Here is a 576,716-nt window from a genome sequence, read left to right as displayed (position 1 = left end):
ACTCACGGTCGTCCCAGGCAAATGGTTTTGTGCTCTTTGTCGAGGACCCACATGATGCTTCCCTAAGCCCAGTATTTACTGCTGGAGCCCACTGCCGGTTATAAATGGGCTAACTGATCTATGGGTGTCTGTTACCAAGAAAGGCCACAAACTGAACTATGAAAACAGTCATTTAAGGCTCTTAATTAAAAGTCTCCCGATCACATGAGGACAATGTGCCTTGGTTTTCAGTACAAGTCTGACTTTGTAGTAACTCATTTCTGTTTGATATGACTGCCTAAGCAATGATGATAAATCTCTGACCGAAGGATATACGCTGCATTCCTGCTCACAGACAATATCTAAGGCCCAAAAATGGAGCCTTGACTGTCCTGCTGGGTCGTCTGGAGAATTATCGGTGCACGTTTTAACTACACTTCCATAATGAGATCATCAACAATCGGTTCTGATGTTTTTTATGAGCAGGAGTGTGGGGCTGCACACGTGGAGAAGCTTCAGCGTGTTAAGGTTAAAAAAGCTCCGGCCTTGTTGTTGTTTGTAAATCCGGCAGCTTTCAGCCTCGTTGTTTAATCTTCACGACCTTACCAAAGACTACACCTGATTTATCACTTGAGTTTGACGTGCTAAAAAGATTAATTAGGACCAAAGCAGCCACTTCACTGGTATAATTCACAGTGAAACCCTCTTTTCATGTCAGATACACATGTCAAATGTCAAGGTTTATGACGGCTTTCTAAGTATAGGCCGTATAACCACCGCTCGGGCATCTTCCCAGTATTTATTTGCCAGGTCGGAAAGCCTGCTGTTCTTGGACAGCAGTCGGCCCCGGATTAAGCTGATAGCCGGCATCTGGCATCGAGACCCTGCTTGTCATCTCAAACTTTTGTTTTATGATAAATCCACTGATTCTCTGAATACGCTGTATATCATCTGAGCGTAAACCCAGGATAGTCGGAGTGTATTACATCAGCCTCAGACCTGTGACAGTGACGACACATTTTCCTTAAAATACCCCATCTCCTGATTTGTCCCCCAAGGGAGCAATAAGGAACAACAACAAACCCAGCTCAGAAGGCTGAAGTAAAACATTTAAAAACAATTCTCAGCCATAAAAATGTTGACAGTTTGTCAAATTTGCACAAGGTCTCGAACTTCAACAGGTTGTAAACTTTCAAAATGCAGAGGAAGAAATATGAGTCTAAATATAGCAGCAGTACACAGTATAAGTCACTGGGTAGCATAACTCTTTGATAATGAACATGGGCACTGTAGTTAATTTTAGGTCGACTCAACATACATCATCCTGCAACTGGTAGCACACAATATACGTGGCTGAAAATAGTCCACAACAAACAATATTTATGTCTGATTGAGCAACATTTGAAAAAATAAATAACTAATACAGTACAAAGCAATTTAAGGATCATATTTAGCCTTTTCTACAAATTAAGGTGTTTTTTGTGATTTCTTGTTATTTAATATTTATAATTTTCAATCGACACTAATGCGCTTTGTCGGACTGAAGACAGAAAAAAGTGTTGAAACGCCAGATTGAGTAACAAACCAGTGTATTTAAAGGCCTATCAGACTGCAATTTCTGATTATTGAAGACAGGATTTTACTCTAGCAGCAATTTTGTTGCATTGATGGTAGCTACACTCACTCAGAATTTGTGCTTACTATTTTATGCATCCGATTGGATGTCACTAGATGATGCCTTGTTGTGGAAATATTAAAGCCAGGTTTTTTACCTCTCCACTGTTGCCGTATTGTGATGGCAAACTGCCATCAATCAATCAAGGAAATTATAGGATTAAACGAGAGTAATTCTCATGGGATTTATTGACAGTAACAAACTGAGTATTGCTTTAAACATTAATCAAGAATGTTAAACCAGATGCAACACCAACGTCCTAAACATAACCTTTACATTTTCTTGCTGCTGATGGTGGGTGCAGTGATGTGGCAGTACTAGGTGTAGGACGGAGCAGCACCAGAGAGGAGGAGCATGCCACCTCCCTATATAAGGCCTAAAAGCCAGTCCCTCCTGGATCTGTCACTGGTCATCCTCACCTCCCCCACGGAGATTTCCAAACTGTATCCCACTGCCCTCTTCATCTCCCATCACTGTGGTGCAAGGGGTCCCAGAGGTTTTCACTACTGTCCTATCACCACCATCGTCATCTTCTATCTGTCCCTCCTGGACTCAGAGGGCTCCCGCTCTGCTCTGAATTTATCTACCTGCACCTTTTGACTCCTTGGCAGTTTTCTTGGGACGCGGCTCAAGATGCCAGAGCCCACAAAGAAAGGTAGGGGTCTTGATGGTGTCTTGCATGTAGCACTAACGAAGCAAAATCAAAGCATGTAACAGACATATAAAAACAGAATGTGATCTAAGATACACAGTTTTAAAGCCTTCAAAGAAGTGTGATGTGCCTGTGATTGTGTATGAAGGGAGCAGAGCCAGTTGTTGCTCAGAGCAGGGAGCTCCATCACTTTCTCTGCCAGCTTATTCATAGGAGTCCTCAAGGTGACTTTGACAGTGGTATTGTATTACTCATGCATGCGTGTTTCTACCATCCTTGGTGCAAGGGAAGATTTGAGGTTTACAAACGGATAGTATTGTCGGCATACTGGATTGATCCCACTGGGGAGAGATGTGATGATGAGGCGCAGTGGAGGAATGTTGATTAGTGCCGAGTCGGGCGCGAGCAAAACCCCCAAGAAGGGTGATGCAATTTGGATGAACAGGGCGAGAGAGTGGGGATAAATAGCAGCTTGATTGTAAATGTTTTCCTGATGAGCGATGGGAAACAAGCAGAAATAGCCAACATGGACCCCTCAGACCTGCCCCCCGCCACTTATACTTTAAGTCCATATTCAACCACATCCGAATCCATCCCCTGCCCCACCCTCATGCTGGATTTTTCTTCCACAGCATAACGTCACTCATCACACTCACGTCCATCAGCATTCCTGGTTAATCTGCTCGTGTCTGTCATTACAATATGGTATTACTCCCACCCTCCTCATTAGTTCGGCTCTTTGGGGGTCTGCTGTGGACCCAGACATGTCCATGTAGAGTAAATGGAACATTTTGTTTAGACTTTGGAAGTCTTCCTGATGAGAGCTGATACAAGTTTTTAATAAACCCATCATCCTCTGGAGGATAATTGGTCAGTCTGTAGCAGCTCTTAACACATTGAGCATCATTTGTCTAAGTGCACATAGATACCAACTCATGTCTGTGTACCAACGTCGTCTAATGCATAACTCTAGAGGTGATATCAGTCTTCTTCATGAGGCGTTTTACTTCCATTTAGGGCTATTTGAGTGGTTTTCTTGAGACAAATCAAGAAAAGCAGAAGAGAAGCAAATTGACTTGGTTAGATTGACTCTTTTCTACCTTCTGGACAGTAAAGATAGCAGTTTACAAACTGGGTTAATTGATTCACTTGGCATCAGTAAGCAGCCATCTGAAAGCACTAAAACCCAATTCATCGCAGTACGAATATTCAGTACCATCCACTGCCATAAACATTGCTGATCCCCTCAGAGACAAAGCTGTGGCAAAATAGAGGCAGCAGATTCCTGTCTGCTACAAACACCACCCATAAATAACTGCAGAGCCCTGAGCAGCAGATAAATACGGGTGGAAAAGTATTGTTCTGAACAGCTGAGGTGGAGGAGGCCAGCGCTGTTGTTTTAGACGCCCCGCCACTCTCAAGCCTTTAAAAGTCTGAACCAGAGATGACGGACTGGCTGAGTCGTCCGCGGATCTCCTGGGACCAGGATTCTTGTCCCTGGAATAGTTCAGAATGAGCGCACTTTTAATCCCCATCCCTTGTTCCCTGCCATCTCGCAGACCCTCCTCCTCCTCCTCCTCCTCCCCTCTACTGAAACAGACATCTTCCTGCCACTCTGTGTTCAGGACGGATCACTCAGAGGTCAGGCACATCCCTGATAAACCTCTGTCCCTGTGTTCAGAGGCCTTCCACTACTGACCTCGCTGTGACAAAGGTTTGAGTTTCATTGGTAGCGAAGCGCATGTCTTCATCTCACATTTGATGTCATCAGGGTCCATCACTCTCACTGGGCTCTGTAGCTTTCTGTTACAGGATACCACCTCATAAATCAAACCACACTAAAACACAGGGGAAGGCCTGTCAGCAGCTAATTGCCTCCCAAGTACAGCTTTCATCTACTTCCAGACTCTTAAAGCGTCCGTCATCGTAGATGTTGTCAAAGGAGGCTGACAAGAAATGGGGAGTTGATGTAAAAGAAAAAAATAAAAGTGACAGCAAACAGTCTCATTACTATCATCTCAACTTTATTAACGAATAAAGGTCTATATTAGGAAAAATAAGGCTGTCGGCAGAGCCTGTAAGAGCTCTTCTGTCTGCACGCCAGCAGGAGCAACAGCTGAAAATACCTGCAGCCCTGTCAGCTGCACTGGGAGTCCTCAGAGGTAAAACAAAACCTTTCTCCACCCTCATTATCTCTGTGGTGATGAGACAGAAAGCGAGTGAGGCTCATTCTCGGGAACATGATGTGACCCTGCAGGATTGTGGACCAGTGGCCAGCGACACATTGTTTTGAAGTGAGATGGGAGTGCTGCTAATTTTGACAAGGAATGCTAACGGAATAATTACAAATGGAGGGTTATCAGAAGCTCTAAAGCAATGGAAGAAAATATATTATTAAAAACAATGCAAATGCAATGGGCATATATGGAATTACAGTTGCTGTATTCATAGACTGGTTTTAAAGAACAGGCAGTAAGAAACTCAAAGACCACATGAAGGGATGAAAGGTTTCTCTCAAGCTAAAGATGCTAATTAGAGAGTTGATGAAAGCTCAGAGGCTTTGTTGTTTAAAAAGATTTTAAGGACATTTTGACAGAAAGCAGGGCACTTAAGTCAATGATGCTTAGTGTTAAAACTGAATTTCTTTATGAATTTTGAAGATAGGCCTCTATATTTTATAGGGCTACAATAAAAACATAACAGCTGGATCTAAAGAATCACTCGTGTCTCACTTTGTCACTGAATCTAGGAAGAAAGTTGATCACTTTAAACATTGTCTTGAGATAATACTTAAATGTGAGTCATTCATGTGTGAGAGATAATGGAAAAGGAAGAAAGGTGTTAGTGATCATTGTGCTACAAATCATGATTCACGATTCATACAGAGTGGCCAACCAGTCTATTTATTCAGTTGTTTTCCTGTTGTTTCTGTGGGAAACTTGTCAGTTTGATCAACAGGCTTGCACTGTATCAATGTACAAATAATCTGCTGGTCATTACTGTTTGTTCCTGTCAGCTTTAAAATTGAACTCGAGGTTGTTTTAGGTATGTAATCACTAACACATAAGACAGTAAAGGTGCTTGTAGTGTACTTTTGCAGTAGCTTTTTGTATTTCGTGTGAATTGCTGCTAGAACGTTGCTATTTTTGATGTCCAGTTTTACTATATTATTATATTATAATTAAGGCTAAAGTTTTTACCTTCAGTTCTCCTGTGCTCAGATCAGCAGTGAACTTAGTCCTCTCAGAGCATCTCTCTCCACACTGTGAGAAGGAGATCCATAGTTTTAGACGATCCAGTACAGATAGTGGACCTTACATGCTGTAAATTGTTTGCACTCACTCATGTGGGCAGAAACTGGTATCCCTAGCATAGGAACTCTAAACATCATGCCTAAATGTCAGAGCATGAAAAACATGTAATGATGCCAACAGCTTACTGATTTTTTAGTTTGCTGGCAACTAATTATGTCATCAGTTTAGTCGATTACGCTGATTAGTCATTAGTCCTATTCAACGACATCATAAGAGTTTTGCTTAGCCAGACCTGTCTCCACGGTGCTTTATCTCACCTCGTTATCATGCTGCTATGGTGGAAAAATGCGCTAGCTTCTTGGTATTTTTTTTTTAAACCAAGAACAATCATCTTGGGCAACACCAAGCCCAGGATACAGAGAAAGTTCCCCTTCAACATAATGATGTTGGAAATGTTTTGGGGAACATGTGCATGCAGATAAGCAAACAATAAAATGGATAATTTTCCAAAAGAACCAAGCAGGCCTTCTTTATTGTACAATCCCAATCCTTGGCAAAACTTTGTAGCATGCAGGTTGCTATCTCAGGGCTTGTTTAGGTGTAGCAGATGAGATTCTGATACAGTAACATGCAGACGGCACAAAAAACAATGAAAAAAAAGCTTCATCTCCCACTCCAGCCCTATTCTAATATTAATAGTCGTGTGTTGAACTCTGTGTTGGTTTCAGTTTATTCAGGTTAATGTATAAATGCACCCTGAAACCAAACCAAACTACTTCAGTGATGAGGCTCAGCATATTCATTGTCCATCACAGTCTCATGAGAAAGCTGCTGGATATCTGCTGACAGCAACCCTCGCTTTCCTCTGGCGTTTCCGGTTGGTGCCAGATTTAATCATCTCAGCTATCTGCCCTAACTTACCCAACTACCAATCACAGCTGGGCATCTCTTCCACTCCATCCCTTGGGATTCTATAATCTAGCATCAGCTTTTGCTTTCAGGGTCAGCTTGTATTACATAACACCCAAGTGATTGCACTCCCATGTATTGTGCAATAATTCTATCCCCCAAAGTAACTGTGTTTGCTGTATTTCATTGGTTTTCCAGTACAGTTGGAACATTACAGAATAGGAGACTGCCATACAGTTGCTGTGCTTGTACTTTTCATTTACTGTCAACAAGAGCAATGGTCGAAGAGAGACAATGAAGAGGATCCAAACCAGTGTTAGCTATAAGTTCTCTAACTAAAGAACTCCTGAAAGATTTTCAAGGACAATAAAAGACCAGGCCACTCCAGATGTTTCATGACTAGACAAGTTCTGATGTCTCGGTGCTCCACTAGTCCACTAATTACAGAAGAGTTTAATTTTTTAACCCCTTCAGTGCATGCCAGGTGCAGTATAGATCCTTTGATCTGCTGAGGCTGGAGTCCAGACATGGCAGAGGGCAAACAAATGGTGTGTCATGGAGGCCTCCTTCATAATCACTTAAGTCTGCATGGTGTCTAAGCATGAGGAGCCAGACGTCCTACACAAAGACAATCAAGCTTAGTGGTAAATCACTATCAATAAAATGGGGTTAATGTATTCAAACAGGAAAAAGGTGAATATGTTGATTGCATTAGAGATGCTGACAGTCATGTGTTTTGTATTTCTTCCTGCAGATGAGACTCCAAACGGGCAGCCAGAAGGTGAGTCCACATCTAATCTCTGTGTCACCTCAGTCTAGCAGATTAGAGTTGTGCAAGACATGCAGTCATCAAAAATGTGCTGAAAAAGGGGTAGTTGCACAAGTGAAAGAAGGTCAGAGTGAAAGGAAGCCAACTCATGCACAGTCAGAGAATACCTGTTGAAATCAACTGTTTGCATTAAGAGGCAAACTCAACACGTCTTCACATGTAACATGACAATCACAACCCTAAAGTTGGCGTGAATGTGCAAACACAGTCGCAGAGGAGTGTAAATGTGGAGCCAATAGTCGGCAGTATGGATGTGCTGCTGTGCTCCGGAGGGATCTGCGACCAAGCTGTCAGGCTCTCTGACATTCCTCTCGCCAGCCAGCTGATCCCTCTCTGTTGATTCAGCTGACGCCCCCGTCGGCCCATGTGAGCAACTTGCTGGCTTTTTGCCGGCGCTGCGGTTTGACCTTGGAGCTACAGCATCTTGAGGCTCTTGCGTGGTTCGGTGGGATAAAGTTAAGCTTTTTAGGGTCAAACTAAAAATAATCAAGGGAAAACTTCTCATAAATAATTTCTTGCACTGGATTATGGTTTCCCATGTCATAACCGGTGTTCCGCAAGTTTTATACAATTGTAATCGATGACTTATTCCAAAATATGTCCTGAAAACTTTTCAGCACTTTTGGCAGCATAGCTTAGTTAAAAAGTGTTTTTATACAACTATGACTATATATTAAAATGAAATAGCCACAGGCCTTGGGAAAGCATACGACAATATTTAATAAGTCCTGTCTTCAGAGTAAAGTTGCGGGTTCACACTCTCCAACCCGAAATTAAGAGATTCTGAATCCTGATTTACCGCGAATTACCTCCGCCAAGGAGGTTATGTGACACCCGGCGTTTGCGTGTCTGTCTGTCTGTCTGTTAGCAAGATAACTCAAAAACGCCTGGGCAGATTCACATGAAATTTTGAGGGGATGTAGACTATGGTAAGAGGAAGAGCTGATTTAATTTTGGTGGCAATCCGGAAAGGATCCTGGATTCTGGATCACTTTCAATTTTTTAGTATGTTTTAGTATGTGGTCCAAAATATGACAAAAACATATTAGGTTAGTATGTCGTCCAACAAATTGGATCAAGGAGTCCAGATAGCTCAACTGGTTAAGAAGGTGATTCGTAAACAGAACTGTATCAGAGGTGCAGGTTCAATTCCAGCTCATGATCCTTTACTGCATGGGTTTCCTGTTTTCCTCTCGATCCTTGGCGGAGGTCTGCACTCTCTGAGTGCTTTTCTAGTTATCAATAGCAATCTTGCTAATAAGGCAAAATACTGCTTGTAAAGGAGACATATCTTTAGTTATTAAAGCTTGAATGCCCTAGACCTTTATTTAAAATGCAGAAGAACAGAGAATGCTATTAAATACAGAATTCAAAATTGCAATCCCCAATGCAAGCATGCATTATCTCAAACTGAGAGGATCTAACACATTACTGAGGTATGAAATGATTGCACGATACTCCCAGCTAGTGTGTTGATTAATGTATTGATTAATGTGCAACTATGAAGATCAGTGACCTTTGCAAAAACTCGAGTCTTGACATATTAACAGCACATTTTTCACACTTTCAAGGAGGAAATGCAGATTCCCGTGTATCTGTAACTGTGAGGGTGGTTTGGGAAAAAATGATTTATTGTGATGAGGTGTGTATGCCCACTTGCAGGCAGGTGGGTGGATCTCGGCGTGTGTTTCTTTGTCTGTGTGTGTTTGTTTTGGTGCGCGAGTGTGAGACTGAGCGAGGCACTGCAGATGCTGAGGCTTTGTGCTTATTAAAAGCAGCTGTTCCATCCACCACTATATCTGTCACATGCTCAGAAAGTGTTGCCCCAGACAGTAACGGTGCACCACAACTACCTGAGATTTCCCTGGAGGTTTCTCCCCCACCAGGTGGGTAACCCTGACGCCCCCCCCCCATCCTTCACGTGCCCCAGAATGTGTCACATCACACTCACATCACGTGTTCGTTTGGTGTGTGCCATCACTCCTTTTTGTTGACTTAATTCACTCTGAGAGGCCTGAAACTGCACTTTTCTTGTGGAGGTATGAATGCTCAACGCACACAAAACGTTTACGAGGTTAGCTACAGTTTAAGTGAGCCACTCCACTCACTGTGCACACATCCACATGCCTGTACTGCTGGATTTGCCCTGACACATGGTGCCGGTACTAACTCCTGCTGCGGCTGTTATTTGTGTGACTGTATGACTATTGAGTCATCAAACAGGAGGTCTATAGAGGGATTATGGAAGTTGGGCTTTACTGACTGATTCAAAACCCAGCTGTCCAAATTTATTGCTACAAGCAACCTGATCGTGTATCTAAGTTAGTAAATCCTGCCTCCATAATCACTCTGCAGTATAGATATGCAATGACCAGATACATCCTCCACTGGTGTGTTTGAGAAAAGCAAAGCAGCTTTAATAAAAGATGTGTTTGGGACATGACTTACAGATTTTGATTTGGCTCTTTGAGTAGCGTTTACATTTTTGGCAGTCAGTGGGTTGTATTTAAGCAATAAACTGAACCACTTCAACAACTCATGACATGGATCACTGTTTTTTTTTAAAAAAACACTGAACAGGCAATACTGGTGCCAAGACGGTAATTTTTTTTTCTGTAGTGCCACTTGTCTTTCTTATCAAAATGACTTCAGTGCTATATGGTTGACTCCTCTTAGTTTATGCTGAACAGAAACATAAATGCAGCATACAAATGATCTTTTCTGATGCAGAGAAAAAGGTTAAATTTAGCAAATTGTGCACAAAAATCTCTTAAGCTGTTGAACTGGTAACAAATTCTTGACCACTAGTTAATCCACACCCTAGTCAGGTGTGGCATTAAAGGACAATGATCAGATAGTGTGACTTTATTCAAATGAAAACAGAAAGATGAGAACAGACTGTTGGCATGCAGGATGCTGGCATATCCCTTAGGGCTGCAGTCCAGCACTTGCATGCCCATAACTCCACCATTTGCCCTCTGGAAAATGATTTCAGACCCTATGTAACAATAGACAGTGTAAAGTATGATGCTGTTAATGGAAACGTCCAATAATGTGATGATGTCCCTAAGAATGTCTGTCAGCTTCACCGAGCCCTTCAGGAACACGAGGATCATTCTCCATAAGCAGCATGAACAATCTCATTAACTCAATTTGTGATTTCGGGTCTGCAACAACACTCACTTTGCATTCATTCCTCAATGATAAAAAGAATGGATAGAATTAATAAAATGTTACATGCAGCGTTTACAATACAAGTACACGTACAAACATCTGCAATAACTTTGGTGATCCCTGCTGCCGTCTCGTCCTCTTATTTATGATCAAATACTAATAAAATGAAAGACATTCCCATCCACATCTGCTGTCAAGAATTCAAGTGAGTTAAATTTACCTTCCTGACTCAAATATCACCAGTTAGGAGTGTGTAATTCTTGTCATTCGCTGTGTATACCCTCCTCCTCTGGCCGAGCATTGTCCTGTAAGGCTGCAGGTGTTTGTGCTCGATGCTTGCTGCTCCAGCCTGGCGCTTTGTCTGCTGTACAGAGCCGGTAGCAGAGGGGAAAGAACCCGTAGAGACTGATGGGAAGAACCCAGAGCCCCCAGAGCCTGAGCCATTGCAGGCTGTGGTGGCTCAGGAGCCGAGTCCCGCTGAGAACGGCTCAAACCAGCTACAGCCTGGTGGGGTGAAAGAGCAAGCAGAGTCCGCTGTAAAGGAAGAGGGCCCTTGCTCTCCCCCACCACCCGGTAAGTATGCTTTTAAATATCAATCGGTCCCATGTCTCTCCTAGTCAAAGTGCATGTTTTACCCCTCGAGCTCTTCAAATCAAATGCTACTGAAGCAAGCCCTGAAAGTAAGCACACCGCAATCGCTCAGCGGCATGGCAACAACTGCCGTTTATCTTACATGATCTAAAAACTGAGATGCTCGCAACAGAATAGATTAATTTTACCTCTCTGATAAGAATGCTATGGATTTCAGTCACTAACTGAAGCCATGCATTGATTTATAACTTGCTTTTTAAACAGCCCAACCCTGGCTTTAATTGCATGCCATCTTCAAAAAGTTTGAAAAAAAAAAAAACACCATATGATTGCACCTGAAGACGCTACGGTGCAATGATGCCTAAAAAAATAACTGAAGTGCTGATTAGATCCAGAGATGGCAAACTGAAGGTGATGCAATTTGTGTGCAAGGTGAGTCAATGCTCAAGTCTTGATTCTATATGAAGAAAATACATTTACAGGCCGAACAACAAAGCAGCAGAAACAAACAAACAAGCTTGTACACCAAATATAGTGCTGACAAACCAGCTGGTTTCAGTGAGATTTTTTTTGTGTATGCATCACAAATAATTTGATATTAATGGTCAAACAGCAAATAGAAGCTGCAGCTCAGGTGAAACAACTGCAATGCTTTGAACCTGCAGAGTTTCCTTAGCTTGATTATGAGCATTTTTGCGAATATGTGCTGCTTTAAGGCTGAATTTATTTGATGCACTTGTGTGTATCGCACTGCGGTGCTTGTGCTTCTGTTCTGAGAACCTTGCAGCTACGGACTCAAAGCTTTCGCTGTCCACACAGACATACAGCAGATAGTGTTTTACAAGTCATTTATCAGTATTTTGCTCTTATTTTTTCTTCCCCAAGAGCTGCATGTCACAATAGATTCAAAGTCTTGACTCGCATGCGTTCGATGGCCGTGACGGCCTGCTGGTTTGTGTCTTGTTGGCCTGCCAGTGATGGACTTGGAGACTTTTTGATAAGTGGGTGTATTTGTCAATGACACCTTTATTGCAGATGATGATAATGCTGCAGCTACTTCCCCAACACCCCAAGAAGGTTGGTACCCACAACAACCCCCACAGCTTCCTCATTTTTGCTCTTCCCCTTTGAGGATGGTTGCCATGAAGCACTCAACTTAAATCAGGCTAAAAGCAACTCACAGCACCCCAGAAGTGCTTCCAAAATTTAACAGTAATTTCAGTCATTCTTGCGATGCGGCTGTGGAATCGACAGTGCTAAGGATCTCAGAACAATAAACAAAATAGAATTCATCCCACTACTTAGATTTCTGGTGTATAATGTAAATTTCAGGTTTGTATGTTCAGGACTAGAGTGTTCTAGTCTTGTTAGGTGATAAAATAGCACTGAAAAAAATCACCTCAACACTCAAAATGGTACATATTTTTGGTATGGATGTGTCAAATCTGTAAATATTCCAATTTGTGACCTGACATACATGAAAAAAATGTGATTGCAACATAATGCACATCAACCTTTATTTACTTATCACAAATAAAGATGGATGTGATGACAGTATTCCACATGTATAAATACATGTATGCTAACTGTGTATATGCATATTTATCACAGTCGCAGTTGAACTGCATATTTTCACTTTGTTTCTGTGTCCAAGAACAGTTTGATATTATTGCCTTCAGTTTTTAAACGTCAACAAACTCCAACCTTAAGAATTAAACAGCTTTAATGCCCATGACAATAATTTTCTGTGTTAAAGGTAAGAAATAGCTAATGAAACATCTTTAATTGTTCTAGGCCATGATAGAAGAATAGCACTGAGGATATTCCTTTTTCATGTTTACATGAGTTTTTTTGTTAATTTATTTGGCTTACATTTTGGAAAATTCACTTCACTGTTGTCTTAATTTGAATTTTGTACCGCTGCACTAAATGCACAGAAATTTAATCTATCATTCGGTTTTCATCGACCTCTTGGTAACACAGCAAGAAGTGAATTTACCAAAATGTCCGACTCACCCTTCATATATTTTCATCTCTCCTAATTAATCATATGACACCATTTAGGATCTGTCTCTGATAGTGTGGGCGAAAGTCGTCGATGCTTGTCATTAAAAAATTCCCCCCCCCAAAACCTTGGCAACATAAGATAACATGAGACTACAAGTAGAGAGAGCTGAAATGAAAACAGGAATCCAGTAGTAAGAAATCCTTACTCAAAATCGTATACAGGAAAGCCGATACACGTTGCTGGAGATTCAGCCTCAATAAGCAATAAATGTCAACAAAGCCGAAAAAGAAAACAAGGATTAGCTACATTGTTTCACAGAACAAAAGAAGTTAAAAATAACTGAAAACACCATCAACAGGTTTGGCTGATGTGACACTTATCTTTGCCTGGCTTTTCATCAAGAAGCTGGATATATCGGAACTTTACAAAAATTCACTGTCCCACCCATAAGTGCAACTTAATAAATAAAATCCAGTGTCGCAAATTAACAATGGTGAACTCACAGCTATTCATGATCACTAAAAACAGGAGGAAGATATTGTGCCGCAGTGTTCTTACCACTACAGCCTGTGAAGGAAGAAAACCTACCATACTGCCTAACCTCCACCGGCAGTTTCTGCTCCAACATAAATGTCAGAATAAATACCAAAAGATGAGTTAGCTCAATACAAAGTACAGAACAAAGGCTAACACAACAGAGCAAAGGCAAAACAACAGATGATAAAAAAACTATAATACAAATAAAGCACATTACACATGTAAACCTCAACAATCACACCCTTCTTACTGCTGGCTAAAATAAGACATATCTTGGTGTAATGGTGTATTGGCCATGCAGACTGGAGGGAAATTGGCAGCATCCACATCACCCAAAAGCAGACAAACGTTTAGCATCACAAACCTCAGCCAACCAGACATTAATATGACGTAAACAGGAGACTAATCACAACCTGCCTATGAATCAACAAAATCTTTAAAACAGCCAACAACCGAGAAACAATCCTACCTTAGAGTCGCAGAGGAACCACATGGAAACCATCAAGCAGAGACAAAAGTCTTTCATGATACCACAGGTGCTTTAAATACCCTCAATCAGGGTTGGACAATGGGCAGAGTCCACAGTTGTAAACTTGCAAGTTGTACAAGCCACATTGAGGTGAACTTATTCTTTCATTGCAATTGGCTTTAAAAATTATATTTAAGACAAAATCTTTAAAAAAAAAGGAATGTACAGCAGCTTCTCTAAGTTTTTAAATGAAAAGCATCCAGCAACTAGTCAAACCCACACTGTTTTAGACAGAAGATTCATCAACCCATCTAAACTAGTTGAATTTATCTTGATTAATTTCAACTATAACTGTGCTTTTTTCCACAGAGGATGCCAATTCAATCAAGAAACTCTCAGTTGAGCTGCCTAGTAAGATCCCTCTGTTAATATAGCACCATTCGAGTTCCTCTGACCAAACTAGTATAAATCAGATTGACCCACTGTTTGGATGTAGGAAACATGTTGAAGACATGTTTAATTCTGAATATTTTGTGTGTTTGGAAGTTAGTTTTCAACAGACGAAAGTCAAGATATTCAATATTCTTTTGCTAACATATTAATATACATTAGATCATTGCACTGAGGTTGTATTACCCCTTTAATTTTAGGATTTTCAGAATCTTTTATTCATTTCTTTTAACACCTAAATGTCCATATATGTGAATCAATTTGGAATTCAGATCACAACAGTCTGATTAACACTTTCAAACAGCAACCAGTATTCAATATACAGTTTGAAAGTGAAAAGAAGAACAGCATTTAAATCAGACTTTTGATCTGAATTCCTCAGGTCACTGCTTGCAAGTCTGTAACTGCTTGTCTGTTTCATGAGTGTGTGCTTGCTTCAGTGGACTTTACAGTACTATTTCTTACAATATGCTGTAAATTTCTCTCTGTCTCTGTTTAGATGATAGCGTCCCTGTGCCAGCCATGGGGAGAAAAGACTCAGGTAATAAAGTGGTAGTCCAGAAATAAACAAATGAATTCATTTCCCGTGCGTTATTTAGAGCGGCATTATTTGTTCCAAGACTAGAGTGGGCGACAAGAAAAGATAGTTTTCTTGAAATTGTCCTCTTCGCTCATATGAGAGGTGATGATTCTTTCAGACAACTAACACTACTTAAGTATAAAAGTATTAGAAATAACAGGGAGCAGTTGAAAGAAAAAACATTAGTAATAGTGAACATGCTAAAATACGAAGACATACTACGTTTGCGAGGATCTGAATAGCAGCTATATGACAACAGAGTGATTGAACAACATTCAGACCTCCAGGATCTCAAAGAAGACTGCAGCATCCAGAAAACGAAGAAAACCCCCCCAAAAATTTTCACCGTTAGTTTCCATGTGGATTTAATTCGGTGCTGCTTGTTCTACATTGTCTGTTTCATGCTTTCCATGTTGCAAAGAGCTGCGGTTCTGCTGCTGTATGAGGTGTGACTGTTGAAAGAGAGTGAATGTGTCTTTTAGTCGTTGTGTCTGTCTTTGTATCTCTACTCTGACAAGACTTAAAGTTTCAGATGAAAAGTGAAAGGTGGGTGTCAGAGCGCCACATGGTATTATTTCACTCAGGGGTACAGGAGAGTTCTGCGTCATTAATGTGTTTCTCCTCACTGACCAGTGTGGTCTCTGGGCGAGGGTCAAGCCCCAGAGGAGCTTGACAAACCCATCGACACCCCACCGCTGTCCACCCTGCTGATCGAGGCCCCTCAGAGTGCCACCGTCGCTGTGGGTGAGTGACAGGACAAGAAGGAAAAATGAAAATAAACAGTCAAAGGAAATCCAGAGTGGACAATATACATATGCTTGAGCCCAAATACCTGTAATATTTACTTATCTTGTGTAAAATCAGCCCATAAAACTGTTGCATCATTGTCCTTTAACAATAATTCTGGTTAAGTTTAAACAGACTTATTTCCTCTTCTTCTCCATCCCTTTTATTGGAGCAAAAATGCCGAACACAAGTATGCATAAATGAAGCCTTGACAGAAAGACTTCTTGTGAAAGAAAGAAATTAGTGGGTTTTTGATGTCAGTGAAGATTTTAAAAAGTCCTTCTAAAGCGCAGAATTTATATCCCTTTATATCCAAAATGCTGCAAGATCTGACTGCTAACAGTCATTGTAACTTTGAACCATGAGTCTGTTTAGCTGTTCTTGTGCCAAATACAACAGAAGTAAAAGGATACCAATGCTATTTTTGTGGTATCAAATATGGCTTTTTTTATGTAGTGTACGTGAGCAAACCAAAGAAGGGAATGGGAATATAAGAGATTAATGTGGCGTACTGTTTCTACAGGGATCACTTTACACTCTCCACCTCTGCTGTAGAGATTTGAGGAAGCAAAGAGTCACACGATTAGGTTGAATAACAAATATCCATTGATGTAAGCTAGTTTTATCATTTTTACTCTCAGAGAGACTCAGAAGCAAGCACTGGAATCCATGTAAAAATCATGGTTTTTAGAATGTTGCAGGGAGGTTGTGCTTTTTGTAATGATATATGCCTTTTAGTGGGACTTCTTGTTTTTCTGAATTTCTATTACAGAGGCAAAGAGTGCAAAGTTAGCTTGGCCCATTGAGCCACATTAATAGAAGTGTGTTGTGCTTCCGTATTGTATAATTTTGTTTCACTAGTATTAGTTTAAATGAGACAATAATGTGTTACAGACATTTTCTGTGCTCATTTATTTTTTTGTATGTCAAAAGGTGGGGATATCACCTTTGTTGCTAAGGTGGAGGCCAAAGATCTTCTCCGCAAACCAACCATAAAGTGGTTTAAAGGAAAATGGATGGATCTTGCAAGCAAGACAGGAAAGCACCTGCAGCTGAAAGAGACCTTTGACCGGTTAACTAAGGTATCACTTATCTCCACCTCCGTCTGGAACCTGAAAGTCCAATATTATGGCCCTTTTCAGCTTGATTTGAGTCTCACCTGTCCTCAGAATGTGTCTTTCAACTTTTTAGCTCAAAATACTGCCAAGATGGTTCATTTCATCATGACTGTACAAACTCTGGTTTAAACAGGTTGTTTCAGTATCTGTAGCATTGAAAACATCTCAGTTGTTGCTGTCCACAGCCACTTCAGGAAGAAGACTCTCTCTGAATCTGTTATTGAAACATAAAAGCAAAACAGTTGACCACACAGCAGCCAACACAGATGGCTAAGACCAGGACTTCCTATCATTTCTAACTTTCTTTCAGGAGTGCAAAGCAGCAGCTTGGAAATGGCTTTGAGAAGACTAATTGTTAACATGTCTCAGTGGGTTGCATCTGTCACTATTTTGTACTTATTCTCTTATCTGACAAGAGATAAATAAAATCTCTAAAAGAGAACAGTTTCCTTGGGAATGTGGTTGTGTTAGATTACAGTATATGTGTGCACAGAGAGCAAGGGGGAAGGAAACAGTTGCAAACAATAGCTGAGGTAGCGACATGAAAACAGGAACTCACGAAGTCCCTGTTTATATTTCATATTCACACCTGGATGTTCAGTTCCTCAGATGCTGGGAGTGCATGAAGACTCTTGTGTTCACTCTTGCAGCCAACAGCACAATGTCTGGGATTCTTGAGACATTTTGGAGTTTGCTGCAACAACATTAGCTTTTATTTACACCTTTAAGACACAGAAAACACTATAAAAATGAATTTTCACTCCATAGAACCTTTAAAGTATGCGGCCACCAGCTTCTTTGATAGTGTTGCTCTTACAAAAACTCTGCTATGTCTTGTTCTTGGCAGGTCCACACATTTGAGATGCACATCATCAAGGCCAAAGACAACTATGCTGGAAACTACAGGTGTGAGGTCACCTACAAGGACAAGTTTGACAGCTGTTCTTTTGACTTGGAAGTTAAAGGTTTGTCATTATATCAAATAAACATTATAATTAAGGTACGGTTTAGAAAAAAACAAGATTACCATTAAACTTATAACCTATGTGTTATTGTCTCACAGAAGCTGAACAGAGCTCAGGACAGAGTATTGACATTCGATCAGCTTTCAAAAGAAGGTAATAAAAATGCGCAACAAGAAGCCACGATGACATTCAGAAGGGGTCAACAGCAGTGATTAGGAATTCAGTAATTAACAGAATTTTCCTTTTCCAAACCAAGGTATTTATTTCAGAGAATAGGATCTCTAAATTCTCTATTCTCATAAATACCCCTGAAACATGAAGAAAAGAAAAAGTGCCGATCCATGAGGCACAACAAGCCATATTACTGAATGACATATAAGTGTGAAGAGATGGTTTTGATAATGTCATTAACCTTTCGTCAAGGTAATTACAAATCAACCAGCTCCGTCAATGTGTAATTGAAGGCCAACTCTTGCACTTTAAATCTCCCTCCAAACAATGTGTCATGAAAGCAATGCAAAGCATCCCACTTCCATTGCATTATCACAATATTGCTGTTCAATAATGTTGCCTCAGCATTACAGAAACATTGTGACAATGTTACCTGGGACCGCTCCTGATGTGTTTTTTACACAAAGCACCTTGTTTCAAGCCTTTACTCAGGGAAAGACAAAAAAAGGTTTCTGTGTAAGCGCCAATCGTGAGTTAGCTTGAAGCTAATGCATTGATTGACATCGGAGCTTTGCTTTGTGTTGCTCTTTTAGCATTGTTTTCTAGTGCCTGAAACTGTTTCAGCTCTGATTAAATCTTTATTAATCTCTCCTTGTTAACAACAGCAGTGAAGGACAAGAAGATGCAGGCGAGCTTGACTTTAGTGGTCTCCTTAAACATAGGTGAGAATCACATTCTGACCCCGAGTGGATTTTGTCCTTTTCAGTATTTTTAAGCCCTTTTTCTAAATGTGCTTCTTTCCTCTTTCTTACATCCTTTGTAAATTTGATTTGTATTTAGGCTACTGTATAGGTGACAAGTACATTTCTGCAGATGATTATTAATGACACCATACCAGAGGTTTTCAAAGTTTGTGGGTCATCCTCAGACAAAGTCAACACTTTCGCTACACCTTCTTGATATTGAAACATGAAAAATGTAAATAATAATTTATTTTGTCTGAATTCCTAATACTCAAAATGTGTTTTGATAGGACTGACTTCAGTCACTACGCCCACAGAGTTATATTTTAACTAGCTGGAAGCACATTGGTTCAACACAGTATCTAAAGTTCATTGATCTCATTTTCCTAAGTTCAGTTAGTTAAAAAAAATACATACAACAAATAGCCACAACTCTTGTAATTACTGTCACCTCTTCCTTTGAGCTGTGACATTTACAGAAACAATGAGAAACAAAGATATTAGAGCATTGTTCAAAACAGTACGGTCTCATGAAGAGTACAAAGTTTTGTTCAAATTGCAGCATTGAGTTAGCCTAGCCGCGCTAGACCCATGTTCTGAAGGCACAAGGGTCTAGAGCCGCTCGACAGGGAGGGAGGCGGGCTAAAAGGTTGTCTTTCAAATCACTCTGCAGCAGTTGGGTAGGTATACAACCAATCAGCGCAACAAATAGGCTGACATAGTTCCTAGAGCGCCAGCGGATTGTGGCTAAGTCCCATTAGCTTCCCAACCAGCGGAGCCGCGGAGCCAACTGGTATATTAAGGATTTGCCATATCCCGTCGGCATAAGTCCAAATACGTCTTTCTTCTCAATGAAACACTTCAGTGCCGTCCATTGTTTATCTTTCAAGTTGAATTTTAGCTTCAAATCTTTAAGGGCTGTGGCCAAAGAAGAGTCGAAAGACAACTGTTTATTGTGCGCCGGTTGTTTCTGTCAGAATCGTCGCGCCTCTGTCGTCACTTAGTTACGCCCGCCTTCTGACTCTACACTTCATGGTGATTCATCCGGCCAGTTTTAGGAGAATCCAGCCTCGAGCCTTATGGAGGGTAACTAGACCCACCCTGGCAGAGAATTAAATTCGTTGCCGTGGGTTGTCTAGCGCGGCTAGGCTAGCATTGAGTAGGTAAAGAGGTGGAAATAGCCAATGCAAATCTCCTCTGTTTCGAGGTGCCTCACAGTCTGAAAACCTCTGTGCTATAGCAATACTACTGTTGTCTCAGAATAAACACCATGATGCATATGTGAAGTTCAGTGTACACAGCGTGTAAGTGTGAGCACAAAGAGATCTAGTCAGTGACACTGTTCACTGGCAAAATTATACATTTATTTTGGGCTTGTCTCTTCTTCTCCCCTACATATTCAGAAATCAAAGGTTAGTAAAGAGAAATCCATAGGTTTTAAAATGATTAGACCTTACTGCGGGTGAGTACTGTAATCCTGTAGAGTCCCCAGCATGACATGTAGCTCTAGGAATTGGACGAGCAAGAGTGTTGGCCTACTGTAGTACGGTAACACTTCATTTGAAGGCAGCATTCCTAACTGCTCGGTCAGCAATCACTGATGATGGAAATGGACATTGCCTCATACGCACTCGGAGGCGCCTGAAGTCATTCGGCACTGTTATGAGGCAAACAGCTCCATTTTGGATCATTAATGATGTGCTAGTGGACCACAGAGAAATGATGCTGTAAAATAGTGTTACGCTACATTGTCGTTTATTTCGATTTAGAAATATAAGTCAAATAGCACCATGTTTATTTCAGCCTTCTTCATAATTGCCTGAAAATAAACAGATGAGAAACACAAGCAAAGATTGGAATAATTCTTTTTTTCACGCTATTCACACCAAACCTTTCAGACATTTGGGAAAATGTCTATGAAGGAACAAACTGACTGAATGTTTTTTATTTAAACTAATAGACACACTCATGTCCAGTGCGACATGTTTATTAACTGGAATCTCACAAATCTAGCATGACCTACTGCATAGAAACCTTCTACATCTAACAGTGTCGGAGCATCTCTGAAGTGATCACTCAAACCAACAATAAACAAAGGGATGGGCCACTTTATAAGAGCAACGTGTAAAATCCTCATTATAAACCCTTTGTTGCAGGTTACCCCCAAACCCTTGCATGCTGCAGATCAACTTGGTGGGACACAAAAACACTTAGCATTGTACTGTGTGCAGAATGAGCCACAGTAAATCAATAATAAACTCCACTTTATTGATCTGCGATTGCTCCTGTGTGTTTTAACCCTGATCAAAAAACAAACCCTATTTAATGTTTCATCGGAAGACTCCAAACCAAGTTCCTCTTTGATATGTTCCCTTCATCCTGCAGTGCATGTTAGAAACCTTAAAAAATAATTTTTACCATCATGTTTGTGGATTTAAAGATGAAATCTGTGACTATTGAGACAAATTGTTGATATTCATTAAGTTAGTGTATTTAGTGTGGCAAATTTATCGCCCTTCTTACTCCCATTGCCCTTTTCCCCCCTATTTTCCCTTTACCTCCCTTTCCCTCAGCCTGTGCACAAGCATGAACGTGCACCAACACAAACAGAACACACTAGGACAGCGGTGTAAGGATTGATATTGTGTTTGTTTCCCATTTAAAGAGCCAGAGCATGAACCCCGGACAGCTGACAGACCTTGAGGAGTTTTTTTTACTCAATAAGTGTGCTGGATTAAAATCACGTACTCCACCTTTAATGGCAACCCCGAGTGTAAAAACACTGAAATCATCATCTTTGGGTGGTACATTGACCCAGTAATGAAAAGATCTTCTCAAATCTTGCCCATATTCGTTGCTTCGCGACTGTCTCTTTTTTATCTGACCTTAGAGTAATAACTTGACAGGCTAATCATATACTTAGCTTATCTTCTTACAGTTGCCAGTATATACAAACAAATTCAATTAGAATTTATTGTGTCCAAAATAGAATAGGGGAATGACATGCAGCAAATGGTCCAAGGCTGGGAATCAAAACCAAGACTCGTCACTCAGGGTATTTGCACCCATGTGGTATGAGCCCCAACCATCCGGTCATTGGGTTAGCCCTTCTTCATTTCATATATAAGGTATTTTATGGCTATATGAATAGTGCGAGTAGTGAGATCAGTGGAGAAAAGACTTGCAGCAAAAGGTCCTTATCTGGGCTAAAGCTGGCGACATTGCAGTTGGTGCTCAGTGTCTTCACCCCTGAGGCAGGTAACCCCTTTATAATCATACTCAACCATATAATTATCTAATCAATGAAACCCTGACACAGTAAAGCATCCACAACTTCTAAGCAAATTGGAGAACACTGTTGTGTTTGCATTATTAGTGCTGCTACCCTGTTAACATGTTGGCGTCACGTCAGCACACAGGTGGACAGCTCACCATGCCCATCCCTTTGTGTGACATGTCCTGAGGAACGCTCTGCAGGATATTAGCATGCTTAAACCAAAGACAGCCTTATTCCACTGTAATATACAGCAAACTGTAAAGTTTCAGTGAAATCTCCTGCTTCTAAACTTGTTCCTCTAGAGGTTAGTGAGTAGTTCCTCAGGACACGTTGCAAACGCCTGCATGTGACCCTTGTCCTCACATTGTTACCTTGTATCCTGCACGACTAGGGAGCCCAAACAGCAGGATGACACTCCAGAAGTGGACGTGTGGGAGATCCTGAAGAACGCCCGGCCAGATCAGTATGAGAAGATTGCATTTATGTACGGCATCACAGATCTGAGGGGTCTGCTGAAGAGGATGAAAAAGATTCCCAAAGAGGAGAAGAAGAGCGAAGGTCGATAAGTCTTAGATTACACTGGGACAGTACTCAAGTCACAAGATGTTGATCTTAGCGTAGGCTTTTACTGATTGTGACTTTGTTTTTGCCTTTTCAAAGCTTTTGCAAAGAAGCTGGATCCAGCATATCAGGTGGATAAAGGTGGAAAGATCCGCTTAGTGGTGGATCTGGCCGACCCCACGGTGGAGCTGAAGTGGTACAAGAACGGGCAGGAAATCAGGCCATCTCCCAAGTATGCAACAACATCATCTTTGTGTTTCAGTTCTCTGTCTTCTTGGGTTCAACACTTCACAAATGAAAGACATTTTAGATAAAAATGCTTTTCATTTGTGCCAATGCCTTTTCTGTACTGGTTCTCTTGTATATGTTTCACTCTGACACCTCTATAAAGCCCAATGGTTCACATGTCCAGTTCAGATTCCATATAGGCACACATTTCTACAAATACCCCAATAGAAACACATTTAACATCACATTAGTGAAATAGTAGGTCTAGTGTAACCTTACATCACCTTTTTGCCTCATGTGCCGCCACTTCAACCCACTGCACTGTGAACCATTGCCAGCTGACGCCCAGTGAACAAATAACATCCTCTCGGCTCTAATGTGGCTCTTATTGGCTCCCACAAAGTCTCACACACATATCAGGATAACGTTATAAATTTACATGGCCAAACACAATAACTGGCCACAGAGCTACATTTGGGTGTAAATGCAGTGTAAGATGTCAACTTTGTCTTTGATTACCATTTTAACTGCTGCCTATGTCCTCCTCTATACAGGAAAAAGGCGGTACCTCCTTTACAGGTCTTTAACCAAAGTCTGGCTTTCAAACAGGTCTTTTTAATAGATACTACATTACTACGAACTTTGATATTATGTAAGAATCCCATCATTATTTAAGCTTAATTACCTTTATTTTTCAATTACACTGTACCACATAGTTCAGAGTAATGGTTTCTTTATAGGGCAGTGAATATTTGTTCGTGAAATGCAAGTAAAAGGAGAAAAACAAATCTCATAGCTTTCTGTAAAAATGCGTACATTTAAAAAGAAAGATCAACTTTAAAGCTACTTTAAGTAATGTTATTATTAGTGACCAACCCACTGAGAATTATGTGACCGTGCAATGTCTTTGTTTAGGTTTTCAGCCTCTCCCATCAAGTAGCTGGTGGAACTTTTAGCTGTTGATTTACTGTATAGTTATTGTTAACTGGTGAAGACCAAAATAGAGCTAAAAAAAAGGATTCATTAGGGCGCCAAAAATGACTCCAGATGAACACTAAATAAGCTGTCATTTGATTGATCAATTTAACAAGTGATCACGTGTCACTGCTTATGTAGCCAAAATCCAGTTAAAGTGGGCTGAAGCTCAAGTAGTAAGTCAATGTACATAACATGTTTTCTGCCTTTGTTTAACATTCCTCCAGTAATATGTTAACAACAGAGGTAATCTGAGATTTTTGCAACTTGATTTAAATCTGAGATCAAAACATGACGAGACACAAGAAAACAATGCCTTTGAGTTATATTTCATTCAATTTATGTGTAAATAGCATATACATATATATTCATGTATTTCTTTTGAAATGTACATAGAAATCCAAAAACATGATAACAGTAGATTTTAAGTTTAAAATTTTACTTCATGGAGGACACGGTAAATGACGATGATTCAGCAGTTAAAATATTTGCTCATAAAATCTCAGAATAGATGTTTTAAAGCTGTACACTTGATAAATACTGCATACATTAGCTAAAGATTTTGTTCAAAGCCATCTGAAGTTAAAGCCATCTGGGAGGATATTGCTGTTTTCTGGCTTTTGATCATTTTCTCCAGGGTTCCTTGTTCAGAAGACTTCTCTATAAAAGTCTCCTTTTCCCTTTTGATCCTCCTCTTTGTTGTAACACTGTTTTCAACCACACACTGTACCCCTCTAGGCATGATGTCTCTCTGTCTTTGTCTGTCTGTCATATTGTGGTGCTCCTTCCTGTCTGCTAAAATCACTTCCTGTACTCTCCGTGTGCTCCGGTCCCATTCTGGCTCTACTGCTGACTTTAAGTCAAAGGAAGTAAGTCCATCCGTTCGTCTGTCCGTCCAGTTGATTCTCCATGTCACAGTTTTGGTGTGAGCCTGCTTCCTCTGTGTGTAGTCTCACTTCTGGGTGTTTAAAGCATGTTAATTAGAACGTGACAATAAAACTTTGTACACATTTAATGTTAAAGATAATGTTAAGTTTCTTTGGCCAGCAATTTAGAATAAAATCCATTCCTCTTTTAGGAATGTATGCATATTGGATAGTTTCTTTAGGTGAGCAGTGATGTAACTGATTGACTCCTTATTTAGGTATATTTTTGAGCACAAAGGCACGCAAAGGATTATGGTCATCAACAACTGCACCATGAATGATGACGCAGCCTATTCAGTGGCTGCAGGAGATGAGAAATGCACCACAGAGCTGTTTGTCAAAGGTATGTCCATCATCTTTTGGGCTTTTTGTAATGACACCTGAAAGGTTTCAGTCAACTTGCCTTCAGTTTGTTGTTCTTCTCTTGCCTCGCAGAGTTACCTGTTAAGGTAGTTAAAGGTCTTGAGGCTGTGAAGACCACAGTGAATGAGAGGATTGAGCTGGAGTGTGAGGTGTCAGAGGAAGGTGCTCAAGTCAAGTGGTAAGATCACAAATGATGCATCTAAACCTGCTATGAGTAACAACTTAAATCAGCATCGCAAACACACAAGACTGTTGCTGAAAAGACTGGATTATAATGCTATCCAAACATCAAATAACTTTCTCAGGACTTTGTCTCATGCTGCAATTTCTACCAATTACAGGCTACTGTCAAGAAATTATCACTCTAAATTGAGTCCAATCAAATATTACATCAGGAGTTAATGTAGCATAGATACAGGAACAATGTTACTACAATCGCAACCATGTTTAGCACTTGTAAGTTGTTCATTGCATATTTAACCCTTTGTGTAATGAAAACTATTTAATATGCTCCTTCAGGATGAAAAACGGTGTTGAGGTTCCAACAGGGGTGCGCTCGAGATATCGAGTTAAGTCTGAAGGAACCAAACACTACTTGGTGATCGATGACGCCTCCAGAGAGGATACTGGGACTTATTCCATCATGGCCACTGGTGGAACATCTGAGGCTCATGTTCAAGTTGACTGTATGCAGCTTTTTCTCGCCTTTTACACATTTTCCATTTTGTGCATGCTTTTTAAAGCTCTATTCTGTTTAACCTTTGTGCTTTTAATTAGTGAAACCACTGAAGATCTACCAGGACCTGCAGGACATGACAGTGAAGCTGGGTCAGCCCATCAAGCTGCACTGTGAGATCTACCCAGGCAACGTCCCAGGCCGTTGGTACAGGAACGGACAGCTGATTCAGCCCAGTGATCGCCTTAACATCATACACAGGAACAAGTATGACCTCCTCTATTAACCTTTCTTCAAACAAAACTGATATCACTTAACTGTTAACCAACATCTTTAATTGTTTTTCAGAGTCCACCGACTTGAAATTGAGACCAGCTCCCTCCATGATGCAGGAGATTACACATTCGTACCTGAGGGATATTCACAGAGCCTGTCTGCCAAAATCCACATCATTGGTACACAAACTGCTCTTCGCTGGACTGGAGCCATGTTCATTCATTCTTTTTATATGCTTTCTATCTAACTTTCTATCTATCAAACTTGACTTCCTGCAGACCCTCCTAAGGTACACCTGGACAGCTTGAACTTCCCAGACAACACTGTCACAGTTGTAGCAGGAAACAAGCTTCGTTTGGAGATCCCCATTAGCGGAGAACCAGCACCCAGAGTGGTGTGGATGAAGGGAGAAAGGGTGAGCTGCTTTCTAGTTAGTTTCCATCTTTTAAACCATGATAAAGTTGTCATCATGGTATATTTATGCCATGAAAACACTGAAACCAACTGGCCACTGTCTGTCTCTCAATACTTATGGACTTCCCCACTCCATCTGTGGTCATTGTTGAAGAGGTAAATAAAAAATACCTCACAAATATGCACTCCATATAATTTGTTATATGGAGTGCATATTTATGGCTATATAATTTCCTAAACCAGCTGGGCAGTGTAGGTTTAATCAAACATTCACTCAAAGAGGAGTGAACAGTCCATTTGTTTGGGACTATTAACACACACTTGGCACTCTGATGAATAGTTCCAGCAGCAGAATGAGATATGTAGTTTTGACTTAAAATACAGTAGCTTTTTTGGCAGTAAAGAAGTAGCAGGAATACAGAGAGGTAAGTGTCTTCATTTGAGCCCAGTTGCATTCATTTCAATAAGCTATATATTTCCTGTATTTCCATCATGAATGAATGATGGATACAAAAAAATATTTTGCATCCAGCTGATACAAAATGCATCCGTTTGTCTTCAGGATTAAATTTGGGATTCTTTTGCTTTTTAAAAAAGATTTTAAATGGATCGGCACCACCATATCTAGTCAAACCTTTGTATCATCATTCCTTAGAGCATGAAGGTCAACCAACGAGAAGCTCTTCTAAGATTTGGGCACAAAAATAGGAACGATCAAGCCTTCATGGCTGCTCAAAATCTCTGAAACAGTTTTCCTTCTCATGTTACAACTGCTCAGACAACCTTTAAAGTTGCTGCTGCTGCTCCTCTTAAAGGCAGTCAGAATTAAGCTAGACACCCTGACTCCATCTTTTATTGCCCCATAACTATTTTTGCAATATTTTCTTATTGTTTTTTATTACCATTATTCACAATTGCTTATGTAGATTTCCATGCGTTTTTCTTGGTATTCTAAGCCTATGCAGCACTTTGGTGAACTGTGGTTGTGTCAAATCTGCCCTACTCATAAATTTTGAGATGACATCAACAAAAATATACATCATTCACAGCTTTATACTTTAAACCACAATGTGGGTGGTAGTTACTAAGTTTTGTGTCTCCTTTGCTTCAGGTGATTCTTGAGTCAGGCCATCGTGTCCGAGCTGAAACATACGGCGACCAGACAAGCCTGACGATTGAGGTCACAGAGCGGGAGGACTCTGGGAACTATAAGATAGTCTTGCAGAATGAGGCTGGTGAGGATACGGCCAGCGTCAGAATCAAGGTTGTTGGTAAGACAACAATCTTCAAAGTAAGTATCACATAGAGAATTGTTCATTTGTTTCACGAATCACTAATCTGAGCATGTTCTGTAGACATCCCTGACCCACCTGAAGCTCCCCTGGTCCCAGTGGTGGGTGGCGATTGGTGTTCTATGACATGGGAACCACCCAAATACGATGGCGGTTCCCCAATTTTAGGTAAACATTGCATCATACTTTTGACAAAAGCTTAAATGTATGTGTTGGTTTTTCCAACAAGAACTTTCTGACTGTTCTCTAAAGGCTATTTCATCGAGAGGAAAAAGAAACAGAGCTCTAGGTGGATGAGACTGAACTTTGACCTGATCAAAGAACTGTCATTTGAACCCAAGAAGATGATTGAAGGAGTGCCTTATGAAGTGCGGATCTTTGCAGTCAATGCCATCGGTGTGTCTAAGCCCAGTGAACCATCCAAAGCCTTTACTCCTCTTGGTGAGTAGCCCAATGCCTCCCCCAATAATTTGTCCAGGAAAGAATAATACAGAATTATGTAAGACTATCTAATAACAGTTTCATAATAATGGACAAAGTTTGAAGGAGTAGGTCTGTGATCTGCCCTTGGTACCCCAGCGACACAGCTGTTCCCCACATACCCCCCATCCCAAGCATTCTGACTGTGACCTCCACTGGACAGGCAAGAGCTTTAGAGGATATTAAATATGTCTTTATAATGGCTGCCAAATCATCTGCGGATTAGAGGTTTAGGAGATCAGGTCTGTCAGAATACAAGAATAGACAGCAAGAGCAGCGACTAATGAGATCTGAAAGGGAAGACTGATAACATACCAGCCAGAAAGAGAGGCGCCTTGCTCATGTGTTCATTACCAAACAAAGTGGATGTTTTCTGATCTCCTTCATAACTCTTGATGGAACACAGATTAGGGAAATGTAGCTGTGGCTCGTCTGATCTCTAAAACCTTTATCTCCCATCAGCTGTGACCAGTGAGCCCACTATGCTGGTTGTGGATGACGTCACCGACACCACAGTGACCGTGAAATGGCGCCCTCCTGAAACCATTGGAGCTGCTGGTCTGGATGGCTACTTAGTGGAGTACTGCATAGAAGGAAGTGAGTCACACTCCACTGTACTGAAGAACCCTACAGATAGTCAGTAGTGGAAAGTGTCTAAGTACATTTAATCAGAAAAAAGTACAAAAGTGCAATTATGAGGTCGTTACTGCTAATTTATACAACATTTCAGAGGGAAATATTTTACTTTCTACAATAACAGAATGGCATTTTAAGTAAAATATATTACTGTAGATTAAAATTTCAGATTATTAATGTATGCAGATTGCTACCAAGATTAGATCCATCGACACGTCACAAATTTGTCCGCAAAGTCTTTTAAGGCCTTAGCTTCCCTTTATGTGGTTGACATACCCCACAAAATAGAACTTGGAGCAGACACAGACACTTAACAAATTTAATCATTAAAGGTTGTTAACAAATTGTTTTTTCAACTGAATGTCTTTTCCCCCTGCAGGTGATGACTGGGTAGTATCCAACAAGGAGCTGACAGAGAAAACCAAGTACACCATCACGGGACTGACCCCGGGATGTAAGATTTTAGTTCGTGTCAAAGCCATCAATGCAGCTGGAGCCAGCGCTCCACGGACCCTGCAGCACTCAGTCCTGGTCAAAGAGGTTATTGGTGAGCTCTGAGAACTTTCTACTGCAGCTTGGCTTAGAAATAAAAACAAAGAGGTGAAATGAACATCAGTATTGACATGAAAGATACACCAATCAGGAATATCATGACTGCTGACAGGCGAAGTGAATAACACTGATTATCTCTTCATCATGGCACCTCTTAGTGGGTTGGATACATATTAGGCAGCAAGTTCACAAAAGTGAACATTTTATCCTCAAAGTTGATGTGTTAGAAGCAGGAAAAAGGGGTAAGCATAAAGATTTGAGTGAATTTGACAAAGGGCCAAAATGTGATGGCTAGACTCCTGGGTCAGAGCATCTCCAAAATTGCAGCTCTTGTGGGGCGTTCCTGGTCTACAGTGGTCAGTATCTATCAAAAGTGGTCCAAGGAAGGAACTGTGGTGAACTGGCTACATGGTCACTGACGCACATGGGGAGCAAAGGCCCATGTGGTCGGATCCAACAGATCAGCTACTGTTGCTCAAATTGCTGAAGAAGTTGATGTTAGTTCTCAAAGAACGGTGTCGGAATACACAGTGCATTGCAGTTTGTTGCATAGCTGCAGACCAGTCAGGGTCGCTTTCCCAGGGAACACATGGTACCAGGATGTACTATGGGAAGAAGGCAAGCCTGTGGAGGCAGTGTGTTGCCTTGGACAATGTTCTGCTGGGAAACGTTGGGTCCTGCCATCCATGTGGATGTTACTTTGACACTCAACACCTACTTAAGCATTGTTGCAGACCATGTACAGCCTTTCATGGAAACGGTATTCCCTGATGGCCATGGCCTCTTTCAGCAGGATAATGCACCATACCAAAGCAAAAATGGTTCAGGAATGCCACAGCACCCCTTCAGGGGTCTAGTGGAGTCCAGGGCTCAATGGGTCAGGGCTGTTTTGGAAGCAAAGGGAGACCAACACAATGTTAGGCAGTTGGTCATAATGTTATGCCTAATCGGTGTATAACAGAAGCAAGCACACACCCAAGGGTTGTTAGCCTGCTGGAATATTTCTCTTCTGACAGAAACTTCTGCAAACTAACTTTTTATAGTAAATATACAAGCAGTCATGGTTCCTTCTATAAATACCATCTCCCCAACACCTGTGTGCTTCACTGTCATGCGTTCACTGTGGTGGTCCCAAATTTACACAGAATATGCTGAACCCCATTAGAGCTAAACAAATTTATCTTGGTCTCATCTGACAAAAGAATGTGCATCCAGTATTCATCAGGCTACTTTAGTGTTGTTTTGAAAAGTCTAATTTTACAGTTTAGTGCTAACGACCAAGCAAGGTTTTTTTTTTCCTTGAGTGCCATCCATAGAGGTTGACATCATGCAGTGTTCTTAACACTGTCTGACCATTCACAAGATCTCTTATTTTCATTGATAAGCTTTCTGCCAAATCTGAATCACTAAGTTGTCTGCTTTTCAGAGCTAGATTAATGTACTGTCAGTGGCAGAGGTTTAGATGGCCGCTGGGGCTTTGATTAGTGGTACTAAAGCTCTTCTTATACCTCATGATTACTGCTGAAACTTTGTTTTGACTGCTTTTTAGTTTGTCGCTGATCTTTCCTTTTAAATTTTCATGAAATGTCACAGTCACATTGTTCAATTCCTATGACAATTCTTTTTCCATGACACAAACTTGCAGCTGAAAACTGTTAATAGTAGGCGAATTGAAAATTCTAAGTATGCTAAATTTCGTTTCTCTGATCACAGATGAGGCTTATATTTTCAGTATGTGCTTTCTAAGTATTTCTTTTTGATTGTTAATAAGGGGAAATAATCTACTTATTGTCTTGGGAATAATGCAATCATTGAGAAATTTGAACTTGACATTTCAGTGATAATGCACAGGAGTTTACTCACGTCTGTTGTGTTATGTATGAAATCTTTCCTCAATAACACCGTGTGGTGTAACTCCTCAGAACCACCCAAGATCCGAGTCCCACGACACCTGAAGCAGACATACACTCGCAAAGTTGGAGAAGCAGTCAACCTCGTGGTGCCGTTCCTGGTAAATTTCCCAGCTCCATTATTGTTATGAAGCTCTGAGCAGATTACTGAGATAATGTTGCTTTGTCTTTGTGTTTAGGGCAAACCCCGGCCGAAAGTCACCTGGCTGAAGGAGGGAAAGCCCATAGAGCCTACGCACGTTAGCATCCGTAACACAGACTGTGATAGCATCATCTTCATCCGTAAGGCAGAGCGCAGTCACTCTGGGAAGTATGACATGACAGTGCAGGTTGAAAACCACATGGACACAGCAATTCTTGACATACAAATCGTAGGTGAGTGAGCTGATCATGATTTCAAACAAAATTATCTTGAACATAGGACAAAAGGAAAAAAAGAGCCTTGTTAGTAACACTGTAGTTTAGCTATTTGCTTAGATTTTTTTCTCTGATGTTTAGATCTTCCTGGACCTCCTGTGAGTGTTACTATTGAAGATGTTTGGGGAGGAAATGTAGCTCTGGTCTGGACCCCTCCCAAAGACAATGGCAACGCCCCAATAACAGGCTACACCATTCAGAAAGCAGACAAAAAGACAATGGTAGAAGATGGACTTACTTAAATGAAAGTGCACGTGAAAACACATTAAATACAACATTAATGTCACATGCTTTGCGTTGGTTTTCAGGAATGGTACACATGCATTGAACACTACCATCGCACTTGCATCACCATCACAGAACTGGTGGTTGGGAACGAGTACTTCTTCAGGATCTTCTCTGAGAATATGTGTGGTCTGAGTGAAACCGCCACCCAAACCAAAAAGAGCGCTCTCATCGTCAAAGAAGGTACTACAGACTGTGCGTTTGTGAGTGTGCATGAATCAGTGAGAGTTGAAGAAAAAGTGTACTGAAAGGTTCACTGTGAATGTATTTGCCCTTTTGTAGACATAGCTCCCTGACCTATATTTCTGATGGGGGAAAATGCTTCCAAAGTGAAAACTTTGGAACAAATTTCATGACAAGTTTAAAATGTCAATCAGTTGTTTAATTTTCTGTCTATATTTTTTGCAGCTGTTATCTGCAAGGTACTGTCAGTGATGTTTTCCACCCTAAAGGGAGCCTGGTTCCCAGGGTTCGGGTTATGACTGACAGGCCCTTAAACAGGTGTCACAGTGTCAGCAAATGATAAATTAAAAAACACTGTCTTTCCCTCATCACTTAGGGAATTTCCCACATGATACCGCTCAGCGACAGTATCATGCACAACCCCATTCCTTTACCCTTACCCCCACAGGCATGCAGGTGAAAATGCCAGAGTACAGCGACCATGACTTCAAGGAGGCGCCGAAGTTCACACAGCCGCTAATCAACACATTTGCGATTGCCGGCTACAACGCTACTCTTAACTGTAGTGTCCGTGCCAACCCAAGGGTAGGTGGTAGGACCCCAGGTAAAACTGGTGTGTGTGTAGCAGACATATCATATATTATACTGTTGATCATGTGGAATTTCATGTATTTTAAAGTCTCCTAGTGCAGAAAAGGCAATTTAGCTAGAGCTGTATAGAAGACTATTTTATTATATTACCAAACTATCTGTTACAAACATTTGTCACAGTTTACAGACTTCATGGTTCAACTGTAGAAAGTTGGAATTGGTCTGGAACTTTAACCAATCAGACCAATGAAGCATGTAACTTAAATTAAAAAAAAAAAAGACATTACACAACTTTCTTTCATAGAACTCTCACTGTGAGAGTGTGATAGCTGTCTTGCATCCTGGCCTATGACACTGTGGTAAATGTGTCCTGTGGTTTAAGGTAGCGGGATAAGTATGACAGCAAATGCTATAATGTGTATTTTCTGTTTTAAGACAGAAACAAGCTCTTTTTGGGTACAAGAGTCCAATTTAATGTTTTAGCGATTAATCCTCTGAACCCCTAAACCTGCCAGTTTGGAAGGCTTGATCATTAAACAAAAAGCATCAAAACAACACAATTTAACAGTGGCAGAAACTGTGAAAGGGATGGACATCTTTTTGACTACTCATCTAAGACGTGTTGTTTGGTCGGTAAACTTTACAAAATCTAAACTTGATCTCAACTTTCTTTTTTCTGTTTGTAAGATTTATGGCATCACAGCTTTGTTTTGCCAACCAAACTACATGTTTGAGTTCCGTCTATTTCTAGTCATGGTTATGCTGTTTCCATAAAGGGGCAGGACTGCTTGGGAACCAGTGTGTTAAGAATGGTATTCCAATTGTAGTGATGCTGCTGTGTTTCCTAATTTTTAAATGAAGACTGAGGGGTCAGGACAGCACACGTGCATCTCTTGACACTGCTGATGCTTGTGTTTGTTTCTGCAGCCCAAAGTGATCTGGATGAAGAATAAGATAGCCATCATCGACGACCCACGCTACCGTATGTTCAGCAACCAAGGAGTGTGTACCCTGGAGATCAGGAAGCCCAGTCCGTACGACGGCGGCATGTACACCTGCAAGGCCATCAACGACCTGGGAGAGGCCCAGGTGGACTGCAAGCTGGAGGTCAAAGGTCAGTGTGGACCAGGAAGTGACTCGATGGACACCTGAGTGTATCTGGGTCTGGTTTCCCAAAATGTTGAAATAATTATCCTCCTTTTAAGATTTTTTGCTTATTTACATTGAAAGACAAGCCAGTAACTTATTCATGATCACATTAATGAGCGCCAGCTTTGGGAAACCAGCTCCACCAGGGTACTGTGGTGTTTGAACTGTGTGTTGCAGTTCAGCAAAAGGGACGATATGGACGATACGTGTGTAAGTATGAGGACTGGGTCACACCAGCTGTTCATAAGTTCATTACAAAGTTTGTGTGTATAGTCTTTACTGTTTCTTGTAAGTAGTTTCTGGGAATTTACAGTCAAACTGCACCATAAAACTTTTAATAACATAGAAATTGTTTTTTAAATAACATCTGTGTGCACGTCAAAATTGGTAGCATGAGTTGAAATCTGACTATGCAAGCCTAGCTAATGTTATTTGGTAATTTAGTGCAGTATTATTAGGTAGGGGTCAACTGGTATGCTTTTTTTGGAACCATATTGATAAAAATTATTTAGCCTGACTACTGACAAGCCAATATTCATTTGTCTATTGGTGATTACAGATTTAAATGTCTTATCAGAAACTGAAAAAAATAATAACACTGATAATTGGAAAAATGATGAATCCTGGATCCAGAATAACCTTTTTTTTGTTTTTTAAAATCTGAGCCATATTTGTGTCATATGTGGAAAACGACTAAATAGATAATAGCAAGAAAATGTTAGCTTTTTTCAAATTCAACAAGAATTTGTTTGGTTCTAATTTACTAGTAAATCTCCAGTGAGGAACTTATGAATACCTGGTACAACAGCTACAATAGTTTAATAATCATCCATTCATGTGTGTGCAGTGCACATAATATCTGGTGACACTTGTCCATCACAACATCCAGCCATCCTGTCCATCATCACGACACACCACCTCAACACACAGTCACACCTCAGTCAGCATAACACAAAGAGCTGTGATGTTTTTTGTGTCATATTTTTCAGTGTCTCCATCTTAAACAGATTCCAGTGTGTCCTTTGTGCCACACAGTTAACTCCTCATATAAAAGAGTTCAGTAATAACTCAACAGTTTTCCCTGGTGCACACATATAACTTCATGTAAACATTTTGTTAACCCCTCTTCTCTTCTCTCTCCCCCAGTCCAAATTCAAGAATTGTGAATGTATGTTCTCATATAAGGTAAGCTTTCATATGGTTTTGGCATATGAAGCTTATTTCATTCATTATGCATCTTTCAGCCAGCCTGCGTAAGCTCGCTTTTCTTAGTCAGCAGGACCCAGAGGCCAAACATGACACGTTTGCATGACAGCTTTTGCCAAATTATTATCTAGACTCCGTTAGCTGGCTGATTTTAATAACTCAGTCTTGTATATTTTGAATTGATTTTTGGTGTGAAATCGTGTGAATTCAACGACCAACTCATGTAACTTGTACCAGAGAGAAGGTGAGTAAAACATTTTGCAATTTTTCTAACCTTTGCTGAGATATCCAAAGCATCATTTGTGGAGAATGAGATACTTTATGCTGTAGACTCTGGCTGCTGTTGAACAACAACACACATCTAAAGATAGCACACTAAATTATGTTTCCATGCTGCCTGATGAGTGGTGTATGCATAAAGCAGAGAGCAGTCCATCATGCAGCCCTTTGCTTGTTGCAGATGCCTAAAGATGTTATTCATTGATCCGGATCTTTATGAAGATCATGGACCTACTTTGTACCTGGTTGTGGAATAAATTGCAACTTGCTTGTTAGCTGTGTTCCAGTTTCATACTATACACTAAAACAGCAGAATTTACAGTGTGTTCATGTAGGAACAATGAACAAAATACTGCAGGGCATTGTCAAGTCCATATTTATAAGGCTGTTGTTAATGGACACTATTGTCCTACTTTTACAGGTTGTCTCTGTATATATTTATCAAGTTTAATTGGTATTGTCAAGTATGTAGATTTTGTAAGCCATGCTGAAGGTGTGAATGGGGATTTCTGGTCAGTGCGTTGCTGCACCGCTTTGCTTTTATCTCAGAATCTTTTGGGTAAATTTCAATTTAATTTTCTACGGATATTCGTAGCCCCAGCAGATGGATCAGTCTGACTTCAGTGATTCCACCATTTTTTCCCAGCACTATCAACAGGTCAGATTTTCCTTTTTATTTTATTTTTTTTGTGCTACATCTCAAAAATGTTTTGGCACAAAATTCTACAAAACCATTCACGGTTCCTAGAAGATTTATCCTAACTTTAACATGAAAACTGGTGGGTGTTGGTGACTTAGGGGATTCTTAGACTTGTTCTGCTACAACTACGTTAATCAGTCAGCACAAAGCTGAACAAATTAATTTATGGTTCAAAGACTATATTCATTCCTGATAAATGGATGGAATTTGCATTAGCCTCACCTGAATTTCGTGTTTAGTGCTAAGATTTAAAAAAAAAAAAAACCAACCATATCTGTCAAAGCAGGTAATCTCAAAACTTCTGCCTGTTGGCATTGTTATTGACCTTTTTAGGATGTAATTTCAATCCATCCGTACAGAGCTCCAAGCATTGCTTTAAACTCTTAACCTTACTGTATCTGCAAAAATGCTATACTACACTGTAAAAAAACACACAACACTGTAACAAAATAACGATTAAATAAAAATAATGTAAAAGAACCATTTCATAAAAATACAGTAATTTTTTATTATTATAATAGCCTTAATTTTCCATGAAATCATATGAATTTGGGGCTTATTTAATGAATGATATTTACAGAAAGATATTCCACATTTTAGTGATGAAAATTTTTGCAATTACACGAGACATCCCTTATTTAACAAACAAATCTGTGTGAAATTACAGAACCAGTACTTCATTTTGTTCTATTATGTATCACTAATTCTTTCTGATTTCTGTTTGATTTTCAATGTAACAGTTTAAACTGTAAAATAGGAGGGAAATATTTGGACATTTCAAAATATGTGTGTGTGTGTGTGTGTGTGTGTGTGTGTGTGTGTGTGTGTATATATATATATATATACAATATGAAAAAAATTATACTCAATAAAATGAAAACTTTAATATTGACAGTAATGACAGTATGTTTTAATCCTAGGTAAATTAGTTGTCTATTTTAGGAATTTTATTGCATAATATGGAAATGCTGTACATTTTGAAACTACTTGGGAAAATTGGAAAGGATAAAGTTCATGATTGCATGTTTCATTTTATTTTATTTTATTTTTTACAGTGTAAGATGATTAGTGTATAGTATGCAACTGAGAAACTGGTTTACAAAATGAGTATGCCCTGCATATATGAGCCGTTCTGGGCACATTTTTCTCACTGGTCATTCAGTGCTTAGAGCGCCTGACCTCTCTTATTTCAACTTTGTTTGCTTTGCTCAGGCTGTGGCTCTTCATCTTCCTTTTCCTGCTCCTCACTTTCCGCGTGTCTGTACCTCCCAACAATATCATAAGAGTTTTTCTTGTCGTCCCTCAGGAGGCTTCACCTTCTTCGAACTCATGCAACGCGGAGTTCCCCTACACCTGATTGACAAGTACATGAACGAAGCAAAGATTGTTGAGCAGGAGAAGTAAAACTGAACACAGTGCAATAAGACACTTTGGCTTTGCAGACATCTGCCGCCACTAGTGACCCTTTTCTCTCATTTACTGAGGTCAGCGACCTAAAGGCGGATGGAGGCTGGACAGGTGGAGGGGTGTGAGGGAGAGTGTGCTGGTCTGTGGTGTGGCATGCTGTGTGCAGATTTAATGGTAGTTACCATAGGAAAAAAAAGCCAGTTCATCTTCTTTGTCGCCCTGTCGTGTTTGAAAGACTGTCAGCTCACATGCATGTCGGCAGTGTTTTGGTTCTCGCTTTAATAAGGACATTTAGTGTGTAAAATAAAATATACAAAACACATGTAGCACAAACAGTGATGCACATCTACAGTATTGCCATGTGGATTTTTGTTGGGAGTGCTTGTTGAAGGAGAAAATTTGCTTCTAGGGTCTGAAAGAAGGGGAATGAGAATGTATAAACTAAGGTTTATTGTTTGTCTGGTGTCAGTGGACTTCTTTATGGCAAGAAAAAGGACAACTTGTTGGATAAATGAATGCATTGACCCTTCTGATATGAATCACTTTAATATTTGTTAATTTCACTTTTTCCTGTGTAGTTTAATTCACTGAAAAAATGTAGAGGTTTACACCAAGTCCATATTCTGCATGAGACATTATGATTTTTAGATTCATATAGGACTGAAGTTTGATTGAGGCTCAGTCATGTGCGCATGCCTTTACTTTTGTAATTACAATAAAACATACATTTGAAGAAAAAAACCATGTCTTTTTCATTATGAGCATCTTCTTGCTTGGGTCAAACACTCTTTCTTGGGCAAAAAATTCTGACTAGACCACAGACTTCTGAAAAGAGCATTATAATTTCAAGAATTAGACTCACTGTTTGCTACTGTGTCATGTCTGTTTTATGAAGCAGCATAGCCATGAAATTAGGTTCTACAAAAAAACAACAACACACACACACACATTATTCCTGTAGTTCAAGTAATCTAACCTGACATCTCCAGGATTTATTCCCATATTTCCTGTTGGTACAAATGAGCTCATAGAGGTATTGTCATATGACTCGTTAGATTAAATAATGTGAGTTTCTGACTGTCAAAACCTCCTTCAAAGACCAACAGCTAAAACACACACACACACAAAAACCTCTAGTATATGAATATATTAAATATTAGACTTAATATTAAATATAAATGCACAGACTTCTTTTGGAGCAATTTTCTAAGGGAGATCCTGTCAGGGAATGACTTAAACATGACTTCAGTTTTTCCAAAACCTCCGTACAGCCCTGAAAATATAATTTTCCATCTTGTTAAGCGTACCTCAGAGCATTTAAGATTTACTCTAATCATAGCACTGTTAACAAGGACTAAGCTGCAATCAAACATTAATATATCACTTTTTAAAAAACTTTTTTATTCATTTTTTCCATCAGTAAGTTTGTCCTCTTTGTGAGCAGTAACAGCTAGCTAAATATCTAGCTTTGATTCATGAGAAAAAGCTAACATTAGCATGGATTAGCAACCCTGTTTCTATTATTAGAGTAGGGTTAGCAAACAAAAAATAAAGCATAGAATTAAATATTACCATTGGTGTGTCAGCTGAGCCAAGCAAACCTTTGATAGTCTATTACTAATGAATATGGAAAAGAATATTGTTCAAGAAGTGAATTTTTCAACATTTTTTTAATCCAAATTCTCGAATGACACTGATAATATTGCAGGGCTTTAATGCTAATATTTAGATTATTCAAGTGAATCTGCTTTATTTCTATTTAAGAGAAGCTTTTTGAGTCAACACTTGTTCAGTGATTTAAATGTTCCCGGCACTCAGCCATGTTTTCCCTTCCGTCCTATACTTCCTGTCGGGTCGCACCGCCTCGGTCTGAAACACCAACACTTGGTTCCGCTGTGGAAATGGCCTCGGCTGTTCGTCCGACTATAAATGCCAAATGAGCTGCTACTTTTTCGGAGTCGTCCCAGAGAACATATAGCTTCTTCTGAGCTACTACTTTGAGGAGTGACGAGGCAGACAAACATGCCACATTTGCTGTGGCCGGAGCCGCTGACAGCCGCTCAGCTCAAGCGGCTGGAGGAGCATAAATACAGCGCCTCCGGTCGCTCCCTGTTCGAGCCGCCGTGTCAGGTCTACTGGAACTGGCTCGTCCAGCAAATACCGACATGGATCGCACCGAACACGCTGACTATAGTTGGACTGCTGATCAATATCCTGTCCACGGTGGTGCTTGTGTATTACTGCCCCACGGCAACAGAGGAGGTGAGTAAAGCGACCTTGGTTAAAGTTTCTACACGGAGACGAGCCCCGGTTAGGTGCCCGTTTGGCATCTTAGGAACGTCGTCCTCCATTCAGAAATTGCGTAAGCTAAAGTTATGTCCCCCCTTACGAAGCCGACATGCTATACAAACGAAGTTTGAATACATATTCCGAATTGATAAGGTCTACGTGTTGATTCGGCATACATTTGAGCCTCACAGCTGCTCGTGTTTAAAACCATTTTCACTTTATTAATGGGGTGCTAATGCTCGCTGACGCCCTCGGTGGTGTATTTTGGCACTGTTGCTATTTGCAGGATCGTAGTAGCCGAATTGGACACAGTCCCCCACTGAGTCAGGAAATAACGTAAATCACAAGATATTAAGTTTGCATGGCCGCACACCAGCAAGAACGCTCTACAACTGTCAGATTTTTAATGGGATTAGGCGTGACAGGGTCCCTGCAGGATGGCTGTGTTGGGAATAGACTGTAAAGCTTTGACGTGTTGTTGTCTGTCTGGTCTCATGTGATGCAGAGTTGTTGATGACAAAACAGCAATTTGGGGGCAAATCTTGTCCTTCAGAAAAGAGGTTAAGCAACAGAATTAGCATGTATGTCTGATGGTGCAGTGCTTACACAGACTGAAACTAAAAATATCCAAGGAGTTAGGCTAATTTTGAAAGGGCAGCTTCACATCCCCTTTACTTAAGACAGTCCTTGCAACATGCAGCTGAGCTAACAGCCCTGCTGACCTATGATCCAGTAAATCTGTGCCTGCAGGTTCGCTGGCTCCAGCACTAAATGCTCAGCTCAGTGTGTTTTTATCAGATGTGCACTTTTGTCCAGTTCACCCATGAGAACCCTGCACCGAAGCAAAGTCCATCCGGCATACTCTTACTATCAGATTCTAACAGTGCAAAAAGGCATGTCAATTATTCAGTATTGACCGACGCATGCTTGGCAGGTGTCCACTTTTATTGTAAAACTCCCATGACTGCACAAACATACACATAGGAATTCAGTCCAGTTCTCTCCCCTACGTGACCTCAGTGATAAACCCAAATCAAACAGACTGTCCCCACCAGTCCACGAGGCATTCAGGACTCAGTCTTTGAGGAATAAACAGCAAGGACTGAGTGTTTCAGACAGCATGGGATCCTTGATCTCTGTGGAGACACAGACTCCTTGTGTGTGTCTCTCTCTCACACTCACAAATGTACACTAATGGTCACACACACCCCTATTGTGGTGTGGTAAACACACTGTGCTGGCCTGCACTAATGTCCAGATGGTCCATAACCTCCACCCTAGTAAGACTGACTGAGCTGTTTCAGTCAGCTGGAATCCTTCACTCTGCACACAGATATGCTACATATGGTGTGTGGATGATGGGACACTTTAGCAGCATATGTCTGAATATAGTTAGCCACATCAGAGCAACAGATCCCGACCAATTTTTAGCTTTTATATTTAGATCTAGAGCTCCTTTAGTACAGAAATAAACAGTTACACACGTTACCTCCTCAACCAACGTAACCATCCTCTGTATTCCCATATACAGATAATAATTGCAAGTGGTAAACTACACATAAACACAAGTAAATATGAATAATCTGAATAACCATGTGCATGTTATACAAAACATCACTATCTACTGTTAATGCAAGTGAAATATTGACAGTTTGCAAGTGCGCTTTGCATAAGACTGTTACTACAATTAATTAAACTAATCTGCCGGTTGGTTTCATCAGTTGTTTAGTTTATGAAGTGTCTGAAAATGGCGAAAAATGGCCTCCCCAGTTTCACTAATTTTGAGAGCAAAATCTTGTTTTTTTTCTGCTGAACAGTCCCAAACTCAAATATAATTCTATATCCATCCTTCAGCTATAAATACATTGTCCTGTAGGGTTTTGTAGGGGTTGGTCCATCTTTTCCACCATGGGGCAAAAGACGGAGTATATCCTGGACAGGTCGCTAGTCTATCTCAGAACTAACACAAAGACAATCAAGCATGGCGACACTCCCACCTGCAGCCAATTTTGAATCTCCAGTTAGTCTGACATGCACATTTCCAGATTGTGGGAGGAAGCTGTAGCACCCAGAGAAAACGCATGCAAGCACAGGGAGAATACTCCAACCCTACAGAGAAAAGCCAACCACTGCTTCAAACCGAGAAACCCAGACGCAAGAGTTTCCAAAAGACTCTCCAACTTGCAAATGTACATTTCCGTGAGACATTTCGACGCTAGACCTTCATCGGATACATTGTTTTGATTTAGCATTGCAAGTAAATGTATTTTAGCATGTATGTTTATGGAAGTTTTGGAATTGCTTGTGCCAATCCTTCGCACCTGCCTCATGAAATGGATGTAAAAAGAGTTTCTTCGACTTTGATTTAAACAGCAGCTGCCAAATTTCACAATTGAGAAGCTACACCAGAGATTTTGTTTCACATTTTTAGTTGCAAGTTGGTTCTCTTAAGTAATTTCATAAGTTTTCATTCTGAGCAGAGATCTTTAATCAACAGTCTGTCTTTCTCCTCTTTCTCTGCTTCAGGCTCCATCATGGGTCTTCATCCTTTCTGCTCTGGGCCTCTTCATCTACCAGTCTCTGGACGCCATCGATGGGAAACAGGCCAGGAGGACAAACAGCAGCTCGGCCCTCGGGGAGCTGTTTGACCACGGCTGTGATGCCGTCTCCACAGGTGCTTCACCAAAACGTCCAGACTGTGATATTCTACTATTTCAGGCCAGCTTCAGTGCATTAGTAGATCAAGAACCAACTGTTTTTCATTAATGGTCTGTAGATTAAGAATTACTGACGTTTCTGTCTTTTTCATCGCTCAGTCTTTGTCGCTGTGGGAACATGCATTTCATGTGGAATAGGAAGATACACAAACTGGATGTTCTTCTGTGGTTTCATCGGGATGTTTATGTTCTTCTGCGCTCACTGGCAGACCTACGTGTCGGGGACCCTCCGCTTTGGCCTGTATGTCACCAGTCCTCTTCTTTCAAATACACCGAACATTAATACAGATGCTGTACTGCTTTTATGTAACTCTCAAAGCTTCATAGTTAAAGCTAATGTCACTCCTCTAATTTGTGCACAGGGTTGATGTCACCGAGGTGCAGGTTGCCATCATAATCATGTATTTGATGTCAGCCTTTGGAGGTGTGGGCCTTTGGCAAACTACGGTAACCTGAGAATCCTAGATTTTGTACACTGACATGCACAAATAGGGACACTTTCATTTCACCTCGAGTGAACAGTTAAGCAGTTTTTCTCCATTACACTAAACAAATTCCCAGTTTTTAGTCATTCTTGTAGTCGTTAAATAGAATTTGTGTTTTACTTTTACTCTGTGCTGCCTTTGGAGGCTTGACTTAACATCACATGAGAGAAGTGAGAAGGTAAATATGGCTAGCTAACGCCATGGCAACAGGTCATCTATTGGACATGATCTGGCTCAAAAAGCTGATGATGTCACCTGCATTTGTGGTTTTATTTTTGTTCTTTTGCTTTGCCCTCCCATCACGCTCGGCATGCTGCAGCTTTCATATAAGCACTCGTCTTTCTATAAGGTGCAAGTTTTTCGTTTTTTCTTTAATTTGACCCTCACTTGTCTCCGTAGTTGCCCATCATTGGACTGCAGCTGTACGTCTTCCCCATCATGGGCATCATCGGCGGGGCCCTGTACTCCTGCTACAACTACTTCTATGTCATTTTGAACGGAGGCGTCGGCAAAAACGGCTCCACCGTGGCTGTAAGTGGCTCTAATTGGAGCCGGCATTATATTAGAATGCATGAAACACATTGTATTTTGCAGAAAAAGCTAATAAACAGCTCCTCTGTTTAGGACACCAGTGTGCTGAGTCCTGGTTTGCACATCGGCCTCATCCTCACCCTGGCCTTCATCATTTTCAAGAAGTCGTCCAGCCGCCTGTTTGAGCACCACCCATGTTTATACCTGCTCAGCTTTGGCATGGTCATCGCCAAGATCTCCAACAAGCTGGTGGTACGTTTGTTTTGTCTTAACCACCTGAAATTAAGTGACTAAACATTATTCCTTTTCCTATTTTACATTCTATGTTTCAACCCATTTTAGGGCAGACAGGTTTTCTATATTTGTAATTCTATTCAGAATGTATTTAACCGTGTTTTCTTTACCTCACGTGTCTTCTGTAGATAGCACACATGACCAAGAGTGAGTTACACCTCCCAGACACAGCCTTCATCGGGCCCGGCCTCCTCTTCCTCAACCAGTACTTCAACAGCTTCATTGATGAACATATAGTCCTCTGGATCGCTCTGGTGAGTGCTGGAGAATGGTCTGGTTGCAGCTCAGTATCATTTGGGAAGAAAAAAACACTCTGGTTTGTTTTACTCTTTTTAATTCATCACAATTGTCTTGGGCGATGCTAAACCCGGGATGCAGTGATGGTACCACTGCAAAACACACACTCGGAGAACTTGTCATTAACGGGGACAATTTAGAGAATAAACCAGGCAGATTCAAGTTCCACACTGCAGATCTTCAGGATTTTTAAAACGGTAAAACACAGATGGTGGCAGCTGAAACAGAAACTACTCAATCCATGGCAGGCTTAAACTCACAGTCTACATCCAGTGAGTCAGGCTAGGCTTATAGTATTACTGGTAGTCCTACATTTCCCACAGTGCAACTTGTAATTTTGTTTAAAAAGCCAAGATATTATGCAAAAGATTTAGAATAACCTGAACTTTGATAAGAGATATTCCTGACAGAAACATCCTTGGCTACGTATTAGTGCAACCTCAGTGCATCATCTTACTTGTTGCTGTATAATGATTCACTACTATATGATTATTAGCAGAAAGTTTATATATTTTTAGTTTCAGTTTAGCTTCAATCGTATAAACTAGGGTACAGGTGCACTATGTCAGTAAACATGGACGTATTTTATGTCAAAGGATTCAGGAGATCCTCGTCTTTGCAAAAATAGCATTCATTTTCTTGTTTCTTTAGTATTTCGCAAAAAAGCACACTAAACACACAGCGTCATTTTGTCGTTTAGAAGCTACAGCCATTTTATTTTGGTGTGTTGGTTTTCGCATTTTGGGTCCAAAATAAGGAGGGAATGCAAGACGTTTGCATTCAGCACTGCGCCAAATGAGGAATGCAATACACCCTGTTGTTACTTGAGGAGCTACTTGAGATTGAAACAGAAACTGCAAATATTCAAATCAGTATTTTGTTCCTTCCTGATGGCCGTTGCAGTAATATACAGCTGTAGTGTGGTATCAACGTCCTCATGAGGTCACACCCATGACAAGCAGAAGCAAACACGTTTGAAAACTGAACACACTTTCACAGTTAATTCCTTTAATCCTTTTCTTTGCATACTTGACTCAATTAACCGCCGCTCATTTTCTTGACGGCTTATTGAGCCGGGTGGAGTTCAGGCCCAGTAATAACTTACAGGACAGGCAAGACTTGACTAATAAATGCGGTTAATTCTGACTGTGTGACACGTAAGCACAGCAGTGTGTAGTCCTGTCAGTAGGACTCTGAGCTCTGCTGCTTTTCACGCTAGCCAGCTAATCAAAGGTTCGTTACTCTTGTGGTTCAAAGAGCACACGGTTTCATTTATGCTAAAATGACCTGAGATAAACACTCCTTTGACATCAGTGTTATCTCTCCAGGCTTTGCAATCCTGCAAGGTTTAAAACTGATGAACATTGGTTTTCCTGTCACAGTAAAATTAGATTTTCCTTGCCATGAATTACACGATTTTTTTTAAATCCCAAAGATATTTGAACATGACCTCAGAAACGTGTGTTCCTCTAATGTTTCCCAAGACAACCAGACTTCCATGACATCAGCTGTAGCACTGAAAAGCTTCAGGCCTGGTGTAATTATTAAAAGGATATCAGCTGATGTGAACAAAGCTGTAGCTACAGTTCAGTGAATCTGGGTGGAGCCAACCTCAGCATGTAAGTAGGCCTTTTTCACAGCACACGCTTTGGATTTGTTCCAACTGCAGGCAAAAGTCATATTCCATCAAGTTCTTTCATAACAGTGTGAACAGCACAAGTCACGTGGAATCTAGTGTGGCGACCAAATGTACGCTGTTGATACAAACCTGCCATTGACTGCTTACTCTTCTTACACTATCTGTCTGCTACCAAAATTCACTTCCCTACAGCAGGCAGCAACCTCCCAACAGCAACCTGCCACCCTGAACATTTTAGCAGACGATGCGGGTCATGCAGTCCCACTAATTTGTTTAGTAGATTATCCACTTTAATCACAGTGCTCATCTTGCTACATGCAAAGATTTCACCAAAACTAGAGTTCGGAAGAAACGCTGAGGCCACGTTTTTTGTTTAGTTCTTCCCAAGACAGTTGTCACTAGTTTAAAGAAGTACAATCAACCTGAGCATTTTTGTCACGATGTTGAGATGCAACCAGACGATTACTACTATTAATTTTTGAAATATTCAACATTTTCCAAAAAATTTTTCCCATAGACAATGAATGGGGAGACTGAATCACTCAGCCTTAAAAGTTACCTGTTTTCACAACGCTGCTGCTTCGCCATACGTTCACCTAGAAACTTCATTTAACCATCAAAACGCAGTGATTTTTCTTGTCTATGCAGGGATGTATTTTATGTCAGGCTGACATTTACAGTTTTTGAGCAGTGAGTCCTCAAAAAAGTGAAAATTCTCAAAATCTGCTCTGTTTAGAGTGCGGAATGTCAGTTGGTAGAGTGGAGGAGAGGTGAAAAATCCGCCTGAAAATTTCCCGATCGCATCGCCCTCATGACCAAACGATAAATGTTAGGGGAATGAAATTTGGTCAGATTGTAAACAATTTTCCTGGGATTCAAATGAATCCAAGTTTGAAGACCTAGCTCTTTCTGAAGTGAAATGGCAGCCAGCAGTTTAGACCAAAGTCTTACCGTTCTCTCCATAAGAACCAATGTAAACTCAATCATCTGGCTCATGGAGGGACAGTGTTTATTAAATCGCTGTCACTCGGTCATTTCTCACAATATTTGGAAAATAATTATATTTATGGTTAGCAACAGCCTTCCTCTCGCTCACGGTCATGTTAGTTTTCAGCTAGCATTAACGGTTAGCCCGTAATTAGCGCCAGAACGCCACGTTGTGCTGCTGCTGAGAAGCAGTATACTTCTGTCTGTGGCAGGCACCGTTGCTATGCTGGCTCATAGCAACCGCCCGTTCCAACACACCTGATTCAAATGATCAGGCCCATTATCAGGCTTCTGCTGAGCTTGATGATCATTTGAATCAGGTGTGTTGGAAGAGGGAAACATCTAAAACATGCAAGATAGTGGCCCTCCAGGAAATGAGTTTGATACCCTTGCTTTACCGTAACTCCAATCCAAGTTTTGACCAGGTGACATCTTTCTGTCTCTACCTGTCAAAATAAAAGCACAGCACAATTTCAAAATAAAAGCCTTTTCTGCATGTATTTCAACATTTTCATGCCTTTGCATTTTCATGTTTTCATAATTTTTCTTTTTCAGCCATATTCAACTGATTTCACAGTCATTTTCAACCTTCCTTTAGCTTTTTCATGCAGATTCAGTTCAGCCTTCACAGTGCATTTTCTTCAGGAAATGCAAATTTTTCTAGTTACTGTAGACATTACATTCTACAGAAAGTAGTGGTTGAGCAAAACAATACTGAATGTAATGTTTTGATTTGGACAACTTCCATATATGCTCCATAATCAGATACAGCTCTGATTATTACTCTGCCAAGGAACGTGGCAGTTATGTGACGATCAACATACGTTTGTTTGTTTGTCAGTGCGCAACATTACTCAAAAACTGAATTATGGATTTGGATGATATTTTCAGGGAAGCTCAGAAATGACACAAGGTCCACCTGAATAGATTTTGGCAGTGATGCGGCTTATAGTCTGGATCCACTGATTTGTTAAAGATTTCTGTATCATTGTGAGATAGCGGCACAGCATCACTGTAACTATGACAATAAATGAACACTATGTCAGCTGCCTGCTGATGATCACATGATTGCGATCCTTCTACAAATCCACCGCTGTGGACTTATTGGGACTTATCTGTCGGAAAAGATACAACAACCGAGCAGCATTGGCGGAGTGCTGCGCTCTCTGAGTGCTTTTCTTGTTAGCAAAGCAACCTCTGTGTGAACAGTCATATTGGAATTCTGTGTGACTTTTTAATCACTTACCTGAACTGAGTGTCATTCTGTGACAGTCTTTTTAGAAAGCACTGACAGCTGTAGTATCCTGAAATTTTGGATACAAACTGATTCGCATTACGATCCCACCACTCCTGGCTCTGACTTCACATTCACACACACCTCCACACAGAAGCAGCAGCTGCTGTTTAACAAAAAGCCACAGTTCAAAACTTGGCCCATATTAAGTTGCAGGCTTCCACTGTACATTAACTTAGAAATGAAACGCCACCATCACCGGTCTACATGTTTACTTCCATAGACAGCTTGCTGCCTGTGGAGTTATTGTTGTTTCTCTTTTGTGTATACGGCTCGGTTAAAAGTTTACAATGGAATCTGACATGGGTTTAAAAAACCCATAATGTGAACAGCCAAACAAAATAAAATCAGAGCACTGGGGCTTGTATTGGGTTTCAGCACAAACACAGGTGTTATTAGTCACACCAGTCACACTTGAATGGCTGTCTGGCTTTACTTCCTGGAACAGAAGCCTTTGTTAGCGTTATCAGTTCCACCTGTGCTGCTGGTACTCTCAGTTAAAGTATGTGCCGTGAAAAAGTGTTTTCTTGTCTGTGCAAACAGTCCTGGGGAAAATGAGGGAAAACACCTGTGCAACCACAATTTGGTCAAAATATCAGTTTGCTGATTATTCAGATAGAACATGACCCGGATGAGTTGCTTTTTAAAACTAAATGTATCACATTGGGCAAATAAAAGAAGTCAGGAAGATAAAAGTACAGAAACTAAGTGAACACTCAATAGATAGAAATAATAAAAATGACTAATATTATTTATGTATTTGCTGCCACACAGACTGAGTAGTAGATTACAACTAAAACTGATTACTGGAGGAATTCTGTATCTGTTGTTCTGCAGAAGTGTAGTCAATAGTAATGTTGGCTAGAAGGCTGACTTTTTTCTTTTTGTCTTTTCTGTAAAGACTACTTCTAGTACTTTATATTACTGTAAAAAAACAAAAAAAAAAACACCCAGAAACTGTTCATGTAGAACAGGGGTGTCAAACTCATTTTAGTTCAGGTTCCACATTCAGTCCAATTTGATCTCCAGTTGGCCAGAAAAAAGTTCACATTTACAGAATTATCTTTTTACAAAACGTAATGAACAACCTGAAATTTCTTAAGAAAAATAAATTCAGTTTCAACAACATTATGCCTCAGTTTATCATTTACACATTACAACTTACAGATCAGAGTATCTGCAAAGAAACACATTTATTCATAGGTATCTGGAACTGAGTGATATAGTATGATCAAAATGATGAAAGTCAGACAAAAAAAAGACAAAGTAAACCAAGACAAAACATTACAAAAATGAGATGCATGACACAAAACAAAGAGATAAAAGAATGCAACAAAGAAATGGACAAATGACACAAACGAGATCAAAAATGACAAAACCGAGAAACAAAACGACAGAAGAGTAGAGAAAGAACTCAAGTGAGACAAAGAGGAAACAAAAACAAGGGACAAACGACAAATGTCAGACAAAAACAAGACAAAATATTACAAAAATGAGACACAAAATGACAAAAGAACAATAAGCAGTCTAATATTTTAGTTTATGATCAAAACAACTTGTCATATTTTAAGCTGTCAAGAAAATGAGCAGCAGTTAATAGAGTTAAAAATTATTTAAATGTACAATTTGCAATTAATGTCTTCTATGTAATTTTTACATTTTACAAAGTTGGCTGAATTGGACCCTCTGGAGGGCCGGTTTTGGTTTGCAGGCCGTATGTTTGACACCCCTGATGTAGAATATGTTATACATTTGTTTGTACATATTTTATTTTAGTATATTTCCTTTCTCCATCCTTGTTAGATGTCTGATCCTCCTGATCTTGTCTGTAGGTCCTCTCTCTCCTGGATCTGACGCGGTACTGCACCGGCGTTTGCCTCCAGATCGCCTCCCACCTGCGCATCCGAGTCTTCAGCATCACGCCTCCGAGCAACGCCCACCGCGACTGACGGCTTGCCCGGCGGGAGGAGGCGGCGGGAGACGAAGATCTCTCGCCGCTCCTGAAAGCAGACAATGAGGAGAGACCCTCGACCCCGAGCCTCGACAACGTCGCCACTTCTGACTAAAACTGCCTCAGCCACCGGATGGAAAACTGAAACCAACATCTACACTGCAAAACCAAAAACAAACAAAATAACTCTGAAAAGCATGGATCTATTGAATGGGAAAAAAATGATGTGGAACTCGAGTATTCCTTTTAATTTGAACATGTTATTTTTACATTAAAGGGTCACTCTTTCCACTTCAGCTTATTCAATACAAAACACCAAACTGTTTTCTTTCAATAGGAATCTTATAGCTCGGGCAAATATGAAAGCGTTTTCAGAACTGATTGTCCTATAATTTCCCTAAACACTTAAAGATACGACAATCCTCAGAAAATAGTTGATACATTTCTTTGATCTTTGCCAGAGCTAATGAGATTACCTGTTTTCTTAATCACTCATGTTTTTATTTATTAAATGAGTAAATCTGACACAAATCAGGGCTTGAAAATATGGATCTAAATTTCACAAATGACCTTTAAAACCTCAAATAATTTCCAATGAAGTTTCCAATGTGGGCTGGCAGGTTGTCGACAAGCTGCGTGAAGGGGTAATGGTCTGTGTTAGTGCTGAAAACGACGACCGGCGTTCTGTCACTGCGAACACCACTCCAGCTTCTAACGTTTTTATTTCCTGTAACTCACCTCGTCCTGGAAAGTGAAACAAAGTCCGGCCCTCTGAGCGCCGTCGACTGATGAAGCATTAACACTCGACTTGTTCTGCTTTCTCTGTTCTTCTCCCTGAAGGGCTAATACTTAATTATGTGCGATTGTACAGAACTGAACTGAAGACGCCTTAAATATTTTTGTTGTAATTACTGTTGAACTTGTGAATATTTAAAGCCTCTTTGTACATGTTTTTGTTTGTTTTGGGTTTTTTTTCCACTGAAGTATCAAACCAGATACAATATTAATAATACAATAATACTGGAAGTTTTTTTTTTTTACCTGTAACATTATAAAGACTTTTCACTTCTACAGGTGTCTATGTCTGGTTCATTTGGTTTTTGAAGATTTGTTGGGTAATTCTATGTTGATTGAACATCACTGAAAAGTTGTAATGCGACTGCCTGATCAAAAGGGATTTTCCATAGATCATGTGAACTATTTAAAGGGGTTAAAAAAAGGGTATAATTGATTTTTAGTTTTAACAGTAACACCATCTTCCCCTTGGATTCTGCCTCTGCAGGATTGTGGACATTTAAGAGGGGCATGTCCTTAGAACTTCATTTTGCATAATTTTTGGCTGGACTCTGAAACTATGCATTGAAATGTACAAAATTGATTCCAAATACCTTGTTGCACTGTTCAGTAATACAGTGGAACACCTTTCTACTAACAGGTTAAAGTGGAGAAGATTGTAATAAAGAAAATATTTTTCATCAATTTTGTTGATGTGGTCTGTGGTGGAAAGAAGAACTGCAATAACAGTATAAAAATACAGTGATGCTAGAGGATGTACTGTATTCAAGAATCAGCAAGATGTGCTGGATATGTGGAAAAATGACTTCATTTATCTCTATATATATTTTCTCTCTGTCCATATATACTGTATATATATATATATATATATATATATATAGATAGATAGATAGATACACAGACACTATATTGCCAAAAGTATTCACTCACCTGTCTTGACTTGCATATGAATATAAGTGACATCCCATTCCTAATCCATAGGGTTCAATATGATGTCGGTCCACCCTTTGCAGCTATAACAGCTTCAACTCTTCTGGGAAGGCTGTCCACAAGGTTTAGGAGTGTGTTTACGGGAATTTGCTGACCATTCTTCCAGAAGCACATTTGTGAGGTCACACACTGATGTTGGACCAGAAGGCCTGGCTCTCAGTCTTCGCTTTAATTCATCCCAAAGGTGTTCTATCGGATTGAGGTCAGGACTCTGTACAGGCCAGTCAAGTTCATCCACACCAGACTCTGTCATCCACGTCTTTATGGACCTTGCTTTGTGCACTGGTGCACAGTCATGTTGGAAGAGGAAGGGCCAGCTCCAAACTGTTCCCACAAAGTTGGGAGCATGGAATTGTCCAAAATGTCTTGGTATGCTGAAGCATTCAGAGTTCCTTTCACTGGAACTAAGGGGCCAAGCCCATCTCCTGAAAAACACTCCCACTCCCTAATCCCCCCTCCACCAAACTTTACACTTGGCACAATGCACTTCGACAAGTATGGTTCTCCTGGCAACCGTCAAACTCAGACTCGTCCATCAGATTGCCAGATGGAGAAGCGCGATTGGTCACTCCAGAGAAGGCGTCTCCACTGCTCTAGAGTCCAGTGGTGGCGTGCTTTACACCACTGCATCCCACGCTTTGCATTGCACTTGGTGATGTATGGCTTGGATGCAGCTGCTCGGCCATGGAAACCCATTCCATGAAGCTCTCTGCTGAAGCACTGTTCTTGAGCTAATCTGAAGGCCACATGAAGTTTGAAGGTCTGTAGTGATCGACTCTGCAGAAAGTTGGCCACCTCTTGGCACTATGCGTCTCAGCATCCGCTGACCCCACTCCGTCAGTTTACGTGGTCCTACCACTTGGTGGCTGAGTTGCTGTCGTTCTCACACATTTCCACTTTCTTCTAATACAGCTGACAGTTGACTGTGGAATATTTAGGAGCGAGGAAATGTCACGACTGGATTTGTTGCACAGGTGGCATCCTATCACAGTTCCACGCTGGAATTCACTGAGCTCCTGAGAGCGACTCATTCTTTCACAAATGTTTGTAAAAGCAGTCTGCATGCCTGGGTGCTTCATTTTATGCACCTGTGGCCATGGAAGTGATTGGAACACCTGATTCTGATTATTTGGATTGGTGAGCAAATACTTTTGGCAATATAGTGTAACTTCAGTAAAAGTGGTTCACAACTGTTCTAGCAGTGAAGGCACTGAGGACAAAAACAAGCATCAAGATGACTGAACCAAATCACATTTATTTCAGTCAAAGCAGCCATTCAAACTGATGCAATCTGTGGAAATCCCATTTGCAAAATTTGTTACTCAGCTTCTTGCCAACCCAACTTGCGGACATCATTCATCTTGTGACTTAGAGCAGCGACTAAACGCTGACAACTTCTAGCAGCCACTTCCATGTTTGTCATTATAATAAAGAACGGTGTAAAACTGACATTCAGAGGAGAAGGTGACGAGCATTTCTGAGGCTATGTTTACATTCTGGCATTCAGATCTGATGCATCAGTTACTGGACTCACTGTCACAACATTACAATCAAAATAAGTTACGGAACATGCTGAGGAAGTCTGAATTTCAGACAGCAGCTGCCTGTTGAGTCCCACAGGGACACACACACACAGGCAGCTATGAACGCTGTAGTATCACTTACATGTAGCAACAAATACATTGTACCACGTTGACAATGATAATCATATTAATCTGTATCCCATTCACTCTCACTGTAAACCACTGGATAAAGGTGTGATGTGGCCAACAATAGGACAAAGACGTTTAAAAATCCAACAAAAGTGTTCAAACAAGCAGGAATGAACAACGAAGGCACTTCAAGTTTTCGTGTTTCTAAACACGGCACGCGAAGACAAAACAGCCAACACTTACATAAATAATCATACTCATCCCATGTGTATGGATTTTTTCCTTCAGCTCTTTAAAATGAAGCCATAATGGTAAAAAACAAAACAAACAGGGCTAGAAGCAATGACCGTTTTCATTATTGGCTGATCTACCGACTAGTTCTTCAATTGTTTATGTATAAATTGTAAAAAAAAGAAAAAAAAATTCCCAACACAATTTCCCAGCAGAAAAAGTGACATTACTCAAAGATGTTCAACTTATGATGATATAAAACAGACAAAAAGCAGAAATCACAAACATTTAAGAAGTCTGTACCAGCAAATGTTCAGGATTTTTACTTCAAAAGTAGAGGTCCAGATCATTTGTGGTTTTTCTGATAAAATGTGCCTGATGTGCACAGACACCACGAAGCTGCTGCTATCAGGGGTTCAACACTTCAACAGCACATCAGTCAGGGACGTGGTGAAGGCAGGACGTAGAAGAGTGGTTCGGGGTGGAGGGAGAGCTGCGTTTGTCGTGTGAAAAGTCTCGGATGCCCCCAGTGGAGGAGAAGAAGATCTACAGGCTTCTTCGATGTGGCTGCCATTCCTTTCACCGGCCAGCCCCATCCGTCATCCTCTGAAAAATGTTTCATCGCCGTCGCACTCACGTCGCTCCTCTGTCCGTGCAGATGCAACCACGCACCGAGGACTTAAGATTCCTGTTTCCCTCCGGCCCTCCGGTCTGGATCCCCTCCCGCCCCCTGCTGTTAAAGAGGGGAGGAGGGGTGGAGGGTGAAGTTCAGAAAGGAGAAGAGAAGGAAGTCTTCCTCTTTCACACCCGCTCGGGGTTGCTGTCCCGGTTTACCCTCCGTCTGGGGAACAGCTTTCGCTTCAGCAGAATGAGCTGCAGGAAGAAGAAAAAAGGAGCGTCATAACGAGAAAATTCATACAGTAGATGAAAGACAAAAAAGCTTTGTCCTAGTAAGAGGATCAATCAATATAAAAAAGGGGCAGAGATTGTATTGCAGTTTTCATGAAATCTGTAAGACACAGAGACCTTTATTCATACCCAAACTTTAGATTTATAGTGAATTCGTATTTAATAGGTGGGGGTATTTTGGCTGGAAATTATATAAAGAAGAAACAAAGTTGACAAGACAAGGTGTGGAAGGTGACTCATTTTAACCAGTTCTACTGGTTAAGAATACATCCAAAAGTATTCATACTGCTTGAAATTTTTCCAGAATCTGTGGAGGGAAGTAAAGACCAGAGTGTAGCAAAGAAACTTTCAACCTTAAAGACTTGAAAGTAACTGGAGGTCCAAATGTCAGTGCAGACATGTAAAAAGCTTGTTTTTTTTTCTAAACTGTGGTGGCAAATGAAAGCTTTGACATCAGTTATAGAGACTGAAAAAACAAGCAAACCCACAAATAGTTAAAACTCATCAATAATATCTCTAACACTTCGTCTTAGCATCTTTTGTCACTTGTTGATGTAATTTCCAGCAAGAAGAAATCTGACAGATGAGTAAAAATTCACTGTGAATCATAATTTAGCAGGAGTATGAATCATTTTGGTCTAAAGAAAGTATTCTGGTAAAACTGCACCGACGCTTGGGCAGAAGCTGGAGTCTTAAGAACAGTCTCAGGGAAAATTAACACAATTTACAAACATTACTGTGAGTCAGCCGGTTTCCGATCAGCTCAGAGTCTAGAAATGTTCTGGCCACAGAGTGCTATGTATCACCATGTTCTGTCTACCACATAACCCTTCCAACAAATTTTCCATGTCATTTTTACACCTTATTTTTGTACAGATTAGAGAAACAAGATATTACGTGTCAATTAGTAACCTTAAGAGCTGCTGATGGACAGTTTATTTGATCACTGGTTTAACACCAGCCTAACTGTTTCCTAGAGTTCCCAGTCACCGAGGCTTCATGTTTAGCATTAACAGATGGACTAAATGTTCCTATTAGGATGGATAGAAAGTAAACATGTCAAACTTTTCCTTTCAATAAGCAAGACTTTAAAACCAACCTCCCCTCACATGTCTGTAACCCAAGAAAGCAAAGTGAAATTGTGTCCCGGTGAGGAGTGAGGACACTTTTGATCTCTCTAATCTAAACCGTACCTTAATAACTTGGACAGCCAGGCTCACCGGGTGCCAGAAAGACATCAAAAGTCTGTTTGTGCACAGTGACCGAGACACTGGACAAGTCTGACACGTTCCACAATGAGACCACTGCTCTCTGTGGGGGAAATTCTCCTCAGGTCACTGCAACTGTTAACGTTTCTTTAAGGAGAAACTGGAAACCTCTGGATTAGAGAGGTGCCGCACAACTGCTAAATGTCAAACCTGGGTCAGTAGTCTTTGTTAAACAGCTTCCTGACATCGGTTTAAAGCAGCAAGCTGGAAAATGTTGACATTTTACAAGTTGCCCAAAAATATATTTAAAATTTTAAAATCTTTGGGTGTTTTTCAAGCTGAATGTCCAATTTATCTGGGAACAGAAATGATTAAAGTGAACAGAAGAACCAGGTCAACAAAGGCAAGTCAAGTCTTGACTTTCATAAAGGACTGCTGGGAGTCTTTCATTTCAATACTGTCAGGTCCTGGCTCCGCTGGTCATATGAACCCGACACATGAGATAGACGCACCTCTGAGTGGAATTTCAGTATCGAAGGCTTGAATCATAGCTCAAGTGTGAATCATGGAAATGAAGAGGTGTGAGAGTGAATGTCCTGTGTGTCTTTATCCGAACGTGTGAATAGACCGAGTCGATGCTGACCTGTTCTGCGAAGAAGGACATGACGGTGAAGATGACGAGTGTCACGAGGACACAGTGGGTCCAGAACTTCAGCTTGTCCCGATACACCCGCCTGGGAAACAACACATTTGAGTTACACACGTGGACAAAATTGTTGGTACCCCTCAGTTAAAGAAGGAAAAACCCACAATTCTCACTGAAATCACTTGAAACTCACAAAAGTAACAATAAATAAAAATTTATTGAAAATTAAATCATCAAAATCAGCCATCACTTTTGAATTGTTGATTAACATAATTATTTAAAAAAACAAACTAATGAAATAGGGCTGGACAAAAATGATTGTACCCATAACTTAATATTTTGTTGCACAACCTTTTGAGGCAATCACTGCAATTAAACGATTTCTGTATTTGTCAATGAGCGTTCTGCAGCTGTCAACAGGTATTTTGGCCCACTCCTCATGAGCAAACAGCTCCAGTTGTCTCAGGTTTGATGGGTGTCTTCTCCAAATGGCATGTTTCAGCTCCTTCCACATATGTTCAATGGGATTCAGATCTGGGCTCATAGAAGGCCACTTTAGAATAGTCCAACGCTTTTCTCTCAGCCATTCTTGGGTGTTTTTGGCTGTGTGTTTTGGATCGTTGTCCTGTTGGAAGACCCATGACCTGCGACTGAGACCAAGCTTTCTGACACTAGGCAGCACATTTCTCTCCAGAATGCCTTGATAGTCTTCAGATTTCATCGTACCTTGCACACTTTCAAGACACCCTGTGCCAGATGCAGCAAAGCAGCCCCAAAACATTACTGAGCCTCCTCCATGTTTCACCGTAGGGACAGTGTTCTTTTCTTCGTATGCTTGGTTTTTGAGTCTATGAACATAGAGTTGATGTGCCTTACCAAAAAGCTCCAGTTTGGTCTCATCTGTCCAAAGGACATTCTCCCAGAAGCTTTGTGGCTTGTCAACATGCATTTTTGCAAATTCCAGTCTGGCTTTTTTATGAGTTTTTTTCAGCAGTGGTGTCCTCCTTGGTTGTCTCCCATGAAGTCCACTTTGGCTCAAACAACGACGAATGGTGCGATCTGACACTGATGTACCTTGGCCTTGGAGTTCACCTTTAATTTCTTTGGAGGTTGCTCTGGGCTCTTTGGATACAATTCCAACGATCCGTCTCTTCAATTTGTCATCAATTTTCCTCTTGCGGCCACGTCCAGGGAGGTTGGCTACTGTCCCGTGGGTCTTGAACTTCTGAATAATATGAGCCACTGTTGTCACAGGAACTTCAAGCTGTTTAGAGATGGTCTTATAGCCTTTACCTTTAAGATGTTTGTCTATAATTTTTTTTCGGATGTCCTGGGACAATTCTCTCCTTCGCTTTCTGTTGTCCATGTTCAGTGTGGTACACACCTTTTCACCAAACAGCAGGGTGACTACTTGTCTCCCTTTAAATAGGCAGACTGACTGATTATGAGTTTGGAAACACCTGTGATGTCAATTAAATGACACACCTGAGTTAATCATGTCACTCTGGTCAAATAGTTTTCAATCTTTTATAGAGGTACCATCATTTTTGTCCAGGCCTGTTTCATTAGTTTGTTTTTTTAAATAATTATGTTAATCAACAATTCAAAAGTAATGGCTGTTTTTGATTATTTAATTTTCAATAAATTTTTATTTATTGTTACTTTTGTGAGTTTCAAGTGATTTCAGTGAGAATTGTGGGTTTTTCCTTCTTTAACTGAGGGGTACCAACAATTTTGTCCACGTGTGTAGTTCATCCTTTGTTACCCAACACCAACGGGGACAGATGTACATATCAGATGCATGTTTCCTGGCTCTATAAAACTGCCGATAGAGTAGTTGTGCTGTGATGTAACAAGCAGGAAGCAGGAGGTATGTGGGGGGCAGCAGGGCAACAGGGTGACAAGGTGACATCACCTCACGCCATCTGCCTGTCACTGGGCTAACTCAGACACAGAAAAAGAGGTGGAAAGGAAGGGGAGGAGACGAGAGGCTCAGCTGTGGCATGATCTTGCAAGTATTTTACAGCTAGCGATTGATCTGAAGCGGCTCGGTCTAATTTTAAAGTCTCTGAGCGAGGTTGGTATTCCCCAGTTGAAGCCCTCTGAATACAGAAGCAGGATCCCCAACAAAAACCCTCTAAATCTCCTGAGGGATTCCTATCGCTCCAACCTGGATACACTCAGCCCCACGTACTGACAGCTACAAACTCTTGATTTAGTCCAACTGCGGGGGAAAGACAACTAGATAAATTACTGGCATGTGCAGTAAGGACACAGTGCTGCATGAGTGCTTTTCAACCAGTACGATGAAACAATCAAACAACTCAATTAGACATCAGAACATTACAGGCAGCAAGATCTAACTTTTTTTTTTTTTTTAATTATTTTTGGGCCTTTTTCAACAGGCTAAGTGAGAGAGTGACAGGAAAGAGGAGTGGGGGAAGACACGCAGGAAAGGGCCATGAGCGGGAATCGAACCCGGGCCACTGCATCAGAGACCAGCTCCTGCACGTGGTTCACCCACTTAACCGATTGAGCTATACGGGCGCACCGCAAGACCTAACTTAAAAAGGTGCTAGTTAAATTTTGTCTAATGTGAGGATTTACAACTTTTCTCTGCTTGATATGATTGTAAACTGAAGCTCTTTTGGTTTTTGACGCTTAGTTTTGACAAAACAAGCTCCTTGAAGGCATAATCTTGGCCTCTAGGTCATTTCGATGACGATTCTTTACTATTAACATAAACATAAGTCTACTGACAAACTAGTTTTGCAAGTGTCAAATGTAAATAATGACCCGATGATGCTGCTAAAAAAAGTGAAACAATTTATCCTGGAGGGGAATTTAATTCTGTATGAAATTTCAGGGCAATCCATCAAAAAATCTGTCTGTACAAAATTTCATGGCAATATCTGATAGTCGCCGAAACATTTGCGTAAGAGTCAAATGGTGGAAACTTGGAGTCTTCGCAGCAACTAAGCTTAAACTCTGTTGAAGGTCCACATGAACTCTTCATAGCATACCATTCCTGGAGCTCTTCCATATGCAGGAACCTGTTCCGGTATTCTCTGGGCAGTTCAAACTGGGACGGCAGCGGGAACATGGACTCATAGAAGTCTCTGAGAACAGCTTTCACCGTGGCAGCGTCCTTATGGCTGTGGTCGATGTTATCATTCAGACAGATGAACTTCCTTTGGGTGAAAATGACGACATTAGCATCGTTGACAGATGTGAACCAGCACATTAAGTGAAACCGACAGAAACGTGTCCCTTTATCGAGTAAAGTTCTCCTCACCTGGGATTCTTCCTAATGTCATCTAACTGTCCGACCACATGGGACACATTGGTTCGCACCATCTTGAAAGCAATCTCCTCCTCTCCCATGATCTCAAACCTTCCCAAAAAACAGTCACATTAGCTTAGGACTTAAAAGCAACTGTATAAATACCTAAAAACAATATTAAAGAAAAATCTCACTTGTATTTGTTCTGGTCTCTGAAGGCTTTGTGAATACGTTCTGTGATGGGTTTGCAGTGGAGGACAAGGCCTTTTGTGACTGGAGGCTGTAGATAAAAACAAAAGGACAGAAATCCCTAACTATATAGCTATTTTTTAACATCAGAAGTGCCATTTAACATCAATTTGGGGTTTTCTGAGCCATTTATTTCAGGTATGGCTCACCATGCTGGGGTCATAGTAAGCTTCCTGAGTGGGGTTCACCAGGTGGAGCTGGGTCAGGTTAGTTGGGAGTGTCTTAGAGCAGTTTATCAACATCTGCTCCAAACCTGTCAGGTCCTAGAAAAGCCACAAAGAATAAAAACAAGCATGCTTCAAAACTGAAGTTCTTGCAAACTGACAGCTACTCTCAAATCCTTTTGTTAACAAGATAGATCAGAGACAGGACTGACCTGGAGGCTGAGGGGAAGCTCGTGGATTCTTGTGGCGAGAGTTCGAATCTCTCGGTCGGACAGCACACCAGAGTGGTCGGTGTCGATCTCATCAAACACTTCGGAGACATTGAGCTGCTGCTGAGCGCTCATCAGGAAGTAAAAGTACGAAAAGGCAAACTGCATGTCCTCAGAGTGACGGACACGGTGGCCTGAAGTTTTGTCAAACTCTTCTGGAAATCTGAAGACAGAAGCACATTGCAGATTAAGATGCAGCCTCTTTAGAATACGTAAACCTCTATAAAAGCATAACGCAGTGTCCCTTACGTGTCCTGCAGCTCCTGCATGATGAGACGATCGATCATGTGTGGCATGTGTGCAGGGACTTTGCGGGATGTGAAGCCAAACTGGCCGTTGAGCAACTTGTTGACGTATCGCAGAGAGTCTGCAAAAGTGTCTCGCAGCTTTCGCCCTGTAGCAGCTCCATCAGTCTCATAGGACAGCTCCCTCTGAAGACGCTCCTCTTCCTGTGGAGTCAGCAAGAAGAAAATGTAATCAAAATGCACAACTAGAGGTCAAAAGTAAAAGCTCCAAGACATATGTACCTCAAGCAAGGCCTGGAAGTATTTCCTCCTCTCCCACGGCAGGAAGCCTCGGTCTGAGGAGATAAAGTGATGGAGCCTCCTCCCCACAGGAGCAGCATCGGCTGGATCAGCCTGACTCTCTGCACTTTTTTTCTGGGAAACGCTGCTTAGAAGTTTGGAAGTCTTCGGCCTCTCAATCACAGCATTCAAGAGATAAGGTTTTTGAGTTATAAAGTCTTTATCATCAATGTGGACGGGGATGGCTGGAGTAGCTTGTTTATCTTGCACAGCTCCATTTTCTTGAGGCATGTCTTTGTTTACTTCATGATTTTTATGAATGTTATTCCCAGCTTCATCTTTCATGGCTGGTTTTCCTCCCAGCTGATCTCCCTCTACGTTTTTAAAGGGCTTCTCCTGAACTCTTCCTGCGCCATCATCGCCTGGCTGTAAATCAACGGCCTGCTGCTGCTCAGCCAGAGTCTTGTAGGGTTTTAGAAGTTCAGCCTTGGTGAGGTTATAACCCTTTACAGTGATGTCACCGATCAGAAGCTTTTCCTCCAGCTTTTGAAGTTCACCACGCACAACGGCTGGTAAAAGAGACACATTTAATGAAGGAACCTGTATGACAACCTCAGGGTCACCAGGCAACCTCTTCTGGATCTTAGGACCTCGTTTATCCTCAGGAATATCTGAGAAAGGGTAGACTGGCTCCGGGGTCGGGGTCACCTTTGGATCTTTTGCTGCGTCTTTGCTCACAGTCTGAGAAGCGTTAGTTTGAGGAACTTCACGAGTGTCGACAGCTACTGTGAAGCTCATAGTGAACTCCGTGTCGTCTTCTCTTTGGAAAGTGAGGTTGTACTGGATCTGGGTGGCATTGTGACCGGAGTGCAGCAGCAGGTGAACGGTCCTCCACTTGTTGGCGACGGAGGTGTGACGAACCACTCGGTTATCGCTGACGTGGGCCTCAGAGACTCTGCGAGCAATTCTCTCGAAGCTGAAATACGGCCTGATCTCACCCACAGGGAGAGTGTAGAGGCTCTGGTTCCTCAGCAGGGTCACACGGTGCAACTCGCCGAAGTGCTCTGGAACAGAAATGAACACAAGTTAAGATTTACCGACATGAGAAGCATCACATTAATCCATCTTATAAAACTTGTCTGTGTCTCTCAGCCCCAAACACACTGGTTCCTACGACAACAAGAGGCCACCGTCTGCCAAGTAATGTTGGAAAGCAGCTGGACACGGGATTTGTCTGGGACTATTTACAGGCATGGATTAGCACATATTAAACACATAGATCGACATTCTACAGCACCAGGATATGTACCATGTTTATTGTAAAAAGAAAATAAGGAAGTGTCTTCCACTGCAACTGTGTGCACAGTTGGTGTGTCTTCTACGGTATCTGAACAGCGATGGACCTCAGTTGCACAGAGGTTTATGATGGCAACACAAACACTAATTGTTATGGTCTATTCATTGGATTTATTGACACTGTATCACCGGTGTTGCTGGAGTGTCAAAAGACGTATACTGGTATAAGGCCTAATGCAAACAAGGAAACAGTAAGATAAGAGATGTGAAGCGGGTAGGAGCTAATAAGTTACATTTCATTGTACTCATTTTCAGAGACTCTTTTAGGTTCTGGATTTGGGCTGGCTGTCTTTTTTTCGGTTTTGTTTTTTATTTTGTACATTTTATTATCTCTTTTGCCTTTCTGATACTGTGGCACATCTAAAATAAATCAAATAAACAAAAGTTGGTGTTACAGTAGCTGAAAAACATCATCGTTTTATGCATTTGCTTAGAGCTCACCTTGGCCGCAGTCGCCCACATCAAAGCCACAGGAAAGCACATTGCAGGCCTGATCACAGAACTTGTCTGCCAGCCAGGAGTTGGCGCAGCCTTGATTACAGTAAGACGTCCCTCCAAGACCTCCTAGACCACCTGCAAACTGCCACACCTGTCCACCAGCTCCACCAGGCCCACCACCGCCGACACCACCAGCGAACCGACTGTTCCCCGCAGCACCTGTCAGAGAGAAGCATTAAAATATTAGAAAAAGACGACACCAACAAGCTGATTCAAACAAGACAGACAGCTGTGTTTGTCTCTTTACCCAGACAGTCTCCTCCATCCCAGTCACAAGCAGAGTTGTTGCAAGCCTTGTCACAGTAGCCATCTTTGATCCAGGATCCTGGGCAGCCCTCTGCACAGTTGGGAACAGGCCAGGTGAGATATACCTGCAGGGAAGCGAGAGAAGACATGACTGAATGCCAGCTTTTGGTGTCTTACCATCAAACTGTAGCAGAGATTTCACACTGAACCTCTTTGTCAGCACTTTTCATGCTGCGTTCACACCTTCTGTCCTTTCGAGTGGCTGTAGAAGTCATCCGGCCACACGTCTTTACCGAACATCACGTCATCGTTGAGGTAAATAAACTTCTGGGAGAGCCCCGGGATACGATGGATGTGGGTCTCTATGGCAGGGGAGCTGAAAGTGGGAAGGTGGCTGTTGTTCAAGAAGATGTCCTGGGAAGTCAAACAAGGACATATTCACATGCATGTAGTAATAAAATTAACATCTTTTTTATACACAATAAAAAGAATAGTGTCTGTGACAAGCGTGTGCTGAGACGGGAGACTTTAGTTTCCTGATTTGACTGTAAAAATAAACTGAGCTCAAAGAAAAATCTGAATTTTAAGAGCTAAATTTCTTTTTCAGTTTCTTTAAAGTGAACACAATGTGTACAATTAAGCCACTAATTTAACTCTGTTTAATTTTAAGACTTTACATCGGGTTAGAAGTCTAAAAACAGGCTGACTTTCTAACGTTGGTAAGGAGAGCAGTTCTGTTGGGAGAGGCCTAGGCTTAAAGTTTACCTGATGTGTGACAACTGAAACTCTGGGATTATCCAGATTGAGCCAGGAGGGAATCTGTCCGTTGGTGACAATGAAGATGTGTCGCACCCAGGGGGCGTGTCTCTCCACGGAGCGCAGCGAGTAGCGGAGCTCCTCGTTGTCCTCGAACCGGCTGGCTGATACATCTTCATCCTGTTTAGACTGGAGGGGACACAGGCCTTTACACAACATAATAAAAATGGCCTTTCTATGCAGGGAGATGCCAGAGTTGTCATACATTGCAATAAGATATAAAAATGAACAGTTTTAGATCTCTGCTGCACATTTGATAAACACCTCAGACTACATACTGTACCTAAAAAAACGTTTGATAGTGATTTCATCCGAGCTAACAGTTTAATTCCTATCAGCAGTTGTTAATTTGGCTAAAATAAGAAAAAAGAGGCTTTCATTATTTTAAATATGAATGTGTAAAGTGATATATTAAGACGGTGTCAGAGTAGTGTACCTGTGAAATGGCAGTGAGGTCCCAAAACAAGTAGCCAGGGCTGATGGTTAACTCATTCCCGTCCAGCGTCAGGTTCTTCTTAGCCTGCTGAGTCAGATCAGTGAAATCCTGCGGGGTCTTCAGGTGGAGCAGAGCGATGCTGGCCTCCGAGTACAACTCAAACTGAAGGAAAAATAAACATTAACAGTCAAGCGTTCAGCTGACTACACCACTGATTTGGCATGGACTAAATACAAATAATCGAAGCAGCAGATGTCATGATGTCCTGACTTGGAGGCCCCAGTGCGGATGAAGCTCCGAACACACCGGATCCTACAGTTCTCACACAGTTCTATAGTTTAGTGCTATTTTTGTTCAACCTGCAATTCTCATTTGGCGTGCTTTAATTAGTTACACTACTGTAGCAGCATTATGTAAAATTTATCATTAACTATTGGGTGGATTACCATTAAACTTTGTACCAAAGCCCTGACTTGTCCACTGGTGCCACCATGAGGTGGATATCTGCAGATCAGAGTAAGACATCTTTCTGTGATCACCTGGTTACTTCAAAGGTGCTACTTTGGTGCTACATTGAAATAAATATTAATCTAACAAATTAGCACAGACTAATCTGGTTTTGAGAGAATGATCTTAGCAGGTGTAGGAAGTACTGCTGTAAAACACATTCAAGATCCTTTAACCCTCGAGTTGTCCTGCGGGTCAAAATTGATTCGGTTCATGAAAATGTGGGGAAAAAAATCTTTTCACAGTGAAACTTCCAATGTCCACATTTTCAACATTTTTGGGAAATCTCTCAACATTTTTGGTGGAAAAAAAGAAATGTTTCTTAACATTCACAAAAAAAATCAAATCCAGTAAATTTTACTGGATTAGATTTTTATGTGAATGTTCTTAACAAAAATATTAGAAGTTTTACTAATATATTTAATCACTTTAGACATTTTTAAGCTTTTTATGGAAGATTTTTTGTCATTTTTTGAAAATATTTACAAGACATTTCTTGCCTACTTTGGGGAATCTTTTAAGGAATTATTGGAATTTTCTTCCTGACAATTTTGCAATTTTTCAGAAATTTGTGGAAAATTTTTTTGCTGATTTTTTTGGATTTTTTTTCAGACAAGGAAACAATATTTTTGGTGCCCATACATGAAGACAACAGGAGGGTTCAGAATAAATCCAACTAATTTTGGCGCTTCAGGTCACCATCACTGGGCTATTTCAGTTTATCCAATACTTTAAGTACAAATTCCTGCTAAATGAAAGACAGAACCTCAGCTGTGCTTTATATTTAGTGTTAATAGGCAAATATTAGCACGTTAACCACATCATAAACATCAGTATCAAGCTCAAATCACTGATGTTTCAGCTTGCAGAGCCGCTAGCACCAGCTGTGGACTCCCTGCCTTCTGAATCTTTCACAGCAGTACAATTTAAAGAATATGGGCTTGTAGAAGACTCTTTCTCTAAACTCAAAAAGTTCCCAAATGGTAGCCTCACTGTCACATGGTGAAGTTCCTCTTTAAGTCAAAAAACCAAAGCAACTGTATCAGCTGTGGGAAAATCCTTAAAAGTAGTTTCTCAGAACCGGAGACACATGCTCAGCTATGTGGTTTAGCCGTAGTCATAAGCTGATGATAGAAACTCTGAAAAGAAAGGTTTCTGAAAGATGGAGGTAAGTAAGTGGAAGTGAAAACTGTGATTTCCTGAATGACCCTCTAGATATACAGAGAAAAAAAAAATCAAAGCAGCTGATATGGAAGCATCCACTGGCTGCAGGGGTGTGTGTGTGTGTGTGTGTGTGTGTGTGTGTGTGTGTGTGTGTGTGTGTGTGTGTGTGTGTGTGTGTGTGTGTGTGTGTGTGTGTGTGTGTGTGTGTGTTTATATAGAGGTGAGAGTTCAGAAAATTCTATGATGTCATCCTCTCCATCTGGGTCACATGGAGGCTCGCCGTCTGATCTCAGGAGAGTTATGTGAGGCATCGAAGGACTCCGTGTGTGTGTGTGTGTCTGTGTGAGTCTCTGATATATGTGAGAGAGAGATACCCCTGGTCTTGGCCATTAAGAACCTTCTGTCTCCTCTCTCAGATTCCAAAGACTCTCCATCACCCAACACCGAATACAAACATCTCCCTCGGGCAGTGCAGGAACGTAACAAAGTGCATTTATTCAGGCACAAAGCCAAATTACTTGTACTATTAGTTTGTACTTGTACTCCACCACTTTTTCTGTATTTTTTACTATATTTATCTAGCAGCATTAGCAATTCAGTCCATTTAAAATACTGTGTAATGCTTTGCTATGGATTAAAGTGTGCATGCTTGTAGTATTGAAAAAAACTGCAATGCTAATTTTAGTACTTTCTCATTTAAAAATACTAATATTCAGTGGCTCCAGCTTTTCAAATGTGATAACTTGATGTCTTTCTTTTCAGTTAGTTTAAGAATTTAGAGATTTGGACTCTTGGTTGGGTAAAAACATCATCATATTGAGCCCTGTGTAGTGAGAATTACTCCAAACTACTCAATTAATGGATTGCATTAAGTCAGTTTTCAGCATCAAGTATTTTTACTTTCATATATCCATCAGTAGTCTGATTTTACTAAAACATTTTCAAAGCAGAATATTTCCTTGTAATAAGTGTGTAATTTCTGTTTTAAAGGCTCTTTTACGCCCTCTACACATGAGCTTGCGTCCATTTTCCTCCGCTCCCGTTTTTAGGTGAGGAGGATTATCTGGTACTTATAAAGCCAGCAAGGAGACAGCGAGCCACAGATCACGTTGCCATCTTTATTACTGCTCTCTTTATAGTCCTGATAATGCTCGAACACATGTACAAAAAGCAGAGGTGTGTGGAGGACTCAGAGAGGCGTGTGCACATAAGTCTGTTTATTTACTACGTCACAGTGAAGTAATTTTCCTCAGAAAAAAAGTTTAAAAGTGAAGAAAAAAAACAACTTATCACCAAAATTCTTGGGTTCCAAATCATGTCAAATTTCTTTGCTTTATATAAACTTAATATTAAAATATAAAAGTGTTGCTCCATTTCTGTACATCAGCATTGACTCTGGAACATTGTGATGGACATTTTCCATATTTTTCACATTTTATAGTCCAAATCAGGCGTCTAAAGTCCAAAATCAGTCACATACAGCAAAAACATGTCAAGAATTCTTATTTCATCCATTACCCCAAAAAAAGTATTTTATTACTAAATTGTCAGACTTAGCTGCAAAATCTGAGCACAAAACTAAATGACTAACTTCTGAGGGCATATTTGCCCTGACTTACTGTGGCTAATGTTAGTGAAGTCACAACATATTGCCCTATAATCATCATTATTGCACTCTAATGTGACTGTTACTGATAGGTTTAGATTTTAGCATCACCGCACACAGTGAAGTCTCTTTCAGATATGCACTCCTTTCTGGTAATGTGATGGCAACTTAACGTGTCACTGTCATGTCTGCTTGAGCACCTCGGTCACTTTAACATAAAAGCTGCGAAGGTAAATTTTACGAGCTTGGACCCAGGAACATTTATGAATCACTTTCAACACTGCACGAAATCATACTAAGGTAAAAGTGAGGACACGCAATGTACTTCGAGTTGTGTGAAGAGATTTGGAGAAAGCCTTTTAAAGATTTTAGCACTAACTGAAATGTCAATAAGTAAAACAAACTATATGCAGTGTAGACAGACTCTATCCTACCAGCTTCATGAGACTCACGAGTAATTATTGTAAATCAACAAAAGGAACATTAACAGGCGCTAAAGTCTGGTTTGTTGCTTCCAGCTGTTTGTAGTTGGATTTCCTCTGAGTTTATGAGATACCTTCCCCTCTACAGATTGATAAAGTCAGCAATGTCGCTTATCCTATATCTGGAAATAGTTTTATTGTATCAACGTCTCGCTTTAACATTTGTCACCATAAACAGTCAGGCTATAATCAGTAGCTCTGATTTACCGCAATGCATGTGACACCTGTCACCAAAATGTTTCTGTCGCTAACAAACATCGACCTGGGAGTGGACAAGTGATTTTTCCTGGCATCAAATGTGACTCGAGTCTCTGGAGGGAGAAATCTGTTCTTCTTCAGAAAAACAATCTCAAGTAGGATTAAAAATCTGGAGCAGCATGTTTGTGTTGAAGGACGGGAGACAGTGAGAAGGGTTGTGGTGTTTGTGCTCTCAGTGAAATTTAATGTTGAAAAAGTAAACACTGCAGGTTTTATCAGATCATCTTGCACATCCTCCTGACAGCAGCTGAAGTTATTCCTCACGACAGCATTAACAAGCCCCGTGCGTATTTTACTCTCAGCACGTTATAAACCTTTATCATTGTGGCCTTGTGTCACTGCAGTGGCTAAAGAAAATGTAATTAGTCGAGAAAAACTCACTGACACTGTGGGTAAACTAATTAACCCAGTGGTGAGTGATCTTTCTGAACAGCTGGACTGAGATGTCGCAGCAGCCTCATCTGAACTGAAGCTGCGTTATTCAGAGACAGGGCAGAACAACTCTGAAGCAGTCCCACTGGTTTTCTTTCAATAACTTAAATGCATGGGATTTGAGTGTAACAGTGAGATATCCATAGAGACTCATATCTAGACAGAAAACACACCGAATGAGCCTCATCACAGATATCTGAAGCACGACAAGTCTCTACATATAATATCCTACTAAGACAACCCACAACTGTTGAAAACAGATTTGATGCAAATAATTCTTGACACAATTATTTATTTGAGATGAAAAATTTGATTTAAAGGAACAGCTCTGTTTTGTTTTTATTTGTTTCTTAAGTTTGGCTGCATTAGGTACTTATTAATAGTGAGTATATGGACACAGTAGATGATTAGATGATGCCCCATGCATGGAGAAAGAATGAACTGAAGCTCTTATACTGCTCTCTTTAAACCCACCAAACTCTATTAAAAAAACAGTCATTTTCCCTTGCAGAATATGGGAGCTACTAGTCTGTTATAGTGTAATTTTAGTGGAAGTTTGGACCTGATATGGTGACTTTGAATCAAGTATAGAGTGGTAAACCAACCTTTGAAAGGGTTGGAAGGTAAAGCAATGAAAATAATGTAGACAAAAGACTACTCTTAAAGTGATCTTTTAGATGGGGTTTCTCTTTATAAGTGGCTGAAATATGCTTTGTTGCTGCCTCCATCCACAGCAGCTCATTGCTTTGCGTCCGTGCTAGTCCGCCTGTCTGAATATTCAAACTGAGAGCGTGCCAGACATGATCTGCTGTAAATAATACACCGACAATTGACAAGTACCTCATAAAAACCCACTTCAAGGAAACCGATCCATCCCTTTAATCATCCTGACATGAGACATTAACACCTGATGTCGACGTGCAGGGAAGCCTGAAGCTGTTTCAATACGAGGAAGGAAAAGACATGGCTGGAAAACAAGAAAAGCTTCTCATTTTAGATTTTCATTTTAAATAAAAACTAGAAGTGAAGCCGACATTTTCAAGAAAAAAACAAATCTTGAAATTCTCTGGTTTCAGCTAAATAGTTAATTAGATTTATGGCTTTTGTCTGTAAAGACTCTCCATTATCCAGGTTCTGGCAAATCAAAGTGTTAAAATGAAGTGAACTAGACTTGTTTGCCTGCAGAAGATGCTTCATCTCTTATTTAAAAGACATCTTCAGTTCCTACTGACTCAGATGCAAAGTGACCGATTTTTAAGGTGCTAACAGCTTCACAAGCTCTTAAACAGCTGGGACACCTCACCAGCTCAAGATGTCTTCCAGATGAAAGGCATTTGCTGTCTTCAGCAAACTCAAACAAGTACAGATGCTTTCATTAGAACACTTAGATATTCAGTTTTTGTTCCTTTTCTCGGAGATCAAGCTGAAAATGGTTGTTTTTTTTACTGCTGTCAAGTAAATGAGAAATTTTAGAAACTATGGTAACATTTTTCATTGTTGTCTTCACTAAAAAAATCACATACAACTAATAAAGATAACTGTTAGCTGCAGCCTGACAGAATACATCTTTATAGTAAATATGAAGCGGTTTCATGGCTCACTTCATTTTCTATACACATATCAGTATAACAAAGTGCTGAATGTTTGCAGATTTCTACTCAATGTACTAAACATTAACCTACAGTTTGTTTCAGAATTTTTAAAAACGTAAAAACACTCTTTATATCTATTCATCTAAGTCTATTTTTTAATCTTAATCTCAGAATATTCTTTATTGAAGAACCTGCATTTCACTGCACTTATTGTGCACAAATACAACTTCTGGATCTTGCTTCACGGTGGAGACAGGACACCACTTGCAGGGTTGTCGAGCGCATTGAAACAGTCGAACACGAACACATCAGCAGACTCGTACACGGACTGGACAGCACGGGCAGATGATCGGGGTTGTAGCGCAGCTTTCATCACCATAGCACTCGGTCTAACACCAGCTATAAATACCAGCCTCCCCTCACCGCTGAACCTCTCCCTCCACACTATGCACATCATCCCTCTTTCACAGAACCGGCCGAGTGACACCAGGAAACACCTTGAAATCCAAACTGTGCATTGTGCGGTGGCTCGTGTACCTAGAATCCCTCCAACCCGACCCGACACGAGGAGCACACACACTTTCCATTGTCTTTGCTGGACCCCGTGAGGCTCCGGTATCATCTCTGCTCCCACCCCTCTTTATCACGCCTCTTCCAGCATGTTCCACTGGTAAAATAACAAAACCGGACCCCAAACAGGTAAAACCGTGCAAGCGGGTCAGTAAAACCCTGGTGACCTTTCAGCGTGCCGTCTGGCGCCGCGCCACTCTTAACAGTTGTTCTAATGTTAACCCCCACGCTGCCAGCTAGGGTTACAGGCCGAATGCCACTCGTTATTATCACATGATCTACCAGGGTATATCATGGCAAACCCGCAGACCAATGCAGGGAATGATGGGACAACTGTGATTGTGATGATATGTGGGTTAAATGCTGTTAACTTACATATCATCACATATGAGGTTACAGTGATTTTGAGTCCCAGAGGTCCACAGCAGCTGCTACTTTACAGATTCACCAACTATTTGTACTATTGTGCAGCTATTACATACAGTATAACCAAGCTTCAGCTTAGTTTGGGATATTTTTTTGTAAATTTTACTGAAGATAGCAAATGATTTTTAAAGTATTTAGTGCACTGTATCCCTTGTACCCCAAATAAGCTTGCTTCCTGGGTTCGTTTTCTGGTTCAAAGAACTCGTCTAACTAATCTAGTATATCTTTGTCTTCTTCATGCTAAACATTGCAACAAGTGGTGTAATTGTTGTTTTCTGGAAAGCCCTCAGCCAGGCATTAAAACGATCATCCTGCTTGCCTAAGGTGCATAAATTTGCATTTACAGTGAAGTAACAGCCAAAAAACCTTGAAGAGAAGCTGAGTAATCCTCAGTGGGGTTATGCAACACAAGAGCTGCAACTGTTTTAAAATACAAAGGAATTTAATGCACAAACATGCCATTATAACTGTTGTGACAGTCTCTTCTTGAGAATATATTCACCTTTGTTGTGATTTTGTTATAATTGTACTATAATTCAATATTGTCATACAACCTTGTTATACCTAACATATGAGCTTGTTTTATTTTGCTGTCACATTAAACATTACTAATAAATATACAGATTTTTTCAATTCTTAAAATAGTAAAAATAAATATTCATACAGTTTGATCACCGTCTTTTTCTACAGAGGGGTCCAATGATGTAAAACTATCGTACAACACATTTGTTTTGCGTTCTTGTTATATGCAAAGGCAGTTATGAAAGGTGTTATCTAATCCGTCACTCATTAATTCTCATCAGCCATGTGAGTACATAATGAGAAGACAGGACGGACAGTTGACTCGTGTCCGTCAGCTGCAGCAGGGTCACTCAGCTCCAGGCTGTTTTGTTTTCTTTGGTTATTTCAGAGTAATCCACGCTTGTTAGTGGCATTCCTCCCTCTCAAAATATAAAGCAGAGTTCTGATTAGAGAAAATTATTAGATACGCAAGCTGCCAAGCTAAACAGAGCCTCTTTATCCACATCACAACATAACTGTTTAAAATAGAAAAAGGCCCTTTTTAGCAGGACACTCCAACCTCCTCTTCAAGGAGGATTTGACATTGGTGATTAGGTCCTTCTCAGAATTTGTCGCTACGATGGTCAGAAAAAAAAAAGTAAATTTACAGAATGCAGTATCCTATAGTTATATACTGTTTTCGAGATTAATATGATTATGTCTAAACATTCCTCAATACTGTGGCAGGACATTATATATGTGACATTTGGCGGCACGGTCAGAGATGTTAAAGTTGGCCTTCTTTTTCTCAATGTGATTCCACCATTTCAAAGAAAATTTGAGGAAGTAAAGCACATTCTTTGCACTAACTAAGAAATTCAATTAGCTACACGTTAAAGCATGTCTTGTTCACTGATCAGGAGTGCAACTCTGCCACCTGCTGTTTTAAAACCAATCTAAAATATCAACCTTTTCAGGGATCTCACACGGGTTTTTGTGGATTTGAACCATATATATATATACACACGTGGACAAAATTGTTGGTACCCCTCAGTTAAAGAAGGAAAAACCCACAATTCTCACTGAAATCACTTGAAACTCACAAAAGTAACAATAAATAAAAATTTATTGAAAATTAAATAATCAAAATCAGCCATCACTTTTGAATTGTTGATTAACATAATTATTTAAAAAAACAAACTAATGAAATAGGGCTGGACAAAAATGATGGTACCCATAACTTAATATTTTGTTGCACAACCTTTTGAGGCAATCACTGCAATTAAACGATTTCTGTATTTGTCAATGAGCGTTCTGCAGCTGTCAACAGGTATTTTGGCCCACTCCTCATGAGCAAACAGCTCCAGTTGTCTCAGGTTTGATGGGTGTCTTCTCCAAATGGCATGTTTCAGCTCCTTCCACATATGTTCAATGGGATTCAGATCTGGGCTCATAGAAGGCCACTTTAGAATAGTCCAACGCTTTTCTCTCAGCCATTCTTGGGTGTTTTTGGCTGTGTGTTTTGGATCGTTGTCCTGTTGGAAGACCCATGACCTGCGACTGAGACCAAGCTTTCTGACACTAGGCAGCACATTTCTCTCCAGAATGCCTTGATAGTCTTCAGATTTCATCGTACCTTGCACACTTTCAAGACACCCTGTGCCAGATGCAGCAAAGCAGCCCCAAAACATTACTGAGCCTCCTCCATGTTTCACCGTAGGGACAGTGTTCTTGTCTTCGTATGCTTGGTTTTTGAGTCTATGAACATAGAGTTGATGTGCCTTACCAAAAAGCTCCAGTTTGGTCTCATCTGTCCAAAGGACATTCTCCCAGAAGCTTTGTGGCTTGTCAACATGCATTTTTGCAAATTCCAGTCTGGCTTTTTTATGAGTTTTTTTCAGCAGTGGTGTCCTCCTTGGTTGTCTCCCATGAAGTCCACTTTGGCTCAAACAACGACGAATGGTGCGATCTGACACTGATGTACCTTGGCCTTGGAGTTCACCTTTAATTTCTTTGGAGGTTGCTCTGGGCTCTTTGGATACAATTCCAACGATCCGTCTCTTCAATTTGTCATCAATTTTCCTCTTGCGGCCACGTCCAGGGAGGTTGGCTACTGTTCCGTGGGTCTTGAACTTCTGAATAATATGAGCCACTGTTGTCACAGGAACTTCAAGCTGTTTAGAGATGGTCTTATAGCCTTTACCTTTAAGATGTTTGTCTATAATTTTTTTTCGGATGTCCTGGGACAATTCTCTCCTTCGCTTTCTGTTGTCCATGTTCAGTGTGGTACACACCTTTTCACCAAACAGCAGGGTGACTACTTGTCTCCCTTTAAATAGGCAGACTGACTGATTATGAGTTTGGAAACACCTGTGATGTCAATTAAATGACACACCTGAGTTAATCATGTCACTCTGGTCAAATAGTTTTCAATCTTTTATAGAGGTACCATCATTTTTGTCCAGGCCTGTTTCAATAGTTTGTTTTTTTTAAATAATTATGTTAATCAACAATTCAAAAGTAATGGCTGTTTTTGATTATTTAATTTTCAATACATTTTTATTTATTGTTACTTTTGTGAGTTTCAAGTGATTTCAGTGAGAATTGTGGGTTTTTCCTTCTTTAACTGAGGGGTACCAACAATTTTGTCCACGTGTGTATATATATACATATTTGTGCTGAACATCAGCCGGATGACCGTCCACAGAGTCGCGGAGAGGCTAAAGAATGGTGAAGATCTTTCAGGTCTTCACCATTCTTGAAAGATCACTGAAAGATCTTCACCATTCTTGAGCCTCTCCGTGACTCAGTGGACGGTCATCCGGCTGATGTTCAACTGCTTGGCTCTGTCAGACTTGTTGTGGCCAGCACGAAGGAGAGCAGATACACACGTGGACAAAATTGTTGGTACCCCTCAGTTAAAGAAGGAAAAACCCACAATTCTCACCGAAATCACTTGAAACTCACAAAAGTAACAATAAATAAAAATGTATTGAAAATTAAATAATCAAAAACAGCCATTACTTTTGAATTGTTGATTAACATAATTATTTAAAAAAACAAACTAATGAAACAGGACTGGACAAAAATGATGGTACCTCTATAAAAGATTGAAAACTATTTGACCAGAGTGACATGATTAACTCAGGTGTGTCATTTAATTGACATCACAGGTGTTTCCAAACTCATAATCAGTCAGTCTGCCTATTTAAAGGGAGACAAGTAGTCACCCTGCTGTTTGGTGAAAAGGTGTGTACCACACTGAACATGGACAACAGAAAGCGAAGGAGAGAATTGTCCCAGGACATCCGAAAAAAAATTATAGACAAACATCTTAAAGGTAAAGGCTATAAGACCATCTCTAAACAGCTTGAAGTTCCTGTGACAACAGTGGCTCATATTATTCAGAAGTTCAAGACCCACGGGACAGTAGCCAACCTCCCTGGACGTGGCCGCAAGAGGAAAATTGATGACAAATTGAAGAGACGGATCGTTGGAATTGTATCCAAAGAGCCCAGAGCAACCTCCAAAGAAATTAAAGGTGAACTCCAAGGCCAAGGTACATCAGTGTCAGATCGCACCATTCGTCGTTGTTTGAGCCAAAGTGGACTTCATGGGAGACGACCAAGGAGGACACCACTGCTGAAAAAAACTCATAAAAAAGCCAGACTGGAATTTGCAAAAATGCATGTTGACAAGCCACAAAGCTTCTGGGAGAATGTCCTTTGGACAGATGAGACCAAACTGGAGCTTTTTGGTAAGGCACATCAACTCTATGTTCATAGACTCAAAAACCAAGCATACGAAGAAAAGAACACTGTCCCTACGGTGAAACATGGAGGAGGCTCAGTAATGTTTTGGGGCTGCTTTGCTGCATCTGGCACAGGGTGTCTTGAAAGTGTGCAAGGTACGATGAAATCTGAAGACTATCAAGGCATTCTGGAGAGAAATGTGCTGCCTAGTGTCAGAAAGCTTGGTCTCAGTCGCAGGTCATGGGTCTTCCAACAGGACAACGATCCAAAACACACAGCCAAAAACACCCAAGAATGGCTGAGAGAAAAGCATTGGACTATTCTAAAGTGGCCTTCTATGAGCCCAGATCTGAATCCCATTGAACATATGTGGAAGGAGCTGAAACATGCCATTTGGAGAAGACACCCATCAAACCTGAGACAACTGGAGCTGTTTGCTCATGAGGAGTGGGCCAAAATACCTGTTGACAGCTGCAGAACGCTCATTGACAAATACAGAAATCGTTTAATTGCAGTGATTGCCTCAAAAGGTTGTGCAACAAAATATTAAGTTATGGGTACCATCATTTTTGTCCAGCCCTATTTCATTAGTTTGTTTTTTTAAATAATTATGTTAATCAACAATTCAAAAGTGATGGCTGATTTTGATTATTTAATTTTCAATAAATTTTTATTTATTGTTACTTTTGTGAGTTTCAAGTGATTTCAGTGAGAATTGTGGGTTTTTCCTTCTTTAACTGAGGGGTACCAACAATTTTGTCCACGTGTGTATCTCAACTCTTTTGACTTCCATCTTGATACAACTTCACCGGAGAAAAAAATTGTATTAAGGACACCTGCATATAAGGTAGAACTTTCAGTTTATTTCATGGAATTATTCACTCCGACATGTAAACGTCTCTAAAGATCATGAAACCGTGTAACAGAACTTTTGCAAAGCCCGGTATATATATATATATATATATATATATATATATATATATACACACACACACACACACACACACACTCCAAAGACAACTGAATGATTTATAGAAGTTTTCCCAAACATAAAAGAAAGATCGGAGAATCACAGAGAAGATGCAAAATATATTGTTTTTGGGTTTTTTTTTTTGGCCTTTTTAGTCTTTATTATAGAGCACAGTGGAGAGAGAGAGACAGGAAACGTGGGGAGAGGAGTGGGGAAGGACTTGCAACAAATGAAAGTGGGTCAGGCTCGAACCCACAGCCGCAGCGTCTGGCACTATAGTCATAGTTTATGAGGCAACTGCTCAACCAGTTGAGCTACTGAGCTCAACTGGTTTCTAATAAACAACGCCCAGATGTATGCAGAAAATGATTGTGTTACCTGTTTGATCTTGCTGGTTATGACGGAGGGCAGTTTGACTCGCAGCTGCTCCGTCTCCTTGAAGGTTGCCGGGAAGCCGCTCAGATAGGCCAGAGACTGCATGCGGATCAGACCTGGAGCTTCTTTATCCGTCGTCTGCATCAGACACAAAAAAGAGGTCCGCTTGGACATTCAGAAAAACACCTTCTGATGTTTAATTAGCTTCATTATGTGGTCATGAATATGAATGAGGGCTGTGTCATTTACAAAGAGGACGGAAGAACATGTGGCATTAATTCTCCATGTGTGAAACTCACCAAGTAACATCTGGACACAGAGAACTTCTGGTCTTCTCTCGACACATCTGTATACGCTTTGTCAGCTGTAAAGACCAATGAAGAAACAAAGTGCAACAGAATTTAGATGCAGTTTCAGGTGTACAGATATATTTCCGTATCTGACGCATAAAATGTAGAGAAGTGACAGACTTTCTGGTGTCACTAAGCAGACTGAAAAAAAGAAAACGAACTAGAATGAATTTGGTCAACATCAGTGTCCTCGAGAGAGACGCTGAATAATTAAGTGTGTCAGCAGACTTCCTGAGCATTAACAACCTCCAACTGTGACCGATAATCGATGAATACAGGCTGATAAAAAAGACCCTTCACTAATCTTGGTCACTTGACCTCCCACTGACTGACATTTTCTAGTTTGTTAAGCTGGAAAGCAATAAATAGCCATCTGTTGGTTTTGAGACAGCATGGGTCTTTTTTCACATAAACTGATGACATATTCTGAGTTTTTAGTTAACCTTCCTGAAGTACTGTCTTCCTTTATTGTGCACTCTACTACACGTGTCTATTTGAATATACATCTACAGATATTTACCTTTTAAAGGATTCGTCATTTAACTGCAACTGTACAGTTTTCATTGATAAAAATCATTCTAATGTGTGTATTCTCATTTCCTTGATTGGTTCTGTTGGACATCTATGTCAAATCTGGATTAAAGCTTGTTATCTATTCACTATTTAGAATACAACTTTTTTTTAAAAGTTGATTATAAACTGATAAACATCAGACTTGTAGTCAAAAAACAAAGGTGAGTGATAGTTCCACTTTCTACTAAGGGTGTGAAGCTGTACCAAGTAAATAAAACTGCACAAAGCCACTGGATTGCAAAGTACCAACAGGAAACATTAACCGCTTTGATGCACTAAAAGTGACTCATTAAATGAATTACAACCGATGGCGCATATACTGTCTTAAAAGGTTAATTATGTGTGCCATGGCTGATGCCTTCAATTCTGCCGAGGTAGAAATGTAAAGGTGTTTGCTTTAGTGTTAAAATACTTCCAGAATAACCTGCCTGTTTTAAAAAGCAGGAAAAAAATCCTAACATTCAAAATTTTTATATAAGGCGAGAAGACAGGAAATTTTACAGCAAGTCATGAGTCAAATTTTTTACCATTTTTACAGGTTTCACTGGAGCGTGTAAGACTCCAGCATAACTACGACAAAATTCAGTCAAATTCATAGATGTGGTACCTTAGAATCTCAATCCTGATCATGTGTAATGTGAGGCTATTTTAAAGATTCAGCATTCACATGAAAAAAGAGAGAGTTAAATGTCAAAGGAAATGAGCAGAATAGACTTGGGTGAATGTGCTTAAGTAAAAATTTAATTGGAGTCAACCAATTATCATTATCAACACTGTGGTCCCAAGTAATGTCTCACCTCTACAGCGGAATAATAACCTGCTATGAACACTGAACAATAACTGGAGAAACATTCTCTTTTAATTACATATGTGAAATATTACAATAAAGCTTTGCGTTATTCTACATTTTAACACAATGATTTTGAATTTTAACGCAAATATTTACAGTCAAGTCCATAAATATTTGCACTCTGACACAATTCTCTCATTGGACAATTGGCTGGTGAGTTGTTCCATGTCCAGGTGTGTGTCATTCCCTCATTATTTCATTTAAAAGGAGCAGATAAAAGGTCTACAGTTTTTTTGAAGCATGGTGTTTGTGTGTTTTGAAATCTTGTGAGGTCAACTCTCAATATGAAGTCCAAAGAGCTGTCCCGATCAACGGTCAAATCAATCACCTGACCTGCATCCCGCTGAGCGTTTCACTTGCTCAAAACGAAACTGCAGGGAAAATGTCCCAAGAACAAGCAGGAAGTGAAGGCAGCAGCAGTAAGAGGTCTGGCAGAGCATCACCAAGGACCAAACCCAGTGACTGGTGATTTCTACGGGTTACAGACTTCAGACTGTCATTGATTTGCGAGCAAGTATTAAAAGTGACAATTTGATTCATGATTAAAGGCGAAGGGCAAGTAGAAAATGTGTCGTAATGTGTACTGATTAGGATGCAAATACTCTCAAATTAAAGCTGAACGTCTGCACTTGAAGCACATCTTGATTGTTTCATTTCAAATCCACTGTGGGGGTGGGGTCAATGTGGAAATATTTATGAATGTACATCAGTTATAATAAAATATGTTTATCTGTCTCCTTGATTACTGATAAATGGTTTCAAATCTGGCCATGAAAAAAAACATAGGGGTTGACTCCTAAAAGGTACAATTTGTAAAATGATCACCACCTGTGACAATTAAATCTCCACGTCAGCTTGCATCTCTGCAGATCAAACTGCTGCTTCTCATTTCCTCTCAGTGTTTGATCATTCAGTGCTGCTGCTGTTACTGGTTATGCAGATTTCTCTCACTACCACCACATCATCACTTTCTGGTTACTCATCGATCATTATTATAAATGTCATCTGTTGCATTATTATAATCAGTAATAACCTGCATACTGTGCACTGCTGGTGTATTTTATTGCTCTCCCTGCATCTCTCTCTATTACGCTGACTGGATTCATTTGGTAGAGCATCCTTTCCTGCCAAATTTTGCCTCATTGTTGCCAAAAACGCTGCGATCCTTCGTGCGTTCTTACCGTCGGCCTGCGAATGGAAGATGACCACGGAGACGGAAGTGGGCGGGTGGAAGGGTTTGTTCATGAGCAGCAGCTCTTTGGCAGCAGAGAAGGAGGCAGAGACTGACGGCAGCTCTTTGAGCGTAACGTTGGCCGGCAGAGCTGGATCCAGAGCCAACATGGGCGCTATGATGCAGTGGGACAGCAGGCATTCGAGCTTCACACTGCACAAGAATAAACACAAGAAGGAAAAAAATTATGCTTCAATCCAGGGATTCCCAACCGCGAGTACAAGCAAGCACCCTGAGGGGTATTTCTACAGTAACAAAGGGGTGTGTAGCAATCAGAAAAAAACAGAAATTACAATTTGATTAAAGAACTGATCAGACCTCGTTTGAGCAGAGAAGTTCACCGCTAACTAAAAGCAAGGAATAAGTAGTAGGTATAGACTACCAACATGGATGCACAGATGATTAAAATGGAATATCAAAATTGCTACTTAAAAGTATGGCTAAAAGGGTCAATTATTAGTAAACAGTAGCTAATGGAAAAACAGATGAAATTGTCAGCTAAACACAACAGATACGTAGTTAAAAGCACGCTAAAATTAGGAAAAAATTGTTGAGATTATCAGCTAAAAGCCTGGATAAACAGCTAGAATTGGGAGATAATAGTATGGACAAGTAGTTGGGGGAGGTTAGCTAAAAATATGAACAAAATAGGAGATTTTAAGCTGAAAGCACAGATAGCCCATTGGAAGTTTTAGCTAAAAGAACTGATAAACAGTTGGAGTTGTTGAATAGGGATAAAGAGTTGGACGTTTTAGTTGGGAAGAGTTGATAAACAGTTGAAAAATTCTTTAAATGTAAAGAAAAACATGTTTTTGGCTAAAAGTATGGATGAACAATTGAAAATGGTTAGCCAAAATTAGAAATAAACAGTTTCTTAGTCTGCATTGAAGGTGCTGAGGACTCTTAGCTAGTTAGCATACTGGGCTAGTTAGTGATAAGGAAAAATTGTACAAACATACAGAAGGTCACTCTTTGACCCCAATTGAAGACACACAGAAGCACACCAACTGCTCAGACAGACAACTATTTGCTGATATAGCAACAATAACAAGGTTAGATCCTGCCTCTTTTCTCTCTCAGACAGTATAAACCCTCCAAGGACAGAGAGACTCCTCAGACTTGATACTGGCTGTGTCGGCATATGCGGTCCTTGCTGTATCATTTCTCCTGAATTCAGTCAAGCATTTTTCTCCACATCAGTCATCTGTGTCTCCTGAGTGTTCCCGAGTTCGCCTCCCGGTTTCCTCACCTGAGAGCACAGAAATTCCCCAACAAATTGGAGTCACAAACAGGATCTCCACACAACAAAGACTGGTAAGTGTGCAAATTTTAATAAATTTTGCAACCTACCATGTCTGAGTTTGGCGAGATTATGTACCTGTTAAAAATTTCTAACCAAATTTAGAAGTAATATTACATCTGCGATCATCAGATAGCCAATTTGGACATTAAATGCTAGTCGGCTGCCCCATGAGGCGAGTCCGGTGCTGTACGCATGTGGATTTCAGTTAGATGCTCAGTGTCAGTGCTGATCCGCTGCTGGAAGACGCAGGGAGCAGGGCATGAAGCAGCTGAAAAACGCAGTGTTGTAGCGTTGTGTAGTAGGATCGAGAAGGATACCTGAGTCGCCCTTCAGGGAAGGGTAGACTCGACCTTAGGGGACACCCTATAAGTGTAATATAAGTGTCCACTGCTGAAAAAGGCAGTGTTGTAGTTGAGGGGGTGTTCGGCCTTTGGTTCGGCGGGGTTTAAGCCTCCGGGGAATACTTTCCCTGAGCGAGGTCGTGCGCAGACCTACAAATTCAATACGTTGAATTTTTGAACTCAGATCCAAAACTTGACAATCCACAGTAAATTTGAGGAAGCTCCATTTGTGATCTGAAGAAAAAAAGTTTATGGAATGATTTTCACTTTTAGAGAAGAATTGTGAGTTTTTCCACAAGAGAAAGGTTGAGACACTCACAGGAGCTCAGCTGCAGTTGAGAGGAATGTTTATCCATCTATTGTTTGTTTTCAGTCTTGCTGGTGTCTGTACATGAGTGCTGAAAACTATGGGTGTTTCACAGTCCAAGGTAGATGATGAGACTGAAAGCTCCAAAAACACACAGGAAAAGAACATTTCTGCATCCAACAGTTAATGATCCTCAATCTGAAACATACCGTAAATGGACTAAAGAGGAATGGCCATATGTTGGTTCTTTTGATTCAGAGAAGCTCGATTCTGCCGCATAAAATAGCTAAATCTGCGTTTTGGTGATCCACAGTGGGATCTTGCATACATGTGTGAATGTGTAAAGCTAAGAATGGCAGTGACAAGCGGTGTGAATACAATCGAATGACTTAAATGCCATCAAACAAGGACAGATTTGTCAATGGCAAGACTGGTGCTCTTCCTCAAAATAGAAAAGTCAGAATTCAATCAAATTTTGAGGCTACATTCATTCCTAGTTTTCATGTCTAAATTTCATGTTAAATTTGTTGTGGTGTCATCTTCCTTATCACTGTCGCAGTATTGCTCTCAGAGAGTAATCTGCTGAGAATCCAAATTAAGTGTCAGATATTGGTGTCACAGACAAATCTTGTTTTATTTCTGACTACGTTACACAAATCTAAAAAAAACTGGCCAAGAATATAGCTGTATTTACAAATTTGTAGTTAAAGTTACTGTCTAATTCTCCGTCTGAAAATCCTACTATGGCAGTTGAAGTAGATGGTACTAAAATTGAAGTATTGATTGACAGTGGTGAAACACTTTCTGCTGTATCAGCAGATAATGTTTGTATCAACACAACTCACACAGAACCATTTTCTGAACAAATTTCAGTCTCAGTAGCAAGAACAGATGTTCAACATTTGGAACACCTCTGGGTTGATGGGCAAAGACCTTCTCTACAAAATTACATGCTAGTATTCTCTGTACTTCAGATATAGTGATTTTCATTAGTGCTGAACTTTGGAAAATAACATCTAACAAGCAACAATATGATTTCAAAAACATGAATGCAAAGTCTACCAACAAAACATTCCAGCAATCTGTGTCCTGCTGGTTTGTCTGCTTGATGTCAATGGCAGCAGATTTATTACAAACAGTTCTGCTATTTAGAAACAGCCTCAGATTCACCAACAAAGAAACTGTGAGTAAATAAAAGTCACAGTAACAATAAAACCAGCTGAACTTAAAATTCTCTTTTCATATTGTGTCAGGTGTCCTCTTATTATTATTTTAATAAATCATGATTTTGTGTAGGAGACACTAACTTTATAGATTCATTCCTTTGTTGGACTTAGGAAAATTTCAACATGGTGAACTTTTCCATAGTTAATAATATTCAGAGTATTGTAAAATTTTCCACAAGATGTGCTCCATTGGTGTCTGCCATGAGACCTGTTTTGCAGTGTTGTTGCGTTGCTGCTGTTAACCCACCTGATGACTGCAAAAAAAGGCAGTGTCAGGTCTTCTAAAACAGACTGATCGATTAACTTGTGAAGATTATATGATTAATGGTAATGAGGGCTGCATTTTGCCTATAAAATTGACGGAGGCTCAGAAAATTCTGTACAAAGGTGAAGCCACCCTGCCCTGCAACATACATACACCTCACACATACACTTGGTTCCATCGACATTCATCTACATTTAAACATGTGTTTAAATAATCGATATAGTGTGTTGTTTAATTTTAATTTTGATAATCATGAATAACACAACAATAACTGTCTTGCCTGGGTACCTGAATTTTCATGGAATAATGTCTCTATAGAAAACTTATCGTGGAATGATTTTGTGTATAACACACATTCAGTTAATTACATGATTGCAGTAGTCTTGAGTAGCTAAAGTTAAGAGAATTTGTAAGGATTGATTGCATCAGAATTTCTTCTTTTTCTTCAGGGCATTTTTTCTTAGACAAATGTATGAATTAATGTTAAACAAATCAAGAGTGTATAACTATTAACATATTACTAATAAATCAGTAAAGTTAAATTTTGGGTTAGTTTAGAATATTGAAATCTCAGCTAATTGAACCGTGTGTAATTACAGGTAAAGCAGATGTGATTAATTACTCCAATTTTAATGCATTTAATTTTCCACAGGATTTAAATTTACCACAGCAATCGAGTTCTTTTTATTGTGTATTTGTGTATTTCACTGTAAATTACTGTGACTTTTAAAATGATTTTTTACGTGTTGAATATGACAGAATCAATTTTGTGGAGCTCTCTGGCCACAGTTTCCACACACTTAAAATTTTTCCTTTCACTTGTAGTTTAGGTTTGATCTTATGATCAAAAAGGAGGGATTTGTTAAGGAAAAATTGTACCAACATACAGAAGGTCACTCTTTGACCCCAATTGAAGACACACAGAAGCACACCAACTGCTCAGACAGACAACTATTTGCTGATATAGCAACAATAACAAGGTTAGATCCTGCCTCTTTTCTCTCTCAGACAGTATAAACCCTCCAAGGACAGAGAGACTCCTCAGACTTGATACTGGCTGTGTCGGCATATGCGGTCCTTGCTGTATCATTTCTCCTGAATTCAGTCAAGCATTTTTCTCTACATCAGTCTTCTGTGTCTCCTGAGTGTTCCTGAGTTCGCCTCCCGGTTTCCTCACCTGAGATCGCAGAAATTCCCCAACAGTGAGCATATTTAGTTAATTAGCATATTTAGATCTAGATTTAGTTCAATATGCCACACTTATCGTCCCTCTCACTACTAAACTGTAGCTTTAACTAAAACAATTCCAACTAAACTGACCTCAACGCTGGCAGTTTAACTGAATGATCAAATATTTTAACAATATCCACTTTCATATTAAACGTTAAATAAATAACTATTTTAAAATGAGCTTAAATGCACATTTTTAACCACGAGTGGTGGTGCTGTTTATCAATAACTTGCTTTGATCAATACATCTACACCTCATAGACTCACTCAGACAACCACTTCCTTTACATCGTAGTTTTGCACTTAAAAATACATCAGTATGCTGTTAATCAAAGTCACACATTGCATCGAGCGCTTTTTGCATCTGTGGTTGAAACTCAGCAGGGAGGAGGAGGGAGAAGATAAAGAGCTAGGACTGTTATCAGCCCAACAATTCTGTGGTGACCACACACAGGAAACACCTAAACTGAAGTCAAATGTTCACTGTGGTCCCACATGTTGATTTAAAGTTATCAGGGATGATCAGCAAAATGCTGAATTACTTTACCACAGCGTTTTTTTTTTTTTTTCAAAGCCTGAGTATGCACTCATTGTTAACGATTAATATCGTTATTATTGGTGCACATTAAACAGTAACCAGATAATCTATATATTTTTGACTCTTTTCTTAAACACGCCAAACAAGAAGAGATTTATCAAAATGTTAAACACCACAATAAAGTGGCGTCTCTTCTTTTCCAGCAAATATAGCAGCCTCTCTCTAACTGTCAACACATTGGTTAGTTTACACCTTTGTATTATATTTCCTTGCCAGCCCATCCTGCCTTCCTGTTTCAACATCAGCGTCAGTCTTCACACTTTGCTGCCTCATTGTGACTAACAGTCATTTACCAGAGACTAAACAAAGCCACCAGAATCAACTCTGAAAGACTGAGGCTATAATCAAGCACATTATCAGGCAATATACACAAAAGGGCCACTTTATTAGGTACATATGAGGAAACACTATAAATTCTATCAAGTTCCATTTTGACAGAATTAAATGGATTTAATCATTCATGTTGCATATATATTTATATATATCAGTGTTTTTAAACAGAAGAGGTGCAACGCCGTCACTAAATACAACCTAAAATCCCTGAAAAATGTCAATTTAACACCTTTTGGAAAGTTTAAACAAAGAAAGTAAACATGATGAGCTCTGTAAAGGCAGATTATGTAGCTTTATTTTGCACTAGATTGCAACATAAGCAAGATGAAACTGATTTTTTTAACACCTTTAACACAGAGGTAGGTTTCACTATATTAGGGCCTTGAGGGTAATTTTGCCCATCTATGAGCATAAATTCTTTACATGACTTTGGCGAGAGATTAAGTTTGAATTTGCTAAAATCAGACAATCCATCTAGTCATTTCATGTAGAAAAACTTAATCTTTTTACATACATGCATCATGTCATTCCAACTTACCCACTATTACTCACAGGAGTTCCACTGCAACTTAGCAAACTACAAAGACCACAACACACCAAACACACAACTTCACACTCACCTGTCTTTTGGCACTTCTGTTGTCTCGCTTGCATTTTTCCCCAAGCGATCCCTGTGGGCGAGAAAACAGTGAATTCATATCATTTTCATCAGTAGAAACAAGGTGCACACCAGTAAAACAGTGTTTGCACAGGTCAAAAGAAGCCAATAACCAGAAAAATGACTGTTTACATATGTAAGTATTGCAATATTGTCAACATTTGCACACAGACTTTACTTGTAACTATTTTTTTATTTTATTTTTATTTTATTCTATCATTATTATTATTATTATTATTATTATTATTATTTCTTATTTCATTTTTATCTGTTTCAGTTGTGTGAAGAGAATTTCATCCCTCAGGTTAACCACTGTGTTTCTGCAGTGTGTATGACAATAAAGTTCTTGAATCTTGAATAACTGCACCATTTTATTACAGATGAGCAGCTCAGAGATTTAAAGAAACAAAGAAATGCTTTAAGAATTTGTCTAAGGCTTTGATCTATAATTCCCTTTGCCTCTGGGCCATTGTCAAAACTATCCAATCAGTGTGAAAATCATAAAGCCTGTATGCTAATCCTGACTGTATTCAGCTAAATTACTAGAGGCATTTGAGCGTGTTTGCACTCGATATTGTCAAAACACAAGAATTTGCATAGTATTTTAAGCATGGCTAAAAGCATGCCAAGAATGAGGTCTGACTGCGGCACGACATCAGCAGAGACAGTGGAGCTGCGGATACCTCAGAGCTCTTTGTTCCTCCTCCAGTTGCTCTTTGACCGCCTTCAGTTCCTTCAGCAGAGCCGTGTCTGTGCCGTTCACCCATGTGTACACCACATCAATAGGCATGGGCAGACAGAGCCTGCAAAGACAAACACTCCTATCGCTCAAGACGAGGCTCAAACTGCAAAGCCGTGACCCTGTTTTCTGACATGACTCAGTTTGTGTTCCTGCATGCATGGCTACACCTCTACACTTCTTCCAGGGGAATGATTTTGCAGGATGTAGACTAAGAGTTTTTTTTCCCCCACAATAACATTTAAATCATTAATAGGATTTTACAGTTTTGCAGTTGCTCCAGGAAACAGTAAAACAAACAGGATCCCATTCATCAAAATGAGTATGTCGCAGAACTTGTTATGATAGGTGAATGTTTGGAGGCGTAAAAGCTCACCTGCTTTGGAATGATTTCCCTCCAACGTTGTCCCTGTAGGAGTCAAACAGCACGTGATACTGGTCCCGACTCCACTCTACCACCACCTGCACGGAGACAGCAAAATCTCACGTTGCTACATTTTAAATCACACATCCCCCACAGGCAAGGAAACTGAACACAAAACAGGGCAGTTTCGTTGCTTCTGCTCACCTTCTCTGCAAAATGTGACTCATTTTGGGGGCATTCAGTTTGACAAACTAGGGGCATCTGAGAAAGCTTTGAATGATATTCACAAATGTTCCACCACAAATTTGCAGTTAATTAACCAAAATACCAAAAGCTACAGCGTGATTTATTATGCGGAACTTGCATGACTACAACACAGATTCGTCACACGTTTTAAATAAAGACCAAGACATTTAAGCTCAATGAGAGGCAATTTGTGTTTAAATATGACTTTTTTTGAAAGGAGTCTGGTGAGAAGGAGCCTCTAATGCAGCAGCTAAAAGCGAAACGAGCTGAACTGAAGCCAGCTGTTAGTTGGGAGTAACGTTACCGAGTCCGGCCATAAAGCTGGAAAGTAAAGACAGCGAAATAAACTCACCTCTCCGAACTGGAAGGCGGAAACTATCATGAGGACAATCCCTCCGAAGCAGAGGTAGAGTCCGTATCGGTGGGACAGACAGGTGTACGTCTGCCGCTGGAGCAGCTTCAGCACCGAGTTCACGACTACCATGGTTCTCCGAGGCGAAGCATAGCGCTGCATGCATTCAGAAAGACGCACAAAAACGCACTAAACTCACACAGTAAACATCAGAGGCGACCCGGACTCGTCAGCTGACCGCCAGCCAGACTGCATGACACATGACAACCATACATCGCCCGCTTCCTCGGCGGTGGTGACGCTGCTGCCGCCCCGCTGCTGCTGCCGCCGCCCCGGGAACAAGTGGATGTCGCCCCCCGGTGGACAGGAGGAGCAACTGCGGCGCCTTCACGGCCTCCCAACACTGACAGTAGCACATTATCTTGTAAAATTATATTAAAATACGGATAATTTGACAGTATTAAAAATGGAGTTTACTTAAGCAGTTAATTCTTCTTTCAGATAGCAAAAAAAAAGATTTTTAAAAAATCCTATTACGGATGCACTTCCTGTAGACATCATGGTCCTATTATCACACTTCATCTTGTTTTGTGGCTCTTATCCAGGTTGTTTTCTCCTGACTAAATCTTTGCTTGTGCTGCATCTAATCTCAGATGCACGTCGTTTTGGATAAAAATGCCTGCTAAATGAATTGTAGATATTATAATTTATTAGAGTACTCTAAAGTGTCTTTAATATTTTAACTAGACTTGACTAGACTATACTTTTACCACTGTAATAAACATTAACTTTAACTGTATCCACCTGTAAATTACAGTATGAATATGTGAATTGCAGACATATACCATGAAAAACAGTGTGTATGTTTTTTTTAAAGATCTAGGTAAAATCAAACTACACTGCAATACATAAAACAGAACACATGCTATTAAAAACACTTAAAACACATGGCACATAACAAATAAGTTAAAAGAAGTTAAAATAAGATAAAGAACAAAACTAAACTACACACATACCCCAATACATAGCTACACACGTGGACAAAATTGTTGGTACCCCTCAGTTAAAGAAGGAAAAACCCACAATTCTCACTGAAATCACTTGAAACTCACAAAAGTAACAATAAATAAAAATTTATTGAAAATTAAATAATCAAAAACAGCCATCACTTTTGAATTGTTGATTAACATAATTATTTAAAAAAACAAACTAATGAAACAGGCCTGGACAAAAATGATGGTACCTCTATAAAAGATTGAAAACTATTTGACCAGAGTGACATGATTAACTCAGGTGTGTCATTTAATTGACATCACAGGTGTTTCCAAACTCATAATCAGTCAGTCTGCCTATTTAAAGGGAGACAAGTAGTCACCCTGCTGTTTGGTGAAAAGGTGTGTACCACACTGAACATGGACAACAGAAAGCGAAGGAGAGAATTGTCCCAGGACATCCGAAAAAAAATGATAGACAAACATCTTAAAGGTAAAGGCTATAAGACCATCTCTAAACAGCTTGAAGTTCCTGTGACAACAGTGGCTCATATTATTCAGAAGTTCAAGACCCACGGGACAGTAGCCAACCTCCCTGGACGTGGCCGCAAGAGGAAAATTGATGACAAATTGAAGAGACGGATCGTTCGAATTGTATCCAAAGAGCCCAGAGCAACCTCCAAAGAAATTAAAGGTGAACTCCAAGGCCAAGGTACATCAGTGTCAGATCGCACCATTCGTCGTTGTTTGAGCCAAAGTGGACTTCATGGGAGACGACCAAGGAGGACACCACTGCTGAAAAAAAACTCATAAAAAAGCCAGACTGGAATTTGCAAAAATGCATGTTGACAAGCCACAAAGCTTCTGGGAGAATGTCCTTTGGACAGATGAGACCAAACTGGAGCTTTTTGGTAAGGCACATCAACTCTATGTTCATAGACTCAAAAAGCAAGCATACGAAGAAAAGAACACTGTCCCTACGGTGAAACATGGAGGAGGCTCAGTAATGTTTTGGGGCTGCTTTGCTGCATCTGGCACAGGGTGTCTTGAAAGTGTGCAAGGTACGATGAAATCTGAAGACTATCAAGGCATTCTGGAGAGAAATGTGCTGCCTAGTGTCAGAAAGCTTGGTCTCAGTCGCAGGTCATGGGTCTTCCAACAGGACAACGATCCAAAACACACAGCCAAAAACACCCAAGAATGGCTGAGAGAAAAGCGTTGGACTATTCTAAAGTGGCCTTCTATGAGCCCAGATCTGAATCCCATTGAACATATGTGGAAGGAGCTGAAACATGCCATTTGGAGAAGACACCCATCAAACCTGAGACAACTGGAGCTGTTTGCTCATGAGGAGTGGGCCAAAATACCTGTTGACAGCTGCAGAACGCTCATTGACAAATGCAGAAATCGTTTAATTGCAGTGATTGCCTCAAAAGGTTGTGCAACAAAATATTAAGTTATGGGTACCATCATTTTTGTCCAGCCCTATTTCATTAGTTTGTTTTTTTAAATAATTATGTTAATCAACAATTCAAAAGTGATGGCTGATTTTGATTATTTAATTTTCAATACATTTTTATTTATTGTTACTTTTGTGAGTTTCAAGTGATTTCAGTGAGAATTGTGGGTTTTTCCTTCTTTAACTGAGGGGTACCAACAATTTTGTCCACGTGTGTACATGTCACATATCCCCAATAAAAAGATAATAATTAAATATTAATTTTTTATGGATCAGTGACAATGCAATATTCAAATGCAATGCATAAAAACTGTAAATATATTTATTTAAACCAAGATAAAGAATAATGTAACTTAAGGTAATAAAAGAAATAAAAAGTAAAACGGACAGGGCTTCAGAAAAAAGCAGCACATTTCATATTTTAACTGTATTGACTGATATTTTGACTATATTTTAACAGCGATTTATTACAAAGTTGGGTCAAGTCATAAGAATGTCAAATAATTCCCCTCCTGACCACTACATACAGTCAGCTTTTATTTTTGGTCTTTTTATGAGAGTATCCTTGCTAAGCTTTAAATAGCACTGAAACAATTTTATCTTTTATTGTTACAGCACAAAATACAGTGGGTTTTGGTAAAATGGGACACATTCAGAACATTTAAACTCAAGAACGGATGTTTTACAAGCTCTACAGATCTTCTGAAAATACAATGCAGATAACTAAACACATAAAATGCAATTTGCTGTATTTACTACAAAAACATCTAATTAGTTTTTGGGTTTTCTTTTTCCTCATGTAGGACAAATTATATTATAATTATGAAACAGCAACAATAATGTGATAATAACTGCATTGTGCATACATAAGTGCAGACACTTTAAATTTATTTTAAAATTTTTAGGATTTTTTTCTTTAAATTATTTTTGTCCGTTGATTATTATTATTATTATGATTAGTAGTAGTAATGGTAGTAGTAATGATGATAATAATAAATATAAAATGCTTTACAACCATCCTGTAATGTTAGTGAGGACTAAAAATTAAAATAAATAAACAAATGAATGAATAAAGCACAAGAGTTCGAATGTAAAAACTATGGGTGAACTTTAACAGGAAATAGAGCGATACAAGAGTCAAGGGCAACATGAAGAATAAAACATAGTATAATTCATCAGCCAAGAACAAATAACTACAATAATCATTTATAAATAAATGCCCAAACATGATTTAAAAGCAGATAATGATATAGTGAGTTGGCGTTTCCCAGCTTCTTTCACAGTTAAACGATGCTTGTGTGTCTTTTGCTCTTTGAATAAGTGTTTTTTTTTCGCAAAAAGTGGCTGTTTGAAGGCTGTTTAATAATTCTGCTATTTCAGAGGTATTTTTTATGACCACATGGGAGCATCAGAAGAAACCACAATCACAATATTGACATATTATCACTTTTTAGCTTGATAATAACAATCTTTTCATAAACAGTCGTCTATAGATGTCATCATTCAGTAGATGTCAGGTTTGTGTGCTTTCTTATGGATCTCAAGGCCACCTATGAACCTCTATTACAGTCCAGCAAGTCTAATTCATGAGAAAACTGAGCAATGTCAAAACACAACACAATCAAAGGCATCACTGCTCACTCCACCGATCCGTTCCCTCCTCCACCGTTCTTCTTCATTCTGAGCCATTTTCCAGAAATCCTCTCCACAAAGCAGAAGTCTCTCTCTGTGGCGTCATGAGGGAGTTTGCAGTGTTGATGAGTCAGGACTCCTCTGGGTGAACCGAGTCTGAGAAAAAGGCCTTTCTTTCAATTAGCAGCTCTTCTTAGGAACACTGCCAAGTCAGGCACTGGCAGACTTTAAATAAATCCAGCAACAAGTGAAGCTGTAAACAAGCTCCACTTGGTGGATTCGGCCTTCGTTAGAATTTAAGAAAAGCTTTGATTTCTGGATGACGGCTTACACTATGAGGTTCAAAGTCACAGACATGGTTCTTACTATGAAAGATCTTTGCTGATTTATGCTCAGGAACAAAGCAGCTCCCACACATTCCTCTGCTATCAGTGGAGTCAGTGAGCGCCAACAAACCTGGGGAGATTCTGGACATGCAGATATCTCTGTTTCCTGAATGACTTCCCAAAAAAGACATAAAATACAATTGTTTACAGAGCCAGCATTACATTCTGCAATTATTAAACCTGTATGTCAGCATTCACTGTAAAAAAAAAAAAAGTATCTGAAATGCTCAAAAATATCAGTAAAGTTACAAAAGCTACAAAATAGACTGTAAATTTACATTTCTAATGTAAAAAGATATTAAAAAGCTCCCTTAAAAACTAGCAAATACAAAATAAATAATTTGAAAACATTATAAAATATAATACCAATACTACTACAGTACTATTACTATTACTACTACTAATAATAATATTAATGGTAATTTCACAACAACCTAATATATTAAAATAGTTTTTGTTTTTCAAGTCTAATAATAAAGATATCATTAACATAATAGGTCTATCTCTGTTATACTATTATTGATATTGTACTTACTTTCATTGTGTTTACACATTTAAATGTATTCATTATTTAAAAATATATATGGCCCCATGTTAAATTGTAAACTGGAAAATGTATTTTAGTTATGTAAAATTACTACATTTTTACAAAATGCATATTTTCATTATTTTACTGCATTCTTTGGCACGCCAACTGCTGGAATATTACTATTTTGCATTTGGTGTTTTTACAGTGTATTTTAACCATCTTCGCTCTTGTGGTGGAGAAAATAATCAGTTTATTCAGTTAAAGTAACAAAATGCTCATTTTCTAATAGAAATGAGACATTGCATTACAAACCACACTTTGAATGAACCTAGAACATATTCATAGGTGGAAGATTAGCCAATGTCGCAGGTTTCTTATCATTTTTACATTAATATTACTGAACTATTAGCACTAAAGTACAGTTTTAAAACAGTTTGAAGAGGTGGAGCAGCATTTAATCCAATATACAGGTTCTCTGGTGGCTCAAGTTGTCTCATTTTACTGTCACTGAATCAGTAAAGTCACCTGAATACCTGTATAACATTAACAAAAACACATTTTTTGGCAGCATGAGAACAGACTCTTTGTGCCACTTTGGTGAAGAAGACAAACTGTAATATAATACAGTGAAATAACAATAGCCGCAAAAACACAACACTCTCAGGTAGATTCTAACAAAAAATGCATCCAGTGGCTGAAATATTGAACACCTGTAGACTTTAAAGGAATGCAACAGGTTTCTTCTGGCATGAAAGGCAGAGCAGTCCTAAAGAAGAAAAGAAAAAGACAGAGGAAGGAAGCTGCTGATCATCACGGGTGGTTCTGTTTGCGTGGGCCGCCCACAGGAGTCGTTTTGGGGAAGAGGTTACTGTATTACTGTATATGAGCTTATTGTCAGGCAAAGTTCACTGTTGTTCCCGGAGCAGCATGTGACAGACCGAAGCTGGAGCTGTAACCGGGCTCTCCTGGCTCCTCTCACTGCCCTCACGCCAAGTTTTCTGGGAAAGTTACGCGTCTGATTCTTCTGAGATGTTCTGGTTCATGCAGGGTCTATGCGCCCTGCCAGCCTTTCTGGTCGTGTGGTCCTCCTGCACTTTCATTATTTCCTACCTTATTGCGCTTTTCAGACACGATGTCGACGTCCTCTTCCCCTATATAAGGTAAGTTTTACGCACACGCCAGTGGATTTCAGATGAATCCGTCATTCTTTCATGTTTTACGCGTTTTAATCTGTTAAAAACAGGCGTGTGGGTGTTTCATTGCCGCGAGTGACTTCAGAAAATGTTTTAGTTTCGTTTTCCTGACTCCAGCTGCACGTAAACATCTGTAATCTCATCACACTGCTGCAGCTTTGGACCTTTTCTTCACGTCTCTCTGAAATTATATATGAAACTATATTTGAAAAAGACTTTGACATTTTACAGAAGTTCAAACTTTCCTCTAGTCTCAGCTAACGGGAAGTCCTCGTCTACATGTCTGTGATATCAGAAGCCATGGCTTTTTTTCTCTCTCCTTTCAGTGACACAGGTGCAAACCCTCCAGAAAGCTGCATTTTCGGCCTGATGGCGTTCATTTCTGCATGTGCAGGTATTTCAATCCCACCATGAACATCTGCAGGCTCAGCTCTGGTTACTGCAACTCTGGGCTTTCCTAAGGGAGGAACCAAACTCTCTTTAGATGTTACTCACATTTCCCCTTTTTCAAGAAAATGAAAGCACGATTTATAGGGATGGAAGAAGAAAAAGCTCATTTAAACTGTAAAACAAAACAAAAATAACTAATCCAAAAAAAGTAACTGTTGTATCCTGGCAGCTGGAGACTAAAAAATAAAAGTAACCATCTAATTTAAATACATTTTTTTATGAGATCATGTGATCATTTCATGTGTATTTTGGGAGCTTTAGAGTTTAATAGAAGATGTTTGCATGTATAGAAACAATAAAATTACCTTTATTACACATAGATAGATAGATAGATAGATAGATAGATAGATAGATAGATAGATAGATAGATAGATAGATAGATAGAGTCATTTTCTTTTATTCCATATAACAGAATTTTACATTAGATCACGTGTTTGGCTTGTAGTAAAGGATGCTTGTATGCAGTAATCCAATGACTTTGAATATAGAAATGATTGATTCTTATAAATATAAATATTGTATACTGACACAAGTGCATTCATTCAATATTTTTGCTGCAAAAACATCTGTAATTATAAATTAATCTAATTTAATAGTGTAAAATTACAGAACCAATACCTCCTTTACTGTTATTTTCACTATTATCTAATATTACTAGCTAATTTTGAAATATACGACATTAAGATTCAATGTTTAAACTTTTTATTTTAACTTTTTATGTCAAAACTTTTACATTTTCTTTAAAAAAAATTACATTATGTAATTTAGTTGACATTTTACATGTAAATTCACAGTTTATTTTGGTAATTTTATTACTATTTTTGTGTATTTTAAAAAACTGATTTTTTGTCATTGTTAATGCATTATGTGACTTTTTCACAGGAATAGGCACCATGTATGCCTGGTACAAGTTTGTGGACAAGCTGAACGAGAACAGCGGTGTGGTGAATCCGAAGCTCAATAAAGCTGCTCTCGGCCTTGGGATGCTCGCCTGTCTGGGCATGTGCATCGTTGCTACTTTCCAGGTATCCCTTTACAGGCACATTTACATCACATGAAAATAATTAAATGGGATGTTTAATGGTATGTCTTTCTTTGTTTTGATTGCAGGAAACAACAGTGACAAAAGTGCATGATATCGGAGCGTTCCTGTTTTTTGCCACTGGTGTTGTGTACTTAATCATCCAGTCGGTTATATCATATCAAGCTGCTCCATTTGGCTTCTCCAAAAGTGTGTTTTGGGTTCGTGCATTCATCGCCTTGATCGCTACTTTGGCATTTTTCCCAAGTATCCTTTTACAGAGGTCAAATTTCTGAAATTACCAAAAAAAAGTTCTGATGGTTTGGTTTCCTGATGTTCTTCCTGCTATGTTAACATGCTTAGCCAGGAAGGTGCAGCATGTTTCTCTTGCTGATAGTGTCATTACCTCTAGTTGCATGTTGTGCTGCATCTGTCACACATTTACAATCGCTCGCACGTGTTGCATTTCCTTTAACTGATTACTCAGCTGTCATCTGTGCCTTTTTTGTAACACAAACTGAACTTCACCATCACAAGGACGACCAGGTAAGCTGCAGTGTTTCAGTATGTTGCATCAGGTCAGAGATGATGGGACTAGCTCATGAAAAAAAGAAAAATAATCATTTCCTTCTCCGCTTTCAATTCCCCAATTGCAAGCATTTTTGTGCTTTTTTTATCTTTAGTTTTTTTCTATTGAACAGGCCTAACGAAATGCATTGTCACTAGTCAAATGATCAGGACACTCCTATCCTTTAATTACAATAAATGTCCCAGAAAGAGACAGAAAACAATATCACACACAAAATAGGTGTAATCGAGAAGTTAGAAGTTGACTACAAAGAGACAAAATGGCAACAAAGAGGTGCAATATGACCAAAATCTCACCCAAAGTGACTAAAATTGGAGAAAAAATGACCAGTAAGAGTCGCAAAATGACCAAAAATTACAACAAAAAGATGCAAAATCGTGCGAAATATCTGCAAGATGCACAGTTTGAGACACTAAACACATCTTTGTGCCTGTCAGCCTCCATGTGTTCAATTCCATTTTATTAATTTAGCACCAATTCAAAACTCAACTAATTTTATTGATCTGATATTGCAGCAAGAAACCCATCAAATCCAAACATTTCCCTTTGAATAGGTTGTTTGGTGACAGTGGAAAGGAAAAAAACGTCCTTTTAACAGGAAGCAACCAGGCTCGGGGAGGGCAGACATGCCTCCACCAGTCGGGGTGAGGGTAAATAAGGAGACAGATAGAAAAAGAAAACATAAGAGAACAACAAGCACTAGGGAGGTCAGTAACTGCAGATCAGAAATGTGTGCCTCTATGTCATGATACGATCAAAATAAGTTAGCAAGCACGGAGAAAAGGTGAAACGCTGAGCAAAAAGTACTAATAAAGTTAGCAAAACGTGGCTGATTTTCTCATATTAGAAACAATGGATAGAGAGAATGTAGAGGAACATTAGACATTTCTTACTAATGTTCTTGAGGTCATCCATAGTCTGGTATTCTCTACATTTTTAGGACAGATTATTGTAGAAAATATCTGTGAGGTCACTGATCATGAATCTTCCTGTTACAGCTCTAGTTGCTAATGTAGTTTTCATCATTTAGCGTTACCGGTGTCCTGACTGAGTCCTGTTTCCCTCCTGCAGGACTATGTCTATCATCTGGTCAGCGCTGTATGTGAGTGGATTGTTGCCTTCAGCTTCGTCTGCTTCTTCCTCACCTACATTCACGACTTCAAAGTGAGTATCAGACCACCAAACACGACGACGACTTTCCTTTTCTGTTGCTAAAACCTTCCTCTCCTTCCTGTTTCCCACAGATGTTTACGTTACAAGTGAGGACAGAGTATACGGAGTAGGCTTGAGCATTTTTGCAGCTTTTTGATTAAGATGAATATCAGTATTTTATACGCATTTGCTTTTCATGGATGTATTTTTTGCGAGGCTTTTTTTTACAGCTCTGTATTTTTGCCACCTGACTGCAGCTTTTGTTAGAATCCAGTTAAGAACTTTATTTATACATTTTGAGTATCTGCCTATCGGTCAGCTGTGTCTAAAGGACAACAAAAATGACCACAGTTTGTATCTTTATACTTTTTTATGTCCTGTAAGTGTACTTACTGTTGCCTGTGTGCAGTCAAACGTCACTTTGCACTTTGCTCAGCTGTTGCCACACCAGCATGACACAGATCTGTCAGACTTGTGACCACTAATTAGAGAAGTTCATCACACAGACACCACATGATCACTGCACAGGAGGTTAAATGCCCGTCAAAGCGAAAGAGAATGTTTGTGGGTACTCTGCTCAGTCTGCTCTTTACATGCCACCCTGATAATGTTTGTATTTTACAACTTTCCATTATTTTTTTATCTTTGGAAATCTCTTATTTGTTGGTGCTCCAGTTTGACATTTTCAGTTCTGGTGCTTACCGTTTACTGCTCCCTCGTTAAATGGTACCAGCTGATGCCGCCACACGGTTCGACAGTGCAGCTACAGATGTGTCGTAAATAGGTTGTGCAATGGGAATTACCCTCCTTAGTTAATTAGTTTCCTTGGTACGACTGCCAAATTGAATTCCACTTATAAAATAAGCAGGAACTGCAGCTTCGGCAGGCTTTATGGCAGTCTGTCTTCGTCCGTTCTAAAGCTGTGGCTCCACCTGCATCCCCTTTGACCAAATCATCTACTTGCCACATGGCTTTAAGATGAGAATTTATTGGTCCGGAAGGAAATTTTGAGGTCAGACATTGCCCTGAAAAAAATATATGAACAAACACAATGCCTAAAAATAAAAAATAAACAGTAGTCTCAGTTTTGAGCAGTTTAACCAGAATTACTTCTGAGATTCATGAATTTATAGGATTTTCTAAGACCCAAAGCAGTATTTCACAAGAAAAAAACGTGAATTTTAGATATTCTAACAGCTGGATTGCTTATTTTGTATAACATCTATTAATCTACTTCCTGACCTCTTAGATGTTTGCGGAATATCGACCCTGCCTGCCTTTTGGGAACCACCACTTTAGATTAATCTGCCGGTACGGTAGCCGCGACTTTGCTATGAAACAAGTACAAATCACAGGAGACACTAGAAAAAGGGCACAAGGAAAGGGATTAATACATGAAACTCACTTGACATTGCCTAAGACAATGCAAAGAAATACTGTCAGGCTGCTTTACAGGTTATCTTTAACGTACCGGGAGAAAAGGAATGTCAGGTCAACATGCTGAGACAAGTTTTTGTGTTAAAGTGTTGCGATTAAAATGCAGATGTTACACTTAAACTGAGGTACTGGCTGATAAACAAAGGATCAGAGGCCAGTAGCTTTGTATGATCTCTGTGCTGTAATATATATACAGTGGGAAAAATAAGTATTGAACGCGTCACCTTTCTTCTCAAGACTCCATTCCTCAACAAAAGACATGTTGAAGCTCGTTTAAAGTTTGCTAAACAGCATCTTGACAAGCCTGTAGAATACTGGGAGAATGTGTCTGGTCAGATGAGACCAAAATTGAACTTTTCGGCTGTCATACTACCGTACATACCATGTTTGGAGGAGAAATGGCACTGCACATCACCCAAAAAACACTATACCAACAGTGAAATTTGGAGGTGGAAGCATCATGGCATGGGGTTGTTTCTCATCTCATGGTATCGGCAAACTTCATATAATTGACGGAGCAATGAATGGAGCCATGTATCGGGAAATTCTTGATATGAATCTGCTGCCATCCACCAGGATGATGAAGATGAGACGTGGCTGGACCTTCCAGCAGGACAACGATCCAAAGCACTCGGCAAAGTTGACTTTCAAATGGTTTCAAAAAAGAAAATCAATCTGTTAGAATGGCCTAGTCAATCACCTGACTTAAATCCAATTGAACATTTGTGGAAAGAACTCAAGAAAAGGGTTCACCAGAGGGCACCAAAGAATATTCAAGATTTAAAGACAATCTGTGCAGAGGAATGGGCCAAAATCACACCTGAGCAGTGTGGGCGATTAGTTAAAACATACAAGAAGCGTCTGGAAGCTGTCATTGCAAACAAAGGCTTCTCCACCAAGTATTAGATGAGTCTCAGTTAGCGTGTTCAATACTTTTTTCCTGTGTTATCTCACTTAATTCCACATAATCATTATTTATGGACCTGAATGTTGTGATTTCTTTTCATGTGTGGATTATTTGAGTTAATATCAATGTCTGGTAGAAATTTTGTTTGAATTGCATCTTTGGAAATAAATGTGATGAGAAAAAAGTTGACGCGTTCAATACTTATTTTCCCCACTGTAGACATCGATGAATACAGGTTATTGACCTTTTCACTACACATACTGGATTTACAAGGGAGAGTTTTACTGAATGATTTTTGTACTTTTCTTTGTGACATCATGTACTGTACAGATTATTTCCTGCTCATGAGCTGAAAAATAAATATGCTCTTTTTTCTAAAAAAACACATTGTATGAGTGTGTATTGCAGATCAAAAGGTTGTCGTTCTTGTAAGCAAAGTTCTTTCCAGATTCCTCCAGACTGGCGTCATTGTGGTATCGTCTTATCGCTCTCAGTGATCTGATTTCAGGCTTTCTTGGCACGGTTTGTTGACTTACAACGTATTTTACTTTGTCGGGCATGTAATCACAAGTTCTCATCACCGTGGTGACAAAAAGTCTAACATGAAAAATCCTGCAGTTTTTCTGATAAGGGATGTATTCTCCTCTCAGTGCAAGTTTGTTTACTCTATATTCAGGGGAAGTTAGTGTAAAAGTGCAAAACCCTGTAAATCTTTATGAAAATAAAGAAGCATGTCAATGAAGAAAAGTTAGGCAAACGGCTACCTGAAGCACATCCAGGCTATACAATATGATTTATTCTTGTCTTTCATTTTTAACAAATAAAGATTTTTTTTAAGTATTTAACATTAAGACTCATGCAGCAGCTTCATAAAGTATTCAGATTTCATTAATAAATTGTTGCCCTCCAATAAAGTCTAAAAGCATCTTTCTGCTCTGTGTTTCTGGGTTATTGTGCTTAGCTTTAATTCTAGGAAAACAAAAGCGATATTAAATTAAATTCACAGAATAATACAACAAAGTTTACACAAAGTAAAAGGCTTTTGAGGCTGCTGCAACTTGTTCACAATACCCTGTAATGAGACGTGAACTGTTTTACTGCTGTCTGGACATATCTGAACACATATGCCGTTTCAAAAATAAAACGTATTTCAAGCATTCTGTGGCAGATCAAAAGTCAAACTGCTCCAGGATGCCAGCTACAACTGCTAATTTGACAATTACAATGCAAGTTCAACATATATGTTTTTCCTGTTATCTGGAGCCTGAAGTAAAAACACACAGAGCTACTAAGAGATGAGTTGTGTCTGTTAAAGGCAGTGATGGTGGTCAAACTACCACAGCAGACCTCCAACCACTATATGATATGATTTGGTTTGTAGAAAAACTACTTGCTACTGCCATCTTCTGAGGACTTCTGCTCACGTGATCAAGAGGACGAATGATTCCCTCTTTGACGTATCGAAATCAAGGTCACTGGCTGACCAACAGCAGAGCCACTTCAGCGATTTTACACTGAAATTACAATCACTTAGGTTGGATTTTGCTGTTTCAGGCACCTTCTGTCCGTTACAGGCACTCTGCCACTTTCCTCACTACGGGCCTGAAGAAGTGAAGATGGCGATGAATGAGATTTAGGGGGAGCTTTGCAGTTTCAGTCACTGAAAGATGATTCGCTGTCAGAGCTGGTAGCTGCGACATCTTGGTCCTCTGCGCTCTTCATTCCACCGTCGGGAACAGGAGCGTCAGGTGTGCTGTTGTTAGCAAATGGGAAATCACATATTATCGGTGAGTTTAATAAAAATCTGTTTCATGAATACTGATGGATTAGAAGCTGTATCATCACCGCAACTCACTCGAGCAAGTTGGGATCCAAACCATCCATGACCATTTTATTCCTGATGGCCATCACTGGAACCCCCTGTGACAGACCAAATATAAGATTAAAATACAGAACAAAACACTGATTTGTTTTTTAGCACACAAAGCAGCAGAAGTAAGAAACACTTACCACATGGACCATTTTCAGGTATCGGGCATAGCGTGGGTCCTTGGCCACTGTCATGACATTCTCATTCACAGCTGCTTCTGCTGTTTGCATCGGTGCAGCTTCTTGTGAACTCTGAGCCGGCTGCAACATGAAACAGAGATATTACAGGACGTACTCACTAGTTTTCAATAGGCTGCTTCTGTGATGTTATATTGTGCAAAGGTAATAATTAATAGGCTACTGCAGGTTACTGTAACCGTGTTCCTACTTTTTATAACTCTTTAGAAATAAGGATGTCCGATATTGGCTTTTTTTCACCATAAACCTGGACACCGATATTGTCTCCATTTCTGATTCCGATATCAACCGATACCGATATAGGTGAGATTGGAAATAATTACAAAACAAAGACATGTTGTTAGTCAGGCGCAGCAAGCTTGTTACTGCAGCCACACTTCTTGTTTACACGCTTCATGACGCAGTTTGATGATGTGATCTTTTGCGCTCTGGTAAATGTCGGCAAAATCCAGGCAGTATTTTATCAGTTTTCATGAGAGGCAAAAAACCCAATACTATCAACCATCAACCATCCCTATTTAGAATGTATATTTTTGTTAAGACAGCTTCATGAGAGGACTGATAATACTCTCATATCGGTACACTAAATAAGATGCTGTGGGTTAACTGAACTCATTGCGGAGGTGAAAATGCACATAAATAGCACCTTTTATCAAGTTTATTTTATCCCTAAAGAAGCAGAACTGAGTTTTACAGAGCTACGTGCTGGGACTATTTTTCCTTAGACACACACATAAAGATATCAAGAATTAATTGGCGAGCTTCAATAAGCAGGAAGATTGATTTCCAAGTCATGTCTGCTTGGTTCTCATTCCAAATACGAATAAAATTTCATCTTAGCTTGTGTCTGTGCTGGGGTGGTTGAGTAAAGCATAAATATCTACCTCTGGAGGAGGCAGCATCCCTGCTGCTGGACCATCTGTTTGGCTCTGATTAGTGGTTGTGGGTCCATTGGCCTGTGCAGTTTGCTGCTGACTGAGTCCATCTATTGTGACATCCTCCAGTCCAGGAATGGAGGACAGCTGCTCAGAGGACAACATTGTTTCAGAAAACATAATTAAAAGGGCATGAAATGTATGTACTAGGAGATAAACAGCAAACAGAATGACTGAAGAACTCACCTTGGCCTCCAAAATGCACAATGTGGTCTCAATCTGCTGGATGCGAAGAGATATGTTTGCAAGTTTCTGCAGGAAGAAGTTTGGCAGGTCAAGTTATGATCCAATAAAGGCAGAGATAATTTCTGTGACGACAGAGTGGCAGAAGATACACAAACCTCTTCACAAACTGTGGAAAAGCGGTTAAGGAACCGGACGGTGTGCACGACAAACTGGTTGAGATAGGCAACAATTCTTCTTTGTTGTATAGCAGGAACCTGAGGGAAACACAGATAAAAGACTTCAAGTCACAATGGTAAAAGGAAAAGAGGAACCCATAGTGTAACACATGCAAGAAACTAAGCACCTCCCAAAATCCCAACAGATTCTTCCTAAGACATTAAAAAATAATGGGGAAAAGCAAATAGATTCATTAAATTTCAGCAGATAATGTAAAAATACTGATGTTTTTTTGTGTTGAATATGAAGCTAGTCAATGAATATGCCTTGATTTGAAAGCTCATGGTTTTTACCTTAATTACACTAAAAAAGTTCAAAGATGCTTTTTTGTCAATCCCAAAAGGAATTCTTGCCAGATATTACTCAGAAAAAAAATCCAATAGCATGAGAATAAATGCAGCGCCTAACAGAAAAGGACAACTGCAATGCATTGGTAAGAATAAAAATAAATAAGCTAAAAGAAAACGAGAATAAATAGATGTAAGAAGTAATGCTGGAAATGATGCTGAAGAAACAAAGAGATATTGCACTTTAAATGAAATACTGCACATGAAATTATAATACTACACATAGTGTTGAATCTGATATTGCTCATACTCTTGAGAAAGCAATACTGAAAATGATATATTATTATTCAGTGATATTTCAGCTGTGCTTCCAGCAGAATGGGGCGGAGTTTTACAGACATACAACAAATTATGTTATTCTACATGTACTTTAAATGCATCGACTCCCAATGTGTTGCAATGATTAGATTTTTATTTCTGATGTATGCGTTTTTAGATGTCAGAGGCAATATTTTAGTCCATTTAAAATATTTCCACACATGCAGACCAAATGTCAAAGAGAGAAGAATTGCATTTCCTTCCTTCTAAAAATAAAACCTGTTAACTTCTGCTTCCTTTAATAGATTAACTACAGATAGTAGCCTAACAAAGTGTCACAATTTAGGCAGCTGAAATGAGCTGCAGACAGACCAGCGTATCACAGTTTAAATTGTAGCTGCTGTGAATATCAGTTATGATACTTTACAAGCAAAAAAACAGCTGTCCAGCAGAAGTGTTAGTCTGTTTCTTCTCATTTCCTCAGCAGTTAGCTAGCTAGCTATCGTCACTGTTAGCTACCTAATTAAACACTAACCTTGGTGAGGTCGACTCCAGAGCCGACAATAGGCAGCCCGTCCTCGTCCATGTTGGATTTTACAGACTCCCAGCAGATTTAAGTTCAATTTCAAGACTAATAGCGTTAAATTTCACTGCAAAAAGACAGAAAGCAGTGCTTTGAAATAGCTGCACTCAAACGTTTCACGTGATTCTCAGCTGCGTGACTGCGTAATGACGTCACTGACAGCGTGAGGAAGAAAGTTTGAGCTCTTATTTTGAAGTCGAGCTTTCTGTTTTGAAAAGTCTAAAAAAACAACAACATTTGGTTAGAAAACAAATGCAAAATAGGAATGAACAACAGAGTAGCATCAGCATGGGAGTGAAGAACATTCACTACACAGAGTGCAGAAATAAGAGCTGGTTTAACAACAACATCTGTCTCTCAGCACAGCAGTGGGTTGTGTTTTCTTAATTACTCAGATCAAAATGATTCTTTCATATAGTTTTCTGTCACAAAATTCATTTTACATTTGCTCAATTTAAAATTTGCTACAAATCCATTTGTTTTGTGTCTCTGACTACAACAGGCTCACAAGGAAAACTTCCACAATTTAAATTTGAATATAATGATTCAGAAAAGTAGTAAGAAATTGTTTTATAAATTTTTATTTAGTTTTGCTTTAAAAAAAAAAAAGTCAATCGGACATAATAACAGAGAGAACCATGACAATATTTATAATATATTAATAAACAGAAAACTAGATCAAAAGTAACAACTTACCAAACTGCCCCATTAACTAACACTAAGCATCATGATTTTTCTAATTATTAACAATAATCTAACTACTGGTTTACAAACAGTGACATAAAAATAACCTGACAGCTGTGATGATGCTAACGCTGAGGACAAAAGCTTTGTAACCAGTGCTTCTGGAACCCTTATATGGATCCTGCTGTCAGATGCTGTAGGTATTTAATAAAATCAGAGGAAAATATCATAGAAACAGCTGGAGGCAAAAACTAAACTTCAGCTCCTGTTAATATCTTGTAGGGGTTAACCCTCAGATTTCATTAACTATTGGTGAGTATCATTTACCTAAGCTGTTAGTGTTCATTTTTATGACAGTAAAATGCCATTATTGCGGACATTTCGGTTTCTAATCGATGTCAAACAAATGTCTGAAGGTGCTTTACAGATAGGGGACATCAGTCACAACTCTGAGTCCTTTACTTTGAAAAGCCAGTCGCAGGAGGGAGTTGAGGACGCGGTGTTTGCGTGCTAACAGCGCATGTTAGCCACCAAGTCAAACAACTCTATTTTGCACTAATTTTTCATCCCTACAAGAGACGAACTGCAACGATGGAGGTTCTTGGGTCAATAAATAAACCAAACGGTTTGTATATGAACAGTCTGCTGCTGCTGAAATATTAAATTAGCTGCGTTTATTCCAGTCATGTAGTTAGCGGGACCCGTCTATTTAAAGGAATCAGTGCATTCATTCTGTCAGGCAGTTGCTGTCACATCAGATACAAACATGTTCGATTTGCGCTTGTTAAAATTTTAAATGTTACACTTCATTGTTCTGGTATCTATCTGGTATCTATTCTGGTATCACAGTTTATCTGGTTGTATGTTAAAAGTCCTATTTTATAGTTTTATCCAGCAATTATACGGGTTCATTGTCCTATAGCTTGTATTTTAAATATAAAGCATAACAAATCGATTAATTAGTATACGTTTCATTGCTGTGAGTAGCAAATTATTACCTATATTGCATGTCTAATTTGTGGGTGTTGACCGGTTTAAATTGAATGTGTGCTGTTCAGTTGTTTTATTTCTGCAAGTCCTCTCTGAGTTAGAAGCCCATTGCTGCCCTCCAGAGATCATTTCTTAAACTACACTTCTGTTTCAGATCCAAGCCTGCCTCTGTCCTCTCTTCGCCTCCTGGTTCCTCCTCTGCAGCTCCTGTCTGCTGCTATGTGGCAGCTGGCGAAGCAGAAAGATGTGATGAACTACGAGAAGCTGCAGGAGTTTGTGTTCATGGTGACGGAGGCGGTGCCCGGCCTGATCAACCACAGACAGAAAGCCCAGCTCATCCTTGGCCTCAGGGCAAGGGTGAGAAGCAGTTTGTGTCACGTAAACATTTGTTCATTTACCTGTTTAAGTTCAGCGGTAACTCAGTTTATTGATATTTCAGTTGATTCTTGAGCTGTGCAAAGGCTCCACATCTGGTTCTGTTGATTGTCAAGTGATCCAGAGCTATTTGGACAGACTCCCGATAACCGCCACAAACACAGACGTAAGTACGGTAAAGGAAAATAAATATAAACAAATCATGATGTGATCAGTTCTCTTTTTAATGGTGTGAATCTAATTTGTGGCAGTACAGGGATGCAGACGTTAAAACAACAGAGTCTACTTTCATTGCACTTGTCCAGAGCCTGCTGAAAGATCCAATTGAGAGGGCGTATTTCTTTCAGGTAAGAAGCTTTTAAATAATTAATGATTTCCTTTCTTGAGAGAAAACAAACTAAAATGTGATTATCTCTTACAGGAGGTTTTCCCTGTAGAATATGGTCCTCAGTATGATGCAGCGCTGCACGTGTTGCTGTGGGAGCTGCTCTCAAAGCTGGAGAAGCTGCTTCCAGTTCCAGACCTTAAACAGGTATTCATTCAGTCGGTCAGGTTTTTCTACCCGCCATTTTAACAAGGCTTTAGAAACAGATGTTCTGTGATTGCAGACTGCTGCCTGGCTCGGCTCTGCTCCGTCTGCTTTGGAGGAATGTGTTCAGACATCACCTGAGGAGCTGAGCTTAATCTTCGAGCACTACAAAGGTTCAGGACTACTGAAAATGTCGTGTAAGTGAAGCTGGAACAACGCACTGATTGATCGAAAACTGCAGCAGTTTTCATGATAAATTAATTTTTTCAGCCAGTTTTGAAGCAAGAACACTAAACACGGTCTGGTTCCAGCTTTTTACACATAATAAGTTTGTTGGTTTTCTCTTTGTTACATCAATACAAGTAGCCTAACAAAGGAAATTATAACTTTTTTTTAATCAATTATCTTTTTTTATCATTTCAGATTCAAGATTTAAGTGCATCTGTGCCCAGTTGTCTGTAAAAAGGTGCAAAATTTGCATGAAATTAAAGCTAAATGAAACTGTAAATTTTCATAACAGGGACATTTGTTTACATTTTGCTTATCAAATAGATTTATTTTTTTATCCAGGAAAAGTGCTATTGAGCTCAATAATCTCTTTTATAAAAGCATCAGTTTACACACATGACAGGTATAAATAAGATTTACATGAAGATTAATTGTGCGTTACAGTGTCATACGGTTTTTAAGTATATGAAAGTCAAAATTTTGCTTTGAGTTTGCTTATAGTAAAACTCTGTTATCTGTGTGTGGTTGGGTATATTATTAGTACTTATCAGGAGATTCACATTTATTTAAAGTTAAAAAATCAAATAGAAAAATCTGTGCTAAATGTACAGTTTGTCTGTATTTCATTGTAAATTTGATATATTTAGGTTTTAGACAGATGGTATAGACTAAAGCTGCAACAACGGTTATAAAATATTTGATCACTGATTTGTTAACATTTCAATAATTTTAATAGTTCATTGAAAAATAGTCATTAGCTACACCCATTTTTCTAAGTGTTCTGAGGTTTTGTCATAAAAACAGTGACGTCGTTTTCAGCAGTAACTAATATGCTATTTTCATGTTTCTTTATTTATAGATGGCCCGTCTTCCACTGTTGGTAACTGCATCATGTCTGCTTTATCGATTCCTCCCTCACAAAAGACAAACATATCAGTTGGACTAGACTCCGTCCATAACTACGCCAACATACTGAACCCCGTCACTTTTGCTGGAGCAGACCAGTACAGCGTCGTCACAGTCTACACTGAGGTGGAAGTCGGATCGTCCAAGGGGGACGAGGAAATGATGGAATCGGCTGAAGCTCAAGTTCAGACAGATTTCTACGAAGAGGAGATTGTGGCTGTGAGTGCAGACAACACTGGCAATGAGGAGGGTAGCGGCATGAGGACTGAGGAGCCGAGTGAAACTGTGGATGTAGCTAAAGCTTTGGAAACTCTGACTAAAACATTTGCTTTAAGAAAGGAGAGTCTGGGTCAAGAAGCTCCAACAGGCAAGAGCAATGATTCATCCCTTAGCGACAAGCTAGAGTCAGGAAATGGACCAGATGAGGGAAAAACACATGAAGAGCATGAAAGAAGTGATCAAACTGAGGAGAAAAGAGAAAACGTTACAGAGCAGGTGATGGATGAATTCCAACCTGGAGGCTTAGAGAGCAAAACGGACTCGTGTACGGACCTGAAGGAAAACCTCTCCAGTGAGGTTTCTGAAACTCCACAGCCCGACTCCTCAGCTAACATACGCAGGTCCTCACGTCTGCAAACCAAGACGACACCGACATGGAAGATAAAGAGGACGACGAGAGGAGTTAATGAAGAGTCAAAAATGTATAAAAACCTTTAATACTACAATCCTGTAAATGTTCCCTTTGTTATTGTGTTTTTTTTTTCCACTAACGAAACATCTCCAACATTACATAAGACAATTGCGTTTGAAGAATAACTGGTTGTTTTGAGTCTTAAACAGAGTCCTTTTTTTATTTGTGCTTATTGTAGTTTAAAGATACAGTAGATGTCAGATGTTTGACATTTAGGGCATTTGTTTATTTGCTGTCATGCTGAGAATTAGATGAGAAGTTCAGTAACTGCTCTCATGTCTGTAGTTCCATCACAGTCGTGGAATTTTAGTATTAATGTTTAACCATTTAGTTATATCTGTTCATTTAATGTCTCTATTAGCTTTAAACTAGGCGTATTAGTGCCTTTAACTGGTATAAAACCAGAATGTGCCCACATCTGTGCTGTGGAGTTTGACTTTGCAACTAAATTTATGATGCTAATGTCTGTAGATGCTCATCGAAATACAGTTGGTTAACTATTACGCCGATTATCAGTTGGTGCCATTAAACCAAAGCAGAAGCAAGGGGCACAAATGGTGGGGGAAAAAAATGAACGTACTGATTCAAACATGACATTTCTGTTAGTTTATTGCGGCTGTTTTTATACAGGTGAATGGAAACGACCCTGATAATTTTTGAAAACGCTCATACTCCGTTCCATATGGGTGCTGTCAGGTGATTATGTAATAAGTGTGACAGGCCTATGTGTCTGTACAGTAAATATGAGGCAACAGCTAGCAGCCTGGAACACCTCTTCAGTGTAAAGATAACGAAATCTGCACTGCTAAAGCTCACAAATTAACATGGATTTGTTGTGTTAGTGGGCAGATTTTCTGGTTTTCTGTCTTTGTACTAAGCTAAGCTAACTGGCTGTTGTCTGCAGCTTGTTTACTGGTAAGAAGACCAATATTTGTTTTTGGCTGACAATTATTTCCAGGAATGTTAAAAGATTTCTTTATTTAAAGATTGAACTGATGTTTCTTATTTCTCCAGGAGCACAGCTGACGTACCTGTTGCCCCATCTGTGATAGCCATCAAAGGACCTGACAAAGGTGATAAGACATGAAGAAGAGAATAATGTTGGACCTTTTAAATGCAATCAACAGATTTTACCCACTGACATATTTCTTTCTGTTTTTATATGCAGACGATTCAGAGGAGTTGACGTCTATCATTTTCACCTGCTCACAGTGTCCTTTCCATCACTCAGATGTAAACAGTCCTCCTCACTTCCACATGCAGAGTGTTCAGACAGGAGAGTACATGAACCCCTCAGGAGCCAAATTTACACCGTCTCCCTCCAGCACTGATGAAATATTTACATCCATTAAACTTTTCCCCAAAGAAAGCACAGAACAGAGAAAAGCGGAGCTGCCTGAGAGTCAAAGTAAAGGAGATGTTTCTCAGTCGCTCGGCAGACAGAAGGCGCTCACATGTGAAACCTGTGGGAAGACGTTCACTCGGACGTCAGACGTCAGGAGACACCAGCTCACTCACACCGGAGAGAGACCATTTCACTGCTCGCAGTGTGACCGAACCTTCCAGCACTCGTGGGATCTGGTGAAGCATGAAAGTAAACATCACGGCGTGGCCATCTCCTTCTCCTGTCAGCTGTGCAGGAGCTCCTTCGCTAATCTCAGAGCGCTGACCGTCCACCACAAAAAGGCTCACTCAGAGGAGAGCCACCTCCCTCAGATCTGCTCCATCTGCAGCCGGAGTTTCCCTTCCCCCTCTGAGCTTCTCGAGCACAGAAAGTCCCACGTCACCACCAAACGCTACATCTGCCAGAAGTGCGGCGAAGGCTTCGACTCTCTGCTCGCACGCTCCCAACACCGGCAGATGCACCAAGTGAAGCGTCAGTTTAAATGCCCACACTGTGAGAAGACATACACCCGGAGGTCTGACGTGAAGAGGCACCTGTCCACACACACTGGAGAGCGACCTTATCAGTGCAACCAGTGCAGCAAACAGTTCTCGCTTCGATTTATGCTCATTAAACACCTCCGTGTTCACACGGGCGAGCGGCCTTTCCAGTGTTCCCACTGCCCCAAGAGATTCACTCTGGTGTCTGTGCTGGCCAGACATGAGAGGATGCACACCGGGGAGAAACCGTTCCTCTGTTCTCAATGCGGGAAAGGCTTTTTGTCACAGGGAGAGCTCTCAAAACATCATAGGTCGCATGTGGATGACCGACCTTATGCCTGCTCTCAGTGCGATAAACGTTTCAAGAGCAAGAAAACCCAACAGGAACATATCGTCTCTCACACAGGCGCCCGCCCGTATCCATGCACCTACTGCGGGAAAGGCTTCACCAAACCGTACGCACTGACCAGACACAACCTCATCCACACAGGAGAGAGGCCGTTCCCCTGTGGACACTGCGAGAAGTCCTTCCTCACTCTCAGTGAGGCTCAGCTACACCAGAGGATTCACACAGGCGAACGGCCGTATCCCTGCAACATGTGTGAGCTCAAGTTCAAAAGCTCATCAGAACTGGCACGACACAAACGCAGCCATTCTGGCTTGAAGCGGGTGAAGCCGTACTGTGAGCAGTGCATGAAAGCATTCGCCTCCAAGGCCAAACTGAAAAAACACATGGAGATGCACAGGGGTGAGGGAGTCGCAGCACAAACTGTGGACTCAAAGGAATAGAATTATTAAATGCATAGAAGACTTTCTTGGTGGTTAAAACTGTGGAAATATTTGTTTCAGAATGTTTCGGTTTCCATGTTTAGATCTATCAAGTTTAAGAAGTGGAGATGAACTGAGTCTGTGTAGTCTTACTGTATGCTGACGATATGTTGCTTTCAATCTCAGTGGTACTGACACTGTTAAAAGAATTTAATGACATATCTGGCTACAAGGTAAATTTTGATGAATTTGAGGCAATTCCTATTGCTAGGATTTCCCTTTATTTGATCATGCCTGGGCTTTACCTTCCTGGGTATTAAAGTGTCCCTCAAGATGAATGTCCTTCCTATCATATGGGCTGTTAGGAGGGATCTACAATGAGCGTCTGGGCTCCCTTTGTTTCTCATATGTCTGATCAGTTTTATTAAAATGAATGTAAATCACAAATCTTTCTGACATATCATCTTGACTCTTCTCACAAGTGAGCAAAACATGTCCATTAAATAGATTTTTTTCAATCAACAACCCATCTGTTTCCTTCTCTGTGATATTCTGGGCTTAAGTGAAAACAAGGGAACCAACGTCGTGTTCAAAAAGAGACTAGCAAGTTGCAAGTGAATGAAACTGTCTTGATCAGAGGCTTTAACATCTGAGAAAATGTAAAGTTTCACAGTGAACAGATCACGAGTGTAGGGCATCAGTTCAAGGGACAAATTATACAACTGAGAGCTGTATAATATACAATCCAGAACAAGAGATATGCAATAAATCCTACTTTTAGGTGGAGTATAATGCTCAGTTTCTGCTGTGAGATTCACCAATGTTCAAATGCATTACACTGAACTGAAGTCATAGGATCATTAAAAAGGATAGGAAACCAGAAAAACATTTATGCTGCATAAAATATGACATGTGGAATGTTTTCTTTCCAACTATGCCACTAAAAGGTTGATATCTTAACTACTGGATGCATGAAACTGGGTAAACACATTCACATTTCAATCAGTAGCATTAACAGTTATGATACAGAACGTTTTGTTTACTGTCGTCATCAGCTAGAATTTAATCTTTCGCAATCCCATCATGTTTGTATTTGTATGTAGCCCAGTGATAGTCTGGTGACCTGTCCAGGATGTCCCCTGCCTTCACCCTAAATCAGCTGGGATAGACTCCAGCACACCGCTACTCTAATGAGGATTAAGTGGTGTATAGATGATGGATGAACAATCCCATCAATCTAAATTGTGCTTTATATTTGGTGCGGATCAGTAAATAAGATGCAGATACTTCTTTCTGTCATCTGAATTATCAAAATGAAACAATTCAGGAAATCCTTGGTTGAACATCTGAAGATATGCAAATCGTAACAAACAATAAGTAGATGTGATTTTGCTTTAAGCCGGTTATATTTGGAAATACTGCTGTATAGTGTTAACATATTAATGAACTGTTTTAAAAGGGCAACTCTGCTGCCCACTTCTCCGAACACGCCGATTTTCAACGAATTGTACCTTAAAATCTGATCCTGCAGCTCAAGTGATGTGTTTTCTTTCATTTCTGTCCACAGTGCACATAAAACTGAATGATTTATTCAAACTGGCGGTTATAGTGCAAAGATTGATTATAAAACGTCATAAACATGAACTATTTCCTCAACAGACCTCCAGCTCTCTGTAATAAAAGCAATCTGCCCCAGCTTACTGGAGAACTGCTGAAAAAGCCTTGTGGTCAGTCTGGTCTCATTTTTCTGTCATTTACGAATCCAGGAAAACATATTTTGTGCAGCTTCACTGTCAGAACTGAAGCATAAACGGTGTGTCATGAAAGCAGACTGCAACCCCGCACCCGTCTCCTTTTCTACGGTCAGTTTTTCTGGGTATTCCCCTCTCTGTCATCATGTCAGTGTTATGGGTGTCCTCATAAAATCAGGCATTTGAATGTGTTTAATTACCTGAGATGCTTAATTAGCTCTGACTAGGCTGGTAGTTGATTGGGGGAAAGCCGATGCCAGACAGGAATCACCGGAATAAAACTGGCTGCATCGTTAAACTGGGAATGGCAAAGTGCCGTAAAGGGGAGCAGGTTCACTGGTTAGAAAATGGTTTTCTATTTTTAGCTGGCTTCATGCTTTGAATTTATTCAGAATTGCTCAGACAGTCTATAGTATCATTGCTGAGTAAAACTAATGTAAAAGTTAAATTGATTTCTTTGGACAAATTTCTATTTTACTTGAGTATTCATCTATTTCTAAAAGGCAATTTGACCAAAATCCATCTCACCTACAAATTTAACATCACAGTCATACCAACAACACAAACTGATAATGTGGTAGCACTTTGAAAAAAGTCACCATTTATAAAGGCTTCTTATTTTATCACTCGTGTTAATAAATCATTTGCTGATGATCTACAAATCAGTCATACGCCAGTAATGTACCCTACTTTCTATTTGGCAATAATACAGTAAGAAATTTTAGTGAATTAGTTATAATTAATCAACATTTGGGGCTTTCTTCCTTTATATTCAACAATTAACTCTGTAGTTAGACATATCAGTGTTTAATTAAATTAAATTAAACTTCATTTAATAGAAGGTTTTTCAAATAATCCATCAAAGCTGTTGTTTATAATGTTAATCATGTACTCAAAAGATGAAGCAGTCAAACATTATTTCTGGTTAAGGAAAATGGAGGAGTACAAAAAAGGAGTTTTGTTTGTTGGTTTGATTTTTGTTTTTTTTTGTTAACATATTTTAATAACCTCAAAGTTGTTTAAAATTTGTATTAGCAGATCTATAGAGCATGAATGAACTATTTATCAAATAGCCATTATTTACTCTAAATTGATAAAGAATATTGTCTATATTGTGTTTAATTTATGTAAGTTTGACCCTAAACTCTGTTTAAATCCACTAATTAATGCTTAAATTTGTATTTCTACAAAAGATAAAGAGCAAATTTGTGGTCTCAAACTGCTAGCAATCCTGCAGATACATTTTTTAAAATGTTTCTTACAGTGAGTGGAAAAACTTTATATGAACTTAAACCTTTCAGCCAAAACTGGAACAGTTTGAATGATTTCACACAAGAATGATCTGTATTCTGTGCATCAAAAAACACCCACACAGTCCCTATAAAGCAGATTAACAGGGTTTTTTGAGTCTTAATAAATAATAAATAAGGGTGGTTTTCTTCACATTAACTCTAATCGATGCTTATTTATTAATCTAAGTATGTTTTTGTGTGGTGTATTGATTGTGCAGTGACGACCTCAAACGACCCGAGAATGCCTTTCTGTTTTAAGACAAGCTTTTACTGCACTGACTAAATCTAAATGTCAACACATTCACTGCATAGACACTGTTTCTCCCTGCAGCTCATTTACTCGACAAATGGAAAATAGTAAAATTCAAAGGGATGCCTCCTCCACACCGAAAGAGGGTGTGCATGGGTGGATTCCCGGTTCATCCCACCGCAATCACCTCTTGAATTGACCAGAGTGAGGGGCGGCAGCGGGCAGACGGATGCCAGAATGTGACTATCAGCAGAGGGATTTGGAGTATTGGTGACCATGCAGGTGGAAAGAACACCTGAAATAAACCGATGAAGAGGGTGGAAACAAGGCGGCTGTGGATGCAGATAACGACAGAACGCAACAACTATCAGTGTGATTTACAGTCCGGTCGGCGTTGGTGTTGTTGGTGGCGGATTAATAACCAGTCATAAAGAGGTGGGAGGAGGATTGTGTGTTGCAGGAGGACGAGAGTGAAGCGACTGATAGAGGGAGGAAGAGAGAGAGGGAGTGTGCAAAAGAGAGAGAGAGGGGAGTAAATAAAACCATAGCCGGGATCATGAGCTCCGCACTGTCTTACGACTCGCTGTCAGCCCGGCCAAGTCCCTGCAGAAGAGCTCTGGACTGGGAGCGTGAGCAGCTAGCTGTCCGTCGACTGTCTTCTCCACGAGGTCTCGACCTGCTCACTCCTCCTCCTCTTCCTCGTCGACCCTCGACCATCCCTGGATACCTGCTGCCTCCGTACCAGGAGCAAGAGGAGCAGCTTCACCAACAACACCAGCAGCAGCGTCTATCCCTGTCCGTTGGCTCAGAGGCCTCGCTGGCGCCCCCCGCACCTCCACCTGTGGGCGTCGCCCCACCCTGCTGCCGTCCGGTGGGAGTCATGCACCTCCTGCGTCTGGGGCTCCTGGCCTTCAGCTGCCTCTTCTGGGCAGCTGGTTTAGCCATCTTTACCCTGGGTGTCTGGGCTCAGATCTCTCTGGCGGACTACATGCTGCTGTCTGCCAACCGCTACCCCAATGCCCCGCTCATCCTCCTGTCTACAGGGGCTGCCGTCACTGCTTGGGGCTTCCTGGGTTGTCTAGGGGTCGCTGCAAACCTGCCCTGTGTGCTGAGGGCTTATGGGTTCTTCCAACTTGCTGCACTTATAGCTGGTTTGGCAGCTGGACTCTCGGGCCTCTTCTACCGTGAGGACATCGCAGGAGGATTTCGCAGCGGTTTACAGCGAGCAGTGGCAGGTTACACGGAGGATGAAGGCCGTGCCGACGCTCTAGACAGCCTGCAGAGGGCCCTGGAGTGTTGCGGGGCTGACGGTTGGCGTGACTGGCTCACGTCGGACTGGGCGATCCAACATATGTCCTTCCTGCCCTCTGAGAATGGCACCTCGGTGTCCCTGCCAGACAGCTGTTGCATGAGGCGCAAAGGTTGCAAGAACCGGCCTCTTCTGTCAGATGATATTGAAGGAGTAGCTGCTGCAAGAATCCATCCACATGGCTGCTTCCGCAAGGTCTTCAGCTTGGTCAATGACAACGTCTTCCACATTGCTGCCACCGTGTTGGGATTAGCATTCTTGCAGATCGGAGGCATTGCCCTGGCTTGTCTACTGGCCAACAAACTGACACCCAGACAGCACCGACGAGTCGTAGCACATTGATAGCCAGTCTAGAAAACTTACTCAGTATCTCTGGGGATTGGCCAATCTGTAGATAAACAGGAAGTGGAATGAGCAGTGTAATATAGTTGTGAGGCGGGGCGAGCTGTTATTGGTGTATTTGAGGTTTCTGAAAGAAAAATTTTATATTCACTTATTTAGGCATTCAAAGGTTCACATAGCTGTAAAACTCTCCGAAAGAATATCAGCAAACAAACCCTGAATCCGATTTGTGACACATGGTTTTCTGACAAGCCTGTCTACATAAAACACAAGGAAATAATTCTACTACAACTTCTGATGAGTATTTCTTTAAGAAGCATTAAACTGCAGAGATTTAAAGCTAATGTTTTTCAGAAAGTTGATCTGCAGTTTAAATGAATGCTCTTTCTTTCCTCTGTTACACTCAGTGGTCTGAGCCTGAATCCACTATGGTACAATAATGACATTTTTTTTCTTACATTCAGCATGGACAGAAAGTTTCTCCTTGGTTTATCTTTTGTTTGTTACAACCGAAAAGATTGTATGTTTTTGTTTTTTTTTTTTTTTAAAAACTGGAGTTGCACCAGATTGAGCACCAAACTTTCAGTCTCACCAAATGGTAGTACAATGAGACTTTGATTTTTCTTCCTTTTCAGTGTATGGATTGTTTCATTAATTGCATGAAATAATGTGCTGCTCTATATATAATGTATATAAAAATATTCTGATTGTAATATTTTCAAGTCATTTGATCTTCTTTTAGTACATCTCGGCACTGAATGCACAGGAATGTTCACCAGCACTTTTCCAAGTAGATTATTTAGTCTGGCAGTAACAGATGTTTGTATCTACATCATTTAGTTTTCCCATCACAAAGACTACACTGTGTTCGAATGGTGCTTTTAAACAGCCTTTGAAAACAGCTTTATGTATCGCTGTCTGGTATTTTGTGCTGTTTAGACAGCTGACAGACTGTAGTAGTAGTAGTAGTTTCCACTGTGTAGAGTGCTTTGGTGAGATATTTTGTAAAATTATGACTGCTTTGAAACAGTTTCATACAGATATTAGTGTGTTGTGTGTTGTTGGATGTTTTGAAGCACATCACTGTAATGTATGAAAAACATTTTTGGAAATATTGAGTTGTATTGCATGACCCAGAAAATGTGTAGCCTATTAGTAGCATGAAACATCAAGAAGTCTGGAGTTTTCTCACCTCAAGTTGGCATACGGTACATAAAGAGTTACCATTAGGGGAAAAATCTTTATTGCTATTTCTATTTGAGAAACAGATTAAAGTATTGATTTTTCACTTTTAATTTTCATCTCCATATGCTAAATAGGATGCTACAACCAGACGATAGTCTAGCTAATAAGCTAATTAGCTAATTTCTGCACACAAAAGCTACAACCAGCGGTTTGCAGTCTTTATGCTAGGCTAAACTAGTTAGCATAGTCTAGCATAAAGACTGCTGGGTGTATTTCTCAAAACTACAAATGCTGAAATGTTTTGTCTCATATGAACTTGTTTTTGTACATATTTTAGGATAACTATGCATTGAAATCACACAAATGATCCTAAACCTTCCTTCCAGCCTCCTCACCGTACATTTTTCATGTTTTGGTTAGGCCTTATTATTGCTTGTGTAATTGTAACATATGATATACATCCCAAACACAGTAATGTATAATATATGGTAATAATAACCAACAGAGCAAGCAAGCATGACTGAGACTGTAAACTATATGTTGAAAATAAACAAAAGATCTCACCACAGGATTTGATATTGATTATAAACTGGGAATGGCAATGTCAAGGTCTGCTGCCCTTGAATATTAAAATGGCAACAGCAACCTTGTAATATATTGTTGATGGAGGGAAACAACATGCGATGTGGTACAGTGCTGATCAGAATCATATCTAATAAACATCTTGTGAAGCATTTTTGGTGTTTTAATGTGTTTTTTCCTGTGTAAGGGGGAATAATATTAATCCTAACTAGAGGTAGGTTTTAGCCTCCTGTCTGCATTTTAGAGAGCTTTAGATACAGCTCTCTATCCTTATGAGAAAGGCCCTGCTGGAAGTGCGCCAGAGTGGTAAATTGTCATTGCTGGGAGTGGTCGATCCTCACAGAGACCTCTGGCCGGGCAGTTCTGAGTTATGAGTAACTGAGTGACATCTCATTTCTACCAAGCACCTGAGACGATGGTGATTAGATCTGTCCTTGAAGGGAGACAATAGATCTTCTGCAACATGGGCTTATATGCACTGCTGAGGACGATGATACAGCCTGACCCAGCATTGATGAGTTTATGGAATGCAAAATCACACAATATGGATAATATGAAGATTATTATCAAACTTTAACCACAAAATGTACTCAAAGGCAACATACAGTGCCTTGTGAAAGTATTCGGCCCCCTTGAACTTTTCAACCTTTCGCCACATTTCAGGCTTCAAACATAAAGATATAAAATTTTAATTTTTTGTCAAGAATCAACAATAATTGGGACACAATCATGAAGTGGAATTAAATTTATTGGATATTTTATACTTTTTTAACAAATAAAAAACTGAAAAGTGGGGCGTGCAATATTATTCGGCCCCTTTACTTTCAGTGCAGCAAACTCACTCCAGAAGTTCAGTGAGGATCTCTGAATGATCCAATGTTGTCCTAAATGACTGATGATGATAAATAGAATCCAGCTGTGTGTAATCAAGTCTCCGTATAAATGCACCTGCTCTGTGATAGTCTCAGGGTTCTGTTTAAAGTGCAGAGAGCATCATGAAGACCAAGGAACACACCAGGCAGGTCCGAGATACTGTTGTGGAGAAGTTTAAAGCCGGATTTGGATACAAAAAGATTTCTCAAGCTTTAAACATCTCAAGGAGCACTGTGCAAGCAATCATATTGAAATGGAAGGAGTATCAGACCACTGCAAATCTACCAAGACCCGGCCGTCCCTCTAAACTTTCACCTCGAACAAGGAGAAGACTGATCAGAGATGCAGCCAAGAGGCCCATGATCACTCTGGATGAACTGCAGAGATCTACAGCTGAGGTGGGAGAGTCTGTCCATAGGACAACAATCAGTCGTACACTGCACAAATCTGGCCTTTATGGAAGAGTGGCAAGAAGAGAACCATTTCTCAAAGATATCCATAAAAAGTCTCGTTTGAAGTTTGCCACAAGCCACCTGGGAGACACACCAAACATGTGGAAGAAGGTGCTCTGGTCAGATGAAACCAAAATCGAATGTTTTGGCCACAATGCAAAACGATATGTTTGGCGTAAAAGCAACACAGCTCATCACCCTGAACACACCATCCCCACTGTCAAACATGGTGGTGGCAGCATCATGGTTTGGGCCTGCTTTTCTTCAGCAGGGACAGGGAAGATGGTTAAAATTGATGGGAAGATGAATGGAGCCAAATACAGGACCATTCTGGAAGAAAACCTGTTGGAGTCTGCAGAAGACCTGAGACTGGGACGGAGATTTATCTTCCAACAGGACAATGATCCAAAACATAAAGCCAAATCTACAATGGAATGGTTCACAAATAAACGTATCCAGGTGTTAGAATGGCCAAGTCAAAGTCCAGACCTGAATCCAATGGAGAATCTGTGGGCAGAGCTGAAGACTGCTGTTCACAAACGCTCTCCATCCAACCTCACTGAGCTCGAGCTGTTTTGCAAGGAAGAATGAGCAAGAATTTCAGTCTCTCGATGTGCAAAACTGATAGAGACATACCCCAAGCGACTTGCAGCTGTAATTGCAGCAAAAGGAGGTGCTACAAAGTATTAATGTAAGGGGGCCGAATAATATTGCACGCCCCACTTTTCAGGTTTTTATTTGTTAAAAAAGTTTAAAATATCCAATAAATTTCGTTCCACTTCACGATTGTGTCCCACTTGTTGTTGATTCTTGACAAAAAATTAAAATTTTATATCTTTATGTTTGAAGCCTGAAATGTGGCGAAAGGTTGAAAAGTTCAAGGGGGCCGAATACTTTCACATGGCACTGTATATCAACATTCAGAGGCAACAGCCTAAAGCTACTCTGTCCCTAAACAATCACAACCGTTTTCATGACCTAATTATGCTATTGATTAGCCTACATTAGGCTCTAACGAGGCTTGCGAATGCTCTGTCTGATTACACTGTCCTTATTCTGAGGTTAAACTATTTCTGCACTAACAGCTTTATGACAAGACAGATGAGTTCTGAGAGATTTCTGATCCACACCTTAAGTCAGGGAAACTCCAGGGGGGCTTTTTGTAAACTATTTTAGGTCAAGTGCAAGATTTAATGTTCACTACTCATGACTTTTGTTGTTCCAAAACAAAAATGTTCACCAGAGCCACAGAAAGTGGCTGCAGACTAGTGCAAATGATGTCAGGCAAAACACAGGAAATATGAAGAAATATACAATAATACATTAACATAATAAAACACTGAAATCCAATTTAAATCATTTAATAAATGCCCCAAAAGATAACTTACTCAATTGCTAAATTGTCAGAATACTTTCAGAGTTGGTTAAAAATGTAAAAACTGCTGCACATTTTTGCATCTTTGAGCTTCAGATTTTCATTCCCCTCAGATAAATATAGCTTTAGGCTCTGTACACAAAAGGGTGTGTCTCTGAACTCTCTGCAGGCCTCCTGACTCTGATAACAACACGGATCCTCTTATTTGGTTTTGGTTTTTGGCTGCCAGCAATGTGAGGAATTCAGAAATGCAGCCTGTGCTGTCTGGAAAATCTTACTGCAGATGGAGCTTGGAAAATGTCTGGATTTACCTTGTAAATTAAATATGACCAAATGCAATTAAGAGTGTACAGACAGAAATATATCCAAAATATGTCTTGGAACAGTTCTACCATTTTCAAACCATTGTTTTTATCGGATCTATTTGCTGCAGAGGAACTAGTAGGACTCCACGCTTTGTCTCAACTCTCCGCCTCTTTAAGTCCGACCTACATCTGACTACTTTGGTCCTTTGTAGTTTGCACAGCAGTCTGCGCTCTGCCCCACATTTAATTTGGTAATTCTCACTGCCACCACTCGCCTGACGCTGCGTAAAAGCCGCTGCGTACCGCTTGGAAATGTAGTTGTTTTTACGCGCAACCGCGGTCTCCAAAATGGACCTAAAAGCCGAACTCCTCAAGTCCATCTGGTACGCTTTTACATCGCTGGACGTGGAGAAGTGCGGGAAAGTGTCCAAATCGCAGCTAAAGGTAAGCAGGAAGGCAGAGAGACATTTTGAGATTAGGAAACTGAGGCCGAGGGGCGTCCACTGGACAGCACACCGATACAACCAAGCCGCATATTTCTCATTTATTTCCAATCTGTTACTCTTGTCTGGCAAAAGGCAAGCCAGAAATCCCCATTAGTTGCATTTACAAGTTGTATCAAATTATATACTAGTATGTGAATCAGCTATGCCATCTGAGGATCATAAAATTCCTAAAAGCTAGACACAAATCCAAATATTTGCAAACGCTGAAAGACTTTTTCCAACAAACCCACAGCCTTTTCAGATTTAGGTGAGACCAGTTTCAGCTTCAAGCTCAAAGTCCAACCTTTTCCTGTGGCCTAGAAACACATACTCCCATAGCACAACTACTGTCAGGATTTTTTTAAATAAAAGCCGAGACTTTATTTTTCAATTTTTCCACCTCAGTAAGTGTTATTCTGGTCTGTTATTTTGCTTCCCATCCAGTCTCTACATGCCTGCCTGAGCCTCTAAAGGTGAGAAGAATCCAGAGACATAGCAGAAAGCTGTCCTGACATGCTGAGCCACTGAGGGACTAGCTGCTTGAGCTTGTGTTTGTGTGTTTATGGATATATGAAGAAACAGGGAGTGTGCACAAAAATTAGGTGCTCACCTTTATACATTCAAAGTGACACATACGGAAGGGTGACAAATTCGAGAAAAAACTTGAATAAAGGAGTGGAGAAACATGAAGAATGCTGACATTTCCACACATGCACAACACAGGTAACAGTTAAGGAATTAACATCCAATCCTTGTCTGCAGCTTGTATAAAATGCTGAGCAGGCTGATCAGATCTTGGATCAAGATGGCAAGAAGATAAAATGACTTTAAAAGAGAGTTTATTGTTGGGGCACAGATGGAAGGAGCTTCAGAAACAATGTAGTAGTGACATCTGCAGTTCACAAACCCTTCATTACAAATATAAATGTATGTTTATGAGTTCAGTGGTGTAAAAAACATAGATATTGGTCTACTGAGTAGTAGAAAAGAGCAATATGGTAATTCATCTTTTACCATATTTATGACAAGTGTAGGAGTACATAAGTTTGACTCCTACAATGAGGGAATCTGGTGGTTCTGTTATGCTGTAGGGGGCATTTTTGCTAGCTTGATTCAGGTCTACTTTTCTCCTTAGGCGGGAAGGTTCACTACATATCAGTACAAGAATGTTCTGAGTGATCATCTCTGTTCTGCAGTGAAACATTTCTATCCTGATGGGAGTGGTCTCTTCTAGGATGGCAGGGCTTCCATAAACAAGACACTATTTATTTAGAGGTGACTGAATGATTTAATGAATATGAAAATGACGTGAATCATACAGTATGTTATGGTCTTCACAGTCATCAGATCTCAACCCAATTGAACACATATGGGAGATAGTGGAGGGTGTTACACAGTGTTCTCCCCCATCATCATCAAAACAATAAATGAAATATCTTTTTAGATCCATACCGAGGAGTATTGAAGCTATCCTAGCGCCAACACCTTACTAAGACACTTTATATTAGATTTTTCTTCAATTTCTTACCCGTATGTACGTCTCTCTCTTTCTTCTTCAGGTGCTTTCTCACAACCTGTACACAGTCCTGAACATCCCACATGATCCAGTGGCTCTGGAGGAGCACTTCCAGGACGATGATGACGGGCCAGTGTCTAATCATGGCTACATGCCCTACCTCAATAAATATATACTGGACAAGGTACTGCTGAAATGACATCTAAAGGCACCTTTTTCCTCAACAGCAGTTATGTTGATGCACTTAAGTGTGGTTGTTCTAAATTACTGACAGGAAATGCCAGTAAAAGAAGCATAAACAGCACAAGACTAGTGAATGGCATATTTATCTCATAAATTATAGTGTGAATAGTAATACTTAAACATATGCTGCATTAATTAATAAGTGAAAACACACGTGAATATTTTTAAACACTTAAATGATATCAGCCTGTTTGTGCATTAGTGAGGCTGTAGCTGAAGAAAGAGACTATGTGATATTATTCTATAATAAATTAGTTGTTTGGGTTTGTCACTAAAGTTTACAAATCTGATAGAAACAAACAACACTGAACTGATTCTTTTTCCCAACCTATATATTTTTTAGTCGACTAATTGTTAATTCAAGTCATTAGTTAATTAATCATTGGACATTTCTGATACTTATTTAGTTGTTAAATATTTTTTGTGGGCTGAGAGAGAATGTTATATAAGTAATATTAAAAACACTGCTACATTACAGAAGAATACTAAATGTTAATAATGAGCCTTTAAAATATAAATATTACAATCACAGATACAAATCAAGCTGCAGTAACATCAACAAAAGCGGTAATTATTTTAAATGTGTCACAAAAAACAACTAGAGTACTGATTTTGTCCATTTATGTCAACAAAGTATAGCTCATGTTTATCAGAGCTATTTGATGATAATGCTAAGTGGCTAACATTAGGCTACTGCCATGTTTCTGATGATAAAACACCTTTCTCCTTCTGCAAATATTCTCAGTTTCATAAATTGTCTGTTAATCCACTGCTGAAAGTAGTCCCCAACAAATGTGCAAATCTGTGAACTGTTCTTTGAAAGTTTGAGGGTTTTTTGGGCTAATTCATTGTTTCATGTCTTTTCAAGGGATTTATTATCTACAAAAAAATAGCAGCTGTATAGTTTTGTTCTTCTTCTCCCTATAAAATCACCCAGCTGTCTCAGGGCGCTTGTTAGGTTTTCCAGGATCTGTATTTCTCTAATAATTTGTGTACTGTTTTTACAAGAAAAATTGTTAAATCATTTTATTTCTTACAAGTGAAGCTGCTCTGGAGGCAGAAATTACTCTTTTAGGTTGAACCTCAGTTTGTTTTCCATTAATCTGGGTTTGTAGAAAACGATAATCTCATTAGTTGAGGGATTTCTCACACCTGTTGTGCAAAACTGATCTGGTTCAATATAGTTTCTATAATTTCAGTGGTTCTCTGTATTTCCAGGTCAAGGAGGGCATGTTTGACAAGGAGAAGTTTGATGACCTGTGCTGGATGATGACCATGAAGAAGAACCACAAGGGGTTAAAGCCAGGGTCGCTGCTATCAGAGAGAGACAGCTTCAAGCTCTTCTGTTTATTCAACCTCCTGTCTGAGGACCGCTACCCACTGGTGATGATACCAGAGGAGGTAAAAGATGCTGAGGAGGGAGGAGAGTTTAATGTGTGAAATGGGAATTTGTGCTGGAAAGGACTTTATTTGAATATTTTCAGTGAGACCTACTTGACTAGAAGTTTGCTGAAAAGCCCTTAATACATTTATTTAATAACAAATTTACATCCCTGAGAAGAAAATCTGAACATTTTGACACTGCACAGAGAGAGAAATGATTTTTATATTTAAGAATTTCAATCCAAAAATTGTCATCAGTCGCCCAACATGGTGGACATTGCTTTAATGGAGTCGGTGACTTGGTTGCTGGGTTAGCAGAGGATGGGATATGAATAAAAACCAAGGCTGGATATGTTAAGGAGATGTAGTCCCATGGCTAACAATTCAATATGTGGGCTACAGAAACATTTCTTTAACAGTAATGTGACCAAAATGGCACCATTTCTTATCAGCAAAAGCGCTTCTTTCCCTGCCATTCTTAGATTTATTCCTGATTGCCCAAATAATCGGAAAGTTATTGGTGGCGAGGATGGGCTCTGGAGTAATTCCTGTAGCTATGTCTGTATGAAACACAAAACTACAGTCAAGAATGTCCTCTCAGTTCCTCCCAAGGGCCATTAGCTCATCCTCGAGGCGTAGATTTCAATATTCATGGTGGAATAAGTCCTTCTTCATATTTAAATACATACATCTGCATGGAAAATATAATCACATTTATAAATATTACCTTATATTTTGAATTGTCACATTTTCACCATAAATTGAAGCAGAAAATGTACAACTGGTGCATAAAGATTCACAAGAATGCAGAAAAAGGAGTAAAATGAAGCTTATGCCATTTTGATTTAATATATCTTAACGTGTCTTCCACAAAATTCTAATAAAACTTTCACGCTCACCCTGGCCATGATATTGAAGGAGTTGGTGCAAACTAAGTCTTCCTCACCATTCTCTAGACAACATAAGACAACCAGAGGAGGGAATCACACAAGACGTGACCCCACCAAAGGTTTTAAGGCTGTTAGAGAAAGTGCTTTTACTATGAACGGCAAGAAATACGATGCTGCACATAAACCCAGCTTGAGCCCTAACCAACTCACGTAATTTTACATTTTTTCAGGGCAGAAAAAAGCAAGTGCAAGTAAGTAAGTTAATGAGGCTCTTCCTTCCTGCACTTCCTCCATAATGCTGTCGGTTTCCTGCTGACAGAGATGAAAATAAACTGCACAGTAGCCGTCCCCTGTAAAGCTGTGCTACAGATTTCGAAATCACTAAATTTACCAACAGTGTTTGCTTTTAGTGATATTTTCTCTGACAGCATTTTTTTTTGTCTGAACGCCTTTAGGTGGAATATCTCCTCAAGAAGATCTCCACAGCGATGAGCCAGGAGTGGGATGGGAAGCCCCTGGAGGACTTAATATTCCAGGATGCCACATTGCGGGAGGAAGGCATGTCGGTGTGGACCTTCCTGGAGCACATGGAAGCCGACCGGCTGCTGAGGGTCACCAGTGCAGAGGCCTTCAGTCTGGCCTTGGACGAGGTGTTTCTGGAGATGTATCACAACGTCCTCAAGAGGGTGAGTCAGTCTGTATCCTCGGAGTCACTTCATCTGCTCTTTTCTGTTTTTCTTTGTTCTTCAATCCAACCTTTGTTTTGCAGGGCTACATGTGGAAGAAGGGCCACGTGCGGAGGAACTGGACTGAGCGCTGGTTTGTCTTAAAGCCATCCTCCATGGCTTATTACGTCAGCGAGGACTTGAAGGACAAGAAGGGGGATATCCAGCTAGATAAGAGCTGCATCGTAGAGGTTGGTGAGGAAAGCGTAAAGTCAACTCTGCGTGTTTGAGCCCTCGGTAGGACGGTGAACACTGTTTCCTTCTGTTTCAGCCTATTCCAGACAGGGAGGGGAAGCGATGCATGTTCTGCGTGAAAACCCACAACAAAACCTTTGAGATGAGCGCGCCGGACCAGAGGCAGAAGGTGGAGTGGACTCAAGGTGTGTTGGTGTGTATGAAGAGAAACATGCATTAGTCGCAGATTAACTGAAATGTTGTGGTGTCATTTTAATTTCCTGGAACCAAGTTGTCATAAATGAAGCCACAACATTATTGATTCTTGGTTTTAGAGACTATTTTAGTGCCAAGTATTTGCCATTTTAAAGTCTCCATGTTCCCAACCATCTCTTTCAAAACAGTCTTTGTTGAGGGCTGTTGCTCTTTTTTTTATTTTAATCTTTCTCTTTTCAAACTTTGGGTTTCTTCAGGTGTTTCTATGCCTCTGTACCAGTGACAGCCTTCCTATTCTTGTAAACACAATATCTCTTGTACATCGTGCAGGAAATTCTTTAAATTTGGCACAAATGTTCAGTGGGACTAAAAGTTGAACTGTTTAGATTTTGGTGGTCAAAGGTCACCATTTTTGGCCATAACTAAAGAATTCATATGATAATTATGGTAACATCTCACATGTAAAAGGATAAAATTATGAAGTGATGACTTCTTAGATCCAAAAAGTCTGGGGTCAACTTCATTGTGACTGTATACTGTTCTACAAATTCACTTTTCTGGTCGTTATTCAACATCATAATTCAGGAACAGAAGGAGAGATTGTGACCATCCTTCACATTTGGTCAGATACTGATTTGTTGACATTAATCTATTAAATTTCCTCAAAGTCTTCACTACATATTAAATATTACATGAGTCTGGACAAACAGGCATGCTAACTTCCATTTCACTTGTTGCCGTGGTTCCAGTTTGAGTTGGCAGCAGTAACAGGCTCAGACTAATCATTCACCCCGAGTTGTAAAAATATACACATAATCTGTTTGCTGTTTTTGTCTCACTTTCGCTTGAACTCGTGGATGAACTGATTAGATTTTATTATAACATTCCACACAAACATCTAATGAGGTAAAATGATGAAGTGATGACATTTTATATTCAAAAGGTCAAAGGTCGGCTTCACTGTGCAATCATAGTGTTCTGCAAAAATACTTTTCTGGTCATTACTCAGTGTTATAACTCAACAACAGGAGAAAAGCCTTGACTTGACAACCACAGGTCTATAATTCTAGTTATTTCAAGCCCAATCTTGCGCCCAAGTCTTCACAAACAGCTGCTTTGTCACATTTGAATGGACAAGGTGCATATTAGCATTACTTTTCAGCACACAGCAGTCTGGTAGACCTAAAAAATCAGTGAACATCAGGAATATAACTCCATGACTCACTTGTTTTCTGCTTGTTACCGTAGCTTCTTTGCAGGCAACGATGAGTTTTCTGTCAAAGATGGGCTTAGTGTTGTGAACGGGTGTATTTTATCTTTCCATCAACGAGTTTTGGTGCCTAAACCGAACTAAGCATTGAGTGAAAAATTAAATACAAAAAAATACAATTAATCTAATGAAAGAAGAACATAGGACACAAATGTTCCGTGAAAGTCTAACCCTGACCCTTTGACTTATTCCAGCATCATCTCACTAACCTCATATCACCGTTTGAAAAATTACTAACAGGAAAATCTCATTTACGTCTGTTGGCATCAAACATTGATGTGGGTGGTGGTGATGCTAAAGTATTTCCTGTGTGTATCTCTGAGTCACCAACAGCTTCGACAAATGTCAATTTTTAATAATCCATTTCCATCCTGGGGACTTATTTATCCAACTACTGATAAAGAAAACTCTCTGAAGACAGCTGCAGCTGTTTTGACAAATAGTATTTCAAGCAAGTTCAAGTTATTTAGTGGTTCCAGCTTTTCAAACGTGAGGATCAAGAACTTATTTGTATCATATGACAGTAAATGAAACTGAATATAATGCAATTTAAAGACATTGCTTTGGGAGGTGGGAAATTGTCAAATGTGTTTAGCTCTACTTTTAGATGTTTGATAGGTTAAACTATTTTTTTGCAGATTAGTCAATACTGAATAATTGCGAGATGAAGTCTCTATTGTTTCAAATGAATATGGCTTGAATATGCAACATGAAAAATGTCAAATCTTCTAAAGCTTGTCGCAAGTAAAAGCAGCTTGTCATGTAGAAAGATAAGAAGCAGCACAAGGTTCAGAGGAGCGGTGTTGTTTGGGTTAGGCTGACTGCCTGGATGTAATCTTGGTCTTCTAGCCATAATAACATTTTACAGCTTTGTCTTGTGACACTGACACACTTCTTCTGGTTAGGAAGAAAAATTTCCATAGCTTTTGAATATAAAGCAAAGCATAGTCTAGCCCAGAAGCAGTGGATGACTACTTATTCTATTTATAGAAGCACATTTTGTTATCTTACATGATGGTTAGTGGTGGTGGATGAACAAAAGACAAGGGAAGTTCAAAAAAGCATTCAATTTAGAGGTTTTCTCTGAAGAAGGATTCTGAATAATTTGAAAAAGCAAAAAAGTAGATGCATGTATTATTCAATATATGTTCAGTTCTGACTGTACTTTCCTTCTTTGTAAGCAATTCCTGGCAGCAGTAGGCGACTGAGCCACGAAGAAATACATGTTTTTACTCATGGATTTACATTAAAAATATTTATTTCCAACTATCCTGCCTACATTAACATCTTTATGTGTGTTTTTGTCACTTCTTCAGCCATCCAAACAGCCCTCCGTCTTCAGCGCGAGGGAAAGTCTTTGCTTCACCACGAACTTAAACTGAAGAGACGAGTCCAGCGGGAACACAGCCATCGAGAGCGCAGCCGGAGTGCTCGCAGCAGCTGCAGCAGCCGCAGCAGCCAATCAGACGACCTGAACATCCAGGACATGGAGAAGATGGAGAAAGACAAAGACAAACAGGACTTGGAGATTGAAAGCATCATCCAGGTAAGAGAGGGGCGATTAATCACTTTTACAAATATAAACTTTAATATGTATGTATTTGCATCACATACCACATGTGTCACAGCACGCAAGGGAACTGGAAACTCGCCGAAGGGAGGCGGAGGAGAGAGAGAGGAAGAAGCACAAGGAGGTGCAGATGGAGCTGGAGAGACAGCTGAAAGAGGCTGAGATGGTAAGAAAGAAGTTTTCCAGATGACAACATGTATTTACGATTCTTCTGAAACAGGATTTAGAGTCCATCTCATTGACTCTGATGTGTGAAAACTGCAGCAGAACGTTGGCATTATAAAAGCCAGGCTTCACCTTTAATGAGTTGGGGAAACGGTTACGACATTCCTGGAAAAGGGGATTCAAGAATAGGTCAGGTCTGTCCACTCAGTGTGTGTGTGTGTGTGTGTGTGTGTGTGTCCAGATGAGAGACAGCATGCAGGCTGAGATGCAGATGAAGGAAAGGGAGGCTGAGCAGCAGAAGAAAAGGATCCAGGAGTTGGAAATGACACAGCAGAAACTGGAAGCTGCTCTCGCCATCGAGATCCAGACCCGGGTGGAGGAGGAGGGGGCGAGACAGGAGCTGGAGAGGTACCAGTGGATGTCTAACTCCTGTTATGATGCTGTAATTTGTGGTCTTACTTCTTTTTGTGGAATAATAATGGTCAACTAGCCATTTTGTTCATATTTGAACCACTGAAAGTTAGGAGAGTTAGCTATTAGCAGTGACTGTTGCAGAATATCTGTTAATGTGTTGCTGGAAACTTAAAAGATAGGATGTTCCTCACACATCTCTTTGAGTAGTGAGAAGCGTCTAGTTTTCATATTCGTGCTAAACATCTTGGATGCTTATACCATGTCACTGGAAAGTCCAGGAATTAGGAAGAGAACTACAAACATTTACAGCTTCTTCCTCTCTTTCCTTCCTCTTCCAGGTTGTTGCAGGCAGAAGAGGAGAAGAAGAAGCAGTTCAAGCTCCTCCAGGAGCAGCAGAGGGCCATGCTGAACCTCAGCCCCATACATGAGGCATCAGAAAGCAGCAATGAAGAGGAGACGCCCTCAGCCCTCCACTCAGCCTCTCAGGAGCTGCAGGATCTGCGGGCGTCTCGCCAGAGGAGCCACCAGCACCTGGAGGTGAGACAGAGCGAGATAGTGTGTTTTTACTGGATCAGCGTGAAGCGTGACATTTAATGCTTGTGCAAATCAAACACTGACGCAGTTGTCTGTTTGACTTTCTGGTTGTAGGAAGTTCAGGAGAAGCTGAGGAATGCCAGTCAATACGTCCGGCACTGGAACGTGCAGCTGAACCGCCTGATGACGCCCATCAGTCCTGGAGGTGCACAACAACTTTTTGACAAATTTAAAACTTCAGCTTAAAGGGGTACAGTGAAATTCAGTGTCAGCAAATATTAGCCAGCTGCAAAGATAAGAGTATGGCCAGTAAATATTATAGTTTACACTTTCGTTAGTATGCAAGGAGCCGCAAGATGTAGATTCCATCAGTCTGCAGGAGTCCATGGATACCCCTCCTTATGGTGCCTGCCAAAAATCATAGGATTTGGTAAAATTCTTAGACTTCCACAGAAGCAGATAGAAATTGTGAATCATTAAGGATTATACCAAAAAAATAAAGAAAAAAGGTTTAAAACATGGCTCAAATATAAAGAGATTTCAAATAAGCATTGCATTATGTGTTTGCTTGTCTTCTGCTGGCAAATTAATTGAATCACCACTTAATTTTAATTTCGACATGTGAATATTATTATTATTTTCTCAGAAAATATGTATTGTTAAGAAGAAACAATAATTCTGATGGTACTCGCTTAAATCTTTTGACTCATTGTACCTCTGCATCAACAACAGCTGTGTCAAATTTAGTCAAATCTGGCACAAAGCTCACAAAGCACATTTTTGACCAGAATTAATGATGACAAAAATTCACACAAGTGTCCAAGAGGATAAAATGATAACTTTATATATCCATGTGGTCTGTCTGTGGCATCAAGATCTGCAAAAACTTAAGAACAAAAAGGGAGATAGTGACAATATTCAACATTTGGTATGATTCTGCATTAGTGATACAAAATCAGGTGCACACATGAAAGTGTGTTGGAGGCATCCAACCCACAAGGCAGAAATTCTAGTTTTCTGTGTGTATGAGTTAGATTTTAAGACTTTTTTCACTGTAGAATAATGAAAATGGGTTTGCACTTTAACTGTGTCTTCTTATAATGACTTTGTGTTTACTGATCAAGAAAGAGCATAATTTGCATAATCAGTTATATATTATGTTTGCTTTTACTGAACATCTGTATCCTAGCACTCCCTAAAACACTCATGATGATAGACAATTATGGATCATGGGTGCTTTCCAAAAACCGATTCCTGATTAATGCTCTAACTCTCTCCTATATTTAATTGAAAGCTGCCTGCTATCAAATAAATAAGAATTAACCCAATGCATTATTGCTTACTGGGCATACCTTTGTAAGATGTTGTATCACAATTTATGTTGTAGAGCGTCTGGAACATCGCCTATTATCAACACGGATGTGTCCAAAAAAGGAGGGAGCTCTGGCCAGCAACGAGTTCATCACTAAATTTAAAATCAGTGGTCAGAACAGCCAGACAGGAGAAGACAGTGAGAGACTGGAGGAGCAGCTGGAGGCCGTAAACCTGTCTGACCAATCCGACGAATCGCAGGGAAAACCCAATGGACAGGCGTGATCACCGCGCTGATGGTTTAAAAATAATAAGAGAAATTCTTTAATTGTGTCAGACTGAGAGTGAACAGAGAAAAGATATTGCCAGTACAAAAAGCATTGTATTATATTTATGTTCTGAATTGCACGCAAAGATGGAGAGTGATGATGACAACAAGCACAATGTGATGCATGATTTAAATAAAACACATCTAAGAATAACTGAGATTTACAGTTTTGTACAATAAAGTTTATTGGTGAATAATTAAACTTGTTGGTGATATTTATTTTTCATGTAAATCCATGTGAATTAATACAAACCCTCCAGCGAGGAAACTGAATTATTTTTTTATCTGATTTCTTTTGCAAACCTCTCCTGCAATCTGATGCATGAAGCTACAGGAAGTGATGTCAGCAACGCACGTGAAAAGTACAAAGTCAGCAGCATCCTGAACCTTTTGTCATTTTCAGTCAAATGCAGTATTTTGCATGCAAAAGCAGATTGTTGATGAGGCTAAATACTGTACAGGAATAATCTCAGATGATGTTAGCTTACAACATATTGTTGAGGTCAATTTAAAAACAAGGTCACCGTCATGTCGGTCCATGACAGAGCATAAACGTACTTTTACAGTGTAGCGTCCTCCTCAGCATATAGCCAATGTAATTTCATGGACATCTTTTCTTAATCACTGTCTTGTTTGTTTTGTAAAAACCAAGTACTGCCCAATTTATCTAAATCTGTGTTAAAAATTCAGCACAATGCACAATAAAACAACAAATATAGGACAAAAAAAAAACCTTTACTGCATCATTCTATTCATTTTTAGCAGCAATAAAAGCCAAAATGCCTTCAGGATTAATCTATAGAATATGCCTGATAAACTAAAGGACATAAAGGGATTCCTGTGCATCATGTATTGTATGAACACAATATAATGAAAAACAGCATGTAAACATGCATCTTTTTTTCCATTCAGTATATTTATGTGGATTTGATTTAATAATTTATTGTATTTACTGATTTTACTGTGTACTATGGCTGAACAATTTGGAAAACTAACAAATTACAATTTCACTGACAGATATTGCAATTTCATCAGCAACATAATTCAGTAATTCAACATTCAGAGTGTGAAACAAAACATGTGACACAGCTTTACCACATGAGATACCATCAGAGGCATGACTGTCACACCGAGATGACAGCATGGATTAGTAAAACCACTAACACAACAGTTTAAACACTGGATCAGACTAAATATTGTTTTATTGTAATTAAAAAGGCATTTTCTTTCCCACTGGGATATTAAAGATGAGCCCATCATTTCATGTTAACTGTTCTACTGCTAAAGGCACACAGGCAAATCTATGTGATTAATCACTTTACAAGATTTAATGCACATACAGTTTACCTTTGACACAACATTCACAGTCATCCATTGAAAGAAGCTCTGCGAGCTCTCAGTAGCTTAATGTTTTAAAAAATTGATATTGAAAATTTTGGCAATGTATGATGCAAATTTCTGAAAACTATAGTAGCTTGTGGTACAATAAAATGTTTTTTATCATCCTTTGCTTACCATTGCTATACTTTGGTAGTTACTATATTTATTAGAGAGGCTACATTGTGTAATGCACCCATAAATACAATAATGTCACCACCGCATATGTCTAACTATCTCCCTCTGATGATGATGATGATGATGATGATGATGATGATGAAAAAAACTCTTTTTTTTCAAAGCATGCACACATTTTGCTCATCTAGCTATTATTATTATTATCACGATCTTTACTATTGTGATTATAATTATAATTATAATTATTATTATTATTATTATTATTGTATTAGTATTAGTAATATCTCTGTCTTTCTTTGTTATATGGCATTATTTTTTTTATTACATCTCGATTTATATTGAATTATTGTCTGCATGTTCTTGCTGAAATTTTGATTAGTAAAAATAAAAGAATTGAACAAAAACCCCAAAAAAGAGAAAAATTTGTGTATTTAAAAATGTTGAATTTTTTTAAAAAAAAGTAAATAACCTAAATGAAATCATGACTCATTCCGGCCTGAGGAGGCGCTGCAGCCTGACAGGAAACCGGAAGTAGAAGAATAAAGTTAAACAACATGGCGGCTCCCACTGTGCTGTCATGCCGAGCAGAGATGAGACAAACTTGACTGTTTTCTTAACTACAATTTGTCCAGGTGAGTCGTGGGTCAGTTTTAACTCGTGAAGACGCTGTGAGAAGAAGAATAGTTCATGTTGGCGACAGTTTGTGTCAGCATGACTGCAGTCTGGAGGGGGAAGGTCAGGACTCTGCTCCCTCTGACCAGGAGACTGACCACCGACCAGGGGGGGACTCAACCTCCTCCAGCCGGGCCCCTATCTTCTACCCCGGATAGTCAACCACCGCAGCGGAGAACCAGGAAAGACCCCAGCGGCTGCTCCGTGTTCCTGTTCCCCGGCCAGGGCAGCCAGTATGTGGGCATGGGCAGGGGGCTGCTGAAGTACCCCAACGTCAAGGAGATGTTCTCGGTGGCGGAGAAGATCCTCGGCTACGACCTGCTGGCTCTGTGCCTGCAGGGGCCCGAGGAGGAGCTGCAGAAGACGGTGCACTGCCAGCCGGCCGTGTTCGTCACGTCTCTGGCTGCGGTGGAGAGGCTCCACCAGGAAAACCCCAGGGTAGGTCTGTGTGGGTTCACTTACCCAGGTCAGTTTTGGTCTAATGTGTGCAATTTAGATGATGTTTAAAGTAGCTTAGGATGAAAATGCTCAAAGTTAAGCGCTACAGAACTGCACTTGAATGCATTAGTTAAGCAAATTTGGCGACAGCTGATGATTATTTTTATTCTAAATCCTATATTAAGCTCTGGGTATGTAAAATATCAGAAATAGTGACAAACTTTGTGCAGATGGACACCTTTATTTGTTTTACTGTTCTGTCCCCAGGCCGTTGAGACATGTGTTGCTGCTGCAGGTTTCAGTGTTGGAGAATTTGCTGCGCTTGTCTTTTCTGGTGCCATGGACTTTGCAGAAGGTAAAGATGACCTGTTTTCTGTTTTACACATGCACATCAGTTAAAATCATTGTGATAATATGGACCTTACTGACTGCTGTTGATCTTTTAGCTCTGTATGCGGTGAAGGTTCGTGCGGAGGCCATGCAGAAAGCATCAGAGCTAGTTCCCAGTGGGATGCTGTCAGTGATGGGTAAACCTCAGGCTCAGTACAAATATGCCTGTCTGCAGGCTAAAGAGCACTGCGGCAGTCTGGGGGTGGAGGAGCCGGTGTGCTCTGTGGCCAACTACCTGTTCCCTGACGGCAGGGTCATCGCAGGACACCAGCAGGTATGAAACGTGAAGACATGAGCTGATGCAAACCCACTGTAGTGACACTTTTCTGAAGTTACAGTGACTGTGTAATGAAGGTCGTAGAGATAAATCCATCCATGTCAGAGCTGCTTTCATTAGTTATGTTGTCATTCCAGGCTCTGGATTTCCTCCAGCAGAACTCAAGACGTCTACAGTTCATCAGGACCAAACCTCTTCCAGTCAGCGGAGCTTTCCACACCGAGCTGATGGCGTTGGCTACTGAACCCCTCAGAGAGGTGCTGAGGCAGGTGGAGGTCAGTCCACCGACAGATCATATAAGGAGCAGGATTCTTCTCTAAAATAAAAGCCACATCAGTCTTTGATTTCAATATGTTTTGTATTCCAACCCTCCATACTCACCTTAACCAAAACAGGCACATTCCTTTTTAGCTTTAAAACACACCATGGACAATAATAATTACAATATTAGCCATCACTTTATTTGGCAATTAAAAGGGAAGAAATAACAAAATTCCTCTGATCTCCAAATAGTTTCTGGACGTGATTCGCTCCTGTCACATTTTTTCTCACCGTGGGTTCATTTCCCCCTGCAGTTTAAAGTCCTGTACTGCTATTGAAATGGCACGACAATGGTTGGAAGTAGACAAAAGTGTTTGTGATGAATGACACAGCTATAATTCCAGGAATTATTAGAATAGCAACAGTAGATTTTGTTAGTTTTTTCTTATTTTACAAAATTGTAAAAAAAAAAAAAACAACAACAACTATTTCCTCACGCACAACATTTTTGTAAGTGTCCAGTACTGCAAAATGTGGTCAATCTACTAATATTTTAGGGCTAGTCATTTTTTATTTGTTTTCATACTTTTCTCCTATCAGCCTGCAGTTCAGCCTTTTCTAGCATAAATGTCCCTGAATTGTAGTCATGTAACTTTTGGAGACAGCTTCCCAGTTATTCCTGGAAAGCAGAATCTTTTGTTTTCTACAAAACCTTTTTAAAACATTCATTTTATTTTTGGCATTTAAAAAATGAAACGCGTATATTGAAGTGATTTTGTTAAATCCCACAATTTTAAACTGAGATTTAATTAGTTTACCAATTGAACCTTACATCACACTTGATTAGTTGAACCTCATGTAAATAGTATTCTCAAAAAAACAAAGAATCTTCTGTGCATATAATGTTCTCTGCGTTTTTGCACTGTGTGTTTCTATTTATTCTGTACTGCCTTTAAACTATTTCTACTTTCTTCTTGGAGCTGCTGTAACGGTGAACTTTCCCCACTGTAGGATCAATAAAGTTTATCTTATCATATCTTATCTTAAGGACTAAGAGAAAGTTAAAAATCTGATTGTTGATTCTGTTTTGAGGGATTTTGACTTTTTTTTTGAAGGGAACAGTTCTTTCAAACCAGCCAGCTGGTTTTGGAGTTCACAACTCATCAACACTCTTTTGGAAAAAGTAGAAATACAGCTATTACTGAATTACTCCAGTGGCATTTTTTATTTTTCTGTGTGAAAGTGCTAAACATTTAGTTCAATGTAAGAATCTGACACTTCTTAATAGAAAACAAACTAAACTAATTTGATTCTTGGACTGTTGATCAAATAAAACAAGCTATCAGACTAGATCACTGATCTTGAAAAGCATTTTTTACTGTTTTCTGACATTATATGGACAAACATTTGCTGATTATTACATGATGAAAAAAACTTTTAAAATGCCCTGAAACATATATCCATATCTATATCCACTGCTCCTTTATTAACAACGTATTTCATCCACATTTCTCATAATTTGTAACCTCACCAAAAGCCGTTTTGTTCAGCTGCAATTCTTAAAAAAGTTTCACACCTTCTCTGATGCAGTATTCGCCACCTAACATCTAACCTCCCTCCCCTTTAGGTGCGACGTCCTGAGATCAACATCTACTCCAACGTGGATGGAAAACGTTACATGAATGAGAATCACGTACGACGGCAGCTGGTCAAGCAGCTGGTGTCGCCGGTGAAATGGGAGCAAACTCTGCACGAGATCTACGAGAGGACGCAGGGGCAGAACTTCCCTGACACCTACGAGGTCGGACCTGGAAAGCAGCTGGGCGCTACGCTACAGAAATGCAACCGCAAAGCCTTCAAAACATACGCTAATGTGGTCGTCAGCAGCGCGTATGACGACTGATAATGCAGAGACATGGACTCAGCGATTAAAACAAGCTCTCGTCAAAACTGCAATGTCCTGACCTTGCTTCTTAATGCTCTTGTCTATGTGTCAATCTGTAATTAAATTCATGTTTTTTTCAATTAATAATGCCATCACATTTTGTCATTATGAAGTTTATTTAAGTCACATGAAAAAGCGTTTTCAAATCTGCCACAGAAAGTCCAGCTCCCTTCAATTTATATTAAGCAAAGCTACATCTCATTTGTAAAAATCTTGGCCTTTTTAACCATCTGCATATGATAGACTGCAGGCCAGCAACAGTCCACTCATGGAAAACGTGCTTTTAATACAACCGTGAACCAACATGTCACTGCTACAATAAACTCTCCTGCTCCTTGGGCATCACTGTAAAACTAATTTAAACAATTCTCTCTTACAATTCTCTTACTTTCTGATACATTTTACTGTCTATTTTTTTCTTTCTGTTTCCAGTTCTGTTGCCCAAGAGGTTGTTCACAGTCTTCACTGTCAATACCGCTCCATAAAATATTATAAAAAGAGAAGTCAAAGTAAACGGCAGGGAAAAAAAATCAGTAATAGCAGTAATTGTCACTCATTTGCAAACATTTTTTTTGTCAACCATATAACGGCCGAAAAGACCCGCTCATGGCCCTTTAGGCTTTCTGTTCCATCCATAGTGCTCCCAGAATGGTCGCTGCAGCCACCAGTGCCACAGCAGCAAGTGCTCCTCTGGTCCAGCCAGCGCAGGTTACTGGTTTCAGGCTGGACACCTGCGAAGTGAAAAGTGATGAGAACATTTTAGGAAAGCAGACATGTTTGTGTGTCTCTCGCATTGGGAAATTTTGAGCACAGAAATCATTTTTTGCACATACGCAAATTATATCTGACAGTGATAGCTTAGCAATCATGTCTAGATCCTACATGTCAGGAGTGTTAAAATTCTCCACATGTATTTAATGAAGTTTATTAATGGAATGCCCCTTGAGATGTAGCATCTCGTTTTCGAGGGGGTCCATAAACACATACATATATAAACACAATTTACAATGACATACATAAGTGCACACATTTACACATAACCACACACACACACACAGGACAGACATGCTCCTTTGTTCCCTCACCCCCCAATCCTCAATGAATTCTAAAACAGGTGCCGCCAACTCGGTGCCAATGAGGCCAGATAGTCTTTTAGAGATGTGTTTGTTTGTTTATTTGTCTGTCTTGCTCTTTTCCCCCACCCCTTCTTCTTCCCCACTCTCCCCTTCTCCCTCCTTCTCCTTCTCTCTCCCTTTCTCCCCTTCTCTTCCTCCTCCCTCCTCCCTTCCCTTTATCTTCTTTTTCCCTTTTTTTCTTTTTTCCCCTTCATTCCTTTTTCTTTCCCCCTTTTTCCTCTTATCTTTTCTTTTTCCTTCTCTTCCCCTCTGCTCCTTCTTTTTCCTTCTTTTCCCTTTCTCTTTCCCTCTCCCCTCCTTCCTCCTCTTCCCCTTCCTTTTATAGGACTCTTCCACACATTAGCTAACAAAGCTGCTTGTTATTTCTTTGAACAGATCAGCTGGTGAGGATGCTGCTGAGACAAAATAACAATTTTAGTTTCATTGATGTCTGATCAGAAATGGATATTAAACTCCAGGGTATCCACTAAAATAAGTTCCATCTCACTTACACTGGTTTTAAAATGTGATCTCTCTCTTTCTGGATAGCTACTTTTACAAGCAGTCATAAATGCATTTGGATTGTCTTGATTGTCCCTATAATCTAGTTCCAGGCTAAATTGCTAATTAATTCTCATCCAGCTGAATTATTTGTTCAGAAGTAATTTCAGAATCGGTTTATTATCTTGTGCTTTAAATGAAAGCTAAATCAGTCGATAGCTGATGCAATGATCTGCATGAATTTGATTGGCTGAGTGCTGACCATGTTGAGTGTAGTGAAGCAAGTCTCATTTTACGCATGATCTTGCATTTTACTGCTTTTTGTACCCATATTGTGCACAGTTTCCACTCATTCAAACTTAAACTGAATTATTAATTTGATTAGAGTTTAAAATTACAGCTTAAAATGGAGGATTAAATGAATAAACATATTTCCACAGGTTTAATAGTAACATGGCAAATTCCCATTTTATGTTCTGGTTGTTCTTTGAGGTCATAATCTTTAAGCTGTGTGATGTAAAAGTGCAGGTTTCTTACCTAAAATCATAGGTAAATCAACATTCCTGCATTGTGTCTTCTTTAAAGTGAGAAATCCCAAAATAAGTTTAAAAAAAATGGGATTTTCCTTAAAATGTTTTGGTCACAGTCCAGTTGGCACTCAATAAGTCTGCACTTTTGCAGCAAATTCAAGATTTAGGACTTATTAATGCATTTTAAAGTGTCCAAACCAAAAATACTATGCATGAAGAATACGGCTCTGATCACAATGTGAAGGTGATCACCTCCAAATAGCTCCCCAATCCCAACACATATTATATTTACACCTTGCATATAAATTAGAATCTGTTCTGATAAATTGTACTAATACAGATCCTATTAAGATCAGGTGTAAATGGGATAGTAAGGTTCTGTATATCATCCATCACAATAGCATAAAAATTAATCTGGAGTGACATATCTGCTGCTGTGAACTTCAGTATGTAATTAGAAGAGCTGGATCTCTGTTAAAGACACAAACATGATGCCACAGAGACAGATGAGAGAGTTACCCAGGCTGTAAAGGCCTCCGCTCTGAGGATCCCCTGTCCAGGAGCAGCGCTCACTATCCAGTCCTTCACTGCAGCAGACAGACCCTGGATGCCCCAGAACTGACTGTGGATGTCCCTGAGAGGAACAACAACTGGTTACAGCCACTCAAACAAACATTTGATGAGTGAAATAATTTAAAGGAGAAATTTAATTTATGATTTTTTTACCGATAGATGTTCCGTGTCAGAGCCTGGGCGGGTCTCAGCAGGTAGAGAGGAGTCAGTCGCATGCTTGGCAGCCTGCTGGTCCACTCCCGGTCCAGCTGGTCTCCGATTACAGCCAAATGGCGGCCGACAACCCGAGCTGCTCGGTCTCTGATCCTAAAGAAAGAACAGGCATGGATTTGTTCAGTTATAAGATTTTAGATAGTTCTTCTGCTAGTTTTGTCACAATGTGGGGAAACAAAAAGCTATTCTTTATTATTATTATTTTGGCCTTTTTTGTCCATCAGGGAAGTAAAAATGTATCAAAGATGTGGGAGATTCAACAAACAGAAACCTCTTTGGGATAATGTTTGTTTTTGGTACATCAGACCCCACACGGTGTGTTTTTTTAAGGTTTAGGTACCTCAGGTTACCAGTGTCCACCTCACCAGGTCCAGCCTGGAGGGACACGACTCTACGCGGCTGTCTTGTTTGTTCCACCATCGTGTTTTCTGCGGAGAAAGCCGGTATCATGCAAATAAATCACATTGGTACACATGAGACAAAGACATGCAGGACAGATAAAGGCTCTGTGGCATAAAGACATTTGTGTATTATCTCTTTGCTTGACTCTCAACGTTCATAAACAGGTTGTGCAAATACTGGGTCACGTGACCAGGATAGGTGGCGGCTGTGTAACCGTGGAGAGGATGCAGGCTGAAGAAAACAGGCCTTTCTAGGTCTGAAGAGATGACATCATGTGTTGGATCAAGTCCAGAGGTTGTCATCTATTGTCTAATGTATGCTGCAGATGAGGTGAGTTTCAGTTCCCTAATGTTTAGGACTGGTTTATGCCAGAAACTGTACATCTAGTCTGCCTATATTACTCTGTCAGGCTTGTTACTTTCTGTTTTGCCCCAACAAACAGGCTGAAACCGGTTTGTAACCTCCTACGTGCACCTGTCCTGAGATCAGTTCCTGTTGTACCTGCCGTCATGTGCCCTAATGCAAATGTTCCATTTCCATAACTCAAATCAACCAAACGGCCTCTTTATCCTCACCAAGAACAAAAAACATCAACACCGACCTCAGAAAATCTACTTTAAAGGCTTTAAATATTCATTTCTTGACAAAAATAAAAATCTACTAAAAAATCTACAAGAGATATTTTCCTGTGTTAAACTCCATGGGATTAGCTTTTCAGTATTTATAACATTTTGATGACAAAATACCATTAAATTATAGCCCTGAATGTGGGAACCTCAACAGCATAATAAAAATTATCCCCAGAGGACAGCTTTAAAGCATTAATCACGTAGGTAAGAGTAATGGTTTGCCATATTGTCATAACAAAGAGATGAAGTCATCCCTCTCACCCAAAGCAAACAAAGGTCGTTTTGAAGATCACACATATTGTATTAAACCTCAAATATAACAATTAATTTAAAAATTAACCACATTCCCAATTTCACTACTACACTGCATCATATTGGAAGCATAATTCAGATATTAATCGAGTATAAAGCTCCTACCCAGACAGTAAACAGGTGCATGCACAACAAAAAGGAAAGTATAATTACCTTTTATGTAGATTAAAATGGACGCCGCCCTGTAATAAGTGGAAATGCATTATAATTAATATTGATCACAAATGATAAAATAAAGAAAGAATCGTAAATTGTTTTCTTGTACTTACAGCAGCGTCCTTTAATCTTCTTGCTCTCAGGTAACTGCCGCAGATATGACTGGCCACGCCTTCTCCTGCTGCTGCCCACAGTGACCAGCAGGGGCCGACGGAGGCAGCAAACTACTATTTAATAATTACAAAAATTAATAACGCTGATTTTTGTTATTATTATCTTTTACTTGCAGTAGTAGTATTAGTATATTAGTTACATTTGCTTCCTTTTTTCTTTTTAATTTTAAATTTTAATATTTTACAGTTTTGCTTTTGTTTTGGTTTTCGCAAATTATTTTTACTTGGATTTATTCAAGTATGGGCCTAGTGTGGTTGTATAGTATGGTTGTGGCACTCTTCAGCATTGTTCAAAACAGTAAATTACATGTTTTTGTTATTGAGTGTTTTATGTTTTTTTTTTTCCAAAGTACATAGTGCTTCATTATTTTGTACATTGTAATAACAATGCAATGATTTTGCTTAATCTATTATTGATATACATTTGTTGGTCATCTTTAATTATAACAATAGTTATTCCAGAGGGTGTACTTGAATGTGTTACATGCAGTAATAATCCTACGACAATGTTATGAAGACATTTTTACATTGCTGATTCAATTAAAGCACTTTTCAAACTTGAGATGTCATCACAATTTTTTTTTGGATTGATCACCAGAATACCTTTTGCAAAAATATCAAGATTGTCTGACTGTTATCTATTTAAAAATGAGAAGAATTTAGAACACGTTCCTTCTTTACAAACATTTTGCAGTTTCCCCAACTGAAAAAAATGTGAAGCTGATATGCAAAAGCTGTTGAAAGGCATTATAAACTCTATATAAATTATATATAAAGTATAAATATACAGTCTATGGAAGATATTTAGTGACTGTGTCTCTTAGTTGATAAAATAGTTTTTAAAAATTCTCTGAAAGTTATATTATGATATTATAATAATACATTATATATTGGACTTACTATTATTGTTGTTTGTATACTACCTATGATTGCAATATAATATAATATAACATAATATAGTACAAAATAACAAGATATGTTGTACATTATGTCATAAAAAATTGAGGATTTTTAAATGTATATATTTGTATTTTTAAATACTTTTGTACTTTCTTAGTGAATCTAGTTTTTCTTTATTTAAGATTTTTTTATCTATTATATATATATATCATAAACTCTAATAAATAAATAAAAAGAACGAAAAAATGTAAACTTTATATACAGTCTGTGATATCTATTTATGTATACTGTGTTCCGGTCTGCCCCTGCTGGTTACTGTGGTAATGACACCCTGCAGTGACATCACTGCGTCCTCCGTTGCTAGGTTATCCTCCCGGAAGGACCAAGCCCATAACGACATCTTTTAGCTTTTTAAAGACTTCCCCCCCAAAAAAAAAAAATCTGTAAAATATAATTGATTTTAATGTCTGAAAGTATATGTGACTATATTTTATTGACAGAGACTCTACTGTGAGTGGTAGTTTCACCGGTGGGCGTTTTCTTCGCTGTCCAGCATCACGACGACCGGAGCAGTAAATATAGCTCGTTAGCTATTAAACAGCTAGCATGGAGACAGCTGTTAGCCGTTAGCTGCTGCTAACGCTGCTGACGATGACAAACTGTGTCTTTGTGAGTTTAGTCGCTAACGGTAGTGTGATGAGATTGCATCAGTGACTGGGTGATGTCCGCCCAACCTCTGCAGCAGTCGGGAGAGGATCCAGCAGCCTGCTAACTGAGCCAGCCCGACTAGCTGCTGCTGATGACTGGCTGTTTCCTGACATTGATTTGCAGGTAGCTGACTGGATAGAAACCGCAGAGACAATGCTAAAGGCACTGGTGCAAAGTAACAGCATGCATTTGTGAAAATACCTGTCTGTGCATTGCTTGTTTGTGTGCTTTTAATATGTGTTAACCTGTTGTTTTGTGCTAGTGGGAGGCACCATGGCCGGTAAGGTGAAGTGGGTGACAGATATTGAGAAATCAGTGCTCATCAACAACTTTGAGAAAAGAGAATGGATTCAAGTTACTGAGAGCGAGGACTGGAATTTCTACTGGTAGGCTTTCTGTACATATTACACCTGCACCTTTACTCTTTGGGTGGTATTTTATGCAAACTCCGCATGAATAAATAAGTTATAAATGTTTAATATATAGGCATGCAGTGGTGGTAGATGTTCTTTGTAGGAAAAGGCCATGCACTGAAAATCCTACTTGAAAAAATAAGCAAAGTTTCTTCAGCTAAAATAACCCCAGTGACCTATAGATTATACATGACTTTTTTCAGTCATTAAGAGGTGAGGTGCCAGTTTTAACTGCTTTTAATAGCTGCAATGATTCATTGTTTAATCACTCAGCCAATTATTAAATTAATCACCAGCTATTGTGGTAATAATTTAGTGGCGTGAGGTTTTTTAGGAATAAAAAGTTAAAGTTTTCTGATTCTAGCTTCTTAAAGGAGAATATTTTCTAGTTTCTGCCCTTCTCTATAACAGTAAGCTGAACATCTTTGGCTTCCAGACAAATCAAGACATTTTTAGGATGTCATTTGGACTTGGAAAAACACTGATTGACATTTATCACAATTTTTTGACATTTTCCAGACTTAAGAAGTTCTATAATAATCCAGAATATAATCAACAGATTAACTGACAAAGGAAACAGTTGTTAAGTAAAGCCATACAGGATACAGTATGCTTTTAGAGGTTTCCAACTTGGTGCCAAGCACAAGTAAAAGTACCCCAAACCCACAGTCACATACAGTAGTCATGTAACTAGTTTCCTTCCCCTACTGCAAATCAGGTAAATGCTGAGCCTGGACATGTCATTCATGTATTAATTATTGTATTGCTCTGATCACCATGCTTATTTCAAAGCCTCAGACTCTTGATATCACCATAATGCATGTTCATTTGTGCCTACATGTAGGATGAGCATCCAGACCATCAGGAATGTGTTCAGCGTGGATACCGGTTACCGCCTGTCAGACGACCAGATGGTTAATCACTTCCCCAACCACTACGAGCTGACCAGAAAAGACCTAATGATCAAGAACATCAAACGCTACCGCAAGGAGCTGGAGAAGGAAGGCAGTCCACTAGCAGAGAAGGATGAGAATGGAAAATACATTTATCTGGGTATGTATTGTAGCACTGAGAGGAGAGATGAGTGTGGAAATACTCTCATGGACTACATTCTGTTTCTTTCCCCCATATGCAGCGTGGAGAGCCATGCTATTTTAAGTGAGAAATCTGATTATGTTTGCACTCTGTACAGATTTTGTCCCGGTGACATTCATGCTCCCCGCTGATTACAATCTGTTTGTGGAGGAGTTTCGTAAGAATCCGTCCAGCACCTGGATCATGAAGCCCTGTGGGAAGGCTCAGGGCAAAGGCATATTCCTCATTAACAAACTGTCTCAGATTAAAAAGTGGTCGAGAGACAGCCGCACCTCAACGTGAGTTAATAAGACATTATCCTACCATACGCAGCCAGCTTGTAATGATTAAACAATGAACTAAGACTGACTGTGTAGCCAAGCTTTCATGTCTTTCTGTAAAATAAATCCCACTTCTCTGTGACATCTTCTTTATACAGAGAGAGTCAGATATTTTGAATATAAATGCACGTGAAATCCCGTAAAATTATCTGTTTGTTTCTGATTGTTTCTGCAAAACATCAGATTGGTGCTGATGCTTGGTTGTTTCTTGCTCTCAGGTTTGTAGCAGCATCTAGTGGTAAAGAAGCTTATGTCATCTCCCTTTACATTGACAACCCTCTGCTGATAGGAGGGAAGAAGTTTGACCTGCGTCTCTATGTTCTGGTGACCACATATCGGCCTCTGAAATGCTATATGTAAGCTGCTTGATGCGTTTAATGATGGTTAATGATGTCAGGTTGGCAGTTTTTATTGAAGTTGTCTGTAATTAAACGATTAAATCATTTTGTCACAAGTTAATCCTTCATTAAAGGCCTTGGTATTTAACTGATAATAGTAATGCGCCACAATGCTATAGTACAACTGTTATTACTTCTGTTTCTAATTGTAAAAGAAGTATTTGTTGATCCTTCTCTCTGGTGTTTGACTCTCAGGTACAAACTGGGCTTCTGTCGGTTCTGCACGGTGAAGTACACACCCAGCACCAGTGAACTGGACAACATGTTTGTTCACCTCACTAATGTGGCCATCCAGAAACACGGGGTAAGTCTGTGTCATGTCTGGAAGTCTCCACAGGAAAATTCATGTTGTAATGAAAATGGCATAAACTTTGTTGTTAGCAACGCTGGAACTTCTATTTCTGCATGCAGCTCAGTAGCTGTCAGACCCTCCCTAACTGGTAGATGTCTTTGCCACAGGCTTTCTGTTCAAATTTTTAAGTCTCAATCCACATCCAGACTTTAGAAGATGTAATTCAGATGTTGTTAAAAGCTGAGCAATACTCACATTTAAAATCAGTGCAGAGGATGTATGTTTTTCAAGTTCTCTGTTGACAAACTTTACAGTTCCAAAACTGCTAAAACTCCAACTTTGACTGCCGACTACATCTGAAGACACTTACTGATGAATTTCAAATGATAATATTTTTACTTAATGGGCACGTGTGTGTGTCTTTGTGATATGAACTGATACCTAAAGTTTCCAGTTGTAGTTAGACTGTGTGTGTTTTAATGCAGGATGACTACAACCATGTCCACGGAGGCAAGTGGACCGTCAGTAACCTGCGTTTGTACCTGGAGAGCACCAGAGGAAAGGAGGTGACCAGTCGATTGTTTGACCAGATCCACTGGATCGTAGTGCAGTCGCTGAAGGCCGTAGCTGTAAGTGGGTGGGATGATGAAATCTTTGACTGTAACGTTATGTTTACAGATGTGTGACAGTTAATCTATGCATTCTGACATGACTACAACAGAAATGACAAAGTTTGGACCAGATTACAGCACTAGACATACATGCCACCAGAAAACATTCTGTATAACCATCTGTTGTATGTAGGACGTGCATCCTGTGCTGGTCAACTGATTTATATAGCTACTGTGCTCATTCAGCTGTAGTCATGTTACAACAATAACTGATGAGATGCAGATGCAAAGCATACACTATGTCTTTGTTGTTATCAGTAAAGTTGTTGTAGATGTACATATCACTCTAGTCAAAAATAAAATGTGTCTGACTAGAAATGTCGTCCTTTAATATCTCAGTTGGTAGAGCGGAGGACTGTAGTGGTTGTACTTAGCAATCCTTAGGTCGCTGGTTCAAATCCGGCTAGAAGGAGGGACATTTTAAAAACTACAAGCCGTACTCCATGTGAGAACGTTCTGGATAACCATCCTTGTTGTCGATTCCTTTGTGAGTCAACTGATCATCAAAACTACTGTGTTTGTTCAGCGACAAGTTATATATGTAGATTTTTCCAGCATAAACAGTATGATATATGTTGTTTGAAATAGTTTAGGTTGAACACATCACTGTAGTTAAGAAAAAGAAAAAACAAGTTAAAGTGGCTGTTGTCTACCTTCGATAGCTCAGCTGGTAGAGCGGAGGACTGTAGTGGTAGTACTTAGCAATCCTTAGGTCGCTGGTTCAAATCCGGCTCGAAGGAGGGACATTTTAAAAACTACAAGCCGTACTCTATGTGAGAATGTTTTGTATAACCATCCTTGTTGTCTATTGTTTCATCAGTCAACTGATCAAAAAAACTACTGTTTATTCAGCTGCAAGTTATATATGTAGATTTTTCCAGCATGAACAGTATGATATATGTTGTTTGAAATGGTTTAGGTTGAACACATCACTGTAGTTAAGAAAAAGAAAAAACAAGTTAAAGTGGCTGTTGTCTGCCTTCGATAGCTCAGCTGGTAGAGCGGAGGACTGTAGTGGTTGTACTTAGCAATCCTTAGGTCGCTGGTTCAAATCCGGCTCGAAGGAGGGGCATTTTAAAAACTACAAGCCGTACTCCATGTGAGAACGTTCTGGATAACCATCCTTGTTGTCGATTCCTTTGTGAGTCAACTGATCATCAAGACTATTGTGTTTGTTCAGCGACAAGTTATATATGTAGATTTTTCCAGCATAAACAGTATGATATATGTTGTTTGAAATAGTTTAGGTTGAACACATCACTGTAGTTAAGAAAAAGAAAAAACAAGTTAAAGTGGCTGTTGTCTACCTTCGATAGCTCAGCTGGTAGAGCGGAGGACTGTAGTGGTAGTACTTAGTAATCCTTAGGTCCCTGGTTCAAATCCGGCTCGAAGGAGGGACATTTTAAAGACTACAAGCCGTACTCTATGTGAGAATGTTTTGTATAACCATCCTTGTTGTCTATTGTTTCATCAGTCAACTGATCAAAAAAACTACTGTTTATTCAGCCGCAAGTTATATATGTAGATTTTTCCAGCATCAACAGTATGATATATGTTGTTTGAAATGGTTTAGGTTGAACACATCACTCCAGTTAAGAAAAAGAAAAATCAAGTTAAGGTAGCTGTTGTCTGCCTTCGATAGCTCAGCTGGTAGAGCGGAGGACTGTAGTGGTTGTACTTAGCAATCCTTAGGTCGCTGGTTCAAATCCAGCTCGAAGGAGGGACATTTTAAAAACTACAAGCCGTACTCCATGTGAGAACGTTCTGGATAACCATCCTTGTTGTCGATTCCTTTGTGAGTCAACTGATCATCAAAACTACTGTGTTTGTTCAGGGAACAAGTTATATATGTAGATTCTTCCAGCATAAACAGTATGATATATGTTGTTTGAAATGGTTTTGGTTGAACACATCACTCCAGTTAAGAAAACGAAAAAACAAGTTAAGGTAGCTGTTTTCTGCCTTCGATAGCTCAGTTGGTAGAGCGGAGGACTGTAGTGGTTGTACTTAGTAATCCTTAGGTCGCTGGTTCAAATCCGGCTCGAAGGGGGGATATTTTAAAAACTACAAGCCGTACTCTATGTGAGAATGTTTTGTATAACCATCCTTGTTGTCTATTGTTTCATCAGTCAACTGATCAACAAAACTACTGTTTATTCAGCTGCAAGTTATATATGTAGATTTTTCCAGCATAAACAGTATGATATATGTTGTTTGAAATGGTTTAGGTTGAACACATCACTCCAGTTAAGAAAACAAAAAAACAAGTTAAGGTAGCTGTTGTGTACCTTTGATAGCTCAGTTGGTAGAGCGGAGGACTGTAGTGGTTGTACTTAGCATTCCTTAGGTTGCTGGTTCAAAGGAGGGACATTTTAAAAACTACAAGCCGTACTCCATGTGAGAACGTTCTGGATAACCATCCTTGTTGTCGATTCCTTTGTGAGTCAACTGATCATCAAAACTACTGTGTTTATTCAGCTACAAGTTATATATGTAGCTTTTTTCCAGCATAAACAGTATGATATATGTTGTTTGAAATTGTTTATTTTGAACACATCACTCCAGTAAAAAAACAAAAACAAAGAAAAAACAAGTTACGGTAGCTGTTGTCCACCTTTGATAGCTCAGTTGGTAGAGCGGAGGACTGTAGTGGAGGTAACAGACATCCTTAGGTCGCTGGTTCAAGTCTAGCTCGAAGGAGGGACATTTTAAGAATTAGAAGCTGTACTCCACATGTCAATAGTCTGTGTAACTGATCCTGTTGTACATATGATTTGTGTCCCTGTAAGTCAGCTCATTTATATAGCTACTGTCCCTGTTTGGCTATGGATAAATGTATCTACTGTGCTTTCTTGACTACAGTGGGAATGTATAGATTTTTGCAGTATGAACTGCAAATGATGTGTTTTTTACAGTCACTGGTTCAAATCCGGCTCAAAGGAGTGACATTTTAAGAATTAGAAGCTGTTCTCCACTTGAAAACATTCTGCAGTAACTTTTTGGCCACCTGGGGCAAGCTAAGACTGACATAGAGTGTAATCACCTTTCAGTATGATGAAGAAAACTGTCTCCTGCTCACACATGTAGCAGATACAAAGAAGCACACATTTGGAGTCATGTTCATGTCCCATCTCCACTCTTGTTGCGCTGTTTTTAGGAAATATCCGACTGTTTGACTGCTAAATGCTCTGACTCTCCTACAGTCAGATAGTCAGATAGTGATCAGCTGATTTAGTTGATCAATCTCTGTGAGTTTATCAGTATGTGTGACCATTTTATATCCTCCCATTGTTTGTACATTGACATTTATGCATTGATATTTTCATTAATTTAGATTGTATTATATACAAATGTAGTATTAGATGTCAAAAGAATGCAAGATCGCCCCTTTTCACTGTCAAATTTAATATTTATAGCATTCTTGCTGATGTATTTACATAAAAGCGGCTTCATTTGATATGATCAGTATTCACTATTTTATATATTTGTGGCTGTTTTAATCCATGCAATGCATCTTTTTTAAAATGCTGATCTTTTTGCGTATTTTGAATGAAACTTTCAGTCTGACAAAGTAAGTGCCAACTGTAGTCATCAAACTAAAAGCCTTCAATCATTTCCGCAGGCTGACACTTGTACAGCCGTTAAAGCACCTGGATTTCTTCTTTTGTTTTTAGCACAACAGTACACTTAACCTAATGCACACTTCTCTTTTCTACTAAGTGATCTGACTCACTTCCCCTCCAAACACAGGCTACTTTGTGTGCTAATAGTTATGACCAGAGTTATTTTCACTCTGATTATTTGCTAACATCCTTCCCTGATGAATCATTCTGTGTTGCATTAAAAAAGTTCCACTCTCTGGTCAATTCCTCTTCCTAATTCACTCTATGTTCTTTAATTTTTTTTCCCTCACAGCCTGTGATGAACAATGACAAACACTGTTTTGAGTGTTACGGGTATGACATCATTATTGATGACAAGCTGAAGCCATGGCTTATTGAGGTAAGTCATTTATCAAGAGTTATCACACTTGTACAAATTTAAATATAGTGACTTTAAATTGCCTAAAATTAACTTCCGCTGTTAAAGAACACTCGCTTTTCTTTGCCTTGCTTACACATTGTACCAAGTCCAAGGATACTTAGCATGCTTGCACAGTGACTCTACATTCCTTTCCTTTGATTGTTGAGCAGCTTTAAATGCCCTCGAGGTACGCTCAGTTGTGTGCCTCTCTGTATTCAAATATGTGCTGAAGGTGTGTCTTTCAGTGCTGCTGACTAATGCTGCTAAAAATACGGTAGGAACTGAGCATGTACCATGTATATTGGTGTTTTGTTGTGATTGTTTTAGGCTTCTTTGTTTTAACATTCTGGATAGTCCGCTTGTAATGAGACTGTCATATTTTCCCGTACTCATTTTGACTGCTGCACAATGTGCTGCGAGGTTTCCAGGCTAGGTCTGAACTATTTCTGCTCACAGACACCAATCTGATCTATTTTGGGCAACATAAAGTTGGTTGTGGGACATAAACGCTCCTCAGTGAGGAGGAAAGTGTGCCACAAACCTACTCAGTACTACTCAGATCTCTTTTGTTCATTAATCCTGCTGCTTCTTCTGTTGTGTTGTGGCACTAAGGTATGCAACAGCTAATGCATATAAATAGCAGGAGGGCTAAAGTAAGTCTTGATGTTTGGAAGAAAGTGTGTTGATATCAGACTTCATCTCTCCCAGGGCGTCCATAAAAGTTTTCCTGGGTGTATCTAATGTTCTCCTGAATGTATGTTACATTAGCAGCTACATTTCCTTCCCGCTTAAAGCTTCTATGTAGGTACAGGAAAATAAACAATATGCTTGTTTGGATCCTTCATTGCATTTGCTGTGAACCTTTTTATTGTTTACTGCAAGCTCAATCTCCATTTGTATAGATGCTGAACAATCCTCCTCCTCCTCAAATGCTAATATCATTTTCTTTGTCTTTGTGATCCTCAGGTCAACGCCTCTCCCTCGCTGACCTCCAGCACAGCCAACGACCGCATCCTCAAGTACAACCTCATCAACGACACCCTCAACATCGTCACGCCCAACGGGGACATCCCAGACTGCCGCTGGAATCGCAGCCCTCCCCGAGAGGCCCTGGGCAACTATCAAGTCCTGTGAGTGGCATTTAAAATCACATTCAGACACACTCAACAGGCAAGCAAAGCCACAAAGGAGATAAAAATAGGTGTCAAGGAGTTTGGGATTGCCTGTGCGACTGTGTTGGTGTCTGATTTCAAGCCCTTCAATAGCTCAGTTGGTAGAGTGGAGGACTGTGGTGGAGATGTTAGCAATCCTTAGGTTGCTGGCTTGAAGGAGTGACATTTTAAAAACTACAAGTGATGCTCCACATGTAAACAGTCTGCATAACTGTTCCTGTTGTATACATGATGTGTATTACTGTTAGTCAGCTCATTAATATAGCTACTGTCCCTTTTTGGCTATGGATAAATGTATCTACTGTGCTTACTTGGGTGCAGGATGAATATATAGATTTTTGCAGTATTAACTGCAAATGATATGTTGTTTTACAGCAATAACCGATAAGCTACAGCTACACAGCATACACTGTGTCATAGTTTTTATCAGTAAAGTTGTTGTGGATGAGCACGTCACTCCAGTCACAAAAAATTATGTGTTCACAGAACTGTCATCTTCCTTCGATAGCTCAGTTGGTAGAGCGGAGGACTGTAGTGGATGTACTTAGCAATCCTTAGGTCGCTGGTTCAAATCCGGCTCGAAGGAGAGACATTTTACTCCACAAAAAACATTCTGTGTAACTATTCCTGTGTTAGTCAACTAATAAACAAAGCTGCTGTGCTTATTCAGGTTATATATGTTAACGTTTGCAGCCTCAAACAATGGTTATGCTACATCTGGGTTCTTATGGGTTAAGAACTAGAAGCTGTATTCCACTGAAAACACTCTGTGTAATCATTCCTGTTGTATACAGGATGTGTATCCCTCTGTTAGTCAATGGATAGATGTATTTACTGTGTTTATTTGACTACAATCATGTTAGAACAATATCTAATGAGCTACAGCTACACTGGATGCACTCTGTCTTTGTTTTTATCAACAAAATTGTCGTGGATGAATATATCACTCCAGTCTAGAAAGTTTTTTTTTTTGCGCTGGTCCACAATTTTGGACCAGCAGTGTTCCAAAATTGTGAACATATGTGTATGTATATCTATGTATATATTTTTGCAGCCTAAACCAAGCAATATGCTACATGTCGTTTAAAATTGTTTAGGTTGAACATATCACTCCAGTTGGAAAAAAGAGAGCTGAAACCAGTGCTCTGCTAGTTAATGAGACCCGCTCACCTCCCTTCGATAGCTCAGTTGGTAGAGCGGAGGACTGTAGTGGGAATTCCAGGCATCCTTAGGTCGCTGGTTCAAATCCGCCTCGAAGGAGTGGCTTTTAAAAACAGACAGTGTTGAGTATACACAGTCATTCCTGCAGATTCAAATCCAGCTCAAAACAATGACTTGATGGTGTGTGGTATACAGTACATCTTGTAAAAATTGTCCCATCTGCACATTGTTCCAAATTGACCTTCTGGACAAGTATAGTAGCAGTATGTAGTTCATGTGCTAGCAGGAAAACATCCACATGGTTGTACATTTGTTCAGTGTGCTTCCACTCACTGCAACCACACACATCCTTCTTCATCTGACATTGTTCTTATTTAGCTGTGCTTTGCGACGCTATAAACTGAAAAAACACCACCAACTCCACATGTGGACACCAGACAGCCTCACAGTTTTATGTGTTCGACAACAACGTCACCCTTCAATACGTTACGTCAACAAGCCCCCGTAAGCCATTCTATTGTGCTCCGGATTGTCTGTGTGAAAGGACGCTGTATCGTCCTTCGATAGCTCAGTTGGTAGAGCGGAGGACTGTAGTGGAAGTATCAGGCATCCTTAGGTCGCTGGTTCAAATCCGGCTTGAAGGAGAGAGCTTTGTAAATGGTTGGAGGAGTGAAAAACAGTGTGAACTGTGCAGAAAAAATTTGTAACTTATTTACACACAGGAGATTGCATCTAAAAAAACAGCTCACTCTGTCTTCCAGTTCAGTGAAAGCATAAACACGTCTACACTATGTTGTAATTAATTTACTACACATTAATACCTAAATTGTCTTCTTTTGAGTTTGTAATTGAAGTTTTGTAGTTTAAGCTAAATTTAACAGTTAAGAAATAACTTTTCCCAAGGGACGTGGGGGTTTGTAAACTGTAAACAAAAAGTGTCTTGATGAGATCTATAACTCAGTCAAACACAGCTGGTAAACAACCGCTAGTGAGCAAGGAAAGATTTATGTGTTAAAACTGTGTTGTAGCTTATTAATTACACTTTCTAAGAAGTTAGTTTTACTCCACAAAGTTTACTTGTCAAGCTGCATAGAGCCAGAAGATCTGTAACTCATTCACTATATAGAAGACAGTCTGTTGAAACAAGCTGCTCTTCCAAAAGTACGCATACTTCTGCTCTCACTCTTATCTAAACGGCCTTACATTATCCTATCCTATCCTAGAGAGTTAAGCACTAAGAAAACTCTCTCTTTGTATTCTCTTATGTGTGGATATTATTTGTTAAGTTCCAACATGAGGTCATGAATGGCTTGTACATACCTAAGTAAATATAACTCTGCTGGTCAGTGAAAGCTGTTTGTCTCCCTTCGATAGCTCAGTTGGTAGAGCGGAGGACTGTAGTGGGAATTCCAGGCATCCTTAGGTCGCTGGTTCAAATCCGGCTCGAAGGAGTGATGTTTTCTATCACTATGTTGAAGCAGGATATCAACTCAGATAGCTCATGAACCACATAAAAAAGAGTTAATCTGCTAAACAAGCAGTTGCACACCCTAAACTCCTCTACTCATTAAACAGATCCTACCGACAGAAATATTTGATACATGAGTGTTTAAAAATTGCTTCTCTCATAAAATATTACTTAACAAAACATCTATGTACTTCCTTACTTTTAGCTTGTTTGAGGTTTGACTGAAGTTAACTCTGAGAGTTTCCTAAAGCTGTTTGATTTCTGTCATGTTTTGTTGTGATTATGTGTTGTATCCTGTAGTGAAACTCCATGTGGTTACAGTGTTGCACACTTGTTCTCCGTCTGTCAGAGGGGAAAAAAGAGAAAAGAAAAACTCCTTCGAGCCGGATTTGAACCAGCGACCTAAGGATGTCTGGTATTTCCCACTACAGTCCTCCGCTCTACCAACTGAGCTATCGAAGGGCTGCTGCAGCTCCCTTTCACACAGCTAATCCAGAACACAATAGAATGGCTAACGGAGGGGGGCTTGTTGACGTAACAGGGGCAGCAGGAATTCCCTCACATGGGTTTCCTCACCACATGCCTCTGTGTTCTGTGTCCTCAGGTATGACGAGGAGCAGGCGCAGAGCGAGAACGCTGAGCGCGACCTGCGGAGCCGCTCGGGTCAGTCGCTGGGGTCCAAGGGCACCAAAGGCAGTGCAGGCGTTCGCCCTGCCACTGCCACCTGGAAGTGAAGTGACACTGCTGACTCACAAAGACTTCCTGCACATTTCCACAGGGACCACCTGTGCAGCACGGGGAATGAATAAAAAGGACCACCCAGACTTTTTTTATTTAGCCCTTCGGACTGCGCCCTCTCTCTCCGCATTTCACAGACTGTGGTACTGGGAACAAAAACACTACTGCTGGAAGAGAGAGAACTCAGTAAGAAATTATACTGGGGAGGACTGAAGGTCAAGTCGACTTGGTCTAACATCACATCCATGGTCTCAAGAACAGCTGCACTTCCCAAAACATACCAAACTCTTTACCCTGAGAACTCAAACAGAAGGAAAAAGTGGATGAATTCTGAGCAGGGGAATTAAGAAGAAGATGCTATGCATGATTAATGATTACTGACACTTTAACTCGACCTGCCACATAGGTGCTAATAAGAAGATTTGCTGTATGGAAATTTAGTGATAAGATGCTATTAAGAAGGACAATAAATGTAACTAATCCAGATGGTTAAAGATGTAATTTACTAAGGGGCGAATGATGGTTGATACGCAGAATTAGCAGTACTAAGTGTGAATAGACCCCAAAATAGAATTTAATAATGTTTTTTTACATGTTCGTTATCAGTATGTATATGCAGGAGGGGGGGTTATTAATATTGATTGTATTCAGTGCTGAACTTTATTGCACTTTATTTCTTTATTTGTGCTCCGGTATTGAAGAAAGATGGGCGACAAATTAAAGGAAAACAGTTACTGCAAATCAGTACAAAGTTGTTCTGAGTGATCACCTTTGTCCAGCGATGAAACATTTTTTTCCTGATGGAAGCGGTTTCTTCCAGGATGACAGTATTCCCATTCATGGGCCATGGTATCTCTCTGAATGGTTTATGAGTATGAAAATGATTGTAATTATCTGCTACGGCCTTCATAGTCAGCAGATCTCAACCCAGCTGAGCATCTCTGGAAAATACTGAAGCAATGTGTTTAACAATGCTCTCCACTACTATCATCAATGCACCAAATAAGGGATTTTTGGGTGGAAAGTGGTCTTCATCCCCCCAGCACAGTTCCAGAGACTTGAAGAATCAATGCCAAGGAGGACTGAGGAATCCAAACACCACTTACTATGACACTTCATGTTGCTTTTTCCTTTAATTTGTCACCTTTCTGCATCTTTCTCATGTTGCATTTTCAGTTCGACCTGATGTCACTTCTGCTGCACATCTCAGATCTTAAAAGGCGCTATTATGTGTTGGGAATGTATGCCTTCTTAGCTATTTTCCTATATATTTCCTCCAACTACGGGAACGCTGATGATGAGCGGACATTCACCCTTTTAATACACTGGAGCGGGGCTGAATGATATTAGAAAAAGCACTGATAAATTCTTTTAGGCTGTGGGATTTCAATATAATGTTTCCAAATTTCACCTGTGAGCTGTGGGTAATAATTTTTTCATTATCGGTCAATCTTTTTTATTACTTTCTCCCTCCTCTGTCTGGGAAATGTCAATAAAAAAGCACCATGTCATGACATTTTATGCTTTTTTCCTTTAAAAATATCCTTGCGCAATGAATTAGTTATCTGTAATTACAGCTTAACTTTCAGTCGGACTTGATAAGTAGTGAGCTAATCATTGCAACTCTGCTTCTGTCAGGCCATTTGGAAATAACTTATTTGCGATGTTGAAGATGATTGTAGTTTCTTTCCATTTCAGTCAGTGGGCTCACCTGTAAATCAAGGCTGCATAATATCATTTATTCATTCTCACAACAGGGGCATCCTCTACTGCAGGATGAAAAAATGGTAGCGGAAGAGGCCAGACGATGCATTTCTGTACCCAAATTATATTTGATCTAATTGCTGAAACAATATCATTCAGCTCTACTGTCTCATATGGATCCAGCTTGGCATTTTGTGAAATTAAATGCTGCTTTTACGGTACATGTTTTGTTGATTCTACTGATTATGTAACAGGATTCTTTATTTGCTTTCTTTATAAAATTTAAATTTATTCTATTTGAATGTGTTTTTTTTTGTTATTTCGCTGTGGGAGGGTCTCTATAGGCTTTAATGAACATAATCTGTCTGGAGTTTAGATTAATCGGAGGTCAATCCTTCATAAGACGAATGACCTCTGTGTTCTCGCCGTTGCCACGGCAGCAGATCAGGTCCCTGCATGGCACCGTTCCTCGACCTTGACACCACCTCACTCCTCCTCCACCACCTTATTCCTGGAGCTGGTTTATCTTTGATATCAAGGTGTAGAAGCCATGCAAGTTCTGTTCTTGTCTGAGTGATTGTTGGGCAGTAAGACGTCACCGTGCTCCTGAAGCTAAAGACGAAAACTCACTGAGAGGTGACAGAATTCTGGGTCACCCTGAGGCAAGCGTTCCCACTGCTGGTTTTCTTAAATGTGGTCATAACGAGTGCAGCTTATGTTGTGTACGAGACATAAGCAGCTTCCCTGTGCTGTAATGGGCTCTTTCTGTATGAGATATTCATTGTTTCAGTTTCTTTCTTCCTTCCAATAAAACATCCATATTGGTGCTGCTTTCACATAATTAAGGTTCATTTTTCTCAATATTTGGGTGAACCTGCCCTTTCAAAGTGACTTTATTTATAGCATTTCTGATGCATTACAGTTTCAGTTGCCAAAGAAATGTTTCTTTTTCTTATTTGTTTTCAGGTCTTGTGTCCTCTGGAACTGTAAGTGATCCAGTGATGAAAGCAACGTGAGAATTCAGCTATGAACGTGTCTATTACATAATACTGCATTAAATTTATCTCAGTTCAGATTACAGACCTCTGCTTGAATCAAGAGTCTATATTTGCAGTGGAGGGGGTTTCCTACAAGTAACACGAGATGGTTTTCATTTCCTGTTTCTTTAAAAGCACCTGAGCATGTGTTTGCATCATTTATACTGTCTGGTTCACACATTTGTCCGGTCTGGTTTTTAAATATATAAGCAAATATATGTTTGCTTATATATTTATAAGACAAGTCTCACATTCTCACAGCACCAAATGAGTCTGCAGCTGTCCATGTGGCTGATATGTTTTCTCATTTGACCTTTATGTGAACTATGGCTTAAATAATCCCAGAGTCACTGGAGACTGGTTTGTACTAAGTGGTTTCTTTTTTAATCTTTGAAATGTGTATTACTACGATTGGACCCTTATGACATTACATCAATAAGATGTTTAAGTTTGATAAAAAGTTTTTCTTATCACTGACAAGAAGAAAAAAAATACTGTTTGGCAAGCATCAGACATGTGACAGGTAGTACTTGATCTACACAACAATGATGTTTGAAGGGTACGCACACAAAGCACACAAAGCATGAGGAACAGCGGGCCAAAGGATTCCAGAAAACACCCAAAAGAGCAGACTATTTAAGGTACTAATAACTCTTTTTACCTCATTGTCTGATACTGTTTTCCAAATAAACTGAACTTGATTTTAATTATTGTCTTAACTGAGGAAGACAAGAGTTTTAGTAAGAAATCAGCCTGCCCTGAACATGCTTAAATTCAAGCATTCCTCCTTGTGCTAAATGACCCCTGATAACTCCTCGGGGGCCCCTTGAGGGCCCCAGGCCTCATACTGGGCACCAACACTGAAAAAAAGGAGGGGGATGTGACGTTAGAAGGCGCGCCTCTGACTAGTTTATATAAAGTTAACCAGGCTTAACTAGCCGAACATCCGAAATCATAAGATTTCAAAATAAAGCCTAACTTCTCACCGTGTCAGCTTTTATTGTAGACTGTAAAGCAGGAATATTTAGTTGATACATATACTATAATTAATTGTGATACATTGTGAAACATATGTGTTTCGCAGAATATATGATTATTTATTTTCTGCATGGACTTTGCCAAGGCAGAAAAAGGAGTATAATGGAGTATAATGTAGAATTTGTGTTTATGTAAATGTTACTTATAAATATGCTGAAATACTCCAAGATAAGTAAAAAACATGCATTTAAAGTTGTACTTCAGTAAAAAAATACAGAAGATTGTCACTAAAATGCACTTCAAATATTTAAAGTAACTACAATAATTTTTGCTACAGAGCTGCCGCTGTCAATATTATGTTATTATGAATTATTGGATTTTAATTTATAGGATTAATTTAGTCCATGTTCTGTAGATCAGTTTAATCTGTACCAAAGCATCATATTGCATTGTGTCCTTTAAATTTAGCTGAGCAAAAATGACTGTATTTTTCACTGATATGTGGCAGTATAGCAAGGTTTTAATACGTTATATACAGTCGTGTGATGTTTACTCTCCTTTCCTATTGTTTCTTTCTTTTCTTCATTATTTTATTGCTCTGTGATCCCCTTTGATCGGTTTCCCTAATAAAGTCTGAATTTAACCGAATTTAAGAAGCAGAAAAAATACATTTTTGATTTAAAAATCTACCTCAAAACTCTACTTAAGTACAACACACATACCTTTCATAGTTGACACTTTGCTTTACAAAAAGAAATGTCTTTTACAATGTCCAAACAAAACAATTAGCAAAACCACATAAAAGAGATCAAATAGATCTCATTATTCAATTCAATTGAACCTTTATTGAGGTATGCAGATTTGATTTATAATATAGGTGAGATGTTGGCACACAACTAAGACATCTGAAAGGCAAAACTAGAAAACAAATAATGAACACATTAATAGGAGTGAATAGGCTTTAAAACAGATAAATTAATTAAAAGAAGAACAGATGAATGACTTATTCATCTGATTCATACAGTGTGTTGTAATAATTCTTGTGTGGATTTTGCCAACGCATCCGATTACATCAGATTACATCACATCTAAATGTAGTGGACAGATAAAACGAACCGTCTCTCCGGCTGTGACTCTTATTTTGAAAGTCCTGACCGACTGAGCGGTGCCGCACTGCGGGTAACTGACGGTTGTCAGTCGGGGTGTCGATCCATGGTGCCGCTGCTGAGCAGAAAAACGGAGAAAAGACTTGTAAATTGGCACTACTAAGAGAAATCACTCGGTCAAACATAAACTCTTAAGAGGAATAAATCGGTTCTAGGTAAGTTTACACTGAGACTTTTGTGTTGTGCTGCTGTGCTAACTTTTCTGCTCTTGGGGCTGTGGCTAATTCGCTAACATTGGAGCTAACTGGGGGCTAACGTTAAAGTTAACTAACTTCTCTATGGAAGACGGCTGGCTTATTAAAACCTTACAGCTATTTAATGAGGTGAAACTTGTACTAAGGGTAGTGCTTAAGTGGTATCAGTTGTGTGGTAAGATATGAAACTGAAGTTGAGCTGGTTCTCCATTGACGGCTGCAGTAACTTGGGCATTTCAGGGTATTAACACTTAAGCTAGAACCGTTAGGTGGTAGATTGGTCAATGGCGCAGGAATTAATGTCGGACTTTGGGTTAATATAAAGCAGGTTAATTCATCTTGAGCTGTGTATTTTTGTTCACTGTATGAACAGTGTTTCGTTGCCTGGAGTGATAAAGGGCGGGGCAGGTTTCGCAAGTAAAGATAACCTCCTGGTTCCTGACATATCATCCTGCATGGTATGCACACAACATTACATAATTCTGTCTTTTTCTACGGAGAGAGATGCCTCAGTTCCTGCAGTCTTATTGTTTCACAGCTGCCCTCATGCCCTGTGTTCAGCTCTGTCGCTGTTTGAATTTGCGCAGTGGCAGCTGGCTGCCAAGTTCAGTCCTGACTCCTTCACTGCACTTATGACCCGAGCAACATTCACAGAAAGAAGCTTCCTATCAGAGTCAGATGGTTGGAATATTTAGATCTGGTCCTTGTCATTAATCGTGTGATTGTGGGAACAGGGAAACTGGCCTTTTATGAGGATGACAAACCGTCAATAGCCATTATATTGCCCCATGAATCAGTGGAAGGTATCAGTCATCAGCTGGAGACAAGTCTGGTGATACTAGCCTGGAGATGTGAGATCGGTGTGTTTTGAGTTTGTTGGAGTAGTGTTGTCAGGATATAGCAATTCTGAAAAAGCTGCTGGTTCCTTTTTTTAATGTGGGGGGGAGGCCATGTGAACCGATTGCACAGTCACAGAGAAGTGAGCTAAACTTAGTATGGGTTTTCCAATTTAGGTTGAAGGCACTGCTCTCCATTCAGACCGATCTTTATTGGGACATTCACCAAGAGCGCACATGAAGCAGTTAAAGGGATATGAGCCTTCAGAATTAAATCATGAAACTCATGATTGTCTTGATTCATATCAGTATGCATGAGGAACAGCCAGCAAAGTTAGAATTCAAAATGGAAGCACAGTGTTGTAAGCTTCGATATCTCATAACTAAACTCCCCTAAGAAGCTTTACACGCTATTATAGTACTCACAAATGGGTTTTAGGATTTTGCTCAGACAATCAAGATGTTTGAATCCATCCTCTTGTGTTTATCAAAATAATAAATGGTATTTTTCTGCAGTTTTACAGACTAAGTGATTACTTGAGCTTCAGAAAGCTTCAGCCATGCAAGTCAAATGATTACAAATAGGCTGAATAAACATGTTTAAAAGTGCCTTCCTGAAAAGTCTGCAGCTTTTAATGCATCATGAGACACTGCTCATAGTGCAAGACTGGGGTTTCCACAGGAAAAAGTGCAGAGTTTGCCTGTCGGTGATGTAAGGAATATCCCCTTCCCTTTCATGTAATACTGAATTTCCCTCCATTATGTTCATCTCCATGCTGCTGGCGCGCCCGGTGGAAAGTGCCTGAAAGTGTGGAACAAATACCATTGTTTTTCCCTGTCCATGGAGCAACTGGGTTTTGAGCAGGCGGTCTGGTCCGTCACGTCGAGGCTACAGTTGACCTGGTGTTGATGGACCAACGGTTTCATTGTCTGCTGTTTTGGAGCCTCTTAATGGCAGTTTGAAGCTCTGCCAGTGATCTCTGTAAGAGCTGGATTGGTGGGAGTCTGTAGTGGAGAGGCTCCACCTTGGACAGGCCATATTCTTGTGAGATCAGCAGTCCCGAGCAGCTGTTGAGCTCACATGAGGATGGAGGGCAGAGGTGACTGACTGACAGTGAAGAAAGTCAAGGTCATGACCTGCGATTGCTATGGATACTTCTGATCCTTAAGCTTGTGTGCATGAGAGAGAAAGAAGCAGAATAATGACTGTATTTTTTTCTTCCATAGCCCAGTCGGGATTTAGCAATGTCCTGCTGTGAAAACGCAATATTGAACGGATAGATCGGCTCAGCTGCACTCCCTACCTCTGAGATATTGCAGGCGTTTTATGCAACAAATGAAGGAAATGGAAACTGACAAAAAAATCTCCCCATGTCAGATAAGCAATTTTTATGTGATTAAGACACTGACAAAGTAGTGTGCTATTGTGGAGTATTTTTTTAGGCTTGTGGGTTATTTGACTAAACAAATACTCTCAAATATAAAATGTAATAAAATCTCGAAAAAGATCCCAGAGATATTCCGTTTACTGACACAGTTGATCAAAATTGACTTGTTACTTTACCTTTAAGTGTCAGCAAAACATTTTTTAATCAGGTTTGATACATTTTCTGAGCCATGTGCTGCTCTAAAGCAAGTATTTATTTCCCTGACAAAGGCAGTCAGACATTTTCTTCCAGCTGAAATGTATGTGCGGGTTCTTGCTTACGCTGACATTCATCCAGACAAAGCTGGGAGGTCTCCACATTTATCAGGAAACGAAATATGACACAGCAACCCTCAGGATAACTACACTTACTGCACACATTTCCCCTCCCCAGCAGTTAGTGATGCTGATAGAGGCAGGAACAGATTGTGTGACATTTATGTGGCAATGTCCTTGCTGCACACTCTTGATAAAAGTTTGATCTTAAGTAACCAGATTTACTCCTAAATTAACTTGTAAAGTAGCAGTCACAAGGAAAACTACTGTCACGACACTAGCATGAATCTCCATTACTGTAGTCTGTGTGACAAAGTGCTGTTTTACTACCCTGCTGGTGCTCTGATTAGATTTTCACTCGCTGAGATAAACACACACAGCTTCAGGGCAGGCATGCATGTGCCTGTCAGCTGTGTATGCGCTCATCTCCATGGTGTGTATATCCTGTTGTTTCCTGTTCTTCGACTCCATTCATGACACTGTTTCTGTGTGACAACCCCTAGAACACTCTGAGAAACATAAACATGTGGTGAATAGACGGTTTGCTGGTGGCTTCTGGGAAAGAGTGTGTTTTTGCAGCCATCTCTCCTAAGTTTTACTGAAACTGCCTCTTCTTTTCTGGCTACAACTTTTTTAATCAGTCTCTATTTGCGGATGTCACTGTTTGGTGTGGACTGATATGTTTTTTTTTTTAGGGCTGATACCAGTTATTAGCAATCTCAGGAGACTGATAGCCAGTATTTGGGATCAATACAATTGCAGTAAAACAAAAACCTTTGTGTCAAAATTTAGAATACTTTCTTTTACATGTATTTCATTAAAAGCTAACTTTTCACCATGTATTCCTGAACGTTGATAGGCTATCACTCGTGATATATAAACAATGTGATGGTGCTGTGGGTGTGACGCTGCTCAGCACCACAGAGTGACTACAGCTGGAGAGAGACAACACGTTTAGTAATTTACGTATTTCTTCAGGAATCAGTTTTTAAAAAATGATGCTCGTAATTGAAAAAATTACCGAATAAATTGAATCTTGCGAATCCGTAGACTCCTAGTCACTGGAAAATCATATGACTGCTGCTTAGACATGACTCAGGTCGTCTCACAGCCAGAATACTACAGTAAACCTTCATGTGCTTTTAATAACACCCATGATCATCTCTTGCTATTGCTGTCTCACCCTCAACCTCTCCCCTCTAAGCTTGGCGCTCATCACAGGCAGCTGCTGCTCTCTGAATCATCATTCACAAACCAAGAGACTGTTCGTTTTTGCCTGCTACGCAGAACGGCAGCCTGGTCTGTGCAACTTGGATACAAACTTGTGTGTTTCTTGCAGGGGTTAAATGAGTAGTAACAGTGTGGGAGCCTGCTGAACATACCAAGTCTCAGTTTGGACATGGTAGCACTGAGGAATGCATTTGTTCCCGTCTATCTTAGGGCTGTTGTCAGCAACCAAATTCCAGCATGCTGAGTACATTTACTTATCAGCCTTTAGTCGATATCATTGTTGTGCTTGATTATGTAATCTATAAGCCTGTAATCTAAGAACCACTTTATGAGTATGTTTCCATTGCTTTGATTAAATCACACATTTGTTGACAGACTTATGTATTTATTTGTCACTTTAAATTTCAGTGACAATAGCACTCTGTCAGATACACTAACACTATCTTAACAATACAATCTCTTCATGTTCACTTCTTTCCTGTGTGTTTTTTGCTCATTCGTAGCAGCACACAGTGTTGAATTTTCCAGCGTTCTCCTGCAGAGTGATAGACTGAGTGGACTTCAGACCTCGGCTTAGCCAACAGCATTGTTTACAGTTCTGGGTCAAGCTGTGTACAATTGTTTAACGCAGCCCCCTCCTCTCTAAATGTCCTACAGAACCACCAGTTTGCCGACCGTTGTTCCTTTTTGTTGTTGATTACATTCAACTGGAGACAGAGCTTTTGTGGTGAAGTAGTTCCCCCCCAACATAGTAGCTGATTTGAAGTTCTTTTGGTTATAAAATGCCAGTTTCCATGCATCCAAGTTTGTACACTGACAGTCATTAAAAACTTTGAGACCATATTTTTCAACATAATTTTTATTTTGAAGCCCAAAACTGGATTTTCTTCATATGAATCATTTGTTTAGCATATTGGCATACAGAAACAAAAATTTAAAGTTTCAAGAATGATTTCAAAATAAAGAATTTCACAAAAGGAAATGGCACCTGCCAAACACAAAGTCACAACAGTCAATACCGAGTATGGCCTCCATACTCGGTATATGCGCCGACAGATTGCTGCGTGCATCGAAGCAATCCGTCGGCGCATGCTTTGGCCCAGGCTTCTGATTGTGGGTTGGGAACAGCCCATACGCCTGGCTACATCACTGTAGCTCAAACCGGCCTCCACCATACCCAGTGCCCGGAGACGTTGTTCATGTGATAGACGCGGCATGATGCTGTTCACTGGACTAACAATGGTGGCCTTTTTTGGGCCTTTATATAGGCCTTCAAAACCCATTCTCAAATTGTGCAGATACTCACTGAGTATTGCTTGGTGTGTATTTGGTTCACTTTTGCAAAGTGGCCAACCCATGTGCAGTGAATCATGACAAAATGACAACTCGTCATTATCTCAACTACCAGGGCACGAGATCATCAGTAAATCCACAATGAATAATTACAACCCCCCTACAAGTAGAATTCTGCGTACATTTCTACCTCAAAGTTTCTACTGACTGTCAGTATATGTTTTCATGTTAAATGTTGCCAGGAAAGCCACTTTATTAGAAGCTTGTCACCCCTGCTCACAAGCCTTAGTGTCATAACATCTGGAATTTCATAATCTTGTCCTATTGCTGTCTCGCATTGCATTTGATTTATCACATCTACATCACCACATGAACTCTCAGTGTGCACATCTTGTCAGAACAGTATCACATTAATCATATCACGGTACTCTGTCAAACATGTTTTTGATCTTGTCAGTCTCAGCCCCTCCTTGGTGTGTACCAGAACAGGAACGTGCACATGCAAAGTTGTCACTGGTTTGCTTATATTGAAGCCTGATGTGGTTGTGTTGTCGTGGAGGTTTCTGCTTTGCAGTGTTTGATGTCAGCAGACTTGCAGTCATGTGTACAGCAGATATTTGTGGCTCGTTCCATGTGTCCCCTCTTGTAAGGCAGAGCAGTGATAGGTGAATGAAGAATATGGACAGCTGACAGGCACAAAGCAGGACCAACAAGAGAACCACACTGACCTAAATAATGTGGGATTTTTCATGCTGAGAAAGTCAATTAGTTTCTCATGGATTCAATGTTTGTGTGTCACACACATTGTATTACACACACCAGTGGGACAAAGTCACTCATTGATCAGTGATTGGTCTGATGGTTTGTCACTTGGAGACTATGGTAGTCTGTACTGCACATTAATATGAATGTTTAGACTTTTAAATCTGTCAGTCTGCAGCACAACTCAAAGGAGACCTTGGAGATTATTATTATGGGAATATATTATAATAATATTAATAATATTTTGATATATCATAGAGCCAAGTATGCATTTAACAGGTGATGACCCAAGATGACAACTTGACAGATTGGTTATTTTTCCCACCAGTAGTTTAAAAGCCATCATATGTTTGAAAGAGGGCTGCACAGTGGAGTAGTGGTTAGCACTTTTGCCTTGCAGCAAGAAGATCCCCGGTTCAAATCCCGGGGTGGGCCTGGGATCTTTCTGCATGGAGTTTGCATGTTCTCCCTGTGCATGCGTGGGTTTTCTCCGGGCACTCCGGCTTCCTCCCACAGTCCAAAAATATGCTGAGGTTAATTGGTTACTCTAAATTGTCCATAGATGTGAATGTGAGTGTGATTGTTTGTCTGTATATGTAGCCCTGTGACAGACTGGTGACCTGTCCAGGGTGTCCCCTGCCTTCTCCCGAGTCAGCTAGGATAGGCTCCAGCACTCCCCGCGACCCTAGTGAGGATAAAGCGGTGTATAGAGAATGGATGGATGGATGTTTGAAAGAACATCTTCAAATCTGAGCAGCTGAACCCAGTGAGTTTTGAATTTTCGTTTCAAAAATGGCTCAGTTTGCAATCAGATTTTTTTTCGTTTAATTTTGCTGTTGATTGCTTCAACTGTGAGGAGCCTAATGTCATGTTTGTCAAAGATATTTAATTCTATGTGGAGATACTGTGCTGGTTTTGGTATGAAGTGGGTCTTTAGGGCTGTAATTCAATCAATCTAATGTTTTACTCTACCCACCTCTAGAGTAAATGAAACAATTCGTTAGTGGAAGTTTCCATGCAAATATCCTGGTTTTCCTGGATCTGAATGAGCTTTTGGGGAGTGACTATAAATGGCTGTAATGACAGTGACTCTGTGTTATCTTATATATATATATTATATACACAGTTGTGTATTTTCCTGTTATTTCTGACATTTGATGAGCATAAATATCTACTTTACTCGAGTAAACGAAAGCTTAATTTCCCCCAGACTGGTTACATTTTCTGCTTAAATTCCAATCTTCAAACATTTTGTAGGAAGAGCCAGTAATTCCTCCAGAAAAAAAACTGAATATGAGCACCACATTAACTATATCAAACTACTGCAGTCTGTCAGACACTTGGTGCTGATACCGTAGTATGTGATGCATACAAAATGTCACAGCGATCATTTCTGAGGAAGTGGAGTAAAATGAAATGTCTGGTTATCTCTATAAATAGTGAGGGAGACCTTCTGTTGTGTGTTTACTGATCTGGGTGCATATGTGTGTTTGTCTGTTTGACTGACCTGACTGTAAACTTCAAACACAGTTAAAGGGAGGATTGTTCATTTGCCTCCCTTGGCCTGTAGTAACCACAAAGCTACCCTCTGTCCATGTCCTGCCCTGCAGGCCACGGGCCACTGACCATTGATGGACCCACACCCACACTCAGAGCCGTAGCCCTCATCCTCTGGCTGTCTCATTCAAATGAAAGAGGCCCTGTGTGATCACACTTGGCACTAAAATGTATCTTGTGTGTTCCAGTCACAAGTAGACAGCTCTGAATTAGGAAGGGAAATTTAGTTATTTGTTCTGGTTGTATTTCCAAATGAGTGTATCAAATGTTTAGAACAGTCTAAAAAAACAAACTAGGTGAGTCATGGAGAGGAAGATCCAGACATGCATTTTAATTCAACCTGATGTTATACATGATTAATTAATAGTGTTTAAAAGAAAATAGGTTAGTGCCACAAAGACTTTATATTAAAAATTCTTTGATTTGATTTTAAGGTCACTGATCTGATCATGAAGCCGTATTTGAAATGGGGCCACACAGCCAGGATTTTTAGAAACATTCAGACTGTGGTTATGTTTTTAAAATGTATTTTGTTGACTCCAAGATTTAGAAATCTACAGTGAGAACGCTGAATCCTTTTTTGGTAATCTTTTCTTTCTTTCTAATCACTTGGCCTGTCAACCATCATATAAAATACCCACTGTGTTTAAATTTTGATTTTAGAGTATAAACTACTGCTGTGTTTGAGGCAGGTTGAAACTCTCACATTCCCTGGAAAAACAAACCTGACACCCTCAGCGTCTTCACTTGTTGGTACGGCTCTGATTTAAAAATAGATGGAAATGCATACTGTAGGACTAGCGATAGTTCACAGCCTTCAGATCCCTATCACTAATCAATATTGTTTTACCTTTACTGAACACAAAATTTGTCCCCCTCCTAGTTGTGGTTGCAGTTCGCCTAAAGACACAACCGAGGTGCAATGTCAAATCTGATCTCTAGTGGCCACTTGAGAAGCATTTCCATCCTGTCTCAGCTAGACATAACCACAATCTGAAAATAAACGATTACTTCAGGTACTTGGTCTGAGAGCTGCAGAGTGAGGAGAAACTCTAGGCTGATGAGGGAGGCAGGAGAGGACTGAGAACCTGAGCAGAGACGATGGAAGACAGGAATGAGGGAATGAATGAAGAGGGCCTGTTTCAGGGGGGGTGTTTAGTTTGAAATGATGGACATGAGGAGAAAAGAGTAACAGAGGACTGACTGTTGTACCAGTCTGAAGGAAACGGAAGCTGCCTGCAGTGTGGCTCTTGACAGTTTCTTTTTCTTTCTCTGTGCCGGAGTAGAGACTCAGTTTGCTCCCAGAAACCAAAGTGGTTGCAGTTTGTTGTGTGATGAGGGTGATGAGGTTATAAAAGTGGGTAAATCCACCCACCTACTGTCTAAATTTTCAAACCAGATAACACGCTCTCACTCTCTGAATTAATTTTTTTCTCACAGTGTTCGAGCTCTTATCTGTAAATGATCCACAGCTGTAGTCTCTGAGGAATGTTGCTGTGACAGAACGATGTTGACTCTGTGCTGTTGTCTGTCAGCTGCTGGGTTCATAATACGTTTGGAGTTAACAAGTGTGAGCCGGTGTGTAAAGGACAGATTTAAGTTGTTGTTTGAATATCTGCTTATCTCCTGTTGTACTTGAGCAGGACTGTATCAAAGCAGAGCAAGCCACAGTAATACATCTTTATGACATTTAAATGCACTGGATTTATAGTAGAGACTGACTGGTAGTGGGTTTCTGGGACAGATACAGATTTTTATAGGAGAAAAATTAAGACATTGCTATATCGACCAGTGTTATTTATATAGATGCTTATGTATGTTAAAGTACTATCAGAAAGGAAAATGATGGAGTCATTGTGTCTTATTGTGAAGACACCACTTGACTCCACTGTCGACACATACTCTGCTACATGTACTCCAGAAAGTGCTGAGAATATCCTAAAGAATATACTCTGCTGGACAAACTGTGTGATGACACTATTTCTAAATTATCCTAAGCATCTTTCTGTGTCTCCATGGCCCTTTATAGGTTCAACAAATGTATGGAAAATGGATGGATCTTTTTCTGCATTTTACTCTGAAACATTTTTTAATATTAGACAGCATATATGCCAACACTAATATATTTGTGACAGGCTAAAATTATAATGTATTCAAATTTTGATCAGCTTGTTAATGAAACATAGCCTTCCCTCTTTTCCAACTCTGTTTATGTTGCATCTGCAACTAGATTTTAAAAGGGGATTTCTTTTGTAATTTGTCATTTTATTTGGGTAACTTAAAATGTCAAATATAATTCAAAATATTAATTACATATTAAATCCAATTAATTGGAAGCGATGCAATTTTCCAAATTCACCATGAAGAATATCAAATTGCCACATAACCTGTACATGACTTCTTGTTTGCTTGTTTTTGTTGTTTTCAATATTAAAATACAATCAATATGCAAAGGTGTTTTCTACCTGATACAGATACAAGAAGTTGATACATTATTAAAGTTATCATTGGACCTCTGCAAACAACTCTTGAATAAAACAATTGTCTTATAAAACAGACAAAATAGTTTTAATAATTGTGTTTTAGTCCATGTACCTTGAACTATTACTGTTTGACTGAGTAAAGAAGTGGTGTTAATCACTTTCAGATATCCTGATATTTTGTTTAAGTTTCTTTCTTTCCGTTTTTTTTTTATTTATTTAGGCCCGATACACTGAGTGTAACTTTGGGCAGCAGCGATGTCAGGCGCCTATGATGACTCCATGATCGATGTCTCCAGTGATAGCTTCTGGGAGGTGAGATGCTTAAAATCTTTTCCACTTGACTGCTACTACATCCAGAATCATAAATCTTCCACCGGGCACACTTCTGCAGCATTGCAGTGCTGCAACAGAATAGAACAAGTTGATTAAATTTGTATGTAAAGCACAATATATTACTGTTATAAAACAGGGGTGAAAGTAGTTTTAAATTCTTGCCGGTACTATTACCAAAACCCTCGTCTCACTCTAAATTCATGCATTTTAAAATAGCAAAGTTAAAACACAAACAAACAAATAAAAACATATTAATATTTTACTGTAGGCCAATGGAATAGGTAGGAATTAATAACACTTGAAATTATAGTAAACTTTTTGCTTTAATTGAAACACTGATAAACATCCAGAATACAAGGCTCTAAGAACAGCTATGAGGTCACGAGCAAACACTCAGAATGGAAGTAAACGTTAAAACACATCACCTAAAAGATTTTCCACAGAGGCCTAAAATAGTTATAGTAGTAGTAGTTAGTTTCTGATTTTCTGTGGTAACCCTTCTTTAGTGTCCCTGTCTTTTCCTTTAATCAAAGAGGTTATTTTCCTTGCATTATTACTTTGACAAAATTTTTTTTGACAGTTTTGTAGTGCTTCTCTCCGTTTTTATTTAAAATATGCATCTGTCGATGATAACCGCTGTAAATCCAGTTTAAAGTTTTTCAGCCAATCACAAGAACGTGTGGAATTTCAGGTGTAATTTATTGCTCGCCCCGTCCCAGCGCAAGCGGCGCTTGTTGACGTCTATTGACGAGTTGTGGGAAATGTCCCAGTGCAATAAATCAAGCACACCTACTTGCTATTGGCTGCTATTGGCCATAGCAGTCGCTGTGTTATGGAAAGTAGACACGCATGCGTACTCACGTACTGCTGAGTTAAACAGTCGATAGCAGGCAGCCGGGTGGCGTACCCATAGATACCGGTGGAAGAGCGGCGTACCACCACCGGATCTTTTCCCGGTATACAGTACCGGACCGTTCCGGCTTACTTTCACCCCTGGTTATAAATTACCTTGTGTTTCAGAAATAAGATAATGCCTATCAGAGACACTATCCTTCCTAATGGCTAATGTTTTGGCTTATTTTTTCAGTATTTATTTGGCCCTTTCCCATGTATTCATCTGTCTGTTCTCTATTGCTGTTTTTTAGGTTGGTAACTACAAACGTACAGTGAAACGGGTAGATGATGGCAATCGGCTCTGCAATGATCTCATGAACTGTCTTCATGAGCGTGCACGTATTGAAAAAGCCTATGCACAGCAGCTCACAGAATGGGGAAAGCGTTGGCGGCAACTCATAGAGAAAGGTAGGTACATAAGAACACAAGTCTTACACTGAGATGGATACATAATTTTAATTCTCATAGTCAGTACTTGTTTTATATTATGATAAGACTTTATTAAGAATGCTCACTGTAGTGGTGAAAAGTCAAAGGTATTGTTCTCTACTCTCTTAGAGAAAATGCATTTCCCTAATACATATGACAACAATGTACCACAATAATACAAAATATTAAAGAGCCAATCTTACACGTGTTCAAATAAACCATATCAAGCAGTAGGGAGCTGTGTTTTGCGAGAATTATTCCCTTTGCTGTGTTTTCTTGGGCTTTGTAGCTCTTTTACTGCACAAAAAGCTGTACCACTGAAGGAAAGGGATAAACCGCAAAAGCATTATTTGTGCTCTTTAAAATTTCGTACTTGTATTGCATCAGCAGTAAAGATCTCAGACTAAATCAAAACAGGATTTTCAAAAGACTAACTGGTAAATAACTCTGTTCTAAGGCCCTCAGTATGGTACGTTGGAGCGAGCATGGTCTGCTCTGTGCACTGAGGCGGAGAAGGTGAGCGAACTGCACATGGAGGTGAAAGCAGGACTGATGGGAGAAGACTATGAGAAGCTGAAGAACTGGCAGAGAGACTCGTACCACAAGCAGATGATCGGTGGCTTCAAAGAGACTAAAGAGGCTGAGGATGGCTTTCGCAAGGCTCAGAAACCCTGGGCGAAGAAACTCAAAGAGGTGTGAATTTGAGACTTCTCATGAACTTGTGGGATTTTGTTCATTTTCATGATAATTTGTAGTATAGTAGTGGTATGTTGCAACTGTGCTTCAAATTATAAACATCTGAGCAGTTACCGCAGGGCAAGACATTTTTCATCTCACTGATTATAGTCATGACTATCAATTTTACCCTTCAGTTCTCATGATTACATTTTACTGACTCACCATTGTTTCTTTTCTCTCCATGACTACCTTTGTACTAAACAACCACGCAGCAGAAACACAATTGTAACCTTCCTAGTGTTGATCTAAGATGAGAAGGTAGTGCTGGGCTTTAGCCACAGTGTGCCAACCAGTTATCCTGTCGGCCTTCGATTGTGAATAGAAGGGAAGGAAACAGTGAGGGTTTGCAGGGAGACGTCGGGCATCCCTTAGTTCAAAATCAGGTCACTGTATTTCCTACTACGGCTTTCATTTTAGAAGCCTGTTTACTTGCACGCATTCCTTTCTGTTTCAGTGCATGTGTATGAGTGCACGTTTGTTCGAAGCTGCTGAACATGTTGTTGCAACCTTCATGCTCCTTTCCCCCATTTCCTCTGTGTGTGATGTCACAGGGGGTGGTGACATCCTGGCTTGTCATTGAGGCAAAGGCAAAACAACAGTTTTGCGGTCATAGTGATTTATTGATTGGCCAGACAGACAAGGACAAGTGGTGGTGGTGGAGGACAGCGGGGAAACGAGGCTAATTAACTGGGAAGTTGACATGGTTGATGTGGGCAGCATGTCACTAACAGACATATAACTTATACACTGAACACAGTATTTGACTGATAGACATAAGCCCTCTTGCAAATATGTAACTGCCTGTTATAGCAAGTAAAAAGGAACAACAGGCTTCTGTCCTTGTATTCTAAATGTCGTCTACTTATGAATGCGTTGTTCGCTCAGTGGGACATGGCTGTTCTGGCCTCGGCCCAAGTTACACCTCACGTTGGGTAACACGCTCTTGAAATATAACCACAATAGATGAGTGTGCTTCCTCAATTTTTATCTGTTGCTGTGTAAATATAACAAAGTAGTACAGGAGTGGTTAATTCCTCCTGTCATAAATGAATCACATTGTAAACTTAGCAGGCATCACTGTTCCCACATTTCCTCCTCCACATTGTAGTATATAAAATCTCATCCATAATATTCATTCACGTTCATGATGTGTCCATGGGACATGAATGTAATGATCCTAAAAACAACAAATGGCATTAAATATCCCTGCTGTTTTCCTGAGTGAACATTTCTAATCAACACTCTGTACTTGATACAAATAGCGATAGTCTTCTTAGTAGGTTTAAAAAGATGTAAACTATTTGATAGAATATGGATATACATAGGGTAGCTAACAACAGTGAACATCTTTAAAGATTTAGCTGAATTAAAAGTTACTTTTTAGGTAACCCAAAAAAGAGAGAACTTTATTTTTTACAGTCCTTAGCCAGGCACCAGTCTTTGACAGCTTTTTATACACTTTAACAGATATTTTGTTCAAATTAAATCTAATTTATTGATATAGCATGTTTAAAAAGTTGACCAAGTGTTGCACATGTGATAAGACAAAAACAAAATGTTCAAAAAAGTAAAATCTTTATGTAAAATAAAATGAAAAACTAAAAAAAGAAAGAAGATTTGATAACCAGATTAAAGATTAAATTCTAAAACAAAATAAATATAAAATTTCACAGAATAAGACATAGCATTATAACAAGATCAAAGATTTAATTCTCAAAATAATTTTAATATACAACACTGTAATAACAAGGCAAACAAGATAAGAACTTGTAAAGTCAAATCTTGTTTAGATCAGATCTAAAATAAAATATATAGTATACTAAAAAAAAAAACTAAAGACAATCAGGGTAGGATAAAAACAGATCAAAGATCAAATTCTCCAAATAAAATAAATGTAACATACTACATCTTTAGAACTACTAAGAGCAGCCAAAAGCCACTGAAAACATATCCTTAAAAGTGTTGTTCTAAGTTACCTAGTTACACAAGTCTGGCTACATTTCCTGTCATGTATTTTATCGATGGAATCTACAGGTGGAGACGATGAAGAAATCTTACCACTCTGCCTGCAAAGAAGAGAAGCTGGCAGCCAGCAGGGAGACCAACAGCAAACTGGAGAACAACAACAACCCGGAAGCCCAAAAGAAACTCCAGGAAAAGGTGGAGAAGTGTCAGCAGGAGGTGCAGAAGGTAGGGCTTCCTGTGGAAACGCTCTAGGCCCAGTGTCATGTAGAACACATGACCATTAGATCTAGATCGATATAAGGCACATGTTTTTTTAAAATGTGATTTTTCTTTTCCTTACTTCCACTCAGACTAAAGAACGCTATGTAAAATCCCTTGAAGAGCTCGACAAGTTGACCCCTCAGTACATGGAGAACATGGAGCAGGTGTTTGAGCAGTGGCAGCAGTTTGAAGACAAACGAATTCGCTTTTTCAGAGAGCTGCTGCTGGAGGTCAAACAGCACTTGGACCTTTCCACCAATCACAGGTCAGATATGAGACATTATCTGGTAGTTGCAATTTACTCCTTATTTTAACAAAAGAGGGAATACCAGAATACAATGTGTGCAAAATAAAGGGTAAAAGAAGCCATAGGTTGACAGATTAGACTGTGGCAGTTGTGAGAGGGGCCTAAGGTTTCAATAAATACACATAAAATAATGCGTTTTATGTGCTGTGTTGTCACTGTAGATTCCAGACTGTTTATCACACTCTTGAAGACACAATCTCTGCTACGGATGCTGAAGAGGACCTAAAATGGTTCCGGTCCAATCACGGCCCTGGAATGCCAATGAACTGGCCCCAGTTTGAGGTACTGTATTATAATTTAGATTTACAACAATGAAAGAGTATATAAGAAGAATGTTTGGTAGATTAGAAACTATAAAGAACCAGAGAGGTTCTGAAGAAGTTTTCTCTTTACAAACAGGCACACTGGGTTGTGATCCCTGCCTTTACTGTATTACAGGAACCCTTAAGGGACGGCTTTTGTTGTCGACTTTATGAGATGAAGACATACAGTAACAGTTCTTATACATTATTTAGTAGGGTACTTAACTATGAATTGAAGTTCTTATTTGTCTGTTGATGTCGAGCATGTCCTCTTAAGAGCCACTGGTGCTCTCCCAGCCCCAACTGGGACAACCACCATTGAGGAGAAATTCTGAAATATGTGGTACCGAAAAAATGCTTTAGGACAAAAAAAAACCCAAAAACATCATGGGCAGTATTCCCATTGCTTTTTGCCATTAGGTTTAGCCCCAGCAGGAGTTGTAGCTTAATGTAATTTTTGTCGTATCGTGTTTAGCAGCAGGGATGGAGGTAAATCTATCCTCAGCAGTCAGAGTGGCAGTGAGAGGAATGTAGTTGGTCCTTTTCCCAGGAGGAGGTGACATAAGAAAAAGGAGGGGGAAAGGCTGCACTTGCATCGCTGCAATTTATAGTGCTGTTGAGTGCTCTTATAGGCTTAGCTGTTCCAGTGAGGTGACTTCTACTACGTTTTCTTCTTGAGTACATCTTGGGTGTTGGAGAATGTTTATAGGACAGACACATTTTTCTCTGTAACAATTTCCACTCAACTTCAAAGAACAAGTCAGACCTGTTCACACAGCATGACACAAGGAATGTGAATGAACAGAACACAGCACGCTTATGTCTTAATTACCCCGTGGGCTATTGATTATATTGCCTGTGTCGGTGATTCTACATGCTCTGCAGCTTTTAGATCAGACCGTGATGTCCCCATTAACCCTGTTCTACACCTGCTTCCCTTCCCTCATGTCTGACAGAATTTGGACTGGTCCCATCCTCGCTCCTTTAAGAGAAGGTCCATTGTAGTGAGTTCTGCATGGGAGGGCTGTTCTGTCACAGCAGCCATGGGGAAAGATCCTTTATTCCCACTTACACTCTCACTCCTTTCTTCTTCCATTTGTGTGTTTGAGGTGGTTACGTTTGTGTCTTTAATTTAAGCAGCCGCACAGAATGTTAATCAACATAAATTCTCCTGTCACACATACAGAAACCACGACTTTCTAAGCAAATGTGTCACATATCCACGTCCGTTTTCATTCTCTGTACCGACAGGACATTTACATACTTCTGTCTGGAAATCAGCATTGCAAGAATTACCTTGTTCTTTCTAACTTTTGACACTTGAGTGTCCACCTTCCCCTGATCTTTACGGCTGTTCCTGTGAACCCTGCAGTGTCATATGATGCCACCATGGCCCTTGTCATTAGCCAGACAGAAAGACCTTTGATCTTTAAAGTTTGACAGGCCTGATGAATCAGGGGTCAGACAAGTACTTCAGAAAGCTCTGGGGTTGTGGTTCCTATTTCAATATATTATCTAGATTTTATGAAGGACATTAAGGCAGTTGTCTAAATTTTGTTAGTTTATTTGAGACATTTAACTTCAACATTATCACTATGTCGTGATGGATACTGGTAATTTCCACTGTCTTTCAAATAAACTTTTACAATTTTAATGACTGTGAAAACACAGAATTGTTTCAGCAAAAAAGACTTGAATTTAAGCTACATTTGTGACTCTATCCATACACAAAAAAGAGTTATTTGACTTGACTCTGACAGAATCGCTGTAATTTGATTGAAGTGCTCCTTTTTGCTCCACTCTCCCTGGTTATCCTCTGGTGGAGGCTGTGATCTCTTGGTGCTGTATTTCTTTCACCAGGTGATGGATACTGCACTTGGTTGTATCTCTCATTTCGTGCAGCTTACACTGTGCTCTAGAAACACAAGTGCATGCACAGTTTTAAACTCCAGAGTCAGTGTCATGACTTGAGAACTGTTTTACTGATCCTGGATTTTGCTGAAGTGTGTGTATGATGCTGTGCACATGTCTGTGAGATGTTCTCCCACTACTAGCTGTGAGGCATGTTTTCAGTTACGCTCAACCTTTCAGCTGCCCAAGACAGGCACAGGTGTTGGTTTAGTGTTTGATGGTAATGTGTATGTGCATGTGTCTACCAGGACTGGTCCATAGACCTGAACCGAACCCTCAGCAGACGAGAAAAGAAGAAACCGTCAGAAGGCGTCACGCTGACAGGCATCAGTCAAACTGGGTCAGACCAGCCTGTTCAGCCTGCCAAGACCAGCAGCAGGTAGATATCTGATCACTCACTGACTCACTTTTTCTGTCTCTAACAAACATACTGAAAACTGAGCGTCTGTGTTTGATGCACACACAATCACCCTATTTTATGCATCCATACTCCCAACACCAGAGATAATCCGCTGCATATGCCATCTTCCTCTTAAGGAATGCCTGTTAAACCTTACATAAGGGGCCGCCCCAGGAGTGACGTCTTGTTATATGACTGTCCCCATGGCAACTGTAAACGTTTTGTTACAGACTGTTGAGAAGAAGTCATCCTCGGGAGACTGAGTCTGCTGGCACATAGCTGAAAGCATGCCAAAAATAATGTGGAAATATTAATTGCACACACAGAGACCTTTATGAGCTTTAATATTGGTACTATGCTGGAGGCAACAATTAAAAACTCAGCTTACGAACATGTTTTTATTTCAGAAAAACAGCATTCACAGACTTCAAGAAAACATCTCGTTATCTTCCAGTCTATGCTAGGTAATCTGATCTTCTAACGATCTAATTAAAAAAAATAATCAGTGTTTAGAGCCACGTCATGTTTGATTGGCAGTTTTCAATAACATGATGTAATTTTTGTAAGCCGATAAGATAAGAAGGTATTGTCCTTGCTGAGATATTTGTTCAGGGTGTTGTGGCAACCGCACCAAGGACTTAACAATTTTTCATGGGAATGACAACAAACATCTGATTAAAATAAAAACTATAAACACACTTACTCACGCGATAATAAATCACATCGTATGTTGTCATTTATTTGATTTTATCTGCCTGTGTCTTGGCTTTAACGCTTCACATTCCTTTGTAGCTTTGTAATGAGGTTCCCTTATTTAATGTGCAAACACCTGCTGTCTGCCCTTACCCAGACACAGTCGGAAGTGGTGTGTGTTCAGAAATTATGAGAGTGCTAGTGGAGTGTTTAGAGGAGTCAACAAAGGGAATGTCAGGCATGGAAAGCATTTGACCTCTGAACTTGAGGAAGTTGGCTCTCATGGGACTGACTGATGCTCCTCCGACTAGCATTTACAGCTCATTGTTTTCCTGTCATTTCCAACATACAGTATAAGGGCATGATTCGTGATTTTGTGTGAACTGTACGATTTATTTTTTTCTGCATTTTTAAGTATGAAGCTTGGATGAACGTGCTTTTCACACAAACTGGAGAAAGCAGTAATACAGCTCTTTGAAAACTTTGCTTCATTGTTGTAAGGTCGACTTTGTTTGTTGACTGTAACCATCCAAAGTTACAGTTTGCCAGACTCCCACTAGAGCAATGTTTGGTGTAATAACGCCACAGGCTCAACTCAGAGAGCATGACATGACTATGCAAACAAAGGCGTTGACTTTTCTCTGTTTTACACTCTCAGGGGCCAACTGATAGCTGCTGCTGTGCATGGTCCAGTAAATCCATAAACAGGGGGTGCTGTGTTTCCTCTGATACAAGTGGAGGCCTAGTGCAAGTTTTGTTCCTTGATGCGGAAAGTCACAATGGCAGGAAGTAAACTGCCCTTGAGTGACTTCTTCAGAAGGATTTTACAGCTAAACAATCCTGAGCTGACAATTAAGTGTTGCACAGGGAGTGTCTTCTTGGTGTTTTGGTGGCTTTGTATTAATTATGTGGTACAACGCCTGTAAGTGGAAAAAGTGCAGACTTTTCTGTGTGGAGTCCAGCGTGTTGTTTTGTTGACTGGATACAATATTGTGTCAGTCATGCTATAATTACATATAAATAAATGCAATAATTGCTGGGTCAAAGGGTAACCATTCACTAAGCCTCATCCCCTTTAGTTGCTGTTGCTATGGGTGTAATTTCTGAAGCAGTGGGTCTTTGATGTCTCAGGAACAGCCTCTCCTGTCTGGCTGTCAGCAGCCAAGTTAATGGTAGTTCTTATCAGCTTATCAACTAATTAAGATAAAGTTGTCTCCGTCTAATTCATTAACAAAACAACTGTGACCAGCTCAATTTTTCAAATATTTCTCTGCATGAGGGTCTTACTTATATTTATAAGGCATTTTCTCCTCATATGCAGTACTTAATTACACACACACACACACACATACATTTTACAGTATGCACATCTATACATTTGTATAAGCGAGTGGTTGTAACAGTCATGAGCTGTGTTTTCATGATCCATTTACAATTTTACAGTTTGTTTTTTTTTGCAGCCATATAGTGTTTGCTGCTTTTCAGGTAATACTTAGATATAATGCTGGTACATAATTATAAATTGTATATCTAAATATCTCTACCCATAGTCACCACCATATTGCTGTTTTTGGATAAATACACATATTTCAATATAATATTGGAAGTAAACCTTTATAACACAAATCTTTGCACGCATATATATTTTTTGTAACATATTATGGCTGTACAACATCAGCCTACATGAGCGTGATGGCTGCAACTATGTTATTATAGCCTTTTATTGTTGGCAGTCTAAGGCACACCTGTGCACTAATCATGGTGTCTAATCAGCATCTTGATATGGCACACCTGTGAGGTGGGATGGATTGTCTCAGCAAAGGAGAAGTGCTCACTATCACAGATTTAGACAGATTTGTGAACAATATTTGAGAGAAATGGTGATATTGTGTATGTGGAAAAAGTTTTAGATCTTTGAGTTCTTCTTCTTCATCTCATAAAAAAACGGGAGCAAAAATGAAAGTGTTGTGTTTATATTTTTGTTGAGTGAAGAAAAGCTCACATGCAAGCATTTCATTAACAAGCTACTCATCAATCTATTGCTAACATATTTACAGTTTAAACAGAGCAGTTAAAATCTCAAATATGATTTTGGGTGGTGTTTTATTGTTATATTATATAAATCCTGCTGCTTATGCAGAAAATGGGGAGAACTACTGCATGATTGAGATATCTGAGGGGTGTTCTGCTCTCCAGACAGCTTCATTGGCATTATATCTAATGGGTTATCTTGTTGTTCTGACTACAGAGACTGGCCACAAATGATGATTTAAGTCAATCGATGTAGCAAACAGCTTCTGTGTGCTATGTCCAGAAGCCTTACCTCTCATCCAGTTGTCTTTTACTGCTTTTGTCTTCTGTTTGCTCTGTAGAGGGCTCTCTAGAGAGGGTCTCTCTATTGGTCTGGTTTTCTTTACTTCTTTTAAACATTGCCATACTTGCAAACTGACACTCGGTAGCGTGTTTCTTTTATACGCTCTATACATGTCAAGTGTATGCATCACTGCAGTCACATACATACCACTTCAACATGTGGTGAAATCCAGACCTTTAAAGGCTGACTGGTTGTTAAGCTGTGATTGAACAGTAACTGTTCAGTGAAGGGGTTTAGTGAATGGTTAGCAGAACATTTCAGCTCATGTGGTATGTTCCACTTTAATAGTGTTATGTTGCTTCACTGTACGTTTCCACTATACAAGGTCAGAATATCAAATAGATGGAGTTGAAAAAGCTTGTTCGTCCCCATCTTCACCTCTCCTTCCCTGGCTTTGACAACAGGCCATGTTCATTACTGGTGTGTATTTATGTGTGTGTGTGTCAACAACATCTCTCACTGTGTCCCATGTTGTCAGCCTGACTGTGCCCGCTAGTACAGCGCCAGCGGGTTCGAACCCGTTTGAAGATGACGAGGAAGAGGAGGAGGAGGAGCAAGAGGCCGTGGAGCAGCAGACCACAGTCAACCACATCAGTGTGAATAAAGAGGAAATAAAAATGTTGGTGAACAGGAGCGAACACTCCGCCCACCCGCAGCATCCTCACCTTTTCTGTTTCTATCTTTGCTCCATGGATCGCCGTTCGTGCCGCGTCTCCTGCCATTTCTTTGTCTTGGTTACTTTTCTCCCCTCTTCTTCTTCTTCTTCTTCTTCTTCATCTTCTTTGTGTTCCTCTGTTCCCCCTCAGGTGGCAGGTTGCTGTGTTGCTCTGCATGGTCACTGAATGGCATTGCACACAGTGTGTGTCTGTCCTTTACTCCTAACAGTTTCATGTCTTACAGAAATGTCATGCGCATGGAGGCGCATGTCTGCTGTGGGAAATCCAAAATGTTTGTCTTACAGTCAGATCTGAATATTAGAATGCTTATACACATGTTCATAGTTTGATCAATAATTTATTTTTTATTTTGTACCATTGTCCCACAATTAATAGTCTTTAGAAGATATAAAAGTGTTCATGCAGCCACAAATGCATCAAAAACAATAAAGATATAAATATGTGAATTTAGCTTTTAGATAAACATTCTTGACAGCATTTTTTTATCTGAAAATGAACACCACTGTTTATTAAATGGCTGAAAGGATGCCACAGTAAACCAAAAGTAGATTTGCAACTGTAAACCGGTCTGACTGTAAATCATTTGTGTGCGCTGATACGCATTTACTGTTTTTCAGCTTTGTCTGTCAGTGTAAGTCCTCTCTGGTGTTTAGGTGGCTCCCTCTGCTGGCTGTTCAAGTTTAAACCCCAATCATACATACATGATGATTATTTGTCTTGCTTGGTCTTACGTTGCTATTTTTTCAGCAGCCTTTTGATATGTTGTCATGTTTTCTTTTTTTTTTGCCTTGCCTTCCCTCAGCATTGTGTGCACTTTCACTAGAAGCTCTTGATCTCTAAGTGGCATCAAAGCGATTTAAAAAAAAAAAAAAAAAAAAAAAAAAATCATTTATCATGCCTGAACCAAAAGCTTGCCTTGTAGCATTAATGCCTTCAGTCAGCATGTTTTCCACTTGTTTGGACTGAACCTAAAGGAGAATGTTTTCAGGATGAATCACAGAGCTATATATGGATTTGAAGATGCATTCTAGGCTTTTGTGTGTTCTTACTGTACGTGTATTGTATTTATTTATTTTTCTTGCTTTTCTAACTTTGAACTTTCACGCCTGGCATGTTGGGTTTTCTCGTCAATTTGTAAAGCCCTGAGAAGGTCCTGGTTTTACTAAGTGGATGTTTTGTCTGTCTGTCCAGCGCCAGCAGCAGTATGGAGAAGACTCCAGACTGGTCGGATGAAGACACAGGCGGTAACCCTTTCTCCACCAACGGTGATGGCAACCCGTTTGAAGACGAGCCAACCTCTCCGGTTGTATCTGTGCCTGTCAGAGCCCTGTATGACTATGAAGGACAAGAGCAGGATGAGCTGAGCTTCAAAGCAGGTACACAACAGGAGTAATGACTGAAAACAAAAGCTACTCTCTCAGATATCGTGGTTTCTGTAATAATAATAATATTGGTCCCTTTCATTGCTTTCCCAGGGGATGAGTTTACCAAAATTGGTGAAGAAGATGATCAGGGTTGGTGCAAAGGCCGACTCAAGGCTGGGCAAATAGGCCTGTATCCTGCTAACTATGTGGAAGACATCCAGTAATGAATCATCACGGATGAAATAAATGTGAAGAAAGAAGGCGATAGTGTTTTATGAGACTTGACAGTGCAGATGGAAACGTGAGGCTCAAGACCTGTTTTCACCTCTTTTCTCCCTGATGGTGAAGACTGGATTGGAGTGGGAGAAGGACAGAGAAGAGAGGCAGCATGTGACAGAAGGACCACCTAAGATGTTGTTGCTTCCTACAGATTGACCCTCATGCAAAAGTGGAAATTAACCACGAGTTTCCAGATGATTCCAGGATGATCACAGAGAACAGTTGCTGTCAGTGTAAGATATATGTTACTTTGAATCCCATTTATGCTGTTACAGAAATAGCTACTCAAGTATATATTAGACGAGACTCAATGAAATGTATGTGTGAATTTATATTTCGTTTAAACAAAACACTGGGATGACAGTCTGACAAATCGTCTTGCAATGTTACGTGCAGCCTTAATATGCAAGCCACTTTTTAGTTCAGTAAGGGAGATGAATCTGTTTTTAACTGTAATAAACCATTTCTTTTGATGGAATTCAGTCCATAAATGTTTAATAAATGTCAGATTTTCTTTAAAAATAAGACCTTAGGTTGAGACGTTTGTCAGAGCTTGATTTTAAACGAGCGCTTGCATTGTTCCTTCCAGGATTTAGATTTTTCATTCAATTCGTTACTGTTCTGATTATTTTAGAAGGAATGATGAAGATCAGTTGGGTCTTTTCCTTAAATCGTCTTCATTTATTAGGCTGTATCATGTCGTCCCCGGAGTTGAATGTATATTCACTGATTGTATTTCTCACTTATTGATTGTTCACTGTTGCTGATGTTACAACCACTGACCTGCCCCCTCCTGAAAAGCTGTCCTGTCTCACAGATCTCTGCTTTCTGTCGATGATAGATTGTAAAACTTTATGGTTTATTTCTCATGCAACACTGAAAGTTAATCTCACTTGAATTGTCATGTTTTAGTTCTCACTACTTGACAAATGTCACGTCATGGGAGAATATTTTAGTGCTTCGGAAATATATTACAAGTTATAGCAATAAAACCACAGAGAGTGGTATTGCGTACATGCATGTAAATAGCCTGGATTTAACATATTAGAACAAATGAAGCATTGCGATCAGATGATATGCAGTTGGAAATTGATGATTGTTAATTTATGATGCCACAAGTGCTTTTGTTCTACTCCTGTTAGAATGCTGTGATTGGGAAATCAGTTTGTACATTAATTGAATGTTTTATGACAAATATCCCTTGAATCTGTTATTTTTGTTATAATTGTAAATATGTTTCTCCCTTCAGAGGGCCATACACATTTAATTAATCAGCAAATACTATGTGAATAATTTTGTCTTAGGAGCTATGGCATAAATGGACACAACTTTTTTTTTCCTAGCTTAAATAAGCATTTTGATCATTAAATATTTTCTCAGACTGTGTTTTTGCGGAGATGAACTGCAGACTTTTCACAGCTCTAAATTCATAAATGCCTAATGTATGAGTTAAAATTTTTTTAAAAAGTGCTATTTGATGCCTTTAACTGCAGCAGGAGAGGTAGATGACTTGGTTGTCTTTTAACAGTGAGAAAAGGTTTTCTTGCCATGTTTTCAGGGCGTGCTGCTGTCAAAACGCAGCAACAACTGTACTTGCACAGTAAGGTTTGTAAATGTTGTCCCACAACATAATAAATAAATTTATTGGAAAAATATTTACTCTGTCTTAAGTGCGCATCATTTTTGTGATTAATTTTCTTTCTCACGATTCACTAATCAAGCAATTAATGACAGTTCTGTTGGTTTTAATGTGTCTCGTTGAAGTAAATGTTAATGTGTTATAGAGTCCATGCAAACAGAATTCTGGTTTTCATGTTTTTATACACCAGTGAAAACATGATTATGAAAGTTTAATATTTCTCCCTCTAAACCACCTCTAAATCTTATACACAGGTCCTTCAAATATATGTGTTGCCATACTAACACAGTAATACATTTAACATTATCCCAGAATCAGCTCTTGTGTCTATTCCACACATTTTTGAGGTGGGATTTTTAAAAAACAAACAAACAACTTTTTTCACATTTATTGGATGCAGTTAAGCAAACATAGGTAACATATTTTAACAAAAGTGGGGTGACAAAACACATTCAAAGCTGATAAAAAATTGAACAAAATGTGTTTATACATTGACTTAAGACAGATGAAGCTGCATATTAAGCAGAGTTTTATGGCACATTTCATAAAATATGTATAGATTAAGCTGTCTACATTAATTAAAAAATAAAGAAAATGTGTTTAGTTGAATAGCTTTCCTTTCCATACAGGATACCTCTTGCGCCCACTCAGTTGGACCTGCAGGTATTGACAAACTCCATTACCCAGAAGCCTTTGCTACAATAACATAACCACGGGGCATTTTCAGCCAATCAGAGCCCGACCATGATGTTCTGCCACTGACGTGTCGCAGTCGGTTATTATTGAGGAAAAACACGGAGCTGTTTTTGATGTTAGACCTTTAACCACCGTCCAGGTATTATTACCAACAGGTAGAACAATGGCAGAACCCAGCAAGCAGGACATTTCTGCTATTTTCAAGCGACTCCGCTCGGTTCCTACGAACAAGGTGAGTTTAATAAACGGCGGACTGTCTTTAACAAGGAAGTCAGCTGAACTAAATATCTGACACGTCGCACTTTGTGAAACGACAAGGCTGGCTTCAATTCACCAGCTTCATTTTTACCATTTTCTAGTACGTGCCATGTTGAAAATAAGTCAGGCTCGTGTAAAATGTGTTATAAAAGTCGTGAATAGTGCCCTGGTGACATTTCTGGGAGAATAAACTGTCAAAAAACTTAGAAACTGTTCAGCAGACGTGACGTTAGCCATGAGGCTGACAGCCTAGCTAGCTCCAGTTTGACAGTTTACATTAGCCATGTTTGTTTAGGCTCAGTTTTAAGGCCTTTGGTCCGTTCAGAATAATGTCAGACAGCAGTGCAGACGGCCTCAGTGATAAAGAAGTGCTTACAGCTGGCTGCTGTGCTAGTTTTAGTTAATTTCATTGCGAAATTCCAACCAGTTCATCAACAGCTGTTTGAATCAGCAGCATTATCATTATGCTGCACTTCAAACCCTCACAGCTGTTGTTTTACTCTGACAAACACGATTTACTCTGTTGGCTTCCACGTCTATTCTATTGATTTTGGGTTTGTGGTTTGAAACAGGAGGCAGCTGGAAGACCATGTATTAAAATGTCAATTACCTTATGTGTATATATATACGCTGAGAAAATGGTTTATTCTTGCATGTCTGTCTCTTAGGTTTGCTTTGACTGTGCAGCTAAAAACCCCAGCTGGGCCAGCATCACCTATGGAGTATTTCTCTGTATAGATTGTTCGGGGACACACAGGTCTCTGGGGGTGCACCTGTCCTTCATCAGGTAAGCCACAACTTGTATATTGTATGTTTTACAAGAAAAGGCATCTAGCAGAAACAGCTAGGATTCTAACAAACTCAAAAACAACTAAATTTAAACAAAACAACTAACATACAAAAATACATTGTATTAATGTAAAACAAGTGAAACAAAATAAAGAAATGAAAAGTGTATTTTGGTGACGGATATTAGTTCACAAAGCTCTTGGGGGATATATTAGACTCGCACCAATTTTACATATTTTAAGTCACTCAGCGGGTCGTCTGACAAATAATAAATTCAAATTTCATGTAATATGGCAGCCAATCGAGAAATCAACACTGAAGTAATGTGTTCCCCATCTGCAAATGAGGAATAGCTCCTTGTTGGAGGCAACAGTTTCATGAATTACAATAATTTAGTAATAAAAAAACACAACAGAGGTGACGCTCTATGCTTCAGGAGTTAGTCTGTGATGCCAGGGGTCAGCATATGTAGCTGCCCACCCCTACGTCCTCAATCTCCATCCTACTAAGTGTTTGGCTGACTGAGTTATGGTTCAGTTTCACTTCTTCAGGCTGGGAATGAAGTCTTGGCTATCAGGTGCTCATTGTTAAGCTTAGTTCCTGGTCCTTCTCCAGGAGGGGGCTTCATTCTCCCTATTCCCCTCTTTAGAGAGCCTTGGAGATTGGGTAAGGAGCTCAGATATCCGGAAGGAGCTTCGAGAGTAGAGTTGCTGCTCTTTCGTGAGGTTGATTACACATCTGATTAGGTTGTCATCCTGGACGCCTTCCTTTCAAGCTTTCAAGGAGACACTGGGGCAAACCTCACCAGATGGATTACATATCTCATCTGGCCTAGAACGCCTCCGGATCTACCAGTAGGACCTGTAAAACGCTGCCCCGAGAAAGGAGCATCTGGAATGACCAGAGGGCTATATTACGAAGCGAATTTAACATAGCTGGGTTTTCTTTGTGTAAGTCGCCTGGACAAAAAACTAAAACCACAGTCAGCATTTAACGCTTCATGTGACTCTTCTTCCACACAAAACAAAATGATCGCGTGCTTCAATCAACAGGTTGTTGTAATGGAGAACAATTAAAACAACCATTGTGATGGAAGAAAGTGCTGCTTCTTGAAATGATGCAAGACAGGAATGCTGGTGGAAAACCAGTACACGTTCATTAATATATTTATAGAACCGATTCATGCAGCCACTTATGTTTAATAGACAGCTGCACATTACTGCTCAACAGTTTAAGTACCATGGTGATCTGACAGGTTCAAAGAGAACCACCTTTGTGACCCTGAAACTCTGACTTTAGTCTGAAAATACCTGCCAACCTAATAATTTCGCTTCCAGTGTCACCTGACCCCTGATAGTTAGTAAAACACATGTTGTCTATCACTTTCAAAAAATCAAAATATCTGACCTTCAGGATATTTCTTTGCTGCTGAAAACACAAATGCCCTCAGTTGTCAAGCGCTGGGGTGTGTGCTTTGTCCTTGTCCAATCACATATTCTTTAAACCTTGACGTTGTTATGATCTACAGGTCCACTGAGCTGGATTTTAATTGGTCATGGTTCCAGCTAAGATGTATGCAAGTTGGAGGCAACGCCAGTGCTGTGAGTACCTGAGGACAAAATATCAGCCCGCTATCATCATTAAATTGATGATTCCTGTTTGCATTTCTGTGTCTCTTCTGACCTTTCTTTGGCAGATCACATTTTTCAGCCAACATGGGTGCACAACCAGTGCTGCCAATGCCAAGTACAACAGCCGGGCTGCCCAGCTGTATAGAGAGAAGATAAAGACTTTAGCCACACAAGCGACCAAACGCCACGGCACTGAGGTAATGCAAACATTATCGTTTATTGTAAAAATCAAAACAAAAAACACTTGTAGCTTGCTCCAGAGAATTTGAAAATGCTGAAGCAGACAGCGAAGCAAACTCTGACTTCCTGTGTTACACCTTGTCTTATCACACTCTCCTAAAACACATCTGCAAGCGCTCGGGTCGTTAAATTAGTTTTACTGCTCTTCTCCTCCACAGTTGTGGCTTGACAGTCAGGCTCCTCTCTCTCCGACATCACCAGACGACAAACAGGTGGATTTCTTCAGTCTGCATTCACAGGTACAGGAGTGTGCTCACCTAGGTGTGATTTTTATTATCCACATAACTGCCTTTATAAGATAAGATAAGATAAATGTTTTTGATCCGTCACTGGGGTAATTCACGTTGCAGCAGCTGGATACAGATAAGGCAGAAAGAAGCACAAGAATTATAATGATGAAATTATAAATGAATAAATACATTATGACACAGTAAAATTAACATTTGGATAAGTACAGTTATGATATGCTGAGTTTACTTGTAGATATGTATACATGTGACATGATACATTTACATACATACACACATGATATTGAGGATAATCTACCCACAGTTCTGTTGTTGCAGTCCAAAAATGTTATTGGCAGAAAAACACTGTGATTTGCATGATGTTATTACACATGAAGAGCTGTAAGAGAATAGTGTTGTACCTTGTTGATTGATCTGGAAGAGTTGTAAAGGTCTAAATACTCATGAAGTGACTGCGTGTGTCTGTGCAATGACCAGACTCCTCCTGAGAATTTGAACATGGCTAAAATGAGTCTCAGCTCGTCCACATCAGAGAATCCTTCGACCACGGAAAAAGACGAAGACCAAAATGGTATGTTGCTGATAAAAACTGGAGCATGTTGACACTTGAAGCAGTTTTGTGGCTCACCACGTTTGCATACACTCCATTTTCAGGTAATTTAGAGGAGGGACCTAGTGTGGAAATGCTCAGTGTGTCTCCAAAAGCAAATCCAGGTTTGTGTTCTTCATGTCTAGGATTCTCTGCCTTAATTGAATTCTGTCTCAATCAATTCTTTGGGAGATGTAGCTTTACTGTCCTTCACTTTTTCCAGAGCCCTCCTCTCTTCTCAAGAAGAAACCAGCAGGTGCCAAGAAAACAGTATGTAGAAAGCAGTATTTAAAAAAAACAACTCTGTGTATACTAATGTGTATCTGTGACTGGATGCAGGAATTCTTAAAGTGTGTCTGTTTGTAGCTGGCCTCGAAGAAGGGCGGTCTGGGCGCTCAGAAGGTGAGCAGCCGGAGTTTCTCAGAGCTGGAGAAGAAAGCTCAGGCTGCTGACAAGCTCAGAGAGAAACAAGAGAACTCTGCTGCTGCCAAGAAGAATATTCAACCTGAGGAGTCCATGTGAGAGGAGTTACTGTTCTTAAATGTTCAGTCTTAATCTTTCATGTAGTAATCGCTTGATCTCCAAAAGAGGGAGTCACTTTGCATCCTTTACAAGGAGATCATAGAGCAGCTTTCAGTCTGTTTATAGTCATGAATTCTTTATCTCAGCAGAAGGCGGCTTTGAACATCATCAGTACATGTCCCATCTGCTGCATTTGGCTCACCTGTTACTGGATTTTTTTTCTGTCTGTTCTGCTTTTCTTCTCTCCCTCAGCACTCCCTCCATGCGACTGGCCTATAAAGATCTTGAGCAGCAGAGAAAACTTGAGGAGCAGAAGTTGATGAAGGGACTGGAGGGGAAGAAGAGGGAGCAGGCAGAGAGGCTGGGCATGGGTCTGGGCATCAGGAGGTACGATGGCAAAAATGAACACTAATAAAAGCCTCTAGTTGATTTAAGAAATAGTTTTCATTTCTCTGAGTCTTGCTCTCATTTTGCTTCATTTTCTGATTGTCTCTGTAGTGGAGTTTCTCACTCTGTGATGTCCGACATGCACATCATCCAGCAGGAAAGTCCACTCGGAGCAAAGACCAGCAAAGGACGACGATTTACGGAGGAAGAGGAGGATGAAGGGTCCTTCAGCTCTAGGTCAGATGAAGAAAAGTTAAAATCTTGTGTTCTAAATGTATATAGCTAATATAATTAATATTGCAGTTGTATTATTGATTCTTATGTCTTTGATGTTTATTTGTATCCTTGTTAATGCCATTATTTGTGTTGACTGGTAACTAACACCCTTGCACATCCATAATTAACATAAAATAATCTCTACTGCAAGTTTTTGTATGTTACAGAAAAAATAACATAGAATATTCTGCAGTTGAGTATTAAATGTAGTCTTGTAGAAGTTTTCCTAAAGTCAAGGGAGGATATTTAAAAAAAAAAAGACATGAATATTTTTATTTAACTGCTAACTTCATGCAAAATGCAGTAAACACAAACAGGAAAAACTCAAATCAAGAATTTGTGTAAGCACTTTTTAACTTGACAAGTGTCTTAGAGTGACATCAAGGCTCTGTTGTAACCAGACTTATTCAAACCAAACTGAAGATAGTTTGTTAGACAGCTCCCCAATGGAGTTGTACAATGGATACGAATCCAACCTTTCAAATTCTTCAATGTTTGTGCCTTGTATGTCATTTTTCTGTTTATCTTGTTCTTTTTACAATGTTTTAAACATGGATTCTGAATTAATGTCATAATTCTTACTGTGTTGTCGCGTTTCTGTACTACATCTGAATTATTTTAATGCTTGAAAAGCCCCGAAAAGCACGAGAGTAATGTTAGCGCATTATTGTAAACTGCTTCTTCCTTTAGGGTCCTGTCTCGGTTTGAGGATCAAACAGAAACCTCAGATAGTTTCTCTTCACGGTGGAGTGAAGGGCTTGATGGAGGAGGTTGGATGAAAGACAGCAAGAAGCCAGAGCCGGACTTCTACTTGTCCTCCACCATCTCTTCACTTGATGACAGGTAGGATTTGTATTAATTATAGTTCTCAGGAGCTCAGTGTTGTTGCTTGAGAATATAGAACCTGAAGGTTTTTGCACTGGAACATTCAACACAAGGCAGCTTGGAGTTGTAATTTATCCACACTGTTATAACGAGATGATTTGATGATTTTCTTCTTATGGTCTCATTCTGTTGTTCAATAATTCCATACTATTTAAGATTACCTTGACTTGGACGACTGAGAATCTCCACACACTGTTTTTATTTGCAATGATTTTCTGTTTTCAGGCCCACATCCAGAAGGAAACCAGAACCAGTACCCGTCTCAGACACAGGAGAAGCTCGGAAAAAGTTTGGAAATGAAGTCAAAGCCATCTCATCTGACATGTACTTTGGAAAACAGGACAACTCTGAGGTACACAGTAAGAGTTGTATCCTATACTGTGTATGTTATCTTCTGCATGATTAAAGTCGACCTGTATACAGCATGTGATGATTGTAGATGATTATCATAGGTTTTCATATTCATGCAGTAATATTGGTGATGCTGGAAAACCTGGGAAAAGTACGCTGCTTGCAGTTTTATTCCTCAACTTAAAATTAATTTACCAAGATGAAGGATATGTTTTCACTGAAACTTAAAAGTATATTTTCTACTTTTCTCTTTTATAGTATGAGGCAAAGACACGGCTGGAGAGATTTTCTGGGAGCGCTGCTATAAGTTCAGCAGACCTGTTTGATGATCCAAAGAAGCAGCCCGGTAAGACACGTCTACATTTTCCCTTTGCAAAGACAACTGTCATGTACACTTCAGTTTTTAATAATAGAGAAAGATAAATAAATGTTGAATCTCATGCAAGGACATTTTGCTAATGTTGCTGTAAATTATTTTTTTCTGTGGAGCTTTCTTGCATTTGTGTAAAGTCACAAACAAACTGTTTATGATGCAAAAAAAGATTGCTTCAATGTGATAAATGCCTTTTAAGATACTACTGTGGTGAATTTTTAATCGGACTACCAGACTCCCCGAATTACTCCTAACACCCAATAATCAAAGCACATTTAAGAGAAGGAAAACTGGAGCAGGGTTTGTTATCTAGAATGCACACACCTCACAGTCGCCAACAACAAACCGAGCTGGTCTCGAGGTCAACTGAAGATGGAGAAGAAAACATGAACGTAAATAAAATTCTTCACCCTGCCCTACGTGCGTCATCGTTCTCCCCAAAGTTTGATTACCGCCTGATTCTGACCTCCTGTTATAAGCTGTGTGGTCATCCTCGCATGCTTTGTTTACATTCAAACACTGTACAATCTTTGTTTTCGGTACATCTTGTTAACTGGCCTCTTTAATTGGATATTTCCCTCTGTTTCATTTCAGTCCAAACTAGTTCACACAATGCTGATTTAAGCTGTCAGATAAATCTCTGTATTTTTCAGTGTACCTCCTATGTATCTGGTGTTTGTGGAGACATTCCCACGCTGGTGCACTGATAGCAAAAGTTTTACTTCAATCAGCATTGATTAGTTTGCCAAAGCTAACGTGAGGAGCAGCTGTATGATGAGGCAGAGGAGGCTACAGCATGATGGAGTCTATGGTGGGAAAAGCCTAGTAGATATCCAAGAAAAGATAACAAAGAAACTCAGCATTCAAAGGAAGGATTCCAGTTTATAAAATAAATAAAAATCACTAGCCATGCATACATTATCAGCTTCCATTAATAGTGTTTGTGTAATTACAGGTTTCAGTTAAATGTGTTTTTCTTGATGATGGGGTCAAACTGTCTGCACATCACTGCCACAATAGGGTCTTCTTGACTACTGCTGCGTTCTATTAGTACTAAAGAGAAAATCCTAAATGCATAAAAAAATGATGAAACTTGTCACACAATCGACTTGTCTATACGACTCTTGGTCTTGTTCCCACAGCGAGTTCCTACCGTCTGACCGATGTGCTGCCCAGCGCTCCTGACATGTCGCAGCTCAAACTTGGAGTTCGCTCAGTCGCAGGAAAACTGTCGGTCATGGCCAGCGGTGTAGTTAGCTCGATTCAGGTCAGTCACACATCTTATGAAACAATATCATGCATATCTACATCTTGCTTGAATACTAGTTCTTATAATGTATGTCTGTGTTTTTTTTTGTTTTTTTTTAGGATCACTACGGCTCCTGAATCCCAATGTCTCCTGTTGGATCTGTAGTCGTGCTCTGTTTAACAGAATTAAATCACAGTTTCAATGAGTGATGGGAGCTCATCTTGGGAGAGACAGAAAAACAAAGATCAGTGTGACAAGCCAGTCTGCAATATTTACCCCGAAATTACTCTGTCTGTATCTACATCTAGTTTAGATAATGTATATACTTAACAGATGCTAGAGTCAAATCAAAAGGAGCAAAGCACAATATTTTCAGTGGAATTATTTCCTCCTGTAGACGTCTTGAAGAGAGATTTCTGTATATAGTACAGTCATGAAGAATATTTAGTTTACATTATATTGCTTAGTTTGCTTTGAGGTTTGGAGGTTTAAATATTTAGAAAAATGTATGTAGCAGAGTGGATTTGTGGTGTTTGGAAGAAGAGGAAATCTTTTGATTCTGTTGAGGCGATCAAAGCCTAAATGGGGAGACAATTCTGTTGTTATTACTTAACTGGACAACACACTCTCGCTCATCACATGCAATCTGTAATGTTGTTTTGTGCTTTTCATGTGCACATTGATGCAGGTTTAAAAGTGTCCTTTCCGTCCCCAAAGTGCACTTATGTTTGCTCTTCCACAGACAGGACCAAAAGCTGATAAAGAGGCCTTGGGGGACCAGATATATATTTCTTAATTGACTATCAGTTATAAAAACTGATGATTGATGGCCTGTTTAGCATATAAGCTTCATTATTCTGTGAATAGCTAACTTTTTAAAATAGCTTTTGTTGACCTTGCAGATATAGTTACAAAAAGCCAGGATGACACGTTGAAGCAGCTAAATACAGAGTTTTACAAAAGGAATAATAATGTGCTCTTGCTGAGAATTAGGTGAAAAGATCCACACAACTTTCATGTCAGTCAGGATAGCTGGTTAGCTTAGCTTAGCATAAAGACCAGAAATGTGTAGCCTGACGTCCAAAGCAGAGTTTTCCTGCATAGAGGAATTTTTCGGTGTCTCCCATAGACCACTTTTGTTTTATTGCGGTTTAATTTACTCCCAAAGGCTTCTTCTCATCAAAGAGAAACCCCGCCAAGCTAACAAAATGTGCCTGCCACTGTCTCTAAAGCTCACTGATTAAATGATTGTATGTTCTTTATTCAATCCAACAAAATACAAAGTTGTATTTCCAAGATTGCCTATTACTACTCACAAATGATCTATATATATCAGCTTAAACATTCGAAGGGTGTCACATCTTCTCAGCTAAATCTCAGCAAAATAGAAATAGGATAAATCTCTAAAATTATTCCTTGAAAAAGAAACTCTTGGTGATTCAACCTAACTCCACCAGAATGAACCTTCTTGATGAAGGTCAGTTGCACTAATTGTTAAATTATTATTTTTCCTCAGTCCAGTTGTTTATAATTAGACACTATGAAGAATATGGTCAATGATGCTATATATAGATTTATTGGATTTAGGGGTGCCTTTAATGAGGTGTCGGTTTGCATTTTCTTGAAGTCTGTATGTAGATGTTTGTAGTGAATTTCTAAAATGTAGCCTTTGATAAATGATCTAACGGCACACTCTAAGGACTGTTAAATGCCAGGATTTCCAGATGTGGTGAGACCTTTTTTGTAGCTTTTAGGCCTCATTTCCACTTCAAAAGTGAACGTGAACAGTCCCTTTAAAACCTTCAGAGTTCACACTGCCAAGGTGTTTTCTTTAAATAACGGAGATGGCGATGAAACAGAAACAGAATGATGAGTGGTGCCAGAGTGGGATTTGGATTTGATAGCATTAGGGAAGCAGCTGATATCTGCTCCTGGTGTTGGTATTAAAACACACAGCTTATGCTTTAGCATTTCAGTAAAGCTTGCCATGATATTAGCAATTCTACATCTGGTAAACGATTGTGCAGTTAGGGGACTAGTGTTTTTAAAAGGACAGACGTCCCACAGTATGAAGTATTACTGAGCAATTTCTGTACTGTCGAAATCTCTCAGGAGTTTGATTTGAAACACTAAAAGAGGGTAAAGTAAGAGCTGTACATCCTCCAATGACCAAATATTTGTTTACTCCCATCACTTTATGCCTTAGCCCAAAGATCTTTAATTAGCACACCCAAACGTTGCTATATTGTGGAGTCTTTTAGTTATCTTTTTGCACATAATTTGTTAGAAATTGCATGTGGCAGCTTTTGCTTGGACGTACTGTAATTGTTGCCTCTAAGTTTGCGCATCCATGTTAAACTTCAGTTTTGTTGATGTTTGTAAGATCGTGTCTTCTGCTGTGGAATATTGTTGAATGTTACATAGAAGAATAGTGGCTTGTGTAATTTGCATGGCTCTTGTAGTTAGTAGGATACACATCGTGAGTAAAAGACGTTTAATAATAGCTGTATAGTCGGCTATGAACAATGCTGTTTAGGACTTTGAATTACCATTTATAGGAAGCTACTGATAATCGAATTTTGACAATTTTTGACACTCAAAATGTAGGTAGGAATTTTGGAAAACATGCCAAATAAAAGGTTTGTGGCTGAACTCTCCTGTCTTCATTACTTCTCTTACTTCTGTCAGATAATGGTGGAACATTTCCCAGTTAATTTAGCAGATTTTACATTATATTGTGCGAACAACAGTCCAAAGCATAAGATGTTCAACTCTCAGTTAGATAAATCAGAGAAAAATAGTAAATCCTTACTTTGCATTATGCTTTTGTTTATTTTACTTATGTATTTAATGGCTTGTTATATGGCTGAAATAATCAGTTTTAAAAAAAATTACCTTGCATGGTAATTTTCTGCCAATCGATTGATCGTGTTATCGATTAAATGTCCCAGTTTTATCACCAGACATTATTAATCCAACAAATGCTGGCAGTCGCTTACGTGGCTGACTGCCGCATTTAAGGTACCACCTTTGCTGTCGGAATTGTGACAGTCTCGGATGGAGCCCGTGGAACAGCGTGTGACCGTAGACTGAAAGTTATCGTTTATGTTTGCAATATTTGTGTCCGCATGAGTGTTAAGTTAAAACACGCTGCTTTTGTGACGGTTTTACAGTTTTGATGCTTCTTACTGGGTGCGGTTGTATTTTTTTACGAGGAGCACCTGAAGGCAGCCCTTCTCCAAGGAACAGTGCAGCTAAAGTAGTGTAGTAGTAGTAGTAGCGGTAACACATGTGAAAAAAATAGCCTTTATCTAAACCTTTTTAGGTAATTTCCAACATTATGAACTTATATCTGAAGCAAGGATATTATTTTACTCGGAAAAGTAACCAATAGCCCGTTATCTTTTTTTTTTTAATCTGGTAGGCGTGTTTTGTTTTCTAAAAGTTAAGCAGCGGTTTATTAGTTTGCTAAAAATGCCAACAGAAGTAAAGCAGAGGAAGAAAACTCAAAAACTAAATGATGAAGTGACGGAAACTGCAAAAGATGAAGCGCAGAAAGTAAAAACAGAAGACAAGACGGGAGGAAATAAAGCGTCTTCACGTCTGGACATTAAAAGTGTGATGTGTTTAATGTCGCTTGCTGCTTGCGGGGCTTTGAGCTGGTAAGTCAGACTATTAACGTGATATAAATAGTTTTTTTTTGTGTGTGTGTGTTTCTGTCTACTAAAGTTCTTCTGGGTTTCAGGGTGGTGCTGCAGCAAAATGAGAGGTTTTCCCACATTGAGGAAAAGTACAAATCACTGCATGGAAAAGCTTCCAGTCTGTTCGACATGGAGGAGGAGATTGTCAGAGTTTCTAAAAAGGTACGTTTGAGCGTCAGAGGAGCTTTCAAGGGTCAATTCCCACAGTTTCTTAGTATCAGACAATGCAAATAACTTTGAAAGTAACTCACTAAAACTATATTCCGCTGAATTAGTAATCCCTGTTTAAACTACTGACAGTGTGTTCTTCATATTATACAGAAAAAAATTCATTGCTACAACAGAGAAATGAAATTCATGTTGCAAACTTACCTGATTAAAATCACACAATCAGTCAATACAAAACGGCACTGGATTTAAAGGAACTCAAAATATTCACGGCTAGGACAGCTTTAGAAGAAAATAAAACCACAAAAAGTGAGCCTGAAATTACTAGTGGAGAGACAGGATGTAATGTTAATCAGGAGATTGATCAAAGTGTTGATACAAAAACTAACTCCAAAGAAACAAAGCCTAGGGTCAAAAAAGAGAGTACATATTGTGGCTGTAGACCTGAAAGCACCTTCAAAGCAAATACAGACATTTTGAATTCAGTTACACATTTCACTGCAGACCAAATGACGTTTTCTTCGTACCAGTTAAACGCCTGACTGCTGCATTTTCAGCTAATTGTAGCTGGATAAAGTTGGACTGTGTCAACCCACATATACAAGGAATTACAGTAGTACAGTTCATTTTAAATTAAGTTTTCCCCCACTTTTCTCCCCACGTTTCCTGAAAAAAAACAGTCTCTTTACATCAAAGCTTCTCAAGGTTGAGGATGAGGTTCCCCACTAAGCTACACGAGATGATTCACAGGATAGAAAAGAAGAAAAAAGTTTTATTGTAGTGTTTTTGCTGAACAAAGCTGTCAGATTTTTAGGATTTTTTAAAAATATCTTTGCCTTTCTTGAAAAATTCTGAATAGTTTCACTTATTCAGGACAAAAGATCTCTCACTCCTTGTACAATGGCAGTAAGGGTTGCAATTAGACTTGCCTTGTTTTTAAGAGGTCAAAGATGAAAAATATTGAGAATTACCACATTAATTTTTAAAGAAAATTCAAGAAAACTACTCAGCTGAGCCTGGATTATCTCTCCTGCATCTCAGTACACATTTGATGGCTCTCAGCACATTGCTCTTTCTTTTAAAGTCCACCTCTGCTCTGCCTCGTGTTTGCATGACTTTGCTTCACTGTATGTATCCGATGTGAGTACTGAGGATCATAGAGCTCCCACAGAAACAGCCCTCCTGTTTTGTGTTGCGGCTGCAGCTCGCCACCTCTGAAGACGACTTGCAGGCGGCGCTCTCCACCGTCTCCTTGGCAACAAGACTCCAGCAGGACATCTCCACCCTACACGCCGCCGTCATGGCGATGCAGGCCGACGAGAACTCCGCATCCCGGGACTTGCAGACGGTCAACGCCCACTTCCTTAACGTGACGGAGACGTGGCAGCAGCGGCTGGCCGTCGTCACCTCAGACCTGTCTGCCCTCAAGGCCGAGTCCAGGGAGGCTCATGCAGGAGCCACTGAGCGGGTGAACGAGGCCGAGCGGAGGGCCCGGTCGCTGGCGGAGAGGCTGGAGGAGCTGGAGGACAGCACCAAGAGGAACACTCGAGCTCTGGAGCGCACCGAGGAGAACGACGCCAAGCGAGCGCAGAATCAGCTGGACTGGAACACCGAACAGATCCACAAGCTGGAGGAGCTGATCGGCAGCCTGAGCAGGAGGGAGGCCGAGCTGAACTCCCAGCTGCAGGAGCACATTCCCCGAGCACAGCAGTGTGAGGAGCACCTGCCGCAGGTGGAGGAGGCGGTGCGCTCCATCCTCAGACTGGGCGGAGATCTGAACGCGGCGGAGAAGAGGCTGGAGGAGGTGACGCTACAGGTGTTTGGGACCGAGGACAGCATGCTGAAAGCGCTGAACGAAATCCTCGAGATCAGGCAGGAGCTGGACACCCTGCAGGCTCACAACAGCATCCTGAAGATGAAGAATGAGCTGTCCGTGGTCAAAGAGGCGGTCCATGAACTCACCATGGTGTTGAGGGAAAGTAGAGTGGACAGCCAAGCGGACGTGGACCCTCTGGAGGAAGAGGGATGGAAATACGAAGATGAGGAGGAGATGTGGGAAAAAGATGAGCAGGACGAATCAACTCAACCTCTTCTAGATGACTTCACTGAGTGAGGTCATTGTTTTGTCAGCTAGGGAGAAGGAGTGGCGATTTCGTATCGTATTATGTGCTGTAAAAGGCCTTAAATGAAGTTTAATATTAAAGTTCTGCTACGTTTGTACCTCAGTTCAGCGTCATTGTGAAAGTAGCCTGTTGTCAACATGCACTGTAGTACAGCACACACATTTAACTTCCTGTACTATTTTTATAAAACACTTCATTAGTCTCTAGCTGCCCATTTGCAGTTTTACACATATAATTAATTAGCTCATTAGATGGTAGTCAGTCTCATATTTAATGTATCGAGTAAACATTGTTCAGGTGATTGTTTTTTTTTTGTATTATTCAGCCTTAACTGAATATTTTTTATGTTCTGAAGTGTTGCTTGGAGAAAATGAGTGTTTTGATGGTGTGTTAGGAAACTGTACATGGCATTTTCTTAATGTGCAGACACAGACATACAAATATGTAGAAAATGATGAATCAGAGAAAAAGCAATAATGAACATCATCATGAGTTGCAGCTCTTGGTAGGTTTTGTAAATGTTTTGACATTTTTCACATTTCCATCTGATATTTGTTTCCACTACAGCACAGTTTATTTAAATAAAATCACATTTTTTGTACATATAATGTTTTATTTGTTTGAATTTATTTTGCACAAGTTTCTCTCATGTTCATCTTTTGTTAAAGGGGGAAAAACCTCAGGGGATGCCTTGTAATGCTGATCTGCTTCAGGTAGTTCCGTCTCTTGCCTAAACTTGCCTGTTTTATCCGTCTCTCCATGAACTGTATGTTGTGTTTCAGTGTGAGAGCGTCCAGCTGATGCTGGAGGGTCTCGGGGGTCAGCGAGGGTCTCTGCAGCCTCAGCTGGAGGCTTTGGAGCGGGACGTGGGCCGGCTGAAGGAGTGGGCCTCAGGGCTGACGGAGAAACGAGCTCAGCTTCAGAGCAGCATGACGTCACTCAGAAACGCTGTGGGACAGATTGAAGAACGCACCTCAGCCATCACCAAGGACTTTACCAACAAGGTTAGTCCACCTGAAATCTGTCCTGGCTTCTATAACTGCAGATGCAGGTTAGAAAATTCAACTACAGCCTGCAACTAAAAATCATTTCTATTGATGAAGCTGGCAGGGATAATCATGAAATACTCTCTTTATGTCTTGGTTTTACTAAGAAAGGTGTCCCAATTTACTGCCATATAAGATTCATACAAACTTCAGATCCTGAGCCTTCAGAAATTACAGTCACCAAATATTTGACATTTGTTCTTAAAGAACACCTTATTGGAAGATCAGAATAGTTGATGATTCATTTTGTCTTGGTCAACCCATCATTGTAGCTCCATAAAAAATATAAAGTATTTCTAAAATATGCCGCTTTTGATTTCCGAGAGCAAATACACAAGATGTGAAATTAATAGTGAAGGGTAAATGAGTAGTCCTGTTTCCTGCTGTACAAGTGAATTCTTACAGTTTTATTACCTTCAGTGGGTGTGGAATGGATTCCCACAGATGTAAATCAGTATTAATATGTCAGATCTATCAATCTATCTGCTGCTTAAAGAGACAAAAATGGTAAAGAATGATCATTTTTATGCAGCTGGGGTGCCAAAAAAAATGCAGTAAAGTAATGGAAAACAACCATCTCATGAAAATTCAGTGATTTCACAGAATTAAAATGCACCTTTGAGTCTGACTTTTACATGAGATCATGTGTATTTTTTTGGCTTTTTAATGTTTAATAAGGATATTTGCACGTGAAATTACCTTTAATATATAGTAGTTGTATCTACTTTTATTCATATATTTAAAATATTAAACTTGAATTTAACAATTTCATCTATTAAATAAAGAGGAAATATTTGCAAATTTTCAATAAATTTGCAAATGTACGCTACCAGTGAAAAGTTTGGACTCACCTTCTCATTCAGTGCTTTTCATTTATTTGTATTATTTTCTACATTGTAGGTTAATACTGAAGATTAACCTTTTTTGTTTACAAAATGTTTCCATATGTATTCTTTTATAGTTTTGATGTCTTCAGTATTAATTTACAATGTCTATAATAATGAAATAAAAAGCACTGAATGAGAAGGTGTGTCCAAACTTTTCAGTTTTTTGGGTCAAAAAATGAAACTACTATGTTTAGTTTGCATTTTACTTATAAATTCACTGTCTGTTTTTGTAATTTTATTGTTATTTTTGTTTATTTCAAACATATAGAAAAAAAATCTGTAAAGTAAAAAAGAAAATTGAATAAAAATGAGAGATTTTTCTTTTACAATGTTCTTTTGTTATTTTTAAAAGGCCAATAAATGTAACAAACTCACTTTTCTTTTCTTTTTTTTTTTACACCAACCCTTTCTTTTTAACAATCGAAACTTTTCCTAGGTGCACTTTCACATCTTTTCCTCCTGTGTTGACCCTCCAGGTGGCGTCGGTGAGGACAGATGTGCGCAGGATGGACGGCCTGCAGTCGGAGTCGGAGTCTCTGCTGACTCAGGTGGGGGAGCTGGAGGACAAGACCACTCAGGTGGAGCACAGCATGGTCAAACGTATCGGAGACGTGCTCGCCAGCAGCATCGACCGAGTGTCCAATCTCCGAGCTGCGTCGGAACGCAACGCTCAGACCATAGAGCAGCTCCGGAGGCGAGTCCCTGAACTCACCGCCGCCGACAAGCAGATCTCGGAGCGCCTGAGGGAGCTGGAGAGCGGCCGGGCTCGCCTCGTTCGAACAGTGACCTTCGCCAGCGACCTTAAGCCAAAGGTGGCTGCTATTAAGAGAGACTTCAGGGCGTTTGAGCCTCAGCTGTCAGATCTGACTCTACGTATAGGAAGGCTAGCAGAAGATCTCGGTAAGAGAGAGCAGGAGATCTCTGAGCTCCGGCAGACTTTATCTAACCTCACTGCAGTTGAGAGAGATTTAAGTGTTGCAACTAAACAGGTTAGTGAAATAGCTGATTTATCCGATATGGGAGAGATGCACAGACCGACATGAAAAACACTGATAACATTGTTTGGGTTTCATTTACCCATTTCAGCACTGCTGTTTGAGGATTTACTCCAGGAAATATTACAAATGAAATAAAGGAAACGACAAAACCAGTGATCCCAACTGTTAATAAATATGAGCGTGAACAATTTAGCAGCCGGTCTGTCAACATTCCTAAATGCTTTTGAGCTTTGTTTGTGTGAGCTCATGACAGAGATTCCTCTCCTGTTCTACTGGAGTTCAGTGGTGGACATGTGACTGGTTTATTGTCATTATTTCTTGGCTTCTATCCCATTTTTCAGTGTTTTCACGTGTCTTGTGATTCAAAGGTTCTGGAAATTCAGGCAAACTATAGAAAAATGTAATATTTTCATTCATTCTAATTCATTTTTTGGAATGTAGTTTGGCTTTTTGGTGGAATATGCTTAATTGCATTCCTGCTGGGAGGATGAAGATGCCACTCTCATGTTAGTAGGAATGTAAGGATGATGGGATAAGCTGAATGAGTATGATTTACAGTTGAAGACAAAATTATTGAAGATAAAATTTCATGGGGGGGGGCTATGAAATTTTTAGTTTTTTCCCCCCTAAAAGTCCCAAATGCTGTTGACAGATGAATTTTTACCACAGCTTTTCTAAACATCCTAGTTTTATTTTGGATGCTTGCATTGTTTTACTTCACACACAGAAACAAGATTATTTATTAACAAAAAGCAAAGACTACCAGGGTCATTATTAAACCCTTTGATGCTTATAGTCAGTTGCGCATCCTTTTTGCTGGATAACAGCTTGCAGTCATTTGTTGTAGTTTGTAACAAGTCTAACCCATCTCCTGAGGAATTCCAGCCCGTTCTTCTTTGGCAAATCTCTAAAGCTCCTCCAGATCTGATGGTCTTCTGGCATGGATCCTGGTCTTCAGTTGACCTCACAGGTTTTCAGTAGGATTCACGTCAGGGCTTTGTACAAGCCCGTAAGTATCGTTCACTTTGGTCTTCTGGAGGTAGATCTTCACCAGGAGTGATGTTGTTCACTAAAATCCAACTTGATTCCACCTCGTTTAATAACTAAACTCCCTTTCAGTTTCAGTGATTGATAAAAAAAATAGTTGGAGGGTATTTTTAGGCTTATAAATAAAAACAGGAACCACGCTTGAAGGTTAATCAAGCTTCAGCAATCAAACTGAAAATTAGGAAACAGCTGTTACTGGGTTTTAGCTGCAGTTAGTGGTTATGGCCAGGAAATAGTCTGGCCCCAATGAAACGGCAGAAAATCACTTTTACTCAAGTAATGTGCTGCTAATGTTTAGCATGCAGATGTGAGACGGACATCAGGCTCCTCCTAGCTGAACTGACTGACACTGACATGGCATCATTTCTACCATTTTGGTCTCATAAAACTTGACATTCCAGTTTGTTTCCACAGCTATGTGAGCATTTCCTGACCTCTCGGGGCCCCTCTGTGTTACCTCAAGAGTTTATTAGTGTCCAAATGCCTTCCAGCAAATCTTTGAAGTGTTCTGGAGAAGTGGTCGCACAACTAGAGCCTCAGGTGTTGCACAAGAGAGCACGACTTTACTGAACACCTGGAAGAGAGTCCAAACTACCTGTTAGCTGTCACTTGTTCAAAGAGTTCAACGTGTGGTGTTCAGTCACTGCAAAGCTGATAATCACCAGCTTGACTTCACAGCAGTTGTACATGTGGAATATGTCTTATTACAGATTAGATGTAATAATTTAATAATAATTAGTGGATTTGCTCAATAACTCCAGAATCATTTGTTCAATTAGAAGCACGCAAATTACCAGTTGAAAGGGATTTCTGTGTTTTTAATCACATCTCTCAAGAACTGTAAATTTTCATTCCCACCCTTACCATGCACGTATCCCCTATGATGTAACAGGAAAAGCAGCTGAACCAAATTAAAGAATCATTTCGTCATAAAATTCACACCCCAAAACAATTCTGCACAGCTCAGAGTCGACAAGATTTTTTATTCTTGTAAAAAAAAACCGACATCATGTACTGAGTAAACAAAGGAGCGCTCAAAATGAGCTTATTATTGCATTTGGAGGTTCAAAAAACAGCCCTGGCACAGAAAAAAAAAAAAGTTGAACAAGGCATTAAAAACATTAGAAAATAAAAACTACAGTGCAGAATGAGTGTGGAGTTGGATTCACAGATCAGCTCGGTCCCTCTCTGTTTTTCCTCGCGTTTGCTTGTTTTCTATCAAAGTGTGCAACAATCATGACATCAACCCTCAAGTTTGGGAAATGCTCCTTCTAGAAAGTAAGAGAAGTGGGTTGTAGTCACCTATCGTTTCCATACCTTGATGTGATCCTACTTTTCCTTCTTCTCGGGAGCTTTGGATAAACCTGCGAGTGTCTGTGTGGTCTTCTGCAGAGCCTCCTGGAGAGCAGTGATAGCCTGATCGTGGCCTTCTAGCTTGGCTGCTTTGCTTTCCAACCCAGCCACCATGTTGCTTAAACTCTCCAGCTGCTCCGGCTTCATCCTGCCGCTGCTGTCCTCCAGAGCAGTGAGCCTCTGCTGCAGATCCTCCACCTGGTTGGAGTCCTCTAAAGCAGCCATGTTGGACTGGAGCTCCTCCACTCTGCTCTTCACAGCCTCCAGCTCCTGCTCCAAACCACCTCTGGCTTTGTTCACGGCCTGCCCCTGAGAAGCCAGTTCACTCTCATGCGCGTCGTATTTGGCGAATAGTGATTCTACCTTGGAGCTGATGTCTGACACCGATGCTGACAGTGAGTCTCCGCTTTCCTCTGATGCTTTCACTCTGGTTTCTATGTTTTCAGATCTTGTCTGTGCCTGATCAGCTGCTTCGTTCACCTGCTTCTCGGCATTACGAACAGCATCAGTGAGCTCCTCCACGCTGCTCTCCAGTGTCATAGTTTTGTCATTCAGCATCTGAACTCCGGCCTCTACAGTGGACAATGACTGTTTCAGACTCCCGGTCGCCTCCTGAACCACTGACCTCACCGTTTCTATCTCCTGAGACAGTGAAGCTACTTCCTGGTTGCGAGTCTGGAGCTCCTTCCTCACTGCACCGATCTGCTCTCTGAGGGAATCAGCTGAAGTATCAGCTCCCTCTTTGGCTGTTTTGATTTCAGCTACAGCATCAACGATGGCGGACAGTTCTTGTTTGATGAGGGAAGGGTCTTCTATGTCGCCCAGCCGCGCTTTAAGGTCGGCCAGCTGGCTCTGCGCTTCGCCCTGAGCTTCGGTGAACTCGGCCACGCTGGCCTTGATGGACTGACTCACCTCAGCCAGACGCTCCTCCACAGTCTTCTCCAGAGAGGAGAAGTCCCTCTCTCGAGCCTCCTTCACCTCATTGATGCCCTCTGAAAGGTCCCTGAGCAGATCGTTCTGGAGCTTCTGGAGGGCCTCCTCCACCCTCCTCGTCTCCACCTCGCCCCTCTTCATCCGGCTGACGGCTCCCTCCAGCTCCACCCGAGTGATGCCCAGTGATGACTCCAGTCCGTCCACAACACTCCTCAGAGACTCCACCTGTACGACACATGGAAACACATGGCTTTCATGCACCATCGACACAACACGGCTTTACACATGAACACCGTGACTGTTCATAATCTCCAAAACATCAGCTTTTCATGACAGAAGAAAAAAGCTCTACATTCAGCTTTGTGATGATGCTTTTTTAGCTTAAAAAAACACTCAGAGGAACTCATTATTTATCCTGGAAAAAATCTAAATGACCAAAGTTTAGAGCTTCACAATAGAAAAAAATGAAATGTAATATTAAAATACTATCCAAACAATTGCACAGTTCGAAACAAAGGTGCAACTGAAACTCAATTTTGAAAAAAAAAAAAGTTCTTTACTACACTGTAAAAAATGTACATTTTATTTTTTTTCCATTTTTTCACAATTTAGTGTTACTTTACAAACATATCCAGTTTTGGTAAATAATAAATGATAAAATCACTGAAAAATATACAATTTACATGACAACCATTAAAAAATAAAAATAAAATATCATAGGCTCCAGCACCCCCCATGACAGTTTTTTTTTTTTTTTTACAGTTTATTATTATTATTATTATTAATAATAAATCTTTTTAAAAAGCAGCTTTCAGCAGTTTTAAGTCCTGTTAAAGATACTGTGTGGTAATATGTCTTCTCATACCATGTCATGTTCTCTAAGACACAAAAGAAGGATTTTTCCTTTCTTCAACTCCTTTTCTGCCTTTTCCAGCTTTTTTCCATACAAAATAAGCCATGAAAACGAACACAATGTAGGCTTTATTTCAAATGGAGTGAGTCTGAATCTTTTAATTACAGCTGAAAGTTTGCTGCTTTAGAAGTATGCAGAGTTCCCTATATCCATCCTTGTAAACGCACCCAACCCCCATCAGTACATAAAGTACAACAACATGATGGAAGGTTATGTAAATCTACACAAAGTCAACTCCACCAACAATAAACAGCAGTACGCACATGCTATGATACTAAAAATGAAGAACTGAAAACATTTGGGAGCTTTTGAACTGTTTTGCCACTTCTCTCCATTGATTCCCATCCCTCTCCACCTACCTGTTGAACGACACTCTCCATTTTGCTGCTCAGCTCTGCGCTCTGCTTTGCGCTCTCCTCATGCCTTGCGTTGGTCTGACGGATCTCCTCCACCACTTGTTGTAAATAAAAAGCAGCAAACCCTGCAGCGCCTATCAACGCGATATAAAACACTGCTGTCACAAGAAGCCCTAAGCAGCTTCCTGATCGTGGCCCCTGAGCTGCGGGGCCACTAACCCCGTTACTGCTGCTGCTGCTGCTGCTGCTCTTTGGGCTTTTCTTTGGCGCATCTTCCTGGCTGGATGCGGCGCTTTTCTCGCTGCTCTTGTGTCGGTTTTTCGCAGTCATCGTCAGCTGGGAGCTCGGTCGGACGTGTGTGTGAGAATGTGAGAGAGAAGTTTTTGGTTTTGCAGTCGTGGATGGGATGGAGAAGGTTTCCAGTCCAGGCCCACTGGCTGGACCAGCAGCGTATCAGTGAGCGCGTCGTGTCTTTCCACGGGGCTTTTTGCGCTGAGGTATGCGGATGGGGGCTGTCCCATGTTCAGCTCCAGCCTCTTTATTGGCCTTTTTTAATGACTCAAACCACCAGGAAACAATGAATGATTTGTGTTATCCTTGGAGCTAAGTGTTTAGGTTGTTTCAATCTTTGGATCACATAATAAGTTGGTCATACAAACAAAGTTAAGAAAGAAGTTTACGCGGGAGCATCATCCTCTGATCGTATCCAGATAAGCACTGCAGCTTAAGCGAATATTTGCAAAGTTTGACCCCTGCAAAAGCACGGAATTTAACTTTTAAATTGAATCTCAGCTATTCTTTACTGTAATTAAAGAAAAAAGGGACGCATCATTTGTGCGTAAAGTTGCACCAGCATTCCTTAAAGTTCACCATTCTGTGTATTACAGGCACAAACGTCTTAATTTCACTCTAATATTAATCTGACACATAAATGCTGTTATGTGCTGATGCAAACTTTCCGCAGACTGTTCACATGGAGCAGAGCAGTACAGGGAGGAGCTCCTCTTCCCTCCAGCTCGCTCCTCCTTTCATACGTGGCAGCAGCAGCCTCAGCACAGCAGACTGTCACATCTTATATCTGAGGAGCAGAGCTGCACAGCAGAAAACTCACAGCTTTAGTGTCCACAGACTGAGAAGTGAAGGCTCAAAGAATTCCTGTAACTGGATTTATTCCAGTAAAAAAGATGAAAGAGTCACAGTAAAAGTCAATTAGCAAATAAATGAACACTTTTCTGCTCAGTGTGAATGTACTTTGCCTTTTTCACTTAAAGGTCAGTAAATCAATGAAATGCACTGCAAATACCAGAAATTATCACTTAAAAATGCCAATAATTGCTTTATAATGCTCTTAAGTTTCATTATGCAGCCTTCTTTACCATCAAAAATGGTATTTTTCAATATTTAGCCCTTAATTTGACGTCATAACTTGCAGTTTCTTCTAGCATTAAACTCCACAGTTTGTACTGCGGGTGTTGTGTTTAGGTCAAATCCTAAAATGCAGCCTACGAACCACAAAATGACAAATATCCCTGGATGCAAAAATTCTCCTGACTCAATTGTATTCTGCAATTACTCTGCAAGAACTATTTGTACCCCGTTTAAGGTATGTTCTTAGTTTAAACACTAGATGTCACTAAACGAGCGTTTAGTGTACGTTTACTCCATGAGATGATTGTTTCTTTACAGTAAATAAATGTGAAAATAAAGCTTTGTTTTGCATGCAATGATAGCATTTTATGAGTAACAGGCTAAATTAATTGTTGATGTTTATTAAAAAAGAAATTAAGTGCCACAATCTTTAATTTCTCTAGTTATGTGCGGTCCAAAAATGGTCATTGAAAGCAACATAAAGCTTCCTTTATGAGTACACTGCACAGACAAATTATGTCCAAAAAGGACAAAATTTTTGCCAGATTATACTATAAGTGTAATAGCTATAAAAAGATAAAACAATTGTAGAGTTTCCAAAAGAAATAGATAATAACTAGTATGTCAAACTTGAGTTTTCAAGATTTTAAATAACTGTAAAGAGATCAAAAAAGCATCTAGATACATAAATGAAATTATATTCAGAAGGGTAACATAATGTGTGAGAATGAGTGTCAATATATTCTAGATACCTATCGTCATAAGTAGAGAAGTACACACCAGTTAAAATGGCAAAAGAAATCAAATAAATAAATTCATTAAAGATGCAAAATTTAGACCCCCTATTAGTCTGTTTCTGACATTTTTTTATTTATTTTTTTACATTTCTTTGGTCCATGTTGACAAATTTAATATGTATCTTCACCTGTGTGTATATTTACAGATACAAAGCTGGCTCTGTTGTATCTTAAAGATCTTATTGTACCATATTTTCCTAACAGCTTCTCTCTCAGATTGCAGGTTCACTTTGACGTTTCCAAAAGCAGAATAGGAGGCAGATATTTCTGCTATGAGGCTGCTCTCCTGTGGAATCGGCTTCCAGTTTGAGTTCTTTAAAGATTCTACTTTAAACTTTTTTTTGTGATAAAGCTGTCAGTTATGGCAGCTCAGGTGACTTTGAGCCATCCCTGATTAATGCAGCTATGAATTACACTGCTGGGAGACTTCCCATGATGCACTGACCACATCTCCTCCACTCTTCATCCTTTCTCTGTTTATGCAATTATATGCCACAAGTTCATACCACTAACTTTGTGTCTTATCTCTCGTAGTCTGTGTTTTGTTCTCTCTGCAGGTATGTTTGGTTGATAAGCTATATGTCTTCTCCTTTACCATTGTTTTCAAATCTACTATCCTTTTGTCTCTCTCCTTTACCTTTACTCGGACTACTTGAGCCTTCTTGAGCCTGATTCTACTAAAGGTTTCTAACAAATAAACTAATTTGTTTCTCTTTCCAGTTATGATTCTTTGGATATGTTGGTTTCTCTCGTTAATGTTTGAGTTATTTACCTTACTGTGTGAAGTGTTTTGTTATGTCTCATGTTGTGAATTGGTGCCATGCAATTTTTATTTTTATTTAACCTTTATTTATACAGGCAATCTCATTGAGACACTCGATCTCATTCTCAAGAGAGACTTGTCCTCAGATAACATAAGACAACACTGAGTCACTGACAAACAACACTAAGGGATCTGTACTTGACAGTGTAACAATATAATGTAACACTGAGTTACAGACAGGCTCATGACAAACACAACACAGACATCAAAATAAAACCAAGCCGAATTTAATTGCATGTTCATTTCGCCCCATTTTATTTAAAAGAAAAATAAGAATTATGGACAAAATAAGGCAAAATTATTAATTCATACAGAACACACACATATGGACAGAAACTGTAAAAATCGACACAAACAGACATAAATTGCACCCAGGATGAGGGAATGGGTTACTGCTAGTGATGCGCAGGTTTCCCAACAGACCATAAACGCATCACGAGGCTCCGCCCAGACGCCGTGACAACCGACGCCGCTCCGCCGTCCAGGTGAACGGTGTGCGATATTGCAGAGATCTGGACCGTTTTGGAGCTTATCAGAGGATCTGCATGAAATGGCCTAACGCGGTATGCTTTGTCTCGGAGCCCGGTTGTCTCTCGGACGTCTCGGATGCCGTCTCTCTCCCTCACCTCTCGGAGAATAGAGCGGGAACGCCGCTACCATGAAGACTGACAAGGGGATCAGAATTTGAGCTGTTTATACCGAGTGGTAAAAGCTAGCGGAGAGGCTCGGCAGCCAGCTAGCCAGACAGCTCACACACACCCGGCAGCGGCGGCTCGGATATCGGTTTTCCGCGGCCATGGCGGGGCTCATCAAGAAGCAGATCCTGAAGCATCTCTCCAGGTCAGTGGCGAGCGGAGGCTAACGGGCAGGGAGCGGGGAGGGAGGGAAGGACGACCGGTGGATACAGCTGTCAGTTAGCTAGCTGTCCTTAAATGACACTTTAATGTTCCGAGTGTGTTTCGTTGTGTGTGAATGTGAACGGTTTTGTTGTTTAGCCCACATTCGCGCTGTGTGTCGGACTTTCAGCCACGTTTTCAGCTGATGCAGCCTCTTTGACCTGGGACGTGGCTGCTAACGTGTTAGCATCGGAGCTAGCTCCGGCTAATCCCTCGACACTTGCTAAAGGCAGGTAGAACCAGTCGAGTGGTTGAGTCAGATTGTTTGAAACAACAATCTCAGCATTCCCGTAAAGGCAAATTTCCCCCCAGTTACCGGCAGCAAATACAATCAACACAAACCGCTGAACTGAGAGATTACAGCAACTATAAAAGTAATAATGAGAAGTTAGGGGCAGGGTTAGTGCTGTTTACAAGGGTTTAAACCCTGCTTATCTGGGAATTTAACCTCTATCAGGTATCAGAGTCAACACAGGCATTCAAAGTCCTCAGCACACAGGATAATATAATTTAGGAGGGGAAATCCACTATACTGCCACCTAATTCAACATAATAGACAGCCTGAGAGCTTCAGTAGTAGCTACTGGGTTTTTATTTCTGGTTCTTGAGGATGATTCATCATCATCAAACACGAACCATAAAGAAAAGCCTAGCTGCTTTTTCTCTTATGATTACCATGACCTGGATGACTAAGAATCTACACAGACATGTTAGCATGTTGCATCACTTTCAAGCTCCCTCTTATGTACTTAGAGATGAATGAACTTAATATAGGTTCAGGATCTGTTTATTGGCGCTGTCACAAGCTGCACAAGACTCCATTTCTTTTTTTATGTCTCGCTGTTATGGGTAGCATTAAGCTCTCCCCTGCTTTACATGCATTATTTATTCTTTTCCACTGTCCCTCAAGGGACTTTCAGTGGGCTGCTTCCTCGTTTTGTACCCGGGGTGGGGGGGTGGTAGCTTGAAACATACAGCAAACTGAATTTAGAACACCTTTTACTCAAACAGTAGAGTGCATTGAATAATGATGATAGTTGCAGGGCAGTATATTAAACTCAAAGGTGGACAGAGCTCAGAAGTGGTGTAAAAAAAAAAGCAGCTGTCATATTTATATTGCAGGTCACAGATGAGTTAGTTTTGGAAAACCTCATCAGTATGCCACTGGACCGGTTTGTGTTCTTGAATAGGAAAGGCGATGGTGCTTAGTGAGGAAAGTCTTTGTGGCGGCCGAGTTGTCATGAATTTGTCATCCAGTGGTTAATACCTTAATGAGTGTTTAGTATCGCTTTGTCATTCAAACGCTTGCACAATGTCACAGCTGAAAAATGCGATGTCTGCAACACACAGCCCATGGGTTGTTTGTCCTTCAGTGTCCTAGTGAATTTAAGTGTGTGTTGAGATAATGCACGTTTCTGCACATGACTCTGTTTGCCCTCAGCAGCATTAGCATCTCCACTGACAGGAAATGGCTAGAAGAAAAGTGATGTCATCTGTCTTTGAGCTTGTCATCTGATCTTCGTCCTGGTCGGATTGGTCTGTTGCCGTGCGGAAGCCGACCTGTCTGACGGTCGGCCAATCCTGCGCCGCTCAGTGTAGTGATGTCACGATAAAAGTGCTGGTGTCAGAATGCCAAAGCAGCATTACCTTATAGACTCCAGCTGGAAGAGTGTCATTATGTATGCTTGGATGATTCAGAGTAAGAGTTTGTCTGTTCAGTTGCAGCATTGTGCTGCTTTATCAGCATCAGCCGGGAGTAGTTGTGCTGCAATCCGGCTTATTTATACATCCTGTAGGTGTGCTTACACAGCTACAGGTTCTGTTGCGGGTGTCAACATCACAGCTCAGCCTCCATGCCTGACTGTTGCAGAGGACGCACGCGTGTCCAATATTATCTGTGACCAGGACGAGACTGTTCAAGTCAGGCAGCACCACATCTTTACAGTTCACTGGCCATGAAGTCTGCACTGACTGTTCCTCCTCTGGCCAAGACAAGTGCACTTAGCCGTGCATGAGATATTAAACTAGTTGAGGAGGTCTTCTTGTACAATGTGAGCTGAAAGAAGAAACCTTATGTGTGACTTTTCATGCATAAGGATGAATGTAATGTGAACGCTGAGGAGTTGCTGGCGTACACGTGTTGGCCTAATGTGACTGTGTATCGATAAAGTGATTCATAGACTCAGGTAGCCCCTGAGGGTGAGTTGTTGACGAAGTGTGTGTTCGTCTGCCTTACAGACGGGCTTGGATATCGACAGGACTCTGGCTCCGAGCCAGACAAAGCAAGATCCTGTTACACACACAGACACTCACAATTATGCAGTCATTAGCACAACATTAAGTCCACCTGTCTAACGTTGTGTAGGTCCTCCTTGTGCCTCCAAAACAGCTCTGACCCATCGGGCCGTGGACACAGGACCTGACTGGGGGTGACTTGTGGTGTCTGGTACCGTTGACAGTTGATCCTCTGAGTCCTGGGGGTTCTGTGGTGGATCGGGCTCGTTGTGGCTCAATCCCTGCTGCTCGATCACATTGGGGTCTATTGGGTGAAGGTCTTGGACTCTTCAGTTTTGCAGAAACATGGTGCTGTCAAATGAGCCTGGTGGAGTGTTGTGGTGAGGTGCATTGTCCTGCTGGGGGAGACCGCTGGCACTGGGTAGTGTTGTTGCCATGGAGGGGTGTGTGCTTGGTCTGCAGCAGTGTTTGGGTGGGTGGTACACATCTACGTAATACTCACATGAATGCCAGGACCCAGACTTTCCCAGCTGAATGCATTGTAATGAGACGATTAGTGTTTTTTTTTTTTTGTCTTAAATGTTGTGGATGGTAGGTGTTAATATGCTCAGTCACACTGGAGAAGGTTTCTCTGCTTTCACAGTGAGGTAAAAAGTCAGACTCGGTTGCAGAGCAGGAACATGGAGCTGGTAAAGCTCCATGCAAATTTACGGTTTCAACTTTACATTAATCGATATGTCTACATTGATTGAATGTCTTTTCTGCTCTTTTTTTTTTGATAGATATTTAGTTTGTCTACCTTGATTCAGCTCATGCTTGGAAAACTCAGTCCTCTTCAGAAATCATCCAGAGTCATGTTGCAGGAGTTTATTTTCGCTTTAAATTAACCATTCAGTCTCACACACTCAAAATCACCTTTTAAATCATTCATGCTATTCAGTAAAAGCTCCACCTGGGAAAAAAAAGCATCCTCAGATTCAACTGGTATCCGCTGCAAAACTTTAAGGTCAAACTCGGCAACATCTGTGAACATTTGGAAGACAAACAAGTCGACTTGTCCTCACCAGGCAAGAGCAAGATTTAAGCAACTCCAGCAACAAAATACATTTTACTTTTGCCTACTAAAAACTGTAAATTAGATGGTGAATAACAGCCACATAACAGTGAGTCAGTAAACACTGATGTCATTGAATCTGCTCAAAAGATTCCCAACTGCATCTCTGCCAAATTTAATTCAACACAAATGACACAGAACAAATGTTCCATCCATTGTGACCGCAGCAGTACGAGATGCACTAAGAGTTTTTATAACAGATACAGGCTGGTCCTAGTACAGAGACCTGCAGGGTGAAGAGGTCGATGACATTTTGATCCAGAAAATGTGATTTTGCTTTAAAATGACCCTTTCCTGTCCCATAGTATCATAGTTACAGAGTGAAATGGTTGGTCACAGGACCGCAGCACTACTGCTAATTGTAGACGACATAACTCACCTCCTCGGTCACATGGGAATGAAGCAGTTTTAAGCGGTGGAGGGAGATGCTTGATGTGTGTTTACGGTGCATTCGATGGGCAAACGTCCACAGAATGAAAAGATTATCACTGTCGTCTAATAGACAGAGTTCACGGCCTTAGGGATTAGGTTTAAAGCCAAGCTGGTATTTGAGGACCCAAGAAGTCCTGACATTAGGCCTGCAACTAACCATTATTTTCACTGTTGATGACACTGGTGATTATTTTTGATTGATTGACCAGTTGTTTGGTATATGAGATGGTGAAAAATGTCAATCAGGGTTTCCTAAAGCCCAAGCAAAGGTCCTCGGATATCTTGTTTTGTCTACAACCCAAAGATGAAACCTGAACATATTCAAATTTAAACAGCTGGAATCGGATAATTTTTACTTTTTAAACCGTGAAAATTAGTCAAGCCAATTAATCGATTATCCTAAGTTGTGATTTACTTAATAGTTCATTGTTATTATTTTTACAGATTGACATAAAAGGAGAGTTGACACACTTATCTCTGCTTTCTAGGGTTTAACGTTAAATGTGTTGTATTTAAATTTAGTCGTAAGCCAGAAGTTTCCATCCTGCTAGTGATTGTTTTATATGATTCAATAAGATGATCCCAACAGAATTTCATCTTCTTTTAATGAGAAGAGGAGACAGTTTTGGGAATTGTTTTTTGCTCTGCATCAGCTGAGATTGAGCGCAAGAGATTGCATCTGACTATTACTATGACGTGTGTCGGTCTTTTGCATCACAGGACGTTTAGCGCTAACCGCAGTGTTAGAAATGGATCCGTTGCTTCTGCTGTGTTTGTCATCAGGATCCTCTTTTGGCCTGGCTCTCTCCACGCTGCAGTAACTGTGTGATGATGCACCGCAGCGATGATGAACTCCACTATTCCCAGTGTTATCGCTCACTGCTGGTGGGCAGGCTATTATGGCATGAGTCATGACTGAGTGCCGAGCTGTGGGTGTCTCATCAGTGTGTAGCTGTGAAGCACTTCTAGTGTGTGGGTTGCGTTTTTGCAGCGTGTGTGTCACAGCGACATTTGGCTGGGGTCCCTCCAGGCCTTGGCGTCCTCTGCTGCTGTGTAACCTGGGTCTCGGATTGTTCTCTCCTTCACACTAACCTTTTTGCTGCCTCCACAGGGCCATAAATATTCCACGACTGTGGGTTCCTCACCGCCGAAACAAACTCACTTGGCTTTAGCAGGGCTGTTTTGTTGTGTAGGTGTTTGTGTATGGAGCATAGAAAGTAATTCAAAAAATGGTTCTGTCCTCTCGACACATTTTAATTAATTAAATAATGAAAAATATATTTATAATTTAGTGTTGTTTTTGTTGTCTTCATCTTGAATGATCAAATCTACAAAACTTCACAGGTGCATTTAATAGCTGAGCGTAGAGATGGCATTTACAAATTGCTTGTATTGTTTGGCTTAAAGCTCCCGAAATTTCAGTTTACTTTCATAAAAGAAAAAACTGAGATCAAAGAATTTTAAGAATTTTTTTAAGGGCTGCATGATACAACAAAAAACAAACAAAAAGAAACTGGCATTGTGATTAATATTTTTTCTGCTATATGTTTTCCGTGAAAGCTCACACTTTTATTCATGTGCTAACATAATTGCACAAAGGTTTTCTAATCATCAATGAGCCTTTCAACTAGGGATGTGCGCGACTAGTCGTTTAATCGTTTAACCGCCTACTCATTTATTAAACGTTTAGTATTTTACTAGTCGGTTAAACGCTGCATTAAGCATCATGCACCTTGTCCCCGACAGGGCGCCGCCATGCAGCTCTATGCTCGGCCGTGCGCCGCACGCTCGTCCCGTCTGGGCTACCTGGTTGATCCTGCCAGTAGCATATGCTTGTCTCTTTTTTTCAACCCCCGTTATCCCCCTCATCATTAGCGGTGTTTTGACCACTCCAGCTTCACCCACCACGTCCCTTCCTGCCACCCCGAAGCAAAGCATCGGCTCCAGTATGTGCTGCTCGTGGACTGTCATGGTGCACCGACCCGCTGCCGTTACGCACAGACGCAGCGGCACTTTCTGTCTCAGTGGACGACTGAGCATCTTCATCAGAGGGTGAATATTCCTCTTCAGAATATGAGTAAGCCATTACTTGACAAAGTACTTTGTCAGCGTTGACCAGACCTCTCGGTATGGTGAGTTTTCTCACTCTAAAATGTGCCGTCTTGCGCTCTGATACGCTCCGACGGCGAGTCTCGTCTCCTCGGTTTTCAAACTCTAAACTCCAAAACTTTGAATGAAAACACGCCCACAACTGATGCTCAGATTGAAGTTCCAGATGTCCGCCATCTCTTGGTGTACAGTACATGAGGCACACGAGGCAGTATATTTGAAGCTATGGCTTGTTATGTTTAGCAATGTTGCTTGTCGCAATATTGCGACTTTGGCGCTTAAAGAGTTAAATTGCAAGTTTTCCGAACCGACTAGTCGCCAATAAAATTAGCGACTAGTCGGTTCGGAAATTAGTCGAAATTCCCATCCCTACTTTCAACACCATCAACACCATCAACTAACACAATGTAGCATTAGAACACAGGAGTGATGGTTGCTGGAAATGTTCCTCTGTGCCCCTATGTAGATATTCCATAAAAAATCAGCCGTTTCCAGCTAGAATAGTCATTTACCACATTAACAATGTCTACACTGGATTTCTGATTGATTTAATGTTATCTTCAGTCAATACAAGCTGCTTTTCTTTCAAAAATAAGGACGTTTCTAAGTGACACCATATATAAAATATGGGATCCGTCATTTGTACTCTACTTGGGAAAATAGCAATCATTGTAGAATAATTGGGGGTGATTTTGTCGGGAAGTAAATCTGCATAGAAAATGCAAAATCTTGTAATGAAGGCAAAGGCATCCAAAATCGTTTTTTGCTTTAGATTACATTCACATCTGGCTTTGCACTCCTCACGAAGAGCTTTGTGGTGCTGATTCAAATGGACAAACAAATTAGTCATGTTGCCTTGTGTGGTGGCAAGAATTGCACGATGCTGCTGACAACGAACCTGTTTTTGGTCAACATCATCCTTTCTGAGGCAGAAATGATGAAAAAAAACATGGCACCCTGTTAGAAACTTGGTGTAGTGAACCTTGGTGTTGATTTGGTAATTTTTTTCTGAATGTTCTTAAAGAAAATATTAGAACATTTACTGATGTATATGGAGTCACTTCAGATATTTTTTTGATTTTTTGGGGGAAGATTTTTATTTATTTATTTTTTTACAATATGTAAAATTTTTATTTTTTTATTTTTATTTCTTGTCAAATTTGGGGATTTTTTTCAAATAAAACTTTTAAGGGAAACCTTTAAGGAATTTTCTTTCTGAAGATTTTCCAAATTAACATTTCTAGAAATTTTGGGATTATTTTTGCTGAATTTTTAGATTTTTTGCAGACAAGGGAACCATATTTTTTGGTGCCGTAAATGAGGACAACAGGAGGATTAAAGTAAGGTTAGTTTTATTTTCCTTAATTTTATGTTTTCTTCTTCTACAAAATAAAAAGAACAAATAAAAACCTTTGAACAACATGTCTAGTCTACGATGTTTCCCAACACTGGAAAAATGGGAGGCGCTATATAGATATTTAATAATTACTGTTTTAATAAAAATATTTTTAGAAAAAACATGACACCCTAGTAGTACCCTGGTGTAGTGAACCTTGGTGTTGTTTGTGAGTCATCATTTAACTTCCAGAGTAAAGAATAAAAAGATGTATTTCCATACACCGACATTGCATTCTTTTTTGCAACCAAATTTTCTTTTTCAGTGTTTCTCTCCCGTTTCTCGCTCAGTTTGCTGCGCACACATGGAGCCTGCATGTCAACAGACTCCATATCTTGTCAACAAAGATATAATAAAACTTGATTCATCCCAGAACCCTTAAATCAGAGTAAGTTGAGCTTCATCAGACAGATTTCTCTTGTAGAATCGTCATGGAAAATGAGAACTGTGCGGGTTTTCTCTTTCTGTCAAGCAGCATAGAAAGCATGACAATCATCACCTCAACAATGCGTTGTGTTCGTGCTTAAAAATGCCTTAAATGATTTGCTAAATTTTCTGCCGATTCATTTTACATCAAACATGCTAACTAAGTTGGCAGCTCAGGGTAACAAAATGCAAACAGCCTGATAATGTCTGAGCATTTTGTGACCCTCCGTCAATTCACAGCTTTATAGCCACTCAGACACTGAGCAATAAAAAGATAAAGACACCTGCGCTCTATTATCTATTATATTGAAACACAAAATGGGTAAACAGAGACGCAGCATTAATGGGTTTTTGTTCTCTGTCATTAGAGCAGGCCAATAAAAGGCAATATCCTCAGAAATGTATTATGTAATGCGACTACTGGGTAAAGGTGGCAGACAACACAGACTGGTTATTAAGAACAGGTTCACACATGTGGGATGTTGCATGGTATTTTTAGGTTTGGTTGTTGTAGGATTTCCATCGATTTGCCAACAAACCCACACAGTAGGCAGATAGTCTCCAAGAACTGCAGTCCTCCTGTCCAATATCTTTTCCTTTAGCTACAGCTGCTTTGCACGGTGATGGAGGGTCATGGTGGACCTGTCGCTAGTACATGACAGGGCTAACGCAAAGTGACAACCATTCACACTCAGATTTACACCTATGACCAATTTAGATTGGCTTGTTAACCAACCGTGCGTGTCTTTGCACGGTGTGAACATGGAAACTTCAAACAGAAAGGCCCCCAGCTAACCAGCAGGTTCAAACACAGATCATTCTTACTTTGCCTCTATGATGAGTGCAATCAAGAAATATAAAGCAGGTAAAATGTGTTTTAATAGTTGGTGAACTTCCTTCACATCACATTTAAAGAGCCTTGTTTTCGTAGGAAGTCGGCTGACGACTATCATTTTAATATCCTCAGCTGATGTTTCACACTTTCCTGGCATTTAATGTGTGATTTGTCGAGCTGTCTCAGTGTGTTACATTTACCAGAAGCATCCTGCAAGTTCTAGCACATGGTGTGTGTCTACAGCAGACTCGGTACACTCTGCCGCTGACACTTAATGGGCAAGTGAAGGAGTTTGAGGCCCATTTAAATGTCATGTTCTCCATTTTTGTTGCTGAGCCAAGCCGACTTGGTCAGAGCAGCAGGAAAAATGTGATAACAGATCCCACTTTTCACTTTTTTTTTTTTGAAAAACCACATTCCCAAGTCCCACAGGAATTCCCAGAGCATGCTTTCTCTCCCTGTCTTCTTCTTTTTTTGCTCTTACTGTGTGCCTCTTTCTCCTTATTTATTTCTTTACGTTGCCATAGTCTTGGTTGCTAACATGGCTGGGTGTCGTCTGAGTCACTCCAACCATCTTCCCTCAGGCCCCTCTCTTTCTGGCACTGATGTCATCAGGGTGCGCCACAAACGCATCATCACGGAGCAGGGAGAAACTTTTCCATTGACTAGATCCACAGACATTATAGCCTACATGTGACTGGCCAAAGTCTGCTGACAGTGTGTGGTTCAGGGAGAAACTGCGAGATCAGCCGTCTTTAAGATGAGCTGGGCAAAATTACACAGAAACTATGAGACAAAATTATTAGCAACAGGTGTTTTTGTGGAAAACGGAGTACTGCTTTTGGCCTTGTTGAGTACATTGCATGAGAAATGTGTGACAGAATTGATGAAACTGTCATATCGGTCTGTTAGAAAGGAATTCAGAGCCAGAAGGTGGTTAGCTTAGCATAAAGACTGCAAACGGCTAGCTTAGAGGTGGCTAATTTTGCCACAGTGCAATGAGAGTAGCTGGAGTGAACCAGTAGCATAGGGCTGAAGGCTTAACAGTGAACTGAAACTCTGAGTGGAGCTCCAGATTCAGGTGATAATTTTTTTCTCATTTCTCTCTTTTTTTAATATACGTTTTTAGCTGCCTTAAATGTCCCACATTGTGCCCCTTTTCAGCAAATTAATAAAAGTGCTGCATGTTCTCAGACTGTGTCTTTCAATTTTTCAACTCAAAATACTGCAAAGATGATTAATTTCACCGTAACTTTATAATACCTGGCTTTAGTGCTGTTCTAATCAGCTGTTTCAGTGGCTGTAGCTTAAAATACAGCTGATTTTCTGCTGCCCATGCCCCCTTCAGGAAGAAGACTATCTGTAATGGACAGCACAGAGCAAAACAGCTAACACAGATGTGATTATGTGAGGTAATGACTTTCTAACACCTCTTACGTATTTACTACTTTCTTAATATTTTGTTTATGCCATTTTCAGCTTTATTTTGATAGTTGCAGTGAAGGTAGACAGGAAACGAGGGAGAAGAGTAGGGTGAAAGACATGCAGCAAAGGGCTGCGAGCAGGAATCGAACCCGGCCCGCTTCATCGGAGACCAGCCCCTGTGCATGGGTCGCCCGCTTAACCTGTTGAGCTATATGGGCGCCCCATGTATTTACTACTCTGAGCGATCATGTGGTCTAGAAATATTGCCACTTACACAGCACAGCCGTTGTCTTTAACTCATGTGTATGGTGAGTTATTACTTTATGAAATCCATAGTTTAGTGGTGCAAAGATGCAGTTTGGAAATTGCTCTTCATTCTGGTTCCATTGTTTGACAGCAGAAACAGAAAGATATGTAAATGAGAACCGCTAATTGGTATTGGGCTGTATTAAAATACGGTGTGTGTGAGCACAGGGAGCAGGAGAGAACTAAACACAGTAAACACCAGCTGACTTTGGGTTGCTCTGAAGCAAAACAGGCAACATGCAAACTCAGTTCCTGTTTGTTGTTTTCAGCATTTTCACTGAATGTCCCCCACATTATAGTTTCTACAGAGCTCTGACCCGTTAGCAACATTAGCCGCACAATGTACAAACAGTCAGGATTTTTCAGTTACGAGTATGTTATGACTTTCTCATGTGCTGTGAGTGCATGACGACTCCTGTGTTCCCTCTTGCAGCCGACATCAGAACATCTGGTGTGCTTTGAGACATTTTAGAGTTCGCAGAAGCAGCTCTGGAAAGTAAATTACAGTGTCTCACCACGTGCCAGCTACTCATTAAGAATGACTCACCTGGAAACAGTGGACAGTGAGGTGGCAGGAATATAGAAAGTTTGAGCTAGAACTATTGTTTTATTAGCTGGAGTGTTGCAGTTCTGTAAAATTCTTACTTTAAGTTTGTACTTCACACCTCCATATTGAAAACGGCCACAGCACGGGACATGAGGACGTTGCTGGTCCATCTAGCAACAAAGTGAATAAAATTACTTAAAACTAGCTAACTTTTTGAGTGGAATATGACCTTTACTGTTGAGTGGTTAATTTTGGGTTAGAGTAGCAGACAAACTGCCCTCTAGCCAGTTGGCTGCTCTAATCTCTTTATGGACCTGGATTTGGTCCGGTGAACTCGGCCCTGCTGAATGAAATAATGGCTGTGGTCTGGTGAGGAGAGATGAAAGGAAAGATGACGGTGTGTGAACCTAATACCCTCTTGCTCTTATGGTCGGTGATGCCTACGATCTGTCCGTGTAGTTCTGTTTATTTAGCTGTGGTAGAGTTGATATTAGGCTGCTGATTAACAGCATTTTACTTGATTACATTATTGATTTATTTATGAAGGTGGAAGAAGGAGAGAGGAAGCAAGAGGTGCCCCAAGAGAGGCTGAGACGCCAGATAAGGAGAGCGAAACTAGCTGGCTAGCTGGTTGACACTTGATCAGCAGCAGGAATGAATATTTCACTGGTCACAAGACTGACACTCCAGCAGCAGCAGCATCCATCTCTGAGAAACAAGCCAAATATGTTTCTATGTCTGAATGTGTGTATGCCCATGTGAATGCATGTGCACAGTATATTATTTGTGTTTTGTTTGGCAGAGGGTATGTTGTTTTGTCTTGTTCGGCTCTGCTCAGAGTCTGTTTATGCCTCTGCTGCTGAATAATTTACAGGACGGTGAATTAGAGAAGTATCTAATGCTGCCAGGGGAAGGTGTTGAGTGGATAGGGGCAGGAATTTGACAGACTGAATCATTTAAAACGTGGGTTACCAAATCACAAAGCAATATTCGCCGTGCAGAGTTTCTTTCAGGCTGAAGCTACTGCCTGTCTGTACACCTTGCTCTGTCTCCGGGTAGCTTTCCATCACTGAAGAGCCCGACTATCAGAAGAATAACCCTTTGTTTCCCTGAGACTATCTAGTTACTGAGAGGCTCCATAGTCATACATCACTATTTTATAATTACTAACGTTGCAAATTGTCATCTTGCGGCTTTACTTCTGCATTTGTGTCTAATTATAAAGCAATCTTTTTCTTGAACTTGTTGACCTTTGTGAGTCCTATATTGCTGTGTGAATGTGTGTTTTTTTTTAAATAAAGTTAGCCTTCATTTTTAAATGAGTTTGTATTTTTTATGATTTTCTACTACCTTGCCAAGGTGATTAAAGCAGATACCGACAGCTTGTTAAAGGGGAACTTCGTTTTTTTTCAACCTGGGGTCTGTTTTCATATGTCATTTCATACATGTGTGTGATGGAGAAATGAATTTTCAACATCGCTCCAGTATTTAGCTCGCGCGATTTCGGAATGAGATTTGCTTTCTAGCGTCCTGAGATTTGGATACAGACCACAACAAATAGCCATCGCCAAGTAATGTGGAGGTTTTCGTTCACTTCTCATCGTATGTTGTGGGACACTCGTTGAGACTATCCGAGCCGGTCAGTGTGGGGGAAAAAAAGCACGTTAGGGTGGACTTTGACGCGAGGGGGCAAGTTGCCCCATACTTTTTGCTAGCTGAGCTGCTAGCTGAGCTGCTAAGCTGCCTGCCTGGCTAAATACTGGAGCTATGTCGAAAATTCATTTCTCCATCACTCACATGTATGAAATGACATATGAAAACAGACCCCAGGTCGAAAAAAAAAAACGAAGTTCCCCTTTTAAAAAAGATGTCCTTTTGCTTCCTTCTTTCTTTATTTCAGGCAGAACTTTCAATGTAAAATTTACAGGAAATATTTTGCATGTTATTTTTGTTGTGTTCTTTATCTTAATAGTTTAAAGGAGCTGGATGTAGAGGTTTGTTACTTTCTGACTGCTGACCGCAATTTTAAAAACTGTTGTGTAATGTTGCATTGGATTTTTTTTTTCCACAATCAATAATAGCTTAATATAACTAAATCTACTTTGACTTTTTTTTTTAACTCTTGTGTTTGAAATTCTTGTGCATCTGTTTGTGATAAAGTAACATTAACTACTGATGTGTTTTAGATGTTTGTGCATTTTATTAAATAAATGAAAAATACTGTAGGAAAAAATATCCATACAGCTTTAGCTCATTGCTGATATGTTGGTATTGGTCCATAAGTCAGCTATTTTTTAACTTTAAGCTACCCCATTCAGTACTGGTATTAAGGATAACTCTTCATGTTAATGATGCATACCAGATAATATTGTATGTAAACCAGCTGCAGTGATCATCTGGTTTACGCTCCAACACAGGAACAACATACAGCACGGATATGAGTACAAACTCTCTCTCTCTCCACCTCCGTACTCTCATATTTTGCAAAAAAATAAATAGCTAAATTTAAAGATGAATTTGACTAATATTGCAATAGTATCATTGTCATGAATTCTTTTGGGCACAAGAATCATATAGTGCAAATCAGATGATGGTCCCAAATGAGCCCTACGAGCCACAGTTACACGTATTCCTCACAGTGTACATGTAGGTTAGCAGGTCCATAAAGTACTAAAGCTCTAGTCTGTCAACTTCCTGTTGTGGCTTTGATATTCACTCAATGCTCGCAAGCAGACCTGTGTGTGAAGTTTGATTTGCCTAATTAACACATAGACACTGTTGGTATGTGAGAGATTAGCTAAATAATAACGTTAAGCCTACCTGTAGTGTGTATGTAGGTTTAAAAGAGACTTAGGCCTTGTTGTTTTTGCCGTTTTAGATAAACTGCTAGCTCTGATCTTGCCCTTCTGTAATGCTTTATCTTTTGAATTTAATTGTTTCACTCCATTGATGTAAACATAATTTATACCAAGATGAGGAATGCATACAGTCAAGGCTGTGTGGCTCCTCACAGATGGAGAATGTGAAATCAATGCTATCCCCTGTTTTTAAGAGATTCCATTAGACTGGTCCGCTGAGACTCATCACTCAATAAACATCTAGCACCTGACCACTCTGCTAACTATTAACCGATAGTCAAACTGAGAAGGGAGGCAAAAAACACACAGGTCATGGACATCATGTTTATATGTCTCTTTACTTACTGAAGCAAACGGACTAACCTGACCGAATCATTACAACAAGACACTGAGGTTAGAAGTATCAGTATTGGCTTATAGTTGAAGATGTAGTTGGCACATTTTCCGGGGATGCAGTGTGAGGCTTAAGTACACTTTCTTCAGAAATTCTATCCTGAGCTGCTGCATGTAAAAATAGTGCTAGATTCTCTTTGTTTCTGCTTTTAAATCTATATGTGTGCTGAGGAGGTTTTTTCATTATTCAAACAGATTAAGTAGTGACTGTGGAAACAAAGCAAATAGAAGTACTACAAAGGCCTCAGACAATAGAAAAGGAGCATTCTAAACTTTCAGGTTTATTGTCCAATACGACTTCAACAGCAGTGTATAACCCTGACTTAGAGCATATTTTTGAGTGTATTATTAAAAGGCCAGGGTTTGTTTTTAAATATGATTCATTCTCAAATTATTGGCTTTGGCTTGTTACAAAACTGCTATTAGGAAACATATTGCCGTCTATCTATTTTTAACAACATGCATTTGAAGATGTGATGTGTGTTGCAGTCCAACACACCAGAAGCATAGCTGTTGGTTTCTTTGGCCGGCCCGCTGGTCTGCCAACAAGCCATTTCTATAAATATCTCCAGGCTCACAGCGTCTCCCCTGTGTGTTGCAGGTTTGCTAAGAACCTGTCGCCGGACAAGATCAACCTGAGCACGCTGAAGGGGGAGGGCCAGCTCACCAACCTGGAGCTGGACGAGGAGGTTCTCCAGAGCCTGCTGGACCTGCCCACCTGGCTCGCCATCAACCGTGTGGGCTGCAACAAGGCTGCCATCAGGGTGAGGGTCACTGTCATCGACAGTTGGATCTTCAGATAGCTACCACTCTTATGTACGGTGAATATGAAGCTACTGCCAGCAGCCTGGATTAGCATAAAGACTGGGCACAAAAATGCTGTCTTTGTCTAATCAATACAGAATGTGAAGCATACAAATGACTTATTGTTTTATGGAGGGTTATTCAACCAGACACGTTAGCTTCCTTGAGTCTTTGATCTTTACAGCCTTAATGCTAAGCTAACCATCTGCTGGCAGTAACTATTCAACAATAGAATGTGAGAGGAGTATCCTGTTAAAACCAGAGTATAAAGTTAGGGTTTATTTTACCAAACCATGGTTAAAATGCTACACAGAGCTGATTTTACATGGTTTTCTTTCAGGCCTTAAGTAAAGGCAACCTAGAATACTACACAGCTATCCTCTGTATGTATACAAACCCTTCATACAGGTGCACAGGCAGACCTGTCACCTGTGTTTTACGCCTCCAGTAACTGTTTGCCCTGCACATGTCCTCTCTGCTGAAGCCCCGATGTGGGCACAATCGTCAACCAAGTGTCATGTCTGAGCGCAGACTCCGACACACCCTGGAAACCGTGAATGGAGCTGTATAATTTTCTTCATGACTGGACTTTTATTCCGATCAAGGTCCACTTTCCACTTCTACTTTTCCTCCTCCGCCTCATTACTTTCTCTCTGTCCTTGACATGCTCACTCCTCACCCTCTTCTGTTTGAATTCCCTTTCAGTGGTCAGTTCCAGTCTGAATAACACAGTAAACACTTTTCTGTGTGCCCTTGTTTGCTGACTTTATCCTAATCATTCCGCAGCCTTTATCAATGCAGACTTGTATTGACTTTACCTAATAGCTGTGTCAATGACAGTGTGTGTAATACTGGGGCAGTGTCGCACATAAAATAGCCGCATTATTGACATCTAAGTGTGTGTGGAGAACCATATTTCTGAGAGGACAGCAGATCTGGGGAGTTAACACCTTTACTGCTGCCTGGATGCAACTTACAGTGTCTTGCGCTGTTTCTCTGGTTTAAAAAATGAGAACACAGATGTGTATCTCACTTCCTCACTTGTTAGATCCCCATCTCCTTTGTATCTTCCTGTTACAGAGGAGCTAAACACAGTACTCTCCTCAGTTTAACCCACTAATTAAACCAAACGCAAGTCATTGATTGGCCTGGTTTTGTACAATCTCTGCCTGCATGGGGTATACATATTTGTAAATTCACATATTGCTTTAAATATATCTGCTTTGAGTGACAGACATGAGAAAGTACCTCCTACTGACAGTTACTAGCTTTTCTACAGCAGCGTCAAAGCAATTAAATGGGTTGAATTCCATTAGAGCTGCAAATCCAGAGCATTTCTCACTGCTAGATTTATGACGTCTCAAAGAACACAGCGCTCTGTGGAAAGAAAAAAAAAACTGCAAATGAGCATAAGCATTTAATCTTTTTTACTATGTAATTTGACATGAATAAAGAGGCTGCACGTTGAGGATTAATGGAGCTCTGGAGCTGAATGAATGAGCTGCCACTAAGTCCAGACTCATTGATTTCTCTTCCTTTCTATCTTTCCTGCCGTTTTGACTTTATTTTATTCTGTCCAGTTTAGCTGAATGTAATTTGATTTGAACATCCCATTCACCGGTAATCCAGTTTTTGGAGAGCCACGATGATAAATGGTTGCTGTAAGGACCAGAATGCTGAGGCACTGTTCTGCTTTCACTGACAGATACCATGGACGAAGCTGAAGACTCACCCCATCTCTTTGGTAAGTTTACATGCCATCTTTGTTTTTCACACAATCAAACACTCTCCTTCATAATTTACTTCCTATTCATCATGTGTTCTACAATCAAAACCACTAAAGGTGTCATCGTAAAGCAGCCTGTTTGCACCGTCCTGGCTCTTGTCACTAACTGTGTCTCAGGTAGAAACCACTTTCTGGCTGTTCATCATCAGAAATACTACAGAGAAGATTCTTTAATATTGTTCAAACAGACCCAGTTACACACGTGGACAAAATTGTTGGTACCCCTCAGTTAATGAAGGAAAAACCCCCAATTCTCACTGAAATCACTTGAAACTCACAAAAGTAACAATAAATAAAAATGTATTGAAAATTAAATAATCAAAAACAGCCATTACTTTTGAATTGTTGATTAACATAATTATTAAAAAAAACAAACTAATGAAACAGACCTGGACAAAAATGATGGTACCTCTATAAAAGATTGAAAACTATTTGACCAGAGTGACATGATTAACTCAGGTGTGTCATTTAATTGACATCACAGGTGTTTCCAAACTCATAATCAGTCAGTCTGCCTATTTAAAGGGAGACAAGTAGTCACCCTGCTGTTTGGTGAAAAGGTGTGTACCACACTGAACATGGACAACAGAAAGCGAAGGAGAGAATTGTCCCAGGACATCCGAAAAAAAATGATAGACAAACATCTTAAAGGTAAAGGCTATAAGACCATCTCTAAACAGCTTGAAGTTCCTGTGACAACAGTGGCTCATATTATTCAGAAGTTCAAGACCCACGGGACAGTAGCCAACCTCCCTGGACGTGGCCGCAAGAGGAAAATTGATGACAAATTGAAGAGACGGATCGTTGGAATTGTATCCAAAGAGCCCAGAGCAACCTCCAAAGAAATTAAAGGTGAACTCCAAGGCCAAGGTACATCAGTGTCAGATCGCACCATTCGTCGTTGTTTGAGCCAAAGTGGACTTCATGGGAGACGACCAAGGAGGACACCACTGCTGAAAAAAACTCATAAAAAAGCGAGAGTGGAATTTGCAAAAATGCATGTTGACAAGCCACAAAGCTTCTGGGAGAATGTCCTTTGGACAGATGAGACCAAACTGGAGCTTTTTGGTAAGGCACATCAACTCTATGTTCATAGACTCAAAAACCAAGCATACGAAGAAAAGAACACTGTCCCTACGGTGAAACGTGGAGGAGGCTCAGTAATGTTTTGGGGCTGCTTTGCTGCATCTGGCACAGGGTGTCTTGAAAGTGTGCAAGGTACGATGAAATCTGAAGACTATCAAGGCATTCTGGAGAGAAATGTGCTGCCTAGTGTCAGAAAGCTTGGTCTCAGTCGCAGGTCATGGGTCTTCCAACAGGACAACGATCCAAAACACACAGCCAAAAACACCCAAGAATGGCTGAGAGAAAAGCGTTGGACTATTCTAAAGTGGCCTTCTATGAGCCCAGATCTGAATCCCATTGAACATATGTGGAAGGAGCTGAAACATGCCATTTGGAGAAGACACCCATCAAACCTGAGACAACTGGAGCTGTTTGCTCATGAGGAGTGGGCCAAAATACCTGTTGACAGCTGCAGAACGCTCATTGACAAATACAGAAATCGTTTAATTGCAGTGATTGCCTCAAAAGGTTGTGCAACAAAATATTAAGTTATGGGTACCATCATTTTTGTCCTGCCCTATTTCATTAGTTTGTTTTTTTAAATAATTATGTTAATCAACAATTCAAAAGTGATGGCTGATTTTGATTATTTAATTTTCAATAAATTTTTATTTATTGTTACTTTTGTGAGTTTCAAGTGATTTCAGTGAGAATTGTGGGTTTTTCCTTCTTTAACTGAGGGGTACCAACAATTTTGTCCACGTGTGTAGCTTTCTGATGCAGCGATGGAGGCCACCTTTGATGCACTTGAGGATGTGATGCATTCAAGTGTCTTTAGCTGCTCCTCCTGAGCCTGCTTTATCCTTCACTCCTTCTCATCCTGGGTTTTATAAGACTGCAGGTTGCTTAGACGGTGGCAATTTTCTGCATCGTGGCTCCCTCCTCACTGAGCAGGGCGCAGGTGTCATGTTGACAGACTCCCAGGCTGGTCCCAGTCCCCACGTAGCTGGAATTCCCAGCACACAGACTGCTGGGAAACGGTGATAGTAGGAGGGACAGATGCTCCCTCTCTTAACACTTGCCTCCACAGTCCTTAGATCTCAGTTCTACTTTCAGCACTCTGGGTTATGTCGTGTTTGCCACATGCTGTTTTGATTAATATATTTTACAGGTTCTTCTACAATTCTACAATTTCATTTAGCAGACGCTTTTGTCCAAAGCGACGTACAACACAAGCAAGAATTCAGACATAAGGAAAAATCTGTAGTAAGTGCAAAAAGTGCTTCAAGTGTGATTGGTCAAAGGTGTTGCCATGAAGTTGCAGAAGAATCCCCCCCCCCCCTTTTATGGAACACACAAAATCAACATTATTTAATAAATATTTAAACATGATTGTTATTGAGCTTTGTGTTAGATGGTAGCACACAAGTGCTTTGTTGAATGGACTATCAGTCTCCTTTCTGTAGAACACAATATTATCACAGCATCAACAGCAGCAGGGCTTTTGAACCATAAAATTATGGAACAGTGTAAAAATGGAGAGTGAACGATAACGTAGCAACTACCTGAATGTGCTATACACATGATAAAGGGCCTGTTGTGTCAGGACCTTTTATTAATTTGAGAATAGCAGCAGCATAATGTACAGTGTTTCAAGGACTTTTATCTCGCTACACAGGCTGTCGCTTGTATGTGAACAATATGTAGGCAGCTTCCTGTCTCCATCCTCCATGATTTTTTTTTTTGCTGCTTATCTGGGTCATGGCGGCTAAGCAGACACCAACAAATTTCTTTCACTTTCATTTGGATCAACTGAGTGAAATTGAAAATCTCGACCTTTTCCAGTCTAAAGTCCCCCACCCCCACATGTGTGTTTTGTGGCGTAAGCAAAGTCTGGACTTTATTCCACTTTCACGACATTGCCTGGATATGATATTAATAGTCATGAGAAAACTGTTGAGCCTGCTAAAAGACAGAAAAAATGTTCATTCTTCAAGATTTTACTCTTCCAATGGATTTGAGCCTGATCGTTCTCTAAATGAATCTTCATGACCTCCAAAATGTTTATACTGTGATTTATTTTTGCCAACACAGCCTCTGTAATTCTTGAGCTGGGAAAGGTGCAGAAAAATCAAAAAAGCTTTTAGGGAATAAGAAGTGTCTCCAAATCACCTAGATGTCAATCAAAGGGTGGTTAATTATAGATAATTTGGGGTTGAGTTTTTACTTTACGTATGATAACTTTTGCTGGTGGTATTTGAATGAGGAAGATCTAGGAGGAGTTCTTTCACCTTTGCAAATGACGGACAGGGCAGGTTTGCACATGATTAAGGTCACACACTACCTTTACAATTAATACAACCTCTTAGAGGTCTCCAGGTAATAGTATCTCATGTGAATAGTGCTTCACAGTGGGAAAATCACTAGAATACATTGCTAAATAGACATCCAACCTCTCATAATATGTGTCGACCTACTACTGACTCACAGAAAATAATTTCCTAATGGCACTGGTTGTTTAACTTGTCTCCTCTTTCAGACGCTGGATAAAGTGGTGATGGAGATGAGTACCTGTGATGAGCCCCGTCCTCCCAATGGCCCGTCTCCCATAGCAACAGCATCAGGACAAAGGTGGGCTTTGGGGGCTGTTTCCTTTATACTTCTCACAGTTCCTGCCTTGTTTGTTTAATAAATGCAAAACTTGAAGTGCAGCAATGGGGGGTTGTGCTGAGCTGTTTATTGACCAGATGCATTCATCTTCCTGATCTAAACTCATGTGGTTTGCAGAATATTGAACTTAAAGTTTATTGTTGAAAGAAGATTTTTTTTGCACAAAACACATTTAAACTTTCTTGCTTTATTGCTCTAATATTCCTCTACATGTGATCAAGACATTGAAAATGTATGGTTAGAAACATAAAATTGATCTTTAACATAATATGGAGGCATCATTTCTACTTTAATTATTTCTTTGAAAGAAATATTTTGCTATCCCAACCTTATCTCACAGGAGAGAGTCTTAATAATGTACAGTTGCTCAGCACTCCTTATCACCTTAATTACCTTATTCTCTCGACACCCCTGTCCACCTGTTTGCTGCATATACAGTGAATATGGCTTTGCTGAGAAGGTGGTCGAGGGGATGTCCCTTTCCATCAACTCCATCGTCATCAGGATCAGTGCCAAGGCCTTCAACGCCTCCTTCGAGCTCTCCCAGCTGCAGGTCTACAGCGTCAACACCAGCTGGAGCATGAGCGACCTGCGATTCACTCGTATCCAGGATCCTCAGAGGGGAGAGGTCGGTGTCTGCTGTTCTTAAAGTAAACGGAGGTCGTGTTTTGCTGTTCTTCCACTGTTTGAATTCTTAACCCCTGTCTGTTTGCTGTAGATCCTCACATTTAAGGAGATCAGCTGGCAGATGATTCGTATCGAGGCCGACGCTATCCAAAGTGCCGAGCACGAGATGTTGAGCGCCCCCATCCGCCTCATCACCAACCAGTCCAAGATCAGAGTCACTCTAAAGAGACGGGTAAGGCACACACACACACACGAATACACACCCTTTAAATAGAATCTGACATTCACTTGATGAACTTTGATGGACCAGGCGTGAAACACAGACTGCTCTCAGCGACATCCTCTCTTCCACTTTGAACAATGATCCCTCTGTTTGGTCTGACAGGCTGCAGGGCCAGAAGCAGTGCTTCTTTAAACAGCTTAGTGTTTATTTCAATAAAAAGACAACCAGAGTGTTGGAGATTAAATATAATGCTGTATTAAGAGCACAAAGGGCTTTTGAGTACATTTTGGGGAGGTAATTTCTGTTGTTTCTTTAGGCTTATAAAACATTACTTTTTTATTGATGGAGACATATTTTCTCCCAAATGTTGTCTCTTCAGTGTTACAGATTGTAAAAACATGGTATTCTAAGCTTAATATTTACCTCTGGTGTTGTCTCGTAGCTGTAGAGCTTAATACAGTTCCATTGAATTCTGTTTGTACTCACCAGTTGTGAACAAAGAGCTCAAACAGTAAGAAAATATCCCTTCAAGTGTCGTGTTACGTTGCTAGAAGTTGTCCGGCAACCTCCACCTGCATATTGCGTGTTTCTAACAACGTCTCTGTCTGATACAGATCAAGGACTGTAACGTGGTGGCCTCCAAGCTGATTCTGATCTTGGACGACCTGCTGTGGGTGCTGACCGACTCCCAGCTCAAAGCCATGGTGCAGTATGCAAAGTCCCTCAGCGAGGCCATGGAGAAGTCTGCACAACAGAGGAAGAGCATGGCCACAGAAGATCAGGTTCACAGATACACTCACTTCATCCACATTCACAGCAAAAATTGTAACTTTCTCAGCTTCTTTTTTTTTTTTACACACTTTCTAAATGTTAATTTCTCTGTTTCCCTTCTCCTTATCCCATTTTTAACATTTCCCCATCCTCCCTGTTCATGCCCTAATTCCACCCTCTGGATGAGCTACAGTCTAGTCGTTTGTCCTTGTGTTCATGAAAGTCATGCCTGCCCTCCCCTGTATGGCTCCCCTGATGCCATATGGTGTCTGTCTGCCGACACCATCTCCGTCTCTCACTGCTACTGTCACCATCTTTCAGTCTGTGCCCTATTTTCTTGTCATTTAAACACACATAGAATGTACAGACATTCATCGCCCACTCAGGTTCACACCTTTCCATGTCCCAGCAGACTCCCTGCACAGTAATCATTCTGGGATCTGTAATTTGATCTGAGATGCCATCTGGTGGATGAATTGAGTACTGCACGACTCAGCTGTAACTGGACTGATAGCCTTTCTGACCGGCTGTTGTTTCTCAGATGCAGTAAAATAGACGTGAAAACAAAACAGAAACCTCTTCAGGAGCAGACTGCCATGACCGAATACTGAAAAACACAAGGAGCTCGATCATTCGTATCAGAAAAAGCGCTAAAAATGTCATCTGTGTTCACCAGGTGTCATCAGCGCCCCCCTCCACCCAGCAGGTGCGCACCCAACAGGCGTCCACAGCCGCTGACCAGAGTGCGACCATGGCCAAGCTGTTCAGCGCCTATGATGTGTGCGAGACGTCCCACCACCTTCAGATCACACACCTCGACCTGCACATCTGTGACGACATCCACGCTAAGGACAAAGGTGGCACAAATTTACACCTACAGGACATTTCTGCATACATATTTATTAATGTGCAGACACATAATGTGACTCTTAGAGCCACATGGATATATGCCAAAAGATGATTCGGTTTGAAATATTTACCTTACAAGTATTGACTCTCTTCTTCTTCCTGCTGTGCAGTTATCAACAAGCGGGTAACAGGTGGAGCCATGCAGCTTTCCTTCAGCTCCATCACTCTGGACTACTACCCTTTCCACAGAGCAGGTAGGACTCCTACAGCTAGAATCAACATTGATTGTTTCTTTGTGCAACGGCCCAACCACCTCCCAGAGAGATGTACTGTGAAGCGAGACTGTTAAATTAGCAGGTGTGTTGAGCCTAAAGCCAGAGTTTTCAGTCTCATGGTGGTGGCTCTCCTTTAAACGACAAGATCACCATGGTAACTGATTCGGCACAGCTCACCTGCTGCACTTGTGCCAAATCCAAAACTCTGAAAACTGTTTGGAGTTTTGGATTTATTTGGCAGAGAGAAGCAGCTCCCTTTCTCCAGTCTTTTGTCTGGCCGTGTTCTTGAGCGATACAGACTCTCAGCTGAGGAAACGGATTGTATCTGCAAACCTGTCGAGGTGTGTGTGTTAGTAATGCTGCTGAATGAAGCTGTGCAGTTACAAACTCTGCGCATCATGGTGACATGGAAATCTACATGCTTTCAGTTGGTGATGCAGATGGTCCTAATTTAAAAACTGATTTATAACAGAGAATATTCAATCAATAACATTAATTTCTCTTTGATTGAGCCAGTAATTAAAGCGATTTCCTTCTTTAGGGAACAGTGTTAGACTCAAATGCATTACTTGAATTTATATTTAGATGTATGAAGTTCAAAGTTTAAGAGTTTCTAATGTGCACCTGCCACACTGGAAAAGAAGCAACTTATTTGAGAGTGCACTTAGTGGTCAAATAAATATATTTACTAACATGATTTCCAATTTTCTATCAGCATTCCTCTTCTGCATTATTTGCAGTGTTGTTTCTGGTCATTTTTTTTTTTCACATAAACCTCATAACTCTCCATCTGGACTGAAGTGAGCGTCACGCCAGTGGTCTATTTACTGCAAGAAATCCTTATCAACAATGAGAGTTGAAAACCCTCGTCATATTATTATCGAGCCAGCTAACACACAGAAAGCCTGGCTATATCAAAGTTGCTTCATAGTACATTATTCTGGTTTTGGCTGTTCTGGACCTGTGTCTCCTAGCGCTCTTTCTCTTGGTGTCTCTTCCTCTTTATCTTCATTTTAACCTTCACCAATTTTCCTTTATTTTTCCATTATTTGTCCTCAGTTCATTAGAATTTACCAAAACAAAGCACTCTGTAGTCACTGAAATGGAACATGGAGGCATTCATATTAGGTTTTTATTGCAAATATTGCAAGTTTTACACTGAAAATATAACAAATCTGAATTAAAAACAGAGATAAACAAAATAAAATGGCAGAAAAACTTGCCCAACATTGAAAGAACAGAACCGTGTTCAGTTGCCTGTAAACGTAAGGTGGATGTTAATCCTCTCCAATCTCCTCAGGTGACAGTTGTGTCCACTGGATGCACTACAGCGAAGCCACTAAAACCAGAGAGGGCTGGGCGAGGAACCTGCTGGATGAGTTCAAGTCCAATGTGGAGATGTTAAAGAGTGCAGTTCGGGACCAACAAGCCCCGGCCCCTGCACACAGTTCCCCACAACATGGTAAACGCACACACACACACACACACTCAGCTTAAACACACTGCTGCTCAACTTGTTCTGGGTGTACATTTTTGTTGTTTCTAGTGGAACCCACAGCACATCATCCCTGTGGGTTTTCTGTCCTCCAGTGACCCTTAGGGACGATGTGTATGGGCCTCTAGGAATTGAGGAGAGAGCAGGAGGAGAAGGAGTAGGGCTTAGTGAGGCAGATGGAGGACTCCTAGAGTGGAGCCCACACACTCAGCCTCCGGCCCAGTGCTGCTGGTGCCTAGAGCCAGGTACCACGGTGTGTGTGCGCACAGCTGGGTGCGGTGATGCACACCTTTTGCTCGGAGCGGAGGTTTCTTATTGAAGAACTGAGTGGTTGCACTGTTAGTCTCCCTGTCTGTCATCATTCTTTATTCCTTCCTGTACTCTTACATGTCTCTTTTACTCTCTGCAGGTAAGATAAGCACTTCGTCCAGCTCTGCCTTCAGTTCTCCTCCCCCTCAAACCCCCAAAACCCAGCTCATGTCCAGCTCGGTTGTTCTCAGGATGGCGGACTTCAGCATCTACCAGGTCACTACTACAAATCCTCACTTCATTACTAACTTTGATACCCTGGAAAAAAATGCCCCTCTCAAAACAAGAAAAAACTTATTTCAAGTAACTTTTAGCTTGAAATAAGTGAAAAAAAAATCTCCCAATAGAACAAGTAAAATTTCTTGAAGTAAGATATATTTAGAATCTTGAGATCTTAAAATTAACAAGCTTAGGTGCCTTAAAATAAGCCAGGTATGCTAAAAAAAAAAAGTTTTTGACTCAAAAATAGATTTTCACTTTCATGTGATCTCCTAATTTGAGATGTTTTAACCCCCCTGTTGTCTTCATTTACGGGAACAAAAAAACATTGTTTCCTTGTCTGAAAAAAATCCCAAAAATCTGCAAAAACATTCCCTAAATTTCTGAAAATTTGCTGAAACTTCAGGAAGACAATTCCAATAGTTCTTTAAAAGTTTCAGTAATAATTTTATTTTAAAAAATCCCTTAAATTTGACAAGAAAAGTCTTGTAAATATTTTCAAAAAAAATGAGTAAAAATCTTCCAACAAAAATATCTTAAGTGATTATACATACATCAGTAAAACTTCTAATATTCTCTTAAGAACATTCACAAAAATTGTTGAATTTTTTTTTTGTGAATGTTCATAAGAAACATTTTTAACATTTCTTTTTTTCCACTAAAAAGTGTTCAAAGATTTTCCGAAAATGTGGACATCAGAAGTTTCACTGTGAAAATATGTTTTTTTCCCACATTTTCCAACCTTAAAACGGGTCAATTTGACCCGCAGGACGACACGAGGGTTACACTTATTTAGAGTTTTCTTGTAAAATACAACTAAAAATAAGATAATTTCAAGATTGTTTGACTTAACAAGACATTTACGATTCATTGTCTTAAAACAAATCCCTCTATCTTGCTGAAATATCACTTGTTAAGTGAATATATTTTAAATCAAGTGGGATGAGACATTTTGACTAAAAATACGACAAACAGACTTGGTAAGATTTTGAGTTTTTGCAGTGTACACCAAATCAGCTTCCTCTGTACTGGCTTTGACTTTCTGTGCCTTCATTTAAAAATGTTTTTCAGGTTTCAACAGCAGACCAGCGTCGCTCCAGCCCCAAGGCCATGATCTCCTGCAATAAGAAGTCCTTGTACCTTCCCCCGGAGATGCCCGCCATCCATGTGGAGTTCACAGAATACTACTTTCCTGATGGAAAAGACTACCCCAGTACGACTTCTGTGTCTTGCATCTCATTTTAGAAACATTAATCCTTATTAGTAGGTCACAAGCTGTGTAAATAACATTTTTTTTATACACTAGGCGCACTGTTTTGGCAGAGATTCTGTCTCTCACATCTCTTTTGGATCTTTGCAGCCCATTCATTCAATCAGTTGTGGGGGAAGCCATTGACTAATGTGTGGCTGAGAGACCATTGATTTTTCTGAATTACGCCCAGTGCTCTGAATGAGGGATCACCCAATTAAACCATTTATGGATTTCTTACACATTCAGTCCATTAGGAAACATTAGAAGAGCGGTTATAGTTTATTTTTCTTTTCTCGCTGATGAATGTGGAACTAAGACAGGATTATTTTGCCAATTAAAATGTGTACACACTGCTGAATAGTAGTATTCTTCCCTGGCTTTCTTCTCTCATTCATTGTTTCTTCTTTTGCATAAACATTATGTAACATGATATCTCCTTTCCCCTTTTACAGTCCCGTGCCCCAACCTGTATGCCCAACTCAATGCCCTGCAGCTGGTTCTGGATCCTCGCAGCCTGGTGTGGATCAACCTCTTTGCCCTCGACCTCAGGCAAAGTCTAGAGCAATTCATGGAGATCTACAAGCTCAACGACTCCCAGAAACCCGACGAACATGTCGACGTCAAAGTTGACGGGCTCATGCTCAAGGTAAGGAGGAGGGAAACATGACCTTTTTTCTTTTAGCTTTTACGCATATAGTGTTTTTTTTTCTGGTATTTATATGCGTTTCTTGATTTCTACTCTCCGTTAGCTGGTGATTCCCACCGACCGGGACTCCTCCTGCCCCCCTGACCTGCCTCGCTCCATCTCAGTACAGACTTCAGAAATGGTGGCCACCAACACCCGGCATCCCGCCAACTGCACCCGCTCCCACCTTGAAGCTCTGCTGCAGGCCTTCGAAGAGGAGCTTTTCTTCTCTTCGTCTTTCTCCTCTTTCCCTCGCTTCCCTTCCTCCTTACCCATCCTGCATCCTGTCTTCCAGCGGCACGCTCACGAACAAGACACCAGGCTGCACGACATCTACCGAGGCCTGGTGCTGCCCACGATGGGCACAGACGCTCTCAAAATGCCTGCCGCCACTGACTTTTGGGCGCTGCACTTTGCTCAGTTTTGGGTGGACTATGAAGGCACCCGCGGAGGTAAAGGGCGGCCACAGCCCTTCGTGGACTCCTTCCCTCTCACTATGTGGGCCTGTCAGCCATCGAAGCTTGTCCAGCATCAGGAGAAGCTGAGAAGCGCTGCAGGATCAGGACTGTCCCGGAGCACATCGGGAGAGGCCGTCGCACGTTTGCAGAGAAAGCGATTATTAAAGGAGTACTACAGCACTGATGGTGCCCCGACATCATCTCACAGCAACGACTCAGCACTGCCACCCAGTAACGGACTCCATAAACCCCTCTCACTGGACAGCCTGCCCTCGTCATCCTCCTCTTTGTCAGCATCACATAAAGATCCAGATGTGCATATGTTGGTACATGTGCAGAAGCCTTTAAGCGCTCAGGTACTTCTTTTATTTTTTGTTTCATATCTGCACAGCAGGTTGTGCAGAGAAAAAAAAATTGTTACATAATGCCATGTATAATCCAAACTTGTCATTTTTACTTCAGACGTGTGTGGACTACAAATGAGATGTAACTTCTTAATTTGTTCACTTCAGAAGAGCTGTTTTCTTTGCATTTGCATTTGCAATGAACTAGGCTAGCTGTTTACAGCAGATTCTGATTGTGATGCTGCGCTAAACTTAGTCCTACTTCCAGCAACATATTTAACTGAGAAATATGAGAACTGTCATCATCAGACATCAGCGTCTGAAAATGTCTAAAATGAAAATTTTCCTTGAATTCTTCATATCATCACTAAGTTTAAGTCATTACAAGGTCGCACATGGGGACTGACCCAGAATAGGAATGCATACTGTTACCTGCTATGCAAAAATGCTGATTATTTTTATGTTGTTGTTCATTGAATGTCTTTAATCTTTATGATTTTATTTTAATTTAAATCTTACAGAAAAAAGAAACATCACAAAAATTTAAAAAAGCATAATTTAGGAAGTTAACTAACAAAAAGCAATAAGAAATAAGAAAGGAAATATCAATGACTAACACTAGTAAATAAAACTAGCTGACCGATAGTAGGGATCCACCAATATGGGTTTTTGAGGCCTGATGCCGATACAGATAACCGATATTTTGGCTGATATGTATACTATGTAATATATTAAGAGTATGTGATAGCATGGAAATCCCATTCATAATTAGGCTTCTTTCGTTTAATTATTTGGATTACTGTAGCTGAATATGTACAGTAGAAATAGGAACGATAAAATCAAAGCATTATGTGTTGGTTGATTGGGATGATCAGTTTGTCTCCTGCAGTTTTTTCTCTGTTTTTTCAATCTTTCTCTGTTCTATCACTTGTATTGCCAGCTTAGGTGCATATCTTAAAGCATTATTAGTTATTGTTTTCCAGACTCCTTTTTTCAGGGTAATCTACCTCCTAACTTAGCTGCTGGCCGTTAGCATAGCCATAGCTACTATGATAATGGCTACTAGCTATACTAGCTACTCATAGCTACTATGCTAATGGCTAATTTCGTGATTTGTGGCTATGACTTGTGTTTCTCGTTGAGTTTTTGCTGCTTGAGACCACAGAGTGACTACAGACAGAGACAGGCGGCTGCGTCAGACTCACAGTAGTGCATTATTTTATTGATAATCAGTAAATAAAAAGAATGATGCACATAACTGGAAAAATGCCAAATATCGACTACAATAATCAACCAGGCCTAAGTGGCCTAGAGGATAGCATAGGGTGCAATTTTTTAGTACTTTTTAGGCTTATTACAGCTCACATATAAAATGAGGTATTTATCAGCATGCTTTCATAATGACTTTGGTCTGTGTGCTTAGGTGAGCCATCGGCAGTATGTGTTTCTGATGCATCTTCAGCGCAGCATCAAAGCCCTGCAGCAGACACTACAGCAGGATCTTGAGGAGATGGGCTCCAAGAAAGACCGTAAGGATCCCTCCCTCCGTCCTGCAGATCACCAGCCCTTCACCGCCTGCCTGGGCCTCCTGCTCAAAAGCGCAGAGGTGTCCCTGCTCCTGAAGCCTGTCCCTGCACCCGAGGGTTCAGGATCTCCTCTCGGCTCAGAGCTTTCGCCGTCCGAGAGTCGTGGAACTCTGGAGCCTGCTGGTGAGGCAGCGGAGGTGGCAGAGAAGAGCAATGAAGGGTCTGGCTCGGAGGGAGGAGCAGCCAAGCGGCCTTGCAGTGTCGACCAGCTGTTATGTGATGAAGGACCGGAGGTTGGAGCCGCACAGGGTCCCGCCCCCCTCGTACCCACTTCAAGTGCATGTCCTGAGTCAAACCACAAAGCCTCAGTGGAGGAGAGGACTTCAGCTAAGAACTCTGGGAGAGGGAGTTCAAATGAAGGTGGCGACATGATGGTGGATGGGTTGGCAGGTGATGAAATGGGACCTGGGTTGGACTCCAAAACCAGTGTGAGCGACCCACTGTCTGACCCACTGAACAGCAAAGACTGGAGCGACAAAGACAAGGCTGCGAGTGGGAAGATGCCTCAGTCGATATCCAGGTATTCTTTTTTCCTAGCAAATGCCGTTAGCTTCTACTGCAGTGTCATTACTTTCGAGTTAAGTCAGAGCTGTGCTGATTCAACATTAATGTGTCATTGAGATAAGTCCCTAATCAGCCTGTTATCACAGATTTCCAGAGGAGGGATTACTCTTCCAGGACGGACCGGCTTGCAGGGAATGCAGCGTAAATCGCACTAGTGCATTGTGTAATCAGTGTTGCTGTACACCAGCAAATCAACAAAAAGTGCCTATTTATTAGGAAAGCAAAAAAAGCACGACTTTCAGTGTCTATCAACGTATCTGCCAGTTAATAATTTAACATCTAAAATGCTACAAAGCAGGGAAAAGTGGCCATTTTAATGCCCGAGCTCATGGTGTAAAATACCCAAATTTACTGCTATATATGACAAAGAAGATCCTCATAATTTGGCTGAAAATATGAGCACATTTTTGTTTAAAAAAAGGCTGAAATGACTGAACAGAGCTCAACCAGTACTCAAATTTTGGAGCCAGTGGTGATAATATAATAATGGGGCGCAAATATTTTTTGATATTGATGAAGTTAGTTAAAGAGGCGCATTGAAAACAGAAAAAATGGTGACATTCTTTATCAACTTTACAGCAGTGCATTTCAAAATTGAATCAGCAACTTATCCCAGTGATGTAGCTTATCTAAATAATCTTATCCTACTTCTATAAAGCTTTTTGTGTTGATGCATACCAGACAAACCAATACCAATATATTTATAATGGGTCAATACTGATGGGGTTTTAATGTTGGTTTCTGCAATACAGATAATTGATTAGTTGACTTATCTTTGTAGCTCTAAAATCTGCCGCTTCAGACTAATTTATTCATTTACTACTATGTTCTAAAAGGTTTAACTTATGAATTGGTTTTTGTGGACAGAAATTTGTCAAGAAAAACACTAAATAAGCTTTTCTCAGTTTGGTTTTATGTCATTGTAGATTTGAACTGTTTGTCTGTCATCTTGGACTGTTAATCAATAATTTAAATAATCATTTGTTGCAACCCTTGAAAGATGACGTCATAAATAATCTGCTAAATTTTACAATCAAACCCCTTAAGATTTTTCAGGATTTTTTTTTTGCTTTTACAGACTTTTGTGAAATAATATGTCAGACATTGTTCGTTGCAGCCACAAAAGCTCTGGTGATTATATGTCAGTTTTTAGATTTTTAACTGCCCCTGCCAGCATTTTTTAGATTCCCCTCTGTGTTTCACTATCATTAACCTACTTAAGTCTTTCTCTTGCTAATTTAATCTCTGTTCCTGAACACAAGAGCTGTGTGTCAAACTCCCACATGAGTGTTTGTCAGTATGAATGTTCAGTCTTCTGATTTCACGTCTCTCACATTCTAAATGTTCTCCAGTGTCTACCTGCCTTGTCTTTTTACATGTGTTTTCCCATCTACTGTGTGTCAGCTTCACTGTTTCTGTAACTGTTTCTGTCATTTCTTAACTCATTCACTTCCTTTTCTGCCTCTTGACCTTTGCTTTGACCCATGCCAGGTGTGTGTATGTGTGTGTTTTCTCTCTACCAAGGAAAGGAAGTTTGTCTGTGGTTTCTGATCTCCTCAGCTCCTCAAACTCCAGCAGATCCACCTCCCTTTATTCCATGTCCAACATGTAAGGCACTGGATCTGTGACTAGCTGTACTAATGAGTGTGTGTGCGGGTGTACATGTCCTGTATGTGTGAGTACGTCCTTGCTCTTGTGATCCTTGGATGAATACAAATCAGTGCAAAAGTGTGTATGTGAATCCCCTGTTGGCATGCATCTGCATGTGTGCATGAGGTTATGTCTGTATGTGTTAATTGAATCTTTATTCTTTCCCGTGTTTGGTGTCTACCTGTCGACTTTTGGTGATGAAACCGGAGGCTTCTTGTTTGTGACAGTTCTTTTTTTTCAGCCTTGTGTTCTCAATCTTTTGGGAGCCGCTTTGATTTTGCCTATTGTGATTTTTGCTGGAGATTGTTCCTAGCGCTTGGAAGGATAGCACACACTCGCTTCTTACATGACCTTAAACAACACCACACAAAGGAATGAAGTGATATTTAATTCATGACTTGTCGAGTAAGCTCCGTCAGCTCCGTGAGAGCACTATGGTCTTGGATCAGTGTCGGCATAGCAGCAGCATTCATATCAGATGTGATGAAATAGAAGCACTGGACCAGCCACTGTCAATCAATAGATCATAAATTAGTCATTATTCAGAATTATTGGCATGCATGGACGGTGTTGCTCAAGCACTATTTATAACATGTAATAGAACACAGTACTTAGTGCAGCATTTAATTTCTATAATGTCACTTTTTCTACCGCACTCGTTCTGATTCACGTGTACTTGTGTGTTTGCTGTAGTGGTCGTTTGATGCGGGACCGCTCCCAGTCCAGTTTCTCTGTGTCCTATAAAAACATGAAGAAGAGTCCGTCTCTGCAGTCTCTGGACAACATCTCCATTGACAGTTATCTGATGGAGGACGGAGACACCTACAGCCTGCTGGAGAGAGGTGGAGCGAACACACACACTGTTAATCTGAGTTCATCCAGACTGGACAAATCTAGTTTATTAGCAGCAATCTGGTGTGCTTTTTTTTTTTTTTTTTTTTTTTTGCATCTAATCTTGATTGCTGACCTTCTCATGTTGAGTGGTGATGGAAAACGATGAAATCCCCTCAGGGATTTACCCTCCTGTTGTCCTCATTTATGGGCACTGATAAATATTGTGTCCTTGTCTGAAAAAAAACAAAAAATTCAGCAAAAAAAATCCCCAAATTTCTGAAAATTTACAAAACCTTCGGGAAGAAAATTCCAATAATTCCTTAAAAGTGTCAGTGAAAGTTTTATTTTAAAAGAATCCCCCAAATTTGGCAAGAAAATTCTTGTAAATATTAAAAAAAGGACTAAAAATCTTCCAAGAAAGTCCTATAAATATCTAAAATGATTACATATATAATCACTTTAGAAATTTTGTTTGTTTTAATTTGCTTTTATTCTAATTTTACTGTTTGATTTTGACTGGAAAGCACTTTGGTCACTTTGAGTGTTGTAAAGTGCTCTATAAATAAGTTTCGCTGGATTTTGGTTGATTTTTTGTGTGAATGTTCTTAAAGAAACATTTTTAACATTTCTTTTTTTTTTTCCACCAAAAATGTTCAAAGATTTCCCAAAAATGCTGAAAATGTGGACATCAAAAGTTTCACTGTGAAAATATACATTTTTTCCCACACTTTAAAACTTTAAAACGGGTCAATTTTGACCCGCAGGCCTACACGAGTGTTAAGAAGTAATGATTATGATTGATTAACTTGTAGGCTACAGCTTTGAACAGAAGGTGGCAGCATTGTGAAAACAGACAGGAGCGTTTGCAGCGAAGAGGGCAGACTACAAGTGAAAAGAGAAAGTTATATGTGTGTCTCCGCTTGTCTGTTTTTGTATACTTTACAGACGATGTGTCCATCTCTGGCTTCAAGGATGCCATCAGCGAACAGAGCGCCACAGAGAGCGCCACCGAAGCAGTAACTGGCCAGGAGCAGGAGGGAGGGGTTTCTCCAGACACCGTCAGCGCAGCATCCCAGAGCATTGACGAGCCCACGAAAGATATAGTAAGAGTAAAACATTTGCTGAGTTAAACAGCTTTCCAGGTCTTGATAAATATCCAGCAAGTTCCCAAAAATACAGAAAATGTTTCCAGTAGGCTTTTATTTTGGCAGATCAACTGCTCCTGCTTAAATAATAATGTTAAAATATCGAATCAGAAATGATCAGATTGGTGGGTTTTTATATCAAGAATGAAAACGGCCTTGCACCAACAGCTCAGCAGTTCATGCTGCTGACTTGTAATGTTCCTTGTTTCTGCGTGTGTTCGTACTTCCAGGTGTCGGTGCTGGTGCTGAAGGTGCAGTCGGTGTGCGTGGGCATGGAGGTGGAGGGCGAGAGCACGGCCGTGGCCCTGGAGGTGGGCCGGGTCACGCCCAGCCAGCTGGGCAACGTCAGCCTCAGACAGTACCTCAGCAACCGCAGCCTGGGTAAGGAGTGCAAATCTGCATGTTTGTTTTTCCCCTCGGACTGAGCTTGAAACAGCGTTTTAATGGAGCCCTAATGTGATGCATTTTAACAGGCACGGTTTCTAGTTTGGACTCACGTTTTGAAGGTTTACTGAATATTACATGCACTATGTGTTGTTGATTATTATTGATTTACACAAATTTACAGTGCAAATGTCAGATTATAGTAGCTCATCATTATATTTAGCAACAAACTATTATCAAGAACAAGTCGATCCCGTTTAAACCTGTGAGCTTGTCGATTGCATAAAACAAACCAACCAAAATAGAGTTCAGAAGAAATAGGCTGCAGGCTGTTGCTAACATTTGAAATAATGCTTTAAAGATGAAAGTAAACGGGCATTTGTTAAGATTTAAGCAGACAGGTGGTTCAGCGACTAAACAAGAAAGGACAGCAGAACAGAGCTGTGTGTGTGTATGAGTGTGTGTGTTTGTGGATTTAGACTAAATCAGACTGCATAGCCTTTTGGAGTTTTTTTTTTTTTCTCAGATGATCTTTTATGGCATTTTGGCACATCTGACATTCGAGAGTGAGAGGAAATGTGAGGGCAGAGAGAGGAAGGGCATGCGATAAAGGTCCTGGAACAGACCTGAAGCCAGTTTGCTGCGTTCAAACCACCAGGATGCTTCGTTCCAACCCATCCTGACTTTATTTTTCTTGCTGCTCAAATTTTAACACAAGCCAACATCAGGACATCACAGTTTCACACTCAGCAGATGAAAGCAAGAGCTGAAAGTACAGATTCAGCACTTTGAGAGAGAAAAAAATAGACATTCAGTCTGTATTAGAGCTGCAGCAAGAAATAATTAAAATGCAAAAAAGGCAAACATTTACTGGTTCCAGTTTGGTGGTTCTCAAATTTGACTCTTAATTGCTTTTCTTGGTCTTATATGAATAAATGTACATTTAATATTTTTGATTTGAGCGTATTTATATTGTGATGGGAAACAATCTATTCTTAAATTGAAAAAGTAATTGTCAGGATTAATCTAGAACAGGGTTTTTTGCAATCAGTATTGACAGAAGCTATATTTATTATCATATGCAGTAATAATGTAAATACACCAGTGTCAGTATCAAACTGGTTGACACTCCAATGTAGAAACATTATTTAAAGGTTAGAGACTCTCTCCATGTCCCTAGCTATGTATTTGATGTGTAATTCATTTGACAAAAAAGAGACAAAACACACAATAAATAAAATAAAGGTAATGATATTGTTCTTATCATGAATTCTGCTCAACAGTTTGGTTGTAGTGTGGTGTGAGGTTCAGATCCCCACTTTGTTACAGGTGGATGCTGTTTAACTAAAGCTAAAATAGTTTTTATTGAAAAAAGGTATTCTAACATAAATCACGGTAAGAAGAAATTGAGAGCGGATGATGCTACACAGACAAAAATAAACTAACAGCAGGACTTCTTCCTGAAGTTTTAACACAAGACTGTTCACAAAATAAGAGCTGAAAAACCAAAACCTGACATATCTACTATCCAGAACTAAAGTACGGCACAGTAGCATCCCTGAATCATGTCTGAACATTTCTTTAATAAACCACTAGTAGATTTCTGAAGTGAGCCCAAAAGCCTTCTTTATAAAAGCGAGTGTAAAAGTCACACAGTTGAAGACAAATTCAGACTTCTGGGGTTTGATACGCAACAGCATCCAGGAACTAATTTAATCCACTTGTGGATTCTTCAGAGTAGGATTTCCTTTTGAATGTATGTGGCTGAACTAATCACTGTATCATTGAGCAGTGTTTGATCAGAGTTATGGGTGAGCTGGTGTGCTGGAGCTGGAGCAAGTGGAGATGGACGGGGACTTTACAGCTCTGTACGCCCTAGATCAGGGGTGTCAAACATGCGACCCGCGGGCCAAAAACGGCCCTCAAAAGGGTCCAATCCGGCCATTGGGATGACTTTGTAAAGTGTAAAAATTACAGAGAAAATATTGAATATAAAATTGTAAATTTGTTAAACTGTAAATTTAAAATAATTTCTAGACCTTGCCAAGTTGTTTTGATCATAAAGTGAAATGCTAGATTGTTCATTGTTCTTTTGCCGCCTTGTGTCTCATTTTTGTAACGTTTTGTCTTGTTTTTTTGTCTGACTGTTGTCGTTTGTCCCATGTTTTTGTCATTTTTGTTTTTGCCATTTTGTGTCTTTTTTGTCTAACTTGTGTCGTTTCTCTTTTTTGTAGCTTTTTAACTTTTTTGTCTAATTTTTTTGTCCCTTTTTTCTTTTTGTTTTGTGTCGTTTGTCTCATTTTTTATTTTTTGTCACTTTTGCCGCTTTGCATCTTGTTTTTTGTCTCATTTTTGTAAGATTTTGTCCTGCTTATGCTGTCTTTTTTGTCTGACTGTTGTCGTTTGTCTTATGTTTTTGTCATTTTGTTTCTCGTTTTTATCACTTGTGTTTCATTTTTGTCTGACTTGTTTTTGTCTTATTTCTGTCATATTGTATTTTGCTTTATTTGTTGTTTTGTGTGTCATTTTTGTCTCATTTGTACATTTTTTGTTGCTTTGTAACTTTGTTGTCTAATTTTTTGTCTCTTTTATTTTCAGGTTGTTTCTAATGTTTAGTAAAAATAGAATTCCTTTAGTGTGTACTTTTCTTGCACTATTGCAAAGGAAACATTTGGAGTTGACATCGTTTATAGGTTATTATGCTCTGATTTTACTGGTCCGGCCCACTGGAGATCAAACTGGGCTGAATGTGGCTCCTGAACTAAAATGAGTTTGACACCCCTGTTCTAGATCAAGCAACAATGTAGAGTTACATGTAATATTTTTAGGATGAATAATTTTAATGGAGGAAAATTCTTTGATAGGGGTTAAGTCAACCACCTGCGATGGACTATAACCATTATTCTTTGTGTCCACACACACATTTGCACACTAACACAGCCATCCCTTCCTTTTTATTTACCTCCCATAACTCCCCACAGGTATGGTGTGTTCAGTACCAATACCTGCTCAAAGCAGCCAAGGTAACTGCTGTGTGTTAACTCACCATCTGTAACCTAACATGCATGCTTGCCTCAGCGCATCAGTTTCCACCTGGTTGTGTATATGTGTATTTATATAGATATAAGGTGTGTGTGAGTGAGAGAGTTTCTTCCAGTTTGTCTTCTGTCAGATCTCATTTCCAGACTCAGGACTTTGCTCGACGGCATGCACTGCAGATGCACATAGATTCCGTGTGTTGCGACGCATGAAGCGCGTGTGTTTGCTCATTTTTCAACATCGCGGGGTGTTTGTGATCCAGAGGTTTCTTTCCTGAGGCGTGTGTGTCTGTCTGGGTTTTAACAGAGGGTAAATTTGACAGTAATGGAGTGAGTGGTCCCATTATTTGCAACATTAGGCCCTCAACCTTTGAATGTGTGTGTGCCAGATTCACATGAACTGCTGCTTCTGTGAGGACCATTTTAACCCCTAATCTTCCCGTTCTCTTCTCCACCTAATTTGCCCTCTCTCTCTTTCTCCTCCTCCCCCCGTTCCTCCCCACCTACCTCGTCTCTCCACTGCAGCAGACTTTGCAGTTTCAGTCCAGTGATTCAGGCAATGAGAGAAACGCCAGCTTTACCCCCTCGCCACCTCTCCTCCTATCTCACAAGAGCACTCCCACCTCCTCCTCGGCCTCCATGCTCTTTCTTCCTCCTCTTCCCTCTCCACTCTCCCCTCCAGCTCCTACTCCATCTCCCTACTAATCCTCCGTCGTTCACCCCTCCCTCATCACCTTTCCTTTCCTTCATCTCTCTCCCTCTCCAGGCCATCTTTTCTCCTCCCCTCCCTGCCTTATCACAGTCATTCAGTCCTTGGCTGCTGGCTTCCTCCCTCCCTCTCTCACTTCCCTCTCTCCTCACCCACTCCTGGCTTTTCTGTTTTTCCTCCCTCTCCATTTGCCTCGACCCTAGCTGCTCAGGATTGAGAGAATATGTCATTTTATCTGAGAAAAGCTGACAGCATTGTGTGTGTGTGTGTGTGTGTGTGTGTGTGTGTGTGTGTGTGTGTGTGTGTGTGTGTGTGTTTTGCTGGTTCTTGGTATTAACCCTCTCCTGACTTCCCTTCAGAGAGCATATTAAAGGGAAGTGACGCACTTCTCGCTGTCAGAATGAAGATTTATTCCTTTAAGTGGCCGCTCCAGTGCCTTGCTGAGTGTTTCTATTGCAACTCATAGTGTCTATCTCTCACCCATTTAGAAACTTGTGCCTGTAATTGTACGCCTGCTAAATGACTATGCCGTTCTGTAAAGCAGAGGTTTTAATGACCGTCTCTTTGGCTTTAACATCTCTCAACCTCGACTCTCATCTCTTCATGTTCTTTCTCTCTGTCCTCACGTTTCTCGCCTCCTCTACTTCTGTTCTCCATACATGTTACCGTCATGTTTTCTGACGCTCAGATTCAGATCATTCAGCGGTGAGCCACTTCTCCATCCGCACACCATCAAGTGATTCACCTCAGAGCTCAGTTTCATAGAGCGTCTAATTCATAAAAAGAAGAAATCCTCATTAAAACGGTGAAACCATTCGCTTTGAATTCTCAGAAGTTGAGGTGGGAGTTTCCACCGAACCCTCAAGTCCTCAGAAATAATTAAACATCACTGCTGTAAAGAGCCGGTGGGACTGCACAGAATCTCATTCAACCCACCTTTTTTTCTTAATTCCTTCCCCCATTTCTTTTTCCAGCGTACTTTGCTTTCTTCTTTGTTTCCGACTCCACTCCTCCTCTCTCTAATGTTCTCCTTCCTCTCTCTTTTCATTCATCCCTCCTCTTAACTTCAACGTGTTTAAACTTGACATTAACATGCACCCTTTATTCAGAGAGAGCACATTTACATAAAGTCAAGCAGTGAATGCACTCAGTCTGTCATGCTTTTTGACACACTTTTAGAAGTAAGGACTCTCCTTGAGCGACTGGACGTATATTTTAAAGTCACAGTGAAACAGAAATTCCAGCATCTGAAGCTAGAGTTGTGTGATTTATGGGTGAAATGCTTTAGATATGACTGGGTCACTCTGATAAATAAACTGCAATATGGAGAAGAGGCAGGACAAAAATGTCTGTCAAATGTGGTAATATATCGTCTCACCTTCAGCTGTGGGACTTTAATAATACTGTGGCACTAAAAATTTGTAGTTTTATAAAACTACAAATGGCACTCTAAACAGATTCCCACGATCAGTTTGATGTAGCAGAGTCACGACTTAATGACTCCTCGTTTAACCCTCCTGTTGTCCTCATTTAGTGGCAACAAAAAATGTTGTTTCTTTGTCTGTAAAAAATCCAAAAATTTCAGCAAAAAAATCCCCAAATTTCTGAAAAATTTGCAAAACCTTCAGTAAGAAAATTCCAGTAATTCCTTAAGTTTCCCGTAAAAGTTTTATTTAAAAAATTCCCCCGATTTCTCAAGAAAATTCTTGTAAATATTTTCAAAAAGTGAGTAAAAATCTTCCATAAAATCCTAAAAATATCTGAAGTGATTCCACATATATCAGTAAAACTTCTAATATTTTCTTTAAGAACATTCACAAAAAAATCAACCACAAAAACATTCACAATCATTTTTTTCTGAATGTTCTTAAGAAACATTTTTTTTTAACATTTCTTTTTTTCCACCAAAAAATGTTCAAAGATTTCCCAAAAATGTTGAAAATGTGGACATCAGAAATTTCACTGTGAAAATATATATTTTTTCCACATTTTCAAACTTTAAAACGAGTCAATTTTGACCCACAGGACGACATGAGGGTTAAGAACGAGTTAAATGAATGGAAATGACCTAACTCGCAATGAAAAAGGAGAAAGTAAATCAAAATGCAGATTAACTGAATTGACCTATAAGTAAAATTTAACAATAATAATACAAGCACACTGACAACACAGAGCATTAATGTAATGAATAATTCCAGCTTTTTGCCTTTTAAGGGATATTTTGTCTTTTTCAGCCACATATATCATATATAGTATAATGATACATCGTTAATGTGGGCTGTGTTTTGTATCATGAGTTACTCTGTTGTTTACACCAGTAATATGGTGCTTTTGAAGGCTCATCTCCTGTGCTTTAAGCTCGTGAGGCTGCCTTCATTAGTTTAGAAGACAGGAATGAGGATGTTTTAGTTTTTGGCAAACCAGTGAGCTAATCAATCATCCTGATGGTTGGCGTTCCGAACTAGTGCAGATTAATCCTCAAAAATATCTGACCAAAGAGAATGAAATAGGAAAAAAAGACAGATTTGGGTACTAATGAACTCAGTCTTTTTTCTTTTTTTTTTTTACCTGAAAGCTAATACTGATATCGATATTGGGGATTAAAAAAAAAAAAACTTTAGCTCCCTTGTAGTATTTCTGAATTGTTGTCAGTATTCACTCAGCTTGTCAGTACTTTCTGGTGTGCTATCTTTATGTGTTTATTTGTAATTTCAGCGATTAACAAAGACAGGTTTAGCATACGGAAAATATCTTTTTCATTTCACTGTGTCTTTAATACACTGTTTCAGTCAAACACCACTTTTAAAAAGTTAAACAGACCAGCTGTTCGATTCAACAAATTTTGTTGCTTATTGTCAGATGAGTCTAAAAAGGTTGAAATCCTCCTTCATGTTGGGTGTATTTTAATGTCAGGTGCAACTAAATGTTTTTCAGCTGATTCGTCTCTACACTCTCTCTAAAGTCGCTAATGCTAACAGCAGCTTCTGTCTCCTCCTTCACAGCTGGTGGAGAGAACAGCTCCGGATCCATCCAGGGCCTCCACAGTCCGGAGGTCCGGGCTCGCCTGGAGAGCGGGCCGTGCGCCGCCGCCCACTCCCCGCTGGCCGAACGCAACGGCTTCCTGCAGCTGCAGCTCCACGGCTACCAGGCGAGCTTCATGATGTCCACGCTACGCAACCTGGCCCTGTTCCTGGAGGACGACTCTGCCCCCCAGGTGCTGCCCATGGAGATCAGCGTCAGGGACACGCACATCAATTTAAAGGTGAAAAACCCATTTTACAATGTGGTGTTTAGTGTTCCAGCTGCTGGTAAATTTGTGTTTTAACCTGAGGGTGTTGTTGCAGAACGCTGGCTGCAACACTTGAGCAGAGTATTTGTCCTGCTGTTTCAAATCCGGTTCCGGTAATAGACCCCATAAGTCACTGCCGTACTCCACAGCAGCTTCTGTGTATGTTAAGTATTTTGAACCATGGCCGAATTGGAATTTGGAGAAAGTTTAATGACACAGAAAAGACCTTTCTGCTTTCTCTCTGGGGCTTCTTCTCTCGTGAGTAGACTTGCTATGGAACTGATGTGAATATTTCTGTCTTTTTTTCCGTCTCTCTTGCAGGACGACGGCCCCCGTGACAATCCCTCCGACTCTGAGCCGTCGCCCATCACCCTCCACGTGGACAGCCTCGTCATACACCGAAGAGACGACGGGTCTTTCTCCATAGGAGGTGACAAACGAGCGCACATTTTCGTCTGCCAGATATTTCCACCTCCACTCCAGCGCTGATTCACTGCCGTTATATAAGATGTCCTGTGAAATGCTTTTTAAGTCCACGCTCGGCACATCCACACATCCAAACTCCCCTCTGTTCTGCCTCTTCCTCCTCGCAGTGGACGGGGCAGCAGAGGCCAAACCCAAGAAAGCGGGATCGTTGATGGACAGCTCTCTGAGTCCGGTTCCTGAGACTGTAGGCATCGTCTGTGGCGTATCAAAGGCGACGCAGACTCAAGCTCCGCCTACCAGCCCCCCGCCATCCACCAAGGAAAAGGTGAGACGCGAAACAAAAGCTGTTATGCTGCAGCAGTGAAAGATAGTAGAAAGTGTAAAGGCAAGAAAATCCCGCCTCCTACATCTGCAGTCTTTAAGTTGATTTTTTTTTTTCTTTCCCTCCTACAAACAATGGTGAACAAGAAGGTGCTTTATTTCTGATAGATTGCTCTGGAGGCTGATACTAAAGCATGTAGTGCCAAATTTTGGTTTTGCCAGGCTATTCCAGTTCTTTGTTTGGCTTCCATTTCATGTACAGTGGGTGTGATATTCATCAATTTATGCAAAACAGAAGAATTACATTTTCAGATGGAGCATTGAAAGCGAACAGTTGCATAAGGCTTAAGAGGAGCGCATCCCACAACTTAAACGACAATAATGACCCACATAAACCAACCACTGTGGTAAAAATGATCCATATGATGAATTTCCAAACCTAAGCACGAAAGATTGTGGTCACAGTCGAAGCAGACAAATGTGAACCGCGATCTCATAGGCTTTCTACACCGAACCACTCCTCAGATTATGGTTTATAAAAGAGTTGAAACTGTCAGTCAGCTAGTTGTTAAGCTGATGTAAAATGAACTGTTTTGATTTTACAAGTATTTTCTCATTCGTCGATTATTTGTTACGGTCATTATTTAAGCAGAAATGCAAAATTATCTCTGATTCCAGCTTCACGAATGTAGTAATATTCTTTCTTTTTTGTCCATCATTACAATAAGTTAAATATGTTAAAGTTCTGGAGACAAACAAACAAACAAACAAAGCAAATTAAAGACACAACTGAGGGCTCTCATTTTTTTTCCTCCATCATATCATAGATGATTAATTAGAAAATTAATTTGTCGATTTACACAAGAAGTCACTTGACAGAAAAGTGTAAAAGAGGGCTGTTTTTATTGCTTGAACTGTATTTCTTGTACAGAGGGCCGTCTATTTCAGACAAACCTCCTTTTCCTGTGAAAGTTTTTAGCTTACACAAGAGACAGCAGCAAAACATTTTCTATTTTATGTGATTTTTAGATTAACTGAGATTAAAATGCATTACTGACCTTGGAAAAAGCAGTTTGACCAAACAGAAGCTCTTATTTCAACCATGAAAGAGTGACTTTAAAGTGAAAAATGACTGGAGTCATTTTTCTCTGTAATATAAAGTCGTGCAGCTCAATAGAAACATCACAATCATGACTAGAAGTAGAGAGAACTCTAAATTATCTTCTGGATTTTATGCCAAAGTTACAATGCCATAAATTATTAAATACAATTTTCCAAAAATTGGAAAAGCCAGAAATGAACGCATACATTTTTTCCAAGTGCCCACAGCTGTTACCTAAACTGAAAAGCTATGTCTACATGCTATAGATATTTTTCTAGTTTCATTTTGACAAATTCTTCAATCTTGGCCTGTCACTCTACTATAAACATCACCAGTAGAAAGATATTCCTGCATGCTGGAGACACCTGCAAACAACCTGCTCCTCCGTATACAGTTTCCAATCATGCTGTATTTATTTATTTGGGCTCAAGTATGTTTTATTTTGTTCTCAGTCTCTCTGTTTTGTTTCCACATTCTGCTCTGTGTAAGCACAGCCTGCAGTTCAGCCAAATAGTCTGATTTTGTTTTTTTGTCATGTTACTGCTGTACTGCATTTTTTTGAATTGAGTCATGTGGAATAACATAAATTTAGACTAAATATCAGAATTCTGATTAGATTTGGTGAGACATGATTGGTTCAAGGACTGCTGGAAAGTTGAAAATCCAATTATTTTTTAAGACATGTAATTTTCACGTCATTTCAGCACATAAAAATGTATAACATTTAATCATACATGATTCTATTTTTACATTTTTATTCCTTTTCATTGCAGCCCTCGTAGTCTCCCTCTGACTCCTCTCTCCACTGTTTGCTTCCAGATGCTGATGGAGGAGAACGAGTGTCTGAAGGTGGAGCTGTCCAGAGCCAAGATGGCGCTGGCTGAGGCTCAGATGGAGAAGGACTCGCTGCTTCACCGCATGAAGAGCCTCAAAGTCAACCCCAGCTAGACCCGGCCCTCTCTTCGCACCCCGTCAATCACTCAGCCCCTGCAGGCCGGCGGAGACGAGCGGCGACACCGACGGGCAGCAGCTAGCATCGGCGAGTCAAGACAAACAGGAGCTTCTTACTGCGCCGGCTCCTTTTTCACGCTTATTTGGCGAGCGAGCCTCCATGCCACTTCAGACTTCAACACAAAGCAATGCAGAGTCTGAAAAAAAAAAACACGTTTTTACCCGCTTGTCTGTTGTGTTCTGGACTGTGGAGGCTGGATGCATTTGAGGAGTTGGAAAAGTGACATTTAATGTGTGAAAGAGAGAGGATGAGATGGATATTCTTGGTTGTGCCTACAGAAAACCATTCCCACACTATCCCTGTCGTCTAACTTAAAATTAAAAGCATCAGAGCTTGTCTTGGATGAGCTTCGTTCAAACCTGTAGGTATGAATAAACACTGAATGTCACATCTTCAGAAGAATGTCTCAAAAAAAACCGTCTTATTTTGCACTGCACTGAAATTCAATTTGTAATTTAGTGCTTTCATATTCAGAGGAGGGCGAGACAAATCATGCTCCTACTCGTCCTCAGAGCGTGTACAGTGTATATTGTACAAGAATGTGAACACATAACTATTTTCTACAGAACTCTGAATGGTTATGCAGTGTTTCAGTTGAATGTGTGTGTTTGTGTGTCTCAGTCAGAACAAGCATTTCGTTACGAGTAGAGGAAAAATTTCCACCGCTTTGTTAGCAAACCGTTCCACACTAGTCCCCCCCCCCCCCCCCCCCCCCCCCCCCCCCGGATCCTTCTCTCTCTCCTATTTTTCTATGTGTACATAGCTACTAAACATGTGCTGCACTTTTAAAACAGAGGCACTGTAAATAGAACAACTAGAACTGTGAGCGAACCCGACCAGCGGAGAGCGCAATTTAGGAAAAAAAAAAAAGCAATTTGTGTGCCGGTGTCTTAAAGAAATAACAGGAGTAGGAAAATAATGGCACATTGAAGCTGCCTGACTACATGTAAGTGTGTTTGTCTTTATGTAAATTTCTAATCTGCCATGTATTGTAATTCTTTCATGGACATGCAATGACCATATCTGCTGCTGTTCCATGCTTCATGCCGGACTGACGACTTCAGGGGAAGAATCTCTGAATAGATTTTAAAACCGGCTAAACTCGACTGACTTTTCTAACAGCACAAAGGACCGTTCATATGCAACTGTCTTAACCTGTACTCTAGCTTGGCCCACTTCATTTCAGATTCTGTCTTTTCAAAATAAAAGTTGCTCTGGTTCTCTGCACAAACGTGGGATTCAGACTTGAAGTGTAAGAACACAACTGTATGTGAAGACTTGTGTGTGTCAGGGAGGATTGTTTTTTTAAAATCAGTTTTTCCTCCATTCATCCCAGTCCTCCTCTTATGTTTTTTTTTTGGGGGGGGGAGAAACTTCACCCTCTGAAAAGGAAGAAAAATATACACAAAAAATAACAAGTTGTATTTTGTCTGTCAAAGCTGCTGAAATACTGATAAAAATAAAAAGTATCCAGTTTAAAAGGTTTCACATTTTGTTTTTTGTTGGTCTTTTTTTGGGTGTAAATTTACGTACTTGCAAACATTCTTTTTTCCTCCAAACTGTCCATCTGGTGTATTTATATGCTACACGATGTGTAATGAGCGATATAAACAGTTAATGTCATGGCAGAACATTTTCATGCTTCTCTTTAGATCACATAAGACCAAAAAGACCTAGATCATTTAGACTATATAGAAAAAATACTGAAAAGTGAAGCCATAGCTGAAGTCCCTTAAAGCTGTGTTATTTCTATCAGCCAGCAGGGGGCGACTCATCTGAAAGTCGGATTGTAGAAAAGTCTGAGGAAATGATCCTACTTCTCACTTGATTTACTACTACAGTAAACATTTTTCTCATTAGTTTATGATCTCAATCAGTAGTTTTGAGACATTTTTAATAACTCATGATGATAATTTTGTAAATTATGGTTCCATGTAAAGGAAAATAGATGTTTTGTTTGTCTTTTCTAAGCTACTCCTTCCAGCTCCACCTGCAAAAACAGATTTTCTGTTTTTTTTTTTTTTTAGGTGATTGTACACAAATAAAATGATAGTTTTTAATATTGAATTTCATTTCTGCTAATACATTTTGCACACTAGACCTTTCAGGTTTCAGAACTTTTGCTGGTTTTGCTGAAAAATATTCATTTTTCTAGTTAAGTCATCAAGCAAATTCAATTTTAACACCTTTTACAGAAACTCAAGCTATTATTGTGGTATTAAAGGATCCAAAAACTGTACAAAAGACGAAAAAATACTTTGTTAGAGCATTTCAATGATTTAACACGGTGGTCTTAACAATGCCAAAGTCCTGATAGATGATTTTTCAAAAATGAATCTCAGTACAGCACAAGTGTAAATATTACACGTCTCCGCTTCCAAATTCCTGATGCCTACGATACCCAAAACGCTCTCTTAATCTCCAACCAGTTATCACTTCTCTTCCTCTTCAGCTACCAAACTTTACACGCCATATTTTTTATATGTGCTGTAGTTCTTATTAAGACTTTGTGTCAAATCATTTCCTGTTTGTCGTCACTTTACATCACAGAGCTGAGATTTCCACAAAACCTGGTGTAGAAAATAAACGAACACATTCAAAAGTTGGTCCAAAAGGGGCCCATGAGGGATAGGATTTGGAGTAAATGCAAACTCAACACATTTTCAAATGTAGTTTCAGGGAAAAATGTCACATCCAAATCACATTTAACCAGCTGGGTGAATACAGCACTTGACTGTCACATTTATTTTCATTAAAACCGAGCAGTGGAAGCACAGCCACTTGTCCTCTCCATTTATGTCTGCATTTCCAGGTTGGATTGGGTGCAAAAGTTCAAGCAAAAGCACCAAGTTTCCCCTCCAGTGCATATATAATAACCTCACATGATTTTCAGCTCAGGTGTTTTGCAAATGGCACAACTTCATCTCATGCAGCATTTCTACATTGAACAGAAATACTGCTAGAACTCACCCTGGAGAAAAGAAGCTTTAAATATGAGAGAGGCCACTTTGTGAGCTGCAGTGAAGCACCGCAGCAGAGTGTTTGGGTTTTGTGCACATAAATGGTCAAGACATTTTACAGCTGGAGTAGCGCAGTGAGTCATAGAAGGACATTTAGTGTTTGGCGCGTGTCAGAGAGGAAAGTTCTGCTCCGTCCTGCTGTTTACATGCTGCAGCTTAATGTTTCTGTGATGATGTCCACGTAACAGCGCAGCTCCGTTTATGTAAGCAGAGCATGTAGACGTTCATTCATACACTGTGAGACGGAGGAGGGTCTGCCTGCACCGTGCACAGCTGGATTGTGGGAAATCCAGGGAAATTGTGGTTGTGTCTTGGCTCAAAGTGCAGAATCTGCATCCAACAGTTTCAAGGTTTCATCCTTTGGTTTGATTTCTATGTTGCATTCTTGTACTGTCTTCATTTTAAATAGAGTCTTGGAAAACCTGAATCCTCATAGGAAAATTACAGCATTATAGATGAAAACAAGAATATCATGAAGCACCAGTCCTGAACCATTTTTATACACACGTGGACAAAATTGTTGGTACCCCTCAGTTAAAGAAGGAAAAACCCACAATTCTCACTGAAATCACTTGAAACTTACAAAAGTAACAATAAATAAAAATTTATTGAAAATTAAATAATCAAAAACAGCCATTACTTTTGAATTGTTGATTAACATAATTATTTAAAAAAACAAACTAATGAAACAGGCCTGGACAAAAATGATGGTACCTCTATAAAAGATTGAAAACTATTTGACCAGAGTGACATGATTAACTCAGGTGTGTCATTTAATTGACATCACAGGTGTTTCCAAACTCATAATCAGTCAGTCTGCCTATTAAAAGGGAGACAAGTAGTCACCCTGCTGTTTGGTGAAAAGGTGTGTACCACACTGAACATGGACAACAGAAAGCGAAGGAGAGAATTGTCCCAGGACATCCGAAAAAAAATTATAGACAAACATCTTAAAGGTAAAGGCTATAAGACCATCTCTAAACAGCTTGAAGTTCCTGTGACAACAGTGGCTCATATTATTCAGAAGTTCAAGACCCACGGGACAGTAGCCAACCTCCCTGGACGTGGCCGCAAGAGGAAAATTGATGACAAATTGAAGAGACGGATCGTTGGAATTGTATCCAAAGAGCCCAGAGCAACCTCCAAAGAAATTAAAGGTGAACTCCAAGGCCAAGGTACATCAGTGTCAGATCGCACCATTCGTCGTCGTTTGAGCCAAAGTGGACTTCATGGGAGACGACCAAGGAGGACACCACTGCTGAAAAAAACTCATAAAAAAGCCAGAGTGGAATTTGCAAAAATGCATGTTGACAAGCCACAAAGCTTCTGGGAGAATGTCCTTTGGACAGATGAGACCAAACTGGAGCTTTTTGGTAAGGCACATCAACTCTATGTTCATAGACTCAAAAACCAAGCATACGAAGAAAAGAACACTGTCCCTACGGTGAAACATGGAGGAGGCTCAGTAATGTTTTGGGGCTGCTTTGCTGCATCTGGCACAGGGTGTCTTGAAAGTGTGCAAGGTACGATGAAATCTGAAGACTATCAAGGCATTCTGGAGAGAAATGTGCTGCCTAGTGTCAGAAAGCTTGGTCTCAGTCGCAGGTCATGGGTCTTCCAACAGGACAACGATCCAAAACACACAGCCAAAAACACCCAAGAATGGCTGAGAGAAAAGCGTTGGACTATTCTAAAGTGGCCTTCTATGAGCCCAGATCTGAATCCCATTGAACATATGTGGAAGGAGCTGAAACATGCCATTTGGAGAAGACACCCATCAAACCTGAGACAACTGGAGCTGTTTGCTCATGAGGAGTGGGCCAAAATACCTGTTGACAGCTGCAGAACGCTCATTGACAAATACAGAAATCGTTTAATTGCAGTGATTGCCTCAAAAGGTTGTGCAACAAAATATTAAGTGATGGGTACCATCATTTTTGTCCAGCCCTATTTCATTAGTTTGTTTTTTTAAATAATTATGTTAATCAACAATTCAAAAGTGATGGCTGATTTTGATTATTTAATTTTCAATAAATTTTTATTTATTGTTACTTTTGTGAGTTTCAAGTGATTTCAGTGAGAATTGTGGGTTTTTCCTTCTTTAACTGAGGGGTACCAACAATTTTGTCCACGTGTGTAATAAATTAATCATTTGATTTATCAAGGGAAATGACCAAGGATTTGCTGCTTTCAGCTTCTCTCATTTGTTGTTTTTCTTGTTTTTTTAAATACCAGGGTGAAGTGAAGGTTTTGTGTTTTTATAACTGGTATCATATAGTATCATATATTCTGTTTATACTACAAAAAAAATCTCTAATTTTTTGTATTTTTTTATTTCAATTTGACAGATTTTTGTCTGTAACTATGAAACACAAAAATTTCAATAAAATCAGAAAAATAGATTGAGTTTACATGTCTAATAACACATAGAACAACATTAATAACTCATAAATGAAAATAAACTTTAAAAATTTCATTTTTTTTACATCAAAGACTGTCAACAAAAATTCACAGATTTATCAGGTTTTCATAACTGGGATAGTTAAACATAACAAATATTGTAAATATATTTCAAAAAATGTGGACATATTAATATTATAATTTCTCATAGGTTTCTTTGTTGAATGTCACATAGATGTTATGTAATATTGGCAGTTTCATTCAATTCTCTTTCATCCTTATTAACCATTAAAAAGGCAGAAAATAAACATTGTCTCATGCCAAAATTGAAACAGAAAAATTATTTTAATTGAGGAAAATTAGCATTATTGTTATTTTTCCGTATTTCATTTTATAAAAGTTTTTTGATCCCCCAAACACCTGAATATTTGTATTTTCTCGCATTTTTTCTCTGTCATTCTATCAACATGCCTCGAGGTAAATCACAGTCTGCTGGTCGGTGCATCAGTCTGATAAATAACTTAACAACGCTGGGATGGATTTCCATAAAAAATGGCACAGACATTTATGTTCCCCAGATGATGGATCATATGAACTTTGGTGATCCTCAGACTTTTTTTCTGGCAACACCATGACATCAAATGTCTTCAGATGTTTGGTTTAAAACACTTGCAGAACTGTATAACCCAAATATATAAAAACAGAGCAATTATAACATATATTTATTTAAATATCAATAATTACTAATAATTAAAAATAATAAAACTTGATGTAGTTGATTTCACATGGTTAAAGAGATTTGCATGTTAGCCTGATAGGGTGTCATGGGCTTTTTTTTTTTTTTTTAAAGCATCTTTTGGCATCTATACACTTAAAGATTAGTGGAATATATGATCCATAGCGTAATCAATACCGGTCACGGCTTTGACTCCCACCCTACCAGCTGATCCTGCAGGTGTAGGCTTGACCCACATCTCAACAGCATCATGTAACCAGCATGTAGGAGTGATGGTGCTACTTGACCACACCAACATCTGACACTGACATCATAAAGAGGTTATTTTTATGGGGAAAAAAAATTTATTTGCGCTCCTGATTTCACAAGTGACCTGATTTTGTATCAACCGGTGACCTGCATGACCTTAATCCAAAAACCACCACTGCTGGAGACAGGAGCATCAACAAAACACAACGCTGTGAATACATAAACAAGCCCATAATACAATTTAACATTAAAATTGGAAGTATTGTAGAGCTATCTCCAAAAATTACGTCTACTCCAAATTAAAGGCATGAAAATAACATGAAATAACTTCTTTTTTTTCTACTATTTTCCAGATTATTTGTTTTTTAATCAATAAAACTATCAAAAGGTTAAACAGAAATTAAATAATCATTGTTTTCAGCACTTCATCTGTTACATGCATACTTTGCATAGGTTTCCTCTCTTCATTCTGCTGGTGCAGGTCAGTAAAGCTCAAGTATCTGTTTCATTTTTCTTATTTTGAGCTCTCCGTAATTAATTAATCTAGAGAATCAGCATTAATTAGATAATCAAACTGATATTTAAGTGACTCTCTGTTAAATATTCTGTGTCAAGTGTGGGGATTAGCTACTAAATGTTCATTATGTTTCATAATTTTGTGACATTTTACAAACCAAAACACTAATTGATTGATTAATTAATGTGCTAAACACATACTGTATTACTCGTAACCCTTACGAGTGTTTCTGAGGATGAAAGACGTGGGACTCAGCAGCTGCAGCTTTTGCACTTGAAGGCAGCATTTTTCTCATAAATTCCAATTAAGCAGCAGAGTGGAGCCATCAGGCAGGTCCCAGCATGCACCGAGCGGCAGAGTGGGGGCGCAGTGGAGGTAGGAAGGGGTGGCCGGCTTGGGTGTCCGTTTCCCAGGCGGCCAGGGGGACACATCAGAGCCTCCTTCTCTCTGCATTCACACAAAGCCTGCTGTGACATGAACTGGGGAGGATATTTCAGGATCTCACCTGTTTTCCACTTCCATTAAGCTGCAGCGCCAATTGTGCAGGGAGTAACAGCAGCAGCACGGGGCACTAGTGCGCATGTGCGTGTGTGTGTGTTTGTGTCTGTGTGTGGTGGAATAAAGTTTGTGGTGTGAAAATGGCAACAACTGGAGCCACTGGTGACTTTTTAAAGATCCAAACAAAGGCATTGTTGGTGCTGTAGCATCGTCATCCACACCCAGACTGTACAGTAAGTCTGTCAGTCAAGTCAAACACAATAACAGCGGAAAGGAGTCGGCTGCGTCTACAAAATAAATGCTTAGAGCTGCACCAGGAAGATAATGTAAAAACCGTTTTGTCACACAAAGGCATCACATTTTGTCTGTTGCTTTGATTTCCAGAAAATATTTAATGACTGCTTATTGGTAAATAACAGCAGAAGCAAAGGTGCTTCTAATAAGGTGAGCAAAAACCTGAAGGCCATGAAAAAGGTCCTGTTTTTACTAATTTAATGGAAACTTTGCTTGGGAACAAATACTACTAATTTTACCTCACAAATTTAAATGTCGATTTAAATATTGTTACTGTCATTTATGATTTAAATGTATCAGACTAATTTGAATGTTAATAAAACTCTGCTGTTTTTAATGTGCTACTTAAAATATGGTGAAATGACTTTAACCAGTTAAATAAATTCATTTAAAAAAAAGAAGAAAAAGAAATGATTAGCTGGGGTCAGACAGTCATATTTTTGTTTTTTGACCAGGGTTTTTGGACAGCTTTAGAAAAACATGAAACAAAGAAAACTACAGACATATTTAAACTTGACTGGCCTGAACTATAACTTTAATATTTGCCATCATATCTTTCCGTATCTGCTTTAAACTTTGTGTGTTTTCCTCTCCAGCTGTGTTATATGTAATTGACGCTAATTAACACCAAATAGTTAGCCAGTTGTCTGCTAGCTAACGTTAGTACTAACAGCAGTACCTACTAGCTAACCGGCTACTACCTAACTTTTAGTACAGTCTAAGATTTTACCCAGTGGCCCAATGTCTTTAAATTTACAAGTACAAGTGCTAGATGAGTACGTTTGTAAATTATAGCTTGTAGCTAACTGACTTCAAATTGTATAATGTTTTATAAAAATTTAACTACTTTGGTAATATATATATATATATATATATATATATATATATATATATATATATATATATATATATATATATATATAGTCATTTGTACAGCAGTAGTCGTGTAGCTGGCTAGCAAACAGCTAGTAAGTTGCATTGCAAGCCATTTAGCTGGTAAAGGACTTACTGTCATTCGAATGGCAGTGTTCAACAGACAACTCAGACTGAACATAAAAAAATCCATATTTAGACAAGAGAGCAAAGAAACAAGACATAAAGATTCGAGGTTTTATTTTGGAAGCTGCAGCAGGAACTCCACTGTTTAACCCCAGCTAACTTGATCTCCGAGTCTCAGGCGACAGAGATAGGCACCGGCCAGTGCGGTAGGTTCGGCGGAGAGAGGTGCCGATCGGAGCGGGGCAGGAGAGCTTCATGTGGAGGCGGACAGAGTTACAGCTCCCGCCTGTTACCAGCAGGAGCTTCAGACTGGTCAGCATCCTCTATTCGGACTGAAAGGGACTTTGTGCTTTTCTTTTTTTTCAGTCGGGCTTTTACTCTTCACTTCACACTTACGTTCAGGGACTCGCCTTGGAGCTTCCCGGTTCCCCCGCTGCTCTTGTTTGCACTGAGGTTACACCGGGGAGCAACGCACGTCAGCGGGCTCATACTACCCGAGACTTACGGAGCCGTGCACGTGAATGGGCCGAGGTTATAAAGGCACCGGGGGAGCCGTGCACGTCAAACCTGTTCTGCAGCATCAATAACACCTATATCACCGCCGTGCAGCAGCAGCAGCATGCAGTGAGAGGAATCCTTCCAGATGCTTTCCCACAGCAGACACTGAAGAAAGGAGTCGTAGAGGAGGAGTGTATGGGAGATCTATTGGATTTTCACAACCCCGTCGTTGCAAACTTGTGTCCGGGATGGGGAAGGAGCAGGAGCTGCTGGAAGCCGCCCGGACCGGGAATGTCGCCCTGGTGGAGAAATTATTGAGTGGGAAGAAGGGAATTCTGGGGTCAGGCTCCGGCTCCATCCCTCTGCCCAGCCTACTGAGGTAAGCAGCCCGCATGAATCTGCTTCCCATGACCGCTACAGAGTCCCAGGAGCCCCTGGGGGTGCTGGAGGGATTCCTGAGGGGGGTTCCCATGCTGCAAAATTAAGCATAATTTAGCCTCATCTTTAGGTCACTGCACTAGAAATGAGCCAAGACAACCAATCTGAGGCTCTGTCTTCTCAGCTGCAGCATACAGACAGTGTAATGTATATTCAGACGGCAGCACACATCTTTCCATAAGGTATAAGGTTGCAACATGCTGCATGACACAGGAGAGGAGGAGAAAGGAAGTGTGTTATGCAAAGTCAAGAGAGTTGAGTGAGGCAAAGTGGAGGAGAAGTGCTGCAGGCTGATTGAGGTAAATACTGTAACCCAGACAGAATCTATCAATATGTGACAATACACAGGCCGGTTTTCTCTTGTGTCCTCCTCTACACCAGGATCTGAAAGAACAGACAGTACCTTCGTCTTCTGACAGCTGTCACAGTGTAGGGATGCTGAGAGTCCAGCCTTTCACTTGTTTCTCTGTGCGGCGAGAAGCTTTTTCCATAAAACCCTCAGAAGCACTAAAGCGTGAATTTTTAATCACCGTCCTTGTGGATTGACGTTAGCTGAACTGATCATCTCGTGGTGTGTTTGTATACTGCACTGTGTCTTTTCACATGACGCTGGGGAGGCCTGACAGGCAGGATGTCAGAGTTGGCTGTGAAGCTGCTCCGGCTTTTCACGTGCTTTGCTTGTCAGGAGGCAAACAGTAAACAAAGACTGGATTTCCTGATGAGGTGATTGGCTGCTTCTTCACTTGCAACATCATTTCTGGTTTCTGGAAAGATGAAATGCTGCTAATGGGGTTAACAGGTGGCTCCAGACCTCACCTTATAGCCTTGAACTCGTGAAAATATCAAGTTAATTCCCCATTTTCCAGTGTCTAGTGATGTGATCGCATGCCGCTGTTTGTGAAATGAGATCAACATAAATGTTATGTGAAGGACAAAATCTTAAAAAGCCTTCCATCTGGCTGTGAGAACAACTGCTGAGGTTATTATGATCCTCCTCCCGCCCCTGCAGCCTCTCCCTCTTTCTGCTGGGGCTGAGGCTGAGCCAGGTGATTAGTAGATCAAAGGCGGGGGTGTCTGGGAGGAGTACCGCCTCGGGCTCTCGAGCAGAGCATCTCACGACCGGGCTGAGGTCGCATGCTGGCAGGGAGAATGCCAACCACTCTACTAAGGGCCTCAGGACTCCTGCCGAGGCCTTAAAGGGCAAGAGCCGAACTTGCTTAAAGCAGAGACGGCTTCATTTAAACACGGTTTCATTCATTGGTTGCAGGAGAGGGTGCAGTTTCTGATGAGTAGCTTCTCTCAGAAAGCAACAGGAGACTGCAGCGTTTTGAAGAATTCCTTCCACCTGTAAGAGCAGCTGAGGAAGCAGAGAAGATGAATGCTGTCTGTGTGCCACATTTGGGGATAGTTTTCTTTGTCTGAATAGAGAAAAAGTGAAGTAGTTAAGAGTTTTCTAAGCTGTGTGCAACAAGTGGCCAAGAACATGTGGTGCGATTTCTTTTTTCCCTTGTGGGTCACCACAGTTCATGACATGCACGGTTTGACATGCTGTAATTTAGTTGTGCCCGTGTGTTTCTGTTCTTCCTTTTCTGAACACTAATTTCCTCTCTGAGATAATGCAGTTATAGTTGTAGATCAGGCTTAGCCGCTAGGTGAGAAGTAATTATTAACTCCGCTTGTTTGGTGGTGTACTTTTGTTGCTTCCTACATATTTTTTATGCAGTGTGGGTGTTGTGTTAAAGCTTTATCTTGGCTCCATACTACATATTGACCATTTACAGTACATGCTTTATGATAGTCGTCACAATGATGCTGTTTTTTTTTATTGGATTTGGATTTCACTTAGAAATATCCATATTTTTTGAAAGAAAAGCATTTTTTTTCAATGAATATAACATTAAATTATTAAAAAATGCAATCTAGATATTGTTAATGTGGTAAATGACTATTCTAGCTGGAAATGGCTGATTTTTAATGGAATATCTCCATAGGGGTACAGAGGAACATTTCCAGCAACCATCACTCCTGTGTTCTAATGCTACATTGTGTTAGCTAATGGTGTTGAAAGGCTCATTGATGATTAGAAAACCCTTATGCAGTTATGTTAGCACATGAATAAAAGTTTGAGTTTTCACGGAAAACATGAAATTGCCTGGGTGACCCCAAACTCGTAAACAGTAGTATATATATATATATCAAAAATTGTTGGATGTTTTGGCATTAAAGCTACCACTGAAGTTCAGGGTCCCCAGAGGATGGATTCTGCTGCAACATCATCAGGTTAAAATGCGTCAAGTTCATGCAGGACTAACACAGTTCTTATTAGTCTCAGCTATATTTTGTGTTTTATAGTAGTCGCAAATATTAACATGGTAAACTATACATCAGATGGAGCCGCTACAATCTGTTTCCATCTGCGTTTTGTCTTCCCTTTGACTACCGAGGTGAACTGAAGTGTGATGTTCACTGCTGGTAAATGTAGCCACCCAAGTTGAAATTTTACATCTCCACATTTTACTAGTGCAATTAAAAAGCACAAGTATACGAGAAAATGCGCTGACAGAATGTGTTTTGCAGTACATTTAGCAAAAAAACTGAGAAACAGACGAATATCAGCATCCCAAAATTAAAAACTGAATACATATGCGATGAACAAATATCTACATAGTCCAACATTTGAGTCTCTAAACACTCGTAGTCGTGTTTAATGCAATTCATTTTCGAAATATGTGATTTTCTTTAGCTTGAAGGTGCATTAGTAACCTTGGAGACCAGCTCTACACGAAGTGCTAATTTTGTGGCACTTTCAGACACATCTCATGGCCTTCAAGGATGGCGGTTACTCAGTTGTCATGGAGATGGTTCAGTTGTTACCACATGTGTTGGTGTATACAAGAAAAGCAAAGTTAAAAGTGAAGTGTTAGTATGCATACAGATTGAAAAACTGAAATTAGTTTGTCCGCTGGTGTTTGCTTATCCCTCACACTATGAATCTGTGTTGATTGTACACTGAACTAAAAAAAATGTTATGAGCGGTATCTCATCTCCCACTTGACCAACATGTATACACTGCTGCCTATTGTGTTTACTTTACGAATTAGAAATTAAATTTATGGAAGGGCAGTGATCATTTACAACTCCCTGAATTAATGTGGAGCTTTCTGAGGAGATTATGAAGTGACTCCAAGTTTCACTGAAGGAGTGTTGGTGGAAAAGCATTGTTCACGTCAGCGTAGCATGAGAAACAGAGCGCAGTAGCTTTGGCTATGTGGGAACCCAAAAAAGAGAAAGAAACACAATAGACTTGGAGGGTGAAGTTGAGGTCAGTCAGGTGTGTTCTGGGTGGAAATATGAGTGTGGAGTATTGTCAGTGAGTTTCGTCCACTGTGTCACACATACTTCGCTTTTATTGGGTCAAGACAATAGCCCCATGAGGAGATGCCTGCAAAGCACTGGGTGGGCTACACACTCCTGCACATCTGTCCATCTGGTTGGAGGCATGTGTGTGTTAACGTGTGTGTGAGCGGCCGTGTGACACGCCTCCTAATTGAGAGCTGTTTGTACTTTTAGCAGATGAGTGAGTCAGCGGCCAGGTCACAGCGGAGGAGGGTTGGCGTTATGGGAATAATCTCCGGGAATCAATGCATAGTTTCCCATCTTAAGGCCTCTGAGCCATTCATAGCATTCCTAAGTCATGAGGTTCCTCTTTTTGCTGAAAGAATCGCGCTAAACGGCCAACGTGAACGTAGACACACACACACACACACACACACACACACACACACACACACACACACACACACACACACACACACACACACACACACACACACACACACACACACACACACACACTTACACTTACTGTTTAAACACACATTAAGTGCAGGATGTAGAGAAGACAATCCTCTGCTGCAGTTTTGTGGCGTGAGGCATGAACACACACACACACACACACACACACACACACACACATACACACACACACACACACACACACACACACACACACACACACACACACACACACACACACACACACACACACACACACACACACACACACACACACAGTGGAAAATCAATACTGTATGATCTCACTGCTGTTTAATGGGTCATATTCTCTTGTAGATGACCCCGTATTGTAAATGGTGACTTTGTGTCTGTGCTGGGAAGGAAAAATAAATCCTAAACACACTCCCTAAAGCACTTATCAGCTGGTTGGATGTGTGGGGATAATTAGTTTACACAATATTACATAATTTATGGAGGGCCTGTAGTGTTTGTACGTCAGGGCATTTCATTGCTGCTTTGCATTTATGCTGCTCCCTGTGATTTTAACCTCCTTCTCTTCTGATATCACCATCTGTTATCGACTTATACACAATTCTGATCACACCGGTGCTAGGAGTTTCCCCAGTTTAAAGTCTGCGTTCGCTCTGTGTGGACTTCAGCCGTGTTAATTTGTGTAGCTATGTAAGGTCAGCTGTGATTGTGAATGCAACTTATTAAAAAAAACACACACATACAAAAAAAAAGCTGACTGCATTTATGGATTGGACATGTCTGGATGATAGCTGATCTGCTTAATCAGGTCAGTACTGGCCAGCGCTGACACCAATCCTGTGGATCAAATCGGTGCATCTGTAATGTTAACAAATCTGCCTCCTCTGATCTACTGTAGTGTTTTTTATCAGCTGTGGAATCCCCCACATATCACATCCTCACTTTATTCTAATGGCATATTTATTCCTCCGCTAAATTAATTTATTCCAATTAGGTCTTTACTGTATGTACAAACTGAGATTGTGCTTTAAATGAAGCAGAGGGAAGCGTTTTGTTCTTTTATGGAAAAAGGGGGAGAACCTCTCTGCTGGTGCTACCACTGTAGCTCTCACATAGTTGCGACAAATTTAGTCAAGTCAGGTCAAGTCTCTGTTATTTATATAGTACATTTAAAACAACAGACGTTGAGCCCAAGTGCTTTCCAATAGAAAGGGCACTTTGGGCTGAATGATATTCTGGGTAATACACATGCAAAGAGATCGAGGGAAAGTCGGTAGAGCAAAATAATGTGATTTCAACACGGTGCTGCTACGTTAGATATAGTTAAAAAAAACGCACTTTACAGCAGCTGTTTGTTAAATTAGGAAACAAATGCACCATTTTTGATTGGAAGAATATTATAACACTGTTTTAAAGCAAGGAAGATGCTATACTGGGCTTTGCAAAAGTTCTGTTACACTGGGTTTCGTGATCTTTAGAGACGTTTACATGTCGGAGTGAAAAATTCCATTAAATAAACTGAAAGTTCTACCTTATAGGCAGGTGTCCTTAATACAATTTTTTTTCTCCGGTGAAGTTGTATCAAGATGGAAGTCAGAAGAGTTGAGATATCTGCTCTCCTTTGTGCTGAACATCAGCCGGATGACCGTCCACAGAGTCGCGGAGAGGCTAAAGAATGGTGAAGATCTTTCAGGTCTTCACCATTCTTGAAAGATCACTGAAAGATCTTCACCATTCTTGAGCCTCTCCGCGACTCTGTGGACGGTCATCCGGCTGATGTTCAGCTGCTTGGCTCTGTCAGACTTGTTGTGGCCGGCATGAAGGAGAGCAGATATCTCAACTCTTTTGACTTCCATCTTGATACAACTTCACCGGAGAAAAAAATTGTATTAAGGACACCTGCCTATAAGGTGGAACTTTCAGTTTATTTAATGGAATTATTCACTCCGACATGTAAACGTCTCTAAAGATCATGAAACCGTGTAACAGAACTTTTGCAAAGCCCGGTATTTCTGTGCTTTGTGCATGGATTATTTCTGCAGTTTTTCTTCTTCAGTCTAATGTATCAGTACATAATTATGCTTCATGCTCATATTCAGTTGAGTGTATGAAAGTCCTGCTCACTGCACCGTTCACTGGATAAAGTGTCTGAATGTGTATTTTTCCTTTAAGCAGCTTTGCACACGGACTGATATTAACAGCAAAGATGAATCTGTGATGACAGTCTGTCATCGTACACATTATTCTGTGTGCGGCGTCTGGTAGGAGAAATGAGGATAAATGTGCTGCGTGTGACATCATGCTGACTGTGATGGAGTGATGCTGATTGAAAGCCGATACACACAAAGAGAATGAGTCATGACTCGGCAGATGGCGGCTGATCCCTCTTCACTCTCCCTCTCGCTCAGTATCGTTCTGGGGAAAGCCCGTCTTGTTTTTTTTCTTTTCTTTTGCCTGTTTGTGTGGCTAGGTGTGTTTATCTCCCTCCTCCTTTGCAAACAAGCAACCTTTAAGTGGAGAGAAGTGACTCCCAGAGAGCACACACACACACACAAACTCACACACACACACCTACTTCAGTATTCCTGTACTGACTCTGTTTTAATTGGCATCCTCACAGGCGGTCTCCCTGGTGTTTATTTTCTGATTTCTTCTCCTGCTTGTGTTGGACTCTTTGAGCAGCTCTTTGTAGCTCGCAGCATGGGTCTGTGTGTGTCTGTGAATGTGTGTTGTGGTGGTTTCCATGTTGTCCAATGAGGACGAACGGCGAGAAACAAAACCCGCAGATATCCGTTTATTTTTCTCAAGTAGTTTCACGGCCGCAACACTTTAGCTCTCCGTTTCAGGAAATGGCAAATCAGACGACCAAAACCAAAAGTCTGGCAAGTGGCTTCTTTCTGTGTGTGTGTGTGTGTGTGTGTGTGTCTTTTTTGCAAGTCGAAGTGTGTGACATAACCGCAGTCCTTGCATAACCACTGCTAGCGTCCACAGTGGAGAGCAGTCAGGGTGAGAACTGATGTGGTGCAGGAAACCTAACGTGGGTCAGAGGTTAACTCTGGGGAATGCAAGTCAAATTAAGGACTGAATTAAGAAGGACACACAGATACGCACAACGTGGGAGTGTCTGTGTGTCACCAGTTATTGTGCATGTGGGATTTAGTCTAAAAGTTCAAAAGATACGGGTACATTCTATCCTGTTTTGTGCAGAATTGAACCCTCAACAGACATATGAGTCGATATTACGATGAATCAGTTCATTGATGAGTGAGTTGAGAGAAAATCAGAAAGCTTTTAATTCTGATGCATTTGGAATTTTTGTAGATTTTGGACTGTTTGTTGGAAACATCAACATTCTACATATGTTACCTATTGGCTCTGTGAGTATACTGGGCATTTCTGGACTATTTCTGTATGATTTCTGCACGAAAACATCAATTTATTGAGTGGAAAATTATGTTTGAAGTAATCGTTGATAATCCTGCTTTAAAAAGCACTTTTGTTCTCCAAAATAATGTGTAATCTAAATACGATGATTGTGCTTTACTGCTGTTTGTATGGAACACATAAATTTAAACAAACAAAAAAATCAGCAGAAACCTCAGTAAACTTATGACTTACTTACTAGCTTGTCTGTGTTCCCAAGGTCAAAAATGCTCAGGCTCAAACAAACAAGTCTATCTTGTCGACGTGACGCTTAAAGGTCTGAAAGAAAATAAAACGTTGAAAGAGTAACTGAACACCAGACTGAAAATCTGTGTTTTCACATCACAGCTTCAGGTATGTTTCACCTCTGACCACACCCAACACCACCCATGAGTCCGGCTGGGTGCGGTGAGATGAGAGCTTTTTTGAACTGGTAACCACATCCGACAGCGATGTCCAAGGTTCCTGGAGTAAAGAAAAACATCTTTGAGGGTTCTGTCTAACATATATCTTGATATAATAACCACATCCCAGATATTGATTATTTTATCAGGCTAATGATGGCATTAAAGGTGCTTTTTACTTGCATGTCATTTTCTTACGCATTCAAAAGTTTCCTTCTGCAAGAAGAAACTTATATTTTACAGTAAAGCTGCACAATTATGGCCAAAATGATAATGACAATTGTTTTGATTACAAATATGTGTTTTTTGGTTGTTTTCACATCCATGTGATGCTACAGTCCTGCTAATGTACAAGTGTTTGCATCAAAATAAGCCTCTTCTTCTCCTAAATTCGAGGCATCTGCTAATCGATAGACACTACAGTTTACCAACGTTCCATAAATGCCCCACACGCAGGATGCGGTGGTTGCTAGCGAGGCAGCTGTGCACAGAAAAGCTTCTAGTCCTCAGTTACTGAAGCACAGCACTTCAAATTGATGTGCGGCCAAAAATTCTTTGAAATAGGAAGTTGTTTTGTCAGATTTACCCAATTTAAAACAATTGTTTTTATCATTATTGGATCTTTTCTGTGTGCAGAGTGAAAATAGCAGTTGATCATGTTGTGACTATTATATAGCTCTGATTACACTGGGTAACAAAAAAATTTTTTTGAAAAATTGTCTAGAGTTTTTTAACTGATTTAGGAGGATTAAGTAGCGCTTAATCCGAAAATGACATCCGTTTTACTCTATCAGGTCAGGTTTTGAAGCTATACAGATTGGTTGAAAATCTAATTTTTTGCCCAAATCAAATACACCTCTGTGGAATTAACGGCTGAGTTATGCCAATACTTCTTATCTAAGAATGCTTTATTATTACAAAATACACATTTGAGTGAGGGCTGCACAGCGGCGTAGTGGTTAGCACTTTCGCCTTGCAGCGAGAAGATCCCTGGTTTGAATCCCGGGGTGGGCCTGGGATCTTTCTGCATGGAGTTTGCATGTTCTCCCTGAGCATGCGTGGGTTTTCTCTGGGCACTCCGGCTTCCTCCTGCAGTCCAAAAATATGCTGAGGTTCATTGATCACTCTAAATCAGGGGTGTCAAACTCAGTTCCTGGAGGGCCACTATCCTGCATGTTTTAGATGTTTCCCTCTTCCAACACACCTGATTCAAATGATCAGCTTATCATCAAGCTCAGCAGAAGCCTGACAACGAGCCTGATCATTTGAATCAGCTGTGTTGGAGGAGGGAAACATCTTAAACATGCAGGATAGTGGCCCTCCAGGAACGGATCTTGACACCCCTGCTCTAAATTGTCCGTAGGTGTGAGTGTGATTGTTTGTCTGTATATGTAGCCCTGTGACAGACTGGCGACCTGTCCAGGTTGTTCCCTGTCTGCGCTCAAGTCAGCTGGGATAGACTCCAGCACCCCCCGCGACCCTAATGAGGATAAAGCGGTGTATAGAGGATGGATGGATGGACGGACATTTGAGGGATCACTTACTGCTATCAATGAACAGTCTCCAATCTGTGGGGTCGTACTTTGGCACCCCTAGCTTGTGCAGGAGACCCGCAATGTTTGAACAATGCACCAAATCATTCTCCTCAGAGAAAAAACAGAGGTATTCCTGGTGTCTGTAAAATGTTATGCGAGTACTGTCTGCAAGAAGGTTCTTTTCCTTCAGTCGGGAAGCCAAAAGCTTAGATCACGAACTAGATCATTTAGCTCTATTTGTGTGAAAGGATGTGGAGCATCATCATCAAGAAACACCTGATCCTCTTGATCTTCATGGTCACTAGAGGAATCTCCCTCACTAATATCTGGAAGCTCTCCAAAGACAGGTACTGGGATTTCATCACAGTGAGCTACAGGATGACGTGCTGATTGAAGATCAGGATATGTAAGGCTGCCCCTGTTCTTTCTGTTAATCCCAGTTACATCTACAGCACAGAAGAAGCAGTCAGTGACATGGTTTGCTGGTTCTCTCCAAACCATGGGAACTCCAAACTTTAGACAACTCTTCTTGCCCTTTGTCCATTGATGCAGATACTCAGTACATGCTTTGCGCACCATATGTGGGGCCCAGGCTTTATCCTGGTCACCAAGCTTTATACCAAAATAGGCATTATAGGCACGCTTTATGAAGCTTATAACAGAGTTCCTGTTAGATGCCAATGTGTATTCACCACAGATGTAGCAGAATACATCAGGTTGATTTTTGCAAGCTCTTCTGCGAGAAGCCATGGTATTCACCTATGTGCAAAGAATAAAAATAAGTAATTTACTGAAGATATTTCAAGAAACAAAAACTGGGTATCATCCAAAACAATATACGATAGAGATATACACCAAAAATATAGTGATTGTAAGTTGTAGATGCGTAAACAATAAAGCAATCATACGCATATATATAAAGAAAAGGTGAAAAACAACAAATGGTCATAGTTAAAAAAGTTGACCTGATAGAGCAAAACTAATGTTATATTTGAATTCTGCACCCCAAAATTATCTTAAAACAGCTTTAAAACCTCAGACAATTTTTTTGTTGTTGACCAGTGTTATTATTTGATTAATTGCACAGCTCTAGTTTATAATTCCTGAGCCCGGGATCTTTCTGCATGGAGTTTGCATGTTCTTTCTGTGCATGCGTGGGTTTTCTCCGGGTACTCCGGCTTCCTCCCACAGTCCAAAAATATGCTGAGGTTAATTGATTACTCTAAATTGCCTGAAGGTGTGAATGTGATTGTCTGTCTGTATATGTAGCCCTGGGACAGACTGGTGACCTGTCCAGGGTGTCCCCTGCTTTCGCTCAAGTCAGCTGGGATAGGCTCCAGCACCCCCCGCGACCCTAATGAGGATAAAGCGGTGTATAGAGGATGGATGGATGGATAGTTTATAGTTAAGAAGTGACTAGCTTAGGTAATGCTTATACCAATAAAAACTGTGGAAGAATAACAGAAACTTCTGATAGTTAAAAATGTGTTTACGCTACAGGCAGTATTTTTAAATGTTATTTTCTGCTACTTCTTTGATGATTATCTTCGGAAAGAATCAGATTTCTACATGATGTTTAAAGCCTGAAAACATCCTGAAACCTGGAAGCTATTTTCTATAAATGGGAGGACTCCTTTTTCCTGAAGTTTGGGTTCAACAGTGGCGTCAGTGCATTGAGGTTGTCTGGAGCCAGACTGATCGAAGAGGGGATGGAGGTGTGAAAGTGTACGTATGTCGGTGTGTATTTAAGTGTGTGAGAGAGAGAGTGTGTGTGTGTGTGTGTGTGTATGTGTGTGTGTGTGTGTGTGTGCGTGTTTGTGTGTGTGATCAAACTCAGAAGCTTCTTACAACTCCATTAGGGTCCGGGCCAAGCTCTGCTACAGCGTCCTGCCAAGAAACTGAGACCTCCACACTAGCCAAGACACACACCTACACACACACACACACACCTACACACACACACACACACACACACACACACCTACACACACACACACACACACACACACACACACACACACACACACACACACACACACACACACACACACACACACTGCATCTCTCTTTCCTGCTCTTTAAGCCTCTGCCTCTCTTTGTTCCTCCTTCAATCTAAATCTTTGGTATTTGTCTGAGTCACAAATCTCTTTTTCTTTCCCTCTCTGCCTCCCTCCCTCCATCTGGTGCCCCGGATTCTCTGTCAATATCTCCCTGGCTTCCTCTCCATCACTCACTTCACTCCACAATCTCTCTCCTCCCTCCACTCCTCTCCAGAGACGAGTGATCAGGCCTCCCTACTGTTGCTCTTTATGGTGTCCTCCTCCCTCTGCTCCCTACCTTCCACTATCTTATCAGAAACTCCTCTCCCCCCTCCTCTCTCTGTCTCTCTCCGTCTCCCTCTCTCTCTCACTCGCGTCTCACACCACACTACATCTGTTATCACTATGTGGGAGCATCTTTTACCCATAATGCCTCTCGGTGCACCATCGGTGTTGGTTGACGGCGGCAAATGGGGAATTTGGGGGATTCGCGAGCTCTTCTCAGAGCTGGCTGCCTCTACAAGCTCAACCTGAGATTTATTAGTGTTGTCCAGGTCATGTTTTCTGTTAGAGGAGGAATGTAGCATTGTGACAGCTCAGGAGACGCTGTTATAAAGTGGTAAAGGAAAATGTGTCAAAGCTAGATGATGACTGCTGAATGGAAGCAATCACAAATATTGAGACATAAAAAAGCAAATTGTCAATGCAGTGTGTAGTTTATTTAGATCTGTTAGGATGTTAAGATCTGCTAAGATGTGTTCAGATTGCAGCTGTTTCTACTTGAACTTGATCTTGACGCTTGCTGACTCCAATTCAGTTCTCAAGTGTGCAACAACATGAACGAAAAACAAGATGAGACGGCTGGAAAAAGTAACAGAAAGAGGTTCCTGAGCAGCTCTGTGATCAATCAGTCTGAGCTGCCACACAAACACACACAGCCTTTTCACACACATGTCAGCCAGTTGGTGCATGTTGCTAGGTAGCTAAAGCTAATGTAGGTACATTTGGTAGACTGGATGTTTGTGGCAAATCATCACAGACGTGCAAAAAAAATGTAGACTGCAGAGAAAAGATTAGGGTTCAACATTAGGGATACTGGTTTTCCAGGGGTGATGCCGATTATTGGTGGTCAAGAAAAGCCGATATTTGGGACCGATAAACATTAAATGTTATATTTTAACAACATGTGATGACAGATAACTTGTCATGAATAAATAGACTTCTTCATTAGTAAGGGTGGCTACAACTGAATGTGTAAAATAGAAATAGGAGTGATTAAATTATAACACCCTCATATATTTATGCTGGATGGACTGAGATTAATCACTTTGCCTCCTACAGTTACTTATGCTGTTCTTTTGTTCTGGTCTTCTTAATCTTTTGCTGTTCTATCACGTTTACTGTCCACCAATGTCCGTATCTTAAAGCAGTTTTAATTATTGTTATCCAGATTCTGTTTCAGGGTGATTTGTGGCTGCTTTCTAACTTGACCATTAGCTGTTAGCATAGCCTTAACCACCATGAGAGAAGCTAATTTTCAGGTATGAGGCAACGGCTTGTGTTTTTTGTTCAGTTTTTGCAGTTTCTGCTTGAGAGACATTCCTGAGACCACAGAGTGATGACAGAGAGAGAAAGAGGAGGCTGCATCACACTTGAAGTAGTGCATTTAACTGATTAACTATCTATCACCAATTAACCAGTGTAGATAATTGGTCAAATGCCAAATATTGGCCACAATAATTGGTATAATTGGTCTATCCCTAGAGAAGATAAATATAGTCTTTGTATAGAAGTCGATGAGAAAATGACTCAACTTCTCACTTGATCTGTTCCCTCAAAAAACATTTTCCTATTGAGTTTATGTTCTCAGTCACTAGTTTCAAGTTTCCTTTAATATAGCATAATGTTTATTCTGTTAATTTTGGTCCTATTTAGACTAAAATGGACAATAAAGCAGGGTTTGTCTATTAATGTATAAATCAAGGTGGGCCTACCTTGTAGTTTACAGGTTGCTACTGTATTGTTGTGTGTAATGTCTGAGATCTCAGTTAGATCTAAATGTAAAAGTCAAGGCTTGAGAAAGTTACTCCACAAACCAACAGGTTTTAAATACAGTCTATGTTCCAGAAGTGACATTTACATGAATTAACTGGGGGATAAGTTTGCTGTGTGTTTATCTAAGCACACCATGAATTTGCTAGTGATGCACAGATGCTGCGTATACTGTAGATATTTAGTAAATTAAGCCAAGATAGTCTTCTCATCTTATTTTTCATAAGTACTTCCATGATTTTGACACTGCGAGAACCTAAAATAGTACAGCTCTCCACCAACTTTGTTGTGCTGAGTTGGCAAATAAACAGTATGGTGACCAGATTTGGCAAGACAGACTTGGACTAATACTGGCAGAGATTTAGTTTTTGGTAGCAGTACTTGGGCCAACTGTGGGCTGGAGTCAACACTTGGAGATTTGGTACATTATTAATAACAAATCTGGTATAAATCTGGCAGCAAGAAGCGCTAGATTTAGGCTGTTCGGCACATAATTTGAGGATATCTGCCTAAATTGCGACTCTGATTTTTCCCACATACTTGATATAAAAGAAAGTAGATGTGTGTATAACACGGACATATAGTTGAGTTTGCAATGCGAAATATGGAAAAAGTAGATTTAAGAGGCCTTCTTGTGTATTTTTAGCCCCCCAACCTCCAGAATCGACAAGGATAAGTACATCTGACAAACATTTGATCATGTAAACTGTTAGTTTAAGGTGGCATTGATGGTATATCAGTAAAGAAAGTGCTTTAAGGTCATTTCTGTGTCAATTAAAAACCACGTAATGCAGATAGACATGTAGTATTTCATTCAAACTGAATGTTTCTTGAGCGTTTTGACATAACAATGCGTAATGAATGATGTAATTCATGCTTGCAGTGTGCCAAATCCATTACCAGGCGAGTGCTGCTGAGATTTTCTTGTTAATTTAATTGTCTCATGACTTTCCCCCTCTACATAAGTGCACTGGTCCTGTTCTGGACATGTTGTGTTTGGCGAAACATGTTGACACTGAGTGGAGGAGACACGGAGGCAACATGCAGGCCGCGGAGGGAGGGCGAGGTGTGACGTCCATCCTGTCACAGTAATCTACAAGTTTGTGACCCCACATAACACTGCAAGTGTTGTGGAGACACGCGCACACATTCCACTCAGCTCGCCGCTCTCTGATAGATGGCAGTGTTTAATGAAGCGCTGCTTTTGAAGTAGATAAGATGTGTAGAGAAGAGGGCTAGAAATGCTAATGTCATTATGTGCTCAGGGCAAGGGCTACGCTGGAGGGCACTGGAGGGAACTTATGCATGAAAGTGTGTGCTCTGTGAGTTTGGACTACTTTAATGTCCAATTCTTATATATGTTTTTAAAAATGGAACTCACAAGACGGCGTTTGGTGCCCGGTCAGTGCCTTTGAGTTTGACCATTTTCATACCAAAACACTTTCAGCTAGAATCTTCTTTCTGTCATTTAGGCCATAAAACAGAATAACAGACTACTAGAACTTCTTTTTTTAAACTATTCCTTAGATAATGAGGCAGGTTGCAGACAGTTGACCATATTATCCAAACCACTTTTCTGGAAGTAAATCCACAGGCACTCTGTAAACATCCATTAGATTTGGCAGTGCTGCTACTAGGTTTATTTTTAACCTCCTCTACTTTTTGTATATGTCTCCTCTTGTCTAAATAGACCCAGAAACTTCAGAACCTTGCGAATTAGACTCAGTAACAAAATGCTTCTTTGGACATTCCTGTCCGTGGTTGCATTGCAAGTGAATAACTGAAAATTAGGTCAATTAGGCAGATAAGAAATTACAAGCAGCGGCTTTGTTTAAGACCCTACTTTTCCATGTTTTTCACTTTGGGCTCCCTAGACTCAATTAAGTGAAACCCTTATACTACTGCATACAGTAATTTGACATTTTGGGCCAGTTTTTTCCAGCCCTTTTTTGCAAGCAGCATCTTCTTTGTATTGGATCTCTGGTGTGTGTGTGCAGTTCAGTTTAACCGTCTGAACCCCAAACAGTTTCCAGCATTTTTCTGTTTCTGTCATGTTTTTGCTGACTGTGGACTCATTCTTTTTTACTGCAATATAAATTCCTGCACCTCTATGAAAACAGCACGGCCATGGCTAGTGGTAAGGAGAACGCATGCATCTCTTTTGTGCAGCATAATAGTATTATAATACCCTAAATCATAAAATAAGCCTGCAGTTTAGCCCACTTTAGGCGATAATACCCTGAATTTCTGGTATCTGACTTTTGGTCACAGCGGAGTCAATCATCTCTTCTCAGCCAAGGAGCACAGAACTTTTGCTGTTCACAGAATAAGGTTACTTTAAATGATTTGTATGTGGCACTTTTTTAAGATATCTCATAGAATAAAGTATTTTTTGATGACATATCCTAAGTTTAACTTGGATGTGGTTGTTTTTGAACATTAGTGCAAAGATAGAAAATCTAACAATTCTTCTCTGGCCCTGATAAATATAGTTTACACTAATTAAAAAATGCCTTTCTGTTTTGGGGTTAAGAGGGTTAAGTTTATTTTTCTTCTGTTTAATTTGAATGCATTTTACTAGTTGTATTTACAGTCATATTTGCTACATGGGTAATTATTATGTGTTCACTCAGGTTCATCTTAAATAACAGACAATATTGTGCTGTGGTGGCAATTTTGAAAAGGCTCGTTTCTTTTTGAGCGTGACAAGAACAAGATGAACTTGACTGACCTGCACAGAGCATTGACCTCAGCCCCATCCAGAAACTCTGGGATGAACTGGAAGCCGACTGTGAGCCAGGTTTTATCGCTCCAACATCAGTGGCCGTCTTCTCTAATGCTCTTCTGGCTGAACAGGAACAAATCGCTGCAGACAGGTTCTAGAAATCCTGCAGGAAAGCTTCCTTACTGCTGCTGAATATCATTCAGGTGTAATTCCTGACTATCCACATACTTGTGTCCATGTAGCATATACAGGCCTTTTTTTCCTTTCCTTTCCTGCCACGACAAATAGACCTTAAAGAGACATGAATGCATCTCATGAATACACTAAAACAGACACATGAAATACAAATATGAAATGACGTGGAGAGAAAGAGAGGCAGAGTGAAACAGAGACTGTTAACGGGGAGTAATTTCCACAGTACTGCAAACACTTTGCCACATTCATTGATGAAAAAGATCCAGAAAGTCTTTCATCTGTAGTCTATGCAAATATGGAGTTTCCCAATTATGCTGCACTGCCTCTGTCTCTTTTTTCTCACCCACACACACAAATACACTCTACTAATCACCTCAGATGACTGTGTGACTGAATACCTCCCCAGCTTGTCACAAAGAGACTCAGTATGAATATTAAACGCAAATTCAAACTGTGTGGACATGTTCTCCTGACATATGGCTCCTCACAGGTGTCTTATGTAATTTGTCACCAGGTGTGTGGATAACAACTTACCTGGATGAGTGACGGTGCTGAAGGCTGTGTTTGCACTTCCTGTGTGTGTGTGAGTGTGTGAGTGATGCCTAGCTGTGGCCGCGATGGCGTCTTTAATTGTTTCGTCTCCTCGGTGCTCGTAGTGAGGGAGCACGTGGAGAGCAACCAGGAAGTGAATTACCTGGAGCTGACAGCCTCCCACGGGATACACATTTCCCAGCAGGCTTTGCCGATGCCGACAGATTGCCTGTTGTTGTCTCTTTCTCTCAGGGTCCCTGTGTCAGGCTCACACAGACACGCAATATCCATGCACTCAGGCTGCGATCGGTGCTACAGGCTTGTAGATGCAGCATCATGAGGATATAATGTATTCAGACACTCATAGACTCTCCATGTCCGCCCACACAGAGCTGATACGACTTCTACATGCATGATTTAGTGGGCCAGGAGCTGCTCAGGTGGCCTTGTTTACAGCCTCCTCTACCGAGCTTGTTTAGATTAAATGTTTAAAACAATGATTGTGTGATATTCTCTAAAAATATATATGATTAGCATATTATATTGATCTTCCTGCTAGCTGTGCACCTATAGGAAGCAAATCTATTTAAATCTGTGCAATTATGCTTGTGGTTATGTAATATAATTCAGCAGTCGTGTTCTCTCTCCATCTGCACTTGGACGCAGAGCTAATGTTTTTGAGCTAAATGCTAAATTTAGGATGCTTACATGCTCACAATAACAATACAAACATGCTGATGTTTAGCACTTGTAGTTTTTACTATACTTGCTATTTCAGCACGACATTTTGACATGCAAATGTTCTGTCTTTGTTCAAACATTCATCCATTTTAAGTAGATTTTAAGAGTTAATTTTGGATATTTAGCTGTCACCCCTTGTAGAGGCTCAGCAGCCATCTGTCCTCTAGTTAAAAAGGCAGAGGATCTCCAAAGTCAGTTGATTCCGTCCTCTGGGGACCGGAAATGTCCGTACTCAGTGTTATGGCAACACATCCAATATTTCAGTCTTGACCAGCAGGATTGACTCTAGAGCTGCCAGAGCTTCTAAAAACAGCCACTGTGGGTGTGAACAGACCCAGTAGAAGACATTATTCAGAGATATTAGAATAATTTTATATTATAAGATACTAAAGAAGCCTGAAATAAACAACTAAGCGAGAAATTTACCATACTCAATATTGCATCTGTATGACACACATGGCACTCCTTCCCTGAAATACTTATAACTTGTAACTTATAAAAAGTCTTTTAACTGATCAAACGGGAAAGGAGAGAAATCAAAAACTGCTCAATTTTGGTGTTATTAGTATTGGAAAAAATTAATCATAACTTATCATTTATCACTGCTTCCTATAAGTATTTTACTCCTTGAATTTTTAATTAGATTTTTATAATTGTCTCACATTAGGCTTTATGGTTGCACTGAGGTGTTGCAAATTCGATTTTATTTTTGCACAGAATCTGGTAATGGCAGTTATTTTGAATGAGACATGTAGAATAAAGCCAGCTTGATGAAACATAGCAACTTTAAGCTAGATTTTGATAATCTTCCTAACACAACAGCACATTTAGATTTCCAGGGAGTTTTTGAGTTTCTTTCCACAGTTAATGGTGTATGTTAATTATTTTCAAACTCACTGGCAGGCCTTCAAAGGCTTAAGGCTTATTTTGGACCACCAAACTTTCAAAGCAGTTTTCATCAGATTTGACAGATCAGTCAGTTGTTATGTTCTTGGTGACCGTTGAAATTGCAGTGATGGTTTCCTCCTCATTTATTCTGATTGGTGCTCGAACCAAGATAGCAGCCGCATGGCGAGACTGGCCTTTAAAAACTTTACTGTAGGTAAAAGAAAGTAGGAAAGGATGTGTTTAAAGTTTTTTGAATTACAGTTTCAGATTCTGGGGTTCAAGCCAGAACTTAGATCAGAACTTATTCCTTTAATAGAGCTTCACCTCCATCCATTACAGGTAAGTGGTGGTGGACTTTAGAAAAGTTAGTTCAAGAGGCTGGCTGGCAATTTCCAAAAGTTATATTAGTTTTTGGATGGGAAACAACTTTAAAGCTCAATATCTCTGACTTAATCTACTGTGAATGCAGATGAAGCCCCAGTCCGGTCGGTGCCTCAGGTCACTCCTCTCTTCCCGTACGTTTCTAACTCCATCACCAGTCTACTGTATCTTCTTGATAATGAGCCTCAATAACTGGACACTTTCCATAAGTCTCTCCCGCCATAACCTCATCCTTCGCTTTCGGCATTCCCCTTTCCAGTGTGAACTATGTGATGAATGAGGCTTTTTAAAAAAGATATCAAATATTCAGCTGCCGCAAAACTCCTGAATGAAAAATTGAGAATATATCATTCATCGAGTGCTCATTTTACTTTCCACTACTACCAAATTCAGAATTCACTTATCCCCTACAAGTAGCGAGGCTCAGAAAGCAGCCGGGTATGAATGATCCTGCAGATTGTTTTATGCATGACGGTTAAGTGTGAGATTCCGTCCACTGATAGGAAGGAAAATCGGTATCCAAAAAGCTTTCTTTGTCATAAGTAGACTTACCTGTGGTGCATTATTTTGGACCTTTGCTTAGACTGGAGAGATGGGGAGGATAATAATTTTGTGCTCTTTATGTTTTTTTTTCCCCGAAGTCATTGGACTATTTATTCTAGATTGAAATAAAGTGTCTTCCAAGGAGAAGGTAGTAACTCCCTCCTCCCCCAAAAATGACAACAACAAAAAGAAGGAAGCAGAAAAATATCTTAGAAAAAATATTTGTGGAGGAATACAGTATTTGTGTGTGTTTGTCAGGAGAGGGAATGATAGAGAGGTCTGGAGCTGAGTAGGAAGGTGTTGTGTGTCTGTGGCTTCAAGCTGTATGTGATGCACATTCACACACCTGGCAACCCTGAGGGACAGGTTTGCAAATTAGAAATGTAACCTCCACACAACCTTTGACTCACTCCTTCTCTTTTACACTTTCTCTCTCCATCAGTGTTCACAGTTCTCGCTGCTTGCTGATATATTCATGAGAACAGGTCAATACTGTTTGCTGTCCATTATGTCGACCTGAAGTTGCCTATAAAAGCCAGTTTGCTACGGTACTGTGTCACATGCTAGCACACGTTGTTGATAGGAATACTGGTAAAATGTCAATGGATTTGTTTTTCAATCTTGTTTATGGTCAGATTTAGGTAATGAAAAGCATGTGGTTAAATGGGAGCTCTAGTTTTGCATATAAAAGTTTACAATATACTCCTTCATCAAACCATATTGAGTCATTTGTGGCGCCTAAGGGAGGTGCTTAAAATCATGAATTACCTAAAGTAATGTCACTTGGTGTGGATGGATCCATGTATTTATTGCAAGGTTAAACCATCATTGAGTGAAATACAATTTTGCTTCTGCTCTTGCTTTTTAAACTAACCTGAACGGCACCCAGTCATCTGCCAAGACAAATGCCCAATCTCACTGAAAGTGATACGGATCAGTTCCTGGTAGTTTTTTTGACAATCCTATGTATAGACAAACTGAATTGAAAATATATCTCCAGCTCAGGGAGGAACACTTTCTTAAATATTTCTGCGGAGTTGCAGTAATGATACATACGATATGTTACAATGCAGTCGTGTGATCATATTAGCAGGGCATGTTAAAAGCAGTTAATGGTTAATAGTGTTTTTGCTACAACTCCCTGACTGAACTGTTTGTGTTCTGTTTGCATTGTGGGTAATGTTTTTGGTTGCTGAACTCTTGTGAGCGCATGATTAGTTATGTATATGGTCATCTGGTACAAAACTTGTTACCTGAACTCAAGGTTAATGACTAAACTCATCAATCTCTGATTTTATTGTGAAAGTCCTGGCTGGATGTGGTTATACGTACCTCTGCTGCCTTGATGCTTCTGCTGAGATGTTGGTTCATTTCCTGCTCATCTTCGTCTGCCATGCTGGTTTCTGTTTACAGAATAAATTACAGCTCCAAGTTGCATAATTCTTTCAATTAGCATTGTCCCAATTGTGTCACAGCCAATCTAGCCTTTGCTATAATGCAAGTTGAGTACGAGTGGCATGTTTCTACTGGAAGCAACCGTAGTTTTGACAAGGATGAAGAATGTATGGAATAATGAAGATGTCTGCTGTGATTGTTAGAGTGCAAATACGAAATTGGTTGAGGAGTTTTTAGAGGTTAGAAAATGGTTGTGGTTTTGGTTTAGATCAAAAAAGTCAATGCAGACTTTACAGCATGAGATGCATTGACTTTTTCAATATTTAACCAAAACTACAGCTTTAACTAAGTGATTTAGAAACCTAAACATTTGATCGTCCAACCACATGTTAAGGTAAAAACATTCATACCTGTTCCAGTTAGCTACAAACAAAGGTTAATAGGAAAACTTCTCATAATAACACCACAAGAGCAGGCATTCATTCTGAACTTGTGACAATATGCACAAAAGTAGTGAAGTAAAGAAAGGAGAAAGCTTTAGTTCTGTTTAGTATAGAGCCAGTTTTCAGTGTCCACAAGTACATGAAGGTGTGCTAAGGGCTGAGTGGCATAAATTTTGTCATCTGCCCAAGTCTGTGAGAGGCCACGTTGACTCCTCTGCAGACATCCACACACAATCCAAAATTTGCGTCACTGTGCTTTAAGGGCAGCAGTGTGCATGCTCAGAATATGCACACGTCAATCTACTGTGAATGTATGGAACGGAGTCCTCCAAGCTGACTATAAAGTAGCATAAGAACACTATGCATCCAACGTCTGCAGCTGTCTGTCTGTGTGCACAATCAAGATTTGTAATAAATGTTTCCAGTGAACATGACCTCTGGCAGCAATGCTCCAAAACACATTTGTCAAAGTGAATTAGTAGTAACGAATGTAGTATAAAGTATTCACCGCAGATATCTTTCTCTTGTTAGCAGTCATGTCTCTTGGCACTGAAACCAAAAGCTCAAAAGGAGCAGCAACACAAACCCACCTCTTCATAAGGACTTCCCTTCCTCTCATCACCCCTCGCCCCTGCTTGTTTCTGACTCATTCTCTGTTTAACAGGGAGAAACTGGAGCTGTGCTGAGTAAGCGCTCCTGAATCTTCAGCTAGTGAATACAGCAGAGCCCCCCTGCAGTCTTCAACCTACGCACCAACCCTTTGTGTGTGTGATTATATGTGTGTGGCTATCTGTAAGCCTGCCTGTCTTTGCTCATGTCCTCTGGTGTCTTTCCTTCTTACTTTTTTTTGCCTTCTTTCCCTCAGTGCCTGTCTGCTGTCTTGTATTCCTTTGTTGTTGGTCGGTGCATTCTTTTACTTTGCCTCTTTGTCTGTAGCTGGCAGCGTGCATGTGTCTGTCTGCTCCCAGTCTGTCTTTCTGGCATCGCCACAAAATGATTTTTATAGCTTCTCCCCTGTGTCTCCACCCCCACACCCCCTCATTTTTTTGTGTCTCTTTTTTGAAGTGGATGAGTAAATGAATCTCTTTGTCTTGCACTGTACTGTAACCCGCTAATCAGGCCGTTCACTGATTACACACTTCACGCTCATCATGCATGCGTGTGTCTGTGTGTGTGTGTGTGCTGCCTTTTTGATGCTGCACATGCTTGTGTGTCCTCGTGTCTTTTAGAACAGCGAGGGGCACCCGTTGACACTAAGCCTCCTCCACGGTGTCGTCGGCTCATTGTTTGGCATTCAGGTGCAAAAATGCAAAATGCGACACCCTAAATCTGGAAAATTATGTATTTACGGCGAGTTCCTGCTGCGCTCTTTGTTACCTGCCAGGCTGTATCTGGGAATGCGTGTATTTGCGTGTGCAGGAAGGAAGAGAAAGATGAGGTAGGGGCTAGAAAAGAGAGATAGGGGTAGCAGTCGAGGTAGGAAGGATGAGGAGGAGGAAGAGGAAGGATGCGAGAGGAGTGGGGGGTATAGAGGGGGAAAACCAATTATCGTCCAGATAACAGGCAGGCTATGGATTTTCTACCAGGCCTCTTTTGCAGCTCTTTCCTTCAGATTCCGTCTCTCTGTCTATTTCTGTCTCTCTGTCCTTGTAGCAAATTTAAATTCTAATTCAAGGCAGCTTTATTGACATGATAGAAAATCCTGCAGTATAGATTCCATAATGTAGTGTTTTTAGCTCGGACTGTGTGTCGTCTGATTAACTACAAAAGATGAGCTGTTGAAATGTGTCAGACAACAGAGAGTGACATTTTGTCAATAGACCCACCCTGTCTTTGTGTGTGTGTGTGTGTGTGTGTGTGTGTGTGTGTGTGTGTGTGTGTGTGTGTGTGTGTGTGTGTGTGTGTGTGTGTGTGTGAGAGAGAGAGAGACGCTGTGACCAGGAGGCAGTCACATTATCTAATCTGCATTGTCATGTTGTCCTTCTGCATTAGAGGTGATGTGTCCTTGACACTTTACAGCTTCTAAATGAGGGGTTTGAGATTTAGGAACACGATCAGACTTTTTACTATCTGTCCAAACACAGTCAATCAGAAGTGCTGCAGCCTGAGCACAGTTTGCAGTAGTTTTGTAACGATAACAAAATTATAACTCTGATGCAAGATTTGCCTGAATGTACCGATGCAGCTAAAACATCATGAAAAGTAATGGAATAATGTATGACAGGACATGGGGAAGTTGGTTAATTGAAAGAAATTTCAGTATTTTGACTGTGTCAAAGCAAGGCAGCAAAGGATGTGTGGACTTCTTTGTGTCAGTCGGCTCGACAAAAACTAAAACCACTCAAAGGTAACGGGCATGAAGGTGGTTTTTAACTTTCCTTTTTAACTCAGACCTTCTCCTTCACATTAAAGGAGACGTTTAATGAATCATGTGTCTTCTTCTATACAAAATAAGCGATGGTGTTCAGCTGCTAAAGACAACTGCTTGTTTTAATGGAGAACTAATGGAGAAAAGAGCAATGAAGAAACAGGAGCAAATTATTGCAACATAAAATGTTCCTACATTTGTAAATCCGATCAGAACTGCAGGAACTCTTCACTAAGCTTTTTACGTGCTCACTTTCCTCCAAAGCTTAACAAACAATAAATCTTTGCTAATATGAGTGTGAGCAGAACTTCAGTGCACATTTTAATCATGCACTTTATGCAGGAATTCTGTTGATCATGTATAACTGCACTGTTGCACACTTGTGTTTGACACTTTGCAGTGACGTGACTTAGCCTTACGATTGTGAACGTTGCATTTTGTGATGGTATTATGAAGCCAAATTAGACAGCTATTATTGCCTTTAACTTCCTCAGCAAACTCCACTGGTTTGGTTTATATTTGATTGAATTTGCTGAGCCGTTCCTCTTTGAATCCTTGTCCTTGAAAGAATGTCTGTCGGTGAGATGCTTTGCCAAGCTGGATGTGTTGTCTCCCTTAGTCTGTGTAAGTAAAACATCTTTTGGAGATAAGCTTTTTGGTGTTCATTGTCTTGCCCTGACAGTCGTCTGTAACTAAAATAGCAGCATATTTTGGTTTGCACGTCTTCTTGATGGACAACCTGTCGATGTTTGGCAAGAAAGCTTGTTTTTGCAGCTGTGGTTTTTAGAAAATATAGCTTCTGTTAAATCAAAGTCATCTTTTAAATAGCATCTACTGATAAAAAATGGTAGCAGAATCGCTTGTTAAGCAACAGTTTTGCTTAACTAGACTACCGAGCTCACTGGCTTGCCGGTGAGAGAACAGCTAATCACACAACATGCAAAGTTTTCCCTCAAGGTTGCAATGCTAATTTGCTGTTTATTTATTAATTTACGATGTGGGAGAATCATCAGCAAAAGTTTTTTTGGCATCGACTGAACCGGTTTGAGTCCCTTTGCTTTGGCAATCAGACGTAATGGTTCCTGGATAAACACCACTTAGACACAGACAGACTCAGTGCTTCACCATGGTTCAGGAGGTGAAGCTGAGCTGCTCATTGAGGCTGTTTATGAAAGATATAAAAGTAATTAGCATTTTGGGTGAGCATGAATGTGATAACATGTCATCTCATCATCATTCCAGATGTTGACATTTTCCTTCAAATTAAACCAGTGACACGCTACGCTAATTTTAATTGAAAGCATCCCAGCAGTAGCACAGTCACATCTGGATCAAGTAGGAGTGTCGTGTTTGTGTCACGCTAAACTGAGAAGCTGCAAGAGGAAAGCAGATATGCCGTCAGAAACAAGAAAAAAACAGGGATGAACAAACTGAATACAGGTTTTTAAATAAATGTTCACAGCAGGAAGGTGTCTTACTGTGTGTATTTCTCACAGCGGGATGTGCTCATTAAAAGCTCGGCTTAGAGCAGCAAAAAATAAAGGTTTGGTTCACCCATATTACAAAAAGGTAGCATCTGTTCATGCACATAGTTTTGAGACATTTATTTTCCTGATGTCTGGAGCCGACCCAGTGCGATGAAGATAAATGGAATTACATTTTTTGTTTCACATAGCACTGAAAAAAGACACACCAATGAGCAATTTTCATTAGAAGGACTTTCTACTGGAAGAATAGTCTCTTGAAAACTGCTTTGCAACGACCTTTGACTGTCGAGTGTGCAACGGGGATGCTAATTCTGATGCTAATGCTGCAGAGTATTCAGCAGGGCATTTTCCACTGCTTTGAGCAACACAAATAGATTTTAATTCACCTCTAATTATATTTCGAATTGTGTTGTTGTGCTCCTTTGAGATGTGTTTCTTATATTCAAGAAAATAATATAATTCAACGGCATCACACGCTGTAGCCTCTAAGGTAATACTACAGTTAAAGCAGCCACTTTCTACAAGAAAAAATAAACCGAACCTTCATCTAGGTAGGACTTTTTTTTAGTAGTGGTGTTGTATTAGACTATTTGTACTGAGTGTGTGTTTTTTTTTAAATATGATGAACCAACTTTCAAGTTAACAAGCTAAGTGTTGCTTCATGGTGGTGTTGTCGTTTTCTTTTTTTTGCAGGTATGCGGATTAAAGTAACATTATAATAATAAGAGGTGTCTCCACTGTTTACAAAAATTGCATGTTTCACAGCTGCGATGTTCCTTATGGTTTTGGCAGTGATAGGTGTTAATTTGCGGTTTGGATGGGTTCTCGTGTTTGACAACAAACCTGCGGCGATGACTCCATCTCCCAATGAAGTGGAAGTGGAAGTATGAAGTGGATTTACAAAAAGATGCGCAGTGACTCACCATCCTCTCCGCTGCCCATTTCATTAGCATTAATCTCTCTCTCTTCCAGACTCTTCCGCTCTTCCTTTTTCCGTCCGTCTCTTTGGCTTATCTCGCTCATTCCTCTATCATCCCATCTGTACAGCTGAGTCACTGTCCTCTCTCTCTCTCTTTCTTCCCGCATCTCTGCCGTTCCATCTGTCCAGTGCGTTTTAACTTTTTAAAACACTCAAACATACACTCGACCTTAGTGCCGTTTCATAGTACATCCTGGTTTTCAGTTTCATTCGACTCTGCAGTGTTTACGCACTTCATCTGAAGGAGGAAATAATGCGCTGATGCTGGTTAAATGCATCAAGGTGAATGTCAGTGATATTTCAGTCTGTTGAGCACACAAAGAAGCTACGAGACTGAGAGAGAAAGATCAGTCAGCATCCTCATCTGTTTGAAAACGCTATCATACGGCCCTTCATACGCTCATCTAGCTTTCCGTCCGGCAGTTATCTGGCTCTGTCGTAATAAACAAACAAATTTTAGAGCAGCTGAATCTTAGTCAAAGTATTTATGCTGGAAACAGGCATAATTTAACCGTGTACACAGACATGAAAAGTACAGTTTTTCTGTATACATAATGGGAAAGGCGTTATTATGTGTTGGACCACCATGAGATCAGTTTCAGTGCTCCTTGGCATTCATTCTACAAATTTCTGCAACTCTGCTGAAGGAATGGTTGCCGTTATTTCCAAATTTAGTCCCATATTTGGTGTTTATGACGGTGTCTCAGCATTGTGTTGCTCCCTTTTCTTTCACAGGTCTGTTGAGCTGTGTGCAACAGACTAATTTTGGTTGTAGGCAGAAGTTGTGGAGGCATCTCACTTTTGAATGTGTGCAATCATGCCGCAATATAGTGAATATTCTTGTAGGACCTTACATAGTTGTTGAAATATATTTTAAATACTTTTTTACACCATATTCTGCTCTATAAAATGTTTTTTCCACTACACCATGCGTATCTGCTCAACAAATCACTAAAAATGAAACATCCGGACACCATTTTATATTTTATACTGCGTGCTTTAACTGGGTATTTTAGTATCCGTCTACGTAGAAGGAGACCTTATTCAATACAGCCAATCAATTCTCGTATAAAACAAACATTCGCTGGGGAAAAGTGTTTCGTTAGTTCAGCTTTGCAGGCCGGAAAGCCAATTAGCTGCTCTGCTGCAGCACATTCAACAGCATATAAATGTACCTGCAAATGCCAGGTTGGACCGTGAGATGCTGGTTTGGTTCTAGCACGCTGTCTGTCGATGACATTTAACTGCTGCACAAGTTTGTTTACTTTGTCTCTCATTCACAGCTGCCGTCAAACACAGACAGGACCAACGCTCCAGCTGGCTGAGACAGAAAGGAGCATTTCTGACATTTCGTCAGCCTCAGAGAAGAAAAAAAAAATTCTTCGTTTTAATCACGGTACATTTTAGAACACATTATTTGACTAGCTGTGATTTCAGTTGGGCTATAAGTTCTCGATGCTTAGCGTAAAATAACGAACAGAAACAGGAGGAAGCAGCTTATCTGACTCTATCGAAAGTATACAAATTAACATTTGATGTCTTTAGCAAAAGCAACACGTGTGGTCTCTGTGGCAGACTGCTCTCTGACAGGATGCAGTCACATTTGATTTCCTTTCAAAAAAACTTTTTTTTTTCAATCTTCTTTGTGAACTGGTCTAATTAAACCACCTGCTAGCTTTAGATTATATACATAAAGAGGATATTGATGCTCTTGTTTCAATCTCCTTTACACAAGTGGCCTTCCTGGATCAGTTTTATGCTAGTGCTTTGAATAAGTTTCACATATACATTAAGCAGTTTTCATCTGCTGAAAGACTATTGGTGGCTGTGATGAACCTAAATATCTGTATTTTTGAGCCAGACCTCAAAAAGAAAGAGGACAACACTGGTAGTTTGTGATGTCACGTTGCCCCTTTACTGGGGTCACATACCTCAAGGGGCAGGAGAAGCGTATTAAATGGTGGAAAATAACCCATTTTGACCCAAACCATGATGTTTATAAGTATATTCAAGACATTTAATTGCATACACATTAGCAAAAATAGTAATGAAGAAAATCTATTGGTCCATTAAATTATCTTTCCCGTATATATGAAGACCTTCTTCTAATTCCCACAGTGGACACATTATCATCACTTCTGATCACCATTTAACAGAAACTAACTACAGTAACATAGGTTATCTCTTGCAGTTGTGTAAATATGTGAATGTAAAGTCTGTGGTTGTGCCATCATCCAGGAAATGTACAGAATAGAGCTTTGTAATATTCGGTAAATATATGTATTTAACCCAAAGTGCGGCCCCTTTTTAAAAACCTTATAATGAAGTTTTGATGCCTAAACTGAACCAAACACCGACAGAAAATGCAAATATTCCCTGACTAAAAAGCATGCAGCAAAAGCAAAAATTAAAACAAGTAAGTAAAAACAATAGTATTGCAGGAATGGCTGGAGGTGGCAAACTCAGGTCTTCTGACAGAAAGTCTGCTGACTTTATTACCTCTTTGGAGGTGCAACATCTTGTCTACTAGGCCATTTATTAAAGTGATAGTGAAGAAACATTGAATGAGCTGATAACATCCCAAATGCTTAAAAAACTGAAAAGTAAGTTGGTCACATCTAAAAATAATGACCCCACACGGGACATTAATCCCACTCTCTCCACAAGAAAGTTCAAATGTGAACTTTGTTGCTCTTTATGTTACCTCACCTGTTTCCTGCATTCTTTGTGTCAGAAAAACTTTTTATAATCCATCCTATGAAGGTGCTACACCACCAAAATTGCCAACACTCACATATCTAGTCAGTAGTTTCAGCATGTGGATGTGTCGATGTCTTCAGTATTAGTGTAAAAGTGCTCAGTTTGACTTTGTTGCCAGGGTAATGGTGTTATCAGAGAGCACGATACATACATTTGATTAGTCAATGGGATTTGCATTATTTACAAGCTATATCAAACAAGACATAGTCATCTTCTGGCCTGTGTGGAAGTAACTGTTTGTTCTGTACTTTTCCACTCTCTTTATCAGGTCTTTTTCTTTCATTTGTCTCCCATCTACATGTGTGTTTGCATGACTGATGGAACCCAAATCTCCCTGTTTGGATTAAAGTAATCCTCACAGTTTGCATATACATTGATTGGATTAGAAATTACTTGTCAAGTAACACAGGATATTGGAATGTTTAACACGATAAATTTGAGATTAATCCCAGAGATTTTCTCTTGTTCTCTTTTTTTTAAGTCATTGTCTTCAGCACAAATGCTTTATTTGCTTTCCATTTTACACTGACAGTCGAAATGTATTAAATGGCGCTGCTGTTTACAGTTTTGCTCTAATTGGAAATGACAGAAGCTGATGCCACTCAGACGGTGTCTTTGAAGCAATTATCAGTTTTGAATCCATAATGTATACCTAGTTTTCAGAGATGCGGCTGCAGCTGTTCACATTTAGTTTTTACCTTTTCATTTACATTTTGCACGTGAATTTTCCTCCTTTATCATGTTGTTTTCAGTCTGAACACACTACGAACCCTTGAGCTGGATGGCAGTGTGCATTTGGAACACAGGTTTTTTTTTTGTTATTTTTTTGAGAAAATGCCAGAAGCACCTGAGCTGCCAGTGAAAAAGCTTTTAAAGAGAAGTTTCATTTGAATCATAATAGTGCTTCAAAGCATTCCCATGTATGCAGACTACTTTGATTGCATTTTCAGTGTTTCACTGAGACAGATCCCTTCACTGCTGCTGATACTGATGGTATGCGGTTTTATTTTTTCAAGGATCGGGAGCAAATAGATATTTTTATATGAATGAGACTGTGTGTGTTTGTATCTTTGTTTGGATGCCCCAGGAGGAGATGTTTCTGAGAGTGCGTATTGCTCACGGTCACGTTTGTATTTTTTATTTTTTTTGTTCGTCTGCTGTGCTCTGTGTGAACTCCAGACAGTCCCCAGTGTCTGACGGGGCTGTAAATAGCCATGGGAAAGCCAGAGAGGAACACACACACACACACACACACACACACACACACACACACACACACACACACACACACACACATATACATGCTTTTTGGATGTTTTCCTTTCAGCATTCAGAGATTTGGCTTCCGAGTAAAGCTCCCTTTCTCCTCATCCCTTTATCCTCTCACAGAGCAGGTCTCTCCTCCCGTCTCTCCCCCCTTCCTCTCTCTGGTAATTAAGTGGCTCCATTTTCACTGTGTCTGATGAGGTCTGGATGCAAATCCCAAAATCACACAGTGGTTTGGTTTTCGTGATTTCTTATGTGGTGTTTCTCTCTGACAATGTGTAATAGATGGAGCTCCATTTGCGTGTTTTACAGAATTTTTTGTCCAAACACACCTTATGTGTTTGTGTTTGTGCTGGCTATGAAATTTCATTAGTATTAAATCTTTTGCATCGATTGTGGCTGCACATACTTGTGTGGTCAGTTTTTCCCAAAGTGGACGCTGCAGTGTCCTGAGGTGCTTTAACTAGACACCTCATTTTTAAATTCCGTTTTTTCATGAACGTTTCATGAATAAAGAAAATGAATTGGCATTTTAAGGGAACTTAGAAAGAATTGCCATTCAAATGGCTATATTAAAAATCTATAATGAAAAGGCGCCCTGGTTCTAAAAGGAGCTGCAGAGTAACTTGTGATTAGAGACACAAAGTGGCTGTCAGCTACGTGTAATGATGCTGGAATGTTGACAGTGAGAAGGAGGAGAATTAAAAGCTCTCTAATAAGATCAAACAGTCTTAGCTCAGTTTCTTCTTCATGTACCCACCTGCCAATTACAGCATTGTTTAAACCACTGAAAAGCTAAACAGCTTGTCTACTTTATCTGCAAGTCCTCTTTCTTCAAATAAGGAAATAAAATATGAGGCAACAAGAATCCATTGGAACGAAACTCAGTTTTAAAGAAAGAATTCTGCTGAATGTTGTCCTATATAGATGTCTATCTGTATAACTATTTCTAAAAATCAGAAACCGTGCCTTATTGAAATTTGGCCATGAAGTAGTCTTCTTGTGCAACGATACAGAGCTCCCAGTGCAACACTTTTAATGCTCTTTGGAAGTCCTATTATGTAAATAAGCATTTGTGATGAGCGAGGATTCTATTAACTGTGACAAAAGGCAATCCTTCAACTGGAATTTCATTTTGCCTAAGAGGAAGACGTCACAGGGTGCCAAATCTGGCAAGGCGGGAAACAGTTGTGTTGTTTTCAAAAAAACTCCTGTGAATCATTGTGATGTGACCAGGTACACCACATATTATAGGCCCCACCTGCCATCGCACCACAGGGCAAGCTGTTGCCGTTTGTGACTATTTCATAGTGCACAACTAGTGAATGTTGAAGAAACAACAAACTAGTCCCTGGTGATGGAAACTGCAAGCTCTCCCACTCCTCCTGTGAAACCTGCTGTTTCTTCTCCTGGTGGTAACCACAGACCCATTCATCATTACCACAGATGATCGTCGCAGCTGCTGACTGACATAGAAGGTGATGTTTTTTTTCTGTTCCAGTTTAAGGTGAAATCGGAAATGCATACCTACCAGTGGTCACAAAAGCATGTTAAATACGAGTCCTATTTTTGAGAGCGCAGTGCCACGCGACACCCAGAGTTAAGACAGTTATTTTTCACACATGTTGTACACACATGACAATGACACATGACAAAGTGTGCTGTGAACAGTCCCACAACTTTTTGATGCAGGCGACTGTTAGCATAGCATAAAGATAGGAAACAGTTTGCCTGACTGTATATAAAATCTGCCTACCTGCACCTCTAAAAGTCTCTTGATATTGAATATTACATCATGTCTTGTTTGTTTATTCCATACTAAACCAAACTGTAAAAAGTTTGCCTCCAGGAAGTCTTGGTTCCCACAGTCAAACACCATCCTTGATGAAACTGTAACTTGTTATTACACATTAAAATGTGTGATCTTTAGAGGATTTGGTAGTTAGAGAGTTAACTCTTTCCTAGTTGTTGATTTATATTTAACACACATAAATAACAGCCATACCAACCTTCTCATCTAACTCTCAGCAAGAAAGCAAATAAGCACATTTACCAAAATGCCAAACTATTTGTCTAAGCCATGTTAGTTAGTAGGGTCATGCTCAGTCTGATGGTCATTGCTTTCCTTTTCAAAACAAGTCAAGTAGTGAAACCAAACAGGGATCTGATCCCTGCTTTTTTCAAAATAAACTTACATTTTAAGAAACATCAGTAATATCAGTAATCAGTAATAATACTGAAAAAGCACCCGAGTTATCACAAAACAACATTTATCAAAGACAAATTCTTGAAATATGCTCATGTGACATAGAACAGTTGAACTTCTCCGGGGGTTTAAGGCTCAGCATAAGATGAAATGACTTGTTAGGAAAAATATTTTTTACACTACAGAAACAGCTGAGAATCATAGATGGGGGTGAGGAACAGAGGGGGAGATTTGGTGCAGCTGATAGAGGGATGGTGAGATGACAGAATCATTATGGTAATGCTCTCTCAGTTGGTCTCTTTCAGCATGTCTGCGATGGCTGTCTGAGCCACTGCAGACACGCTGATAGTGACTGGCGTCCCGGCCATTTTCACAAATGAATGGAGCTTTCACAAATGATCCGTCACTCCTTCCTTGTATCTCCCTGCGCTCTTCTTGGTGTGATGGCATGTCTCTGAAACAGGCTCGGACACACACTTAGAAACTCACACCTGTCATGTGCCACCTCCTCTCGGCAGGAACAGTCAGCCTGGATCTCTGCGCTCTGCTTCCTGAGGTGTACTAGCTGGAAGAGGGGGCGTCTGACCGTCTGTTGCTTTCATGGAAGGCACTGGCAGAGGCAGAGCTGTGAACCAGCAGGTCCCAGCAGGTCACACCAGATCCCAGCAGGTCCCAGCAGGACCAGATCCCAGCAGGTCCCAGCAGGTGTCGCCCTGCTGGCTCCTGACCATAGACTCGCTGCGGGGCTGCTCACGTGTCACAGAAAACCCGGCTTGGTTTCTGTTGACCACAAGCCCAAAGCACCTCCTGTCCCTTTTACAGAGACCTGACTCCTCAGGGGAACAACAACATTAGCTGCTCTAGTGTCCTCAAATGACACGTTTGTGTTCAATTAAAGAAGCCCTTTGAACTCAATGTAATAATTAAATGACTGGCAAATTCACATCATAACAATGTACGGCCTTAACCCTAATTTTAAAGGTTAGTAAAACGTGCAACAGCAATCTTATTCTCTCGTGGAAAGCACTTTGGCTCAGCAGCTGTTGTTTGAAATGTGGATCATTCTATCTCAAATCATCAGAGGACTTTCTTGTTCTTATTATCCATCTTTTTTATATATCATAAATCATAAATATTTAAATTAGTATGTGTGATATTGTAGCTTGCTATATAAAAACTTTCTGATATACATTTTTCGAAAATGCCTCTTTGTTCAATCGCAAATTATCTTTCAAAGTATTTGATGTATCAAGCTGAAATTCCACTAAAATCATTTAGAATTGTTCATATTTGATCCTGTAATAATTGCAGACAAAGTAGAGATAGTTGATCAGAAATTGTTTTAAGATATTTGATGAAATGGCACACGTGTGGCATGACTTGACTTCTGTGACCTGTTGTGACAGGAAGAAATAATGACAGGAGGAGGTTGAGGTGGATGAATGGGTCAACAAAACTTAAACACAACATTGTTTCTTTTCTATCAGTGTTCAGGTTGTTCTCTAGCCAAATGATTATCAATGTCATGATAAAAAGTGTACTAATCTAGATCATTGTTGTGCCTAAACCAGACCAAGCTTCAATCACAATGTACACACGTGGACAAAATTGTTGGTACCCCTCAGTTAAAGAAGGAAAAACCCACAATTCTCACTGAAATCACTTGAAACTCACAAAAGTAACAATAAATAAAAATTTATTGAAAATTAAATAATCAAAATCAGCCATCACTTTTGAATTGTTGATTAACATAATTATTTAAAAAAACAAACTAATGAAATAGGGCTGGACAAAAATGATGGTACCCATAACTTAATATTTTGTTGCACAACCTTTTGAGGCAATCACTGCAATTAAACGATTTCTGTATTTGTCAGTGAGCGTTCTGCAGCTGTCAACAGGTATTTTGGCCCACTCCTCATGAGCAAACAGCTCCAGTTGTCTCAGGTTTGATGGGTGTCTTCTCCAAATGGCATGTTTCAGCTCCTTCCACATATGTTCAATGGGATTCAGATCTGGGCTCATAGAAGGCCACTTTAGAATAGTCCAATGCTTTTCTCTCAGCCATTCTTGGGTGTTTTTGGCTGTGTGTTTTGGATGGTTGTCCTGTTGGAAGACCCATGACCGGCGACTGAGACCAAGCTTTCTGACACTAGGCAGCACATTTCTCTCCAGAATGCCTTGATAGTCTTCAGATTTCATCGTACCTTGCACACTTTCAAGACACCCTGTGCCAGATGCAGCAAAGCAGCCCCAAAACATTACTGAGCCTCCTCCATGTTTCACCGTAGGGACAGTGTTCTTTTCTTCGTATGCTTGGTTTTTGAGTCTATGAACATAGAGTTGATGTGCCTTACCAAAAAGCTCCAGTTTGGTCTCATCTGTCCAAAGGACATTCTCCCAGAAGCTTTGTGGCTTGTCAACATGCATTTTTGCAAATTCCAGTCTGGCTTTTTTATGAGTTTTTTTCAGCAGTGGTGTCCTCCTTGGTCGTCTCCCATGAAGTCCACTTTGGCTCAAACAACGACGAATGGTGCGATCTGACACTGATGTACCTTGGCCTTGGAGTTTACCTTTAATTTCTTTGGAGGTTGCTCTGGGCTCTTTGGATACAATTCGAACGATCCCTCTCTTCAATTTGTCATCAATTTTCCTCTTGCGGCCACGTCCAGGGAGGTTGGCTACTGTCCCGTGGGTCTTGAACTTCTGAATAATATGAGCCACTGTTGTCACAGGAACTTCAAGCTGTTTAGAGATGGTCTTATAGCCTTTACCTTTAAGATGCTTGTCTATAATTTTTTTTCGGATGTCCTGGGACAATTCTCTCCTTCGCTTTCTGTTGTCCATGTTCAGTGTGGTACACACCTTTTCACCAAACAGCAGGGTGACTACTTGTCTCCCTTTAAATAGGCAGACTGACTGATTATGAGTTTGGAAACACCTGTGATGTCAATTAAATGACACACCTGAGTTAATCATGTCACTCTGGTCAAATAGTTTTCAATCTTTTATAGAGGTACCATCATTTTTGTCCAGGCCTGTTTCATGAGTTTGTTTTTTTAAATAATTATGTTAATCAACAATTCAAAAGTAATGGCTGTTTTTGATTATTCAATTTTCAATAAATTTTTATTTATTGTTACTTTTGTGAGTTTCAAGTGATTTCAGTGAGAATTGTGGGTTTTTCCTTCTTTAACTGAGGGGTACCAACAATTTTGTCCACGTGTGTACATGTTTGATAGTTATTATTTCCTGTTACTGCAGGTACGTCTTACAGTTACACTTTTACCACGGCCAAAGATATATTCAGGTTATGTGGTAAGTAACAGCCTGGTCTCTGATTGTATTTTAAAACTAATTATAAGCAGAGTTGTGTTTCTTCTACTAAAACTGGTTACTTTTCTCAAAAAAGGCAAACAGAATTAGCATGCACGGCCAACCGCTGTGTGGTCTGGTAATTATATACACATACATATATATATAATTGGAGCAGCTACTTACAGTGTGTTCCATTAAGGATCGTTTACAAAACTGCAATTATCATATTTATGCGGTTACAGTCTCAATGCAGGATATTGTGCACTTTTTTTCAGATGCTCTTAGATGTCCATAATGTGTAATTTTATGTAATAAACCAGTGAAAAGTAAACTGCCTGATGGCAAAGTGGAATATTTGCATGATGCATGATTTTTTTTTAGAGTCCTCGGGTATTTGTTCCTCAGCTGATTTTCCAGAAGGTCACATTATTGTATATCAATATTGCAATTTAGAATTACACACACTGTAATAGAGAATGTGATCACTTTTTTTCTCATTTCTATGAATATCAATGAACTACTGCAGTAATGTATTTTGGGTCCTGTGGGTTGTGAAGGGAGGCCTTTATTGATCGTTTTTATTCAAGCTAATTCTCTGGGTGCTCAATCAGTCAGAGTTGAGTCCGTTTGGAGATGGTGTCAACGTCTTGGGCTCTTTGTTGTGTTCCTTGAGCTCCCTTTGAGCACTTGTGGTTTCAGCAGGTGTGTTTGTTGTCCTGCTGGGGGATGCTATGATGTTTAGGTAGCTGGTATATGCCAAACTAATGTCCATGTGAATGCCAGTACCCAGAGTTACCCAACAGAACATTGGCATTGTATAAGAATGACCAATGTTATGCACCTCACCTGCCAGTGACTGATCAGTGTATATATATATATATATATATATATATATATATGTGTGTGTTACATTGCTGTGGCATATTAGCAACCTTCAAATGGCATGTAGCTGTAAAATAACAAACCAAATGTCTTGGAAAGTTTCTGAGGGCATTTTTGATCTAATTTGACCTCATTCATTATTTTTATAGTCTCTGGAACAGCTAACCTGGGGCGCACACACTCACTAATGTAATGTCAGACTTGAAGTGCCCTCCTACAGTTCACTTTTATTGAGTCTTATGTAAGGACCTTTATGAATATGCTTTGACCTGCCTCTATTAAAGGTTGTGCTTTTATCGCTATTAATCTATATTTCTTATTTTTTGTGGTTGTAATTAACGCAGCATGTAAATTCCCTATAATTTATAATATTCACCTAAGCTTAGTAATATGAATTTATGCTGAGTCTGGCCTCTCACATGCAGTGTGTCTGAGCTTCTGTCTGTCTGATGCGTGTTTTGCAGCCCTTTGGCCTGTCCTGATCGATGCACTTCTCCTTGAATGTCCTCGTAGCTTTGCGGAGTATAATAGCCGCTGAGAGGTCGTGACCTCTCTAATGAGCAGCTAATTGGTTGATGCAGTTCCTCAGACTGTGATGTCACGACGGCTGACAGGCAGTTGTTTGGCTCTGCTGTTTTACCCCGAGGCAATGAGCTAGCATATTTCACTGTGTGTGTGTGTGTGTGTGTGTGTGTGTGTGTGTGTGTGTGTGTGTGTGTGTGTGTGTGTGTCCCGGAGGCAGTTTTGTCAGCAGTTACGTCTCAGCATGAGAGCTTCAGACATTAAGTGTGATGGTCAGCTCTGATCCTGTGTGTTACTCAACATGGATGTAGATTTTGTTTTCGTCTGTATGTTGTCTCTGAGGTTGCAGACGTCTACCTTGTGACTGCTTAAAGCCTGTAGCTATTTTTCTTCACATGAGAGCTTCTGTTATTTAACAGTTAACTCTCTCCGTTGAGTATCTATAATTATCTGTAATTAACAGACTCATTAAACATGACAACATGCATGGATCAGGCCTGCCAATTACTGTTTAGTTTGCTGATTATTTTCTTAATTAATCAATTAAACGCTTAATCTATAAAATGTAATGAAAAGGTGAAAATGCCAATCATAATTTCCAGCTTACTGAGATTTAAATTGACAAAAGATAAACTTGTCGGACTCACCTAGGATCCCTAATTTTTAACTTTATTATTATTGCTTTTATTAAAAGCGTGAAATAAAGCATGTATTTTACAGACACAAATGTAGGATATTTTTTATTTAGTTCTTACTTCTTTCTTATTAGATACTGCATGTTGTCACCTTATCAGAGCCTTTAAGCTGCCCACTACTAATGGCCAGTGTACATTTGACAAGTACGTTGTTGAATTTCAGGGTCTCATGAAAAATTAAAACAACTGAAAGTGCTGGATGGATTCATTGGATTCAGTAAGGATGTATAAAGATCTTTTGTATGTAATGTTTTAAGTTACTGTTAGGCAAAATTCTGATATTCCCTAACCCCTTTAATCATGTTTTAACTTATTTATAGCGCTCTAGTGTTTATGAATAACACGGATTTTAATAAAAATGTCTCATTGCGAGGTCACAGTATTCTCTTAACCGCTGAAAACCACAGCGTGCATTGTGTCTCAACAGTTTTCATATTTGAAGCATCACTTCTGTTGCCCTTGATTTGTAAAGGTTTAATGAGACCGGGGTCTTTTATTAGTCAGACTTTTCTGGTGTGTTTGTTTCAGCACTCTGGCAGTGCAGGAGAAAAATCTGGTTGAGCTTTTGTACCCTTTAAATAGTTTGAGCATAAAATCCAGACAGAGTTGATTTGTACCTCCGGCATTCAAAGCAAATCTGCATGAATTCACCGGAGACACAGAAGTTTAATTTTTCAGCCAAAGTCTAAAAACAGTGTCAATCACAAAAATACTGTTTCATCCAACCTGGATAACAGCTACTGCTTGAAAAACTCACTGTGATACAGCAAAGCAGAATGCCCACAATGCTGTAGAGTTCTCCCACAATCCAAAGGGCTCTCCCTGTTCTCCTACAGTGGCAATGGCCATGTGGGAGTTAAATCACTGCTCAGCTCAGGATTTTATTGATCTGTTATGGAGGAGTCCTCTCTGGCAGCTTCCCTTGTTGCCCATGAATCATCTGGGTAACTGTGTGGTGCGTCGGCCTGCCAGGCACTGCGATGCACGAAAAATACTGCAAGCACAAGAAGGTGTGTTGATGGTACATGGAGTTTTCCTCCACATAACCTCCCGCCCTCTCAGGTTCTTTTCTTTTCTGAGCCCGTACTGTAACGCTGAACATGAATAATCGCTCTGCTCGCTGGCACGATTGCAACTTCACTCTCTCATTAATTTGACTGACAAAAGAATTGATTACAACTGTAATTTCCCTATTCACGCCAGCAATATTTTACTTTGAGGAAGACTTGAGCAGGCAATTCCGGCGTGGGAGATAAAACGAATAGGGCCTTGAATGAATTAGTATTTGACTAATTGCACAAGAGAGCTGGCTGTATGCAAGAGCAGCGACTGAGAGACAAAGAGTTTTACAAAAAAAAAGATACAACAGTCAGACAGGAAGGCAGTGTTGTGATGGATCATTTTTACATGGAAAGGGCGCTAAACTCTTGCTTTGTTCTAAAGCTTTTCAGTCTATTCCTCTCTATCAGTGGTCGCTGTTGGCCCATATTCATGTCTAACACGGGACCATCCGCAGCGGTGCTCATCAAAGTCCAATTTTACGCTGTGAGTCAGAAAATGTGACCTGTTGGCATCATGTGGAAACCAGCATGCAGCTTGGCATGTTGCATATCATACCAATGAGAACTATAACCCAACCAATATTTAGGAATAAAGCAAATCCAGTGAAGGCATACTAGTCTGTATGTGTTTGATTTTCTGTTTTTAGATGCACATATTTTCAGCAAGTACACCTGTTGTTTAGTTAGTAAATATGCAGCAATTGTACTGAATCTGGGGTTTATACAGGCTTGATTTGATTAGTAAGACTAATGAGAAGATGCCTATAGTTTGGTGGTATATTTTTATTGCAATATTGGGTGATAAAGTAAATTTTATAGTGGCTCCCAACCTGGTTCACATGATCTTCCATGAGGTCAAATGATTGTTGTAAGAGGTGTTGTAAGATCATATTATTAGTAAGTTAGTAAATATGACAACATATTTGCTACATAATTTTAATTTATATATTTAAAAACTTTTTTTTTTATCTTTTACTTCATGTTAATTATTGTACAATTATACCTCTTTATGCCTTTAAACTTCTTCAAAATACAGAGTAAAAATTTATTCTATAGATTGGCAAATTAAGCGTAGCTCATAAACTACAACTCACAGCACTTTACATAAAAGAAAAATATGCATAAAAGCACAAGAAAGAACAAACTAACATCAATCGAAAAAGATCAGTTTTGCATAAAGTAATGGTCAACATGCAGCCGTGGCTGCGTAGTTGCTATAAAGTAAAAGTTTCTCCACATATAGGAATTTTTTAGGCAGAAAGATTTTAATTGAGGTGCATTTAAGGTCACTGTGAAGTTGATTCTAGCTACCCACAACCAGTAAATATTTTTACTTTATGCCTTCTTAAATGATTTGTCAATTTATGAATTGGTTTCAATCAATTGTATTCTATTAATATTATCTTTTTATACAAATTGTGACTTTTGATTTGCTGTTGCGACCCTCCAGTAGTGCAAACTGCACGTTTCTACAGTTAAATAAATGAGGATTAAATTAGTTTCACATACTGCAGTCTTCATTCATACCAGTCAACAGTCCAGGCTGAACTAATTCAAATCTCGTTCTCTTTCTGCTCGATATTACATTACACTCCATCTTTCCAGACTTTTCTCTACCTGTCAGTTTGTCATCCGTGACCCTCACACATCTGCCCGGTTGCGATAATAGGTACCCCTGTCAACACGGAGCAGGGCGGGCAGCAGAACGCCGAAGGGCCTCCACGTCTCTCTCTCTCACACACACACACACACACACACACACACACACACACACACACACACACACACACACACACACACACACACACACACACACACACACACACACACACATATTATGTTTTTCTATCATTGTGGGGACTTATCATTGACTCCCATTCATATCTAACCCCTAACCCTAACCCTAACTCTAACCTTAACCAAACCTTAACCCAGACCAAAACAATGGCTAACCCTAAAGAAACATTTTTGCACTTTTACTTTTTTCAGTAACAACAACATGGCCAAGAAAACACTGTTTAAACTTGTGGGGCCCGAAATGAGGTCCCCACAAGTGACATAGTTTTCGGTTTTCCTACCGTTGTGGGGACATTTGGTCCCCCACAATGTAGCAAAAGCTAGAACACACACACACACACACACACACACATGCACAGCACCAGGTCCACTGCCTCAATTAAATTACAAAACGTGTTCCCTGGCCTGATGATTGTGGGATCGGTAAATGTTTGCCTGCTCAGTGAACGCTCGGTTGCTGCCCAGAGCCGACTAGTTAGTTAGCATGCAGCATGTCCACGGAAGGCTGAACAGGCAAGTGGGAGAAAGAAAAGAAGAGGAGGATGAGAAAGACAAAGTGCACAAGAGCTACCAATTTGAATTTGTAGAAAGACAGCCAACCATTGAGGGATTTTCAAAGGAAAACTACTGAATCAAAGCTTTTATAGGTGGAACTCAGTTTTATTCTGCACATGTTGTTGATCATTTAAAGTCATTCTAACACCCTGAAAAAATGTAAAATTTGAATGAATAATTCAACTTACGGTTCAGTTTTTACCCGCTCTAGTGGTGTTACTTCAGAGACTGAAATGTCAGTTGGTTGGTAAACCGCTGAGGTCCACACTTGAATTGCTGTTTGTTCAGACTTTCATGTTCCCAAATGGATAAAACACACTGACTCTGGTGAGCTCCTGACTTTTCTTCCATCATTTCTATGATGGTACTTTTATGGTTTTGAGTGGGAGTCAGCAGATTGTCAGCCTGGTTTATTATCACAGCTGACATTCAGCATTTTTCAGGTTGTTGGTATTGGTATTTCTATTTATAAAATACATTTATTTATAGAAAAATATATATGCTACTTTCTGATTAATTTTATGTCAGGAGTAACAGGAAATCAGCACTGAAGGATAGATGTAAAAAAAACCCCATCAGTTTCTTATACATGTGTCAAACAATAATCCACTCATTCAGACCAGTTTTGTGGTGGAGTTCAATCTTGACATCAAGATTTTCATTTGGACTGTAAACATATATCAATTCCAAATATCAGTTATTGATCTCTTTGGTTACTAATTATCGATGACCCCTAGTTTTGAGTGAATTATCTTAAAAACCTTTGGATTGATTGCCATGACCCTTGCATAAATATTTACGCTCACCTGATTGTAAACCTGTTAAGCATTAGCATATTAGCATCATCACTATGGCCATGTTGGCATGTTGATGTTAGCATGTAGCCTTTTTAACATTTAGATTGTGTGTATAGGTTGACTGATCTTTATTTTTGGCCAAAAAAGTTTTGTTCAGATTTTAGATGTCTGTCATAGAATATTTATACATGCAAAGATAGCAAGAAGAAGTACAAATGCAGTTCTCTCCACAAAGACTGTCAGATGTTCATGTGATTTTCTGACTGATTGTGGATGTCTCATGTTAACTGGAACTTAATGCATTACTGTATTTCTTACTGTAAAGAGATTACTTCATGGCCAGTATGGATGATAGGAATAATCATAGTGACTGGTAACTGCTTTAATGTACAAATATTGCCTTTGAGAAAACTTAAGATAAAGGCATGACTCCATATTAGCACACTGAACTACTCAGGAAAGTCATTTTTTGTAGTGTGTAGAGCTGTTAAGTGATACCATCCATCTTCACTGTTTAGCGTCCCTGTTGGTCTTGCTGAGTCACATATTCCAGGACATCTGAGTGTGTGTGTGTGTGTGTACGAGTGTGACAGAGAGGGAGTGTGTAGTGGTACCTTTGTGATTGCGTGTGTGTGTGTGTGTGTGTGTGTGTGTGTGTGTGTGTGTGCGTGCGCGTCTGTTTGTGTGTATCTCATTCTTTTTAGTGAAAAGGTCTTTGGCGTCAGCTGCGACTTCCTGGCCCGTTCCATGCCAGGCGAACTAGACAGGCTGTACTCTCTGCTCTGTCTCCCAGACAACCGCTGGGGGTGAAACTGAGGGGTCAGAGGGATAGGCCAAGAGAGAGGGAGAGAGGGAAGTGTGTTGCTGTCCCAAGGATGTTTTGCTGCTGATTCAGAGGCTCAATATAGAACAGCACACCCCTGCTTTTTGCATGCATGTGTGGCGTACTTGTGCTCAGATTTTGTCTTATTTGGTTGGTCTGTTGGTGCAATACTGAGGACAGAGTAACATGTCTACACTGAATACATTGGTCAGAAATAGAGCCCAGCTGATACTGAATGTTTGGGGCTGATTTTGATTTTGGAGGGACAAAATTTGGACATCAATACGTCAACCAGTAATGTTTATGTACACACTACTGTTCAAAAGTACTAGAAATGCCCTTAGTTTTGACAGAAAAGTATTTTTTTCCATGATGACAACATTAAATTAATCAGAAATACAGTCTAGACATTGTTAATGTGGTAAATGACTATTCTAGCTAGAAACGGCTGATTTTTAATGGAATATCTCCATAGGGGTACAGAGGAACATTTCCAGCAACCATCACTCCTGTGTTCTAATGCTACATTGTGTTGAAAAGCTGCATGATTAGTGCAATTATGTTATCTCATGAATAAAAGTGTGAGTTTTCATGGAAAACATAAAATTGTCTGGGTGACCCCAAACTTTTGAATGGTAGTTAACTTTCACAAACTAGTTAAAAACCTATTGTAAAGACAAAGCTTGACTCTGCACCACCAGCTCTGCTGTGATGTGTACTCTGCTACATGTGCTGCAGACAGTGCTGTGCGTAATGAAAATTAGAGAGTCGGAGCTCGTCTGTGGTGACACTGTTTCTAAATTACCCCAATCATGTTTTTCTGTGTTTTGTTCTTGTAAAAGTACTTTTTCATACTGGCAACATATACAGAAATACTGATCTGTGATAGGCCAGTATGGACCAGTAGCATTGGCCCAAATGATTTATTGGTTGAGCTGTAGTCTGAAATTTAACAAAGATGTTCATTGTTTCCAGAGAATGAATCCTACAGACCTCGATGATCTTACTTTACGATCTAGCGCTAGGAATAAGTCACATGCCTTCATAGTTTGTCTCAGGATAACTATCATCATTGTAAGCATGAGACTTTGGTTGATTGACAAGTTATATTTTATATTTACGTCAATGTCCACCAAACCTATGGAAAAAGAAGTCTATATATTAGACTGTTACTCTACTTTTTGACTTCCGTGGCCTGTTAATTTCTACTACTTCCTGCAATGGTTGGACGCTGTTGTTTGTAGCAAACATTAGTGCATTTTGTCAGGAACTAATTTCAGCTGTGGAGTTCAGCTGTGAAACTATGACAGCAGGACGGTGTACGTGAGATTTACTCCAAATAAACTACAGTGGGCTTGTTCATAGCAGTGTTCAGTACAACGATGAGGCTCACTAATGTGTTTTACACTTTTCGGACAATGGAGATCACTTGAATAGAGGAATATTATCCCTCAAGGTTTGTCTACATGAACGATACCATCAATAATAGCATCAATCCATTAGTGGTTTTGGCTGTTTGACAACATGAGAAATAAATAATAGTGCTGAACTTAGTCTTTAATGGCATTCTAGCAGCTTGTCATACTGCTGATATATTAGCATGGTGGCAGACTGACAGGAAAAATAATGGGACTTTAAATGTGATATTGGGCTAATGTTAGCATTCAGTTCAAAGCCCAGCTAACTTGAGAACAGCTGAAGCCCATAAAGTACAGTGAGGAATTTTTCAAGTCTGTCAATGTCAAGTTGAATGTGAAATGTCCGAAACAGGTCACAATGAGGGCGATAAACTTATTTAAATGATTTAGTAACTTGATTTTGGCTTTGACACCATACATAGGATTCACAATTTCTTTCTAAAAAGGTAACTTTTAGCTGTTTCTTCATTTTGTAGCCATACCAGAACTTAGTTTTCTGCTTTTAAATGAACTTTACAGCCTGGCAGACGTGCTCACTTTCCGTTAGAGTCTCATTCTTGTTCTGTTCTGACAAGCTGATGAGATAAAGTTGAGAGATTGCACACTTAACCAATGACGAGTGTTTATAAGATGAATGAGCTCAAAGTAAGTAGGAAATATACAACCACATGAACTTTGCTGCTGAGAAAAGCAGAGAGGAAATTAGATAAAATTATGTTAAATGAGATAACCAGGAATTCTGATGAGTGCTTTATGTGAGTTCTGGGGTGTGCACTTTTCTTTTTTACTGCAACCAGGTGTTGAATTACATAAGACTGCTCGCTTGGGATGGTGACACGACAGTTTTTTTGTATATGTGACTGTTTGTGCACGTGTGTGTGTGTGTCCGTTGGTCACATTATGTAGCCTGAAACTGTAAAGCTGAGCCATGCAAAGCCTTTTTCTGTCTCTCACACACACAGACATTTCCACAGACATCTCTACACCCACTCACAGTCTCTGAAGGCAGCACATTCCACATTTCCATCCCCTTTGTACAGTAAATCAAGTGGAATCCAACACATGCTGCAGAGGTCTGCCAGCAGGGCCGAGAGCAGCAGATGGAAGCGTATCATATGATATTGAGAATGCTGTTGATACCACACAGACCTGCCTTCGACGTGACACACTGATGTGGGCTTGTCTGGGTCAGGGCCGAATTATAGCGAGCTGCTAATACACTGAGGTCAGAGCAGTTTACACGAGAGTCTGCAAGTTTTGACTCAGCGTGCGTCTGAAATCCCAACACGGTCATGTTCATGTCATCAAAAGTGGATGTACTGTAATAGCTTTGAACTGCAGATTCTCAAAACAATTACATGCTGACTCAACATTTGATCTACTGGCCTGCCAGCCTAAATGCTTCAAAATGTTGGCTTACTGCCTGAACTGTTTGCTATAATTGAGATTTAAGATGCTATAAAATCTGATTATTATCTGCCTATGGACTGACTCTGAAACCCAAACAGCCAGAAGGTAAACTGTTGGAAACAGGATGAGAAAAATCAATAATGGCAAAATCCAGGTGCAAATCGGATTATGGAAATACTACTTGAAGCACAAACATACTGGTGTATCAGAGTATATATTTTTTAATCTCCATCGTGTTTTTCTGTGTTTTCTTTCGGATTTCTTTTTGCTCAGAGCGTATTATCACAGGATCTATTAAATGTCAACAACAGTAGAAAGGGTCCAGAACAACACAGGAGGACAACGTTTTGATACAGGAAGTGAGTGAAAATCAATACAGTCCTGCTGCCAGTCAAGATAGCTGATAATTAGGAATCTTCTAAACCATTTTTTAACTGTCAAGCCTAGTGTTTTTGAAGTTCAGGCTTACAATATCTGGTATAGCACATATTATAAAAGGTCTGGGGAAGAATGTGACTACAGCAAATAAAACCTGAGGTTGTATGAGGCCTTAGTCTATTGGTACATTGTGATATGATTTAATTCTTGATTTAATTCTTGGTTTGTACTGTGATAACTTTTGATAGAGCCAGGCTGTCAGTTCCCCTTATTTTAGTGATTGAACTTTATGCTAAACTAAGCTAACCATCTCCTAATTGTAGCTTCATACTGTGTGAGTTTTGTGTCGCCAGGTAAAAATTCCATGAAAACCTTTCATATTGTATATCATATTGTATTTCAAATGGTCTGAGAGAACACTTGCCATCTGTATCTGGTCTTGGTTCTGTTTTCAGGCTTTAGAAGATCGTTCTTTTGACCTAAGACTTTGTAGCTTAGTATCCACCATATTGTGACTTCCTGAGAGATAAGCTGCTAACTAGAGCTGCAGCTAATGATTATTTTGTTGATTATTTTCTTGGTTAAGCAGCTGTTTAGACTTTAAAATGTCAAAAAATGCTACACAGTGTTTCTCAAAGTCCAAGATAATGTCCGAAAATATGCTTGTTTTGTCTACTGCCCAAGGTTTTTCAGTGTGCTATCATGGAGGTGCAACAAAACCTGAAATCTTCAAATTGAAAAGGCTAGCAGGGTTCTCGCCAGCACATTACAGCATAACGGGCCGTTACGCAGTCTTAACGGCCCGTTACGCTCAGTTTAAAAGATTACGCTGTGATTAGGGCCGCTACGCCAGCGCATTTCAAAGATTACGCTGTTGTTACGAGAGTGTGTGGCTCCGTCATGAGAGCGGGAGAGAGAGCAGCGTGTGTGTGTGGGAGGGAGGGGGAGGGAGGGGGAGAGCGAGTGAGACAGACGGGCAGTCGGTGCAGTCGGTGCAGTCGGAGGAGGAGAGAAGGTGTGTAGTTGCTGGGTTGGTGGTACTGTGCGGTTCAGCCATTGTTGATAGACAATAAAAGCTGCAGTGTTCTTCGATACGGCTGGGCTCCTGTGTCTTTGCCTCTACGGCTGCTGAGGAAGTGAAGGGGGTTAACCCCGGGCTTCCTGACCACGGTCGGGGGCCGAACAGGAAGGGTTAACACTGTGATTAGGGCCGCTGCGCTGTTATTTTGACAGATAACGCCATGTGCGTTTGTTTTTATCAACTGGGTGCCTATCTAGGTTAATTTATGTCTCCCCACCTCAGCCGTACTTTCCTGTCAATTGACCTGTTCCCGTCTATTGTGCATGCGCGTTCCCGTCTATTGGGCGCGCGCGTTCTCGTCTATTGCGCGCGCGTGCAGGAGGACCATAGACTGTATATATAGTGGACGTAGCATCTGTCTCCAGAATTGAAGCCAACCCGGAAGTGTCAAAAACTTGCAATATCCTGCCGTCCGATAGGGTTGGCTCCAAAAAGCTTTTGCTCCATAGACCCCAATTCATTTTTGGAAAAAATAAAATTTGATAGACTGATTTTCTACAGCTCAGGATTTTTTTCACGTTAGTTTTCATGGTAAAAATGAGAAATCAGGTGGCCGATCTTAAAATAAATCAATACTGAATTTTAAATAAATCGCTAAAGTTGGCGGAGCCAGGGGGCGTGGCTATACTTGATTGACAGCAACAGAAGCCTCTGCGGTAAAACGTGGGCGGGATAAGAGAGTCCTCAGCCAATCCTGCCCCGAGTTGCTCTCCGGTCCAGCCTGTTTGATGACACTTTTTACATCACTGGCTCTAAAAAAATCCAAAACGGCGACCAGGAAGTAGCAAAATCCGGGCTTCATTTTCTCGGCGTTGAAACCAACGGGTGACGTCACGGTTAGTTTACGCCTGAGGAGGACCTGCCGTTACGCTGAAAAAAATCCTGGCGAGAACCCTGGCTAGATAGACAATTTACTGCTACTCCACTCCACTGCATCTGCGTCAGTTTCACTTTCATGTTTATGTTCATGGCTACGATCGAGCTTTTGTTGAGTATGAAGTTCATGCATACTATGCACATCTGGGGGGAATGGTATGTCTTTTGCGTTTTCTATATGTCCCTATCACAGTTTTAATGGGAAGGAATGAGTGTAGTACCGGTATGCATTTTTCCAATAGAACTGACAAAAAATGGAACTCTTCCTTTAAGGGTTGAAAATAAATAATAGTGACAGGATGCAAACACCCAAGCATGCACATCATATCCTGGCACACTACACAGCCATCACAAACTTGACCTTCACAACCGTACTTCCTACTCTGCCACATGACAGACACTTTATTCTGCCTTGGCTATCATGATGTGTAAAACTGTCCAACATGACCTGAATTTATCCTCGAAGACAGAACTGGAAAATCCGTAAAACCGCTCTACCCTCAGTCATTTTCACACACTGTCTACAGAAGTTTGTTAAAGCTCGTGACTAAAGGATTGCCAGTTGGAATCCTGGTTTTAAGTGACTGAGGGTGAAGGTTTTTCCTTAAATGTCCAAATCCAGTTTAGATAATGAGCTTCTCTGTAGTTTTCCCAGAAACTGTGGTTGTTCAATTTCAGCGACTTTAACCACAGTATGATGCATTTAACTGCTGCAGCGGAGACAAAGATGTGGGCTGGGTGGCCTTTCAGTCGTGCCATTATCTAATTTACACAACTGCTGTGACAAGTCTGACCCATGCTGTTAACCTGATGCTGACCTGAGTTGGTGAAGCGAGACAGTAAACTAAACCCAGGTTATCACTTTGCAGCCTCAGCAGACCTACAGCTGTCACAGTGTTGGAGTGAGAGATGATCTGCAGCCAACACTGTGATCGATTATGTTTGTTGCTTAGGTGTATTTAGCGTAGCTGTCCTGCATCAATCACCAATATAGATTTGTGGACTTTTGCTATGCAAGCAGCTGCTTTCAAATAACTGTGTTTTATTTTAAGCTAATAATGCCAGTTGAAGTGGTTCCCTTTGGAATACAGCTCAGTGTGCTGTAACAACTGAATATTTTTCCCTGCTGGCCGTCTCCTGTGCTGCATATGAAGTAGGTCATACTGTATGTTCTATCAGAGTACAGTACGGAGCTGTCCATGTGTGTATGCATTTTTCATGAGTCTCGCTGTGCATGTGTCGATAGGTCTGTGTGCTCTTGCGTGCTTGCCAAACAGGGATATCTTTCCCTTGAAATCTCTTTCCGTGTTTCTGTTCGTCATTTGTTAATTAGGTGAGGCATGGAGAGGAGAGAATGAATGGAGGAAAGCCTTCAGGGCAGTGCAGTAAACCCAGAGAGAGGATGAGAAGTGAGGAGAGGGCAGAGATGAGGGCCATAAAGCTAGAGAGAAAGAGGGATGGAGGGAAATCCCCATACCAGGAGGAGACACACTGCTGAAGCTCGACTCTTCGAGGAATCGCAGTGACTAACTGCTGGCCACTGCGGTGGTTTTTAATTCTTTAAGATGCAACTGTTTGGGCATTTTAATCTGCAGCTTAGCTCACCTTCCTGCTGCTGGCCAGCTAATCCTTGTGATGCATGAATAATACTCGAGAAAACAGATTTTTTTTCCTTTACTAATTAAGGACGCAGAATTATTATATAAAAGGGTTTTAAAAATACCTTACAAATTAGCACAAGAAGACACTATAATGATTTCTTTTGGGATGTTAGGGAAATGGAGTTTAATTTGTAAAAATAGGAGTAAAAAACAGAGTTTCTGTTTATTGTTTTCTAGGGCTGGACCCGAATATCCCGAATATCCGAATATTCGTTCGCTACGGCACTATCCGGATATTAATTTTGCCATCCGAATATTCGCGCCCCCCCGCCGTCGGACGTCAGAAAGAATATGCAGCGTTACTGTCTTCCCTCCGCCTTCTGCCCACATCGGCTCATCTCGTCCTGTGATCACATAAACATATACACATATGTCTATAACATATACACATATGTCGATGTGATCAGCCCCTCCTCCCCTCACAAGAAAATATTCGGAGCTCGTCTCTTCCCTGCGCCTTCGGCCCATTTCGGCTCATCCCGCCGTGTTCTTCGGCTCATTTCGGCTCCTCCATTCGTGTTTGTAAACACCACCCGAATGGCAGGGTGGCTGCCGACTCTGAAGCCACGCTTCACTTCGTTGCATAAACACAAGACAAGATGCTGAAGACCGGTGTTTGGGAATTCTTCAGTTTAACTAAAGACTAAACGAGGGCAAAATGTGGACCCGGGAGACCAGACGAAGGGATCAGACTATTCGGGCCATCTCCGCCGCTTCCCCCCCGCCGCGCCCCCCCCACGTCTTTAATAGGGCCCGAATATTCGGAGGCCAGAAACCACTATTCGGGCCAGCCCTATTGTTTTCATAGAATAATACAAATTTTCAATTAGTATAAAAGTACATAAGGAGATAGAACTGCATACACCATATTAAAAGGCAGAGATGAAGTATAACCAAGAAATATTGCAGTGTCAGCTGCTATTTCAGAGTCCAGATAAATTTTTAACCTCATTATTCAAAGACATGTTGGACATAAAGGCATTTCAAATACATTTCTAGTGGTCACAGTTGTTGATACATTTGCAGAGAAATCTGCGTCCATGAGTGCCTGTTTGAAAGTCCAAAAAGCTAAACCACAGCCGTTATGAAATAATCAGTTTTTGTGATCTGTGGAGGCCCATGAACTTGCTGTGATCCGGGGGAGGAGCAGTGGCAGGGCGGAAAGGGGGTGACTCAAATGGACCTTTGTCTTTTGGCATATTTAAGTTAAAATTAGCCTGTTTATGTGATTTGCAGCATTCCTACAGGCATAAACACAACCACATGACAGGCCGAGGCGTCTCCGAGCAACACTGCGAGGCAAAGCTAATCGGAGTCAACCGCAAACAGTTTTCTGCAGATTGATGGGTTTTTGTGTGTTTGTGTTCAATATCAGGCGTTCTAAAAGTCAACACTGGTGTGAAGCACAACAAGATGATGACTGTAATATTCTCATAATCTTGTGGTTTGGGTTGAAATACAGCCACTTTGATGTCTTGTACTGCTGCATCCTTGTTTAAATATTTGACTTCATGCAGTCTACTTTTCAAAATGAAGATCAATAACCATTGTTGATTTGACACGTCTGATGTGATGAACATCACAATAGTAGCTTCCTAATGTAATAGATTGAAAGCATGTCACATAATTACTCTTCTGTACACTAGGCTTAATTCACCAAAGATCAATCAATAAAGTTTATTTGTCCCCAGTGGCCCAGCTGGTTATGTCGCAGTGGGAAGCACGCATAAAAGACAGGATGCATAAATACAACACTAAGAACAAAAAAACCAACAAAACATAAATATACAGTAAAGATTTTTTTTCTGTCAGAGATTATGTTTTTCTACAGTGCATTGATATAGATCCCGACAGACAAAACATGCACAACAGTTTCCATCATTGTTTCATTAAACCACAATGCTTTACAGAAATCTACATGACAAACCAAACATAAATGACCAGTCCAAAACATGCATCATTTCAACTGTCTTTCAAGGCAGCAGATTCCAAGCTCATACCACTATGTGTAGCCTTTGTCATTTTTTATCTTGTATCAATGATTTCTTGGTATCATACATCACAGAATTGTACTCCAGAGCCGCATTTCAACAAATGTGGAAGCCGCTAAAGCTGCAGCATGAGATCATTTCCACTCGCTTGTTTTGACACTTTTCAGTCGTGACAACAAACGCGGCACTCGTGATCCATGAGAATGCAGAAGCACCTGCAGGATTATCAGATTTATCTGCGGTTTGAGACTGATGGTATTTTCATTTGACAAACGCTGGAATGTCGGTCTTATACTGTGCTTCTGTATTAGATTGCATTTTATGTCTCATAGCTATCTTTTTACTATCACATACATTCATATATATGCATCAGTATGTAAAAATAATAGCATAATTTCATACACTTTTACAGACAATGCTGACTATATATTTATGGTATACCTTTTTTTCAGAATCAGAAAATCCAGAGAAGATGCTTGGGTTAATGTATAAATAGTGTCATCACAATACTTTAAACACTGTGTGCAGCACATGTAGCAGAGTGTGCATCACAGCTGAGCAGATAGTGATGTGGAGTCAAGCAGGGTCTTTGCAAGAAGCTGCTAACTGGTTGGTGAAATACATTGCCCTAGGTAAAAACAATGACTCTAATATTTTCCCTTTTCAATAGTGCTCAATATATCCAATATATCAATATGAGATCATTTCACTCCATCAAAATATGTGTTCCTACTGGCCCCGAAAATTAACTACCGTCAGGCTCTAGTATATAATTTGAGATTTATAGTATCTACTTGACCAGTTGGATTCTGGATTGTCAGGAAGCTTCACAATTTTCAGTAACATACTTAAGATTATTTTCAAGACCATATTTTCATTTGCTGAAACTGGTACATTTTTACTCCAGTTCAGTCAGCCTATCTTCTTATGTTCAGTAATCTTAACACAATTTACACATTTGAAAGACGTGCGCACAGCACGAACATTTGGATGGAAGTTGGTTGTGCAATGAAAAACAAACAAGCTATCAGGAAGCGTGATCAGCGTGGATTAAATCAAACAAGAAATTAACAGTTTTGAAGCATGAAAGTGTCAGAAGGGGAAGTGACCTGTGGTGAAGTCAAATTCAGTGGAGACGGCAGCCTTTCAGTTCCATGTTGAGAATTATTTACTCTAGAGATCGGTGTCATAGTACAGCTTTTTGTTGAGCCTGTGTCATTGCAGTAACTGCACATCATCTCAGATGAGCATCAGTGTGGGAGTTTCCCACGCTGCCCTTCTTCTTTCTACCCTCCTAACTTGGGCCAAGTGGGCATTTCCCACAATGTAGTCGAGTCTGAGATTGTGTGGGAGAGAAAAAAAGATGAAGGGGTAGAGATAGAGAGAGAGAGTTGCACGCAAATTGTAAAAATTTCTGTTTAATTCCTGAAACTGAAGCAAAAAAAAAAATCTTTGAGGTTTTCTCTACATAGATGGTTGAGTTTTACTGTTGGAGCCTGTGTTTGTGGCTGCTTTGCCTTCCCCCTAAGTGACTTTAAAAGTCTCTTAACCAAAAGAGCACATTAAACACAGTAACAGCCAGCTCTCTTTGATTCAGAGTGCGTCATAAATACCTTTTAGGCCTTGTACGCTTCTCTTCTTACCAAGATTTACTGAAGCTTGGGGACTGATAATGACTTAATTCATGCAGCAATATGACCCTACTTGCTTCCTCTCTTTGTCTTCATTCTTATATAACCGTCTGCTGAATGTACAGAGCGTCACAGTCTTAAAGCATAATGTGAGTTTTTGTGTGAGGCTGTAAATCAACCAGAGCTTTAGTTTTTATTCACATTGCTGTAAGCACACATTCTTAATAACTAGAGAAATGGCCCATTTAGGTTGCTGAATGTGTTGTTTATGAGCTCTGGATCATCAGTATTTTACAGGATACATTTCCCTGCATGTACACTGGCCTTTATAGACTCTCGCTGCCATGTATTTATAGTATGTGTAAAAGGTGCAGGGCTGTTTGCATATATAATCACACAGCGTGCTCTCGCTGTGTGTGTGCTGGGAATGGCTGTCTTCAATCTGCCTCGCGTGGCTGCCCATAGATTTATATGTTGGTCTGTGACTTCCCCTTGTTTGTCTGCACCTTTCTTTCTGAGGCGTCTTTCGTCCTGTAAGTGAGGAGATTTGTAATGACGGAGCAGGCAGGCTGTGCGTTGCATGTGTGCTCAGGCTCATTGCCTCGTGCGCGGTTGTGTGAGACCGAGAAGTGATCATTACGACTGGGCTGTGTCCTTGTTTTTCTCTTTAAACGACCCAGCACACTCTAAATTACACTGCGCTCTGCTCCACCATTGTGCCTGAGAGAGGGACTGTGGGATTACAAGTAGCTCTGTGAGAATTAGGGCAGAGCCATTTGTTTCCTTGATACTTTCCCCGCCGGTCTCATGTGTGTGCAGGTGTGTTACAGCTCAGCAGCACAACTCTATGAAAGAAGAGTGATTCAGTCAGAAAATAGATGTCTGTCAGCACAGCTGTGGCTCCTGATTCACTGGATCTCACCTATTTTCTGCATCTGTTGAGAGTTTTGGTGTTGGAAAGCTTGACCCACAGGATTTATCACAGCAAGGCAAGGCAGAAAGGGAATTTTTTAAAGCAATATTAGAGTAATATTCAGTAGTGACACACACCACAGTATTAATATTTATAGCTATAGTCATTCACCTTTCTCTCTCCCCGAGTTTTCCGCCTTCACTAGATACTGATTGTCAATGCTGCCGGAATGATCTAAATAAACAAGAATGACACGATAACACTGGGTTTAACTTTGGTATTGGCAAATAAAGGAAGATGATCCCAATCTAGCTAAATTTTATGGTTTTGTTGGATAATGTTTGATTAAAAAACTTCCGTTTTACACATAAATCAAAATATATTTTATTATTTTGCCCAGTGAATGTGTGCATTTGTTTTTTTATATCTGCATCTGCCACTGTGCTGTCATGTAGACATAATTATATGTTCATTCTGCAAGAGGAGAGACCTGATGTTCTCTGCAGTTTAGTGGAAAAATACCCATTGTGACCATATACACAGAATGCAAAAATAAACAAGGGTTATTTCACATCTGCGTCTGGTTGGTATAGTCCAATAGAACAAACCTTTTTAGGTTAATTTTCTGGGTAAATTGTGTCTTTATTGAACAGTGGAGTGAGGCAGCAAATGGTCCAATCAGCCAGAAATCCAACCTGGGACTTGCTGCTTAGGACATTTGTGTCCTATCCACTTGGCTACAAAGAAAAACTTGTGCACTTGCTTAAAGGAATTTGTTTTATGATGAATTCACAGCTACTTAACCCTTTGAACCCACAGGTGGTTTTTTTTCTTATTACCACTTTTTTCACTCACTGTGTGCTCCAGTAAAAAGCAACCAGACTTCTCTTTTTAGTTCTTCAAGATGTTTTGCCTTTATACAAGAGGCTTCTTCTTCAAAATTCATAAAAGAGAAGTTCTCTCGCTTTCTACTGGTACTCTTAGGATTACCATGACCTGGGTGACTGAGAGTCTACACAGACATACTTTACTGCAATATAAAGTCCTGCCCCTCTATGGAAAAAGCAGAGCCTTGGCTACAAGTAGAGAGAACTCAAAAACCTGTTTAGTTCTTTGTATTACAAAGTTATCATAAAAATAAAAAAGGAAAGTTGATTTCTTTGATAATCTATTTTACAACAATAGAAAACAAACTGTGATCAACTTGTGAAACATATTTCCAATTGTCCATACGGTTACCAGTACTGCCAGACAATAATATCTCTATGATACATATTTTCCTACTTACATGTTTATTTTCTATCGATGCTTGTTTTTTCCTCTGTAATCTGTCCATGCATAGCCTGCAGTTCACCCAAAAAAATTGTAGAATTTTGTCTTTTGATTCTCTGCTGTTGCTGAGTCACTGAAAGTTTTACAGTTCCAGAGAGTATTGTAGAATTTTTCTGTTTTTTTTTTTTTTTTTTTACTAAATTTTGTTATGGCAAACTGTTTATCTTTGCCTCATTTTTGAAAGAGCGGTCGAGGAAATTGATTTTGATGCATTGTCTCGATTTTGGGCATGACTCTAATTACGTTTTCTGATGGAAATACACATCACAAATGAGTAGTTCAATGACCTTCAGAGACTTGAATGTGTCGCGTTCCAAATGGTTAAATGTGCATTTTTTTTTCAAAAAACCTCACATGCCTTTCAAACCTGCTGGTGGGGTTGGGGGTTCAGAGGGCTACCTACTGTCAAATCCATCTGCTGATTGTTAACTTTGGTAACTCTGAACTTTCTGATCAATCAGGAGTAGAGGTAAATGACATAGCACTAATGATGCCGCTGGTTTATAGAACTTCATGTTTGCTCCTCTTGATTAGTTAGGAGTAACTCATCAGGGGCAAAAAAATGAACCAGGACTAAAAAGCAACAGTGTGCTACTTTTTTTTCCCAACTGAACTGAATGCAAAGGCAACTTAAGAGGCTCAAAGATTACATAAAATCCAGCCTTTAGAAAAGAGTTTACAGAAGTTATTTAAAAGAAGATAATGCTTTCGCCCACTCCAAGTATGCCTATCCAAGGGCCACAATCACTTGTTGTCTTTACAAACAGCTGGCAAGGTTTTATCTCAAGATTTAAGGTGGTACACTGACTCATAGCAGATAGAAATTCAATGGTGGGTGTGGGAGGCAGACACACAACTCAGAACTAACACATCCAATCCAGCCAGTGAATTGATGCAAGCGTTGGGGATATTTGTCTTACCCTCTCTCTGCTGTTCCAATCCAGTTGAGCTAAACGCATATAGGGGATTTTTACACAGTTCAAGAGTATTACAATAATCTTGACGTGACGTGATGACCGCATGAATAACGAGCTACAAGGTTATGAGAACATGGCAGATGTTTTAATCTTCACCTTAATGGAAGGACGCTGGTCATCAACAGAGCCCAGATGGATCTCCCTTTATGTCTTGTGTGTGTTTTCAAGGATAGACCACCACTTACCTCCATCCTTCACCTGTATGTCAGATAAAGCAGCACTGAAGACTTGCTTTTCAGAGGATTTGTTTGGAAAAAGCACTACAAACAGCCTGTGAGCTGCAGAGGATGAAAGCTCTGGATGTTTATTCACTGCGGGCATAATTGGGTGTAAATTAATTGCCTCTCTTGCAATAACCTTCCAGATTGAATGAGTGTCTCCCTTTCCACTTCTGTTTTTGGAATTCTGACTGAGGAGTAGTTTAAATCAACCTATGTTGAATTGTTGAATCCGTTTACTGGAAATTGAGATCATCTTTCTTCTCATTTGAATGACAAATATGGTAAATCTTCCCCAAACAGTAGTTAATTCATTACACTTCCCTCTTGCTCGCTGGCTGCAGGACTGTTAATCCACAGTGGTCATTAATTGTACACTTAAAGGCAAAGATAGCATAAAAATGAGGTATTTGTGTTCATAAACAGCATGAAACAAATGCAGACTACACATTCACACTGTAAATGTGACTAGGATTCCAAAGTTGTAGAAAATCCGGGACGGACAGAGGCCTACACAGGAGTGAGAGTGATGTAGACGAAAGAGGAAACAAGAATTCTTTTTTTTCCTGAACTGAGACAGCATTCAGCCCTCTAGTGCATCGTAAGCAGGATGCCACTTGTTGTATGTATGTGCACACACGCATACACACACACACGCAAACACACACAGACACACACATGCTCGCACACACTCACTTGGCAGGTTTATAGACATTCATGGAAGAGCTATTTTGATAGATCTGATAAATAACACGGGCCAGAGAGTCTCATGTTTTAAATACCTTCTTGTGGCGGGTAATTGCATGCAGCTGTGTGTGAACACAACTTGGCAGTGCTTGTCTTTGTGCGTGTGTGCGTGTGTGTGTGTGTGTGTGTGTGTGTGTGTGTGTGTGATTGGCAAGCGAGGGAAGAGCAGCAGCTAAGATGGGAAAAACTTGTGAAAGTGAATGTATAATTTAGTTTAAAGTCAGAGAGCAACAGATGGAGGGGAGAAAGTGACAGAGATGGAGCGGGACAGGTAGTGAAAGTCACATTAACAGCCAGTATCTGCAGGGCACAAAGATATTTACATGAAAATAAGGTTCAAGTAATGAGCTGTCACAATTAGGGATGTCGCCACAGTGATGGATCGACTGAAAATGTGCTGGCTGTGGCCTCGTGGGAGACTTCCCTCAACTCAAACATAAATATGTAACTCCTTCGAGGGATTTCACTTCTCAAAATTCCTCTTAAAACAGCGAATGACTCATCATATTTGCAGACAGAGTGTGAGTCTCTGCATTGTGTCTAAAGTCAGAAACCAAGTCCATATGTAGCGGGTCTCTCCCTGCTTTAGGGGATTACTGCGTTGCATTGTTGGACTGTTAGACACCACTTCCTCTGCAAAGTTCCCAAGGCGAGTTAAACTGAAGTGTGCTTATTGACTTCTTCCCAAGAATTAGATAAGAAAATCGACACCACTCTCATATCTGGTGGTTTAGGATCATGCTTAAAGCTAGAAGACAGTTAGCTTAGCACAAGGACTGGAGGCAGCTATCCAAAATGATAATGATAACAAGATGTGCCTTCTCGCATCTTAAAAATGTACCAATTAACACTTTATATCTTTATACGTTTAAACCCTCTTTCCAGTCATTGAGTAAACTCCTGAAAACTCATCTCTGTTTACCAAAGTTACATATTTTTCTTCTGTGAAAATAAGCTTGTACTGCCTTAATTCCCTCGGTGTAACTCTACACTTTTATCTTCTAGTCCCTTCTTGTTCTCCTCAAACATACCAGCTCACCTACGACTCTGCTTAAACACTGTAAAACTACACAAAGGCAAGTTTTTCCAGACATACACGTTTGAACGGTAAACCAATTCTGAAGAAGAATAATGATGATTCCTTTAGGTTTGTTATTTATCAAAACCCCAGAAGTCTGAATCTGTTTTTATCATCCATATTCTGCAGTTTTTGAAGTGGAAGGGCTCTGGTTTGCTTAGTTTGCTCATGATGTGTCTTCTAATGTATGAAAAACACCAAATTAGAATGCTAGAAACTTGATTTTCATTGAAGGAGATTTTTAACAGTATGAAACTACTAAAACCAAAAACATTTAGTGAGTTTTGAAATCCCTGGTATGTGGATGTTGTTAGTTCTGGACGGCGCTAAGCTGCTAGCTGTTTCTGTCTGCTTTGACCTAAAGTAACCGTCCTCCGGCTGCAGCTTCATGTTTACCACACAGTCACGAGAGTGTCATCAATCCTCCCATCTAACTCTCGGCAAGAAACCAAATATTTGTCAAAATTTCAAACCATCCGTTTCAAGACAATGTGTGCTGCTTCTGAACTCGTCGGTTTTGAACCCATATTTAGCCCTGATTTCACTCTGGTGCTTCCTTGGTGCTGCACTGTATCTACATAGAAAACATGCAGATATAACCGTGCAGTGACACGCGTATTGGGTATTAACCCTCCAGTTTTCTCTCGGGGGTCATCCAAGTTTCATTTCACATCATTATTGAGCATCAGTGACGGGGAATATCTGCAATATTACATGATCTGTTTTTCCCCAATGAGGAAATAACACACAGGAACCGAAACATCAACAGTGAATTGCTGTCTTATTTATTGTGCATCAGGTTTTTCTGATGTTTTTCCGTTCTCACAACACAAAGAAGATATACTGCTCAAAGATGAAAATTTAACTGAAGTTCTGGGTTATTGATCTTACCAGTTAGGAAGCATAAGTGACTGTGAATCCCCCCACAATGGTTAATAATTCCAGTTCCAATTCCAATCATTGATTCACACTGTGTAATTTATTTAGAACAAAATGATGTAGGAATGAAATGTTCTCTTAAATTTTTGAGCAGTGTATGTGCTTCTTCATAGTTTGAGTGAATTAATGAAGTAATTGATCAATACTAATGAGGTCCAGAGATTTTTTTTTTTTGCCTATTTAACTGCAAATTCAGGCCCCTAATCTGTATGAACACAAACCTCCCCTCCCATTCATAGTTTTGTAATGATAATATAACATTTCCAAAAATGAAAATGAACCTGAAAGACAGTTAGCATACACCCTGGAAGCGGTGGGTAATGCTAGGTGGATTTTTGTTACCTTTCAACATAGCCAGATGAGATGTTTTCCCCTTTCCCTTTGCTTTGTGATGTGCTATGCTAACTGGCTGCTGACTTTCATGTTTATTGGACAGTCAGAGTGATATCGATCTTCTCTTCCAGCTCCAGAAGCGCAATTCCCACATTGTCCAGTAATTTGTCCAAAGATACACATAGCCAAAAGGCAAACAGAAAGGCTGCACCGGTTTCATCACTTTCCCCATTTCTTTCAAATGTCTAGTGTTTGCTTACTTACTCTCCTGCACTGTAAAGACACACAAAAACAATTTGTTGTTGATTTACTCAGTCAGTCGCTGATAGAAGTTGATAAAAACGGCTGCAGATGAGGTTGCTGCCCTTCCAAAACTCTGACAGAACAGGGTTATTTTTCATGCTACTTGGGTGAAAATCAAAAAAAATATCCATTCTAGCAAATGGGCCCAACACTTCAAACAGTTTTCTACAAACTCGCATCACAACAGTGGGATCAGTGCCCAGAGTAATCTGAGCAGCTGCCCGGTTACAGTACCAGCACAGAAAGACCGACTCTTTCAGTAAACTATAAAAAGACACTATGTTTGTAGTTTTTTTTCAAGACCAGCACCACCACTCCACCATCGGCCACATTACTAACACGACAGAACCCTATAAATTATAAAATATGATATCTCTTCTTATGTGCTTTGGAGAGCAGCCATTTGACTGTGTAGCTAGTTGTTTATTTCAATATTACCTTTATACACATAGTTTAAATGACCTGAAATGTATTTTTTAGCACATTGCCTTATAAAGTTGGGTTCCCAAAACACAACTTTACTTGAAAGAAGCGTCATAGCAATGCATTTCTCCTTGTTTCTTTTTCTCAGCTCCATTAAGCAGCCTTTAATCCCACATTTTTCCTACAAAAACACCGAATCTGCAGCGTGCTTTCCTCAACAATCTGTGCCAGTCTACAGTTACCTAAATTTTCCTGAAAGGATTATCTCCTCACACTCTTTTGCTCCATGCTGGTGAGAGCAAGCGCCCAGGACAAATCTGCTTTGACCCCAGCACAGTTGGTGTGCGTTTCTGTGTCTGCTTGAGTCTTGTTTACCTGCACAGTCCTGCAGCAGCAGCAGCAGCAGATGTGTGATCTTGTGGCTTGAGCAGTTTAAATGGGATGCGGCAGTCCTGCTGACAGGCCTATTAGACTCTCAGAGGGGGGAAGAAGGGCGGGGGGGAGACTCAGAAGCCATGAGGAGACACAGCTGTCCAGGACACGAGCACACTGCGTTTATTAGCAATGGAAAAAGAAGTTTTAGTGCAAAAATACTGAAAAAAAAAACATGTAAAAAATAAGCCAGCTGTTTATGTAAGTGCTGAACATGCTCACAGGCTCACAGTAGCACTTGACGTTAATTCATCCCAGGACACTTGTATGACAGTTGGGTCGCCATGGTGAAACATAATGTAGACAGATGTGCAGCTTTTTTCTTTGCTGGCTTCCAGTGTCCTTGATTTACCGATGTGTTTGCATTTTACATCATTCTAAAGGCATAGTTTGCATCCGAGCAAATGAGTTCTCAATATAAATTACTATTTCAACCCATAGAATTATAGAATAGTTCATTTATATTCGTTAAGTAATAGAGCAGAGAGATCATATATCCTCTTATGCAGTAGTTGTCAGTATACCAGATGGATTTAAATGTCTTTAGTTTTAGCAGCTATGTTTTTTTCCAAAGACTCACAGTGTTTTGTATTTTACTATCACAAATTCTGCTTCCTGAATTGTACTTTTCCAGCTAATTAAATCTGACTTCTCATCTTTTTCAATGTTTTTGTAATTTCCTTCAGTGCTGCGATTCTGAAAAAGCCTAAATAATTACTTCTCATCATCAGTAAGTTCAGCTGCAGGTTTCCCCGGCATGGTGCTAATGATTTTTACGTCTCACAGGACCTCAGCGAGGCCACTGGCTCATTGTTTAGAAATCTGAACAAGAGAGATAGAACTGTGGCGAGGTCTCTGGGTAAACCAGAGCCTTTTTATGAGACCTTATATAGCCATGACTCCCTGCTACTGGGCTGATGTTGTGCACATGCACATTCATGCAAACACATCACCTTCACAGCGTAGATGCTCTCTCACATGGCAGCGCTCTAATCAGCACCGTCACTGTTTGAAAATGTTTGTAAGTTTAACATGGATGCTGCACAGCAGTGTAAATGTTTAGTTTGTGACTAAACTGAGCTGTGTCTTTGTTTCTTTAGTGCTCCTCTGAGAGCTGCACTACAGTTTCTACGCCTTCCCTGCTTTTCCTCATCATGACTCTCCCACTGATATCGTTTTATCATGATTTCCATTACGGCCGCATGGCTAATTTCCTCATGGCAGAGTGGATAATGAAGATGGACTTGGCGTGGCTGTAACTAACCTGATGAGTTGCCAAATGATATTTAGCCTGAATCGGCTTGCAAAATCACTCCATTCCATGTTCTGTGTTTCAAACCTAAAAAGACTGGCGTAAAAATGCATTTGCCAAGTGGAATTGACCTCAGACTTGAACTGAATTATCTTGAACAGAGCAAGCATTTAATACAGTGTGCAGATGGAGGCGTCTGGGCCCAGACATTTCAGAACTGTTTTGGTGTTTTGCACAGTCAGGGCAGGATTTTGGCAAGGGAAATAAAATAGAAGAGAAGGCTTGTGGCGAAGGTCGCTAGTTCAAATCCTCGTACAGTTTTTAGGAAATCTGGCGACAACAAAGAAGAACAAATGAAAAATGGCTCCACTTTGTATTGGAGACAAATAGTTCATCAACTGAAAAGTATTTTATTGATTTAATAAATAATTAAGTAATTTTTGAACCAAAAATGCCAAACGTTACCCGTTTCCAGCTCTTTGGTTCTAGAGATTTGCTGCTTTATGAGTAACAATGAATGTTTTCCACATTTTCCTGACATCTTTTGAACCAAATGGTTGAATAATTGGAAAAATAATCCAGAAATGATTTAATTTAAAGACATACTTGACAGTTCTTTGCCGTTGAAATTAAACCTGGAACTGCAGGTAACAAAAGACACAGCTGCACTTTGTGTTTAGTCGTAATTATCAGCTGTTAGCAGGCAAAACTTAGCTGACTACATGCTAATTGCAATTATGTTAGTGTTCCAGTCCTTAGCATGTTTGCACTCTGACAGCAGCAATTAATTTAAAGCCCTGCTGAAAGGTGGAGCTGCTAGCGCATTGATACTTAGTCTTGTTTGTTGATCAATGATCTTAACAATTACCTGTCAAATGTATCCGGTTTATTTCCGTGCACACTAAGCATGCAGCAGGATGATTTATTTCCAGTGGCCCAAATAAACTTCAGTGGACTTCTCCTCACCAGATCTACAGTAATGTATCGACTGCCTCAATCCACTGTATAGATTAGTTATCCTGTTTAGAGATCCGGACCTGACGTTTCCCATCCCCAATGCTACCGATCTGCTCAATTGATGGCCGGCCGGATGGATTTGCGGCTGGTGTGGCTAAGTGGACTTGTAAGGCTTTCTGTCACTTACTTACTCTGAGGAAGATTGCCTGAGGAAGACACACACACAGTTCATACAGATTGTTTGCTCTTCAGATTGTGACTGATTGGAAAGGCGTGTGAATCAATAGCAGCAGCGGCGAAGCAGACTGTGGTCATTTCTTCACCTCCGCTTCTCTCATTTTGATTAAAGACACAACAGAGGATGCTGTCAGCCTCCGTTGCTGACTTTCTGTCTTTCTGTGTCCCTCTTGCTTTGTTTTTTAAAGAGAGAGGGCTTTTTTTTATTGCTGAACTTTAGGCTTCTTTGCTCTCTTTCTGTTTTATCTCTTTTACTAATCCATATAAACCCCACACTTCTAAGGAAGCCGAACAACCATGACTAGAAGTAGAGAGAACTCAAAAAAATCTTCTGTGCAGTAGAACACAGTTTAAAATTGGAAAAAGTGCTGAAATGAAAATATGGACAACATTTTTCCTATTGCCCACAGGTGTTACCAATAATGGAAAAACATAGTGACTCAACATATGACATATATTTTACTACTTACAATGTTATTTTGTTTCCATATGTGTCTCCTATCTGCTCTGTGTAAACACAGCCCAAAAGTTCCTGAATTTGTGTCACCTGACTTTTGGTTGTAGCTGAGCTGATGACTTTACAGTTGTGCCACGGAGCCCAGATATCCATCAATCTATCCATTATCTATCCACCGCTTAATCCTCATTAGGGTGACGGGGGCCCAGTCTGTCGCAGGGCTACATATAGAGATGAACAATCACACTCACATTCACACCTATGGATTATTCAGAGTCACCCATTAACCTCAGCGTGTTTTCGGACTGTGGGAGGAAGCCGGTACCGGAGAGAACCCACGCATGCGCAGGGAGAACATGCAAACTCCATGCAGAAAGATCCCGGAAAGGCCAGGACATGAACCGTGAATCTCCTAGCTGCAAGGTGAAAGTGCTAACCACCAAACAGGACATTTTAAAAAGAATTTGGTAGTCCGAATTATTTATTTTTGGTGATTTGTTTTAAAAATTATATTGTGTAGAATTGATCTTGTGTTGGAGTGAGTTTGAGAAAATATTAGTATTTTAGGCCTAAATGTGGCTAGGTTTCCAGACAGTACAAATGACTAATTTAAGAAAGTCTAAAATTAAAGATGAGTTGCTTCTTTCTGATTTTACAGTCTCTGGTTCTGATCAATAGTGTAATTTTTGCATTTTTTTTTCAAAGCTAAAACATGCCTCTCAAACCCCTGCTGGGTTTTGGGATGGAGATGCTGAATGATTTGCAGTTTTTCCTCCAATATATTGTGATAATTATTTTTATATTAAACTCAATGCATGCGATGGTGGAATCAGATTAAGTTCTGCATGTTTCTGGTCTACATCCCTGAATATGTTTGGCATGAAGTGTATTGACAGCAGCTATATTTGGGAGTTTTCAACCAGTTTTTGACCAGTAATTGTTAATTGAAGCTGTTATTCGAGTAGTTGTACATTTGCAATATTAATGTAGTATCTCATATTTATTTTATGGTATAGTCAGAAAAATTCAGATAAAAAGGGTTCCAGGCTAAGAAATAATAACAAAATTTGCATTGTCAGCACTGTGTTGCATTACAGAGGAATACAGAACTTTCTAAAATCATCCCACAGTTTGTGTTTTCTGAGACATCTGTAGCTAATTCCGATCTAATAACTGTAAATAATGTTTGTTCATGACTGACTGAGTGACTGGGTGTTTAGTAGACAGCCCCAATACAATTCATTTTCATTAGCTAACATCAATGACGTATTGGCCCTACTGATCCTATGCTTTATACATGTAAATATGGTTTTCATATGAGGAATAATTTTGTTGTGAAAGTGTATCACATTGCTGGTTATAAGCAAAGGATCTCAATTTTGGAAATACAGTAAGTGGTTCCTGTGCTGAGTCATAGATTTTATTCGAGTGGAAACAAAAAGAATCCCAGCTTTCAACGCTATTCACAAGAGGTAGCTTTTATCCGAACACTTCTTGCCAACTTTAATCAAGAGTCAGCTTTGGTAAAAGGTTGGAAATTAAGCCTTAGAAACCTCGGGTCTCAGCACGCTCACAGTCATCCAGCCAAATTGCTGTAAAAAAAACAAAACAAAAAAAAAAACTAATTTTAGAGAGCTTCCAAGGGTGTTTTCTGCATAAAATTGCTGGAAAACTTTGCTGCTTGTGAGAAAAAGCTGACAGTTTGATGTGGATGGGTTCTGTACTGATGCAGACTGTAAGGAGTCAGCCGAGGACAGGAGGGATGTTTCCATCTCTATTTAAGGAGGTGGCGGAGAGACAGATTGTTTAAGACTTGGAAGTAGACAGAGCTCTCTAATGAAGCCATGTGTGCTTAAGTGGAAAAATGCATTCAGCTCTCTTACATGAAAGCGTGATCAGGCTGCCTCACCCTCTGACTGTACTTTTGTTTTTCATGTTTGCTTCTGTTCTTTGATGTGCTGCGTGATAAGAATTTTGTCATATTAGATGTACGCATTTCCTCTGGCTGCTTGCCATTTCCTTTCTCTGAATCGCAGCCCACCTCTTCTTCCTGATAAAGGAACATAGTGGCTCATTAGTCAGGTCAAAAGTCAAGGACATTTGGGTTTTATATATTAAATTTAATTTGCATTTGTAGTGTATTTTATTAATTTCTTAAACCACTGAAGGAGGAAAGGAGTGAAAGGAGTGTTTGGTCTGCAATGATGTTTAGGGAGGTCAATGTGTCAAAGTACATCCACTTTTTTCAGTCGCTTACCTTACTGTTATGCATCTAAACATGTCTATTAAGGCTCAGGGATGTTAATTTCCAGTGATCACAAAAGTACAGTGTTTGTTTCAGTGTGTGTGTGTTGGCTGCTGTGCCTTGTGAAGCAGTGCAGTAATAAATAAGTCCAAGACAAACGCATGCATTAGCTTTGTGCACGACACCGTGTAGCTCATTTGTTCTCCATCCTGATCACACTGACCTGGATCCAGATCCAAGAATTGCCCCGAAACTGTAACATCATCTTGATCAATGCTACTGATCTTATGTACATTTCCTGAGATTTCTCTCTCCAGCTGAGCAGCTAACCCTCAGGACAACCAAATGATCAATGATCAAACTTCATCAATAGACTCCTAAATCCCTGCGGGGAGCTGTGCCATATCGATTACTTGTGTCTTGTTTTAATTATTGGTGAGTGCAGATAAAAGAAAAGGGCTGAGCTACATTTTCAGTCACTATACATATGCACATATGTGTGTGTGTTTGACTCACTGCCCCAAACGGCAAACCTCCATGTTCTGTGTGCACAAGAGGTCAGTTTGACCCAAAGATAAATTACTTCCTGTGATGGGAGTGGTGGCCTCTTGACCTATTGGACGTGCCATTTGATGTTTGTTCTTGTTGGAGCATTTGTCACTGACTCGCTGCATGATCAGTCATACACCCTCTGCACACTCATCTGTATGCATTTAGACCGTAAGAAGGCTCTCTGCTTCCTTTCCAACACTGAACACGTTTATTTCTGTGTGGTGTGGTTGTGTATATTGTTTTCTTGCATTATAAATTGAGATATATAAAAATACAGGGATGAATAACTCTATTTAGGGGGAGTTAAGCGTTCATAATGACTGAAGTAAAATTGGCTTTGTGGCACTGATATGTGTAGTTAAATTGTTTGTTCCATGCATTACAAGACTCTGTGTTTTTGGCCAACATATTTTCTATAGCCGAAATATTTCTATACAGCTGATGTTGTGTCTGTGCAACCAGATCTTTGTTCTGTTGTCCCTTGCAGAGCTACACCTTTAAGATATTTTCTGATGGGCTTATATGATTTCTAAACAGTCTAAAATGGTAGTGCATCATTCACGGATATGTCCTCTTGGTAGATAGACGATCAACACAAGACCAAACACTTAAATGGCTTTGACATAGTTACATTTCTGGTTTGTCATGTAAACAAGAATAGTAACAGATTTGAGCAGAGCGAATGGTGCAGTGGTGATCATAATGAAGTTATTGAATTCAGTGTTCAACAGTTCCTTTAAATAAATGCGTAGAAATAATGGTTCAGTTCAGGACGATGGAACAATCATCTGTCTTTGTCCTAATCGGAGTTCAGTTTTCAGTGACATCCTCTTGATGTTGTTATCAAGATTTTGACCCCCACTTCCAGCAGGGTCAGTAGTCGGTCAGCGTTTCTGGCAGCCATTTGATCCTTTGTAGGCCTGATAGTGATGGGGGCTTTGAGCCAGTCACTGGAGGTGTGTGTTGTGAATCCTCTGGAGGTCTGCTTTCTCCTGGCCTCCTCCTGACAACACAAACTTCACACTGTCCTGCCAGATCTGGAAGATGTCTTCTTTGAAGGTCGCACATCTGGCGGGGTACCTTGGTGTCTCTACTCCATTGATCACAGTGGACCCTGCCTCCAGTCTGTCATTGGAAATGGATGAAAACTTGCTCTTACTCTGTCTTAAAGTTAGTCACAGCTAGTTGATATTCTACTGTGCAGCAAACAAGTGTCTTTCCTAAAATGTAAAACAAGAAGTGAAAATTAAGTATACTAATTGCTCAATGCGTGTGTTTTGTTTTGTACAATTAACTTATTTTGCAGTTTAAAACAAAACCATGATACTACTATACATCTTTATTGTGTATTTCAAACCTTCTGAGTCGCTGTGATTGTCGGTGAAGCTCCTCTCTTCAGAATCTGTTTATCCGACAGAGCTTTGCTGCAGTATTTTTAATGCTTATTGCTTGCTTCAGAAGAAAAACAAGGAAGTGTTACATAACATAGCATAATCTTGCAGCACCAAAAGCTTGACATTGCACCGTCTTTGGGAACGACTGTTCTAAACATACTTTTAAAATCTTCAGTAAAGTTGCTGTCAAACACGCTGTTCGGTATTTTATCACCTTCACAGGGACATCTGACCTCGGCTCTGTCATTTACGAGTCTCTCTGATGCTTTCACAGTGATCAGATACTGCATTAGGAAATCAGTTTTACCCTTCCAGCTACAGTTTACATAGCTGAGAAATGAAGATATCCAAAAGAGGATTCTTTGTTTATTTATGTATTTCTATCTGTTTATGTTTTTCAGCAGCAATAGACCTGATTTGCAAGTTGGATGTGGTCCCATGCTGAGGGATACTACAGCATATTCAAATGAACAAAACTGCTATCAAGGAGTTTTGTACGTGGAAGCTGCTGTTTTGCTACATATGCAAAAACATTTTATAAGAATCAGTGCAGCAAATTAGAGATTTGCCAGAAGCTGAGGAGAGTGAGATCACAGGCAGAATAGATTGGACTAGATCCACTAAAATGTTTGAATTTCTTCTGCTAAACCATCAAATACTAATTTAGATTTTTGTTTTATGGCCCCAAACTCAATAAGAGACTGTTTCTTTTGATGTACAGGGACTTGATTTGATATTTTTTTTATCTCTCGCCCCAAATCAATCACATCGTGGATTTACTCGTCACCATAATTGGTGTAGAAATAGAGCAGTCGACAGTGACAGATCTGTGAGGAAAAGTGACATGGTTAGAGGGAGAAAGAGCTTTCCTTGTGAAAGCAGAGCAGGACTGTCTGTAGAGCTGCGTAGGTGTGAATTGGATTTTCTTCGTGTCGTCACTGGAATATGCAGTCAAATTGAGATCCCTGTCATGCTGGAGGTCATACCATGACCTGCAGAAATCCTGAAGCTCCATAATGTGTTCACAGTATCAAGTTAATATATTCTATTGTGTGTGTGAGAGACTGTTAATAGCAGAGCCTGACTGACTTACTGTGTTTAGAGGGATGCCATTATCAACACATATCAGCTAAAAAGTGTGCAGAGATGTATTTTGGTCCTCCAAAATCTGGAAAATATAACCCTAACTGTGTCATTAGGGATAGGAAATTACACACTTTCAACAGAACACCCTGAGTAACAAACTGGGAATGCACAATTTCAAAGAAAATAGGTATTTACTAGTTAGCAAGACTCTAATAAAGATGCACTATGAAGTTGTATCATGGGAAAGATCCTGTGTTTTTGAAGTTCAACACACTCTAGGAACTAGAAATATGAATATCTTGATCTGTTCTAAACCATTTTTTAAAATTGCCTCTTACAGTTAGATCTTCGGCTTAATAAGACTGCAATAAATGGCTTTAGTATCTCTTTAAATCTTCTCTGTAAGGTAATATGGGAACAAATGTAAAAAAAGAGTTGGATTTCCATTCCCTTTTTCTCAAGAAAATGTACAGTGTATCTCCTTGATGCCTCATAAATGTGTTGAATTCTTTTCCGTAATGATAGACATTTATACAGCTATTTTTTTTGGAAGAATACAGCTAGCTTACAGCAGTCTTTCTCACCTTTGTTAGCGTATTTTTACTTTCATTTACTCACTGTTTATCAGAGGAGCACATCTTCTCTCATAGCTGCTAGTGGCCAAAACCTCCAAAGTGCCTAAATTTAAATGATCCTTGCTGTAAATGTCCATTTGTGCTGTGTTTTCATCAGTATCCAGTAATACTCAGACAGTAGGTCAGACCTCAGTAGTGTGTACATGCTCTAAAGGGAGAAGTATTAGTGTCTGTGTACGCACCTAAGGCACATTCATCGCTCGAGCTTTCTTTGAAGTGGCTGGTTTGCCATACTCAAGCGTACAAACTCGGTTGTTTCTGCCGCCTTCTTTGAAGTCGTACCTCTCCTTCTCCTCTCTGTCTGCACTTGCAATCCATTCACGTGTACTATAGATCTACAAATGAATGCACATTCGTTTGCACATTAAGTCGATGCACTAAAGAATCCAAATGGAAGGTAAGAGACAAAATAGGGGAAATGTCAGACAGAGGGAGGTAAAGTTGACTCTCTTCTCGCTGCAGAAATGCTGTCTAATTGGCCTTCTGAGAATTTCCACACACCTTGCACTGTAATTGTCTGTCACCTATGACGACACACACAAACACACACACACACACACACACACACACACACACACACACACACACACACACACACACACACACACACACACACACACACACACACACACACACCGAGCTAAATAAAGCTGATCCATACCTGCACACCTGCACGAGACACCCAAGTGCAAAGTAGAATATTCATGCCCTAAAGCATCATGGGAGATGGACTGTCTCTGTGTAAGTTGTGGCATAAACATCAAAGACCAGTTCTAAAGAAAAGTGCACGTGTGTGTTTTCATCATCCTGTAGGTCATATCAGTTAGTAAGCTGCTGTTAATCAGTGGGTATCTCTTCTGCTTCTTGCTCAAAACAGGATATGAAGCAAGTCTTGTTCCTGTGTGGCGTTATCAGGCGAGATAGCAAACACACCTCACCTCAGACTGGTTCCTTTTTTGATTTCCCGTGAAGTTATTGCTGTTGTTGAGTCCTCTCCTTCTCTCGAAAAGCCCTTTGATTTTTATTAGGTGGCGTGAATTTCAACAGGCTGCTGGATTCAGTTGACTTAACTTTCCTTCTCACACACACACAAAAGAAGTTTCCTCTAAAAAGAGTCCAGGACTACAAAGGTTTTCCCAGTTCCTTTTCCTTTGATGACAATGCTCCACTTTGATGTAGCCTGAACTTTGCTGCAACGTGATGCCAGCTTTAATATCCATAGAGAAGCAGCGAATGAAAGCTTCTGTTCTGTAGTGCCAAATGAGACAAAGTTTGCATCCAGAATGAGAAGTTTTGGACAACTTGAAAGAAGATATTGCAGGTCTTCTTTTGATATGACTGATAATAAATTACACTTCTGATGAATTAGGAGTAAATTTAGCTGTTGTTTGAAGAGCAACAGCGTTTTAAATTTGCTCGAGGTGATGCTTTTGCAAACGGGATTCATAGAAGTCTTGAGGCATGAATCTTGGCTTCAGCTTGTGTAGCTTTAGTGAAAACCCAAATCAATTTTCCTACCAAATCCACAATTAACATGCAGTAGTATGAGGTGATGTATAGCCTTTTACATAAGCACAGCCTCATATTTTTACGGTTTGAATGAATTTGCTTTGGTTGCTGTGAAAAACTCTGCCTTTGCTGTTAGATACAACTAAACCAGGCTGCTCTTTTTTTGGTTCCCTAACATTGGATCATGCCAGCGTAGTCCTTGGTGTGCTCTGCTGTAGTAAAGAGATGTAAAGGCGAGGAGGAACTGTCAGACTGTAACTGAAGAAGGGTTCAAACAGAGGGCAGCATTGCTCTGCCTGCTGGGAGCCTTTCACGACGTTTGACCTCCTTACCTTTCAGTGCTTTCATAAATAGAAAAAATAATGTTTGGACCTCGGCAAGGTAGAAGGAAAGAGAGGGGGGGCTGTTCAGGCTTCAATTCTTTGATGTAAAAAACTCCATTGATGTTTCATGATGCTGAGAAAGAGGCAAAGCTAAAGAACAACACACCATTAAAGTTTTATGTAAATGTGAAATAGTAGCTGTGGTACGTACACATTCAAACACTGAGGCAGCATTTTAGCCAGAGTTTTCCCTCACATTGCCGAGGTTAATTAGGTAGGACGTCATCTGCTTATTTGACTAATCCGCCAAGCAGCACCTTTATTCCATTATCTAATCTGAAGTTGCCTACTAATTCTATTTAAACTCCATTGGCTTTAACACTTCGACTGAAAACAATGGAGAAGGGACGGGGCATCGAACTGAATTTAGGAATCCAGAACAGCTGTGATGAGAAAACTGGCCTCATTGGAAACTGATTCACTAATTTCAACTTGTTGTCCGATGTGTGTGGTATTTATTGTTCTAAAAGGCAAAGTCTCTGCTTCTTGTTCTTTCTGGCAGGTTGCAACTGCAGCGGACACATTAAACTTGCTGGTCACAGACTGTTTCAGTGTGCAGCAGTGAATATAAACACAATATTGAGGAGAACAGAGTCAGTTTGTGTCATCGGGGGGATTTAGACTCCTTCAAAGGGTCGCAAGATAAACTTGAGAGGTTGCAAAAGAAGTAACAGGCCGGGAAAGAATAATATTGTTGTGCGTCAGGCCTCTAACTGTTATTCAGTTAAACAGTGTGTGAGGTTCGGAGGAGAAATCCCTCTTGGTTGACAGGCTCATATCTCATAACTTAGAACAGGACATTGCAAGCAGGATTGCTGAATTTAATAGTTGGCCAGGAGAAAAGATTAGCAGATATTATGGACAGTAGAAAAGATAATGAATGAGTGTGATATGTTTGTTCAATCATTACTGAGAACCACAAGCTGTCTTTGTGCATTAAAAATATGAAGCCCAGGAGGCTTCACTGAGAGCAAAAGCATCATTTGAATACAAGATGAACAACTTTATTAACAGCTCACACTGTTGGTGTGTGACATCTGCAGAAGTACTGAAGTTTAAGTATGACTAATGAAGTAATTTGCATGGGTCACTCCATGAAAAATGAATCCCTGCCTTCTACCCGACCCCCTCAGGATCACAAAATATTTTTGGACTTTTTTGAACTTTAGTATATTTAATTATGCCATTAAAACTTTACCGTCATACTATGAAAATTTTCGTAAAATGCCCTTGAAGTGCTTAGGGTCTGGTAGAAACTTGTGTGATTTTTTCTCAGCATTCTTGAGCCCTCATGACTATACTGGTGGAGGAGACATATGAAAATTGCAAGGCTGATAAACACATTTGATCTCTGAAAATAAGGGCAACCAGATCAGTTTCCTATCTACTCTAAGTGTCATAATCTAAAGCCTAAATGTTTTTTTGTAATATATAATGCATGCTGAGTGTGAATATCATGGAATATATCATAGTTTAAAAAGCACAACTGCACTAGTTGAATGCTTATGACATAGAAACAAGCATTGGTGTCCTGGATGTATTATCTTTTTTTCTTATTTCATTGGAGAAAACTTAAAGAAAATGTGCGTTCTGGGTAGAATTTTAAGGTCATATCACCACAGAGGATAGTGGGATGGCCAAAGCAAGTTCTCGCAATTGAAAGGTGTCATTTTTACCTCCATTTTGATACCAGCTCCTCTTCTACCCATAATTCCTTCTGTGTGTGATCAGCATAAGTAGGTTCAGATTTGGTTGATTTTTTTCATATTTAATAACCTTTGTGTACAAATTATTAATTCAAGAGGACTTTGTCTTTTTAATGTCACCCCTGGGTGTCCATATTAAAGTGAAGTAATATTGGTAATGTCTGGGAAGCCTCATCTTGTTGTGCAAAAACAAGCTATTAGAGATTTGATTTTTCTGACAACAATTGTCTGCTGCTGATAAAAACATGAAAGATGTGAGGCTGAGCTTTTGTGAAGCAAAACAGGGCTCTCCATGGGTTTTCCAGTCTATGCTATTTGGTTCTGATTCTTAAACCCCAAAACGCTTGATAAATGTTTCACCATCCAGTAGTGACACCTTCATGTGTAGCAGTGGACTCCACAACAAGGAGAGGTGCTGTAAACACAACACCTTGTTCAGCTCTGGCCTTTACAGTGAGACTCACACACACTGAGAACAAGGTCTGCACATTTCCTCACAAAGTGGCCCCACGTATTTGTTTGGACAGGTTTTTACTAAGGTTATGAAGCTCAGGCTGTGACTGCTGTGTTTGTATTTTAATACGGTGTGTTTGCGAGCGTCAGGGAGAGGCGGGTTGTGTTTGGGGCCACGCAGAGTTCTGCTCACATGACGGAGTCTCTGTACTGCAACCGGTCTGGTGTACAGATGGGTTGTTTTAAGGTAACGCCACCAGGGAATATGTGTGTGGGTGTGTATGTGTTTAAGCTCTGGTTTGTTCAAATGTAGAAAACAGATTAGAGGCGTATATGGAACAACCTGTGTTCCATCCAAAGAGTATTATGTGATTACAGAGGCACTGAATTAGAACTGAACATTTTGATCAAACTGATTCAGATACTGAGAGTAAGAATGCGCTGCTTGTTTTAGCAGCAGTGTACAGTTTATGAAATAAACTTTGTGGTAAAAGGCTACTGAAATACAGCAGTTGATTAAACAATCTCACAATAATTTGCAACAGCTATCACAAAATTAGTTGTATAAAAAGTACAGTGAGAAAGTTGTCTTTTATGTCTCAGTTTTTTAACCTGCAATCTGTTGTCTTTTGTCCCATTTGTTGGGATGCTGCATAAACACTATCAGCCAGATGGTCCAAACTTCTACTGAAGCTGCAGTTGGCATCATCATCTGAACACACAGCGCTACTAGTTGAGTATGGAGTTAAAGAACATCCTTAGCAATGAAAATGCTCATTTGTTACTAAAACGTAAAGTCCTGCAGCTCAACCATGACTACAAGTAGAGACAACTCAAATATGTACTTTGTGTACTTAATCACACAAAAAGGTATTTGATAATGTATTTACTGAAATTTAACAAATTTGAATAAACATTTAGAATATTTTTTCAAAGGCCCACAGGCATTATCAGTACAGAAAAAATGGGTGCTTTGCATTCCATAGATATTTTACGTCTAACGTTTGTTTCTATACCTATGTCTTACCTGATCTGTATAAACACTGCCTGCAGTTCAGCCTAAAAAGTCTTTCTTTTTAATTGAGACATGTAGAATAAAATCAATTTGATGATATGTCATCATTTTAAGGTTGGATTTGCTCAAATGCTCCGAGATGACAGTCATAAATGAGGAGTGAAGGGACTTGCGAACGTGACAATTCTTTCTGTTTTTACTGTTAGATTTCTGATAAATTTTGTAAATCTGAGGATTTTTTTTTTTTTACAAGATAAACTGAGAACACCGTGTCCTCATTTTAGTCTACAGATTTTGGGGTTCAGAGGGTTTAAAGATAAGATTTAATTGACTTTCATGCACATTAAGTATGGAACTATAATAGGGATGCTTCTTTCAGTTCAATATTTTCAGTTTTCTTTTACACCTCCGTGATGGTAAACTAAATATGTTTGGGTTGTAGACCAAAAACATTTGAGGATGCCATCCTGCCCTTTGGAAAACACTGATTGAATTTGTTACTATTTTCTGACATTCTGCAGGTAAACCAGAAAATAACCAAAAGATTCATTGACACGTGAGAATAATTGCTGCTTGGAGCTGATTGTGCATAACTTAATGACAGCCAAGTGAGCTGCTCGTCTTGTTTCCATTCTTCACACTATTCTTAATTCCTTTAAAACAGCTACTAAAATCTGGTAATAAGATGATAAGTCTCTATATTTTTGATGTTTTCTCTACTTTCAAAAATGTGCTATAGCAAAAGAACTTATAAGAAAACGCCTTGGATTTCAGGGTACATGTAGTATGCGTTTACGTCAGAGCACCAACTTCAAATGAGTTGCTGTTTGAGTTCAACTTCTTCTGTGTACCTTAGATCTGACTTCTGCAGCGCTGTCTGACGTCTGTGCAGCACACGAGAGAATGCATCAGCGTCTAAGTAATGAAAACACCCCCCCCCCCCCCCCCCCCCCCTTAGGCTGAGCTCCTCCTGAGCTTGTAATAATGAGGCTTGATTCACATGATGACCTCCACAAATCTCTATCTTGTCTCCCCTCCTCAAACAATGATGTCAAGTGTATTTCTTTGTTGTTGTTTTTTTTTACATTGAACCTTTTAATATTTGTAATGGACATTTGTGAATCTGAGGAAATGAAATCCAGCTACATTTACTCATCAGATTCTGCCAGTTGTTGTCCTCTCCCCTCCTCCTCTGTCAGTCTGCTCTTTTTAACAACCCACCGTACTGGTTGTGTAGGTCAGCGCTGAAAGGGGTCGACAGAGCAGCATGATCGATATGGACACACAAACCCCAACGCTTGCTGTGTGTGCAGATCAGCTGACCCAATAGAAACCAGCCTGCTGTGTCTCTTTCTCTCTGGTCTCCAGCCCTCTGATCTCTGTGTTACACACTGCATCTTTATGTACTGTGATAAAGTACATACTTGGTGTGACATGCCTATTTGTGATTGTTGCTTTTCTGTTCTCTGTGCTTTGTTTTTGTGTAAAAAGGCAGCTTCTTGGGCCATCTTTGCACCAGGATTGATTCAAGGGCATTTCAGCATTCAGTTCAGAAAAATGAAAACACCCTGCTTTCTTTGCTACAGCAGGCTGTTGAGCCGTGCACACTGTGTTCTCTGTGTCTTTATCTGCGACACAGCCAGCCCTTAATGCCACTTTTAATTCAGGTTCAGTTGTGTCTGTGTGCATGCGCCAATTGCATAATACCGCTGACCTTGATCATTGTGTTGATGTCTGTTAAACCCAGTGAATGTTCTGCTGCTTCAGCTCCTCTCTCTCAAAGAGGAAAGTTCACCTAAAGATGCAGAATATGTCCGTGACAGTCAAACGTAAATGCATTTATCAAAATAAACTTAGTGAAATATTTCTATAACACTGATTTGTCAGAGGCAGCTTTCACTATAGTTCGTAAAATAAAGTGAATTCATCCCAAAGTGTCATTTTGAATGATTTGGAGAAACATTCTTCTTTTTCCAACTTGTTTCTGTTCCAATGAGTCAGCATTAGGGGCTGTTTCTAGATACACATTTTGGGCAATTAAATATAAATCTGGTGCCGTTTGGAAACTGCTTTATTTAACCCTCCTGTTGTCCTCATTTACGACTCTGAAAAATATTGTTTCCTCGTCTGAAAAAAAAAAAAAAAATCAGCAAAAAAATTCCTCAAATTTCTGAAAATTTGCAAAATCTTTAGAAAGAAAATTCCCAAAATATTCCCTGAAAGTTTTATTTAAAAGAAATCCCCCAAATGTGGCAAGAAAATTCTTGTAAATATTTTCAAAAAATGAGTCAAAATCTTCCAAAAAAAAAAAAAATCCTAAAAGTATCTAAAATGGTTACATATATATCAGTAAAACTTCTAATATTTTCTTTAAGAACATTCACCAAATAATTAAGAAACATTTTTAACATTTTCCTTTTTCGACCAAAAAATGTTCAAAGTTTCCCCAAAAATGTTGAAAATGTGGACATCAGAAGTTTCACTGTGAAAATATATATTTTTCCTACATTTTCAAACTTTAAAGCGGGTCAATTTTGACCCTCAGGATGACACACGGGTCAACCATGCAAAGAAATCCACAGAGAAATGCAATAACCTGCATCAATAGCAAATACAACACTGCATATGTTTCAGTAACTCATGCTGTGAGGTGAACATTTGCTTTATGTAACTTTGTTTTGTGTCAGAAGCTACTTACTTTGTTCGATTACTGCTGCTGTCTTTGTTAGATAAAGGTTTGGAGTTACTTCTAGAACCTACTTGATTCAGTTTCTCAGCCCAGAGCTACTCAGGCTGGAATTTGACTAATTAGTGTGGCTCCCTGAGGAGTTCATGTGAAAACAAGAGGTCATGTAATTACAGCCCTGGGGAAAAAACCCTAAAAACCCCGAGCTGGTACACTACATGTATGTAGTGTACAATGTGTGTACGTATGGGAGTATTTCAGTTTAATGCCCATGCTCTGTGCTTAGCCAGATATCCTTAAGAGAGTCTGCTTTGTGAGGTTTTATTTGCATGCTCAGCCTTTTGCGAATTCAAGAATTGACCTCATTCACTTTCATTATTTGCCAGTATGATGAAATTGGACTTAAAGTCTTCTGGCTGTGGCCTCCAAATGAGAAACTAAACGCCTCACCTTGGGACCCTTGTACAACATAGCTAAATTCTTCTGTCTGAAGAAATAACTGAAGAAAAACAAAACCCCATTTCCCTCATAGACTGAAATGAAAAAAAACAAACAAAAAAAACCAACCAAACTCTCAGGGGACAGCAATTCTGCCTCACTTAATCCAATCGAATGAGCTCTCAAGGCTGTGTTTATACAAGCTGCTACTACACAAAACACCGTTTACTAAATCACTTCAATAAATCTGCTATCAAGAGTTTTTTGTGTTTGTCAGTTGATACATAATTTAACTGTAATATGAAATAGTGTTTCCTCAACAAATCTTCATAACACCCCTCCACCTGTCCTCGCTTGGCACCTTCCGTGAGGGATGTGGGTCCTAATTGGCTGTGTGTAGTTTGTCATTTCCTGGTTCTAAAGTGAAGCTGAACAGGTGCAGCGGAGAGGACAGCTAATGAACTCAGTCTTCCAGCTAGAAATCAGTCCTAAATGTGTTGCAGCCTGTGCATTTACTTTGATTAAAGGATTAATTCTGATGTATCTCTGCTTCACAGCATGTGGAAGGGCCTGAATGTGAACTGCACAGACAGCTCAGGATACACACCTTTACACCATGCTTCACTCAATGGACACAGGTAAGACTGCAAACGCTCTCTGTGAGTTTTAATATTGAAGAGAACTTACTCATAAATCCAAATGCTTCACAGTACAATTAGGAACATACATAAAGTAAAAGGTATATAACATGTGTGGACTGTATGCTGTAGGACTGCAGCATGCTTTTGTGTTTGAATCAAACTAACAGCTAAAAACACAAATATTAAATTTACAATTACCAAAAACAGAAAAGCAACAGCATGTCAGATGTTTCTCAGAATTTATTTTTATTCATTTCCTTTGACTGGTTGATATAAACCGTTTCATTTTTAGTTTGCTTGAGTGCTGAAATTATTTGCATGTAAAAAAAAAAAAACTGTAGTAAGGGGACAATATGGAAACAAGAGTATTACTTTTTTTTGGTTTGTGTCTATTTCTGCCATTTTGAAGACAAATCATGCAAATCTGCTATGATAAGAACATTACAAATGTATTTTAAGGCTCTTGTCAGTGATATGCCCATAAGTGATTGAAAACTGCCCATTTTTTATACACCTACAGCTGCTTATATCTGAGACAAACTTTCATTGTATGTAAATATGCAGCATTTTGTCTTTCTCAAATGTTAACATTTCTTGTAACTAAATAATTGTGACCAGAGTAATATTAGCATTTTACAGATTAACCAGGCTTGACATTTACAAGTTTTGGCAGCACTACAGTATTTCTAGTGTTTGGGCTATTTGTGTTTGGTATGTCTGATATCTTTGTTTATATTCATTTGAATTCTTGATGAGAAGAGCCAGTTGTGGCAATCGAAAATTACTTTATTTGCTGATTAAAGTTGCACATTGGACAGCTAGCGAAACACGAGATGGGACACTTGTTAGACTGTCGGTGTTTAATAGAGCAAATTTATCCATCATGAAATGTAGAACTAATCTTAATTTTAATTTCACAGTAGGCTAATGTAAGTTAGATAGTTGCACAAGAATAAACACTGACTTTTTTTTTTTCAAAATCTGAGAGCTAGCTAACCGAGAGCTAGCTAACCGAGAGCTAGCTAACCGAGAGCTAGCTGCCCTTTTTTTCCCAATTTCGCCGCCTCTGGTCAGCAGCAGGTGTTGCTAATTGTGACCCTGGAAACACGGCCACAATCAGTGACACCTGCTGCTGACCAGAGGCGGCTAAATTGGGGAGGAGGAGGGGGGGGAGGGCACACAGTTTGTGGTTTTCTAGCAATGTGGAGTGACAGATAACAAAGAAAATAGGTTTTGCGGCTGCACTAAGCAGTTGTGAATGTACAGCAGTTATTCGTGTCATTTTGCCTGAGGAAAGTAACCCCAGTCTGCCTTCAGAAGCCACAGCGGCTCAGTTCTGCTGCAGCTCTGCACTGTGTTCACATTTTATGCCACTAGTAGGTTTTGTGTTGTGGCACTGTGCTGAATTTTTCCAGAAAATGTCCTTGTAATGGTTGGTGGTTCCTCAAGAAGATGACATTATCTACTGGGGGAAGTCTCTGTTGGTGGTTTTTTTTTTTTTTTTAAGTCTGAAAAGTCCTAATTCACTCAATTTATGGGTAAAATTCTTACTATTATCCGTTCAATCTAAGATGGTGAGGAACTATACAGCCTTGTGCTATGGATTAATTTATTCCATCTGACTGGCACCTAGTGGTAGTTTATTATAGGTTCATTGTTATGACCTCGTTCTCATGTGATCTGATTGTTGGTATTAGAAAATTGTAGATTAAAGCCATTTTAAATAGAAATTTAAAAAAAAGTGTCTTCAGAATGGCTGCATTTTAAGCAGAAATAAACTGTCTAGACAATTCAGAAATGCATTAACTTCTACTACAGATTATAGAAACCATATCATTTTCAAATCAAGTTAAATAACAGTCACAGAATTTGTGTCATGTTAAAACAGTTTTGTACTGGTGGGTGGATAAATTTGTTGACAAAAATAGCCTACATTATGAAATCGAGTTAAATATTTGCAGGACTTGACTGTCTTCATCTGCACAGCACTAAAGTACAGCTCACTTTCTTCACCTGGGCCTGCTGAGAAATCCGTTACAGTTTGGATAAGCTGCAAGCCTGACCGCTATCCCAGTTTGGCGGAACTGAAGGATTAGTCCTGTGTTTTGGGGGCAATTATGTGGATTTCTTTCTTCAGATCAACTGAGAAAGGAAGGGAGAAGTGAGGGAGAGAAAAATGCAGCCTCGGAGTAAAAATTAGGGCGCCAACAAAAAGCTCCAGAGGAGCGATTTAACGTTTAGGTGGGAAAGTGAAAAGAGAACTGGCAATTACGATATAGAAGCAGGAAGACTTGGCAACAGATAGAGCTGTGTTCAGAGATTTATTTTTTTTTCTTTATGCTGGGTCTGAATTACATTTTTGAGATCATTTTTAACTCTGTGCTGTTTTTTTTTTTTGTCACATTAAAAAGCCTTTTGATGCTTTCAGTTCATGTTGCGTGTTTAGTCTGTTCAGTGAGAAGTTGAAGATTCTCATCTGTGACCCTTGGATCCTCCCAGTGTGATTCTACTGTCACTTAAACTTGACTGAATTATATGAAAATATAATAAAAATATTGAAATTAACTCAGCAGTTCATAAAGCATCTCGGCACTGCTTTCACCCCTGCTCCTGTGAGAGGTTTGCCATTCTGTCTCCTCCTGACATTTTGAATGCAAATGAAGCCCTTCAGCTTTCCTCTTCAGATGTTGGTGACAACTTCAGCAGGAGTTCTTTTAATATAAAACAGTATTGGTCACATTACTGTTAAGATTTCCAGCACAAACCCAACTGTGTTATTCCTCATTTTATTCTTTTTTTTTTTTTTTTTAAATTGAAGTCGGCTCATTTGAGGGAAGGTAAAAGTAGCCTGTTATCAGTTTTTTGTTTTCCAGAGGAACAACTCCTTCCAGTGCGTCCTTCACAGGCTGATTTCCTGATCATTCACCCCCAGGCTCATGTAAATCCTTGAATGACCTAAGCTTTAAGTAGGGTCCTGCAGGAGGAGCCAGTTTGATTCTGACCAAATCACAGGTTGAAAACTTTCATAAAAGATGCAGCTTTTACTGATGCAGTCTGTTAAGGAAGGAGGAAATGTAAAATAACACAATGTTTTACCAGCAAAATTGAATTGTGTATCATACAGTAAGATACAAGGATGTTCATTTACGTTTCTTATAAGGTTTCTTAAAAGTAAAAAGCTGACCCATGATTTAGCAGCAAGGCTTATGAAATGGACTTCATTGCTTTGTTTTGCAACTTTGAACTGCAGAATTTGCAACAAACGTGGATTTAAAATTTCAGGTTAAAATATGATTAACCAAAGATGACTTGGAACAAATAAAAGCACCTGTGTTAGTCAGTGGAGTTCATTTAGGCTTCAGAAGAGCAAACAAGAATCAAATCCAACTTTATAAATAGCAAAACATTTATCTGTAGAATTTTTTTTTGTTTGACATAACAGAACTGCAGGATGGTGAATATTTTGTTACAAAAGCAAGATTTTTTTTTTTCCCCCAGCGTGCAGTTTAGCCAGTTATCACCAAGGTTACAGTGAGTTCTGTACCTACTTTAATAATGCTTTTAAATTCCTTCTTCAGTGACGAAGCAAATGCTGTGCAAAAATATCCCTGCTGGAAAGCAATTTAGTACATTTACTAAAACTTCTGCTTCTTTTGGTTTTACTTGATGTTAGGCAGTGACTTTACATTGCAGTACTGAACTACCGTCATTGTTGTAGCTTTTTGGGTCATGCTAATTTTGCATTCCTCACCTCTGTGGTAGAAATATGTCCCAGGCAGCTAATTTCTGGCTTTACTTTCAGTCATACTTGAAAACAAATGTTCCAAGTGACTCGTATAACGATCGGCTTGATTTGGAAAGCTGCAGGGAGCTTCTGCTAATTGCACTCCGCTAAATGCTGTTTCCCTGAATCTCTAAATCAGAGGTGAAGAGTGCAAAGTTAGTGTGACACTTGGAGCCACAATAGCAGGACCTGACTACTTCTTCCACCTATTTAAACTAATGAATTGAGGAGCATGTTTGTTTTATTTTACAAAAAAATGTAAAATTTGTGCAGGAGGGTTAAAAAATGTTTGATTTGTTTCTCTCAAGGGAAGGTGACAGCATACGATAATATGGACTCCAGGTCTTATCTCCCAGCACTGCTTCTCTCCCCTCTCTCTATTTCCACTCTGCTATCTCCACATCTGTTGATTTATTGATCTGTATGTGTATGTATCTGTCTGTCTCTCAGGGAGGTGGTACTGAAACTGCTCCAGTTTGAAGCCTCCACAAATGTGGCTGACAGCAAAGGTTGCTTTCCGCTGCACCTGGCTGCCTGGAGGGGAGATGTGGACATTGTTCGTATCCTCATCCACCACGGCCCTTCGCACTGCCGTGTCAACCAGCAGGTAAACACAATAGTCCTGCTCGCATTTAAAAACCGTCACCTTGAGCATAACCTTGAAGTCTACGCTTTATTAGAACGCCATTATGTGTCTACTCTGTCCAGTAGAAGGCTGCAACCTCCACTCTGAAGTAGTCTTAACTGATAAATACTGCAATACATGAAAAGGAGGCTGTCAGTTAACTGTAGAACCTGACTACATGCCAGATACTGACTGAAATCCTCCCTGCTCAGCTATCTTTTAGCGAGACTTTCTGCCCTGAGCTTGTTTCCTTGTGATCCAAATAAACGTGACTTAAAGACCTAATGCTTAAACCTGCTTTTAGTTCTGTGCACTGTTTTGATTCTGGCACTGACTTTTCACCTTTTTCCATCAAAGGTTAATTCACTGGGCTTAACTGCGAATACATAAAACTTAATGACTTCGCTGCTGCAGGTCAGAGGAGCTAATTTGCCATTTTTGTGTTACCACCTTCCAGAAAAGTTATTTATATATATATATAAAAAAAACCGTTAAATCTTGCAGGAACCGCAGAGGAGCTCCCTCAAAAGCCCACTACACACCATTTACACGTCAAATGGTGAAATTGTGGTGGAAAGAAGTGCATTCCCAGTATGCCGCTGTGCTCCAGATTAATGAAGTATTTCTGTATTTTTGAGGACATGTACACCAGTGCTGCTGCAGGTTGTGTCATTATGGCTGCTGTCCAACAGAGCCGATCTTTTACACTTTGCAGTGATCTCTCTCTGACAGGCTGAGCGTTTCAGCTCTGGGAGCGTTCAGCCTGCCACTGCTGTCATTTCTCATCAGCAATATGACCTTTTTCTCCAACCTCACTCTTTTTCTGTGCATCTTTGCTCACAGCATATTGATGTCACATCTCAATGAAGCACTGTAAAGGAAGTGGTGTTTAATCAAAAGTGTTTGCTAAAATGTAAATGGCAAAGACGTCTTTTTTTTTTTTTTTAAACATACAGTGTAGTAATGGACCCCTCAGGTTATTGGAGTGTTATTTACTCTGCCTAATAAGCACATTTTCCTCTGTTACCATTAACCAAATCATTCCTTCTGATAGTTATTAGAGCCTAATTGTTTGCAGTGATAAATGATGTCCCTTGCCCCTGAAATGAAGAGGTTTGTCAGCAAGGGGACTCGGGTAAATTACTTTTTTACCCCATCGATGATTTGTTGAGATGAGTGAGCTGCTGTGCAGGCAGCGTGGACACACACTGAGTGGAAGCAGCTGATGGAGGAGATGCTGCACCTAAATGCTGACTTCTACAGACGGTCAGTGTGTTTTTACATACAGCCATGGCCATAAGTTTGGACACAGCATGACTTACTATGTCTGTTTTGATGTCTGACAGAACATAACTAATATTTTTTTTTTGACAGCACCAGTTTAATTAGTCAACAAATCAACAAGGGATATAATATCAATAAATTCCAACCATTGGAACAACTTTGTTCCCAAAACATAATATTAGAAGAAAATAACCAAAAAATGCAGTACTTTCACAACCGAATTTGGTAAGAATAGCAAAATGACACCAAACTCTTTTGATGTTTTTTTTTTTTAAATATGAAACTTAATATAGTTCTCAGGAGTTGTGTACTGTATTGTAAGTGACAATTTTGTGGTATTTTGTAAGATTCACAAGCGTCATGGTACTTGTGTCCAAACTTATGGCCATGGCTGTACCTCTTCCATCTTGCGACACACGGCACAAAATATTCCACTTATTGGGGCGTCTATGTTTACGAGTCGTTTTATTTGTTGGTTTCTTAAATTTTCTAGTTTCTCTGTTTTGGCAAGCCCTGAAGAAGCAGCCTGTCTCTGTTGTTTGTGTAGGAGGCGAGACTTGTTAGCTACAAGGCATAATTTTCCAGTCAAACAAAGTTGACAATAGACGCATTAACCCTTTAAGCTTCAGTCAATTCCAGCCGTTTTCAGTACAAAAAATCGCTAATATTCTATTTTTAAATAAAAAAAATTACGAAAAATACGGGGAATATTGGACGCGCATCGGGAGGTGCATTTCCTTGAAAACGACCGATTCGGGGATTTTATACTGACTTCAGGACATGTTTTGGACAAAATAGTTTACTGGCTTGTGTCATCTGATGTAAAAGGTTGGATTATGGCCGTTTTTTGTGGAATCTTTTTTTTTGTGTGTAATAATAAACCCGGAAATGTGAGTCGCGCAGTGTGCTTTGAAGCCGTGTATAGAGAACGGATGGATGAATATTTGTTTTTGTCGGACAAATGTGTTTTTCTCACCCGCTGTGGTAATCGCATCTGAAAGTGGTTTATACCGGCGGATTCATGAGAATCTAAGCTTTCCATCGGTGTATAGTGTTTGTATAATCGCGTTTGCACCCGTCGGACATTCTTGAAATTCCTATGCAAATTAGTAGGTGTACCGCCGGCGGTACACTGAAGCTTATTAATGCTGTTGTCAGTATTTAGTGTAGTTTGCAAATAAAACCGACAGAGGATGCGTTCATGTGCTGCCAACATCTGCAAAGATAGCTGTGGGCTCAATCACACCTGGCCCATTGAGCAGCTGATTTTCTTGACTGAAGGATGTGTTAATAGTATTGAACTCTTGTGCAAAGTGTTTAATGAAGCTGGGCTGTTTAAGGAAATATTTTTATACTGAGCAGGTACTGTTGATGGGTGATACTGAATGTAATGTGATGGATGGTATAATCCTATTTGTGGCAGGTTTGAAGTAGTATGCTGCTCTGGACTTGGGAGTTCATAACTTATGCAGAATAACTTGGTAATTTCTCTTATTTTTGTCACTTTTCTTTTAAGTGACTCTGATCCTAAAAGCTAGAGACAGTTTTGTTGGTTATTCATGCAAAATAAACTGACAATGTTCTTTCTAATTACTGTGAAATATGAATGCATTATTCAAAAATGAAAGATACCTGTAGAGTTTAAAAAATACATTTGAAGTATGATTTTTGGTTTACCGTAATGGTCGTTCTCCTTGAGAATGCAACTTAGTAAATAATTAACCTGTAAAGCACAATTAAAACTGTGCGCTAATAAGAACTGGCAGTTTAAGTTCCGTGTTTACGAGAACGAAGCTACCAGATTGTAGCTGCAGCGACTGTAAAATGCACACTGCCAGATGTGATCAAGCTACTGCCATCAGTCACAAAGTGTGTAGGAAGGCCAAAATAAGTTATCCAAATGCTGTGTCGTGTTCCCTGCTCCAGCAAAGGAAATAAAGGCAAGAGGTGTCCCTTTGCCTCATTACTGCAGTAGTGAAGATGCCTAGCAAAACACCCTACCAAGTTTAGGAACTGTGGATTGGGAAAGGTAGCTTGGCTGTTTACATAGTTATAGTAACTTAATGGAAGAGTTGAATCTCCATGATTGACAGTGTGGTGTTGACAGACTTATTTATTATGCTTAACTTCAGTGTGTTAGTTTTGGACAAATTTGTGCTGAAATGTTCATGACAGTAACCATGAGTGAACTCCAGACTGATTCTATTCTACGTTGAAAAGCAGAAAATCGATCCTCCTGCAAATGTTTTGATCCAGAGTGCACAGAAAGGACGGGCTCTATAGTGAAATTTACCCATTTAAATATAAAAAAGTCAATATATGGCGATCGATGTTGTTGTGGCGGGCCACCACAAATCAATCAATGCATAAAAAACACTCTGCCATCAGACCCCCCCCCCAAAAAAAAAAAAAGTAGCATCTGACACCTCTGCGATTATATTGACAATTGCTGGAAAATTTAACGTATCTCCCAACCCTGTTGTAAACACACATTTAGGGACAGAGCATGGTATTATTTAACATTCTGGCTTGGCAGAATACTTCTGGTTTGGCTTGTACTTATGTACACCTGTGAAGGGGAGAGGAACAGTTTATTTACACTCTGATGTAACACCACTCTTGTGAAATCATCTAATTACACCCTTCAGTCTCCTCATATCCCATATCTCACCTTGGGCCTTGTTTATCAACATGCTGGCTTTATCTCCCCTGTTGCCATCAGCTTCCATCTTCCCCTCTGATAAACACTGGTGAATATGCTACAACAGAGCTCATGTTTGGTCTGTGTGTCACTGTTGCGCACACAGAAACTCAGCAAACCTCTAACAGTCTTAAATGGATCGTGTTTTTTCCCCTCCAGCATCCCACTTTGCAAAATATTGGTTTAGCACCAATTAAGCTGAAATTGCGGCACTTGCGCAGTTTTATTCTGCTTTACGCTGCATGTTTCTACAGTAGTCTTGCCGTTGTGCATTGTCAGTACGAGGGTACAGTTGTTTTCAGATTGCAGGCATAAATCAGTGAGATTTATGGCGTGTTTGTGTGTTTACGATGCCTGAGCTCCATATTTTCCCAGTGTCTGTCAAGTCGGCAGTAGAGAGCAAGGCTTGCATACATTAGTCAGAGTGATATACTCAGTCTCACACACACTCACACCCATCATCGAGACTTACAGCAGCAAGCCATTACCCCATTCTCAATGATATTACTCTGCCCACGCACACATTGCTTGTGTCAGAGGTTGAGTGTCTGTGCGAAGCTTAGTTTTATTGGGCTCTCTGGGGACGCAGCCTTTGCTTTAATAACTTCTTTATTTTTTCCCGAAATGGAGGGAAACTCTGCATTCACCCTTACTTTTACACATGAGGTGACAAATGGTGACACAAGTGTAGGTAAAGGACACAGAAGGAAGCTCTGAGTGTGAAAGGTCTTGAAATTTTCAAGAAAGGCAAAAGAAGGTTGACAGAAATGGGGTAGCGGAAATGTGTAGGTGGGCTGGTTCCACTCTGCAGCCAATAGGACTATTCGAGGTTAGTGGATGTTATTAGTTGGCGGTAAACCAGTTCCAGCCCACTGTTTATTGTCTAATTGGTCCCAGTAGTTCTCATTCACAGCTGTTTTTGTTTATTATGGGAGCATGTGTGTATGAGAGAGGTGGAGGCTGCCTGACTGGAGAAGATGATTATATTGTGTGTGTGTGTGTGTGTGTGTACGTAAACGGGCATGTTTGTGTGAGAGACAGTGAGAGTGATTGATGGTGAAAGATTGCTTGTTTACTCAAGGCTTGCACTCTGCCTGCAAGGCCAAATGCATGTTTTGAGGACTGACACGTTGCTTGTTGTGATCGTTCTCCCACTTACTGACTCATGAATTGCTGGCTCTATCAAAGTCTGCATGTAAAGAGAAGTCGGGATTTTTGTATTTGTTTTGTGGATAGCTGAGGTGAAATCGTCTACACTCAGGGCTTAAACCAACTCTCACAAAGAAGCTCTACCTTGACTTGTTATTGCAGCCAGCCAGTGATGAATTTCGACCACATCCTTTAAAATAATCTAAGAGTCCCACAGTGTCTGTTACCTGTATTGAACTGGAAATGAGGAGAGGCAGGACTGATGAGCCTTCTTCCAGTGTCTGAAGTAGACAGATTACACCTCCTAAGCAAAATTGCACAGTGACATAAAATCTGTTGCAAATGCTGTGATTTTTTTTAGGCCTGTTTCATAGAAGTGTGCTTTGACAAACGGTGCTATCCAGCTCCATTTGGATTGAGTCGATCTGACATTGATTGACTCTTAACTGTGCACCTTCCAATCACTTGACCGATCGCTTTGTTTGTGGATGTTGCTTGTTTTCTTCTGAAGTGTTTACTTGAGTCTGAGTGAAACCAGGCCATGTCAGCTGTATTAATACTCTGGACCGAGGAATGTGACGCTGGCCAGGCCTGCTTACTGAAGTAACTTCCCTATAAGCTCGGTTTGAGTTTACGTATCTGTCCTTTAGATTTTGCGGAGAGATCACTGCAATAAAATATGTATACATCATCACATAATGGAAGTTTTCTTCTACTGCTACTTAGTTAATTCCTCCCATTCATGAAGCTCTAATTGCACATCATAGTATAGCTATATACTATCCTTTCTTTTTTCCTCTTTTTTTTTGTTTTAATCAATGTTTGAAATAAACTTTTCATTCATATATTGCATTTATTGTGGTCACTTTACTTCATGAGTAGGGATGGGTATTAAGTTTTTCATGAATCCGGTTCTGCTTATTGATTCCGGTGTCAAACGATTCCTTAATACGATAATCGTATTAAGGAATTGTTTGGCACCGGAATCGATAAGCGGAATTGGATTCATGTAAAACCTAACGATACCCATCCCTATTCATGAGTTGTGCTTTTGAAAAAAATCTGATCCCGACAGCAGCCTGTAAGCAAATGTAGATCCACAAGAACAATACTGTGAATTATAGTTTCATAGTATAAAAAGTGTTTGGCAGCTGATTAAATTATGAGCGCCCTGGTGCGTACTTTTGTAGTTGCAGAACTCGTAATGTTAAATAAATTACACAACAGTCTAAATTAGCTGTATGCATAAATATTTAACATGATAAAATATTTACTTTAATGAATTGCCAAGCAAGTTTCTCATTTCAAATTTATTTTCACACTGTGGAACCCATGGCTTTGTGTAAGGGAGGAACTCAACATAGGGAGCTGTAATGTTACAAACCTCAGTCAGCAAACACAACTTCCAGTGTAGTCCCAGTGTAAAATATGCTGTTGTGGTTCACTGTAAAAGGCAAGGTGTAGTTTTATTGTTTGCTACATATATATATATTAAAGTATAAGACATTTCCAACTCTTATGTTGCTCTGAACAGTCTGGGGCATTGCTCTGAAAACCTCTGGCCTCAAGATTTGAACCAGCAGCGTTTACAATCAAACATCCAGGCAGAGTATTTTATTAACTGACTAATGATGACACTTCCCCTGAGATACTTGCCCAGAGTAAAGCTGGATGGTAAAAACTGCTTTGCTTGTGTCGGATGGTGGCATTGTGAGGGACAGCTGTGTCCTGCAGACTCGACCGCTGATGTAGAATAGATGTGATGTGAGCGTGTGGGAACCAACACACAACCTCTGGGCTGCTGTTTGTAGAGAACCTCTGGACTTGTCAATTTAAGGGTTATTGTATGTGTGCGGGTGACGAACCGTGTCAAGTATGTAGGGCTGGGTATCAATCTAAAAGTTTCGATACCGGTACCAATTCCGATACCTTCACTTCGATACCGGTTCCTAAACGATACTTTTTTCGATACCAGTTTTACAATATATACTCTAACAGAATGAAAATTGCATTACACATTACTTTTCACATCTTGAGTTTAATTTTCCAGTGATTTCCAGTGCAAAAGAACATTTGCAAGCAATGTACAGTTCAGTACATTCTGAGCCACCTTCGGCCCCGGACCCTTCCTGGCCGACCCGGAGCCGGTCGCGGCGCACCGCCGCGGAGGAAATGCGCCAGGCGGGGGACGGCCCGCACCCGGTGAGAGGTCCCGCGAGGGGATCCTCCCGCACCGAGCGGCCGCCCCTGACCCGCCGAGTTGAATACCCCGGGCGGACTGCGCGGACCCCACCCGTTTACCTCTTAACGGTTTCACACCCTCTTGAACTCTCTCTTCAAAGTTCTTGTCAACTTTCCCTTAAGGTACTTGTCGACTATCGGTCTCGTGCCGGTATTTAGCCTTAGATGGAGTTTACCACCCGCTTTGGCATATACTGCACCGCGCACTATTGGCGTCTGTGGCGATGGGCGTGGGAGAGCTCAGCTGCAGAGGGGAGAGGTGTGGAGGAGTGTGTGTGGAACCAGCGTCAGGTTAATTAGCGCAGCTGGCACCAATTAGACTCACCTGATTCTCTCGGCAGTAACAGACTGAAGCAGAGGACAAAAGACAGACGGACAGAGAGGACGGGGGAACGGACGAGCGGAGGACAGCGGACAGGACGAGGTCCGGTGGAGCGGGCAGCTTATCGAACGAGATCCTGTGGAGATCCGGCTGACGCTGAGACTGTTTACCGGAGGAGAGCCGGCGGACGTTGAGACTGTTTACCGGACGAGGTCCGGTGTAGCGCCGGGCAAGGAAGAGAGACTGTTTTATTTACATTGAGACGGTGTGGTGAATAAAAGACTTTGTCTGCATTGGCCGAACTGCCGTGGTTATTGTGCTGAGCAGAGCCGCAGACAGGTTCTCCTGTTACAGCGTCCATTTTACAAAAGTAGAGCCACGTTTTAGACCTCAGAGGCATCTTTTCCCACTTCGACGACATGCTAAACAACTGCAGTAAATTCAATGTACCTAACGTGAAACCTGTCTGTGAACGGGCAGCATGCTTTTTTCCGGCTTGCCGCAATCACGTGTAATGTTACAGCCAATCACAGGTTTGCTTTATCATAATCACGTGATAAGTACCGGAACATGGAACCGAAAGACGAGGCTTATTTCGATACTCATTAGTACCGAAACATTTCGGTCGGTGCCATTAAAGAACCGAAGTTCGGTACTCAGCCCTACAAGTATGTAGTACTGCTGCTTGGTAGATGCATTCCAGCAATGTTTTCTTTAACGGCAGAATGATGCTGGGTTGTACTACTCCTTTTTCCCTCTTATCCTCCTTTTTCATTCACCTTCATTCTCCCAAAGGAGATCAGCAGCATAAATCAGGGAAGATCATAAGAAAAACAGGCTATTCACCAACATGGCCCTCTGGGAGCTTAAAGACTGTGTGAACTAAGGCAAAGGTAATGGGTCATGAGGTCGTTCGCCTGCTGTGTATTTCCACAAATTTCTGTTTGTGCCTGTATAGATTCACCTTACAGTCTTGGTAATTCTCTGCCCCGTCATGCACACGTATTGCTACCACACGAGAAAATGAAACCATGTTTCCTGATGATCAACACAGCCTCTCTGAGGAACATATTACTAGTACGAGAAACCGCCCTGGGAAAGTCCTCACTCAAACGTCGGCCACTGCCGTGCCCACTGCTGCCAAAACACACACACAGCCACACTGAGCACATAGGATGTTGTCTTATGAGTAATCTGTTGGGGAAAAAAAAAATGTTGTCATAGGTTTTCCGTAGCCGGACTCTGTCTGCAGTTAGCTTTTAATTTAAAGTTCACCAAACGAAAACTGATTCATCTCTCCATGAATCAAAACAAATTATAGCCCTGAGTGATTATTGCAAGCTGAGAGCAGATTGTGTGTGAGGGTGTTAATTGGAAACATTGTAAAGCAGAGTTCTTGGACTTTTCTTTGTGGTGCATGTGGTTCTTAATTAAAACCATAAAGGGAATCTCCTCTTTAGCTTGTCAACCCTGCAGGGAGGTCAGTTAAAATTGCAGCAGCAAGCTGGCCTCCATGGAGCCGTAAGGGCTGTGGTGTCTTGCTCAAGGGCACTTCAGCTGTAGAAATGCTTTGGAGACACAAGTCATTCATTCACATGCTTCTCCAAGCATCAGACCAATCCTGCTGCCTCAAGTGTCAAACAGTCCACTGCGACAGAATTCCACTGACATTTCATTTGAGTCCTGTATATCGTTTTATACGCAACTCTCACACAGTCGGCATTTATTTTAGCTTTTAAAACACTGGTTAAGTGTTACAATATTAGTGCCGTTTTGAAATATAAATAAAGGATATTTACTTTAGTAGTTATGTTGCTCGATGTCTGTCTGTTAGCAACATTACTCAAACGGATTTGGATGAAATTTTCAGGGAAGGTCAGAAATGACAAAGGCCACCTGATTAGAATTTGGGAATGATGCGGCTTATCGTCTGGATTTGTGTATTGCAAGAAAGCGGAGAGACTCCACTGTACCTATGACAAGTGAACACTGTCAGCTGCCAGCTCATGATTGCAATCCTACTAAAAATTGGACACAAAACTCCAGCAAAGACACAAAACTACCACAAAAAGAAAATTACTGCAAAGACGCACAAAATGAGATGGAATTACTGCAAAGACACACTAAATGAGACAAAACTATGGCAGCGATACACTAAACTACCACAAAAGGAAATAAAATTACTGCAAAGATACACTAAAGTACTAGCCTAGCCGCGCTAGACAACCCACGGCAACGAATTTAATTCTCTGCCAGGGTAGGTCTAGTTACCCTCCATAAGGCTCGAGGCTGGATTCTCCTAAAACTGGCCGGACCAATCACCATGAAGTGTAGAGTCAGAAGGCGGGCGTAACTAAGTGACAACAGAGGGGTGACGATTCTGACAGAAACAACCGACGCACAATAAACAGTTATCTTTCGACTCGGCTTTGGCCACAGCCCTTAAAGATTTGAAGCTAAAATTCAACTTGAAAGATAAACAAAGGACGGCACTGAAGTGTTTCATTGAGAAGAAAGACGTATTTGGACTTATGCCGACGGGATATGGCAACTCCTTAATATACCAGTTGGCTCCGCTGGTTGGGAAGCTAATGGGACTTAGCCACAATCCGCCGGTGTTCTCGGAACCACGTCAGCCTATTCGTTGCGTTGATTGGTTGTATACCTACCCAATTGCTGCAGAGGGATTTGATAGACAACCTTTTAGCCCGCCTCCCTCCCTGTCGAGCTTCCCTAGACCCTTGTGCCGTCAGAAACATGGGTGTAGCATGGCTAGGGTACTAAAGTACCACAAAATGAGACAAAACTATGGCAAAGATGCACCAACACAAAGAAATAAAATTATTGCAAACACACAAATTGTTGCAGAGACGTAAGACGCACTAAATTATTACAAAAAATTCTTTCATGATATGCTATTGCCCTCTGCATTTTTACAGTTGTATTTTATCCCTTTTCCATTTGTGCCATTTCATGCAAAAAGAGTAATCTTTATCTCATCATCCACCTCTGATCTCTATTTTTTTTTTGGATAGAAACTATGCAGATTTTATTAGTACACTTCAAACTTTAAAAATGAGTTCATGCATGTTTGATGAAATCTGTTTTTGTGCTTACCTTTGTAAGTATTTTTCATTTATTCGCACAGTGCTACAATTGAAGTCAAACTTACAATATGAAAAGTTCTGTAAAAAAGTTGCACTATGGTGCCTATTGTGCTGGGTTTTTTTTATTTTTTTTTTTACTTTGTACTAGCTCCCCAGGGCTGGACATAGCTTAACCCTGAGGACATCTGTGGCTGGTGAAGCAGCATTTTGTTATCATGCAGCACAGACCTGGAATAACCTCCAACTGATGTTAGACAAGCCCTGACTCTTACCGCTTTTATAGTCAAACCTAAAAACATTCTTTTCTGTACTCCCTAGTCTACCATGTAATGACTGCAAAATAATTTAACTCAATTTCAGAGTGGTTTGATCCATTCATGTCTTGTCTGCACTTCTATTTCTAATGGTGAATTTTGCATTATAAAACATTTAGTTTTGTTTAAAATTTAAAACCTGTGTTCTCTCACTTTGGTTTTACTTTGTGATTAGTGATCTGAAATATGATGGAGTAAGTGAGCAATTTCTAACAGCATTTTGTTGCTTTCTTTCACAGATGTTACACTAAACAGATTACCAAGTCAGTCAAAACACAAAAGTACACCCCATGAAGAATACTAATATAGAGGACATTTTGATTTTAGAAAATCTTAGTTTTTGGTGCACAAGACAAAATGAATGCAGAGGACAAACGGTATGACTTCATAGTAAACAGAAATAAAAGCCAAATTAACTGCAAAGTAATTGGACGGTAAGGATTTGCTTTTGAGTTACTAAATATATTCTGCATAAGTATTAGAGGGATGGATCCATATTAATAGTAGAACATTTCACCTTGTACATCTTGCCTTTTTTCACTCCATTTATTTACCCAGCTCTCCCCAGGCGGCACGCTGAGCTGCTGGGATTATGAGACGCTGTAACAGAGACGGAGCTCATCCTGCATATCGGTTCATCAGCTTTAACGCGGTGTATGTTCAAACACCTCTGCGCTTCAGCCGCTCCGGTTTCATTTCAGCCCTGGCCTGTCTGATAAGGCTTGCTTATTTGCATGGATGTAGCTGCTTGTTTGGTCCCATGCAGATGAACTGAGATGGCACTGATAGTATTTACCATGGGAAAAGTGTGCACATGTAAGTAAACGTACTGCAACATTGTGAGTAGATTTTCAGTGTAACCTTCACTTAAGGCAGGTAATGAATGAGGTGCTGCACATATAATTAAGGTATATCATAAAGAATAAGAAATTCCTTCTGAATCAATAAGACCATACAGCTGTCTTAGTCCAATGAGCTATATCACGTTGATTCGACATTACTTAGCCTTTTTGTGACCATTAACGCTATATCAGCGCTACGAGCCGTTGAGAGAAAGAAAAGCTGTGACATCCATTTGTATGGGCACGTCAATAATGTGCTGCCATGCTTGTTGATGTGGCATTAGTAGATGGCTGTTGCTCAGAGCCCAATCAGCAACAATACACTGAGTGCTGGATGATATCGGAAAGCTGTCAGAGCAAACGTAATGGAAATATATAGCCCACTCTGAGAACACGTAGAGAAGGTTTTTCTCTCCTCCTGCTGCTCTCTCACTCCCCTTCCAGCTCTATCTCCCTTGTCCTGTCACTCTGTCTTAGCTCATCTCGTTGTCACTCTTCTGTCTTTCAGAATTGCATTTTTCCAATCTTAAGCAGTGCGTGTGTGAGGCGCAGCGGGTTGGACTGACAAAGCGTTATGGTCTGTTAAAGGCTGCAGTGACAGAATAGGTCGGCAGCAGCACCAACAATAGCTACAATCTTGGTCTCATCACGTCCATATTGATTCATCAGTGTGATTGGCTTCATTACTCTTCCATGTTTGTTTTGTGTTGAATGTGGAAAATATAGTCATTATGATTCTGTTATTGAAGCCATGACCTGTGATCAAATGTTAAACGGATGCTGTGGCTTTATCTGGTAAATAAACAAAAATTTTGTTTACATCTATTATTAATCCCCAGAACGCAGTATTTCACCTTAATGCTCTCCTGAATGTGTTGGCTACTTCCTCATATAACCTTTACAAAACTGATCGATGTTTGAGTTTTGAAGTCCAGAATTCTTTACATCTGTTTGCTTATGAACGGTTAACTTCTTGACTTTATTGGCAGATTACAGCATGTTTTAGTATGTTAGTAAGACCTGTAGATAATAAAAAAGAATACTTGTATTTTAGTGAGATCTGAAACTTCAAGTGGATTAATAACTGAATACTGATGAAACATTATGCAATAAACCCACATTTAGTAGCTCTTGAGTTTCTTGTTGTATCACATGATCTTCATAGTTGATGTTCAATGTTTCATTGTTGCTTTTTGGAATTATAGTTGAGAAAACACCCTCCCCATCCTCAAATGTGTTTCCATCATATATTATGTAAATTTTAAAGTAATGCGCTGCAAAAAGCTTGCTTGAGGTGTTTTTTTTTGTTTGTTTGTTTTTTTTAACCTTTAAAAAAAAAGTTAACATGGGCAGGATGAGATGGAAACAACTTTTCCAAATAAAGTTGTAGCGTAGCAAACAGGTAATTCACATGCCTGATTATGTGTTTCTTCTTTTTTGTTTTTTTTCCCACCTCTGGACAGTGTGAAACACTTATCATACATGACATGAAGGAAAAATTACAACATGCTCTATTGTGAACAGTTCCTGAAAACTTATTTCCCTTTTTCTTTCAAAGATGGGTAAAGTTTTCTTCTTCCTCTTGGGAGGTTTTTGGTTATCGAAATACTGCTAGTGTCCACTCAGTAGCTGCTCTGTAGCATTTATCTGTATCCCACAATTTTTCTCATAAAAGAACAGAGAAAGGGAAAACTATTGCTCCCAAACAGGCCCTCTTAATACAGTGGATCCCAAACTGGGAGTCTGAGATCCAGCTAAGGTCTGACAAGTTATAAGAAGATTAAAAGACAGAAAAGTCAAAACTAAAATCTCCCTGATCTTGGACTTTGGTCTGTTTCCTAACTACCAAACGCAGTTCTTCAAACTTAATTAATCATGGCAGTGCAAGTTTGTGATTGGCTGGCAGATGTCTGTTTTTTAAAAACGGTCATATGAGAATGCTTGAAACGGCATCGGGGTCAAAAGTTTCATCACTGACCGAAATGTGTTGCATGTAAACTGATTAGTCAGAATTCTAAAAACCACCTGCCTGACACTGTGTTGGTCCCCTCATGCCACCATAACAGCTCTGACCCATCGAGGCATGGCTGTGGGAGCTCTGCGTGGTCCTGTTGTGTCTGGCACCGGGATCCTTTGGGTCCTGTGGTTGGAGCCCAAACCCTGCACTGTCCTGCTGTTGTTGGAAAGTGCTGTTGCCATAGAGTTTGCTTGGTCTGGATCAATGTTTCGGTGGCTGGTTCTTGTCAATGTTACATCCACATGAAAAGGTTTCCCTGCAGAACATTGTTGTGTAATGAGATGATCAGTGTTCTTTACTTCACGTCATTGGTTTAATATTGTGGCTCATCGGATGTTGCCAAGTTTTTTTTTCCCCTTTATTGTAGGTGTAAAGGATACACTACATGTGTAATAATACTTTAAAGTGTTTGACAATAATGGATTCTGTAGAGGAAAATGCCACCTCTTTCTTTCACTTGTCCACCTCACCCTCATACATCAGATTATTTTATCTGCTCCCGAATAGGCCTGTAATTATACTATGACCAAAGTAAGCTTCCAGTTGAGCCTTAACTTATTTTTCAGGTGAGGTTATATTTAATCTTTAAAGGATGAATGGCCTGTTCTCCAGACATTGCTTTGCCATTCTACATTAAATACTGTCAGGAGCAATCGCGTGTTTCTTTAGGACTCGGCAGGAGTGTATTAAATCAGTAGATTAGATAAAATGGAATATAAATGATCCCTTGGGAAAACAAAGTCCCTCCAGTGGGAAACAGTCATACAGTAGTAGAAACAAATGGATCTTATGAAATGCACTGCATCCTACCAGTAAACTGATGAATGTGAATTAGAGTGCCTGAGTGTCAATTATTGCTTGCAGTGCAGTGAACCTGCATCAGACCTGCTATAGCAGCTTCCACTCTGCCATGAATGGAGGGGGTGTGTGGTCCACGGGGAGAACGGAGGAATCTGATTGGTTGAGTGCAAGGGGGAGCCCTTGAGCACGTAGTTGTGTTTGCTGCTGCATCACGTGTGTGCTCATAGGAGCTCTTTGCCTCTGTTATTCGCACATGCAGTATCTCTTCATCTCTCCCTCACTGCTCAGAAGCATAAATGGAAGTAGGAAGAGGAGAGAGAGAGAGGGGGGCTGTGGTTTCTGAGGAGTAAGAAAAGGAGATTTGACTAGAGTAGTCTGTTTGTGGTGTTATTGAACTTAATCATGTGCGTTTGAGGCCACAAACGTGAGGGCGTTTAATAAAGGAAAGGGAAAATATCAGCAAGCACAAATGAGTCACTTGTGTGATGTTTGTAATTTGAAGTGTGAAACGGTGGTTTTCAGCTGATGATTACATTAAAAAGGTAAAGAGCAACTTGATGATCATGTTTAAATTGCCACTTCATTCACTCATTCTGGCATTGTTTTGCTGTAACCAATCAGCCGCTAGTGACATATCCATCCCATTGACATCATTCTGAGTTAAAATAGACTCTCGAATCGTGATTGCTGCAGGAATTCAGCTGCGTTATTTTTGCAACAAAGAAACATGTCAAACTTAATTTGACATCTTAACTTTTAACAGTTTTTGTGGTAGCTTTTCATTGATGTGGCAATCGGTCAGCTTGTTTCAAAGGAAGATAATGTCTTCATTTTTAATCTGTTTACTAACGTGATTTGTTTTTAAATCTTGGCACAACACTGGAGCTTTATGAACCGCTGAACAAGCTGTAGATGTGAGTTTCCAGTCAGAATGGAACCAGGGAAACCTAATCCTCTCCATGGGTTTCTTGTCCCCGGTCACACATTACAATGCATTTAAAGCTACAGCACACCTCCTGCAGACATTTGATTCACATTAACTACTATTCTACTAAAAGTAATGCTCTTAATCTCTATCCACTCTTTCTAAATTCTTTTCTATTTTTGTCTTGAAGTAGGTCATAGTCATTTGTGTGATCTATAGTAACTCTGCAGATCAAAATCAATAAGAAATATGAAGCAAAGACAGACTATTCTGTTTTGTTGATGATTTTAAATAATTCCCTTAATTCCTATAATTTATATCTCCTGCTGCCTCCTCTTTGCTTTTGTCCGTCTTCTCCCTCGCTCAGTTGTTCCCTGTCACTGGTATATCATGTAGTGTTAAATTTCTTGGACAGTCACCAGCATCAACACAGCTACACATGCACATCCTTTTCAACTTTCATTTCTCCCCTCTGATAACATCCACAGACGCCTGAAGGCATCCGTAATGTGTATGTCCAGCAAATCTGCAATATATGGTTACCAGAGCATTCGTGTTTAAGTGAATGAACTACACACAGTTTAACAGTTTAACAAGCATGCTTCTTTTTTCTGTGGTTTCCCTTCTCCCCATGTATGGCTATCCTTTAGCACAAGACTCAGACACCCTCAGTGCAAGAAGGAGCGCTACCGCAGGTCCTTCATCCCCACTGCCATCAGACTGTGTAACACTACTGTGTAGTTATGTGCAATATTTATTATCTTGTTCTTGCACTTTCGTGACTTTTGCACTCCTGTTTTTTGTTTTTGTTTCTAAGAGCCCTGTAAGGTTAAATTTCTCCTTTGTGAGATTAATAGTCTATCTTATCTTATCCATCATTCCTCTGTGTGCCCCCCAGCCCAATTTCCCAGTCATTACTAGGCCATTTTCACCCAGTGCTGCAGGACCCCAGGGACCTCCAGTGTTCTTGGCATGACATGGGCCCCCAGCAAGCAAAGAAATGACCAGTTTCTCAGAACATGAGACCTCCCAAGTTCAAAACAATCTTTAAAATGCACACCGTTCTCTCTGAACATGTGAGATCAAAATGGTAGCAATGACATCAAGTGTAAATTATCCTGTTTCATATCATTCACATCATAGAGCAAGGTGCTTTCATCAGTACAAATGAGCATATGCCCATAATAAGTCATAAGCAGGACTTATATCAGTACATTACATAAAACTACAGTAAAGCTACATAATCACAAGTCTGAAAAGATAAATCTTAAGGTTTCATTTGAAGCTATCTACTAAATCAGATGCCTTGACCTCAAATGAGACAGAAAGCTACATCTTCAAATGTCTGTATACAGTTTTTAAATGGTTTGTAAATTTGTGTGGTTCTTCTGTTGCTTCTTAATATTTAAACGGTGAATCACATGACTGTAAAATCTGTTGTACCTCCTCTGCACCAGACAGATAAGTTGGTGGCTAACCAGCTGTTGGGATACATTTAGCCAGTGCATAATCAGAAGTTGAGCTCGAACAAAACTCAGCTTAAAGGACAGTAAATAATGACCCTAATGGAAGAAACACAACCACAACTGAATGTTAATATTGTTTGTCTGTAGGTTTTTCTTTTAGCTGTATATGTATAATATAAACTACTATGACTGTAGTGTACTTTTAACATTATCACATCATTGTTGTGTTCTTCCAGATTTCCCCATCATAATGATATAACACAATTGGTTCACCTGGCTTATTTCTTGAAACATTTTTCATTCAATTAGATTCACAAGTGCCATGATGTAAATACATTAGCAGCCTATGAACAGATCTATGTTTAGTAGCTAAAATAAAAACAAACTTTAAGATTAGGGTGCAAAACATGTACTTGAGAAACCAAAAGTATTGTTTTCCAACAAAATCCTGCCTCAAAAACTATAGTCACTCATACAAATACACAAATGAATATTTCTCCAAATGACGACTCTTAGCTGTTGCCCTATTTGCTTTAATTAGTTTAAGGGTTTCTCATCAGGAAAAAATTCAGATGCGAGTATAAATCGCATCATAAATCATGATTTCTTTCTTTTGTCTATCACATTTGTCTGACGTAAATATTTTGAGAGGAGAGATGCCTTTGCACTGAGAATTGATAGTTGAAATGGATTCAACTGAAAAATGAACATTCAACCTAACCGCTTCTGAATGCTAATTAGCCTGTTGAATGGAAACTGAGATACAGTACTCAGCTGGTGACTGTAGCAGACTAGAAAGGCCTTGTGGGTTTGATAGAAACATTCTGGTTTAAGCCGTTGCCTCTATTACACAGACGGGAAGCTATAGATTTCCCCTGGCAGCTCTCACAAAGTGGACACACTTTTGGAATTTGTACATGCAGAGTGATTTACTGCCCGAGACATGTGCTTCACACGGGTAACGGAAAACTCTGCACCAAATGTAGTTTTCCATCTTGTATTTCACCTTGTCAGTGCACAGATGAATAAAACAAACTGCTTTTCCTCTCCTCCTCTTTCCTTACATCTCAACCCTTTCACCCACATTTGCCCTACTTCTAAATCACTGCCTCCTTATTTTATACTAATCACCATCCACTGATTCCATCTTTCTCATTTTCAAACCTTCACCTGTTTTCCCATTCTTTCCCTGCTACTCCCCTAATCATCTCATTGCTCTTGTCACCTACCTGTCTTCTCTACTTTTGACCTTCTCTGCTACTCCTCCACATCACTGCATGCTTCTTCTGCTCGCTTCATTTCACGTCTCCTCGCCCTCACTTTATTGTTCCCATAATTCCTACATCAACTACCACCCCTCTTGTCATCCCTCATCCCTTCGCTCTTCCCAATGACGATCCCTGTCTTTTTTTTTTTTTTTTTTTTATTCCTCTGCAGAACCATGAGAGGGAAACGGCACTCCACTGTGCAGCCCAGTATGGACACTCTGACGTGGTTTCAGTGCTGCTTCAGGAGCTGACCGACCCCACCATGAGGAACAGCCGGCAGGAGACACCTCTGGACCTGGCAGCGCTGTATGGACGACTGCAGGTCAGTGAGAATGACCTTTATTTCTCCTATGAAACAGCTGTTATCTGACACTGACGTTCAAAAATTGAGTACTGCTCTGATTTTTATTTTTTTAAATGTTCTGTGCCTCTATTGAAACGGCACAATCATGGCTAGAAGTGTTAGTTATAATGCAATTCATTATGAAATAAACAAAACTGGAACCAGTATGTTACACATTTTTCCAACCATCCACTGGTGCTTAAAAATACTGAAGAGAAAAACTACAGATCCATGTTATAGCTGTGTAATCATTTACATTTTAACAAACTCTTTACATCAAATCTAGAAACATACTTCACTATGCTGAATGTATCTTCCAGCAACCTACCTACTACTTGTTCCACTGTACACTGACTACGTTTATATGCCATTAATATTCGGGTTAAGGTCAATATCCCGGTTTCTGAAACATTTGGAAAAACCCGTTTACATGCTTAAACAGAGTTACTCCTGTTTGCATGATCAGCGTAATCAATTGGGATATTCCCATCCAAACCGGGACGTACAGACGTCATGACGCAAATTGCGTCATTTCCGTTTCTTCTTCCTGTACCCAAAGACAAAAACAGCATTCTATTCATGTCTTTCACAATGCTAATAAAGTAGTCCGTTTCCTCCTCGCTCAAAGTGTGGCGCTGTGCTGCCGCGTGTGGGTTTCGCCATGTCTGTTTACCTCTCCTTGTGTATTTCCGGTGGGTCACGCGGCATACAAGTAGTTGCCGTACTCAAAAGACCAAGATTCCTTTCGGATGAAACATGCGCAGAACGCAAATTAATGTTTCTTTCTATGGGAATATTCCGATGCGCGTTTATATTACGAGATATTCGGGTTAGAAAAGGAGTAACCCAGGGGTCTTATTCGAGTTTTTAAAAACCGGAATATGAGCATATTTGAGTTTTTGCGGGTGTTTACATGGCGTACGCAACCGGGTTATTGCTAATATTCCGGTTATGAAAGGGTTATTGACTGCATATAAACGTAATCACTGTTTTTGAGCAATGCCGTGTTTATTTTATAGATCAAGTATATTTATTTTCCTTTCAATCTCTGTTGCCATCTTCTCTCTGCAAACGCATTGAACGTGACTGTTGGTCAAAACTGAGTCAGTCAAGTCTTCTCCTGAGGAGCTTAAGAGCGTAGGATTTTTACTTTTTTTTTTTTCATCACCACTGAGGTGTAGCACTGCCCTCCCTGGCTCTTAAACAGGGAAATGTAATAAGTGTCAGCTTAGCTTTCAGGGAGGGCTGGTGATGGTCACACGCATGCACTAAATGATAAGATATTTGGCTGCAAGACTAAAATATGCATTAATCTCATAGTGTTGACACCCCTTCCATGGAGTTAAACAATGAGAATAAATGCAGACAAAAAAAGGATTTTTACATTTTTAACAGGATCTGATTTGTGCAAATGGTCTTTTTTTTGGCGAATTTTAGTAGTAAAGTAATTTCGATAAAATATCCAGATTTTAAGCTTATACTTGTTCCTGGAACTGTAAATTGATTGAATTAAAAGAGAAAACATGCCTTTCAAACCTGCTGGTTGGTTTTTGGGTTCAGCAGGAATGAAATGTTACTCCCCTTGTTGTTTTTCACTGTGCATAAATGTCCAAACAAATCTGCTGTTGAAGGATTGAGTTTGTCACTGAGGGAAGATTGTCTTGAAGTCTGGAGAAATATAAACCACCCAAGCACATTAGACTAAGAAAGAAACATCCAAAATGTTTGAATACAAATATGTAGCAGCGTGACATAAAACTGAGTGAAGGATTGCACAAGGACAATGTCTTAACCCTATAAAACCCACTGTAGCAAAAATACAACATCAGCATATATAAATAAAAATTGGAAAAAAATAGAAAATTGCAAAAAATAAATTTTTTATTTTTAGTTAAATTTGTGTATATTTGAGTTTACATGCATACTTCATTTCTTTTCTAATTTATTTTCTATATTTGGGTATATATATACACACACACACACACACACACTAGTATATTTTTGTATTTATCTTTTGCTATTTTTTTTCAGTCTTTGGCTCTTACAGGGTTTATAAAATAATAGCATCAACCCAAAATGAACATTATCAGACAGGTAATGTCATAGTTTTGTGTGAAAAGGTTTTGTAAAAATTAACATGACATGCTTTACAGGAATGGAAAATGTGTGCATATATCATCAGCAATCAGTCAAAACAAATTGAAAAATTTTCAATGCGCGATAAATCGGCTACAATCCAATATCAGGCCTCCCTAAACCAGTCATGAATTATTAAAACATAATCTGATCCGTTAGTGTTTACCTGACAGATTCATCTACACCTGTAGAGGGCAAGACATGTAAGGAATCTGGCCCTACTAGACTTGACCTTGTGGTACATCTACAGGGGTGAAGATCTAACCTCTACAGGAGCACCTCCATATAGAACATTTATGGGACACTGCAGAATGATGGAAGCCTTTGTAATGAATGAGAATGTGATCTAGACGTCTGCTACTAATTGATACAAGGAAACCGTATCGCTAACATTTAATTTGGAATGAAAATTGAATTGCAGCTACTGTTCTTAATGACAAAGGCATTATGGCAAGAAACTAGTTGGTAGACTTTTCATGTGCCTCCTACCGCAATACCCACAATTAATCTGTAAATAAACTTAAAGGTTCATCAAGATTTATTATTTTGCATAATTACAATATTTATCAGAAAGAACAGTATGAAGTCTCTAGTAAGGAAATGAGTGAATCAGTTTTTTTTTTTTTGTAGTATATGAACATTGTAGTCTGTGCATACTGTACGTTTACTGTTTTTGAAGACCGTCTGAATTCATGCCTCTTCCTCATTGTTGGCTCACATCTTTGTTGTAGCAACAGCTGCTCATTCTGAGTGGTAGTGTGGGATCTGGGACGTATATATGAAGGTCTGCATGCGTTGTGTATCCTGGCTGAGCTCCTCACTGGCACGCGAAAGGAAGCAGCTGGTGAGGGGTTGGCAGTGACAAGGACCACAATGCTCGCGAATCAGTCGTCCCAAACTGTGAGCAGCTGATGATTATTTTAAATAGGGCTGAAAGAAAGCCCTTGAATGCTGTCTGAGCTGCACAGAGGCAGGTACACATCTTTAGAACTGCGACTCGAGTCTCGACAAAAAAAATGACAAGCTGCTCATATACACACACTGACAAGGACAGTCACACTGAGAGCCGTATGCTACAAATGCCTGCTGATGTTAAAAAGCAATCACACTCTCTCTCTGCTAAGGTAGTGAGTAATTGCAGTCAAGCCATACAGATTTGTCTGAGTGTGAATGAATAATTTATAACGGCAGCTCGGTAGCACTCGGTTTCTCTCTTTGCATAATAATGAGGGGAAATCCCTATGGTGGAAGCTACTGCTGCATGGAGATGTAACTAACACAGGGCAAAAGTTTAGCGCTAACATTAAAGTGGGAGGTTTTCAAAGGAACTGCCTGTTGGTGAGCTGAGCTATTAAAGGCACCTTCCATGATCAAACGGCAGCAAAACGACCTCCTACCTCAGAATGCTCAAGCTGATCGACAGGACTTTTAATACACAGACTTGCACTACAAACATGTAATTAAACAGAGCTGCAATATAATTATTTCATGATTGGTTTGGAAAAACAAAATCCATCTGCTGATAATCCATTTTCAGTGACTGCTCAGTCAGCATTCAAGCTTGTAGTTATGGTCAATTACAAAGAGAGCAGCAGATGTATCATTCTAAAATCCAGGGTTACTTTTAAAACCAGACTGATTTGGCAAAAGCAGGCATCTCATTTCTCACTAATGATCAGTTATTTTTATTTGAAATGAGAGCTGCTGTTATCAGTAGCTGCTGTATCAGTATTTAAACAAGAAAACTTTTAAGACAGTCCAAAATTTAGATAAAATAAATAAAACTCTAGACTGAGACTGGACGAAATGCAAAAAACCCCAAAACAAAACCATACGAATCATATTGAGGTTTATCCTTTGCACTCACTTCCTAGTGAAACAAATTTAAAAAAATGTTTTTTTTTTTTGTCCTGTCTGTATCAAACAGTCACGTTCCTTTACATTTCATACATGTGAATGCATCTCTGTAGCTCCGCAGTGTGTGATCTGTAGTGGTATGTTGTGACTCATTTTCCAAAAACTGAAGCTCTTAAGATTTAGATTTTGCATTTGACCATGTTTTGGCATCACAAATATGTATGTAATGTTATTTTCCAACGGTGTTTCACTCTTAGTAGTCAAAAGCTTTAAATTATAAACAATAGAAGGATGAGCATCAGTGATTTGTCACTGAGCATGAACATCAGATCATCCATATGTCTTAAGCAAATCTTTTAGTTGAGCTTCTATCACATTTTTATTCATTATTCAATATCATGAGTGAAAATTTAAATGCATTATGGATTAGTAAGGCTCCTGTAGTTGCAACATCACTGCAGTATTTCTTCTCAGCGATTGATTTGAGTGTAATTGCCAACGTGGCCACAAAAGAATAGAAGGCATTTGACTCTCAGCAGACTGACAACATAACTTAGTCTTTTCCGAAATTTTATTGGCAATAATTTTTCCAAAGCAGGAACAAGGCCGATGCCCTACTTTCCTTAAAGTTTGTGGCTTTATCACTGACATGTGGCTGTTTTTGTGCACAGGTGGTGCGCATGTTGGTGAGCGCTCATCCTAACCTCATGACGAGCCACACTCGCCTCCACACTCCGCTTCACCTGGCTGCTCGCAACGGACACCACAGCACCGTCCAGACTTTGCTCGAGGCCGGCATGGATGTCAACTGTGTGGTAAGAACACTTTGCTTGTTGTCCTCTGTCTGCATCCAAGGACATACTACTGGCACAGATTATAGTAGCGGAGTAATTTACAGTAGTATTTACTTTTTCGTTTGACTTTGGACAAACCGGGTTGTTTGAGATAGATCCGTAGAACTTGTCTAAAGGTTTGCTTGAACTGAGAGTAGCTCATGTTTACTTTCTCACATCCAGATTTGTAGATTACATATAACCTGGTCAATAGAATAGAAACACGCTTTGCCTTTGAGTCATTTTGAGCACAATAATCAAATGCTATTCATTGTTGGACTATGGGAGTTAGAATTTCCAAAACAATGTCTGATTGTGCTCCAGTTAGATAAAAGAATGCACAATGTTGGATTTTAGGGGAACTGTCTTGTCAAAAAACACGTGTAAACATATACAAATACAAAAACTAGTTGCACATCTTTTTGGTAGATGACAGTTTCTAAAGAGATTCGAGTAAAAAGGTACGACTTTGACATCTTGTCTCCGGTTTTTGTTACCAATGTGAATGGAGAAGGTGACTAGAAAAATATTTTATGCCTTCGCCTGACTAAATCATTCAAAATCTCCTTCCTGCTGTCATTTCTGTTATGTGTGAATATTTGAGAAGCTGCGGTCTTTGTGTTTTTAATGAAAGCGAGTACAGCAGTAGTGTTTATTTTTGTGTATGTAGTTCACCACAGGCTACAATGCGTGGCACTTTCTTCTTTTCAAAGCGTGTGTGTCTGCCTCCGTTCTTGTGTGTGAATCAGAGAGCGTGTTTCTCCGCTACATGCCTCCCAAGGTTTGGTAGTGGAGAGGGATGAATAATTGATTGGGAGAAAAGACTGAGAGAGCAGGAAGAGGACAGGGTGTTCCTGAGAGCCCCTTGCAGTTCCCCGTCTCCTCCCTCTTCTTTTGACACACAATACATTTTTAGTAAAGGAAGGGGGGGAAAAAAAGCATCCCTTACAGTATGTGGAGCTTTATTTCTTTTCAGCAATCTTTAGACTACTCTGCTCTTTGCCTCTTTACATTTTGTCTTGTTGTGTATTCCATGTTTTCTGGTTGATTCAAAAAGAGCTTTGTCCCGACTCTTTCTGGGCCATTTGTTTTTGTGAAGCCTTGTCAAAATGCAGCCACGCTTTGCTGCTTTCTTGAGCACTATTGCTTCTCTTGAGATAATTTTTTCAGAGAAGTTGAACTATTTGTCCTTCCTGAGTTATCGTAAATGTTCAGTGTAGAAAAATGGCCATTTACTGTATTAGCCAGCCTAAACTTTTTGACCTTGTTAAATGTACATAGACTGTTTTTATATTGTTGGAAAACATATCATGAAGGAAATAAGCAGTCAATGACACGGCTGAGTATTTTTACCTTCAAGCTCCAGTTTGCTGAGGAGTCTCAAAAGCACAGATTCAGGCTTTGGTGTTTTGCGTGTAACGAAACAGTCCTGTCAGGATGCCGGTTAAGACTTTCTGTATCATTATTCTTCTTCATAATAAGGTTCTGGTTTAAGTGTGTGTGGCTGAATTACTGCAACATTACAGCTTGTCTTGAAGTGCAACATAGAGTAGTTTTAGTGTGTGAGCTGGTGTGCTTGAAATACAGTAGGTAAGACAAAGGTTTAATTTCATTGAAAATAAATGGCTAACTTTGATACGCAGATTTTTAGGGGTTTAATCAATGACTGGAGAGAGACTTGATTCCAGGGATTTCACTTAATGTAGGCAGAATAACTGTACTGCTCACACTAAAAGATATTTTATTGATCCCATTTAGTGCACAAAAGAGACAACTGATCTTAGACATGGTGGACTGATCTATTTAGCACAGGATCCACAGCAGGTAGGAATGATGCTTTGAGTGTATTCATCTTATGTCTCGGTCTCTCCACTAAGACACTCTAAGTAGAGCTACTTGTCATTTTTGGCTATGGGAAAATTGAACATGTGAAAACGGCCCTTTCTGTCCAAGGCAGCACATTATTTAGTCTAGAAGTACTTCGAAATCACACTTTTTGTGCTCCCTCAAGGATTTGGATGTCCAATCTGAAATTTTGACACAAATGCATAATGTACTGCACACTGAAATGTGTTATTAATCATCTTTTTGTTCTGCAACAGTTATTGATTTTCTCTGTTAAGTCACTCATTATTGGCTGTATTCATCGTAGTCTATATTTATATTTTCTATGCTGTTTTTGCATTGTACTAATTATTTCAAAAATAAATTTTATACAGTCTTAATATGAAATTGTTTGATTTTATATCTAACAACTGCTCAAGAAACAGGAAGTTGTTTCTGAGCCTTAAAACAACACTAAGAGTCTTCACTGAATTTGCTCTCAGCTAAATGCTAGCATCAGCATGCTATCATACTCACTTTAATGATATGTGTTTAACAGTTATAATGTGTTACATGTTCACCATCTTAGCTTCACATCAACATGCAAATATTTGCTAATTAGGTAGGTACACCTTAGGATGATGTGAATATCACTAGTTTTTCCAGGTAGTGATCCAAAGTTTTGGACAGTTGAATCACCAAAAATATTCCAATTCATTCTCATTGGACCATGAATGTCTGTAGCTGCGAGATTTAATTGGCGCTCATTGTAGTTGAGATATTTTACTGAGTCTGAATCAAGGAACAAGACTGTTCTGCTGAGAAGCTGAACAAACAATGTAAGAGTTTGCTAAGCTAACACAAGGCTAAACAAGTCCTACAATGTCATTATAGGAGGCTAATAGGACAACGCTTTTACGTAACCTAATTGTGTAGTTACTGTAAAGGCAAAGATGGAGGTGATGAATCCAAGACCATAGAAATTAACTTCTGTTGTTGCCAAAATATGATCTGACTGAATATTCATTTGCTACAAAGACATATGGCATAACAGATGCTGTGTTCTTCCTTTCCCAGGCTGTATATGTACAGTTTGTATACAGTATACAAAGCATGTAAAATGGCTTTTTGTTGTACAGTTGAACACTGATGAGGGTCTGCTACTGCAGGAAAACAAGTCAAAGCTCTTGACCCTCCACTCAGTGTCGTTTGCAAAATGTTGAAATCTGCTACAAACACTGCAAATGGAGGATGTAGTGCTCATTGACATCTATGTGTATTTGTGAGTATTTCATCCCTTGACAGAAGGAAACATCTTGACCTGTTGGATATGGGAGTCACTGTGGGGCTCTCACAGTGAGGAGTTGCATGACTCAGCGGCATTGCACCCGTCTTCTCTGCCTTCTGTCCTTGTTACAGGCTGTGCGTGTCTGTGTCTATTTGTGTGCTCTGATCTGAAGAGGAGAGCTGCGTTTCTCTACAGGGATTTGGCCACGGGCTCCATGTGTCTTGTGAAGATGAACACTACACGCCTTTGATTCGCCTCATCTTCTCCACTGTACAGAGAGCTGCAAATCTTTCTCTCTCCAACTAGTAATGATCAGCACTGCAACCCTTTCATATCTTAAATCTTCTCTGCAATCTAGCCTATACTCTTGTTCTGCGCTGTCTTTTTTGGCTGAAAATGATGCATAAAAATGATGCGTTCATTCTCCTTTCCTCTGTTGGCCTCCTACAGCCAGGCCTAATGTACTTATGATGATAATGTGACAGAACCTGTTGCACACCTGCTGATCTAAATTGACCTCTAAGTGGGTGCCCCGTTACCAACACATGTAGTCTGAAATGTGTTGATGCTGTTATTTTGGAACAGCCTTGAGCAAGGGTCCAATACTATTCGCCTATGATGAGTAAATGTCACTTAATGTCATTGATGTTTACACATTTATTGCTCGCTAATAACTAGCTTGAGGTCAAATTTTTGGGTGTTTTTGACTTCTGTGTTGCACATCTATACACCATCTCCAGGTTTTACATCAACTGAGAGAAATCCTTTTCCTTCTTTTGAAAAAACCAAATGTATAAATATGAAAAGAAGAAAAATTTCCGTGTGCAGTTGATGTTCAGCTGCATCATTGTTGTCTCTTGTTGTTTCTCTCTGTATTTTCTCAAAGCCCACACTGTCAGAACAAGGCCTAAAATGATTCCTTGAGTTATTGGATTACTACAATTCCTCGAGGCAAAATTCTCTGAATGGAAGCTTTTATTCCACTACATACTAGACCTCAGGGGCCTCATGTATAAAGCTTGCGTACGCACAAAACACTTTCTATGCAAAGGTTGTGATTTACGCCACTTTCTAGCCCTGTTTTGTGTACGCAAGCATCAAGGTTGGCGCACCGGTGCGCACATTCTCACGCCAAGTTTGTTTTTATAAATCACAACCTTTGCGTAGAAAGTGGCGTACACCACTTTCTAGCCCCGTTTTGTGCGTACGCAAGCTTTATAAATGAGGCCCCAGGTTTAACAGATCAGAGGGCTGAACTTCAAAGCAAGTTTGACATACTCAGGCTATCTTTGTGTCAGTTGGATCAACAAAACTAAAACCCCAGTCAGTTATTGGGTAAGAAGGTGGTTTTCAACTTTCTTTAATTCAGACTTTCTGCTTCAAATGTCAACACAAACAGGACCGTTTAATGCATTATTTGACTCATTTTCTGCACAAAATGAACCGATCGCGTGCAGCTGCTTCAGTCAACAGGTTGTTTTGATGGAGAACAATGAGTAACATAAAAACTTAAGATGGTATTAAGTTGCGACTGGAAATTATGTAATGTAAAAAACTGTTAAACGTGTGCAAGGTATTTATTTTACCGATCAATACAGCTGATTATAACAGCTGCGCAGTTCATAAATTCAAACATGATATTGTATTGAAGTGCATTTAGGTCTGACACTCTCATAATGAAGGGAATCTCTTTAATTTGTGGCCAAATCAAAGTGAAACTGTTACTGAATCTTCTCTGTAATAAATACTAATAAAGTGATCAGTTTTCTTATTTGTATTCTGTCAGCTGCAGTACCAGCAGTTTAAACGGACCAAATAAAAACATTATGCCATTTCTTCACCGCCAACTAAATACATGTGGAGTTCCCATGACTTTGAGTTTCAGTTGAATACCCCTGTACTATACTATGTGTAAAATACCCCTCTACTATGCTACATATTTACAACATCCCTGTACTTTACCATATATGTACAATACATTGCAGATTGCGGTCGTGTTCTGACATGACGGATGCTTCTGTTGCACAGCGTGCTCACTTCTGCTTTTGATCCCATAACGCACATGCCAAAGGCGGAATCGATTTATAGCCAGAATAATCAATAGAATATTTGATTACTAAAATAATCGATAGCTGCAGCCCTTGTCAGAACTATACTCTATGGACAATAAAGCAGAGAGGGTGCTGTGGGTGTCTCGCAGATGGCCTCCTTGCAAGCTGTCAGGAGTGAAAAGCAAAATGTGTGAGAGAGGGAGAGAGAATGATGATACAGGTCAGTAATTGGAGTCAAGCCATATAGGTCTGTCTGAGTGTGAATGAATAATTTATATCAGCAGTACAGTCCTTTTTTTTTTTTTTCTTTTTTTTTTTTTTCTCTTTTTATGTCACTCTCTCACATTTCCTGCCACACACGTACAAACACACACACACGTTGCTCCTCTGGGAAGTCCCTATGAAGGAGTGTATGACTGGATGGACATGTAGCCAGCTCCGGGCAAAAGTTTAGTACAAACAAACTTGTACAGAAACACACTACACTGCCTTTTCCAAAACTGTTTGCACAGACATTGTAGCAGCACGTTTAGCTTACATTTAAATGTTCATTCAGGTGCAGTATTTAGCATTCACTTGTTTTTTTTTTTTAAGTCCTCAGACTGTAGTAACACTTGTAAAACCGAGAAAAATAACCTTGAAGCCTAAAAATACGCCAGTGTACCTTTCACCTGGACTTTTGCGCTGATGGTGCAGACAGCTGTGTGAGAGTGATGACTCAAAAAACACAACTGAAACACTTTCAGTATATGCAAAGGTGAAAGTGGACTTAAATGTTCACACACTCATCCCGTCAGTCCCTCATCAACACTGACCGCCACATCTGGTTTTCAATTCCAGGAAGCTGTTAGAGTGAGAACGCTTCCTCGTTTCCCTGTGACATCACTCCATAATCGCCATGGGAAACAGGACAGGAAGTGGTATAGGAGGTTTAGGAGGGCAAGTTGTATCAGAACAAGGGGTGGATCTCTTCCTCTGCTCCCACCTCCTCTCACATGCATGAGGATCGGTTCTGCAGGCTGGACCTCCACAGTCTGATATACCGACTGAAGCTATGAATGCACCGTCTCCTCTGTTTTCCCTCTGGATTTACACCTGCAGTATCTTTCTGGATCATTAACCTTTGACCTTTTGAGGGCATTGGAAGTGCTGCATCTGGCTTATAGCTCAATTTCACATCAATCTCCTCTCTGCGGTGATGACACTTTTGTTTCGGAGGAAACCGAGACTAAAGTAAGTTTAGTATTCCCTGCAGAGGATGGGCACACTGATCTGACGCAGCGTCGTGTTGAGTTGAATTTCCTGGCAGCGCGTATAAGCAGACCTGGCTGCCATCCAAATAATTTGTCTTCATTAAGGCTGGGAGGTTTGTTCAGTGCAGATTTTCATCTGTGGTGTCAGGAAGCCAACCATGAAGGATGCAACGTATTCAGCATACGTGTGCTGCTGCGTCTGTGAGTGTGTCCTTATGGCTGCAGATTTACATAAGTGTGTGTGTGTCTAGTCTTTACTTTCCCAGATGGGTATCCTTGCTTCCAGCAAGGTGTACAGGGTTGTATGTTCAGTATGAAGTTGAGATGTATAGAAACATAATGTTGTGGAACAGTAAGTGCGTTAGATGTGAAAGTAGATTTATTTGTACCAGTGTAACATTCAGTGCCATATACAGTCGACAACTCTGAGTTACTTAGTCATGACCTCTGACCTTGAACACATGGAAAAACTTAACTGTATGAGCTATGTCTTATGTTTAGTCATTTGTAGTGTTGTCCAAATGAAATATATTTACACTCAGAGAAGAGCATTAATAGCTACAGCTGTTCTCTGCTGACAGCTGCTCATCTCCTGGCATGTGTTAGTGTTTGAAAATCCCTGCATTAGCATGAGCTCCAGGTAGCTAGCAAAACCAGACAGTCGCTAGAGAACTTTTTCTCAACTCTGCTGCAGAGTTCAACACCACTGCTGCAGTTAGACTGCTGGGAGATGCACTCAATTTATGCGACAGTCACAGGCTGTCAACAAACACAGAAAAAACAAGAAAATACGTCTGACGTGTACGTCTTCTGGTTTATCAGTAAATGTGTTTTTATTGGATTAAATTATTAATGGCAATGAGTTACCAGTTAATCATGAGCTTTGCTGGTTCACATTCATGTTTACTTGCTTGTAATGCATTTTATAAACATGGATACACCTGCAAAGAAAAATAATTACCTAGTTACCTGTACTATTAATACAAAGTTATATTTAACTTTGTATTAATAATTCTGGCACACAGTAGAATACAAAGACGTTGCCAAAAACGGCAAACATTACACAAACAAAAGATGTATCTATATGTGACTAGGAACCTAAAGCAGTAACGTAAACACAAATTGCATTTAATCTTTCTAGAAAAGTTCTTCATAGCATCAGGATATCAGACTTAGCATCAGCTGTACAAACATAATTCTACCCTCCCTGTCACCCCACGCTGAGTGATTAAACAGCTTATTTTTGTCTCATTGTGGGTCTTTGTGTCCTCGTCAGTGTAATCGTTTCTCTTGTCAATGCTGATCCAAGATGAGGCTCTTACTATGGCCCTCCGTATGTTAGTTTCCATGAGTTGCATCATATCTGTAATATGCCCATTAGTAGGACTAGTGGCTGATAGCGGCCAGCGCAGGGTGAAGGGAAGCTAGGATATTTCCACAATGGCTCCTGCTGCTTGTGTAATGGCTTGAAATCAGTGTGGCCTCACGCTGTTTGCAGGCGAGGCAATGTGACTTCTTTTTAATCTCGCTGAATCTCTTTCATTTGACAGTCAGGGCAAAAGAGAGATTGTATCAAATCAAAAATATTGTCATTTTTGCTCCCTTTTAATCCCTGTGCCTTTTTTGTAATGTCTTTCGTGCTTTCAATCCACTTACGGTTTTGATGTCTATTTTCAGTTGTTAAAGTGATGGTATATTAACACACACATGCTCTTTCCATCTCTTGTAGACAGAGAATGGCAGTGCCCTCCATGAGGCAGCTCTCTTTGGGAAGATGGATGTAGTTCGCCTTCTGCTTGACTCAGGTGGGTCTATAAATATATCCTTGCAAAACTGAAACTGCCTGTGCTTGCTTGTGTGTGTTTCCCTTGTTTCCCCCTTTTATTTAAACCTGCAGCTAGAAGCTCCACATGTTTTGCTTTGCTTTTTTCCCCTCAGATTGTGGGTTGAATTTGCCCTCAGGTGAACTGCAGGCATCTGTCTGCTACATTCCTTCACACTGTCAGAAAATCCTGGACTCTGAGCTTCAGTGTAGTTTTGACCGGTTTCCTCGTCAGACCGATCAGGAGGATATGTGCTATTTTGAAGATGTCAAAGCCAGTGTGACAGCTGGGTCAGAGGTTATGTTTATAGGTGATGGCCAGAAGTGACTCCTGAGGGCAGCAGCTCCTGTCTGACTAGTGACGCATGACTCTTATATAAACAGATTATCATAAAAGAGAAACAAAACACTAAACTTATAGCACACGATCATGTAGAAGAACAAAAAAGTGCTGTAACTAGCCAACAATCTGGATGTTGTTGTCCTTTGATACCGCTGCCACCCCCTCCCCACCCACTTTCCTCCAGCAGTTCCTGTTTCCTGCAGGACTTCCTCTGAGCGGCCATGTTCTCGGCCTCGATTTTATTAATGTCCTGGATCAGCACAGGACTGAGCTGGCTTTATTCACTAAACTTTAGCCCTACGCAGCGCAAACACTGGGTGTATTTGTGCAGCGTGGAAGGCAGAGAGTTGCTGTAGGGATGCAAGATGGACAGCCAGGATTTCATTGTCAAATCTGAACTATGCAGGGAAACAGCTTTGTCATCTTAATGCTTTCATGCCGGCATAAAGATGGTTTGTTTTGGGTTGTGCGTACATCCGTAACATTCTTGTGAACACAATATGTCTTTAATACCTGCAGGGAATTTGGCACAAGCACTCACTTGAAGTCAAGGATGAACTGATTAAAATAAATGTGATTGTCCATGGTCACCTTTGTGACCTCTCAAAACACAATTTTGCCCAAATTAATGCAATAATCATGTCAAAGTTTTGCATCAATGTTTGATAGGATAAGATGATGATATTCTGACATTTTGTTTCCAAAAGTTTGGAGGTCAAATCTAGATAGACATTATTGTAAAATCTGCAACTTGATAGTTTAGTGATGGCATGCCAACATGAGCTAGGGATTTTATTTTTGATTCAAAGCTCATTGTTTAAGACAGAAACTGTTCAGAACAGAGCATTTTAACTCTGTTTTTTCTGATATATCGCGTTGTTTTCATAAGCAAACAGAATTTGCTCAGTTATCATGAGAAGATGATTTTGATATGCACGTTGAGCAGCTGTTATGATTTAAACCATAGCATTTCACTACTGTGTCTAAGTATAGAAAACAAAAAAGTGACTTCCCAACTTACTTGTTTGCCTGTAACAGCCTGTGGACAGATTTGTCTTGGACACACATTTTCACTCCTGAATGCCTTGCTTCAGTGCCTCTCTTCTGCACCTGTACAGGGCCAATAGTATGCAACGCTAACAAACATTAGCTTATAAATGGAGTCCTCTAACACCTGGCTCACAGCACAGACTCCAGCACAAACTCTACATAAAAATTACCAAAAAGTTTTATCTAGTGATGCCCCATGTCCAAACTACTCTGTGACTGAAGGTGGGGAAAAACTGGCTAAGTGAGGGCAGGGCATTTAGAAACATGGCATTGTTCAAACTATAGTCTCACAATGCCAGACCTGTTGCCACAATTTGTTTTAGCTCTATGCCTGTGCTCCAGGGTCTATTGTCTAAAATAAGTGTTTATAGTGAAATTATAATGACTTTAGTGACCTCAGCTATCAACATAAATCAGTCCCAGTCATACCGGTTTATGCCCACATTGCTTGCTTTTTCCTATCTACAGAGGGCTACCACTCTGGCAAAAATGCTTATTTGCTTTTTTTATACAGCCAGAGGTTCACACAGCCGTATCCTGATGTCAGACATATAGACAAGGGTTTTTGTGTCAAACTATTTCTTGACTGGTTTGGAAGTAGTAAACTCTTCAAGTCCCCTAAACTTGCCTGACAACTGCTCCTTGACAAAACAATACAAAACGGCCATAAAATGTCAACCATCTTATGTATAAAGCACATTAAGAATGTTTGTGAGTGAGCTTTACAGCTTCTGGTGTGTGGATTTTTTCACATTTTGACAGACTAGCTGTTTTATCCTGTTCCCTCTCTTTATGCTATGCTAATCTTATGGCTGGTAGCTTTAAGTTCATATTTACTGAAGAGACATAAAAGTGGTATCCATTCTTTCATCTAACTCTGTTTAATTAAATACACATAGATGTACAGTTCCTTTAAACTTCAACCACCACAGTTTAGTCATTGTATTTGTTGTTTTTGCTTAGACAATAATATAAAAAAAACAATGCACAAAAAAAATCTGTAAATAAAAACTAGGAAAGAGCAGTGAAATGTGCAAGTTTAACAAGAAAAAGGAAAACACTGAGCACAAATCGGGTTTAAAGGTGCTCTCTCTTGGTTCTTATTCATTTTTCTTTGAGCCATATCTGATGTAGCCCAGCAGAGTGATTGGAATTACATTTATTTTCATTCTGAACTGGATCCAGGAACACAGGAAGGAATTAATCAGGCAGCACTTCGGTGAGAACTTAGAGGGATGAAAGAAAATATCTGAGAATCCTTTGATAACTGACATCTGCACAGTAATGAGTTTGTCTGTTTTATGCACATGTCTTTGTGTGTGGTCTTGTGCTTGCCATTGTCTGGAACTGTGACTTGGCATTGTACAGCCGTGTGTTTCTATAAGAGTAAGCTTCTTTTTATGTACAAGTTTTGGAAGGCTTCAACTAATTTGACGAGAAGTAAAGGGTGTTCTGACAATCGCCCCGCTGTTTATGTGCATCGAAGCTTATTTTGCGTGTTTGTCTGCACGTTTCAGGGATTGACACCAATCTGAGAGACATCCAGGGGAGAACAGCTCTGGAGATCCTGAGAGAACATCCTGCACCGAAATCCCAACAGATCACTGCTCTTATTCAGGGTAAGAGACACATGCACACTCCTAATTTAGATTTAAATGAGTCTAACATGAGAAATTAGGTCATTGCAGGTTAAAAAAATGGACTACTGATATATAGTAAATGTAATACAGCATACCAATAACAATACAATATTCACTTTTTAACAGGTTATTTAATGTATTGATTAACATCTTTTAAATACAGTCTACACTAGAGCTCTAACACACGTGACTTTACTGGTTTATTCTGTGAATTGATGGATTTCTGCTATGAGTATTTTCTATTCACTCTGGCTTGTGTGGTTTGGCTGTTGGTGACATTTAAGGGGGAATTTGGTGAATGGTGCAGATGTTCTGACCCACATTTTATAGGATTACAGTAGAGACTTTAACACTGGCTGTGAAATCTTGTTTTCCAGGAAGTTTATTTTCGATGGGGAAACAATGGGAGCTTCTGTATGTGTTTGGTTGCTGCTATATGTTTGGTTGCTGCAAGCGGACTGTTGATGTTAGCCTTGATATTCCCACAGTACAGTCTTCTTCCCATTCATTGTCTTACTGACTGAGCTGGATCTTGATAGATGGTTTTCAATGGGCCTCTGTAAGTTTGCGACAAAAACGGAGCAGCAGATTGTTTTGTTGAAGCATTTAATGTTCGTGGGTAAATGAGGTTTTATGATGAGGAATGTTTGATATATGCTGTACATGGATTTGGTTAAGCATATATTTTGTTACAGTGTTTGTGATAAGATATTCAGGAATCTGCACAGTGATAGAAAACAGCAGCAGTGAACCCTGTCTACGTTCTTGTACATGTTGCGCTATTTACTGTTAAAATGTGTCAGGGCCAAGATCCTCACATTGGACTCCACTGCCTTGCTACATATTATATTTGGGTTAAACAGTTTGAACAGCACCATTTACATCCAAATATACAGAATCTGTTCAAATGTGCATTGATTAGATTCATAACACTGAAACTGTGCTTTGCTTGTGGACGTGCTTGATGAACATGAGCTTATTCACACTTGAAGACCAGGGCCCTCATTTATAAAGCTTGCGTACGCACAAAACAGGGCTAGAAAAGGTTGTGATTTATAAAAACAAACTTGGCGTGAGAATGTGCGCACCGGTTCGCCAACGTTGATTCTTGATGCTTGCTTACGCACAAAACGGGGCGTAAATCACAAACTTTGCGTAGAAAGTGGCGTACGCTGTGTTCGTTGTGATTTCTAAAACCAACTTGGCGTGAGAATGTGCGCACCGGTGCGCCAGCTTTGATGCTTGCTTAAGCACGTTTTGGAGACAGAGGGAACGGCAGTGCCGGAGGGTGAAGTGGTGAATTGAAACCAGACTGATCTCAAACCTTTATTGTTATCACATATTAGACTTATAGAGCCGGATAATCATAAACCCTCATTGTTGTAGATGTTCATATAGTGCGTCATTCGGCCGACAACTGTATTTGCAGAACTATGTTCATATATCAACAGGGGCGGATTGAACATTATTTCATTCGGTCGTTTGACCGAAGGGCCGGTCCACATCTGGGGCCTGTGCGGTGATCTTTATTAAATAATTTTGTTTACTAATCACCCGGCTCCCGTACGGCTCATCGGGGAAAGCAGAATACCCATTTGCAGGGGTGGTCTCCGACTCAGTGGCCCGGCTTCGATTCCTGCCCGCGGCACTTTTATGTATGTCTTTCCCCTACTCTTCTCCCCATTTCCTGTCACTCTTCACTGCAGCTATCACAGTAAAAAGGCAAAAAAAAAAGTAAAGAATTTTGTTTATTTATCCATATGCGGCCGAATGGGATGAGCGTCCAACCATTAATCAGCCCTCTACAGGCACGCAGGCCCACATGCTTCACACCACAACCCCCGAGTGAAAATGAATTTGTCTATGTGAACCGAAAAAATGTACATTCGATCAGTTTACAAATTATTTGTACATCGGACAAATTTAGTGGCAGGGTGGCCTGGGTCAACACATGATTCATTCATCCTGACGCACAGCAGTGAAAAGACTGCCGGCCGGCGCTGCGTAAAATGCCGTGGATCAGCAGCTTATTTATATACAGATACATTCATGAGTTACTTTGCATTGACCATTCATGGTAAAATGTGGGTGTGTTGTGGGCGGAATGTGAGGTGGATCCACCTGTGCAGTCTTCCAGCTGGTGTCTGATTTATCAAGAAATTGCATGCAGCTGTGCTTACGCAAAGTTTTATAAATCAGGGGTGAAGGGCATACGCCCTTTTCGTATTATAGGCGTACGCAAACTTTAGTATGAATCCTACGCAATGTTTTATAAATGAGGCCCCTGGGCATTAAAGTAGCCTATTAACATATTTGGAGAGACACTCATGACTTCAGAGGTTTAAACTATTCATGTGGTCTACTCAAATGAAGGTTATATCCTAATGCAAAACATCATAAATAACAGTGCAGAAAATAAACAAAAGATTTTAGAAACCAACTGTGGTATAAAATCCAAAGTAAACAGACTTAAGTTTCTCAAGTTCATGTTACACTAATAGGAAGGACGTTTTTGTAGTTTATCATGTGTATAGAAATGGAAAAATTGTCTTTGCTACAAAAACACCACAGTTGTCCACAACTGTTAGTCCAAAGCCCAAAGGTTTACTGAACATGAGAGAGAAAAGAATTATTAGTATTAGAAGCTTTTTTTTTAAAAAATAATACTCTCAAATTCTTTATCTTTCTGTCAGATGACTAAAATTACATGTGCATATTAAGATAATGAGTGCTAGCAGACAGCCAGACTCTTTCCATGATGCTACTTAAAATTTTACCACCTAATTAACTGTATTTAACCAGTAAAGTCACAAATTCATAGCTGCACGATGTCAGGCTATTTCAAAAACATTTCAAAAGAAAAGTAAGTCTGATTTCCTGTGTTTTCACTCTCCTCCACCTGCGATTAAAATGCCTGTTTTTGTTTTCATTCTCACTGCAGCGTGTTTTGTGTGTGACCAGTGATTGTTAGTGTGAGTTTGTGCCGCAGTCCCTGGGGACCCAAAAATTCTCCATGTTGCACCTTCTAAAGACAGTGTTGTCCTGAGGTGATTATGAGGTTCAGTTTGAACGCTGTAATCTGAGGCTTGGAGGCTTTCTCCATCTGTCATTGTGTAATCTGTGGGTGTATGTTAGGCATGTAGTTACAGATGATTTAAAGAGAATGAGATAAAGGCAGACATAAATGGAGGGATAGAGGGATGACTGGAATAAGTCAGAGCCAAAATTAACCGCAAATCAGTCTTAACTAGGAGGCAGAGATAGAAGGGGAACGGAGACATGAGTCTCAGGAATGTAACAAATTGGCCACAGTTAGAAAATAACAGACATAAAACTGACATTAAACCAGGCAAAACAGTGTGATGCAAAGGGCAGAGCAATTTAGATGTAATCGATCATTTTAGCCTGTCATTTCATATTTAGTGCTACAAAAATCAATACAAAAAAAGATATACAGATAACATAGAAGAGGACAATTATGTGCATGCGTCCTGTGTTTTAGTAGTTTCCTCCCTTTATTACGCCTTGCATAGTTTTAAGCTACTCAAAGCAATATTTTTGTTATGAAAAGATCAAGTGATGGTGTGTGAAGGGAAACTGGTTTGCTATCAGTGAATAACCTACCGAGTGCTGTCTCTTGATTTTTCTCTCTGCTCTGTGAAGGATTCCTGCATGTTGTGGTTCAGTTTTATGGCTCTCATCAACCAGCAGACGGACAAAGTTAGCAGCAAGCTGGCGAATGTTGTGGAGCATTTAGCAGCTGAACAACCAGTGGAGATATGAGGAGACCTGAATGGGTAAATGTAAAATGAATAGTCTCAATTTAAAATTAATTCATTTAATTCTTTAGGTGGCCAGGAACCTGTTTCCAAATGAATGGTAACATTGGTCCATATGTGTTAAATGCTTCCTAACACGTTACCTAAGGTCTCTGGGGGTGTCTCTGTGGTGTTTGAAAGCAGAATGTTGGCAGCAGATTCTTTAGGTCCTGTGAGTCTTGTGGTGAGGCTTCTGTGGATCTGGCTTTTTTCAAGATTTAAAGGCAGAGTCAACGCCTTGCACTCTTTGTCGTGTTCCTTGAGCCGTTCCTGAGGACTCTTTCTGGTGTGATTAGGTGCATTGTCCTGCTGGGGAAGCTGCTGGGGTTGGAAAGCAGCATTTACATAGAGGGGTGTATTTGGTCTGCACAATGCTTAAGCACATTCAAGCTTTCTGCATTTGTGTGTACACATGACATACATTTTGTTATCCATATTAGTCTGTGAGGGACTGTCCTCACTGCATGTGACCCAGGACAACAAATGTTTAAAAGACTTTGTTGTGAGGAGGGACTGTACAAACATCCACACCTTTGTAATTCCTCAGTAGCAGATGTAAATTAAGTGATCACTGCTGGACTCTGGTTCTTTGATTTGTAAATGCTTTCCATCAAGTGAGACCAAACAGTAACAATGTCCAAATTTTGTAAAGATCCCATGCTATGACTGCCCACTCTCCACCGCTGGAACAATTGCAGCTCTAACTGCTAGATTCTGCTAAAATGAAAAAAAGAAACGGCCTCTAGAGCCCCCCTTTGTTTTTCTGTGTTTGACATGAGGGCCAGTGTGACCCATACGTATTGTAGTTGGGGGGGGGAAAAAACTGCATACACATCTGCTGTTTGCTTTCTCCATTGGGTTGCAAAGTATCAAAGTAACATCCACATGAATGCCTGGAGCCAAGGATTCTCAGCAGAACGATGCATTCTAAAGAGATATTCAAGATTAATTTTACCTGTCAGTAGATTTAATATTGTTGGTGTATTTTGTATTAGTTTCTTTATTAAAGCTCCATGATGGATGAAAGCCAGATACTGAATCACATTTATAGCAGTATTATTTCAAGTAGATGGTCATCACACCTTTCCCCACAACTCAGCTTTATATATTTGGTATCTTTGTAAGTTTTTGGGAGTCCATTTAAATTTAAACAGAAGTTCCATGAGCTGGACTCAAGCGTGGACACACAGGACTGTAGAGTGAGTCATCAGGTGGATCAGTGGGGTTGAAGATGTTAATCCTGCTGTCTAGACTTAATTAAGCATCCTCTAAATTCTGCTGTTCACATCCCGAGCTGTGCAACTAAAAAGACCTTTTCGCATTTTAAATGTCACAAATCCACATCGTAGTAGATACCCGCTGGGGATGTATAATAGTGGCCTCCAAAATCTGGTCTCACTGAACCAGAGATGGAAACAGAAATCTGGACTAGGGCATAAATGGGAGACTGAATTTGTGTGAGAGAAAGAAGGAAAGAGGGAGAGAGAGGACACAGCTGTGACTTGGTGAAAAGATCAGCTGCATGCCATTTCCTGTTGGAGAGGAGATGGAGAAGGACACACACGAACACACAAAGAGCAAAAGACCTGTCATTTACTCAATTGTACCAGCTGAGAGGCTTTCTGGATGCCACAGGCACCTCGTTATGAATAGATTCTCATTTGATTTGCAACGCACAATTCATCCTACTGTTCAAATTAAGAGTTCACTTTCACTGCCCAGAAGCAACTGGTTGTGTGCTACGATGCTGTACAGTAGTTTAGCTGTAACGTGGGGTATGTCTTTGCAGTTCACAGGGAATCAACGGATAAAACGGAAAAAATCTGTCAAAGCATTTTAATATTTCCTTTTTGGAGTCTCATACGAATTATAACACTCATTACAAATGTATGCAAATATGACTGATAATTATTGAGGTGCATGCCAGTACTCATAGTAATACACACCTACACTTTGCTGACATGAACAGGCTTTCTCATTAGAACTCCTAATTTGACTGTGTAAGCATGTTTGGGTGCTTTTTGGCTGCTAATGCATCACTTATGCAAGTTTATTATCCAGTCTTGTGCTTAGTTTCTGCCCCCACACCTGAACCTGCTTTCTCTCCTCCTCTTCCTCTTTCTGTGTTTCTTTTCCCACATAATGCTCTCTCTTTTGCTTTTATGAACAGCAGAGTGCTTTATTAGTAGGAGCCGTGAAGTGAATTTGCGGTGCAGGGAGAAGTGCGAATTGAATGCAGCACAAGCTGTTTACCATGCTGATGGCCGTGCTATTCTATTGATCTGGTAAAACGCCTCTGAGATGCTTCTCCTGTGCTGCCCTTCCTCCTCCATCACGTTCTCTTTAAAACTCCTCTTGCCATCTCTGCATTTCTCCTCGTTCTGTCCATTTCCCACAACATACATCCATTTATGCCCTCAATCCTCCTTGTCTTTCACCTTTTCTTACTGTCATCTTCTTATATTTGTGTCTCTTTAGACTACATGATGGACGAGATGGAGAGGCGGAGTATCATAGAAGAGCCTGTCCGCAAGTGTCCAGTCCCTGCACCTCGAACTTCTGTCTCTTCACCTGCTGCCTCCCCGTCCCTCAGACACAAGAGTGAGTACACATACACTCATGTAACAAGCACAAAAACTGCTTTATATTTGGATTCCAGGTGACTAAAGACACATTTGAGGGTTTCCTGACCAGAAATGATTCAACCCTCATGGAAAAAAACTAAAATCAGACAGAAACCTGCAGTAGAGTTCTGAAATAAGACCCCATACTGAAAAAAATACATTTTGCATGAACTTTAATGCACATTTAAAAATGTGCCTCAACATCTCAAAAGGAATCTGCTTAAAAAATTAATTCATCTAAGTGAAGGAAATATCATGTAACTCAGCAGCTTCCTTTCACCCAAAAAAATGCAAGTGCAGTTTTGTACATTTTTGTGTTTTCACTAAAAATGTCCCTCTGAACTTGATTTGAAGTATTGTTTACTTATTATAACATGTGTAAACAATGCTATATTAGGCCATCCATGGAGAGCAGCTCCTTCAGTGGAGAATTACATGTACTGCCACGCCATACGCCCTGCGTTTATCCTGTACAGCACTGCCCCCTGTGTAATGAATATGATCTTGCAACAAGCTGCTTCCTGCTGATCCACTCTCCTCTCAATGACTGTCAGCAGATACCATAATTACCTTGATTACCTCAGAGACTCTTGGAGGGAGGCGAGAGAACGTGATTAGCACAGTTTGGTCTGCGACACTGGCCTAAATGCGACACATCAGTATTGCAAGAGGGAGACGGAGAAGGAGTTTTGCAGCCATTAGTTCTGTCTCTGCTTTTTGACAAATGTTTAAGAGAGACTGAATAAATGAGCCCAATTTTTTTGTAGCTTCATCTGTACTCTACATTCTGCTAACAGTCAAAAAATCAAAACGTGCATTTTATGGTAATTTTTGATGAATGGCCGCTTGATTTCATCAGTTATAAAAGGCTATTTCATCACTTTTGTACAAGTTGTGATAGGATCTGGTGAAACTATGAGGGATGTTTGATATTTCTTTATACCCCCTCTCCCTCCTCCTCATTCTCCCCAGATGACGCTGTGACAAGCGAGCTGTCCAAACTGCTCCACGAGATTAAAAAGTGCCGTGATAGAGACTACTCCTTTGAGGAGCTCTGCCACACCATCTCCTCCCACTCCATGGACAGCTTTGGCAGCGGGCGGCTGTCTGACGAGGAGCGCCCAGATCGACCCAACGGCACCCTGACTCGAATCAGCAAGGTACTTTGCTTTGTTATGACAGAGGCTTGATGTTTTTGAAATAATTCATGGGTTACTTTCTCTTCTGGGTCTGCTGCTGTGCTCAGTTTCTCCTTGTAATATGACATACTGTCCAGCAAAGACAGGAAGCTGCACTGAGAGCCAAAAGTTAAATGTTTCAGTAAAAAAGTAAAGAAAGTGATTCTTTGCAAAAAAGAAGGTTCAAGAGTTCAGATAATCACTCAATTGTTGAGTTCCTTCAACAAGCAGAATTGTCTAAATTTCACTCGTTTCAGTCTCTTGAATGTGAGCATTTTCTGCATTTACCATTTTTCACTTGTCTTTGGATTTTTAACCACAGGTTAAAACAAGAAATTTCACCATGTCTCTTTGGTTGAACAGCTGCAATTCCTCTGCATAATAACTGACGTCAATATTTCTGTAATAATTCAGTATAGCAAGTGTTTTTCTTCAGTACTACTTCATAGTTCCTGCGTCGTCACATCAGTCATTTCTATGTTCAATCACTGGTCAGCTGCAGTCAGTACTACTGTTTTAGGAAAGGCAGCAGCAGTAGATTCAAAGTCTGTTGGGTGTAAATTATCACAGAACAAAATGATGGTTTGTACACAATGCAGAGTTTGGATGGCTTACCACAGCAGTACGGTGTTTTACACAACCTCCTGAAGCAAACACACACAGATATTAAGCGTGGAGCCACTTTACATCTAATTTGCCAGTGTCCTACTCAGTAAACTCGCATATACTGTGTTTTAATTCCCAGTGAAGCTGATTTCATTGACTGTTTCTGTTTCCTTAGTCAGACTATGGAATGTGTATGAAATGGTGACTGAAACATGTCAGCCAGCAGTCACTTCCACGCTGCTGCTCTTCCCTGCTAAGATCCTGATTTTACAACCACGATGCTGTCTGACAGACTCACTATAGAGTTAAATTAAAAACATGGTTATGAATGTACTTTCATAGAATTAAAAGCTACAAAAGTCAGTGAAGAATTACACAATAAGGAAAGATTTGCATTAACTGGTCTGTCTGTAAGATATCCACTGTCTATTTTGCACTATGTTTAACATACAAACAGAATTTATTTACATTATTAAAATGTGTTTCTTTCAAAGTTGTGCTACTGATTTATATAACAAAACCTCTTTTTAATCCTTTTTTTAATAATTGAGTCTTCGGTTTATCACCACAGTTGTCCGCTTAAGTATGTGAAGCCTGCTGCATTATACAGTGGCATAGAGTTTGCCAAAAATAAAATTAAATATGTTTAATCACCTAATCTTTAGAAAAAAATGTCATTGGGGCAGCCCTGCTCTTTGGTCTCTCTTTAGTGAAATTAGTTTAGATGGTACTGCAATAAAATAATTGTGTGTTCCAGAAATTTTCACAATAATTTAGAAACTCAAAGCTAGACATTTTTATAAAACCAACACATTAAAGTTGCTGTAATGCAGCTCTAGCTAATACAGATAATGCATCTAAAATAAACGTACAAAAACAGCTAAATCCTTTTGTGTGATCTTTGAACCTGCAGATATAAAAGCAGTTCTCATACATTAGAAGTTTTATCACACCACAAAGGGTCCAGATGTGCTGTGGTTCATTATGTGTGCAAGGGAATGTTCCTTGCTTTATTTGTTGCATGCAATTCTTCCATTTTGACCATAGAGGGCAGTATCAGACTGATGCTAAGGGAAATGGCATGCCCAGTTGAGTCGTTGCTTGTTGTTACAGAAACACACCTTCTGTGTGTTTGTTTAGAATTGTAATTATTATTTGTTCTCAAACAGCTGTTCAGAGCCTGCAGACAATTTCTCTTGATGTTTATTCTCTCATATTTGGTGTCTTTATAAAGTGAAATATTGTTAGTAGCATCCAATTCCTTTCTCCACACTCTCTGTCACACAGACAGAAGAAAACTGATTACACCGTAATGGTTTGAAGTCCAGTTTAGGGGGTAAAGGGCAGATTATTATCAGTATTAACTGACCAGAAAATCACAGCTGCAGTTTATTTCTAACAGCCAGCACAGTCTGACGAAGAGACTGATTTATTTATTTATTTTCACTTCCATTGGCTAGGAAATAAGAATCTGAGGTCATCTGTCACATTGACCCCCCCCCCACCTGAGCCCTTAGACCACACACACAAACACACCCTCACAACGAAGCGTCCAAAGAAATGCAACCGTCTGCACATCCTGCCTGCTTATTATGACACGTCTGCTTCTATTTTTCTTGCCATTACTCTCCCTTTCGCTCAGCTGCAGTCACACATGCGCACACACCTCAACGAAAGATATTGTGACACTGATCAATAGCTCATCATTTCTTCCATTTCTGTAATAAGCTGGAGATGAGCAAAGGCATGTTTACATACAGTGCAGCGGGCGCTCGGACCTCCTGCCGAGTCTTACACCGACGTGAACGCACGTTGAACACACACATCTCCCCTCACTTAGACTGTAATTATCTCAATCCGTCTCGTGTCTTTTTCTCTTTCTATGAGTACCAATTTGTATTCTATTACTGACATTCTCGGTGTGTATGTGTGTGTTTGTGTCCCCTGGCTACTGTCTAAAAATGTGGCTGAGGCCCTTAGTGTGTGACTTGACGTGTCTATTACACATGAATAAAATATGAAAAAACCCACAGCACCTCACGCGCACATTCAAGGTGTTTGCAGGCTTCTTTCATTCCTTGGTGCTCACAGTGAGAATCGAGTGAGAATGGAAATGGAACTTTTTGTGTGTAAGTGTTGTGCCGCATTCTCTAGGGTCAGACCAATATGTTTGTAAAATATATGATTTCAACGTTCTGCTGACACTGGGAACATTTTCTGCTCATGTTCATGCAGTTTCTTGGAATTTATCCATTTTGCACTGAAATACAAGAGCTGTAGTGAGATTATTCCAGATCTTTAGTCTGCTAAATAGAATACGTAATGAAATAATGATGTTGAAAGTAGATTTAAAAATGCTTATCACAACGTCTGAGCTCAAATTAAAAAAAAAAAAAATTTGCCCCACCATCAGTCCAAACCACAAGTATCCCACTTATATTGATGATGAACAGGAAAAAGCAGCATATTTGGTCTTTTTACTTCTTGATTTGATTGACTAGATTATTCACTGTTTACCTCTCTGAAGCAGAAAAGCTAATTCATCTGTTTACTTAAGATGTTCAGGGCTCAATTTCAGTTAATTTCATTTTTTGACGGAAAAACAATGAATTATTAAATGTTTTAAAGCTTCAAACAAGGCATGCTAACTTCTGCAGTGCTTCTAAGCATGGTAGTGTCTGCTAATTAGCACTAAACACAAGATTCAACTCAAGGTTTAATGTCATAAATGAATGAAATGGGCAAACTGAAAGTTGTTCTGATTGCGGCACCAGCTGTGCTTCTGGCTCTGTGAAAATATACATTTATGCTGCATATGTTTCTTATCTGATCAGCTGAATACCAAGAGAGCTAGTATTTAATAAATTCTTCCTACGTATACGGTTTTCCTTCTCTCGCGTAATTTTGCGCCTTAATTACAAAATGATTAAACCTTCAATCAGAACCACGTTTTAATTTGTGCATTTGTCCTTCAGACTATCCATCTAATTTTTTTCTTCAGTATAGCATTTTCACATCAAGTAAACCAATCCTTCCCAAAATATAAGACACACAGTCCTTCACCACACGAGGACACCAGAAGGCAGGATTATTTTCTTGTAGGTATATGAGGTTGTTTATAGGTTAAACTCGTGGAGCCATTTGGAGCACAGTCAACACAATTTCCTAGGGATGATAGTCATCTCTCTTGATGGACCGAAAGCCTAATCTACATTCCATGAATTTAGAAATCACCTTCTTCACACTATAACCTCCTACCTGAGAAGACCCTGTGTTTGAACTGGAGCTTACGATTGAAGAAACAAAAATGTGTGTGGCATCAGTTTGTAGTTTTATCTGCACAAATATTTTTGGGTGAATTTTTGAGATATTCTGGCGTTTAAGCAGCTGCTGGTTTGTTTTTGTTTTTTCTTTACTTTTCCACTCTTTGTATAACTGGAAAATGAGCAGGGTTGTCACAAAAGAACCGTCCTTCTTTGGTGTTTTTTAAATTATTATTTTTTGCCTGTATTTTTTAGTTAGAATTGACGAAGCAGACGACAAATATGCGGTGAGATATTGAGGTTTGACGTGCAACACGGCTGCTCTGTTGTGGTGTGCAGCTTCTGACAGCAGAACAATGTTTAAATGTGTGGATTGCATCTTTATAAAAAAAATTAAATTAATCTGCTTAACAATTCTGTGAAATATAGCCGTTGCCTTTAAAAGCATTGCACTAGAATCAGTTTAGGTCAGAGACTGAATCAGATGCTCAGTTTCCTCGAGCTAGTGATTTTAAAAAAAAATAAATAAAAAATTTGCATGCCATCAGAATGCACAAATAAAAAAACATTTTATTAAGTAGAGGAAATTACCTTAACTGTTTATACCTTTAAGGCAATCCCATTGACAACTTGTATAGTATTGATCAGTCCACCGTAATGAATAATTAATGGTGTCCTTTCTATCGAATGCTGGCTGATATCAGATTTTTACTGTAATGAAGGAACAAATCCATTGTTCATGCATACAGTGCAGTGTGTGTGTGTGTGTGTGAAGACTGCAGTCCATTTTAGATCAATCAATATCCCGGCATTGCAAAGGGCCCGCTGCAATCTGGAGCAATTGGTGACCTTTTGCTTTCAGCCTCATTTTCTGCCTCCATCTCCAGTCTTGCTGCAGCTCTTTTGCTCTTCCCATCTGTCCTCCTCGCCTTCTATGGTTTCTTTCGGTTTTGCAATCTTCCTCTTGCTGAAACTTTCTTTGTGTACTTCTTGGCCTCTTCAGCATGTCTCTTTACCTTGTTTTCTTTGCCCTCATGCTTTCTCCGTTTAAACTCTGTCAGATAATTACTCCTCCGTCATCCAGTCTCCCTCAGTTCTCTGCTTCAGTTTTTTTTTTTTTCCCTATCACAGCTGCCAAAAGCTGTATGAAAGACACGGCGGTGGTATTTCTTGGTCTGTGTAATCTGCTGTGGTCTGCGTCTTCATCTGGATCATATGGTTCGCTGGGACATCAGCTGGGCTCTGTCTGCCCTCTGACACCTCATGCCACAGAGATGATCCACACAGCTGCCCCCCCACCCCCCGAGAGCCAAAGAGCCTCAGGAAAGGACACTGTGTGCATGTGTGTTAGCCTAAGCTGTTCTGGTATTACTGCATCTTTCTCGCTAACTCCTAGTGGCCTTTAAAGCAGGAAGGTGGAGGTATTTCTACTTGTTTTCAAACGACTCTTACTTCTTTTTTTTTTTTTTTCCCCACATAATGAGCTTCAGTGTGTTTGCAGAAGGAAGATTGAGGCTGACTACGGCAATATATTTCTGTCCAGGAAATAAAACCAGATTTCAGTGAAATCCTGGAAGCTCTAATGTAAAGTGGGACTTACTTAGTTTGTCTAAATTGTAGCAATTTTAACTTGCTGTTAGAAAAATAGCATGAAGCCCCAATGACTAAAAAGTATTTTTGGAAGAAATTTAGAGAAATGAATGGACGTTCTTCTATCACCTTGTGAAACTGGTTGGTATGGCAGTTTTTAAAATGTCAGCACTATAATGTAGTGGAGACTTAACAGGCATGTATCAAATGGCTTGTATTTAATATTTTAATGTTTGTTGTTGTCGTCTGTCTGTTTTTGTTTACTTTGACATTTGCTGCTGCCTCTCACTCTGCCAGGTCACCCTTGTGAAAGGTCTCGATCTCAATGGGTCTTTTATCCGGTTAAATAAAATTTAAAAAATAAAAACTTAACGTCACTTGGAAAACATGATCAAGCACGTATGTTAGCAAACTGTTCCTTACCTTCACATCATGCAGTCTTGGGGCAACATTAGCGTTCATTTGGTGTCATGTTTGTTTCAATAACTCCAGTGTTCACTTTTCATCCAGAAACATCTGACTCTTGCTACATTCTCTACACTTTTCCCCAGCTAGTCACTACCTTTACCTCTCTGTGATTAGGTGTGAGAAATGCAACCAGCCGTGAGTTTATTGGTACTTTTTTCCTCAAAACTGCTTCCTGCTGCAGGTGGGAACACCACCATTATTGTGTGCTTCAGGAACTCCAATCATCAGTCAGCTGCTGGCCAATCAGTGGCACTTCCTGCTCTTCCTTCAGCTCTCTGTCCCTCTGTCATCAAATAGACACCCCCCACCACCACCAGAATGTTTGGTTTATTCCATTTTTTTCCCTCTTTCATTGTTGCTACCCGCTGAATCAAAGTTGTAACACCATCACACATTCTCATTTGATCCATTGTTGCTGTGAAAATATTGATTAGAGCTGCTTTCAAAATGGCCTCCCTTCTCTCATTGTCTCCTCCTTGGGATATTTTAATTTCTGAGATCTTTACTCTGAGTACCCCTCTGATGAAAATCTGAATTTATTGCCTTGTTCCAGTGTCATTTAAAAATTACCAGTCAGTGCCATTTTTGAATATTTTGACCTTGAAATTGCAGTTTATCAGTTTTGAAAACGGGGTTGATGTTTATGTAACAGACCTAGGAAGTCAACTTGCAGGGTGGGACTTTGTATCAATATTTTTCCTCAGAATCGGTTTCCAGTTTAAACACATGGCTGTATTACTGATCTACTTTGATATATTCTTGTATCTACCTCATTGCCATATTGCACCTACTTTTCATTCGTATTTGCACTAGTATGTTACCAAGTTGTTTTTTTGTCTTTCATTTATTTTTTTTAAATTCTATTCTTATATTACTTGCCCTAGATTTGTGTGTGTGTGTGTGTGTGTGTGTGTGTGTGTGTGTGTGTGTATATATATATATCCCTATTTATTATTACGTTATTGTTGCACTGAGAGCTCTACATACCTTTTTACATGCCCTGGGGACAAATAGTTTTCTGAATCCTTTTTTTGCAATCCACCATTGTGTAGCATAGAGTAGTTTTACAGTCTTTGAACAGAGTTGTAGGTGAGTCGGTGTGCTGAGCTGCAGTGAGTGGAGAGAATTGCACGTTCTAGAACAAGCAACACCTTAGCATGAAGGGATTATTATCATTGAAATGCGTAGTTTTTAGGGGTTTAATCAACAACCAGAGAGGAGCTTTAAATGATGCAGCTGCTGATGAAATCTTCTCAGGGCTTGTAGATCCTCCAACCTTCAACCTATTTTGAAATTTTTGGTGTTTGTGTCGACAGCGGCCAACTCCACCTCTCGCTCCGGCCATGGAAGAAGACGAGGCAGAAAAGACTTGTGGCCCCACTGGATTCTGGGAGGCCCTGACCCCTTGCAATGGCTGCCGCAACTTGGGCTTTTCCAGCCTATCGCAGGTAAATACCCCCACAGATATACATGGAATTAACCTATCACACTGCCAAATGAGAGTGAACCTGCATTTCTAGTGTGCACAGAATGGAATCGGTGATCATTCTTATTCAACATATATGTTCCGTGCAGCACGTCTTCCCTACAATGAAATTCTAGGAGAGTGATCTTGCCATTGTTCTGAGTGAATGCTTCCAATGGTTACCTTGGGAACGCAGTGAACGAGCAGTCACTGGAGAGAGTGGCTCCGCTGACAGCTCTGGATCTTCTGCTCGGTTTCTGTCCCCCTCTCATTCTCCTCATCAGAAATTCCTAAAATCTTCATATCTCTTCGGTTATTTGAAGCCTTTATAAGTAGGGCTTTGAACTCTAAATGAATAACATTCAACTGAAATGTATAACACAAAGAGATTACAAGAAAGGTTAATCATTCACTGTGGGATAAATGTGAATCCTGCAACGGCGAAGGAATACGTAGTAATTGATAAGCCTGACTTGTAGGGATTTACTGACCAAAATTGCAGAAAATTAAGCTTCATCCAAACTATCTTCTACTTCCTAGTATTCCTGCTGGGTCTTTTCTTCCTTCTCCTTGCTCACTCTGCCCTGCATGCTGTGTGTATAAGTGTGGTTAAGTGTGTGTAGATGGGAGTGTTTATCGGTGAGATGTGCGCTGGCTCAAACAGCAGGACATCTGACATTTACAACACAACAGACCCTCTGTCTTGTATACTGGCAGCCTGCCTGCCTGACTGACTGGCACTCTGCCTGGAGAGGTTCGCACCTGGATGTGTGTGCATGTGTGTTTGCACTAATGTGTTGATGCCGACAAAAAAAGCTGTCCATATTAGTTTAAATGTTTGAGTACACATGTGGGTATATACAACATATTTGGCATGACACCATCCTGAGTGTGTGTGTGGGAGGATTTGTGCATGTCTGCGCAAGCATCACAGAAAAGGACGGAACAGAATGGGAGAGGAAAGAAATATTAAGTTATTGCATAATTATGCAAGCACCATGCTAATTTGCCCTGTAAGTCAACATAGTTAACACAAACAAAACAGCTTTTGCATCTCCTCTGAGCATGAAGGGACCAACTGAAAAATACCCTGCTGCAGTAGCAACCATTATTTCTATCTCTGTTCTTTGTTCTTATTAATCCATGTGGCATCTGTCAACTTAATTCACCTAGATCCCATGTTCATCCTTCTGTCTCATTTCTTTTTAGCTTTGCGTCTGCTAACATGTGTTTATCTCTATCAGGTGTCTAGGCGTTGAGTTTTTGTAGTTTTCCACCTGTCACTCAAAACTGTCCATCAAAATGTTGAACTGACCTGATTCACATAGAGCATAATGTGACTTACCAGGTGTAGATTGTCTGTAAAAACTTGCCATTTGTTGTGCATTTCAAGTGTTTCTTCTTGTTACTGTTTGCAAAATTGACTTTCCCTTGTAGTGTTGATGCAGGATATCACCACCAAAAAAAGAATCCTACAGTATGCTAAGAGAGAATTTAGTTGGTAATAATGGCGGTAATGCATTGTACATTGCAAAAATCTCTAGCACTAGCCTAGCCCTGCTAGACCCATGTTCTGAAGTCACAAGGGTCTAGGCATGCTCGACAGGGAGGGAGGCGGGCTAAAAGGTTGTCTATCAAATCACTCTGCAGCAATTGGGTAGGTATACAACCAATCAGCGCAACGAATATGCTCCTAGAGCGCCGGAAATCAGAGGATACGGTAGTTCGGTGAAGCCTTATTTATACAGTCAATGGGTGAAGCTCAAGTATGACATGTTAACAGAGATTATTCAGAGTCGGTGCTAATGGAGCTCAACGACTGTTGTCGTTTTTGTTGTCGACCCTGGCAGAGAATTAAGTTCGTTGCCGTGGGTTGTCTAGTGCGGCTAGGCTAGTTGTTTCCGGTTGTTTCTGTCAGAATCGTCGCGCCTCTGTCGTCACTTAGTTACGCCCGTCTTCTGACTCTACACTTCATGGTGATTGGTCCGGCCAGTTTTAGGAGAATCCAGCCTCGAGCCTTATGGAGGGTAACTAGACCCATCCTGACAGAGAATTAAATTTGTTGCCGTGGGTTGTCTAGCGTGGCTAGGCTACTCTAGCACTGCAATAATGACAAAAAATTACACAAATTCTGAGGAGAATCAAAAAGGTCTGCCCTGTAGCATTTTTCCGAATCATGGCTGGAACTTGCCACGTCGGTTGCTGTCTCCATAGTACAACTAAAAATGTCATTTTTATTTAAAATTGTTGCTGTTATATGTTTGAAGTTTTCATAATTTGCCTCTGTGCTCACTAGTTTGAGGTAGACAGGGTTCCGTTTCTATTCTGCAACCAAAATTAGACAGTGTCATTCTGAGACAAACACTGGCACCTCAATCATACCAACTGGAGCAACTGATGAGCAGTTTTAGATTGGAAAGTCTGTATTGTCCCAATTTGAGCAATTTGATTTGCAACAGCAGCCAACAATGACATTCATACCATGAAACTGTACAGTACAATACATAGAAACATAGATATAAATAATAAATGTCATCAGGTGAGTTATCTTGACCGTATATGCATCCTACAGTGTAAGGACACAAGCCTAAAGATTATTTAGAAATCCTACAGCTGAGGGAACAAATGATCTGAGGTATCTGTGTGATGGTTAGCTGCGATACAGGTTTAAACATTTACTAAATCATAACTAAAAACATTTTCTTTTTCATGAATCCTAATTGTCTTATTTAGATATTTTTTTTAGAGTAACCTGCTGTACATGTTTAAGCTTAAAACAAAACACTGACACATTACCAGCTCTTAAGATATTACAAATTGCAACATTCAGATTGGCCGCTGGAGGTTAACACCTCTTGTAGATTTGTAACACAAGTAAGCATTTGATGTTTCTGTGACAAGACCAAGTCCATCATTTACTCCTATCGCACCTCTTTAGTTGCTGAATGCTTCCTTTAGTTCAGTGGTTCTCAACCCTGTTCCTCAGGACCCCATGTCCTGCATGTTTTAGATGCTTCCCTGCTCCAACACACCTGACTCAAATGATCAGCTCGTCATAAGGCTTCTGCAGAGGCTTGATAACGAGCTGATCATTTGAATCAGGTGTGTTGGAGCAGGGAAGCATCTAAAACATGCAGGACATGGGGTCCTGAGGAACAGGGTTGAGAACCACTGCTTTAGTTTACTGGGTACAACAAAAATTACCTAATTGTAGCAGCACATAAACACATTTTACCAACATACTATCCAATGGTTAAAATGGACCGTATATAAAGGCGTTAATACTCACCTTATATGGTTACTTTAATGAAAACCTGTTTCCGACGTTTAGCTTTCCTCTTGAGATCTCATTACAAACGCAAACTTTGGCAAAGTAATTAAGGGAATTTAGACACGTCAGCTTTTCCTACATTTTGCGCTTTGTCCCTGGCTGGATGCCTGTTTTTTTTTTTTTTTGTTGTTTTTTTTGGCTGCGTGGGAAGCTGCGTTTAGCTCAACTCACCGCCAGACTGTCATTTGTGCACCTTAAGCCACTGGAAATAATGGATTTCAGAGCGCAGTGGTGCTGTTGTTGCTCTAAAATGGCCTTTATAGGTTCACCTTAGAAACTGCTCTCAGTACAACATAATATATTAAACAGCACCACAAACTACAGCCTCCAAAACGACCGTAAAGTTGAGTCAACCTCCAAAACACTTTAAATAAGAACTAAAACTGAAACAATAGCTGCGAAAGAACCCTCTGAAGGCAGATGTGCCTATTAAAATGCCAACTGAGTCACTTTTTGCATACTTGTATTGTGTATATCTGAATCAAAGTGTAAATGCACAACCAGAGGCGTGCATGAGTAACGAGTGTGTCTACTTGGTGATCATTTTACTGCAGGGGTGTCTGTACACACGTCTGTACTTTATATTATATTATCCCGAAAATCTGACGATGCTAAGGATGCATTACTGTCTGTCACATTGTTCTGTGTGCAGCTGTGGGCATGCCTGTCTGCATAAGAAAGGTTCCCGTTTTAAGGCTTTTCGTCACCAGCCACGGGTTTCCTCCCACCACTGCCATGTGAATGCAGACTGACGCCAAACTGTGTGTGGAGGTTTCCTCTGTGACAGAAGCTTTGAGAAAATAGTTCGAAACTCATTTGTGACAACCTTGAAATCAAAATAGAGAAAGATCGAGAAGATGAACAAATGCAAGGGAAAGATACAGCTAGAGAAAGGTTTTTAGGGTTGCCAAGCAACACAGAAATTCATGAGATGCAGTGTGGGATGTCCACCATTGACAAATATCGTTCCCCATCGGCACCAGGTGCGTCACAGTGCTGCACAATCGCACACGTCAGCGTTTCCTAATTGCCTCCCAGCTTATTTCCTTTTATTTCGCCCTCTTTACTTCCTTCTGGTTGTTTCTTCCTCACCTCGCTCCTCCTCCTCACTCAGTCAGACCCCCTTCTTGCATTTCTATTTCTCAAAGTCTGTTTTCCTTCCTCGAGTAGGTGGTTGCTGACCTTTAATGTTCCCAGCCCAGGCAGTTTGAAGGAGTTGAGGGGGAGCAGGTCTGTGTCACGCTAGCACAGGTTAAGATCAGAAAGCCATGAGAGCCCTTGAAGACATTAAGAAACATCAAAGGCAGGAGCTTCTGAGAGGACAGAGATTATGTGGACAGCTTTAGAAGCAGTTCAATGCAGGACTCGACAGGCTCCGCTTGATTCTGGGTGAAGTTCTGGATTTTACATATGGAACAGTTTGAAGACCGTGACTTGTCGAGTTCTAAAAGTATGTTTAAAAATTAATTTGGATAGTTCAGCGTTAGATTTTAACAGTACTGTCATAGTCAGACACGGGTGTTTAAGAGGTACTACTGTCATTGACACTAGGGATGGCTCGATACCACTTTTTCACATCCGATATCGATACTGCAGCCTTCAGGATCGGCCGATACCGATATGATTCTGTTTGTCATTCTAAAAGTTGTTAATAATACATGGATGTAATTTGCTTGACACTGACGTCTAAAAACACCATGTTCATTGTACAACAACTGTTCTGGTCCCCTAAAGAAGGAAAACATGTGACAACAAGTTATGTGTAACTGCTGTAGCTTTATTAAAACTTAAAGCTCACATCGCTTTTAACAGCGCTTGCAAACACAACAGACCCAGCTGCACCATTCAAATGTTTGAAATGAACTGCAACTCGGTGCACATATTTAAATTAAACTAAATAATCCCAGTATATAAACAGAAAAGTCACATTACACCTCAATGGCATTGCTAACCCATACTGATCCACAGTACAGGATATAGAAAGGAGTATTCTGACTATCTGTTTGCAGTCTTTATGCCAAGTTAAAATATTTGTATTTACCCAGCAGACAGGAGAGGAATATAGATATTTTTATCTAACTCCCAACAAGAAAGTGAATATGTTTTAATCTCCAACATATCAAACCTTTGACAAATACTTGACGTTAAAGTAAATAAAGTGGTTTCTTCTTGGAAACTCTATTTTCTGCTCTTGTATCGAGCAAAACACTTCTGGCCTTTTTGAAGTGTTTTTTTTTGTGTGTTCTGGACGCAGATGTGAAACCTGGAAAACAGTATTATACAGCAGAGTCTGAGATGGTGAGTACAAAGACATGCAATTACAAAAACAAGAGTTAGGTGAGAGGTATTGCAGGACCAAATTTATCACAGCAAGATGGAAACCAAATTCACAAAAATGACTGGTTGGTAAAGAGCTACACTGTTCCTCAGAGGCATCACCAGAAAAATCTATTTTAAATCGGTGTAGGGAGTACAACACAATGGTTAATCAAGGAAACATAAGCGTATGTGAATCAAACACAGCAGACCAAAAGATTGAAAATGGTAGCTCAACAAAATGTTGTATTAGCAAGACAATAATGACTCAGACACAAGAATGGAAAGTTTAGTTCAGAATAAAATGATGGCAGAAAAACAGCATTAAAATTTTGAAGTCACAAAAACAGCTGTAAAATAAAACATTCACTAAAGGCTCCCATATGGGCATTCGAGTAGACGAAAGATGACTGTCAGTGACCTGATGAAGTAGATGTAACTAAAAAATCTAGTGCAATCATATTATCCTCAATTGCTCAGTAAGATTGCATTTGTCTTTTATTAAATCATACTGTTAATTTATTCCATAACAAATGGCTCATTTGTTGTCTGTTGTTGTTTGGCTTTACCGCCTTCCTCCGTCAATACCAGGAACACTGTTTACCTTGTGGCCGCTATAAAACATCAATTTCCTGTAAGAAAAGTAGCGCAAACGGCTAAAACAAACACAATGCCCATCCACAAAAAAAGTCACACACTCCAATATTTCATTGAACCGCCTTTAGCTCTGAGAATGACACACGTTCACCGTGGCATCGTTTCAGTAAGCTTCTATTTCTGTCCAGAGAAGCATTAATTTTTCACCAAGATCTTGTATTGATGATGGGAAAGTCTTCTCCAGCACATCTCAAAGATTCTCAATGGGGTTGAGGTCTGGACTCTGTGGAGGACAATCCATGTGTGAAAATGATGTCTCATGCTCCCTGATCCACTCATTCTCAATATCAGACCCATGAATCCTGGTATCGTCATCTTGGAACATGCCCATGTCTTCAGGGAAGAAAAACTCCACTGATGGACAGACCGGGGGCCTCATTTATAAAGCTTGCGTACCCACAAAACAGGGCGAGAAAGTGGCGTACGCCACTTTCTACACAAAAGTTGTGATTTATAAAAACAAACTTGGCGTGAGTGTGCGCACCGGTGCGCCAACCTTGATGCTTGCTTACGCACAAAACGGGGCTAGAAAGTGGCGTAAATCACAACCTTTACGTAGAAAGTGGCGTACGCTGTGTTCGTTGTGATTTCTAAAAACAAACTTGGCGTGAGAATGTGCACACCGATGCGCCAACTTTGATGCTTGCTTAAGCACATTTTGGAGACAGAGGGAACGGCTGTGCCGGAGGGTGAAGTGGTGAATTGAAACCAGATTGATCTCAAACCTTTATCACATATTAGACTTGTAGAGCCGGATAATCGTAAACCCTCATTGTTGTAGATGTTCATATAGTGCGCCATTCGGCCTACGACTGTATTTGCAGAACTATGTTCATATATCAAACTTCCATCTTCAAATGACAGAGTGGAGAGTGGCACTGATTGATTACTAATTTGGAAAAGGCATGTGACAATCAGTCCAATCGCTAATCAAGCGGATAAATGGCGGGTGACAGCCGTGCGTAATGTGGCACAATGGATGTGCTGGCATTGCTGGAAGATCACGTTAAGAATGGAGAGAGATTTTAGGGACCACGGGGATTTGCCCATGACGATGACTGGCTAATAAGCCGATTCAGATTCCCTAGAGCAGTACTCTTGGATCTATGTGCTGAACTGGGCCGTCTTAGACCAACCCACCCGCCGAAACCACGCCATCCCAGTACAGACACAGGAACTGACGACTCAGGGGTTTCTGGCGACACCGGCTCCTTCCAGCGTTCAGTGCCCGACAGGTCTGTGTTTTATATGAAGAATATATGCGGTTACATTTGTTGTCTAAATCCTATCTGGGTCTGATATACAGTTAAATGATGTCCTTTAGGTCTGGGATATCACAACCATCCCTCAGTGCAATAATGCCAGCTGTTTTGGATGACATTATAAACATGACCAGTCAATACATCAGGTTTCCTTACACTGTGGGAGAACAGGCCAACATTAAACGGCAATTTGCAGCAATGTCCGGTTTCCCAAATGTAATCGGCGTAACTGACTGCACTCATGTTGCTGTAAGGGCTCTGGGTGAAAATGAAATTGTCTATGTGAACCGAAAAAATGTACATTCAATCAGTGTACAAATTATTTGTACATCGGACATGATCATAGCAAATTTAGTGGCAGGGTGGCCTGGGTCAACACATGATTCATTCATCCTGACGCACAGCAGTGAAAAGCCCTTCTGGGGACGGACTTTGCAAATTAGCTCTGGCTGTAAATGTCATAGTGTTATACATGTTTATTGTATACACTGGTCCCTATTAAATAAACAATAAATAAATAAAAGACTGCAGGCCGGCACTGCGTAAAATGCCGTGGATCAGCAGCTTATTTACAGTGCCTTGTGAAAGTATTCGGCCCCCTTGAACTTTTCAACCTTTCGCCACATTTCAGGCTTCAAACTTAAAGATATAAAATTTTAATTTTTTGTCAAGAATCGACAACAATTGGGACACAATTGTGAAGTGGAATTAAATTTATTGGATATTTTATACTTTTTTAACAAATAAAAAACTGAAAAGTGGGGTGTGCAATATTATTCGGCCCCTTTACTTTCAGTGCAGCAAACTCACTCCAGAAGTTCAGTGAGGATCTCTGAATGATCCAATGTTGTCCTAAATGACTGATGATGATAAATAGAATCCAGCTGTGTGTAATCAAGTCTCCGTATAAATGCACCTGCTCTGTGATAGTCTCAGGGTTCTGTTTAAAGTGCAGAGAGCATCATGAAGACCAAGGAACACACCAGGCAGGTCCAAGATACTGTTGTGGAGAAGTTTAAAGCCGGATTTGGATACAAAAAGATTTCCCAAGCTTTAAACATCTCAAGGAGCACTGTGCAAGCAATCATATTGAAATGGAAGGAGTATCAGGCCACTGCAAATCTACCAAGACCCGGCCGTCCCTCTAAACTTTCACTTCGAACAAGGAGAAGACTGATCAGAGATGCAGCCAAGAGGCCCATGATCACTCTGGATGAACTGCAGAGATCTACAGCTGAGGTGGGAGAGTCTGTCCATAGGACAACAATCAGTCGTACACTGCACAAATCTGGCCTTTATGGAAGAGTGGCAAGAAGAAAGCCATTTCTCAAAGATATCCATAAAAAGTCTCGTTTGAAGTTTGCCACAAGCCACCTGGGAGACACACCAAACATGTGGAAGAAGGTGCTCTGGTCAGATGAAACCAAAATCCAACTTTTTGGTCACAATGCAAAACGATATGTTTGGCGTAAAAGCAACACAGCTCATCACCCTGAACACACCATCCCCACTGTCAAACATGGTGGTGGCAGCCTCATGGTTTGGGCCTGCTTTTCTTCAGCAGGGACAGGGAAGATGGTTAAAATTGATGGGAAGATGAATGGAGCCAAATACAGGACCATTCTGGAAGAAAACCTGTTGGAGTCTGCAAAAGACCTGAGACTGGGACGGAGATTTATCTTCCAACAGGACAATGATCCAAAACATAAAGCCAAATCTACAATGGAATGGTTCACAAATAAACGTATCCAGGTGTTAGAATGGCCAAGTCAAAGTCCAGACCTGAATCCAATGGAGAATCTGTGGGCAGAGCTGAAGACTGCTATTCACAAACGCTCTCCATCCAACCTCACTGAGCTCGAGCTGTTTTGCAAGGAAGAATGGGCAAGAATTTCAGTCTCTCGATGTGCAAAACTGATAGACATACCCCAAGCGACTTGCAGCTGTAATTGCAGCAAAAAGTGGCGCTACAAAGTATTAATGCAAGGGGGCCAAATAATATTGCACGCCCCACTTTTCAGGTTTTTATTTGTTAAAAAAGTTTAAAATATCCAATAAATTTCATTCCACTTCACGATTGTGTCCCACTTGTTGTCGATTCTTGACAAAAAAATAAAATTTTATATCTTTGTTTGAAGCTTGAAATGTGGCGAAAGATTGAAAAGTTCAAGGGGGCTGAATACTTTCACAAGGCACTGTATATACAGATACATTCATGAGTTACTTTGCGTTGACCATTCATGGTAAAATGTGGGTGTGTTGTGGGCGGAATGTGAGGTGGATCCACCTGTGCAATCTTCCAGCTGGTGTGTGATTTATCAAGAAATTGCATGCAGCTGTGCTTACGCACAGTTTTATAAATCGGGGCAAAGGGCATACGCCCATTTAGGATTTTCAGCGAACGCAAACTTTTAGTATAGATCCTACGCAATGTTTTATAAATGAGGCCCCAGGTCATTCAGTATATTTAGGTAGTCAGCTCACCTCATTCTTCGGGAACATAACGTTGCTGAACCTGACCAACCCCAGATCATGACCCTAACTCCCACAGGTTTGCACGAGACATGAGTGCATCACTTAATCTACCTCTCTTCATACTGTGATGCCCCCATCATTTTGGAACAGGGTAAATCTGGACTCATCCGACCACATGACCTTCTTTCAGTGCTCCAGAGTCCAATCTTTATGCTACCTAGTGAATTGAAGCCTTTTTTTTTTTTTCCTGACCTGACTGATCTGTGGTTTTCTTAGAGCAACATCGCTGTTTAGCCCAATCCTTGAAGTTCCTTTCTCATTGTGCGTGTGGAAATGCTTTTACTTTAACTATTAAACTTAGCCGTGAGTTCACCTGCCGATTTCCTACGATAATCTAAGAATTTGTTCCTTGAAGATGAAACCTTCCAGATTTTAATAATTCGTTGGACGTTCTTAACCTGATTTTAGTGGTTTCAGAAATCTCCTCAGTTGTTTTCTTTGCTTGGAGGCCAATAATTTGACCCTTCTCAAACAGATTAACCCTTTGATGCACAACATGGGCCAAAAGTGATGCAAATTCAAAGGAAAATGGGGATCTCTTGACCCAAGTTGTGCATCAAAGGGTTAACATCCTTTCCATGACCACAGAATTTGTCTTCCAACATGGTTGTTTAAGAAGTGAGAAGCTCCTCACTCCATCAGCTAGGGTTAAAGAAGTTGTCAGCTGAAACATATTCATCACTGCAGTAATTATCCAGTGGAAGGCTCTCACCAATTTGCTTTGTTAAATCCAAATGGCAACTTTTTTTCTTTTTTTGGACAGCCAGTGTAATTGACAATAATGAGCAAGTATTTGGATAGTGAGGTAACCTTTTCAAGCAGACCTACCAAACATTTATTGGTTACCGTTTTTCAGATGGGAGGGTTTTCTTTGATACCTATATATAGTTGTATGCCAAGTCAAAAATTACCATATTTTGGACTTATTGTTGAATTAAAAATTGACTAAAAGTCAGCCGTGGCTCTTGAAAATTATGATGGTTATTTTCTCACAGTTTTTTAAATCATTATAGACCTAATGGATTGATGAATAGTCAATTAGAGTAACACTAAATTCCAAAGTAGTTTTGGTCAGTAGTGTGCAAATTGCAAAGACTTGAATGTATGTTTTAATTTTAGTCATAATGAATGGAAGATGTTCTGACTTTGTTTTGTTGATGTTTTTTGGATGATTATTATTCTTTTAATTAGCCCAAAACCTAAACTTACATTACTGAACATCCCATTAGTCTAATGCTTTATCAAGTTCTTTGTCTTTGATTTTGTTTTTGCTCTGCTGCTCTTTCTTTCTGCTGCTCTATACATACAGTTCATGATCATTATTGCATTAATTCCCTGTAGACTGCAGCTATAGACTCCAGTAACCTTCAACACACACATGTAGCTGTTGTCATAGACTTTCTGCTGAAATGCACACACTCACTGCCCTTGATTACGTGAGTGATGTGTGTGTGTGTGTTTATGTGTGCTCTGACATCCTGCTAGAGTTCAGATATCTTGTTGTTTCTCGAGGTAAACAGGAAAAGGGGGAGTGCGCTGAAGAATGAGGAATAGAAACACAAAAACAGGCCAGTAACATGCATACTATAGTACTAGCACTTATGTATATTACAGCAAAACTCTGCCACCAGGGTTTAAGTGGCCTTGAGCAGGACCTTTCAGTACAGAATGCTCTTGCAGTCATAGATAAGTGTCAAATATGAGATAAATATGTGCATGTTAAAGCTAAGCTATATTCTCACACAGAGGTGACAGACTGAGATAAGGAGATATTTGCTTTGTGTGTATTTATGTACAAACGATTAAAAGATGTTGCAAGAAGGCTTTTCTTTTCCTTATATTTACACTAGACAAACGAGATGAGTGACTTTGAGTTCATATTGAAAGATAATTTATTTTGCACATTCAGATGTATCCATGTATATGAGCAACATTTTGCTAGAGTCTGTATTGTGGCCTCAAATCACATGTGAGAGCTAATGATGCTGGCAGAAAGTTGGTGTATCTCCTCATTTTGCCTTGGGCAGCACAGTTTTGGAAAGCCATATATACTTGTAGTAGGTGATTTGTATACAGCAGAGCTTGATAATGACAGAACTCTTCAGCAATACTTTCAACAAACTTAAGAGATTTGATCTTGTCACTCCTGTTTTGGAATCCAATGTGTTTTTAGGATTGATTTTTCAGACGTTACGGATTTATTATAAGGCTCTTTATGCTCTCATTCTTCTATTTCTGTGTCCTCCTAGTACTGTATGAGCTGTTGTGCACTTTGGGTTCTTTAGGCAGAGTTCTTTTTCCTGTTCCAGGGGCCCGGCTGCTTCAGGTAATCAGCTCATCTGCGTCCGTCACCACTTCCTTTCACTTTTCTTATAACCTAGAGACCCTTTCCTAATTTTACATTGTTTTAAAATCTAGCAAGCTGCCTTGTATTTTTTAAAAACTTGATGTTTTTATCACTGATTTGTTTTGCCTCATTGTGAAGCACTTTATTTGGATTTTGAAAAGTCTGTCAATAAAGGATATTAGTGTTATTGTTGAGGGATACTGAAGCAACAGATGATATTGCATTACTATACATTTATTCTAATCTCTGGTCAAGAGATTACAAGATACCAGACAGGAGCGGCTCACTTTACAAAGGGTTTTTTTGATGTTTTTAGAAATGTACACATTTACTTTCTATATACTGAAAAATAGGCATGAGCACGAGTGGTTGATTAGCTTCCCCTAGCATAAAAACTGCTCTGGGACGCTGCAGTTGCCGAGTGATGCTTTGAGCTAAATGCTGATGCCATCATACTGACAAGCTCATAATAACTATGCTAACATGCTTAGATCTGAACAGCTCAGACTAATGACCTACCAACAGTCTTCTTTTCCTTTCAGCTTTTCCCTTCAGGGGTTGCCACAGCGAAACAATTGCCTCCATCTAACCCTGTCTTCTGCATCCTCTTCTCTCACACCAACTACCTTCATGTCCTCTTTAACCACATCCATAAACCTCCTCTTTGATCTTCCTCTAGGCCTCCTGCCTGGCAGTGGGGAAACTCAGCATCCTTCTACCAATATATTCGCACTCTCTCCTCTGGACATGTCCGAACCATCTCAGTCTGGCCTCTCTGACTTTATCTCCAAAGCCTCTAACATGTGCTGTCCCTCTGATGTACTCATTCCTGATCCTATCCATCCTGGTCACTCCCAAAGAGAACCTCAGCATCTTCAGTTCTGCTACCTCCAGCTCTGCCTCCTGTCTTTTCCTCAGGGACACTGTCTCCATAAACCAAACATGGCTGGTCTCACCACAGTTTTGTAAACCTTTCCTTTCATTTTAGCTGAAACTCTTCTATCACGCATCACACCTGACACTTTTCTCCAGCCGTTCCAGCCTGCCTGTACACGCTTCTTCACCTCTTTTCCATACACTCCATTGCTCTGGACTGTTGACCCTAAGTACTTAAAATCCTCCACCTTCTTGATCTCTTCTCCCTGTAACCTCACTCTTCCACTTGGGTCCCTCTCATTCACACACAGATACTCCGTCTTGCTGCGGCTAACCTTCATTCCTCTCCTTTCCAGGGCAAACCTCCACGCCTCTAGCTTCTCCTCCACCTGTTCCCTGCTCTCATTACAGATCACAGTGTCATCTGCAAACATCATAGTCCATGGAGACTCCTGTCTAACCTCGTCTGTCATCCTGTCCATCACCATAGCAAACAAGAAGGGGCTCAGAGCTGATCCCTGATGTAGTCCCACCTCCACCTTGAACTCCTCTGTCACACCTACAGCACACCTCACCACTGTCTTACAGTCCTCATACATGTCCTGCACCACTCTAACATACTTCTCTGCCACTCCAGACTTCCTCAAACAAAACCACAGTTCCTCTCTGGACACCCTGTCATAAGCTTTCTTCAGATCTACAAAGACACAATGCAGCTCCTTCTGACCTTCTCTGTACTTCTCCATCAACATCCTCAAAGCAAATATTGCATCTGTTGTACTCTTTCTTGCCATGAAACCATACTGCTGCTCACAGATGTTCACCTCTGCCCTTAGTCGAGCTTCAACTACTCTTTCCTATAGCTTCATCATGTGGCTCATCAGCTTTATTCCTCTGTAGTTGCCACAACTCTGCACATCTCCCTTGTTCTTAAAGATGGGGACCAGCACACTTCTCCTCCATTCCTCGGGCATCTTCTCACTATCTAAGATCCTGTTGAACAACCCAGTCAGAAACTCTACTGCTACCTCTCCGAGACACCTCCATACCTCCCAGGGCCGGCCCAAGCCTTCAGTGGGCCCTAAGCGAAATTTACCTTGGGGGGCCCCCCACGATCGACTTCAGTGCAAAATCTGAATATATGTCAAGTAGTAATGGGTAGATGAGACCTCATCGTGTGTGTCACACTTTTCCCTCATTGTATCATTCATGTATCACGCAGTGTCGGTTTGACTAATTGGTGCCACGAGTGGATTAAGAAATGTACTGCAGCCAATGAACAATAAAGTATGAAACAATTTGTGATGAATGAGCTTGACTGAAGGTAATGCCACTATTTTTTAAAACTGTATGTCTAAAAATAAATACAAATAGACTTGAAAGTGTTTTTGTTTGATAGAGAAAGTAGGCCTACATGTGATAAATTGAATGTTATATTATTAAAATGCAGGCTTAAGTGCTTTGTGCCTGTTGTGACCACAGTCAATGTCAAGTGTTGTTTATAATTTTCTCAATAAACCCAGTTGTTACCATGCAGGAAATCATACTGGTAGTAATTTTTAAGCCCCAAAATTATAATTCATAGCATGTATTTCAGCAGTTTTTATGCTTTTACTTTACAGCAAATGCTTCTTTACTTTCACTTCACTGAATTACTTTTACATTTATTGGGGTAAATTTTGACCCAATTTACTTTTACTCAAGTAATATAATCAAGTTCTTTGATCATTACTATGTTGATGTTGGAAGTTCATTTAGATGTTTTTTTTTTTTTTAAAGTTTCCTTTATCTTTTAACAGAAATTACCTGTAAGGTTGCTTAGCTTACTTTTTATTACAAATGATTGTAAAACAGAGTATAAAAGTACAGACTGGCATGCCAGAAAAACATATTTTCATATTTGAAAAGGCACATGACATATTTATATTATACATGGAAGATCTTTTCCAAAAGGACAATTTAAAATATTTTGATTTTATAACATACATAAAAAACCAACTTCTCTAGAACACTAAAATCTTTGCTTTCTTTTTGCTTTTTCTGCTCTCTCTCTTTTCATCTGTGTGTAATAATGAACCCGCAAATGTGAGTCGCGCTGTGTATGTTAAAGCCGTGTATAGAGAACGGAAGGATATCCAATGTCTCTGAATATTGGTTGTTTGTTGGACAAATGTGTTTATATTACCCGCTGTGGTAATCACATCTGAAAGTGGTTTATACCGGCGGATTCGTGAGAATCTAAGCTTTCCATCGGTGTATAATGTTTCTATCATCGAGTTGGCAGTGTCGTTCGATTTCGAAAAATGCTTATGTAAATATCAAAACGGCCCGCCCGCGGGCCGCTGAACCTTAACAGGTTTTAATTCCGGTTATGTTTAGAGTCGAGGATTTAGATCATTTTGGGTTAAGTGAAGGGATTTGTTATATATTAAAGGTTAGAAAATGTAATTGCAATTCCCAAATATCCAACCGGAGGAGAAAAAGGCGCCGTGGCAAACAAGACTCAGACTAAGCCCTAAACTTGCGATGCTCACAACATTTATCAAAACAAAAAAGTCATACAACCTACCTTTATCCTTGTTTTTCTTTTCTTGCTCCTCCAACCATTGTCTTTCTTTTTTGTGCCCCTGAGAGGTACATTTTCTTGGACGGCAACATTTCTGTTTGCTTCTGTCCTTGAGCAATGACACTGTCACTGATCTTGCGCAGCCGCTAAGGTATGCTGCCGCAGGAGTAACTAGGTCCACTTATTGACACCATCAAAGGTTGACGTATTTGGCAACCTAGCTGGCATTAGAAAATTATACCAAAATTATTGTTGTACAACCCGGAACAATGGTTATTCATTTTTATTTTTTTTTTTACAATTACACTTGCTTTTTATTAAGCACTCTGGGGGGCCCCTGGTGGTGGTGGGCCCTAAGCGACCGCTTAACTCGCTTATGCCTTGGGCCGGCTCTGATACCTCCACAGGTATATCATTAGGACCAAGTGCCTTTCCACTCTTCATCCTCTTCAATGCCCTCCTCACTTCATCCTTACTAATCTTTGCTACTTCCTGGTGCACAACAGTCACCTCTTCTACTCTTCGTTCCCTCTCATTTTCCTCATTTATCAACTCTTTAAAGTACCCTTTCCATCTTCCCATCACACTATTGGCACCTGTCAACACACTTCCATCCTTATCCTTTATCACCCTAACCTGCTGCATGTCCTTCCCATCTCCGTCTCTCTGCCTTGCCAACCTATACAGGTCAGTCTCTCCCTTCTTACTGTCCAACCTCGCATACAAGTCATCATAAGCCCCTTGTTTGGCCTTTACCACCTCTACTTTCACCTTACGCTGCATCTCCCTGTACTCCTGTCTACTCTCTTCAGTCCTCTGTGTCCCACTTCTTCTTAGCTAACCTCTTTCTCTGGATCCACTCCTGCACCTCCTCATTCCACCACCAAGTCTCCTTATCTCCTTTCCTTCCAGATGACACACCAAGTATTCTCCGACCTGACTCCCTGATCACATTTGCTGTAGTTGTCCAGTCATCTGGAAGCACCTCCTGACCATCCAAAGCCTGTGTCAACTCTTTCCTGAAAGCCATAAAACACTCTTCCTTTTTCAGCTTCCACCATTTGGTCCTCTGCTCTGCCTTTGCCCTCTTCATCTTCTTCACCACCAGGGTCATCCTACACACCACCATCCTATGCTGTCTGGCTACACTCTCACCTACCACTACTTTGCAGTCACTGATCTCCTTCAGATTACACCGTCTACACAAGATGTAGTCTACCTCTGCGCTCCTATCTCCACTCTTACAGGTCACCCCATGTTCCTGCCTCTTCTGGAAGAAAGTATTCACTACAGCCATTTCCATCCTTTTTGCAAAGTCAACCACCATCTGTCCTTCTGCGTTCCTCTCCTGGATACCAAACCTGCCCATGACCACCTCATCATCTCTGTTTCCTGCACCAACATGTCCATTGAAGTCTGCACCAATGACAACTCTCTCACTTCTAGGGATGCTCTGCATCACTTCATCAAGGTCCAACCAGAATTTCACCTTCTCCTCCAGCTCACATCCTACCTGTGGAGCATACCCACTAACAACATTGAACATCACACCTTCGATTTCTAGCTTCAGGCTCATCACTCGATCTGACACTCTTTTTACCTCCAGGACATTCCTAATAAACTCCTCCTTCACGATAACTCCTACTCCATTTCTCTTCCTATCTACACCATGATAGAACAACTTGAACCCTGCTACTAAACTTCTAGCTTTACTACCTTTCCACCTGGTCTCCTGGACACACAGTATGTCCACCTTCCTCCTCTGCATCATGTCAACCAGCTCTCTACCTTTTTCTGTCATAGTTCCAACATTCAAAGTCCCTACTCTCAGTCCTAGACTCTTGGTGTTCCTCTTCTCTCTCTTCCTATGAACACACCTTCCTCCCCTCCTTCTTTGACCAACAGTCATCCATTTTCCACCGGCGCCCTGTAGGTCGACAGCACCGATGGCGGTCGTTGTTAACCCCGGGCCTCGACCGATCCGGTATGGAAGTCATACATTTGATTCGCATGTTTGATTTGGACAAAGTTTTATGTCTGATACCCTTCCAGCCACAACCCTCTGTATTTATCCGGGCTTGGGACCGGCACAATAAGACACTGGCTTGTGTCCCCTTGCGGCTACATTAATGACCTACCAACAATGTCATTCACAAAGCTATTTTACTAACTTGGTTAAAAATCTGCTTACCTGCGCGTCTAAAGCTCCTACAGTTTGTTTTTTAATTGCCTAATCCAATTACCAATTTTCTAGACTGTATGCAGCTATTTTCTGTATGTAGCTTTACATTTAATGGACAGACATGAGTGGTATTGATCATTTCTACTGCAGAGCAACAGAAAAAAACAGTCAATATGCACTTTGCCTAAAGAACTATTAATTTAAAAGTCCTCTACCTTGACTTTTGTCAGCCTGACATTGTACTGCAGTTCAGTAGTGTTTAGCAGATTTCTCTTGAAGGTTGAACTGATAATTTGGAGTCTGTTTCACTTCACTTTCATCTTATTTTTTTGCATTTAAATTCTTCTTTTTACTCATCACTTTCAATCCTTTTTTTTTTGTTAAATGAGTGATCTCAAACATCCTAAATTAGTCACTTTAGAATCTGTTACTGTATATCAAGGAAGGTATAAGGAGATGAAAATTGAAAATGTGTAAATGTTTGTCTGACTTGTATATACAGTCAAGCCTGAAATTATTAATACCCCTAGTAAATTTGAACTTAAAAGTTACTTAGAAATGTAAATAAAAGCTGAAAAGTTGTTTTTTTTCCACAATGATGCCTCTTGTACATTATCCTATTATCTTTTGGAAAACACCTGTCATTTCCAATCAAAAAACCTTGCCGGTTGAATAAAAGCAACTTCAAATGAAAATTTGCTAGGGGCATGAGTAATTTCGGGCTTGACTGTTTGTGTATCTTTTCACTTTATGAACTTATAACAATAATGTGCGGCAGAGCTCTTCTGTAGATTTTTCCTCCTTCAGATTACAATTAGAGAACCTGCAGCAACTTTGTAAAAAAAAAAAAAACACAAAGAAGATCATTTGGGAGCACCATCACAACATGTACTAGTTCCGCTATCCACCAAACACATCCCATCAAAAACAAGGACAGATCAGCTGTCAGACTGTGCTGTTGGCACATCAGTAAAGTGTCTGTGTGCAGAGGGTTGATGTGAGACCAACGGGAGCAGTAAGCATCCTCTAAAGCAATTCCCTCTATCATTATTGAGATATAAAAGCAGAGTACATATAAAATAATAAATGGGAAATAAGTTTCTGTCACCTGTACAGCTACTGAAGCTGCTACTCCAAAACTCACTCCAAAGTTGTGGGTCGTGCAGTTAAATACAGCAGAAGTTTGGTCACAGCAGCGGCTCTGTCAGCAGCCTCCTGCTCTGGCTAGTTGCCGTGTCTGTGGGATTAAGTGTGGAGCCAAAGGAAGCCACAGTTTGAGCTTTGCTCAATGCAGCAGCCATCATGGGGAATGTGAAGGGTGTTATTTTCTGAGGAGTGACTGTCTGTCCCATGGGTGGCTCAGCTAGCTGATTTCAGTGGGATTAGCCAGACATGGAGGGAAATCCAATTCTGTGAGGCAATCCCTTCTCCCTCCTCTGACCAACCTGCACCTCATTCTATTTCTCTGCTCTTCTTCTGTTTCCCAGACTCTGATTCACTTCTCAACCAGCTGTTCTCTACATCTCTCCTATTTTTTCTACCATTTTCTATGTCATCTCTCCAACAGTTTTTGAATTGCTTTTTTACAAAAATGAGGGGAGTCAATTAGTCTGACTGTTCAAAGTGAAAAACTACAGCTACTACCTCTGAATTAGCCTGAATAAGACGCCGCTAAAGATTAGCCAGGTTAAGTACCTCTGTGTCTGCAAGATGATGAAAGCAGACAGTCCCTGACAACCTGCAGCAAGTGATGCTGCGCAAAAGAAATGGGTGACGGGATAAACGTTTGATTACCAGGAAGGAGGAAGGAGCGTATTAGCTTGTGGAGTGGTGTTACTTTTTGATTAGCATTTTTAATCTGTTTTTTCATCATTACGTCTCTTGACTGCTGTCCTCATGACTGCACCTCTCTCTGTTCTTTCCACTCATTGAGGCTCTCAGAGAGTCCATTGTCCTCTCTGGAGTCCACCCCCCCCCCCCCCCCCCTCCCTTTCTCTAATCAAATAGTCTCCATGAGGAAATGCCAGCAAATTATAGCCTCTATTCATATCTGATGGCCTATGAACTCAGTGTATGAGGCAGTGGGTTGGGTTGTGACTGTTACAGTGGTGAAAGACGTAAAGAGAAAGCATCCACAGATTTAAGACCGTAAAATAGAAGCTGGTCAGAAAAGTAGCAGCACATTTTCTATTCGGGTTATCATTCCTGTGCACATGAGAACACATGTACATATTATTTACATAATGCAAGCAAATTCAGTTGTGCATAAAAATAGGAAAAACTCAAAGTATTCACTTAAGCTCTCACATGACCCCACATAAAAAACAACTATCAGCTTCAGGCAGACACGTACAAACACCACACTGCATTATTAGTCAGATATAATCACAAACCGTGGCATATCCCTCGGTCACATGTGGAGGCACCGTCACACACACACACACACACGCACACACTCTTAAACGTTTAATCTGGCCTCTGCAGTTGGACGGGAGCTGCATACGACCTGCTAATTAGTGGCCAGAGGAGGCCTCTGTTTGTCTGCTCTCTTCCTGTTCGGCTCAGACACAAGTTCCTCTGTGTCCTATCTCTGCCCTGAAAGATACAGAAGGAGGGAGGGAATTGAATGAAGACTCAGTGTGTTTGTTTGTTGGAGGCACTGCTCGTATTGCACCGCGTGAAGCCTATTTTTTTAAAGCTTTTTAAAGCCCTTCAGGGCCAAGGAGGAAGAGGAGCGAGGACCCCATCAAAATATCAGGTAGCTAAACCTGCTGTCACACTGCCGGATTAACTTCATCTCCAGATTCAGGTGCTTCTGGGCTCCACCGGGGACTTGACTGTGAGGGATTTCCTGGCACTGACTGTCCTGTTTGAGGGGAAAGTAGTTTGTCCACTGGCACGGGAATTGCTCAAATGCCAAGCTTTTTGCTCTCTTCACTAAATTGCCCATTTTCTTGTCTCAGTTTCACTGTCCTTTGTGAGAGAAATCAAGCATGTTGTCTGTACTTGCCTCCTATTTCTGAGGGTTTTTTTCTGTTTGTGCGTGTGAGGAAATCCCGACTTCTAGCTCACTGCACTCCCACTTCCTCTGCTTCCCTTCCTCAGTATGAACTCATTTTCCTCTTCCCGCTCTGTCTCTCTGTCTCGTGCTCATCTCGTTGGGATTCGCTGACACAAACTCCAAAGTAAGTGTTGAGATGGATCCTGGCGCCCTTTGATCTACCTGTGTTTTCCTCTGCCTTCTCTCTTCACTGTCTCTCTGTCTTCATCTCAGGCAGTACTTTACGTTGCTCCTGTCAGCTTTGGCCTCTTTCTTTCGGTTTGCTTCTTCCTAAGCAGCCACAGTGAAAGCTTGAGAATTAGAGCAGAGAGAGGAATAATGGCAGTTGATGTTATAGTGAAAGGAGAGGTAGAAGTGGTGATAAAGGACAGTGAAGAATAGAGCATGTGACAGGAGAATGAGAAATTAATTTACAGTATGTTGGAGGTCATGCCTCATCTCTGGGATTAAAAAGAATCCTTAATAATTTCATGTTTTCTGTCCTTTCTCCTTGTACCTTTCATTTTAATATTTCCTCCCTGTACACACTACAGAGAAATATCAGAATATCTTTCTTGAGCTTCTTCTGTCATACAGCTTCTCTCAATGTGCTTTCTTGAACTTCTACTTTTTTTTTTTTTAATTTATGGTGACATCTTGGTTACTACTGCAAAAAAATTACAGATTGAGATGATTGCTAGCATTTTCCACCAGATTTCTTAGTGCTGATTGTTTATTTTCAAATCAAGACTGAATATCCCATTAAGCATGTCGCTTCCCGTTACAAAGACAATGGTTCCACTTGTCTCTGTTTGAATCTCCTTTCACTTCCAGTAACTGCCTTAACTTGGAAATTCTTATCTTCAGTTCTTCTAACAAACTGCACTCTTTCCCAGCTTAATGCCCCAAAGCAAACAAGTGCATTTCCAGTAAAGTCTGACCAAGTGACGCACACTGTAAGGCACCAGGTTAGTCAGAGTAATTAGGGACTGCTACTACTGGTAATAAGTCATCATTTTCTCCTCCACCCCCTACCTTCTGAGAGAAACTACTAGTTGAGTTAAACTGCATAAGTGATTAGGCGTGGGTGCAGCCCGATCTCACGAGGATTCGTGAAACTGTCACGTAAGTTTTAGTTTCGGTTTCGTGCGCACCAACACGATTTCGTCATGTTTTTCGTGCCGCTCACCACGAAATGCGCACCAATGTATTTTAAACGGCGGACTTTTCGTGCCACCCAGAACGTATTTCAAACGAATGTGTGTATTATATTTTAATGTAAAACCATGGCGAATCCAACGCTATATTTTGCATGACATCGTCCCTAACCATAACCCTAACCATAACCATAACCCGGTGGTACACTTACCTTTTTTTTTTTTTTTTTTTTTTTTTTTTTTTTTTTCCCCAATTTGCATAGGAATTTCAAGAATGTCCGGCGGCCGGCGGCCGCAAACGCGATCACACAAGCAGTATACGCCGATGGACAGCTTAGATCGTCATGAATCCGCTGGTATAAACCACTTTCAGCTGTGATTACCACAGCGGGTTTCGTTGTGAGCAACACGAAAAACATTTCGTGGTGAGCGGCACGAAAAACATGACGAAATCGTGTTGGTGCGCACGAAAAAGAAACAAAAAATTTACGTAACAGTTTCACGAATCCCCGTGAGACCGTGTTGGTGGGTGATGAGAATGATAGCGATATATATACTGCAACAATGAGAAAATTGTTTGGAAAAAAATACTTGGTTTCACTTAAAAAGTGCCTTGAAAGCACATGATGAACATGAGAAGTTCAATTGCATAACCAAATTTGAAGTGGCCTTCCTCCCTGGCTCATAATCAGCCTGTCATGATTTGATAATGAGCCCTTTCACCCTCCGTTGTTCCCCCTGTAGCTTCCATGCAGGTCTCGTGAGGTAGGACAGTCCTTGGTCACTTGTCAACTCTCGTCATCTCCATCCATGCCCACCAAATTCCACCTGGTTGCGGCTGACTATTAGGGACCAGTGTTTGCCCTAGCAAGATGGGCCACCTGAGTGACACATTTCCCATTTCTTTGATGCTGGCATGCACATCATACAAGTACAGGGTCCCCATCCATTGATACCAGCCATTTGGAACCTCTACCTCAGTGTGGTGCATCTTTGTGTGCCTCCAGACATTACTTGATTTCTTTATTCAGTGTTTATCAAGATGAGATGATTTATCACACATCTGTGATGCACAGAGTTAGAGGCTGTTGATGCCACTTGTGAAAAGTGAAGGGCTCGGACAGTTTGGAGGACATCCTTGGACACATCTATCCAGGGGGTATATTGTCGTATCATTCTGTCCAAAATGACTTCTTAGATGACAAATAGTGGAGTTGTTAACGTTTAGGTGCCTGATTAAGGCCCTAAGCAGTTTTATTTTGTATAAGCTCCATCAGCTGTTAATTTCATGTTCGAAATAAATTAATAAGTTTTCCACTTAGTGTCCTCAGAATCCACGTAAACTGTTTTATAACTAGTTTGTCTGTACTATGTTACACAACAATGAATTTGGCAGCTTTTGGGACATTTCACTAATAATACAAAAATGTCATCCTTGTAGTGGAACTAATGAATGTTAAGGCAACATCATGGTACATTTTAATATTCTGTGTGAGATATATTGAGACCAGATTTCCCATTTAATGGTCTTGCCTTTTTTTTCATCATCATTATCATAAAGTCTCAAAATTAATGTGAAGATGATGCATTGAGCCTTTAATTTGAGCTGTCACATGCATTTATAATTCCAAGTAAGAGTTTTTATGTCCCTGAAATGAGCAATGAACTACCAGCAGGTCTTCATGGCTCCATGAGAGCACTCTGAACCTTTCCTTCAGCTCTGTGAGTGAAATCTGCAGCTAACCAGGCTGTCAAGTCAAATCAGTGTCAGTTGAGGCTGCGCCACCTGTGGAGAGAAGGCATAGAAGACTGACTGAATCTCCATTAGCTGGTAATGGCAGTCTAATTGAGTGCTGATGGAGAAAGAAAAGGGAGGGGAAAAATATAGAGGGGTCTTTGAGTTTGTAGGCCTTTTAATAAAGTGTGCAGTGAAATAAATCTCAGATTGAGTGCAGAGGGTGTGAGCGAGAGAAATCATCAAAGGACTGATTGCTCTATCAGCCAGAATGATTAATCCGTTTTGAGTGTTCTCAGTGTGTGATTGATGGCCTGGTGCAGTGTGGGTAATGTAGTAACAGATGATGACAAGAAGACTAATGGCTGTTGAGTGGGAAGAGGAGGTTCGGAGAAGGCAAAGGAGGTAATGATCGAGTCAGGGTTGAGGAATATATAAGACGCCATGTTCAGAACAGGCACAGCCACACACACAACTTGTCACCATGGTGACAAGTTCACCACTGATCCCATTAGGAAAGGCACAACCAAGGGAAGGTTGCCAACTGACTCTTCAGAAATGATGATGGAGTGTTGCGTTATGGGAAAAAGGCAGCCATCCAGAGGCTACGTCTCTGGAAAGAAATGTTTTGTCTTTTTGGCTGAAATGACTCTCACCCCCTGTAACCTTTTCCCCTGCTTCACATCACTCATCGCTTGTTTTTCATTCTTTCTTGGAACACATCTGCCTCAGAGATAAGGGACCTTTTGGGCTCCAGCTCTCTGTCTGAGCCCACTGGGGCTCAACCTTTTCACCAGTGCTGTAACAATGCTCAATCTGAAATTCTCCTGGAATATCCAGTGAGGGTGTTATATAAAGTTCCCAAAGAAGCATTTCCTTATAACTTCCTCATAAATATTGAACTTGAAATGAAAATGGATTCTCAATATGTTGCCCTTTTCGTAGAAATCTGTCAATTTCATATATTATGTGTATTACAGTTTATGAATTGGGCAGTATATTTGTTCAAAGTAGTTTTTCTTTTTTTTGTTAAAATTTTCGGTTGGGGATTATTTTTATTCATTAGCTTGTAATTATTTAATCAGTTAAGATAATAACCAAAAAGGCAGAGGACAAGGGACATGCATGTAAGAAAATTGTAGATCTGCTGTAGTACCCTGTTGCACCACCAGGTGGACCTTCTTACTGTTTATTGTTTACAGGTGTGTTGCTGACTGCCCATGGTGGCGGCATAAAATGAGTGCACCTTGCTGTTGTCTAAGTGCTAGCTGTGACAGCGCTCTGCAGCATTGGGTTGTGAAAAATGTGTCTGCTGGCTGTTTGGTATAGCCAGTAGCTCATGCTAATGCTAAACTGGGATTTTCAAATGCTAACAGAGGCTGAGGCCTATGTGTCAGCAGAGAGCAGCTGTTAGTGCTAACACTGCTAACGTTCAGGAGTAGCAGGATTGTAATTGCATTTTCGTAGCATTAAACTGAAGTGATGAAGTGCATCAGTATAAATCCAGAAGTGGCCGTAAATACTGACAGATTTCCTTGACTGGTAAAGTTTCTGCAGCAGTATTTATGGACATCTGTTCTAGCTGAGCAGCTGTTTCTAGCAGCTGGACTAAGTGTAGTGACTGATATTCAAAGAGCCACTGATGTACCATGAGCATGTAGTCTATGCACAGCAAGTCAGTTGTCCAAACAAAATATGTGCATTTTGCAAGCAAGCAAGCAAAAGAAAGAATCACTGCTTCTACAACCTCTCTTGCTCTAGTTGGAAAAACTTTATACCCTCCCCAGTGCTTGCCAGTCCTGTACCTACCCTGCACTTTCAGAATAAGCAAAGCAAACAAAACAAAAACATCCCTGTCACGTACACAAAAATCTAAAATGTCCAAGCACTTTATATTCTGATTGTAGAAAAACAAACTAATGAAAATCTCCTCCACTAATGTTACTCATAGTGAAAAAGTCACTCCATCACGTAGATCAGATATGAAGATTATTTCATTGCTGTGAAGAGATTAATAACAGAGCAGATTATTTACTGGTGTAGACTGCAACTCCTTTACTGTGTTAAATATTTTGGAAATTCTTGCGCCAGTCACTGAGTAATAATTTTAATTAGTTTACAACTAAACTGCCCCTGTGTTTACTTTATCTGTTCGTCATTTTCCTAATTTAAAATGGCAGTTTTTGTAGTAAACATTCAGTGCCAGTGATAGGTAAATTCTTTTAATCTCTCTCTCTCTCTCTCTCTCTCTCTCTCTCTCTCTCTCTCTCTCTCTCTCTCTCCATATATATATATATATATATATATATATATACACACACACACACACACACACACACACACACACACACACACACACACACACACACACACACACACACACACGCTGTTTTAGTTTTGCAGTTTCCCTTATCTTTTTACCTTTCCCAGTCTTCAGTGGAGTTGGGAATGAAATGTTAAAACTTTCTCCAAAAAAACACCTCACCATGAAATGATTCAATCTGCTTTCTGAACACGAATACGTGTTGTCTTTATAGGTTTATCAGGACTTTTAGCTCTGTTGTGTTTTAGGGAGTTTTGTGATTGGTTTTGCCGCATTTGTTTTGTTCTTTTTTAATCCACTCATGCCGTGTGATGAGACCCTGAAGCTATTGCACCATCAAAGGGTAGATCAACAGCTACCTCTTTCATCAGTTAATAAATTGAAATAAAGCCTTTGCATCTCACGTTTGAAGGTTGCAGATTTTAAAACGTATCATACCCAATCTTAACACTACAGGATTTTGCCTTGTAGCACATTCATCTAATTAAACTGTGAAACCTAAGCAATTGCAGCAATTTTACAACAATCTACTGTTTATCGAAGGCACTGGCAATAATTTTCAAGTAGAAAGATGCATGTTCTTTTTTAAAAAGCTCCAAGAAAACCCTGTTGATTACAGTCCTCACAGAGGACAAAAAGCCAAAGTCCTCAAGGGACTGTTTTAAAAGAAGCAAGAAAAGTTTAAACTCTTTCCAACCCTTTACTTTGAGAGAACATTGGCCTAAATCTTTCATGATAATCCAATTGTGTGAACATGGTTGGACTTGAATGATAGCCTTGAGCTGAACTGAGAGATTACGAGGCTGTGTTTGGTTCCTTTCTTTTTTTTGTTTGTAATGATGCACCTCAGGCAAAGGCAATCTACGTGATGGGTGAGAAAGAAAAAGGCTCAGACCTTTGGTCCTGAATAGACACTGTTTATTTTCATGTTTTTCTTTTTGCTTTATAACTGAGTTTATATTGTGTTGTGCTCTGTCTTTTAAATACAGCTCATACAATCAAAAAAAAATCATTTTGGTTTTCATGGCTGTGCGTCCAGACTCAGTCAAAGGCTTCTTCAATGTGCTTGTCAATCACTATTCATTAACATGCTTCATCACGTATGAGTTTTTTGGAAGAGATAATAGGCCAGCTGCAGTACATAATTAATAATGCAATTAGTGGTGTGCTTGTGTTTCCCTGAATGGACATGAATGGAGTCCTGCTTGTAGTTCATGTTGGAGTAGGCTGATAAAACACACACAATAATGGTGGTGGCCAGAAAAGTGGCCATCAGATTGTTGCCGTTTTTGGCTGATGTGACATATTTGACTAATTCCCTCAACATTTTTCTTTCTCTGTTTTTCTCTCCTAGGATTCAAAGCGCTCGGCAGAGATCGTCACCTCTCCTTCACTGGATGTTTTCCTTCCAGAAGATGAGGACAACCCGTACGAGTCTGTGACCACCGCCGTCACACGCAAACCCTGCTCCCTCGATATCAATCACCGGCTCAACGCCTGCCCACGCAATGGTAGGATGGACAGAAAGCTACATTTTAGTTTTGTGTGTCACCCGCTTTGCGTGATTCAGTTCTTAAAATGCACATGGCCCCTTCCTCCTCAAAAAATAAATTCTTTTTTACAGTATTAGTGTACTTTCATTCCTGTGAATATAATACCTCATTTTTATATCACAGATGGAAGTATTTTTATGTTGTTAACCCTCTGAACCCCAAACCCCACTGTTAGTTTGAAAGGCATGTTACCTTCAAAGAATCACCAAAATTACACCATTTATCAGAGTTGCCGGATTTTTAACCTTCAGTCAAACACTGCAAATCGGCACAATAAATCATGTGCGATTTTCAGTGTCGTCTGAAAAATGAACTAGATCTGTACTTATAATCATGGTAGTGTCTACAGATACGGACCCGTAGCCTGTGGCCTACGGATACGGCACTTTCCATTTGCCAGACAGATACGGACCGTACGCGAGTCTCGTGAGTCAAGAAGCTGCTAACCACTGCAAACTGTTGAAAGGTAAGCAAAGGTTAGGGTTAGGTTTAGGGTCCGTACCTGTAGTACCGATGCTACGGGTCTGTACCTCCAGCGTCTACCGGGAGACACATGACCAGATCTCGCGTATCTGATTGGCAAATGGAAAGTGCCGTATCCGTAGGCCACAGGGTACGGGTCCGTACGTCTAGCAACTACCAATAATCATATGCACATCCACTTCACTTTTATCACCATCACATCTTTATATAGATTTGTCAAACCATCAGTAAAAACTAAAATTTCTGCGCTCCTTGGTGGAACTGTGAAGCCACGATTGACTCGGTTGTCACCACAAGTCAGCTCACAAAAAATTGGAGACTTTGCTACCTTACTCAGTTGATCTGCAGGCTTTGTTTACGCAGAGCAGAGACAAGTATGAAAACAAGGTATAAATGTAAGCAGTCAAATATCTCTAATATGTAGAATCGCCATTTTTTCCAGTATCTTTTTTTTCTCCAGTTTGACCAACCATTTGTTAGCGGAGTCTAAAACAAGTTAGAAATCTTATTTTTTTCAGAAAAATGGTGACTGCTTTACAAAATGATTAGAAACAAATAAGATGGAGCATTTAAACAGTAAACTAATAGGTGATGTAACAAAGATTGCATATTTGCATATTGCAATCATCAAACTCGAGTTCTCCTATTGTGAAAACTGAGCAAAAACCAAAATGGCACAAAGTCAGCAACCGATATGTTTGTAGCTATTGTGGAAAAATACTGAACTAGAAACTTCTTAGTTGTGACCTTTTGTGTCCAATCTCATCTTAATTTACAGTATTTATCTGTTATGAATCTTTGTTCGTTTGTTTGGGCCTTTACAAACGTTGCTGACAGTGGTACATATGGTGCTGTGCAGTGTGTTCATGTTCACTGTTCACAAGCAACAGTCCATATAAACGTCCCGCTGTTGTGATGATCACAACTTCAGTAGAAGAAATGAGACACCTGAAAGCAAAACAAACTCTCTGTTCAACATTCATACAAGTTTTATGGCAGTAAACGGGTGTGGAAAAATATAGGTGAGAGAAGCTTTGTTTGAGGTGCATGTATTGTTTAATTTAAGTCTGAAATGGGTTTGGTGATTTTTATAGAAAAGCCTCGCAAGCCTAATGGATGTAACAGCTGTTGTGCTTGATTGTGTCGTTACAGTGTTAATACATTTAGGCAAGCTCCCAAAAGTCAGGATAGCCACAGACATCCAGAAAAACCTGTGTGGACATTACCTGACTATACAAACAACTCTGCAAATATGCCTGAAATAACCAGAGTAGCCAGATGCTCACTTGCAGGTTTGCAGCAGATTTCTTCCCTGCGTCTCTCATGCTTGGTTTGTGTACATTCTCTAGGGGAAGGGCAGTCATGTACATGTCACCAGTGTGCCTCAGGAAAGCCTGCAGATATGCAGACTCACAGAAATGGATGTAAAATAATAGTGTCATCCAGTCAAGATCAGAGCTCTCATGCATTTAATGAGTTGACAGTGAGACAAGCAAACCCTCATGCTCTTAGCAGGAACGCTCCATGAATGTTGAGATTGGGAGTGGGCCAGTGTGCAACTCACTTCACATACACGGTCATTGTATTCATATGGTAAATGCTTCATGATCTACACTTATATAGTACTTTTATACCTTAGTGGTGCTCAAAGCACTTTACAGTGTTTCACATTTACCCATTCACACATCAGTGGTGGCAAAGCTGCCATGCAAGGCTCGCCTGCCGTCATGCAGAAGAGGGGTCATGTGTCGAACGGTCAACCTTGCAATTAATGGACAACCCGCTCTACCTGAGCAACAGCCACCTATTATACAAGGTGGATTAGAGTAGCTTGAAGAAAGTTTCTTGTTTAGTGTAAAGCACCTCCTATAGTGTGACAGTGGCTAAAAACTCATCCAGACAGATCAGCTCCAAAAAAGCAGGGCAAGCTTTTTATTACTCACCTCCAACAAGATAAATCCTGTCTACATAGGGGTTTATAACCAAAGTAACCATTCAACGATTCATTTCTGATTCAGTGTGCTCTTCCACTGCCACAGGGTCGTCAAATCTGTTTTCGCTCTTGGATTTTAAATGAGCTAATCCCTTAGCCTCTGACCTTTCAGTCCATTCTCTTTGCTCACCGCTTGTTTGGTCTGCGGCGTTATACTTCGACACCCACGACAACAAACACCCACAATGTGTTCTTCCCTTTCACTCGGCTCCCATAGCGATGCTACACACTGCAGGTTGTCACAGCAACTGCATCACCGGCTGGTGAGTCACCTGTATGTTGCTATGGGAACTGTCTTGCTAGTGACACCCCCCTCCTTTTCCTCCTTCCACCTCCCAACAGGAGCAGAGAGTGGCTACTGTAGACTCATGTTTGTGTGCGTGTGCGTGTTTGCACGTGTCTGGTCACACGTTTAGCTGTTGCATCTCATCTGTGGTTGGCTGCAGGATAGCAGAGAGTCTATCTGTCAACATGCAGTCTGGGTTGTGTGTGTGAACCGGGAGGTTAGTTACTTTATGTCAAAGTGTCTTTTGGTGGAAAATTGCTTCACTGACGCAAGTAAGCAGTGTGGGTGTTGTTTGTTCTCAGCTCTCTGAGTGCTGTTACCTGACCACATGAGACAGACACAGAGAGAATGAGCCTGAGAGGTGAGGCTGAGCTCCTCACATTCCCATATTAATGGTAAAAACAACATGAAATGCATAATGTCTCTCTGGCTGCAGATACTGCCTTGTCGCAGAGACAGCTCAGTTGACAAAGTTGGAGGGTCCATTCAGACTGAGCCATCAACATGAATGTGAATCTGTGGCGCAGCAGGAGCGAAAATCCTGGATTCCTGCTCTGAGTCCAGTCACATGTCAGGCTAATTGGACATGGGTGTGAGTCAGTCTCTCTTTATCTGCCACTGAGAGGAAGGATGTGATGGAGGAACATGGGGAAAGAGGGATTGAGATGAGAGGAAAAGGGAAGAGCAGAGAGAGACTTTGGTGCATTACACTGCAAAAAGTGATCTTTCCCAATAAGTGAACTGGTTTGTCTTGTAAGTTCTTTCTTCTCTCTCTTTTGGTGATTTTTGTATTATGCATGTAGTTTGTGATAATGCATTTTTTTTCTAATGCATATCAGCTTGTTTTAATGATGGTGTGCCATTATCTTGCTGGTAGCTTGTAATGAAACTGAAGTGAGCAAGGCCTTACCCCGAATTTCCACATAACGCGATTGCGCCGCGCAACGGAACGAAGTGCCGCCGTCTTGCTCCGAAAGTCAAAGCACACTGCAAGCGCAGCGCAGCGGCGCGCCGTCCGGATGGGGAGGGCTGCTCCTCATAGAGGCTCTCGTATGAATAGCGATATCACGCGATAAAAACACATGATATAAACAGAAAATAAATAAACCACACCTCATTTCGCTTCTACAAGGTCGCTCTGCTTGACCCAGCCACATTGCTCTGTGATTTATAGTACTTCTATCATGGTTGAGTACATAATTTGTTTTGATCTCAAATGAGTGCTTTTCTTTATCCAATCGTTAATTTTGTATAGTTTATTCTATATAAAAACGGTCATTTTTCTTCGTCCATGGTGTCGTGTTGTATCTGGGACCCTGTTGACCTGATGCTCATGCCTCCGGAGGTGTAATAACAACATATACGAAAAAATTTACGTCCGAGAGGGCGTGCATTGTTTTATTTTGAAAGTTCCGGTTTAACTTCCTGTTTGGTGCGTTCTCAACGACGGTGAATTTACGAGGTTTTGAAGCGACGGCGCAGAAAATAGACCTGAAGCGAATCTCCAGCGCCGTGGCGCGTGCCGGCGCTTCAGATAGAAGAGAATGGGTTCTAAGTGCTGCGCAGTACGATTCAAGAGCGCGGCGCGGCGGTTTCGCGTTATGTGGAATTTAGGGGTTAAGCAAGCGCAGAATTATGAGGTTCGGAGGCCCAAGCAGAGAAGTTTTATTTTAAAGTAAGTGTACATTTTAATTGGTTACTTTTTTCCCCAGGACATTTGAGTTTCCTGAGTGTAATTTGTTTCATTGTTTTTTTTTTTTTGAATTCATGTGAAACATAATATAACCTATTATCAGATTATTGACTTTTAGTAGAAATTGTGAAAAAATATTAAAAAATAAAAAAAGTCATAACCAATAGACTTTTGATTGTGACCTTACTGTTGCTTGGCAACAGAGCTACATGCTGCCTGTTCTCTCTCTTTACCCAGCCACTATTTCCTCTAAAACTTTTAGACAACTCTCTCAGAACCCATTCCATTCTCTATACACTGCTTTATCCTCACTAGGGTCGCGGGGGGTGCTGGAGCCTATCCCAGCTGACTCAGGTGAAGGCAGGGGACACCCTGGACAGGTCACCAGTCTGTCACAGGGCTACATATACAGACAAACAATAGCACTCACATTCACACCTACGGGCAATTTAGAGTAATCAATTAACCTCAGCATATTTTTGGACTGTGGGAGGAAGCCGGAGTGCCCGGAGAAAACCCACGCGTGCACAGGGAGAACATGCAAACTCCATGCAGAAAGATCCCAGGCCCAGGCCGGGATTTGAACCAGGGATGTTCTTGCTGCAAGGCGAAAGTGCTAACCACTAGTTCACTGTGCAGCATCTCTCAGAACCATTTTTTTGTCATTCAGTTAACTATATAATGCAGTATTAAATTGGGCATTTGATAACAATAATTCTTAACTAGCGAGTTTAGCTAACCTAGCTTTTATCAACTTACATTAGATGATTGGCTGGCTAGCTAACTGATAAAACATGGTACAAAATGTTCCACAGCTAGTCAACAGACAGGTTCAACAGATGTGTGAATATGTTAATATTTACATAGTGTGACCTTATTTTGGTCACTGGTTTGTAGACAATTAAATGTGAGTCACTGCCGGTATTGCATTCATCCCTATGAACAGCAGAAGCGACAAACACTCTTATCTCTGAGGGATGAATTCTAATTGGCTGAAAATAGTCTTATTTGGCAGATCAATGCAACAATAGGGTCCACAGAGGACTGGCTCAGATTGGTTCACTGTTGTCTCGGCTGTGCTCTAAAATTAGCCTAATAGATGTGTCTGCAGGGGGAATTCATAACATTGTCAAAACACTTGGGTTCACAAAAAACAACCACATTCACACACACAGACACGCATAATACAAAATCTCAGTCTGAGTGTGGAGAAACTTACGAAGATCAGGACCTCATTGACCTCATTGCTGACCTCGAGGGAGGAAATGGATTTTGAAAATAGCAACAATATACAGTGCAGCAGTTATGGGAAATGTAGAAGGCAAAAATGTAAATATATAGAAAGAACACCTAATGTTAACATACGACAGCCTCACTGTGCTAAGGGCATATTATGTAGAAATGAGTAGACATTTGAAACAGAAGGTTGAGGTAGTAGAAATGAGTAAAAAAATGCCAATGTATCATCAAATGTGATAAAATCTAAATTTCAAAATGCATTTATGTTAAGCTATGATGAGATTCAAGATCTTAGTTGCTGACATGTTTGGTGCAGAAAGAGCCCAGAATTACTTTTTTTTTTATTAGCCTCATGTTTTCAGTCTTCCACATTTGTCCACACAGTCGGTGCCCTCCCTGCATAGACCACAACTGTACGACCTTAAAACAAGCCGTTTCAAAATATTCCATGAAACAAGTCAATCAGTGACAGATGGATATTTTTTGCAGTGTAAGCTCTGCCTGATATCCTCCTGCCCTGTACTGCTGGCTAGTTGTCTGCAGGTGTGGACTTTTGCAGTCTCTGAGTTGAGAAGATGGAGCCACTACACTGCTCTCTGAATCCTCAAACGATCAGGGCAGCTTTATCAAAATCCATCTGCGGGCTGTCACTCAGCTCAGCCGCTACAGAATCACCGTGGACCTGTTGTCAGTGAAACTACCACCCCAAACAATTTCCTGCATTTCATGTCTTGGCTTTGTGAATATCTCACTCCACCTCTGTCTCTTTTTATTTTACTTTTGTCATTCTTTTCTCTCCGTCTCCTGCAGCTGTTGTCCTGAAATTCTCCACAACATTAGGAACATAATCCCACTTCTGATGCTGTGTATTTATGGAAATGTTATGTCCCATTGCACCACATGTCCTCTGACATGACAGCTGTCATTTCTGACAGTGAAGTGCAATTCCTTTGTTTATAATGCAAGGTATGCTGGTGTGCATAATCCCACTACTCAGTGAATCCTAAGGTAGTTATTTTGTATATTAAGTCAGGATTATACTTCATGTATTGAATGAATTCCTCTCTGAGAGAATTTCATTTGTTTTGGATGAGGGAATCCATTTCTGCTTCACCATTCATCTGCAGATCCCTCTTGTGTACATTTGTCGAATTAATTTCATTTTGTTTTACACCTGTATAGACTTTTTTCTTACTTGTTTGGACACAAAAGTTACTTTTCTGGGTAAAAACCGACAATTTATATTTTTCATTTTGTTTGCAAATTTAAAATTCATATGAACAAATGGTTAAAAGCATCCAAACTGTGTCAGCAGTTAAATTATTAATTTTTAATATTATTTACACAAAATTATTTCTGAGTAATATATTTTTCATGGTTATTTTTGATCACATTGCTCACATGTTTATGAATTTTACATCTGATCTTGAATTGTGAGGCACTTTGTAAAGTCTGTTTCAATGTGAGCTCTATAAATGAATCATTTATCATTCTTCTAGCATCGGATTGAGATCTTACTTTTATGATGGTTTACCAGTATGTGTGATGGAGTCGTGGTACAGGCACTATACATAGTCCTAGTAGTGCATTAAGACCACATGTAAGAGCATTTCTAACGTATTAATGGATAGTTGTGGGAGTGTGTCCGTTTTCACAGTGATGGGAGTTTATATAACAGAATCAGGCATGTGCAGGGATGGCTGGTATAAATGGGCTAACAGGGCTAAACCCTCCCAGGCCAACACAAAAAAGATGAGAAAATTATTTTTCAAACAACTTACAACAGATTGTTTTAAGTTTAGGTGAAAACAAAGGTAGCAACAGCACCAATCAGTCAAAAGAAAAACATAGAATATCTCTAAATGGGCTTATTTTTTACAGCCCCAGCAGATGCAGTCTGCTTTCATTAATTTCGTTCTTGTAAGTGATTGACAGGCATCATGTCCCGCCCCCGTGGTTTACTGATCATTTGGGCTAACTTCGGTCAGCCCACAGGCCTTTGACGCAGCGAGAAGAGGTTAAAGGGGAGCTTCAGTTTTTTTCAACCTGGGGTCTGTTTTCATATGTCATTTCATACATGTGAGTGATGGAGAAATGAATTTTCGACATAGCTCCAGTATTTAGCCAGGCAGGCAGCTTCCCCACACTGACCGGCTCGGATAGTCTCAATGAGTGTCCCACAACATACTAGAGATGAGAAGTGAACGAAAACCTCCACATTACTTGGCGATTGCTCTTTGTTGTGGTCTGTATCCAAATCTCAGGACGCTAGAAAGCAAATCTCGTTCCGAAATCGCGCGATATCTTGCACCAAAACACCTGTTTTGGCGCGAGCTGCTAAGCTGCCTGCCTGGCCTAAATACTGGAGCTATGTCGAAAATTCATTTCTCCATCACTCACATGTATGAAATGACATATGAAAACAGACCCCAGGTTGAAAAAAAAATGAAGTTCCCCTTTAAGCTATGGCGGGCGTTAGCATGAATGAGGTGGATTATTTGCTTTCTTGTCCATTTTCCTCAATGTCTTTGGAGGAAAAGCTGGAAGTTAAGAGACTGGGATCACATCGGCCATCGATGTGAGCTTATTTTCAAATAAGGTAGGCCCATGTTGACCTGTTAAAGGACTGTGACGCTTTGTTTTTGCTGAGGTCATCTGTTGTACTGAAGGCGTGTTTTGCACTACATGTCGCCAAACAGTTGTAATAAGACAGTTGCAGCAGGCTATCTGTGGGCAGTCGTTGCAGTTGGAACACATTTTGTAGTGGTGTGTGTGTGAGAGTGAGTGAGTGTTGATGTAGAGCACTAAAAAAGTATAGTGTACCTGTAATTGATGTAACTGTGTATCATAGGTGATGCTGCTTTTGCAGCTGTGTTAACCATTTAATCGGTATTATGCATTTGTTAGTCCACCCAACAAATTTCACCACCAGCCGCCACTGGGCATGTGTATAGTTTTTTAATCAGGTGGGGGAAAAACATGTATATATATTTCTGTCATTATGCATACACAGTCATAAATCTGCAGTTTTGTAAATCTGGCCTAAGATCTGCTCCCACCTCCAGTGAGAGGAACAAGCTTGAGAACCATTCCAGGTAATTTTATTCACCTGAGTATTTGCAAAACCAACAGCATGTCAGACGTCTTTTTGTGTTAGGTAATGTCAGTTTAGATGTCCCCTTTGTCTACAGTTAGCTATAGGACAGATTCAGTGCTACAGTTAGCTATAGGACAGATTCAGTGCTACAGTTAGCTATAGGACAGATTCAGTGCTGCAGTTAGCTATAGGACAGATTCAGTGAGAGCAGGACGCAATTGTCTTAGTTGGTGCTTAACTAACATTATCATAGCAGTTTATACTGAGGTGTATAGTGGAGTATATATTGTAAAAGTAAAAGCTAGCGTGCTGAGGCTCTTATTAGTCAGCCAAGTTGAACTGCCTTCAGCAGACACCACAGATCATTACCCCAAATTCTTCTCTCCAGCTGCTCATGAATTTTTTGGTCTCTTTGACTCAGAGTACTGTCTAGTCTGAGGCAAAAATGAATTACAAGTGGTTCCCTCTCTGTGGAACACTTGGATCTCCTCCTAACTGGTCAAACAAAGCATTTTGAGTTGGACATATGGGAAAAATGCATCCGATTCAAATCTGTACTCTAAATCTAAGAGTTATTTATTTATCTAAATAGATGAGTAATGAGTGGCCCACAATATGAAGACACATGATTTATGTTTTCTAACTTGTACAATAGAGCAAACAAACTTCTCCTCTACTTTCCCTGCTTGTCTGGACATGATAAGCCCTAACATTGAACCCTGATGTTCGGCATCGCATGTTTGCTGTTGGGAGCAACATAAAAGGCCGTGGATTATGGCTTCTGGTTTGTTGAATAGTGCTAAACTGACACTATGTTCCAGATATGCAGGTGTGTGATTAAGGAAAAAGGAAGGGCAGATCACACACACAAAGGGTCATGAACACACAACACACACAGGAGTGTAATAATGTGGAAAGTTACTTGGATGTATTAGTTTTGACAGCCATATGACAAACTTAAGTTTTTCTCACCATGGTTTAAAATTTGGAGAGTACTGCTTATACCAGGAGATATTTTTTTTTCTTTTGAAAGCAAAATTATTGACAACAATTTATGCTTTTAAACACTCCAACAGCTGTTGAAATCATTCGCACCAACAACAGCTTTGAACCACAGGATTGCTGTGTTGACGGCCAAATTTCAGGAACACAGAAGCATTGCAGGTAAAAGTGCGATACTGCAGATAGGAAAAAAAGCAGCCGAGTGTTGAGGGGAACTGCAGGCGAAGCGTCGCAGCCTCCAGTCACGTATGGAGCAGACAGAAAGCACCGAGCGTTGCCAAGCAGTTGGAGCAAAAGTGTCTCTTTTCTGCTATTGACTGACTCCTCCTGAGATAAACCCACACTTGTCTTCAGCGGGTAAACAAGCCACTGCTGACGTGTGCAACATGAAACTCCTATCCTGTGTGTGTTCCTTCATGAGTGTGTCCTCTGCAGCACTTCAGAAGTCCTATGTATTTCAGCATTTCAGCACATGTCTCAGTGAACTTTCCTGTGACAAAATAGGCTAGCATACAGGTAGGGATCTTAAATTCCCAACTTGTGCAGCAGTGACAACTAATATTGTTCTGTTTCTTTGTGAGGCCTCTTTGATGTTTGGTTGATGGTATTTGTGCAGTGTGAGGAGGATTTGTAGAACTTTAGGCATCTTAGAGCTGATATGTGTGTCTGCTTATGATGCTGTTGATTAGTTTAATACTTATGAACATGTACTGTATTCAACATTTTTGCATGTCGAGAGCTTTGATGGAGACCGTTGGTCTTTCACATTTTATCTGAGGTCCCATTCAGTCAAATCGGGGAAACTCTGGCTCATAAAAGCTGTTTGAAGGGGACCCAATATGCTACATTCTTTCTCTGTATTTTTATTTTGCGACTCCACTGGAGTAGTTTTAGTGAGAAAAAAAAATCTTTGTTCATCTTATACTGGCCCTTTTAACAGACCATACTTTAATTTGTTTTGTTTTGTTTTAATTAGCCATTTTAGTTTCTGTCTCTTTAAGGCTTCTGTCTGAATAAATCCACTTTCTTCTAATTGGCCAACTTCTTGAAGCCTGCAGAGAGAAAACCTCCAGCATTTGTGAGCTGTGCTACCTGTACTTCTACATAGTTCTCTGCCTGTTCTACTTAACAAGAGCAAAACGTAGAAAAATGCTTTTATTTATAACAACCTGAAGCCTATACATGCGACTCACTGGGTTTACTTTTACAATAATTTTCTCATTATTTAAAACTTTAGTCACATTTAATATTAAGTGTTGCATTTCATATATATACATATATATATATATATATATATATATATATATATATATGACAGAAAGAGAAAAAAACATAACATGTCCCTTTTTATGCTTTGATCATTGTGGTAATTTTCTCATTAGAGAAACAGGCAGCGCTAATGTTTCCATGTCACAGTGATTACAGCAATGCTTCACCTATGAATGAGTTCAAATTAGCCAGTCACAGGTTTGCACACCTTAGTGCCATTACCTGAAAGGTTGATCAGTGAAGACCTCTGCCTCGTAGTACTTACTCTCCCTTTCATATTAACTTCTTGTCACTTCTCTCTGGCTGATGAAGCTATGCTGCTGCGTCTCGGCCCATTTATCCTACTTCGGTTGGCACCAGAGACGTAGAGTGGCTAATGGCAGCATGTTGTAACTCTGGGGCTTTGCTATTAAAGGGGTCGAGGCCCATTGACTTGTTGAAAGAGAGGCAATAAAGTGTCTTCCTCTTCCTCAGCCAGAGGAAATCACTGTAGACAACTGCTTTGCACATAATGACACGAGTTTACAATTTTTTTGTCTTCATCTTTTTTACTTTAGTTCTTAGATATCCATTTAACTTTAAACAGTAAGTTAAGATAAGATAATCCTTTATTACTCCTTGTGTCCGGGGAAATTTCCCATGTTACAGCAGCATACATCATACAGTAGGAGCAACAATAAACAACAATATAATGATGATCATAATATTCACAATATGTTCAAGAGTGTAGGATGGAAAAAGTGGCTTATGGAATGATGTAAAGTACAAGACTGAAATAGTGCAAGAACTGTGCAGATTATGTGATAAAGTTGGTTAGCTTTGTGAAAGGTTTTTACTAACAAAACAAAACCAACAATGCATATCTATTAATACTTTCCTTCTTCTGTGCTCTGTAGAGATTACAGGAAAGGAAAAGGAAAATAATTTGATTATTGGAAATCATGTTCAGCTACATATTCAGTTTTGTATTCAATATTTATGTCATCAACATGGCGTGTGTGGAAATAACTCCAGATGATAAAAAGACAAAATTAAACTTTTTTTTTTTGCCCATGGTGATGTTCAAGAAATGACAAAAACAAAATGTGTTTATTTCACACAATAATCAAAATCATTCCATCAGATTGCTTGTTGCTAGGTTTAAACTTTTGCTCTGGCTGTAAGGAAATGGAAGCTGATATAATGGCATTGCATAAAATTCATTGAGATGTCTGTTTTGTGTTTGCCGTACAACTTCATTGTCTGATTTATTTGTTTTTGTTTGTCTCGGCGCACTGCAAAACAAGTTCTGTCACACAGCCAACACTCACTGAGCAGCTACTTTGTCAGAAATCCAAGAACAGCAACTAATGTCTCTGTTAACAGATTAGCCAAGCAAATTTATATTGTAGGTGAGCATAAGTTGGCAATTTTAGCTCAGGGTGAGCAAAATGAAAGCTTGCATACAGTGGCAAGCATGAACAGAATGTAAATGTTCTGAATAATTTTTGCAGCCCAATGGGTTTTGTTGCCAGAAAATCTTAAGGATTATGACCTAAAATTCCCTGTGTGGAATTAATAATTTATATTATGCTAAAAAAAAACTTTTATTGAAGCTGATCCTTACAACCAAAAACTGCTTCAAACAGTGGAAGTAGACAAAATGTCCTCTTTGTAAATTGTCTAAATAAAAAAAAGAATACAAAGTAGACGTTTACACTTTCCATTTTTACAGCTGCTCAAATCACAACTGTGGTGCTACGAGCTCTGCCATAATTTGACACCAACAGAGGGAACGCGTGAGGGAAGGTGCATGCTCAAACGCATAGAACATACACATGAAATATTCTCAGAGTGGCGTAGAGGCAACACAGACAGCCTGCAGAACACATCTAAAATTGACAGTTTTTGTCTTATTAGGCGAGAAGGAAGAGGGCGGCTGATTGAACGCTTTCTCACACCAAGCACTCACTTGGATACCCGCCTCCTGTACACTCTGCTGCATGCCTTCAGTAATGAGCTGTCCAGCTGGCCATGGATGTACAGAGATATGTTTGTGTAAAATCCGGGCTCTGTCATGCTTGGTAGCAACGCACATGTACTGTACTGTGCATGCAGAACGTATCTGAATGCCGTGAAGCATGGTAAAGCGTTACCAAGTTTCATATTTTCCCAGAGGCCATTTCTCACAGTCTCGCATGCACATCACCCCTAAATGTATGGATTTAGCTGATATAATACCCTACAGCTGTTATATGGAGGCGTGTATTCTGCACACCGATCAGCCACAACATTAAAACCACAAAATACTGTATTGAGTTGGCCAAACAGTTCTAAAACTCCTCAGACTTCTGAACATTTCCTGTGGTATCAGGCACCAAGATGTTAGCAGCAGATCTTTACAGTTGTTAAGTGGGGTCTCCATGGATTGAAATTGTTTCCCTCAGATGACAACTCAGACAGAAACATGGGGAATTTAGCTGGGAGTGTCATCTAGCCATTGAGGAGTATTGTTGCCATGAAGTTTAGCTTGGTGACGCATGTCAGTTTAGCATCTGTGAATCCAAGGATCCAGCATTGCCTATAGCATCACAGTGCCTCTTCTGGCTCCCCTTCCTCCCATAGTGCGTCCTGCTGCCATCTCTTTTCAAAGTAAATAATGCACACACACCCGACCGTCCACATGGTCTAAAAGAAATCGTGTATCATCAGGCCAGGCCACCTTCTAAGCCAAATATGCAGAGAACTGTGATGCACTGTGTGTTCTACACCCTTCTGTCTCAGCCACATGAGGTTTGCAGCCATTTGTGCTTCAGTAGCTTCTATGCAGGATGGTACAACATGGCCCAGCTTTCCTTGGACCACTTGGGATACTGGGAAGGCCTCACAACCCCTGCTGTTTTGGATATGCTCTGACTCCATCACAGGTTAGCCCTTGTTCTAAGTCACTCACATCCGTAAATTTGTCCTCCTCCCAAAACAACTTAAAGAACCGACGGTTTACGTGCTGCCTTATACATCTCACCTCTTGACATGTGCCATTATAAAAGATAATGAGCGATTTTCACATCACCTGTTAGGAGTTTTAATGTTGTGGCTAATGGGTGTATATATGTGCACTTTAATATTCATGCTCACACACAAATACTCACGTTCCCTTTAGCAAGCAGGACTGAACGTGTTTCCCAGGAGTGAGCCCAAGGCAGATCTGAAGGAAGCACAGTTAGAAGCACACACACACACACACACACACACACACACACACACACACACACACACACACACACACACACACACACACACACACACACACACACACACACACACTCTATCACTCACACACACTTGTGCGCACACACAGACACATCTCACATCCATCATCAAAGCCTCAGTGTTGACAGGCTTATTTACTCAATAGGACAAAACCTCCATCTCTATCTATATATATATATCCCTCTGTTGCATCCTTCCCTTCTCTTTTTTTTTTCCTCCTTTTTCCAGCTTTTATTTTATCTGTTTACGCCCACATTTAATCATTGATTCAGCTCCAGGCAATTCCTTTATGTGTGTATTCCCGTGTCTGTCTGTCTGGCTACAGCTTTGCACTTGCACCAACTTAAGTAAAATCTAGTCAGCACCCCTTCCTCTGTTTGTACAGCCACACACACACACACACTCACACACACACATCTGATAGATGAGAAGCCGTGTTGTGAAGCTGTGTCACTTTGCCTGCAGGACAGATGCGTGTTTGTGTGTGCGATCGCGTGTCTCCGTGTTTGCGTCCAGACTGTTGAAAATCAAAATAGAAGATGGTGGCAGACACTTAGTCTTACAGCAGCTTCACAGTGGAGCTGTGCAGTGGAACTTCAGCTGAGCGCAGAAGAAAAGAAATACAAGGTTGATTTATTCACATTTTAGGGATGTATTTAGAGCCTGAGTTTTTAGTTATTAAATTATAGTGTCTGCAAATGTGCTTCATGATGCAAACATCTTGGCAAACCTTGGCTGCCTCGCTCTCATGCTTGTTTCTCATTACTTCCAGTGTTTTCTCAAGGATAGGCTTAGAATTCAAATGAACCTCCTTGTACAGCTATGTGCCCGTCTTGCTGATGTTTTGTCTTTGTGCTTTATTGAATTATTTCATTTGCTTTATTGAAGAAGTGAGTCAGAATCATATTTTGCAGTGTCCTTGTATAAACTGTACAGATTCCCAGACAAATGACTGTAGTTTAAATGGTACTTGGCAGACCTTTTTAAACACAGACCTTCATAAATATACCATATATATTATGTACAGTTCAGTGTCAAAGCTGCAGACATGCAAAACATCACAAGCTAATTTGTAGGGAGATATGGGTAAGATCATGTTTCAAAGACTAGTTGTCTGGTTTGGAAAAAGCAATTTTGCAATTCCATTCACCCCTTTAGCAAATCAGATGCAGTAATCCTCCAGTAACGAATGAGCAAATGATCAAAAATGTTATTGAAAGATATCAGAGTTGTTTCACCTTAACATATGTATGACAGCCTCTACTTGAGATTGGAAGGCACACACACCATACAGGGCTGTGGCTTCTATTAAAGTTCTAAATGTCACGAACTGCAGTTTTGTCTTTTCATCAACCTTAATTGAGTTTACCGTTAGCAGCTTAAGGCGACTCAATAGTGTTCTCGCAAGTTTCAGTCAGTATGTTCTTAGAACTTGAATGCATATATTTCTAAAATGTGTGCTACAGGCCTTCTGTTTTACTTGTTCTCAACGTACATATGCTTACTGAGAGGAAAGGCGGCATAATTAGGGTTCAAAAATCCTGGCGTTTGAATAAAACAATAAGAATATTCACAATATATATATATATATTTTTTTTGTATTTTCATCTTATTTAGATAGTCAAAGTGGGGAAAGGGAGAAGGAATGACAGGAAAAGTCAAGACAGGATGTGAATGTAACTCGGTGCTTGCCCTAGAATGAAAATACCCAACAAAATGTTTAACAATTTATTGTGCATTTTCCAGTATATGGATGATAAATATGGCATCTCACTTCTTCTGTCTGTCATGTATTTTGTTGTTTTATGAGAACAAATACGTGGAAATTAAAATTCCTCCTCTGCATCTCAGACATCCTGGCAAATGCAATGCAAAGGTGTTTGTAACCCATTAAATAACAGACACTGTATGTGATGTGTCATTGCATGGAACATCAGCCCCACATTGTTCCCTGTATACATTCGTTCTCTTTGAGGAGATGAAAATGTGTGGGTGTTGTGAAAAATCACACCATGAACAACAAGGAATACCATTCTTATTTCCAGTTTTTACAATTTGAAATGACACAATTGTTCATTAATTTACTGTATCTTTATACTGTACTTTCCTGATAGTGATGTCAGGCTGTGTGTGTTAATAGTCCTGGCTGGGTCTCACACCATAGTTGGATGACATTCTGGCATCCGATAGGATCCATGAAGGCAGGTGGCAGCTGACACAAAGCGTTTGTGTGTTTCTGGGTGTGAGTTCTTCTGACGACACTACTGTGAGAAAGGTGTGTTAGTCTCTGCTTTGTGTCTCTTCCAGTTGATTAAGACAGATGCATTCTCCCTCTGAAATTAAATTTGGGTTTTTTTTCTCCAGTCTCCTCTTCTTTCTTCCCTTCTTCTTTTCTTTTTCTTGTGCTTTTTCTCCCCCTCCATCTCTGTTAAATGATCATACACTGGGGAAATTAGCTCCGACACTCCGTGCTGCACTGAGCTGCATAAACTGTGTGTGTGTATAAAACTGATATAGACATCAAACTGCACTGGACACCAGTCATATTTCCCTACTGTGGTTGTTACGGAGGCTTGTTAAACTACAAAATACGCTCTCCTCACCTCTTTCTCATGATAGTACCTCTTTGATTGCCGGTGAACTAGAAGGTGGAAATACATTACTATTCCTTCCAACATATCTACATTTTTTTGCATTTCACCTGCTAAAGAACTGGCTCTCAGTCAGTTAAACACTTCAAGAGCAGCGCATACACTGGGTTCTTCTGTTTAAAGCCAAGAACCAATTATGTCAGACTCTGTTTGTGCGTTTTTAGTAACAGACAAAACCAACTAAACTTTGTGGTGTCCATTTAAAACAGAAGAAGAGCTAATCAACCTAATCCAAAGAGCTACACCTTCAGTATGGACATAAAATTGAATCAGCAGTGAATGAAATACCATTGGAGTTTGTATTTTATCTAAAATTCCCTACTGTTTGGTGTTTTGATATCAATAGCTGGGCACTATAAATGCTGCTGCATACAATGGTGTAAAAAAAAAACCTGTGTTCACAAGTGCCGACTGCTGTTTGCTGCTGCATTTGTAAACACCAAAACTTGAATTACATCCCACTGAGAATCAATTGGACACTTACTGGGAGGGTGTGCAGTTTTAAGTACTTTGGAGTGCAATTCTCTGAGGATCTTCATGGACACATCGACACTTTGGTGAAAAAGGCGAGGCAGCGCCCTTATCAACTCGGACAGCTGAGGAAGTTCAGAGTCTCTCTGAACATCATGAGGACTTTTTACTGTGGGGTGGTGGAGAGCGTACTGACTGGAAACATCTGCTAAGGTCAACAGAGGGTACCATAGATACTGTCCAGGGTATCCACACCAGGAGGAGTGTGGCCAGGGAGAACAGGATCATAAAGGATCCTCAACACTCTCACAATGAACCGTTCAAGTGGCTGCGCTCTGATTGACGCCTTCGCCTCATCAAGGCGAAAACAGAGAGACTGGGGAGGAGCTTTTCCCCTCAAGCTGTCAGGACTGTCAACTCTGACCTCCAGTCAGCACCTCATAAACAATGACTACAAACACAACTGTAAATATTTCAACCCAGTCTCACATCAAATTGTGACATAGTCACGTTTGTCCACAATGCAAAACGTTACAATCTCACAATTTGGCCCTGAAAATTGTGAGATGCTCACGTTTTTTCCCCCAATTCTTTTGTATTGGTCTGACGAAGGGTCACGTGACTGCTTGCTGCAGGCTTCTCAAAATGAAAACATGGCGGCTATTCCTTTTATTTTCCGTGGAAAATGCATTATTTTAAGATAGTTTGGACAGAAATAAACATTTTGATGACATTTTTAGTGAGAAATATATATAACACTTTCACATTAACCATTCAGTTATTGGAAATGATCTGTGGTTTGGTTTGTTTTTACGCTGAATTTCACTTCACGGCATTAAATTGTGACAGTGTCACATTTTGTACGTTATGTTGGTTGATTAGGACGCTGCTAAAAACGAAAACAAGCGGTGTGTTTATTTTTGTATTGTTGCATTGTGTAATTTTTTGAGTTGTTAAATCATTTTTGTAACTCTTGGTGATTACTGCTAGTTACTGAGATGTCTTCCACGGCCTTTCATTAGTTGACGCGCTTCGCTCCCTTGTTAACAAGTTGCATTTCAATGATCCACAAGTCGCTCGTTGTCAATGCAAACAACCGTATTTATTTCCATGAACGTGCTTTTGTTCATTTGTTGAGCTCATCCATACACCAGTCAGCGCACAGCGATCTAAAAACTTTATTCCTGCCCACAACAAGATCCCCCTGTCTTTCTTTAGCCCGTGGAAGCGTCCATAGCAACCACCATAGCAACGGTGGGAAACGTAACAATTCCACTCCGAGACGTGAAAGATTCATCGTAATAACAAACCAAAGAGCACACACAAGAACTGAACGAATATTGTGAAATTAAAATGTATATTTTTTTGGTGTCGCTGTAATGCCTGAGGCTTTGCTGCTGTCCGCTTTCTGACCGTGGTCGGCAAAACACGGGAGAACTACGTGCAGAACCTGCTGCACCTTTCTTCTTCGGTGGTGTCTGTGTAAAACAATGTCCAACATGCAAACAGCACACCTAGCGCCATGAAGCACAAAATGCAGGTGTAAATCAATGACATCTTACAATTACAATGTCCTGTCTTTTAACTAATAAAGGCACATATATAAAGAACTTTACATCAGTTTGTTTGTTTGTTTTATTAAGATCCCCTATCAGCTTTTGCAAAGCAGCAGCTATTCTTCCTGGAGTCTTCATAATTTCATTTGTGACAACACCAAAAAGCAACATGTACACAAAATACATACAAATCAAATTACAAAATACATAAACAATGCATACAAAAATACACGTATACAATACAAATAACATACATATACAAAACCTTTACTAACCAAAAGCATACAACACATAATACTCCCACCTTGAATTATAAAAATAAAATGTTCTTCTTCAAAGATACCATGACCTAACAGTAATAATTAAAGAATAATCTACCTCAGAAACCAACCATAACATAAATCACATAAACAGTGACATTACAGTCACTACATTTAAGTTTAAGATTTTATGAATTATTGTATTTTACAAATTTCTATTCCCAAGCAACCCACTAAATTAATAACTAAAATTTTGTGCTACATAATGCTCTTTTAGTTTTATTTTAAAGTTTTCAATATTCCCCGTTTTTGAGACAATCCGGATGTTATCACTCGCTCCCGACAAAAGCATCATTTTTTTAAAAATATTTTGGATTTCGATTAATTAGACAATGAACAAATTGACGTAATTTCCTGGTGGGTGTGTTTATGCAGCCTATTAAATACTTTTTCCCCATGAAATAAAGTACAATCCATACATCATGGTCCGGTGTTCATTGTTTGTTTTGTTCACTGACATAGTGCAATAAAGTTTTGTTTTTTAAACCATCCAGTACCGTAATGAATATTGAATGAGTATGGCATCTCGTTTACATCTCTAATTAAGGAGCAAGAAATTTACTGACGTTGATTTATGATTCAAGACAAGCAGAGGACACACTGTGTGCCCCTTTAATGTCCAAAAGGCCAATTAAGGTCAAAATCTCACAGATTCTTTGACCGATTTGGACCAATCTGCACATGTTTGATATTGGGTCCTAAACCAATACTGGTGTACGTTTTCAGACCACCAGGACCTACAACGCCAAAATAAGAGCAAAGAAGACACTGGAACAGGGGCCTTTGTTAAAATGAATGAGAAACAGTGTGAGAACATCAATCAAAGTGCACCAAAGTGCATAAAGTCATAGAACAGGGTGTGCTGAATGCTCTGGGAGCAAGTCTGCAGTGAAAACACCTTTGAAGGGGTCAAGGGTCACTAAATCTGAAGACTTCAAATGAAGGAGACATTTTGTGCAACATATTAAGTGTCATAAAAGTCATTCCCAGTGGAATTCAAGTCTGATATTGTGTGGGACTATTCAGAGCAGTCACATGAAGCACTGTATCTGTTTTCAAGGGTCTAGTCCCACGGGAACCTGCTTTTTCAGCAGTGAGGCCTGCTAGTAGTGATGAAGCCTGAGGCCTTCAAACATGTAAAAATCATTCCTGCTCGGTCATTTTTGGGTCTAGTGACACCAAATCGGACACACTCCTACTAGACCACCCCTTGACCTTGCATATTTTTTTTCAGAGAGTTAGCTCAAAAGGGGCCCGAGCACGGCCCTGTTTCTGACTCTACGGTTAACCCTTTAATGTCCAAATGCTTCAAAATGGGCTAAAAAGGTCAAAATCTCACACATTCCTTAACCAATTTGGACCAAACTGCACAGGTTCTACATATAGAGGCTAATGTGAACGCTCATGGACCTTTTCAGACCTCCAGGGGCCCTGAAGAAGGAATGAGGGCCAAAAAAACACGTTTTTCAATAGTTGTCCCTCTTTTGCTCTCATTTCTCTTCTGTAACACTCAGAGAGCTGAAACCTGGGATCTGGTACCTCTGAAACATCTAAAATCTAAATCCACTGGAACTGTTTTCCTAGCCCCTCCCAAACCGGAAGTAGCTCCAGGAACGACCTAGAGACTTGTGCTTCAAATCAATTGTTCACCAAGGTCACCTAAATCACCCCTAAAAGTTTCAGCTCATTTGATGCAAAAATTACTAATTTATGGGGCTTCAATGTCCAAAAATGTGACATTTTGACCCTGCGCCAGGGGTCACAGGAAGGTCACAGAGACACCAAACCAGCACAGTTCAGCTCCAAATATAGCCTAGTATAACATACTAAAAGATCAGCCCCAGGGTCCCAATAGAAAAATCTGACCAAGTGTTCATGTTGGAAAATCAGGTCTTGTTAGACTTATTGACCCTGAGAGCCTTCTGCAAGTGGAATTAGACCCTCACCCTCATTTTTTACCCGAACGGGACGAAATCTTAACCACAAGTACTAGGGCCCCCTGTGAGTCTGTATACACAATATCAGCTTCCTAGGTCAACAGGGGGCCAGATGGTACCATGTTGAAGTTTGGAAGTGTGTCCCTTTAATGTCCAAAAGGCCAATTAAGGTCAAAATCTCACAGATTCTTTGACCGATTTGGACCAACCTGCACATGCTTGATATTGGGTCCTAAAGAAATACTGGTGTACGTTTTCAGACCACCAGGACCTACAACGGCAAAATAGGAGCAAAAAAGACTGCTGTAAACTTGGACATTTTAAAGCAGGGATCCATAGAGATTAACTCGTTTTTGAAGCAGCTTCAAGCAGACGTTTGACAAACTGTAATTTTCTGCATTTCCATGTTGCCTTTATTGTTCATTCAAAGAGTTTGCTGTTTGGTTGCAGCACGATTTCCTTGTAGTCATTGTACAAGTGGAAAAGAATATTCCATCACTGAAAAATCTTTGTTTTATTCATCATAACATCTCAGCATTTAGTCATCATTTTATCATTAATTTTCTTTGGTGCACCTCACTGTACTGCACTGACTGACTCTGAAAAGAACACTTTGCCCACACACACAAAACTTAGGTCTGTTTGTGTGAAACTTTATTCATTACCTTTTTTGGGCTACTTTATTGTGTCTTTAGCGTGTTTATGGTTCCTCATATATAAAGAGTATGTATATTTCGTAATAATGAGGAGAGTAATAATGATATTTTTCTCTGTAGATGTTGTGGTATTTGTTGTTGCTGTAGTTGTGTTGCTATGCTGCTGTGTCATTAACTCCCTGAAGTAGTTTCTAGTTGCTCCAGTCGTATTTTAAATCCCCCTGGGCTCATTGTTTTTACTGCAATATAAAGTTGTGTGCCTCCATGAAAACAGCACAACCATGGATAGAAGTATAGAGAACTGAAAAAATGCACTTTGGTTTTTTTTGGCCCTCATTCCTTCTTCAGGGCCCCTGGAGGTCTGAAACGTGCATGAGCGTTCACATTAGCCTCTATATCTAGAACCTGTGCAGTTTGGTCCAAATTGATTAAGGAATGTGTGAGATTTTGACCTTTTTAGCTCGTTTTGAAGCATTTGGACATGAAAGGGTTAACCGTAGAGTCAGAAACAGGGCCGTGGTCGGGCCCCTTTTGAGCTAACTCTCTGAAAAAAAATATGCAAGGTCAGGAGGTGGTCTAGTAGGAGTGTGTCCGATTTGGTGTCACTAGACCCAAAAATGACCGAGCAGGAATGATTTTTACATGTTTGAAGGCCTCAGGCTTCATCACTACTAGTAGGCCTCACTGCTGAATAAAGCAGGTTCCCGTGGGACTAGACCCTTGAAAACAGATACAGTGCTTCATGTGACTGCTCTGAATAGTCCCACACAATATCAGACTTGAATTCCACTGGGAATGACTTTTATGATACTTAATATGTTGCACAAAATGTCTCCTTCATTTGAAGTCTTCAGATTTAGTGACCCTTGACCCCATAAAAGGTGTTTTCACTGCAGACTTGCTCCCAGAGCATTCAGCACACCCTGTTCTATGACTTTATGCACTTTGGTGCACTTTGATTGATGTTCTCACACTGTTTCTCATTCATTTTAACAAAGGCCCCTGTTCCAGTGTCTTCTTTGCTCCTATTTTGCCGTTGTAGGTCCTGGTGGTCTGAAAACGTACACCAGTATTGCTTTAGGACCTAATATCAAACATGTGCAGGTTGGTCCAAATCGGTCAAAGAATCTGTGAGATTTTGACCTTAATTGGCCTTTTGGACATTAAAGGGGCACACAGTGTGTCCTCTGCTTGTCTTGAATCATAAATCAACGTCAGTAAATTTCTTGCTCCTTAATTAGAGATGTAAACGAGATGCCATATTCATTCAATATTCATTACGGTACTGGATGGTTTAAAAAACAAAACTTTATTGCACTATGTCAGTGAACAAAACAAACAATGAACACCGGACCATGATGTATGGATTGTACTTTATTTCATGGGGAAAAAGTATTTAATAGGCTGCATAAACACACCCACCAGGAAATTACGTCAATTTGTTCATTGTCTAATTAATCGAAATCCAAAATATTTTTTAAAAACTGATGCTTTTGTCGGGAGCGAGCGATAACATCCGGATTTTCTCAAAAACGGGGAATATTGAAAACTTTAAAATAAAACTAAAAGAGCATTATGTAGCACAAAATTTTAGTTATTAATTTAGTGGGTTGCTTGGGAATAGAAATTTGTAAAATACAATAATTCATAAAATCTTAAACTTAAATGTAGTGACTGTAATGTCACTGTTTATGTGATTTATGTTATGGTTGGTTTCTGAGGTAGATTATTCTTTAATTATTACTGTTAGGTCATGGTATCTTTGAAGAAGAAAAGTTTATTTTTAGAATTCAAGGTGGGAGTATTATGTGTTGTATGCTTTTGGTTAGGACAGGTTTTGTATATGTATGTTATTTGTATTGTATACGTGTATTTTTGTATGCATTGTTTATGTATTTTGTAATTTGATTTGTATGTATTTTGTGTACATGTTGCTTTTTGGTGTTGTCACAAATGAAATTATGAAGACTCCAGGAAGAATAGCTGCTGCTTTGCAAAAGCTGATAGGGGATCTTAATAAAACAAACAAACAAACTGATGTAAAGTTCTTTATATATGTGCCTTTATTAGTTAAAAGACAGGACATTGTAATTGTAAGATGTCATTGATTTACACCTGCATTTTGTGCTTCATGGCGCTAGGTGTGCTGTTTGCATGTTGGACATTGTTTTACACAGACACCACCGAAGAAGAAAGGTGCAGCAGGTTCTGCACGTAGTTCTCCCGTGTTTTGCCGACCACGGTCAGAAAGCGGACAGCAGCAAAGCCTCAGGCATTACAGCGACACCAAAAAAATATACATTTTAATTTCACAATATTCGTTCAGTTCTTGTGTATGATCTCTGGTTTGTTATTACGATGAATCTTTCACGTCTCGGAGTGGAATTGTTACGTTTCCCACCGTTGCTATGGTGGTTGCTATGGACGCTTCCACGGGCTAAAGAAAGACAGGGGGATCTTGTTGTGGGCAGGAATAAAGTTTTTAGATCGCTGTGCGCTGACTGGTGTATGGATGAGCTCAACAAATGATTGCGGTAAAAGCACGTTCATGGAAATAAATACGGTTGTTTGCATTGACAACGAGCGACTTGTGGATCATTGAAATGCAACTTGTTAACAAGGGAGCGAAGCGCGTCAACTGATGAAAGGCCGGGGAAGACATCTCAGTAACTAGCAGTAATCACCAAGAGTTACAAAAATGATTTAACAACTCAAAAAATTACACAATGCAACAATACAAAAATAAACACACCGCTTGTTTTCGTTTTTGGCAGCGTCCTAATCAACCAGCATAACGTACAAAATGTGACACTGTCACAATTTAATGCCGTGAAGTGAAATTCAGCGTAAAAACAAACCAAACCACAGATCATTTCCAATAACTGAATGGATAATGTGAAAGTGTTATATATATTTCTCACTAAAAATGTCATCAAAATGTTTTTTTCTGTCCAAACTATCTTAAAATAATGCATTTTCCACGGAAAATAAAAGGAATAGCCGCCATGTTTTCATTTTGAGAAGCCTGCAGCAAGCAGTCACGTGACCCTTCGTCAGACCAATAGAAAAGAATTGGGGGAAAAAACGTGAGCATCTCACAATTTTCAGGGCCAAATTGTGAGATTGTAACGTTTTGCATTGTGGACAAACGTGACTATGTCACAATTTGATGTGAGACTGGGTTGAATATTTCGACATTGCACATCACAAAGACTGCACATCCTCACTGTGTACATTCCTTAAATTTACCATGTTACCATCTTTGTATTTCTTGTATAGCCTGTTATAGTTTTACCTCTTTGTCTTTTTTTATATTATTTGTATTTTTCATTTCTATTTTTTAACCTATTTTAACATTTTTTACTTATAAAGCCTGCTAGACAGTCACTGCATTTCACTGCCATACTGTATGTGCATGTGATGAATAAAATATCTAATCAAAGCATGCTGTTGTAGTCAGTTTAATTGATGAGGTAGAAAATATAATGAAAATGCATCAACATCAGTACTTTTTAACCAGTTTCTTTTTCTTCAATTTATTGTTAGATGTTTTCTTCAATGTCAATGCATAATTACTGACTCATGGTGTTTTTATTTTTTATTCATTTTCAAGGTTTCTTAAACTTTAACAATGTAGACGTGGATCATTTCACCACTTTTAGGCCTAATTGAAGAATCACAACTACTAGATAGATTTCTCTAAAATTTGGTACAAATATTGATATCAAAATACATGAAAAACCCATGACATTTCCATGTGACTGTGTTGTACCTTGTGTTTGGTGCAAATATTAGCATACTAGCAGGCTAAATTAAGATGGATAACATGGTACAGACCAATAGTCCCCACGTTAGCATGCTGACACAGCATTAAGCTCCACACATAACTGTATCCAAGTCTCACACAACTACTAGTGTGGCAGCAAACTCTTCTGTTTCCTGTGTTTTCATCAGGTTCAGGACAAACATCCTGAAACCGTGCAAGCTTTTGGTTGCACCTTGAACTATCAGGGAAAACCCAAAAAGATCTCCCCTTACTCCACCTGTCCCTCACTCTTTTCTTCTCCATCCAAGGTCACCTGTCCCATGTAACAGTGAGTGAGGGGGAGCATGGTAGCCATGGCAACTGCTCAACAGGCCCCACACCAGACTGCTCGCCCCCCTCTCCTGACACGGCCCTGAAGAACATCGAGAGAGTCATCCGCCCACAGGTGAGTGCGCACACACACACACACACACACACACACACACACACACACACACACACACACACACACACACACACACACACACACACACACACACACACACACACTAATGAATGCGTTGTAGAGGCACCTGATGCATTATTGAAGATCACAGCATCCACCCACAAGTAGCTTAAACACCTGCGCACACGCGCACACACGCACACACACAATGGTAAACATCTCTGCCTGTTTCTCTCCTTCTGATTGTTTCTTTTTTGTTTCATCTCCATTCGTCTCTCTGCCTCCGCTGCTCAGATACACTCAGCAGTTTAGAGTGTCTAAATTTTCCATGATGTTTGCACATATAAACATCACATCCTGGTGATAAAAACTCAGACAAGCTCTTGAAACCCGAGTTTGACTGTTTGTTGGGTTGCTGTGAAAAAAGCATCCAATCTGTTGTGTGGATTCCATTATTGGGGTCCTGATTTGATTCAAAATATCTTTTAATATACATTATTCATACACTAAACTTGCAGCCAGATTTAGTGGGAAGCTTATTGTTGTCTATTAACATGTAAAATTCTGTAGATGTAAGCCTGTTTTGTACACAAATCTCCGCATTATCCTGCAACTTCATCTGTAAACCTCAACAATGACAAATTGGGGCCAGTGGAAGGGTCTGTGTTTTGCTTTGTAGTTCTTTGTTCAATTCACACCATCAAACGGGTCAGTCCGATCGAAAGGGTGGTTATTTGTTGTTAATGATTGGGTTGTTTAGTCTTTTTCTTGCAAACCCATCCACACCAGTATCCAGAAACACCAATATAGTTTCCACAAGAAAGAGAAAGCGAGTAAAACCCAACACGTGCTATGCAGTGGTGACATGCAGCCTTTGTGCGAGATATTATCTGCAGCCTTTATGCCTGCAGTTTTTTTCCTCCCACCCTCACTGCCATGTTTCCAGGTTCATTTTTAACACAGTAGTCAATCATTTGATCGTTAAAGTGAAGGTCTGACATTGATTACATGGAGGATCTCTTGTTAATGTGATCCCGAGGGAGAAGTCCAGGCCACCCGAAGCTACGGTGTGTTCATCATCTGCAGCTGAAATGAAGATGCAGAACTGACTCGTGCACATTTGTGTGGAATGTAATAAAATTGCTGCATTATGATTATTTTGAGGAAGGAACCTCCAGGGCGACCAGTGGAGTGTTCGAGAAATATTCGTTATGTAATGAAATCAGAAATGGACAGCATTTCCTGTGTTCTGAACCTTGTTGCATACAACTGACACTTCACTGTCTCTGTTACTTCTCTATCAGAGTTGTAGGACAACAACAGAATAGAATATGATCGAAAATAGCTTGAGGTCAGCACTGAGTAAATTCAAATGCAACAACAAATCAAGCTCATTACTGACTTGACATTAATTCAGTCCTCTCACTTCTGTCACTGAGCAGATAGTATCAGACACACGAGTGCAGCGCCAGCGTTTCGCACCTTGATAATTAAAGGCAGTTGTTTTCTCAGCGAGCGCATGATGCGTGACACAGCACTGACAAAATATCCAACTCAAATGCTTGTTTAGCGTAGCGGTGAATCATAAAATAACAATTCTCTGAGGCAGAAGAAAAATGATTGTTAGTGGGACTTGATAATTGCCTTGTAAATCAGCAGTTTACTTAAATGCAGGATAATAACAATTGTTTTCTAATCAACTATGATTATTAACCAAAGAGTTTTAGGGCTGGAAATAAAATGAAATGTCTCTGATGGACAGATTCAGCTAATCTTCACAACCTGACCTTCATCTTGCTCTCTGAATGTCCTTTTCTCACCTCAACACCTTCCCTTTGTTTCCTTACCCTCCCACCTCCTCTCTCACCCCGTTCTTATCATGGGCCCATCTTTGGCATGTTAACTAACGTCTGTAGAGGGATCGCATGTGGTGCCCAGCGGGCCACCGCTCAATGTGAAGCACACATAATCAGGGAGCACCAGAGTTCAATTTTATGGCTGCTAATTAATTCTGTGGAATTCATTTCATTTCATTTTAGTGCTCCCGCTGGCTATTTCAGCAGCACACACTGTACACCCAACTCTCCTACAAACATAAACACAAACGCATACATGACTGTTTCAGACAGTACAATATATACATTTATATACAAGAGCCTGCTGTAGTGCCATGCTGCAGTCTTCCCTGTTGTCAGTATTAATATATTAATGTGGTGCTTTGAGCTTTCTGCAGGGGGTTTTCAGGAAAAGTACAGCTTGTATTTCCATATAATTGTAAAGACGGTGACACTGTATAAAGATTTAATCAGATGGTTCACTGCTGTTTCACAGTCAGTTGAAAAAATGTGTAATTCTTCACCATAGCGGCAATAAAACTTAATGGTTAGGTGTCTTTTAGATAAAAAAAGACGAATACATCTGATTGCAACCTCTTATAGGACCCATTTCTTGTGGTTGTCAATAATATTCTGTCTGCTTAACATCACTGCGTTATCACACTGCTGCATTTTGGAAGAGGGGAAAATACATTTCATAGCCAGCTAGTAAAAAATGGTAAACTTTACCTGCTAAGCATCAGAATGGTAGCATTGCCATTGTAAATGTGCATTAACATTTATCTGAAAACACCACTGTGCTGCCTTACAGAGCTGAATTCTTTACTTATTTAATGCTGATTAGTGTTATTTTGACATTACTTGTTTTCACATTGTCAATTTTAGAAACAGGCAGAAGATGTAAATTGCAATTATGTAAGTACTCTTGACCTAAGCCTTATTTCTGAACTCATTTGCTACTGTTTTACTGTTTTGTTTTTTGCAAATCAAGAGGAGTTGAGCTGGAAACTATTAGTTAATGTCACCCCACTGGAACAGTCTCTTGTTGCAGTTTGCAAAGCCTCCCTGTCCCTGGGGCAAACTCCCCAAGGCTGTTGCAGTACATAAAAATGTGTTCAGAGTAATTCTGCTTTTTAAATCCAGGTTTAAAAGAAATTAATCAGTTGCTAATACTGCTGCAATATTGACCACCAGACAATCTGATTTTAAAAAAAAAACAACAAAAAAAACCCAGCCACATATGATCATTTTGTCTAAGTGTGAAGAGATCACACAGGCTATGTCAGCTCAAAGCTACAGGCTCAGTGTTTGGGCCGTTTTTATTTCTTTATCCTTTGCTTCTTGTCCAAACTGTCAGCAGGGCATGTTAGATCTCCACAAGCTCTTGATCGCATTCATGGGCAGATGGGACGCGAAACACAGAAGAGATGAAAGATGTAGAAAAAGAAAAAGAACTGAGATGCTTACACTGCATCATGGGGTTATCATTTTCATACCCACTGGCTTAGTGTCCTTCTTTGCTTTTTGTGTGAATGTTTGTGTGTGTGTCTCTTAGCAGTACATTTTAATACTCATTACTTGCCTATGAGAATTCTTGGTTATAGAAAACGCATGACAGAACTCGTGTTTGTGCCCTCACTGGTTGAAGTTGGTATCTCAAGCGATCACATGGTCACATCAGAGTGTAAAAAAACAAACATGCGCACACATACTTTTATACTGTGTCAAGTGCTTTTTAGTCCTTAACCCTCTGAACCCTGAGGGATTGTCAAAGTAATTTCACGAGCTTTACGGTTAGCCATACATGCTGGATCTTGTTTTTTTGAACAGTCTGGGCTATCCAGATCTTTCATCACTTTATATGATAACACTTCCAGATTTATATCAATGGAAAACAAATTTGCATTATGAAACTGTTAATTCTGCCTTTGTCTCCCCATAAAATGCTGGCAGTGTCGATCTGCTTTCGTAGTTCTGTAGGAGAGACTGTTGGAAATCTGGCAATATCACAACCATCATGGGGATATATTGTATGACTTGGAAATTGTGAGAAACGTGTGCCTAAAGGAAATAAAGGGCATTATTTCATTCACTGAAGCATTCACATGCAGTAGCCTACTTGTAGAGGTGACAAACTGAGAAGCAGAAGTGTGAAAATGGGTGATGAAATTACAAAAGATATTAATTTGAAGAAGTTTGATCTGTCCTCATAGTTATTCATTTATGTGCAAATACTGAAAGAGAAGAACTACAGAGCTCCAGCTCTGGTCTTTCCTGTGATTTATTAACACATTGCCTAGATATATGAATATGTTGCAACAATTGTAATACATATATATTAACATATTTAGACATTAATGTATTCATAGAGTGACGAGTTCAGGAGTTAATGGGTGTGAGGATGGATGCACAGCTGTATGTAGATTATAACTCTGACTTTAGTATAAATAATATATATTTAATGCAAATTCAAGATCATGTTTTATTACCATCACTTCATTGCACACACATGCAACTAGCATTGTTGGAAAGGTCAAGGCTTGCAGTGTCATTTGATTTGCGCTACACTCACTGTAATAAATACTTGGCGAGTAATTCAGCTGAAAAGATGGGATGCAAATTCTAGCTGAAAGTGTGAGGATGTCAGTGCCCAGGGAATTAACTGCATTGTTTTAGCTCCAGTTAGAGGAGCTTTAAAGGTATTTCCACAATTCTCTTCAGTCGACTCTTCAAAATGCCTCACTTAACAAAAATATCCGGTCCACTCTTTAAAAAGCTTTTAACGTATTTCTGAAGTTGTGACTGCGTGTCCTGCAGGTGTGATTCAGACAATGACATACGTCCTTTCTTTTAATGACGATAAAAAGGGAGAAGCTCTGAGAGAACAGTAGCAGAAGGGTGCAGAGGATATTGTCTGTCTTACTCTGTACAAAATATAACAGCAGTGAATTTAAAGTAGAGAACAGATTGGTAGTACAAGATAGGCAGGTTGCATAGGTTAGCGTTTGGAGTCGGGAGAATGTGTATAGAAAGTCCTCGCAAGTATAGAAGTAGAAACTTGTGAGTCTGTGTGCGATGTGGCTCGTTAATAGAGTGCAGCTTCTTTGTTTATCGTTACCTTTCAAGTGTGACGGCGAGTCGTTTGGACCTGAGACACCCACGAAGATGCATGTGGATTTGCATTATTGGATGCAACGCACACACTGAGATCTACCGTCACACTTGAACACATTGCTACATATGTATGAACGCATACGAGAACACGCACAGCGACAATCTGATGGGGCAGATAGCTTTACTGACCACATTTACACATTTACAGAGGAGTGCAGACAAGGCAGGCCAGCTGGATTTTGTGACTGAGGCTTGAAGACAATTGATATTTATATTTTTCACCATACAAAGCTCGATAGAAATCCCTCTGGATGATCTGCTTCGGGAAACTGAATGAGTTATGCTTTCACCTTGTGGAATTACGGCGGTCAAGGTGATCTTGAGAAAGACACCTAAAGAATCTTATACTCAATCACGCCTTGATTAAAAAGAGAGGATATAGATTTTTTGAGCGGCACAGATCAAATGTGATATATGAGAGTGGAGTAAAGAAATCTTCAGACCGATGTGCAATTATAATAAACAAATAGAACCATCCAAAAGACTGCCAGCCTGAAGATACATTTTAAAAATATCCTGATGGATCAGATGTCACTGCACATTTGTAAAAACTCAAATCAGTAAGAGTGTTCATGAACAGAAATAGCACCAAAGTGCTCAGATGTTATTGGAAAAGAAGATGTAACAAGTATAAACCCATGAAAAAAATGCCTCCAGTATTTTAACAATCTCCAACAATTCAAAATCTAGCATTCTTTGCTACAAGAGCCACCTCAGATCATAAAACACTGGCATTACTTTTAATACTTTAAACTACAACCGGTTTTTGAATTATTATTTTTTTGCCCCATCACATTTTTACTCACTGTGGGATTATATTTCATTACAATATAAAGTCCTTGAAACAGCAAACTATGACTAGAAGTAGAGAGAACAATCACAAATGTCTTCTCTTCAGTATGACACAGTTATAATGACAAACCATGAAAAATGTTTCAGATGCCCTCAGATGTTACCAATGCTGGGAAAAAATGGTGACTCTTCGTATTTTGAATATTTTATTACTTACATTTTTAACTTTCCTCCAATCTACTTTGCCTGCAGTTCAGCATAAAAGTCCCTTAATTTGGTCACACGACTGTTGATTGCAGCTTCACAGTTGTAGAATCTGTCCCATAGGTTTACTTGTAGTATTTCAATGCAAAATTTATCATGCTTTTCAACTTTGATTTGGTTAAGGTTTTCTAACAGAACAGCTCATTACAGATGAGTAGCTCAGGGACTGCCTGAGAGTTGAAAATCAAATTATTCTTTTTGTCTTTTGGCTCTGACAAATAGTGTTTTGTTTGTTTGTTTTTTTAAAGATAACTTTCAATCATGTGGCTGGATTTTGGAGTTTGAGAGGGTTAAAGGACCTTGAAGTGTTGTTGTTGTTTTTCCAGCATAAACTAAAATGCCTCTTATTAGACTCATGTAAAAGAGCGGCTTAACTTCACTGTGAATCATCTTGTTCAACAACTCACCAGCACATTTAGGCTTAATTGTCAGCTACCACAAAATGGTTTGTTAACAGAGCAGGTAGTTCTGTGTAGGATGTGCTAGCTAAAGATATTACCTTATTCTCTGGATGTTTGTGATGGACATTTCCTTACTTTACAGCTTTTTAGACCAAATTATTGAATTAATAACCAAAGAAAATAATGTAGAGACGTACAAATTAATATATAAAATATAACCAATGCTCGCTGCAGGCTTCACATCAAGATTTGTTAATGTGGGATCATGAGCTGTTTGATCAACGATTTGTGGAATCATCATATTCTTTTAGCAGGAAATCTTCAGACGCTTCAATAAACTTACACAGACAGTTCACCAATCACTTTGGCATGTAGAGCTCATTAATCTGTTCACACTCATCAGTCAGTCAGCTGCTGAAGCTGTTTGTGCTGAATGCACACACACAGATACTTGATTATCCCTGTACCAGTGTTGCTCCAGTCAGTTAATTCTCCAGTAAATTTGCTTGGATCTGTGTTGTAATTACAGTACATGTGTGCTTTACGTTTCTAGGAAGGTGTCCGTGTTTCTGTGCCAGCTCTTCATATAGCTCATGTTGTCGAGTATTTGTGTATGTGAGACCAGACATGCAAGCACAGTCAACAAACAATCATGATCGACGTTAGGCTTTAGGGAACAGTATACAAGTATATACTGTATAGCAAGAAACAGAGAAAAGTGAGAAGGAAGGAAAGGATCAGTTTACTTTGACTTGGACTGGTAATTTTATCAATTGCCATTGTTGCCTCTCTGTACCTGAATGTTTTGAAGTCACTGGGATGTCTCAGAGACCTTTTTGTGTTTGTGTATGACTAAAGAGATTTGTTTTTCCAGCCAGTGGCCCCAGAGGAGAGATATGGGTCTTACACTGCTAATTGACCTAACTCAAGCTAATGCTAAAAATACTCAAAAGGGAGTTAACATCCAAGCAATTTCCTGGTATTTTCTGTCAGTATTAAAAGGATTTTTATGAAGTGTTTTCATCATTTCAATAAATGATGCAGTTTATAAACATCATGAGTTATGAGCCAAGAGGACTGCTGGCCTCTTCTGGCTTCTGCACTGCATTTTAAATGGTGTACCACTATAGAGTTGGTGGTGTGGGGGGGGGGGGATAAAAACTGCTTTCAAGTTTCATAACAGATAACAGAAGATGAATTGCCTCCAGTTTAAATTGAGCCAAGTTTGCTGAATTTCTCATAATTTAAGATAATGGATAACATGAAAGGCTGTTTCATCTGACTGAAAGAGTAAATAAACACAAATGGACTGATAGCCGAGAATTCCAGTGAGAGCATTTACAATAGTGTAAAGATTCTTTTGTGTGTGGAAACTGTGGCAAAAAAAAAAACAAAACACTTCGCTCTGAGGTTGGAAACCAACCCCAGCTGGATACAGGTGCAGGACAAAGAACAGCAACAAAGGAAAACAAGCTCCTGTCCCAACATGGCCTCCTTTTTTAACCCTTTGATGTGCAGCATGCGTCAGGAAATGTCTATTTTTCATTGGATTTGGGTCACTTTTTGACCCATGTTGTGCATCAAAGGGTTAAAATATGGAAACATATGAACAAAAGGTATAATAATGCTTGATATCTTCAACTTCACAGACTGTTCCTTAGCTGAATTGTATTTAAAAAAAACTGTGAAGGAGAATTTTCATATTATGGCTAATTGTGCACATCTGTAGTTAAACCACAAGTGATGCATTAGATAAACCAATCATACAGTTGTCTCGTAATGTATCTGAAATAAACTAATCAAGATGTGATTGAAGTGTTGCCACCCAGCTTTAATTCAATGGGCTTTTTAGATATGTTGTTCAAGAATTAGTCATTTTTTCCCATGGTAACTGGACAAAATAATTCTAAATAGTTTTTTATTGCTTGGATTGAAATCCTTTGCAGGAAATGACTGCTCAAGGTTTTACATATCACCAGTTGCTGAGTTTCCTCCCCTAGCGTTGTTTACCAGGCCTTTACTGCAGCTGTCTTTAATTGTTGCTTATTATTGGGTTTTCTGCCCTCAGTTTTGTCTTCAGGAAACAAAAGAATCTCAGTTGTGTGACTTTTTCTGCCGTATAGGAACATTTGATCTCTTTGCCTTTAGAAGTCCTTGGTTTGCCTTCACCTTATGCTCTGGATTGACGTGCTTTCAGTTTTGCAGCATTTGACTGAATCTGAGCAGAAGGTAAGCTCTACACTCTTCAGAATTCATCCTGCTACTTTTATCAGCCGTCACATCATCAATGAAACTGGGCAAGTGTCTTTTAAAGCCTAATCTGGTCTTTCTGTTTTTGAATCTTAAAGAGTTTGCACCATTGGGTAAACTCTGTATTTATGTTCATGAATGCTTCTCTTGATTGTGGGCTTTGACAGTGATAGTGTTCTGAACTTGGCTTGATGTTGTGAAGAGGTTTTTCTTCACTGAGAAAAGTATTTTGCAGTCACTTCAGTTGTTTTCTGTGGTCTTCCAGGCCTTTTGGTTTTGTTTATCTGGAGAATGCATTTCTGATTTGGCACTTCTAAAGACTCTACTTTCTCTGGTTGTGCACACGAGAGTCAACTACAAATTATCCAGCTACAGCCATTAGTTTCTGCTAGCAGTGTAAAATTCATTGAATTTCTGTCGCAAGTTGTTGTCAATTCCTGTAATGTTGTCTCACTTCACTGTTCCGCTCTGTGTGTGTCTGTTTCCATCGGCCATTGAACCAGATCTACATGTGGAAACAGACATATAGAAACTGAAGTAAAATACACGAGTGGAGAAAGGGTAGCAGAGAAAACCCTAAAAACAGACGGAAAAACTCACACTGAGCTAAAATGAAACAAGTGGATGTAAATAACATAAATAAAAACTTTAAGTTTTTGTGGGCACCAGTTAATCTTTGGACGACACTTTTGCTTTTCCAGTGCAGTGTGGAAGGTCACTCTTGGTCTGTTTATAAGTGCACTAAGATGCACACTTGGGCGGAAAAAACCCTTAAAAACTAAGAAGAGAGAAACTCTGAGTAGTAAACAGCCCAAATGACTGCACTTCATTGACTGTGGATGGAGCCTGTGTGTCTGGAGAGATGAAGGTTTACGCCCGAGCACATAAGGCATATTTGAGCCATTAGAGGGGCACTATATATGTTAATGTAGCTGAAATTGTCTCAAAGTGCGTCAGTTGAGAGAAACTTTTTGAAAAGGCTTCTTGAGGAGAATAATCAATATGAATATATGAAGCTTCATCATTAAAATATGGAAGAAAAGAGGCAAATGACAATGGAGCAAACATGAGATGTAAAAGAAGAAAGTGGCAGAGTAAAATGGGATGAATAGTAGTGTAATACTTTTAAGAGTTGCACTTACAAGTTTGTGTGTGAATAAGGGGGGGAGGAGGTTTAGATGTTTAGCCCTTTTATTTTCTGTCCTATTGTTCCGTCTCCCTCCGCTGCAAGCTGATGCACAGTCTGCTCTGCTCTTCTGAGCATTTTGCCTTCTGAGTTGGTGTGTTTACACTTTTCTGTGGACGTGTGAGGCAACTAAAATAAATACATAAAAGATTAAACAGAAAATATAAAATGCACACTGCAAAAGTCATATGCAGTGCTCCACATTCAGCATCATTAATTCTAGGCTAACGTAAATAGAAGACAAGTTGCCCCAGCAACTGAAAATGTCAATTAGGACCTGAATTTTAATTGCCTCCCCTGTTTATGTTTAATTGCTGCTGACAGCCAGAAAAGAGAATTAAAGGAATCAGCCATATCTTGGAATAAATCCCTTTCTTTGGTGTAGTTAATGTATATTATTTACCCTTGCTTCAGTAGTTTGCCCAGTAAATGTTGCTTCAGTTTACTTCATGAAAGTTTGAAAGACAGTTTATCGCTTTATTCATAAATTGGCACACAATTGCATGATTTTTTTTTTAAAGAAGCTTTCAACCAAGCTGCAAAGCATGTCTCACCTCGTTTTGTGTAGAATTAAATTTGTCCCCCCCCCCTTTTTTTTTTGCTAATGGTTGTGCCATTTATTAGCACCCAGACACATTAGTGAAGTGTTAAATGACATGTTTTCCCCCAGAGAAGCTGTTGCAGGTGGGAAAAATGGTTTCCTCTGAAGTTTAGTCAGGCATGGAGGACCTGCCCGTGTATATGTGTGTCTTTGTGTGTACATCTGTGTGTCTGCACTCATTAATCCCCTTCCAATCGGCCATGACATGTTCATTAGCCTGCCGTCCGTTTTCATTGTTAACGCTAAGCCTCAGCCAGCGCTACGGTATGTGCATATGTTGTTATGTGTCAACAAATGTGTGTGTGTGTGTGTAAGCTTTTAATAAACTTAAGTCTTGAGAGAAGTTGTTAGAAAGAAGCAGAAGGAAAACACACAGTGACAAAGCAGAAATAAGGAGAGCAATAAAGAGTAGTTTTCACAATTAATAGTTACAGCTGCCTTTAAACTGATTAAACCGTGCCTGGCTCACAGTAGAAGACACGCAGCCTCAACCTCCCACTTTCAAAATCCCACTGGGTCACATCACAGCAGTTCAGTCATTCTGAGTTGATGACTGTTTCATCTCATTTTGTGTCGTGGTTGTTTTGTTGTTAAGCCTGCAGCAAAGTAAATACTACAGGTTCTGTTTGATGCATGCACATAGTGTGAAGTGGTTTAATATTAAAATTAGATGTTTTTTTTATACTTTGTCTCTCTTAATTTGCATTTAGAGTTAAAAAAAATGCATAAAGATTAGGCTTGCTTTGTATTTCTTTAATACAAAATTCAGTAAAAAAAAGACTAATGAAACAAATGCTTGGTTTTGACATCGCTTCTCTTGCCCAGTCAGGGTGATTCCCTTTAAGGCTCATACATCATTGTCTTTATTCCCTGTTGACTCTCTGAGCTGCTGTGATCTTGTCTGGTTGATGCATTGGTCCTTTAAACATCCCTGGTCTCTGTTGGATGTTGCTGCTGTGGTGTTATTCCCCACTGGCCATCCGTCTACAGCGAAAAAAAAAGTTGTTAGTGCTGTGACTGTGTATGTTGTGTTGTGGTGGCTGCAGTGTGGACTTCAGTCTCTGTGGTGCTTACGTACTGGACAGGGATACGACAGTTAAAAATGGTCCATCCAGATACACACCGTTGGATTGGCTGGATATGAAACTGAACATGTGAGAACCCTTCAGTTATCCACTTGTACGACCAAAAACAGCATCAGTGACCCGCAGGTTCAGATATAGATCTATATATATATATATATATATATGTATATATATATATATGATTATTGAGGGATTTTGTTCACATGTTGTGACCTTTTAAAGATGTGATTAAGCTTGTGAGACCAGGACTTTTTATTGCTTCTATCTCTCTCTCTGAGCATTAATTTCACATTGGAATAATGCAGAATTCACAATGCAGCACATGTTTAACTATCGTGCAAAATGAGTTTGTCCAACAATGTTGCAGCTAGGAAATCAGTAGTTTAATGGCGCAGAGCAAAAATCTGAAAATAGCTCTGAAGTGACAGTGCCAGTTAGCATGTGGTCTTGATGGGTTGTGTTTCAGTCATGGTCCGTTCTGTTGTAACACCAGAAACAGAAAAATATGAGAGAACAGCCTCAATGAGATTTTCTTTTTGTGTGTGTGTGTGTGTGTGTTAACATGCAGTATAAGCGAGCACAGGGAGCAGGAGAGAAGTAAACACCGTCTTAGTTTAGGTTTCACCAGAGCACAACAGCTGACATAAAAGCACCTTCACCCATCCAGTCCTTGTTTGTTGATTTTAAATCACTTCTTAATTTCCCACCTTCTCTTAATGTCCCTCAGCTTTCCAGTTTGCACAGGGCTCTTATCTGTTGGCATGCGATCAAAGCTAATGGTAACGTTAGCCGTATTAGCTAGACACCACCCTAACACTACAGATTTGCCTACTGTTGCGGGGACATGCTTGAAGAATGACAGACATAAACACCTCTGTATCAACCTATGGGACAATGTATGATTTTTAATGGTACTTTTAAAGGGAGAACTGGAAAACTATTTTCTTTCTTGTTGATGCGATGAGAAGTTTGAGTAAAACAAGCATCTGGTTAGCTTAATGTAGAGGTAAAGCCAGTAGCTTTAAAACTAGCTAATTAACATGCTATATCTTGTTTGTTAATTCCATGCAAAATCTGTGAAAGCAACACGTCTATGTGAAAGTGATTATGGTAGATTTCCCCCTAAGCTAGCTGACTGGCTGAAGCATCGTATTTACTGCACAGGCATGAAATTGTTGTCAATATTCTCACCTACCCCTCTGCAAGAAATCATATTCTTCAAGATGTTAAGCAATTCCTGTGACACATTTCTGTTTTTAATGGTAGAAACACCCGGAGCATTGCAAGTTTTCACATTAAATTTTCATAGATTGATCATTTGTAGCTTCCGTATTTTGACCTTCTTTCCCTTTTCCCATCCCAAATTCTGATTCCCACCTGACTTTTTTCTATCCTATATTTCTCCCTTATCGCCTTCTTTCATTAGAATACTGTACCTGCCCCCTGTCTTTCTTCATAGCTTCCCTCTTGCCTGGATCCTTCCTGCCTCGCTTAAAATGTTCCACTTTCCAATTTCTGTCTTTTTCTTTCTAGAGCGCTTTAACATTCATTCCGTGTCTTTTCACCTTGATAGCTTTTAATTTCTCCCTGCCAAATTATCTTTTCATTTTTCATCCCCTGCTCTTGTTCAGCCCATTTCCCTGCTCTTGTTTTGCTTTTGTTTTCCATCTCATTTTAGTTCAGCGGATCTGACGACTATTTCAAAACCCAATTTGAATGCGCCATAAATGGAAAAGAGGGTCCTCTCCTCCTCTGCTTTCATCTGCTTTTTTATTCATCCGCCCTCCTCCTTTTTCTCTCAGGGTTCAGTTTTTGTGCCTTGAGTCACAGACAAGACAGTGAAGGTCTTACGAAGGTTGTCCTGTTGTGTGTCTGCCTTTCAATATTTCAGCCTGCTATTTAGCATTTATGGTTCACTGTATTGATTCACTTTGCCTACACACGCTCACACACACACACACATACACACATATGTACACACACAACACAGAACACGCCAGCAGGGTTTTGACTGCCTGAGCTGTTTGTGAAGCATAGCAGCAGGTTGTTGAGAGCTGCAAATGCCTCATTATGTAAGATGTGTTTACCAGATGCCAGTCTACAGTTTCAGTTGTCCTCTGCTTCACTTTATAAATCACTTGCAGTCATTTTTGGCTCTTACTCTGTATCTCATTTCTCTCACCTCTCCTTTTTTTTTTTTTTAGTTCTGTCCTTCTCTTTTTCTTGCATCCCAATTTCACATTGCAAAAAACATGCAGATATCTATGGTACATATTCTATCATGTCACACACATGTTTAAGTGCCAGAAAGGTGCACACATACAAGCCAAAACATATTTTTATCAATAGAAGGATATTGCATTGACTTAAAATAATTCCCCGTAGACTTATGCCAAGTCATAAATTCCCACCATGACTTGGTAGAGGATCAGAGACTAAATGACATCAACTCGTCATAGCTCGCCATATTTCACAACTTGACTGACATACATAGGTGATGAGTAAGGTGGTGGTAATCCACTTTACTGTTCTGACAGTGCTAGTAACATGATTCCTTTTTAGCTTTGCCACATTGTAAGGCATTCCAGATGTTGTGTACTACTGGGAAACACTACATGGTTTAAAATGAGGAACAGTCACACTCTGTGCTAGTTTTAGTTCCTGACACCTCACGTCTGATTGGTTCAGTCATAGCTGGATGGAATTATGTAGTTTAATTCCGACATGCTATATCCAATGTTAACCGTTTATGTGATGATATACCCTCTGGAACCACTTTTTTGCCCAGATGTGACACCGTTTGTCCATACTTGCATAAATTGTCCCAAGAATGTGACTCATAGTAACAAGACAACATAAATATGTTTGCACAGTCTAACTTAAACGAATGAAATTTGTCATAATAAGACAAAGATTAGTGAGGAAGAATAATCTGCATTTATCAGAATTAAACATAATCAGAAATGTATATTTGATGCTACCAAGCATAAAAAAATAAATCACAACATACTGAAGGAAAAATTTCAGTGAATGTTAAAAATATGTAGGCATTAGTTTCCCCTACAGGTGTTGAATTGCCAGATATTGTTGCTGTTTATTTGAGGTAATTCAGATTGCAAGCAGAAATGCATGCCTTAGACACATTCAAAGTAACAAAGCATTTATCTTTAGTACACAAGAGTAAATAAAGTGCTTTAGTTTATATGTAAGTGCTGCAGAAACAATAAAATGTTTTATCTCTCTAACTCTTGGTCTTCTTTTCTTTCTGTCTTGGATTCAGCCGAAGCAGCGCACGTCTCTGTCCTCCTCCCTGGATGTCCAGAGGCCGGTCAACCACAGCTGTGAGCCCAGTGAGGTGAGCTCTTCCCTGGGCTACGCCAGCTTCAGCACCAGCCCCCCTGCCAGCCCTCCACTCAGTCCCAACCAGGAGGACTCTGCAGGCTCCAACGACGACTGTCAACTCACAGGTAAGATTCCCAAAGCATGAAACGGTCTTCACTGTCATTTCCTCATTCCCTAACAAGAACATTGGTATTAAAGGCTGTTTCTCAGCCACAAATGGGAGCCGACATCCCTGCTGGTTTGACCTGACTTCTGACCTCCCTGTGGAAAAGGTGAATGAGCAGAGAGACAAACATCAAGAGTAAAAACAAGAGCAAAACTCTTGTTTTCAGGTTGTCTGCTTGTATACCCTTTTGATGTTTCTGTACTGATAGCAATGATATCTGGTGAAAATGAAGTTTCTTACCTTGTTTACATGTACATAAGGTGTTTTTTTTAAGTATCCTATATGACGTATAATGAATAAATACACAGTCAATGCCAGGTCTGAGCATTTCCACCTCAGAACTGCAGTAATATCCACTGAAATGATCCATTAAATGTCAGAACATTGTGTGAAAAATGATCATCACAGCTTCAAGAAACTCCGAATTTGAGTTGCTCAGTTTCTCTCCAAAGCCCAAGAAAAATTCTGTTTAATCTAAAAGACTTAGAAAAGCAGTAAATATTTCCATTTGAAAAGCGACAACTAATGTTTTTTTTGGCTCACAAATAACTCAACTGATTAACTCTACATGAACACATTTGCTGAATATTTTTTCTGAAGTCCTTGGTCTTCTTCGTCTGAATAGATATGAAGACATAATGTATCCAGGAGTCCCTTCTTTTTTTAGAAGGTGTATCTGAATATGGTGATTTTCTCTGTAGAGCGCCTGTGTACAAGGAGTGCTGTGCAGTTTGAGCTGAAATGAATGGGAATTGAAAATCTGTATTTAAAATGACATATTTATCACATACAACTGGTTGTGTTACTTAAGCTCCACTCAGTAATCCATGAAGTACACATTTACTGTGAAAGCCAGTGTATTGAATTCCTGCTCCGTTGGCCTTGGTGTATTTTACCTTTTACATTTTAGTTGACTATTATAACACTACGCAGCCATCTTTTTATTTTTCTTTGTGTTGAAGTTCCTTTTCTATGCTGTCTTTTTTCCCTTAGTACAAGTGTTGTTTAAACTATTTCAGCCTAGGAACTGAAGGAACCTGTAATCCTTTTGCCCCGGATCTCAGGAAACTGAGATCATATTTCTGTTGCCGTCATAGTGGAGGCCAAAGCCAAGAGGAAAGCACCTCAGAGGCTATCAACAGATCTCAGACAGAAGTGCTGGACTCAGCTGGACTGTGGAGGTGTGGAGAAGCACACCTTAAAGGCTGGATCAGAATATACAGAAAGTATAGAAGAAGTTTACTGCATCATGTTATTTCAGGGAAAAATAATATAGAAGTTAAACATACATCTACTCATTGATATTTTCAAATATTTCAAAACCTATCGGGGCATACCTCTTCCTTATTAATGCAATTTAAAAGGAACAGAGGAGGATGAATAAAAAGTAAATGGTGAAACACAGCTAATAAGCCACAGAACACGATCCCTTTTCCCTGTTCAGTACAAATTAGGTCTGCTATTGGTCAACAGCCTAAATTTTTCTGTCAAAACCTGCCAAATTTATGATGATGTGAAAGGATTTGCTTTGCTCCTGCAAACAAATCCGCTTTGTAATAGAATTGATTATTCTAGGTGGGAGGGCATTCGGGAAATTGTTGTTATTAAATGATATTATTACTATTAAGTTAGATGAAATACCGTCTTTATTGGTTTGCTTTGAAAAGGAGCATTTGTGAGATCTTTTTGATGTGACGTCTTTAACTAGTAAAGCTCAAGGCTTCAAAACTAGGCTTCAATATATCATCAGAACATGCTCTGATAGTTCAGCTGGGATTCCTTTATGCAGTTATTTTCCTCTACACTGCGTGTAAAATTATTAGGCAAGTAAGTATTCTGACCTTGGGTTAAAAAACTGAAAAAAAGATTTAACTGAGACTGAAAAGTAAAAGACTGCAAAATGAGTTTCCCGTTGGAAGAAATATTTTGTTGAAAATAGTCAGACACAACACATGAAGAAGGAGGTGTAAATTAACCTAGAGCTACCAGGAACCTACCTTTTAATGTCCAGAAGTACAAGGTGTCAGGAGCTCAGAGACATGGCCAAAGCACAGACGGCTTATTAAGAATGAACTGGTTTATCATACTTTTAGTACAGGAAAATGTCCACTATCCAGCAAAGTCTTCTAAGATGACCAGATAGTGACCTGAACCCCTTCCTCACCTGCCTTAAATCCTGTTGAGAACCTGTATGCCCGGCTCAAACAGGAGATTTACAGTGAAGGGAGATGACACTCCTCTTTGAACAGCATTTGAGAGGCTGTATTTGCAGCTTCAGTCAACAGGTTTTGTGAACACATCAAGAAACTGACAGACTCCATGGATGAAAGGCTCATCACAGATATTGGAAAAAAGCACAAGCTACATTGGCGAATATATTTGAAAGGCCAAACATGTTTTGTGTTATTTGTTACACACACTAAAAACCTGAGAATAAACAAGAGAGCTGAAAAAATAATTTTTGTAATTTAGTTGCCTAATACTTCTGCACATCTGTATATTCCACTGAGAAAAACAAAACTAACTTTTCCTTTCAAACCTTCAGAAGTGTGGCTTCAGATGTTTTTAATTAATTTAGAGCATTGTATTTGTTCAACAATAGAACTAATCCCAAAGAATACAATTTTCACGCAGTCTAAAGATTTTCCTCCTCTGAGTTTCAACGTTATCTTCTGCACGGGGAATATTCCAAGTAGTGAATGAGGTGTTTTCTCATTGACCCTACACATATGCACATTTCTCAAAATAGAAAAGGAACATGGAAATGAAATGATGCAAGCATGTTTTTTTTTTTTTATGTAATTGTCAACAAATATTTCATGTCACAGGCTCTTCATTACCACAGATGGCTTTCTGTGAATTCCTTTTTATTTTATGCTCCTATAAAAACAATCTTTCTCTTCTTTTTGGGTGCTGAACTTTCTAAACTGCACATGAACAGATGTTGGCAATTTTCACATTTATTACCAATACAGTTAACCTTGTTGATGAAAGTTATTTCCCTCCACACTTTGGAACCCCTGGCTTATGACATAATTTGCCCCTGACCCTCATTTCCCGAGTGTCGCATCCTAGTCACTCGCTGATGTTACCATAGAGATGAGATTCCTTGTTGTCATGGTAAAGTGGTGGCCTTGGTGATAGTTAGCTGGTGACGTACTTGTTAATACTTCCTTCTCTCACCTGGGTTTCAGTCCAACTGTCCCACACACCCGCTGCTATCAGGCAGCCACAGAAGAGGCAAAGCCGGGGAAGTTGACCAGGCAGGAGGCATCGTGTGTGTGTGTGTGTGTGTGTGTGTGTGTGTGTGTGTGTGTGTGTGTGTGTGTGTGTGTGTGTGTGTGTGTACTTGCTACATTGTGAGAACCATTTTCTGCATTTAACTATCAAAGTGAGGACATTTTGGCCGGTCCTCACTTTGAAACAGCCATGTTTGAGGGTGAAGACTTGTTTTTAGAGAACAGGTATGAATTGAGGTTTGGTTAGGGTAAGGATTAAGTTTAGGCAATCAGTTGTGATGGTTAGGGTAAGGCTCTAGGAAATGCATTACGCCTGTGGATGTCCTCACTGAGATAGAAGTACAAACGTGTGTGTGTTTCATCCGGGAGCAGTTCAGAGGCCCAGCTACACTTTGATGTGGGTAGAGCCTCAAACGAAAAACACATTCATTATCAATCCACAGGTGCACAGACGCACACACAGACCTAAAACTGAATGAGACATCTTCATCTGCTATTCCTATTGAAGCATTGCTGTGGTATTTATGTAACAAGACTGTGTTACTTCCCTCTTGAACCAACATAATGAGTCGAGCCCGACACTGATGTCTTCTGAGGACAAAGACTGAGGAGCAAATATTGATCACAGTGTTGGAAATGTCCGTTTTTTTGACTCTCAACTCCTTAAACTGTATATAAATCTCATCTATGTGTCAGAAATGCTAAGTGGATACAGTCATATCCCAGCAAGTAGACAGAAACAAAGATGGGAAAAGACATGCAAAATGCCAGATAAACATTATGTATTCAGCAATACAGAAAGTGGAATGAGCCAATCAGTGGTATAACTGTGGAAAATATAAAATACACCCAATATGTCCACACTAACTTAGTGGGAGGTGCTGTCGCAATACTTAATAACTTAAGTGGCAAGACTTCTACGTCAATTCATATAACAGTGGTTCATTTTGTTGTAGAACCGCTCAAGGTTTACATTCAGCATTTGGCAGTTTCACCAAAAAATCATCTCCTCACCAAAGATATAAAACCTGTTGCTGTTGTTCGTTTGTAATTTGTGCTAAAACTTTGAGTTCTTTTAACACTTTAAGACACTGGATCTGGTAAATCATCCCGAATAGTTAACTTGTAAATCGTTTGTGTTCCCGTTTTTTTGGTGGACAGTAGTTTTCCTTTTTGAGAAATACTTTCACTTTCTTGAATCTACTAATATTTCATTTTAATTCAGTTGTAATTGATTTTTTTTTCATACAAGCATACAAATGGCATGTTGGTATTTATTTTTATTTGGTTGAGTGGAACAACTTAATGTTCAAGATAAAGCTGCAGTGATTTCTTGATTAATGAACTGAATAATCAGTTTGAACAATTGTTTAAAGAACAAAAGAATGATTTCGCCTACTAAAATGTGATTTCTTTACTCCTCTATGACAGTAAAGTGTATGTCTTAGGACAAACATTTTGTAGAGCCAATAATGCACTGTAAATGTGTGCACCTTTACATGTTTCATTCTCTCTCTCCGTTTCTCTCACTCACTCTCTGTGCCTTAAGTTCCAACACCAGGAATAGATTGGCAGCCATTTATTTTTCCGTTTAATTTCTCTGTATTTTTTCCCTCCTCCGTCTTCTTCTGCTACTCTGCTCATCCCTCCTGCTCTCTCTACTTATTAGCTTTATAAGGCCCATTGTGGGGTTGCCATGGTAACAAGTGGCTTACAGAGAGAGAGAGAGAGGGAGAGGGAGTATATATGTATGTGGGTACAGAAGGCAAAGAGTCACAGAATTCAAAGGATGCCAGTGAAAAAGAGAGTGGGTGAGAGAGTCTAGTGTTGCAGGGGGGAGGGGATTGGGGGAGGTAATGAACACAAATCAGAAAAATATAGAGAATGAAATGTGAGATTTCAGGGGGTTGGATTGAGAATTGAGGACAAGAAAGTGAAGGGAGCACTTCTTTCCTTGCACTCCATAAAAGGCCTTTCCTTCCTTCCACTTAACATCTGTCTCTCATCTTTTCATTTCTTTCATTCTTTCCTGAAAAATCATGAACTGTTCTTCTGCACTAATATTATACAATAAATCCCGCCCTGCAGCAAAGTATGCAGGTGTCAGCTACCTGCGTGGGCAGTTGGACAAAAAGGAGCTCTATTTATAACCCGCTCCATCACTGTGCTGCTGTTATGCTGCGTAGCTCAGGTTTATGTAATACTGGACATTGCTCGAGAAGATGTTCCCTCAGTGCAGAGTGCCAAGTGCAATGCAGTGTTATGCAAAAGCAGTGCAACTGTCGACGCAGTTGTCCTCCATGAATTATGCAGTGCCCCCTGCGACAAGTCGGTTACAAACAGGCACATCTGCAGGTCTCTGTTTACTCATCTGGAAGCTGTTTAGTTGCTGAAACATTTACACCTTCTTGTGCACCCATAATTTTGTTATTTTTGAAGTAATTTGAATGAAAATGTCATTTTTCTTATTCTGACGTTTTTCTCTGTTACAGTAGTTGGTTGTTATAGCATGCAAAGCTGCAGTAATCCATGTTTTCATGTCAGCTATGGGTCAAGTGACTCTTGTAGTGGTTAAAGGAAGATCAAAGATGGATGTCCCCTATAAGTCTGTAAAGTGAAGACATTGTGCCAGTACCTCAAACCTGCATTCCTTTGATGACCAGCAGGGGGCAGCTCCTCTGGTTCCAAGATGTCTGTCAAAGATGTCTGATTGTATAGAAGTCTATGAGAAAATGACCCTACTTCACACTTGATTGGTTACCTGAGTAAACTTTCTCCTAATGAATTTATCTCAACCACTCAATCTTAAAGACCTTTTTTGAATACAGGATGGTTATTTTTTAGTAAATTATGGTCATATTTAGAGTAAAAGTGGAGAATTCAGCAGCTGAAGAATCTTTTTTTTTTTGCCTCCGGACTTTTTGAAGACCAACACAGAGCTAAAAGAAGAGAGACTATTGGACTTGAAACAACTCCTTGGTTCCTTAATGTGTAGATAGGCAACTGTTTGCAGCCAACTTTGTAGTGTGGTAAATCATCTAAACTATTGGCCTTAAGTCAAATGGAAAATGTAGCTTTTGTAGGAAACTACGTACAGTAGAAGTTGTAGAGCAGTAAGACCCAGTTGGAGCCTTTTTTTTTTTTAAAACATTTGAAGCCACTTTTTAAAGCTAATCTTACATTCCTAAAAGCTAAGTAGAAAGTGAGTCCAGCCTTATAGTAATGCTCATACAGATGGCAAATTACACAAGAGGTGAATCTGTTAATGCAGTATACTTTGCCACATCAACTAGAGGTTTTCCAGGGAACATTATACCTTCCTCTCTGACTCAGCCTCATTATGAAATAATATCTGATCTACACATGGTATAGAATATGCTGTTTTCCTAATGGAAATTCTCTTGTGGTGTCATGGTCAGTTGTGAAAAACATCTGTCGTTTCATAGTCTTTTCATAATGCCACCAACCACAAAGAGGCTGAGTGATCGATGATCTTAGTCAGTTAATCAGTTGTAAATGGCAACGCGATCAACTCCTTTGTGCGTGCGAGTGCAGTTCTTGCCGTGTGTTTACTTGATTGACTGAGGTTCATTAGACCTCCATTGCTTAATTCAGTCTTTTGTTCTCAAATATCACACACTCCACTTGTCCTCTGACATCAACTCGCAATTCCAAAGACTCTCTTTTGCACAAATGCGGGTCTGACAGCCTGCTGTGCAGGATCATTAAGTCATTGTCAAAGTTACCACAGCCATTGTTTGCAGCATCAATTGACACACACACACACACACACACACACACACACACACACACACACACACACACACACACACACACACACAGAGTTTGTTCATTTTATGATTTTCCATCCATTTGCCACCTTGGCTCTGTCATTTCCCTTTTTGTTGTACACAATCCCATTTGAAGCGATTTTGTTTTTGTGTGCATGCAGGCATAACACGAAGCTTAATGTATTAACCTGCTGTTAGTGGCCACTGATATTTTCCATTAAAACATTTAATTGTAATCCTAGCTCAGCAGAAACAAGCATACATGTTTTTTTCTCTTTTTTCCCTCATTTTTGTGCTGAAGCAGAAAAACAGCAGTGCTGTCTGTAGACTCCACTTATATAAATGACAGGAATTTTCCCTGCTGTTCTAACCAGGTTGAATGTGTGCCCCCGTTGTGGCAGGAGGCAGATGTGATGAAATTATAGTTCTCATGGTACTGCTTTTTCACTCAGGGGTGAGAGAGGATCAATCAAGTATAGAAGCCGTTCAGTCAGATTTAAAAAGTGGCTGAAGAAAGGGAAGAACACTTATCCATTCTGTTGCGTGTACAGTTCTGTTTCTGTGTGATTTGGATATAGTTTTGACTGAGAATGTTGTTTCATACCATACATGCACATTTACACTGAGTTTATTAGGTAGTACACCCTAACAATCTAATGCAATCCAATGCAAAGCCTTGCAATATGGCAATATCATTGTGAAGCTAATTAGACTCAGTCACTGTGTTGAGAAGCCCTGATGCAATTCTAGGTGCTGCTGTGTATCGATAGTTGTTGCTACTATTACGTGCTTTTGGTGTAAGTAAAAATACTGTACAGAGCAGAATGAGCAGACTCTCTGACACAGAGTGGATCATAATTCTGCGCCTTTGGACATCAGTCTTGGCAGTACAGTGTCCTCTCCAAATCCTACCGCCCTCAGAGATGGAGCTCTAATTAACAGCACATTTTCATTAATGAGCAGGACGGTTTTGATCACACATTCTGTGGGCTTGTTTCATTTAGATTTCACCTCAGGCAGTTGTGCTAACAAGACAGGTTCAGGACAATTGTGATTGCTGTGTGTTTGATCAGGAGGTTGGCTGCATTTAGCCACACTAACATCACGACTCCAGGGAGGATGATATCAGGTCGATTGGACCACCACCTGATATCTCAATTGTTGGATGGCTTGCCTTGGAATTTAACATTCATGGTACCCAGGAGTGAAATTTCACTGACTTTTTTCCTGGCGCAACCATGAAGTGAAGGTTTTTACTCATTTAGTGAAATGTGTCCTCAAGACCAAAGCACGTTTTGTACAGATGATGAATTTCTAATAAGTTTGATCATCCTGTAACTTAACAAGATCGCTACCAATGGGATGCTTGGAAATGATTTAAAGTCTAGGTCACTGATTGGAGAAATGTTACAACAGGAATTCAATAAAATTGCACATGAGAGCTACAGAAGTTCTCCCATTCAAGCGCTGTTGGAAAATGCCACTTTAAAGTCCCCTCCAGTGAAAAGCTTTTTACATAGTATCATGACCATATGTATGTGTTTTGTTTTTGGGTTTTTTTTTCTGCCTTGTTTTTATGCTAGATGAGACTTCATTGGCAAAAATAGCAGGCAACACTATGTCTGAGACATTTCCAGCTTTAAACTTCAGTGTACCTGTAACAGTCTCAAAAACACGGGTTCAGGAGCCTATAAATATGTAACTTTGATACACAGATGAGGTTTAATTAACAACAGAAGGACATCATCATCAAGTCTATGTTGAAACTTCACCACTCAACTTATACTTTGAATGATGACCACACATTAACCAAACTAATGGCTTTCCTATCAGCCTCAGGACTTTCTTTTTGGCGATAATGAGCTCAGCATATTCATTGCTAACAACATCATGTTAACATTGTTGTTGTGAGCGTGTTAGTGCGCTATTGTTTGCCTTTAGATCAAAGCTCTGCCTAAATTCAGCTACTCGGCACTGTGAGTTGCGGCTGCACACTGTTTTTGCTTCTACAGTATGTACTTATTTTAAAATTTGTGTTGCTCTTTTATGGTCCCATAGAAGCACCAAGCCTCCTGGAAATTAATACACAACAAAATCAACAAAGTGCATGAATGTTGTTAAAACTCTTTTTTTGCTTTATTTTAACGTGAAAATCGCCATCACCCTCAGTCCTCTTCTCTGGCTTCTTCTCCCATATTTGTATTCTTGTTTAAACCTCCTTTGCTTCTTTGTGGTTTAGTTTTGAATAGAGGGACCTGAGGTGATGATGAGTCATGTTTGGAAGCTCTGAACACAAAAGACTCACACAGACACCCAGACTCGGTTCAAAATAACTATACAAAAAAATAACAGAATTCAGTGAGATGCATAGAGAAGCTCATCCTGCTGTTGATAACCCCTAGCACACTGAAGAATGAAGACAATAAGGAACCTGACTAGACAGAATAAAGTGGAGCTTTATGGATCCTCAGTGTCTGCAGCGGTCTTGTTTATCATGCTGCCTACGCAGTGTTGGTATAAAACATATTGTAAAAGAGCACTCTTGATTGCAGCACAATTCTTCAGTAGCTGATTGCAGGTAGACATGACACATAAACATGCATATTGTGTTTAGATGTATTTTAGATCCTGATAAATATTGGTTCTTGCACGGCATAGCACAGCAAATATTTCATGTCCTGGCTGTGTGTAATGTGGTAAATGCTCCATTTGTCTTCCTAAAAATGTATTCGCTGAACAATCTTATTCAAAAATCGAACTGTCGCTAACTTAAGAGCGCCTGAAAAGAAGCCAAGAGCACAGCCTCATTTGTATTTCATTTTCTAGAAATGACACTTGTCTAAAATGTGAAACTATTATTATAATCACTGCTGACTTCACATCAGTCATTTAACTCTCACCATCCCCTTCTGTCTCACACAAACACAACATGTGGAGTTTCAGTGACGCCGCCGAGAGACTGCCGTCACTCTTGACTCCAGGAGAACTTGAAAAATGGGTTACCGTGGGAGACGATCCAGTTGCCGTGGCAATAAACTCTGCGTGCTTGAATTAGGAATCAAAGTGTGAATTCAATATCTGCAGACTGGCCCTCTCCGCCTTAAGGCTGGGTTTAGATACGTACAGGCTATCAGACATGAAGTAATGCTCCAGCAGTGAGTCTCTATCTCCTCCTCTGCCTCCTACAGGGAAGAGTTAAGCCTGACCTGTTTGCACCTGTTAGCATAACATTAACTCAGATGTCACAGACCTGAGGCTACACTTCAGCATGCGCACTGAATCACAAATTAAAATAAAAGAGATGAAGATAGGAAAACTGTCCTTAGTCATTTTCATCTTTGAGCATGATTACATGGAGAAATCTTTACTCAGCATTAAAATTAAAGAAGCCTAAACCAGAGGCTGTATCTCTACATCTTGCGTAGTTACTTGTATTCTTAAATATTAATTATGAAGTAATTGATTTGAAACAAGCTTCCTGTTACTGTTTACACAGTTAATTAATAATGACAATAGTACAGTAAGTTGTTAGCTTGACTTTCATCTTTGTTCACACCTAATCTTGTTCTTTATCTGACTGAAAATCGACTTATCTGCCTCGGTAGGCTCTTGTTAAACTTCAGATATTTGCTACAATAATATTTATCATATATTTACCAGAATAATTAGTTCAATAATTAGCAAATGAAAAAAGTATTATGAATGGATTATATACAGTCATGGAAAAAATGATTACACCACCCTTCTTCAATTTCTTGTTCATTTCAATGCCTGGGTATCAGTAAAGTTGTACTACCTGAAGAATACAATGAAACATGGGAAAACTGCAGCTGATTACAGAATACTTATTTCCTGTCTGACATGCTGAAGCTTCATTGCATTCCCAGGGTCTATAAGAGGTCATTTCATGTCATAAGCAGCACTGCGCATGCAAAGGCCTAGAGTGGTTTCCTGCTTACATTCAAGCCGTAGCACAACTCAGAATACGTCAGCTCTCATATAATGCCTAAAACAAAACAATTATGTGAAGCCACAAAGGCAGCCATCTTGACACTGCTGGAAATTGTCATGAGTGAGAGACGGGTAGCAAAAAAACTGAAGATCTTCAAGACAGCCGTTCATTACACCAAGAAAAACAAGCCTATCATAGTACTACCAAATTACTAGCTGGTCGTAGCAGGAAACGTCTTGAAGATGGTCTGAAGTCACACAGGGCACGGAAGAAGTCCTTCATCAATGAAAGGCAGACAAAAGCCCGGTTACTCTTTGCTGGGATCACAAGGATTGGACTGTTGATGATTGGACTAAGGTTCTCTTCAGTGATGAATCCAATTTTCAGTTGATGCCAACTCAAGCCAACTTACTGGTTCGGAAGAAGCCTGGAGAAGCTACGAACCAGACTGTCTTTCCCTTACAGTAAAACATGGGGGTGGATCAGTTACCATCTTGGGTTGTTTCAGTCTGGGTGAAATGGGGCGAATGAACCAGGTCATGTACATGGATACTCTTGAAAACAATCTTCTATCAGCTGGAAACTTTCCTGCTTTCCATGACTGGATTTTCCTACAAGACAATGGCACTTGCCACACGCAAGGTCAGTTAAAGCCTGGATGGAGAACCAGAACATTCAACCCATGGCCTTGGCCTGCTCAATCAACAGATCTAAATCAATTGAAAACCTGTGGAAATCATCAAACGCCAATGGGAACAACCACAAGCCAAAAACAAGCAAATTGTGTTTAACTTGGGGGGCTCATCTGCCAGCTGACAAATGGGGTCCCCCCCACATAAAGAGCCAGGTTCTGCTCAAGGTTTTTTTTCCCTGTAAAAGGGTTGTTTTCCTTGCACTGTTCGCCTTAGGGCTTGCTCTGGGGTCAGGCATATGGGCTCTGTAAAGTGTTTTGAGACAATTTGACTGTGGCACTATATAAATAAACTGAATTGAAATTAATTTGTACATCAAGAATGGGCTGCTGTGACAGCAGAACAATGTCAGAAGCTGGTGGAGAGCATGCCAAATGCATGGCTGCAGTTCATCAGAAACAATGGTTATGCAATCAGATATGAACTCTGTGTGTTTCGTGTGACTAAAACAGACAGAAAAGAAACATTGAATGCCTAAAAGCACAGTTTTTGGCAGTACATACCATAGCGGTTGATGCAGGGATCAAGTGATTTTGGTTATCAAGAACCATGGAAAATGGCTAGATTTCAGCTCTTAAATTAAACTCTCAACTGTTTTGTATCATTATATCTGTCTAAACTAATGTACATTTAGTGGTATCAGGTATTAAAATGAAAAAGAAATTGAAGAAACAGGTTGGTCTAATATTTTTTTTTTCATGACTATAATGCTACATGTATTTACTGTGGGATAATATCTGTACACAGTCATAGAGAACACCATATTAGCTACACGTGCTTGAGTCTGGCAGCTGCAGGTAAAGAGAAACAAATGGAAAAGAAATGTGACCAAAATTCTATAGAAAATTGAAAGACGTGGAGAAAGCAACAGGCGAGAGCCAATTAAGCTGTGTGGAGACGGATTACAGACTTTAAAAGCAGACAGCGGACGTGGTTCCTTTCATGTTGCAGTAGATGTACATTGGTTTGCTGCAGACAGTCACATTCACCTCATATTTTGCAAAGAAAGAACATGTGCCTTCTGTGGATGCTTTTGAACTTCTGTGAATTTTCATTCATACTGGATAAAAGCAGCTGGTTGTAGACTGGGCTGTAGCTTCATGTTAATGGGATATTTATAAGGTGTACCAAGCACAGCAGACGGACATATCGCAGCATATTTTATTGAAATTAGAGCTTCCACTGTTGATGGAAAGCACATAAAAATCAAAGCTCCTCTAAATCTTGGGGGTAGCTACTGCAATTAAGTTTTTGCTAATAAACTCTAAAGGTGTCAATGGCCAAGAATCTCCTTGTACAGTATCTCCTCAAGCAAAGGTTTGTTTATAAGCACCATTTGTTTTCCTTACAAGTGTGCAGTTAGTGCATTTGCAGTATGGACAGTCCATTGTGTGACAAAATTTGGGGCTTGTATGTGGACTGCCACAGAGGCTTCCTCCAGACACTTGCAGACTTGGATAGAATCATGAACTGCCTCACAGTAAGGTAGTGAGGACATGGAGCAACTGAGTTGGAAAATAATTTAGCAAGATCAGTGAACTCCATGTGCAGTTTAACACCTGATATGTAGCTTGATTGTATATGCCATTTTGTTGGTAAGTGGACGTACCCTTTGCTCTGTGTTAAACTGTTTACAGTTACAGAACCTACAACATCTTGAGTATTACTTCACATATATTATAGAGATAGCATAACTGGTAATGACAAAGTCAAATCCCTTCTGCTGTAGAAGACTGAAGATGTGTTTAAAGCTTCAGATAGCTAGTTCTGGACCTTGGATCCACTACCACCTGCTTTACTTTATCATTTTAAAAGAAATACTAACCAAACTCAGTTATAAGTGCATTGATTATAACACACAAGTAGGGGTTCGAAGACAATACACATGGTTTAATTTTCTCTTGTGATCCCCAGTGTCATCTCAAACACACAGGTTCTTAAACAGTGGAAAGAAAAGCCGGAACAGATTGGGTTCAAAAAAATCATTGCCTTGGTTATTACTTTTGGGGCTTTATTTAAAGTCTTTCTCTAGTTGTTGATTTAGTTTCTAAATAATCCTCTCTGGGTATTCGTTACGTATTAAAATTTTTTTCTATGACAGTAATCCTGTCTCATCTTAAATTCCCCAGCCCACAACTTTAATTCCTCTTAAATGTGCAAATCAATGCAGTTTTCACCCACTCCTTCACTATTTGCCGCAGCTCACCTGTGACTAGGCAGGTAACGAAATGTTAACAGGTAGAAAACTTGGTTTCCGTATGTACCTGATTTTTGATAGATTGTGATCTTTCTGTAGTTCTCACATGCAACTTCTTGCCAATGACCCAAACTTCAAATATTTCCCGTCCTTCATCACCAGAGTTCTGCAGAACCCTTTAGATGTGGCCTTGTTAGCGTAGCCTAGCACTAACCAACCAATGCTAGCTTAGCCACCTGAGGCTCAGGGAGCGGATGATGATTTATCCAGGCTTTGTGGCACTTAGGAATAGGGCTCAGTCTTTAATTCTCGTGGATGACTGACAGTTCAGATATTACTCTGTAGTTTTAATAACAGTCAGTGCGCGCCACAAGAGACGGAACGATGAACACGCTGCTATCAGATGTTTGGATCATCTCCAGCCCCTCCTGATACCACACAAACACACTGAGAGGAAAGCATCCAGTGTATGAGAAGATTTTGTGTGTGTGTGGTTATAGTGTTTGTGCGTACCTGCATTTTCACGTTCACTGTTCCTTTTCGATTTTTCTTACAATAATGAGGGAAGTGATAAAGGTGTGGTGAGACATTATGTTGCATATTTTCTTTGCAGAACTGTGCTGAATATTCTGTCATGTCACATGTTTAATAGCTTTCAATGGAAATTTAAATCATTCTCAATCTTCAGGCTGTGTAAAATCAATAATGAGGGTGGTTTCATTAGATTTTTGAAGAACTCTTTAAGGTATTTAGCAGAAACTCGCTACAAGTGGACTGCTGTGATTGCTGTGTGGATTAACTGTCTTTATGGTGACAGATCAAACCTCGCTTTTGCCTCCACAGTTTCTTTTCCCTCCATTTTGACATATAACCTCCAGCTCTCTATCTCCACTCTTTCATTTCTCTCCCTCATGCCCCCCTCCGTCATTCAATCTTTCATTCTGTCACTCCCTTATTCTCTAGCCACTTTCATGAGCTCATTCGCCTCTGTCTCTCTCTCTCTCTCTCTTTATGCTGTCATTCACTGTTATGCGCTCCCTTGCCGGCCCCCACACTTTACCTCAGTCTGGGCTGCCATTTTATCAACCTTCCCTCTGTGTTTAGTTGTTTTATTGCTACAGTTAGCCTCTGCATTACTCATTTACCCTTCCCTTAAAAATTGGTTTTCTATTTGGGCAGATAATCTCTCTTACTCTCTTTATTCCTGCATCTATCTATTCCCTGAATATGAATTTCCACTTTTCACCCCTCCCTGCTCTTCTCCTCCATCTCCTTTTCTTCCTCTCCCTTTCTTCTGCCTCTGTTTCATGATGTCCATTCTAAGTGCTGCACCAGGCAACCGCTTACATTTACCACTGGTGCAGCAAGCATTTATTACCAGGCAGTGAAGCACATCTTTACATCTTGGGGCATGTGTGAAAAGAAGAGTTGACTTTTTTTCCCTTTTATCTTTTTTATTCACTGTGTGGAGGAGCTTCACTTAGACTGCTGTTGCCTTATTCAACACTGGGCATGAAATCTTATTTTTGTAAAGTGATTACCTGCAAGAAAGTAAGACTCATTTTTGGAAGAACGTTTAGTTTAACATGCCAAAGTGAGCTGGTAAAGACAAAAAGCTGTGTCCCAGTTTGAAAATGACGTACTAACACTAAGGCAGGTTTTTTAGTTGCAGTAGTCCACAGTGAATATGCAACTAAATTAAATCTACTTCAAAGTTTTCAGTTTGCATACTAAAATTATTTGACGTTTGAGTGTTCTTGGATACGTGCATTATACACTGATAAGCATCAAAACAGATAGTATTGAGACAGCTTAAAATATATATCAGGAACACATTTTGCTTTTTTATTAATGAAGTGTAATTGGAGTCCTACTCGGTCAGTTGTTTGTGAATGTATCAGACTTTTTCATAAGATCCTTGAACATCATGGCAGGATAAGCACACGTGTAACTAATGATGCTAACTGTGCCTGTATTCCAGTTCCAGAACTCAAATATTATAAATGCCAGACTCAGAATCATGTCTTACTGGGTTCCTTGAATGCAACAGAGCCACTGTTAATGCATTAATTGTGCCTGTGTTTTTCCTACTTATAGTAATATAATAAATGTCTGCTGAGAAAAAGAAATGTCAATGTTGCTGCTCATCCAAAATGCCAATAGACAAATGCGTCAAAAACTATCTGCTAAACCAGCGTTCTGCCACACTGAGAAGCTGTTCCTACTTCTAAAGCACTTTCCATCACTAGATCATGCATTATCACCGTTTTTCTACAAGTTTACCAACTTCAAAACATACATAAATGTGTCCATGTCCTCAAAAATGACACACAGAAGAGCTTTTCAAAACCTTTTTAATTTACTGTTGGACAAGTAAATCTGTTAATGTTCAACTGTGTTCAACATGTTTAGGATTTGGGTTCAATATTTACGGCATTAGACTGGAGGAGCTGCATCATCATGGTTATATTAGCAAACATGGAGTTAAGGTTATAGAGTGATGGTCATACACAATATGAAATATTTAGAATATCTGTTTTAATAGAGGGCTGCACAGTGCTGTAGTGGTTAGCACTTTCACCTTGCAGCAAGAACATCCCCGGTTCAAATCCCGGCCTGGGCCTGGATCTTTCTGCATGGAGTTCGCATGTTCTCCCTGTGCCTGCGTGGGTTTTCTCCGGGTACTCCGGCTTCCTCCCAAACAGTCCAAAAATACGCTGAGGTTAATTGACTATTCTAAATTGCCCCTAGGTGTAAATGTGAGTGTGATTGTTTGTTCTGTATATGTAGCCTGTGACAGACTGGCGACCTGTCCAGGGTGTCCCCTGCCTTCGCCTGAGTCAGCTGGGATAGACTTCAGCACCCCCTGCGGACCCTAGTGAGGATAAAGCGGTGTATAGAGGATGAATGGATGGAATGGATGTTTTAATAGGGGGGGAAAGCTATCTAGTGTGTCCAGTGTTTTGCTTTTTGCATCTGTGCAGCCTGACTAGTGATGCTAATGGTGAATTGCTAATTGATTAATTGCTATTAATTATTTAATCAATTTAAATAGATCGACAGAAGGCATTAGACAAGTGAGATGCAGTTTAACTGTCAGAAAATGTATTGTAGGTTTACTGTAGTACCTGGTTACACCACCAGGAAGATCTTCTTCCTGTTAAATGAGATGGAGTCACAGGTGTGTTTGCTGATCATCCATAAAGGTTTCATAAAACAAGTACACCTCTGCTGTCTGTTGTAGCCGACTATCAGATAAAGAAATTGATTTTAAAAAAAAAACAACTGAAAACCCAAACCACTATCTCTATACCAAACTTCTTCCTTTGCACTTGTCATAGTAACTACAGCCACCAGGGGTTTGTTACTTAGCAAACAGACTGTGCACTTCACCCTAACATATGCTGTTTTGAAGTAGTCTGTTGTTTGGTTTTAGAATGAAAAAGGCACAGAATATATAATTTCAACATTTTTTTGCTATATTTTTATGATTCTTTCTTTATATTGTTTTCTAATTTTCCAGAACAAATTTATCCTCTGCTGTCTGAAGTCTGTCTGCTGTCATGTCATTTGTCTGAAATCTTAGTCCTTTGAGTAGTTGTTTCATTTCTTTTATGAATTGCATTGTGCAGCAGTGCTGTGGTGTCCATCGACAGCAGATTAGTATGCATACTGTCATCTTTAATTTATCACTTTTTCAGTTCTAGTGCATGACATACTTAGTAGCGCTTTAAAGTGAAGTCTTTGTCAGACAAGGGATAAGTAACATTTCTGGCTTATCAGTCTGTTGAAGGATGACTTTCTGTCATTTAGATATAGGTCACTTTTATGTTAATACTTCAAGAAGTATCATTCAGACAAACCTACAGCGGTGACAATTAGAACCATAATATGCACGCATTTGTCCTTCATGTGAGATTGGACAATACATCAAGTGAATAATAATAATTATAATGCAAAAACTAACACAAGTCTACATCTAAACTAACATCAAGCTTATCAAACTGTCAAAGTCACTAATAGCCTACTTTATTCATGATTTTAGAAACACTGGCATGGCACCCTACTGGTTTACCAGCGGTAAAGTAAAAATATCCCAACAGCTGTGTGGGAGCACAGAGCTTAACCAAATGAATAGCTTTTACTCTGTGTGACAGCTTGCATGTCTGAAGTGAAGAAAAAGTACACAGTGTGGTTTTTCATTAGAATCTGAGTGACCCTGTCCTTATGTTGGAGATAATTTATAATTATAAGTCTATAATGAAGATGTCTGTGTTGTTCCATGTACATAAATATGTGCAATTCTTGATCTAGAGACACTCAGATGGTTCCTGCTGCAGGCATTTGAGTAACTCAGAGAAAAGACTTCTACAAACAAAGCAATAAACTACACTCTTTTTATCCAAACTTTGATGGCATTTATTGGAGGTGAGTCTTGTTCATCTGAATTGTTCTGTCTTTATTGCAGTGAAGTTTTATTTTAATGCACATTATAGTTTTTAGCAAACGGGCTTTAGTATGTAGTGTTTTTGGCCGCCGTGATACCGAAGCAGCACCGTTTTATTTTACAGTTTGAGTGATTATGTACATCGACTAAAAGCTCCAGACCTGTTTCTCTCCCACCCACTCTGTTCTTATATGTCTGTTCTCTACTGTAAAGTGGTTAGTGGGAGGACGTACGCAGCTAAATCTTTTACCTCTCACAGTTTATCAAGTCAGTCAGTAATATAAAATGATGCATGGGTCCTCATTGTTGGTGTTGAGTGCTAATGAGGATGCAGACAGAGACGGATCGATCCTAAGCTATTCATGAGTTCATTCTGTACCTCTGAGTGATAATGTAAAATATTTCTTTGTGTTTATTGCACAAACAAACACCTAGTTACTGCTGTTGTTTGCTTTGACATGAACACAACTCATCCAAATACAAGTCTGGGCTGTGCTGCCGCGTGCCCCGACCTGTATGTATTGTGTCACAATAAATATGCAGGTATGCAGAATGATACAGCGGCTGTTTCGCCATCTGATTCGTAGAATTCTGCTGCTCTTCAGCGAAAGAAGGGTGGTGAGTGACTATAAATAAGTGTCGTATATACAAGATGACTGTTCCGTAGTTTGAGCTCATACTATCCTTGGCTTCCCAGGTAAGAAAAACACACACAACCTCACTCAAACACAAAGATAATAGTCTGTGAGATCTGTAGGCTCAGGGAAGGATAAATAATGATGGTAAAAACAACACACTGAGGAAGCCTATTGATTGTTTGTAGGGGAAGAAGAAGAGAGAACAAGAGTTTCCTGCCTGAGCGTAGCCAAATCCCAATTCTCTGATTTTTATCTATCCTACAATTTGGCTGCAGCAAGTTGTCCTTATTTTAGTGTTCTGAGCAGCCAAGCTATTGTTAGCTTTATGATTCTATCTTTAAAAGAAAACTTTGTTCAGGGAATATTTCCAAAAGTTACTGCTTATAACTTTCCTTCTGCCCTCGCCGCATACCTGTACTCGTACAGTTACAGAGAAGTCAGCTCAGCCTCTGGAATGATTCTTTTTTTCTGTCTTGACAAACACACCTGCTGATTTGATTGCTGTGTTTATCCACCATACACTTTTCCCTCGCTCTCCCGAAGGTCGAAAACACTCAGCCGCCAAAAAACTGGGAGAGATTCTGGCGCTTGGGCTCTCTGTTGCCATAGCTACCAATGGGCTCACCTGTTGCCAGTGGCTCAGATCTTTAAAAAAAACAAAAACAAAGAGGAAGCGCACAGAGCGGGTATAAGAACTGTAAAATATATTCACAACAAAGCTGAGAGAAGCACATGCTGAGTATAAATTGAAAAATAACTCTTAATGATGCCTTAGAGGTGCAGCCACAGCCCAGGACTTGTCTTAATCAGACCAGCTAATACCTTATTGAAATGGAAATTATGTATAATAATAACAATAATATGCTTCTGAACAAAAATATTTCTAACTCTGATAAATGATGGGGAATTAACAAAGCTGTCGAATCATTCAATTAACGTAAATTACGATGGTGTGATTTTTTTTTTCTCATGTTTGTTTGTTCTCTGTTCCCAAAAGAACCTTCCAGCAGGTTTTAAAAAGAATGCTGCCTTTGAAAAATCACGAATATTACACCATATTCTACAGCCAGGAGCAGTGAAAACAGATCGATTTGCTTTTCTTTTTATCTTTCGAATGGTTGTTGAACTTTCTGTGTTAACATGATACCATAACAGTTTGGTTGGGAAAATTAACCACATCTAACTTTAATCATGAAATCAAAATCCCTTTGATTTGCTGTAACCAGGTTCTGTGCAACCATATAGCCATGTTTGACTCAGCTGCAACCAACACATGTGACAAAAAGTCTATTCAGCTGAACTGCAGGCTCTGTAGATATGTGACAAGCATGAAAATGAATTGCACATATCCATCCATTCATTATCTATACAATGCTTAAAACTCATTAGGGTCACAGGGAGTCTAACCAAGCTGACTTAGGGTAAAGGCAGGGTTCATCTGGGCAGGTCACCAGTCTGTCACAGGGCTACGTATACAGACAAACAATCACACTCACATTCACAACTACGAACAATTTAGAATCACCAATTAACCTCAGCATCTTTTTGGACTGTGGGAGGAAGCCAGAATACCCAGAGAAAACCCACACATGTACAGGAAGAACAGGCAAACTCCATGCAGAAAGATCCCAGGCTCAGGCCGGGACACAAACCGGGGACCTTCTAGCTGCAAGGCGACAGTGCTAACCACTAGTTCACTGTGCAGCCTGAATTAAAATGTAAGCAGTAAAATATTTCAGTTGTGCAGAGAAGACATGTTTAAGTTCTCTCTACTTCTAGTCATGGTTGTACTGCTTCCACTGACATGCAGGACTTTATATTGCAGTGAAAAATGAGCCCACAGTGGTTAAAGATACAACAGTAGTATCCTAAAAGTACTTTGGTGCACAGGGTTAGGTATAATAACTTACAATACATTCAGAGCTGCTCCCTATGATTTCTGCTTTGGATGTTGATTGTGTTCAACAAAGACGATGCAGCCAAAAAACAGAGAAATTAGGAGACGATGACGACAAGGGTCATCACGCTGTTACTGATGATGTTGCAGCCATTTTGTTCTGTTAATTCTGTAAAACGCTGAGGATTAGTTGTTACTAAAGAGCTTTCAGCTTGTGTAGGAAATGACATTTTCAGTCCGTGTAACACTTGAGGATGAGTCATGTTTTCAACGCTCATTACCTGAAGACTGTTAATGGGTGTGTTTGGTGCATTTAAATACACCAAATAGTGTGGTGCAGTGAAAATGCAACACTCAAATATCAAATGAAATGGCTCCATGTATCAGCACTGATGTTCCCTCCCTTTGGTTCTTTCACAGTGACTAGAACAGGATCATCTCTTGCTTTAATCATTGTGATTTCAGTCAGTCACTCTCCTGGGGTTTTCTCACAGAAACAGCAAAGCAACATGTGCGTTACTGCGTGTACTCACTTATGCGGTTGTTGCATATGGAAATGTGGCTGGATGTGCCGAAGACAGCCAGAAAGCGCGAGCTAAAACTGACTGAGAGACTGTGTGTTTTTGGGGTGAGGAGGTGTCAAGCAGTGGGAAGATGTGGTCAAATGACAACATTGTAATACAGCATGTGTGAGGAGCAGTGGAGTACATGCAATTATTGAACTGACAGTTTTGATTACAGGACTGAAGATTTCACATTCATGTGGAAGTGGACAGGCACTGTTTCTATTCATTCAAGCAACTCTGATTGTGAGACTGTTGAGTATGTGAGAGATATTTATCAGTGGTAAGACTGTTTACATGACCTGGTACACAATCTTAACACGCAGTGACAGGAAACAGAAAGAGAGAAGAGTCGGGACTCGTCTCACAAAGACGCACACTTTCCTTTTCAGCTCTTTATAGTATGCAAGGAAACAAGACAGGATATTATACTGTATTCTAGTTTAATCAACTAATGAGAGGAAAACAAAATCTGATGTTGAGGAGCCGATTACAGCTCTCAGACGTGTGTGTGTTTGAGCAGAATAGTGAAAGACCATGTTTTTACTGACTTTTTAACTGCTAATATCAAGAATTGATGAATTATCAAGTATGACATTAAATGGCATTTGCGTTCAGCACATTGGGTTTGAAATAAATTAATGGGTGCTGCCTTAAAATGCCAGCTCTCATCTGTAATTTTAGTAGTTTTACACCAACATTGAAGTACCTGGGGGATATAACCATTTAAACATGCAAAACCAAATGTTCAAAAGGAAGTGGAAACATCTCTGCTTAGGAATTTATTTCAGTGGATTGATTTCTTCATACTTTATAGTCCGAGGTTAGTCAAATTTTTGTCATGCATTTTGAATTTTAACATTTGAGGCTACGGCTCTCAACATTTTTCTTATGTGCAGTTACCATGGTTACAGGTGTCATTCTCATCTATGGTGAGGTTAGTGTCTAAGGTGTTGTTGTTCACACACAATTTCCACGTCCCTCTTTGAGTAAATCTAGTTCTCCACTCTCTCTGTTGTCGGTACCCACCTACCATTAACATTACCTTAGCAGCAAGCCATTTAGGTTCAGTGTCTACAGTCGTATAGAGTTGAAGATTTGAGAAAAGTTGCTCCGGAAAAGTGCAATAATTCATCAAGGCAGAAGAGGAATAAGAGACTTTTAATTTTGCATATTGTATCATCTTCTTAAGTGCATGAAAACAGTTGTGACCTCAGCTGTAACATGTTTGGAGATGTGACGGAAGAGTAGTCAAGTAGACACGGACGGAAACACACGGGCAGACGGATGCGTCTACAATTACACAAACACTTATTCACGGAAAATCGGAAGGAGCTTTCAGCTGCTTCTTCCACGCCACTGCACATAAACAGTGAGTGAAAGCATCCCCTCCAAAAAAAATGGAAGCAGCCAAATGGTGTAAGAACATCTGTCTCGATGAGTTCATGCACAGACGCACAAGTTCAGACACACAAGCACACTGTTTGCACCCACATGGTGAAGGAGCAGAGGTGTAAAATCTAAGTCAGGAGTTCTTTTATGTCTCCTTGGAGGAACAAACGGCTTCTCTGCAGGGAAGCAGAAGATGTATTTCCTTGTTCTTATCTTCCTATTTGCAGCTTTGCTTGTTTTATGTATTTGTTTTTAGCCCCATCGCTTTTCTCTCCCTCTGTTCTGTTTAATCAGTATTTTACGTGACTGTTTTAAATATTATTGTGTACGTTGTGGATTTTGTGTAAATTTCTGATCTGTTTTTTTGAAGAGTAAATTCATCAGTTTGTATCATTGTTGTAACAGGAGTGCTTCATGCAAATACAACACATGTACATATGGCTCATCTGTTTGATTCAATGCTAATAAGTCACTGTTTTGTGTGTCCTTTCTACAGACGACGGGTTGTACCAGCGAGACCCGCCTCCTCCTCCTCTCTGCTCTTCCTCCAAATCAAACGCTCTGTTGGAGGATCGCAGGAAGAGTCACATCCCAGAGGAATTTGCAGGCCTCCTTCATGGATCTTCGCCAGCCTGTGAACCCCCTGAAACGCCTTACCACCTCTACAGCCCCAAAGCTTTTAAATATCCTTCCACTGATGTCCAGAGCGGCCTGCTGCAGACCCCAGAGTTCAGCATTGTGATTGGCGGAGGTGCCACTCAGGTGTTCTCCAGGACAGGGAGCGAATCTTCCCCTCAGAGGTCGGCCAACGACCCCCAAAAGCCACAGGTTGTGTACCGGACTGTCTTCCACACAAAGGTCAACCAGGACCAGGCTCAACTCAGGAACTGTGAGCAGGTGGGTTCACCTCGTGGATGGTCTACGTTGGGCCACCCACCATCTAGTTCCTCTGGTCAAAACGGAGAAATTCCAGAGTTACGAGGTGTCCAGGCAGGAGGGGCGTCCAAAGACAGTTCACCTGGGGGTGGCTACGAAGAGAGGGCTTGCACCCTGGGGAGGATGAGGTCCATGCCACGCAGTGTTTTGGACCTGCAGCTGTCTAAGTCTCTGTCCAAGTCTGACTCCAACCTGGTGGCCGTGTCTCCCATACAGGTAAGCTGCTGCTGACATTTTATGTGAAGATTTTCTCTTTTTGTGGCATTTGTGCTGCATTATGAAACTCTTATAATGGTTGTTTTTCACTGATACAGTCCAGGTCTTCTTCTAGCTCAAGTATAACGTTGTCTTTGTTTTTTGAAAGAAATGAAGATTCTCCTTTTATATAAACTGGTCAACAAAGAGGTCTCAGTTTCTATTACAGTGGCAGAAAATGCATTTATTGTAAATATTCAGTTGTATAAATGATGAAGTTGGCATCCTGCTGCATCATGTGACCTCAGAAACAGAACAGAAAACAGTCCAGCCAATTAGATAACTCACTAATCTGGGCCACAGTGTTCTCTGCTGTGCGGCACATTTCATGAGACTTCTTTAATTCACTGTAAATAAATCATAAGCTAAATCCATAGTCTGTTTGATGAAAATAGTGCCATTACAGATGAAACTTTGATGAACACTGAATGGATTTAGTTGTTCTCCTATCAGTTTTACTTTCAGTTATTCGTGTTTTTAAGGTTAAAATATTTGGAACCTTTGCATCTCATGCTCTTTAGTCGTCCAGTTGTTGAAAACAAAATGGTTTGTTTTTGTCTTGTCCAGGAGGAGCACAGTTGGGGGTCTGGATCACGAGGTCAGGGCCCTGGAAGCCCCAGCCCACGAGAGGGTGCCTGCCCTGAGGGAAGACTGGAGAGAACGCCTTCTTTCACTGCTGAGTGGGAAGAGGTAAAATGTTATTTCTCTTGACATACACAGCTAACTGTTTAGAATCAATCAAGATGTTAAAAAAGGAAAAGGATTATCAATCAACGCCTGTGCTTTGACACTAGATGTAGTTTCATTGTAAAATTGATTAAAAGCAGCACGCTTTTCAAAGTGATCTGTGTCTGCAGGAGACAGTCGAAAACTCTGCAGCCACAGCAGTGAGCCGCTTCAGTTTTTCCTCCCTTTGAAATCCACTCAGCTACTCCGGTGCAGAAGGAGCCTGTGCTAATTTAACACGCTCCCACATTGATTTTCGTCTGTAACCAGCACTGAGCTGCAGGGAAGACCAGATATGTGAGAGAAAGCAGTTTCTGTTATAGAGGGTAGAGCGCGGAGGTCGAGGGTGCTGTGTGTTTTGGTCTCGCTGTGTTTGTGCCTGGAGCTCTTTCAGTATTAAAGGGTCTGTGACACAGATGTGATCTATTGACTGGACACGACTCTTGGAGCTCTATAAACACTTTGGGTCACAGACACATTAGCTTCTGCTCAGTGGACATTGTTCTCACCACAGACCAACATGCTTTGCAAACTGATGCACCTTGACAATGAAGAATCGCATATTGTTTTGCACAGCACTTCTTAAGATAAAAATGTTTGTCCCATCCCACACAATCATGAAGGCGACTTAATTAGACTCTCTATTTTTAAAACGACGCCGATGCATGTGAGCGAAAGTGCATGTGTGCATGTCGTTTCACATTTGCATGTACATGTTCATTAATTCTTCAGCGAAGCTCATAACTTGCTGATGGTGATGAATTACCATATGGAAGTTCTCATAATTCTCAGCAATTAAGGTGACCTTTCCTGTTTAATTGCATGCTACATAAGGCAGAGATATGATGGCTTCAGGGAAATCTTGGGCTGATATATGGGGATTTAAGAGGCAACAATAACAAAGCTGCTCCATTTGCAGCACATGCTCAGGAAACAGTTGTAATATTGGCAAGAGGCGAGTCGCAAGAGGCGACCTACAGCAGTTAGCCATCTGAACATGCTCATCAGTGCAACATGCTTAAAGGTAGTCCAGTAAATGATACAAACTTCCACTTTTATCTGCTTCAGCTTGAAAATTTGCCCAGTAGTTAGTACCGACGGTAGTAAATACTGACACATTAGATGTTTAAAAAGACGTCTTGGTTACTAAAAAACGTATTTATTGTTGTTATTATTGGATATTCTAACAGTTTTGTATCTCTCAAAAGTTAAATTCTGGCTCAGATCAAGGGATGTGAACACTCAAAAAATTGTATGGATTTTAATCAAATATTCTGGTTAGTTGAACTTATTTGTAAGTGAAAATTGATACCAACTGTATAATCATTATAATTTTCTCTGTTCAGTGGTTTAAGGATGGAGAGCATCATCTATTGTGCAGATTTTAAAGTGCCTTATGGCTCATTTGTGGTACTGGGCTATATCACCTGAATTGACTTGACTCAAACGGACTGTTGCTACCATCTGTCAGTTTACAGATCGGCCAGTCGGGTCTTGCTTTACTTTCTCCAGTAGTATAGAGTGTTTTTTCGTTCAGTAAGATATCATTAACACCATTTTATGTATTCCTTTGTTTTTTACTGTATTTGCAAAGAGAATATTTTAGCTAATCTAGCATCAGGTGAATATTATCTTTGGATTTGTCTACAAGCATCCACTTTCACATTACATAGTAATTTGAATAATAGATCATATGTTCTATATACTGATTGCATAAGAAATTATGCCTTGTCTGCAGAGATTGCTGCCTATTTATAATGTTACGAAGGCGACCTTCATGCTCTGTCAACTTGGACACAGTGTTTGCATTTGTCAGTCCTGGCCCTTTAGACACACGGTTTTCCCCGACCCGTGATGAGGCAGCGGTCCTGAAAGGTGGATGGATGTGCAGGCTGCATAGTTGAGTGGTTAGCGGCAGGTCCGGGGTCAGGGATGACCGCTCTGCAGCCAGCGGGCAGACTCTAATGAAGCCGCAGTATCTCTCTCCAGTCCAGTCTCCGTCCTCCTTCATCTCTGCTGTCTTTAAGTTTCCTGCTCCTCCATGCTTTTTCAATTCACAAGGGGAATGACTGACTTTGAGCATGCTGGCCGGCATAATGACCATGTTATGTGACACTTCAATCCAGAAATAGGGGTTAGCCTTATTACTGGGAAATGACTCTCCCTTGGACATGCTGTACATGCCTCTAACTCTGGTTCTCTTTCTCTCTCTCTCCTTCATTTGTCCAGATCGACAAGATTATGAGCTCTATCGGGGCAGGAATAGGCAGTGGATTGGACATCAAGGAGGATACCTCAGGTAATCTAAGCACAAGTACATATGAAGGAGTGTGTGTGTCAATCACATTTTGGGTCTTATTCTCATAGTTTGGCATTCAATAAAGGTTATGACAAAATCTCACTCCACGTAGTCTGACACAATAGTTTTGTACAGATGGTCAACATTGGACCAAGAAGTTACTTTGGTCCATTTATTTTTATTCATGTTTGTAATTACAGAATGCGGCTTTGACCCCTTCAGTTCGATCAACAGTTTCCAATCTGGGAGCTGAAACCTTCCAAAGGGTCACGCAGTAAATCCTGCACTCATAAAAACTACATTAGGATTGCCAGGCAGAAAAGACAATACTTGCTACTCACCTTTTATTTTTAGTTATTGCCTATTCGGGTGTCTGAAAATGAGTACACTTTCAGATGACTTGTCTGTAAACTTAAGACATGTGCAACCGGTCAGACATTGGTTTGCAACTGGTGGCTATGGGATGTTGGAGGGGTGGCACAGATTACATTAACCGATTAGCTATAGAGTCACAGGATTAAAACTGAGAGGAGCAAGGCTGAAATCTTGATATTTGTCTTCCTGCTTCAGGTGGTGCTAAAAGGTTTTTTTAAGTTGCTGATAGGAATGATGGCCAAATCTATGAAATTAGCAGCTTAGCTGTAATTTGAAGGAATTATCTGATTAGCTGGTGGGTGGACAAGTGGGTACATGAGAGATGTGAATTGCTTGTGAATTTGAACTTTTTTGTGCACAAGAAAAATCTGTTTTTGCCAGCCCCTTCACCTACGTACCTCTGATCCTCCGCTAGTCATCTCTATTTACTGCATTCGTCCCCCTTCTCCTCATATTAACTCCCTCATCCTCCACCTCCTGATCCCCTCCCCTCGTCGTATTTCTTTTCATCTGCGAATCCAAAGCCGCTTCTAACCATGGTTACCACAGGGAGAAATCCAGTTTGTGCCAAACCAGTTCTACCCCCAACCAAACACATGCGTACATAGCTACACCACACACACACACACACACACACACACACACACACACACACACACACACACACACACACACACGCAGACGTATACAGCTGCATGCATACAGTCAGTGGTGTGTGTGAGTGGGAGGGAGCTGGGCTTGCAGACAAAGAAGCTGGAGCTGTTGTGATGGCTATTATCAGCAGAGCAAGCCAGATATATGTAGAGCGGCAGAGAGCGCAGGGTGACGATCGACACTTAGAGAAGATAGAGACTGGAGGTAGACAGAGGAAAGTGAGTGAGCGAGCGAAGCAGAGATTGAGAGAACGAAGGAGGGAAGCAGCACTCTGAGAAAAGAGAGAGAGACAGAGAGAGAGGAGGCTGCAGAAGCATACAGATGAGTGGGAGTACTTGATAAAGAGAAATCTACAACGCAGGCAGCTCTCTCTCTCTCTCTCTCTCTCTCTCTCTCTCTCTCTCTCTCTCTCCTCGCACACACACACACACACAAGCTCAGGGTAGCAGCCAAGCAAGCGCAACAGCTGAAAAGAAAGCGACTGCTACGCTGTGCACGACAAACACACAGGCGCTCTCGCTTGCGGATCTATACCTCCAGTCTTATCCAACACCCATCTCTGGCAGGATTTAACCCCCAGGACAGAAGCTCTTTTCTGGATACAACTTAGCCCCCTTTCCATTCTTCTCTGGCTGGACTCAGAGAAGGCAGCATCTGGACGCCTTATCCTGCACTTTACCCGCTTGCACCCTTGCATGCTGACCCCCCTCCATCCTCACCATGCCTCTAGCTTAGCCTCCTTTTCCTTCTCTCTACACCCTTCCCCACTCCCTCCACCTCTCTCCCTTCATTTTCCTCCTCTTGCTGCCTTGCCAAAAGACTCCTCAAAAGCATGGCGGGCTCTTTCGACAGCCACTTTGCCCGCCATAACATGATGTGGCAGTGCCAGCTGTCTCAGCCGGACTGCCGCTGCTACCGTGTGGATGGCTACTCCCTACTGAAGCGTTTGCCCCTCCACCCCCTCATAGGTCCCCGCTGCCCGCTGCAGTCCGTGGGCCAGTGGCTGGACTCCATTGGCTTGGTCCAGTACGAGAACCACCTGCTGGCCAATGGATTTGACAACGTCCAGTTCATGGTGAGTGTTTCCACAAGTCTTTTTTGGGGGGTAAAGAAAGAGGCAGGAGTGATTGTGAGTTTCAAATGGGTTGTTGGCTCTTTTTTTAGGCTTTAAATGTTGCCTCCTCCCTTCAAGTTTTCTCTGCTTCTCCAGGTGCAGCTCATCATCTCATTATTCTTTGCAGTGATTAGCACAACAACTGTGTTGTCCATCACTCTGATCTTTTTTCATTTATTAGATGTCCTCCTTTCTATATAATCTCTATGCTCCTCTTTTTCTCTCATTCTTGCCTTCCAATCATTGCTGCCTCTCCCCACTGATGCCATGTGAGGTCCTCCTACGCACAGAAATCCTACACCATATCTCTACCACAGCAAAAACCCAGCTCCAGCAACAAGCTGCACACATATTTGCTCATACTGCATTCAAAATGCATTTTGAAATCATGATTGGTCCATGGCTTTGGCACATTTACTTGCACAAATAGAAATATTGTGTGTACAACCACCTGTAGCCTGTAGATCAAACTGATCCTCTGTTTTATCCGATGGTCTCTTCCTCTCCAGTGACGTAGGAAGAGAAACTCGCTGGGTCATTTCGTATTCGGAAACTCTTTTGATGTAGTATGTGTGCGAGTGAGAGTGATATCCACAGGAAGACAGGGTTAGTGAACAATAATGTAGGAAATGAAGAGAAAGAGGGAAGGCAGTGGGGAAGTGATGAAGGTAGATGGGGAGAATCTGCAGCAGAGGCAGATAGATGGAGGCAAAGCAGAGGGATGCTGACTAGATGAGTTTCTCTAAAGTTGGAGGGTGTCACAATTCAGAGATATCTCCAGTTATTGTGGTTTTTATTAATTTCTTTAAATTCTTTTTTAATGCTAATTTATATCCAATTCAATACAAGCAGTTGCAAAGATTTCTAGTTCCAATACTTCACATTTTTCCATTGAAATAACAGTAACAGTCTCCTGTTTCCTTCTGACTTCTTCACATCCCGATGAAAAGGGAGAGTGCAGTTAAATGATGTTCTTCCTGGCACAAGGTCACCTAACAATGTAGGCAGGAATCTGTATTTGTGTGCGAGCATGTGTGTGCGCTCTAGTCCTCCTCATTATGACCTGCATCTGTTCCTTTTGTTACCGTGGCAACAAGATGAAATCACACAACCTCTCCATTTCTTTGTTTCTCCCACACGTGCTCACTGTTTATCGGTATGTTTCTGGCTGCTCTCTGCAAGTATTTAGAGCAAATTATGGGGATCATAAGAGAGAGATGACACTTCTGCTCTTTGTTCTGTCCTCTCAGAATCATTCATTCACTAATTATCATGTCTTCATATTAACAATGTGTGGTAACACACCAGCATCCGAACCTCAACAGTATTCCCCTCCCCTCATTTTTTTTTTTTTTTTTTTTTACCTCCGTTAGTGCAGTTCAACAAAGCCTAATGGGCATGAGGTTTTGATTACAAGTATTTTCCCAGATCACATACATAAACTAATTAATAGCTAAAATTAAAGTGTTTGAAAGCGTTGATAATTACAGTACATGTAGTGAAAATTAATGATGACATGAAATAAATTAAATGAGAAGAAGGGAGGAACAATCTCTGAATTACTTAATATTTCTCCCACACTCTAAATCCTTGCGGAGTGTTTGTAATGCCTCCAGCATAAATGTTTTTTTTGTACAGATTCCCACATACCCACAAGCGATGCAAGAAAAGATTGTTATATTAAAATATACATTTTAACAGCATAAATGGCTGATAAAATGCAGTTAAAGAAGATGGAGAATAAGCCATATCCACCTGAGATGCATACATTTTTAAAGAAGCGGAACACTGCAATTCAAGATAAGTCACTGGAACAAGTAGGATTTGATCAAACAGTTGATTTTACAGAATTTGTGAGCCATTTTTAAAAACTGGGAGCTTTGATGCAAGTGCACTCGTGATTAAAACACTTTGCTACTGTGCCACATCTATAAATAATTTTTGACAGTCTTGTTTTTAAAGTATCCGAATGAATAAAACATTACCATCATGTCAAAAATAATAGTTTTTTATTGATATTACTTCTTAATTGTCAATCGAAGTGCTGTTATTGATTTTATCGATTAGATTTATTTGCTGTAGTACCTGGATGGACCACCAGGTGAAGCATTTAACTATTTAATGTGATGGAGTTACAGGTGTGCTTGCTGACCAGCTGAAGGGTCACATAACTTGAGCACACCTTCCTGCTGTCTAACTGGGGCAGTTGTGCCGCATAAATTTTAGCAACTTCAGCTTTTTTTAAACTTCAGTTGTAAACAGACGTCTGTCAGCTGTCCGGTTTGGCTACCTGACACTAAGCGAGGATTTTCAAAGCTGTAGCTGCTATCAAGGCTAATTTTCAGGAGCACCATGACTGTGAACACATGCTTTCAGCCACGTTAAACTACAGTGAACTCAAGTGGCAAAGCTCTTGAGCTATGCAATATTTTGACTGATTCCAACGAATTGATTCACAACTACTACCTTTATCTTTCTGTGATTGTCGGAATTACACCCCAACCTATTAAACCTAACCTCTTGTCTACAGCTTCAGATTATAACTGAAATTTATTTTAACACAAATTTAAACCGTTTTTCATGCTGGCAGCAATCTGTTCTCCGACTGAATTCAAACATACATTTCATGGCAGTCTCAGGAAGATTTAGTCATTTGCATTTGTTTTCCTTCATTGTTAAATGAGTTAGAAGGCAGAAGTCACTGCAGCAGCTGTGAGTGTCCAGGCAACGTCACACAGTGTCTTTCCAGCACAAATGTATTTACTCTTAGTAATGTCTATATGTGAGCCCCTTCCTTTGTGTATCTGTATTTCTCTCATTTGCACCTGCTTTATAGTCAAGTTTTTTTCACTACTTCTGAGAGATGGGGGATTTTCTGCTCTCCTGACCTTGCCTCTTTTGTCTAAAAATGATTCTTAATAGCCCAGTCTCCTCTGAAATGCCTTCAGATACAATTAATACTGAAAGGAGCTGAGATGAAACAGTCTTGCAAACATCACGGTGACTTCAAAGCGTCTTTAGTGAGAGGCGCATCTCTCTGGGTCTTAAAGTTTTACCGGCGTTCCACTCACTCAGCGGAGTTTTTAACCTCTTTTTGTTGTTCGTGACTTGACGGGAATCTATTTTCCGACCTTGGGAAAACTCACTGTCTGCCACAGATTGATATTAATGCAGCTGAGGTACAGCCTACAAGAATTATGCTGGTATTTCCAAAGCTCCTTTTTCACTGTTGAATGGGGATTCTTCAAGGGGAGCGTTGGGTCAAATTCATTTCAGCTCCTCTCTGTATGAGAAATCAAGTTAAATGACACACTCAAACCACAACAAGTCAGCGCATTAGAAAGTAAAAGCTTTTTGTTTTGCGTTTCGGGGCCACTTCAAGTTCACCTGTAGAATAGATTCATCTGTAGAATAAATGAACTTGACCTCGAATTTGATCTGTACCGATGTAGGACAGTGACAAGGTACCATGTAGTGTGCAGGAATATATACCGATGTGTGTGCATACAAACATGCACAATTCCAATCTACCATTTACTGCTAATGGGGGGTCATGAGAATGGGCGTGTCTCGTCACCTTAACCAGCCAGTAGAGGACGAGTGCTGCCGGATTGATGGACAAATATGTAAGAGGTGGAATGGTTGTTATGGAGACGCTGGATGGAGACTAATTGCACCCTTTTTATATGACTGTACATCCATGTGTTTAGCATGCAACTAAAGCGAGAGATGAGACAAGAGCTGAACAAAGGAAGCAGATTAGTAGCAGAAGAAGTAATAGCAGTTGCCTATTTGCACATCCAGCAGGCAGGGTTAAGAATAGGATTTCTGTTAGTGGCCACCTAGAAAATGTCTTCACTTCTTCAGTTCTGTTTTTTTCCACCTCAGAGAAAGACTGATGTTCATCTGTGCTCATTAGCTGGTTGCCGTTTGGTGCTGGGCAGGTGTACAGTGGGATTATGGCAGCATTTTCACTGAAAACAGCTGTCTGTTTGGTCTGGAAATGATGCTGATGAGAGCAGTGAATCAAAATGGTTGTTGTGGGCTGTAAAATTATAACAAAGAGCTGAAAGATGTTAAAATACTTCATAGAGCTGAATGGGGCGACGCTGTAATTCTCCAGCTGTTTATCACTACAACAACCTTTTTTTGTCACATATTTCATTCTTTGTGAGTATATTATTCTTAAATGATTGCAAAAAATATATTTAAAATGTCCATCTGCATCCAGTCAGAAGGTTCTGTGATCACAGTTCAAGTTCATGATGTTCAAAACCAAGTAACAGAATCATCTTGAACTTTTAATCCTCTGACTGCTGTCTCTCTGCAAATTAAAATTCATCAATTACATCAAACATACATGCTCTTCATCTCAAGACAGACAACTATAGCCTAGAAATCACAGTATGATCAAGTGAAACATCGAAACCAAAGGACTGGATGCAGGAGAATTACTGCAGTACTTTGATAAATATGTCACAAAATAGCATTCTGGAAAAAAAAAAGGCATTGTGCTGCTACAAATTATATTCTGGACACAAAATGAAATGTGCCTTTTCTGTACAGACTGCAGCAATAGTCACATTTTTATACTGTTTCTGTGGAAAAGCAATGAAAATTCCAACAATTCTCAATGCAATTGTGTCTCTCATACCATAATCACAGTATGTCAGAGTAATCGCAATGTGATTTGTTTTTCATATCGTTCAGCTCCAGTATAGACAGTCAGATATGCTTCCAGTAGATGAGAGTGAAAGTGGGAGAGTGAAGAGGCCGATAGTGGAAATTGCAAGATGAAGCCTGATATGTTATAGCTCACTTGAGACATAAATGCTAAAGAAGCTCTGGTAAGCGTCACATAAACTGGTGCTCAGTGGGCTGTAGAGGCGCAGAGACACTCTTAAATGTGGAAAGTAAAAGAATTTTATGTGGAGTAAAAAGCTGTTTGATCCTGGTGCTTTTTATGTGTTTTCATTTGGCATAATGAAAGAGAGAAGCCAATTGAAGGCAAATATTTTCACTCGACTGCAGCAGTGAATGCCGCTGCAGTTCTAGATAGCAGCAGAAATGAGGAGATAAAGTCTCATAAATGCATTGTTTACCAAAGGACAGCAGCTGATATGAGACGCTGCAAGGCTTGTGAAATGAATTTGATCCTGAACTGTTCCTCACAGCGAAGTTACGAAACAACAATATTGGAAATAAAACATCGTCTGCATCCTTGTTTTGTTTAAAAATAGTGCGTCTAATCCTCCTCATAAAGGAATTCATTGTGGAACTGCCACAAAGTTGTAGAAACTGAAGCTGCTGCTGCTGCTGCTGCTGCTGCTGCTGCTGCTGCTTCACACAGGCAAAGAAGATAAATCCAAGACCAGCAACTTTGCAAAGAAACCAAAAGGATTTAGAATTATGGACTAAAAGTTGAAGTGAGGATAGAGAGGGTAAGGTTTGAATATTAAGCAAGAGAGAGGCAGCAAAACGATGAGAAAAGAGGGTCGTTTCTTTGATTGCAGAGCAATGAAGAACGGCAAAAAAATGAGAAAGAAAACTGGAATGATGAATACATGTAAGAAAAGAGCAGAACAGAGACACAGTGGGCTGCGCTTCATCTGTAGCACTCGTCTGCCTTGGCCTGTTGGCGCCGATAATGGCCGACACCACCACTGCTGAATATCACTTTTTGCTCCATTGCTAATCTTGCCTCTGCCCCCTGCCTGTGCGCATGAATTTTAATTTCAGCATTTGTGACCCGCTGTTGTTCAGCGGTGTGGTCAAAGTATCACAGGATAATCACAGGCCAATGCATCAACACTGTGGATGCTGAGCGCCTCCTGCCTCCAGCAAAATAGAGCTGGTGTCCATACCAGCGCTGCATATCAAGTCTTTCCTAATACATATTGTGAGCATGCTACAGTTACACAAGATAAACAGTATTAGCATTCAAAGGAAAAGCGGAGCCAAGAAAACATATAGTCGGCCTCAGTGTTCCTCTTATTTCTGCTAACAGTTGTTGTGTTGATGTATTCCTGTGATATTTATCCCGTGATCCATCATGTGCACTTGGAAAACGGCAGATGTAGGGCAAACATAATGTTAAGACAGAGAGGAAAATAGGTTTGGAGAGAGAAAGAACAAACATTAAGGAACTCCATCTTTCTGTATCAGGAGCCCAACAGGGAGCAATTAGTCATGGCTTTGAATCCCCCCTACGATCTACTCTGTCCCGACTCTGAGTCATTACTCTGCTGTGAAGCTGTAACATGGTGACTCCAACGCCAGCCCTGCTCTGCGTTCTATTAATCAGTCTGGGAACTGATCTATGAACTGCACTCTCCTCACAGAGGCCCCAGCGCACAAGTTGGTGAGGAGAATGTGGAAGCCATAAGTTTGGCCACAGAATGAGCCCAATCAGCTGCAGTCTCTGATCTTCTAGTCTGTGCAGGGACCAGCTAGTGGAGCCCCGGAGACAAAGTTTTACTAATAAGCCCGGAGCAACATCGCTCAGTTTTAAGGGGCTTTCCCCCCCCCAACCTGTGCTGGCTTTTTCAACTTTCCAAGGTGTGTGTCATGTCAATTTCAGGAGTCAGAATCACCCAGTTAAAATATATTTCATATGGCAGCAATAAACACAGTTGATCAAGTTTTGTTTCTGAATCTGAACTTTAAAGTATTTGGAGCAAACAGGTATTGGGGGAATACAGGTGTGTCCAAGTCTGTGGGTTGTTTTAATGTGTAAATTCAAATGGAGTCAACATTTATCTGCCCCTATTTATTTTTACTCAAAACCTTTCAGATGGATCTTTTGAGGCGTAGATGTTTAGAATTTCTATAACTTCCATGAGTTTAACACTGAACACCTCCTTGCGAGGATTAATATGAAATAATAAAATCCCAACTCTAATTTTAACAAACGTTTTGCACTGTTTGAAAAACAATGTAATAGTCAAGCTAATCCTGTTCTTTGATCCCAAGTACCTCTCAATTTTTACTAATCTTTTGGGTACTGATATTAAAAGCACAGTGTAAATAATATTACATGTACACAAACTTCAAGAAAAGAGATGCATTATTTATTTTTGCCCCTCGTATTTGTCCTTTTTGCATTTAGTGGCAAGTGAACAATATGCGAGTTATATATGTGAAGTGTAGAGCCGTTCTTTCGTTCTTTAAGGGGAGTTTAAGGAACTTGCTGGGTGTTTTATGCTTTTAAAATGAAAAAATACTTTAATGGTAATTAGTGGGATTTATTAACACAGAATGTGGATTAATAGATGAAACTGGACCAAAGCTAGCTATCTGTTACAACAATTAAAGGTACTCTGTGGAGCTTTGGACCATTTTTAGCACAAAGACCTAAATTTATAAGAGCCGAGTATCAAGTACATATGCACAAGATGCTCATGCACAGTGCTGTTCCACTGATTACTGCTAGCTTGGAAACACTGATGTGAATAATGCTAATTGTTGCATGAATCTGCTTTGTAGATGTAAATGTAGAGGATGAAAAAGATACACGCACTGCATTTTTCTGAGATGTAAATTAAACTGCATTACATTACTGTAATTACATTACAGAAACAGATTGAACACATATATTCTCAGTGCTGAAGGTGTCTTCCAGCTTTGAAATTGTCTTCACTCTCTGCAACCTGGTTTACAATCATAGTAGGAATAGCTCACATACTTTGCTCGAAGGCTCCTCAGCAGGAAAAGGAAAGCACCAGAAGAAAACTGTAAACTTTTACTCACAAACATTCGTCATTGAGTTGTGCTTCCAGTTCTGCTCCCGCTTTTCATGAACAACTTCACACTTTTCACCGCTTTTCTTCCATGTTTAATATTGAACCCTCATGTTCTCCTGCAGGTCAAAATTGACCCGTTTTAAAGTTTGAAAATGTGGGGGGAAAGTATGAATTTTCACAATGAAACTTCCGATGTCCACATTTTCAACATTTTTGGAAATCTTTGAACATTTCTTGGTGGAAAGAAAATGCATTTTAAAATGTTTCTTACGAACATTCACAAACAAAATTAAAGAAAATATTAGAGGTTTTACTGATATATATGTCATCATTTTAGATATTTTTAGGATTTTTTGGTGTTTACTAATTTTTTGAAAATATTTACAAGAATTTTCTTGCTGCATTTGGGGGATTCTACTTTTTATTGCAACTTTAAAGGAAAACTTTAAAGGAATTATTGTAATTTTTCTTCCTTAAGGTTTTGCAAATTTTCAGAAATTTGTGGATTTTTTTTGCTGAATTTTTGGATTTTTTTCAGACAAAACAATACTTTTTGGTGCCTGTAAATGAGGACAACAGGAGGGTTAAGTTCTTTGCCAGACAGAATGTAAATGCCTAAGATACAGAAGAACACACTATAACATACACAGACCACTGCAGTAGTCTGTTTTCAGCAGAGCCACTGGACTCTCAGCCGACAGATCTCTGCTCTCAACTTTAATACTGAGTAATAGCAAATACAATCAGATGTACAACTTAACAGACTAATGAGTAAATTCCTGCAAATAACTACCTAAACCAGCATGTCTCTTCCATCGTTGCTGAAAAACGTCAGGAAACTGCAGTGAAAACTACCCAACAGCTAGTTCCTATCTAGAATGAAAATGTCACAGCCAGGAAGCAAACTGTCCTTTTCTGGGACACAGCGGTGCCCAGAGTCGACTTGTGGACTGAAGACAAATGGATGGAGAGGCAGCAGATATCTGGTATCTAACCTGTGTTCTTTTTGCTCATCTCTTGGATGTTTATCGCTGTTATTAGTTTGACAGGAAGGAGATGTGGACAGACTGATGAGTGTAATCCTCCTTCAGTCCTAGCAGAGTGTGTGTGCTGTGTGTGTGCTGAGACCGCCTGCAGGCTCCTCGCACTCCTCCTCTCCCTTTCCTGTTTCTTTACCATCATTTTGGTGATTACCTTGCTTTACCTCTCACTTCTGTCACAGTCTATTTTTGTGACGGTGTTTCTGGCTGAGTTGGCCTTTCTCTGTGCTGCAGCTGTCTACCTGCACACTGCATCTCTGCTTTCCTCTAATTATCTATCTGCATTAAGACTCCCTCCCTGTCTCTCCTGAGGAAGAATGACTGATAGCTCTCTTATTACTTCCCACTGGATTAATTAAAGTTGAAACTCTGTATGATAGTCATGCAAGCTCCTGTGTGTGTCGCTTGTGTAAGTCTTAAAAGTGTAAAACTTGCTGCCTTTGCTGGTACAGTCTTAACTGTGTTCTCTATGATGTCTTGACTCGCAGATTGCTATTTTTGTTCAAGTATTGACTGATAAAATGAACTGGAGGTGCTGAAGCCATTGGTAGTTACCGTTATCTAGTCTAGTTGTGTGAATGTTGTTGCTCTACATTATTAATAGACCATTTAAAAACTCCTACCAAACCAAATGCGGGCCACAGTAAAACAATGCATTTGGGACATCACAAAGGCAGCAATTTAGGAGCTATATTATTGAACAGCATCTCTAAGGTTGGAAACTGTTGTGTAAATGGTTTTATAAATAAAAACTAAAAAATTGGTTGCAATTGGATGTTTTCTCCAAGTCGTACAGGCATAGTGATCAACATCCAAGTACCTTGCATTGCCAATTCGTCTCCACTTCTTCAATTGAACATGGCGAAATGTTGGTGACTTGCGTGTGATCGTTTGGTTTGAAAACTTTATCGATACAGGACTGAAGAAGTGATCTGCCCCCCCAAAATAGTGGAGCTACAATATGAATCTACAAGATGTGGATTTTTTAAAAGGAGACTCTCTCCTTCTCTTTGCATGTTTTCATTTATTTACGACCACAAACATTTCGCAAACCATCCAAACGTACTTTTTCAGCTTTCCACACAGCTCTTGGTTTGTATTCATCTCTGTACATTGTAAAATCTACACATTGCATTTCCACACATCATGAAACTCTAAAAATCCAAATGTACGTTTGATGTTCGCTTTGATTGACATTTAAGAGTTTGTACATAGATTTTCAAAACCCAACGAAATTACATCTAAAACTGCAGTAATGTACATAAACCTGATGTGTAGCTAAAACTTGCATAGTCAAATAGTCATGTTAGAATAATGAGTTGTGGTGAACTGACCATGCAGTGAACATATGAGCTGCTGATATTTTTACTTGTAGCCGTGCTGAATGCTTCAATAACAGCTGCTGCTGGTGGTGGTGTGCTGTTTTTTTTTTTATGGAGACATATGGCTGTTGTATTGCTATTTTGCCAAAAACTCCCACAAAAGTCACGTAAGGTGGAGGAGAACATTGTGAGTTGCAGACACACTAACCTTGGCTGGTGTTTGCTTCTTTTTTTTTTTTTTACAGGGCAGCAACGTGGTGGAGGACCAGGACCTGCTGGAGATTGGAATCCTCAACTCAGCCCACAGACAACGTCTCCTGCAGGCCATTCGGCTGCTGCCCAGGGTCAGTGCTGCTCATAAACTCTTACAAGAGCATCTCAGATAGAAGACATTCAGTACATTTAAACTGGATTTTTGTAGTATCGGCTTCATGCAAGTTACATAAACTTCTGGTCAATCCGAGGAGAGAAATCCGTTACAAGTTAAAATTTCCATTTCGAGAATGAAGAGCTGTTCCTCACTCGCAGCTGCGCTCGATCCTTTTGGTTTAATATAAGATTCAGCAAATCTTCTGCTACATCTGTGTTTCCGTGTGATGTAACTCTCTGTGGGTGGTTGGGTTTCTGCTCGATGCTTGAGCCAAGGAGTAGGGGGTTTCAGGGAAAGATGCACTCCGCCACATTATCACAGCTTCAAAGAACATAAAATTTAATGATGCAAGAAAGTGCTAAATCTGTGCCTTCCTGCATCTGTAAAACACACACAGTGAAAACATAAAGACATCTTTGAACTAGGACTCAAGCAATTATGGCTGATTATAGGATCTGATATTAAATAAAATCAGATTGTTGCAGTCATTCTTGACAGCTGGTAAAATAAACGAATTTTAAAATGTAGTGCTTTGTTCTGATTAATCTCAAGTAATATCTCACTTACAGCACTGTCGTTACAGGTCCCAGCCAGTAAACACTGAAGGATATATGTTGAGGCATTCCAACAAAGTTTTGTGGTATCTGTAAATAATTTTCAGGTCCAAATATCCGCAATCTGTCTCCTTGATTATGGATAATTGGTACCAGTATTGTTGACCCTTACAGAAAACAGGCCAAAGATTGCTTAAAAATGTAGAAACTAGTGTTGAAATGGTGCGAAAGGATACTTGGAGACCTTCATGCTGGCTGCTGCTGTGTGCTACCAAGGTCAAATGCTTTTGTGCGAGACTCAAAGCGAGATCAAATGTGTCCAACTTCACAGGGCGAGAGCAGAAAAAAGAAGTCTGCAAAAGAGAGGACGGAAAGGAAAAAAGCAGAGTCTGAGCTCAGAGATAAGCAGGTTTCATACAGACTCGGAGGAAACTTTGATCTCCGTGCAGCATTTTTCCACCTCTCACCACCACTAAACTTTTCAAAACACTGTACAAGATGAAACCTTTCAACTTTTGTCTGCCCTCTCACACAGACACATGTCGGCAAACACATGCGCAACTTAAGATGGAGGTTGTGGGATGTTTGTTTGAAGCAGCATCGACTCTCTGAAGCTGTTTTGACTCTCAAAATAAAAGTGAATGAATTATGAATTATCTGCTCCACTCAAAGTATCCAAACACTCAAAGCAGTAATCCTGCTTTTGGTGACTTACTCTGACCGTGTTCAAAAGTTAACCTTGTGTTTGCTTGTTTGAACTGAATCAATATGAAAGCTACCTCACCTGTTTCTCTCCGTGCTCTGCAAACTGGGGAAGGTCTTTAACATTCAATAAATCTTTAATGACCCCCATGTAGAAATGAGGTTGCTGCAGCAGGATTGAGGAAAAAAAACGGAAAAAAGTGCAGCACAGCAATCCAATATAATACAAACAGAATTTAAACAGCTGTCATGTTATATAAGAAATAGGTATGTAGGCAGATACCATTTGCACAGAAGCTTTCTATACATAGCAGCTGTTCTGCATTATAAAGCTCCCAGTCTAAAGCAGCGAACCAAGTGTGCAGAAGGATAACGCAGCCAGTGTGTTCATAATATCAATACATTTGAGAGTTCAAACAAATATCACATCCTATGCAGCGAGATACTAATAAATTTGCTCAGCACTCCAGGAACTCTTTTAAATCTAGTAAAGAACAGCAGAAAAGTAGTACAAAAAAGGAGCAAGACTTGACAAAGTGAAGCTTTTTCTTTAATCTCTTTCTTCGTTTTGTCTGTCCCAAAGGTGCGACCTGTCGGTTATGACGGCAACAACCCCACGTCGGTGGCAGAGTGGCTGGAGTCCTTGGAGCTTGGAGACTACACCAAGTCTTTCCTCATCAACGGTTACACCTCCATGGAGCTGGTCAAAAAGATCTGGGAGATTGAGCTCATCAATGTAAGTCTAAGACCTGCAACCAGCTCCTTCAGCAGTGATGAAAAATGTCTTTCTTTAAGGATAAGGGAAGTGGTAATCCATATTTTTCTTGATATCATCTCATGAAACTACACATCAGTGAGCCCTATTGTTAAACACTTCACTTCATACCAATAACGGTGAGGACTGTAGTTTACTATGAGTCAAATCCACATACAGCATTCAGCTGCCATAAATACTGACTAGAACACAAAAGAAGAGCAAAAATCAATCCACAGCTCAAAAATAGTCCCCAGCAAATGCTCCGTTTTATCCAGTAACATCCTTTCCATTGTGTGGCGTCGAGTAGTTTCACAGCGATTGAGCAGAGTCGAAGGTGAGCAGGTTTGTTTGAACTGCAGCAAGTGGGGGAACTATTTGCATATTCATAGCTCCACGCATACTAAAGAAGGCAATGGAGTCCCATCTAAACCACGGCAATAAGGGATTATTTAAATGGAAAAAGATGTGAAATATGGAAGTTGAATGATCATAGTTTGATCAATGCCAGGAGAGGAACTTTTAACATCAAGGTTTACATTTGCGAATGTTTTTTCAAAAGACTTACATTTTCACACAAAAGTAAAAATAGAAAAGTTTTCAGAATCTGATAATCTATGTATTTGAAAAACAGGACAGACATGATTATAGTTCTCTTAATTTGATAGTGGAGTAATCCTTAGTTTGTCTTCCTGCTACATAACAGGACAAACTTCACCAATCCACAGACAAGATTAACCTTACATTAAAACCAAAGAAAACTGATTTTTAGCTTAAATGTTTGGTTACAATAGACATTTTCCATTGTAGTAAAGGACAACGTAGCCACAGCTGGTGCTTTGTGAAGCTCAGTGCTTGAGGGCTTGTGTCCTCATCTTTCACCTTAGTGACAGAGTGAATTTGTATCATGCACTCAATATATTGCACTGGAGACTCGTACATCAGTATGTGCACAAGCTTTGGCTTCGTACCCAAAACAAGTTGAAGTCGATCTGAAAGTTCCCTCTGTGGGAAGGATGCCGAGTCCATACTGTGAAGAATGCCCATCAGCCATTTCTTCTCATTACTGTGCAATGCGTGCTGAGAATACAAACAGGGGAGAGGTGCATTTTTGCTGTTACATCACAATCTTACTAAGTATTTTCCTTTTTTATGTCACAACAGCTCTGCTTCTTGCTTTAGAGGTTCGAAGTTTTGCAGTAATAAAGCAGAGTAGATGCTATGCAGCAGCTGAATGTGGAATTCTCCTCCTGTAAATGTTAGTGATGGTGCATGATAACTAGGCTTGACGTTTGAGCTCCTGTGTTGTCACAAGTAGTGCAGGTTTATCATTCAATTTTTACCAACATAAAATCTTCACCAGAGATTTACTGCAGTCTGATCTCATTGGAGTGATGTGCTCCTTTGACGCTGCGAGTGTAACAAAATCATGCTCGATTGCAGAGGGCGCCCGGCTGGCTGATTGCAACGAGAGAGAAAGAAAAAGAGAGAGAAGGGGTGTTTTTCCTTCCCAGCGGAGGATAAAGTGATAAAGTGATGAGTGATCAGCTGGAGGAGGTGGAGAGGGAGTTATATAAGCATGTGGGATGCAAGATGTTTCATAGCGCTGGGGATGCCGCCCACATGCCGCACTTCTGTGTGTGTGTGTGTGTGTGTTTCTGTATGCATATGTGAGATAGGAAAAGTGTGAATACATGCTTATGTGTTTATGTATGTGTCTAAATGTAATGCTCTTAAAACACAAACTACATTTCAGCCTCCTTTCCTTTATGTAAAACGGGACAGCTTTAAGATCTAAATGATGTATATATTTACTTTGCTTGTGCATGTAATTAGCATCAGATTCTGTCTATAAGATGAATCTACAGAACTGTCTAGAAACTGCAGTGCAGTGCAAAGTGAAGCCACAAGAGGCTGCGCAAGTCCACAGTACTGTATGAGTCCACATATTTCTGAGTAATGGGGAGCTTTTTATAATTTGTTCCAGGCTTCTTTTGTTCCAATTAAAGGAAACCTTAAGGCCAAAGCACAGGATTATATTTTAAACTACTGTGTACCCAACTTTGTGGTGACTGTTTGAAGTTCTTTTTCTTATTCAACAATACTTCACTTCACCTACTTTGGTCTGGACACTGAACTGAGTAATATATTACTTTGGTTTAATGTGATGTTTGTTTACAGATCTCTTATCTTCGTATTATTTTAGGTTATTCCCAGAATTAACTGATATTTTCCTCTAAAGTCTAAGGCATTGTCCTAGAAAAGACTGAGTGATGCATGGCTCTAAATGTAGAGTGAACAGACACGGTGCTCCGCTTGTTCATTTCCAATAATTAATTAAATTGAGTAAGTAAAGGGCACGGAGAGACAACATGTTCCTGTAAATACCACAGCACACATCAGACAATGATCAAACCTTTGATGCTGGTTACATTAAATTCAGATTGGAGCTATTTTGGTGTGAAATATATATTCATATTTACTGTAGTTAATGTAGGTTACCTAAATATGCATGGTGCATCTGTATCAATAAAAATCTAACAACAAAAAATGCAGACACCGTGTCAAGAGATACCCTTTCCTTGTTTCTTTCATTTAGTGTTAACACACAGCTTATATGTGTCAGATTGAGCTGAGAAGCTGATTTACATCTTCCGTCACAGCGCTTGTTGACGTCGCATTAAAGAAGCAAACAAAGCATGCAAAAGTAGATAAAACACCATCAGTATGAAAGGATCCAGATCAAAGAATACGACTGCATCTGGTTGAGCTTCGTGACTTCCAAATAAGATTCTGAAAAAAGCTACTTCAAAAAGAGGTTCTTAGTTCTCTTTGGGTGTCTTGGCTCAGGTCCACTCAGTAGTCTGTCCATGCTTTAAGTGCCCAACAGGCACATCCACAGATTTAAAACATATCTGTTGGCTACTATGTAATTGAGCATATATTAGAACTGAAAAAGTTTTCAATATTAAATGAATCTCAAAAATAATTTTTGCTTTAAAATGAAAAACCAACTGCTCATGAATTCAATTCAAATAACTATCTGAACTCTGACTTTTTTGCTAAGTTTTACAGTCATATCCAATCAATAGGAATATTTTAGACCTCACCACCCATTACCCTCCACTAGCCTGCAGAGCCCCAGTCAACACCCTGAACACAGACCGTGAACCTGGACTGATCACATGGATGTTCCCGCTTCTTATCGATCTCATGTGAGTGCCGGTGACAGTGTGTGTGTGTACAGAGTGTACTCTAATGACTGCATCACTGCAGCAGCACACTCACACTGAAGGAGTCTCTGGGGTGATGGAGAGGTCGCTGCTGAACCCGAGAGAGGTGTGTGTTTGTCAGGAGATGGAGGTGAGAAAGATTTCGCAGTGGCAGAATAAAATAAAGTGATGCTGGGAAGAGAGGGCATTGAGGGGACTGGGAAAAGAGAGAGGAAAAAAGAAAATTAATCTTTAAAAATAGAATTTGGCTGCTGTGTTCGTGTAATCACCAGGCAATCGCTATGGGCAACAGATGCTGTGGTGTCCAGGGAGACCAGAGAGGAGTGTTGAGCGTTGTTGGAGCGTTTTAAAATGGAGTACAAGTGTGTGTGGGGAGGTATAGAGGTGTGTGTATGTCCGTTTGAATGGGCACATATGTGCAGTCCTGCTGTTGTGGGATTAGAGGAGCATCTCAAAACACCCTTTATTCCTGCCTGTCCACACTCAGTTACACACTCACCCACACTGTAATGCAGGCAGAGAGCAGGTGCAAGGCTTCACTCTGCAGTATTTTCTGTGCATACGTATAACTTTGGCATTCAGGGTTTATTTCATTGGAGGAGACTGACTCACCTGAATCACACCTCGTCCAGGTCGACTGTCAGGTTTAGTCTGCATAGATGCAAGCACATAACTGTAGTGTATTATAACTTGAGCCTTTTTTGCCATTTTTGAAGTTGTTGATTGTGCTTATAGCTGCTGCTTCATCTTAACAGCAGAGGCACATTTTTAAAAGATACAGATGATGCAACTTTTACTCAAAATATCAAGTTATGTTTATGTAGTAATGCATACGATTCATTTTTTCCAATAAATATGCATGCCTTCTCCATCATATCTTTAAACAGCACAAATATGTCACAATAAGACAGCTTACACTTCTTTTTTTTTCATTGTTCTACAGCAAACACAAACATACAACAACATGGCCACATTTACAATATTACAAATGAATACAAACTAAAAACAGAAGTATTTAACCCTTTATATCTCTGAAACATTGCTTATAAATTGGTCAATAAATAGTCCTTGGTGGCTTTGTTGTTTTTAACTTGTAGTAGTAGAAAAATAAAGAAACGCCAGACACAAACTGTTTTTTATAACACTTAATTGTTAAAATCTGCTTGTAAAACAAATTGATTTTAAAAGTTAAACTTGAATAAGAGAAGATGGAAACAGTAAAAATTTCTACCTTAACCTCGAACATTTAGGATGATTCATGTGCTGATTTTTTTGTTAAACTTTGACCAATCATACTTGCCAAACACTAATTTACCACAACACTGAATTTGTAGATATAAACAGAAGTGAGCAGACCCAAAATGTCAGTCTGCACACTGTAAGAAGAAAATGCCTAGTCATAAGACCTGAGCTGTAACAAGCTGCAAGTATCCTTTAACGTGTGTTTTGGAGCAAAAGAAACTGAATCAACATCAGTCTTGCATCAATAAGGACAGTGTGTGTGTGTGTACAGTTATTAGTCAATGTAAGCACAATAATTCATGAATGTGTGTGTGTTCATAGTAACGAGGGACTCAAAAGTCTCAGGACCTGAAATGAAAACTCATTAAATCAGACTTTCTTTTTTAAATTATTCAAATGATATTAATAATTGATCAGGATTCATTATTAAAATTGTTCATGTAAGTGTGCACCGCTGCTTATAATTGGAGTTTTTTTTGTCCGAGTTTAACAAATTACGTTCCACCGAACCGTTCAGATTTGCTTTCACCTACAGAGCCGCAGTGACTCATGAATTACTTAACCGAGCAGTCGGATCACTTTTATCCAGTAAACCGGATAAATATACAGCAAATTTGGTGGTTACAGCTTGTCAAATGAGTGTTTTCTGGGATTCCTTCCTGTCAGACTGGGCTGTGTGAGAGGTCAGCAGCTTTTGAATGTCTTCGTCTTTGGGGAGCTGCCATTTAAGCTGCTTTCAGCCCTTAATTTCCCCCTGAATCCAAACTAATTCAGAGGCTATGTCAGGTACTTGAGAGCATAATAATGACAAGACATTATGACTCTATCAGCCTGCTTTTAATATCACAAGTCTCTTGGTAAAAATCTGTCTGAAGAATATTTTTTTTTGTCCTCAACTGAGCATGGGGGCCTCCCAGGTTGTGGGAAAAGCTTGTTTAGGAGCATCTGGACTGAAATATGAAGCTTAAAAACCAATAAAGTCAGGCTACCAATGACTTTGATTGATTTTTACTTAAAAGTCTTGATCAGGAGAATTTCAAACGTATCTTGTCTAGTGTCATATAAATATTTGGTTGTCTGTAGAGCTTTGTAACGTGTGACATTGATTAATGATAGGGCAGTTTTAGCTAGACAATAATCTGTGATTGGTTTATGAGCTGAAGCAGCATAAATACAGCAAAAAAAAAATGCTGAATGAACATGAATAAGTTGGCAAACAGTATGGCGAAAATGTAATTAAGCATAAAGGTGGAAATAAATCACAGCTAAGTAATGCATCTAATGCCAAAAAGCATTCTTGTTGATTTTCTATAAGGTGTCAGTCATCCTGTGTCTGTTTTACTTGGTGGTAAATGAATCACCTGGTCTTCCTGATATGCATATTCATTTCCCTGCAGTGCAGTGAGACACAGATGCCTCCGTTAAAGATCCACATGGTGGTGCTGCTGCCTCTTAGTTCAGCCAGACCTTGTGTCTTGAAGTGAAGGAGGTACAAAACAACTGCGCCAAGGCACCAAATTGCTCTCATTTAAAGTGAGTCCTCAGAGAGCCTAGAGTGAAGCAATTAGAAATGGATTTCATTTTGGAAAGCCACGTTCACAACGGTGGAGTGCAGATAGTTTCTGGTCCTAAAGGAACAATTCCCTTAATGTTTTCTAGATGAGTGGACCCTGATATCAGAGGAGGGTGCCTTCGTGTGTGTTTGTGTATGAGTGCACTGTGTCCTTGATTACCTCTGTATTATTCTGAAAATGGCAAGTGTTTGAAGGTCAGAGAGGATGGAAAGTTGAGCCTTTATGTTCTCGTCTATACCTTTTGTCTGGATGTCGGTGTGTATAGAATCTTAATCGCTCTCTGGTAGAGGTTTCTGACATTGTGCACAGATTATTAAGTGTAAAATTACTATAGTGATGCATGTTTTTGTTGGCAAGTGTGTACAGATAAAATATTAGATTGAAACTGGTGTTGATGGACTAATCAGATTTTTTTAAACACTAATTTTATGAGTTAAGTTTTTTTTTTCTTTTCTGCATGATAGTAGTTCTGCTCACTGATTTGCAACATCACCCACCCAGTCTAAAAGAGTAGTTTCTAACCATAACGCTTTGTGATGTGTTGTGAGCATACTGCCAGTCTCTTGTCACATGTTTAGTTTCAGTTCATCCAGTAGGAGGCATGGAATAAAGTAAATCCATGAAATAAAAAAAAACACCTAAATAACCCACCAGATAAAGAGAAGATTAATTTATTAAGGGTAGGTGTATTAGTAGGAATGGTAGAGGATGCAATTAAGTGTGATGTAGAAATATGTTCTACAAAAGCTTATAAAGGTGTGTGATTACCTCATATATTGTTTAATCTGAAACAAGTGGTCACATTTTATAAATTAATCCATGACTTTATGTGAGTTAAGTGTAAACGCTCAATTACAAACTTGTTTATCTCTAAAAAAAATCAACCTTCTGAGTCTTTAAAAGGTTGCTAAACTCCATCTTGGTCACCTCTGACCTTCGATATTAAATGGCTACTCAGCTGGGCAGAGAAAACTTAGCATAGTCTGTGTGGATGACAAATATCTATTTTTTTCTGGTACATCCTCCTGATCCGCAGCTGCTAGAATACAGAACAGAAATGCAGGAAAAGCTTTTGCTGCTTCATGCCTGTCTCTTGCATGTGAAGGCCTGTTGGTGTGCGTCCATGTTGTGTAGGTGCGTGCGTGGGTGTGTGCGTGTGTGATTCACCTGCAGGGTCTGACTTGTCCCTGCATTCCCCTCTATTATTACAACATGCAATTTCAGGAAGTGTACACACAAAACTGGGAATGTGTTCTGAAAACCTTAAAATTGCTAAGCGTGTGCTTGTGTGAGGGGTCCAAAATAAATTGAGGACAGTCATGAGAGTTCAGCCTTTCTTCTACCGCTTGTACTTGGTTGCCATGACGGCAACTAGTTACCATAGAGACTGCACTTCGTACAAATGAACTGAAATGTTTGTGTGTACGTGAATGTACTGGATTCCCTTTTCCTGACACAATTCCAAATTTTGTGTGTGTGTGTGTGTGTGTGTGTGTGTGTGTGTGTGTGTGTGTGTGTGTGTGTGTGTGTGTGTGTGTGTGTGTGTGTGTGTGTGTGTGTGTGTGTGTGTGTGTGTGTGTGTGTGTGTGTGTGTGTGTGTGTGTGTGTGTGTGTGTGTGTGTGTGTGTGTGTGTGTGTGTGTGTGTGTGTGTGTGTGTCATATTTCTGTGCTTATCACCTTCTTTGTCCCCTCTCCAAATGGACAGATTGTCTCACATCCCAACACCAGATGGTTCCTGCCTTCGTTAGACGCTGCAGGATCATATACCTCATACAATAGAACGTACACACACATGCCACACTCGCATCCACACTTCCGTTACTTTAATTAGTTTACCTTTTCACAAGTTTTCACCCTAAAAGACATGTACACGTTTGTTGGAATCGGGAATTGCAGCCTGTGACATGCTTTGTTTCGTACGTGTATTTCGGCGCGTTCAAATGTGCAAGGATGCAGTATGTGTGAAGAGAGAGTGAGTAGTAGCTGGTGTTAATTTTCATGTGGGCAGATTTGCCTCAGGACTGCAGTGTACTTCACCGTTGCTGCCTGCTATCTGCTATCACTCTGCTGCCGCCTTATTTGGAGTTTAGCGCTTCCTGTTGTAGCGCTCACCGTGCTGCAGATAGTGTGGGAGGTGTCAGGAGAGAATGTGTGTGTGACCCCTGAACGCACCCTGAACCTGTGTTTGGTCATTGTGCTGTAGAGCTGGAGCTGCCTGTCTACTTCTGCCGCACAGTTAACATCGCCACTTGTAACAAACAGAGATGGATTGATCAGTCCTCAGGTGTTTGCTCAGGAGCTACGGAAGATGGATTATGGTTGTGCATTATTTCTTCTTATTTAATTTTATGCTTGGAGCATATCTATAAGTTGACATCTGTCTTAAGTTTTTGTCCAAATGATGATGAATCAATATGGTTGATTTTTGGTATTAATCAAATCTATGCTTATTGAGTGGAAATCTAGAATCAGACATCTGAGGTTAGCAGCTAAAGAGATTCAACATCTTAGACAACACTCTGCTCATTTCACCACTGTATTATACAAATGGTAAATTGAAACTTAATTTTAAATTCTGGCAACAAAAAGGGGCGAGTTTTGTAAATTCGGCTGGTTGCGATGCAGTAAAAGCCTCCACATTGTGCTTTTCATTTCTGTGGGATTTGAAGTTTTGAAGATCAAGAACAACACACTGAGGCTCGTATTTTCAGATAACATGAACAAGAAAGCACCTAAATTACAGAATATGTTCTAAATGTAAATATTGCTAGGATGCACTTTTAAGTTTCTTCATCTTTTTCCATGCATTTCTGGTTACTGATCCGCCGTTTCCTTTTAAATGGTTTGAAAACACTAATTTTTCCTCCAAATCAAACAGAATTCTGAGAGAACCATGGTTCTAGTGCATTTGCAAATTATTTCACAGCTACCTTGAATGTGCATTTGCTTAAGTGATATCTATGTAATGTTGTAGTTCTTTGATAGTGTAGGCATTAAGATGGACACATACACTCTTTGGTTTATCCCACTGGACTGCAAAAGTAGACCCTTGTAAAGACTGAAATAGTCAGAATGACGTCAAGCTCTGTAGGTTGGATTTCATGTATGTGACACTTGCTGTTACAAATATATACACTCATACTTACAATAATTACAATAATATAAAGCATTACACGTGTTCGGACTGTTGTGTTGTTCAGTCAGGTTTTGGATTATCAAAGAGTGCACCGCAGAGCTGAGTAGCATGTGACTAAAACATCATGCGTGTATTTGTGTATGACGTAAGCCTGCTCAGTGATGAGATTTCTCTGGAAAACTCAAGGCCTAAAGAAAAATTGCAAAAGACTAACGATGATCAGGTAAATGGGAATTTTCTGTGCCTTTGAGCTTTTTCCATTCAGATGTCTAAACTTGTCTGCGGTTGACTAATAGCAGAGAACTGCAGAGAGGAAGGCTGTATTTCTTGCATGTGAAAACATTCTGGAGCCTCATTCATTTTCTGCATTCTACACGATTTTAATTTAGACTTACAACTGGGGCGTTTCCAAAGTGGCCTGGGGGTTAAGGTGCTGACCATTAACTGTGACTGCATCCAGCAGGGGGTGTTTCTGGCGTGTCATTCCCCATCTTTCTCTTCTCGTAATTCTGCTAATTTTGCTACCGTTGGCTATTTGAAAAAAGAACAAATGCCTCTGAATTTGTTTCCAAGCTGTCCTATATTTGATTTAGACATTATGTTGTATTTCGAGTAATATTTCACAAAAATGGTAAAAAAAATTCTTCTGGCCCCAGCAGCTACTGCTAGTATATTGATTTTATCTAACAATGATGATAATGTTGCTAAACTCCTTGAACTCAGCACACACACACAAACTTGCACCCCTTGCGAGCACAAGCTTGTCTCGGTACAGGCTCAGCGTCTCCATAGTGACGAGATAGAGAGGAGGAGGAGGGTGAATGTAAACTGGGTAGAGAGGGAGAGAGTGGAGAGAGAGAGAGCTCAGGCAGAGACATGTAGGAGATGTAGTCTGGCTGCCGCAAGCTGAAGAAGGAGGAGGAGTTGTTGAGCGCTGGAAATCTGCAGAGAAAGTGAGGGTGAGAGAAAGGGACACAAAAGCTGGTGGTGAGGAGGCGAGGAGTAAAGCTAGCAAAGCGTGGATAGAGAGAAGAGAGAGGCAGAAGGAAGAAACACTTGTCTTGGACAGCAACAGAGCAACAGTGAAGAGCACAAGAGGAGAGAGTGAGAAGAGAAGACAGAGGAGGAAACAAGAGGAGAACAAATTGAAGGCTACTTCTTAACCTTTCATTTGGAATAAGTCCTGTCTTGAGAAGAGGTATGTAAGACTGCAAGAAGGGTGATGATAGAGAGATAGATATAAGAGAAAAGATACGCTAATGAGCATCGATCCTTTTGTTCATCGCTTGCTGTTGTTTTATGCATCTTTCATCTCTATGTTCAGTGAGCCTGAGGTGATTACAGCATGAAATGGGTCCACGGCGCTCAATCACACTGCTGACTAGGCTAATTTACTGACTGTGTAACTGTGTGTGTGTGTGTGTGTGCAGGTGTTGGAGATAAATGTTTCTAGTGTGTAGGAGGGCTTCATGTTCAACTGAAGCATTGATTGTGCTTTGAAGAGCTGCAAGGTCTCTGTCCACAAGTTTGCGAGTACAGCAGGTGATGACTCGTCTTTTTGTCTCCTGCTGGTGAATTTATCACTTTACAATTTTGGTGGTAATTTAACTCGAGTCTCTGTTATGTAATATGCTGCTCTGATTAGTGAGGAACTCGCTTGATGTCTGTACATGTCTGTATTGTGGATTTGTTAGAGATCTTTTGCCGGTTGTCGCAAGACTTTGTGAAAGACATCTCTGAGACCTCTGAGGTTTCAGCTCTAAAATTATGCCATCTCTTAACTCTACTTTCAAATTGAGTTAAGTGAACCATAGAAAAAACTGCAAAAAGCCACTATTACAACAGCTAATCCACTCCAATCCAGTTGCTGCCATAATTTATGTCCTATCCTTATTTGCATGCACGAACATACTCCTTGAAAATGGTGAGAGAAGTGAAATCTGGGATAAGACTGAGGAAAAACGTAGTAGCTTTAAAGAGGGATGTTGTAAGGCTTTAGGTTAGCTTGCCAGGCTGACTGTCAACAAAGCGATTCATATTTAACAGATAATCACTATGTATGAGAGAAACCGTAAACACTTATTAGCAGCAGGGGGCTACGCTTGCTGTCAAGTGATGACTGTTTTCAGATTCTTAATCAAAGCTTTCAAAACCTCTTTAGACCCACTTTACTGTAAAGCAATGTTACTTTTCAAAATCAACCAAAGATGCAGCAGTGATTAGCATATTATTTACCCCAACTTCACTTGAATGTGTTGCTGGATTTGTTCTTAGTTGCACAAAGTTCACTGATAACAAAGAATAAGGCAGCCAAGAGTCATATTCCATCGTGTGTGAACATGTTTTCCAAAAACGATGAGCGAAAAACAAGGCGGCACTGTAAGTACGAGAAGGTAAAGGGCCGTAAGTGAGGTCCCGCTGGGAGGTAAATAGAGGGAAGGAGGAAGACAGGTCCCGGCAGGAAGACAGAAAGGAAAGTATTTTCTTTTTCACTCAGCTGTTGAAGAACAGACCGGACAGACAGAAAGATTGAGTTGGAAATTCTGCCAGTTGCTGTTTACCTCAGACACCGGCCGATCAATCATAATCCAGCCTCGCCTCCTGTTCAGCGAATCGTCACCATGGCGAGTCATTGCAATAGATTCCCGTCAGTGACCAGCATTAGTCAGTAGGCAGCCCGGAGAAACCACAGCATGATGGATGGCGCTGCGAGAGACATTTCATAGACAAAACACTTGTAACACGATGTAGTCATTGAGGTTTTGATACAAAGGGTTTCCATTGCAAATATCCATGTGGTTATGGGTTAGTCTAATGAGTTAGAGCATTAACACTTCAGTTCCTCTTCAGTCTATTTTCCAGGTGTTGACATGTTATTGTCAACACCTGGAACCATATGTATATTTTGGGACTGAACTGGGTCACAAGAGAAGCTACTGCCAGACAACTCTTTCTCTACACAGACTGTAAATTAATTGTGTCTACCTGAAACTTGTCTCTGTATCAGAAGGGTTTAGCGGCCAAGTGTCACAGCTTAAATCCTCGTCTCTGTGTGTACTTTGTATATATAAAAATATGTTCTGTACAGCCTTAAAGCAGACAGAAGAACACTTGCTTTTGGTCTTCTATCTATAGCACCACAGCTTTGACCTCATCATGTGCTGCCTGCAACGTTTGCCTGCATTTAAACTGCTGCTTTGATGTGGCTTCGTTCAAACACCTACCCTTACTAAGAATTTGCAGTTAATACGAAGCTTGTTCACCATAAATTCTTATAATTGCAGCTTATAATTGTGATGTCACAGCATCTGATACCATGATTTTGTTTAACGTAGTTGGTGGAGCAACCTAAATCCAGCTTTTATTGTCTGATGAGTAGATGTCAGATAAACACACGGTGCAGACTTGATCGCTTACATGCTGCGTTAATCTGCATGATTTCTTACCTGCATTACCAGCTGGAAACGAGCACCCTGTTGCTGTACAGTTTAAAGTTTCCCACCACTCACACAGAATCATGACGGAGCCCACAGCAGGGTCCCATCTAAAGCTGTCCCTCAGCACAGAGTTCACAGATGCGCATATGGCTGCTACAAGCATCTTATTAACCTGATCTTGTATCTGCAGGCTTTCCCCTCCCAAATAGTGCATGTACTGCATGTTCCACGCTCCACTGACTCTGACTACAAGCAGCTGTTGTACGTAAACTCCACCTCACAAGGTACACAACAACAACAACAACAACATAAGCGTCACTCCACTGGGCGCTCAGTGGCTATTTCACCCTTAAACGTGTTATGCCATCTGACACACATTATGTCATGTTATGCTTAACAACACAACATCAGGAAAAGTGTCTGTCAATGGAAAGTAGCCAGTTGGCTATGTTGAGTACATTAACATTTACCTCAGTGTTAAATAAAGTACATTGTTCTTTTTCATAATAATACACTGGAAATATAAAATGTACTAAAACTTCAGTACTGACATCAAAACCTGAGATGCAAAAAATTGAGATGTAGCTGCTGATTGCACCGTTTAATTGTTTGTTGTGATTTTAAATGAATGTTCATTGTGTTTTAGTGTGACTCTGTGTCTATACCTCTGGCAGTCTGAGACTTGCACCCTTTCTGTGTGAAAAGACCAGAGGTGGATAAACTGTGAGGCACCCAGTCCCACAGTACTGTACACTCATAAAACACACACACCCTGTATACACACAGCCATGTGCACAGCTCAGTGCCTTAGGAGAGCTCCTGTGCTCCTCTGCAGTGTGAAAATTGGTTCCATCTTGGGGCTTTGAAGTATTTATTAACCCAGAAAAATATCATAGACCATTTCCCCTCTCATCTTATTGGGATTTCAATTCATGAGCTCCTCTGTGTGTGGTAAAGTCAGTGTGTGTATGTGTGTGCGTGCGCAGAACACAAGATCTGAGAGGTCTTGTTTCAACCTTTATCCTGCAGCATTTGGCTGTGTTTGCACACACACACACACACACACACACACACACACACACACACACACACACACACACACACACACACACACACACAGTCTGTGCTTCAAGTCATAGTTACAGTTCTCTTGCTATTAATGGAGATATATCTGTCTCCATGTAGGCAGCCTTATTAACAGACTGCTCTCATTGGCTGCCTGTTCTCTCAGCAGTGAAACGACTCGTCCTATTGGTCCCTGTTGGACATCACTTTCAACTCATCACTAGTAACTCCCCTCCACTCTCTGGTTGCTAGGCAACCAGTGGTCTCTGGTTTCCCCCCAGTGTTCCCCTCTAAAATGTGGCCTGTGTGTATGTGTATATATATATATATATGTGTGTGTGTGTGTGTGTGTGCAATATCAGCTCAGCTGAGCTTTGGTTGCTTGCTTTCTGAGGGTAACATGTTGTTTTCCTATGTGTTTGTGTAGTGTCTTGTGAGTCCAGACAATCGATACTGATCATTCCAGCCGAAAAGCTCCACCTCCAAACAACACACATGTGCAAGTGAGGGATGGGGAATTGAGCGAATGAGGTAGAGGAAAGAGGCTGGTTATGATTAAGTAGTCAGGCTGGGAAAAATGTCATTGATCAGGGTGGAAAATGAAATGAACATTGTGGCTGTAAAAGTGTTCACCTTCATATAAACTCAGTGCTGGGTGCATTAAACACATTACATCAATGTTATTCTATAACAAGCTACATTTATTGCTAGATGGAGGCTAGTTTGGATTTTTGTCCTCTTTGATCTGATTTCAGCAGATTTAAGGATCACTCTTACATATGTTTTTTTTTTTTTTTTTTTTAACATTTATACTTGCACAAAACCACAACAGCCCGTCCGATATTTTTTACATTTATTTTTTTACCTTGCTAACGTGAACATGTGAGGTTTTATAAGCTAGAAGACATGAGCGGAAAAAAGCAAAAAGATGACGTAGGTGAGCTGGTGTGCTCGAGCTAAAGTGAGTGGGGAAGCAAGGGTGGAGAGAGATATTGCTATTAGATGTTGAAACAATGACTAGAGAGAGACTTCATTATGACTACAGTATACTACCACCAGCCACTAGCAAAACTATGTACATTTGCCAATTATTAAAGTACAAGTATTTGAAAGAATAGTATGGGAGAGGTAACTTTCTGAATTCACTACTGTTGAGGGACAACTGCTCCCAGTCAAGGAAAAGTCCAACACACAGCACCAGTAAAACTCAATTTCCAATTTTACACTTCAGTTGTTTTTACTAAGCAAATAAATGGGAAATAAATTGAGCTTTTACCTCTCATTCATACTTGCTCTAATATTTATGCGAGGCTAAGCTCAGTATCTGATGGCCCTAGCTACGTATTCACTGTACAGATATGAAAGAAGTGCCAATCTAAAGTCAAAAATCATAAATTTTGCATTTTATTTGCTTAAATGTTCAGTAAATTTTCTACAAATTTTATCTCCTGACATTACGTTCTTTTCTACACTGCCATCTATGTATTTGTCAGGCAGAATTCTGCTCTGGCCTTAAATTTACGGGTTTAGGTGGGGCTAGAAATTGTTATAATTAAATATTTATCGTAAAAAATACAATATGTGCAATGTGTTATCGATTGTAAAGCCATCTTTGTGTTTTTCATCCCCCTCAAAATGTCCAGAGATGGTATGGAGGACGTGACCTTGGTGTCTTGGACAGTAGTCGCAGCCGCGTGCTCAGCCTTTAAGATGGCATTCAGACAGACGTGAGCTATTTGCTGATCAATATTACTGCTCAGTCGACCTGTAATGTATTCTGACCTGGGCAATTTAAGTAAGCTTAGGCCAGTGATTCTTTGATCTGCAAAAATCAATGCGGCTTTCTTCGAAGGTTTGAACTCCGCTTGTGCTATTAGGAGACGACGCCTGAGGGGCTGCAGAGGCATGTTGATATCACGGAGGTCACCGCCTCATAGTCTGCAGGCGAGAGGTGATTGGTCATATTGACATGAGCTGGGAGAGGATAGATACACACAGCAAAAGCCAACAAACAAAGGTAGACCAATCACACGCAGTTGCCATGGCTGAAGAGAAGAAGCTCATTTAGCTGCTGAGCCCCTCATCTTTTATTAGGCCGAATCACTGACACTCACTATTTATTCTCTCTACCTGTCTTTTTACTTTAGCTTTTCATTCTATTATCTGGATGTAGTGAGAGGAGAGCAGAGTGATAATGAGGACGGAGTGTGTCGGAGATGAGAGCAGATGATGATGGGAGGTAATTTGAGGTCAAGGGAATATGGACATGAAAGTGAAGTGGGGGGGGGGTTAAGGAAGGAGGATATGAGGCAATAAAAGGGCTAGTTAAGCAAGTCAATGTAGATTAAACAGGAGCAAAGAAACCAGTGAAAGAATTTTTACTCTCTACCCTCTCCATCATTAAAACTACGTGCTAGCTTGAGCACAGACAGTGACTGGACTGTTGGTTCTCTCGCTGGGTTTCATGCTCCAGTGAGCCGACCAGCTTCCAGCCTCCCCTCCAGTAAGAAACACAGAAAAGGCTTTTTGTCTCCAGTGTCCTCAGTGAGAGGTCGTTGTGAATGTCCCTAATCACTGACGCTTTCTACTTATTGTTACGCTGGTCTCTTTTCAAAATATGTCATTTCATCCCAGTCATTCTGTGGGGGGGGGGTTGTTTTTAACGAGGTCACTGTGTTCTAAAAACTTGCCTGAAAGTTCTGCAAAATTTCAGCATCTTCGAAGAAGTTGATTCAACAAAACATCTGATTTGATGTGCAGTTGCAAAAGCCAAAATTTAAATTCCGCTAGGAGATGTTTTGTTTTTGCATCTTTTATGACTTGTTTCTGAATTAAAGCACTCAAAGGTGGAACGGTTTACATAAACACACAAGTATAAATATTTAAATTGCAAGGAATCAGGTTGTTATTTGCAGTGTAATTGTTGTAGTGGAGATACAGCAGGCCACAGAGCGGAATGGCTTTGAGGAGGCACAGCTCCGTTAACCGTATGTGTGGCGTCTAATCCGTTAATCAAGCCTGTTCAGTCTGGGCTAACGGGACTGCTAACAGGATTAGCGCATTGATCGGCGCGCACACACACACACACACACACACACACACACACACACACACACACACACACACAGAAGACACACACAGAAGACACAAATGCTCCAGCTGTCTGCTGGATGCAAACAGTGCCCCAAATCACTTCATACCACGGTAATAAAATCAGGACCAGAGGGTAAGTATCCCTCTCTGGACATAAGCTGCTCAGTGACACCACTTAGACGCTAAGCAGTGAGCACACCGAAACATGGAACATATATAAAGTCATGTCATATATCTGAATGTATTTTCAGACAGTCTAAATGATTCTTCGTTGTGCATAATTTTATAATTTTACATCGACCACAACATGAGGATGATTCCTAGAGTTAGATAAAGTACTCTGCTGCATGAGGAAAGGGGGGATTTAAAGTCAGTGATGTTCATTCACCCTGAATGTAGAACTCTGAAAATGTAGTTGGGGAATTTCTGAAATCACAGTAAATATCTTACTGACTTCACTTCCAAACAGCATCTTGCGTTTAATGAAAATGTTTATATCTCACCATATACTCTATCGCCTAAATGAAAATGCACAGAAACACATTCTCGCACAGCTTAAACCTTCAAGTTCCATATAATGAAGATCCACTTTTATTGTGTTTTGTGTGCTTTAAAACCTTGGAGGGGTAAAATATAACCTGGAAAAATGAAGAGGCAAATTTCTGCCATTCCTCAAGCTTCCCTAATATACACAGCCTCCCAACTTTACAAGCCTCTGAGATTTTTAGTACATAGAAACTGGGTAACCATTAGTCATCTACTTTAGATAAAAATGTACTTTCTAGAGCTGCCTCTGCTGTAAAATGTCTCGGCCACGAGCAAAACACACCAAATGTTCTAGTGTTGATTGCAAGAGCGAACGTAATACTGGATACTGTGTTGTTGTGTTATTGTGCTCACATATACTGTATTTTAATAGAGCCAAATTCCCTGTAGAGCTGTTCTCATTTCCATATTTTTCAGTTTCTGTTGTCAGACAATAGTAGCTGAAATGGAGCCCTTTAAGACTACATGCTAACCTGCAGTGACTTTTTAGCCATTAGCTGCCGCTCTGCACCTCTAAACTACTGATTTTATGATTACTATGTTGTCTGACAAACTCTCCAGTTACAAGTTCACTGCAGTGCCGTGCATTCCGCAGTATTTCCATATAAAATGAGCACTCAGAGAGAAAGATTAAAGCGATAGAAAGTCCTGGTCTCTGCTGCCGTACGGTCATTGGTTTTGCTCCATGTCGTCAATCACGGATGCAGAGAGAGTCGGTAGCACTTTATAATAACTATACACTATTAAGCATTAGTTAAGCATTGGTTAAGCATAATTTCAGCATTAGTTAATCCTTAAATCCTCATGAACTCATCATGAATTCACCATTAGTAATGCATTACAAAGCATTAGTAAAGACAGTTTTAAATGTTCAACCAACACATTATTAAGCATTAGTTAAACATTAGTAAAGTGCTTAATTCATCGTTAACTCATCATTTGTAACTAATTAGTTATACGTGCATAATTAATCATGAATTCATGATCTGTATGACATTTATTATGCATTACTAAGCACTTAATAAATCCGGTTAAAAATGTTTTGTTGCTCATTGATAATCTCAGATGTTAATACTTTATAAAGGGTTAGCAACTGTGTTAGTATATGATTTACAAACACATATTCATCCTCAATGAATAACTTAATGCGGTTACTACTCATTAGTTAAGTATATTCCGTGAGCCCATCTAAAGTGAGGACTATCTATGCTATATAAAGCATTTATAAAGGACACAGAAGCAAAGATATACAAAGTGTCAGTTTTATTGGTCCCAAACAATACAAGCTCTTTTAAATACACACTTTAAACAAATGCAATCTATAAAATTTCAAGTAAACTTGACAAACATCTTCAAATAACAGTCTGTGATCGTATAAAATAGAAAAATAAAATACAAGCTCTTTTAAATACACACTTTGCAATCCTTAACATTTCAAGTAAACTGGTGAACACACACACACCAGAGGTAAGTGGCTGCCTGATTCTGGGATTCCGCCAGTGCATTTCAATGGTGTGCCCTTGAAGTGCACAAAGTGCTTTACAGTAAAACAAATATACCGTTTTCAAATATTGCAAGATAACACTAGATAATTTCTGCAACCTGTTTGCCTCTACGATCAGCTGCCATCTCCCCAGCGTGATATGGCTCTCTCTCCGACTTCCGCATTTCAGAAAAATTAAAAAAAAAACGCGCGGTCTCGCTCTCCAGAACCGCGGAGGAGGCTGGGACTTGTAGGACTCTGGGACGTGTAGGACGCTACTGCGCATGCTCTTACCGTCAAAAATGCTAGTGCGCATTCTCCAAAATCCCAGAGTCCCAGAGTCCTACAAGTCCCAGCCTCCTCCGCGGTTCTGGAGACCGCGCGGGTTTTTTTTTAATTTTTCTGAAATGCGGAAGTCGGAGAGAGAGCCATATCACGCTGGGGAGATGGCAGCTGATCGTAGAGGCAAACAGGTTGCAGAAATTATCTAGTGTTATCTTGCAATATTTGAAAACGGTATATTTGTTTTACTGTAAAGCACTTTGTGCACTTCAAGGGCACACCATTGAAATGCACTGGCGGAATCCCAGAATCAGGCAGCCACTTACTTCTGGTGTGTGTGCTCTGAAGAGATAGTTCACCAGTTTACTTGAAATGTTAAGGATTGCAAAGTGTGTATTTAAAAGAGCTTGTATTTTATTTTTCTATTTTATACGATCACAGACTGTTGTTATTTGAAGATGTTTGTCAAGTTTACTTGAAATTTTATAGATTGCATTTGTTTAAAGTGTGTATTTAAAAGAGCTTGTATTGTTTGGGACCAATAAAACTGACACTTTGTATATCTTTGCTTCTGTGTCCTTTATAAATGCTTTATATAGCATAGATAGTCCTCACTTTAGATGGGCTCACGGAATATACTTAACTGAGTAGTAACCGCATTAAGTTATTCATTGAGGATGAATGTGTTTGTAAATCATATACTAACACAGTTGCTAACCCTTTATAAAGTATTAACATCTGAGATTATCAATGAGCAACAAAACATTTTTAACCGGATTTATTAAGTGCTTAGTAATGCATAATAAATGTCATACAGATCATGAATTCATGATTAATTATGCACGTATAACTAATTAGTTACAAATGATGAGTTAACGATGAATTAAGCACTTTACTAATGTTTAACTAATGCTTAATAATGTGTTGGTTGAACATTTAAAACTGTCTTTACTAATGCTTTGTAATGCATTACTAATGGTGAATTCATGATGAGTTCATGAGGATTTAAGGATTAACTAATGCTGAAATTATGCTTAACCAATGCTTAACTAATGCTTAATAGTGTATAGTTATTATAAAGTGCTACCAGAGAGTCTTCTTCCTGAAAGGGGCATGGACAACAGATACAAGCCTGAGCTGATAAACCAAAAGCCTTTCTGGGGATGTGATACTTTCACTAATTTGCCAAAAAGAACAATATTGAACCTTAAAAGAATACATCTCAAATCCATCCCACAACCATTATCCTGGTGCCCCAGTTGTTTTCTACAGTACCAAATATGTATCAACAAACACTGTTTACTCTTGTTTGAGCAATGGTGGCTAAACCCAACAGTCCACAGCTATTGTAGAAAATTCACCATTTACTAAAAAAAACAGGCAAAATTACATGTTTTGACCAGTTTCTAAATATTTAGTTTTCCACTAAGAACCAACTGGCATGCAGAGAAACCAGATAGGGAAGTGAGAAATAAATGTGAGGTGGACATGGTCTTTTCAAAATAAAATGATGCCAGACTTATTCTGTTGTCAGCATCCATTAAATGTTTGCTCCACCCGCACAGACAGGGAGATGCTGTCTTTCTGTCCAGTTGTCGATGCTTCAGCGTGCTATTGGAACAGTACTTACAAGTGTTACCTTATCAAGGTTATATCATCCGAACTCTCTGAGCTGATTTGAATAGAGTTTAGCTTAAATGAACGTGTAATGAGTGTGACCGCAATACACGGGGACAGAGGAAGCAGGTACAAAGGAGTGTATGCTGTGGTAGCTCAGCGGTTCTCCTCTCAGTATATACAGATGCTATGAATATAATTTAAATGCAAATGAAGCGATGTTGCAGTCAAACATCACAGAGAGAGTGAGAGTATGTTTTAACAATAATGGCTGGGTTGCATTCAAATTCTCATCCATTCAGAGATAACAATATAATCTTCTTCCTGAGGCTCTGAAACAGCTGTTTGGGCTGCTGGTGTGTGTGAGTACACATCCACGTGCATGTGGATTTTTTTTTCTTCTTTTTTGGATGAGTGTGTGTGGGTGACTGCTGCTGCAGCTCTGTGTTGCTATGGTGACAGTTGAACTTGAGGTTGAGGCTGCTACTGTATTTGAAGTAGATGCTGTTGCATAAGGTAAAGTGTAACAGACACATACAGAGATTCTCACCATGGAAGGCAATTACTGTGCTCTTTCTGAAGTGTTTGACTGTGTGTGTGTTTGTGTGTGATGAAACAGCAACATGATGACCGGTGTCACGCTACTGGCCCTCGGGAGACAGGCAGGAGGCTGAATATTTCATAACCTTTTCTATATAGTAAAAGGAAAGAAGTCCATCAGCCAGGTCTTAGTTCTAGAGTCGCAGTCAAAAGATTTTTTTTTTCTTTTAACGCGCCAATGAATTAAAAGCCAAGGAAAAGCAGCGAATTGACACAGTAAAGATGCTGCAACTAGAAACGCTTTGGTAAATGTTCTTAAAGTCCTTCTCTATTCACTGACTTAACATCTAAGAATCCACCGCTGTGCATCAAACTTACATGTATGTTTTTTCACTAAAATAAAATCTTCCTACATTAAAATAACTTAGATGCAACTTCACATCATTGCTACAAAGTCCCTGCCTCTCTCTGCACTCACCCTTCTCACCTCACTGCAGCTTAAGCACACCAGCTTACCTACAGCTCAAACTACTCTATGCCACACAATCGCAAGTTGTAATATTGTAGTAAATCAGCCATACACATAAGTATAAGGGTACAGAAAGATCCACACAAGATTGGCTCCTGAAGTTTGTTGCATGTTAAAAAAAGACAAAAAAAATCATAAAATGATAAAAGAAAAATGTGAATTTAACAAGAGGTGAGTCTTTAAAACATGGCAGTTTATTGATATTGATAAAACTGTAGTGGCTGCTAAATTGTTAATTGAATCATAGATTAGTAGAGTCGTGTTTCCGCCTTATCATAATGAACATAATGCACCAAATTCAGTGCCAATGTTAATCTTGAGCACAAAGACGGACTGCGATGGAGGCTAGATGCTGCTGTGGTGCTGCTTACATCGTGTGTTCATGAAGGCCAGTGTGTGAGGTCTGCAAAAAGAAGGAGAATAGGAGAGGAAAGATGAGTGAGTAAAATTAGTGGTGGGAGCATGATGCAGTCATAATATGCCAATTTGTTCCACTACCCGCTAGTCCCAGCTCTGCTCTCTGCCTCCCTTTGATCTGTCTAATTTTAACAATTAAAATACATGCAGTTTCAATGCGGTGAAGAACAGTGTGGTTTAACCCTCCGTTGGCGACTATTTTTAACATATCACTACACAAACAGCGCTTTTCTTCATTTATTTTCTGAGTGTTTAACTCACTTGCTGAATTTTATGAGTTGTTTACATGCGATTTGCATATGTGCTTCATTCAGTATGCACGGGAAATGGTTTATTTATGTTCTTTGATTGTTTAGGACGGTGCACGCATACATAGCATCCTACACCACTGTTTCTGCAGCAGATGTGGAGGAGTAATTGGTGCAAGAGATTTTACGTTGCGCTGACTCAAAGCATGGCTGCTGGGAGAATCATTAGACTGACAGCAAGACCTCGCGTTGAGTCTAATTACCACCCTCTGCCCTGAGGACGCACACCAACACATCCGCATTCTCTCACGCTCTTACATACCTTTAATGGAATACCTCCAGAGGCAGCTCTATAAAACCAGCCAGAAGTTTGTTGTACACTGAAGCCTGGTGCCAGAAGGTGCAAACAACATCCCTCAGAAGGCTGCCATGTTCCAGCCGTGTCTTTAGAAAAGCCAGTAACTGGCACAGTCAGTGGACGCCTGGTGACCAGAGAAAGAATAGATGCTTTCATTGGAGTCCAACTGTGTGTTTTTGTCTCTGTTGGTGCCTGTGTAATGAGCGCCTGGGGAAAATCAATACACAATTACAAACTTACCACAATCTCTTATTATTGAATTTGCATTTCACAGGTGTCAGACCAAAATCTCTCAGTAAACTCTGTGACAATGATTCATCAAAAAAAAGTAAATCTGACAATACTTCAAAGGAATAGTTGCAGTTGAGAATCTGCTTTTTTTTTTTTTTTTTTTGCTTTCTTGATGCGTGTTAGATGAGAAGATGGATACGTTCTCATGAATGCATTAAATATTGAGCTGGAGTCGGGAGGTGATTAGCTGGAAGACTAGAAGCAGTAGAACAGCTGGTCTGTCTGTTCAAAGATAACAACATCCACCTACCAACACCTTTACAGCTAATTAATGAACATGTGCATCTTGTTTGTTTAGTTGGTGTAACAACTGAAATGTGAAATATAACATGTAGTGGTTTTAGGGACTGTTTCTGCTCATTAGGCATAACTAACCACCTCTGAGTCAAGTTTGAAGTCATTTTTAAGGTAATTTAATAGAAAGCTGTTGAAATTGGTCACTTTCTTAAAGAATAGTTTGCAGTTTTAGTAAATGTGCAATGTTCAAGGTGTTGGATAACCCCAGACCTGTGTATTGAAGTCCTATTTCTTTTTCTAAAGCTCCGGGATTTTACCAGGTCATAATTTCAGAATTGTTTTTGGCTTCAAGTCAAACATCAATCATGTCTCAAATCCTCATTTTTGTTCCCGAAGCTTGATAGGAGTCCAACTCCAGTCTACTAAATATTTGATGCTGCCTTCGGGGGATATTAATTTCTTGCTAATTTAAATGAAAGAAAAGAGCAGAGTAGTAAATTACACTAGCAGCAACAATTACTTTAATCAGTTTTCAATGTCTGTCTCTCTGTCAGTGTGTCTCTTTTATGTCATATTAAGTGTATGTGTGCACATTACAGGAATGTTTTACACTCTATGATCTTGTTCATGTAAACACACCAAACAGCTTCAACAGAGGCGTTCAAGTTATGTCGGTTATGTAATAACAATAATGACGTGTGTGCTCAGGGGCATTTAATATCATTATGCACTCATTAGTACATTCCTGAGTGCTCTCTGTGCTTTCTGATGTTTTTCTCTGTGATGCTCTTCTCTGGATGGCAGTATTATGCTCCATTTAAGGTGCATGAAGATGAGGATAACAATCTGCTACTTTTGCATTGTTTTTTGCAAATGCCAATGCAATCTAGTTATTATCCCGTCTGAAAGCCTTTGAACTCTTATTCTCTAGAAAAGCTAAATTGTTTAAATGAAAATGAGTCATCAATTTTTGCCAGCAAAGTAGTTTTTTTAACCAGTTTTTCATTTGTATTTACAGACATGAGACCCCCTGAACTTTTTTAATGTGGAGCTCCATCAGAAATCCAGAGCTCAAGGTGTCTGTCCAAAACCCAACAATAGGAAATCTAACCTGATAGAAAACTGGCCAAAGCAACAAATCATCACAATTCAGAAGCTAGAAGTAGACAATGTTTTGCATTATTGCTTGATAAACAACTTCAATAATTAATTTTCTGTGCATCGACCAAATAATGATTGTTGTGCACAGTACATGCAAACTCCTGTGCTCATCATTAAGTTTTATTTCCTTATATTTGTGTGTTTATCCAGGTATTGAAGATCAGTCTGATCGGACACAGAAAACGGATCCTTGCCTCATTGGGGGACCGGCTACACGAAGACATCCCACAGAAACCTCCACGGGCCATCTCCTTAAGGGTGAGTGAGTCTCATCCTGAGAAACATCTGAACCAACATGGATCCAAATTATAACGACTTCATCAGACAGAGGAGGAAGACAGCAGTCCCTTCCCAGATGGCTGTGTATTTCTCTGGGGGATATACTGTAAAATCTCTGATTCTGCTACCAACAAACCGATAATCCAAATCTCTGAGGCAGGCACAAAATGGCCGAACCACAGCAGCTTCCTCCACGCTGGCTTGTCCTGGATACTAATCACGAGCAGCTGGTTTTATGTCTAACCCATCACCTATGCTCTGAGAATTGCAGTTATGTAATAGAATATCCAGAAGCCAATTACATTATGCAGAAATACCTCATGGGTAACAGTGCAACATTATTTAAGACTTCACCTGAGGCCTGTGTTATACTTTGCACCAAAGTGAAGCAGGGGACAGTCTACCTCACATTTCCTGTCATCATCAATAAATCAGTCAGTTGTGTTTTGTTTAACTGTCAATAAAATGTCACAAAATACTATAAGGATGCTCCTTGCAACTTCTCAATATATGCGGTATTTATTTTAGCCAAGACTTAAACCTTCACCAGCCACAATGGCTGCGACTTAGTGTTATCTAGACACCCTGCCTACAATCTGTTGCTGCTAAATAGACAAAGAAAATCTTCAAATTCCATTTAAAAAAAAATTATGTCTAATATATGAAATATATAACATACATAAAACGGCTAAAAACTAATATTTAAGAAACTTAAACAAGCCAATAATTGTCAATTCTTTATGATCAGTGTCCATTTGATCAACGTATCTGTTCAGATCTTTAACTCTTTAAAGAAGTATCAGTGGCTTGCAATTGAAGCAGAACATATTATACTGTATGGCTCAAAATAGTGTAAAATGATGTGTTTAAGCAGCCTTGTGTGTGAGCAGAGGGCTCTGTTTACTCCGTTATGCAGTGCAAACTGGGCAGACAGCTTTGTGTGATGGACGAATGGGGAAAGGAACAGAACGGAGCTCAGGATGAGAACTGAGATGCAAAGTTGTAACGCTTCAGCCTGCTCAGCGAGAGCCTTCTCATATGCACTCGACTGAAAGTGGAAAAACCTCTCAGGAGAAATAACTTACCTCCTAGCGTGTAAGACCGTTACACCATTAAAACATATAAAAGTCCTGATTCTGTGGGGAGTTTTAGTCTCCACTCAGCTTGAAAACCTCTCAAATGAACATGATTTTCCACTTTAAACATCTAACCAGTGTTTTCACTTAAAATGACTGAGCAGGCATGGGTTCATTGTCGTGATTAAGGACACTGATGGATCTGCTGAGACCGTCTGGCTAGGGGACGGTGCTTTTCATTCTCGATTCTACTAAGCAGTTTGAGATATTAGCACTTATCAACATAGCAACACCGTGGCGTTGCACAGGGCATGCAATTGCCCTACTTACTGGACATGCAGCAGTGACAGAGCACATTATAAAATGATGAATGAAATCTCCTTTACTTCCTTCCATCGCTCCAATCTGCCCACTCCCATTTTGTACCAGGAGCCTGGGGGAAACCACACTCCTCCTCAGCTCAGCCCCTCGGTCGGCCAGGCAGCGTACACGGCGGGGGTCCCAGGCGGATCTCTGGACGTGCAGCACCTCATCATGCAGGCGGACGCCCGGCGCAGGCAGCGCAGCAATGACAACTACTTCGACGACGTGCCGCGATCCAAGCTGGAGCGACAGATGGCCCAAGTCAGCATGGTGAGGAAGGGAGGGATGAATGGAGGCAGGAAGGGGGAGAGAGGGACAGAGTATCATGAATGGTCATAATCACAGGTAGAAAGCTGGTTAAAAACCTAAAACTTAAGTATATCAAAGTGTATTCCCACAAAAAGACCAACTCTACCAATAAATGTATTGTGCTAGTAAATAATTTCATTTGTGAAACCATGCTAAGGTTTATTCCTCTGTGCCACAGAGTTCCATTGTTGTCTAGAAACAATTATCATCAGTGAGCCAACGGTTACACTGAGTGATGTGTTCATTATATCAAACAATGGGCTTTTCATGGGAACAACTCCAGACTTACTCTTTAATATCAAAATATTCTTCTTTAAATCTTCTTGCTGTAGTCAAATTATAAAAGACATGAAGAACAATCAGATTTTAGTAATATGACAAAGCTGTAATCTTGTCATTTCACAAATGTGAAGCAATAAGAAACTAATGAGCTTTAAGGCGTTATCACATTTATAATCAGGACAGGCCAGTATATCTTAATTTCTAGTGATATATTAGTAATTAGATGCTGGTCTCCAAAATAAATGAGCTGCAAGTCGAAAGTGTTCTATCTGAATTCATCGATAATATCTGCAGCAGGCAAACCATCTGACACAAGCAGCTGGCCGTGCTGTTTAGAGATCCTATCATTTTTACAAATGAACAAATACAAAATGCATGCTGGAGACTTTGTTCCATAAAATGCAAAAATATGCAAACCGTAATTAAGTGGGTGAAGAGCAACAGTCATTTGGCATGCTTTCAAAGGCAATCAGGTGCAGTCTATTGCTTTGGAGCAGAATTTTTTATGTCCAGTAGTTTGTCTGTGACGCACACAAGGTGCTTGTCATTGTAGAAAAACAGCCTCTTCATCAAGAGTTTAACTATAGAGTTCAGAATAAACTAGATACGCCTTTCCAAATGAGCAGCTCATCTCTCCAGGTACTTTCAATCTCATTCAAAATGCAAAATTAGAACTTTATCGCTGAATCAACAACAGCACAATGATTTAAATACAGACATGCACACACTTAAATGTGTGTACACATCTGAGGCAGCAGCTGTGGGCTGATTCGGGATGATTAGGGTCTTTTTGTGTCTCGGTATGAATCACATAGCTCATCAGTGCAAACTAACACACTTACAGTTACATTGCTGAATCTCTGAAGTGTGTGTGCGTCACAGTGTATCTCCCCTTTTTCCACACTGAGTCGACTTGGCAAGAATAGAAGAAAAGATCTTTAATTTGTGTCATTTCGCTGTTTGCTGACGATCACAGTGCTTCTATGACTGGTTGACTCAAATGTTTCTTGCTCCAGCTCTGCCTTCACTTCTTTCTAGACACATTTTTGGTCCTTAAACACACTAAAAACCTTTAATGAATAAAAAAATTCAACCCCCACAGCAGGGTTTAATTGCGTGTGAAAGGTAGTGAACATAGATTTGGTTGTGGCTGTTTGCAAAGATTCATCCCCAAGCTGTTTGTCCAGCATCTTTGCATCTGAGTGGAAGATCTCACCTCCAACACAGTCAGATGTGAACACATAATAATGCAGTGTTTGGCACAGGATGTGTGAATATCTCCTCAGGCAAAAATCATCTGGTTTCATTTACAAAAGAGGGAAAGACCAAAAAAACAAGCTTGTTATCCAGACATCTGAGAAGTATGCAGATTAGATTTAGGTATTTCCTTTGTTTAAAGAGGTGAAAGATCACTGTGTGAAAAAGTGGTGAGCAGCAGCGGCAAAGACTCTTTAGCTGAGCTGAAGAATGGGAACATGCAGCAGCCGAAAATAATTCATCCAAGTTTAATTTCCTCTTGGATGTTCTCCAACGCATGTCCTTCTGAAGGCGTGCTCATGTTCAGTCAGGAAAGCCGTTACATAATGATCTTACACACATTTATCAAGTCACCATGGGACATGCAACACAAGCCTTGATGTCATGCCTCATCCTCTAGTCTTGTGTGATCTTGCTTGAGTCCTGACATGCCGTTTGTTGTCGTTTCAGGCAGGCGAATGGTGCGAGCCAATCACGTTGCGTCCACCCAATGAGGCCACTTCGTCCACCCCGGTGCAGTACTGGCAACATCACCCCGAGAAGCTCATCTTTCAGTCTTGTGACTATGAAGCCTATGTGAGTTCAACTCCTTGACTTCACCGTTGTGTTTTTGAGCATTTACAGTTTAAGACTGTGCTCATCTAAAATGCACTGACTTGTATAGATGTTCTTGCCCTCATAATTAGCAGCCCAAAACCTAAAGAGATCAGTTCATTAATATAATTTCCTGCTTATTGATTTGTGGATTAATTGATTATTTCAGCTCTATTTGAATGTAATAATATTAAAGGTCAATGACCCTCAACTTTGCCTCTCAGCTAGTTCTGCACTCAAGTTATTCTCAGTACTTTGGTAAATTTAGACCTTTGCCCGTTACATAAAGGATGTTACATATCTATGTTACCATGGATACAGCTTTGCACCTCTGATGGATTACATGCTGAACATCCCGACTGAAATGATTATTTACTTGGAACACTGCAGAAAGCAATTTAAGATGCCATCGGTTCTCAGAAACATTGAGCGAGAATAGAACTTGGCATCTTAGAAGTACATGTTCTGATTGGTTGGGAGTCACTGTAGCGAGGACATGGGGCAAATATGAGCTAGATTATTATGTGAGAGCCGCAGAAACAGAGGGAGAAGATAGCTGGAGAGAGTTTGAACAAATACAAGAGAAATCAAATCTGATGCTGATATCAAATATGAATGAAAGCAAGGAAAAATGAGAGAGAGGCAGTGAATAAGAGAGAAGTTTCCCTAGAGCGTGCCTTTCTTCAGTCAAAAATCTCCTCGTCTTCCTTTTGATGCCTTTAGAAGATTGATAGTGGCAGCGTGGACCATTAGGCATCTGACAGTTGTACGACACAGGCAAGGTGTCTGGGCAAATGGGAGGGACGCACAACGGCTGGGCCGCCGGGGAAAATGATGTGGAGCTTTCATGGAGCCATTTTTGATAACAGCTCCAACGCTGTCTGTCCCAGGACAACCGGCTCCAGAAAGTGAGATAAATAACTGAGAGTCTCAACAGAGCGGCAGGCAGAGCGCTCAGTGTGAATACTGGCGAGGTGACGGGAGCTGGAGAGTGAATAAGAATAAATCAGATGGATAAGACAGTGATGAGAGGGTGAGCGGAAACAGAGGAGTGCATTGTGTTTGTTTTAATAGAGAAAGAGGCAGAGTGAAAAGCCGGGCCAGGATGAAGGATGCATCAGCACCGTCCTCATTTTCATCTCGAGCTCTAAATAAACAAAACCGTCTCCTCTGCAAATACCATCTTAACTTTATTATGTCAGCTTTACAACCAGAGCTCGAAAATATTATCTAAAGTTATTACAAATCCATTTCCCATAAAACCCTGCAGACAATCTGACATCATTACCGCTAATGTTATTTCAGCACTGACTCTGTGTTCTCCGTCTTATTAATTTAAAAGCTTCTGAAGATGCATCAAATATAGAAAATATCAGAGTTGTAGCAGTCACACTTTAAAGTTCTTTTCCTTCATGATAAGTGTAGCTTGTGTTTCATTTATAATTGATATTAGCCTTTAGCTAGATTGACTCATGTATTTTGTGATCATGACAACTGACGCAAACTGAAAGATAAGAGCAGTTAGTGACATTGCTTTTGGGTGACATTGTGCGCTGGTCAGTCCACTACCTCAGCAACTACTTCATTATTCTGACATGACATTTTATTCAGAGGTTTGTGGTCTTGAGAAGATGCATCCTAATGACTTTGATCATCGTGTGACTTTTCCTCTAGAACCAACATGACATTTACATTTGTGGTTTTGAGTTCAACCACTATTGATCCAATTGCCATCAAAAAACAAAAAAAACATTTGTGTGCATGAGTCGTCATCACTTCGATGAGTACTTACTAATTTCATCCAGCATCATTGTCAGGTTAAATTTCTATTTTGTGGTGAAATACCTGCAGAACTAATGACACAGCCTAACCATAGCCTTACAGAGCCGTTAGCATTGCTGCAGAGTTTTAGGTCTTATGTTACCTTGAATTTTAGTTGAAACTAATAAGTCTTGTTTTTGTGTACACAAACCGCTGCTGCCAAAGAGGCATGGTATACAAGACAGCAGCTGGTCCTGTGTGCAACCGTAATGCAATTTCCAGGATAACTGCCAGCAACCCTGCCATAACAGCGATTTAACGTTGTTAGCTTGAGTCAAGACAAAGTAGTAATATGCCCAGACGACCTCCTCCTGATCTGCCAAGGACCAGACTCCCCAGCTTAAAATATGACTGAGTGTAAGGCCCGCCGTGACATAAAAAGCAACTCATCACGTAAAGCAACTTGTCCAAAATGTTCTTTTGCCGTTGTGATCAAACGTATCGCTGCTCACACGTATGATAAATCACATGAGGTCGGTACTTTGGTTGTTGATTTTGGCATCTTTTATTGTAGAGTTAAACAGATGAGAGTGAAGAAGCTGTAAATATTTCTCTTGTAATTCCCTAAAAGCTTTGTTGGGGTCCCACTTTAGGGAATAAGGTCCTTTCCATAAGCTGCACAGGAACTACAAGGGTGGGGAATGTTGCACCCATTAAGAGCTCTAATGTCTACATAAACATTGTCCTGTAAAACACTGCCACCATTAGTGGCATCTTTATTAAATCTGATACTACATGTGCAAAATGACTGACCACAAAGTCGTGACCAGACAGGAGGATCTGCCAAGCAGCAGCGTTAATGTGCCTCCGGGAGCCTGTCAAGGTTGATGTAATCACTGCCATGTGTGCCTGTGTGCTTTTATTGAAAGCCTTGTTAGCACAGCTGTGAAAACAGCAACAAAATAAAAACAAAAACATTAAGACAATACAAATAGCTCCTCTATATTAAAACTGATATTTTCAAAAGCCACTTTTCTTGTGTAAGAGTTTGCATTTTGTTGTTTTATTCAATGCGGGAAGGCCACCACTTAGTGCATTCTACGTTGTCATTGGCAAGCACTATATTAGGTGACAGTGCAGGGGTTTAGGGCAGGCGTGAGGTGGCACAAATGTTTACATGAATGCTGCTTTAATCTGCACTTTTAGCCATTCTGTATCTACTGCAGTGTAGGATCCAACAGCTTTGACTGTCATGTTAACTCTGAATACACAAAAACAATGACAAAAAAACATAGTTATTGGACATAACTCTATTTCTACAAGAACATAGGAAATGGAAAAATAGAGGTTTTATAATGTTGGCCGATGAGGAAATTTAGATTTGACAGAAGACTGCCTTCTCTCTCCTTAACTAATCAACTCCGTCCTCTCTGACTTCAACTATCCAGTGTCAAGCCCTGGCCACCTTAGGGTCACTCAAAAGTACAAACCCCTGGAGTAGGTCCAGTTCTTGTGTTTGGAACATACACAAACATTCAGGTCTCCCTCAAACGGCCCACATGTTCCTGCAGTGGAAAACAGCTCATTGTTCAAGTTTGTGATACTCCATTCTGGGCTGGTTGGTAATTATAACCTAGCCAGGGCTCACTGTGTAAACTACACAGGTCTAATGATGAAGGGAGTCATTTGGTTTAAAGCTGTCAGTCATTTGATGTCAATAAGGACACATTTGTGTGCATGAATCCTTACTGCAGTCATTCAGTGCTGGACTATTAGAAAACTAAACTTGTGACCAGTGCAAGCATACACTGTGATAGGATGGATCAAAGGAAACTGGTTGACCAGAAAAGAAGCTTCTAGAAGCAGCAATAAAGCAGCTGGACCTTGATCTGAACATGGGCAGTGCTGCTGATTGAGGCTGTGCTGTCCTCCTCAGCAGGAATTAGTTTAGCATTCAGCTGCAGCACAGCTCGCTGATCATTTGGCAGGGTGGCTCAGGCCATTTTATCATGATCAAGGCATAAAGCAGGGTCACCGCTGCTGGAAGCTATGGCAGTGAAACAGCTGCCACCAGTCAGAACCTAGACAGGAGCAGTGCTGCTTGAAACAGCGGTGTCCTATCATCCTGCCGTCACTGATGGCAGCAGGATGGACTGTTCATCATTTGAGAAGATGACTTGGACTAGTTCATCACAGTCATCCTCATCAAAACTGCAAACAGAGCTGACGGCAGGTGACTCTCCCTGCTGCTATACTGTGTCTCTATTATTTCCACTTGAGCTCATCTGGAAAGCTGAATGTAGGTGGGACGTCTTCACCAGAGAGGCCCAGTTTTATTGTAATTTTAAGAATTGGTTTCAATTTGCTACCAAACTGAACAGAATCACAGCCTAACGTCTCATCCAGTTCAGTAAGCTGAAGCTGAAAATGTCCTTCATCCAGCTCTTACGAAGGACATTTTACTGCTGTTACCAGACTTAGACATGTACAATTCTTAGGCTTTGAACAATTTTTATTTAACACTGTTTTGTATTTTATATGCAACCAGAACCTCACACTCTTTCTACCCCACATGTACTGACCCACCATCTGCTTGTCTGCATCTTTTCTGCAGTACCTGGGCTCCATGCTGGTGAAGGAGCTGAGAGGAACAGAGTCCACACAAGACGCCTGCGCCAAGATGAGGGTAAAGCACAGTCTTACACGTTTCATTTCTGATAGGAAAGCTGAGAAACATCCAACTCACGTTAGTCAGACTGACTGGATGTGGATATAAACCACCCATCGTTTCAGGTAGTTCATACCCTTCACGATTTAAAAACAACAACAACCTCCAAGCAGCACTCTACAACTCAGAAAATGTCGAGTTTTGTTATGGCTTTTGATCATGCAGTAAGGCAGTCCTTTTGGGGTTTTTTTGCTATGAATTATCCATTTTAATCACATTTCATTGCATGCAAACATTCCACCACCACGTCTACACCCAGCAGTAAAGCCACATCCCTTGCTTAGCCCAAAAAATAATAAGCCAGACCAATATGCTCTACAGAGTGGGCAGGCAGAGACAGACTAAGCCAACAACAACATCAGGGTAATTCTAGTTTATTACAACGTTTGGAACCAAAGTGTAATATCCTTTGTACTATATATGTAATCCTTTAATTGCACTGTGTCCAGATGGGCTCACTTCAGTAATATTACACTTATTATCAGACATATTGATTCATTTTTAAACAGCCTCTATGGGGTAAGGAGTCAACATGCATGCTTGTGGTTTTACTATGGAAAGTTTATTCTCCTAAAACACTCACTAGACCTTTTAATCTGGGACACAGTCTGATAGTCTGAGTGCCCTCACACTCACTTGAACTTAAACTGTAAATATAATGATGGTGGATTAAATGTATTGCGGGATTTATTTTTAATATCCCTGCCTGGGTGGCTTGATACCCCTCAATCCCCCTTTTACCTCTAATCACCTTATCTGTTCTCTCGCTGTGCATCGCTCTGCTACTCACTCTTTCCTTTTCTTCCTGTCGTTCCTTGTTTCTCTTTGGCCTTGTCTGTCTCCTACTATCCATGTCCATGTTTTACTGTAACACTGACTCCTTCACTCCTCTGGCCCTCAGTTCAACTCTCTTACTCTCATCCTGTGCTGCTGCAGTGTGAAGATAAATTTTAATATTCATGAGAACAGCCTTCAGCTCCTCTCTCCTCCTCTGTCTCTATATTTATATTGCCACATCAGAGAGCATCTTTCCTTCTTCTACACCTCTCCTTCCTTAATACGACACACCGTTGCTGCACACCAAGGCTGTAATTAAGTGCAATGAGATGCACATCATATCTGGGTTTTTATAACATTGCTAACGTGCTTTCACCCGCCCCCGTTCCCAGCTTTCCTCCTTTCATCCGTCCCTCCACAGTGGAAGTAGATGTGGATGTTTAAAATCCAACTTCACAGCCAAACCGTGCATCTGCCAGCGAAGCCGAGTAGAGCTGCCTTTGTCAGCTTTTCAGCCCCTACCTGATCCTGACAGGGTCGAACTGCAGCAGCAACGCACTGCGAGCAGGGAGGAAAGAACAGAACAAAGAAAACGGATACGGAAAGGATAGCAGGGAGTGGATTTGACAAGGAGGGAGAAAGGAAGGACGGACTGAGATAGAAATATGGAAACGGAGAGGAGGAGATGACAAGTGATGAAAGACACAAAGTGATACAGAGCAGGCAGGAAAGAGACTCATCACACAGCTTTGAATATATTAAAGCTTTTGCCAGGTAGGATGACAGCTGAGAGGAAAATGCTGACATTGCTGTAAATCACACAATTCTCCACAGCAGCGCGCTGTATAATGAGTTCAATGTAAGTATGTAATTAAAAGAAATAGCGAGAGATACAATGTAGGAGTCTGATACGGCTTATAAGCTAATAGACTTATTGAATTTGCATCGCTGCAGTCAATTGGGTTTAGAAATGTAGCTTCTAAATTGCATCACGATTGTATTCATGAGGTGCCAAACAAGCCTTGACCTCTGGAGATGATTTGAATTGATTTTGGTAATCGAGGAAGAAGTCATCAATAGATAGTTTTATTACCTAATCCATCTCATACATTGTTTTCAATATTGTTTTCCACAGACTCCATCAGATACGGTTTAAAACTAAATCTCTATCAACCAAATGGAATTTTCACTTTAATACTGCAGCTGTTTTGTGTCACCTATGTACTTGTTTCCTCAAAAGTCATTGCTGCCTCTCTCCTCTTTTTGTCTCTACTTTTTTTTGTTTTTGTGCACTCCAAGAAGTCGACGGAACAGATGAAGAAAGTGCCGACCATCGTGCTCTCCGTGTCCTACAAAGGAGTGAAGTTTATCGACGCCACAAATAAGGTAACACGCACATCCCGCTTCCTGTGACACCTACTGTAAATAACACAGGAAAGGTCAGGCTTTTGAACACGAACATGAGTGACATTTAGAGGTCGAAGTCTGCACAGTATCTCAGTGCTGATGGCTTTCTGCTCCAGCTCAGACAGCATGGAATAGACAAAACAAAGCAGCACAAAAATAACTCTCTACTCTGTCCACTAAACTATAAATGAAATATTTTTAAAAGAACATGTGCTAATGTTATTTTAAAAAGCTGTTTTGCATAGTTTATCTTCATCCCTTTTCTATTGGGGGTTTAAATGGTGGTTGTGAAGTGTATTTTAGCATTTTCAGTCTGAAAAAACAAAATCAGAAAATTCTGTCTCATGTAATAAAGCAGGATCTAATCCAACTCAAGTCAGTGTGACTCTTCTTACAGTGAGGAACATTATGGGGTTCTGGTCTAAAAAGCAGGAGATGAGAATATGCACAGCACAGAGCAGACTGAAGTAGGTCATCCACAATACAAAAAAATATACAGGGACAGATTTAGATATTAAAGTTGGTCAGTACTGATGATATAGAGGGCAGCTGGTGACGCTCAACAATTAGTTATTTCTGGTCTTGTTTGTGTCTGACAATCAATAGCCAGCCAAATAACAAAATCAACAAAGAATATTAACCACTACTAAATTCATTTGGGGGATGAGGAACAGTAAAATGTATTCACCTCTCCAGGACATTATCTGCCGTCAGTGCAGCAAATACACAAATATAGGGAGTGGATTTCTCACTCATCGTACCAAATAATCAATAGGTCTATTTTTATAAAATCAAAGGGCAAAGACAGCCCTGTACAGGATGACTAAAGTGGCATTTCACCCATTGTTAGGTAACTTGTTTTTGTTCTTCTCTCTGGTGAAATCATCTGCACTGCATTGATTTTTACTACAATATGCTCCTTTTATGTTTTAATCTTTATTCCTTGGACATCTCTTCTCTTATTCTGAAGCAAGATGTAATGTATTCTCAGTGTTCCTGCTGTTCTCCACATTCAGCACAAAGTAGCTTCCAACTTAAACATAATGTTTTTCTAATGCTAGCCCTCACTGAAACTTTATCTTGTAGCTTTGATGTTGTATAATTCACAGTACTGAGATGTGCTTTAATTAACACAACACAAAGTCTGAGTGTTCTCTAGTGACATTACCAGAGGACAAATTCCAACTCGGTGACTCCAGAAGCCTTTCAAACCAAAAGAGTGTTATAGCGGTTATGGTTTTGGGATGAATAATAAATCAGATTTGTTTTTCCATGAAGTGGCTCGATGGAGATAACCAACAGTCTCTCTTTGCACCTCTTTATCTTTCTGCCTCCATTTTCTCTTTTTCTTTCTCTGCAGAACATCATAGCAGAGCATGAGATTCGTAACATCTCATGTGCAGCTCAGGATCCAGAGGATCTGTCTACCTTTGCCTACATCACCAAAGACCTCAAGTCCAGTCACCACTACTGCCATGTCTTCACTGCTTTTGATGTGGTCAGTACTGACACTCTGCTGTCGCCTGCTGTGGGGAAACACTCGCTGTGCATTTAATATCACATTGTATTCTAACACCTGTTTTCTTTTGCTGTCAGAACCTGGCCTATGAGATCATCCTGACACTCGGCCAGGCCTTCGAGGTGGCGTACCAGCTGGCGCTCCAGGCCAGGAAGAGCGGCCACGGATCATCCACACTGCCCGAGAGCTTTGACAGCAAGCCCAGCAAACCTGTCCCCAAACCCCGAGTCAACATCCGCAAAACTGTAAGCAGAGCTGCCACGCAGCTGCAATAGAAAATCCATCCTGAAATTATATTAGACATCAGCAACACCACATGTTTTTGATGGTGGTGTAATGGAGTGATCCTCAACATCTTATCACTTTAAACAGTTTTTGATGGGTTTGTTTTTTTTAACCAGACCAATGTACAGCACAGAATTTGTTTTGTAAATTACATTAGTATTGTTTTTTTTGGGATGGATTTTCATCTCTGATATCATCACTTTTAACTCCTAAAGTCAAATTTAGCTTTTTTTGTATTTGCTTTAAATCAACCCTAACCAACATCCCATTAACTGTCCAAATTTCACTGGAATCTGTCCATAATTTCATCTTTTCGCTCTGATACGTTCCAGTCGCTCATTCCCGCTCATTTACATCGTTTTTAACTCTGAGTTTGGTTTTCTGGCTTTATACAGAACTGCTTGTGTTTTGTGTGTGTGTGTCTTGGCCCAGTGGACGGAGTGGCATTGGTGTAGGTGGATATTTGATCTGTTAAGCATCCATTTGGTCTTGCTGTCCCTGCAGTCTCTTACACACTTGGCTGATTGATGAGGCCTGTTTGCATAGGGCTCCAGGGAAGCTCGCAGGCTCACTCTGGGTGTGTGTGTGTGTGTGTGTGTGTGTTCTTTGTGCAAGAAGATAAAGAATACTCATGTGGAGGTTTGCTACATACTGAAGCGCTGCATTCCAGTCTATCAGATCCTCCTCAGAAATGATGTAGTGTGCAGAGTTATCTGATGGAGTTTGACAGGATTTGCAGCCCATTGCTTTCTGTTCATGTGCAGTAATCTGCTTCAAGTAGAACTGGGTATCACAAGATAGTTCTATACAAATGCGGATATGATACCTGTGTTTTGCTATCAGTTAGGACCAGCTCTTCAACGTTGATGTTTCAACTGATCAGTTGAGGAGACTCGATTCAAACCTTGCGTTGTTAGCAGTGTCACATAACACATGGAAAAAGGGGAAAAAAATGTATCTAGTCTTAAAACTGCAAGAACGTCCCTGACTATTAACTGTGAAGATGTGGACAGAGCTGACAGATAGATGAAGCAGGCAGACAACAAACTAACTACACAATGGACCTGTTACCATATAACTGCTCAGCAAAATTGAAGCAAACGCATAAATGTCATAAAAAATCCTAGCTTGGGAAATCCAAACTGAATCTCCATGTAATCTCCTATCTCCATGTTAGGAGATACAGGAGAATCAGTTTGGCATTGGGCGAATTGAATCGCATTTCCCTCCCGGGAAAGTTTGGTATGACCAATCATAGCACGGGAGGCGGGAGTTAATGCTGCGTCATCTTCAGCGCCTGGATTACCCATAAAACACCTGCACACCTCCCGTAACCAAACATAAACAAAGTTATTCCTAACACCGCTAATGGTTCAGGAGTCTTTTGTTGCGTAGCCTTTTCAAAAATAAGTGTTGTAGTTGAGAGTACCCCATGTATTCGCAGATTTTTGTGACAAAAACGGCAGTAATCATTCACCGCGATGCTTTCTCAGCTGCATGCCATTGTTGTTTGGACTACATGAACTTCAAGGTCGATTTGTTTGTGCGTTCTTTCTCGTTCAAGCTGCATTCGTTAGCCCCTCCTTTTTGAAATCGTCTCCTATCATCACAATGACAGACTGCCTTTATTTGTATTTATATTAATACATAAATAAAGTTAGTCTGGATTTTCCAGGCAAAAAAAAATCCAAGAGAAAATTTGGATAGTTTCAGGAAATCTTTTCAATCAGGAAAGTTTGTAGTTATTCATTCATGTCAGCTAGAAGTTGCCATGTTTCAGGCTCAGTCAATGAAGGAAAAGTTAAATGTTCACTATGTCAGGACCTTAAATGTTCAAAAATATGTTCTGGAAACTTAGCTAACGCCTTGTTTCTGCGTTGCTTCTGTTCGTTCTTCAGACTCCCCTCAGCTCTGAAACAGATGCGAGCAGTGTGTCCTTCCTCTGATAGCCACTGACCTGTGTATGACCTTAGCATGACATGTGTTGCTATTCTATATCATTCAGTCACATAACGTCCCCCATGCAAACCTGACAGGAAAATCAGATTTATTTTTTGTCCTGGAACAAAACCATTCACGTCATCCTCTTCATTGCCGTCCCTTTGCCAAAACAGTAATATTTCTCCATCACACTTCCAGTGGTCAAACATAGCATGGACCTTAACCAGCTGGTGACTTTAGCTGGTAAGAATAAAGTACTGCCTTTGATACCCAGCCTTTGTGATATCAGATACTTGTGTCCCACATGCAACAGTGAATTTCTGTGTAAGCCTGAACATGTGTCATGCCTCCTCCAACCATAGCGTCACTAAGTCTATCAGTAAACCTGTCAACCTTCCATTAACCCCCGACGGAGCTTTAAAATAGTTGCACAAACCCACTCAGAACACGCTTCCCTCCTCTGCAGACACACACTGGCTGGCATGGTAGCACATGTATGTCTAAAGGGATCGGTATAGAGTTACGGTGGCTGCTATAAGAGAGGACCAAATTTAAGCCCATTTGCATACCGCGAGTCATGAAAAGAAAGGGATGGCGATGGAAGAATCTCACAGGACTCTCACTTTCTAAAGTTAGTGTGAATGTGAGATGGTGAGAAAAGACAGCATGAGAGGAGGAGAAAAGATAGAAAAGGAGCGCACATGCAGTATTTGTGTGGTCCTGTCTACAGAGATGATGGACGATGGCATGTGTACACGCAATCTGCTGAGTCGACTACCATTACATTAACCATTAATTGCTTTTTTTCCTCCGTGTTCATGTGACTGTGTGGCGTACTTAATGGCTTGTGGTGTGCAGCAAGGCAAAGATACTGCAGGATTCACTTAATATTCCTGCCACCCGCCAGCTATAATCTCCATCCTGCAGCACCTCTTAAGCCCCTGTGCTTTAAAATATGGTTGCTTTGTTTCCCCTCACCCTCCCATTGTCGTTTTTATTGTGTTGTGTACGTTATGTGAGCACGTCTGCGTGTAAATCTCCCTCAACGTCCACTTAACTTGTCCTTATCAGGGTGAAAGTGTCTGATATCACTGTTGTCTGGATCAGCACTGGTATGTTACTGCAGTCTAAGTGTAGCTTTAAAATGACACTGAAGTACATAACAGTCATCATGCAAGACTGACGCAATTCTGTTTTTAAAGCAAGTGCAAAGCCGACCAGCTGTATGACAATAGCGTGTTTCCAAGCAGATTTAGCTTTAGGTGGTTAATAAATCACTGTTTACGCTTGCTTCTATCTTTAACAAATGATGGAACAAGTCAAATCTGACTTATCTCCAGTTGTTGACACAACATACCATGAATCTGGAGCTAAGTATTAAAATATGTGTGTACTGAGAGTCCCACTTTTTCAGAGTGCTATGCTGTACAGTTGCTGTGCCATATTCAATATTGGTGGGAGTGTTGTTGCCATGCAGAAGTTGCTATATAAATGTGGCGTAACATTGCCTTCTCCAGCTTGAGTTTTGCTGTGTTGCAGTAATGCTGCTGTCCCACGCTGTTGCCAGGGCAATGACTCTGCTGCCATGTTGTTGCCATGGTTTTTGCTTTGGTTTTCTGGAGTGGTGTTGCCTTTCCCTGTTGCCATGCAGTTGCCGTCATCGCCTGTGGTTTTGCCTTGCTGCTGTGTTGGTGTTGCCGAGCAGGCCCTCTTTGACCTGTGTATGACCTCTGCCCCTGTAGGTCATCATGCCCCCCTCCAGCCGCTGGTCACTGGGCCACATTTACACCCCTCACCGGCCTCCTCTCCACCCTCCTCTTCCTCCCCCTCGACTCTTCCATCTTCCTCACAAAGCTCAGTCACAGGTCCTCCACGCTTTTCCTTCTCTTATCCTTTATTTCCACATGATTTTTCTTTTAGTCAAGGAGAAAGCGCCATCTGTAAGTGCTTCCATTTTATTCTGTTGCTTTTTCTTCAACTGACTCAGCATCCCCGTGTGTTCTGTTTGCAGTGAGTCTTGATGTTTGTCATTCCTCAGCTCCCACCATACCTCTATCTCCATATCAACATTTAGTAGGGCTGCCATTAAAATGACTGCACAGCCAATCTTCCAAAGCCAACCCACTTCATTTCTTTACAGCTAATATAAAGCTGAATGCAGACCTTGACTTTAGTGCTTCATTCAGTTTTTATGTTCCCCGCCTCACCAATTCCACCCTTGGAGTGCGGATACACTGCCTCCTAGATATAAGGATAGAAATAAAGTCTTTTCTTCAGTAACCTCTGATTCAAACACCTTTATAACCAAATAGGGTTGGGCATTTATACCCAGTTCCAACTTCGAAACGGTTCCAAAATTCAGATTTTCTCAGCAAATTCCCCTCGCACTACTTTGAAATGAACAGTGTACTGCAAACACTTACTATAAACCTGCCAGAACCTGAATATCCATCTGCATCATTCGCCATGCGAGTTGTCTCCATACATCTCCTCGCATCTCCTCATGCATTTGCCTCATGAGTCGAGCATTATTCCCAGTTCATCTGCTCTGGCTTGATTAGCAGGTGAATAACATTCACCCTGATTGACCTCACTATTATCTATAGAGTCAAGTAGAATCTATTTAAGACACCAGAGAAGAGACCACCATCGCTACGGATCAGATTCCTTTGTCTAAGTTCATTTCTACTGCGAAAATGTTTCTGTAGTAAGTCACATTTAACATGAGCAGTGACGGCAAACACAACGCTCAGACCTTCAGTAACTATTCTGCTTATCTGTGTGTTACGGTTAACAAGACTGACTTCACACAGCAAACCCACTAGCCTACATCACCTCCTCCATTATAGCGGATGTGCAGTCAGGTTGTGGCAACCCGACTTGCTAAAGACATACTACATCTGTTCATTTATGTAATTAATTAGTGGTTGTTAAACTTGATCAACGGAGACGAGCAGTGATGGTGGATGTACTCAGATCCTTTACTTTCTGTAAGTGAAAGCATGAATACCACACTGTGAAATCCTGCATGATCAGGAGAATATAAAATGTTACTATTTATTGCTGAAAAACGTGACAGTATTTACAATGCAGTTACATTTTGATTGGTCATGCATTATTGTAAAAGCAGGATTTCACCCAAACTACCCCCGTTGTTGAAACGGTTCTGAATCAGTAAAATACAGCTGATACTGATGGCTACTTTATTACAACTTTAGTCCATTAATTCACTCACTGAATGTTTGCAATGGAGTGTTTTTACCTCTGACCCAGCTCATCCTTACTTTATGCACATCGTGTACACAGGATTTTTCAAGTGCCATCAAAAGAAGACAGCTGTACCACAGAGCACACAGTGTGCCAAGAAATTATTCAAATGTGCTAAGTGCAATAGACCCCCACTGCAAAGAGCATGTTTTTGCATCACTTTGGATCAGTGAGTTCGCTGCAGTTTGAAGATTTGTGGAGCCAAATCACACAAGCAGCGTCCCTGCAGCATTACTTCAGGCTCGTATTTTCTGAGCTTTGTGCAGAAAATCAAAAAAAAGAGGGTGTCGATATAGAATTTATGTTGAAGGCAGAAGTAGTTCATTCAGTGGCTTCATGCGTGGTTGATGAATTTGATCCTGGGGGTGCTCTGGACATGTTCTTAACAGGGCATGCTGGTGTTTGTGGTGCTGTGAGATCGAAAGTGTGTCTGTGTGTTTGTCCTTAATCCTGTAACTCCAAAACAGGATTATAAGGTCTTGCTGTGGCCGTCCCAGAGAGCGTGTGTGAGGGAGCGGATAGAGAACTGGATTAATATTACAGTTAGTTTCCGTATTGTTGCTGTAGCAGCATGTTGAGAGGAGATAAGAGAAGCATGGCTCTGTTAGTGCACTACCGAATGATGAGACCCACCCTGTTCATTTCAACCACTCGGACACACCTGCAAAAGCACATCTTTTTTGCTTTTTGTAAGAAATATCCACTGTATTTGGATGCTGTTTAAATTTAGATCTTACAAAGTTACTTAAAGTCTCAAAACTGCAGCACAGTCAACTCTAGTCTCCCCCTAAAACCATCTCACAACAAACCAAGAGACTGGGAGGAAAGGCAACACAGCCCAGCTGCTCGATTGTTGCCGTGGGGGTATTTTAGTAAATTGTTTGGTTTCTTTCTCAGCTCTAAAACTACAGTAGTTCCACAGTGGCACCAACACACACTGGATGCCTTACTCTCTACTTAACCGGCTTGGATGTGAAGTGATCGCTGCATCAGATGCAGCACGTTATCGTACTATCCTGCAGGACTCCGCTGCGTCATGCACTGTGAAATTAGTTTTTTTTCTGTGTGACGGTGAGCTTCTGGCCATGTGCTTTGTTCTGCTTTCTCATCTGTATCTCCTCAAATTCCAGTTATTTTCCCCCCCCCATCTCATTTCTCTGTGAGCAGCAGATCCTCCACCTGTATCTCATTCATCCTACTGTATCACTCTAATTTCACTGACTTTATTAGCATGAAATTGTATCTCAAAATTGCCCCTACAGTCGATTTTCAAGTCCAGGAAAAGGTCGTTTGCACTGTCTGGCTTGAAAGCATCCAAAAGAAGTAGAAAATCAATGGATATATGTACAGAAGAGGATTAGGGGCACTGTGAAAAATTAATTTGAGTCCAGGCTTTTTTTCAGGACTGTGTCGCAGGAGATTAACATCAGATTTTTACAGAGCCTCTTAAAGGTCACACAGAATTTTTTTGAGGACTGCTTTTGCATTCCTTCGCAATATGCTTTATATTTCTTTTTTGGTGTATGGCTCCAGTTATAAGACAGCGCCAGTTTAGAGCAGCATTCTGCAGATTGTACAGAAAGGAGACGTGATGTGAAACTTGATGTATTTATTGTTGATTATTCACTTTATAAGGCTGATCTCTGACAATATCCATCTGCTCTGCCTGACTGTGCAGCTGTGGCTGGTTGTGGTTACTGCTGTTACTGCGGTTTAATTTATGGTGCTATGGGTGTCCAGATGTTACTATTTGAACCTGCTGTGCTTTTATGGCAGATGTTTCTTTCTTGAGAAGTTCAGGTATACGGTAGGCTCAAAGGAAAGCTGAGCTAGTAAAGCGATCAATGCACCGACACCATCACTACAAACCGTCAGTGTAGCCTGTAAACTGCTGGTTGTGAATCAGGGCATCCTCAGCCGTCTGCGCCGCTGCATTAAGAAAGAAAACTTGAGAATCAGGTTCAGCAGCAGTGCTGTGTGGAGTGACAGTTTTGCTAGCTGAGTGTCGTATTGAAGCTACTATATTTGTCATCTCCTAAATAACATGTTAATCCATGTGTCATAGAAGAACCACAGGTACAAATTTAGCTGCAACCGCTGGACAGAAGCACAGATTGAACCGCAGCAGAAGTTCAAACAGTAACTATTATCCAGCCGCAGAGCAGAGCAGCTGGATGTTTTTGGAGCTCAGCCTTTAAAAATGAAGAATGAGCAATAAATGCAGCATGGTGTCATATCATCTGTACTTTCTTTAGCATCAGTAGTGTATTAGAACCTGACTGGACCAAGAAACTATCTGTTCATGCGGAACAGAAGAAATGTGCAGAATATAGTGAGGGGATATGAGTCCAAACGGTGCGTTGAACCTTGTGAGGCTCAACAGAATTCTGAAGTCCGAGATTGAAGCAGAAAGTCTGGAAAAACATCTGAACTTTATAGTTTTTACAGTGGTCCTAATCTTCTTCTGTCATAATGTGCAGTACTTTCAAAGCTGAGCGTATGCAGGGCATTGAAAAAATGTTGACCAAGTTTGTTCTGTTTGACATTTCTATTTCTATTTTTCCCCTCGCCCTGTTTTCTGTGTCAGATGGAGCAGCCGTCCATGGACCAGAAGGGCCACGCCAACGTGCCGTGGATTGTGGAGCCCGGTCAGGAGGCCAAGAGAGGAGTCAACACCAAGTACGAGACCACTATTTTCTAACATACACCCGCCTTGTCCACTCCTGTGTGTGTGCCTTTCAGAGGTTGCCCTATACCGGGGCCCCGCCCCGGAGTTGGGCACGAGTGAGGCACGCCGCCGCGTCACCTCACAGGCTGAAAATAACAAACAAATATCTCGCCCCGCCCCCGTTAGCCGAGCCTGTCCACTGCATGATGATGTTTGGCGCTGCGTTGTCTCTCTTCTTTCTCCTTGTCTCTTCTCTCTTTCGTTGCTGCTGTCCCCCTCTTTGGCCCGGGCCTCGTCCTCCTGCCTGCAGGGCTGGCGCATGACCTTTGAACCCAGGCTGTGGTGCACTTCTCTGTCTCCACCTGTAGGGGGAATGGTCAGCTCCGTTTTTCCACTTCCTGTTTGTCGGTCAGTCAGCAGTCAACCAGTCAGTTGTTCTGCTTCCAGCTTCTTGTTTTTTTTTCTTCCTGTTGATGGGTGCAACCATTTGGCTTCGTCTCTCTCCTCCTTTTCTCCTCCAACTGCCTCCGTCCCTCGCTTTTCTCTTCATTTCAGCCCTTTTGTCCAACTGCCCCTGACAACTTGAATGAGATTTGCAACCAGAAAACTGCTAAGAGCCGTAACAGTGTTTTAACTGTCTGCTGATCCCAGTCTGGGATCAGCAATGAGGAGGGATGTTGTCTGAACACGACAACTGGAGGAAAGTTCAGACTTTTTAATCATTTTTTAATCAAAGAGGAGTGCTGAACTACAGGAGAGGTGATGTAGCACAGTCTAACTTAGACTCAAACTGGTTCATCCAGCAGGCTACTAGAATGTATTTCAACTTTTTGATTCTTTATATCAGATTATTTTTTGGAGATACTAACAAACTTGTGAATTTCCTTAACAAGCTATATTTTAAACTTGACCTGTGACACAGGAAGACGTAGGAGATTTTTTGCTTTTCTAGCACCTTTTTCAGCACATGTTTGTGTATGTTCAGAATTACTTTAATCACATGGATTTTTCCCTTCCCATAAACCTTGTTTGATTTGGGGAAAACAAATCTTGTATGTTAAAGGTTTAGCATGTGGCTTGTGAGACGCATGGTGGCCATTTTGGATTTGCTGAGCAGGGGGGCCGGTGGAGAGGCGGGGTGTGAGGGCTCTCTCGATAAGTGATGTCATCTCATTTGCAGGGCAATGCCGGACGCTCATGTCTATTACTGTGGAATGCAAAGAATGTAGCCAGCCCTAAACATGGACCTTGTCACACATAAATGCAAAAAGGACTACAAAGGACCCTCTTGCTCACTTTTCAAAAGGACTACAAACATGGATGCTACTCCACAGTGTTTAAGGTTGACTACAAAATTTTAACATCATTCATCCACATGATGCTTGACACAGTACACTTTGGACCAACACATGCACACGCACACACACACACACACACACACACACACACGCGCACACACACACACACTAGCAGGACTGCATCTTGACAGACGCCCGTCTTCTCTGAATGTACACTTATTTGAAAGCAGCCTCAACTTTGTGCAGCAGGAGCTGTTTTATGCGCCCGACTGGGAGGCATGACCTTAGAACTTTTGGGAGGTCAGCATCTCCATGGAGACTGTGAGTATGGTTGCAGGGCATCTGCTGGGAACAGACAACGGGTTCACAAAAGGCACCATTGGGCATGTGTCGGTGTTGGTATGGGTTCCAGGATGTCTGGCTGGCTCTTTTGTTTTTTTTTTTTTAATTTTCTTTACTGTCAGAAAATAATACAGCGATATATGCACAAGCGTGTAAATGTGATTGGACTAGCTGCAACACGCTCAAGATGCAACAGGCGTCTCATAGTGGATGACGAACCTATGTGAACAAAACAGCATCTAGCGTAAAAAAAATAAGTATTCGTATTGCCCGACATTTTAATGTTTAATATGAGAGTATTATATTACCATGATGATTATGATTATTCTTGTGCAATTCTTGTCTACTGTTGTCTTAATGTTACATTATTTTTCTATGATATGCTGAGATGAAACCTTGGGTCTGAGAATGATGGCAATTGTTTAAAAAAATCTGAACTACATGATGATGCTTGTACACAGAGAGTGAATGTTGCAGGTGGTTAGTTATCTCTTAGGTCAGGTCAACCCTCCATTTCTCACGGGGCTCTACTCTTATCTAGAAGATGTACTATTTTAAACGCAGTATTACTGTATTATTTGGATGAGACATTATCCAATTATAAAATGTACATAGATATTTTGCCAACTCATTGTTCATACATGTAATGTAAAAGAGAAAAGAATAAAGGATTTGCAGTAAATGGCACTGGAAACAAGGTACCAAAATAAAGGTTGGACATTTAAAAAGTGGTAGATAGTAGAGATTGTATTTTGAGTGAAGACTAACATGGATTATTTGGTGACATCACTGCTGACCAACTAATGTACATAGGCTTGGGCTTCCAGCACACTGATTTTTGTAATTTTGGCCATTATTTATATCCTTGTAAAGCACATGAAATAAACTATGACTTGTACAACCATATTCATCGTCCTTGGGATTATGTTGTCATGTGTGTTATTTTGTTTTTATCAACCGTTACATATAAGACGACTGTAAACTAAACAGTTTTGTTTATTGGCAGTAATAAAATGATGAAGGTAATTACTGAAACCTGAGGACAAACAGGTTGTCAACAAACCAACATCACAAATTACAGCCAAGCACGTCAGAGTTTGGATTGAACATGTGCGATTGTCCCGTCTGAATTATTTTAGCAATGTTGCTGCATTTTCAGACATTAGAATAAACTTGATCTGTGCTCATAGATGGAATGGATAAAACTATTAACAACTGAGGTCTAATCAGAACAGCTTTTAAACCTCTGAAGCCCATGCAGTTCCTGGATATTGTTTTTCTTCTGTCACTTATTTACTCACGATGACCTGGTTTTCACTATAATATTAAGTTTTGCACCTTAGATTTGGTTGTTTCCCCGAAGAAACCTCTCGATGTCCTTAAGGACTGTTGGGAATCCGACTGTCCGTCAGTTTATCAATCAGATAAATAGTGTAACTGTAGTAATTTTAAAGACAGGCCCACCTTGTAAACCCATCAGTGGGTTTTGAGGTTTGGACAGTTAAATAGTGTGAATAATATAATTTCAACAACACGTATTGGTAATGTTACTAAATCTATTGACGACTGAAAGTCATCTGATGTCAAACTAACCCTCCATGCAGTCATGAGTGTTTTATACCTCATGTCTGGTACCAGTTCATGATGTCAGTGACTTCAGCTCCTCTTTTCCTGGCACCTTAAAGCTGAAACAGAGACAGGATGGTTCTTTATCTTCTACAGATCACTCAGAATCCATCATGAATGATCATTTGTATCATCACTGATAGACAGAGCTGATCTATGTCTTGACTTCTTGCTGGACTGAGGAGACCCGTACTAATAAATTCCTGCAGATCCAAATAATTTTTTGGCATCCCTCTTTGTGTAATAAATCGGTTGAATATTGATTACAGATTTCCCTCTTCCTCTCCCTCCACTGGAGTTGTCTATGCCGTGCGGGGAAGTTCCCTCTCGCTGAACCCTTGTGAGCGATTCACACCTTTGGGTTGTGAGAGTCACTGAGGTCTCAGGGGCAGTCAAGCTCAACTTATTAGTGATGCACAAATTGAAGTGCAAATGAGACTGTTGAAACTGTAAACAAAGATCTGAAGTAGTTATTAAAGCTGACTGTTGCTCTTCTCAGTTTTACTGAGCATATAGGACTGTAGTAGACTTAATTACAAGCTGTGCTAAAGAAAAACATCCAATATTAATACAAATCAAAACAATATATAAAATCATAAATAATTCTGACAAGGGAATCAGACGAATGGGCCGACAATTAGCGATCTACTCATCGACACAATCATCCAACTTTAATGGTCTACAGTCTATAAAACTGATAACGGTTTCCATGGTGACCACATCTTTTCACAGTTTGACCCAAATGCTCTTATGTAATGTTTGAAAAAGCACAAACATACATTGACACTGCCATGATAAACAGGCAGCGAACCGTCACAGCCGCTGTGTGCTGGACCAGAGGGACTCGCTGCTGGAGAAATGTCCACAATATGAAACCATAATGAGCAACAAATCTCAGTGCATGAGTACGTTCTCAAACACGGCCACTGCAGTCTGTTTCCTCATTAGGTTCACTTCTCAGCTGATTAAGCAAGTCTCACTTGCATTCGTCTGGATTTCCAAGCACTGAATAAGAGGCCCAAGTCCAGATACTAAGCATTCTGCTCATGATTTCACAGATTTTTGCAAGTAAAAAAAGCAACGTACCACCATGGAAACACACCTAGAAAGTCACCTTAGATGCAACTTCCATCAGATATCTTACCTTTGTGTAAATCAGACAAAATCACAGGTGTGAAACGAAACACTTACATGCACTTTAAATGTATGAATGAAATATTAAAGATGCAAACATCAGATGAAAGCTCACTTATGAACATTTAATCAGTCATTAACAAACATAAGTCAACTGAGTGGAACTATCAAACAAAGCTTAGCGCTGAGGGATTTAATTAAACAAACATGAAGAGGCAGGCAGAGTTTGGGAGCTGGAAACCCTCTGGTTGTTCTCACCACACAGCCTGTCTGGATTTGACTGACACAACTTACAGCTTTGGAAAAACCTACAGTGGAAAAGGTAAGTTTAGATTCGGTCAAGAGTGGTCCTGCAGCTGCAGCAGTCTCACATCAAATAACGGTCATTTAAAGCGTTCAGTGCTCAGATAAAGATCGTAAACATTATTCTGTAACAGCGGTGTGTTTGTAGTTCATCAAGACCGAAGAAGTGGTGACAGCTCTCTGGGGGAAAAACCTGGCAGGTTCTGTCACCGCAAGTCCAGAAAATTTGTCATATCATTGCAGAATGTTCTGCTTATTAACTCAGAAGTCCTACATAAAGACCTCGACATGAAAATATCTTTAGAAACTCATTCAAGCACCTTCTCATTCAGTTATTCAATTTTATTTATTTTATACATTGTAGGATAATACTGAAGACATCAAAACTATAAAAACACATGGAATAATGTAAACAAAAAAGTATAAATCTTCAGTATCAATCTACACTGTAGAAAATAATATAAAAAATAAGCATTGAATGAGAAGGTGTGCTTATTTAATCTGCATTTCATACCTTCTGCTGCCTTCATTATCTGGTTGCAGAAATAAAACTACAACAAAAGGTGAGTAAATATTTAAAGCTGAAGTTTTTTAATTGTAACTTTTGTATCTGCAAATGCTTGAAGCTGGATTTTAATTAGAATGAGCTCTCTGAATGTTGAGCAGTTTTGGGGCATTTTATATTTTTTTTGCTTCGATATCTTTTGCGTGGTATAACAAAGGCTTAATGCCATACATCACAAAAACTTTTTATTTTGTCTTTATACTTGTGTGCTGTTCTGCTCTGTGTAAACACAGCCTGCAATTCAGCAGAAAAGTTTTTGTCAGTCACTAGTGACTTCATGATTGCACTTTAAAAAATAAAAAATGCACTACTATTCAAAAGTTTGGGGTCACCCAGACAATTTCTAGTGTTTTCTATGAAAGCTCACACTTTTATTCATGTGCTGACATCAGGGTTTTCTAGTCATCAGTTAGCCTTTCAACACCATTAGCTAACACAATGTAGCATTAGAACACAGGAGTGATGGTTGCTGGAAATGTTCCTCTGTACCCCTATGGAGATATTCCATTGAAGATCAGCCGTTTCCAGCTAGAATAGTCATTTACCACATTAACAATGTCTAGACTGGATTTATGATTAATATTATATTGCAAAAAAGTTTTTCTTTTAAAAATAAAGACATTTCTAAGTGACCTCAAACTTCTGAATGGTAGTTTATACATAGTTTTACAGAATACTGTTGGAGCAAACGGTTGGTTTTCATGTATCAATGCAGAATGAAGTGATTTTGATGAAATATCCCATTTTAGGTTTCATTTTGGCTGTCTTTCCAAACAAAACCAAAAGTAACACTGGTTCACTGGTTCTTGGACCATTGGTAAGTTAACTGGAAAATCAGCTGACATTTCCTGTTTGTTTGTTTTTCCACTTTCTAACTACGATAAATGGGTTAATTTGGGGGATTTGCATACATTTAAAAACCAGCTGGTGGGTTTTGGAGTACATCAGGTACATTTTTTTTTTTCATATTTTCTGTTATATCTATTTTATTTTTGTTAAACTGTCTTTATACTGGCTTTTTAGTCAATGAAAAGTGACTAAATATCAGAATTTTCACGTATTTTCGTGATTTTTAACTTGTCTCCAAATAACAGAAGCTGGATCTGCATTTGAAAGGATTCAGATTCAATAAGAAGATTTGGTTACTATTAAAAAAAATACTTTTAAATACCAACTATAGGATTTTTTATACAAGCTCAGAGATACAGAACAAGGAAACAACAGTAGGCATCATATATATGTGTGTGTGTGTGTGTGTGTGTGTGTGTATATATATATATATATATATATATATAAGCTATAAACTACAAACTTCTCCCGTCTACAACAGCCCTGGTGTTGCTGCAAGATTTACACCACTGTCATTGTCTTTAGTCTTATATGGGCTGTTTTTTTTTTTCTCCAAATGCGACTTGTGTGGAGGGATTGTCTATGAAATGACAGTAGGCTGGCATTTACAGTGAGCCTCTAAAAGGCTGAACAAGCATTTGTCATGAGCTGTAAACCGCAGATGAAAAGGGCTCACAATCTGTGTGCAGGTTGGACAGTTAAGACCACTGTGCTGTTTTCTGAGGTTGGAGGACAACGAACTGAAGCTGCAGGACATTAGTTTACAGAAGATTTACTGCTAATCTGCAATTTGGTGCATTCTGTTGCATTTTATTGTTTCATGAAGAGCAGACCACGGCAGTAGGAGAGTGGGAGTTAATTCAAGATATTATTTCTGGGAGATTAGACCAGGAGAGAGGAAAGTGGTGCAGTGGCTGCTGTATTTAGGTTTCCCAAATCTCCAGCAGCATTTTATTTCCACTGCTGGCAGAGGTGGAGGCGCAGGACTTAACTGAGCACAAAGAGGGACAATGAGGACAGGATAATGAAGGGAGAGGGGAACACACCGAGAAGCAGTGCTGATATTCGTGCTGTGGAAGGAAAATGACTGATAATGGAAAGATGGTTTTGTTTGCTAACGCACATTAATTTCTTGTGCAGAATGTGCAGTGCAGTAAAACAGGAAGAGTGCATGCTTTGTTTCACTGTGTCAGACCGTGGGACATGGCCAAAGATCCAGATGGTGTGTGCTGCCCACGGCAACCAACTAAACGAGACGACTATAGAAAAACTGCTCATGTAACAATCACAATTATATCTGGCGGCCATTCAATGTGGACAGCTTCAACCAGAAAGCTACTGACTAATGGATGAAAATGAAGCGAAAATACACATCTGTGGTGACATCTGATTTACGTTTACCCCGTGCACACACTAAAATCCACAGTTGCATGCTTCCAATACCTACACAGGGCCAAAAAACAGGATGAGGATCTGCATTGAGAAACTATTTTGCATAGACAATTTGCTGCTTTTGGTAAATGAGTGGCTCAACACAAAACACCTTTTTACATCTGGCATATGTGGAGCAACAGCACTCATAATATCATGAGAGAACCCAGCATGGAAACTGGTTCACTGGAGAGTGATAGAGAGACAAACTGCCTCTGCAAAGGGCTTGAACAAAAGGTGAACAAACACACAGTCGCAGACATACACCCCGCTGAGCCGAGGCTTGCGATGTGCAACCTGATAAAGCTGGACTCAGTGAGGAGAGCTGGCTCTCTCTCCTTTACAAACAGGAACACTTAAGCATCCCACTCAGAGCAGACAAAAAGACAACACCACAATCCTGCACTGTCCTCCAAAAGAAACAAGCGCACCTACAGACTGGAGCCAAACCACTCTGGAAAGCACATTTCCATCACTGTGCACAAGAGAAGAGTGACATTAGCTAATGGGTTTCAGTGGACAAGCAGGCTGATGAAAAGGACTTGTTCACAGAAACGCTGCACGAGGTTTGAGGGTAGTTAAAAACAGAGTCACTATTACACCATTTCTGCAACTAAGAGCACGGACATGTAAATGTTTCAATTATAACGTTCCTCCTCAGTATGTATCTTGCATGTTATGTATCCAGAATCATTGTACAGCAGTGGAAAAAAGTTTTCGGACACCACGTACATTTGCATGTATATTTCATTATGAATCACTCTTAGATGGAACTCTACAAGTGCAATTTCTGTTAGTACAATCACAGCCAAAATATATTTTTAAAAAATCCTTTTAAAAAGCAATATAAAACTTAAAATTGATTGGCTCCATAAAAACAAGAAATTTTGAGTACTGGGTCATTTTTGGTAGAATTTGGAAGAATTTAATTTTTCTTGTCAACAATAAACAAAAAAATTGTATTTGTTTGTGTCCGTCTAATGCAGCCACACCTTCTGAAACACAAAACAGATTTTTCCACAAATGTTTCATGATAACATTTGAGATCGTGTAAAATTTTAAGGGTGTCCAAAAACCTTTTTCCACCACTGATAATACATTGTGTGCATGTTTATATTCATGTAGACCCATTCATGCTATACATCTTGGGTAATTTTAGCCTCACAAATATCGATATTTTTATGAGTAACAAAATTCTAGTCTTGATCTCTAATGTAATCAATATATGCACTGATAACTGAAAACTCTGATACGGTATTGTTTTTAAGTAACACTGCTTGACAATAATGACCCAATGACAACACAGAGATAAAAGTTTTACAACCAGTCATAGACAAAACACAACATATGCTATCATACTGGTATCAAAGTCTAGATAATTTGACAGGAGAGATGATCATCAGTGGAGTGGCAATCCTGCTCCAACTGGCCAAGAAATGGATTAATCTAGTGTGTAACTGAATAGTTGATGCATACAGAGCCCACTCACAGCAGGACATGGCAAATTCAGTTTCTTTACTCTTTAAAGTAAGTAGAGGGCACATGAAGAGCTCTGTCAAGGCTAATGCTGGTCTCATAGTTTTAAACCAAATGATCTGCGCCAGATAGTCTCTCCTTCTTAGAGATAAATAGACAAACAAACAGCACTCGGTGGGGAATATTCAGTCTTGATGCAAAGTTGCAGTGATATGATGACAGAAGGCCTGGATATGAACTTTGTGATCCATTGCACCCATATATTAAACTCTCCCAAACAGGCCTCAAGGCTCCACGCTACAACATCAAACACTGGCGATGTGTTGTGTAATGAAGCCTACAACCTGTTCTGACAAACAACTTAAACAAAATAACACTTGTCACCTGAAGCATCACCGTGTAAGAACAGACTTACACCTCACCAGCAACTACCCTCGTCCCTCACAGGAAGGCTCAGAGGAGCTGCTCCGGCTAACCTTGACTACGGCTACATGACTCTGAGGGTTTACATATCAACAAACGGCTCCTCTGTCCAACCAAGAAGAATTAGTCACATTATAGTTGGAACATGGCCTCAGGTTAGTGGTGGTAGAGACAAAAAAAAGCATTTTGTAATAGAAGGCCAGCATCAAACAGAATTCAATTCTGTGTTTCTTTGCTTGAATCTGCTTAGAGTTCCAAATGGGCAGAGAATGAGCATGTAGGTTAAGTGCAACTGCAAAATGAGATTTGACAGCACTGCAAAGGGCTCAGAGGAGCTATTTTACATAATGACAATTTGCTGCATTTTGTGGTGCTGGATGTGAAGCAGAAATGCTTCATGTAAGGTAGGTGGTGTTAAAGCATGTGGGAGATCTACCCTGGAGAGCACAAAAACTACAACTGGCATGACTGCGATAAGAGCTGACAGGCTCTCACTAACGTCCTGGCCAGCATCTCTGAGCCAAGTTTGATGTCTGCTCCCAAAACACCTCGAGCTGATACGACGCGGTGGGCTTGTAGAAAGACGTCTCGCGGCAGTCAACCAGCTTGACAGCAGAGATGCCAAGCCGTCACACAAAGCTGCTTATGTCACCTTTCTGGTGCACTAGAATTGGGAAAGCAGGGATCACAAACTTGTCTTTTACGCAATTAAGAATTAAGAAAAACAGGAGATGGGGTGTTAATACCAAGGGAAGAAGAGCTGAGGCTTAAGATGAACTAAGAAACCCCTCATCTTCTCACAAACTGGAGCTGCAATAGAAAAGAACATCCAAGTAGCAGATCTATCCAATTATCCAAATGACTACAAGAGCTTCACAGTAGCTGAACACATCACTGCATGTTTCAATCACATTTGCAACTAAATATAAATGTGTGCCGACTATAAAATGCTTTGAAGTCCATGTGAGATTAAAAATAATTAGTAAATTTACTAAAAGTGTTAAGGGGATGAGGCACACTCTGAAAACATCATAGTATAGCTTTTGGTCCAAAAAACATCATAGTATAGCATGTTGCTCAAAAAACGTCATAGTATAGCATGTCATCCAAAAAATGCCATAGTATGACATGTCGTCCAAAAAATATTATAGTATAGCATGTCGCTCAAGAAATGCCATCGTATAGCATGTCGCTCAATAAATGTCATCATCCAGCATGTCATCTAAAAAACGTCATAGTATAGCCTTTGGTCCAAAAAATGACACAGTATAGCACGTCATCCAAAAAACATCATAGTAGAGCATGTCATCCAAACAATGTCATAGTATAGCCTGTCACTCAAGAAATGACATAGTATAGCATCTCGCTCAGGAAATGTCATCGTATAGCATGTTGCTCAATAAATGTCATCATACAGCATGTCATTCAAAAAACGTCATAATATAGGCTTTGGTCCAAAATACGTCACAGTATAGTATGTCATCCAAAAAACATCATACTACAGCATGTCACTCTAAAAATGTCATAGCATGTCGCTCAAAAAACATCATAGTATAGCATGTCGCTGAAATAATGTCATAGTATAGCATCCAAAAAATGTGATAATATAGAATGCCACTCTAAAAACATCATAGTGTAGCCTTTGGTCCAAATAAATGTCATAGTATAGCACGTCGCTCAAAAAATGTCAGAGTATAGCATGTCGCACAGAAAATATCATAGTATAGCATGTAGCTCTAAAAACGTTATAACATAGCATGTCATCCAAAAAACATCATAGTGTAGCATGTCGCTCAGAAAATGTCATAGTATTGCATGTCGTCCAAAAAACATCATAGTTTAGCATGGAGCTCGAAAAACATCATATTTTCGCATGTCATTCTAAAAACGTCATAGTATAGCATTTCGCTCTAAAAATGTCATAGTATAGCATGTTGCTCAAAAAACGTCATAGTATAGCATGTCACTCAATAAATGTCATCGTACAGCATGTCATCTAAAAAACGTCATAGTATATATAGCCTTTGGTCCAAAAAAAAACGTCATAGTATAGCATGTCATCCAAAAAACGTCATAGTATAGCCTTTGGTCCAAAAAACATCATACTATAGCTTGTCAGTCAAAAAACATCATAGTTTAGCATGTCGTCCAAAAAACGTCATAGTATAGCATGTCACCCAAAAAAAGTCATAGTATAGCCTTTGGTCCAAAAAAACGTCATAGTATAGCATGTCATCCAAAAAACGTCAGAGTATAGCATGTCATCCAAAAAATGTCATAGTATCGCCTTTGGTCCAAAAAACGTCATAGTATAGCATGTCGTTCAAAAAACATCATAGTATAGCATGTCGTCCAAAAAATGTCATAGTATAGCCTTTGGTCCAAAAAAACATCATAGTATAGCCTTTGGTCCAAAAAACGTCATAGAATAGCATGTCGTCCAAAAAACGTCATACTATAGCCTTTGGTCCAAAAAACGTCATATTATAGCATGTCGGTCAAAAAACATCATATTATAGCATGTCGTCCAAAAAACGTCATAGTATAGCCTGTGGTCCAAAAAAAGGCATAGAATAGCATGTCGGTCAAAAAACGTCATAGTATAGCATGTCGTCCAAAAAACGTCATAGTATAGCCTTTGGTCCAAAAAACATCACACTATAGCTTGTCAGTCAAAAAACGTCATAGTTTAGCATGTCGTCCAAAAAACGTCATAGTATAGCATGTCATCCAAAAAAAGTCATAGTATAGCCTTTGGTCCAAAAAACGTCATAGTATAGCATGTCATCCAAAAAACGTCATAGTATAGCATGTCGCTCTAAAAATGTCATAGCATAGCCTTTGGTCCAAAAAACATCATAGAATAGCATATCTCGCTCAAGAAATGTCATCGTATAGCATGTCGCTCAATAAATGTCATTGTACAGCATGTCATCCAAAAAAAGTCATAGTATAGCATGTCATCCAAAAAAACGTCATAGTATAGCATATCTCGCTCAAGAAATGTCATCGTATAGCATGTCGGTCAATAAATGTCATCGTACAGCCTGTCATTCAAAAAACGTCAAAGTATAGCATGTCGCTCAAAAAACGTCATAGTATAGCATGTCGCTCTCAAAATGTCATATTATAGCATGTCGCTCTAAAAATTTCATAGTATAGCATGTCGTCCAAAAAATGTTATAGTATAGTCTTTGGTCCAAAAAACGTCATAGTATAGCATGTCGTCCAAAAAACGTCATAGTATAGCCTTTAGTCCAAAAAACATCATCGTATAGCATGTTGCTCAAAAAACGTCATAGTATAGCATGTCGCTCAATAAATGTCATCGTACAGCATGTCATCTAAAAAACGTCATAGTATAGCTTTTGGTCCAAAAAACGTCATAGTATAGCATGTCGATCAAAAAACATCATAGTTTAGCATGTCATCCAAAAAAATGTCATAGTAAAGCCTTTGATCCAAAAAAAGTCATAGTACAGCATGTCGTCCAAAAAATGTCATAGTATAGCATGTCATCCAAAAAAACGTCATAGTATAGCCTTTGGTCCAAAAAACGTCATAGAATAGCATGTCGGTCAAAAAACGTCATAGTTTAGCATGTCGTCCAAAAAACGTCATAGTATAGCCTTTGGTCCAATAAAAATGTCATAGTATAGCATGTCGCCCAAAAAACGTCATAGTAAAGCCTTTGGTCCAAAAAAAAGTTATAATACAGCATGTGGTCCAAAAAAAAGCCATAGTACAGCATGTCGTCCAAAAATGTCATAGTATAGCATGTCATCCAAAAAAACGTCATAGTATAGCCTTTGGTCCAAAAAACGTCATAGAATAGCATGTCGGTCAAGAAACGTCATAGTATAGCATGTCGTCCAAAAAACGTCATAGTATAGCATGTCATCAAAAAAAACGTCATAGCATAGCCTTTGGTCCAAAAAACGTCATAGAATAGCATGTCGGTCAAAAAACGTCATAGTATAGTATGTCGTCCAAAAACGTCATAGCATAGCATGTCGTCCAAAAAAAGGTCATAGTATAGCCTTTGGTCCAAAAAACGTCATAGTATAGCATGTCGCTCTCAAAATGTCATAGCATAGCCTTTGGTCCAAAAAACGTCATAGAATAGCATATCTCGCTCAAGAAATGTCATCGTATAGCATGCCGCCCAAAAAACGTCATAGCATAGCATGTCGTCCAAAAAAAGGTCATAGTATAGCCTTTGGTCCAAAAAACGTCATAGTATAGCATGTCGCTCTCAAAATGTCATAGCATAGCCTTTGGTCCAAAAAACACCATAGTATACCATGTCGCTCTAAAAATGTCATAGCATAGCCTTTGGTCCAAAAAACATCATAGTATACCATGTCACTCTAAAAATGTCATAGCATAGCCTTTGGTCCAAAAAGCCTCATAGTATAGCATGTCGTCCAAAAAACGTCATAGTATAGCATGTCGCCCAAAAAATGTCATAGTATAGCCTTTGGTCCAAAAAAACATCATAGTATAGCCTTTGGTCCAAAAAACATCATAGTATAGCCTTTGGTCCAAAAAACGTTATAGAATAGCATGTCGCTCTAAAAATGTCATAGCATAGCCTTTGGTCCAAAAAACGTCATAGAATAGCATATCTCGCTCAAGAAATGTCATCGTATAGCATGTCGCTCAATAAATGTCATTGTACAGCATGTCATCCAAAAAAAGTCATAGTATAGCATGTCACTCTAAAAACGTCAAAGTAGAGCATGTCATCCAAAAAAACGTCATAGTATAGCATATCTCGCTCAAGAAATGTCATCGTACAGCATGTCATCCAAAAAACATCATAGTATAGCATGTCTTCGAAAAAATGTCATAGTATAGCATGTCGCTCTCAAAACATCATATTATAGCATGTCGCTCTAAAAACGTCATAGTATAGCATGTCGTCCAAAAAAACGTCATAGTATAGTCTTTGGTCCAATAAAAATGTCATAGTATAGCATGTCGCCCAAAAAACGTCATAGTAAAGCCTTTGGTCCAAATAAAAGTCATAATACAGCATGTGGTCCAAAAAAAGTCATAGTACAGCATGTCGTCCAAAAATGTCATAGTATAGCATGTCATGCAAAAAAACGTCATAGTGGTCCAAAAAACGTCATAGAATAGCATGTCGGTCAAAAAACGTCATAGTATAGCATGTCGTCCAAAAAACGTCATAGTATAGCATGTCATCCAAAAAAACGTCATAGTATAGCCTTTGGTCCAAAAAACGTCATAGAATAGCATGTCGGTCACAAAATGTCATAGTATAGCATGTCGTCCAATAAAAGGTCATAGTATAGCCTTTTATCCAAAAATGTTATAGAATAGCATGTCGGTCAAAAAACGTCATAGTATAGCATGTCGTCCAAAAAACGTCATAGTATAGCATGTCATCCAAAAAACGTCATAGTATAGCCTTTGGTCCAAAAAACGTCATAGAATAGCATGTCGGTCAAAAAACGTCATAGTATAGCATGTCGTCCAATAAAAGGTCACAGTATAGCCTTTTATCCAAAAAATGTTATCGAATAGCATGTCGGTCAAAAAACGTCATAGAATAGCATGTCGGTCAAAAAACGTCATAGTATAGCATGTCGTCCAATAAAAGGTCATAGTATAGCCTTTTATCCAAAAAATGTTATTGAATAGCATGTCGGTCAAAAAACGTCATAGTATAGCATGTCGTCCAAAAAACGTCATAGTATAGCATTTTGTCCAAAAAAAGTCATAGTACAGCATGTCGTCCAAAAATGTCATAGTATAGCATGTCATGCAAAAAAACGTCATAGTGGTCCAAAAAACGTCACAGAATAGCATGTCGGTCAAAAAACGTCATAGTATAGCATGTCGTCCAAAAAACGTCATAGTATAGCATGTCATCCAAAAAAACGTCATAGTATAGCCTTTGGTCCAAAAAACGTCATAGAATAGCATGTCGGTCAAAAAACGTCATAGTATAGCATGTCGTCCAATAAAAGGTCATAGTATAGCCTTTTATCCAAAAAATGTTATAGAATAGCATGTCGGTCAAAAAACGTCATAGTATAGCATGTCGTCCAAAAAACGTCATAGTATAGCATTTTGTCCAAAAAACGTCATAGAATAGCATGTCGGTCAAAAAACGTCATAGTATAGCATGTCGTCCAATAAAAGGTCATAGTATAGCCTTTTATCCAAAAAATGTTATAGAATAGCATGTCGGTCAAAAAACGTCATAGCATAGCATGTCGTCCAAAAAAAGGTCATAGTATAGCCTTTGGTCCAATAAACGTCATAGTATAGCATGTCGCTCTCAAAATGTCATAGCATAGCCTTTGGTCCAAAAAACGTCATAGAATAGCATATCTCGCTCAAGAAATGTCATCGTATAGCATGTCGCCCAAAAAACGTCATAGCATAGCATGTCGTCCAAAAAAAGGTCATAGTATAGCCTTTGGTCCAAAAAACGTCATAGTATAGCATGTCGCTCTCAAAATGTCATAGCATAGCCTTTGGTCCAAAAAACACCATAGTATACCATGTCGCTCTAAAAATGTCATAGCATAGCCTTTGGTCCAAAAAACATCATAGTATAGCATGTCGCCCAAAAAATGTCATAGTATAGCCTTTGGTCCAAAAAAACATCATAGTATAGCCTTTGGTCCAAAAAACATCATAGTATAGCCTTTGGTCCAAAAAACGTTATAGAATAGCATGTCGTCCAAAAAACGGCATAGTATGGCATGTCATCCAAAAAACGTCATAATATAGCATTTCGTCCAAAAAACGTCATAGTATAGCATGTCGCTCTAAAAATGTCATAGCATAGCCTTTGGTCCAAAAAATGTCATAGAATAGCATATCTCGCTCAAGAAATGTCATCGTATAGCATGTCGCTCAATAAATGTCATTGTACAGCATGTCATCCAAAAAAAGTCATAGTATAGCATGTCATTCTAAAAACGTCATAGTAGAGCATGTCATCCAAAAAAACGTCATAGTATAGCATATCTCGCTCAAGAAATGTCATTGTATAGCATGTCGCTCAATAAATGTCATCGTACAGCATGTCATCCAAAAAACATCATAGTATAGCATGTCTTCGAAAAAATGTCATAGTATAGCATGTCGCTCTCAAAACGTCATATTATAGCATGTCGCTCTAAAAACGTCATAGTATAGCATGTCGTCCAAAAAAACGTCATAGTATAGTCTTTGGTCCAATAAAAATGTCATAGTATAGCATCTCGCCCAAAAAACGTCATAGTAAAGCCTTTGGTCCAAAAAAAAGTCATAATACAGCATGTGGTCCAAAAAAAAGTCATAGTACAGCATGTCGTCCAAAAATGTCATAGTATAGCATGTCATGCAAAAAAACGTCATAGTGGTCCAAAAAACGTCATAGAATAGCATGTCGGTCATAAAACATCATAGTATAGCATGTCGTCCAAAAAACGTCATAGTATAGCATGTCATCCAAAAAAACGTCATAGTATAGCCTTTGGTCCAAAAAACGTCATAGAATAGCATGTCGGTCAAAAAACGTCATAGTATAGCATGTCGTCCAATAAAAGGTCATAGTATAGCCTTTTATCCAAAAATGTTATAGAATAGCATGTCGGTCAAAAAACGTCATAGTATAGCATGTCGTCCAAAAAACGTCATAGTATAGCATTTTGTCCAAAAAACGTCATAGTATAGCATGTCGCTCTAAAAATGTCATAGTATAGCCTTTGGTCCAAAAAACATCATAGAATAGCATATCTCGCTCAAGAAATGTCATCGTATAGCATGTCGCTCAATAAATGTCATTGTACAGCATGTCATCCAAAAAAAGTCATAGTATAGCATGTCATCCAAAAAAACGTCATAGTATAGCATATCTCACTCAAGAAATGTCATCGTATAGCATGTCGGTCAATAAATGTCATCGTACAGCCTGTCATCCAAAAAACATCATAGTATAGCATGTCGCTCAAAAAACGTCATAGTATAGCATGTCGCCCAAAAAACGTCATAGCATAGCCTTTGGTCCAATAAAAATGTCATAGTATAGCATGTCGCCCAAAAAACGTCATAGCATAGCATGTCGTCCAAAAAACGTCATAGTATAGCCTTTGGTCCAATAAAAATGTCATAGTATAGCATGTCTCCCAAAAAACGTCATAGCATAGCATGTCGTCCAAAAAAAGGTCATAGTATAGCCTTTGGTCCAAAAAACGTCATAGTATAGCATGTCGCTCTCAAAATGTCATAGCATAGCCTTTGGTCCAAAAAACACCATAGTCAACACGGTCTCACGGGGATTCGTGAAACTGTTACGTAAATTTTTTGTTTCTTTTTCGTGCGCACCAACACGATTTCGTCATGTTTTTCGTGCCGCTCACCACGAAATGTTTTTCGTGTTGCTCACAACGAAACCCGCTGTGGTAATCACAGCTGAAAGTGGTTTATACCAGCGGATTCATGACGATCTAAGCTGTCCATCGGCGTATACTGCTTGTGCGATCGCGTTTGCGGCCGCCGGCCGCCGGACATTCTTGAAATTCCTATGCAAATTGGGGAAAAAAAAAAAAAAAAAAAAAAAAAAAAAAAAGGTAAGTGTACCACCGGGTTATGGTTATGGTTAGGGTTATGGTTAGGGACGATGTCATGCAAAATATAGCGTTGGATTCGCCATGGTTTTACATTAAAAATATAATACACACATTCGTTTGAAATACGTTCTGGGTGGCACGAAAAGTCCGCCGTTTAAAATACATTGGTGCGCATTTCGTGGTGAGCGGCACGAAAAACATGACGAAATCGTGTTGGTGCGCACGAAACCGAAACTAAAACTTACGTGACAGTTTCACGAATCCTCGTGAGATCGGGCTGCCATAGTATACCATGTCACTCTAAAAAAGTCATAGCATAGCCTTTGGTCCAAAAAGCCTCATAGTATAGCATGTCATCCAAAAAATGTCATAGTATAGGCTTTGGTCCAAAAAAAATGTCATAGTATAGCATGTCGTCCAAAAAACATCATAGCATAGCCTTTGGTCCAAAAAACGTCATAGTATAGCATGTCGCTCTCAAAACGTCATATTATAGCATGTCGTCCAAAAAACGTCAGAGTATAGCATGTCGCTCTAAAAATGTCATAGCATAGCCTTTGGTCCAAAAAACGAAATAGAATAGCATATCTCGCTCAAGAAATGTCATCGTATAGCATCTCGCTCAAGAAATGTCATCGTATAGCATGTCGCTCAATAAATGTCATTGTACAGCATGTCATCCAAAAAAAGTCATAGTATAGCATGTCACTCTAAAAACGTCATAGTAGAGCATGTCATCCAAAAAAACGTCATAGTATAGCATATCTCGCTCAAGAAATGTCATCGTATAGCATGTCGCTCAATAAATGTCATCGTACAGCATGTCATCCAAAAAACATCATAGTATAGCATGTCTTCGAAAAATGTCATAGTATAGCATGTCGCTCTCAAAACGTCATAGTATAGTCTTTGGTCCAAAAAACATCATAGTATAGCTTGTCGGTCAAAAAACGTCATAGTATAGCATGTCGCTCTCAAAACGTCATATTATAGCATGTCGCTCAATAAATGTTATTGTACAGCATGTCATCCAAAAAATGTCATAGCATAGCCTTTGGTCCAAAAAACGTCATAGAATAGCATATCTCGCTCAAGAAATGTCATCGTATAGCATGTCGCTCAATAAATGTCATTGTACAGCATGTCATCCAAAAAAAGTCATAGTATAGCATATCTCGCTCAAGAAATGTCATCGTAAAGCATGTCGCTCAATAAATGTCATCGTACAGCATGTCATCCAAAAAACATCATAGTATAGCATGTCTTCGAAAAAATGTCATAGTATAGCATGTCGCTCTGAAAACGTCATATTATAAGCATGTCGCTCTAAAAACGTCATAGTATAGCATGTCGTCCAAAAAACGTCATCGTATAGTCTTTGGTCCAAAAAAACATCATAGTATAGCTTGTCGGTCAAAAAACGTCATGGTATAGCATATCTCGCTCAAGAAATGTCATCGTATAGCATGTCGCTCAATAAATGTCATCGTACAGCATGTCATCCAAAAACATCATAGTATAGCATGTCTTCGAAAAAATGTCATAGTATAGCATGTCGCTCTGAAAACGTCATATTATAGCATGTCGCTCTAAAAACGTCATAGTATAGCATGTCGTCCAAAAAACGTCATAGTATAGTCTTTGGTCCAAAAAACATCATAGTATAGCTTGTCGGTCAAAAAACGTCATAGTATAGCATGTCGCCCAAAAAAACGTCATAGTAAAGCCTTTGGTCCAAAAAAACGTCATAGAATAGCATGTCATCCAAAAAACGGCATAGTATAGCATGTCATCCAAAAAACGTCATAGTATAGCCTTTGGTCCAAAAAACATTATCGAATAGCATGTCATCCAAAAAACGGCATAGTATAGCATGTCATCCAAAAAACGTCATAGTATAGCTTGTCGGTCAAAAACGTCATAGTATAGCATGTCGCCCAAGAAAACGTCATAGTAAAGCCTTTGGTCCAAAAAACGTCATAGAATAGCATGTCGGTCAAAAACCATCATAGCATAGCATTTCGTCCAAAAAAAGGTCATAGTATACCATGTCGGTCAAAAAACATCATAGTATAGCCTTTGGTCCAAAAAAACGTCATAGGATAGCATGTCATCCAAAAAACGGCATAGTGTAGCATGTCATCCAAAAAACGTCATAGTATAGTGTGTCGCTCTGAAAATGTCATAGCATAGCCTTTGGTCCAAAAAACGTCATAGTATAGCACGTCGCGCTCAAAACGTCATATTATAGCATGTCGTCCAAAAAAATGTCATAGTATACCATGTCGGTCAAAAAACATCATAGTATAGCCTTTGGTCCAAAAAAACGTCATAGGATAGCATGTGGTTTAAAAAAACGTCATAGTATAGTCTTTGGTCCAAAAAACGTCATAGAATAGCATGTTGGTCAAAAAAGCATCATATTATAGCATGTCGTCCAAAAAACATCATAGTATAGCCTTTGGTCCAAAAAACGTTATAGAATAGCATGTCGTCCAAAAAACGGCATAGTATAGCATTTCGTCCAAAAAACGTCATAGTATAGCATGTCGCTCTCAAAATGTCATAGCATAGCCTTTGGTCCAAAAAACATCATAGAATAGCATATCTCGCTCAAGAAATGTCATCGTATAGCATGTCACTCAATAAATGTCATCGTACAGCGTGTCATCCAAAAAACATCATAGTATAGCATGTCGTCGAAAAAATGTCATAGTATAGCATGTCATCCAAAAAACGTCATAGTATAGCATGTCGCTTTCAAAATGTCATAGCATAGCCTTTGGTCCATAAAGCGTCATAGTATAGCATTTCATCCAAAAAATGTCATAGTATAGGCTTTGGTCCAAAAAAAATGTCATAGTATAGCATGTCGTCCAAAAAACATCATAGTATAGTGTGTCGCTCTGAAAATATCATAGCATAGCCTTTGGTCCAAAAAACGTCATAGTATAGCATGTCGCTCTCAAAACGTCATATTATAGCATGTCGTCCAAAAAACGTCATAGTATAGCATGTCGTCCAAAAAATGTCATAGTATAGCATGGCACTCAAAAAACATCATAGTACAGCATGTCGCTCTCAAAACGACATATTATAGCATGTTGCTCTAAAAACGTCATCGTATAGCATGTCGTCCACAAAACATTATGTCCCGGCTGTCTGAAGTAGGTGAGGAGCACACAAAAACAGTCCAAACACTGGTTTCCAGAGGATTCGATGAGTATTTATTTGAAAGAGTAAGTTTACAACAACACGACATGTGATGGGGTAAAAGCAAATGCGTGTTGGTAAAATAAAAACAACTTAACAGAACTAAAAGTGAACTTCACGTTGACATTGATGGGCATTCCAACCAGGAACAAAGTTAAAGATAGTCAATACGAAAAAAAACCTCTTCCTGTTCACCTCTTAAAACCCCAAAACACACCGCAGTAGCACCCTAACAATGGGTTCCCTGTTTTCCTTTCTGAACAATTCAAAGGTCCCTCTCTATCTCCCCACCCATCCACCAACCACTGGAACACATCTCCAAAGTTCTTCCAGGATAGCTCAGCTTCCCCTCAGAAGAAGTGCCAGATGAAGGAGGGAGCCTTTTCAGAGGCAGCTGGCATCATGATTGGACTGTACTTTGGTCTGTTCCAATCCAGCTTCAGCTCCAGAGACGGCAGGCGGGACGAGTCAACGGAGGCCGGGTGGACGAAGGCATGCAGCTGAGAACAATCCAGAAAACAAAAGAGGAGTGCAGCGGCCCAGGGCCAGAACAAACAGAGTAGCATAGTATGTCTCTGAGAAAACATCATAGTATAGCCTTTGGGATGAAAAAACTCCATCATATACACCGTATATTGTACAAATCACAAGTGAAAGATAAGACACATACATTGTAGAATTGTAGTAATTGTGGGCTGCTGAGTGATTTGCTGATTATCAGTATTTTATTTTTTACTGATTTACAATAATAAATCAATTTAAAAATGGCACTACGAGTGATTTGATTGGTTATACTTCACGAATATAATTCCTTTCACTTAAAATCTGTAAACAAAACAAAAATGTATCAAAAAAGTTTTCTGTTAGAGTTTGTGTTCTTCTAAGTTTAAATCCAAGATTTTAAATACTTTCATTTACTGCAAATGAATATCTACTCCAAATGTCTCACTAATAATCATTATCAGCCTTAAAAACCCACAGAACACCCCTCTATACTCGACCACACTTAGTACAGTCCGGTTCCCCTTCTATAAATCTGCTTGGAATCTTCCACTTCCTGTTTGTCAAAGTGCCCTTCTACCTGGACAGGTTTTGTTGGAGTTCATGCAACAAACATTTTTGGTAACTGCACTTTAATATGGATTGATGACACTGAATTAGAGTCTGTTTTAATGAGACTAAGTTCAGATGTGTAGCTCTGTCATTAAATAGGAAATTATTTCTCAGAATTCACAGAGAAAAGTTTGAAATGTTTGCTAGGTTAGCATCCCACATGTTCTTTGGCTCAGCTAAAGCTAACTCTCTCCAACTTCTGGATCTCTTGAGTTGCTCGTTAAAATATCTTGCTAGAGGTGCTGAAGCTCAGAAATTCTGAGATGTTTGTTCAAAATAAGCTCATTCTCAAGTCTTCTCTGAACTGTACTCTTTTGTTAGAACTTTCGCTAAACTTAGGAGTGAATGACAGAGCAGCACATCCAGCCTCAGTCTCATTTATATAGAGACTAAACTTCAGTGTCATTCACTGATGTTAAAGTACAGTTTTTCAAATGTTTGTTGCACATGCTCCCGACCAAACCAGTCCAGGTAGAAGACGATATGAAGAGAAGCTCCAGAGGATGAATATCACACATTTACGTTGGAAATAAATGTCCTTTAATTATACATTGTCATGCAAAAGTTGGATTTCCCTTTAATGATGTTCAAATCTTTGTTGAGTGTTTTGTTGATGTTGGTTTCTAAATGTCTTTTGATGCTCAGCCCCAAAGATTAAAACCTTTTACAGCTCACAAGCTGCAACAATTTACACATTATCAACTATCTTTCGGACTAAACTAAGATAAAGTGAATGACTAAGACTGCCTGAATGTAAATCTTCTTGGGTTTTATGACAGTAAATTTAATATATTTGGGTTTGACATTTTAAAAAAAAAATGAAACAAGAAGGGAATTACTGGAGAAAAGAATCAACAGATTAATGGACAAAGAAAATGTGTTTTCCAACATATATGGTTGAATTACTCCAACATTACAAGATACATACAATTTCAATTCAATTTTATTTACATAATTCCAATTACAGGTCAAATTATCTCAAGACACTTTATTTTTATATTTTTTGTCATTTAAAATATGAGGAAGTAGAAATTTAAACCTCTTGACTAATCCAATTTATTATTT

At 40.0% G+C, this 576,716-nt stretch overlaps 17 protein-coding genes, 1 long non-coding RNA gene and 12 other non-coding genes across 45 annotated transcripts; 25 read left to right on the top strand and 5 right to left on the bottom strand.

The window, feature by feature from the left end:
* The first annotated feature begins 7,070 nt into the window (after positions 1-7,070).
* mybpc1 (myosin binding protein C1) lies at positions 7,071-38,407 on the top strand. Its single transcript, XM_051951710.1, has 32 exons — positions 7,071-7,113; positions 7,224-7,250; positions 10,845-11,045; positions 14,447-14,488; positions 15,027-15,068; positions 15,741-15,851; positions 16,827-16,975; positions 17,859-17,976; positions 18,075-18,129; positions 18,813-18,869; positions 20,294-20,302; positions 22,559-22,725; positions 22,828-22,960; positions 24,792-24,800; positions 25,076-25,200; positions 25,293-25,398; positions 25,740-25,906; positions 25,998-26,163; positions 26,245-26,351; positions 26,451-26,587; positions 27,698-27,857; positions 27,942-28,046; positions 28,131-28,319; positions 28,821-28,955; positions 29,374-29,541; positions 31,469-31,557; positions 31,636-31,831; positions 31,955-32,094; positions 32,182-32,341; positions 32,790-32,926; positions 33,860-34,046; positions 37,573-38,407. The coding sequence occupies exons 1-32, from the start codon at positions 7,071-7,073 to the stop codon at positions 37,668-37,670; spliced, it is 3,735 nt and encodes a 1,244-aa protein (XP_051807670.1). The 3' UTR covers positions 37,671-38,407.
* Positions 38,408-39,523: 1,116 nt separating this feature from the next.
* Positions 39,524-51,636, top strand: chpt1 (choline phosphotransferase 1). The gene is made up of 8 exons (XM_022217782.2): positions 39,524-39,935; positions 42,489-42,636; positions 42,779-42,920; positions 43,042-43,126; positions 43,564-43,695; positions 43,789-43,947; positions 44,118-44,243; positions 50,039-51,636. The coding sequence occupies exons 1-8, from the start codon at positions 39,696-39,698 to the stop codon at positions 50,153-50,155; spliced, it is 1,149 nt and encodes a 382-aa protein (XP_022073474.1). The 5' UTR covers positions 39,524-39,695; the 3' UTR covers positions 50,156-51,636.
* A 1,545-nt stretch (positions 51,637-53,181) lies between these two features.
* On the bottom strand, positions 53,182-88,341 carry gnptab (N-acetylglucosamine-1-phosphate transferase subunits alpha and beta). The gene is made up of 21 exons (XM_022217760.2): positions 88,031-88,341; positions 87,445-87,530; positions 87,013-87,132; positions 86,292-86,342; positions 80,019-80,221; positions 77,364-77,428; positions 77,068-77,202; positions 64,430-64,591; positions 63,943-64,122; positions 63,421-63,591; positions 63,179-63,302; positions 62,875-63,090; positions 61,081-62,141; positions 60,803-61,002; positions 60,497-60,716; positions 60,270-60,383; positions 60,066-60,151; positions 59,884-59,982; positions 59,612-59,779; positions 56,586-56,676; positions 53,182-54,698 (listed from the first exon to the last, which is right to left on the bottom strand). Exons 1-21 carry the CDS (start codon positions 88,190-88,192, stop codon positions 54,627-54,629), a joined length of 3,786 nt encoding a protein of 1,261 aa, XP_022073452.1. The 5' UTR covers positions 88,193-88,341; the 3' UTR covers positions 53,182-54,626.
* A 4,826-nt stretch (positions 88,342-93,167) lies between these two features.
* Positions 93,168-99,964, top strand: dram1 (DNA-damage regulated autophagy modulator 1). Its single transcript, XM_022217746.2, has 7 exons — positions 93,168-94,188; positions 94,548-94,615; positions 95,554-95,696; positions 95,782-95,959; positions 96,180-96,238; positions 97,353-97,445; positions 97,526-99,964. Exons 1-7 carry the CDS (start codon positions 94,058-94,060, stop codon positions 97,562-97,564), a joined length of 711 nt encoding a protein of 236 aa, XP_022073438.1. The 5' UTR covers positions 93,168-94,057; the 3' UTR covers positions 97,565-99,964.
* Positions 99,965-100,553: 589 nt separating this feature from the next.
* washc3 (WASH complex subunit 3) lies at positions 100,554-104,507 on the bottom strand. Its single transcript, XM_022217580.2, has 7 exons — positions 104,322-104,507; positions 103,121-103,219; positions 102,966-103,031; positions 102,729-102,866; positions 101,788-101,907; positions 101,633-101,697; positions 100,554-101,530 (listed from the first exon to the last, which is right to left on the bottom strand). The coding sequence occupies exons 1-7, from the start codon at positions 104,370-104,372 to the stop codon at positions 101,431-101,433; spliced, it is 639 nt and encodes a 212-aa protein (XP_022073272.1). The 5' UTR covers positions 104,373-104,507; the 3' UTR covers positions 100,554-101,430.
* Positions 104,508-105,536: 1,029 nt separating this feature from the next.
* Positions 105,537-111,871, top strand: LOC110967961 (zinc finger protein 665-like). Of its 2 annotated transcripts, XM_022217733.2 has the most exons (9): positions 105,537-105,678; positions 106,198-106,400; positions 106,483-106,584; positions 106,670-106,765; positions 106,840-106,950; positions 107,027-107,144; positions 108,035-108,782; positions 109,787-109,845; positions 109,941-111,871. In XM_022217733.2, the coding sequence occupies exons 1-9, from the start codon at positions 105,645-105,647 to the stop codon at positions 111,443-111,445; spliced, it is 2,976 nt and encodes a 991-aa protein (XP_022073425.1). In that variant the 5' UTR covers positions 105,537-105,644; the 3' UTR covers positions 111,446-111,871. The 2 variants fall into 2 exon arrangements, with proteins under 2 accessions (XP_022073425.1, XP_051811672.1); XM_051955712.1 differs by lacking the exons at positions 109,787-109,845; positions 109,941-111,871 and adding an exon at positions 107,371-107,413 and having other exon boundaries at positions 108,035-108,158.
* A 3,052-nt stretch (positions 111,872-114,923) lies between these two features.
* LOC110967843 (tetraspanin-7-like) lies at positions 114,924-118,289 on the top strand. Its single transcript, XM_022217569.2, has one exon. It carries the CDS (start codon positions 115,274-115,276, stop codon positions 116,366-116,368), a length of 1,095 nt encoding a protein of 364 aa, XP_022073261.2. The 5' UTR covers positions 114,924-115,273; the 3' UTR covers positions 116,369-118,289.
* Positions 118,290-121,198: 2,909 nt separating this feature from the next.
* Positions 121,199-132,566, top strand: def6c (DEF6 guanine nucleotide exchange factor c). The gene is made up of 12 exons (XM_022217719.2): positions 121,199-121,584; positions 123,185-123,325; positions 124,603-124,785; positions 126,113-126,343; positions 126,427-126,573; positions 126,654-126,762; positions 129,359-129,588; positions 129,671-129,778; positions 130,019-130,185; positions 130,530-130,728; positions 130,840-130,930; positions 132,113-132,566. The coding sequence occupies exons 1-12, from the start codon at positions 121,489-121,491 to the stop codon at positions 132,319-132,321; spliced, it is 1,911 nt and encodes a 636-aa protein (XP_022073411.1). The 5' UTR covers positions 121,199-121,488; the 3' UTR covers positions 132,322-132,566.
* A 1,840-nt stretch (positions 132,567-134,406) lies between these two features.
* Positions 134,407-137,949, top strand: mcat (malonyl CoA:ACP acyltransferase (mitochondrial)). Its single transcript, XM_022217697.2, has 5 exons — positions 134,407-134,989; positions 135,257-135,344; positions 135,436-135,653; positions 135,794-135,931; positions 137,545-137,949. Exons 1-5 carry the CDS (start codon positions 134,567-134,569, stop codon positions 137,818-137,820), a joined length of 1,143 nt encoding a protein of 380 aa, XP_022073389.1. The 5' UTR covers positions 134,407-134,566; the 3' UTR covers positions 137,821-137,949.
* Positions 137,950-137,959: 10 nt separating this feature from the next.
* Positions 137,960-142,478, bottom strand: bik (BCL2 interacting killer). The gene is made up of 6 exons (XM_051953805.1): positions 142,407-142,478; positions 142,291-142,319; positions 141,135-141,222; positions 140,735-140,887; positions 140,528-140,642; positions 137,960-138,593 (listed from the first exon to the last, which is right to left on the bottom strand). Exons 3-6 carry the CDS (start codon positions 141,212-141,214, stop codon positions 138,477-138,479), a joined length of 465 nt encoding a protein of 154 aa, XP_051809765.1. The 5' UTR covers positions 141,215-141,222; positions 142,291-142,319; positions 142,407-142,478; the 3' UTR covers positions 137,960-138,476.
* Positions 142,479-143,710: 1,232 nt separating this feature from the next.
* Positions 143,711-157,825, top strand: ttll1 (tubulin tyrosine ligase-like family, member 1). Its single transcript, XM_051951420.1, has 10 exons — positions 143,711-144,197; positions 144,337-144,460; positions 145,332-145,540; positions 145,680-145,860; positions 146,121-146,258; positions 146,496-146,604; positions 147,078-147,221; positions 151,179-151,265; positions 152,253-152,416; positions 155,692-157,825. Exons 2-10 carry the CDS (start codon positions 144,348-144,350, stop codon positions 155,819-155,821), a joined length of 1,275 nt encoding a protein of 424 aa, XP_051807380.1. The 5' UTR covers positions 143,711-144,197; positions 144,337-144,347; the 3' UTR covers positions 155,822-157,825.
* On the top strand, positions 147,228-151,170 carry LOC127534957 (uncharacterized). Of its 4 annotated transcripts, XR_007943598.1 has the most exons (4): positions 147,228-147,647; positions 147,976-148,510; positions 148,837-149,210; positions 149,537-151,170. It is a non-coding gene; the product is annotated as an uncharacterized LOC127534957 (long non-coding RNA). The 4 variants fall into 4 exon arrangements; XR_007943596.1 differs by having other exon boundaries at positions 148,837-149,604; XR_007943599.1 differs by having other exon boundaries at positions 147,976-148,555; positions 148,882-149,604.
* trnay-gua (transfer RNA tyrosine (anticodon GUA)) lies at positions 147,588-147,675 on the top strand. Its single transcript is given in 2 exon segments — positions 147,588-147,624; positions 147,640-147,675. It is a non-coding gene; the product is annotated as a tRNA-Tyr (tRNA).
* Positions 147,916-148,003, top strand: trnay-gua (transfer RNA tyrosine (anticodon GUA)). The gene is given in 2 exon segments: positions 147,916-147,952; positions 147,968-148,003. It is a non-coding gene; the product is annotated as a tRNA-Tyr (tRNA).
* Positions 148,242-148,329, top strand: trnay-gua (transfer RNA tyrosine (anticodon GUA)). The gene is given in 2 exon segments: positions 148,242-148,278; positions 148,294-148,329. It is a non-coding gene; the product is annotated as a tRNA-Tyr (tRNA).
* trnay-gua (transfer RNA tyrosine (anticodon GUA)) lies at positions 148,570-148,657 on the top strand. Its single transcript is given in 2 exon segments — positions 148,570-148,606; positions 148,622-148,657. It is a non-coding gene; the product is annotated as a tRNA-Tyr (tRNA).
* Positions 148,896-148,983, top strand: trnay-gua (transfer RNA tyrosine (anticodon GUA)). The gene is given in 2 exon segments: positions 148,896-148,932; positions 148,948-148,983. It is a non-coding gene; the product is annotated as a tRNA-Tyr (tRNA).
* Positions 149,225-149,312, top strand: trnay-gua (transfer RNA tyrosine (anticodon GUA)). The gene is given in 2 exon segments: positions 149,225-149,261; positions 149,277-149,312. It is a non-coding gene; the product is annotated as a tRNA-Tyr (tRNA).
* On the top strand, positions 149,877-149,963 carry trnay-gua (transfer RNA tyrosine (anticodon GUA)). Its single transcript is given in 2 exon segments — positions 149,877-149,913; positions 149,928-149,963. It is a non-coding gene; the product is annotated as a tRNA-Tyr (tRNA).
* On the top strand, positions 152,957-153,044 carry trnay-gua (transfer RNA tyrosine (anticodon GUA)). Its single transcript is given in 2 exon segments — positions 152,957-152,993; positions 153,009-153,044. It is a non-coding gene; the product is annotated as a tRNA-Tyr (tRNA).
* Positions 153,632-153,718, top strand: trnay-gua (transfer RNA tyrosine (anticodon GUA)). Its single transcript is given in 2 exon segments — positions 153,632-153,668; positions 153,683-153,718. It is a non-coding gene; the product is annotated as a tRNA-Tyr (tRNA).
* trnay-gua (transfer RNA tyrosine (anticodon GUA)) lies at positions 154,177-154,263 on the top strand. Its single transcript is given in 2 exon segments — positions 154,177-154,213; positions 154,228-154,263. It is a non-coding gene; the product is annotated as a tRNA-Tyr (tRNA).
* trnay-gua (transfer RNA tyrosine (anticodon GUA)) lies at positions 154,984-155,070 on the top strand. The gene is given in 2 exon segments: positions 154,984-155,020; positions 155,035-155,070. It is a non-coding gene; the product is annotated as a tRNA-Tyr (tRNA).
* On the bottom strand, positions 155,462-155,549 carry trnay-gua (transfer RNA tyrosine (anticodon GUA)). Its single transcript is given in 2 exon segments — positions 155,462-155,497; positions 155,513-155,549. It is a non-coding gene; the product is annotated as a tRNA-Tyr (tRNA).
* A 2,873-nt stretch (positions 157,826-160,698) lies between the features above and the next one.
* pacsin2 (protein kinase C and casein kinase substrate in neurons 2) lies at positions 160,699-185,349 on the top strand. 2 transcript variants are annotated; one of them, XM_051950528.1, is made up of 11 exons: positions 160,699-160,865; positions 170,988-171,079; positions 172,246-172,402; positions 172,881-173,116; positions 175,196-175,351; positions 175,477-175,652; positions 175,856-175,976; positions 178,156-178,286; positions 181,853-181,993; positions 183,243-183,427; positions 183,527-185,349. In XM_051950528.1, the coding sequence occupies exons 2-11, from the start codon at positions 171,023-171,025 to the stop codon at positions 183,637-183,639; spliced, it is 1,473 nt and encodes a 490-aa protein (XP_051806488.1). In that variant the 5' UTR covers positions 160,699-160,865; positions 170,988-171,022; the 3' UTR covers positions 183,640-185,349. The 2 variants fall into 2 exon arrangements, with proteins under 2 accessions (XP_051806488.1, XP_051806490.1); XM_051950530.1 differs by lacking the exon at positions 181,853-181,993 and having other exon boundaries at positions 160,702-160,865.
* Positions 185,350-186,081: 732 nt separating this feature from the next.
* arfgap3 (ADP-ribosylation factor GTPase activating protein 3) lies at positions 186,082-196,479 on the top strand. Its single transcript, XM_022212569.2, has 16 exons — positions 186,082-186,261; positions 186,956-187,074; positions 188,605-188,677; positions 188,773-188,904; positions 189,106-189,186; positions 189,673-189,766; positions 189,850-189,909; positions 190,008-190,054; positions 190,151-190,302; positions 190,559-190,693; positions 190,805-190,930; positions 191,660-191,812; positions 192,080-192,206; positions 192,464-192,551; positions 193,721-193,845; positions 193,947-196,479. The coding sequence occupies exons 1-16, from the start codon at positions 186,193-186,195 to the stop codon at positions 193,962-193,964; spliced, it is 1,599 nt and encodes a 532-aa protein (XP_022068261.2). The 5' UTR covers positions 186,082-186,192; the 3' UTR covers positions 193,965-196,479.
* Positions 196,480-196,885: 406 nt separating this feature from the next.
* Positions 196,886-202,942, top strand: ikbip (IKBKB interacting protein). 3 transcript variants are annotated; one of them, XM_022212573.2, is made up of 4 exons: positions 196,886-197,489; positions 197,573-197,690; positions 198,901-199,810; positions 200,602-200,703. In XM_022212573.2, exons 1-3 carry the CDS (start codon positions 197,302-197,304, stop codon positions 199,807-199,809), a joined length of 1,215 nt encoding a protein of 404 aa, XP_022068265.2. In that variant the 5' UTR covers positions 196,886-197,301; the 3' UTR covers position 199,810; positions 200,602-200,703. The 3 variants fall into 3 exon arrangements, with proteins under 3 accessions (XP_022068265.2, XP_022068264.2, XP_022068266.1); XM_022212574.2 differs by lacking the exon at positions 198,901-199,810 and adding an exon at positions 202,229-202,942 and having other exon boundaries at positions 197,045-197,489; positions 200,602-200,823; XM_022212572.2 differs by lacking the exon at positions 200,602-200,703 and having other exon boundaries at positions 196,888-197,489; positions 198,901-200,420.
* Positions 202,943-204,594: 1,652 nt separating this feature from the next.
* Positions 204,595-207,837, bottom strand: ckap4 (cytoskeleton associated protein 4). Its single transcript, XM_022212571.2, has 2 exons — positions 207,356-207,837; positions 204,595-206,308 (listed from the first exon to the last, which is right to left on the bottom strand). The coding sequence occupies exons 1-2, from the start codon at positions 207,680-207,682 to the stop codon at positions 205,127-205,129; spliced, it is 1,509 nt and encodes a 502-aa protein (XP_022068263.2). The 5' UTR covers positions 207,683-207,837; the 3' UTR covers positions 204,595-205,126.
* Positions 207,838-210,780: 2,943 nt separating this feature from the next.
* Positions 210,781-256,692, top strand: bltp3b (bridge-like lipid transfer protein family member 3B). 3 transcript variants are annotated; one of them, XM_022212576.2, is made up of 24 exons: positions 210,781-211,180; positions 225,914-226,076; positions 227,822-227,860; positions 231,507-231,598; positions 232,076-232,265; positions 232,356-232,496; positions 233,102-233,269; positions 233,935-234,115; positions 234,278-234,361; positions 235,683-235,844; positions 236,287-236,402; positions 237,477-237,618; positions 238,110-238,303; positions 238,407-239,156; positions 240,568-241,250; positions 242,819-242,902; positions 243,638-243,786; positions 244,724-244,881; positions 245,154-245,304; positions 248,289-248,330; positions 252,057-252,316; positions 252,665-252,773; positions 252,937-253,094; positions 255,012-256,692. In XM_022212576.2, exons 1-24 carry the CDS (start codon positions 211,137-211,139, stop codon positions 255,138-255,140), a joined length of 4,389 nt encoding a protein of 1,462 aa, XP_022068268.1. In that variant the 5' UTR covers positions 210,781-211,136; the 3' UTR covers positions 255,141-256,692. The 3 variants fall into 3 exon arrangements, with proteins under 3 accessions (XP_022068268.1, XP_022068270.1, XP_022068269.1); XM_022212578.2 differs by lacking the exon at positions 242,819-242,902 and having other exon boundaries at positions 210,782-211,180; XM_022212577.2 differs by lacking the exon at positions 248,289-248,330 and having other exon boundaries at positions 210,782-211,180.
* Positions 256,693-264,097: 7,405 nt separating this feature from the next.
* On the top strand, positions 264,098-555,827 carry anks1b (ankyrin repeat and sterile alpha motif domain containing 1B). 7 transcript variants are annotated; one of them, XM_051957203.1, is made up of 29 exons: positions 264,098-264,794; positions 343,154-343,234; positions 347,472-347,628; positions 366,253-366,405; positions 371,091-371,234; positions 379,398-379,473; positions 382,401-382,502; positions 388,820-388,942; positions 389,938-390,125; positions 397,387-397,518; positions 425,217-425,373; positions 451,395-451,531; positions 466,400-466,586; positions 489,932-490,587; positions 491,194-491,316; positions 493,582-493,651; positions 495,649-495,755; positions 506,144-506,242; positions 508,108-508,260; positions 532,919-533,026; positions 534,556-534,756; positions 536,785-536,910; positions 541,304-541,375; positions 543,494-543,580; positions 544,962-545,099; positions 545,198-545,365; positions 549,089-549,211; positions 553,201-553,292; positions 554,462-555,827. In XM_051957203.1, the coding sequence occupies exons 1-29, from the start codon at positions 264,664-264,666 to the stop codon at positions 554,508-554,510; spliced, it is 4,140 nt and encodes a 1,379-aa protein (XP_051813163.1). In that variant the 5' UTR covers positions 264,098-264,663; the 3' UTR covers positions 554,511-555,827. The 7 variants fall into 7 exon arrangements, with proteins under 7 accessions (XP_051813163.1, XP_051813165.1, XP_051813160.1 ...); XM_051957205.1 differs by having other exon boundaries at positions 534,553-534,756; positions 543,497-543,580; XM_051957200.1 differs by having other exon boundaries at positions 264,099-264,794; positions 534,553-534,756.
* Positions 555,828-576,716: the final 20,889 nt, after the last annotated feature.

The sequence above is a fragment of the Acanthochromis polyacanthus genome, chromosome 1 (genome assembly GCF_021347895.1).
Source record: "Acanthochromis polyacanthus isolate Apoly-LR-REF ecotype Palm Island chromosome 1, KAUST_Apoly_ChrSc, whole genome shotgun sequence".
NCBI classification, from domain to species: Eukaryota; Metazoa; Chordata; class Actinopteri; family Pomacentridae; genus Acanthochromis; species Acanthochromis polyacanthus.
The sequence above is the reverse complement of the archived record's forward strand: the minus strand, read 5'-3'. Positions and strand labels throughout refer to the sequence as shown.

Coding starts and splice junctions, on each gene's coding strand:
- mybpc1 (XM_051951710.1), top strand. CDS start 7,071: ATGAGGAGCCAGACGTCCTACACAAAGACAATCAAGCTTAGTG. Junction 14,489..15,026: donor ACTCTCAGTTGAGCTGCCTA/GTAAGATCCCTC, acceptor GTCTCTGTTTAG/ATGATAGCGTCCCTGTGCCA. Junction 18,130..18,812: donor CGATCAGCTTTCAAAAGAAG/GTAATAAAAATG, acceptor TGTTAACAACAG/CAGTGAAGGACAAGAAGATG.
- chpt1 (XM_022217782.2), top strand. CDS start 39,696: ATGCCACATTTGCTGTGGCCGGAGCCGCTGACAGCCGCTCAGCTCAAG. Junction 43,696..43,788: donor AAAACGGCTCCACCGTGGCT/GTAAGTGGCTCT, acceptor TCCTCTGTTTAG/GACACCAGTGTGCTGAGTCC. Junction 43,948..44,117: donor AGATCTCCAACAAGCTGGTG/GTACGTTTGTTT, acceptor TGTCTTCTGTAG/ATAGCACACATGACCAAGAG.
- gnptab (XM_022217760.2), bottom strand. CDS start 88,192: ATGCAGCGCTATGCTTCGCCTCGGAGAACCATGGTAGTCGTGAACTCG. Junction 86,343..87,012: donor GAGGAACAAAGAGCTCTGAG/GTATCCGCAGCT, acceptor TCTCGCCCACAG/GGATCGCTTGGGGAAAAATG. Junction 60,384..60,496: donor AGCTTCCCCTCAGCCTCCAG/GTCAGTCCTGTC, acceptor TGGCTTTTCTAG/GACCTGACAGGTTTGGAGCA.
- dram1 (XM_022217746.2), top strand. CDS start 94,058: ATGTTCTGGTTCATGCAGGGTCTATGCGCCCTGCCAGCCTTTCTGGTC. Junction 95,697..95,781: donor GCATCGTTGCTACTTTCCAG/GTATCCCTTTAC, acceptor TTTTGATTGCAG/GAAACAACAGTGACAAAAGT. Junction 97,446..97,525: donor CCTACATTCACGACTTCAAA/GTGAGTATCAGA, acceptor TGTTTCCCACAG/ATGTTTACGTTACAAGTGAG.
- washc3 (XM_022217580.2), bottom strand. CDS start 104,372: ATGGACGAGGACGGGCTGCCTATTGTCGGCTCTGGAGTCGACCTCACC. Junction 103,032..103,120: donor TTTCCACAGTTTGTGAAGAG/GTTTGTGTATCT, acceptor TTCTTCCTGCAG/AAACTTGCAAACATATCTCT. Junction 101,908..102,728: donor GGATGCTGCCTCCTCCAGAG/GTAGATATTTAT, acceptor TTCATGTTGCAG/CCGGCTCAGAGTTCACAAGA.
- LOC110967961 (XM_022217733.2), top strand. CDS start 105,645: ATGGAGGTTCTTGGGTCAATAAATAAACCAAACG. Junction 106,585..106,669: donor TAACCGCCACAAACACAGAC/GTAAGTACGGTA, acceptor AATTTGTGGCAG/TACAGGGATGCAGACGTTAA. Junction 108,783..109,786: donor GTTAATGAAGAGTCAAAAAT/GTATAAAAACCT, acceptor TTATTTCTCCAG/GAGCACAGCTGACGTACCTG.
- LOC110967843 (XM_022217569.2), top strand. CDS start 115,274: ATGAGCTCCGCACTGTCTTACGACTCGCTGTCAGCCCGGCCAAGTCCC.
- def6c (XM_022217719.2), top strand. CDS start 121,489: ATGGACCTAAAAGCCGAACTCCTCAAGTCCATCTGGTACGCTTTTACA. Junction 130,186..130,529: donor GCGAGACAGGAGCTGGAGAG/GTACCAGTGGAT, acceptor TTCCTCTTCCAG/GTTGTTGCAGGCAGAAGAGG. Junction 130,729..130,839: donor GGAGCCACCAGCACCTGGAG/GTGAGACAGAGC, acceptor TTCTGGTTGTAG/GAAGTTCAGGAGAAGCTGAG.
- mcat (XM_022217697.2), top strand. CDS start 134,567: ATGTTGGCGACAGTTTGTGTCAGCATGACTGCAGTCTGGAGGGGGAAG. Junction 134,990..135,256: donor TCCACCAGGAAAACCCCAGG/GTAGGTCTGTGT, acceptor TTCTGTCCCCAG/GCCGTTGAGACATGTGTTGC. Junction 135,932..137,544: donor AGGTGCTGAGGCAGGTGGAG/GTCAGTCCACCG, acceptor CCTCCCCTTTAG/GTGCGACGTCCTGAGATCAA.
- bik (XM_051953805.1), bottom strand. CDS start 141,214: ATGGTGGAACAAACAAGACAGCCGCGTAGAGTCGTGTCCCTCCAGGCT. Junction 140,643..140,734: donor CTGACACGGAACATCTATCG/GTAAAAAAATCA, acceptor TGTTCCTCTCAG/GGACATCCACAGTCAGTTCT. Junction 138,594..140,527: donor CGGAGGCCTTTACAGCCTGG/GTAACTCTCTCA, acceptor TTCACTTCGCAG/GTGTCCAGCCTGAAACCAGT.
- ttll1 (XM_051951420.1), top strand. CDS start 144,348: ATGGCCGGTAAGGTGAAGTGGGTGACAGATATTGAGAAATCAGTGCTC. Junction 144,461..145,331: donor GAGGACTGGAATTTCTACTG/GTAGGCTTTCTG, acceptor GCCTACATGTAG/GATGAGCATCCAGACCATCA. Junction 147,222..151,178: donor AGTCGCTGAAGGCCGTAGCT/GTAAGTGGGTGG, acceptor TTTCCCTCACAG/CCTGTGATGAACAATGACAA.
- pacsin2 (XM_051950528.1), top strand. CDS start 171,023: ATGTCAGGCGCCTATGATGACTCCATGATCGATGTCTCCAGTGATAGC. Junction 175,352..175,476: donor GTCAGCAGGAGGTGCAGAAG/GTAGGGCTTCCT, acceptor ACTTCCACTCAG/ACTAAAGAACGCTATGTAAA. Junction 181,994..183,242: donor AATAAAGAGGAAATAAAAAT/GTTGGTGAACAG, acceptor CTGTCTGTCCAG/CGCCAGCAGCAGTATGGAGA.
- arfgap3 (XM_022212569.2), top strand. CDS start 186,193: ATGGCAGAACCCAGCAAGCAGGACATTTCTGCTATTTTCAAGCGACTC. Junction 189,767..189,849: donor AAAAGACGAAGACCAAAATG/GTATGTTGCTGA, acceptor CTCCATTTTCAG/GTAATTTAGAGGAGGGACCT. Junction 192,207..192,463: donor GAAAACAGGACAACTCTGAG/GTACACAGTAAG, acceptor TCTCTTTTATAG/TATGAGGCAAAGACACGGCT.
- ikbip (XM_022212573.2), top strand. CDS start 197,302: ATGCCAACAGAAGTAAAGCAGAGGAAGAAAACTCAAAAACTAAATGAT. Junction 197,490..197,572: donor GCTTGCGGGGCTTTGAGCTG/GTAAGTCAGACT, acceptor TCTGGGTTTCAG/GGTGGTGCTGCAGCAAAATG. Junction 197,691..198,900: donor TTGTCAGAGTTTCTAAAAAG/GTACGTTTGAGC, acceptor TTGCGGCTGCAG/CTCGCCACCTCTGAAGACGA.
- ckap4 (XM_022212571.2), bottom strand. CDS start 207,682: ATGACTGCGAAAAACCGACACAAGAGCAGCGAGAAAAGCGCCGCATCC. Junction 206,309..207,355: donor TGGAGAGTGTCGTTCAACAG/GTAGGTGGAGAG, acceptor TGTGTCGTACAG/GTGGAGTCTCTGAGGAGTGT.
- bltp3b (XM_022212576.2), top strand. CDS start 211,137: ATGGCGGGGCTCATCAAGAAGCAGATCCTGAAGCATCTCTCCAG. Junction 234,116..234,277: donor CATCCACGCTAAGGACAAAG/GTGGCACAAATT, acceptor CCTGCTGTGCAG/TTATCAACAAGCGGGTAACA. Junction 253,095..255,011: donor CGCCATCCACCAAGGAAAAG/GTGAGACGCGAA, acceptor GTTTGCTTCCAG/ATGCTGATGGAGGAGAACGA.
- anks1b (XM_051957200.1), top strand. CDS start 264,664: ATGGGGAAGGAGCAGGAGCTGCTGGAAGCCGCCCGGACCGGGAATGTC. Junction 264,795..343,153: donor CCTCTGCCCAGCCTACTGAG/GTAAGCAGCCCG, acceptor TCTGCTTCACAG/CATGTGGAAGGGCCTGAATG. Junction 541,376..543,493: donor ACGCCTGCGCCAAGATGAGG/GTAAAGCACAGT, acceptor GTGCACTCCAAG/AAGTCGACGGAACAGATGAA.